The following is a 462,289-nucleotide window of genomic DNA, read 5'->3' as shown; positions in this document are numbered from 1 at the left end:
ACTTTGTAGAAGCGTCGCAAAGTGCGTTTACTCCAACTACTAGCTTAGTTCGTTAATCGAGTCCATACCTGCGTCCGCTTTTCTTCCTAGGATCTTGAGATGTGATTTGGAAGGGATTCTTTTCAGTTTCCGCCCTAACAAGCCTACTGGATATGATGGGATACCATTACACATCCTTCGCAGAAGTTTTAATGTTCTGGCAGATATTCTCATTTGCATACTGAATGGTTTTTTGGAGGACGACGAAATTCCTGAACGCCTGAAAACTGCAGTTGTTTTAAACTACACAAGTCAAAACATAAAGATAAGATAGAAAACTACTGGCCAATTTCAATCCTACCTGTTATTGCCCAGGTCTTGGAAGAAATTATTTTTGGCACTATGTCTTTTCTAAACAAATTTTCTGTCCTGAATAATCGCCAGTTTGGCTTTGTCTCTGGGCGCGGTACAGGTGCCCTTCTTGGGGAATTTTCGGATGAACTGTTTTTCAGCATTTGACCAGAATCTTTTCATGTGTGCTCTCTTCTTAGATGTAGCGAAAGCATTTGACTCCCTGAACCATCAAATGTTGTTAGGCAAGCTGTATTTGTCAAAATTCCGTGGGCCTTTTTACTACATTCTCGAAGACTACCTCAGCAGTCGTTATCAAGTGGTCGCTAACAGTGATAAGGGCGTTTTCAGTTGTAGATTGCCGCTGAATGCGGGCGTCCCTCGGGGGTCAATTTTATCTCCATTGTTGTTTAATATTTTTGTGAATTACTTCTCTTTGGCTATTTCCAATTGTTTAGTGTTCCAATATGCTGATGACACAGCGTTACTGGCAAAGCTTATATCCTACAAATTGGCCTCTGATTTATTGCAATATGACATTTACAATGCAATGAGCTGGTTTGCTGACAATGGAATTGCAGTTAACGCCCAAAAAACACAGCTCGTCTGTTTTCGTTCTCCACTAAAGACAACAGTTAACATTCCAATTTACTTGCATATTTCAAACTGTTTCTTGTAAATGTTCACCTATTGAACATGTGGAATGTGTTAAGTATATAGGATTGTGTTTCGACAGTAGCTTAACCTGGCATTGCGATTTATTTAATGTTTGTTGTAAACTGGGGTCATTGACATGGTTGTTGTTTAATATCAAAAGTATTGTGCTTCTACCTATTAAAAAACGATTTTACATGCTTCGGCGTACAGTGTGTTAAGATACGGTATTACCATCTTTGCCTTTTGCTCGGATCTTTGGGTATGTAGGATCGACAGATTTTTAAAGAACATTCTTAAAAAAACGTTGCGTACAACACACGCATTTTGTCAGCTGAAGATATCTTCCGTTAACTAGGACTCCCAAACTTCAAATCCTTATTCATTGATGCTGTTGTCCTTAAGCGCTATTGGTAAAGTGAATTTAAACAGGAAACTACCCCGACTAGAAAACACAACCGTTACATTGTTCCTTAGTCACAAACGAGGTATAGGGACATACACTGTCCCCAGCGACTTCCTTCGGCGCCAGCTGGACAGGATAGCTGGTGGTGACCCTTACCGCGTTCGAAGCTCAACGGAAGTCGTGCAGGTCCTGGAAGGAGGTAGTTGTCAGCCTCCACCGGGTTTTCTATTGACGTTGAGGACTTATTTTACTCTGTGCCTCACGACGCTTTCTTTGATGCTGTCCGAGAACGTTTGGAAGAATATGGCGAAGTCCGGTTTCAGAATTCCACTGGTGTCACAACTGATAAATTTCTCGACCTCCTAGAGTTTTATTTGGATTCTACTGTTATTTGCTTCCGGGAAGAGTTTTACTTACAAAAGGCGGGAATATGTATAGGTTCGTCAGTTGCTCCGGTCCTATGTGAAATTTTTCTGGCGTCATTTGACCGTCGCATTGAAGCCAGCTTGAAGGAAACAGGGATAGCACGTATTTTCCGATACGTCGACGACTATCTTATCCTTTTTAATGTGCCTACACACTGTGCCGCAGATACACTTATAAATTAAACTCTCACGGCCTTTGGTGCTTTATCGAGGGGCCTAAACTTCACGCATGAACGGGCAGAAAGTGATCGACTCCAGTTTCTGCACCTTCAACTTATATATACAAATGCGCATGTGCGTTGGGCTTATCAGCCGCGCTCAAAGAAACCACTTTTGAATTATGACAGTGCCCATTCCAAGCTGGTCAAGCGTAACCCTTTGCATGAAATCCGCATTAGAAAAATCCTGCGCCCACAATATAGGAGAAAGCTTCCAGTCCCAGATTGACCGGATTTTATCTGCAGGTTACCCAGCCCACCGGGTCACCGGCATGTCTGAAAACCTTTTGATAAAGATAAAGAATTCAGACCAAGCTAAACACGACACAGAACAGAAACCTGTGCAGGTAATGCCTTACCTGCACAGTCTCTGGCACAATTTGAAGAAAGTTGCGTCTCGTCACGGGGTTAAGCTGGTTTTTTCGGCTCCCTGCAAACTAGCAAAATTATGTCCGATGGTGACCAAGAAGCTAGTTCAGAAAGTCTGTAATATCAAACATCAAACTGTATACACCGAATGCACTGCCAATGTTGTTTACGAGATCCCCCTGAAGTGCGGCAAAGTGTATGTGGGGCAAACCAGGAAATGTTTTAATGAGCGCGCCCGCAAGCACAACGTCACCCTGAAGAACAGATCTGGAGGTAACCTTTTGTTACACTGTAACCATTGCAAAAACTGCTACCCCAAGTTTAATGAAACAAAGTTTCTAGCTAAGGCCCCAGACAAGACTGAGAGAGAAGTAATTGAGGCTTTTTTCATTGACCTAAGAAAAGACAATTGCGTTAGCACGCCATCTATTAACCTTTCTAGGAATGAACTATCCTATTTCGATGGTTATATCTAATCTCTCAAACCATTCGCTCCTATGTATCTTAGTTGGTTTTAGAAGCTTTAATGTGCCTTTAACTTTTTCTGCCTCCCTTTACACGGTTTTTATCCCCGTCTCCCTTGTTTCCTTTGCTTGTCAGAATTTTTTGTTTTTCATATTTTCATGTTGTTAGCACTTCTTCCTTTTCATTAACATCTTTCATGCAGATCTGTATTCTCATGTTGTAATGAATTGTTGTTAGCCCATACCACGGCACGTGTTGATATGTTCACCTTCATAGGTTTTTAATCTCACTGAAAAATGCCCCTTTGCTCTTTCTCGTGTTTGGTGATTAGGTTGACGCTCTCTCATGCAGCTTATCTCTGGATAACAGGTGATATATAAGTGCGCCTGGTTTCTTTTGTCGTCATTAAATTTGAAAGTTGCGCTTCTTTCCTGTTGTCTCCTTTATCCTCTGAACGTCTTTTTTAGCGCACAGCCTCCGAAAATGAGGTATGGTGCGCCCAGGCGTTAGGCCTATGTTCCGGCTACCCTCAACAAACTGCCGAATGAAATCTTTACGGGTATCTCTAGAGGAAAATTAGTTTTAGGATTAGTGCAATCTGTTTCGCCTTGTTAGACTTTGCGCCTGTAGGCTCCTTTCCATTTGTTGGGCGAGTTGGTGCTCACGAAGATCCAGAAGAGCGCGACAGACGGGACAGAGAAGAGACGGATGGGACAGCGCTGTGTGTTGTGTCCTCCTCTCTCTGTCCCGTCTGTCGCGCTGTTAGGAATGGTTTTTTCAGTTTGGTTTTGAATGGACTTACTAATTTTTTTGTGCTCTTTTTTATGTTAATTGTTATTTTGCTTTCTTCGTCTATATACGCATAAGTCATGCTTTTCTGTCACTATGTATTTTATTATGCACGGTCCTACAAGCCACCTTAAGGCTTAGACCAGCCTGTCTCTCCTGTATTTGCTACTGACGGTTCTGCCTTTCCCCGCGTGTGGAAAACGGCGCGTGTTTTCCCTGTCTTCAAATCAGGAAACAAATCTGATGTTTCGAACTACCGCCCCATTTCTCTTCTTTGTGCAACCTCTAAGCTTCTTGAATTAGCTTTGCACAAAGTACTTTCCTTCCACCTCAAACATGTAATCATACATAATCAGCATGGTTTCATAAAAGGTCGTTCTACTACAACTAACCTTGTGACTTTTATGACTTATACATCAGCTGAAGTCCTTCAGAGGAGTCAGGTAGACGCTGTGTACTGTGATTTGAGCAAAGCTTTCGACGTTGTTACTCACTCATTACTTCTTCAAAAGCTTCTGCTGTTTGAGATCGACGTTTCAATTGTAGCCCTCCTACGCAACTATCTTCTTGATCGGTCCTGCTTTGTCAGTGTAAATGGACAGACATCATTTGTTTACACTCCAACCAGCGGAGTTCCTCAGGGCTCGGTATTAGGCCCGCTTCTGTTCTCTGTTTTTATCAATGACGTTTCCTCCGTGGTCAAAAACTCCTCATTTCTCCTTTATGCGGACGATATAAAAATGTTCAAGGCAATACATACTCTTCACGATTGCTTGTCATTGCAATCTGACATATCCGCCTTCTCTGATTGGTGCTTGAAGAATGGGCTCACTCTCAATTCATCTAAAACCAAGGTTGTTTCATTTACGCGTAAAACGCACAGTCTTCTCTACTCTTATTCTGTGAATGGTAGGCCGCTGCCCAGGGTTGATGAAATTAATGACCTCGGCGTACTTTTCGACCGTAGCCTCAGCTTCTCCTCTCATACAAAACGCATTGCTCTACGGGCTATGCGTACACTCGGCTTCATCTGCAGGCTTTCGAGAGAGTTTCGATCCCCACTTCCTTTCTTAAAGCTCTACCTCTCCATATGCTTGCCGCTTTTGGAATATGCGTCTGTTGTTTGGAACGGCACTTGCCAGTCGAACTGTGAAAAAATCGACAGAGTTCAGCTAAAGTTTTTACGCATATTTCAACATCGGTTTTCCGCAAAACTTCCAGCTCTCGTCCCAGACGGAGTAACTCACTGCAGCTTCCTTCTCTTAGCTGCCGTCGCGTGAGGGCAGATATAATTTTCTTGTATAAACTTCTTCATGGTCACATTCTATGCCCTCAGCTCCTAGCGCGTATCCTTTTGCGTGTACCGCGAAAGAGCATAAGGGAATTCAGACCATTCCAAGTTTCTGCGCTCCTGCACTCCCTCTCCCCTCTGGACAGAATGCAGAAGTTGTTTAATTCTCTTTGTCCTCACCTAGATATATTCGAAAATTCTCTCCCTTCCTTTATATTGGATATCCGTGACGTTCCACTTTGAGCACTCTTTTTCTCATACATAACTTCCCCTTTCATGCATTTTGTCTTTACTACACTTGTGCGTTTGCACCGGTATTATATTGTTTTTTTCTCTCCTTAATTGTACATCACGTGTACTTGTTTTCATTAATATTATTTCTTTAATACTGTGTACTCACGCCTGATTGTCTGTAACGCGTTCACTAATTACGTTTCTTATTGTGTATGATTGTATTTCTAGCTTGTATTTCAGAGGTTTCATATTCGTTCATATTAGTATTGGCTTTATTCTTGTTTGTATTTTGCTATATGCTGTACTTGGCTGTTATCGGTCGTTCATTCTCTTTGTTTATTGTTTCATTAGTTATTTATATGTCTGTTGCCTGTTCTAGCTGTTTTCATTTACCGCTGTTCTCGCTGTTTTCTTGTTTTCGCTTTTTTGCTTCATGCTTGCTGTCACGCCTAGTTTATATGTCTTTTTTTTTTCTATCGCCTTGACTGCTGCATTACCTCCCCTGAGTGTCTTCCTTTGTAGTGAAATAAATCTACATTTTGTGCGTGTGAATGGTGTACCAGCACCAAGACCTTTGGGTTGTTCCTGGGCACCGAAAAATAAAGATTGATTGATTGATTGATTGATTGATTATTATTATTATTATTATTATTATTATTATTATTATTATTATTATTATTATTATTATTATTATTATTATTATTATTATTATTATTATTATTATTATTATTATTATTAATAATATTATTATTATTGGCAGGACAGATTTGATAACCTCTTAAAAATACATTAAAGAGTATGGCGTATAATCGCGTGACACCATCAAACAAAGACATTTTTCATGTTCACGGTTTCCCGTCCTTTCAATCTTTATTCATTTCTACGGTTGTGCTACGCCATTTCTGGACGGATGAATTCAAGCATCCGCACGTCTCCCCGCGACTGCTGCACAAAGAAACGCGCTTCGTTGTACCACGTGTATCTACTAGATACGGAGCAGCAAGACACTGCGTGTATGTCCCCAGGATATCTAATAACTTGTCAGACAACTATATTTCTATGGACTCTCGGTATCAATTGAAGAGTTTTTACGCATGTTGTAATGCATATTTATGTACTTATTTTCCTTTTGCTTGTCGCAGTTTGTAGTGATAATGCTTTTGTTTTGATGCCTGGAAACCTGATCCATGCTTATCACTCTTATTTTGTTTTCTTTGTGGGTTTTAATTATGTACATATATACTCTAACCACATCGCTTAGCTGACGATGCCGGGCCACGTCACACAAGCCACCATTGGCTTAGATGGGCCCGTTTTTGCTGTACTGTTTTTGAGTGCTTAATAAAGATTATTATTATTATTATTATTATTATTATTATTATTATTATTAATTATGCACTCATGAATGGTTGTCTGTAACGCGTTCACTAATTACATTTCTTATTGTGTATGATTGTATTTCTGGTTGTATTTCAGAGGTTTCATATTCGTTCATATTAGTATTGGTTTTATTCTTGTTTATATTTTAATGTATGCTGTACTCGGCTGTTATCGGTCGTTCTTGTGTTCATTCCTTTTGTTTATTGTTTCATTAGTTATTTATATGTCTGTTTCCTGTTCTAGCTGTTTTCATTTACCGCTGTTCTCGCTGTTTTATTGTTTTCGCTTTTTTGCTTTATGCTTGTTGTCACGCTTAGTTTAATGACTTTTTTTTCTATCACCTTGACTGCTGCATTACCTCACCTGACTGCCTTCCTTTGTGGCGAAATAAGTTTAAATTTCTGTGCGTGTGAATGGTCTACCAGCACAAAGACCTTTGGGTTGTTCCTGGGCGATTGATTGATTATTATTACTATTATTTCGCAGCTTGCGAAAACACTGGGATTCCTTTTGTACTCACGTTAACAGTATTTTACACAAAGCAGATGTTTTTTTTCTTACCGAAATAAATGTATCCGCAGCTGAGAGCGAGTTATTAACTCTACCAGGATTCGTTTCCTTTTGGCTCACTCGAGACTACCACAGGGGCGGGGTAATAGCAGTTTTTGTGCAGGATACTTGCAGCGTAGAACAGATAGCGGCAAATTTTTCTAGTGCAGAATCTTTGGCACAGAAGATGTCAAACCAGTTTAGCCAACTATTCCTCTTGGTAATATACAGACCACCTTCAAGTAACCTGCACTCGTTCCTTAATGAGTTGGAAGCACAATTATTGAGGTCCTCGTTAGACCCTAACATATGTTTACTTTAATATCGATATTCTAATATCGCTTTTAATATCGATATTCTTTATCCCACAATATCCTCGGTTTGTGATTACTTAGATATTATTGAAAAACACGGTCTTGAAAGCATCATTGGCATTACAACTAGGGAAGAATTACTTCTTAATTATTTAGTAAAGTCTTGTATAGATCATTTCAACATCCGCACGGAGATTTCTTCAGTTTATGGTCCAGTAATGCAGCAAAATGTTGCTGACCATTACTTTATTGCCTGTCAGTTGCACTTCCCGTCTTTTTTGTCATGTTCATCTAGCGTCTGCCGGTCTGTTACTAATAGTGCTACTTTTGATAAACTTGTAGATTTCTTCGACTGGCCAGGTAGGCTGGAAACGACCGACAGGTCTCAACTATACGAGAAATTTTCATGCTCGATAGAATCTGTAGCACCCTCTCTTGGGCGGCGCCGACAACCCGGCTAGCGCGCGCCACCCTGCGAAGAGAATAAAGACGGCACCTGGTCGTGGCTTGTGCAGCCACGGCTGGCAGTTCTGTTCTGGTGTCGGTTCGTAGCAGTGGTCTCGTTTCCTTCGCTCCTGAGGCGTTAAGCCTACATTGGTGACCAAGGATGAGCAATGACCGATCGCGCAACATCCACGCAGCAGGATTCGCGTCCGCAGGACGTCTCGTCGCTCTAAGTTCGCCTTCCACCTTTCTGGCCCCAGAACCCGCAAGTTTGATTCCACCAGGTTGAGGCGCAATTTTGCCTAGCCCGCATCACGTCGGAGACGACGCGCTACTACCATGTTGCCTCAAGCCTGCCTCCTGACGTTGTCGGTGAGCTCTCCGACGTTCTCTCCGCAACCATGGGTGCTACACCATATCAGCACCTGAAAACCAAGGTGCTGGAGAAATTTATGCCGTCGAACCGCACCCGCCTCCAGCAGCTCCTTACCGGGGAAGACCTTGGCGACCGGCGCCCCTCCCAGCTTCTGCGCCGCATGCAACAGCTTCTCGGGGAGCGCGACATCCCAAACCACTCAGCGTTGCTTCGAGAGCTTTTCCTCCAACGCCTTCCCCAGCCCATCCGCCTCGTCCTTGCGGTGGCCGGTGACGTCACCCTCGACCGCCTGGCTGAGCTCGCAGATAACGTTCATGAGGCCACCTCCCCGTCCGTCACCGCTGTTTTGCCGCCAAGAGACCCAGCAATTTCGCGCCTTGAGGCCCGTCTAGAGGAGCTTGCCGCCTCAGTCGCCGCACTCCGGAGCCGACCTCTGCAGACCCGTCCGTCTCGTCTTGATCATCGCCCTTTTTTGCGCTCACGTCAAGCTCGGAGTCCCAGCCCTACATCTCTCTGTTGGTACCACAGGCGTTTTCGCCACCGGGCCACGAAGTGTACAGCGCCCTTTTCGTGGCCGGGAAACGCCCGCCGGGATCACTAACAGCGGCGTGTGGTTCCCCCAGTCATTCGAGCCGCCTGTTCATGGTCACTGACAAGTTCTGCGGCACCCGGTTTCTTATCGACACGCGCGCGGAAATCAGCGTGGTTCTAACGTCTAAGGCAGATCGTTCCAAGCCATCACGACTGTCGCTCCGTGCTGCCAACGCCTCGTCTATACCCACGTATGGGCTACGATCTCTCACCCTCGACTTCGGCCTACGCCGCACTTTTCGATGGGTCTTCGTCATCGCAGACGTGGTTCGCCCGATCATCGGCTCAGACTTCCACTCCTACTTCGACTTAGACGTCAGCGTGCGGCATCGTCGCCTTACCGACGGTCTGACTCATCTATCCATCTAGGGAGTCTCGTCCGACCTTGCTCCCATGGGCATTCGCACGCTGATACCTTCCTCTCAGTTCGAAAAAGTGTTGGCGGATTTCCCGGAGCTCGCTAAGCCAGGCAACCTCACTCAGGCGCCTAAACATACTGTACATCGTCACCCGGGGTCCACCCGCAGCTGCTCGACCGTGCCGCTTGTTCGGAGACCGTCAAGCTATCGCCAAACCTGAGTTTGACCACATGCTGGACCACAGCGCGTGGGAGTCTCCGCTGCATCTAGTGCCCAAGCGTGATCCCGGTGACTGGCGTCCCTGCGGCGACTATCGGGCGTTGAATGCGAACACTGTCCACGACAGCTATCCGCTGCCCTCATCGCCAGCCCTACACCTCATGATCATGAGCAAGACCTACGTGCTTTGTTCAAGCGTCTACAGCACTACGGCCTGGTTGTGAATGCCTCCAAGTGTGTTTTCGGTGCTTCTGAGCTCGAGTGTTTGGGTCATCACATATCCTCAGTGGGTATCCGCCCTCTCGCGTCCCACGTCCAGACCATCGAGAATTTTCCCCTGCCCACAACCCTGCTCCTCCTGCGACAATTCCTGGGGCTGGTGAATTTCTCCCGCCGCTTTATCCCGCACTGTGCAGAGCTACTTCGCCCGCTCACCAACCTCCTCTGGTAAACCGCTGGCCCGTCCACCGCAATCTCTTGGTCATCAGAAGCCCAGGTCGCCTTTACTGCCGTGTAGCAAGCAGTCGCTAACGCCGTGCTTCTAGTCCATCCGCGCAACGACGCCCCTACGAGAATGGTGGAGGATGCCTCCAGCGTGGCCATCGGAGCCGTCTTACAGCAGTACATTAACTCCGAGTGGAGACCTTACTCTCGGAAGCTACTTCCTGCTGAGACCCGCTACGGCGTCTTCGGTCGAGAGCTCCTAGCCATCTACTCCGCTATCCAGCACTTTCGGCATTTTGTAGAAGGATGAATGTTTCACGTGCTAACCGATCATAATCCGCTGGCATATGTGTTCCGGACCAACTCATCGAAGTACGTGTCACGTGAACTCCGTCAGCTCTATTATATCTCGGAGTTTACTACCGACATCCGGCATGTGAAAGGTGCAGCCAACACCGCTGCTGACGCCCTCTCTCGTATAGTCGCGGTAGACGCTCCATCTTCCACCGTCGACTAGGGCGCATTCTCTTCTGCCCAGCAGAATGACGATGAGCTCACCGCTCTTCGAGCGAACCCTCGTTCTCTCCGATTACGGCTTGTGCCCCATTCTTCCTCGCCTGAGCCCTTGTGGTGCGAGGTTTCAACGGACTTTCCTCACCGGAAGGCTTCACTACGTCGCCCTATCTTCCATTCTCTCCATGACATATGCCATCCAGGCATTCGGGCTACTCAGCGCCTTCTCACCCAGCGCTATGTTTGGCCCGGAATCAACGCTGATGTGCGTGCTTGGACGCGCCGGTGCCTACCCTGTCAGTCGACCAAGATCTGTCGACATACCAAGACACCTTCCAAAGCCTTTCTACCCCCTGGCCGTCGTTTCGACCATGTTCATCTCGACATCGTGGGCCCTCTACCCATCTCTCGAGGCTACCGCTATATCTTGACCATAGTCGACCTCTTCACTCGCTGGCCGGAGGCAGTCCCCATTCCTGACATCACCGCAGATACTGTTTCGCGCGCCTTCATTTCTGCGTGGGTATCTCGATTTGGTTGTCCTGCCACTGTGACAACCTACCGTGGACGCCAGTTTAAGTCCTCCCTGTTTGCTTCCCTTAATAATATTCTCGGCGCCAGGCATTGCCGTACCACTGCATATCACCCGTGTGCTAACGGCATGGTGGAACGCCTTCACCGCCAATTGAAGGCCGCCCTCGCTGCCCGCCTCAATTGCGCCTCCTGGGTCGACTCCTTGCCCCTTGTGCTGCTTGGTCTAAGGGCCGTCATCCGAGAACACTTACAGTGCTCAGCTGCAGAGCTCGTGTATGGTAGTGCTTTGCGTCTTTCAGGCGTCTTCTTTACATCCCAGCAGCTTCCAGCCCAGCCCCAAGGATTCCTCCAACGCCTGCTGGACTGCGTTAAAGACCCCTGGCCTACTCCCCCACGTCCGTCCCGTCACCATACCATTTTCGTACATCCCGACCTGGCCACTTCGACCCACGTTTTTGTGCGCCGCGACTCTTTCCCAGCTCCACTCACACCGGCTTACGACGGACCTTTCCGCGTTCTCCGGCGCACCCCGAAAACCGCCACCATCCTCCAAAACGGCCGCGAAGAGACCGTCAGTCTAGACCGCCTTAAACCGGCTTACATGGAGACCGCCCTGGAACGACTCCCAGCGCCGCCTGACCTAGTGCTCGAGTGCCATCGTCGGCCCTCCGTCCGTTTCGACTTCCAGTCTAGGCGGGGGGCCCTGTAGCACCCTCTCTTGGGCGGCGCCGACAACCCGGCTAGCGCGCGCCACCCTGCGAAGAGAATAAAGACGGCACCTGGTCGTGGCTCGTGCAGCCACGGCTGGCAGTTCTTTTCTGGTGTCGGCTCGTAGCAGTGGTCTCGTTTCCTTCGCTTCTGAGGCGTTAAGCCTACAAATCTATTTACAAATCTAGTGAAAAGAAAGTGATTTTGTCCGCTATCAAAGAAAAAGACCTACTATGCCAACGCTGCAAACGTACGCCAAGTGATAGTGCTCTGCGTGCTCGATTTAGAACTTCTCGAAATAAAGTAAATGCCCTCATTCGTGCGGTCAAGCGTTCGTACAATAGAAACCGCTATCATCAATCTCGTCATAATGCCAAGAACATATGGTCTCTTATAAACGAGGTGAGATGTTTACCTTCAAACACGACTAATGATGTTCAGAACAATTTTGATTCAGATTTATCAACAGTCGTTAACAACATTAATCAATTCTTCGCGAAGTTTTCTGGAGCGTCCAAGCGTTCGTGTTCCACTGTTAGCACAACTAATCAGGCAATTGAATCCGCTTTCCTTCCCTCAATCACGGAAGAAGAACTTTACTCTTTACTAGGCAGCTTCGGCAAGCATCAATCACCAGAAGACGATAAAATTCGCATGGTTGATCTTTACAGGAATTTCGGCATTTTGAAGGAAGTCCTGTTAGAAATCCTGAACGGGATAATTGTAAGCGGAAGCATTCCTGCACGTTTAAAAACAGCCGTTGTGCGGCCTCTTTTTAAAAGTGGCGATGCAAAGTGTGTGCATAATTACCGCCCCATTTCCATCCTACCTAGTTTAGCGAAAGATTTAGAAAAACACATTCTTAGTAATGAACCGCTTTATTTCTAAATCGTTGAGGTTTTCGATTGTCAGTACGGTTTTATCGCAAAAAAGGCACTCAAGCCTTATTAGAAGAAATGATTGACCACTTGTTTTCTTCGCTAGAAAGAAATCTAGTATCATGTGCACTGTTTTTGGATGTCGGAAAAGCGTTTGACACGGTATGCCATGCTATATTATTAGACAAGCTCTACAATTTAGTTTTTCGTGGTATTTCCGGTTGTTGCATAACTTTTTTACAGATCGTTCCCAACTTGTTTCCATTCCATACATCTGCAGCCCCCGTGTTTTTCTCAAGTATGGTGTACCGCCAGGTTCCGCAGTGTCTCCCTTACATTTTAATATATTCATGTGTACTGTGCTGCCTACCTGCACTATTTCAAACTGCAAATGATACTGCACTTGTAGCTACTCACGTGAATTTTTCCAACGCATTTCCAAAGCTTCATACTGATGTCCAAAAAAATTAATGGACTGCTTTGTTATGAATTCAATAGATATTAATCATTCTAAATCAAGGTTTGCTTGCTTCCGCAGCCCATTCAAGAATGTCTTACTTTCTTACCCCCTTTACCTACACTCATCCCGATAAATAAACTGCGCTTGCCCTCCAGTACAATTTTCGAATTCTGTAAAGTATTTGGGGATTTGGTTTGATTCCGGTCTTCGTTTTCCTAATCACTTACCCTACATATGTGAAAAACTTCGTAAAGTCGTCTGTTACATCGTATTTAGTTGTTTTTACCTATTTCGGTGAGGAAATTATTGGTTCATTCCTTACCCTACAGTATACTAAAGTATGGAGTCACAAATTTTGTTCATTGTTCTGGTATCTGGCATCAACCTGCAAATTGATTGTTAAAATGCATGTTAACAAGTGTTACAATGTGTGTACTCCGCAAAATGTGAACCTTTTTTCTGATGCTAGGGATTCCCAATTTTCGATCCCTTTTTGTTCATATCGTGGTACTGAAACATTTTTTGTGCGATGCATCCAAATGTCCCCACTGTGCTTCCCTGGCCTTTACGTCATGTGCCTGCATTTTCATGAAAAGTTCCTCACTCCCGGACCAGATTTGGCAAATATACTCGAGGTTATTATGTTCCAGATATGTTTAATGCTGTTCCCCCTGAAATTAATTCCTGTGAGTGTATACGTGATATTCGCATTAAACTTAAGAAAGTTCAGTTAGAATAATTCTGTTGTATACTTCCATTTCTGTGCCATTGTAAAACATCTGTTTCTACCTGTTTTGTGCGTGGTATTATATTACTTGCAATCTATTTGGTTTCTTTAGTGCCTTCTTTTTTTCTCTCCAAAAACAAAAATAGTCAGTTTTGTGGCCGAGCCTTGCTGTTGACTGACAGGCTTCGCGTGACAAGCCTCAGTGATGGCTTAGGCTATCCTGATTTCTTTTATTGTGTTTGTAGATTTGTCAATAAATTATTATTATTATTATTATTTTATTATTATTATTATTATTATTATTATTATTATTATTATTATTATTATTATATTATTATTATTATTATTATTATTATTATTATTATTATTATTATTATTATTATTATTATTATTTTCATTATTATTATTATTATTATTCAGCGGTGATTGCGTTGGAGAACGCTGACACATTGTATTGTATTTAAACAGGCGGTGCCCTGGATACGGTTCCCGTGATACCACGGATGCCACTATCCCCTTCGTCGAAGCTAACCGTCCTGCCGCTTCTGGCGGCAAACACCAACTTCGTCTGAAAACCTGAGTTCATCGGGAAACTACTTAAACCAACGGACATCGCGGGATCCTCTGCAGTCGGCGGCGATTACGTTGCCCAACGCTGACGCATTGTATTTCAACAGGTAACGTGTCTTTTTCGTTGCCTGCATTCTTAAGTTTAATTTGCTGCCGACTGCACTCTGTGTATGCTCTCCACATGTTACAATGTCTAATAATAGTACTGAATGCATTGCTTGCCACAAAGAACTGCCCGATGATGGCAAGTTCATGACCTGTGCGAATTGTACGCTATAGCACCACTTAGGTCAGACAAGTTCCGGAATCGCACCAAGTACAGGCGCGGACAAAAGTAAACGGAGCGCGCCGCACAAAAAGGAACTGCGTGTCAGCGCCACCTAGCTGAACCAGACGAAAGCTCGAAACCGCCACGCGCATGTGCAGGCCCCCTTCCGGCGCGACCCTCTTAATGCTCCGCTTGCCTCGCATTCGTCCGGCGTCTATGTCGTGCTGATGATGATAATGATCGGATGGTCGCTCTCTGTGTAGCTAGCGAGCATTTCGGAATACACAGACCGCTGTCTTGATAAGGCAGATTGCGCAGGGGCGGCTCTACCATGAAGCCGCTTCGTGTGAGACAGCTGGAGGCGCGTGTTCCGAACTTTTGCTGCCGCTGGGACTCTTCTGCGTCTCGCTCGCAACCAAACACGCTAGAAAAACTCGGCGTACTGCCGCAGTTTTGTGTTAATTTTCTAGAGTTATCACTGATGATTCGCCGGCGCCGACGCAGCACTAGTGCATGCACCCTACCTGTCTCCCGTGAAGAACCCTGTCCCTATACTGGAACATGCTGTTATCGCCACCGAGACAGTGCGCTGCGTATCGCGCTGTCATGTGCAGAGCAGAGCTCATGGTTCCTACCTTGCATGCACCTTCGGATCTTAGGATGACTACAAGCACCCGCTGTCTCACCCACGTGAATGCCACGGCAGCGGTGCGTCAGTGTTGCGAGGCCCGCGTGCGAAATTCGGCATATAAATATCCGTGTGCGCCCACTGATTAGATAATGGGTACGACGGACACCGGAAAGCGATCCTAACTTTTTTGTGCGAACTGTATTACTTCACTCCTGCCGGTATACATACAGACATTGGTCTGTTGGACAATATAGGCGTGGCAACTCTGCAGCTGCATCCAGCACATTTGGAAGCAGTTACTATCCTTGCGACGCTGGATCGCACTGCAAGAAGCTTCAAAAGCGGTGGCTTCGTCTTATTTTAAGATGACCTCCTAGGCCAGGCTCCAATGCAGGAGCAATGTGTTGCAGGACAGACACACAGGGCGCATGCTTTGCCGCTCCATCGGTTCCTCGTAGGAGCAAGCCGAGAATGAACGGTAACTGTATTAAAAGGACCCGAAACTGCGGTGGTGGATCGAGTGTTTTGAGTATGTTTGGTTGATAGCGAGACCGAAATGAATCCCAGAGACAACTAAAGTTCGAAGGACGCGTGCTATTTGCGATGGAAACGCGCTTACAGCTGTCTCAGATGAAACGGCATAATAGTGGTGTCGCCCCCGCGGGATTAGCGGCATGAAGGCAATGAATGGTCTGCGCGTTCCGAAATGCCCACTCCCTACAGAGGGCGCAACCATCCAACCGATATCATCATCAGCGCGACCCTGACGCCGGCCGAATGCGAGGCAAGCGGAGCAAGGAGAGGGTTGCGCCGGTAGGGGGCCTGCATATGCGCGTGGCGATTTTGAGCTTACGTCTTGTTTCTCTAGGCGGCGCTGACGCGCAGTTCTTTCTTGCGCGGCGCGCTCCGTTTACTTCTGTCCACGCCTGTACGTTCAATACAATGGGCCCAGCCAAAGGGGACTTGTGGGTGTGTAAAATATGCAGAGCAACAAAAAAAAACGCGCTGGTGATTCCGCCTCTCATGCAGATGCTTCCGATGCTGATGAAGGTGCAGGCGTGGATTCACCTTTGCTTTTGGAACTGCTAGAGATAAAAAAAAGTCTAGAATGTCTACCTGAGCTGAACAAAGAGGTTGATTCATTGCTCGTCTTGAAAGCTGAAGTTGCCAGCTTAACCCAGTCAGTTCGTGAACTGGAGGAGTCGGTGACTTTTCTAGCAAAACAATATGATTCCATTCTTGATGAAACGAAGACCGCTAAGGAAAAAGCTACGTCTAGAGATGCGGAGATCACCGCCCTCCGAGCAACAGTTCAGGCACAAGCCAAACAGCTATAGCGGCTGCAGGTTGACATGAATGAGAGCGAGCAATACAGCCTCAACATGAACTTGGAAATCCATGGTCTCGCAGAAAAAGAGAACAAAAATCTGAAGGAAGTGCTATGTGATATCGCTGAAAAACTACACCTCCAGAAATTTTCCCTGTCGGAGGTCGTCTGCCGCGCAAACGTGACTCTATTCCGAAGGTCCTTGTGCGCTTCACTTCTATTGATGCCAGAAACAATCTGTTCTATCCCCGAGGAAAGCTTCTACAACTCTCCGAAGCTAGTTCGCTTGAAAATATTTTTTTGAACGAAAACCTGAAGAGACTACACCATGACCTATTCTGGCGTGCTAGGACCAGGGAAAAGCAAATGGAGTACAAGTTTGCCTTGGTGAAGCGTGGCAAGACTTGTGAAAAAGAGTGAAGGATCGTCTCTTCATCGAATAATCAGACAAGCAGGCTTGGATAATATTGTGTAGCTATCATTGCTAACACGTGCTACCAGCTTCCACACTTTAAGTCGTTCAAGGACACTTTTGGTGAGAGCGTTGATAATGATTTTACTATTGTAAGTACCAATATCAGGAGCCTTCGCAAATACTGGGAAGAATTCAAGCTAGCCGCTACGTCAGGAATACGATTCGTCGATGCATTCGTGCTGACAGAAATCAATACTTCAGATGCTTGCTTGCGTACATTTTCAGTGCCAGGCTATCAGAGTCATTTTGTTACAAGGACCCATCATCGAGGTGGTGGAATCGCCATCTCTGTAAATGATAAATTTGATGTTTCATCAATGGACGTGAACTTCGCGCATGCAGTATGTTTAGCGTTGAAGATAACTTGCTGCGACCGGTTTATTAGTTTCTTGGCTGTATATCGCCCGCCGTGCTCTAGTATAACCCGATTTCTGTTAGAACTCGAAGAAATATTGCACCTCTGGAACATATTTCTTCCACCTCTGTGGAAGAAATATCTTTAGTGGGCGACTCAAACGTAAATACATTGTGCCCTACAATGGGCACCGTTTCCGATTACTTGTCTCTCCTGTCCTCATGTGGTTTAATAAATACGACAAAAGTTTCCACTCGTGAAAAAATTGTTAATGATCATCTAACTAATTCATGTATAGAACACATTGTCTTACGTGTTCCTAACTACTCCGTTGCCTCCTGTGTTATTTTACAGCGCTTCGCGGAATCTGGTTCGTCGTTCGTCTCCATCATTTCCTTTATCAAAAGCTTCACGAAACGCTGTTCCAAATAACCTCATCTACATCGCAATAGGTGATCATAATGTCTTAGATAGCTTAATTAGCAGTTTAAACTGGTTAGCCACAACTGAGTCTAATTCGCCGGATAAGGTCTATACTATCTTCTGCGGCAAAATATAGTTTCAGAGCAATTCTAAGCGCGTCGTAGTAAAAAAGCGCCGAAGAGAATTTAACTGGTTGACCGCTGACGTAATAAGTGCCATTTCATACTGAGACATACTTTCGAGACGGTGCAATCGTGTACCAAAAAATCAAGCATTGCGTATGGAGTATAAGGCCGCAAGAAATAGCGTGGTCGCTCTGCTAAGGTTCACGAAGTGCCAGTACTTTTTCAAGAATTTCGCCAGTCGTCAAAGAATTCCGCTAAAACATAGCCACTGATAAACCATTTTCATGGCAAAAATTCTGCAAGTACCTCCCCGCTTTCTTTTTCCCGGAAGATTTCATCGAAGTCGCAGAGAGTTTTAATCGTTTTTTTTGCACCAGAGAAAGCTTCTTCCAGTCAGACATACCAATGCACGTTGAGAGAATCAAACTCTGCGTCCGCTTTTCTAGCCAGCACTGCAAAACAAGAACTGCGTGATATAATCTTTGGCTTCAAGCAAAATAATGCTCCTGGTAATGACAGCTTATCGGCAAATTTGGTCCAAAGAAACTTTGAGGCATTGCCTGATGTTCTATTTTCCTGCTGAATGGTTTTCTGCACACTGCTTTTTTCCCCGATGAACTTAAAACTGCTATAGTTAAACAGCTATTTAAAGGAGGAAAAAAGACGACATGAAAAACTATCGACCCATCCCGATCTTGCCGGTACTTTTCCACATAATCGCCAAATTTTTTTTGAGATGCATGTCATCTTTTGTTGCAAAATTTTCCATTTTGTCAACCCGTCAGTTTGGTTTCGTTCCCGGTCGTGGTACTGTAGCTCTTCTGGAAGAGTTCTCCGAAGCAATATTTTCTACCTTCCATCTAAATTTCTTTAGTATTGTTTTATTTTTTAGACCTTTATACTCCATAGGTTTCAGAGGTCAGTTTTACGGTGTGCTCAAGAATCATCTTTCCGGTCGATCCCAAGTTGTTTTAGACGGGATGACAAATGTAAGTAGTCAACTTCCATTGAAGGCCGGAGTTCTGCAGGGCTCCATATTATCACCTCTTCTGTTCAATTTGTTTGTTAATGACTTATCTCAAGTAATTTGCAAATACGCCGACGACACTGTTTTGCTTTCCAAGCACTTTTCTTGCAACATGGCCATTACTAATCTGCAGAATAATAGGCACAAAACAATGACTTGGTTAACTAATAACTTTTTTGAGGTTAATCCGATTAAAACAAAACTGGTTTGCTTCAGATTCCCATTGAAACTAACAGCTATAGATGCGCCGATTATTCTACATGTTCTCAACTGTTTTCTCTGTCGGCGTGTGCTGGTCATCTATGTGAAATCGGTAAAATACTTGGGAGCCTTCTTCGACAGTAATGTCTTGGCGCAGCCAGCTATCACACGTCTGAGATAAGCTGCGGAGCGCGGCCTGGTTGTTTTTCCGTATAAAATCCATTGTTCCTTTTCATATAAAAAAATTATTAGTTATGTTCTAGTGTACAGCATTCTCCGATAAGGGATCACTGTTTTTGCTTTTTGCTCAGTCGGATAGCAAAACAGAGTTGACACGTTATTAAGAAACATACTAAGAAATGTACCATATAACTCCCCCTTTTCTGTGTCCGATAATATTTTACAGCCCTTGGTTTTCCATGCTTTCGAACACTCTTTGTATGTACTGTAGTGGTACAACATTTCTGGGGCAGCAATTTCAAAATACGTCACACAGCTTCCCGAAGCCTGCGTAGTACCATCCGTTTTGAGGTACCGCGCTCCTCGAAAAGGTATGGGGAAGCCCGGCACTGTGTTTATGTTCCCCGAATTTTTAATGCTTTGCCAGAGGATATGTTTTCCGCAACAACAAAAAAAGCGCTAAAAATCATGGTTCACTCATTGTAACACGGATCCTATATGTCTGAAAAATACTCATGATCAGGCACAAAGAGTTAAATTACTGTTGTCCTAATGTAGGATCCTTGCTGTTTATTTTCATTTCTAGTTGATGTTACTTTTCCTGACCTGTTACACCTTCGTCAATATTCATTTCGTGTTAGTATTGTGTTGATATGTTGTATTGATATTATGTTCATATTTTATGATTATATTGCACGTCCGCCTGCCGAGTTTGCCGGGCCAAGTCCCTCAAGCCACTAGAGGCTTTGACATGCCCGTTTCATTGCTCTGTACATGTTATGTGCAATAAAAGATTTATTATTATTATTAGCAGCAGCAAGACACTGTGTGTTTGTCCCCAGAATATTTATTAATTTGTCGGACGATTGTTTTTCTGTAGACTCTCGGTCTCAATTTAAGAGTTTGTTACGCTTGTTGTAATGCATATGTACGCTTGTTGTAATGCATATGTATGCACTTATTTTCCTTTTGCTTGTCGCAGTTCTGATGATGATGATTATGGATTTTTATGGCGCAAGGGCAGCTATGGCCAAAGAGCGCCATGTCACAAGGTATTTTTTCTTTTTCTCAAGGTGGGGTCAAAGATCCATTTCCCAAGCATTTCAACCTAAATAAGCCGAGCACCAGACCAGGGGAAAGCTTGTACCCATTGTATCACCGGTGGGTACCCGGCGGCACTGGGGATCGAGCCCCGCACCTCCCGCATACGAGGCGGATGCTCAACCACTTGGCCACCGCTGCGGTACTTTGTCGCAGTTCTTCTGGAGGAATTCGCTGATGAACTCTACACTGCATTTGATGAAAACCTGTTCAGTTGTGTCCTCTTTCTCGATGTTCACAAAGCTTTTGATACCATGAACCATAATATTTTGTCGCAGAAATTGCATCTGTTGGGCTTCCGAGGCCCCTTTTATGATATTCTCAAGAGTTTTCTGTATGAGCGCGCACAAGTTGTCAGATTAAACTGCCAAAACGAGCATAGAGGGAGGCTGCCACTGAGGGCATGTGTACCCCAGGGTTCAATTTTAGCTCCATTGCTATTTAATTTATATACAAATGACTTGAGTTCGATAGTATCCAAGTGCTCAATTTTCCAGTACGCGGATGACACAGTTTTGTTAGCAAAGCACAATAATTATGAGACCGCAGTGAATTTGTTGCAGGAAAATATAAATAATTTGATGAAATGGTTTTGCTGAGAACGGAATTTCAGTAAACACGAAGAAAACAAAGCTCATGTGTTTCAGAAATTCTTTAAAAACATCACTTATAGATAAGCAGGTATTTTTGTATGAGCATGTTTCAGGTCTTTGTCAACCGGTGGAATATGTAAACTCGTACAAATATCTTTGTGTGGTCTTCGACGGCTGCTTATCATGACATGAACACTTAGCTTACGTATGTTCGAAGCTTCGTAAGGCTTCATGGTTACTCTTTAATGGGAAATCTTTGGCGCCCTTGGCCGTGACAAAAATTACTACGCATGCGCTCGCGTATAGTGACCTTATGTATGGCATCACTGTTGATGCTTCGTGTCCTTTCCGTTGGCACGACCGTTTGAATACGCTCTTGAAAAACATGTTTGCATATAATTCCCCTCTGCCATCCGGCGCTAACGTTTTTCAATGGCTCTGACTCCCATCATTTCGCTCTTTATTTGTTCAAACAGTCGTTCGTCGCCATTTTTGGAATTCCAACTTTTTAGTGCTGAATGTTCCGAGTAGAAAGTTGCGGAAGTCGACTCGTTATTTTGTACCGCGGAGTTCAACGCGGTATGGTAGATCAGCAGTTTTAGTTGGAAGTAAGAGCTCGTGGTATCCCATGCTTCTTTGTCCCTGTTTGTTCTGCGCTTGTACATGACTGCAATGCACCAACTAGCCCAAAGGTCTGTGCTCTTGATCAAGACGCTGCGTTTATGTTCCTGAAATCTTTAATGAATTGTCTGATGAACTTTTTGAACTGACCTCTTTGCGGAACCTGAAGAGGCACTTGAAAGCTTTATGTTGACCGCGGTCGCTCTTTGCTTATCATGAAAATGCGTTCTGTTTTGTTCTGTTCCCTTTTTGCATACTGCTTATCTTGGAGCTCTAATTGTGAATTTTGTAATAATTTAACTTTAGTGTTCTTTGTAGCGATTAGTGTTTTCTATTGATCTCCTGCCATTTTGTCGCTTTGCTTTGACTGCCAGGCCCAGTCCGGCAAGCCTCTTGTTGGCTTTGACGGGCCTGAACCTCATTTGTACTGCATACAAAGTGGCAATAAAGACTATTATTATTATTTATTTATTTATTTATTTCAATGAGAACCTCACAGCAGTAAACAGGGAACTGTTTTGGCTTGCCAGGAAAAAAGGAAAGGAAAAGAATTATAAGTATGTTTGGACCAAAGAGGGAAATGTTTACGCAAAGAAAGCGGATGGTGCTTCTTTGATTCGTGTGGACCACGTGAAAAATCTAGGGCTCTTTACGTAACAGTGGCTACCGCCGCATCTATCACTGATAAGATGTTTTTAGTGCCACATCATGGCTCTGTGCGAAAGTTTGGTTGACATTCAAGCATTTGATTGACATTTTTCCTTTCCTTCAGCAGTTACTACTATCCATGTCCGCAGCTTGCGAAAACTCTGGGATTCCTTTTGTACTCACGTTAACAGTATTTTACACAAAGTAGACGTTTACGTTCTTACCGAAATAAATGTATCCGCAGCTGAGAGCGAGTTATTCACTCTCCCAGGATTCGTTTCCTTTTGCTTCACTCGAGACTCTCAAAGGGGCGGGGGAATAGCAGTGTTTGTGCGGGATACTTGGAGCGTGGAACAGATAGCGGCAAATTTTTCTAGTGCAGAATCTTTGGCACTAAACATTTCAAACCAGTTTAGCCTTTTGGCAATATACAGACCACCTTCAAGTAACCTGCACTCGTTCCTTGAGGAGTTGGAAGCACATTTACTGAGGGCATCGTTAGACAACTCACATATGTCTAGTAGGTGATTTTAATATCGATATTCTTAATCCCACAGTATCCTCGGCTTGTGATTATTTAGATATCATTGCAAAAGACGGCTTTCAAAGCATCATTGACATTCCAACTAGCGAAGAATTACTTCTTAATTATTTAGTAAAGTCTTGTATAGATCATTTCAACATCCGCACGGAGATTGCTTCAGTTCATGGTGTAGTAATGCAGCAAAATGTTGCTGACCATTACTTTATTGCCTGTCAGTTGCGCTTCCCGTCTCTTTTGTCATGTTCATCTAACGTCTGCCGGTCTGTTACTAATACTGCTACTTTTGATAAACTTGTAGCTTTGTTCGACTGGCCAGGTAGGCTGGAAACGACCGACAGGTCTGAACTATACGAGATATTTTCATGCTCGATAGAATCTATTTACAAATCTAGTGAAAAGAAAGTTTATGTCCGCCAACGCCGCTCGATTCAACCCTGGATAAACAGTGTGATTTTGTCCGCTATCAAAGAAAAAGACCTACTATGGCAACGCTGCAGACGTACGCCCAGTGATAGTGTTCTGCGTGCTCGATTTAGAACTTCTCGAAATAAAGTAAATGCCCTCATTCGTGCGGTCAAGCGTTCATACAATAGAAACCGCTTTCATCAATCTCGTCATAATGCCAAGAACATATGGTCTCTTATAAACGAGGTGAGAGGTTTACCTTCAACACGACTAATGATGTTCAGAACAATTTTGATTCAGATTTATCAACAGTCGTTAACAACATTAATCAATTCTTCGCGAAGTTTTCTGGGGCGTCCAAGCGTTCGTGTTCCACTGTTAGCACAACTAATCAGGCAATTGAATCCGCTTTCCTTCCCTCTATCACGGAAGAAGAACTTCACTCTTTACTAGGCAGCTTCGGCAAGCATCAATCACCAGAAGACGATAAAATCCGCATGTTTGATCTTTACAGGAATTTCGGCATTTTGAAGGAAGTCCTGTTAGAAATCCTGAACGGTATAATTGTAAGCGGAAGCATTCCTGCACGTTTAAAAACAGCCGTTGTGCGGCCTCTTTTTAAAGGTGGCGATGCAAAGTGTGTGCATAATTACCGCCCCATTTCCATCCTACCTAGTTTAGCGAAAGATTTAGAAAAACACATATTCTTAGTAATGAACAGCTTTATTTCTAAATTGGGGGGGGGGGGGGGGGTCCGATTGTCAGTACGGTTTTATCTAAAAAAAAGGCACTCAGGCCTTGTTAGAAGAAAGGAGTGACCTCTTGTTTTCTTCACTACAAAGAAATATCGTATCATGTGCACTTTTTCTGGATGTCGCAAAAGCGTTTGACATGGTATGCCATGCTATATTATTGGATAAGCTTTACAATTTAGGTTTTCGTGGTCCTTTTTTTTACGTTGTTGTAAAACTTCCTTACAGATCGTTCCCAGCTTGTTTCTGTTTCAAACATTTGCAGCCCCCGTGTTTTTCTCAAGGCTGGTGTACCGCAAGGTTCCATACTGTCTCCCTTACTTTTTAATGTATATGTTAAGGACATGTGTACTTTTGCTACCTACTTGCAATCTATTTCAATATGCAGATAATACTGCACTTGTAGCCACTCCCGTGAACTTTCCTAACGCATTTTGAATGCTACAAACTGACGTCAGAAAATTAATGGATTGGTTTGTTATGAATTTAATAGATATTAATCATTCTAAATCAAAGTTAGTTTGCTTCCGCAGCCCACTCAAGAGTGTGTCACTTTCTTACCCCTTTTATCTACACTCATGCCGATGTATGAACTGCTCTTGCCCTCCAGTACAGTTTTCGGATTCTGTAAAGTATATAGGCATTTGGTTTGATTCCGGTCTTCTTTTATCTACTCATTTATCCTACACATGTGCAAAACTTCGTAAAGTCGTCTGTTTGTTGTATCGTATTAAAATGTTTCTACCAATTTCGGTGAGAAAATTATTGGTTCATTCCTTAGCCTACAGTCTACTCAGGTATGGAATCACAACTTTTGTTCATTGTTCTGGTTTCTGGCATCAACGTGTAAATAGATTGTCAAAATGCATGTTAAAAAGTGTTACTTACGATGTGTGTTTACCGCAAAATGTGAACCTTTTTCAGATGCTAAGGATGCCCAATTTTCGATCCCTTTTTGTCCATATCGTTGTACTAAAACATTTCTGGAGCGATATATTTAAAGTCCCCACTGTGCTTCCCCGGCCTTTACGTCATGTGCCTGCATTTCAAGTTCCTCGCATACGGACCAGATTTGGTAAATATAGTCGAGCTTATTATGTTCCAGATATATTTAATGCTCTTCCCCCTGAAATTAATTCCTGTGAGTCTGTACGTGATATTCGCATAAAACTCAAGAAATTGTACTTTGAATGATTGTGCTGTACACATCAATTTCTGTGCCATTGTGAAACTTTTCGGTTTCAACCTTTTTTTGTGCTTTGTATTGTATTACCTTCAAGCTGCTTGGTTTCTTTCGTGTCTTCTTTCTTTTTTCTCCCCCCCCCCCCAAAAAAAATAGTCAATTTTTGCGGCCGAGTCTTGTTGTCGACTGACAGGCTTCGCGTGACAAGCCACATGTGATGGCTTAGGCGAGCCTGGTATCTGTGATTGTATTTGTAGACTTGTGAATAAAATTATTATTATTATTATTATTATTATTATTATTATTATTATTATTATTATTATTATTATTATTATTATTATTATTATTATTATTGGCTGTTATCGGTCGTTCTTATGTTCATTCTCTTTGTTTATTGCTTAATTAGTTATTTATATGTCTGTTGCCTATTCTAGCTGTTTTCATTTACCGCTGCTCTCGCTGTTTTGTTGTTTTCGCTTTTTTGCTTCATGCTTGCTGTCACGCCTAGTTTATGTGTCTTTTTTTTCTGTCGCCTTGACTGCATTACCTCCCCTGAGTGTCTTCCTTTGTAGTGAAATAAATTTACATTTTGTGCGTGTGAATGGTGTACCAGCACCAAGACCTTTGGGTTGTTCCTGGGCACCGAAAAATAAAGATTGATTGATTGATTATTATTATTATTATTATTGAGATTCTCATCACTAGCGGTTCGAGAACGCTGGTTTGCAGCGCGTGGCAACCTTCGGGGACATTTCCAGTCGAAATCGTTGCCGGAGCTATACTTCAATGAAAATCTGACTGAGATGAACAGGAGGTTATTTTGGCTGGCGAGGACTGCAGGGAAGAAAAGCGCCTATAAGTACGTTAGGGTTAGAGGCGGAAAAGTTTACGTAAAGAAGGATGAAGCAGCAACGCTCATCCGAGTTACCTGTGACTCTGACATAAGCAAGATAAAATGAATGACCTTTCTGTACCCAGCCAAATGGAATTTTTAGACTTTTCTGCCTTTAAAACGAACCTTCGGCGAAACGAAGATCAGGAGTCCACACTTGTAAATTTTAATGTTCGTATCCTTCGTAAATATTGGGACCAATTCAAACTTGTAGCGCAAGACGCCACAGGCTTTGTCGACATCATTGTTCTTACTGAGATAAATGTGCCATCTTCCTGTTTAGACATGTTCGCCGTGAAAGGCTACCGGCCCAGTTTTGTTACGCGTCCTACACGCCGGGGAGGAGGGATGGCTGTATTCGTCAATGAAAAGTACGATGTTTGTCCTATTGACATCACTTTTACACATGCGGAATGCTTAGCTTTAGAAGTAAATCTGCTACATGCATCTCTGACATTATTGGCTGTATATAGACCACCATCTAATAGCGTAACTCGCTTCGTAATCGAACATGAAGAGATACTTCTTCAGCACAAAGGAGATGAGTTGTTCTGCTTGGCAGGTGACCTGAACGCAGATATCTTATGCCCAAGCAAAATTTCGGTCGCTGATAACTTATCCTCACTCTCCGCATATGGAATTGAAAACGTGATAATTGCCCCCACACGTGAAGACCTAATGAACGGTCGACTGGTGAAGCCTTGTCTGGACCACATTGCTGCACGTGCATCGATTCACAACTTGATCTCGTGCATTATCACACAACGGTTGGCCGACCATTATTTCACTGCTTGTCGTTTTTCTGCTCAATCGAAGGTTCAGAGAGCTACACTAGCAAGTTGCGGTGATGCCAAGAAGATTCCAGTGTCAATATTAGATGAAAGGAAACCCGATAATTTAGTAGCAATGTTCAACTGGGCATCTTTAATAGAAGATGTACCAGCGGAAAAAGTTTACGTAAAGATATGCGATAAGCTATCTGAGTTCAAAAACATTTCTGCGCGTACGGTTACTCGTAAAATCAGGCAGAATCACAAGTGGCTAAGCCCTGAAATAATGCGAGTGATCGTGAACAGAGACTGGCTTTGGAAACGTTCTAAACTTAATCCCAGAAATGCAGACCTCCGTTCGGAATACAGGGCTGCGAGAAATAGAGTGGTAGCACTTATTAGATCTGCACGGCGCAGGTATTTTCAAGAGCAGTTCGAAAGATGTGTCAGAAATCCTGCAAAGATGTGGTCGTTGATTAACTACCTACATGGAAAAGAAGCTAACTCACATTCCTAGGACGCGTTAAAAAATGATTCTGTATCAAAAGCTAACGACTTCAATAATCATTTTACGCTCGCGACGGAAAAGGCAGCAGCTCGACAAGACGTTAAGTGCACACTAAAAGAATGTTTATCAGCTTCAGCATATTTTCCAAGGCTCTCAAAGGACGATCTTGAAAGGATAGTATACAGCTTCAGAAGAAACAAGCCTGCAGGAAGAGATGGCATATCAGCCTCATTGTTACAACTGAATTTTCCTGCTTTCTCGAACATCCTACTTTTCTTGTTGAAAGGATTTTTGGAAAGCGCGGTTATTCCGGAGGGCTTGAAAACCGCTATCGTTGCCCCGCTTTTCAAGGGCGGACAAAGAGATGCTTGTGGAAACTACCGAGCTATCTCCATACTGCCAATTTTGTAACAAACACTGGAAAAAAATGCTTTTTCAATGTATGACGTCTTTTTTGAATAAATTCTCTGTCATTTCGGACCGTCAGTTTGGGTTTGTTACAGGGAGGGGCACTACAGCACTTCTGGAGGAATTCGCTGATGAACTCTACACTGCATTTGATGAAAACCTGTTCAGTTGTGCCCTCTTTCTCGATGTTCAAAAAGCTTTTGATACCGGGAACCATATTATTTTGTTGCAGAAATTGCATCTGTTGGGCTTCCGAGGCCACTTTCATGATGTTCTCAAGAGTTTTCTGTATGAGCGCGCACAAGTTAGATTAAACTGCCAAAAAGAACTTAGCGGGAGGCTGCCACAGAGGGCAGGTGTACCCCAGGGGTCAATTTTATCTGCATTGCTCTTAAATTTCATGCAAGTGACTTGAGTTCGATAGTATCTGAGTGCTCAATTTTCCAGTACGCGGACGACACAGTTTTGTTAGCAAAGCACATTAATTATGAGACTGCGGTGAATTTGTTGCAGGAAAACATAAATATTGTGATGAAGTGGTTTGCTGAGAACGGAATTTCAGTGAACACGAAGAAAACAAAGATCATGTGTTTCAGTAATCCTTTAAAAACATCACTTATAGATAAGCCGGTATTTTTGTATGAGCATGTTTCAGGGCACTGTCAACCGGTGGAATACGTAAATTCGACAAATATCTGGGTGTGGTCTTTGACGGCTGCTTATCATGGCATGAACACTTAGCTTACGTATGTTCGAAGCTTAGTTAGGCTTCATGGTTACTTTTTAATGTGAAATTTTTGGCACCCTTGGCCGTGAAAAAAATTATTACGCATGCGCTCGCGTACTGTGTCCTTAGGTATGGCATCACTGTTTATGCTTCGTGTCCTTCCCGTTGGCATGACCGTTTGAATACGCTCTTGAAAAGCATGTTAAACTCCTTTGCATATAATTCCCCTCTGCCATCCGGCGCTAAAGTTTTTCAATGGCTCAGTGTCCCACCATTTCGCTCTTTATTTGTTCAAACAGTCGTTCGTCGCCATTTTTGGAATTCCAACTTTTTAGTGCTGAATGTTCCGAGTAGAAAGTTGCGGAAGTCGCCTCGTTATTTTGTACCGCGGAGTTCAACGCGGTATGGTAGATCAAGACGCTGCGTTTATGTTCCTGAAATCCTTTAGTGAATTGCCTGATGAACTTTTTGAAGTGACCTCTTTGCGGAACCTGAAGATGCACTTGAAAGCTTTATGTTGACCGCGTTCGCTCTTTGTTTATCGCGTAATTTCGTGTGATTCTGTTTTGTTCTGTTACCTTTTTGCATACTACTTATCTTGAAGCTCTATTCGAGAATTTTGTAATAATTTAACTTTAGTGTTCTTTGTAGCGACTAGTGTTTGCTATTCATCTGCCATTTGGCCGCTCTGCTTGACTGCGAGGCCTAGTCCGCCAAGCCTCTTGTTGGCTTTGACGGGCCTGAACCTCATCTGTACTGTATGCAAAGTGGCAATAAAGACTTATTATTATTGGTATCATCATCATCATCATCATCGTCATCATCATCATCATCATCATCATTATTATTATTATTATTATTATTATTATTATTATTATTATTATCATTATTATTATTATTATTATTATTATTATTATTATTATTATTATTATTATTATTCACTGTGGGATGGCACCCGTTGATTTGGCCACCTGCCCAATATCTGTGTCTGTTTCCCCGCTTATAGTTAACTCGCCTGAGGCGCAGAAGAAGCACCGAAGCCCAGCCATCACTGGCTCGTCGTGTTCATCCAGTCTGAACGTCGCCAGACCTCAGAAGCGCCGGGAGGCTATTTTCGTCTGCAAGCTGTGCCCTGAGACAACGTCGGCTGATCTGACTAACCTTCTGAAGTCCGTGAATGTCACCCCCCTTTCCTGCCGGCATTTGAAAACGAAATATGACTCTTACTCGTCCTTCTACCTCACAGTCAGCGCGGAATCTTACGATCAGCTTGTTGACCCTTCGATGTTGCCTACGGGCTGCATCTTCAAGGCCTTGCGTGGAAAGCTCCTGGATGGTATGCTGCATCCTTCCGAGCTGACGGTTGATCGCAGTCAACCTTAACCTAGATATTTATTACCAAAATGCCCGAGGTCTTCGTACTAAGGGACCTGTATATTTTTCCAGTCCATTAGCCTCTTCTTATTCGGCTGTTGTAATTACTGAAACCTGGCTGTCTAGCGAGGTTAACTCAGGTGATTTCTTTCCTAATAATTTTTCTGTTTTTCGAAGTGACCGCCCCGAATCAGCTCGTAAACAAAAAGGAGGGGGAGTGCTCATTGCTATTGACAGTTCCGTGCAGTGCGTTCGGCGTTCCGACCTGGAAACCATCGAAGAATCTGTCTGGTTAGAGCTCATTTTAACTCGACATCAAAAACTTTTATTGGCAGCTTTCTACATTCCCCTAATCTGCCTCCTCCTGCCGACGATGATGTACTACATTCTATCGAATATGTTATCACATCTCACAGGAAGCACAAACTACTCATTTTAGGGGATTTTAATACTCCAGGTATTGACTGGAATACCTTTACTTATTCTCACAACAATCATTATGTAGTTAGTAAGTGCAACCTGCTTTTAGATTTCACAGTTTTTAACACTTTGCAGCAACTTAATTTAATTGAAAACTGTTGCGGTAATGTTCTTGACATTTGTTTATCTAATTTTGGAAATGTTCGAGTCTCGACCTCTGACATCTCACTTACTCGCTGTGACAAATTTCATCCTCCACTTCTAATAATGACTTCGGTTTCTGTCCGACCTTCTCCTAATTCAAATCGTGCGGGGAATTCCCCCCGTTTCGCTTACTCACTTGGCGACTATGTTGGTCTCTTCGGTTTTTTCTCTTCTGTCGACTGCTCCGTTTTAAACGAAATCAGTGATGTTGACGAACAAGTCAGTCGCTTCACTGAAATAGTTCTCAATGGTATGCGCCACTACTCACCTCTGCACACTCCTACTCGCAGCAAGTTTCCGTTCTGGTTTTCCAAGAAACTTAGAACAGCGCTGAAACTTAAGGAGTGGGGCCCACCATAAACCGAAACTCCCTGGACTGGATACATCGGCAAATGAATTTCGCCGCTTGCGTTCCCTTTGCAAACGCCTGTACAAGCGGGACCATGACTCCTATCTTGAATATTTAGAGAATAGTGCCTCTAATCGTGCTACTGTATTCTTGCGATACGTTCGCAAGCGTTCGAATAAATCTGATAGTCATATTCACTTAGTTGGCTCTCATGGGAATGAAATTCAGAATGTCGCTGACGGCTTTGCTCAACACTTTTCCTCCGTATACAAATCTCCACGTTGCGATTCCGTATGCCTTCCAGCTGGCGCACCTAATTCCGTTCTTTTTGACGAGAAGTTGGTAAGTGAGAGTCTTAAGTGTTTGAAACCATCTTTGTCCCCTGAACCTGATGGCATTCCAGCCGCCATAATAAAAGCCTTCAATAGTACCTTCGTCCCTGTTTTAACCACGATATTTAATAGCTGTTTGAAAAATTCTGCCGTTCCCCGCGTGTGGAAAATGGCGCGTGTTTTTTCTGTCTTCAAATCAGGAAACAAATCTGATGTTTCGAACTACCGCCCCATTTCTCTTCTTTGTGCAACCTCTAAGCTTTTTAAATTAGCTTTGCACAAAGTACTTTCCTTCCACCTCAAACATGTAACCATACATAACCAGCATGGTGTCATAAAAGGTCGTTCTACTACAACTAATCTTGTGACTTTTATGACGTATACATAAGCTGAACTCCTTCAGAGGAGTCAGGTAGACGCTGTGTACTCTGTGATTTGAGCAAAGCTTTCGATGTTGTTACTCATCATTACTTCTTCAAAAGCTTCTGCTGTCTGAGATCGACGTTTCAATTGTAGCCCTCCTACGCAACTATCTTTTGGGTCGGTCCTGCTTTGTCAGTGTAAATGTACAGACCTCATTTGTTTACACTAAAACCAGCGGAGTTCTTTAAGGCTCGGTATTAGGCCCGCTTCTGTTCTCTGTTTTTATCAATGACGTTTCCCCCGTGGTCAAAAACTCGTTTCTCCTTTATGCGGACTATATAAAAATGTTCAAGGCAAAACATACTCTTCAAGATTGTTTGTCATTGCAATCGGACATATCCGCCTTCTCACCCGTCGTATACAGGGGTGCAGGTGTCGTTATTACAGACGCATGGCAATCCCCACGTTTCATGCGCCACAGGTGTTGTATATTCAGTTCCCCTGTCCTGCGGAAAGAAATACATAGGCCAAACGGGGAGATGTTTAAACACCAGGCTGCAAGAACACCACAATAATATGAGCAGGGTAGCTATCACCAGGAACCTTGCAAAACATTGCAAAAAGTGTAATAACGACACTTGCACCCCTGTATACGACGGGTGCGCGATCATTGGCAAAGGACGGGATCGCTTATCCAGAGAAATAATCGAAGCCATCGAAATCCGGCGTGCCAAGGACTGCTGTGTGAGCACTCCGTCCATCTGCCTTTCTGAGAAAGAATTGATGTTCTTAAAGGCAGCTGGGCATACCTTTTGAGAGGTGACTTAACTCAAGGTATTTGTGTTCTAGCAGACATATTTTTCCCCTCTCTCTTGTTCTTTGGGGTTCATGGTGCTTTGGTTTTTGGCGTTTTTCGTTGACTGCCTTCAAAAAACTTTTTAGTCTTTTTAATTTTTGGCCCCTGTTAAACTTGAGAAACGTTGAACGCCCTCTTTACATGTTTTTAGCCGCACACAGCAATTTTAATGTTTTTAATGTTTTTATTCTTTCACTATCGTTTCCACGAGTCTTAAACATTTATAACCCCATTTTTTTCGCCATACTTCCGCATCCTGTTCAATCCTTCTCTTTTTTTCTTAGTTCGCGTGACGGCCCTCTACACTGTGCAGTTTTTTATCGGTTTTAGTGTGTTATATCGCCTTTTCCCTTCCGTCCTTCTCAGCCTCAGATGTCTAAATTCATTATTTGACGTGACTATTCACTGTTTCCATGTGACCGCGCATACCTGATTGTACCCCCTTGCTGCCACCTTATATATGTTTGTGCTCCGAAATACAGATTCAGTTGATAGTCAGCGCCCATCCCTGTGCTTCCATGTTCGACTTCTGTCCTGTTTTTAGCGCTGTTCCTACACCATGCAATACCAACTAGCCCGTCAACTCGCTCTCCTGGTATCGGTCGTTCTTTTGTTCATTCTCTTTGTTTATTGTTTCATTAGTTATTTACATGTCTGTTGCCTGTTCTAGCTGTTTTCATTTACCGCTGTTCTCGCTGTTTTTTTGTTTTCGTTTTTTTTTTGCTTTATGCTTGCTGTCACGCCTAGTTTATGTCTATCGCCTTGACTGCTGCATTACCTCACCTGAGTGCCTTCCTTTCTGGTGAAATATGTTTCATTTCTTTGCGTGTGAATAGTGTACCAGCACCAAGACCTTTAGGTTGTTCCTGGGCACCGAAAAATAGATTGATTATATTATTCTCTACTCTTCTCTAGTCTTCTCTACTCTTATTCTGTGAATGGTAGGCTGCTGCCCAGGGTTGATGAAATTAATGACCTCGGCGTACTTTTCGACCGTAGCCTCAGCTTCTCCTCTCATACAAAACGCATTGCTCTACGGGCTATGCGTACACTCGGCTTCATCTGCAGGCTTCCGAGAGAGTTTCGATCCCCACTTCCTTTCTTAAAGCTCTACCTCTCCATATGCTTGCCGCTTTTGGAATATGCGTCTGTTGTTTGGAACGGCACTTGCCAGTCGAACTGTGAAAAAATCGACAGAGTTCAGCTAAAGTTTTTACGCATATTTCAACATCGGTTTTCTTGCAAAACTTCCAGCTCTCGTCCCAGACGGAGTAACTCACTGCAGCTTCCTTCTCTTAGCTGCCGTCGCGTGAGGGCAGATATAATTTTCTTGTATAAACTTCTTCATGGTCACATTCTATGCCCTCAGCTCCTAGCGCGTATCCTTTTGCGTGTACCGCGAAAGAGCATAAGGGAATTCAGACCATTCCAAGTTTCTGCGCTCCTGCACTCCCTCTCCCCTCTGGACAGAATGCAGAAGTTGTTTAATTCTCTTTGTCCTCACCTAGATATATTCGAAAATTCTCTCCCTTCCTTTATATTGGATGTCCGTGACGTTCCACTTTGAGCACTCTTTTTCTCATACATAACTTCCCCTTTCATGCATTTTTCTTTACTACACTTGTGCGTTTGCACCGGTATTATATTGTTTTTCTCTCCTTAATTGTTCATCACGTGTACTTGTTTTCATTAATATTATTTCTTTAATACTGTATACTCACGCCTGATTGTCTGTAACGCGTTCACTAATTACGTTTCTTATTGTGTATGATTGTATTTCTAGCTTGTATTTCAGAGGTTTCATATTCGTTCATATTAGTATTGGCTTTATTCTTGTTTGTATTTTGCTATATGCTGTGCTTGGCTGTTATCGGTCGTTCATTCTCTTTGTTTATTGTTTCATTAGTTATTTATATGTCTGTTGCCTGTTCTAGCTGTTTTCATTTACCGCTGTTCTCGCTGTTTTCTTGTTTTCGCTTTTTTGCTTCATGCTTGCTGTCACGCCTAGTTTATATGTCTTTTTTTTTCTATCGCCTTGACTGCTGCATTACCTCCCCTGAGTGTCTTCCTTTGTAGTGAAATAAATTTACATTTTGTGCGTGTGAATGGTGTACCAGCACAAAGACCTTTGGGTTGTTCCTGGGCACCGAAAAATAAAGATTGATTGATTGATTGATTATTATTATTATTATTATTATTATTATTATTATTATTATTAATATTATTATTATTATTATTATTATTATTATTATTATTATTATTATTATTATTATTATTATTATTATTATTATTATTATTATGTCCTCATGTGGTGTAATAAATGCGACCACAGTTCCTACTCGTGAAGAATTGGTTAACGATCATCTAACTAGTTCATGTATAGACCACATTATCTTACGCGCTACTAACTACTCGTTTGCCTCCTGTGTTATATTACAGCGCTTCGCGGATCACTGTCTGGTGCTTGTCGTTCGTCTCCACCTTTTCCTTTATCAGATGCTTCACGAAACGCTTTTCCAAATAACCTCATCTACATCAAAATAGGTGATTATAGAGTCTTAGATAGCTTAATTAGCAATTTTAACTGGTTAGCAATAACGTAGTCTATAGTATCTTCTGCGAAAAAATAAGGAAGTTTGAGAACAATTCTAAGCGCGTCGTAATAAAAAACCGCCGAAGAGAATATAACTGGTTGACCCCTGACGTAATGCGTACCATTTCATGCAGAGACATACTTTGGAGACGATGTAAACGGGTACCAAACATCAAGCCTTCCGGCTGGAGTATAAAGCCGCAAGAAATAGGGTGGTCGCTCTGCTAAGATCCACGAAGCGCCAGTACTTTTTTCAAAAATTTCGCCAGTCGTCAAAGAATGCCACTGAAACGTGGTCACTGATAAACCACCTTCGGGGCAAAAATTCTGCAAGTACGTCCCCGCTTTCCTTCTTTCCGGGAGATTGCATCGAAGTCGCAGATAGTTTTAATCGTTTTTTCGCACTGGCCTCAGAGAAAGCATCTTCCAGTCAGACATACCAATACACGTTGAAAGAATCAAACTTTTCGTCCGCTTTTCTTGCTAGCATTACAAAACAAGAACTGCGTGATATAATCTTTAGCTCCAAGCGAAATAAACCTCCTGGAATTGACGGCTTGTCAGCAAATTTGCTCCAAAGAAATTTCGAGGCATTGTCTGATGTTCTGATCTTCATGCTGAATTGGTTTTCTGCGCACTGCATTTTTCCCGGATGACCTTAAAACTGCTTTAGTTAAACCGCTATTTAAAGGAGGGCAAAAAGACGACATGAAAAACTATAGACTCATCTCGATCTTGCCTATACTTTCCCACATAATCGAGAAATTTCTTTTGAGATCCATGTCATCTTTTGTTGAAAAATTTTCCATTTTGTCAACCCGCCAGTTTGGTTTTGTTCCCGGTCGTGGTACTGTAGGTCTTCTGGAAGAGTTCTCAGGTGAACTTTTTTCAGCTTTCGATCAAAATATGTTTAGTGTTGGTTTATTTTTAGACATTTCTAAAGCTTTTGAAACAGTTCATCACGGCATTTTATTCGAAAAACCATGCTCCATGGGCTTCAGAGGTCCATTTTACGATGTGCTCAAGAATTACATTTCCGGTCGTTCACAAGTTATTGTTTTAGACGGGATGACAAATGTAAGTAGTCAACTTCCATTGAAGGCCGGGGTTCCACAGGGCTCCATATTATCACCTCTTCTGTTCACTTTGTTCGTTAATGACTTATCTCAGGTTATTTCCAAAGGTCTAATATTTCAATACGCCGACGACACTGTTTTGCTTTCCAAGCACTTTTCTTACAACATTGCCATTATTAATCTCCAGAATAATATACAAAAAAAACAATGACTTGGTTCACTAATAACCGCTTGGAGGTTAACCCGATTAAAACAAAACTCGTTTGCTTCAGATCCCCGTTAAAACTAACAGCTATGGATGCGCCGGTTTTTCTACATGTTCATGACTGTTTTCCATGTCGATGCGTGCCGGTCGCCTATGTGAATTCAGTAAAATACTTGGGAGTCTTCTTCGACAGTGATATGTCTTGGCACAGCCAGCTATCACATGTCTGTGATAAGCTTCGTAGTGCGGCCTCGTTGTTTACCATATAATATCCATTGTTCCTTTTCACATAAAAAAAATATTGCGCATGCTCTGGTGTACAGCATTCTCCGATATGGCATTACTGTTTTTGATTTTTGCTCCGCCAGATGGCAAAACAGAGTTGACACTTTATTAAGAAAAATACTAAAAACATAGCCTATAACGCCCCCTTCTCTATATCTGATAATATTTTCACAGCCCTTGATCTTCCATGCTTTCGAACACTCAGTTGAATTTCCGCTTTCAGGCGGCGATGAGAGGAAACTACTTGATGATGAAATCGGGGTTTCTTGATGACCTGGTGGTTCTACTCGCAAACATTCACATTACTCAAGGAAAGGAGAAGGTTAACTATTTATTTACAACATAGGTAAAAAAACGAGAAGAAACAAAGCAAGGAGAAAACTATTTACATGACTAAATCGTGGATCAGACGAATTCAGCCCCCTCTCAACCCAGAGCGCTTGGTTTTAAACGCTCTGTCTCCGCCCTTAGCGGGGACAGCAACCAATAAGATAACAAACGACACCCCTCACCAATCAGTGGTCAGGGAAAGGAAAAGGAAAATAAGGTTTCCGCCAACTAATCACAGATTGGGGAAAGAGTGCTGATTAAACATTTGGGAAAGGAGAGGTGGCAATCAAATAGACAAACAGCACAAACGCGACCACCCTCTCCCACGGCACCCACGGCCCAGCCGTTACCACTTTCTTTCGCATACGCTACAAAACGATCCCTTAAGTGTTTACAGAATACACCGCACGAGACGAACACAGTCGTTACGGGAATAGTGGGTTTCCGGTCACTCGGGTAATACTCAGCCGTATCTCGTGCGCCCCCCAAACCTCGTCAGCCCCTTAACAACCACATGTCGACAGCTGTACTTGGTTAGCGTTTTTCCCGGCGGGTCATCCCCGTGACGGCGCGGCGTAAACGAGGACGTCCGCTGCACGAAGGGGAGGCAGGGACGGGACGGGCCCCTTTGTTGGGGACTTCCGACCCCACTGGAGTGGCCTTCCTTGCGAACACAAGACCAACGAGTTCGCGGAAAGGTCAGCGAACTCCACACCTCCCAACCAAGAATGTCACGCGGACACTTGCTGTCAGTGTGACATAAAAGTCCAGCCACAGTTTTCCGGAACAAAATTACACACACGCGCGCACATGTATGCTCAGCTTTTCAATCAGACCACAAACACGCACACACGCGCGCACATTGCGGTTAATTCAATCCGCACACACAAGTTTAGGACACCAATCTGCACATTCCAGAATCCACCATGTCAGATCGGTGCACCAAATTGGCAGAAATTATTTCTAGCCACCTACATCTCGAAAAAGAAGATGTTTCCTTTTAGCTTTATCCACAAGATTGGACCAAAATTCCGATTTATCCGGAACGGCGCCGGTTGTAAAGGCTGCCGCCGCTATCGGATCTCCCTTGTCGCTTTTCTCAAAATTAATAAAGCTTACAGACTCTCCACGGGCCGCGAAGGCTGCTGTTGGTATTGCGTCTGCATTCGCCCTTACTTTGAATTTTAGAATAGGGTTGGGCCTGTCATCGGCAACTTGACCTACATTTTGATATGTAGTTTCCAGCAGTGCCAGCTGTTTCCAGCGTTGGCAGCCAGCGTTCTCCTCAAAGAAAAGCATGCGCTCATTCGTTATCGTTTTACGATCATCTTCGCCGCCTTGCTTCCACACTTCTGCTAATGGGGCAGGTTGCTCCATGTGGAAACCAACAGGAATGGAGGCATTGCCCGCATCCACCAGTTTCCCATGTGCTGCGAAACTCTTTGCAGCTGTCCCTGTCAGCTCCCAATCTGATGCAGAAACATTTGCAGCTTCCGGATTTGCCTGAAGCTCCACTGAAGCCTCGAGTCTGTCTCGAACAGATTCGTGCGAGATTCTGAAACGCTCATCGAAATCTGAGCTCTGATGTTCTTCATCTGGCTGGTCTCTTTCTGGCTGCTCTAGTAGCGAGTGTGTTTCGGATGTTACTAGCTGCCCTACACCTTCAGCTAGATCCGTCAGCGCGCACAGTGTCAGCACCGGCTGGCAAAATAACTCATCTTTGGCGGCTAGATTACTATCAACTGCAAAGAGCGTTCTCACAATCAGGTCCGCCTTCTCCCCGTCCTCGACCCTTGATGCTGCGTCAGAGTTAACGCACACTGGCTGGGGCGCGACGCTGAACTCTTGTTCGCGAGCAATACACTGAAGTGTCTCCTGGGTCTGGTCTATATTGGGTTGATCTGACAGCATGTTCGCCACAGGAGTGACTAATACTCCTATGCCTATCTCTTCTGGCACGACACACAAGGTTAGGCCCTGCTGTCTAACCGCTGCAGCTGTCAATGCTGTAGTCATCGGCACACACGTCAGATTAGTGTCCGCTACCTGGAGAACCGCACCTTCCTGTTTTGTTTCTTCAGAGCACTCACCCCTAGGAAGTGACTGAATTTGTTCTCCTGGTAACGTTATTTCAGTCCCTGAATCCACACACGTTTCAGAACTCTGACCTTCGGTATGCAAGTCTCCGCATGCCAGATCCTCTGTCCCATCTGGTTGGCTGACCTTATTAACAGTCATCTCCGACTGGAAATGTAGCTTATCAGGCGCCAGTATTTCTACCTGAGCTACTAGTTTGCACACATCTGTCCTCACCGCGGGGACATCTTGTTTTTGCTTTGAATTCGGGCAGTCAATCATCGAGTGTCCAAATTTCATGCAGGTATAACATTGAACTGCTGCGAATAAGACCGCGCTATCAACTTTCGTCCCCTGCCTTAACTTCAATTGCATCCGTGCAAGTTTTTTCTTTTCTAGTTCAATTTGGAGTTTCAAATTTTCAATTTCACTCAGCTGTTCAGCCTCCTCCTGCTCAACACGTCGCATCCTGCCCTCCTGATCATACCGTACGGCAGCCATCTCCGTTTTCCGTGCTATCGTTTCTAGCACATAAACACTACACCGACATGGTGAATTTGGAGAAAGCAGAAAGGTCTCCTACCTTACTGGTTGCTCTCTGCCCCGGTGATCTCGTCGTCCTCAGTGATGACGACAGGCTCCTCGATGCGGACGACTTGAGCTCTGGATCTCTCAGCAGCTCGCTGACTTCTGCCTCGTTTGACTGGCTTGACTTGGTCGCCTGGTTACTTTTCAGCAGCTCGCTGACTCGAACCCTTTCGATGTGGACGCCTGGTTCTTTTCAGCAGCTCGCTGACTCGAACCCTCGATGGCTTGTTGTTGCCTGGCTCCTTCAGCTCCTAGCTGACTTGAGCCTCCGACGTCCTCTCGAACTCGACCCGTGATCCTGAAGCTCTCGACGTCGCCTTTCGACGCAGCTTCACGTTTTCTCCTTTAGGACAAACAGCTTGTCCACCGACTTGTTCTTCTCACCTTCCGTCCAATGCCTTGAGTAGAAAGAAGTTGCGATCCTGTCTCGACTGCGCCAGTAGAGATCCTGTGTCGACTGCGCCAGTTGAATTTCCGCCTTCAGGCGGCGATGAGAGGAAACTACTTGATGATGAAATCGGGGTTTCTTGATGACCTGGTGGTTCTACTCGCAAACATTCACATTACTCAAGGAAAGGAGAAGGTTAACTATTTATTTACAACATAGGTAAAAAAACGAGAAGAAACAAAGCAAGGAGAAAACTATTTACATGACTAAATCGTGGATCAGACGAATTCAGCCCCCGCTCAACCCAGAGCGCTTGGTTTTAAACGCTCTGTCTCCGCCCTTAGCGGGGACAGCAACCAATAAGATAACAAACGACACCCCTCACCAATCAGTGGTCAGGGAAAGGAAAATAAGGTTTCCGCCGACTAATCACAGATTGGGGAAAGAGTGCTGATTAAACATTTGGGAAAGGAGAGGTTGCAATCAAATAGACAAACAGCACAAACGCGACCACCCTCGCCCACGGCACCCACGGCCCAGCCGTTACCACTTTCTTTCGCATACGCTACAAAACGATCCCTAAAGTGTTTACAGAATACACCGCACGAGACGAACACAGTCGTTACGGGAATAGTGGGTTTCCGGTCACTCGGGTAATACTCAGCCGTATCTCGTGCGCCCCCGAAACCTCGTCAGCCCCTTAACAACCACATGTCGACAGCTGTACTTGGTTAGCGTTTTTCCCGGCGGGTCATCCCCGTGACGGCGCGGCGTAAACGAGGACGTCCGCTGCACGAAGGGGAGGCAGGGACGGGACGGGCCCCTTTGTTGGGGACTTCCGACCCCACTGGAGTGGCCTTCCTTGCGAACACAAGACCAACGAGTTCGCGGAAAGGTCAGCGAACTCCACGCACTCTTTCTACAGACTGTAGTGGTACGACATTTCTGTGACAGCAATTTCGAAACACGAAATACAGCTTCCCGACGCCTCCGTAGTTCCATTCGTTTTAAGGTGCCGCGCTCCTCAACAAGGTATGGGGAAGCCAGGCGTTGTGTTTATGTTCCCCAAATTTTTAATGACTTGCCAGAGGTAGTGTTTTCCGCAACATCAAAAAATGTGCTAAAAATCATGGTTCACTCATTGTAACATGGTTTCTATATGTCTGAAAAATGTTCATGATCAGTCACGAATTGTTAAACTACTGTTGTCTTAACTTAGGTTCCTTGCAGTTTATTTTCGTTACTTGTTCATGTCACTTTTCCTAACCTTTTGCACCTTGGTCACTATTCATTTCGTGTTAGTATTGTGTTGATATTATGTTCATATTTTATGTTTATATTGCACGTCCGTCTGCCGACTTTGCCGGGCCATGTCCCTCAAGCCACTAGAGGCTTTGACAGGTCCGTTTCATTGCCCTGTACACGTTATGTGCAATAAAAGATTTATTATTATTATTATTATTATTAATATTATTTCGGTCGTATTGCTGTTTTTATGAATGACAACTGTGCTGTTTCTCCTATATATGCATCTTTTGAGCATGATGAGTTTCTAATGCTCAAAATCTGTAAAGAGTCATTTTCTCAGAATCTGTTATCTCTTTATCGACCGCCCTCCTCCAGCGTTTCACAATCTCTTATTGAGCTTGAAGAAACTTTGCGCCGTTGGAGTACCGTGAATCAATTCTGTTTGACTGAAGACTTTAACATTAACATTCTATGCCATACGAAAATATCGGTTAGTGATTACCTATTGAGGTTGTCTGCTTATGGTCTAGAATGCGCAATTGGAGCTCCTACTAGAGTGGAATGAGTTAATAACCAACTAGTGCAGTCGTGCCTAGATCACCCAGCGGATAGGGCTCCTGATTGCTCATTTCCGTCGTGCAAGATTTTACAAAGGCAGGCCGTCCACTATTTCTTAGCATGCAGTCTTGCTTTACGGAACGCGTCTGGAACCCCTAATACGGTAACTGCTTCTGTTCAACGCAAATCTCTTATGCCCATAGTCAATCAGTCCAAACTTGATAATCTTATCGCTTCATTTAATTGGGTATCTCCAAGTATAAAGTTTCAGAGGGCAAGGCCTATGAAAAGTCTTGTATGCAAATGAGAAACTTTGAATTACAGTGCACTCGGGTGTCAACTAAAAGAGTAAGAAAGGGTCACTGCCGTATGAGGCCGGACATTCTCAATGCAATTTCGTATCGAGATAGTTTGTGGAAACGGTGCAATAGAAGTCCAGAAACCCTATCTCTGCGTTTAGAATACAGTGCACCAAGAAATATGGTTTTCGGCCTTTTACGCGGCGCTAAGCGCCGTTACTTTTTTTATAAATTCCAGCAATCTTCAAATAATGTGAGCAAAACTTGGTCTTTGGTAAATTATCTCAGAGGTATGAATTCTAATAAATGTTCTGTTTTCGATTCTTTTAATCAGCCTCCGCCAGCAGCAGCTGATGCGTTCAACAAACACTTTGTAAAAGCGTCGCAAAATGCGCTTTTTCCAACTACTAGCTCTAGTTCGTTAATGCAGTCCATTCGTGCGTCCGCTATTCTTCCTAGGATCTTGAGAAGTGATCCGGAAGGGATTCTTTTCATTTTCCGCCCTAACAAGCCTACTGGATATGATGGGATATCATTACACATCCTTCGCAGAAATTTTATTGTTCTGGCAGATATTCTCCTTTGCATACTGAATGGTTTTTTGGAGGGTGACGAATTTCCTGTACCCCTAGAAACTGCATTTCGTTTACCCCTGCACAAGTCAGGACATAAAGATAAGGTTGAAAACTACTGGCCAATTTCAATCCTACCTGTAATTGCCCAGGTCTTGGAAAAAATTCTTTTTAGCACTATGTCTTCTTTTCTTAACAAATTTTCTGTCCTGAATGATCGCCAGTTTGGCTTTGTCTCTTGGCGCGGTACTGTTGCCCTTCTTGAGGAATTTTCGGATGAACTGTTTTCAGCGTTTGATCACAATTTTTTCACGTGTGCTCTCTTCTTAGATGTATCAAATGCATTTGACTCCCTGAACCATCAAATCTTGTTAGGCGAGCTGTATTTGTCAGGATTCCGTGAGCCTTTTTACCACACATTTGAAGACTACCTCAGAAATCGTTATCAAGTTGTTGCTGCCAGTGATAAGGGCGTTTTCGGTTGTAGATTGCCGCAGAATGCGGGCGTCCCTCGGGGGTCAATTTTATCTCCATTGTTGTTTAATATTTTTGTGAATGACTTCTCTTTGGCTATTTCCAATTGTTTAGTGTTCCAATATCCTGATGACATAGCGTTACTGGCAAAGCTTATATTCTACAAATTGGCCTCTGATTTGTTGCAAAATGACATTTACAATGCAATGCGCTGGTTTGCTGACAATGGAATCGCTGTCGACGCCCATAAAACACAGCTCGTCTGCTTTCGTTCTCCACTAAAGACAACTCTTATTAACATTCCTATTTACTTGCATATTTGAAACTGTGTTTCTTGTAAATGTCCACCTATTGAATATGTGGAATGTGTTAAATATATAGGTGTCTCTTTCGACAGTACCTTAACCTAGCATTACCATTTATCTAACGTTTGTTGTATATTGAGGTCAGTGCCATGGTTGTTGGTTAAAATCAAAAATTTTGTGCTTTCATCTGTAAAAAAACGATTGTACATGGTTTGGCGTAAAGTGTGTTAAGATACGATATTTCCATCTTTGCCTTTTGCTCGGATCGTTGGGTATGTAGGATCGACCGCATTTTAAAGAATATTCTTAAAAACGTTGCGTACAACACAGGCATTTTGTCAGCTGAAAATACCTTCCATGAACTAGGGCTTCCAAACTTCAAATCCTTATTCATTGATACTGTTGTCCTTAAGCAATATTGGTAAAGTGATTTTAAACAGGAAACCACCCCGACAAGACAAATTAGAAAACATAACCGTTACATTGTTCCTCGGTCAAACACGAGGTATGGTGCGGCCAGGCGTTGCGCTTATGTTCCTGCTACCCTCAACAAACTGCCAGATGAAATATTTAAGGCTAACTATAGAGGCAAACTAAGAAACTTGCCGAAGAATGAATGGAAAAATTAGTTTTAGGAATAGTGCAATCTGTTTCGCCTTATTAGACTTTGCGCCTGTAGGCTCTTTTCAGTTGTGTTTCGAATTAACTTACTAATTTTCTGTGCGCTCTTTTTCATGTTTATTGTTATTTTGCTTTCTTCGTCTATCTACGCATGAGTCATAATTTTCTGTCACTATGTATTTTTTTAGACAGGGTCCTACAAACCATGTTAAGGCTTAGACCGGCCTGTCTCTCCTGTATTTGCTGCTAACGGTTATTTTTTTTTTAATTCTTTTTGTGTATGATTGTATTTCTTGCTTGTATTTAAGAGGTTTCTTATTCGTTCTTATTAGTATTGGCTTTATTCTTGTTTGTATTTTGCTATATGCTGTACTTGCCTGTTATCGGTCGTTCATTCTCTTTGTTTATTGTTTCATTAGTTATTTATATGTCTGTTGGCTGTTCTAGCTGTTTTCATTTACCGCTGTTCTCGCTGTTTTCTTGTTTTCGCTTTTTTGCTTCATGCTTGCTGTCACGCCTAGTTTTGTGTCTTTTTTTTCTATCGCCTTGACTGCTGCATTACCTCCCCTGAGTGTCTTCCTTTGTAGTGAAATAAATTTACATTTTGTGCGTGTGAATGGTGCACCAGCACCAAGACCTATGGGTTGTTCTTGGCACCGAAAAATAAAGATTGATTATTATTATTATTATTATTATTATTATTATTATTATTATTATTATTATTATTATTATTATTATTATTATTATTTCAACATGGCGCCCAGTAAGGACGCATGTGTGCTGTGCTCCCGTCCGTTTTTTGGTAAGCAGCAGTTTTTTCGTTGTGCCGACTGCAACAAACGTGTACACGCGAAGTGTGTCACTTGGAGTGACGACGAGCTGCAGCTTTTGAAGTCCGGCTCGCGACCATTCATGTGCAATCTGTGTTTGTCGTCTTGCGGCGGTGCTAAGCCTAGCGACGGTGGCGTGTCAGCGGCTGCATTCCTTTCTTCCACGGCCCACCAGCCCCATCACCCGACCGACCCGACCGGTTCCCTCGCTTCCTCCCCGACGGGCGAACCTGACGGTGCGCTTGCCTCCCTTCGTACTCTCCTCCTCGACGCACTTGAAGGAATCTCGTTTCCGAGCGACGAGGTCGCCCAGCTGCGGGAGGAGAATGAGCGCCTTCGTGGTGACAACTCGCGGGCGCTCGCTCTCCAGGCCGAGGTCGTTGCCTCTCTGCGGGCTGATGTTCGCAGCTTTACGCGAGGAGCTTGCGAGGCGCCCTGCTTCATCGCAGCGTGATCCGCCTTTCGTCGAGCCCCTGTCCGCGAGCAGTCCTTCCCGTATGCTCCAGCCATCCAAGAGCTACTCTGCTGCCCTTCACAGTGCGATGGCACCCGTTGATTTGGCCACCTGCCCGACATCTGTATCTGTTCCCCCACTTATAGTTAATTCGCCTGAGGCGCAGAAGAAGCACCGTAGCCCAGCCATCACTGGCTCGTCGAGCTCAACCAGTCTGAACGTCGCCAGACCTCAGAAGCGCCCGAAGGCTATTTTCGTCTCCAAGCTGTGCCCCGAGACAACGTCGGCTGATTTAACGAACCATCTGAAGTCCGTGAATGTCACCCCCCTTTCCTGCCGGCAGTTGAAAACGAAATATGACTCTTACTCGTCCTTCTACCTCACAGTCAGCGCGGAATCTTACGATCAGCTTGTTGACCCTTCGATGTTGCCTACGGGCTGCATCTTCAAGGCCTTGCGTGGAAAGCTCCTGGATGGTATGTTACATCCTTCCGAGCTGACGATTGATTGCAGTCAGCCCTAACTTGGATATATATTACCAAAATGCCCGAGGTCTTCGGACTAAGGGACCTGTATTTTTTTTCCAATGTTTTAGCCTCTTGTTATTCGGCTGTTGTAATTACTGAGACCTGGCTGTCTAGCGAAGTTAACTCAGGTGACTTCTTTCCTAATAACTATTCTGTTTTTCGAAGTGACCGCCCTGAATCAGCTTCTAAACAAAAGGGAGGGGGAGTGCTCATTGCTATTGACAGTTCCGTGCAGTGCGTTCGGCGTTCCGACCATGAAACCATCGAAGAATCTGTCTGTTTAGAGCTAACTTTAACTCGACATCAAAAACTTTTATTGGCAGCTTTCTACCTTTCCCCTAATCTGTCTCCTTCTGCCTACGATGATGTACTACATTCTATTGAATACGTTATCACTTCTCATAGCAAGCACAAACTACTCATTTTAGGGGATTTTAACACTCCAGGTAATAATTGGAATACCTTTACATATTCTCACAACAATCATTATGTAGTTAGTAAGTGCAACCGGCTTTTAGATTTCACAGCTTTTAACACCTTGCAGCAACACAATTTAATTGAAAACTGTTGTGGTAATATTCTTGACATTTGTTTATCTAATTTTGAAAATGTTCGTGTCTCGACATCTGACATCTCACTTACTCGCTGTGACAAATTTTATTCTCCAATTCTAATAACGGCTTCGGTTTCTGTCCCACCTTCTGCTAATTCAAATCGTGCGGGGAATTCCCCCCGTTTCGCTTACGCACTTGGCGACTATGTTGGTCTCTTCGGTTTTTTCTCTTCTGTCGACTGGTCCGTTTTAAACGAAATCAGCGATATTGACGAACAAGTCAGCCGCTTCAATGAAATAGTTCTCAATGGTATGCGCCAGTACATACCTCTGCACACTCCTACTCGTAGCAAGTTTCCGTTCTGGTTTTTCAAGGAACTTAGAACAGCGCTGAAACTTAAGGAGCGGGCCCACCATAAAGCGAAACGCCCTGCGCTGGATACATGGGCAGATGAATTTCGCCGCTTGCGTTCCCTTTGCAAACGCCTGTACAAGCGTGATCATGAGTCCTATCTTGAATATTTAGAGAATAGTGCCTCTAATCGTCCTACTGAATTCTGGAGATACGTTCGCAAACGCTCGAATAAATCTGATAGTCATATTCACTTAGTTGACTCTCATGGGAATGAAATTCGGAACGTCGCTGACGGCTTTGCTCAACACTTTTCCTCCGTGTACAAATTTCCACGTTGCGATTCCGTATGCCTTCTAGCTGGCGCACCTAATTCCGTTCTTCTTGACGAGAAGTTAGTAAGTGAGAGTCTTAAGTGTTTGAAACCATCTTTGTCCCCTGGACCTGATGGCATTCCAGCCGCCATAATAAAAGCCTTCAATAGTACCTTCGTCCCTGTTTTAACCACGATATTTATTAACTGTTTGAAAAATTCTGCCTTTCCCCGCGTGTGGAAAACGGCGCGTGTTTTCCCTGTCTTCAAATCAGGAAACAAATCTGATGTTTCGAACTACCGCCCCATTTCTCTTCTTTGTGCAACCTCTAAGCTTCTTGAATTAGCTTTGCACAAAGTACTTTCCTTCCACCTCAAACATGTAATCATACATAATCAGCATGGTTTCATAAAAGGTCGTTCTACTACAACTAACCTTGTGACTTTTATGACTTATACATCAGCTGAAGTCCTTCAGAGGAGTCAGGTAGACGCTGTGTACTGTGATTTGAGCAAAGCTTTCGACGTTGTTACTCACTCATTACTTCTTCAAAAGCTTCTGCTGCTTGAGATGGACGTTTCAATTGTAGCCCTCTTACGCAACTATCTTCTTGATCGGTCCTGCTCTGTCAGTGTAAATGGACAGACCTCATTTGTTTACACTCCAACCAGCGGAGTTCCTCAGGGCTCGGTATTAGGCCCGCTTCTGTTCTCTGTTTTTATCAATGACGTTTCCTCCGTGGTCAAAAACTCCTCGTTTCTCCTTTATGCGGACGATATAAAAATGTTCAAGGCAATACATACTCTTCATGATTGCTTGTCATTGCAATCGGACATATCCGCCTTCTCTGATTGGTGCTTGAAGAATGGGCTCACTCTCAATTCATCTAAAACCAAGGTTGTCTCATTTACGCGTAAAACGCACAGTCTTCTCTACTCTTATTCTGTGAATGGTAGGCCGCTGCCCAGGGTTGATGAAATTAATGACCTCGGCGTACTTTTCGACCGTAGCCTCAGCTTCTCCTCTCATACAAAACGCATTGCTCTACGGGCTATGCGTACACTCGGCTTCATCTGCAGGCTTTCGAGAGAGTTTCGATCCCAACTCCCTTTCTTAAAGCTCTACCTCTCCATATGCTTGCCGCTTTTGGAATATGCGTCTGTTGTTTGGAACGGCACTTGCCAGTCGAACTGTGAAAAAATCGACAGAGTTCAGCAAAAGTTTTTACGCATATTTCAACATCGGTTTTCTTGCAAAACTTCCAGCTCTCGTCCCAGGCGGAGTACCTCACTGCAGCTTCCTTCTCTTAGCTGCCGTCGCGGGAGGGCAGATATAATTTTCTTGTATAAACTTCTTCATGGTCACATTCTATGCCCTGAGCTCCTAGCGCGTATCCTTTTGCGTGTACCGCGAAAGAGCATAAGGGAATTCAGACCATTCCAAGTTTCTGCGCTCCTGCACTCCCTCTCTCCTCTGGACAGAATGCAAAAGTTGTTTAATTCTCTTTGTCCTCACCTTGATATATTCGAAAATTCTCTCCCTTCCTTTATATTGAATGTCCGTGACGTTCCACTTTGAGTACTTTTTTTCTCATACATAACTTCCCCTTCCATGCATTTTGTCTTTACTACACTTGTGCGTTTGCATCGGTATTATATTGTTTTTTTCTCTCCTTAATTGTACATCACGTGTACTTGTTTTCATTAATATTATTTCTTTAATACTGTGTACTCACGCCTGATTGTCTGTAACGCGTTCACTAATTACATTTCTTATTGTGTATGATTGTATTTCTAGCTTGTATTTCAGAGATCTCTTATTCGTTCATATTAGTATTGGCTTTATTCTTGTTTGTATTTTGATATATGCTGTACTTAGCTGTTATCGGTCGTTCTTGTGTTCATTCTCTTTGTTTATTGTTTTTTTTAGTTATTTATATGTCTGTTGCCTGTTCTAGCTGTTTTCATTTACCGCTGTTCTCGCTGTTTCCTTGTTTTCACTTTTTTGCTTCATGCTTGCTGTCACGCCTAGTTTATGTGTCTTTTTTTTCTATCGCCTTCACTGCTGCATTACCTCCCCTGAGTGTCTTTCTTTGTAGTGAAATAAATGTACATTTTGTGCGTGTGAATGGTGTACCAGCACCAAGACCCTTGGGTTGTTCCTGGGCACCGAAAAATAAAGATTGATTATTATTATTATTATTATTATTATTATTATTATTATTATTATTATTATTATTATTATTATTATTATTATTAATATTATTATTAATATTATTAATGTTATCATTGTGGGGAAGGTATGGGGAAGCCAGGCGCTGTGTTTATGTTCCCCAAATTTTTAATGATTTGCCAGAGGAAGTGTTTTCCGCAACATCAATAAAAGCGCTAAAAATCATGGTTCTCTCATTGTAACACGGTTCCTATATGTCTGAAAAATATTCATGATCAGGCCCGAAGTGTTAAATTACAGTTGTCTTAACGTAGGTTCCTTGCTGTTTATATTAATTTCTTGTTGTTGTTACTTTTCGTTACGTGTTAGACCTTGGTCATTATTAATTTCGTGTTAATATTGTGTTGATATGTTGTGTTGATATTATGTTCATATTTTATGTTTTTATTCCACGTCCGTCTGCCGACTTTGCCGGGCCAAGTCCCTCAAGCCACTAGAGGCTTTGACAGGCCCGTTTCATAGCTCTCTGCATGTTGTGTGCAATATAAGATTTATTGTCATTATTATTATTATTATTATTATTATTATTATTATTATTTTCAGACTAAAAAAATGATAGTACATTCCCTTGCATACAGCACGTTAAGGTATGGTATAACGGTTTTCGCTTCCTGCTCCCAGCGTTGGCAGGACAGATTTGATAACCTCTTAAAAATACATTAAAAAGTTTGGCGTATAATCGCGTGACACCATCAAATAAAGACATTTTTAATGTTCTAGGTTTCCAGTCCTTTCAATATTTATTCATTTCTACGGTTGTGCTGCGTCATTTCTGGACGGATGAATTCAAGCATCCGCACGTCTCCCCGCGACTGCTGCGCAAAGAAACGCGCTTCATGGTACCACGCGTATATACTAGATACGGAGCAGCAAGACGCTGCGTGTATGTCCCCAGGATATTTAATAATTTGTCAGACGATTATTTTTCTGTGGACTCTGTCTCAATTGAAGAGTTTGGTACGCATGTTGTAATGCATATGTATGCTCTTATTTTCCTTTTGCTTGTTGCAGTTTGTAGTGATCATGCTTTTGTTTCGATGCCTGGAGACTTGATCTGTGCTTATCGCTCTTATTTTCTTTTCTTTGCTGGTTTTAAATATGTACATATATACTGTAACCACATCCCTTAGCTGACGATGCCGGGCCACGTCACACAAGCCATCATTGGCTTAGATGGGCCCGTTTTTTCTGTACTGATTTTTGGGTGCTTAATAAAGATTAATATTAATATTATTATTATTATTATTATTATTATTATTTTTATATTATTATTATTATTATTGTTGTTGTTGTTGTTGTTGTTGTCGTTGTTGTTGTTGTAGGTAGTAACGCAGGCAGTCGGCAGCGATGCGTTGGGCACATCACTGAGACCTTGTATTTTTTACAGGTAGTAGCAGTACCAGTAAACAGCGAGACCTGGATGGATTCAGCCCGCAACATCACCCTCAATGGACCGAGAAAGATTGCCAGGGGGACACGCTACAAGCTGCCGCCAAATGAGGATACAATCAAGATCACCGCAAGCAACACTAAACTAGTGTTTGCAAGATAAAAGGAACCGCCTTCATTTCATTTCATTTATGTATTTACCACCACTATATACATGGTGACAGGGTGTCCATAGTTAAAGCGGCCTCTTGAACCATTTGGCCTGGCCATGGACACCCGGCTGCGAACTTTGCCAACAAAAGAGTGGCACACTTTCAAATTATAATACAATATAATTACAATACAATGTTGCACCCGGACCCTTCTGCAGTCGGCGGCGATACGTTGGGCACATTACTGAGACCTTGTACTTTTCTTAGGTAGTACGTCTGTTCGTTTTACTGCATATGTTCTGTTTTCTTTTGCCGCCAACTGCTCACCTGTGTTATTTCAGTTGTAGGGTGTTAAGATGGATAACTGCTTAAGTTGTCAAAAAGAGTTACTGAGTGATGGGCGCCTTATGATGTGTTCAGATTGCCAGCACTCGTATCACCTAGGGCACGGTTGCTCGGGAATAGCACCAAGCACTTTTACCACAATGGGCCAAGCCAAACGCGATGTATGGGTGTGTAAAATATGCAGGACTGCAAAAAAGCGTGACGGTCCTTCATCGCAGCTGGATGCCGAAGGCGTAAACGAAAGCGGGGAAGCAATATCGGCCTTGACAGATGAGATAAACAAAATAATAAAAACGTTGATGCGCTGCCGGCCCTGGTGGTTAAGGTAGGTTCTTTATTACTTCTAAAGGTAGAAATCCTTAACCTGGCCAAAACAGTGGGAGACCTTGAAGAATCAGCTAATTTACTATGAAATGATTGCGACTCATTGCGAGGGCCGGTGAAGTTGAGCCAGGAATCGGCGGTCGCTCAGGACAAAGAAATACAGGCCTTGCGGGAGACTGTAAACGAACAGTGCGCAGCTGCGCTACATGCTCAAAGAACAAAATGATGCGGAGCAATTCGGCCGGAAAGGTAACCTTGAGATATATGGAATGCCAGTTACTCCACATGAAAACCTGCTTGACAAGCTACAAGAAGTGGCGGAACAACTGGCACTGGTAAACTTTTCAACTGAAGAGATTGTCGCGGTGCATCGCCTCCCTGCCAAGAAAGACAGCATTCCTGTCATTCTGGCTCACTTCTCTAACGTAGCAACTAGAGAAAGATGGTTTAACGCTCGAAACAAACTCCGTGAACTACATGAATCAGGGTCACTGGCAAAAATATTTTTCAGTGAAAACCTAAAAAAATGAACCGTGGCTTCTTCCAGAAAGCCAGGAAGGCAGGAAAAGAAAAAAAAATATAAATATGTTTGTGTAAGAGGAGGTAAAATCTTTGCTTGGAAAGAGGAATAGGCTCCTCTTGTCCGAGTGACATGTGAAGCAGACATAGCACAAATAAAATGAACAGCGTTTCATCAGCTACTCTAAGTTTTCCAGATTTTTAATCATTCAAAGGGGGCTTTGTCCGAAACTCAGATATAGAACATACTGTGATTAATGTTAACATTCGTAGCTTACGCGAATACTGGGACGAGTTTAGAAATATCGCAAAGGGTGTTGTCACATATATTACCGAGCCTAAATTAAATTTTAAACGAAACGGGTGTGAAGAAGACAACGTGGATCAACCGAAGAATAAAGAAGAGGAAGAAGAGGCATTCGGTGAGGTGGAGAGAGATGATTGGTGGAGAAGCATTCGGTGAGGTGGAGAGAGATGATTGGTGGAGAAGAGAAGAAGACGACGACAAGGCTTACCTGGACTAACTACGAGGCTATAAAAGGGCGAGTGAGAGCGAGGCACGGAGGGGAACAGCAGAGAAACGGAGGCTCCGGCGGGTTAGGGACACATCGAATGGAAGAGAGCGACACTGGCTACTGCTCCGGTGAGCACGCGTTCTACGGCATCGCATCCTGGACTTCCTGTCGTGCCTGAGCCCGCTCCGGAGAGATCCGTGACAAAGATAAGTGGCCAGCCTTTCGATGACAAAAGAGATGATCTGGACGCATAACTGCAACGATTCTAGCGGATAGCCTTGGGGCAAGGCTGGGCGCGCAGTGAATAGGCCACGGCTTTGAGCATGTGTTTAGTCGGAGAGGCGCTGAAGGTGTCTTGAAGGATGCCTGCTGCTGATTCCATGAACCACGAGAAAGTCAAAAAGGCACTCCTCTAAAGATTCAGGCTTACGGCAGAGGGTTTTCGTAAAAGATTTCGCACCGCGAGACCTGAGGACTCAGAAACCGCTAAGCAGTTTTCCTGCAGGCTGACCAACTATTTTGATAGGTGGCTTGATATGTCAAACACAAAAAAGAGTTTTGAAGGGGTGCGTGACAAGCTGGTCACAGAACGATATTTAGCATGTTGCAGCTCAAAGCTAGCGCTATTCCTGAAAGAAAGAAAGTTGTGTTCATTGGAAGAGTTCGCCGACACTGCAGACCAATTCCTCGAGGCTCAAGTGCTAAGAAATTTGAGTAAGACAAAGGAGGAAACCCAAAAAATCCTAGAGAATGATGCGGCAAAACCAAGAGCATACGGCGCTGCATCTATGGCGCCAGTAAGGTGTTTTCTCTGCTGCAAGGTGGGACACCTTGCAGCTGACTGTCGGACTAGTAGTGCCGCCCAAAAAACACAGGTTGTGTGTGAAGGTTGTAAGAGGAGGGATCATACTCTGGATGAGTGCCGATATAGAACGCAGGACAGAGCTGCATGCGTTGTCAACCCTAGGGTAGAACTTGTCACGCCACCCGAAATTCCACAGCTGAAAGGAGGGGCAAACGCCGCTGGAAAATGAGGCAGTGAGTGGAACACCCAAGTCGAAAGCAGCAATGCCAGTGGTGGTTGGGCAAATAGGGGACCGTCCTATATTGGTGCTTAGAGACGGCGGAGCCAACACAGTCTTGGTTCGGAGAAGCCAGGTGTAGGACGAGGATCTTACAGGGGAAGCATCGGTCGTCACTCTGGTAGACAGCACAGTAAGGTACCTTCCTGAAGCGAGGGTTCTAGTGTCCACGTCATATTATACTGGGCATGTAGTGGCAAAATGCGTAGACCAACCCATTTACAATCTCATCTTGGGAACATAATGTGTGCAAGAGTTTTCGAAGACCCCGATCCTGAGTGGAGGATGTTCGACGTTGGAGAACATCCAAAGGAGGAAAGGCCCGCGAAAGCTCAGACGGGTCCAGTCAGTTTCTCGTCGGCAGTGGAGACAAGAACTCAAGCGACAGCCCTAGCAACGCAGCGTCTGCTCTCTACTCCTGTTGCGATGTGCCTGAGCGTAACACCGGACGAAATTGCAATTAGGCAAAAAGCAGACCCGAGCTTGAAGGCCTGCTTCGAAAGAGTCGGGGAAAAAGTGAAAAGAAAGAAGAGTCATACGTCATTCGAATATCAATTGGTAAGTGGTCTTCTGTACAGGGAATGCATATTGACTTCAGGTAGGCGGGTCCAACAGCTGGTGTTGCCGAGAGATATGCGAGAGACCGTGCTACGTATAGGACATGACAGCATTATGGCCGGACACCATTGTGTTCAAAAAACGGTGTCTAGGTTCACCGAGGAATTCTTTTGGCCGGGTGTTCAGAGTGACGTTAAGCGCTTTGTTCGCTCATGTGACGTGTGCCAGCGCACAGTTCAGGAAGGGAAGAGTTGGTCCCATACCTCTGGGCAAGATGCCAGCCATTGACCTACCATTTCAAAGAGTGGCTATTGACATTGTGGGGGTGGGATAAGATACAAATAAACCCCAATTTCAATGAAGACAAAGGATAACATTGGAGCGGATTTCACGAGTAGAGCCAACTGAACAACTCTAGGTATTTCTGGGATGTATCTTGTTGTTGTTGGTGTGCTAATGTATCTCTGGGATTTATCTTGTTATTGTTGTCGCTATTGTTGATGTTATGTGATTATACAAGGGAGTGTGTTGTGGACACCAACATGTCTATTAAGGACTTTGTACGGACCACGCCAGTGTTGTTAGTGTTCTGAAAACGCAATTTGGTGTGCTGTTTTAGTGGTATGCGTTTGGTGTGTGCTGGACATCTGCGGTGAGGTGTGTGCTGGGTCCAGAATCGCCACAGAAGTTAGTCGGTTGGCTGGATGGCTTGAAGATGAGGATGACGTGAGCAATTTTTTCATAGAAAAACTCTTGAGAGAGGGCCCTTGTCACATATATTAAGGAGCCGAAATTAATATTTAAAGGAAAGACGTGTGAAGAAGACGACGTGGATTAACCGAAGAATAAAGAAGAGGAAGAAGAAGCATTCGGTGAGGTGGAGAGAGATGATTGGTGGAGAAGCATTCGGTGAGGTTGAGAGAGATGATTGATGGAGAAGAGAAGACGACGACAAGGCTTACGTGGACTAACGCCGAGGCTATCCAGCAATTAACCGCCTGTGTCTTGGCCACTCCCCCGTAGTGGATATGTGCCAGCAACGTCTGAGACTTCCTTCCTTCCTATATAAAGGCGAGTGAGAGCTTGGCACGGGGGGGGGGGGGGAGAACAGAAGAGAAGCGGAAGCTCCGGCAGGTCAGGGACACATCGCCTGGAAGAGAGCAACGCCGGCTACTGCTCCGGTGAGCTCGCGTTCTACGACATCGCATCGTGAACTTCCTGCTGTGCCTGAGCCCGTCCTGGGGAGTCGACGGAGGACGCTACCACCTGCTACGGCCAGGGGTGTCTCCAGCGCTCTTGCCACCCATCCGGGTGGTGCCCCCAACGCCAACAACACCGGCATCACTTTCACGGTTGTTTGGACCGGGAGCTTATACGACGCAGCCAGCTACGCCGCCAGCGACGCCAGCCCAAGCACGTCGAACGCCGCCTCGACGCCGGCTACTGGATCCATACAACGCCGCAGCCGCGTCGAACCAATCGTGAGCACGAACGCCGACCGCTAACAATAGTACACTAGTAGTAGACGCTGGTAGCAGTGTTCCCGGGTCGTGTGTATTTACAGTCTTTTTGTTTTGTGTTAGTTTTGTTAGTTTTTTGTGTTAGTGTGTGTGTCACGTAGGGTGTATTAAATGTGCGCCTGTGTGGGCACACCCGTCGCCTAGTCCATTCTTTCGGTCCGAGTGTTCTCCGGGGAGATCCGTGACAGGTGCCATTGCTTTTGTAGATATATTTGTGCTAACAGAGATAAATGTTCAAGATTCTTACGTAGATATGTTTAAGCTGACTGGTTATCATCCAACGTTCGCAACTCGTTCTTCACGCAGATGGGGTGGAATTGCTGTCTATGCCCGCGACACGTTTGATACATCTAGAATTGATATATCTTTTGTCCCAGCTTTGGAACTTTGCTCCAAGAAAAACTTCATTATTGTTACTGGCAATTTACCGGCCACCATCTTACAGCGTCAGCCGTTTCTTACTATTATTGGAAATAATCTTACAGGTAAATAGTACAATCGATAGATTTTGCATAATGGGTGACCTGAATATAGACACATTATGCCCCACAAAAACGGCATTGGCAGATTACCTAGCCATTCTTTCAGCTGCTGGCACAGAAAATGTTATCAACGCACCGTCTCGCCAGGAAGTGGTCGGTGGTAGGTTAGTTCAATCTTGTCTAGATCACATAGACATACGTGCTCCAAACTGCAATCTTTCGCCAGCTGTCATTACGCAGCGTTTGGCCGATCGTTATTTTACAGTCTGCCGATTCATTGACCGCAATACTGGTAAGAATTAAGGGCCGCCAACTTCCAACACCGCTAAAAGTAACTTGTACGTCACTATAGTAGATCAGCGCAAATTAGATAACCTAATTCGTAGCTTCAACTGGCAGGCATTACTTGGGTCTAACCCCTCTGATATACATTTTTTGTTCTGCCTACAATTAAGGATGTTTGAATAAGCCTCGGAGCTGGTCATTCGCACAAAACGAAGTAATCATACCTTGTTTAATGCAGCTATTTTGGAAGCAATCCTGCACAGGGATTGGCTGTGGAGGCGTTGTAAACGTTCTTATTATGAACAAAAACGTTGCATATGGACGGGACGAAGAAGGGCGAAGACAGGACGGTTGCTACACTTGCAACTAAAAACATAGGGTCACTGACCAAGTCAAAATTTTAAAGAAACGTATTGACGTTTCGGAAGCCCTACGGCTTCCTTGTTCACAATGGGTGAAACCAGGCAAAAGCATGCGTTTATATCTTATTCAAAAATGCGTCGTAATGATCTTGCGTAGTCAGCAGGCAGATTTCCTTGCGTCCGATTTAGTGTACCGGGAGTGGTTTGTATCATCAAGGACTCTAGATACAGGCGTCTAGAAGTGATTCGTTCTCTGGCAAGCACACGTGCCCCATCCCAATTGATGACATGTCCAGTCTCTTGCACGTGTTCGGCCAGAGCGTTAGCAGCACTGCGTCCTTTCGCCACGTCATTTTTGTGCTGCTGGATCCGTCTGCACCAGTTTCCGGATTCCCCGAAATAATTCCGGTCGCAATCTTCACACGGAATCTTGTACACGACCCCAGGATATCTGTCAGGGGGAAGCGGGTCTTTCACATTGACGAGCTCGTTTCTAAGCTTGCTTGTTGGAACGTGGGCAACTTGCACGCCGTACTTTCGGAATACCCGACCAAGTGCTTCACTGATATGTGGCATGTAGGGGATGGATGCGCGTTTTGGCTTAGAAGCATTGGCGGCGTCAGAAGGTGGCGGTCGCTCCAGTAGTTTCTTTTTTGTGTTTGCCACAAAACTTCTTGGATAGCCATTTCTCGCCAAATCCCTTTCAACAGTCTTTAGCTCTTCCTTCAGGGACTGCTCGTTCGAGCACGTGTTTATTGCTCTTTCGACTAAAGAGCAGACGACAGAGCGCTTGTGTGCCATCGGGTGGACAGAATAAAAGTCAAGATAACGGCCTGTGTGCGTAGGCTTTCTGTACACGGTGAACTCCAGGCTCGTGGGTTTTCGCGTCACACGGGTGTCCAGAAAAGAGATGCAGCCATTCGCCTCCTCTTCCACAGTGAACTTGATTGAGGCTTCTATGCCGTTGAGGTGGTTTAAGAACCGTTGGACGTATTGTTTCTTTAAGATGCAAAAACAATCATCCACGTACCTGACGAATAATTTAGGGCGTGGCTCGAATGTTTCTAGGGCTTTCGTCTCGATGGCTTCTATTGTGAGGTTAGCCGCCGTCACGAAAATTGATGCTCCCATGGCTGTGCCGAAGGTCTGTCGATAGTAATTGCCACCGTACGAGAAATATGTGTTGGCAAGGCAAAAGGAAAGAAGCTTACATAGGTCGGGTACGTCGAAAGGTGTGCGCTCTTCAAGAGACGAGTCCTCGTTCAAACGAAGCTTGCAGGTTTCCACAGCCAGGTCAACCGGAACGCACGTGAAAAGGGAACAAACATCGAAGGAAACCATCACTTCACCACTTTCAAGTGCGACGTTCTTCACTTTGTTAATGAAGTCCACTGTATTCCGTATATGCGTCTCGGTCTTGCCAACTAGAGGAGATAAAATCTTGTGCAGGTAGCGAGACAAACTTTGGAGTGGAGACCTTGTAAAATCCACAATAGGACGCAACGGAACACCTTCCTTATGAACTTTCGGCAGCCCGTAGATAGCTGGCGCCGATCCGTTTGTGCAGAGTAGCTTGTAATATAGGCTTCTTTTTGACGGTGGAAGGAACTGAAAAATCGTTGACAGTAGCTTTTGAAGGTCCCTCTGGACTTTAGAAGTGGGGTCTTTGGGTAGGCGGCTGTAAGTTTCCGGGTCCTGAAGCAAATCTTCAATTTTGGCTTTATAAGACTCACGGTCAAGAATAACTGTGACGTTTCCTTTGTCGGCTGGTAGTATCGCAATCCTGCGGTTACTGCGTAGCGTTTCTAGTGACTTCCGCTCTTCTGAGGACAGAGGGCACACAGGGTCAGACTTGCGTATACGTGAAAGTATCCCTATCGCCTTCGTACGGACTTCATCCCTGAGACCAACGTCTAAAAGTTGAACAGCGCTTTCAACGGCAGAGATCACTTTTCGTGAATCTGGTGGCTTTCCTTGGTTGAAGTTCAGTCCGTGACTTAGAACCTGGGCTTCGCTCGGAGTCAGAGTGTAAGAGGAAAGGTTCCGTACCTCAGACAATGGTGTCGCCCGTATGCCCCTTTTTTCGGAGGTAAGTTTGTCGAGCTTCGATTCCTGGGCCCTCTCGTGTTTTTCCTTTGTCAAGCGGGCTTCTTGGTTGGCAACGAGTTGGATCTCGTGAAAAACGTCTGGAGCCGAAGATTCTAGGAGGCGCCTTTCACAGAACACATCATTGTCAAGGCGTTTCAGAGTAAGTTTGCATTCTTCAATGCGGGCTTGGACGAGAAGGCGCTCCGCTTTGTTGATCACTTGGTGTCCAAAGGCAGATCTTACGGGTCTGTGCAGACGAAGGGATCTCGGCGTCACACGGTGAATCTTACAGGCCAAGTTGAATTGCAGATGCGTTCGGAAAGCTGCCAGTTTTGACGAACTACGAATGAAATGGCGGATGCTTGTAATGACTGGCTGCCCATACTTATGGCGTATGTTGATGTAGTCAAGAGTTTGACGAAACGTCGTCTGGTCAGGTAGAGGCATAATAAAAACATAGGGTCACTGACCAAGTCAAAATTTTTTAAAGAAACGTATTGACGTTTCGGAAGCCCTACGGCTTCCTTGTTCACAAGATTGTGGACAAGGAAGCCGTAGGGCTTCCGAAACGTCAATACGTTTCTTTAAACAATTTTGACTTGGTCAGTGACCCTATGTTTTTATTATGCCTCTACCTGACCAGACGACGTTTCGTCAAACTCTTGACTACATCAACATACGCCATAAGTATGGGCAGCCAGTCATTACAAGCATCCGCCATTTCATTCGTAGTTCGTCAAAACTGGCAGCTTTCCGAACGCATCTGCAATTCAACTTGTCCTGTAAGATTCACCGTGTGACGCCGAGATCCCTTCGTCTGCACAGACCCGTAAGATCTGCCTTTGGACACCAAGTGATCAACAAAGCGGAGCGCCTTCTCGTCCAAGCCCGCATTGAAGAATGCAAACTTACTCTGAAACGCCTTGACAATGATGTGTTCCGTGAAAGGCGCCTCCTTGAATCTTCGGCTCCAGACGTTTTTCACGAGATCCAACTCGTTGCCAACCAAGAAGCCCGCTTGACAAAGGAAAAACACGAGAGGGCCCAGGAATCGAAGCTCGACAAACTTACCTCCGAAAAAAGGGGCATACGGGCGACACCATTGTCTGAGGTACGGAACCTTTCCTCTTACACTCTGACTCCGAGCGAAGCCCAGGTTCTAAGTCACGGACTGAACTTCAACCAAGGAAAGCCACCAGATTAACGAAAAGTGATCTCTGCCGTTGAAAGCGCTGTTCAACTTTTAGACGTTGGTCTCAGGGATGAAGTCCGTACGAAGGCGATAGGGATACTTTCACGTATACGCAAGTCTGACCCTGTGTGCCCTCTGTCCTCAGAAGAGCGGAAGTCACTAGAAAGGCTACGCAGTAACCGCAGGATTGCGATACTACCAGCCGACAAAGGAAACGTCACAGTTATTCTTGACCGTGAGTCTTATAAAGCCAAAATTGAAGATTTGCTTCAGGACCCGGAAACTTACAGCCACCTACCCAAAGACCCCACTTCTAAAGTCCAGAGGGACCTTCAAAAGCTACTGTCAACGATTTTTCAGTTCCTTCCACCGTCAAAAAGAAGCCTATATTACAAGCTACTCTGCACAAACGGATCGGCGCCAGCTATCTACGGGCTGCCGAAAGTTCATAAGGAAGGTGTTCCGTTGCGTCCTATTGTGGATTTTACAAGGTCTCCACTCCAAAGTTTGTCTCGCTACCTGCACAAGATTTTATCTCCTCTAGTTGGCAAGACCGAGACGCATATACGGAATACAGTGGACTTCATTAACAAAGTGAAGAACGTCGCACTTGAAAGTGGTGAAGTGATGGTTTCCTTCGATGTTTGTTCCCTTTTCACGTGCGTTCCGGTTGACCTGGCTGTGGAAACCTGCAAGCTTCGTTTGAACGAGGACTCGTCTCTTGAAGAGCGCACACCTTTCGACGTACCCGACCTATGTAAGCTTCTTTCCTTTTGCCTTGCCAACACATATTTCTCGTACGGTGGCAATTACTATCGACAGACCTTCGGCACAGCCATGGGAGCATCAATTTCCGTGACGGCTGCTAACCTCACAATGGAAGCCATCGAGACGAAAGCCCTAGAAACATTCGAGCCACGCCCTAAATTATTCGTCAGGTACGTGGATGATTGTTTTTGCATCTTAAAGAAACAATACGTCCAACGGTTCTTAAACCACCTCAACGGCATAGAAGCCTCAATCAAGTTCACTGTGGAAGAGGAGGCGAATGGCTGCATCTCTTTTCTGGACACCCGTGTGACGCGAAATCCCACGAGCCTGGAGTTCACCGTGTACAGAAAGCCTACGCACACAGGCCGTTATCTTGACTTTTATTCTGTCCACCCGATGGCACACAAGCGCTCTGTCGTCTGCTCTTTAGTCGAAAGAGCAATAAACACGTGCTCGAACGAGCAGTCCCTGAAGGAAGAGCTAAAGACTGTTGAAAGGGATTTGGCGAGAAATGGCTATCCAAGAAGTTTTGTGGCAAACACAAAAAAGAAACTACTGGAGCGACCGCCACCTTCTGACGTCGCCAATGCTTCTAAGCCAAAACGCGCATCCATCCCCTACATGCCACATATCAGTGAAGCACTTGGTCGGGTATTCCGAAAGTAAGGCGTGCAAGTTGCCCACGTTCCAACAAGCAAGCTTAGAAACGAGCTCGTCAATGTGAAAGACCCGCTTCCCCCTGACAGATATCCTGGGGTCGTGTACAAGATTCCGTGTGAAGATTGCGACCGGAATTATATCGGGGAATCCGGAAACTGGTGCAGACGGATCCAGCAGCACAAAAATGACGTGGCGAAAGGACGCAGTGCTGCTAACGCTCTGGCCGAACACGTGCAAGAGACTGGACATGTCATCAATTGGGACGGGGCACGTGTGCTTGCCAGAGAACGAATCACTTCTAGACGCCTGTATCTAGAGTCCTTGATGATACAAACCACTCCCGGTACACTAAATCGGACGCAAGGAAATCTGCCTGCTGACTACGCAAGATCATTACGACGCATTTTTGAATAAGATATAAACGCATGCTTTTGCCTGGTTTCACCCATTGTGAACAAGGAAGCCGTAGGGCTTCCGAAACGTCAATACGTTTCTTTAAAATTTTGACTTGGTCAGTGACCCTATGTTTTTATTATGCCTCTACCTGACCAGACGACGTTTCGTCAAACTCTTGACTACACTTGCAACTGAATAGAATGAAATGAGACGATAAACCACACTCCATCCCAGAGCAACAACACGCATGCGCATGACATAAAACAAGGTGAAAACAAACTGATAATCTTAAAACGTGTGGAAAAAGAGCAAAAAAATAAAGAAAAGAGAAAGAGCGATATTTAATAAAACGTGCTAGAAAACTCAAGTGCGTTTTAAAAACTACAATTCCTTCTCTATCAGATACACAGATGGGGTACTAATGCACGTGCCTTCTCTTCATATCGAAATTTCCTGGGCTTCCAAGATTTCCCAAGCCAATTGGTCTTTACCACGCCCTACTACCTTAGTACGGTTAAGCAGGGGAGAACAACCATTACAATTCTTGCAATGCTCTTTTACGTGTTCCCCAGTTTGTTCGCGAAGTGAATAGGCATGTTCGCCCAGCCTCACGTTTATACACCTGCCCGTCTGCCCAATGTAAACAGGCCCACAACGGAGATGGAACTGATAAACAATATCTGTTGTGCTTGAGACGTGCGGTTTTCTGTGTTTTGTGCCACAACCTGGTTCTCTTTCCTTCTCTCCATCTGCTAAAGCACATAGCATTGCCAGCTTGAGGGGCGTAGAAGACACGACGTCAACCCCAAATTTCGCTGCCACTCTCTTCAAGTTGTGGGAGAGCCTGTGTACGTGTGGCATAACCTCAAACTTCCTTTTCTTTTGTTCACCTGGTGTTATATGTCGTAACAGGAGCTCTTCTTTTTCTTTTTGCAGTTTCTTTCTGAGAGCCTCTGCAACTTCCACAAGAACATCGGCATGGAAGCCTGCTTCCTTAAGTCTCTCGACCTGAATGTCAAAACTTGTTCCCACTCTGTGAGGGCATACTGTGAGGGCATGCTTCATAATTGCTGACCTAAAACATGTAAATGCTATGCCTCGCTCTATGAACTTCGAATGGGAAGAGTCGTAAGCAATCGAAATTTTATGGATCGAGGTTCGTAAGCCCAGCAAATTTGCCCACCAGTATTAAAATACAGGTGAGTATATAAAAACTGAATGGAATCATGAGCCGGTAGTTCAATGGAGAAGTTCAATGAATTCATGACTCCTTTGAAACGAGTTAGGATCGAATCTGCTACTATAACCAATATGAAAAAACCTGGCGCTATCACACGACGACACAGAGGGGACACAGCGCTTGTCCCCTCTGTGTCGTCGTGTGATAGCGCCAGGTTTTTTCATAATGAACGTGTACCAACTAGCTCAACTTTCTGCCCTGTTGCTACTATAACCAAGTCATCTCTAGGAGAAAATTTGAGGGCAACAAGAAAATCATCGACATATCTAAAAGTAAGCACAACGTGCTCGTCACTCAAGTGAGACTGAAGCAATCGTCCAAACTTAGCCAGAAAAATTTCGCAAAGCACAGGGGCGACACTTGACCCAATACAAATGCCACGTTTCTGAATGTAGAAATGCTGTCTATTGTTAACAATCGTGGAATTTAGGTACATAGACAGGAGTTTCAAAAAAGAATCTATACTGACACCACAAGTATTCTGAAAGGACACTGGTCCCGCCTCTTCAATGCCCTCCCTCACCGCAATGAACAGTTCGTCGTGCGGCATCGAGTAAAAAAGTTCCTCAATGTCCACAGAAACGTTCCCATAAAAATCTTGAATTGCGCGCCGAATACAGAGCCGCAAGTAACAGAGTTGTTGCGCTTATCTGTTCTGATAAACGGCAGTACTACCGCGAGCAGTTTAGACAAGCTGCCAGAAGCCTCGGCAAAACTTGGTCATTAATTAATAATTTGAAAGGCGTTAACAGAATAGAGTCAACTTTTAAAGAAATGTTTTGATGTAATCCTCAGAAAACAGCTCAATTATTATTGAACAAGCACTTTGCACGTGTATCTCAGCCTTGTTCATCCTTGCCACATGATAGATGTTCCTTGACACGTACTGTATCTGCGTCCGCCTTTTTACCGCAGCTGTCGGCAGGTGACCGGGCCCTTGAAATGTAAAAAAACCACTTGGCCTTGATGGTACTGAAGTGTCTCTGCTTCAGAGAAATTATGGAGCTCCGGAGAACATCCTTCTGTCTATCCTTAACGTATTCTTAGAGACTGCTGCAATACCGAGTATGTTAAAAATGGCGACTGTGAGACCAATATACAACGGTGGCACGAGAGAGATTCTTCATAATTATAGGCCCATCTACGCTTTACCAATACTCTTCCAGATTTTAGGAAAATTTGTCTTCGAGTGCATAACATCATTTTTGAAAAAGGTTTCTATTCTGTCTGACCGACAGTTCAGGTTTATAGATGGCCGTGGAACGCTTTCACTTCTAGAAGAATTTGCAGATGAATTGTATACTGCTTTTGACCACAATCTGTTTGCCTGCTGCCTGTTTCTAGATATCGCCAAAGCTATTGATACAGTAAATCTCGAAATATTATTACAACAATTGTAGATGCATGTATTTAGGGGTTCATTTCATGACCTTTTGAAAGTTATTTCCAAGATCGCTCACAAGTCGTAGCCCTTGAAAATACCACAGCCGTTAGAAGCCGTCAGATGTTCCTCAGGGGTCCGTTCTGTCACCTTTACTTTTCAATCTATTTATAAATGACTTCGCGTTAGTGATAACAAATTCCCTGGTACGCCAATGATACGGTTTTACTAACGAAGCACATTTCCTACAAGACTGCGGTTTCCTAACTGCAAGAAATTATCTGCAATGCTATGCACTGGTTTTCTTTGAATGTTCTTTTGGTAAACCACCAAAAAACAAAATAAGTGTGTTGTAGAAACCCCTGAGGAGAACTGTACTGACTGAATCGGTTTTTTTACGCTACCACAGCGGTAAAGATGGCCATTGCGCTCCAGTTGAAAATGTCAATTGTATGCAATATCTGGGTGTTTACTTCGACAGTGATCTGTCTTGGCACTGTCACGTAGCAGATTACGTAGCACTGCATGGCTATAGTTTACAATTAACTCTTTCCTTCCTGTATCTCTAAAAAAGACAATCATGCATGCACTTGCGTACAGTGTTGTAAGGTACGGCATCACAATTTTTGCACACTGTTCGCAAAGGTGACAAGATCGTGTAGATACTCTTCTAAAGAGCATGCTGAAAAGTACCGCCTATGAACATTCCCTTCCCCCTCAAGTAAACTTGATTAATTCTCTTGCTCTTCCGTCCTTTGAAAGTTTATATAAACAAACAGTAGTTCTCCTACACTTTAGGAATCCTGCCTTCAAGACTAAATCAGTTGCTACCAGAACCCTACGTAATGGTCAGCGCTACATAGTTCTTAAATACACAACCAGATACGGCAAAGCAAGGCTAGGTGTATATGTCCCTGCAATATTCAATACCCCTTCTGACCATGTATTGTCCCCTACTTCGACAAGGACCTTGAAACGGATGTTAAAATCGATATGTTGAGGAAAAATGATGAAGAGAGCACGTCGTTGCTACAGTGGTTTTTCGTGTTTACTATATATTTTCTTTCCTACTCGTATTTCAGTGTATGTGCACTTATCAAGATACTTTATTGCTTTTACTTTGGCTCGCCGATGCTGCCAGGCCTAGTCCTGCAAGCCTTCTCTTGGCTTTGACAGGCCTGAGTTTGTACCTACCACAAGATGTGATGGCAATAAACAATTATTATTATTATTATTATTATTATTATTTTTATTCTTATTATTATTATTATTATTATTATTAATATTATTATTATTATTATTAAGTTCTGATTTTCATGCTGAATGATTTTCTACACACTGCGTTTTTCCCGGATGAACTTAAAACTGCTATAGTTACACCGCTATTTAAAGGAGGACAAAAAGACGACATGAAAAACTATCGACCCATCTCGATCTTGCCTATACTTTCCCACATAATCGAGAAATTTCTTTTGAGATCCATGTCATCTTTTGTTGAAAAATTTTCCATTTTGTCAACCCGCCAGTTTGGTTTTGTTCCCGGTCGTGGTACTGTAGCTCTTCTGGAAGTGTTCTCCGACGCACTTTTTAAGCTTTCGATCAAAATTTGTTTGGTGTTGCTTTATTTTTAGACCTTTCCAAAGCTTTTGAAACAGTTAATCACGGTATTTTATTAGAAGAACTATACTCCATAGGTTTCAGAGGGCCGTTTTACGATGCGCTCCAGAATCATCTTTCCGGTCGATCCCAGGTGGTTCTTTTAGACGGGATGACAAATGTAAATAGTCAACTTCCATTGAAGGCCAGAGTTCGGCAGGGCTCCATATTATCATCTCTTCTGTTCAATTTGTTTTTTAATGACTTATCTCAAGTAATTTGCAAATACGCCGACGACATTGTTTTGCTTTCTAAGCACTTTTCATTCAACACGGCCATTATTAATCTCCAGAATAATATACACAAAACAATGACTTGGTTCTCTAATAACTGCTTGGAGGTTAACCCGATAAAAACAAAACTCGTTTGCTTCAGATCCCCATTAGAACTCAAAGCTATAGATAAGCCGATTTTTCTGCATCTTCACGACTCTTTTCCCGGTCGGCACGTGGTGATCACCTATGTGAATTCGGTAAAATACTTCGGAGTCTTCTTCGACAGTCATGTCTTGGCACAGCCAGCTATCCCACGTCTGTGATAAGCTTCGGAGCCTGGCCTGGTTGTTTTTCCATATAACAATTTTCTTCCTTTTCACATAAATAAAAACTATTGCGCATGCTCTGGTGTACGGCATTCTCCGATTTTGGATTATTGTTCTTGCTTTTTGCTCAGCCAGATGGCAAAACAGAGTTGACACTTTATAAGAAACATACTAAGATTTTTTTTATTTATTTAAGCATACTGTAAGCCTAGTTAGGCTCTTACAGGAGTGGGCAAAATAATGGGAGAATTATACAAAACAATAGCATATCCAGTATAACATACACGAGATACAAACATGCGCCTGCAGTAGAAAAGACCATAGCAAGTAGGCTGAGACCATCAACGGTCAAAGGACATGCGCATTGCTATACACGTTCATTTCGATGCATTTAAAACACTGGAAAGGAGAACGACGAAACCACGAAGCGATACATTGAGGCAAACACGATAGTCAAAAAAGCACAACTAAGAGAAAGAAAAAAATGATATTAAAGAGAACACTCGCGGTGAATACCCCAAGATATCGTAGGAGGTTTCTTTTTTTTCCCTCCTTTTGCTCTTTTTATGGTAACTTCTGTTTTTTTTTTCAAAAAACGACTCTACGTTTTTCAAAAAGATATCAAGAGAGACGTCGTCCATGAATTCGTGAGGCAGATTATGCCATTCTTCAATGGCTAACGGAAAAATGAGAATTTATATGTGTTACATCGCGCTGGGATGGGTCTGATGCACCTTTCAGAAGTACTTGTATTTGGGCGTGTTGGTTCATATCTTTTCAGGAGGACACAGGGGCGCAACAAAAACACACGGACATAGAAGTAGACAGGGATGAGCGCTTACTATCAACAGGCTTTATTTGACGTAGACCGTTAATATACTTTCGCTTACCCAAGCGCCACTGTGCGAATCACAAGCACGTGGGTAACAGAAAACACCAAAAGAAATCGAAAGGTAGGCGATTACAGAAATCTATCTAAGAAAACCGTTTCAGATCGGCGAAGCATTACAGACGAATCACTGATGCAGTTATCTCCTTTTTTTCTGATGTAATAGGCTTCCACCAGTTCCCGTTCAATCTGATCGCGGCCTCTCAACAATACTCTACAGTCCGATAATAGGAGAAAACAGGCAACCTTAGTCTTCTTGGTGCATTCTTGGCAATGGTCCGGGAGATGGGAGCCTGTCTTCTTCAAAGAATTTTTGTGCTCCAGAAGGCGCTGGTTGAGGCAGCGTCCAGTTTGCCCAACGTAAACCTTCCCGCAAGTGAGCGGGAACTCATACACAACTCCTTTTTTGCAGGTTACGTGGGGCTTACGGTGTTTTACGCCACACTCTTGCCGTTTTTCTTTTCTTCTTATGCGTGCGCACAGACCGGACAACTTTCTCGGAGCAGAAAAAACAACTTCTACTCCGTACTTCTTGGCCACCTTCTTGATGTTGTGGGAAGTTCTGTGTACGTATGGTACCACCTCCGGCCTTGAACACTTCGTCGGGTCTTTCGCGTTGCTCTGCTTGCTCCCTTCAATTTTTTGATCAAGGACTGCGTCACAGCAAGAATGAGGGAATCAGGGAAGCCTGCTTTTTCCAGCCTTGAGACCTGTGACAAGAAGCCAGCGTACACAGCGTGGTGACAGGACTTCGTTAGTGCCGATGAAAGACATTGTAAAGCGATAGCCCTTTTGACCGTCTTAGAATGATTAGAATGAAATGGTAGCAAATCTTTCTTTGCGCGCGGACAATATCGCCAGCAAACATGTGAAGGGTTAAATGTTAAGGTGATATCTAAAAACTGCAGTTGGTTATCACTGCTTGGCTTTTCATGGGTAAAGATGAGTCCCATGCCTTTCCTACCAAACGTATCTAAAACTTCAGCTACGGCCTCGTCAAAACTAAAATCACTTTCCTTCAACAGAACCAGGTAGTCATCTACATATCTGAAGACATGAGCTATACGGTCTGAGTCAAAAGTTTCACTCAAAGAGCGGTCAACTTGCGATAAAAAAATATTAGAAAGAACCGGGGCCACGCAAGAGCCTATGCAAATACCTTGCTTTTGAAGATAGGTACGATCATTAAATTAAATAAAAGTGGCATTCAGGTAAAGCTCTAGTAATGACATGAAGTTGTCCACGTTCAAACCAGTGGCATTTTGAAACGCGGTGATACCATTTCTATCCATACAATCACGCACCGCGGTGAACAGGGGCTGGTGTGGAATAGAATAGAAAAGATCCTTAACATCGATTGAGAAACCGGTCTTAATATTCCTCGCAGACTGAACAAAGGCTATCACTTCATCAGAGTTCTTAGTGGCATAAGGGTCCGCATCTTGCAGTGTCCTGAGGTGCTTGAGCAGGAACAGGCTGACTTCCTTTTGCCATGTGCCCTTTTCGCTAACTATGGTCCGAAAAGGAATGCCGCTCTTGTGGGTTTTTGCGGTGAAAAAAAACGATAAACAATTCCCTTCAGCCTTCCCAATGGCGCCGGCTAGTCTGTGCAGTTGAATTTCCTCGCAGAGTGACATGGCACTTTTCTTCACTGAAGATCTTTTCACTTCCACTGTCTTAAAAGACTTGGTGACGGCTTCAACTGCCTTTTCGTTGAAAAGGCCTGACGGAATAATGACGAAACCGCTTTCTTTGTCTGCCTCCATAAGCTCGAGCGAATTGGCTTTGAAAAAAGCAACAACCCTTGCGGTGGGATCGGATCGGTGGTTTGGAGTACTCCTATTACTGACTGACCTCGTGATGGTGTCGATGCCGTCCAGGAGGCACCTTTCCTGGTTTTCTTGCTCCGTTCTGTTGGCAAGTCGTCGGTTCAGGGACAGCCATTCGTGAGGCTTGAGAATGGCTGGGCTCTTTGAGTGAAACTTTTGACTCAGACCGTATAGCTCATGTCTTCAGATATGTAGATGACTACCTGGTTCGGTTGAAGGAAAGTGATTTTAGTTTTGACGAGGCCGTAGCTGAAGTTTTAGATACGTTTGGTAGGAAAGGCATGGGACTCACCTTTACCCATGAAAAGCCAAGCAGTGATAACCAACTGCAGTTTTTAGATATCACCTTAACATTTAACCCTTCACATGTTTGCTGGCGATATTGTCCGCGCGCAAAGAAAGATTTGCTACCATTTCATTCTAATCATTCTAAGACGGTCAAAAGGGCTATCGCTTTACAATGTCTTTCATCGGCACTAACGAAGTCCTGTCACCACGCTGTGTACGCTGGCTTCTTGTCACAGGTCTCAAGGCTGGAAAAAGCAGGCTTCCCTGATTCCCTCATTCTTGCTGTGACGCAGTCCTTGGTCAAAAAATTGAAGGGCAGCAAGCAGAGCAACGCGAAGGACCCAACGAAGTGTTCAAGGTCGGAAGTGGTACCATACGTACACAGAACTTCCCACAACATCAAGAAGGTGGCCAAGAAGTACGGAGTAGAAGTTTTTTCTGCTCCGAGAAAGTTGTCCGGTCTGTGCGCACGCATAAGAAGAAAAGAAAAACGGCAAGAGTGTGGCGTAAAACACCGTAAGCCCCACGTAACCTGCAAAAAAGGAGTTGTGTATGAGTTCCCGCTCACTTGCGGGAAGGTTTACGTTGGGCAAACTGGACGCTGCCTCAACCAGCGCCTTCTGGAGCACAAAAATTCTTTGAAGAAGACAGGCTCCCATCTCCCGGACCATTGCCAAGAATGCACCAAGAAGACTAAGGTCGCCTGTTTTCCCCGATTATCGGACTGTAGAGTATTGTTGAGAAGCCGCGATCAGATTGAACGGGAACTGGTGGAAGCCTATTACATCAGAAAAAAAGGAGATAACTGCATCAGTGATTCGTCTGTAATGCTTCGCCGATTTGAAACGGTTTTTTTAGATAGATTTCTGTAATCGCCTACCTTTCGATTTCTTTTGGTGTTTTCTGTTACCCACGTGCTTGTGATTCGCACAGTGGCGCTTGGGTAGGCGAAAGTATATTAACGGTCTACGTCAAATAAAGCCTGTTGATAGTAAGCGCTCGTCCCTGTCTACTTCTATGTCCGTGTGTTTTTGTTGCGCCCCTGTGTCCTCCTGAAATGATGCACTTTTCATGGTTTAATCGCTTCGAACGATGACAAGGTGCTTTGATGTACTGATTTTTATCAAGTCTTATGCGATCATTGTAAAGAATAAAAAGAAACTTCATCGAAGCAACGCGTCGCCGACAAGCAAGGGTAGGGATACGCGCTTTAGCTCGCAGGGAAGATACGCTGTCTTGACGTGAGTAGCAGGAATAAATAAACCGGAGGGCCTTACTTTGAATTTTTTCGAGTTGTTCGCTGAGGTAAGGCTGATGGGGGCTCCATATGATGGTGCCGTATTCAAGGATGGACCTTATGAGGGTATTATAGGCTGTTAGCTTTACATGAGGAGGAGCTGCTGACAGTCTTCTACGAAGGAACCCGAGCTGTTTGAATGCTTTTGCACACGTGTTGGATATATGCGTGTTCCAGCTTAGCTTACGGGTAAATGTAACGCCTAAATATTTCACCGTATCCACCCTCATTATGTTAGATCCTGATAAATTGTAGGAATATACAAGAGTCACTTCTTTACAGGCAAATGAGAAGCAAGACGTTTTCAGTCGTTCGGTTTGTGCATTATTCATTTCAACATATTGCGTGCGACCTGTGAGGTAAGATTTTATCCAGGTTATTACTTTTGAGTTAATGCCAATTGTACGGAGCTTGTCGATTAATTTAGAATGTAGAACACGATCAAATGCCTTCCTAAAGTCGATCAGAATGGCATCTGCTTGAAGCTGAGAATCGATCACTTGTGCAAAATCATTTGTTATTTCTAATAGCTGAGTGATTGTTGACAGTCCTTTTCTGTAGACGTGTTGTCTGCTGTAAATTAAGTTATTTTCTTCCAAAAACGTTGTTATGGATTTGTTTATTATATGCTCTAATAGCTTGCAGCTGCAGCCAGTTAATGAAATTGGTCTATACATATCTACAGATAGTCTGCTGCCGCTTGTGTGAATTGGAATAACCTTTGCACATTGCCAGTCGGACGGAAGGGCGCCCGTTTCTAGAAAAAGTGTGAGAATTTTTTGCAAAAACAGGGCCAGTTGTTCCGCGTATCGCTTCAGAAATGTATTTGATATGTTGTCTGGACCAGGACACTTTTTTACATCAATCTGCAAAAGCAAGTTCACTATACCTGTCTCGGTAATCACGATATCCGGCATCAGTGATTGTGGCTCACTTATGGTAGCGCTTGTAGCAAACTCACGAGTAAATACAGACTGGAAATGTTGATTGAAAGAAGTTGCGATAATATGGGGGTCCGTAACCACTCTACCGTCTTTTTCTATTTGTGATACACGGGGCTCAGGGCTCGATAAATACCGCCAGAACTTTCCTCGATCTCGAGTAATAAAATTAGATAAAGTTGTTGAGAAGAACATTTCCCGCGCGTTCATAATTTCCAGTTTTAGTTTGCTCGCAAGTTCACTTATCTGAAAACTATTTCCGTTTCTTCTGCGCATACACTGTAGTCTTCGTTTAAGATGAATGATGTTACGTGTAATCCACGGGGTTTTCCTTTTTGTTCGTTTTATCCTTGTAGGTGCAAATTTTGCCTCCCACTGTGTTATCGCTGCTTTTACTTGTAGCCATAGGTTATTTACCCAGCGGGAATCTGCACAACAAAAGGTGTCGATGATTGATTCTAGATGATCTATAATGCCTACATCATCTGCCCTGCTGTAGTCTTTAATAGTGACGAAAGAGTTAATGTGATTACGATCAGCGTGGTGGCGCAGGTGAGGAAAAGTGAGAAAGAGCAATTTATGGTCCGAAATCCCGTTTTCCACACTAAATTAAGGACAGAGAAAACTAGACACAAAGGCTAGATCTAGTACGGAAATTGCGGTTCCTTGGACACGTGTTGGCTCATTTACCACTTGAGATAGCGAAAAACTAAACATTATATCCAAAAGCTTTTCGCAGTTATTTATTTCGTTTTTTCCGATTGCTAAGTTTCTCCAGTCGATACCTGGCAATTTGAAATCGCCTGTGACGATGAAGTTTGCGCGAGCGTTGAATTTGCTATGAAGGAAGTCGTGCATTTGAAGAAGGTAATCAATTGGTGCATTCGGTCGTCTGTATATGCCGCCCACTAGTACTAAGTTGCCCTTAATGTGGACAGTGCACTGGACACTTTCATGGTTTGGTATGCCACATTCTTTCTGGAAAACGAGGTTCTCTTTTATTGAAATGGCTACGCCGCCTCCTCGCCCATCGCGGTCTGGACGGACCAAGGCGTAGGAGCTGGGAACTATTTCTGAGTCGTGTATATCGAAATGTAGCCAGGTTTCTTTTATTACAACTTCATCCGGCGAGTACAGCAACAACAGTTCTTCAAATTTATCGGTTTTGTTAACGATACTTCTGGCATTGAAACATAGTAATGTAAATGGTGCTGAAGCCTGTGGTCAGTCGCTGCTACCTGCGGCACTTTTGGCTGGTGCACACTCGGCATGCTTTAGCAGCACTCACTTGTTTTCGCGTTTGTCCCACATGTACAGGTCGTCGTTTATCTTTAGTCTATTAAATATCAGAGCCACCTTATCACCGTTGTCTCGATTTATCTTGGATGATTGCCATAGCCTCTTGCGTACTCGAACCGGTACGGAATAGTCCTCGGTGATTGACCAGTCGCTACCTTTCAGTTTGAAGCAGTTTTGAATAATTTTTAGTTTTTCGGAGAAGTATAATCTGAGTATGACAGGCCGTGCCCGATCTGCGTTACTTTTTCCTAGCCGGTGGATACGCTCGATAGATCTAACATCAATGCCTAGAGTGCCTTTGAATATGTCATTCTTGACCCGTTTTCCAAGTTCCTCCGTATTTTCGCCTTCGTGTTCTTCTATGCCAAAAATGATTATATTGCTCCTGCGACTTCTGTTTTCAAAATCATCAAGTTTGCTGTTCATTTGTTCTGTTTGCCCATTACACTCCAGGCTTGCTCGCATTTTTGTACCTTTTCATTGTACAGCTGAAGGGAGGCAAGACTAGTTTCTATTTCGGAAAGCCGGCTTTGCACAGTTTGCAGACCTGTTTCTAAGAGATTCAGGGAAGCCTTTATGGATGTGACAGAAGAATTTGTTCTATTTTATCGGCATTTGGACAAGGGTTTTCCTCAACGTCGCCGCTGAGTTTTAACAGCAAACAAATAACGCGCAACGATTCTGTCACGCATTGACAAACAAGGCCAGGGCTCGGCAGCACCACCAGAAAAACACAATTGCTTCTGAGAGATATATGAGAAGGTCGTTTTTCACCAAGCTGTACGAAGCAAAGCACGAAGTTTAGCATCGTGCTCCGGGCGATGCTGCAAAGCCCACGGGAAGGCGCCGAGTGACGGACCGGGATTTTATAGGGCTCAGATGATGTCACTGGGGTCGCTGTAGTGCCGAACGGACGCTCCAATGTGCACGTCACAGCGCAGTTCTCCACGTGCGGTAGTCTTGTCAGATGCAGCGCGTCTGTCGAGCAATCAGGCAGGTGCTGCAGCGGTATTGCTGATGTCACCCTGCAGGCATAACCGTCGATGGGTGAAGGATTGCCGCCGGTGTTTCCGAGCAGTCCCAGCAAAACCTGTACGAAGCAAAGCACGAAGTTTAGCATTGTGCTCCGGGCGATGCTGCCAAGTCCATATAACGCCGCCTTTCCTGTGTCCGATAATATTGTAGCGAATAAAAAGTTGAAGTGCGATTTCCGCGTGCCGGAGACAACGCTTCTGCTGGCGGACCTGTGTTCTGGTTCGTGTGTTATTGTGCTCTGGCTATCACCAGCTGTGCTCGCCGCCGGCCTCTACGTCAAGCAAGCCGTGACATTTGGTGGAGGTGCTGGGTGAGCATCTCGTGCCACACACCCCGCCTCGCAATTCGAGCCCGGTACTAAGTCCCGGCCGTCGAGATTTCCTGGAGCCCTCGGGAGAAACAGACTCGCGCTAGCCGACGGCAGCAAGGCCAAGCGCCGGAATTCGGACTCTTGTCTTCGGGATCGAAGACATCTAGGACGACCAACGCTACTATGTCATCCCAGTTACAACAAACCGACCCCGCGACTGCGCCGAGGATCGTCTACGTGCCTGCCACCCCAAGATCTGTCACTCCGTTCTGTGGCGATGGACTTGATGATGTTGAAGACTTGGTCCAGCACTATGAATGGGTAGCTCGACATAATGGGTGGACACCCGACCAATATGTGCAGAATCTGTATTTCCCCTTAGATTCTGCAGCGAAATACTGGTTCGAGAACGACGAGGCGTCGCTAACATCATGGGAGATATGCAAGAGCGAACTGGTACGCACATTCGCAAACCAGCATCGGCAACAGCATGCTGAAGATCTGCTCCACGATCCAGGCTCCCACCGAGAGCGTGAGAAGTTTCGTCGAAGACGTACTGCGTCTGAGTGCCCGCGCTGACCCTCGGGCTACTGAAGAGAAGGTGCGGGCCTTTATGAGGGGTATCCGGAATGACATCTTTGGAGGCCTCGTCCGCAATCCTCCTACCACAGTGGCCGAATTCGTCGCTGAAGCTACCAACATCGAGCACGCATTGGCGACAAGAACCAGTCACTTTCGGCGACTAAGCACCCTTCCTGTTGTCTCAAGTCTTGCTTCGTCCGGCCTGAGCTGTGGTGGCCTGGCCGATGCTCGCGAAATTATCCGCGACGTCGTCCGAGAGGAGCTGAAAAGGCTGTTCCCAGCTCCTGACCAGCCTGCATCTGTCTCCATCGCGACGGCTGTTCGGGACGAACTGCGACACGCGCTGGCGTCCGAAGAAGTACCCATTGTAGCTGCAGCCGATCAACCATCTCTGAGCTACGCCGCCGCCGTCCGTCGTCCACCTCCCGTACATCGTCAGTACCAGGCCGCTGCCGATACCGGCTCTCAACGCCACGAGTTCGTGCCCCCGTCTGATGCACGCCTGGACCTGGAACCACTGGGCCGCAGAAAAACCAACATCTGGAGGACTGCAGACCGGAGGCCGCTGCGTTTCCACTGCGGTGAACCTGACCACTTATACCGCTACTGCCCTACCGCGAACTCGGCCTTCGAGGTTTCAACCGGGCTGATCCGCGCCTCCACCACGGTGAACATCCCCGCGATATACAGGACTACCTTCGACGCTCTCAATCGCCAGCGTCAGCTTCATCTCGCACCTCCCGGTCGCCGCCCCCTCGTCGATCATCACCCCCTTCTTGCGGATCTCGCCGTGAGAGCCTTTCGCCACGTCGGGAAAACTAAGTACGGCGACGCCTGGAGGTGGCGTTGCCGGTGTTGCACGCAGTAAAGAACCTCCCCCTACGTTGGAATGCCCCCCTCGACTAATGGCACCCTGGAAGCGAAGACTGTTCTGTGGCCTCTAGCAATGTCAGCGTTTTACTCGATGGTCGTGAAGTAACGGCGCTTGTCGACACGGGTGCAGATTACTCGGTCTTCAGCGGCAACTTCTCTCGGCGTCTTCAAAAGGTTACCACCCAGTGGGACGGCCCGCCCATACGTACTGCGAGAGGTCACCTCGTAAACTCTGTTGGCAAGTGCACTGCCCGCGTTGAGATTCAAGGTGAGACGTGCCCAGCCACATTCATGATCCTGCAGAATTGCTCCAAAGACGTTATTCTTGGCATGGACTTTCTCCGTGAGTATGGCGCTGTAATCGACGTAGGGCGGAATAAGTTGACGCTCCGCGCACGTTCTTCGTCACCAATGCCTCCTCGAGCACCCCCCCCCCCCCCCCCCCCGCGCTGCCATGAAAGTTGATGCCGACCATGTTCACTTGCCGCCGTTGTCGGCCGTTTTCCTGCCGGTCCGAGCCGATACCACCGAAATATTCATTTCGTGTTAGTATTGTGTTCATATGTTGTGTTCATATTATGCTCATATTTTATGTTTATATTGCACGTCCGTCTCCAGAGTTTGCCAGGCCAAGTCTCTCGAGCCACTAGAGGCTTTGACAGACCCGTTCCATTGCTCTGTACATGTTATGTGCAATATAATATTTATTATTATTATTATTATTATTATTATTATTATTATTATTATTATTATTATTATTATTATTATTATTATTATTATTATTATTATTATTATTATTATTAATTTCCAGCGTACCAATGATGAAAACATTCGCCTCTATGGTGAGACTCTTGTCCATCTCTTGGCTCAAGAAAAATGAAAAAAAAACTTGCCATTTAAAGGGACACATGGGCTGAACTGATGCCTGCCTGTATTGGTAAACTACAGCATCCTAGTAAGAAGAAAATTCTCCTTAAAATCAAGTTAGAAGACCAAAAATCAAGTACAGGTAGCGCCACCAGAGGTCTGTTTGTACAGTAGTGAAGAAGTTAAGCTGACAACATCGAGGCTTACGAAGACTACAAGAGAGATAAAAACTTTGCTAACAGCAAAGGTTAGAGAGAAGCCCCCAGAAGAACACAAGCGTCGCTCGTACGGCAGGCTACGAGGTCGGCCCGGCCAAAGAAGTCAGCCATCGTACAGATTTCCGATAACCGCCAGCGGCCATAAACCCCATCTTACACCTGGTGGAGGTGATCCAACTGCCCTCCCATGGAGCTCCACCACCGACGGCTACCGACTTCGATGACGGACCCCAGAGTCGCGAGCTGGGGCCCCACGTCTCCAGCACTTCTGTTTGCTTAGGATGATTCGCTCTTGAGACCCGCCAGTCTTCAGCGGTACCGACGACCAAGACGTTCAGAACTAGCTCTCGTCCAATGAGCGCGTCAGCACAAGCAGTTAATGGGATGACGTGCTCTCAAGATCGATATCATCATCTTTTACCTTAGGCAGGTTGACAAATTTTAGAATTCCACTCCCAAGACCAATGTCTCGACTTGGGCCACATTCTAAGCACGCTTTGCCGATGTCTTTGGCCGCCCTGACGCTCTCAAGCTTCGTGTTCAGTACCGTCTGCGCGGCCGAGCGCGGCCGAGCGCTGCAGACCTGAGAAAAGTTCACAAGTTACATCCAGGTTGCTTTAGGCCTATGCCATCGCGTGAACTCTTCGATGGCCGAAAGCGATAAGATTGGGCACATCTTGAAGGGCATCAATGGAAGCGCTCTTCAGGCGTCACTGACGAAAGGTCACCGCAACATTGCTGACGTCGTCACGCTGTACCGGAGTTACAACGAGCTTGGACAGCAACGCGTCGTCACTCGGCGGACGAAGAAACGATCGTGGACTTGTCCGATGCCACCAACAGCTCGGCGTTCCTCCAATAATTCAGATCCTTTGTGCGGGAAAACGTTGCTCGCCATTTGTCGCTTGTCGTGCGCAAAGAAGCATCGCTTCTGCGGCAGACTATGAGCTCGGTCCGGCCAAGCAAGTATTTCAAACAATCACCACCGGCCATAAACACCGCCTTAAACCTGGCAAAGTTTAACGCAAGAAATTTATCCGGTGAGGGTAGTCTAGCAGCGGTGTACGAAGAGTTAGCGGATATTAAATGGGATTAACAGTAAAAGGTACTAACCGCAAATGAGATTAATGTTTTCGACATTCAATGGGATGTCATAGGGCTTAGCGAGGCTAGGAAGACAGATAACACATATACACTACAAAGGAGCGGGCAGTTACCGTGCTATCGTAGATTAGCGGACAGACCACAACTAGGTGTGGGATTCCTCGTCAATCATGGTATAGCTGGAAACATAGAGAAGTTTTATAGTAATAATGAAAGGTTGGAAGCTATCGTAATTATGCCTAATAAGAAGGTACAAGCTGAAGGTGGTGCGCGCCTACGCGCCTACATCTAGTCACGATGGCCAGAGCGTTGAGACCTTTCGTTGATACCTTCTATAAAGACATTGAATCGGCTATGAACAAAGTAAAATCACAGTATGTACTGATAGGCGACTTCAATGCCAAGGTAGGCAAGAAGCAGGCCGGAGACCAGGCGGTAGGCGACTATGGCATAGGCTCCAGGAATAAGAATAGCAGGGAGGGGGGGCGGGGGTGGAGTTGTAGAGTTCGCAGAGAGAAATGATTGAGCATGAACACCTTCTTCCAGACACGAGTGAACAGGAAATGGATGTGGGAGGGCTCGAATGGTGAAAAAAAAACGAAGCAGACTCCATACTATACGCTTAATACGGTATCGTGCAGGATGCTGAGGTCCTCTGAAGGTAGCACCCACAGGTCTCGAATGAGCTTAGACCTGAAGAGGAAACGGAAGAAACTATAGTGAAGCGAGAGCAAAGTAAAGAGCGGCAAGAGAGACGTTGAGTATTTCAGGATATCGCTGCAGAATATATTCGGCTTTAATCAGGAAGATTATTATAAACTGTAAACAATAAACGACAGCATTACAGTTTCATTACGGTGTGCGCAGTAAAAGCAGGCGGTAGGATGGCTCGACAGGATACCGGCGAGCTATTTATACCAAAGCATAAAAGCGTCTAATCCTATAAACAGAATAGAACTGGCAGAGATATAAAAGTAATCAATGAGCGCAAGGTAGCCAACATAAGGTATTTACTAAGGTAAGCGCCAATAGAATCAGGACAACCTTAACTTCAAACAATCAAATGATCAGGCAAGCCTTCCTAAAAGATACTCTACAATAGACCATATTAACACTATCAATCAGGTGATGGACAAATGCGCAGAATATAACCTGTCCCTATATATAGCGTTCATTGATGACGAGAAAGCATTTGGCTCAGTGGAAACCTCAGCAGTCATGCAGGCATTGCGAATCAGGGTGTGGAAAAAGTCTTAGCTGAGGATTTTGGAAGACATCTATAACGACTGCACACCTACCATAGCCCTCCATAAAGTCAGCAATAAAATTCTAATAAGGAAGGGTATGAGGCAGTGAGACACGATTCTGCCACTGTTCACCACCGGTTTACAGGAGGTGTTCCGAGGCCGGACTGGGAACAGTTGGGGGCAATTTTCAACAGTCTCACAAGAGAACAGCAGTTCACAACCGGTAGCGAGGTGCTGGAAGTGGTAAGGAATTTTGTCTTGCAGAAAAGTTGGTGCATAGGCGAATACGTCTACTTAGGGTAGGTAGTGACCGATCATCCGGATCATGAGAGGAAAATAACGAAGAATAAGAATGGGCTGGAGCGCATATGGCAGGTTCTCTCGGATCTAAATAGCATACTTGAATAAAAGGTAGCGCGAAATGGACGACCACAGAAGGAAGACACCACAATAAACACCAATGCTATGAACTGCTATGAATAGGAGTTTACCAATATCCCTCGAAAGAAAAGTATGCAACAGCTGCATCTTGGCGGTACTCACCTATGGGTCAGAAACGTGAGAGCTAACCAAAAGGGGTCAGCTTAAGAACAACGAAGTGAGCTATGGAAAAAAAATGATAGGTGTAACGTTAGGAGATAGGAAGTCGGCGGAGTGGGTGAGGGAACAAACGCGGGTTAAAGAGTAATGTGAAGGCAAAAAAAAATGATCTTAGCCCATAATAGGCAATGTGAAGGCAAGGTAACCGCTGGTCCTTAAGGGTAACGGCCTAAGCAGCACAGGTAATCGGCCCAATATTGCAACAGGATGGTTTCATCCTAATTATTTGTAGGGCCGGTCTGTGGCAATACGGTTCCAACGTTGGGCCAATTACCTGTGCTGCATGGGGGAGTGGATTCCAAGAGAAGGCAAGCTTAGCAGCGGCGGCAGAAAGTCAGGTGGGAGGATGAGATTATAAAAAGTTTGCGGGCATACGGTGGGCGCAGCCAGCAAAGGACTGGGTTAATTGGACAGACATGGGAGATGCCTTTGCGCAGCAGTAGGCGTAGTCAGGCTGATGAGGATGATAGCCCAAGCAAACTGCGCCGACAGTAAAGCCCCGCTCACACAAGCGGCATTCTTCCCGCAGCAGGGCTGGGCTAACGGCGGCGTCGCTTCCCAGCAGCGCGGAATGACGTCCAAATTACGTGCGTTTTGCCACTGTGCTATTCCCGTGACACCAGCGACGCGCTGCTGCTCTAGTGCCGTCCGAGAGCATGGTACAGATTGCGCGCGCTCTCCGTGTGTCGTTTTCTCCGTTCTGGTGCCACAGCCGACAGTAGGTCAGTGAACTGCCGCCTCCCATTGGCTGTTTTCTGCGGAAAGGGACGAGTAGCGCCTTCACCGATCGTTTTGTGTTACAGCAAACCAGCTGGTCTGCGGGAGAAAAACCGGTTTGTGCGGCAAGCGGTGTCTCCTTCGGTCTCGACGTTACGAGTTTAAATCGAGTGGCGGGAAAACAATACGATAAATTTCCAAATTCGATTTGGTTTGTCGCCGTAGGGACAGAACAGCCACAAAGAGCCAAGAATCGACTTTTTTTTACCCAGAGAAAAATTAGATGGCCTTGTCCTCAGTTTGCATTCATAGTTCTGCGCCGCGGATTCACTGGTTATTTTTGTTCATGGTCGTATTGCAAACTCCTTCGAATCCATTGCAACAAATAGGTTTTAGTTGCACAACAAACCAAAATGAAAATTTCGCTTTGTGACCACAAAGGGGGCTTTTCGTGATACAGGGTTGATGTCAGAAGCATAAGCACAAAAAATTAGCAGCGGTTTAACTACTGCTGAACCTGGCTAGAGAACGAAAGCTGTGGTGTATCAGGCAAGTAGACGCGGCTTGGAGTCTGTAACGTTGAGTGCATTCCGCACACTGGATGGGCAGCACGCCCACCCTTCCACCCTGGCAGGTGGCGGTTAAAACCCAATGAATGCTGCGGCCTATTGCTGCAGTGCCGCGTGTCTGCCACAATGCTGTCAGCGCTAATCATGCAGCCCACATCACTCTCTCTCACCACCACCACGCACCTCAAAGCGCGATTGAGGCGTCCACTGCCCCGGGGAGCAAGATATGAGCCTTCCTTTGCTAAAAATCATCGGAGTCTAGAACGTTGTTAAGGTTAACGCCAATGAACACCATGAACGCCGACGGCCTATAGAAAGAGAGGCGAGCGCTCGGTTTCGGAGGCGGCTGAGTGACGTCATAGCTGTCACGTGATTTCTCCTCGACTCAAGGGCAGAGGAGGTCAAAATTAGTGCAACGGGAAGAACGGATTTACCTACCGTAGTGCAGCTTTCGCTTCAAAACTGTTGTAAGCGTGTTGAGTTTCTGCAATGCATACGGCAAATGACGACTCCGGACATAATTCGCCCGAAGCGAACGAATACAAGCCTGAAAAATGCTTCTCAGAGTGGAGCAATGCATGTGCTGTTAATTTTCGCAATGCATCGAACAAAATCTTAAAAACTGATTAGCGGAGAAACTAAACAGCACACAGCTGCTTAACTTGGTAGACATGATTGGGATAGAGAAGGGAAGTTTCATTCAAATAAGCGGACGTCGACAAAGCGGCAGAGTTCCGCTTTGTAAAACATATGAGCTGTAGAACGGCATCTGCCACTGAAAGGAATCGCAAAAAGGCCACATAGAGAGAGTCAAAGCATTTCACTTTATTCCTGTCTCTTCCCGTTATATATTGTACACTATTTCGCACGAAGCGAAACTGAAAGAACCAAAAGACTGAGATGCGCATTAATTTATTCTGAAGTGGCAGAAACGAATTCAGCAGTGGCGTTGTTGGTTTGCAACTCACCTGCGCTCATTGGCCGCAGAAAATCCACCAACGCAGGGAAGGCACTTATTGCCTGAGTAAAAAATTTGCAAGCAAAGTTGAACGCATCGAAATTGTAACGCTTAAACGACGGCCGCTCAGACAAACGTCTTTGCAGTGGTACTTCGTGAGTACAATCCACCGTTTCTGTGCCGGAACAAGCGTGACTGCTGCTGTTTCAGGCGTGCGCATTCATACATGTAGTGGATTTTCAACAATGCCAAGGTCGCGGGCATGGTGCGCCAAGGAGGGCAGACCAATGGAGCAAGGACGTGTGGCACATCTCCCGCCGGGCTGACATCCCGAAGACAGTGTCCGAAGACAGTGTCCGAAGACGTGTCCGAAGACAGAGAAGCCGTCACACGAACAGCTTTCCCGGGTTCATGAGGCCCTTGGGGTCGAGGGCGCTCTTCAGCGTTCGCATCAGGCTGATGCCCGTCTCGCCGAGCTCCCGCACCAGGAGGCTGCGCTTGCCGAGGCCGATTCCGTGCTCGCCCGTCGATGTGCCGTCCAGGTCGAGGGCCCTGCACACGAAGGCTGTGTAGGGCAATCTGTTGCGTATGCAAGATGCGGTGGGGTACGGCCCATAGGAATGCTTGTAAGCACGCGTTTTCACAGCAGTTCGTTGATTTTCCAGTGCACCTACGGCGTCATCTTTTCATTAACAAAAGCCGTGTAGTAGAATATAGAAACCCATGTGAAAGCATGGAAGGCCACTTCAAGACCAATGTATTTTTAAACTGCAATATGTACGTGCCGGAGTCAAACCCGGGCTGGGGTACCGGGTGACAGAGCGATCCATCAAAATATGCGAAAAAACTTCCGAAATAATTTACTCATTTCACAGTGCATCTACTAAGATGACAGTACATTAACAGCTTGCGAGCAAGCTTAAGAGCATGAAAAAGCATTAGCCATGCAAGAGAACGGCGACGCATCTACTGTGACACCGCAAGAAACAGAGCGACAAATGCGAGAAATGCGCTTGTGTCGTTCGCTTCCTTGTGCTGTCGTAGTTGCGCAGCCGTTCTCTCGCATTATGGACAAACTCGCCCAACAACGTTATCCTGGAGATTTAGCAACAGTGTCGTCATTACGCCAGCGCCAAAGCGAAGAGGGTGCCAAAAATGCACTCAGATATGTGCTTTGTTACTTGTCTAATGAGCGTGTTGTCTGCCTTACAATACTTTACAGGCGCTGTCGGTAATAAATATAGATAAACAAACCTTGTAGCGCATAAGAAGACAATAGACGGAAACAAGTTGACACATAGACACATAGTGCTCAGTCACACGTAAAATTGTTAATCGCTCTTCGATAAGTGCTTTTTAATTGGAAAAATCAAGGATGGGCACATACGTGAAATTATCGAAGCGGACAAGATTGTGTGAGCACTCCATCTCTCCATCTTGCTAACCTTCGTCCCCGCTAGAGCATACAGGTGTGTTTTGGGTGCCGCGGCAATGCAGCATGTATAATAGCTGTGCGTTTTCCCAATCAGTGACTTGGAAGTTAACATAGTGCTTTTCCACATCTGTCTCATCCCTTCTCTTCTTATTCGCTGCAAAATTTGAAGCGTCGCCAAAAGTGTTGCACCTCCCAAAAACGCCCAGGCTCTCAATTATCTTTTCTCCGAAACGAAAAAGCTTCTCGTACAATCTGGCATACTGCGACGTTTGCTGTATTTGGTCGCAAATACAGTGTTTAAGACAATGGAACTGAGACCGCTGTATGGAAGGCAAAGTGCCAGCGTAACAAAGCACGGTCATCCCCGTTACATCCCACTGACAGCGAGGAAGCCGCTGTTTTTTTTTCTTCTCGCCACATGCACCACTCTGAACTGCTGGCGCAGTCACTGAATCCATTCCGGGCCATGAAGAACTGGGAAGGAAGACACTCGAGCGCACGAGCTCTACAGAGACGAGCGGATCCTGGTCTAACCTCCATTTCTACCAAAAGGCTTCTCATAGCTCGGAAAGCTACTCGCAAAGGCGCTCGCTGTTCTCCAGGCGTACCTCACTGCTTGAGAGACTGATAAGTAGTAATATTCCCTTAATGTTGCGCGGTTGGTGGCTGCCAGGTTAATATTAATTCTAACGCGTTTCCTCCTGACCATTGTGCCACTTTCCTTGTTCAATTTCGCTTTCCTCTACACAATGTCCGCTTGCTTTCTGCAGCTTCACCACACCCTCTACGCACGTGTTGTCCGGTAAACACAGGCTGCCCATCCTCAGTGGCAGGCCTCCCCTGACACAACAGTGTGGTGGAGTTGCCGAACTGCCAGGCGTCGCATCAACATCGTAAGGTGAGGGTTAAGGACTCGCATACTGAGAGCGTTTATTGACGGCTGGGCCCCTGCTTGATCGCGCAGGCCGAGACATTCCACACAACTGATGACAGACGGATGTGTGAACATTTTTTGCGCGATTTTTCGTCGAATTGTCTGACTTCTGGCCTTGTGCGTATGTGGTTCGCTCGATCTATGGAGCGCGGTAACTTGTAGGAAAACCGCGAAAGAAACGAGAACGAGAGGAAGGCGAAAGACGGACGCCGACTACTCACCCATCTATTCAGCACATACATACAGGCGCCGCAGTCACCGCGTGCGCAAGAAGAAACTACCACCGAGAACTAACGATGGAGCAGAAGAGCTAAGACATAAAGAACTGCTGATTAAAAAGGCAATTTTCTATCAAACATGACTCGTGTACAGCAGAGGCCACGAAGCCCGATATGCGAAGACAAGAAAACAGATAAACGGGCTAATTATGAAACAACGAAGAAAGTGTGTGGTCGATAAACAAGGTAAAGTAGAAGATCATTCGCAGCGCCGCGTCAGAGAGGATAAAAGGCTTTCAAAACGAGCACAAAAATATTGTCCGGGAGGTTAAAACAATACGCTGCTTTGTAGGGTTCTAGGTAGGTGCACGCAGGCAATTAAAGTGTTAACAGATAGGGACCAGTAGCGGGTGTTCTCCTTGTATACACTGAACATGAGCGAGGATTTCTTCCCTTTCCCTGGGACGCTAAAAGAAAAGGGATGTGCATACCCTTTGTCAAAAGTTTTGAGCCCAGGGAAATCGCTTCCGAACCACACCGTGTGGCTCATAATGCATCCCTAGCGTCTCACTCGCCGACTTCTGGTCCTCCAGCGGGCAGGAATCCCACGAATGCTACTGGAGTCTCACTACACGGCTTAGAACGCGACCCCATCGGCTCTAAACTTCTGACAAAGGCTGTATGTTTTGTAAACCTTCGATTGTGAGCTAGATGGCTCTTTCGATGCTGTTCAAAACTGCGGATAAAGAATGCTTCCTGGAGGCGCAGAAATAGGTTTAGGATTAGTACGCGGTTTAACGTTCCAAAGCGACTCACGTTATGAGGGAGGCCATAGTGAAGGGCTCCAGAAATTTCCACCACTTCGGCTTCGTTCACTGACATCGCAAAGCAATCGGGCCTCTAGCACTTCGCCTTCATCGGAATGCGACCGCCGCCGCCGGGGATCGAACCAGGGGAAGGAAGCAAGCGCACAATTTTTCGTCTAAACCTCGCGTGGTCCCTAAGTTTGCATACGGCACTCCTCTTGCAACAGATGCGTGTTGTGCGCAAACTCGACGGACTAACTCTTCAGAAAGAGACTAACCGGGAGAGCAACCGAAGCACAGCAAAACCCAAAAATCACACGAGAAGACCTCGGCTGGAATAGTACTCGATTTTTCGCAACGCAGGAAGTCGTCTAAGGCCAGTGAGAGCACCGCCACTTTCCGTGTCCAAACAGATAGATAATTTTTCGTGAGAAAAATATTTATTTATACATACTGCTAATCCCATTTAGGATTGTTGCAGGAGGGCAAAATAGGGTTAGTAATAACAGTTCAAAAAATACATCAGTTTGGTGAAGATCGTAAAATAGACAACTAATAGTAAGGGTAAAGCAAAGGCACTGGAATTATTTATGTATGAAAATACAACCAAAAATACAACGCAGAATAACAATAAAACGAACTGTATCATAACCATATGGAAACAAGGCAAATTAATCTCAAATAGGCGTCATGACAGAGGTTACATCGCAATAGTTCCGAAAACAATACTGGTAGTCTGTGTATACCTGAACAAAGTTAACATTAAAAAGGTACACAGAATAGGAAGCAATATTAGCAACACAGAAAACACACACACAAAATATTTGCTAATTAAGTACCGAGCTCTCGATAGCAGCGCTGAACTTTCCTAACGATGAGCTGCAAGTTATTGAAGGGTTTAGACTGTTCCATTCACGAGTGGCAAACGGAAAAAAAATGAGTATTTGAAGCAGTCAGTATGGAAAGGGTACTCGATAAGTGTATTAGAATGTTTGTGTCGCGTCGATCTTGCTTTAGAAAAGTAAATATATTTAGTAACGTCAAGTTTTAATTGCTGGTGAATTAGTTGATACATCTTGTGTCGCGCGAGTTTACTACGTATATGGAGTGTGTGTATCCCCTCACGTTTCATTATTTCTGTTAGTGAGTCAGTTGTTTGGTATTTGTTAAATATAAATTTGACAGCTTTTCTTTGAACTGCTTCGAGTTTGGCAATATTTTGATTAGTATGAGGGAACCAAACGACGTTACCATATTCTAAGACAGATCTAACCAAAGTTTTGTGCGCTAATAGTTTAGTTTGGGCAGGGGCTAGTCGCAGACGCCGTCTAATAAAAAAAAAGTCGGTTTAGAGCTGTTGATGTAATCATGTCCACTTGGGCGTTTCAACGGAGGTTATCAGTTATTTGTAGACCGAGATATTTATGTTCCGTGACTGTAGTGAGTGGTTTGTTATTTATGGTGTATGGAAAATTTGATTTATGCTTCTTCCTTCTTATCGTCATACAAGCTGATTAAGTAGCGTTATGGGTCATCTGCCAGTCCATGCACCATTTTGTTATAGATTTAAGCGCATTGTTAAGGGTTTGATGGTCATCAACTGTGTTGATTTCCTTATAAATGATGCAATCGTCTGCAAAAAGTCGTACGTTCACTTTAGCATTAGCTTGGCAGAACTGAAGCAACCAGCTGCTGAGAAAGTGCACTAGCAGGTACTAAGAGCTTCAACACGTGTAGAATGTGAGTTGTAATGGTTAGCTTTAAATTTGCACAAAGTTTTATTTCGTTGCCGTTTATTTACGAGCTTATGTGCTGCTGTGCAAGTATCGGCGACACTTAGCGAAATGATGAGTGAACAACAGTCCATTCCCCGTCGCCACTGCCCGCCAGTAACAAAAAGGATGTGAACCACGACCTTCTATATTTGTTTTCAGCTGGACTTAATGTGCTACAAAGCCCATTATTTGTAGCCAGTTGCTACAAATAAGACCACCTTACGCACAGGAAACAAAAAGAAAAAATATTTGCGGTAGTGACGTACCAGGCGTGAGGTATACACTGTTCGGCACTTTTTTTATCCAAAAGTGCAATTTAGACCGCTTTGCGTATGCTTTAGGGCTTACCGCGGCTTCTTGCAAGAGCATATCACAGCAAAATCACCACACTTCGCTCTAAACAGGTATACGTTTGATAAAACTGCGAGCAGAAATCCAAGCAATGTTCCTGCTTTGTATATAAACTTTTATTTCCTGCTCCGAACCGTTTGCAGCAACGTGGTCAAATCCGCACTCGGTACCCAGTCCGAAGGATGTGGGTTCGCATCCTTGTCTTTTCATGCGCGTTTATTTGTTTCTTTGGTTGTTATTGTGCGTGATAAGTGCAGACCGGAACTATGCCGCTCTACATAACACTACAAATAACGCTTCATTGGCATTTTTTTTTAAAAAAGGCAGCTCCCTTGGATTAACTGTTCCAATTTTTCCCCAAGGGGGCCAATTAGACTATTTGCAGCTTATCCCAAAGGGAGCAATACCTGCACCCTTCGCAGTTAGTTCTGAAAAGGACTAATGGTTGCGGAACACTGTTAGTCTCCAGAAGGACTAAACTCTCGCTCACTTTTAGGAAAAGAACAACCGTGGCTTTCCTTCCGACGATGGCAATGACGGTGCACGAAGAACAGCGGACAGCTGATATCTACGATAGGTCGCACGAAAGATTGTATACCCCATGGAAGCCCCGCAGCACTGGTGTTCGGCCGCTCTAGCAGGAAGTCGTGTAGTACACAACGGCTCGTGTTGGCGAAGCACCAAGCAGAAAACGTTCGCAAGCGCGCGTTCTGCGACTCTGTGCAGTTTCGACTGAGTTTTTCTCAAGCCGGTGCTCTGGAGGAGAGCCAGCATTGTGCTCTTGCAGTCGAGCTTGTTGCTAAGAACAGTGACATTTCCTTTGTCAGTTAGTGGAAATGCCAGATGGTTTTACGGCTTCACGCTGGCATTTTGAAGTGATCGTGCGGCCGCAGCCTGGAAAGAGCGCCGACTGCGCAACGCGCTTCGTCGCGGTAACTATGGCTTCTGCAGCACACACGATTTCCCTCGAGGGCAAGACTGACTACACAGGTTTCCATCTCACCGGACCAGTTTCTGAACATCTCGCCCACTAGTTCATGTTGCACTATTCACGCAGTTTTCTCTAAAGGTATAGAAAAATTAATACTTCAGACATTCTAGCTTTTCTGACCGCAACGATAACCTGACCGAAAATCAATATGGCTTTCTTTAAAAATTTTCGACTGAGTTGGCATTATTGAAGCAAAAAAAACCTGATAATTAACAACATTGAAGGGAATACATTAACGCTTGTAAATTTTATAGACATCTCCAATGCTTTCGACCGGATGAATCACTTGACCCTGATGCACAAGTTTCAGTAGATGCAGTCCGAGATAGAGAACTTAAATTCATAACAAATTATCTTAGCGACCGTACACAATCCGTTCACATTGACACAGCTCAAACAGAACTCCAATGGATTAAAAATAGGGTGCCCCAAGACAGTACACTTGGTGTACTCGGCCACATTTATTCAATGTTTTCATCAACGGCATAGTCGACATAGTAATAATCAAAATATAAAACGAAGTAGAATATATCATACGCTGACGACAAAACTTTATTTCTTTCAGCAAAAGGGCGTTGCTGTATGATCCGGAGAGGCAACACCGTGTTGTCTAAGATGCATGCATGGTGCCGGAGAAATGCTTTATTGGTCCAAGTGGAAAAAACTAAGGCTGTAATATTTAGAGAACAGAAATATGAAATATTGACTTGAGAGCTTGATCCTAGTGGAAAGTGCTCTAGTAATAACACATGCAGTACAAACACAATGTGTGTATTTTAGCAAATTCATGCGCTAAGATAATCATGTGGCTTACATACAAAGATAGCAAAGGTGCTCGGCATCTTTCAGAAATTCCAATGCGTCTTACCCATCTTCTGATTTACCAAGGTACCAATTACCAATAAAATCAAACTTTTAATATTGCAGAAAGGTGCGTTAAAAGTAGAGCTAGTGCTCATATAATATCACCGTCGTGTCGTTTATTTCCATGGTATGTGATGGTAGTGCAAAAGAGACAAGGGACAAAGAAAGACGCACACAACACAAGCGCCTTTCTTTTTCCCGTGTCTCGTTTTGCGCTACACCCACATACCATGGATCACCGTTACCGACTTGCCCAAGTTGCTACCCTTGTGAATTTATTTTCCAAATATGAAATCATAAAAGTTACCGACATGTTGTATGAGCACCATATTCTAACCTTATGTAAGTCCCAGGTACACCGTAGCACCTCTTTTCTTCCAGACACTGCCAAATTTGTGGCCCCTATTGAATATCATATGATACGCCACGATGAGTACTGGCTCGACAACTCTCCGCGCACCCTACCTTCGCCGCTAAATAAATTTGCTCTCTCAAACGAATGTTTCTTGGTCTTCGGTTAAACATATACAAAAGTTGTTTCTCTAGTCTCTCAGTTTGAACTTTGTTAATCTCTTGAAGAGTTCACGCTGATGTAAATGTGCTGCTTGATATTCTTGTGAACTGTTTGCCGATTTTTCTTGATGTTCTTGTCGGTTTCTGTGTAGGAATTGCCATAATATTCCCCTCAGACTTTTGATTTGAAGATTATTTCACTTTACTGTTTTAAGTCACCCTCACTTGTAAATAATGTACAGGAAATTCGTGTTCGTCACCTTTGAAGTGGAACCTGCATTGTCCAGCCGAATAAGCGTACCTGATGGGAGCCTGTAATCATTAAAATGCATCTTTCTCTTTTCAAGCCGCTTAATGCGGCTGTTTACCCCCGTTTGTGCCCCAAGCATGTATTGATTGATTGAAAATAAAGAACGGAAGAAAAGGACCTAGCACCACATGCAACAAAGCAACATATGCTAACGTGAACACAGGTATTATCCATCTCCTTAGTATATGCTGCTACTGTCTTTTTTTATGACTGTAGTGTTCTTCGCTAAGTTCTTGAGGTACTAACATTTAATACTTCAAGTTACACAAGTCACTCGCACTTTTCATTAATGACTTGCATTCTTTGATTACCCAGAGCATTCCTATTGACGCCCTGTTTTGAACAATGAAAAATCATTTCATAAGGTCCCTCGGGAGCACTAAACCTTAAATCTTAATTTTCATTCATTAGTGTTGGAATGGAATCAAGTATGCTTTACTAACCGCCAACAATTTGCTTACGCGAACTCACATTGATCCTGAGTTTTTTCCATCATTTCTTGTGTGCCCCATCTAACTGTTTTTGGTCTTAATCTCTTGCTGATCCATATTAACAAGCTACCTTATAGGATTTCTTCCGGAATTCGCCTCTTGGGTGACGATTCTGTCATATATCGCCCAATTACTAATCATGATGTTCCAGCCTGCACGAGGATCTTAATGTATTACACGGCGTGACACATATCTCATGACTTTCAATGTAGGAATTTTGCACTGCCACTGTAAATGTGTGGCTTCTACTAATTTTAGTAATGTAATCTTGTGATCCTTACTGACTCCGACAAATACTTCGGTGTCCATATTTTAATGATTTAACTTGAACACATCATCTAAACAGCATCACCAATTTCGCTCACTGGTTATAGGGCTATCGCCGTCGCTATCTGGCGCCTGCACCACCATCGGTTAAATTACTTGTCTACGAGACTCATTCACCCCCCCCCCCCCCCCTGATCACATTCACCTAACCAATACCCTCAAATCCATCCAGAACCGCTGCTCTAGATTTATTCTATCTAATAGCACTCACAGCAATACCATGGTTTATGGTGGTTTAAAGTCCCAAAGTGACTCAGGCTACGAGGGACGCCGTAGTGCAGGGCACGAGAGAGAGAGAGAGAGAGAAAAACTTTATTGGCGCCAAAAATTGGTCGATTCAGCGGGACCCAGGTGTCTTCATGTTGAAGTTCCGAGACTTCCAGGGGTGGTGCCCTTATTCCAGGGCCCCACTGAGTCTTGCTACCTCATACGCATGCTGGACCAGTCCTTTTTGGACCGCCAGCACGCTGCTGGTGAGCAGGCTCTCCCACTGTTCCGCATTGGGCTCTTTGAGTTTATGGAATGAATAATTGTTTTTACACTCCCATGTAATAGGGTATAAAGTGGGGGTGGCTCCACACCACTTGCATGTGTCCGCGTACTTGTTCGGAAACATTTTGTGAAGTATGTGTCAGTTATGAAAGCTGCAGGGCACGAGAAATTTCGATCACCTGGGGTTCTTGAACATGAGCTAAAATCGCACAGTACTCGGGCCCCTAGAATTTCGCCTCGATCGAAATTCGAACGCCACGGCCGGGATCTAACTCGCGTCTTTCGGGTCAGCAGCTGAGCGCCATAACCACGGAGCCACCGCGGCGGCCCAACAGCATTACAGCATTAATAATCTCCCCCCCCCCTCCCTTCCTCGTATCCCGTTGTACAATAACCCGACTTGCTCGTTTTCATAAATTTTATGATTCATGGCCATCGGGTATAAATGTCATCAGATCACCCTGCGGCTATCCCCGCAGAGGCGGTTGACACTCTGCTGTAGCCGTTTTGTTCGAGCAACGTCGTCTGCTCGCACGTCCACTTTTTTCGTGCTCTCCTGACATTTTCAGCCGTGACCCTGGGCAGCTAGCCTTGCTGAGTCTGGCGACGCGACGCTTAGCGCTGCGTGGAGATAAACCGCACCTGGTGGCAAGCTTGTCGGCGACCTCCTTGATGGTGGCGTACTCCTTGGGGTCGCCGGGGTCGAACAGCATCATGGTGTGGAAGTTGCCGTCGCCCACGTGCCCTACCACGGTGCCCAGAATGCCGTGGCGCGCGATGTCCTCCTTGGCCGCGGCCACGAGCGCCGGAAGCCGCGAGATGGGCACGCACACGTCCGTCACGTAGCAGCGCGTGTTAGGCCGCAGTGCGCACGTCGCGTAGAAGATCGCATGGCGCGCCTTCCACAGCCGGTTGCGCTCCTCGGGCTCCCGCGCCCACTGCAACTCGGTGGCCCCGTTGGCCTGCGCCAGCTCCGTCACAGTGTCCACCTTCGGGGCAGAGACGGGAAATGCACAGTTAGACCACACTTTCTCTGGAGTCACCAGCCTTTCTCGCTTCGAAACTCAGGTTGCCCTGCGCAGTTAGATTATCGCATTCTAACGACAAGCAGACTTTTCTCTAGGAAAAAAAAGGTTTTCGAATAGAAAACACCATAGAAACCAAATGCAGCTATCGCCACCACCCATGATTTTCAAATAAAGCTGCGCTGCGTACAAGCCGCTTTTTTAATGAGGGAGTACTTAATCATTAGAACCCACGCGAACGCAGCCATACGGCTACAAGGAGAACTATACAGCTTTGAAAGAACTTTCATAAATAAAAATTCGTCCTGATCAGGGATTCGAACCCGGGAGCAGCGCATCTCCACAGGAGTGGCTCTACAAACCGAGCTAACCAGAACGAATTTTTCTGAAGCTACGAAGTTTATTTGAAAGCGTCATAGCTTTCCTTCGTAACCGTATGACAGCGCTTGGGTGGAGGATAATGAGTAGTTACTCCCTTATTACAAATCTACTCCACCTTGCGGGATTCCCTTAATATGTTGACCTAAACATTATACCACGCATCCGTGAGGCTACACTACGCAGCCTTTCACTTCCGAACTATGATTCCGGCCCGGAGTCCCTCTCGGTCTTGAAGTGCTTGAGCCGTTTGGTGGCAAAACTTAATCCAGTATTCTCGGCGACAAATGCGCCTTTTTCTTGTGGGCAGGCAGCAACAAAGCTACGAAGAGCCACGGCGTCCATTTTATCTGGAGCATTAATCGAAAGCAATCGAGCTCAGTGTCCCTTTAAATGCGTAGATTTGTTCTATCGGAAACGTAAAACATGTTAGAATGAAGGAAAAAAATTCGTCATAGGGGAGACCGGAAAGGCAATGTGCCAGTGTATCATGTGTGCCTTGCAATATTGTTTTTACAAGGCTTAAGCGCCCACTAGCGCAAACTAATATGCGTCCCGGACTCCCGGTAAACACTCTGAGGGTAAAAGCTCTAAGATCACAATCTTAGCTCAACTTACATAACCGTATCTTCCGGAGTGCCCCAGGGCCAGCGTTCTGTGTCCAGTGTTATTTTTTTTATTTTTATTAAAGGTGCGCGAATATGTCTGCGAAAGAACACTTTTGCAAACTTTTTTTTCTAGGAGAAGTAGAGTGTAACTTCCTGCCAGAAGAATGTTTTATTCTGCGATAACCATGATTTTCATTCTCGGCTGCATTTGTTGAGTGTAACAGTGTCTTCATTTTTAAACTTTGTTAGCCTAGCACTGCCAACTTATTGTTTTGTATTACCTTGATCAGACTATTTTTGCAATCTTGCTAGGTATTGTTAAAAATTACATCTTTCTCAACCTGCCTCCCCTGGGCCAATGCTCCCAGGCGACACATGTATTCTGTAAATAAATAAAAAAATCATCAGCCTGACTCCATCCACGGAAGAACCAAGGCCTTTTCCATATCTCTCCAGTTAACCCCGTTCAGTTCAGCTGCGGCCAACGTACGCTTGCCTTCTAGCAGTTTTTAATAAATAGTAAATTTTCTTCTTGGGCTAGTTGGTGCATTTTTTAAACATGGAAACGGAGCAGCGCAAAAACATGCAATCGCACAAGAAGGACAAGACACGACACGAGCGCTCTGGTGTCTTCAGCGCTCGTGTCGTGTCTTGTCATTCTTGTGTGATTGCATGTTTTTGCGATGCTCGGTTCCCTTGGTTAAAAAATTAATAAATAAATTGTAGTAAACTATGATGAATGCGCCTGATGTTGCCTCCATGGCAGACGAAGAAGTTGGAGACGAAGTGCCGGCGCGCGGCTCCAGACCCCTGCCTTTGTTGAACTGAGCTTCTGCTGCGAGCCACCCAGCTGTTTGTGAAGTGTATCGCCGGGTTCACTATTGCACGAACCCCCTTTCAAGACAAATAAATAAATACAATAAAATGACATTCTCTCCTTATTGTTATAGCATTCGTCTATGTTGCCAGCTATATCCTTATTGATAAGGAATCCCATATGTAATTCTCGTCTGTCCGCAAATCCAGGATAACATAACAAGTGACCGCCCATTAGCCCTATGCACGCCTTATCTGTCAGTCATTCTAACCTCACAAAGCTTTATGACATCCCATTTACTGCACCCTATACCCCGTTTCAAACATCATGTGCAACGCTGTGAAGGCTACAGAAGTAGTCCGCAAAAAAAAAAAAAAGAGGTGTAGCACGCCGCGCTGTTCTGTGGCCGTGTGCTCTAACGCGTCGCTCCGGAGAATCGACATGCAACTGGGAGTGCGTGGGTTCAAATCCCGCATGGTGAACCTTTTTTTTCGCACTTTTTTTTTCATCGCAAGTTGCATTTCGCGTGACTTGAATGAGAAATCTCATTTTGTTCAGAATCACTTGAATATTATGCCGCGTTCTGAAATGAACTGCATGCATCTGTTCTTTTGATGCATACCGCGTTAATGTGAGCTGCCCGAAATCCGTTGTCAGTGAACTCGCACCTGCTTTTGGTCAGCAGTGGCGGTTTTCTTCCCGATTCTGCAGCATTGCGACTTATATGCAAGTGAGAGATTTGTGTGAAAAGATGATGTTCATTCGTTGGGTTTAATTAGCACAGTGGTGAGTGCTCCGCCGTGCCCCAAATAACAAGTTACCGTCTGCAACTTTCGATTTTGCCGTTGCCGAGGAACCTACTCCTTTGCGGGCCTCTCTTAAGGCACCTGGCATGTTATGAATTGTTCCGTGCAACCGGTTAGCGGCGGATCCAGTTTTCGTCAAAATAGTCTGGGACCGACTTTGGTACTGTGCTGTAGACTAGCCCAAAGGACTTGGCGAGAGCAATTATTTTTTACTGATCGTAAAGTTCAGATGGAAGATGTCTTAATTTAGAAAGCTGGTTTATCATACATGAGCGCAGAAAACATATTATAGACTTCTTAACTGCCTATTTTCTGACTCTGTATATGCAACATTCTTGTGCATATCTGTTATTTTTGTTTTTAAAAATATTTTTCGTTCTTAATTAAAGCGCATTTTCCTTTGTCATTGAAAACAGAGCTCTATAACTGGGCTACGATATCCGACAGAAGAGCAGTATATTTAAACTGATGGGTCAAATTATTTATACACGCACCACCCCAATATAACCTGTTCTCCCGTGTTAAGTGTTAAATTTAGAACATAGTCTTGATTCACACAGTGACAGGAAATAGTACTGCCTCAAGAGTTAGATTTGTTGTCGTGCACAAATGTATATGAAGGCAATACAGAGGCTAGTCAGCTTGTCTCGATTTCCCCGCTCTCCTAGAAGAGCAGAAGCTGCTCAGCTGGGATTTTCATGCAGCCAGGCAAAAAGAGATCCGAGCTGTGGGACCACCAAGTAAGAATGCAGTAAAAGTTGTACAACGCTATGGAGAAATATTTCGTAAGATCAAACAATAAATATGACAGGACAATAAAGAATGTTGACCACGCGACGTTTGCGAGAAATGGTTTATTCTGGAAACAGCCAGTGGCATGGATAACAGAGCAAACAAATTAAAGAACACGTGCAGTGGAAGTACACTAACACACAACCAGTCAAGTGCTCCAAAATTAAAAAAAATATATGCAGTCCGTCGAGCTACATTTCATACAACGAGAACCTGACCAATATATGGACAAGGTTCATAAAGCAGTGAATTTTCCGTCAACAAAATCAAATTCCTGGGACATGTACTAACAAAGACATGACTCGAAACAAACAAATTCACACTGAACCGAGCAAGAGCCAGCTTGAAATTATTCACACCCCCAAAAATTAAGCACAAAACATACAGTACGGACTAGCTCAACACTGGCACTGCAGCATTGCATAACATGTCAAAACGACCAGAGATTGACAGTAATTCGAAAGAACACCAAACCAGGACTCCCTCTTCAGGACATGAAGACCAGACACCCATACATACCATTCCCAACCCTCACACACAAAATGAGGCCCATTCCTAGGGGTGTGTGAATGTTCAAAATTTTTTGGACAGCAAATTGAATAAATTCCTGTTCAATTAGTCAAACAAATCAAACAGTACATGTTCAAAATTATTCTAAACGATTCGAATTTGCTCTGAAATTTTCAGATACTTTTCGAATAACTGACAACGCTGGATTAAGCTCCACTGTATTTTCTGCAATGAATCTTCCAAAAACTGCACCCATTGACGATGTGTACCACAATTCATATCCTAATTGGAAAAAGTACTATTTGCACTCCCTTACAAATTCTACTTCTATACAGACACTATTAGCACGACCACGCACCACCACCGCCACCTCCTCCGTCGCCAGCACCATGTCCTTCACGTCCACCTCACCACCTACACTACAAGTTACTGCCTGATACAATTTGATGCTAATCAGCATGCGCTTTTACACACATGCACACACAAGAGTGATTACAGCATGCCGATGAGTCCTCTCTCTTTCCTCGGTAGATTGATCAACACGCACACCCACACGCACACATATTTTCATGTTTCCACCCACGCACGCACAAAGGTTGCCACAGCATGCTGATGAGTCATATCTCTCTTCTCAGCAGCATGTGTATACACATTCATTCGAAGTAAAACAAGTTCCTTTTTTGCTCTGAAGAAGTCAGCAGCGTATTGTACGAATCAAGTTGCACTGCTCCCAGCATGTACAAGGATCAAACGGGCCCATTTGCTCGGAGGCGCAGCCAATCCCGTTGATAAACCTTTCAGGAAGGCATCCTGAGATGACTTCACATTGTCGTGCCAGACGTATTCTTTTGTGTGGCCTGCATTGACCCAGGTTTCATCTGGGTAGATGATGCACCTGTAAATGCGAAGCAACCGAGCGCACGAGTTAATGCTTCTAAGTAAACAAACACACTGCAATTTTTGAATCTTGGAAAAAAACCCACCTTGGCGCAAATAAATTCACACAGACAAAACAGAAGAGACAAAAATACAACGGACAGGTGCCTGTCCGTTGTCTCCTTGTCTCTTTTGTTTTGTCTGTGTGAATTTATTTAATAATAATAATAATAATAATAATAATAATAATAATAATAATAATAATAATAATAATAATAATAATAATAATAATAATAATAATAATAATAATAATAATAATATTAATAATAATAATAATAATAATAATAATAATAATAATAATAATAATAAATGGTTTTGGGGGAAAGGAAATGGCGCAGTATCTGTCTCATATGTCGTTGGACACCTGAACCGCGCCGTAAGGGATGGGATAAAGGAGGGAATGAAAGAAGAAAGGAAGAAGAGGTGCCGTAGTGGAGGGCTCCGGAATAATTTCGACCACCTGGGGATCTTTAACGTGCACTGACATCGCACAGCACACGGGCGCATTAGCGTTTTTCCTCCATAAAAACGCAGCCGCCGCGGTCGAATTTATTTGTGCCAAGGCGGTTTTTTTTCCAAGTTTCAAGAAATGCTAAACCAACTAGCCCAGCAACATGCCTTACTGAAACACACTGCAGCATGTAAGTAGGCAACGCACTAAAAAAACACACTGCTGACCACTGTCTCACAAACAGCCGCTCAAAGACAAACGAGAAAAAGAATTATCTCGGCTTTATTGCTCCATTGTTCGGGCTTATATTTCGCGCCAGGCGGCATTTGGTAGCCAGTTTATATTCACTGTATGTTTGCATGGGGTACATGACTAACACGGCAACATTTGAAATCTCTTCACTTACGGCGACTGCGAACAAAAATTGCCAACGTTCGCAGCAGGAGCGTCAGGAACTCGCACCACCGGAGCAACGGGCCGCGTACAGTGGGTGTTCATTCGTTCCTACGGTGACGACGAGATGGCACTACCCATTACAATGCTACATTTTTGCCACTTTTGCTGTTTTTGATTGCCGCACCAACTGGGATTTAGCGGTTAAATTTGACCCATGCAGACACGTGCCCCAGCCAAACGTAGCATAAAACTGGCTGTGAAACGTCACCTCTACGAAAAGGTCGGCAACAGCAACGTGGTAAACACGATTTCTTTTAAATGTGTTATTCTGAAGCAACACTCTCTGTTACGACTACTAGGATGTAACGCTAACATCAACATCTATATGAAGCTGGTTTAAACGTGCTCCGAAAGAAAATAAGGAGGGAACGACTCGTACCTGCCCTGCCTTCGGAATTCCTTGATCACCCGCAGGTGCCTGCGACGCCAGGCAATGATGTCCCTTCGCTCGATCAGCGCAAGGTTCCGTTTTCTTTTTCAAATATGAATACGACGTCCTTCACCAACCTCCACAACGTCGTTTTCTTGAAGTTCGGCAGGTCGTCGTCCTCATTGACAGCCGTTAGCACACTGTCCAGTGTTGGGACTTCCCTCTTCGCGTACATACTGTGCACTTTCAGACGGATGGCATGGACTTTGAAGCTGTCATTCTTGACTGTTCGCGAGCTTGAAATCTTCACGTCGCGAGATCTTTTTTTAGGAGACGCCAAAGGCCCACACAGACGCTCCGCCTTGATTTTGGCAGCGGTACGGGGAGATACTCCGCTATCCTCGCTCGCAGCACTCAGTGCTTCCCGAGTAGACTTCTCCAGAAAACGGTTCCTGGTATGGGGGTACACATTTGCAATTACTTGCTTGGCGTGCCTTGACAGCCTGGGTGCACGAACCTTCGAGAAAATGAGTACAGGAGCATGCTGAAGAAGTTGGCGCGGAACAACGAGGACAAGCGAGACAAACAAAGACGAGCGCTACTCACAACTGAAGGTTTATTCCAGACAATGCTCGGATAAATAGTGAAACCAAGAACAAAAACAAACAAACGTCATGAACACCACAAGTTACTCCGTGAATCCCAATGATTTGGTTAAGAACAGATACTCCCTATCAGAGAAGCGGACGGAAGTCTGACTACTGCTCTTAACGTCACTGATGCGCATATGAAAGGCTTCCATGAGCTCACGCGTGAGTTGCTCCCTGTGCCTGAATAGGATGGTCGTTTTTTCAAAAAGCGGTTTACACTAGATTTTTATTTCCTTGTAGTTTGTACTGCTCGTGCGGCAATGTTTTGGGAGGTTATCAAGAGAATCTCCCCCGAGCAATCTTCGGTGTTCTCCTAATCTCTCGTTGACGCATCGTCCAGTTTGGCCGATGTATAGTGCGCCACTCGACAACGGCAATCTGTACACAACCCCCCTAGCACAGGTAACGAACGGGGCTTTGTGCTTGATGCTGCATTCATTTCTTGTTTTTCGTACCGTTCTTTCGCCTCCTTCTTCCGTCCGGTTGTGCACCTGTGAACAGATTGCTCCCAACTTCCGAGGGGCGGAAAACACAATCGGAATTTGATAACGCCCGGCAACAGTTTGCAGTCCATGCGCCAATCTGTGCACGTATGGTATGACTGCAAAATTTCGACACTGTTTCCCGGAGTTTAGGTCGCGACCTATCCTTGATCCACCTTACCATTCTTCCACAAGCTTCTACGATTATATGCTGAGGGTACCAGCTTTCTTTCAACCTCTTCACCTGGGACTCGACGCTTTCCTTGATAGCATGTGAGCAAGACTTGGTGACGGCCGCTTTCAAACAGGAAGTGACTATCCCGTTCTTTATGACTTTGGAATGACCGGATGAATAATCAAACAACGCTTTTTTGGCCCTAGGGTGGTATGCCCAACAAACATGCTTGGGGCGAAAAGGCAAAGGCAGATCTAGGAACTGGAGCCTTCCATCTCTTGGTACTTCTACTGTGAAATTGAGACTAGGGCCGCACTCCTTAAAACGTTTTAGCACATTGACGACGGTGCGTTGCTGGTTGGGTTCAGAAGACAACACTAAGTAGTCATCAACATACCTACATGCCTTCAAAATTATCCCTCCTGATTTCTTTTCTATCGCTCTATCGACCTTAGCCAGAAAAATGTTGCTAAGGATGGGGGCTACGAGAGACCCGATACAAACACCAGTTCGCTGTAGGAATAATTTCCTGTTCCACACTATGACCATTGATTTGAGATAAAACTTGAGTATCTCCAAAAAAGACCCAACAGATACACCACATCGGGACACGAATGCGGCCTCGTCGTTGTGCTCCGTAATGCATTCCTGGGCACTTTTTATCATCTCGTTATTTGGCATTGAATAGTACAAGTCCTCAATGTCCATGCTGAAAGCGGTACACTGTCCTGGGTTACTGTTGCTGAGGAGACTCACCACTGCCTCAGAATTTTCCACCATGAAAGGGTCCTCCACGCTTAGGCTCCCCAGATGTTTCTGAAGGTACATGGCCATCAGTAATTGCCACGTGTTCCGCTCGGGCAAGATTTCCCGGAACGGAATTCCTTCCTTGTGGGTTTTTGCCGTAAAAAAATGCGTCTAGATGAGTGTCTTGAGCCTTCTTGATGCCATTCGCTAGTTTATCCAGGTTGTGGCGGAGCGCCACAGCTTCTTCCTTTATCTTCATATCCTTGAAGTCGATCTCTCTGAAGTTCTTCGCGATAGCTGCCTCGGCGTTCTCCGCGAACATTCCTTCAGGAATCAGCACGAACCCCCATAGCTTATCCGCACAAAATACTCGCAACCCGGCAGATGTCAAGAAGTCGACAACCCCAGCAGTGCTCCAATGGTTTTCTTTCTTCTTCTCATGGGTCCTTGCTACCACGTCGACGCATTCCTCGGAACATCTTGCCTGGACTTCAGTGCGCGATAGCCTCGAAATTGTCCGGGCAACTGCTATCTTTTCAACAGGTTTTAGCACCAAAGGCAAGCCGAACTTCATCCAAGCTTGAGGACTTCCAGGTGCTGGGCAGGAACCTCAGCGTTTCCCAGTGTCACAACGTCCTGAATCGGTCTTCGAGTCTTTTGGGGTCTTGGAAATGTTGGGAGAACACAATTCCAAAGCAGCTCGGTCAGGTACGACGAAGTGGCACACCAGTGACGAAATGTCAAGTCATTTGTCGTTCTGCCACTGACGATACGCATCTGGTCCTTAAAAAATCTAGCTTGCCTGCATCACTCCGACCTCAACATTCGGCACAGTCGTTTTCCACCGAGGGTGTCCCGCCGAGGGTTCCAAAACCCCTGTGAGCACAAACACATCCGTAGGGCACAGACCAAAACGAAGACCCAGGAAAAGACCCTCGCTTTGCACGCACACACAGAAACGGCTGCAACAATCACTAGAGGGTCATTGAAGTTAAATAAGTTACAGAAAATAGAGCCTGATGTACTAGAAATAACACTTAGGAGAGCAGAAAGTTGGGCTAGTTTGTTGATATGTGTGGCGCGCTATACATCGGCCAAACTGGACGATGCGTCAGTGAGAGATTAGGAGAACACCGAAGATTGCTCGGTGGAGATTCTCATGATAACCTCCCAAAACATTGTCGCACGTGCAGTACAAACGACAAGGAAAAAAAATCCAGTGAAAACTGCTTTTTGAAAACACGATCCTATTCAGGCACTCACGCGTGAGCTCATGGAAGCCTTTCATATGCGCATTAGTGGCGATAAGTGCATTAGTCAGACTTCCGTTCGCTTCTCTGATAGGGAGTATCTGTTCTTGACCAAATCATTGGGATTCACGGGGTAACTTGTGGTGTTCATGAGGTTTGTTTGTTTTTGTTCTTGTTGGTTTCACTATTTATTTGAGCATTGTCTGGAATAAACCTTCAGTTGTGAGTAGCGCTCGTCTTTGTCTCGCTTGTCCTCGTTGTTCCGCGCCAACTTCTTCAGCATGCCTATCAACCAACTAGCCCAACTTTCTGCTCTCCTAAGCGTAAAGGAGAGGTGGCCGCTGTGCTGGACGCCATTTTCTCAAAAGTGAAAGGGAGCCGGAAAAGTAAACACGGCGGCCAGGGTTGCGGGGAAAGCGAAAACGTGAAATGGAAAAAAAAGACGACAAACACAAAATAAAAAATTACAGATCTTGATCCATTCGCTCGCAATAAGAGCGTTTTTTGTCACGCTGATGACAAATGTATTATTTACGAAGCCTGCCAGCAAAACATTTGTTATTTTTCGCTCACCACAAGCAACGCACTATTTTGTGTCGCGGATTGAGGCAGCGGAAAAAAGAGCGCTAGCTTTGGCAGCGTTGCACATGATGTTTGAAACGGAGTATAGTTCCTCGAATAGCGCTGCTAAGCTAGCCTCACTGGATAAGGCTAAGGCGTTAAGCGTTGCCGGGTTCAGTTTCTAAAGGGGGCCCTTGCGGGCCCAATGATTCATAGCACCCTTCGTTGCGTGACAGGTCTGACCGCCTCATTGGTGAGTTGCCCCGCATCCGCTGGGGACCGAGGGCCGAGGGTTAAATGGTGTATTCATTTAGGAAGGGTTGGCCAAGTACTGTGCCAGGGTTGCCAATTAGTGTGCTGGTGAGGCAGAGCGTCACCGGCTCTAGTCACCGGATCAGGCTATGCAATTCCATTGACAAGGGGATTTCATTTTTCCTGGTGCAGCATAGCGCGGCACCAGGTTTCGAACCACGGTCCTCTTTCACGCCAGGTGGATGATCTGCTTGCACGGCATCGCTTCTAGTATTAAGAGATAACCAGTGCTCCTTATACCACAAAACCGATCCGGAGTCATGATAGTGAAATATCTTGAAGAATAGGGATGGAATGGAGTGCATTTGGCAGGTACTCTGAAGTCAAGAATGGCAGCTTACGAGTATCCCTCAAAAGAAAAGTACATAATAGTTGTACGTAGGCGGTCCACTCGTTTCGAATACAGACTTGGAGGCTCACGAAAGGCACAAAATTGGGTTATGAAGAGCGCAGTGGGCTGTGAAACGGAAAATGATAGGTGCAGAGCGGATCAGAGACAAACGCGAGCTTCCTCCAACATAGGTGAAATCAAGACGCAAGAATGGGCACGGGCAGGACATACAATGCGAAGGAAGGTAATCGATGTTTCTTCAGGGTAACGGAGTGGGTTTCAAGAAAAAACAAGAACGTAAGTGAGCAAAGGGGTGTCTTTGGTAAGTCTGTGGTGCCAGCGTTGCCGCAGCTGACACACTAGAGGCTTGACTGTAGGCCAGTGGGAGACGAGTTTCTACTGCAGCATGGGTAGTTAGATTGAAGATGATGACGAATTCAGGCGCCATGATGGCGTGGGGCAATGCCCTTGTTACGGCAGTTCGCCTCTGACGAGAAATCTTGGCAGCTGCCTCAGTAGAAGCACAGACTTTGTCGGAAGTTTAGAGGTCAGAGGAATTGGCATCGGAGAGGGGACGACAAGAGTTGCTCTCACCTTAATTAAGTGATTTGGATACATAAAAAGTAAAGCCCCCTGGGTTGTAAACTTTTGACTAAGGCTGTAGATACTAAAGTAAAAAACATTATTAATCCTAACGTACACTGCTGACATAAAACTTCCCTGATCGTGAGATAAGCGCGGCTTGCTCTCTTCACGGATAGGCGTAGAACTGCGCCTAAATAAAAGCAAATCCTTAGTTTCTGGCACGCTAAATCTCGTCTTCACATAAGCTTAGTGCCAGCTATCACTTTTTGCTACGCCTTATCAGGAACGACCTATGTTTACATATGGCTGAGCTTGTTTTTTGCAGAACACAAAATTCTGCACCGTCGATTTCATATCGTTAGTGAAACGCATTACTCTGGAGTCGATGAACAGCTTGGTTTACGCCTCGAATGGTGCTATATAGAGACAGGTTCCATTTACTGCATGAAGCGATGCAGTTAAACTGTGTCACTGGTTGCGGGAAAGGAAAGAATTGAGACGCAGCGATAGCAGTATTTTTCGCCACTGGTTGTGTGATATGCAGGGACTGATGATCTGAAGTTCCTTAAAGGGACACCGAGGACAGCTCCATCCAATTATTGCCCTCAGTAATTATTGAATTTCTGGCTATGTCTGGCTACGTTGAAGTTCGAGCTAAAGACGCGCGCAAGCCGGGAAAAATTAACTGAAGAATTTCGCTGCCAGTAGATTAAAACTCGAAGTCTTTACGGAGACTCAATGTTTCCCACCATTTTGAGGTAAATGGAAGTGCAGCGCAGCCTCTGGGGTCCACCCACAAAAAATCATTATCGACGATCATTTATGAAATCTGCTGGTGACACCTGTGTCGTCACATTTCATCCGATGGGTGGCTCATTGACCTCTATGATTTACTTGATATTTTTAGATATCGTTTGCCTCATTATAATAATAAAAGGATACGAATTAGTTCTGCGCTGAAAATTGTTTTCGAAGCACAGATGTTTTTTCACAAATAGGTGGAGTGCCATGCTTACGCATGCTGCTCTTCTAACCAAATTTTTATATATTATGGCATAGTGCATAACAAAAATACGCACCTGAAAGTTCTCAGACCGGTGGTACTTATGCTTTAGTCTGAATTTTGTCTCTTTCAAAAGTTCTTTTCTAATTGGTCAAAGTTCGGCAAACGGGACAATTTGTCTATTTTGCAGATTTTTATCCCAAGGAAGGAGAGTGCCAGAGCTACCGTAAATAAACGTTGTGTTCACGATTATAAGTTTTATGGATAAGGAGCTATAATAGCGCCAACTTCAAAAAAACATCGAACCGCCCGAAGTCCTGATGACGACTAAGAAAAAAAGAAAATTTTTTTCTTAGTCGTCATCAGGTAGAAGTTTAAAACATCTGAAATTTTTTAAACTCCTGCCAGACATTCAGCTTTCAGAAGCGCCGAAATCATGCATCATTGTATTGACGCTGGAATAGCCCCGCTGCTGTAGCATCCGCCAGCACGACCATAGTTCCTCTAAACTGCAAGGGGTTTGGAACGCTGAGGCCTCACAACGGTGCGGCCCAGAAGCCAACCCCTGGACTCAAACTTTGTTCGCTGCGATCGTTTCGGAGGGAGCCCGTCAGCCACGCGCACCTGCTCGCGGACGGCCTGCTCCGAGGAGCCGTGGAACTCGAGGAAGAGCGTTGGGGTCTCCTTGAAGTCGGTCTTGTTGTAGCTGTTGCACGCCTTTATGGTGGCATCGTCGAGGAACTCGATACGCGCCACAGGCACGCTGCACTGCAGGGTCTGCACCACAGCCTCGATGGCCGCCGTCACCGTCGGGAAGGGACACACGGCCGCCACCACCACCTGCAAGAGAAAATTGGAGCAAAGAAAATGTGTCACACCTTGGTGGACACCCCGACCGTGCCGCAAGGGAAGGGATAAAAGAGGGATAGTAGTGCTGATGATGATTATGGATTTTTATGGCGCAAGTGCATCTATGGCCAAAGGGCGCCATGGCACAAGACATTTTCTACTACTCAAGGCGGGGCCAAAGACCCATTTCCTAAGCAATGCACCCCTGATTAGTCCAGCACCAGGCCTGGGGAAAGCTCGTACACATTTTATCACCGGTAGGTACCCGGCGGCACTGGGCATCGAACCCCTAACCTCCCGCACGCGAGGCGGATGCTCAACCACTTGGCCACCGCTGCGGTAGGAGGGATAGTAAGAAGAAAGGGATGGGTAAGGGGTAATTTTGACCACTTGTAAATCTTTACCATTTACCGACATCGCAAAGCACACAGGCGCCTACTGTGCTTTGCACCTATCGAAACGCAGCCGGGTTCGAACCCGGGTGCTCCTGCTCAGTATCCGGCCCACAAGAGAGGCGGATGTCCACGGGGCCTGCTCGGTGAATGTTCAGACTCCGAGCCAATCCTATAGCGAAAGTGAGAGCTCTTTAATCTGGTGATAAATTTTAAACAAACCTTGCGAGAAATTTCTGCATAATTTTAAGCTTCTCTATGAGAGCACCTGAAAATAAAAAAGAGTCCCATGCTAAGCAAGCATATTCTAACTTCCGCCTCTCGTTCGCCATGTACAGTGTTTACTGCCATATCTGAGGGGTGCTCCTAAACGTCCTCTCAAAGTACAAATCAATGCAGGCGACACTCTCTGAGAATGCGTTCGGCATAACATGAGTGGGACGGAAGGAAGGCAACAGCGCATGCCAAGCATACGCCCTTCTGCTCTCTCGTGCAGGTCGCTACGGTTATCTACGGCGCTGTACTCGTCTTGCATTCCGCCTGTAACGTTACTACTACGACCTACGAGCAAAATCGTCTCTTCCTGCCCCCTCGCATTAAGTAAAGAATATATTGGTGAAGCGGGAAGTTCTGTAGAATAAACGTTGAGGCAAAATTAACGCGTTCAGTTCAATAGGGACTGGAAAGCGCGTTCGAATCGCCCGTGCAGGCTTATTCTTGAGAAAACTTGTTTTAGGCAGAGGGCGTGAACATGTTGCCCGTGAATTGAAAGAAGCTCATTTTATCATAAACAAAGGTGTCTGAATTGTGTCAGCTATGCATCCTTCTTTTTGCTGAAGACTTTTTAAGAAGATTCTCATATACCTCGTCTAAGGGTGCCTTTTCTGATGTTGACTGAAGTGTATAGTGCAAGAAGCCATTGCCGAAGCTCTTATGACGTCGCATGTGTTTTGCATGTTGCTTTCGCCCCACACCACGTGTCATCTTTGCCGTTTCTTTTTAAGATTAATCACTCGCTTTTGTCACTTTTAGGTACCACTTGCTAAACGTATTCTCTCTTATCGTTCTTATGGCCCCTTACTTCATTCTGACGTTTGCTGCAGCTGATAGGTGGTGTGTCGATGCGATTATATATATGGCAGTCTTGATGCCATAGGTAGCATAAGAGGGCTCTCGCATTGCTTCCGCCCTCGCCCTTAGATGACGTTCCACGTGACACCCGCGGTAATACAGGACGTGCTACGTCCGCCGCTATGGACGAGGGTGGCGCTGGTAAACACTCTCAAGGTTCCCTGACACCCAGCAGAAATAAATACCCACGAGAGCAGCAGATTGGACAGCCGTCGCCGTAGCTCAGTTGGTAGAGCACCGGACGCGATATCCAGAGTTCGTGGGATTGGATCCCACCGGCTCATGGCTGTTTTTTCTACTGCTTTAGAGTGATTTTATTTAAGCGATAGATTAATCTAAGTATTATTATCCCACTGGTCAGCAGTACACAATTAAAAAAAATAAAACTTTCCCCTATGCACCTTGGTTTCGGTGACTGTTTGCTCCCTTGATAAGTATATATATATATATATATATATATATATATATATATATATATATATATATGTATATATATATATATATATATATATATATATATATATATATTGCAAACAGGGAAGGGAAATGAGGGGCTCGTTTGAGAAACTTACGAAGGAAGCCAACAGTCACTGAAAGCAAGGTGCAGAGGGGAATGTTTATTTTATTTGTAGCGCTGATCAGTGGAAGAATAATACTTCAATTTATCTGTCGCTTAAAGGAAATTAATTAAAAAGCAGCAGAAAAAACAACCATGCACCGGTGGGATCCGAACTTATCACCTCCGAATTTCGCGTCCGGTTCTCTAGCCACTGAGCTAAGGCGATGGCTGTCCAATCCGCTGCTCTCGTGGGTATTTATGTTTTGCGTGTAAGCGAACCGCTGAACAGTCTCAAGGATTTCTCCTCTAAACGCCTCACTGGGAGCCAAGTACGGTCGCGTAAGAAGCGGGATGTTGAAATATTAGCGGTCTTTGAACAATTATGAACAGCCCGCCAAAGGGTATTCCATTTGCCTGGGTAGCTCCACGCATGAGCGGGACTACTCAGGAAGCACTACTTTTGATCACCATCGAGTCCGAAGAATGAGGGCGCTGCCGTAGGAGAGTTTCACTCCTTCAGAGCACTTTTTTGAATGCTTTTTCCCAGACTGCAATGTTGACCGGGTGTGAAATTGGCGCATCGATGTATAGTTTATTTCCGAGTGAACCTCGCTGCGATGGCAAACAACGAACGCTCTGCGAAGAGCATCGACGCTCCAATAAGGAGCGATGACAACATGCAACCAGTTTCCAATAGAAGAAAGCTGATTTATGCGACTAGCGATGCGTGGAAATACCAGGTGAATCTCACATTGCAAGCTAGTACGCGATTGTTGAGACTGCCAATTTACTTTAAGCAACCGTTATCGATCAATCTATCAAATCTTTGTTTACATCGTCCAGATGCCTCACCTGTGGTTTATAAATCAGGCGAAAACTACTACACGGCTGTGCTCGATTTGCAAAGCTCACGGGACGAAGCTGTATGCGTTACTCCTCCCGCTCCGCGAGCAATCATCCGAGAAAAGTTCAGGACCTCAAAATAAACTGCTCAGAATATGCGTGATGGGGACGCACATATACGACCCGCAGAGCGCAACTTTAAACCAAATTTATTCCGCCACAGCCCCTATCCCTGTTGCTATACATATGCCGCCAATGCGTGCAACTTTTCAGGACTAAGAAGTTCCTAAACACAGCAGAGGAAAGAAGAGAGATAATTGAGCGCTATTTCGTAAAAATTCCGGAAGCGCCTGCATCAATTCGAGATCAACCAACCTTGTTGATAAACAGGTCAATTTCTTTTAGGGTATACGTGTCATGTAACGATGCACGGGGAGGGACAGGGCTACGGGAATAGAGGCTCTGGCATAAGAAACCTAGCTGGAAAATGGCGCTTTGTGTGCTGCATGTGTAACTATCGCGCTGTCTAAGACTTCTTACAAGCCCCATCATCCATCCAGAATAACGCACCAACTAGTCCACATCAAGGTAGTAATCGAGCCACTCAGGACTGCTCCGAACACGTGACGTCCTGAAGAAACAGCTTTACCCTTTCAGACGCCATTTGTATTCTGTTCAGATCGCCACTTCTGGTAAATACAATTCACCCAGAAGAGTTTATAGGCCAGAAGAACGCTAACTAGTAAAGAGCCAGTATATTCCTAGATGTCTGTAAATTGCGAGAAACCATCCCGATGGTTACAAAATTGTAACTTTGTTCTTCCCATAAAAAATAAATCAGCGTTCGAGGTACCATGAAATCACGTATCCTCTTCCTAACAGCAAATGAAACGAGAAACCCGGCATAACAGTTTGTAAAACACTCCTGTATGATCATTGGGAAGCGCGCTCAATAATTAGCACTTTTGTGAAAAGATTCGTTGACTTTTTTCCCAAGCTATCGATCCGAAACATACTTTCAGCGATGTGAGTGGTGATCAGTTCACCTGAAATAAAGAAATAACTCGTCGCATAACGCACTACAAATAACAATCGAGTTATATTATGCATAGAGCTGGCAGTAGGTGTAACTCTAAGAGACAGGACGAGAGCAAAATGAGTTTGACAACAACTGCGAGTTATCAATGATATTGTTGAAATTAATAAGAAATTGTCATAGGCAGAGCGTGCATTGCGAAAGCAAGATAACTGATGGTTATAAAGGGTAACGGATAATATACCGAGAGAAGGCAAGCGTAGCAAAGGGCAGCAGAAAGTCAGGAGCGTGAATGAGATTAGAAAGCTGGAGGGGAGAAGGTGGCCGGAGCTGGCACGGGACAGGATTAATCGGTGGGATACAGGAGTGGCCTTTCTCCTGCAATGGGCGTAGTCATGTTGATGATGACTACAGGTGGATGTAAAGCGTCTGAAAGGGCTAAGAGAAAGATCTGCGTGACATAGGCCTTAGTGGAGAAAATATTAAGGATAGCCGTGCTATCAAGACTCACGTAGGCGAATGAAGACTGATATTGAATGAAGGAAAGATATTTTGCAGCGCAGATAGGACACGCCATTAAGAAAGGAGAGAGAACCCAATACGCCATATAAATACGAAAATTCTTAAACAGGCGAAACACAGCAAAGAGGCGTCAACATTCCTCCCTGAGATGACCGAGAGAAAAAGAAAGAACGTATACCACATGTGCTACTTTTAATCGATACAGATTAAGCGGGAGAAAAGCAGAGAGAAATCTGTTATATTGACACCGTGCCGCAACTAGAATCGTTTCAATATCATACAGCAGCAGCAGCCAACAGATGATCACACATTTCTTTTCGCAGCGTCTAATCAGTACGGCCTCAGTAATTTCTGTGATGGTCCTTTGCGTGCCTATGAACAAACTTTGCACGTGGTGAGGAGCAGAGCGCAGTCACAGTACCGACATGGAAGGATGAAGTAACCGTCGGGACAGCCCCGTATGATATGCAGTGCCAGCTTGCGAAGACTCAAGGGGTGGAAAATTAATCTGCGCGCCATAACTACGTCGCTTCTAATGACATACGTGCAGAGTCGAAATATCAAGCCTCACATGCCGTAGGAATTGACCACCATGTAGTGACTCTTGGTACGGCAGAACGATCCACTGAAAATACAAATGGATTCTGATTTTATGAATGAACGTTTTCTGCGAGGCACTCGCTCTTGCCCGGCATCGCTCTCCTGGTCTGTCCGATGAGGAGCGCCACTTCCAAAGGCTTATGTCTGGTCTCAAATTCATATCGAACTGGAGGGCGTCCAGTGCTTCAGAATGAGAATCAGGCTTTATTGAAAGCTCAAAAACGTGAATGATGTTATTACATATACTAACTCAGCATGCAGAGCCTATTTTATTGTTCCGCATCTTCTGCAGTCGTATTTTCATGACAACCGTACTTTGCTTCCAGTTAGGCGCAGTATCGAGAGCAAATCTGAATTAAATATTCAAGGCGAAGCAACTTCGCCACAAAACTCTCACGGCGTGAGCTAAATGACTAATGTAGATCTTTCTTTGCTCGAGCTATGCGCAGCAAGCGAAAGAGGGCGAATGCCTCGCGAAGCGAATAGCTCTCGCTTCATCAAGCGCCGCCGCCATGTACCCGCAAAAAGAGCAGGCTGGTGACCACTGGGGGGAAATCGCACTAGACTAGCCAGAATCCTGCCAGTTTAGTGGTCCTTTCCTCAGAGTGCAAATCTACCCACGTTCGTGCAGCCAGCCCATGCTTGCGTCAGTGTGCATATCTGTGGGTTGCAAGCACCGTTGAAGTTGTTTGAAGGCGGTTCTTCGCATTAGAACGGGACAGGACTCGGCAATGCGAGAGACTGTTTTCCCAGTTGCAGAAACCTTCGCAAGGCTTTCTTGTCTCATAGAGGGCGTACCTCATCCTTGATAAAGACATGGCGGAGGAAATGCAAAGCAGCATTTACGCGACTTAAACGCGAGCCCCAGGGACGTACTTGATTCGAGTGATTTTGTGAACCGCTTTCGCTGCTCTTGCAATTTTTCAGCGAATACTTCATGGTCTAGGCAAATGAGACGTCTGCCACCTTAGGCTTGCCAACATCTTGTCCGTCACTCGTAGAAACGTTCCTGGAGCAGGAAGAAAAAAACCGGATGGCATGAACTTTAACTCGGGTAACCCCTATGGCGTGAACAAGGCAGTCGGCCTCTCTCGTAGTCTTCGATCTGCCAGCACCCATCCTTGAGGTCCATCGATGAGAAACACTCGGCGTCACAGGGTCGGTCAAGGGTGTCGTCCATCGCTGGACGACTTTTTCCGTCAAGCTGTTTAGTATGCGGTCATCCATGCAATGCCATTGAGTCTAGCCTGTTTTTTTTTGGATGATGATGAAAGATGATGATGTTGATTCCGAGCTTTTTTTTGGTGCAAGGGCATCTAAGGCCAAACACAAGGTTTTCGGTCTGCGCTGGGTAAAATATGTTCACATGTTAATATCAATTCCGGGTGTATAGGGCCTAAGGGCAGTGAGTATGTGCACGATTACGGTGTGTCGTGAGAATGCATAGGTTAGGTTGAATGGCCTAAAGTCGTGTATAGCGCCTAAAAACTGCGGTAAGAGTTGTTACATACAAACGTCCAAGCTAGGTAGTCTCAACCAAAGTCCATGCTTAAGCAAGAAGGGCGAGGCATCTGGCAACTACTGCTAAGCACAGCTTTCTCCTCAGCTATGAAGAGAAGCTGAGGTTGCATGAAATAAGAAACCTCTTTTAAAAAGCCTACACGAGTTAAAAATTTAAAAACTCTATCCATCGAAAACATGCGGTCATCACCAAAAAGTAAAGAAGAGTGCACTGATATTTTAAATGTGCATAGTTCTGGGGAGTGCTGTCGTCTTTCTGTCTCCAATGTTGGGCACATGATTAATGCGAGGAAAACTGGCATGTGGGCTCTCCACATCTCGCGCATTGTGGTGCTGGTGTATCCTTTAAAAGATGTGTGTAGTGTATGTATGTCCTATCCTCAGTCTGCAGAGAGCAACTTCTTTAAATATATTTTATTTTTCTGTGGCATACCTTCCAATTCTCGGTTTTATTGTGTGCAGTTTGTTGTCTCCTTCGTTCCGATCCTGCTGCCACTCTTTGCGAAGTGCAGTCCTAATATGTCACCTGAGGTCCTGGTATGGAATTTGGATTACATCTATAGGACTCATTTCGGCAGCTGACGCAGCAAGCCTATCAGCCTGATTTCCATGTGACCTGGTACCAAGCATATTGTAATTTTATGGTGCAATGTGCGCGCATACATAAGGCATTTCACGGGGGAATTCTTTAGAGGGTTTTTATAGGGTTTCCCAGATGACAGGGCCATAACCACGGTTATGGAATGTGAGTAAATAACAGAGGTCGAGATTCTCTTTTGCAGGATGGATCTAGTAGCCAACAGGGTACCATTATATTCTGCGGTAAGTATGCTTGTGTGTCTATTCATTGTTTTGTTTCCGCAAAGTGACAGCTGTGAACTGCACATGAAACTGAGGAAGCCTTACTGGCACCAGTTCACTGATACTTTGCTTGAAGGGACATGAAGTGCTGTTTTATGCCAAATGGCAACCCATGCTTGCCAACCTCATGAAAAGATATGTCACAGTCAACTAGATGCCCTTCCCTGGGAGCAATTATGTCTATAGAAGAAGTCTCCTGAATATTGGAGACGATATGTTCATGTCTTGTACGAGTGTGGCGACTAACGAGTAAATGTGTGGTTCAGACGGTGGGTTTGAAAGCAGCAGTGCACTAGTAGGGTATAGCAATACCGCGCTGCATAGGTGGTCAGATAATGCGCTGAGCTAAAAGCGTATTCGTAGTGTTTGCCTAATGCATCTGCTTGGTGCTTCAAAGTATCGCCAGTAGTGCTAAAAGGAGGAATTGGATGTGCACTATGCCATTTGAGTGTTTTAGTCCACTGTATACTTTATGCGTATGTGTGTAAGCATTTACAGATGAGAGAAACGACTACCATCTTTCCAGTTTGAATATACGTCGAATACGAGTGCCATTTCTTTCTGCAAGCTTAAAGTTTATTAAGATGTCAGACCGTAGGATAACGGCGAAATTACAACCATGCTTTATTTTAGTCCTCACGAGTTTTCTCACACTGAGCATACCACCATGGCCTTCGTCTGTTTTCTACTTAACCTGATGTCTGTGGGATAGATTTCTGTGCAGTATCTGTATCTGCGCAGTGTGAAGAAGGATTGCGTGAAGAAGGATTCACCTATACCCATGTCTGTAATTGATGAACAGGACAATGCTGAGAGTTCCCGGAACATCTTCCAATGAGCAATATGTTCTTAAAAACTTCCTGGGATTATTTACCTTTGGTTTTATACTCTCTGTGTATATTAAAGAAATAGGAACGCGGTCAATTCCATAGAGATTATCTATAACTGCCCACTCAGTAGCTGCCAAGAGCAATAGAGCCAATATAAAGGTGAAGGAGCTAGACACCGCAGCAGACACGGGACAGAGAAAGAAGACGACACAGGGCTGTACTTGCAACTAAAATTTTATTTGAAACTTCATGGCTTTATAAAGACGCTGCGGTGTCTAGTTCCTTCATGTCTCACCAACTGGCCTACACATCTACCCTCTTAAGCAATATATAGGTATATCACTGTGTATGAGTTCTGTGCTGCATTAAAGTATGTTGGTTCTCTTCCATTGAATATACATAACCCAGACTAAACAGGAACCTTTCGACTAGCCCACCTCGAGAGTCGTTTCTAGGACCTCCCCACAATGAGCGGTGCGTTTTAAAATCGCCAACCAACAGGAACGGCTCCGGAAGCTGGTCAATAAGTTTTTCAAGTTCGTCGATGGGCAAGTGATGATCTGGTGGGATATACGGGGAAACATGCGGTTATTACTCTGCAAAAGTTAGTGCTCGTATTGCCAAGGCCTCTAAGTCTGTAGCCAGAGCAAGACATCGGGAGCTAATTGAATTCTGAACCACAATGGCTACGCCACCTGATGAGAGGGCACTGTCTTGACTGTCCTTCCTGTGTACTACTTATTTTTTAGAAAGTCTGTATGTGTTGGATTTAAGTGCGTTCCCTGCAGGCGAAGTATGGTTGGTCGATATTGCGCGAGAATTTCATATATTTCATCCAGGGCAGCAGAGGCAGCGGCAGGAACAACCGTGTAGCGCCTGACCATCGTCTTTGTTTACGCAGAACCAGCATTGTGCCGACTATCTGCCGACTAACATCGACTATCTACACTGCTGCATCTCTAGCCCTGCTGGTATTTTGGAAGGACTGCAGACAACGCCGCCTTCAAGCCTGTTATAAAAGCCCAGGCTGCCGACGGATGCTTCACACTTCGGGCTGCACAGGCCGCTGCAGGAACAACAGTGTAGCGCCTGACCATCGTCGCTGCTTTGCGCAGAACCAACATTGTGCCGACTATCTACTGTCTAACATCGACTATCTACAGTGCTGCATTTCTCGCCATGCTGGTATTTTAGACGGACAGAAGAAACGCCCCCTTCAAGCCTGTTATAAAAGCCCAGCCTGCCGACGGATGCTTCACACTTCGGGCAGCAGAGGCAGCGGTAGGAACAACCGTGTAGTGCCTGACAATCGTTTTTGATTTACACAGAACCAGCAGTGTACCGACTATCTACCGACTAACGTCGACTATATACACTGCTGCATCTCTCGCCCTGCTGGTATTTTGGACGGACCGCACAAAACGCCCCCTTCAAGCCTGTTATAAAAGCCCATGCTGCCGACGGATGCTTTACACTTCGGGCAGCAGAGGCAGCGGCAGGAACACCCGTGTAGCGCCTGACCATCGTCGCTGCTTTACGCAGAACCAGCATTGTGCCGACTATCTACCGACTAACATCGACTATTTACGCTGCTGCATCGCTCGCCCTGCTGGTATTTTGGACGGACGGAAGACAATGCCCCATTCAAGCCTGTTATAAAAGCCAAGCCAGCCGACGGATGTTTCATACTTCGAGCAGCAGAGGCAGCGGCAGGAACAACCGTGTAGCGCCTGACCATCGCCTTTGCTTTACACAGGTTGGTTGATTTCAGTGTATTTAACAAGTAACCATTTGTCCCGCTGCCCCTGCTGCCCTAGCTTGTGTTCAATATGAATACTGTGCCGACGGATACTTGTCTAACATATTTTGAGGATTTTTCTGATAGTGAAGGTTTCATGACATGTGCAGAACTTCGTCAGCCCTACCACATTGGTAAATGCGCCGCCATTAGCCAGCGATTATACAATGTAAAACATGAAGCAGATAAGAAAACATTAAGATGCAAAACATGCCATTTACCTTCGTCTCTTAGTGGGCAATCTTTCGTGCTCTGGCCTGCTTTGGGTGAAGAACTTTATGAAATCATGAAGAATTTGGCTGCACTCACTATCAAAGTAGATGGCCTGATACCATTAAGAGAGACCGTAACAAGCTGTTACGTACATTTCTGAGACATATGACACACTACTGACGCGACTTCTGAGAGGCATGATGGAGAGATTGAAAGGTTACGCACTAAACTTGAAAACACTGAAAAAGATCAATACGAGATACAGAAAGAGCTAAACGATCTGCAGCAATGCAGCAGAAGACAGAGCCTGGAAATGCCTGGCTTTCCCTTTGAGGAAAAACAAGACTTGCTATCTAAGATAAATTATTTTGCGGTGACGCTCGATCTACCCTGCCTATCAGACTCCGATATTGGAGGCCTGCATCGTCTGCCATCACTCCAAAAGAAGGTACCTGTGGCACTGATAACGTTTCCTAGGCGCACAACCCTCAATGAACCGGACGACAAGAAACAATTTTTTGATAATTTGACTGCCACTAACACGAAATTTCGAAGGCTAGCTTAAACGAAAGCTCGCGAGCAGAACTACTCTTTCGTGCAGTCAACAGAGGGAAAGATTTTTGTAAGGAAGGAGAGCGGCACTCCAGCATTAAGGATACCTTCAGAGGAGGACCTAAGCAAGATTGTAAAGACATAGTAAACTTGGAACCTTGCTAAATCTCTGTTTGGAATGACTGCTTACTATAATCCTGGCCTTTTTAATCAATTGTTCAATGCCAGCGCTTATGCTCCTCAAGAGGTCCTCTCCTTTTATCAGCTAAATGTACGCAGTTTGAAGAAAAAGAATAAGAAATTGAAGCTGAATTAGAGGAACTAAAGCGTGGTTTTGATGTCATTAGTTTCACGGAAACTTGGTATAGCTCTGATGCGGAAGTTGCGCAGATTCCATGCTACAATCCCATTTTTATGTTCCGACGAGGTAAGCGCGGAGGTGGTAGATCTCTATATGTACACGAACGTTGGCCCTATGACGTTCTTACAGACTCTTGTGTTGTAAATGGAAACCTTGAAGTTGTTAGCTTACTGCATCGCGGCATTGCTTTACTTTTAGTGTACCGCTCCCTTAAGGTAATCTTGATGCATTCCTTGATTTCTCTGATAGTTTCCTTAATTTTGCTAATCAAAGCAGGTGGCGTGTCATTATATTTGGTGATATGAACATTGACTTGCTTAAGAAAAACCCGATGCAGACTAAACTACTTGATGTTCTTACATAGTTGCCAAAATGTTATCCTCCTACCTACCAGAATAAGCCAGAAAACAAAAACCCTCATTGATCACTTCTTTACAAATTTTTCCACACATACAGTTACCGTAGGTGTCCTTTCAACTGCTATAAGCGATCATACGACATTTTTTGGCTTATTTTCAAATAAGCAACACTCTGCTAAGCCTAAGTACAAGCGACGAACAGTGAATTATGACACAGTTGCCTAATTTTGTTCACTTATGGCTGAAACTTGTTGAGCAGAAGTATATCTGGAAAATGATCCGTTCGTAGCGTAAGATATATTTTCAGAAAAGGTACAACACAATTACAACATTGCATTTCCTATGGTTGCCGTCCATAAGCAGAAAAAAGCTAAGACTAGATAACGCCGGTTCATCTGAGGCGCATTCCAAATAAAAACTCCTTATTTGCTCATTTCTTGGAAACAAGAGGCCCAACCGATTACGAAGATTTTAAGAAATTCAGAAACAAATTAAATCTGGTTTTAAAAAAGGCCAAAACTGCCTATTACGAAACCAAATTTGCTTCAATAGTGGACACACCCAAACAAGTTTGGAACGTTGTAAACGGCATGATATCCAATGGGAAACCTCGTCTGCCTTGCGAGCTACTGATTGATGGAACCTCCTACTCTGGTGTAACACTTGCTATTAGATTTAATGCACATTTTCTTAATGCAGGCGCTTTTCATATCACAGCAGGCGCGTGTGTCGCCCATCACCTATAGAGCTTTGTACGAAAACAATTTGCTGTGAGTCTCTATTTCTGACCCCCGCATCTGAAGTAGTAGTCGTAGCTATCCTTAATTTTCTTAAAAATAAATCTTCACCAGGTGATGGCGATGTAAGTACGGTACCAGTAAAAGCCGTTATCAGAAGCATTAGTGCACTTTTAACGCATATATGCAACAGAATGCTCCTGACTGGTATCTTCCCTGATAAGATGAAATCAGCTCGAGTTACACTTATCTACAAGAGAGATGACAAAAATGATATGAACAACTATCGCCCTGTCTAGATTATGCCACTGTTTTCTAAGATCGCAGAACCTGTGGTATATAAAAGATTACAAAACTTCCTAGATAAAAATACATATTATGCAAAGAACAGTACGGATTCCAGGCTGGTAAATCCACGCAGACTGCTGTACGGTACATAAAAGATTGCCTTCTTTCTAACTTTGAACAAAAGCTTTTCACCATCGGAATATTTCTAGACTTTCGCAAAGCTTTTGATTCAATTAAACACGATATCTTATTACTAAAGCAAGAAAAATATGGAATTCGTGGTATTGCAGACAAATTGTTGGAAAGCTACCTTGCAGGACGGAGGCAGTCTACATGGCTACAGGAGCTTAAATCCGGTACAGGTATAATGAAATTCGGTGCACCACAAGGCTCTATTCTCAGCCCTCAACTTTTCATTTTATATATTACTGATATTGTAAATATACACTAAACTTCAAATATGGTCGTCTACGCTGATGACACTAATGTCTTCTTTTCAGGTCCCAACCTTAATATCGATCGAATACCTGGCTCAATGAACTGCAGACATGGCTTGATGCCAAAAAGCTTGAACGAAACATAAAAAAAAACTAAATATGTGCTTTTCCACGCTAAAAATAAGCCTCTTGATCATAATATCCCAATCTATTTTAACAACCCAGAAATTTAGCAGGTGAATTGTCATAAGTGTCTAAGAGTTCGCTTCCGCAGTGACTTGGGCTAGACCAATCACGTCAACAGTCTGCGGATACGAATATCAAGATCATTTGGGTTAATTCAACGACTTCGTTATATTCTTCCATTCCATGTAGAAAAAGCAGTTACATTTTTTCTTATTCATTCTCATATTCAGTACAGTCTCTTATTGGGGGGAACATGTAATAAAACTGACTCGGATAGGTTGTTCCTCTGCAAAAAAGAGCCTTGCGCGTTTTGGGTAGATATCCTGTTAGTAGTAATGGCATGTGTACCTCTTGTAAGGTGTTGCCGTTTTTTCTATCCTACAAAAACTACTTAGCACTCCTGATATACCGAAAAATAAAACATGACTGAATCTTCCTCTCGTTCTTATTTGAAAAGATAAATCACAGATAACTTGCGCACAATTTCTTTGATTGGTTTTAGGCCTCACACTAATTAAGACACCAAGACTACAGATCACTAAATAAGTTTTATGCCAGAGATATCGAACATTAATTGCTTGTGTCCAGGAGAGTGTCACCATTCATCAATTCAAGGAGAAAATGCGCCATCTTTTGAACACCCCCCTGTGAAATTTTGTTATGCATACCTGCTGCATTTCTTTGCTATTCCTGATGTTCTGTGCGAATGTTTTTCTTTTCTACACCATTTAATATCACTAATTGTTCATGACTTCTTCAGTACTTCCTGCTTGACCAGTGCTTGTGTAATTGCTTATGTTGAATTCCTGTCTCATTATGTTGGATGTATCACCCTTCTCACTGATATTTTACTCCGCACCATCTGCACCGACGTGTAATGCGGGTGTTAAGCCTCGTCCGGAGACATCTTTATCTTGTTTAGCCTCTCCCCGCGGACACCATGTATCGTTGTCCGCAATGAATGAATAAATAAAAGAAGGTTCTTAAGTAACCCTCGGCAGTTCCAGCGGATAATGGTCTCGACAGGCACAGTTCTTTATCTGGCGGCCCGACTGGATGGTTCATGGCTTATGGTGGTTTAAAGTCCCAAAGCGACTCATGCTTGGGGGTATGCCGTAGTGGAGGTTTCTGGAAATTTCGACCACCTGGGGTTCTTTAATGTGGCACCGTACACGGGATTCTATGATCCTATAATTTCGCGCCCATCGAAGTTGACCGCTGAGGCCGGGATCGAACCCGCGTGCTTCGGGTTAGCAACCGAGCGCCGTAATCACTTAGCCACAGCGGCGGCGCGGCTTGACTGGATGTCTTTACGGTTTAAGGCGGTCTAAGAACCTCCGCCACTCTTTAGGGTCCCTAAACGTCTCCGGTGCTGAGAACACCGGTGTAACCGCCATTATATTGTCACGTAGTGGTGACGGCAGTCGAAGCAGCGATGAAGACGGACGAAAGGGTCTTCTAAAAGAACTGTTTATTGGGCTGACTTGCACCCAAAACGGACTGAATCACTCGGCGGCGGCGAAGCGACAAGCGTGCTCGGCGGTCGTCGAACAGAATGCCCGCCGCTGTCGGCCGTGCTCAATTTAAAGCTGATAGCGAACATTCGAGATAAAGGGCGCAAAGTTAATAGAACATTCCGGAACAACGTAGAATCAGCTTTGCTTGGCTGCGATCAATCGAGATAAGTCTAGTTGCGTCTTGCGTCGCAAACAAAGCGATAAGGTGGTGTCACGGCAGATTTGAAAAACGAACAAACACTGCAAATATTGGCGGCATTACTCCCTTCTCAAGGAAGCATCGACCCGATGCATTAAAACAAATAATGCGACTAGTAAGGGGAAAAAAACAGATCTTGCGAAAATAGAGCATGGAAATGCAGCGGCCTTTAGCGCGCATAATACGGCTTCAGACGGACTACATGGACAACTTCTGGTCGTACGCAGCGTCGCTGGGATGCAGTCATTGCGTCAGGGATGACTTCATAATCCAGTTCACCCAGCCGACGAAGAACCTTGTACGGGCCGAAAGAGCGGCGCAAAAGCTTTTCACTCAATCCACGGCGGCGAATGGGCGTCCACACCCAGACTTGGTCTCCTGGCTTGTATTCCGCGTTGCGTCTTCGTAGGTTGTAGCGTCTGGCGTCGAACCGCTGCTGATCTTTGATCCGTAATCGGGCAAGCCTTCGAGCTTCTTCTGCGCGTTGAAGGTAGGCGGCAACGTCGACGTTCTCTTCTTCTGTAACGTTGGGCAGCATGGCGTCTAGCGTGGTCGTGGCCTCCCTGCCATGGACGAGCCTAAAAGGCGTCATCTGGGTGGTCTCCTGCACTGCGGTGTTGTAGGCGAAGACGACGTAAGGCAGGATGACATCCCAGGTTTTATGTTCGGCATCGACATACATAGCGAGCATATCGGCGATGGTTTTGTTCAGGCGCTCGGTCAGTCCGTTGGTCTGCGGATGGTATGCAGTTGTCCTCCGGTGGCTGGTTTGGCTGTAGCGCAGGATGGCTTGCGTGAGTTCCGCCGTAAATGCTGTTCCTCTGTCCGTGATGAGCACATCGGGGGCGCCGTGTCGAAGAAGAATTCACTCCACGAAAAATTTGGCCACTTCTGCTGCTGTTCCGTTCGGTAGGGCTTTCGCCTCGGCGTAGCGGGTCAGGTAGTCGGTCGCTATGATGATCCACTTATTTCCAGATGATGATGTTGGAAAAGGGCAAAGCAAGTCCATGCCAATCTGCTGAAAGGGTCTTGAGGGAGGTTCAATGGGGTTCAGAAATCCTGCTGGTCGTGTGGGAGGAGTCATTCGTCGCTGACAATCTCGGCATGTTTTCACATAGCGTGCGACATCGGCAGACAGTCGGGGCCAGTAATACTTGTCTTGAATGCGGCGGAGGGTGCGAGTAAACCCGAGATGTCCAGCTGTCGGCTCGTCGTGTGAAGCCCGTAGAACTTCTTCGCGGAGACAAGTAGGTACAACAAGGAGGTAGGCTGTTTTGTTCGCTGTAAAGTTCTTCTTCACAAGGACCTCATTCTGCATACAGAAGGAAGACAGTCCTCGCTTGAATGAAGCGGGGGGTGAAGAAACCTTGCCTTCCAGGTACTCGATGAGGCCTTTTAGGTTGGGGTCCGAGCGTTGCTGCTGAGCAAAAAAGCTTGCGCTGATGGGTCCCAGGAAGGCGTCCTCATCGTTGTCCAGCGGCGGTGCATCTACAGGGGCTCGTGAGAGGCAATCGGCGTCAGTGTGCTTGCGTCCGGACTTGTAAACGACGGTCACGTCAAACTCCTGGAGACGCAGACTCCATCGAGCGAGTCGGCCAGAGGGATCTTTCAAATTGGCAAGCCAGCAGAGTGCGTGGTGGTCGCTGACCACCTTGAACGGCCGTCCGTAGAGGTAGGGGCGGAATTTCGACGTAGCCCAGATGATGGCAAGGCACTCCTTCTCAGTGGTCGAATAGTTAGCCTCGGCCTTAGAAAGGGAACGGCTAGCGTATGCGATGACCTTCTCCAGCCCGTCACTTTTTTGAACGAGAACGGCGCCTAGTCCCACGCTGCTTGCGTCGGTATGAACTTCAGTATCGGCGTTTTCATCAAAATGCGCAAGGATCGGTGGGGACTGTAAACGACGCTGAAGTTCCCTGAAGGCTTCTGCTTGCGGCGCTTCCCATTTAAACGGCACGTCTGCCTTCGTCAGTTGGGTCAGGGGCTCGGCGATGCGCGAAAAGTTTTTCACAAATCGTCGGTAATATGCGCATAGTCCGAGAAATCTGCGCACTGCTTTCTTATCGGCCAGCGGTTGAAACTCTTCAATAGCAGCTGTTTTCTGCGGGTCTGGGCGTACTCCTTCCTTGCTAACGATGTGGCCTAGAAACAGCAGCTCTTCGTAGGCAAAGTGGCATTTCTCTGCTTTCAAGGTTAGCCCAGACGACTTGATTGCGTCTAGTACTGTTCGAAGTCTTTTGAGGTGCTCTTCAAAGTTCGAGGCGAAGACAACGACGTCATCTAAATATACCAGACAAATCTGCCACTTCAGGCCTGCCAACACTGTATCCATTACTCGCTGAAACGTCGCTTGTGCGGAACAGAGACCAAATGGCATCACCTTGAACTCAAACAGCCCATCCGGAGTTATCAATGCTGTCTTCTCGCGATCTCTTTCGTCGACCTCAATTTGCCAGTAGCCGCTCTTGAGGTCCATCGATGAGAAATATTTGGCGTTGCAGAGGCGGTCCAGTGTGTCGTCGATGCGGGGGAGGGGGTAGACGTCCTTCTTTGTTATGTTGTTCAAGCGGCGGTAATCCACGCAGAATCGAAGTGCGCCGTCTTTCTTTCTCACTAGAACAACCGGTGCCACCCATGGGCTGTTTGAAGGCTGGATGACGTCGTCGCGAAGCATTTCTTCGACTTGGTCCCGGATGGCTTGTCGTTCTCGCGGAGACACACGGTAGGGGCTTTGACGGAGAGGTCGGACGTGTTGATCCGTTATAATGCGATGCTTGGCAATTGGCGTCTGTCGCACCTTCGGCGATGTCGAAAAGCACTCACTGTAGTTTTGAAGCAGATTGCGGATCTGGTCTTGTCTGTTCCGGTGCAGGGCTGGGTTGATGTCGAAAGTGGGCGAGTTCTCTTGGTCAGGCGGTTCTTCTGCGGAGGGGTCGGAGAGGGCGAAGGAATCTCGTACGTCAGATATTTCGTCGTAGAAAGCAATCGTCGTTCCTCTGTTAATATGCCGGTATTCTTCGCTGAAGTTAGTCAGCAGTACTTCGGCCTGGCCATTGCGGAAATGTGCGATGCCTCTTGCGATGCTGATTCCTCGGTCTAGTAGCAACTGCATGTTCCCCTCGATGATGGCTTCAGTGTTTATGGCTTTCGTGGCGCCTACGGTCACGATAACGCTTGAACGGGGTGGGACGCTCACTTCTTCCTCCAGGACACTTAGGGCAACGTGATTTTCCCGAGTTTTCATCGAAGCGATGGCTTCGTCCGTCGAAAGCGTGATCAGCTTGGATCGCAGGTCGATGATCGCCTGATGCTCATTAAGGAAATCCATACCCAAGATCACTTCGCGGGAGCATTGCGGTAGCACAACAAAGGTCGCAGGATAGGTATGTCCTTTGACAGTCACTCGCGCTGTGCATCGTCCTGATGGCGTAATGAGGTGGCCCCCAGCGGTGCGAATTTGTGGGCCGTCCCAAGCCGTTGACTTTTCTGAGCTGCGCAGCGAATGTTCCATTCATCACCGAGTAATCGGCTCCTGTGTCGACTAGAGCGGTAACTTTCCGGCCGTCGATAGTCACTTCTAGGTCGGAGGTCCTTGCTCTTGCATTGCATGTCACTCTCGGCGTCGGGTCACGGCTTCGTCGCGTATGCGAGTCACGGGTTGGGCGTGTGGTCGAAGCTCCTCTGGGTGGCGGCGTCGATTTCAAGGTAGCTTGCGTCGTGGTCGAGGTTCTCATTTTGTGCGGCGTCGGTGCAGCGAGTGTCGGTTCTTCATGCGGCGTCGCGGGTGCAGCGTCTTCATGGGGTGTGGTCGGTGGAGGATCTTCGGCGTTTAGCTCGTGAGCAACCTCACCTCCAGAGGTTGCTGCCTTTAGTTTCCCCTACGGGGGCTGGGCGACCTTCCTCGTACCGCGGCTGCGTAGCTGCGGCGTGGCGACGCAAAGCGCGAGGTTGACGGCGATGGTGAGCGCGAAAAGCGGTTCGGCGTGTACTCTTCTCGACGCAGGTACTCGTCGATTTCGTGCGGACGTTGTCCGAAGCGTGGTCGTGGGGCGTTAACGGCAAATCCTCGAAGACCGATACGTCGGTACGGGCAGTGACGAAGAATATGGCCGGCCTCACCGCAATGGAAGCACAACGGCCGGTTGTCGGAAGTCCTCCAGGCGTCGCATTTCCTGGGGCTTGAGCGTCGGTCATAGGCTGGGCGGGTGGGGGCTGGGAGGCGGCGTTGTGGAACGATTGGCTCATCTCGGGGAGGACGTGGGGGTTGTCGCTGGGGCTGAGCAGTACTTACTGCAGCAGCGTAGGTCATGGCCTGGGGATCTGTGGCCGTCGGGGTGCCAAGTGCCTGTTGCACTTCTTCCCGTACCACATCCATCAGAGTCGCTGCTTGTGGCTGTGGGGAAGATGGCAGTAATCGGCGTAGCTCCTCTCGTACGATTTCGCGGATAACTTCCCGCAAGCTGTCGCTGGTGGTGGCCGGCGTGTCCGAACGGATTGCACAGGCAGAGGAAGGGCGATTGTACTGCCGAGCTCGAACGTCGAGGGTCTTCTCAATCGTGCAGTCTTCTTGCATAAACTCCTCGACTGTTTTTGGCGGCTGGCGGACGAGGCTTGCAAGGAGTTGTTCTTTTACGCCACGCATTAAAAACTGAACTTTCTTTTCCTCGGTCATCCCGGGATCGGCGCGGCGAAATAAGCGCTTCATCTCCTCGACGTAACTGCGGACGGGCTCATTCGGAAGCTGGATCCTGGACTCGAGGAGTCGTTCGGCTCTTTCTTTCCTCACGACACTGGTGAATACCTTCAATAGTTCTCTCTTGAATAGCTCCCATGTCGTAAGGGACGACTCGTAGTTTTCGTACCACGTGCGTGCGGAGCCATCCAATGATAAAAAAACGTGTCCAATCTTTGCCGCATCATCCCACTTGTTGAATGACGCCACGCGCTCAAATTGGTCCAACCATTCTTCAGGGTCTTCGCCTAGGGATTCATTGAAAGTTGGCGGCACCCGCGGCTGCTGCAGTATGATCAGTGTCGACATCTTTGGCGAGGTTGCAGTGCTGGTAGCAGCGTCTTTTCGCTGTCTGGTGCGGTCCGGCAGTTTCCCGAACTCAGGCTCCTCTCCCTGGAGACGTCGGCTGGCTCGCTGAGCTGCTGGTTCGTCCTCGGGTGTGAAGCGCTCAGGGCTGGGTTCACGACTTGAAGGGGGCGTCCGGAACATGAAAGTTACCCCGCACCTCCACCAGATGTCACGTAGTGGTGACAGCAGTCGAAGCAGCGATGAAGACGGACAAAAGGGTCTTCTAAAAGAACTGTTTATTGGGCTGACTTGCACCCAAAATGGACTGAATCACTCGGCGACGGCGAAGCGACAAGCGTGCTCGGCGGTCGTCGAACAGAATGCCCGCCGCTGTCGGCCGTGCTCAATTTAAAGCTGATAGCGAACATTCGAGATAAAGGGCGCAAAGTTACTAGAACATTCCGGAACAACGTAGAATCAGCTTTGCTTGGCTGCGATCAATCGAGATAAATCTAGTCGCGTCTTGCGTCGCAAACAAAGCGATAAGGTGGTGTCGCGGCAGATTTGAAAAACGAACAAACACTGCAAATATTGGCGGCAATATTCGCAGGTGTGGATTTGTCAAGAGGGAGAGACTCCCCTCTCGCTTGCCTGTGTTTTCCCAGATGTCTGTGAAAAGTTGACCTGTGGGATACGGAATGTTGGTGCAGCTTGGTGGGGGCCGAGATGGGCGCGCATCAGCGATGCTGCATTGCATGCCTACCGTGACGCCCAGCCCCGCCCCCCGGCGCGCTGCGTCCGCGTAGGAACTTCCGGAGAGGAGAGAGAGGGCTTCAGGGGGTGTTGTTTTCTGTTACCTTGACCTGGGTTACTTTTTCTCGTTCTGGAATGCCTGACATGTTCGTGAGTACACAGCGTGTGGACAGTTGGGACATTCTGCTTGAGCAGCACTGCAGATTTAGTTGGGTGCTGTCACGGATCTCCCCGGAGAACACTCGGACCGAAACAATAGACTAGGCGACAGATGTACCCACACAGATGCGCATTTATTACACCCTACATGACACACACACTAACACACGGAACTAACAAAACTAACACAAAACACAAAGACTATCAATACACACGGCCCGGTAACACTGCTACAAGCGTCTACTACTAGCGTTCTACTGGTAGCAGTCGGCGTTCGTGCTCACGGATGGTTCGGTGCGGCTGCGGCGTTGTATGGATCCAGTAGCCGGTGTTGAGGCGGCGTTCGACGTGCTTAGGCTGGCGTCGCTGGCGGCGTCGCTGGCTACGTCGTATAAGCTCCCGGTCCAAGCGCGCGTTGAGGTGATGCCGGTTTTGTTGGCGTTGGGGGCACCACCCGGATGGGTGGCAACAGCGCTGGAGACACACCTGGCCGTAGCAGGTGGTAGCGTCCTCCGTTGACTCCCCAGAACGGGCTCAGACACGGCACGAAGTCCACGATGCGAAGCCGTGGAACGCGAGCTCACCGGGGTAGTAGCCGGCGTCGCTCTCTTCCAGCAGAAGCATCGCTGACCCGCCGGAGCATCCGCTTCTCTGTTCCTCCCCCCGTGCCTCGCTCTCCCTCGCCCTTTTATAGCCTTGGTGCTAGTACTCGTAAGCCTTGTCGTCGTCTTCTTCTCCTATCCACCAATCATCTCTCTCCACCTCACCGAATGCTTCTTCCTCTTCTTTATTCTTCGGTTGTGGTTGTGTTGTGTTTTATGGCACATAGGTAACTAAGGCCATCATGCGCCAAGCACAAGGAATCGGAGAAGTTTTTTTTTTGCTGAATTTTATAGAAACATGAAAAACATCCTTGGTGTAGAGGGCCTCAAGTGTTAGTGCTATCTAGTGAACAGATAGGGAAGTTTTTTTAGAAATGGCTACTACTAAAAGCTTTCAAGAGGGTTGGGTAACCTCAGCAGCTATCCTTGGCTGGGCAAGGATCTTGAGGCTCCCAATAAAACAAATAAAAACCTCAGCCTTTTTCTCAGAGCTGAGAATGTGGCTGAGGTGTATTAAAAATTTCAATGGACCAGTGGGAAAAAGATTTAGAGTTTTCCGAGAAATCCCGTTTCTATTAAAAAGCTAAATACGCAAGACGTGTCTACGATTCCATTATCTCCTAAAAGTAGTGTAGGATGGAAAGTAATGTGTTCATTATAAAATTTATTAAAGTAGTTTTTTCTTTTTTTTTCGAGTTTCATGCAAGAAAATAAGATATGGTTAACCGTAAGCTCATCTCCGCATTTTTCGCAAAGAGGTTTGTGTTGTTTTGCTAGCAGGAAGTTGTGTGTAAGGTGTGTGTGGCCTATTCTAAGACGGCAGAGAATCCCTTCCTTGAAACGTTTCTGGTGCAGACATGACTTCCTTTCGCCTAAAGCCGGCTTAATCAAGTGTACTTTGTTATTCACTTCGTTGTTCCAAGATGGCTGCCATTTTTCTCTAAATTTACTCTGTACTGAGTTCATGCAATCCCTAAAAGATATATTATCTTTTTTTATTTCCTTGCCACGAGCTTGTGCAGCGCACAAATCTGCTCTCTCATTGCCTTTTATTCCGCATGACTCGGGACCCAGCAGAATTTTATGTTTTGTCCTCGAGCTGTGGCTGTTGCTATGTTGTACATGATTTCCCCAAGTAGCGGAGCGATTGCATTTCTATGGTGAAGAGCTGTAAGTACACTTAAGGAGTCTGTGTAAATTATACTGTTTGTGAGGTTTTCGTTTACTATTTTTTCTGTGTGGCTATGCAGACTGCGTAACATTCTGCTCTGAAGATGGATGCACACTGTGGAAGTCGTACTGTGTCCTCCGAATTCCCTCGTACCACTGCGCTTCCTACGTGAGCATTAGTTTTCGAACCATCAGTATAAAAATCTGTGAAGTCGCCGTATTTTTCTTCAAGTGCAAGAAATTCTTGTATGATATGTTGTTGTGGAGTCTGTTCTTTGTGGAACTGTGCAAGAGTAAAATCGCAGACTCTAGGAAAATTGTACCGCGGAGGTAGCGGATCTAGCCATTGTGCAACACCGGGTAACATGTCTAGTACGTCGAGATTCTGGCACATATCTTCAAATCGCAAGAGTAGAGGATTGGTGGCTTGTGGTTTGTTGTTGAATATTATTCTGGAAGGGCAACTCGTTACAAGTGGATAGCAGATGTGTTTTGGTAGTGACCTTACTTTAAGGATATATGAACAAGTCAGAGTGGTTCTTCTATCTTCAAGAGGAGGTTCATTAGTTTCTACATAAAGTACGCGCCACAAGAGAGGCGTAGGCTTGAGTTGTGTACTGGATCCAACTTTTTTAGATATCACGGTCTTGCTGAACCGTACACAATGCACCTATAATCTAACAACGAACGTACCAAAGAGCGGTATATGCTCCGAAGGCATGTTCTATCGGAACCCCAATGTTTCCTTGAAAGCACTTTCAGTTTGTTTAAAGATTGGGAGGCTTTCTTTTTCAGTCTATGTGGGGTAGAAATGTTAGTTTTTTGTCGAATGTTATGCCTAAAAATTTGTGATTTCTTTACTGGTAGCGTAGTTCCATTTAGATGTAGGGTGGGGTCGTTGTGCAAGCCTCTTTTGAGCTAGAAAAGAACTGCAACTGCTTTTTTGTGCGGAGAACTTAAACCCGTTTTTGTCTGCCCAAACCGCTAGTCTGTTTAGTGCGAGTTGTATCTGTCTCTCACAGGTTGATAAGTTGGATGATGTGCATGCAATCTGAAGGTCATCAACATGTACACAATACATGATGGACTTTGGAATTATTTTCGATATGAAATTCATTTTTACAATAAAGAGCGTGGTACTCAGAATGTACCCCTGTGGTACTCCGTTTTCTTGAACGAATTCTTCGGAAAGTGTTGAACTCAGGCGTACGTGAAATGAACGTTTCGACAGGAAATCTTTCAGGCAGTTTAGCATTCTTCGGCGGACACCTAGGTCTGCTAGGTCGCGGAGAATCCCAAACCTCCAGGTAGTGTCGTAAGCCTTTTCCATGTCAAAAAATACTGCTAGACAGTGTTGCCTGTGTATGAACGCCTCTCGTACAGTGTTTTAAAGGCGCACAAGATGGTCAGTTGTCGAGCATCCTTTTTTAAACCCGCACTGGTGGATGTCGAGAAGTTCACGGTTTTCGAGGGTAAACATTAACCTGATATTCAACACACTTTCGAAAGATTTGGCGATGCAACTTTTGAGTGCTATGGGTCAGTAGCTAGCAGCGGAAGTGGGTGGCTTTCCAGTCTTCAGTAATGGCACAATAACTGCTTTTTTCCAAGCCTCTGGTATTTTTCCTAATTTTCATATTTTGTTAAAAATTTTAAAAGTGCTTCTACTGATGCTTTGGAAAGGTGTGCCAGCATCTCATAATGTATTTCATCAGGGCCGGGTGCTGTCTGTTTGCCAGCCGACAGTAGTTAAGTCTGTTCTTCAGCCATGTTTTTGTGCCTAAAAATGACTGTGTAATGTGCGGAACTAGAAACTGTAGAAAAATGTTTCGCTAGAACGTCTGCCTGTTGTTTAATACTTGTTTGTGTGCCTGGGCCTGTGAGAAAAGAGATTGTGAAGGGAGAGTTGCTGCCATTTATTTTGTGAACCTGCTCCCACATTTTCTTCGATGTTATTGAACTGTTTATAGATGTTATATATTTCTGCCATGATGTTTTTCGGCGCTTCGACGAATATACCTCGCTTTGGTTCTTTCTGTTTTGAAATTTACAAAGTTTTGATGAGTAGGGTACCTACGAAAAATTCCCCGTGCTTTATTTTGTTTCCGTTTCGCTTCGTTACATTCTTGTGAGTACCACGGCTTCTTACATTGTCTCACTCGCCCGACGACTGAGGAATAGATATGCGTGCAGCAGTAATTATTCAGGTTGTGGAAACCTTATTTAGTTCGTCAACACTTAGATAATCTGAAAATAGTTTCTCCAGACTAGCATTTTCACGGAGCTTCCCCGTGGGTTATCAAGAACATCCCATCTAAAATCAGTAAAAACAGAAACAGCTCATTTTTCCGGTGCTTGGGGTACAATATGTTTGTTTTCCCGAATTTAGCAGACAGACGTTATTGCATAGAATAAAATCTTCCAAAACGCGGCCTCTAGTGTCAGTTTCTTCACTTCCCCAGAAAGAAGAGTGCGCATTAAAATCCCCGGCTAAGAGATATGGCTCTGGTAGCTGTTCTAGAAGTGTTTCCATGTCGTGAAGTGTAACTGTTTGGTGTGGCTCGAGATATATGGAACATTTTGTGATAGTTTTAAAATGGATAACAGTGACTGCAACTGCTTCAAATTTGGTTTTTAACTTGATTTCACGGGTTGCAAAACCAGACTGGATGATAATCGCAACACCTCCAGAGAGCCTACTCGCTTGCTCTCGGTCACACCAAAAGACTTGGTATATTTTTTTTAAATGCTTGTATGTTTAGAACCTAAGTTCGTTTTCTGTAGGCATAACGCCACAGGGGAAAAAGAGTTTAAAAGATCTGTTACATCACTAATTTTTAAAAGTCCTCGGCAGTTCCAACTAATTAGGAATGTCATGTTGGATAAGTTATGAGGGAGTTAAAAAACTTGTTCAAGTTTTTAAGGGTCCTGTAATGGGGGCCCTGTCTTTTCTTTTACGCCCAAGAGAGCTGTTCCGCCGCTGTAGCGGGGGCGGGTTTTGAGTTGTGTCCATTGCCTCACTAGAGGCCCTGGACGGCCGCGGAGAACCCGCGGGTGTGCGGTTTAGAGGCCTCTCCCGACTGGGGGAAGCCATGAGGGCGGCCGGCTGAAATGCCGGCGTGCCCTTTTTTCCGGATGGCAGGGCAGCCTTCGCTGCGTCTGCGGGGGCGGGAATGGCCCTGCCGGAGGCTTTGCCTGGGGAGTGGCCAGAGCCGGGTGTGGTGCTCCGCCCTTGCGCACCACATCCGCGAAGTTTGTCTTTGCAGTGAATAGAAACGGGTTTGTAAGTGCCAATTTTTTTCTAGCTTCTTTGAATGTTATGTTTTCCTCTGTTCTCAGAGTTATGATCTCTTTTTCAGTTTTCCATCTTGGACAAGACCTGGAGTAAGCAGGGTGATCGCCTTCGCAGTCGGCACAGAAGGAGGCCGCTGCATCGCAGTTCTCAGTTGCATGTTCTTTCGAGGCACATTTCGCGCAGGTTTTATGACTGCGGCAGCTGGTTGACCCATGGCCGTACCTTTGACAGTTAAAGCATCTGCGAGGGTTAGGTATGTATGGTCGGACTTGTATTTTCAAGTATCCCACTTCTATTGTCTCAGGTAGTGTGCTTGCATAGAATGTTAGTATCAAGTGCTTTGTATGAATTTCTTTATCGTCTTTACGTATAGTGATTCTCTGGTCATTGACGACGTTTTGTTCAGAAAGACCAACTAGCATTTCCTTCTCGGTGATGTGGAAGAAGTCCGGGTCAGAGATTACGCCACGGACGGTATTCAGGGTTCGATGTGCAGTGACGGTCACGGGAACATCCACAATAGATTGAATGGCTGGGAGCTTTATATGCTGTGCTACGTTGTCAAGTTGGAGTAGAAGGTCTCCACTGGCCATTTTGCTGACTTTGTATTTTATGCCTAAGGATTCTGTCAAGCATTTTGACACGAGGAATGGGGACAATATTCGAGCTGGTTTTTCTTGGATTTGAGAATGGATCACATGATATTTAGCAAAATTCTTTTTGCTTCTCTGCAGGAACTGTGCTGTGGCTTCGATCCGCCTCCTTTTATCGGGGCGATCAGATGCTGAGAGAAGGTTTGCCATAGATTAAGTATGTTGTTCGGCCGTAGTGCCAGCCAGCCACCATGGAGTCCAACAAGGGGACGGGACAGGAACTTGAAAGAAGTCCTGCCCACGCCAGCTGTACACCTCAACTATAACCCAATATGACGAAACTCAGGGTGGTTGGCCACACAAGGTTAGCCCTCACCGCCAGAGAAAAAAGGAAGAAACTAGAAGTGAGTAGCAGACAGGAGAGTTGTGAGAAAGGGGTAGGAAAGTTAAAGATTTAGGGGAGAATAGGAAAAGGCGACTGCCGATTTCCTTTTGTCGGGTCAGGCCGGAGGTGCCGTCTACAGGAAGCTGGGGCCAAAGTGGTGTGTTGCCTCCGCCGAGGGGCCTTAAAGGTCCAAACGCCCGGCATCGGCTCAACCACCAGAATCCCCTTTTCCGCGGACACGGCGATGCCGGCTAGGCGCGGGTGCTCTAGTCTGTGGTGATGCACGGTTCACCATCATCCCATTGTGGGGATGTCCCTGCGGATGCTCGGGAACCCGCGGTGTCGCCACTCACCGACGCCTGCAAGCTGCAGGCGCCCCCCTGCGGGGATCTTTATTCTTCGGTTAATCCACGTCGTCTTCTTCACACCTCTTTACTTCATAACTTTATTTTGGACTCCTTGTTATATGTGACAAGGGACCCCTCTCTCAAGAGTTTTTCCATGAAAAACTGCTCGCGTCATACTCATCTTCAAGCCATCCAGCTAACCGACTATATTCTGTGCCGGTTCTAGACTCAGCACACAACACACCGCAGATGTCTAGCATGTACCAAGAGCACCCCACTAACATAGCACACCAAACTGCGTTTTCAGAACACTAACACACCACTGCCGTTGTCCGTACAGAGACCTTAATAAACATGTTGGTGTCCACAACACACTACCTTGCATAATCGCATAACAACAACAACACCAACACCACCAACAACAAGATACATCCCAGAGATACCTAGAGCTGTTTAGTTGGCTCTATTTGTATACAGGTCTAATCTTTAACACATTACATCCGTTTTGCCTGACACATCCGAAAACACATCCCCATTGCTTTAGAGTAGGGCCTTTATCTGTGATCATCGGTCTTCATTTAAATTGGGGTTTATTAGCACCTTATCCCATCCTACAGTTTTCTTCCCACTGCACGTGGGCACCTCCACAACATCATCTGTCTCCTCGGCTACTACCGAGAATGCTACCTTGGGGGCGCACTGTACAGGAACTCTTTCTTCATACTTTTTCAACATGTTTGCATGGAAAACCTTCTTGGTGTTATTTATCAGTAACTCATAATCCATGTCATTTTTCTTCTGCGTCACAAGGTAAGGGCCCTTCTATCGCATCAGTAAATTATTATGATCCGTGGGTAGCAGGACGAGAACCCTATCGCCCGGATTCAGATTCCTGTGAATAGCTTTCTTTTCATAATATCATTTATGGCGTTCACGCACCTTTTCCAGGCATTGATGTGCCAGCCTGCATGTTTCCTTCAACCTGTCCCGCAACTAAAGAACGTACGTGTATGTTGTATTGAGATCTGATGCAATTTCCTTATTACCCCACAGCCCCTTAAATATTGCAAGTGGACTTCTAATGGTCCTCCCATATAAAATCTCGAAAGGCGAGAAACCAAGACTCGTTTGCGGTACTTCGCGGTAAGAGAACAAAAGAGCTGGGAGATATCTATCCCAATCAGTAGGTCTCTCCTGGCACATTTTCTTTATCATAATCTTGACGGTGCCGTTGAAACGCTCTACAAGCCCATTACACATGGGATGGCAAGGCGTCGTCAGTAACTGCCTTACTGACAAACGGGGGTTAACCTCCTTCATTAGTTCCGATGTGAAGTTCGAGCCCCGGTCACTCAAAACTTCCCTCGGGAACCCATAACGCGAAAACACTTCCACAGGACCCTCCTCAACTTGGATACTGTCAATAGTCCTCAGTGGAATAGGGTCAGGATAAAGAGTGGCCACGTCAACGAGAGTAAGCCCATATCTATTGCCTTTGACGGATACTGGAGAGATTGGCCAGATTGTCAATAGCCACTATCTGAAACGGCAGGTCGATGGCTGGCATCTTGCCCAAAGGTACGCGAACAACTCTTCCCTTCGGAACTGTGCGCTGGCACACGTCACATGAGCGAGCAAAGCGCTTAACGTCACTCTGAACACCGGGCCAAAAGAACTCCTCGGTGATCCTAGACACCGTTTTTTGAACACCAAGGTGTCCGGCCATAATGGCGTCATGTCCTAAGCATAGCACGGTCTCTCGCATATCTCTCGGTAACACCAGCTGTTGGAACCGCCTTCCTGAAATAAATATGCATTCCCTGTGCAGAAGACCATTTACCATTTGATATTTGTGTGTTGTGTTGGGTTTAATGGCACATAAGCAGCTAAGGCTATCATGCGCCAGGCTCAAGGTATATGAACACTTTTCTGTAGGTGGGAGGAAACAGGGTTGTGTAGAGAACTTAAATTGCTATTTCGTTCTGGTAGTAATAAGAGAAAGAAGAAATTTTATAAATGGCTAAAAATAAACGCTTTCAAGAAGGTCAGATAACCTCAGTAGCCATCCTTGGCTGGGCAAGGATCCTGAGGCTCCCAACCATTCAAATAACCACCTCAGCCCTCTTCTCATGGAATGAGAAAATGGCTGAAATGAATCCCATTTTAAAGCAAAGCTGTGGATCAAAGTTTACAGTTTCTGAAGAACATCTGCTTCTTTTAAAAAGCTAAAAACGGACGATATGTTAATAATAACATTTTCGCCTAAAAGCAGCGCTGGGTGTAAAGGAATGTATTCATTATAAAACTTCGTAAAGTGCTTATTTCTTAGTTTTTCGAGTTTTGCACACGAGAATAAAATATGGTTTATTGTTAGTTCGTCTCCACATCTTTCACAACGAGGTTTGTCTTGTTTCGTTAGTAAGAAATTATGTGTGATGTGTGTATGTCCAATGCGGAGACGACATAAAATTACTTCAATAAATCGTTCCTGGTGCCTACAGGTCTTCCATTCACCCAGGACAGGTTTTACAAAGTGCAGCTTGTTGTTAACCTGGTTGTCCCAAGAGGCCTGCCATTTTTCTCTCAATTTATTCTGGACTGACTTGATGCAGTCCTTATGCGGTATGTTTACTGGTTTTATTTTTGCGTTAAGGGCAAGTGCGGCGCTTGCATCAGCGCTCTCATTTCCGCTGATGCCCACGTGACTGGGAACCCAGCAAAACTTTATTGTATGTCCTTGTGAATCAGCTCGTATTACATTATGCATTATGTTTCCTATTAAGGGTTCAGTTGCATTTCTGGGGTTTATGGCTGTAATTACGCTGAGGGAGTCACTGTAGATAACACTGTTCTGTATGTTTTTCTTCAATATTTGTTGTACAGCTAGAGCAATGGCGTAGCATTCTGCTGTAAATATTGAAGCGCACTGAGGCAGCCTGACTACTTTTTCCCATTTCCCTTGCACTATCGCGCTCCCTACATAGAGTGCTGTCTTAGATCCATCTGTGTAGAAATCTGTGCAATTCTTGTATTTTTCACTTACTCCAAGAAACTCTTGCTGTATATATTCGAGTGGGGTAGGTCTTTTTTGAATGTTTGTCAGTGCGAAATCGCATACACCAGGAAACAAGTACCAAGGTGGCAACCTATCGGGTCTCTGGGCAACATCAGGAAGTGCATCTAGTATGTTTATTTCTTGGCATATTTCTTCAAAGCAGAGGAGCAATGGTTTTACAGCTTGAGGTTTGTTGGTGAACAGTGTTCTGGATGGGCATTTTGTAACTATGGTGTAACAAAGATGTTTCGGTAGCGACATTATTTTCAGTACGTATGCACAGGTAAGCATTGTTCTCCTGTTGGTGAGGGTCGGTTCATTTGCTTCTACGTGAAGGCTATTTATGGGTGATGTTCTGTAAGCACCAGTTGAAAGGCGCAACCCGAGGTTTTGTACTGGATCTAGCTTTTTAAGGTATGATGGCCTCGCAGACCCATACACTATGGATCCATAGTCTAACGAAGAGCGTACTAGAGAGCGATAGATGTGCAATAGGCACCTCCTGTCGGATCCCCAACGCTTCCGTGAGAGTACTTTAAGTATATTCAGGGATTGGGTGGCTTTCTTTTTTAGGGTGTTTATATGTGGTAGAAACGTTAGCTTTTTGTCAAAAGTTAAGCCTAAAAATTTGTGTTCTTGTTTTACTGGAAGTGTGGTGTCGTTCAAGTGGAGGGTGGGATTAATCTGCAGTCCTCTCTGCAGCGAGAAAAGAACCGCAACAGTTTTCTGGGGAGAAAACCTAAATCCATTTCTGTCTGCCCAAAGTGCTAATTTGTTTATTGTGAGTTGTAGTTGTCTCTCACAAGTTGCCAGGCTAGAAGATGTGCATGCAATTTGAAGGTCATCAACGTAGACCGAGTACATAATGGACTGTGGAATTATACTACCTAAAGAATTCATTTTTACTATGAACAATGTAGTACTTAAAATGCATCCCTGAGGAACGCCGTTTTCCTGAGTAAAATTATTTGAGAGGGTTGCGCCTAGACGAACTTGGAAAGAACGGTTGGATAAAAAGTCGCTCAAATATTTCAGCATCCTCCCGCGGATACCGAGCTCTGCCAGGTCGCGAAGAATCCCGAACCTCCAGGTCGTGTCATATGCCTTCTCCATATCGAAAAAAACTGAAAGGCAGTGTTGTCTGTGTATAAAGGCCTCTCGGATTGTGTTTTCCAGGCGGATTAAATGGTCGACTGTGGAACATGTTTTTTTAAAACCACATTGGTGGACATCAAGAAGCTCTCGGGATTCTAGAATAAACATTAATCTAATATTTATAACACTCTCAAAAGATTTGGCAAGACAGCTTGTAAGGGTTATAGGCCTGTAACTGTTAGGGGAAGTTGGTGGCTTTCCTGGTTTTAGAAATGGAACAATAATGGCTTTTTTCCAAGCAGCTGGTATTTTCCCTACTACCCATATTTTGTTAAAAAATTTTAACAGAACTTCTACAGATTGCTCAGATAGATGGGATAGCATTTCATAATGAATTTCGTCGGGGCCTGGTGCAGTTTGTTTACCTATAGACAGCACTCTCTGTATTTCTTGAAGTGTAATCAAATTATTGTAAGGCTCGTTTGTGCTGCCTGCCGTAGGGAGTCTTTGTTTTTCGGTTGTGTTTTTGTATTTTAAGAATGACTGTGTATAGTGGGAAGAACTAGAAACTATAAAAAATGTTGCCCCAAAATGTCTGCTTGTTCTTTAATACTTGTCTGAATTCCAGGATCCGTCAGCAGAGGAAGGGTGAATGGGGAATAGCTGCCATTTACTTTTCTGACCTGCTCCCACAGTTTTTTTGATGTTACCGAGCTGTTTATGGACGACACATAATTTTGCCAAGACATTTTTTCCGCCTTCCGCCGTATATATCGGGCTTTAGCTTTTGCCTTTTTGAAAGCTATTAGATTTTCGTGAGTTGGATACCTACGAAATACACCCCAGGCCTTATTTTGTTGTTTTTTGGCTTCCCAACATTCTCGCGTCCACCATACCTTGTGGTTCTGGCGCACCACGCCTGTGGACAGGGGAATAGCTAGCCGTGCAGCATCGATGATACGCTTTGTAAGAATTTCATTGATTTCATCTATGCTAAGTGTTTCTGAGTAAATGTCCTCTAATCTGGCCTTTTCTCTAAACAACGCCCAATCAGCTAGATGTAGCTTCCATCGCCGTGGTTTGGTCGGGATGACTGCAGGTGAGGATGATAGGCTTATAAAAACTGGTAGGTGATCACTCCCAAACGGGTTGTCTAAAACGTCCCACTTAAAATCACTAAAAACAGAAGGTGAACAAAAAGACAGGTCTAAACTGCTCATTTTCCCAGACGTTGGGGAACAGTATGTGGCCTTTTTCGTATTTAAAAGACATAGACTATTCGTCAGGATAAAATCTTCGATTATTGGACCTCTAGCGTCACAGCGTTCGCTTCCCCACAGGGAGGAGTGAGCATTAAAATCCCCAAGTAACAGATATGGCTCCGGAAGTTCTCTGATCAGTTGCTGTAGATCATGGAGTGTTAACATAAAATGTGGAGGAATGTATACGGAACAGATTGTTAGTGTTTTGTAGCTTACGATACTGACTGCAACCGCCTCAAGTTTTGTTTTGAGTTTAATTTCTGGAGCAGGGACGCCGCTTTGAACGACTATCGCGACGCCTCCCGATAGCCGATTTGCCTGCTCTCGATCGCGTCTAAAAGTTTTATAATGTTTCAGGATATGTACATGTTGTGGACCAAGATTGGTCTCCTGAAGACATAAAGCTGTGGGTAACATTGACCATAAAATATGTGTTATGTCGCTGTAATTCCGCATAAGTCCTCTACAATTCCAATGGATTAAAAAAGCCATGTTTATGTTTTTGAGAGGAAATGAAAGGGGATTTACTTAAGTAGTGGGCCCGTTATTAGGGGCCGGTCTTTTTCCGCTCAAGAGAGCTGTTCCGCCTCTGCAGTGGAGGCGGAGTGGCAGTTATATCCATCGCCTCACGCGAGGCGCTGGAGGACCGCGGGGAAGCCGCGGGTTTGTGGGTTTCAGTCCTCCCCCGGTAGGGGGAAGTCCTGCGGGATGCCGACGCATGGACCGGCGCTCCCTGCTTTGACACTGGCAGGGCAGCTTTCGCTGACCCTGCCTGGGGCGTGAATGGTCCTGCCATTGGCTCGATGGAAGTGGCCTCGGCAGCGACCGGGGTGCTGTGTGGTGCACCGCCCCTGCGCACCACATCAGCAAAGCTGGATTTTGCTGTGAAGGAGAACTGGTTGGTAACGGCAAATCGCCTTCTTGCTTCTTTAAATGAAATGTTTTCCTTGGTTTTTATCGTGATAATCTCTTTTTCCTTCTTCCAGGACGGACAGGCCCTGGAGTATGCAGCATGTTCTCCTTCGCAGTTAGCGCAGCGCAGGGCTGCGTCACATTCCTCAGAAACGTGATCTTTGGAAGCACATTTTGCGCACGTTTTGTGGCCGCGGCAGCTCTGTGAGCCGTGGCCAAACCTTTGGCAGTTGAAGCATCTTCGTGGGTTTGGAATGTAGTGCTTGACATTTACTTTTAAGTATCCTACATCGATGGTTTCTGGTAATGTACTTGTATTGAATGTTAGAACCAAGTGTTTTGTCTCTATTTCTTTATTGTCTTTCCGGATTTTGATTCTGTACACATCTGTGACATTTTGGTCAGACAGGCCTTCCAGCAATTCTTTCTCGGTTAGGTGTATGAAGTCGTTTTCAGAGATGACACCACGGACTGAGTTTAGGGATCGGTGCGCTGTTATGGAAACTGGGATTTCTCCGATGGATGCAATGTTTGCGATTTTCGAGTTCTGGGTGTTGTCAAGGAGTTCTAACAATAAGTCTCCGCTGGCCATTTTAGACACCTTGTAGCCAGGGCCCAGGGTATCTGTTAGGCATTTAGACACAAGGAACGGAGAAATTATTCTTGCTTGTTTTTCATTACTTTCGCTGTGGATTACATAGAACTTGGTGAATTTCAATGTCGGTTTCTTTTTTGAAAAAAAGTCTGCTGCTTCGTTCCGCCCTCTCTTGAGAGAGCGATCGGGTTTTGAAAGGGGGGAGCCATAAAAAATGAAGTTTTTCAGTCATGGTGCCAGCCACCCACCATGGAGTCCAACAAGGGGACGGGACAGGAACTTGAAAGCAAGCCCTGCCCACGCCAGCTGTACACCTCAACTATAACCAAATCCGACACAACTCAGGGTGGTTGGCCACACATGGTTAACCCTGGCCGCCTATGAGAAGTGAAAAAAACTAAGAAGTGAGTAGGAGATAGGAGAGTTGTGAGAAAGAGATAGGAAAGTGAAAGACAGAGTGGAGGATAGGAAAAGGCGACTGCCAATTTCCCCCCTTCGGGTCAGGCCGGAGGTGCCGCCTACGTGAAGCTGGGGCCAAAGTGGTGTGTTGCTTCCGCCGAGGGGCCTTAAAGGTCCAAACGCTCGGCATCGGCTCAACCACCAGGATCCCCTTTTCCCCGGACACGGCGATGCCAAGCACGGCGAGGCGTGGGTGCTCGGGTCCGTGGTGATACACAGTTCACCATCATCCCTTGCGGGGATGTCCCTGCGGATGCTCGGGTACCCGCGGTGTCGCCACTCGCCGTCGCGACGCCTGCAAGCTGCAGGCGCCCCCCTGCGGGGACATTTGATATTTGAAAGATGTAAGACTCTTCTTTCTTTTCACTTTTTCTCCGACTCTTTCGAAGCAGGTCTTCAGGCTCGGGTCTTCCTTTCGCCTAATTGCAATTTCGCCCGGTGTTACGCTCAGGCACATCGTAACAGGAGCAGAGAGCGGACGCTGCGTTGTTCGGGCTGTCGCTTGAGCTCTTGTCTCCACTGCCGACGAGAAGCTGACTGCACCCGACTGAGCTGTCGCGGGCTTTTCCTCCTTTGGATTTTCTTCAACGTCGAGCATCCTCCACTCGGGATCGGGGTCTTCGACACTTCTTGCACCCGTAATGTTTCCCAGGATGAGATCGTAGATGGGTTGGTCTACGCATTTTGCCACCACCTGCCCAGTATAATATGGCGTGGACACTAGGATCCTGGCTTCAAGAAGGTACCTCTCTGTGCTGTCTACCAGAGTGACGACCGATGCTTCCTCTGTAAGATCCTCATCCTACACCTGGCTTCTCCGAACCAAGCCCGTGTTGGCTCCGCTGTCTCTAAGCACCAATATAGGACGGTCCCCTATTTGCCCAACCACCACTGGCATTGCTGCTTTCGACTTGGGTGTTCCACTCACTGCCTCATTTTCCAGCGGCGTTTGCCCTCCTTTCAGCTGTGGAACTTAGGGTGGCGTGACAAGTTCTACCCTTGAGTCGACAACGCATGCAGCTCTGTCCTGCGTTCTGTATCGGCACTCATCCAGAGTATGACCCCTCCTGTTACAACCTTGGCACACAAACTGTGTTTTTTTGGGCAGCGCTACAAGTCCGAGAGTCATCTGCATGGTGTCCCACCTTGCCGCAGAGAAAACACCTTACTGGCGCCTTAGATGCACCGCCATATGCTCTTGGTTTTGCCGCATCTGTCCACAGGATCTTTTGGGCTTCCTTCTTTGCCTTACTCATATTTCTCAGCCCTTGAGCCTCGAGGAAATGGTCTGCAGTGACGGCAAACTTTTCCAATGAACACAACTTACTTTCTTTCAGGAATAGCGCTAGCTTTGAGCTGCAGCACGCTAAAAATTGCTCTGTGACCAGCTTGTCACGCACCCCTTCAAAACTCTTTTCTGTGTTTGACATATCAAGCCACCTATCAAAATAGTTGGTCAGCCTGCAGGAAAACTGCTTAGCAGTTCAAGAATCCTCTTGTTTCGCGGTGCGAAATCTCTCACAAAAACCCTCTGCCGTAAGCCTTAATCTTTGGAGGAGTGCCTTTTTGACTTTCTTCTAGTCCATGGAATCAGCAGCAGGCATCCTTCCAAACACATTGAGCGCCTCGCTGACTAAACACATGCTCAATTCCGTGGCCCATTCACTGTGCCCCCAGCCTTGCCCCATAGCTATCAGCTCGAATCGTTGCAGATATGCGTCCAGATCGTCTCTTTTGTCATCGAAGTGAGCCATCAGCTTTCTTCGACAAATTCTGGCCGGTCTAGAAGATTCTCTACCCGCTAAGGAACGCTGTTCACTGTCCGTGATCTCCTCATTTATTCCCGCGACATGCACCTGATTCCACAAAAGAAACTCCTTCTCCCGTTCTATCCTTTTCTCTCGCTATTCTGCCTCGCGAGCTCTTTCATCAGCTTCGCGAGCGTCTGCGTGTGCTGGCGCCCTTTCCTCTCTCTGCCTATCTGCCTCCTCTTTCTGCCTCTTTGCCTCCTCTTTCTGCCTCTTTCGCTCCTCGTTATAGAGACGCATCGCTTCTTCCTTGCTTAACACTAGCTTGAGCGCCAGTTCTAACGTTTTTACCAAAGTAATACTTTCTGCCGTCGAGAGATCCGAAAGATCCGAGACAAAGCAAAAAAGAAGCAAGCAAATGAATCCTGGCACAGGCTCGCCACTTAACTTTGTAACGGATCTCTCTGGAGAACACTCGGACCGAAAGAATGGACTAGGCGACAGGTGTACCCACACAGATACATATTTATTACACCCTACGTGACACACACACTAGCACAAAAACTAACAAAACTAACACAAAACACAAAGACTATCAATACACACGACCCGGTAACACTGCTACTAGCGTCTACTACTAGCGTTCGTGCTCACGGTTGTTTCGCTGCGGCTGCGGCGTTGTATGGATCCAGTAGCCGGCGTCGAGGCGGCGTTCGACGTGCCTGGGCTGGCGTCGCTGGCGGCGTCACTGAATGCGTCGTATAAGCTCCAGGCCCAAGCGCCCGTGGAGGTGATGCCGGTGTTGTTGGCGTTCGGGACACCACCCGGATGGGTGGCAACAGCGCCGGAGACACCCCTGGCCGTAGCAGGCGGTAGCGTCCTCCGTTGGCTTCTCAGAACGGGCTCAGGCACGGCCGGAAGTCCACGATGCGAAGCCGTAGAACGCGAGCTCACCGGAGCAGTAGCCGGCGCCGCTCTTTTCCAGCCGAAGCGTCCCTGACACGCCGGAGCCTCCGCTTCTCTGTTCCTCCTCCTCCCCCCTGCCTCGCTCTCCCTCGCCCTTTTATAGCCTTGGCGTTAGTACACGTAAGCCTTGTCGTCGGCTTTTTCTCTTCTCCACCAATCATCTCTCTCCACCTCACCGAATGCTTCTTCATCTTCTTTTTTCTTCGGTTAATCCACGTCGTCTTCTTCACACCTTTTTCCTTCATAATTTTATTTTGGACTTTTATTATATGTGACAGGTTCTCATGGGCACCGCACTTCGCACAGGTGAGTTTTCTACAGCATGTTTTGGATCCGTGTCCGCAGGTTTGGTCGTTGAAGCGTCTTTTCAGGTTTGGGATAAAAGGCCGGACTTTACAGTGAATGAATTCTGCTTTCACAACATCTGGTAGACGGGACCATTCAGTTTTTAGGATGATATGAAGTGTCACTCCCTCTTCACCATTCCGCCTTATGGTGATGCGGCGAAGGGCAATGACACCTTGATCTCGGAAGCCTTATTGGAAATCAGACTGTTACGCTGGTCAGATATCGTTCTGATATGACACCTTGTAATGTATTTAGATTGCATTGTATTGTATAGTATTGGGTTTTATGGCGCATAAGCAAATCAGACAATCATGCGCCAACCGCATGGTATCATTTATTTCAAGAATTGGGTGTCCTCAGCGAAATTCGTTGCCCGGACAACGACTCCGAGGAGCCCAAGAAATCGAATGCAGATATCCGCCTTCTTCTCAGGCCTGAGAAAATGGAGGTGTATCATGATATCACTCAAAGCACCTGGTAAGAATTTTAGAATTAGTAGTTATGTGGTATTATAATCTGTTCACGATCGCCGCGTCTTTCAGAAAACTAAAAACAGATGAAATTCTTACAAGTGGATAATCTCGTGAAAGCAAATTGGGGTGAAAGGGAATGCGTTCATTGTAAAATACTTTACTTTTTTTTTCCTTACATATTTTTTCCTTAGCCGTTCGAGTTGTGTGCACTAGAATAAGATGTGGTTCACTGTGAGCTCGTCTCCACATTACTCACAAAGGTCTGTCTTGTTCTGTCACTAGAAAGCTATGTGTTAGGTGTGTGTGCCCAATGCACAAGCGGCATAAAATTACCTCTATAAAACGTTTCTGATCTTTGGATGATATATATTCTCCCAGAATAGGTTTTAGTAAATGTAATTTGTTATTTTCTTCACTATTCCTTGTAGACTGCCATTTTTATTTGTTTATTTTTAACTAACGTTATGCAATTTGCATCGGGTATATTTACAGTACTGACTGCCTTATGGCGAGCTGGAGCAGCGCACACGTCAGCTCTCTCGTTTCCGCTAATTCCAAGATGGCTTGATATCCAACAGAGCTTAATTACATGTCCTTGTGTTTCAGCAGTTCTTATGTTATGTATACACCTCCTATTAAAGGTTCTCTAAAATTTTGGCGTTCGGTGCTCTGATTACACTCAGTGAGTCCGTGTAGATAATGTTGTTTGGAATGTTCTTTTTGACTATTCTTGATACAGCCACCACAATGGCTGTTTAGATTGCGTTGGGAGGGGATGGTCACCACGAGGTGAGCAAACTGCTTTTGCCTGAGGAGGTTGTAAGAATGATCTTTCTGCAACTCTTCAATAAGGAGGTCGCCAGACGATTTTTTTTGAATTTGTACTTTTTTCTATCATTTTCTCAAGGGTTCTAGCTATAACAAAAACAGACATTCCAGCAACTGGGTTGGTATATACCAGAGTAAATAACCAGAAAACCAGAAAAGAGGTCACAGCCAGGTCGAGTACTAGTGAAGCTTTCATCGGTGCGGTTCCTTTTCAGGGACCGATCAGGTTTTTTGGAAGAAGTACTGATGCGGTGTGGGTATGCGGACGGTTCCTGAAATGTCGCCTGTATATTCACAGCACGGTCCCGGAGCCCCCGACTGGTAAACAGACAGGGAGCCCGTCAGCCGGACCTTGACCATGGCCCTTACCACCACCGTTGATGGTTTCTACCCTTCACCATAAAAGCTATCGCCACGGTGCGGATGACAGCTTCGGTATAGGGACTAAGGGTCCGTGGTGGCGCCAAGCACGGTCCCTTTGAGACTCAAGGTGCTCTTGCAGGGTCGAAGGCTGAACGACGTCGTTGCGCAGCACTTTACTGACTTGGTCCCGTATGGGTCACCGCTTCTGGAGGGACAATCGTACTTGGTGCGCGTAAAGCACCGGCGACAACCTAACACATCGCAGACAATTTCCATGTGATGTGGACTACGTAATACGAAGCCCGTATGAATTTCGGGTTGCTTTCAAATCATACGGTCTTCCATGCCATTCGTGCAGCCCCCGTGTGTTCACTTCTGCGCGAGCTGCACCGAACATACGCGAAATTGCGATAATATTCTTATGGAACGTTCCGCAAGGGGTCGGCACCATACAAGATCGAGGCGCTGACAGGGAGCACGACGTCGAGTACAGATGCGGCGCTGGAAAAGGCGGTTTTCCAAATACAGCAGCAGCATCAGTGAAATAGCGTCCAATAATCACTTACCAAGAAAGCTTCGGATCCAGAACTTAATCTAACAAGATAACCAAAGCACCCATCGAAATTAGGACCGCAGTTGTGAACTCCTGTCACCGCATAGCAAAACTGGAATGCATCAACGTAGTAGCTGTGTAGCTTGCGAGACTCGCAGTTCCAGCCACGTGTGCCAACATGTTCGTCCACTCACCTGTGGTGCCGTGGAGAGCCGCAGCGTGGCTTGGGTGATGATGCCCAGAGTGCCTTCCGAGCCGACGAACAGGTTGGTCATGTTGTAGCCCGCCGACGTCTTGCGTGTGCGGCGCCCTTTGCCGGCAGTGTTCACGACGGTTCCGTCTGGGAGCACCACCTGCGGAGACAGAATCGGAGCTCAGGCTGCACTCACAAGAAACCGACCTGGTACGGCTGGCTCGCCGAAGCGTTTTCCTCGTTTACTGGTCCAGAAGATTGGCAACGTAGGGAGAAAGTGCACCATTGGGGCAGAGAAATTACACCGAGTGGCGTCATGCGCTCAAGCAAAAAAACAGATGTGGCGCATGCCTTTTTTCCTGGCTTCCCATGACACTCGCGAACACGGCCTCTGCAAGAATTAAGGCTACACGCCCTCCCCTCCTGGTTCCCACTGTGCTGTCCTTCACCCGCGAGAACCAGGAGAGCCGAGCGTACGAGTTCCACTTGCGCCATTACCCGCGGACAGCGCCGACGTGTCCGTGTCGAGAAACCCTGACTAAAACAGCGAAACCAAGTTGTGATGCCTAACGAAGTCTCGCACGTCAGACTCCATTTGGCGCGATCGTTATCTGCCACGACATGCTGCCGCTCTAATAATGTTGATGTTAAGATTAAATTTATTCCACAGTGTATACCATTAATCGGTGAAGAAAGAAAAAATATACATATTAAGCGCCCTTACTATGTCTCTGAACGCAGGGATCATCATTTAAAGGGGTGCGGTGAAGCGGTGATGCCACTCACAGACTACCTCAATACACTGTGGACAGAAGGCACACTGCCACAGGAATGGAAGCATGCAGAAGTTGTGATGATTCCCAAGCCAGGCAAGAAGTTGGCGATAAACAATTTGCGCCCTATCTCGCTCACGTCGTGCCTAGGAAAGCTTTTTCAGAGAGTCATCACAAGGAGAATACAATAATACCTGGAAGATGAAGATCTGTACCCGCACACTATGTTCGGCTTCAGAACAAACCTATCGACGCAGGACATCCTCTTACAGATCAAAGAGGAAGTCGCAGAAGCCACCCCAAAAACAGGGGAGAACATCATCATGACACTGGACATCAAGTGCGCGTTCGATAACGTCAGCCATGACGCCATCATGGAAGGGCTAACAACCACCAACTGCGGAAGAAGAGTACACGACTACGTAAGGGCCTTCCTGTCAAACCGCACAGCTACGGTTGGACTGGGGGACCTACGCAGCAAGGTCTTCGAAACACCAAACAAAGGCACCCCGCAAGGCTCAGTGATCTCGCCGGTCCTCTTCAACATAGCTATGATTGGGCTAGGCAGACAGCTGTGCCAGATAGAGGGGATACAGCACGCTATGTACGCCGATGATATAGTGCAAAAACAAGATCTCCTGCCGCAGGCAGCCACATGCGTGGAGAACTACGTCAGAGAAAGAGGCCTGGCATGCTCCAACGAAAAGTCGGTAATTCTACGAGTGGGCAAGAGACCTCCAAAGAAATATACAACATAAAAATTGAAGGGGAGGTCCTCCCGGAACGCAACATGATCAGAGTGTTGGGAATGTGGATCCAAAGCAGCGGGAAGTGCAGCCACACCCTAAGCCTTCTCCAACAATCAATGCAACAGGTCAGCAGAATGATCACCAGAGTATCACAGAGAAGATTTGGCATGAAGGAGAGTGACACGATCAAGTTAGTCAAGAGCCTGGTGGTCAGCCGCATAGCATACTCACTCCCCTACCACAAGATAACAGAGCACGAAAAAGAACAAGCAGACACTTTAATCAGGAAGGCTTACAAAACGGCCCTAAATCTACCAAGAAATACGTCAAACGAGAAGCTCCTCAAGTTGGGAGTCCACAATACGTTTGACGAGCTAAAGGAAGCTCAATAGGGGCCCAAATGTATAGGCTCCAGAAGTCAACCACCGGCCGAGCGCTCCTCCGAAGGCTGGGCTACTTAAGTGAAGAAGTGGAAGATAGGGTTGCAGGCATACCTGATAACATTCGCCAAACACTCAGGGTGTGCCCAATCCCTCGCAACATGGACCCTAATCTGCACGCAGGGAGAAGGACTGCGAGAGCAGAGTATGTAGAAAAGCACTTAGCTGAAAAATCAAATGTAGTATACACAGATCCGGCTTTGCATCAATGGAACAGAAACACGAAGGAGCACAGAGTAGTATCGGTGGTGGTGAACCATCTAGGGCACCTAGTAACCAGTATATCACAGAGCGGCTGCAGAGTATCCGAGGGGGAAGAAGCTGCTGTTGCGCTAGCAGTAGCTGAAGGATATCGCAGAAATAAATCGCTCACAATAATCACTGACTCCAAAGAAGCATGCAGGCACTACACAAATGGTAGGATCAACAAGGGAGCGCTACGCATCATCCTCCAGGCGGGACCCCCGAACAAAGAAATTCAGCACAAAATTTTCTGGGTGCCGGGGCATACCGGGGTGACTGGGAATCAGAGGGCCGACGATCTAGCTCGCGAGCTTACCAACCGAGCAGATACATCAAGTGACCCTGAGCCCACCACAACGGTGGAACCATTGTACGCGGAAATCCTAAATCACTACAGAGGACAGAGGATAGCGTGTCCTCCACCACACCAGCTATTAACGCAATATGAGGCAGTCGGTTGGCGTAGACTGCAAACAGGAAGCTTTCATAACTTACACATACTTCACAAAATGTTTCCGAACCAGTACGCGGACACATGCAAGTGGTGTGGAGCCACGACCACTTTATACCATATTACATGGGAGTGTAAAAACAATTATTCATTCCATAAACTAAAAGAGCCCAATGCGGAACAGTGGGAGAGCCTGCTCACCAGCAGCGTGCTGGCGGTCCAAAAAGGTGAAAAACGTGTGTTGTCCGTCTTTCTGTGTCCTCGTTTCTTTGCGCTACGTTTTTCACCTTGAAGTTATGAACCAACAAGCCCAAGCATATACCCGTCCAAAAAGGACTGGTCCAGCATGCGTATGAGGTAGCAAGACTCAGTGGGGCCCTGGAATAAGGGCACCACCCCTGGAAGACCCGGAACTTCAACATGAAGACACCCGGGTCCCGCTGAATCGACCAATTTTCGGCGCCAATAAAGTTTTTTTCTCTCTCTCTCTCCCGTATAAACTTATTTAAGGCGTCATTTTTCCCCAAAACAATTCTAGAGCGGAACCAGTTGCCTCACAATGCTGTCAGCGTTGTATCGAATGATGTATTCTTTTCGATGCTGAGTTGAGTGTTGACTTTGCCTCTGAGTATTCCTTTTCTCGGTGTCCATTGCTTTTCAGTATTTTTTGTATAATGAGTATATCATAACCGTGTGGAACGAGCTCACGTGTCTGTTCGGCTTTATAACTTTCTATCTCCCCCCCCCTCCCTGTGATGCCTGCGGGCGCTGTGGGTACTGAATAAATGAAAATGTAACAGGCTGGGGATAGATGTACCGTACTGCGGGACCACCCTTCTTCGGGCGATGCCACTGCGTGGAGGAGTCATACGCGAAGAAACAGAGGGTGTTTCGACCTAAGAGGGGCTATTAGCCCCTTCTACAGCAATGGCGGTGCACTGATTTCCCTGCATTTTCAATTGTAAAGCTATTGTATGCTTTTCTGCGCTGCTTCCGGACCAAGTTGTGCTTACAAGAACTGTTGATTGCCCTGTGTGCATTGTGTTCTCGCGATCCCATTGAGCCACAATAGGAACAAAATCAAAGAAAGATAAGGACGCGGAAGAATGTGCTGAATGGGACAGTCTCAGTCTGGAATTTAAAAATTCCGGTAAGAAATTCTGGCTGAATTGCAGGATCTAATGAAAATCGTTGAATTCTGTAGTGAATCGTGTGATGAAGTATCCGAAACAAAAGTCGATGTTAAGGAACCAAACAAAGAGGTCAAAGCGTTACGAGAAACCAACCACCCCAGAGCCTCCCGACTGGTAAACAGACAGCGAGCCCGTCAGCCGGACCTTGACCATGTGCTCAACGAGAAGATAGATGCACTAGAACAATATGCCCTGATCAATAATTTTGAAATAAAAGCGGTTCCTAAGGACGGTGACGCAACTGACGTTGTTGTCCAACTGGCACACTCGTCGGCCAAGCAGTCTCGATAGCTTCCGCCTCGCATGCGGCAGGTGTGGGGTTCGATCCCCAATGCCTCCGGGTACCCTCCGGTGACATAATGGGTACAAGCTTCCCCTGGCCTGGTGCTCGGCTTCTTTAATGCGAAATGCTTGGGAAATGGGTATTTGACCCCACCATGAGTAATGGAAAATACGTTGTGCCATGGCGCTCTTTGGCTGCCAGTGCCATTCTCCATAAAAATTAACGATCATCAACATCTCGATAGTTGGCTTTGATGTCTTCCATAGATTTGCAACAACAGAAGAAGCTGGAATGAACCTCTTTGTGCGCTTTTCCAGGCGGGAAAAGCGTAGTTTAGTGTTGGCAAAGGCAAAGAAAACGCGAATCACCACCGCCAACCTCGGCTACAGCTGCGAAAGTGCCGATGCATAAATTATCGTGGAAGGGAGCATGAGCCCACAGTAGGAGAAAGGGATAAAAACACGAATTTGACTAAGCATTGCAGAACATGCGAGTGCGGGTCACGACTTGATGAGATCAAGATTCTCGGCATGGGCACCAATGCTGAGGCGCCCGAATTAATGGAAGCCTTTCTGATAACGACTTCGCATAACTGCGTCAGTGACCAATCTGTGGCCTTGTACAATAGCGAGTCAGCCTTATCGAAATATCTAGTGTAGGGTGTGGTGATGCACGTTTACCACTCATCCCGTGGGAGTACCTGACGCACATGCGGCGAATTTTGTCTTATATTGGTAGGTGTAAAACACTAAATAAACCAGTTGTTAGTTTGCGCTCGTCCTGTCTTCTCTCTTCCTGTCTTCTCCTGTCGTCTTCACTAGGTGTCGACTTTTTTGCGCAAAAATCCTGATTGTGAATGAAGACAGGAAGTCATTCAGACCGTTCAAACTCTCCTAGGTTTGCTGTTCAGCACGTGTTTTGTAAAACCACATTAATGAACGCTTGACAAATGTTTGCTTAACATGTCTGCGTGTTCTTCTACACTTCGCTGCCGTATGCAGTAGGATGGCAAGTTGGGCTTGTTGGGTGTCGCTCAGTTTGAAGGAAAAAACGCATCGCGAATAAGGACACGGGACGAACGACAGCGCCTGTATTGCGTACTTCTCAAACCACCATTTTGCTACAGTTCAATCTTTGTCCTGCGTCCTTGCTCCCATCGTGTTTTTCCTCCTTCTATACTTGTTTGTGCACCAGCGGCGGTAAGAAAGGAATCGTGAAAGGGGAGAAGCTGCCGAAATCACTTTACGAACTTGCTCGTGCATTTTTGCATGTGATTGAACCGCTTATTGATGACACACAGCTTTTCAATTAATTTCTCTCCGCATTCCGACGGATATACCACGCTTTTGCTCTCAACCTTTTAAAATTTATCAGCTTTTAGGGAGTTGGGCACCTGCGAATGATCCCCAGGCTTTGCTTCGAATTTGCTTCTCTACATTCGTTATTATACAAAAGCATGTGGTTTTGCTGGAACACTCCTGAGGACTGATAAATCGCTAGGTGTGCAGCAGTAACGATCCAGGTTGTGAACATCTTTTTTACCTCATCGACTGCAATGTCATCTGAAAATATTTTTTCCTCGCGGTGGCTTTTTCCCGAAAGAGCACCCAGTCAACTATGTGGAGCTTCCAATGGCGTCGGATAATTGATGGTGATGACCATAAGCTGATTACCACAGGTAGGGGATCCCTTCCCCAGGGGTTGTCTAGAACATCCCCTTTAAAATCCGTAAAAACCGAGGGTAATCTAGACGACGACTGCAAAGCTCATTTTAGTGCGAAAGCATTACGTCACGGGGTCAAACCCAAAGCAGAATCTTGTGGCGTCCCTGGTCTCAAGGGTGCAGTAACATCATAGATATTGCCGAGACTGGGTTTCGAACCCATGGCGGCACGAACAGATCAGCTTCGCTGGCCACTGCACGAGAGCACTACGGTTTCGCTGCAGCCGATCGCACCTCGTATTAATCTGCAACGCACTCTCAGGGTCGTGCATTGCACGACGTCCTCTTCATCAACTTCAATCCGCGGTGGGACCAGATAACATCAGCTTAACATCGACCAGAGGTTAACCTGAGTCTAATATCGTCTCTAGACGTGCCGATGACCCAGAAAAGCAAAACCATGAGCCAACCAGGCTGAACGGATGCTTTCGCACGTCTACTCGGTTTAGCTAGGTTAAAACCTGACAGCATTTTTGAAGCGAAAGCTTTATACGTAATGAAAACGCGGAGACTTTTGCATTGGGAGAGTGCATTCAGTAGATGGGGCCTTTATTCGCGGTTAAAGCTTGAGGCGTCGCGGCGGAGTAGTAGCGTCTCCTCCTCAAAACGGCAAAGGCACTGGTTCGATTCCAAGCCTTGGCACAGGCTTTTTTTTTTATTCAGTGAGTGAGCGGGGGGTTTCAGTGGCTCCCATAGATGCCGCCACCGAATACGTTGGTTAGCGGTTAAGCGCAGGCTCTGTTAAGGTGCGTTTATACTCTAACGTAACGCGCGCGCGCACGCGCGCGCTGCACGGCGACCTCACGTTGTCCAAAGCAAGACCCTCTATACTCCAACTGCGCTTGACCGCCGACGCGTTCGGCGGCTTCGAAGCACTCTGACTGCACTGGCGGAGACTTGGAGCACGTCTCTATTTCGCGCCGAGTGTGCCAGCCGCCGCTGGCCCGGCCAGACCGGTTCGGCTCTGCGGCGAGGCGAGCGTTGTGACGTCGTGTGCCTCCTCGGAGCACCGCCACGGCGAAATCGCAAGTTCGCGGACAGTAAAGCTTTCGCTTTAAAAGATATCTGGAACCTGTAGGGACCGTGACTCCGCTCTCCTCCAACTCGTCTCTTTGCGGCTCCATTCCATAGCTTCGGCAGTTGAGCGGAGCTCCCGGCTAATTTAATTCATTTCCAGTACACATCTGAAGGCCCATACAATTAGGCCAGAGAACCCTATCCAGTGGACCCCATACCTCCGGGAACGCGCGGAACCCGTTGAAGCGTAGTGCGTCGGTTTTACTTTCAAGCCGCCAACTTTAAACACGAGCGCCCTTGAGCTCCCATCCGTTTTTGTGGCAAAAAAAATAACCTGGCCCTTGCAACCGTGAGAAACCTCATCGACGCCGCCTGCTGCACCGTGCAACAGCGCCTTGCAATGAATCACAATCCATTGGCTCCACAGCCTCGGCCATCCTCCGATGGGCGCAACGTGCCGGCCTTTTCCTCGCCCCTCGAGACTCCCCGCACCGGGGTTAAGATATTTAATTAGCAACGGCTGCTTACTGAGGAACAAGGAAATGACCCGCCGGCGCCTAACCTAACCGTGCTCGCATCGCACGCTCTGTGGGGCTGAGGTCGCTGAAATGCAGGCCGGAGTTTTTGCAAACACTTCGTTGGAGGGTTCGGGAACGGGATCCATCGTAACGCTGGCAAGACGCCGGTGCAAACATAAACAAAGCGACGGTAGCGACCCTCGATAGATGCCTTCAACGTGCGGCGGCGGTAGCTTGCATTTCGGCTGCTGCTAGACCGCACCGCTAGCCGCCAGAAATCGCGGAGTCTGCGTTTACGTCACGTTTCACGTCACTCCGCTCTGTGATGTCATAATAATAGGCCGTGACGTCATAATAGTGCGCCGAGTTTGAATCGGAGGGCGGGGAAAACTTTTTCAACTCCGAATCCAAATTTCTTTGAAATAAATGGATCTTTCGCTCCCGGACAAGCGGCAACAAAGCCATGAAATGCCAAACTATCAGATTTTTCTAACAACAAAAATTGATAGACTTCTCCTCACTGTCTTTTTAGTGGAGAATACCTAAATAATCTGCACTTCGCTGATGGCATTGCCTTGCTGAGTCACTCACGAGGTGAGCTGCGAATCATGATCAAAAAGTTAGACAATCAGAGCAGCACGGTGGGTCTAAAAAATAACATGGAGAAAAACCAAAGTAATGTTTAACAGTCTAGCAAGACAGCAGCAGTTCACAATAGGTAGCGAGGTCCTGGAAGGGGTAAAGAAATACATCTACTTAGGAAAAGCAGTGACAGCTGACCCGGATCATGCAAGAGAAATAACTAGAAGAATAAAAATTGGGTGGACCACATATGGCATGCTCTCACAAGATGCAAGGCGGAAGAGCGGACAGGCCGATCGAAGAACGAAAACGGACAAGGCGCTTCGTGTTCGTTCTTCAAAGCGCGTTCGGTCTTCGTTCGGCCTGTCTACTCTTGCGCCTTGTAACTTCAAGTCATGCACCAACTCCCCAACACTCTATTCTTCTGAAATGTTCTCTCAGATCATGAATGGCAGTCAACCGGTATCGCTCAAGAGAAATGTACAACAGCTGTTATCTTACCGGCGCTCACCTACGGGACAGAAACTTGGAGGCTAACGAAACGGGTTAAGCCTAAGTTAAGGACAACGCAGCTAGCCATGGAAATAAAAATTATAGACCGGAAATTATAGACATTAAGAAATCGGAAGAGGGCCAAGAGGGTGAGGGAAAAAACACGGGTTAATGGCATCCTAGTCGAAATGAAAAGGAAGAAATGGGCTTGGGCAGGCCCTGTGATGCGAAGGCAGGATAAAAGCTGGTCCTCAAGGGTAACGGAGTAGACTCCAAGAGAAGGCAAGCGTAGCAGCGGGCGGCAGAAGGTTAGGTGGGCGGATGAGATTATGAAGTTTGAGAGGTATGGTGGGCGCAGCTGGCAAAGGATAGGGTTAATTGGAGTGACATGAGAGAGGCTTTTGCCGTGCAGTGGGCATAGTCATTGTGATGATGATTATGATGATGGGCTTCTTCGCTTACGAACTCGATAATAGAGGCAGTTCTCGCTTTTCGAGCCCCCGTTGTTCGTGATGCTCGCGGTGCAGGTCTATCTTTCATATTGCTCACACTGTATTGTATTGTATTGGGTATTATGGCGCATAAGCAACTTAGGCTATCATGCGCCAAACACATGGTAAATTTATTTCAAAAATTGGGTGTCCTCAGCGAAAGTCCTTGTCCGGACAAGGACTCCGAGGAGCCCATCAAATCGAATGCAGACCTCAGCCTTCTTATCAGGACTGAGAAAAGGATGAGGTGCGTCATAAAATGCGAGAAAGCACGGGGTAAAAAATTTTTAGAATTAATAGTTCTGCGATATTTGATATCATATTTTGTTTAAGATGGCCGCGTATTTCATAAAATTAAAATCAGATGAAATTCTTACAAGTGGATTATCTCCTAAAAGTAAATTGGGGTAGAAGGGAATGCGTTCATCGTAAAAAACCGTGAAATATTTTTTTCTTAGCCGTTCAAGTTGTGAGCAAGAGAGTAAAATGTGATTAACTGTCAGCTCATCTCCAAATTTCTCACATAAGGGTTTGTCTTGTTTTGTCAGTAGAAAGTTGTGTTAGGTGTGTGTGTGTCCGATGCGCAGGCGGCATAAAATTATTTCTATAAAACGTTCCTGATGCCTGCATGATCTCCATTCTCCCAGTATAGGTTTTACTAAATGTAGTTTATTTTCTTCACCATTCCAAGTACGCTGCTATTTTTCTGTAAGTTTATTTTTCACTAACTTCATGCAATCTGCATACGGTATATTTACAGTCTGGACTTCCTTATGGCGAGCTTGAGCAGCGCACGTGTCAGCTCTCTCGTTGCCACGAATTCCGAGATGGCTTGGTATCAAACAGAGCTTAATTTCCTGTCCTTGTGTTTCAGCAGTTATTATGTCATGTATTATATTTCCTATTAAAGGTTCCCTTACGTTTCTGGCTTTCAGGGCTGTGATTGCACTCAGCGAGTCCGTGTAGATAATGCTGCTTTGAATGTTCTTTTCGACTATTTTTGATACAGCCACCAAAATGGCATAACATTCAGCTGAGAAAATTGACGCGCACTAAGGTAACCGAACTAACTTTTCCCATTTGTCTTTCACCACAGCACTTCCGACGTAAAGTGATGTTTTAGAACCATCTGTATATACTGCTCACACTGCTGACCGTACTTGTTCTGGCAGGGTTCATACCAAAATCAGTCGTTACTGTGCAAGGCACAGTAATGGCAGCTATCGCTCGATTACTCCATATCTGTGTGGACAATACTTCTTGTCTTCGACTGGTCTATTTACATCGCTCTAGAGCGCTCTGAAAGGCGACCGCACATTCGGCTGGTCGAATCCGGCCGCTGTTGGAATTCAGGTAGCAGCATCCCACCCCTGCTATCAGTTGTTAGGATTCAGGTAGCGTGACTGGGCCGGAGAAGAGACGAGGACGATCGGAGAAAGAAAACTTGGAAAACTTTATACAAGGACTATTTATAGTATCTACAAGTACGGGCAACTGAGAGGGCTTCTCAGTAAAAAGAGATTCTTAGGAGTCGGTAGTCTCTGATACCTCTCAAGAAGGGGGCTCTCTTGGCATCAAATCAGCAGCTCGTTAAATACTCTTCGTATTCCCCAGATCCCTAGCTGGGGAATACAGTTCGAAGAATGATGTCCAATCACACTATGCCACTGGTGGTACCACCCACGGCAGGGCGGTCCTGATACTTCTTCGCAGCTCGGTCGAGGGAAAGGGAACAGTACCCGGTCACGTTGTCCCCGCGGCTTCCAGGTGGCCGCGCACGTGCGTCCGGAGGGCAGCTGCATGACACAGGAATGCTGGCTGTCTCCCCGCAGGTGTCGAAAGATCCTGCACTGGCGACCGGAACGAATACGCTTATATGTTGTCGAAAGATCCTGCACTGGTGACCGGAACGAATACGCTTATGGTCGTCGCTGGCATTCCTGTTAACACTATCGTTGCTATGGGGTACGCTATCGTCGCTGCTTCCGGCATTCCTGTTCGAACACGTGAGGACGCTATTGTTGTCGTTCCCTCTGGCAGTCCTGCAGTCATGTCTCTTCTCCGAATTCCACAGCAGGAAGGAAGCGCGATCACAACACCGCTCTGACTACATTCGGCTGGTTCTTTCTGAGTGCTTGCCTCCAGCTCAGAGCGCTCTGACGCGCTCTGAGAAAAAAGTTGGAGCGGCTCCGAGATGTGTTCACGTGACAGAGCCACTTCCGCTATTTCGCGACAGCGGCGCGAGGTCTAACCCAACGTTGGTCTAACCTAACCGCGACATCCCCTACGCGTACGCAAGAGCAAGTGTTGGCTTTTGACGTAGTCAAAGTTGTAGCGTCCTTGGTGAGTTGTGTTTTGCGTGGGCCGTGCTATGTGAAACAAAAAATGTCCAAGAAGCGCCGGATAAGTACGCTAGGAATGCGGTCTGTGTTGCTGTCACATCTAGCACATGACAACAGCGATTTCAGCAGCAGCTCAGACGAGGACGACAGTGCTGTCTTCAACACAATGTGTAAAGAAATCTTCAGCTTGCCACAGTGTGTGCCGAAGGTTGCTGAATACGTCTGCACAGTGGTGCAACACTACTCCAGAGAAGCGGTGTTTATGCGCGAATATGTTCCGATGAGTAATGATGCTTTACAGTTCCACAGGAATATCCGCCTGAGAGGCCAGGCATGCTATGACCTCGTTGCGAAGTTCGAGGAGTCGGGATGCTTCCCGTCGGACAGACACCACGGCGGCTCTCGGGCTAAGACGCTGGAGGAAAACATTCTTTCATTTTTCTGGTGAGCTTAGTTTTAAGCACCAAGAAATTGAGAAACGTTAGGTGGAGATGCGAATAATGCGCGTGATAGATGAAAACTTTTTTGGAGCTGTGTGGCTGTTTGTGGATACAAAAGAAGATATGCAACCTCACTAATGTTTTCATGTCGTACTCATGTCTGCTATAGTTTCTTCGAGTTGATTACGTATTTCATTATAATATAGCATTAATAAAGAGTTTATTTCTATCAGAGAGGGGGCTGTGAGTAAAAACTGCCCTAAGGAACGGCAGCTTGACCAAAGCTCACAACTCCCTCAGCATGTTTCCACTTTTTTGTTCTACAGCACGCGTTCTAAAATTGAGTCTTGGTTACTTCTATAAAATCATTTTATTGTATGCGCTGGAAAAGAGTGCTGAGCAAAACGAAATCGATGATATCTCTTATTAGATCCCAGCATGTTTTTATTTGCACAAAAGAACATGCTATGAACAATTTTTTAAAGTGGATGAAAGTAGCAAGGCTTGCTCAGAATAGCTGTATTAAATTATCATGATTTCTAATCATCTTGTAACTGCAAGGTGCTTCATAGTGACTGCCGGTTTGGTAAATTACAATTATTGTGTTTATTTAACAGGTATGCTGCCAACAAGGCGTCGATGCGAGAGTGTTCTGTCCTGTTCAACATGGCAGATTAAACCCAGTTAGTGGTCATAAATATGGTCCAGGATTTCCTGTGCCAGATAGCTGCGAATGTGATTCACTTTTCATCAGACAAGCACACGCTGACCAAAGATTTCCGGAAAGTCAGTGTTTAAATCCCTCTTAGCCTCCTGTTAAACTTTGAATAGCTGATTTCACCAATGCCATGTCCATGATCCTTGGGCTTAGTGCAGTGTAAACAATGCATAAGTTTAAATGTTGCAAAATTTCATGCATTAATTTTTCTAGCTATTGTCTTAAGCATGCAGAAGAATGCTCCTTTCTTACATGTAAAACTGAGGCAAATAGAAAATGCTAATAAGCAAAACGTAGTGACCGGTTGGTCTTGCCTAAGCTTGCACACTGCAGTCATTTAACTAAATTCCCCCATTTGCTGCAAAGTTATACCACCATGCTTGTGCAGTTTGATTGATCAACCATGGAGAAGGTCCAGGCTTTCTCTGTGTAACTGTGGCTGTCTCATGTTTTCCAGCTTGCAGGCTTTCCAAATGGCATTGGATGTATTGATGGAACCTACATACCAATACGGTGCCCTAGCAACAAGATCAGGACTACTTACATAAATAGACATGATCAAGTGTCAATAATATTGCAAGGTATATGCGATGCAAGAGGAATATTTATGGATGTGTTCACAGGGCCACCAAGCAAAGTGCATGATGCACGAGTGTTTAGGTTGCCTCCAGTGCACGAAGACTTGCCTACACTGTGCGAAGTCAACAAGTTCCACATTTTAGGCGATGCCGCTTATCCCATTAGAGAGCACTTGCATGTTAACACCATTCAAGCCCTACGGGCCAATGACCGCAGCCAAAATTAATTACAACCAGTGTGATTCAACTACAAGGATAATCATTGAAAATGCCTTTGTAATGCTGAAGCAACGTTTTCGGCAGCTTTGTCACGTCTAGTTTACAACTGTAGACAAAATAATAAGGTTTGTCGTAGCATGCTGTGTGCTGCATAACATATACTTGGATGGAGGTGACTTTAACGTCAATGATTTGCTGACAGATGATGAAATAAAAAAAAGAATTGATGCTGCCGTTCACAACAGGCTCAGCCTAGCACAGTTAAAGTCAAGTCGACAGCCTGTGTCCGAAAGCGAAGGCGCTCTTAGCCGAATGGGCAAATAGAAATTCCTTGGCCGATTTAGCTGTAACCTGCATTCACAAAATTTTTGTTGTAGAAACATTTATTGCACATCGAACTTTTTTTTATCAAATTTGCTTCATTATGAACTCGCCACTCACGCAACCTGTACATATTATTGCGTAATTAGTTTTTATGTATACTACGTCTCCTCCTTATCCTCTCTTCCGGTCCCCTCACCTCTTTCCTTTCATTTCTCCAAGCGCCCTGCTATCCTTTATTTCCACTGCCCCAGATCGGGTGCGTTAATATTGACGGCAGATGCCGGAGCTAGCAAAAATCTTTCCTTCCTTTTTATTACAATTTTAATAAGCCATTTACTACTACTACTTGTCAAAGCGTTTTACAGATGGCATGCTTTGCTTGTAGGAAAAATGAGATCAGAGCAAACTTTTATTGCATGTTAGAAAAAGTGTAGTGTAAATTAGAATCAGTAATTTCGACAGGAAGTGTACCTCCTGTCAAAAGTTTTCGGCCCAAGGTGGTTTGCTTGCAAGGCCTTCTGTATGCCTCGTTATGCATCCTCAGTGACCGTAACCTCTCTAAAGAGGTATGGCTTCAGGTCCTCAGTCCTCCCAAGCTTTCGACTGCTAGATGCACTAGGGAGCCCAACTAAATAACTTAAAAGCAACCCCTTGGGCTATATTCTTTTGACGGGGGCTGTACATCTCAAACCAAGTTCTGGATGCTACTCCTTTTCTGCTAGAGTTTGCAACAGTGCCATATGTTCGGAATGAGTTTTTAGCAGATTCCGATGCCTTTGCTCCTTCCTTTGTTCTCTATCTTCCTTTCTTTTCTCTTTCTCGCTGTGCAGTTTGTTAATTTGGTCGAAGAACAACTGCATGGGTTGCAATCTAGAGTTGCTTGGGCGCAACCTCCTGGCGGCTCTTTTTCTTGCGCTCTTCGTCCCGCGAATCTGTAGCGGCTTCGAACGAACCGCCTCCCCCAGATGATATCAAGGGCAGGGTATCATTACTGAACACTGAGTTTTCCTGGATGTCTTCGCTGGTTGATAACTCGCTTTACTAGTCAATGCTTTCTTATACCTGACAGTGTCCACAGCACGCAAGACTACCGGCTCCAAGCATGCATCTATAGCCTTTATGGCAACGAACTCTTGCTCATAATAAAACTTAAAAGGAGGACGCCGACCAAAAGTAAGAACCAAAAAACAACAAAATGACGTTTCGGCTCCCGTACGGGAGCATTGTTCACAATGAGGCTCATTGTGCACAGGGCTCCCGTACGGGAGCCGAAACGTCATTTTGTAGTTTTTTGGTTTTTACTTTTGGTCGGCGTCCTCCTTTTAAGTTTTATTATGATTGTCCACGACCAGACGAGTTTTCATCCAAATCTCTACTTCAACTCTTGCTCATATTACACGCGGCAGCGGAAATTTCCTGATGTATTATTGTGTTTCTCTTCATTCCTCTTCCGCTGAGAGTCTTGAAGCGTGTTTCGCACTGCACAGCAGTGCGGTGAATGCCAAGAATGCCGAACTTGTCGCAGGCAATTTGCTCAAACATAGCTCGCTTGCTACGAAATTTCTTGAGTGGGCAAAGCTTGCATAATAGTCGAGAAGGAGCTTTGTTTGCTGTTCTTCCAATGAAGCTGCGTTGGAAAAGAAATAGGTGCAGTTGACACGGGTATTATGAACATGGACTTAATACGTTTATTACGCATTTCTGCTGACCACGTGAAAAGGTATCTGCCGCGCCAGTTGTGTTATTGGTGAAGGCTTATTCCAATGGCCGACCTAAGACCATTATTCATTTCCTGGCAGGCAGATTCACCGAAGTTTGTCTGGAGATGGTAAGGTAAGGAATAAACATGCACAAGCGTCCTCCGTGAGCTGCTACAAAATGTGCAGTGTATACAGACGGAGCGCGAGGGAAGGAAAAAACGCAAGTTTGAAAACATTCACACCACAGCAAATTTCATTGTTCATTTTTTTTTACACTAGCATTCGCAAGCCAACGCGCAGGATATTAGGACCAAACCACAATGCTGCTTTCGGCATCGTACGTCGCTGGAAACTTCCACAGCCCTCAAAACTACGCCGCTGCGAAAAGGCGCGAAAGCGCGTTGTTCGTGCGGACAACAAATAAGGACTGACTTACCGTTCACCATTGTATTCAACACGACTTCGGCCGGTGAGATATATCCAGAGTGGTCCCACGGGGCGCTCACTTTTGCCGGAGACGGAGAGCCGAGGTAGAGATAGATACAGGTGAAGCGGAAGCGGCGACCACGTGCGGCTACTGTTGACACCAGCGTTGCCACGTCGGGGTTCCGGAAGTTACGTCCTCCTACTTCCTGCGCTTCCGCTCTAAGAATTTGCTGACCATTCGGCTTGACCAGTCTCGCTCTGCGCTCAGAGCAAGAGCGGCTTCCACTCTGCCAAATCCTAACCGGATCGCGGGAGCGACCAGTCGAAGAGAGCATTAGTTATTGAGGAGCTTTAGGCGGAGTGGGTGAGGGAACAAGCTCGGGTTAATGACATCCTAGACGAAATCAAGAGGAAGAAATGGGCTTTGGCAGGGCATGTAATGCGAAGGCTTGATCATAGAAGGCCGCCATTGGAATCAGAACCTGGCAACGTTTAACGCTAGAACTTTAGCTAGTGAGGCTAGCCTAGCAGTGCTGTTTGAGGAACTAGCGGGAATTAAATGGGATGTGATAGGGCTTAGCGAAGTTAGGAGGACAGGTGAGGCGTGTACAGTACTAAAGGACGGACACGTACTGTGCTATCACGGCTTAGAGGATAGACGAGAACTAGGTGTGGGATTCCTCATTAATAAGGATATAGCTGGCAACGTAGAGGAGTTCTACAGTATTAACGAGAGGGTAGCAGCTATAGTAATTAGGCTGAATAGGAGGTACAAGCTGAAAGTTGTGCAGGCCTACGCACCCAAATCCAGCCATGATGTCCAGACCTTTGAAAGTTTCTATGAGGACGTAGAATCAGCAATGAATAAAGTAAAATCGCAGTACACTGTACTCATGGGCGACTTCAATGCGAATGTGGGCAAGAAGCAGGCTGACGATCACGCGGTAGGTGACTATGGGATAGGCTCTAGAAATAGCAGGGGAGAGTTATTAGTCGAATTCGTGGATAGAAATAATTTACGGATCATGAATACCTTCTTCCGCCAACGAGAAAACAGGAAGTTGACCTGGAAGAACCCCAATGGTGAGATTAAAAATGAAATCGACTTCATACTATGCGCTAAACCTGGCATCATTCAGGATGTGGCCGTCCTCGGAAAGGTGCGTTGTAGCGACCACAGAATGGTAAGGTCTAGAATTAGCTTAGACTTTAAGAGGGAACGGAAGAAGCTAGTGAAGAAGAAGACTATTAATGAGTTAGCCGTAAGAGGGAAAGCACAGGAGTTTAGGATAGCGCTGCAAAACAGATATTCGGCTTTAACTGAGGAAGCTGATCTTGTCAATGCACTATAATCTGACATCAATAATTACGGAGTGCGCAGTAGAAGTAGGCGGTAGGACAGTTTGAAAGGATACCGGCAAGCTATCTCAGGTGACGAAAGATCTGATTAAGAAGCGCCAAAACATGAGGGCATCTAACCCTACCGATAGAATAGAACTAACGGTGCTATCAAAGTTAATAAATAAGCGGAAGGTAGCCGACATAAGGATGTTTAATATGGAGAGAATCGAGCATGCTATAAAGAACAGAGGTAGCCTAAAAACAGTGAAGAGGAAACTAGGCATAGGCAAAAACCAGATGTATGCATTAAGAGACAAGCAGGGCAGTGTCATTAGCAATATGGATAAGATAGTTAACGTAGCCGAAGAGTTCTACACAGACCTGTACAGTAGCCAATGTAATCAGAGCGTTAATGAGAAAGACAGCAGTGCACAGCAATGCGTCATCCCGCCAGTAACGAAAGATGAAGTAAAGAAACCCTTAGAAGCAATGAAAAGGGGAAAAGCAGCTGCGGAGGATCAGGTAACAACAGATCTGTGGAAGGATGGAGGGGACATCGTGCTAGAAAAACTAGCCACCCTGTATACGCAATGCCTTATGACCTCGACTATACCAGAAGCTTGGAAGAATGCAAACATTATCTTAATTCATAAGAAGGGAGACGCCAAGGACTTGAACCATTGCAGACCGATCAGCTTATTGTTCGTTGCCTACAAGGTATTTACTACGGTAATTCCTAATGGAGTCGGGGTAATCTTAGACTTTAATCTACCAAATGATCAGGCAGGCTTTCGTAAAGGATATTCAACAATAGATCATATTTGCACTATCAATAAAGCAATAGAGAAATGCGCCGAGCATAACCATTCCCTGTATATAGCCTTTAGTAATTACGAGAAAGCATTTAACTCAGTGGAAACCTCGGCAGTTGTGCAGGCATTGCGGAATCAGGGTGTAGAAGAGCCTTATGTCAAAATACTGGAAGATATATATAGCAACTGCACAGCTACTATAGTCCTCCATAAAGTCAGCGATAAAATTCCAATAAGGAAGGGCGTCAGGCAAGGAGACACGATCTCGCCAAATGCTATTCACCGCCTATTTACATGAGGTATTCCGAGCCATGAATTGGGAACAGTTGGGAATAAGAGTAAATGGAGAATACCTAAATAATCTGCGATTCGCTGATGACATTGCCTTGCTGAGTAACTCAGGAGGTTAACTGCAAATCATGATAAATGAGTTAGACAGGCAGAGCAGAAAACTGGGTCTAAAGATTAACATGAATAAAACGGAGAGTTGAGCGAGTTGGTACATACTGCTGGGAATAACAGCGCGTAGACGAGGGACAAAGAAAGAAGAAGACGACAGGACCGGCGCTGACTAACAACTGAAAGTTTATTAGAAAAAACACGCAAAATATACTCATTTGGCAACCACGGGCGCGTGCGCAACACCAAAAGCCACAGTGATAAATCAATCACTTAAATCAAGATACATTAGTTCACAGTCATGAACTGTTACAGAGGGGGTGCTCACAAGGCGGATTTAGAGTGGTGGCGAAGGCTGGGCCGAAAAGTGGTTTAGCGCGACTGCAGCACAACCAGAGGATGGGGGGCAAAACACTCATATAAAGAAATGATAAAGCTACAAAATTGGAATGTAATCTGCCAATAGAAAAGAAAAAATATATTAGCACCTTGTTTTATGAAAGAGGTAAGTCATTTTATTAAAACCTGGCAAATTTTGTATTTTTTCAACTCTTGACCTGCCCCCTATTCATGAGTGTGCGGTGCATTACAGCGCGTCTTTGCAGGCCTTGTTTCGATACCCGGCTAACCCGGCCACAGTGGCGATTTCTTATCGCCAGCTGTCTGCGATGGCGTGCCTGGTAAAGCGTATAAATTTAGCTCGCCGGTCTCAAAATACTCCTTTTGCGAAGTTTTCGTCGTCCTTGCACGTCGCTTCTTTGTCACCGTTCGGTAAGATTTGCACCCCGCTGCACCGCTGCGGCAGTTTTCTCGGTTTTGTCGTTTCCTTCGGCGTGCGGCCAGTGCGAAGTCTTTTTCCGTCTTTGCACGCTTCGCGCTCTTCTTTTGAAGCGCTTAGCGCTTCATTTCAAGATGAGCTTGCGGCATGTGAAGAAACGATGCTCCGTGGTACACCAAGGCGGTACACTGCGACAGCGTGGATAGTACCATTGGTGTCACGCTACACCGATTCCCGCTGGACTTTCACAGGTGTGTCGTCTGCTCTAGGTATGCGCGATAGCTTCGATATGGCTTCGCCGGGCTGTTCGCTCGTGTTTCATAGCTGTAACCCGTTCGTGCGTACTTGGCTTCATGTCTTTTTCAATGTATGGTATTTGCTCCTACGTTGAGCACGTTTGAGGGTGCTAAAGCTGGCTTTAACATTGCCTTGCAGATGTAAACGCACCTGCTATATTCTTTCAGCTGAAGAAATTAAATGTGAAGAATAATCCCAGTGTTCTCTATGGTCTGTGTTGATGCGCCTACTTATGTCATGTTATGTTTGCTTCAATTGAAGCTGTCGTAGCATTGTTTTCTATACTTTTCAATTTCCTAACTGACAACGTTCGTGGCACTTCAGGGCTTTTTCCTTCTGCACTGTGACTATTGAGATGATTAGCCAACTTACACAATACTGCTTGTGCTGCCTGTGACATCTATTTTTTGTTTGTGTGCCAAGGGTGTGCTTTGTGACTGTATTTGTTTGGTTGCTGCAATAAACAATGAATATGAAACTACGAAAACCATACTTGCCGTACACTCTATTGCGAACTGTGCACTTGAGCCAGAGCTTTGTGCATCATACCTTGCATCATACCTTGCTGTACTCAAAAGCTCTCAAAAGTAGTAGCACCAGTATTTGCACTACGAATCATGCATGCTTCGCCAGTGTCTGGAAGTGTTGCTGCTTTTCTATGCTGCCCCTCCTTTACCAGTCACTTTCATTGCGTTCCCAATTGCACATTAACAAGGCCATAACTAGCAGGAATTCGAGCACATTTGACTGGCAAAGGTTGGGGCGCGCTGAAAGGCAGCAACCTTCGAGAGGTACGGGCTCGAAAACGCGGATTCTACAGAAAGACCGCTTTATAATTCGCGCCAAAAGCATACGTATGCGTGACGTCATTCTACGTCACGTTTGCGTAGTTTGCCCCCCAAAATCCAGGGGGCGCTGGAGTGCCCACGAGCCGCCATTTTTTGGACCAATGGGCGTCTATGGAGCCTTCGCTACCAGGGTACATCTACCTTGGTGCTCACGCATGAGTCAATGTTTTTATGAATATGAAACGCTTCACTGATTTCTCTTGTTAGTTTATCTTTGTGTTTGTACAGGATTCTAGTTTTATTAAAGATGGGTGTACATGATTTTTCAGAAGAATCAGGCTGGTTATTCCGGGGACAGTTCCTATAATGTAAAGCCAGATTTGAGGACGGAGCCCCTTTCAGAGAAGTGTTGTGGTCTTGTAGGCGGGTATTTAAGCACCTTCCTGTTTGACCTATGTAGGTCTTCCCGCACGTGAACGGCACTTCATACACAACCCCTTCAGCACAAGGGACAAACCTCAGGCCATGCTTTATCTGCCACCCTCATTTTTGTTTTTCTTCGTTTCTTTTCCTCTTCCCTGGCCTTTCTATCTACAATGGCACACAATTTGCCGAGCTTGTTAGGTGCAGAAAATAAAACATCAACTCCATACCTGCTGCCCACTTGCTTCAAACGGTGTGAAGTTTGATGAATGTACGGAAGAACAGCAATTTTCTTTTTATCTTTTTGTGAATGATCCTGAGATTCTCCCCTTTTGACCTTTTCAATTATCTTACTACAAGCAAGTACTAAGACATCATCTGGAAAGCCCGCAATTTTTAGCCTCTGAACCTGCTGATTAAAACTTGTGCTGATACCATGCAAGCATGACTTGGCAATGGCAGCACCTAGGCAAGAAACTGCAATGCCACATTTAACCACCTTCGAATGCGCCGAACGAAAACTGAGCAAAGGCTTTTCTGATCTCTGTAGGAAGGACCAGCACACGTGATCTGGCTTCGTTGCCAATCTTATATCTAAAAATTGTAACTCATTCCCTTGAGGTTTTTCACAGGTGAAAGTTAGGCCGTGTCCGCTTTCGCCAAAAATATTTAACACCTTATCGACCTGCCTATTGAAGTCGTCGTGTTCCACAAAAACAAGATAATCATCCACATATCTGAAGATGCGTTTTGTATTGGCACCCATACAGTTTCTTGCAGTTTCTTGCCTAGGTGCTGCCATTGCCAAGTCATGCGTGCATGGTATCAACACAAGTTTTAATCAGAAGGTTCAGAGGCTAAGAATTGCGGGCTTTCCAGACGATGTCTTAGTACTTGCTTGTAGTAAGATAATTAAAAAGGTCAAAAGGAGAGAATCTCAGGATCATTCACAAAAAGATAAAAAGAAAATTGCTGTTCTTCCGTACATTCATCAAACTTCACACCGTTTGAAGCAAGTGGGCAGCAGGTATGGAGTTGATGTTTTATTTTCTGCACCTAACAAGCTCGGCAAATTGTGTGCCATTGTAGGTAGAAAGGCCAGGGAAGAGGAAAAGAAACGAAGAAAAACAAAAAGAGGGTGGCAGATAAAGCATGGCCTGAGGTTTGTCCCTTGTGCTGAAGGGGTTGTGTATGAAGTGCCGTTCACGTGCGGGAAGACCTACATAGGTCAAACAGGAAGGTGCTTAAATACCCGCCTACGAGACCACAACACTTCTCTGAAAGGGGCTCCGTCCTCAAATCTGGCTTTACATTATAGGAACTGTCCCCGGAATAACCAGCCTGATTCTTCTGAAAAATCATGCACACCCATCTTTAATAAAACTAGAATCCTGTACGAACACAAAGATAAACTAACAAGAGAAATCAGTGAAGCGTTTCATATTCATAAAAACATTGACTCATGCGTGAGCACCCCCTCTGTAACAGTTCATGACTGTGAACTATGTATCTGGATTTAAGTGATTGATTTATCACTGTGGCTTTTGGTGTTGCGCACGCGCCCGTGGTTGTCAAATGAGTATATTTTGCGTGTTTTTTCTAATAAACTTTCAGTTGTTAGTCAGCGCCGGTCCTGTCGTCTTCTTCTTTCTTTGTCCCTCGTCTACGCGCTGTTATTCCCAGCAGTATGTACCAACTCGCTCAACTCTCCGTTTTATTGAAGTTTATTTCTTGCACATTGAGCCCTGTTACATGTGTTAATTCCGCTCCACTTGACAACCCGGCCGCTTTGGCTTCACTAATCGCTCTGTGTGCTTTCAAGGCACGGCTAGCCTCATGGCATGCAAAACGTGCGCTGTGCCCAGTTGAGATTCAGGTGTTGTGCGGCGGGATGCTTCCTTCAAAAGGCCACAGCCGCAGGATGTGCCGGATAATATCTTCAGAGTGGTGGCGAGAGCATCGCTTTTACAAGGACTGCCTTTGGGTAGCATGCGGCCAGGATGTGCTTCGCGCCCGACGTTTCCGTGAGTGGTGTGAAGTGGCAAACAGGCACACGGATTTCCTTTGGTACTCGTCCCGCCCTTGGTTGCCTAGGAAGAAGCCCACAAATCCTGAAGGGAAGCTACTGGTGTTGGGTGAGCAGCGAGTGCCAGAGAGGTTCCAGGGAGTGCTGAAGTTCGGGCCGAAGTTTTGCATCCAGCCGACGCTTGACAAAGAGGAAAAATTGGCTCTTGGAAGGTCCATCTCGCGTCATGTCCGTCAAGAGGAGCGGCCTAGGTGCGTCATTGAATGTGTTGATGCCTTGAAAAGAACTCAGGATGGGCGGGGAAAAAGTTGTAACTTCGCGCCCTTGGTTAATTTCCTGCTATCTGAAAAGTTGAGGCTGACCGTCTCTGATAAAGAAGGGCATTTTGTCATTCTCCCGGAGAAACTGTTTACTGAAAAAGCCCGAGTAGCCATCGCAAAGAACTTTAAACCATTGCCTGCCAATGTTAAACAGCAAAAGCGAGAAGCCTTGAGGTTACTGGGCGAAATGAATCTACAATGGCTCCACTCGTCTGTTAAGAATGCTAAAGAAGACTGTCTGGACATATTTTTTTCAGCAAAAACGCATAAGCCCGATGTTACTTTCCGCTGTATTGTTACAGAGCGTGCAACATGGCAATATGAGGTTTCAAGTTTCTTACAGAAAAACCTTGGTTCACTAACAATTTATGATCCGTTTCTTGTGTCTAATTCCCTGGCTGTTATCGACTATTTGAAGTGTCATAATCCGGGTTCGTGCAGTATGTTCAGCATAGATGTTCAGGACTTATTTTATTCACTTCCGCCCAATAGTCTGCTACGATATGTTCGCAAGTGTATAGAAGATGAGAATGATGAAAGCGATTTCATTTCAATATGCGGGATCTCTGTGGGGGCCTTTTTGGAGCTTTTATCGTTTTATCTTAAGTCCACCTTTGTTGAATGGGAGGGGGGGTTGTACAATCAAAAACAGGGGGTGTGCATTGGTTCAAAAGTGGCTCCTGTACTAAGTAACATCTTTCTCAGTTATGTAGATAAAGCTGTTAGGAGTAATTTGGGTGCCAATACAAAACGCATCTTCAGATATGTGGATGATTATCTTGTTTTTGTGGAACACGACGACTTCAATAGGCAGGTCGATAAGGTGTTAAAGATTTTTGGCGAAAGCGGACACGGCCTAACTTTCACCTGTGAAAAACCTCAAGGGAATGAGTTACAATTTTTAGATATAAGATTGGCAACGAAGCCAGATCACGTGTGCTGGTCCTTCCTACAGAGATCAGAAAAGCCTTTGCTCAGTTTTCGTTCGGCGCATTCGAAGGTGGTTAAATGTGGCATTGCAGTTTCTTGCCTAGGTGCTGCCATTGCCAAGTCATGCGTGCATGGTATCAGCACAAGTTTTAATCAGCAGGTTCAGAGGCTAAGAATTGCGGGCTTTCCAGATGATGTCTTAGTACTTGCTTGTAGTAAGATAATTAAAAAGGTCAAAAGGGGAGAATCTCAGGATCATTCACAAAAAGATAAAAAGAAAGTTGCTGTTCTTCCGTACATTCATCAAACTTCACACCGTTTGAAGCAAGTGGGCAGCAGGTATGGAGTTGATGTTTTATTTTCTGCACCTAACAAGCTTGGCAAATTGTGTGCCATTGTAGATAGAAAGGCCAGGGAAGAGGAAAAGAAACGAAGAAAAACAAAAAGAGGGTGCCAGATAAAGCATGGCCTGAGGTTTGTCCCTTGTGCTGAAGGGGTTGTGTATGAAGTGCCGTTCACGTGCGGGAAGACCTACATAGGTCAAACAGGAAGGTGCTTAAATACCCGCCTACGAGACCACAACACTTCTCTGAAAGGGGCTCCGTCCTCAAATCTGGCTTTACATTATAGGAACTGTCCCCGGAATAACCAGCCTGATTCTTCTGAAAAATCATGTACACCCATCTTTAATAAAACTAGAATCCTGTACAAACACAAAGATAAACTAACAAGAGAAATCAGTGAAGCGTTTCATATTCATAAAAACATTGACTCATGCGTGAGCACCCCCTCTGTAACAGTTCATGACTGTGAACTAATGTATCTGGATTTAAGTGATTGATTTATCACTGTGGCTTTTGGTGTTGCGCACGCGCCCGTGGTTGCCAAATGAGTATATTTTGCGTTTTTTCTAATAAACTTTCAGTTGTTAGTCAGCGCCGGTCCTGTCGTCTTCTTCTTTTTTTGTCCCTCGTCTACGCGCTGTTATTCCCAGCGATTAACATGAAGAAAACCAAAGTAATGTTCAACAGTCTATCAAGGGAACAGTACTTCACAATTGGCAGTGAGAGCCTGGAAGTTGTAAAGGAATACGTCTACTTAGGGCAGGTAGTGACAGCTGATCCGGATCTTGAGAAGGAGATAACTAGAAGGATAAGAATGGGGTGGAGCGCATATGGCAGGTTCTCTGAGATCGTGAGTGGCAGTTTACCAATTTCCCTCAAGAGAAAAGAGTACAACAGCTGTATCTCACCGGTACTCACCTACGGGGCATAAACGTGGAGGCTAACGAAAAGAGTTCAGCTTAAGTTAAGGACAACGCAGCGAGCCATGGAGAGAAAAATATTAGGTGTAACGTTAAGAGACCGGGAGCGGGCAGAGTGAGTGAGGGAACAAACGCGGGTTAAGGACATCCTAGTCGACATCAAGCGGAAGAATTGAGCTTGGGCACGGCATGTAATGCGAATGAAAGATAACCGCTGGTCCTTAATGGTAACGGAGTGGATTCCAAGGGACAGTAAGCGTAGCGGGGGCGGCAGTAGGTTAGGTGGCCGGATGAGTTTAAGAAGTTTGCAGGCAGAGAGTGGATGCAGCTGGCAAAGGACAGGGTTAATGGGAGAGGCATGGGAGAGGCCTTTGCCCTGCAGTGGGTGCAGTAAGGCTGATGATGATGATGATTATATGTCTCAGTTCAAGATCATTTGTCCGCAAAGCATGTCCGCAAAAAGTGTCCGCAGAAAACGACATCATGTGACGTCACGAGTCAATGCATTACCAAGTCATGTGACAGTGGTGTAATATGTCGTAACGAAAAGCTTGTTACGTAATACCCAGTGACGGGACACCGATATAATTTGACGTCGTCAAGTCACGTGACAATGTAATATGGCGTCATGCCAAGGAACGTTGCAACTATGGAATATGACGTTATGCCACGTCATATGAAAGCAATGTAATATGAAGTCATGCCACGTCACGGGACACCGATGTAATATGACGTCATGTCAGGTCACGTGACAAGAATGTAATGGGACGTCATACCAAGTCACGTGACAGATGACTGCAAACAGTTCAGGCCACGTGAAAAGTAAGCCATATGCCAGTTTTAAGAACATGAAGTCAATACACCAAACTGCACCCCCTAATCCATGATGGTGTAGAGGAAATTCCAGCGATGGCATCACTGCCTGACCTCAGTGGGTTGGCAGCATTCCAGACTGCATCCGCACCAAATTTTTGAGCGACCGTTCGTCGTACAGCGTTCCAGGTGTGCCATATCATTTCTCTTTGCATATAGCTTACATGTTTTATTAAGTTAAAGTTGGAGGCTAGCTTGCGACAGAGGTTCGAACTGATGACATATGCACCTTCAGTTGTATGCTTTATGATGCGTTTGAGGCATCCACCGCGATGTCCTTAAGGTGAACTACTGCGCCCTTTCCTTTCCTGAAAAACCAATTTTGTATTAAAACTGATAAAACCACAAATGAGGAAATGGTGTAGTATGTCGTAACTGGAATGAAGAAGTGGTGTATGCCGTAACCGGAAAAACGAAGTGTAGTTTGTCGCTACCGGGAATGTGTCGTCGTATGTCGTAACCGGAAATGAAGTGGTGTAACCGGAAATGACGAAATTCCACACTCCACGTTATAAGGCAGAAGACAAATCACGACCAAAGAAATGCTTTCACATTCCTGCAAGTAAGCAGACGTGTGCCCTCAGAATTTTACAAGAAATGACATTTTTTTCTTAATTCACGGTTCACTAAGTTCATGTGATCCTTATTTGCTATATTTATCTGCTTGCCATGAGCTTGAGCAACGGAAAAGTCTGCTCACTCGTTGCCTTTTATTAAGAAAGAACTCGGGATCCAGTCTTTGGCTATGGCTATGGTCATGTGTATGATGTGACCAAGCAGCGCAGTGGTTGTATTTCTAAACTGAAGAGCTGTAAGTGCCATTAGCGAGTCTGTATAAGCAATGCTGTTTGCCAGGTTCTCATTTCTATTCTATCTGTTGCCACACTTAGTAGGAAGACGGATGCGCACTGTGGAAGTCGTATGCGTCCTCCGAATTCGCTCGTACCATTACGCTTCCAACTTAAACATCACTTTCCAAACCATCGGCATAGAATTCCGTGCAACCACTGCATTTTTCTTCGAGTGCAATAAATTCTTGCATGTGTTGTTGTGGAGTCTGCTTTTCCGAAACTGAGTGAGAGTGAATCGCCGATTGCAGGGAAAGTGTACCATGCAGGTATTGGGTCTCGTCTTTGCGCAATTCCAGGTAGCGTGTAGAGTAAACCGAGATCCTGGAACATCTCTTCAATTAGTAAGAGCAGTGGTCTGGTTACTCTGGTAGTCGAGATCTGGTAAACAGTGTCTTAGATGGGCACTTTGTAGCTACTGGATAACAGATATGTTTCGGCAGTGAACGCATTTTTAGAATGTAGGAGCATGTGAGCATGCTTCTGTGAGCAAGTGATGGTTCAATGGTTTCTACATACAGACTGCTTGTAGGTGATGTCTTGTATGTACCAGTTGAAAGATGCAAACGTAAATTGTGTACTGGCTCTAGTCGTTCCAAGTATGACGATCTTGCTGAGCTGTAGACTATACACCCGTAGTTTAAGCAGGAGCGTACAACAGAGCAACAAATTTGTACAAGGCACGCCCTATCAGAACCCCAGTGTTTGCGCAAAACGACTAAGTATGTTCAGAGATCACAAAGCATTCTTTTCAATGCGTTTATGTGAGGCAGGAAAGTGAGTCTGTCATAAGTTATGCCAAGAAATTCGTGTTCGCTTTTTATTGATAATAAGGTTCAGGTGTAATGCGAGATCTTTCTGCAAGCCTCGTTTGAGTGAGAACAGAACACCCACTGTTTTCTGTGTGGAGAACTGGAATCCGTTGTTTTCTGCCGAAGTCTCTAGTTTGTTTATTGTCAACTGTATTTGTCTCTCGCATGTTGCTAAGTTGGAGGACGTGCAGGCTACTTGTAGATGGTCGATACAGGCTAAATACATAATGGACTTCAGGGTTATTTTCTTAACGAAATACATCTTTACAACAAAAAGTGCTGTGCTTAAATTATATCACTGAGGAACCCTGTTCTCTTGAACGAAGTTCCTAGAAAAAGTTGATCCCAGGCATACTTGAAATGAGCGGTTCGACAGAATATCATTTAGGCAGTTAATATCCTGCTGTGGATGCGAAGTTCTGCAAGGTCGCAAAGAATCTCAAACCTCCGCGTGGTCTCGTGTTCCTTCTTCAGGTCTAGAAAGACCGCGAGGCAGTCTTTTTTGTGTATAAATGCTTCACACAGTATTTTCAAGGCGTAACTCAGCCATGAAGATTTCTCGGCACAATGACGGTGGTACCAAACTTCTCTTTCCTTTTTCAAACTTACGAGCTTCTCGTGTGTCGGGTACCTTCGAAATATGACAAAAGCTTTATTTTGTCCTTTTTGCTGCCTTGCTGTCTTGAATCCACCACACTAAGGTTTTGTCGCACCACAGCAGAAGACTGAGGAATAGCCAAGTGTGCGGCAGCTATAACACAATTTGCGAACTTTGCATTTTTCTCATCGATGCAAGATTATCAACAGCTCTTTTTTATGCAGTGGATACTGCTCTAAAAAGTCGCCAGTCAGCGAAATGAAGCTTCCAATGTCGCTATATTGTTGGATGACTTGTGGCGATGATGTTAAACTGATTAGTACAGGAAGATTATCGCTGCCGTATATGTTGTCAATGATATCCGATTTCGAATCGGTAAAAACAGACGGTGAACTAAAAGACAATTCTAAAGAGCTAATTTTCCCCAAGCCTGGGGAGCAGTATGTAGTTTTACCAGAGTTGAAGAAATAAATATTACTGCTCACAATAAAATACTCTAGAATTTTTCCTCTGCTGCCTGTTTTTTTCATTTCCCCATAAAGAGGAATGTGCGTTAATATCGCCAACTACCTAACGGGGCTCTGGTAGTTGATCTGAAATGTTCTATGTCGGTTACTTGCAGGTGTGGCTCGAGATATACGGAGCACACTAATAGTTTTACATGTTAGCAGAGCGGCTGCTACCGCCTCTAATTCGTTTTCAAATTTCACTTCACGGGCTGCTCTACTCCTTTGCACAACGATGGCTACCACTCCCCATAGCCTGCTTTCATGTTTTCGGTCATGACAGAACATATTTTTTTAGTAAATTTGTATGCTGGGGACCTAGGTTAGTCTCCTGCAAGCACAAAGCAACAGAGGAGAATGGAGTTCCTTTATGCCACTGACCTTATTTAAAATTCCTCTGCAGTTCCAATGTGTTATGAATGCCATATTATTTATGTACTTGGTGCGGAAAACTTGGTCCCGTGATTCGGCGCTTGTCTTTTTTTCAATCGAGGGCCGTTCCTCTGCCGTCGACGGCACGGAGCTCCATCACCTCTTCATAGGAGACCGTGCAGCCTTCACGTGGGTTTTCCTCACGCCTCGCCTCGTGGGCGCAGGTCTTGACGTCCGTCTACCCGAGAGGCAGCGTCGCCTGCTTTGGCAGTGTGAGCTACTTCCAACTGGGGCGAGATCTCGTGGCCCACTGCGTGTGGTCTGGGCAGGTGCCAGAAGCTGGTGTGATGGATCGCCCCGTCGCATTTGTGTGTAGAGTGGGAGAAAAGTTGTTTGCCATTCTGATACGTGTTCTTGCCTCTTAAACTGTTTTCTTTTTTCTTAAATGTTATTTCTTCTTTTCTTTTCCATGATGGGCAAGAACCAGAGTTGTCAGGGTGCTCCCCTTCACAGTTAGCGCAGCGGAATGCTGCATCACATTTCTCAGAGGCATGTTCCTTTGAGGCGCATTTCGCGCTGGTTTTTCGACCACGGCAGCTCTTGAAGCCATGGTCACATCTTTGGCAAATGAAGCAACGTTTCGGATTTGGGACTGACGGGCGCCCTACAATCTTTGTCCACCCCACTTCTATGGAGTCAGGGAGTGTGCAACAAGTGAAATTCAATACAAAGTGTTTCGTTGGCGTTTCTTTGTCATCTTTTCTTCTTTTGACTCCTTCTACTTGGGCGACATTTTGATCAGCGAGGTCGTCCAGCATTTCCTCCTCGGAGAGATCCAGAAGACCAATTTCTAAGATCACACCCCGAACAAATTTTAATGACATGTCGGGTGTGACGAAGACACGAGTGTCCCCAAATGACCGAATATATGAAAGCTTAGCTGCCTGCGCTTTGTTCGGATCTCTAAGAGCTAGTCGCCGGTAGCTAGGTCGATCACCTTGTAACCGGCGCCAAAGGTTTCTTTAAGAAAAGGGTTATTTTCCACGTTGGTTACACAGGATCTTCACTGTGGACCAAGTCGTATTTCGGACAGACGTCTTTTGTTTTTAGAGCAAAAGCTCTACTCCTCTCGTTCTTCAAGGTCATGTCGGTATGCGAAACTCTCTTGGGAGGCAGAATAAAATAATGAAATAAAATTGAAAGCAATAATAAAATGAATAAAATGAAATAAAAATGAAAAATAAAAATAACAGGGCACGAAAATACAAAGAACAAAGGCAAAAACGGAACAAAAATAAAATATCAGAATATAAAAGATATAAAAACAAGAAAAGCAAACAAGGCAAAAAAACAAAATAAATAGAAATAGGAATATAACAAAAATGAAAACAAATAAAGGTAAGGAATAGCAAAAAGAAATTTGTGAAGGATTGCAGAAAGAATTGCAGAAAAGCAGCTTTCGCTCTGCATTAGGGTTCGGCAGAATTGCGAAGAAAGTTTTGGAGCATCTGCTTCGTTGTTCTTTATTCTTTATTCAGAGATACTCCCCGCTTTGCCAAAGGCGTAAAATCAGAGGGGGTTACAACTTGGACAAAAACAAATATTTAGTACAGCACATTTGGTTATACGACAATTGATTGCACTGTGTCACAGTTCATACAAAAAATGAATTAGTGTAAAGGTTCGTTCCAGTACGGAATTCTAGAGTTTTAAAATCATAACCATTTCTTTTCGATATATAGTGTGGTTGCTGAAAATCGGCATCTTTTTTAATACCGGTCATGTTGTCACAAATTCGAGACAGCAACTTCAAGCAGAATTTTCGTCGCCGCGAGGAAAGTGCTTCCCATTCCATCTCCGTGTTAATTTTAGTGGAGTTCTCCCCTCGCCTGTACCGGCCTAGAACGAGCCTTGCTGCTCTATTCTGTGTTCTGTCGATGTGATCCCAAGGTTTTAAGGTAAGGGTCCCAAACACAACGCGCAGACTCCAGGACCGGTCGAGCGTATGAAATGCATGCAGTGTTTATCAGGAGAATGGGCGAAGATAACAGATTTCGCTGAATTAAATTTTGCGCTCTGGCAGCCTTTGAAGCAACATTACTGACACGGGCGTTCCAGGAACTATTACATGAAAAAGTCACACCCAAATATTTATACATAGGTTGCTTGTTATTAATCTGTGTTCAAAAAATAGCAAGTGTCTAATTTTTATTTTTCTTTCTGGAGTACAGATGTGCACATTTTTTTCTTTTTTGCATTCAGTTGCATTTTCCACATCTCATACCATGAGGCAATGTTACTAAGATCAGTTTGTAAATCAATAGCATCTTGTTCATTTGTTTATCTTTTTTTATACGACACAGTCATCAGCGAGCAAACGTAAACGTGAGGATATCCCAGCAGTATTATCATTAAATATAAGCTAAAAATAATAGCGGCTCTAAAACCGAGCCCTGGGGGACTCTCAATGTCACCTCTACCATGGAACATGGTACGAGCGCATGAAACAAGGACGAAGGGAGAAGAAAGTCAACACGAACGTGTTGTCTTTCTTCTTTCTACGTCCTTGTTTAATGCGCTGGTATCATGTTCCATAGTAATGCAAACCAACTAGCCCAGCTGTCTACCCTTAGTGAAATCACTTCTACCCAAGGGTAAGTAGCACCGTTCAGTATGACACATTGTCATCTCTGGGACAAGTAATTGGCAATCCAGTCGCACACTTCCCGATTAATATTTGCCATATTCAGATTGAGAAGGAGCAATGGGTGACAAACCTTGTCGAAGGACTTTTTAAAATCTAAAAAAAACAGTCTGTTTGCCCGTCTTCATCCACCTGTTTGCCCGTCTTCATCCACCTCAGATATTAAGTCGTGACAAAACTCAATTCTGTAGTACAGGATAGCCCCTTACGAAACCCATGTTGCTCAATTAATAGCCCGCGCTCTAACAAATGTGTCGTTATTTCCTTGTACAAAACACGCTATAATATTTTGCAAGAAATTGATGTTAATTATATAGGCCTATAATTGTTTACATCTTTTTTGAACCGCACTTGTGAAGTGTAACTTCATGTGTAATTTTCCAATCATCCGGTAGAGCAGCAGTAGAAAGAGATTTGGCGTATTTGAGATAAAGGTAAGATTAGATTGGCCGCGCACAGCGGATGCGGAGGGAAATAACATCTAAACAAAGTGCGATCGTTTCATCTATAGCTTTTAGCAATGATTCAATTCAACTCACACTAAGCTCGACAGAGGGTATCAAAGGCCCAGCACTCGCACATGAATCCGTGAAACTTACTCTGGAAAAAAGTACAGAATGAAAAAATATATATATTAAGACAATTTGTCTTATCTGTATCATCAGATATCACTTCATTATTGTGAACGATTTGATTTATTGAAATTGAGTCAGATCCGCATTCTTCCACATATTTCCATAAAAGCTTAGGACTCGTTTTGATATTGTCATTGAGGCAACTGATGTAACGATCCTTCGCACTGTGAACTTTAGTTTTGTATTAATTAGTTACCTCAGCTAACCTTCTGAACTGATAAGTACTCTGTGTTCTTTTAAATGTTAGTTATTTGGTGCCACTCATGGCTTCTTGCACTTTTTCAGCCTAGCTGAATCAATACTCGGCACATACTTTTCACTCAGTTCAATCAGTTTTCTTTTTAAAAAAAGGCTGAAGTTGCACAACATTAGTATAATCTCAAACGCATTCGAAAACAGACAAATGATCAAAAAGTTCGCGCGAAATGACAGAATAATCATGAACTTATTAAAAAAATACCTTCATCGATATGCATGTCTTGATTCGCTTGATCTCATATTTAATGCTAGCTAGGAAAGCGAGCTGGTCACTTATTCCCGAGATACAAGTGACTGAATCTACAAAATTAGGCGAGTTACAAAGCAACAGGTTTAAAATATTTTTATTGCGTGTAGGCGCACTCACGTATTCATGTGACGCCTAATGTGTCAACAATGTTTTTCATTTCCAAATTTTCGCGACAGCCGGCCACAGTTGTACAGCTTCCATTAGACCAGTTCAAGTCGGGTAGATTAGATTCATCGGGAGGAATTATCTGATCCGATGTTTTTGAGATAATCTCGTAGAGACGCTGCAACGTAGTCGCATCAGAATTTGGTGGGCGATAAAATGATAAAGCAATAAATGTGGTATCAGCAGGGGCCACTCAGCACCAGACTGATTCTTTGTCATCGTATCCAATATGTAGGAAAGTTGACTGTAAAGAACAATGAACAAACAAAAACACACCACCACCCGTTCAAGCCCAACTGTTCCAACGAGCAGTAAAGTGATTAGGAAACACCCCACTGTCAGTGATGGACGGGATAGGCCAAGAGTTTGTTCCAAAGACAATGTGAGCCTTCAATGAGGCCCGCGAACTCGTCTACTATTGTTCACAGTGCTCCTTCAATTTACGACAATAGCGGTTAGACTGTGTGAGGCAGGATCCTTTTTACTAGCAAGGTCTCACTTTTTTAGGACCGGAACCACTTTCTCGTTTTCTTTGCCCCAAGTGAAGACCTTACCGTCAACAATCAGCTTGTCAAAGCTTAGCTACTGCTGTCCGTTATATCCGCTTTAGCATATTTCTGTAACTGTTTCCGGATATCTCGCGAGTCTCCGGTGCATAGTCATGATCTACACTGTATTCAGACACCTTCATTTTTTTGCATTTTAAATTTTTTCCTTGTCAGAAAAAAACGTAAGGACAATCTGTCCTTTGAACTTCTTGTTGAATCGACCGACACGATGCGCTCTTTGTACTGTCTTCAGTTCTGTAGCAAGGTGGGTCTTTTAGATGTCTTTAGTCAATTCATCTGACTGATCCCACGTTTCTACCTCGTCATCTTTAACACTATAGAATACAAGATTCAGTCATCGACTTCTAGTTTCAAGATCAACTCTTCTTGTTAGCAGGTCTCTAGCCTCCTTTTTGAGCTGTTTAACTGTATTTCCTTGTTCTTCCACTGCCTCATTAAGAGTTTCAATGTCACTTTCAGTTGTTCCTAATTTGTCATATAACTCTACGAGCATAGCTTCATGTTTATCAAATTTCTGCCGCGATGACATCCAGCTTGTTCAGGATTGTGCTCTGGCCGGCCTGTAAACTTCTCAGGAATTCAAACTCTGATTCACTCAGGGGGCCGGGATTAAGCTCCACATCACCAGGAAGCAACAATAGCGAAATCAAGAACAGTACCCGTTTTGCAAAAAAAAAAAACGGGAACCCCTGCGGAGTGATTGCTCTCTCAGCCGTTTACTTCGGTCCGCCCTCTCTGAGAGGGCGATCGTTTTGGTGTTACAGGGGGTGAGATAAAAAATTAAGTTTTTCAGCCATGGTGCCAGCCGCCCACCATAGAGCCCAACGGAGGGTGGGGGCAGGAACTTGCAAGCCAGCCCTGTTCACGCCAGCTGTACACCCCAGCTATAACCCAATATGGCGCAACTCGGGGTAGTTCGCCACACAGGTTAACCATCGCCTCCAGGAAATAAAGAACCACCAAGAAGTCAGTTGGAGACTGGAGAGCTGTGAAAAAGAAGAATAAAAAGTGAAAGATGGTGGCGAGGACAGGAAAAGGCGACTGCCGATTTCCCCCGCTCGGGTCAGGCCGGAGGTGCCGCCTACAGGAAGCTGGGGCCAAAGTGGTGTGTTGCCTCCGCCGAGAGGCCTTAAAGGTCCAAACGCTCGGCCTCGGCTCAACCGCCCGAGTCCCCTTTTCCCCGGACACGGCAATGCCGCGCACGGCTAAGCGCGGGTGCTCCGATCCGTGGTGATGCACTGCTCAACATCATCCCCCTGCGGGGATATCCCAGCGGATGCTTAGGAACCCGTGATGTCACAACACACCACACCTCTGCGGTGTCTGGTCGGTGTTTTGAAAGTGCTTCTAGGTTGTGGAGTATTAATAAGAAAGTAATAACTCATTGGCATCCACCCAAACACAGCCAAACGCCTACAAAGAAAAGCTATGCAGCTTTCCTTTGTAGCCGTATGGCTGCGCTTGGGTGAATGCCAATGAGTAATTACTCCCTTATTACAAATCTGCTCCACCTTGGGAGATTCCCCTAAACGTTTCACCGTCGTGGAGTATTCCTGTTAAATGTGGCTAAAGATATGTAGAACATATCATGACAGTTTTAAAATGAACAGTGAGTGCAACAGCTTCATATTTATTCTGTAGTTTGACTTCACGAGTTGCAACAGCACTCTGAATGACAATAACAGCACCACCAGAGAGCCTATATGCTTGCTCTCGGTCGCAATGAATCACTTAACATTTCTTTAAAACGTTCTGTGTTGAAGTTTTAAGTTTATTTTTTGTAGACACAATGCTACTGTGTAGAGTGAATTAAAAATATTTCTTACATCACTGATGCTTATAGCAAACAGCGAGAGTGGCAATAAGCTAAGAACGCCAATTTTACTTGTTTCTTGGGTCCCGATACCGGAGTTTTGGTTTGTTGACACTCGCGAGTCTGTAAGATCCTTGTTGATTTATATTCGACGTCAAAGAGAACGACATAGAATCTAGGGAAGGTTTCTTTCTTTCCTAATGGATTCTGCAGTTATTTCAGTAGCCTTCGCAGCTGTTTCCCGCATTTCGATCTTTCCGTTCAGGTGTATCGTGCAGAGCGCGGTTAAAGACGCAAGGGTCGAAAGCATTCGTGCGAGTAAGGACCAATGCACTGAGCCACGCGAACCTTGTGCGCGGGCAAATCCGCTTCCCGGTGCCAAAAGCTGACAAACGTTTCCGGCGTACTGCCCAAAGCAAGGACCGAGCGGTAGCCGCTAAGCTACGCCCTCTTGCGTCATGCCTCCATGGAGCCGCGTTATAGCGGCGGACCCTCTGCGCCGCCGCTCTGCAGTGGCGTGCTTCCCTGCGTTGCGGCACTCCATTGCAGTTGTGTCGCCGTGCTTCGATCGACAAGGGAGTGCATTGGGTGGAGGCTGTCAATCAGGCGATGTTGCCTAGGGAGGGGGTGGACCACAGTTGGCTGTCCTGCCCCTCTTCCCACTCACTGTGTGCACGTCCACTCAAACGACACCAAGTTCCGTTAAAAACTCTCGTTCTTCACAAGAGAGAAATTTTGAAAGCTGTGACGTACCTCAAGGTTGAGCACGTTCTCACGCATGGTTCCATAGCGCACAGCGTTGGTGCCGGAGGCGCTGGTGGAGCACATTCCTCCAAGCGAGGCGTCGGCGCCCGGGTCGACGGGGAACCAGAGGCCCGTGTCGCGGATCTGCTGGTTCAGGTTGCGCCAGGTGAGGCCCGGCTCGACAACGGCGTCGAAGTCGGTAGCATTGAGCGCCACCAGCTTGTCCATCTGCGAGACGTCGATGCAGACTCCGCCCTGCATGGCCTGCACGCCACCCTCGAGCCCCGAGCCGCTGCCGAACGCCATCATGGGGATACCCTTCTGGTAGCACAGCTTGGCCGTCCTGCTCACCTGCAACAGCACACCACCCTGGAAGCGCATTCTGGTAGGAGCAATGCGTTGTTGCGGGATAGTTCAGCTGCTCTGTAGTTCTACCTCTACAGCAGTGTGTGTCGCTGTCCGGAGAAAGCTTCCCGCTTGCTGAATGCGGCTGAGTGGCTTCATCACACCACGCAATGAGAGTTTTTAAGGCGAAAGCCTTTAATGGCTCATGCTCGCGGCCACAATCGTGTTCGTCCGTACCGCTTTCTAACTAACTGAAAAAAATCGGAAACTAAAAAAAGATACCAGAAAAAATATAATTGCATCAGTTAGAGAAAGAAACATTAAACCTGGGAGCCATGTTTGATGATTGTAGAGTAATTAGGTAATTAATTATAGCCAAAAATGTCGAAATTGCGTCCAATTAACGCGGACGTCGATATAGCCACAGGAACGATGTGACGTCACATCCATTGGAAATCGTCAAAGCAAAGTGCAATAACTCGGGAACTAATAAAGATAGGAGAAAAATAATGATTATATCGGAAAGAAAAAAAGTGGACTTAGAAGCTAAGTTTGATGACTATAGAGTAAATAGTTAATCAGTTATAGCGAAAAGCGAAATGGCGTGACGTCACATACACCGAAAGCAACATCAAAATGCGATTGCTCGGGAACTAATAAAGATAGGAGAAAAAGAATGGTTGCATCGGAAAGAGGAGAAAGGAATGCACTTAAGAGCCAATTTTGATGACTGTAGAGTAAGCGACAACAAGAGTACGCCAAGTGGTTCTGTCGAAAAATAAAAAGAATCATACCAATGCTTCATCTTTAATGATAATTCACAAACGCAGCAATGGCAACAGCCAAAGTCGCGCGCAATGGCTTTCGCATCAGGCAGTTTGGAGAGTTCAGAGTGCGCCTAAAAATTTTTGTTTTCTTTAAAAGTCCAGCAGAGGTCCTCAAGGGAAGAAGTTTCTATAAGGACTGATGAAAAATAATGAATAAACGGCCGTTTGCAGAGGCAGAACAATGGCGTAATTTTCTGTCGTCGTAACTTTGAGGCCAAACCGCATAGCCATTCACATCCAGCCGTCGAATGTGGATTCCACAACAGGCTCGACCTCATCTTCAACGTCATGTGCTTGAACAGAGTAGCGGGGAAAATATTCCATAAGCAAATAAAAAACTTCTCGTCATAGAATACAACTTTTTCACAGAACGAACGTCAAAAGCTACAAAAACTAAAGAACATAATTGCACTCAGAACAAAGTTTCGGCCTAGCTGCCCTAACTGTGCCTGTACTTGTGTCGTGACTCGTGACCGCTTTTCAGATGGTGTTAGCGAAGTGCGATTATTATGAACATATAACGATGGTTGCTACAAAACTGCCCTTCGCATTTCCCTCGCCCTGTATAGTCGTCTTCGCTGCCCTCTGGCTCTCGCTACTATCGGCAAGTATGGTCTGCCATGCCGTTGCTTACAAGGCACTTACTATGGTAATCACGCAGAAAATTTCACCAGCCTTAGTCTTTAGTCAGCCGAAGAGCCCGGCTAGCTTTTGTAAAGGCTACTGGCAATAAACATATTCATGCTATTGGTCAGGCAGTACAGAAATGAACAGACACCTACATATAGCCGTTATAAACCATTTCACTCAGTCATAACCTGAGCATTCATACAGTGTTGAGATCGCAGACTACCAGAGGAATGCCATGCGTGACTCCTCTGCCCCAGCAGACGAGTCAACAACGGAAGCGACATCGTCTTCCCTTTGTGGGGGAAGAGGCGCGTCGACCCGCAGCTTACGCGACCAACGGCGGACCCGAGGGCGTAAGGCTAGCCTCTCTCGTCTCCCCTGTACAGAAGGGCGGTGACAAAAGGCAATGAGGGAGCTAGCTCTTGCGGAGCCCGCTTGTGCGAAGACAGTGGCCTTTTGGAAAAACGAAACTCTCCTCCTCCCTGTACTGGTTAACCACGTCGGTGGGCGCATGCCGCTCCTATAGGGAGCAGTGAGGGTCCGAAGGTGATGACACTTTTGGAAGTGCTGATTCCAGTAGACCCTGGTCAAACGCCCGGATACAGTGAGGCTTGCTTTAACCTGATACAGAATCTCCAACGTCGTCAGACAAGCTGCGTGGCTGTGGTAGAATCGTCATCGCCACCGGAACACCTACGAGGTGGTCCCGGTTACGCCTGCTGCTGTGGGTGGCCACCCAAAACAGCACGGGCGTTCAGCCTATTGGACAGTTCCTAACTGAGTTTCACTCCCCAGCTAGGGAACTGGGGATCACAACCGCTATAAGACCAGCCGGATGCAGTGTTGTCGTATGCTTATTCCATAGTCCTGTAGATATGTACAATAAACGGTACAGTCGTCTTTGCTACCCTCCAGCTCTCGCTACTATAGACAAGTGAATGGGGTGCCGGACTTTCTGACTTGGATGTGTCAAGCAAACCAAAAGACCCCTACATGCAACAACAGAAAATGCGCAACCAGGGTGTAGATGAGGCAAGTGCGAAGATAGTAAACAACTAAGAAATATCTACACCGACTGGCACAGTGCAAAGTGGTAAAATCCCAAATCAGGAAAGAGGCACCATCTCTCCAGGGCTGCTCATTGCGTATTTACAGGGGGTATTCAGAGAACTGGATAGAGAAGAGTTCGATATTGAACTGAGAATATGTGATAATTTAAATTTGCTGGTGTCATTGCCTTGTTACTAACTCAGCAGATGATTTGACCACCATGATTTAGGATCTAGAGAACATAAGTACAACAGTTGGTTTATGGGGTTTAACGCCCCAAAGCGACTCAGGCTACGAGGGACGCCATTGTGTAAGGCTCCGGAAATTTCGACCACCTTGGGTTGGAGCTTATTGGGGCCCGCGGCAGCTAAATAGAATAGTGTGTCTAAAATTGAATACGAAGAAACTGAAGTAATGCTCAACAGTCTCGGAGGAGAACAAAGTTTACAATAAATAGTGAGGCATTGTAAGTGGCAAGGGAGTTCATCCGAATGGTACAGGTACTGTACACAATCAAAGGAGAACTATAACGGGGCGGAGTGCGTTTGGCAGCGGTCTCGTGTTATAAATAGCAGCCTACCAGTATCCCTCAAGAGGAAAGTGTATAATACTTGTATGTTGGCAGTACTCAACTGTGGAGCAGAAATCCGGAGGCTAAAAAAATGGCTCAACCGTCAATTGAGGATAGCGAAGCGAACTGTGGAAAAGAAAATGATAGATGCAACGCTACGGGACACGATGAAAACGGAGTGGGTCAGGGAACAGAGGCGAGTTAATGATATCTTTCTGAAACAAAGAAGATGAAATGGGCATGAACAGGGCAGAAAGCTGATGGTCCTGCCAATTAGAGTTGATTCCAGGAGAGCGTAGAAGGGTGCGGTGGAGGGTCAGCTAGGCGGATAAGGTTATGAATTTCGATAGGATAAGATTGCAGCAGGGCATGGAGGGTTTTGGGAGAGGCCTTACGCGGACATAGCCTGATGATGATTGTCTGTCAAGTCAATTTCGCTTCCAGGGTTAAAATGCCAGCGTCAAAATCCGTAAATAGTGGCAAAATGAGGGCGTACACCTTTTTGTGTAGACGCAAAGTGATTAAATAAAAAAGCGAAGATAGTAGAAACGCAACCGCCTGCAAAAGAGAAGGAACTCCGATGACCGCTATCTATCCCAATTATGAGACCTGGACACTGCAGCGTCAATTGTCTCTCTGTGAGACCCCGTTTTTAAACGTTCACCATCAGTAAGTGACGGAAAAGTTTCGGTCTGTTTCCATGCGCCAGATGCTCCTCACTTGTTCCTTAAGAAACTGAATGATCTTTTGGCCCTGCGTAAAAGAAATGCAGCTCCATACGCTTTACTCGAAACAACCGGTGAACGTAAATTGATAAAATGGTGCTTTCTTCGATATCGTGTTTGTATTCGCAAATTGTGAGCGAATGCACCGCCGGAAGTGCTGTGTTCGGTCTTTTTGTTACCCGAACGCTGTTTGATGGCGTTACCAACATCGAACCTGGTCTTTCTGATCCCTGTTTGGGATCTTTTTCCTGAACACGTAAATATATCACAAATCCCCCTCTCCCTCTAAAGAAACAAGGTTACGATTAAATGTTTTGTCATGAAAATTACGCGGCCATTATTGATTACTTGGCCGTTGAACTTCATGATAGAACTGATGAATCCACTGCTTATGGAAGCGTCTCGGAAACGCTACTTGGTATTGCACTGCACATTTCGCACTAGCACGAAGGGTAAAACAAAGTCGATAAAATTCACGAATTAGGAGGGAAATGACACGCACCAACCGTAAATTGAAACATGTGAGACAAAGTGCTAAAGTTAACCCGAAAAATCTATCATTTAAAACGCGACTTAACTGAGAAAACTGATTTCAAGAAAGTGCTACTTCAGTACAACACTTCCTTTGTTTTTAAGAGTTATCCATCAAAATTCTGGTGTTAATTCGCTCAAGGCAAAAGACGATTTTAAGAAACTTGGTAGATATGGTGGGTCATCAAAGGAAAGTGAGTAATTGCACAGGTTTTGAATGAGTACTTCAAAATTGTTTTCTCAACTCTGTGTGAGCATAACATTAACTTAACTTTAACTTAACTTTAGCCTAACTTTAGCCTAACTTTAACCTAACTTTAACCTAACTTTAACCTAACTTTAACGCAACTCTAACTTAACTTTAACTTTAACGTAACGTTCCCGTGCCATTGGAGCCCTTGAAAAACTATCGCAGACGAAAACACAGTGCCTATCTCTGCCAGAAAAGAAATCCATCAAACAGTTTCAGGCGAACAGCGAAATCGCAATCTCACCCGTCGACAAAGGCAACGCAACCGTCGTCTTGAACCGTTCCGAGTACATCGCGAAGATGTCCGCACTTCTTGAGGATGCAGACACCTACATGAAGCTCAACCGCGATCCAACGAAGAAAATTGAATCGGAACTGCAGAAGCTGTTGAGTGAAGTTTTCAAGTACGTACCTCCTGAGAAGAAACACTTGTTCAACAAGCTTCTTTGCCACAACGGCTCAGCTCCCGCGATCTACGGAGTTCCAAAAGCGCATAAGCCAGGTGTGCCACTGCGACCAATCGTGGACTACAGGCGTTCACCGCTGTACAAACTGTCCCGTCATGTGCGCGAAGTCCTTCGCCCGCTAGTGGGAAAAACGACGACCTACGTTAAGGACTCTCGCCACTTTGTGGAAAAACTAAAGCTGTCATGGATTGAAGACGAGGACGTCATGGTTTCATTTTACGTGAAATCTATGTTCATGTGCGTCCCTGTGGACTTCGAAGTACAGTGCTGCGAGGAAACGCTTTCCGTAGACAGCTCATTGCCTTCAAGGACTCCGTTCGACGTGGACCACCTATGCCGTCTCTTGCGATTTTGTCTCGGCAACACACGTATTTTGTTTTCAATGGAACTTTCTACAGGCAGCGCTTCGGCACAGCAATGGGAGCCTCTATCTCCGTTGTCTGCGCCAACCTCGCATTAGAAGCCATTGAGAGAACAGCCATTTCCACTTTCCAACCGGCACCAAAGGTGTTCCTACGCAATGTGGACGACTGTTTCAGCATTATGTATCACGATGTACAGCCTTTCCTACTTCATCTAAATTGAATCGGAACTGCAGAAGCTGTTGACTGAAGTTTTCAAGTACGTACCTCCTGAGAAGAAACACTTGTTCAACAATTTACCGTGGAAAAAGAAGCCAATGGAAAAATCTCTTTTCTTGATGTCTTCGTGCAGCGAAAAACAACCGTGCTTGAAACCTCAGTATATCGAAAATCGACGCACACCGGGAAGTACAACTTTCAGTCCGCACATGATTTTTCTCAAGCGGTCAGTCGCCAAATCGCTTTTTAATCGCACTTTCACCTTATGCTCGAGTAAAGAAAAACGCCGCTGCGAAAAATCCACAAAGTGAAGCAATACTTGAAAAACAATGGATATGCTCAGCAGCTAATGAAAAGCCAAGAGCACTCCGCTCACGCCTCCCGTCCTGGCCAAGAGCAGAAAAACGCAGAAGCCAAGCGAGCGAGCCTTCCTTATGCTTCCGGGGTAAGCGAAGGACTTTCACGCATTTTCAAAGGCTATGACGTGCATATTTCACATGTGCCCACCAGCAAGTTAAAAAAACAGCTGGTCCGGGTAAAAGATCATGTAGATCTCTCAAGGTACCCGGGAGTGGTATACAAGATACCGTGTCAAGCCTGTAACGCCGCTTACATTGGCGAAACCGGTAACTTCAGACGCAGGCTTAGAGAGCATCAGAATGACATCACGAATGGCCACCCCACATCTAATGCTTTGGCGGAACACAGCGTATCAACTGGACACACCATCGATTGGGACGAAGCATCAGTCATTGCCACAGAGAAAAACTTATCATTGCGCCTTCTTTTAGAATATTTTCATATACATAACACGAAGCATGCTCTTAACAGGACACGTGTAAATCTTCCAGAGATCTACAATCAGACATTACGCAATTTTAACCGTGCTTAAGCCACCGTCCTTCCATGCGGCGCTATATGTGATCAAGAGACCCCTACGGGCCCCAAAACGACGTGTTTCCTTTTTCGTCGAAACTTTTGGCGACTGTGTCTTTATTTCTACAATTCTAACTTAGCTTTAACTTAACTTTAACTCAACTTAACTTGATTTTAACCTATTTTTAATTGATTTTAACTTATTTTTAACTTAATTTTAACCTACTTTAACTTAATTTTAACTTAATATGAACTTAATATTAACCTAATATTAAACTAACACAAACTTAATTTTAACTTAATTTTAACTTAATTTTAACTTAATTTTAACTTAATTTTAACTTAATTTTAACTTAACGTTGCTATGCGACGCAGGTCAAATTGCGACGCAGGTCAAATTGTACCGTCTTTAGCAAATAATTTCAAGCTTTTCTGGATACGAACCACGTACGAGCCGATTTGAACACAGCTCATGTCGCACCCCTGCACAGAAAGGGAGGTAAATTCCCAGTGTCTAATAACGGACGTATATCAATTGCATGCACTTGCCGCAAGCTATTATTCATTCGGGCTGGCTATTCTTGGCGCTAACTGAAAAAAAATAATTTATCATCAAATCACAACGGGTTCAGGAACAGGACACCACTATTACGCCATTAGTGACAACTGTACATTAGTTTACAATGACACTTGATGAATCTGGTGAAGTATACGTGCTATTGTTAGGCTTCCTCGAAGCATTCGATAAAGTAAGCACAGAGCTCCAGAAGTTAGAATGTATTGGTCTCCCTAGTTATCTCATCAAGTGGGTAATTTAATACCTGAAGAACAATGAACATTTCGTAGAAATTAATGGCAATTTTGATGAAGTCCGCGTTGAAAACTCCCGAGTTGCAGTTGGGCAGCGTATTGAGATCTGTGCTCTATTTATTATATATTAATAACGTAACCAACAACCCCCCACTCTTTCTATTCGACTGTTTGCAGATTAGTTATGTTTATAACAGTTTATTTCTGTATAGTTCGCACAGCTCCCGTATTTCCGAGCTGTATAATTATAAATGCCTTGGTGTCATCACTGTTACCAATATTTTGTCATGAATTAACAAGGTGATGGTTCGGGCTAGTGGGTACGCGTTGTGCTCCATAGCGCAGCAACAAAACAGGGGACAAACACAAGTGCTAAACTTCCACTACGGCTTTATTTGGTGCACACAGAATTTATACATGAAGTAAATAACGATACCAGTCAGATTAGACAAAATACTTTGTGAACAAAGCTTAAAAATCACATGCAATACATTTCACCGGTTGGCGCTTGTGTTTTTCCCCTGTTTTGTTGCTGCGCTATGGATCACAACGCATTTGTCATGAAGTACCGATATCAGAAATACTTGTTCATCTGCATTCGCAAAACTGTTTTCTCACACGTAATTTCAAAGACTCTGTATCCAATCTTAAACTTCTGGCTTACACAACATATATCAGGTCTGAACTCGACGCTTTGATTGTTTGGGACGCTCAAACCGAGCGAGATACTTCTTGTTTTGAACAGATGCAGAGAAAAGCAGTGAGCTTCATCTATGGTAAATAAAAAGCTCAAGCAGCTCTCACTTCATGCGTTGCGGTCATTTCACCCGTTTCTGTGACTGGCGCCAGACATTCCGATTAACCTTATGAATGCCAGCCACACTACGCCCCAAGAAACCCATCGGAAGAAGACTCGTTAACCAGTTATATATAAAATTTAAAACGACCAACTGCACCACAGCCATCCGCTGTTTGTGAACCTTCTCAACAGTAGACGAACACGGCAGCACAAATCATTCAGTATACAGTGAACCTTTGCAAACAACTCTTTTTATGCACAATTTTTACCCTGGGAAAATTTGATTCGAGTTCCCTTCTAGAAAGAACTGTTGAATCCTCAAACTTCGGTCAGACACTGCAATGTTATCTATTTGGTCGTCTGTGGGACGGATTGATTTCTTTTGTTTGCTCTTTTTTTAAATGATGTATTGGTCAGGTTCATGTATGGTAGATATTTTTCCCCTTCTCCGGCTTTTCGTCTACAGAATTCATGCCATTACACTGCATATGTTAGTTTTGAGGGTTCTTTTGTCATTTTAGTTCCCCTACTTGTCCGCTATATTTATATATGAGACTGCTGCTGGGCAAGAGCTTTGGTTTATGGTTTATAGGGGTTTAGCGTCCCAAAGCGATTCAGGCTATGAGGGACGCCGTAGTGAAGGGCTGTGGATTATTTCGACCACTTGGGGTTCTTTAACGTGCTCTGACATCGCACAGTACACGGGCTTCTAGAATTTCGCCTCCATTGAAATTCGACCGCCGCGACCGGGTTAGAACCCGCATCTTTCGGGTCAGTAGCCAAGCGCAATAACCACTGAGCCAGCGCGACGCCGGAAGCAAGAATTATACTATGCAATATTGCGTAATAATTAAAAATAAACCCTTGTTTTTTTACGTCTCTCAGCAATCGTGCTCTGTCTCTGGGGGACCAGCAATACACTTCTGTGCACTGGTAAGATCACAGAAGGACCAACTGACAACCAGAAAGTACGTTTTTCGTGTCTTTTTTTCAATAAATCATTTACGCACCCATTAGGACATTGCATTGCAGTGGAAGCATCATCAAAGGTTTACTTCGTGCCGTCACAAATTAACAACACCAGTAATTAAAAAAACAAACGAAATGTATAAGCTTTTTTTAGCAACACGGAATAAAAAATATAGCAAGTGCGGTATACACAAATAGCACATAGTACCGTGGTGCGCACGCGGCAGGGTGATGAGAAACATGCAAACAGCATTTTAGGTATCTGGGGCATGACAAGTTGAAAAAGTAAAAATAAGAAAGAACGAGCGAGTAATAAAATTTAGGAGGCAAGATTCATTTAGGTCAGTAATCCAGCCACGCCACTCAGTAGCCTGACAAAAGCTTCTCCAAACTTTTCGTTCTTCGCGATGCAAATAATGTCTTTATTAAGGCCGTATCATTAACTTATCGCCACAATAAATTAAAAGCAATAAATTTCTTTGTGCAAATTTAGGTTCCAAATTAAAGTCACGCTCGAGGCAACGAAAGGTATGAGTGACAGGTTTTATTTTCTGGACAGTGTTGCCAGAAGGTTTATAGTAATGTTTTTGAAATAAAAACATCAGAGGATGAACTTTGCTTCTAGTTTCCAGCAGTTCAAGGTTACAGTTGCGCTTAATCGCTGAAATGCCGAAATACGATGAATAGTTATGCAGCTTTGTTTTTCATTGATTCTAGTTTGGATAATAAGTATGATTTATAGGGGGTTCCACACTAACGATGCATATTGGAGTCTCGGGCGTATAACACAGTTTTGTTCTTGTTATGATGCAATAATGGTCGCACGAAACCCAGTTTTGAAAGTATTAGATGTCCGCCGCGGTGGCTCAGTGGTTAGGGCGCTCGACTACTGATCCGGAGTTCCCGGGATCGAACCCGACCGCGGCGGCTGCGTTTTTATGGAGGAAAAACGCTAAGGCGCCCGTGTGCTGTGCGATGTCAGTGCACTTAAAGATCCCCAGGTGGTCGAAATTATTCCGGAGACCTCCACTACGGCACCCCTTTCTTCCTTTCTTCTTTCACTCCCTCCCTTATCCCTTCCCTTACGGCGCGGTTCAGGCGTCCAACGATATATGAGACAGATACTGCGCCATTTCCTTTCCCCAAAAAACCAATTATTATTATTATTAAACTATTAGATAATACGAAATCAGTGTGCGCGTTCCAAGGCACCTTTTAGCTGTGAGCTACACGCCTAGGTACCTATGACTGTGCGAGCCTCAGTAGCCACATTACTGAATATACAGGCGTAGTACAAACCATGGAAGAAAAGACGACACGAAGAAGGGGACACACACGACCACAAGTGTGCTTCATGTGCGAGCAAACCTTTGATATCATTGTCTCGCCACGAGTTGACATATCTTAACTCGATCGAAGGGCCTGGTGCTTTTGCTGTTGGCGTTGTTGCTTCCTTGTTTCCGTGCATCTGTCAGATTGCGTATTTGTACGCTCGCGCATTAAATAGAGTCGGCGCTCGTGTGTGTCTGCGTCTACTTCGCCTCGTCTTTTTGGGCTGCTTTGCCCAAGATGTCGCCAACTCACCCAGCAATACACTTTGATGCATAAACACTCGTGGTTACGCGTCGTGAAACGCCAACTTTTAATATTGTATTGTTTGTAGCCATCTGCCCGTGATACTCTGTAGGTCATTTTCTGGTTGTTAAGAGTTACTGAAGTTTGTTACAGAGCTCAGTTCAGTTCAGTTTACTACCTTAAAGTTCCCTGTAGGGGGCATTACATAATAAATTACGTGGTCCTCAGCACACAATCTTAGCGAAGAGGTGATACTAGTGCAGACATTGTTAATGTAGATAAATAATGTAAGCCCTAAGACGGAAACTTGTGTAACTGCGGATTCTATGCATGTGAAAGGTATAATGAGCATTCTCAGTTCTAATGGCCCTTTCTCTTTTCCTAGGCATTCCTCGAGCGTGTCATCAGTGACGTCAATGTTTTTTTGCTTCATTTGAAGTATTAGTATTATGTGTGCAAGAGCATCAAAGGCTCTCTCCGAGTCGATAACTATGGCGCCAGTCTGTTCTAAAGTGCGTACACTTTATTTGTCATCTGTCACAACTTCAAATAGTTCTGTTTCACATGACGAACAGCGCTGAAAACCATGCTGATTAGCAAAAACTATGTTTTCGTTAGAGAAAAAGTTCACGATTTGCGAAGATGTATGATATGCTCAGGTAACTTTCACAGTATACATGCTAGCGATACGAGCCTAGAATAAGTTTTATTATTCCTGTTAGCCGCTTTCCACACAGGCAACGCTTATGCATGCTTGCAGTCATATGGAACCGGTTATTAATAAAGAGATTGTCGGAAGATGCAAGCAAGAAATCGTGTTAACACTTTCCCCACCGCTCTTTTCATAACGTGCAAATTGAACGTCGGCGCGAAATGCTTAATTCTGAGCAATCCGGGTCACGCCCGGACAAGTAACGGCACCCAGTATATTACGGAAGGACTCTACTTCAGTTTAGAAATTGTTTCTTGTCAGCCATACGCGGGAGTACTTCTAAACTTTGATCGCGGCAAGCGCGGCGTCTAAGGTAGGACCTCGCACCGACCTTGTTGAGCAACTGCCGCGTTCTAGCGATTTCACAGCAACGACAATTGACTTGGAAAGTACCGGAAATGTTGTGTGGTAGATACACTCTTCTTCAAGACATCTCGGGGTTAACCCTAGCACTGCAACGCTTAGTAGCCCAAAGCGCATCGCGCGAGCAATTTTTTTTTTTGCTAACCAAAAAGATTAGCATTAAAAGTTCTGTACCTCTAAATCAGCCTTCCTGTCATAGTAAGGCATAAAACGTATATTCTAATCTTCTCCTTCCTGACTGACTGACTAATGTTTATTGCTTCGTAAACGATAGCTATCCTGTTTATTCTACCTTTACGACATTAAAAATGACTAATAGCCACACTGGTGTGCTGCAATAAATAATTTTTTTTTGAAATTCATAGGTTAAAAATGTTCACGCACACCGTGTTAAAACACAGGCAGAGTCAATATGCGCTTTTAGTGGTGGTGTCAGCGTCGCCACGTGGGACATCTGGGGCGCTCACCTGTCCAGTGTCCTGGGCGAAGACGACGACGTCGGGAGCCGCGGGAGGGTGGGGCCCTTCGTCCCGGCTGTGCTGTTCGCGGATGGCGTCGGTGGTGCTGACGCCCTTGGGGCCGAAGATGGACTCGAGCTCCCGCATCACGTCCTGGGACAACCACCGCCGGCTGCCCTGCCCGCACAGCGAACGCCACGGCACCCGCGACACCAGCATGGCGGCGGCTGTCGAACACACGCCCCTTAATTCACGCGACCAGCAGGAACCTTTTTAAGCTGTTCTCGACGTCAGTATTCATATAAGTTTGGTTTACTACGAATTCTTTGCAGTGCGCTTGTTGACGTCGTCCTTTATATTTTATGTTGTCTTTGGTTCTGTTCTTTTCCACTCTAGCCCAATAACTGTCGTGAGGTTAGCAATACTGGCGAGGAATAAGGCACGTAGGTTAAACCAGGTCGAATTTCGCCTCACAACGGAAGTGATAAAGCCATATGCTTGCGGCTGTCAACAGATGTTACAAAGCTTCGTGGCCTTACCCCTATGCTGAAGAAGCATCGGCCCGATGGTTTACGCCACATGAAAGCTAGCCAAAAAAATAACACTGACAATGGAAGCAAGGCACCTATTAACGCGCAAAAATCTTTATGCGGACGGCCGGAAGAGCTTCTAGGCGGTTGCTGAGCCGCTGGGATGCTGTCCCTTCGTCGGATATCAGTTCCTAACAGGCACGGGCCGACATCCAAGATGCATGTATCTTTGATACCATCTTTCGATACATTCTGTGTATCCGCACATTAAGTATAGCTTGCCAAAAATGAAAGTATTGGAGTAACGACTTCGAAAATAAATTTCTAGCGTAGCGTGCATTTTAACGATACTCGATGCTCAAACAAAGAAACTCTGCCCCAGGTATTGAGGCTGCTATTAGACTTTGGGCCGATGGCGCTCGCGCAAGTGACAGCGAACCGAAAAAAAGGAAAATTAGAAAAAGGCAATGCTCATGCCGTTGCCTAGGTCAGTCCACTTTTTTCGTACGCACTCTTCCACATTCCAAGGGGGCCAGAGCTTGTGAAGCTGTTCTTCACTTTTTTTTAGTCCTGGCTCCTCCTTTCCTACAGAAAGAAAATAAACCTGACCCGACCTGACACGCGGGTCAATGGGGTCATCATAACCTGCAGCGTAAAATTCATCAGCTGACTCATTACTTTCGTTTGGAGGAGCAACGTTAGAACAAGCCATAGTTCTCAAGAGGCGCTAGTGAACCTTGAGTTTCTTAAATATACTTTGAAGGTCCTCGAGTGTACGTGGCTATGGGCAAAAAGAACGAAGCACGGAATGGAAGCCTCCTCGACAAATTAGTGTGTGCAGAAAAAATAAAAAAAATTGTCAAGCCCGAAAGCCTCCTCGACAAGAGGAAGTCCGGGTCCATCAAAACCTGGATGAGGACGTGTCTCACTCGACCACCTCGTCCAGGCGGTAGTGCACGGCGCTCCCGCGTTTATGGGCGCCGTTGGACGGCGAACAAGCTGCTGCAAGTTTCCTTTCGAGCGCTCACGAGATGCGTTAAGCGACGCCTTAAAGCCAACAAACTTGGAGCGCAGCCAACTGTCAGTGGGCATGCGGCGATGAAGCGAGTGAGACACATGCAAATGCGCCGATTGCTCCAAAAGTAAATGGCTGCACGCGATCGTACGCCGGGAAAACCGCGTGCCTGCGTCTCTAGGAAAGGGCCACTCAGCACGCGTCGCACACGTGCCGCTGCGGACACCACGACCTTGGAGCAGGAGTCGTTTGAGGGCAAATGATCAAACTCAGCAGCTCGAAGTGCCAGTCGTAATCGCCCTCATGCCGTGCATTCAGAGCGTGATAAAGGGATCCTCGCAACCCGGTCCTTGTCGGTGGCCCTTCCGGGTGGAGCGCGATAGCGTGCATACGCTTGCCGCCGATAAGGCCCATTTCACATGCTTCCCGACGCTGCGTGTATCGTCGGCCGGCGACAGGAGTGAGCGCCAGTCCAGTCGCAGACGACTTGAGACGCGTTTACTTCCGGTTTGAATTCAATTCAAGAGTCGGTATGCTCGATCTCAGACTGGCCAACGCCGAGACGGCATGCGAGGTGAAGTCACGTGCGAGGAGTTGCCAGGCCGGAAGCGAAACTTGATTTTAAGTAAAGCATACGAAATATTGCCTTGCATCTAAAGGTGCACTGATTGTAACAACATCACCGCATTTCGTGTTGCGCTACTGTCGCGCTTAATCATGGGTTGCCTATGCTGCATCAAGCAAGCCTGTGTGTCTTGTACTGTCGCTCCAACCAAACTCGCTGGGTACAAAATCGCACTGCGACATCACTGACTGCGCTGAATATTTTCACTCTAGTCGCAGCATGGGAAACGGGCCCAAGACGGGGAAAATCGCTCTCACGGAATAGGCCACGAAGCATTCGATGGAGGCTGCAGCCGAACAGCGCGACGGGTGCGAGCCTTCTGAACGTCGCCAGGCAAAGGAATATCCTCACGAAGTAGTCCAGCTACAGGCGCTTAAGAACACGCCATAAATTTTCAAGTTAGAAATTACTGGCGCCTGCGCTTTGTTTTTCATGGATGAAATATCAGGACGAACTAATAAAAGAGAACAGCGACTGTCATTTCCCTACCTCAACTGGCGAAATATATCTCCGTCAGAGGCTCAATACGAGGGGGGAGCCGCGAAATACACCCAGGAATCAAGAGCCATTTTTACGACTCAACCGCATCCCTGCGAGGCTGTCGTCCTGGACGCGAACGCACTCACCGCTCTCTCCGACGGCGACGAAGAACAAGACAAAACGTGGCAGGCAGCTCTCCCGTGCAATTTGAGCGGCGACTGACGCTGAGGAATCCCGGGCACGTCCCAACGCTCGGTGACGTAACTAACGTGCGCGCCGTCTGCTGTGAGCGCCGGCTGTTCGTGTCGCGATATCGCCAGACCTTTTTTTTTGTTTGTTTCTTGCCGGCGGCTGAAAATCGGAGCGCCTGCGGCGGTTGGCACTTCTGTGGTCGTTGGGCTGCGCTCAGGTGGATGACCCACTGCTGCCGCGTAGTGTGCTACTCATCGCCGGAGGCCGCGCCTACATCGCTTCCATTTCGGACGTCATTCACAGCTCATGTGGATTGCGCTCTCATGGGCGCAATGCCCGTCGTCGCGAGCTTATTGAATACGAGTCCAAGCAGACTGGTTCTGTATTACAATGCATGAGCCAAATCGTTGCGATATTAGACGTTAACAATTAGATTTGGCCATCCAGACAACCGGTCACATTAGCAGTTTGCAACCACTCTTATAGTTCGGGGCGCGCCCATCTACGCAAACCACAACCTCGGCAACATTTTCAGAATGTCTACATTTGATAGACCCATCTACAAGGCCATCCGGTTAAGGGTCCAGCAGTTTGAATAGATTGTACGGAAGTGTCGAAATATAATTGAATGTTGTTCACTTAGCCAAGAAAACTTCAAGGTGTTGACGCAACTGCGAAATTTAATTTACTGGAAATTTACGCGACACAGAAAAGCTCCGGCCTTGAGCACGCCTAACCAGACGACTGCGGATTGATTTCGACTATCTAAGGTTCTCTAATGCTGTCACGTTTTAGGAATGCGTACAGTATATGCGAGTCGGTATTAACTGGCAGTGCACTCACAGAACTGCCGATGAGAATAATACAAGCACAAATGCTCATGCGCTGGTCTTCTGTTCTACACAAGCCCACTAGCATCCAAAGACGTCTTTTTTTGTTTCTTGTTCCACGCCACCGCTGAGGCGTGGCGCCAAAGCCGCGCTTCTGATCTGCTCCACAGTAGGGAGAGGGGAGGGAAGCAACATCGCTATGCTTAGTGAAAAACAGCGCACAAGCAAACACAGACAGAAAGAAGGGGACAAGCGCTGAACTAACAACTGAGGTTTTATTGAGAAGCATGGCGAAATATATACAGCACAGCATACAGCATACAAAAAGCATATAAACAGCACATAAAAGGCGGATAAGAAGCTAGCTTCCAAACTCATCGCTTAACGTCGCATATCCAAGAATTCCATCTCTTTTGTTGAAAGAAGGATAGACGGGGTGCTGACACATGAGTCTTCCGCTTTTGCTATCGCCCTAGCCTCGATAATTTCCCTTGTTATTGTGCACTTGTTTCGTGCCAGGATTTTGCAGCCGTGAAGGTCGGGTATGCAGGCAGGTTTATGATTGCAACGGTGACAGTGCTTGGCCAGAAAACCTGATGAAGCAATGGATCTTACATTGTTGTTATGCTCCAGTAATCTTTCGTTAAGACACCGACCGGTCTGGCCGATGTATCTGCTTCCACACGGTAACTTAATTTCATAAACGACACCCTGATCACATGCAACAAACGGATTCTGGTGGTTGATTTTGCATCCAGGACGAGGCTTTTTTATTGGATTTGTCGCTTTACACAGTTTTATTAGTTTTTCTGGGGCAGAAAACACAACCTTAACATCGGCCTTCTTGGCTATTTTCTTAAGGTTGTGCGAGATCTTATGCATATAAGGGATGACCACAACTTTTTGTTTATCATCTCTTTGTCCCTTTTGTTGATTGCATCCCGTCTGCCCTTCCGCTTTTTTCTCTTTTAGAGCACCTTCCGCCACTGACACTAGCAATTCACTGGGGTAGCCAGCCGCACCTAGACGGGCAGTTTGTTTCATTAGGCTTTCCTCAACTGTGTGAAAACACGACCTGTTTAATGCATTACGAAAGCAAAGCTTAGCAATACCCCTTTTCACCAATTTCGAGTGTGCCGAATCGTACGGAAGTATCGGCTTTTTCCCCCTAGGATCATAAATCCAACAGGCATGGTTGTTCGTAAACCGGAGGCTTAAGTCCATGAAACGGATGCTTTCATCCAGAGGCAGTTCACTGGTCAAAGTTAGGGGGTTTAAACACTCCTCGAATATTCTTAGAATGCTCTCGAATGTTTCGTCAAGAGGTCGGTCTGTCCTTTCTATTATAATCAGAAAGTCGTCAACATATCGTGCCACGTTTAAAACTTGGCAGCCGTCCAGACGTGTTAACAACACATTGTCACACTCAGCCAGAAATAAATCGCTCAACAAGGGCGCTATGCATGAGCCTATACACACACCTTGCTTTTGTAGATACGTGTTTTTTCCCCAGTCTAAATATGTAGATGTCAGATAAAGATGCAATAGTTCCAAAAAGCCCCCTAGATCTATACCCGACTCATTCTGGAATGCAACAGCTCCTGCCTTATCAATACACGTTTCTACACACGACATTAATCTATCATGCGGGAGTGAATAAAACAAATCCTTGATGTCAATAGAAAAGGCCGTCACTGATTTTCCTTCTACAGAATTGAGATAGTTAGCAACTTCATTGGAATTTCTGATTAGGGACGGGTCATCAAAGGTAAGCTTTCTCAGCTGGTCCTGCAAGAAAATTCCAATGCTCTTTTGCCACGTCCCACGCTCCGACACTATGACCCTGAAAGGGCACTCTGGCTTGTGCGTTTTGGCGGCAAACCACATTTGTAATGACAAATTCTCACTCTTGTCTAGGTGGGTTACAAGTCCTGTTAGATTGAGCCTGTTACACAGTTTTTTTGCCTTTGATTTCGTTCTCTTTAGTGAAACGTTTTTGCTGTCAAACGCAGCATTCACAGCCTGTGATGCTTTACGGGAGAAGGTCTCCACAGAAAACACTGCAAACCCACCTTCTTTATCGGCAGGCAGAACACACAGTGCCTCTTTTTGAAGGAAGGATAGCGTCTTTCGAAATGGCACCCTGGAGTTTGATTGCTTGTGTTGGCCGAGCACATCTACGCCACTCCAAATACACCCATCGATGTTGCGGTGCGTTGCCCGTCGTGAAATCCGTCTCACTAAGGCCAGCTGTTCGGAGGCGGTCAGTTTTGGTTCCATGGCGAATTTCGGCCCTCTTTCCAGCACTCGACGAACTCCTTCCGGAAGGCGGATGCCGTCCTCTGTGTGGACCTGGTTTCGTGTTGTGGTGTTCCTTGGAGCCAATGAGTCCCGAAGCCCGCGAAGGACTGGTTGCCACAAGAATTCAGTAGTACAGTCCCGGCATTTCTTCCACTGTGACCACAATATCTTCCTCGTAGACGGCAACCCATGAGTGCTTAATTTCGCGTATAGGCAATCCTTGTACATACGTGCTTGTCGTTGCCATTCAGAACGAAGAAGCTTGCAGATTCTGGCAGCGTGCCCTCTGGAAGGATTTAGGCACCCGAAAAGTGCTCGTATGTCTGGTGGCAAAAACCTTCTTTCTGATGCAGAAAGACAGAATTCTTGCTCTGCATGCTGCGTCGGCGGTGAGTGAAATAAGGAAGCTTGGGTCCAACTTGCTACACATAAAAGAGCCCGATGTACAAGAAATCATTGTCAGTAAAGCAGCTGAATGGGCTAGTTGGTTTTGCATCTTAGTGAAAAACAGCGCACAAGCAAACACAGACAGAAAGAAGGGACAAGCGCTGAACTAGCAACTGAGGTTTTATTGAGAAGCATGGCGAAATATATACAGCACAGCATACAGCATTCAAAAAGCATATAAACAGCCAGATAATGCCTTCCTGTTAACCACTGTGCAAACATTAGAGACCTCTCTATGCGCTCGCTCCTTGGGCCGATTACGCAGCAGAAAATTGCAGGGCCACTTAAGGCTCCATAAAAGGGAAAGCGATCACACGACAGTTTGCAGCTGCATCCTTGCATTTGCCTGCACATCATCCGCTACAATTAGCGACAATAATTCGCCACGCGTTGCTGTAATGTAATGTGCACACTATGAGGCGAGGTGTTCATACAAGTCTCCGTTTATCGTCGCTGAAACAACGTTCCTTGGTGGTGTAGAGGTGGCATGCTGTCACGGATCTCTCCGGAGAACACTCGGACTGAAAGAATGGACTAGGCGACGGGTGTACCCACACAAACGCACATTTATTACACTCTACGGGACACACACACTAGAACACAAAACTAACACAACACACAAAGGCTATAAATACACACGACCCGGGCACAGTGCTACCAGCGTCTGCTACTAGTGTTCTACTATTAGCGGTCGGCGTTCGTGCTCACGGTTGGTTCGGTGTGGCTGCGGCGTTGTATGGATCCCGCAGCTGGCGTCGAGGCGGCGTTCGTCGTGCTTGGGCTGGCGTCGCTGGCGGCGTTCGACGCGCTTGGGCTGGCGTCGCTGGCCCCGTTCGTGTTGCGCTGAGAGCGAAAATGAACAATTACCAACTCACCCAAATTTCCGCCTTGCTGAGCTGTTGGACCCGCCTTCCTGAACTAAATATGCATTCCCTGTGCAGAAGACCATTTACCAATTGATATTCGAAGGACGTGCGACTCATCTTTCTTTTCACTTTCTCCCCGCCTCTTTCGAAGCAGGTCTTCAGGCTCGGGCCTTCCTTTTGCCTAATTGCAATTTCGCCCGGTGTTATGCTCAGGCACAACGTAACAGGAGCAGAGAGCGGACGCTGCGTTGCTCGGGCTGTCGCTTGAGCTCTTGTCTCCACTGCCGACGAAAAACTGACTGCACCCGTCTGAGCTGTCACGGGCCTTTCCTCCTTTGGATGTTCTTCAACGCCGAGCATTCTCCACTCGGGATCGAGGTCTTCGACACCTCTTGCACCCGTAATGTTCCCCAAGATGAGATCATAGATGGGTTGGTCTACGCATTTTGCCACTACCTGCCCAGTATAATATCGCGTGGGCACTAGGATCCTGGCTTCAGGAAGGCACCTGACTGTGCTATCTACTAGAGTGACGGCCGACGCTTCCCCTGTAAGATCCTCGTCCTTCACCAGGCTTCTACGAACCAAGGCTCTGTTAGCTCCGCTGTCTCTAAGCGGATAGGATGGTCCCCTATTTGCCCAACCACCACTGGCATTGCTGCTTTCGACTTGCGTGTTCCACTCACTGCCTCATTTTCCAGCGTCGTTTGCTCTCCTTTCAGCTGTGGAACTTCGGATGGCGTGACAAGTTCTAGCCTTGAGTCGACAACGTACGCAGCTCGGTCCTGCGTTCTGTATCGGCACTCATCCAGAGTATGACCCCTCCTCTTACAACCTTGACACACAATCTGTGTTTTTTGGGCAGCGCTACTAGTCAGACAGTCAGCTGCACAGTGTCCCACCTTGCCGCACAGAAAACACCTTACTGGCGCCTTAGATGCACTGCCATATGCTCTTGGTTTTGCCGCATCTGTATCTAGGGTCTTTTGGGTTTCCTCCTTTGCCTTACTCAAATTTCTTAGCCCTTGAGCCTCGAGGAATTGGTCTGCAGTGTCTGCGAACTCTTCCAATGAACACAACTTTCTGTCTTTCAGGAATAGCTTTAGCTTTCAGCTGCAGCACGCTAAAAATTGCACTGTGACCAGCTTGTCACGCACCCCTTCAGAACTCTTTTCTGTGTTTGACATATCAAGCCACCTGTCAAAGCCACCTGTCAGCCTGCAGGAAAACTGCTTCGCGGTTTCCGAATCCTCAGGTTTCGCGGTGCGAAATCTCTCACGAAAACCCTCTGCCGTAAGCCTGAATCTTTGGAGGAGTGCCTTTTTGACTTTCTCGTAGTCCATGGAATCAGCAGCAGGCATCCTTCCAAAAACATTCAGCGCCTCTCCGACTAAGCACATGCTCAAAGCCGTGGCCCATTCACAGCGCTCCCAGCCTTGCCCAAAGCTATCCGCTCGAATCGTTGCAGATATGCATCCAAATCATCTCCCTTGTCATCAAAAGGAGCCATCAGCTTCCTTGGGCAAACTCTGGCTGGTCTAGAAGATTCTGTACCCGCTAAGGAACGCTGATCATTGTCCGTGATCTCCTCATATCCTCCCGCGACATGCGCCTGTTTCCACAGAATAAACTCCATCTCCCGTTCTATCCTTCTTTTCTCCTGTTCTTCTGCCTCGCGAGCTCTTCTCCCTGCCTCGCGAGCTCTTTTCTCTTCTCGTTCTTCCGCCTCCCGAGCTCGTTTCGCCTCGCGTTCTTCTGCATCACAAGCGTCTGCGCGTGCTTGCGTCCTTTCCTCTCTCTGCCTATCTGCCTGCTCTTTCTGCCTCTTTCCCTCCTCGTCATATAGACGCAACGGCTCTCCTTTGCTTAACCCCAGCTTGAGCGCCAGTTCTAACGTTTTTGCCAAATCCATACTTTATGCCGTCGAGAGATCGAAAAATTCCGACACAAAGCAAAAAAGAAAAAGGAAATGTATCCTGGCACAGGCTCGCCACTTATCTTTGTCACGGATCTCTCCGCAGAACACTCGGACTGAAAGAATGAACTAGGCGACGGGTGTACCCACACAAACGCACCTTTAATACACCCTACGTGACACACACACTAGAACACAAAACTAACACAACACACAAAGGCTATAAATACACACGACCCGGGCACAGTGCTACCAGCGTCTGCTACTAGTGTTCTACTATTAGCGGTCGGCGTTCGTGCTCACGGTTGGTTCGGTGTGGCTGCGGCGTTGTATGGATCCCGCAGCTGGCGTCGAGGCGGCGTTCGTCGTGCTTGGGCTGGCGTCGCTGGCGGCGTTCGACGCGCTTGGGCTGGCGTCGCTGGCTACAGCGTACAAGCTCCAGGTCCAAGCGCCCGTGGAGGTGAATCCGGTGTTGTTGGCACCACCCGGATGGGTGGCAACAGCGCTGGAGACACCCCTGGCCGTAGCAGGTGGTAGCGTCCTCCGTTGACTCCCCGGAACGGGCTCAGGCACAGCAGGAAGTCCACGATGCGATGTCGTAGAACGCGAGCTCACCGGAGCAGTAGCCGGCGTCGCTCCCTTCCAGCCAAAGTGTCCCTGACCCGCCGGAGCCTCCGCTTCTGTGCTGTTCCCCCCGAGTCCCTCGCTCTCACTCGCCCTTTTATAGCCTCGGTGTTAGTCCACGTAACCCTTGTCGTCGTCTTCTCTTCTCCACCAATCACCTCTCTCCACCTCACCGAATGCTTCTTCTTCCTCTTCTTTATTCTTCGGTTAATTCGCGTCGTCTTCTTCACACCTTTTTCCTTTAAAATTTAATTTAGGCTCCTTAATATATGTGACACATGGCGGGCAATTATAAAGTCTTTCTTTATAAGTCGCGCGATCATCGACTGGATTCCGCGTTGACTAGCCAGGTGACCCGGGTGAGCGGCTCGGGCTACCAATGTACACTCTTGTTATCGGTTGCCGACAACATGTTCAAAAAAAGCAGGAAAGTGGTTCCAAACAACGGCGGGGCTGACACAGATTGGAGAAAGAATGTGACGGTATTGACGAGGTTGAGGTGTTGAATGCTACAGGTGGGGTTAGCCTTGCTTGATCTGCCGGCCATTGACCATTTGCGGAAAAGTGAGCGCCGCCTGTCGTGCAAAGAGAGAAGCTGCGCCGGTACCTTTGGTTGGAAAGGGGCTCTCGAGCAAGCATGCGCAAGGCAGCGTTCAGCAGCTCACGTGCGCATGTTTTGTTGTTTTAGTGTTGTTTATTGGCCGGAAACGTGTGTTAGCTAAAGAAACAGTATGATGGAAGAGGAGAACATCCCATTTCCGTTTTTAGAAACAGGGTGTAGCGAATTAATTTCGCGTTGTAGCCTGAAAAACGACCATGTGTGGCAACACCTGCACTCCGCTACCTCAACGGAGCGTCGAATGACCAAGTGAAAATGTGCGTGAATGTGCGCCTATGCGCGGGCGAGTGTGACAGTATAATGGGATGCACTTTCCTAATGCACACAGACGTTTACGTTTGCGCTTCCTTGATAGGACTGGAATTTCTGCTAACTTAACACAACACATTTTGCCTCAGGGCACACTTAGCTGATTATTAAAGGACCCGTTGTACTATCTCAATCCCGGCTCGGGCTGATACGGCAGAGCGTTGCTTTGCGTGCTAACGGGCCGCGGGAGCGTTAGAATGCGCGGATATACGCGAGGCTGCGCTCGGCCGTGCTCCCGCTGTTCAGGAAGCACATTGTAGCATTAATGGTGAATGTTCATACTAGTATATATCATTCGGTTTTCCTGCGTCGGTGGCAAAACTCTTCTAGAACGACCAAGCAGTGTGTACTCGGAAGTAAGCGCGAAATAAAGCAGCAACACCCGTTTCTAAACGTGCTGGATGTGCGCATCAACGGATTCGTCTTTTGCGCCTTGTATGTCGTCGCGGCCTTTATTACGGACAAGTCTCGCTATTGCAAAACACGTGGTTAGCTTAGATAAATCGCGTTGCAGTTACATGTCAGTTCCGTGGAAGTTAGAGCTCACATCAGTCGTCGCACTACAGCGCAGGAATGCACGGCAGGCTCATGTTTTCAAACCAAAAACCAAACCGCCCAGAGAGGGCGCTGCCTGCGCCTTCACCAGTGTTGAGTATCTGACAGAGCATGAAAAATATGTAATGAATAAAGCTAGTAGGAATGCAGCTGTCATGAAAAATAGGGCACTGTGGAATTACAATAGGTATGAGGTGGTAAGAGGGATCTGGAAAGGGGTGATGGTCCCTAGCCTGACCTTCGGGAATGCGGTCCTGTGTATGAGGCCAGATGTTCAAGCAAGGCTGGAAATTAGGCAACGGGGAGTAGGGAGGTTAGCTTTGGGAGCACATGGCAATACACCAAATCAGGGGGTACAGGGGGATATGGGATGGGCGTCTTTCGAAAGCAGAGAGGCTAGCAGTAAGATAGCATTTGAGGAACGATTGAGAAGGATGGAGGAAAAGCGGTGGGCTAGGAAAGTTTTCAGATACCTGTATATAAAGAATGTTGACACGAAATGGAGAAAGCGAACTAGAAAATTGACAAGCAAATATCTGGACAGCAGTAAGGGGGCAAATCAGCAATTATCGGTTAAGAAAAAGGTTAAAGGAACAGAGAGAGCTTTGTGGAAAACAGGGATGCTGACGAAATCGGCACTAGAAACATACCGGACCTTTAAACAGGAAATTGTCAAAGAAAATATCTATGATAACTGTAGGGGAAGTTCTTTGTTGTTTGAGGCCAGGACTGGAGTTTTGCGGACTAAGACGTATAGAGTCAGGTACCAGGAGATAGACACTTTGTGCATTGCGTGCGGAGAGGAGGAGGAAACGGCTGAACACTTGATACTTTTCTGTAAAGGGCTTCACCCTACAGTGGAAGGCAGCGGGGCTGACTTACCCAAGGCATTGGGGTTTAGGGATAGTGAAGGGAAAGTGGATTTTAAGAGGTTAGAAGTAACCAAGCGAAGGTTATCTGATTGGTGGCTAAAAGCAAGACAGGAGTAAAATTTCACAAGACATGGCTAGGTGGCTTGAGCCACCGCCCGATGTAAAGGGTTCAGCCGTATCCATCCATCCATCCATCCATCCACGCATGCGCAGAAACTTCTCCGCAAATGGTCAATTGCTCCACCGCAGCATCCCTTCGATATTAACAATGCCGCATCTATCCCGCTAAGCGCACAGTCTCTTATAATAGCACACATTCCCGCAGTCACCATCTATGCACACAATCAATCCACACAGTTCACATCACAGTCCACTCCAGAAGTCATCATCTATGCACATATTCAGTCACAGTAAAACATACGCCATTGTAGTGCCACACTCCATACACACATTCACTCACAGTATAAAGTAGTCTACTCCGGAAGACACCATCTACGCACACATTCAATCACAGTAGGCCATAGTCCGTTCCTGCTGTCACCATTTAAAAACAAGATGCGTGTGCTGCAGAAATGTTAAAAGAAGGCGTGCAGCCTCCCTTCTGCATGTCTGGTTTCCACTCGGGTAGACAATGTCCTGCACTGTGCTGTGACGGGTTCCTGTCTTCTTGAAGGAAGCGAACATCACCTGCCTTTCCGCGTTGTACTCTGGGCAGTACATAATATAATGTTCGGTATCCCTACACACACCACATAAAGAGCAGAGCGGAGACGATGCTATGCCGGTCTTATGCATCCACGCAGGTGTGTGAGCAGAGGCCGTGCGAATTCGATGTAGAAGGGTCGCCTGAGATCTTCTCAGTCCCTTGGTCACACATGGCTTGTGGGACGCACTCCACAGGGTACTGAAGTGATCGAGCACCGTTTTCCTGCAGAGACTTTTTCCATCTTGAGGTACTTTTTTTGATGGAATCCTTGAGAGAGCTTTATGGGCGAGACTGTCTGCCACCTCATTACCGTTGACTCCTATGTGAGAGGGCACCCACTGGAAATATAGAGTAAAGCCTCTGCTGTGTAGATTCTGCACCAAGCGCAGAGAGCTTTAAAAAGCCGCTGCGCTAGCTTGTTTGACCCTGTCCACAGAACCATCCGTGAAAATTTGAAGATGGCAGGCATACTCTGTTTCCAAGTATTCCAGCACAAGCGAACGCATTGCTGCCAAAGGAGAGCTGCGCTTTGCGCTCACACGGGGAATTGTGACCTTACAGTCGAGGGTCGGAAAAGACCACGGGGGTTTCAACCGTTTCCTTTGCCTTCGGACATTAATGCCTAAAGAACTAAGAGTATTGAGTGTCAAGTAAGCCTTCGACTCATATCTCTTGCAGAGCCTCAACCTCAACCTCGGTATTGCCTTCATGCACACCATCGCCTACCAGCTCAAGAAAATAGGGACAAGAGCAAGCGTACATGTAGTGTTTTCCGCACCAGAGAAGCTTTCAAAACTGTGCAAAAAGGTGAATTCCACCGTCACTGTGAGCAATTCCTGCACTTTTATGCACAAGCAACCATTTGTAGAGTGCGCGAAAGACGTAACATACGCGATACCTTTGCCCTCTGGCAGAGCCTACATTGGCCGAACGGGCAGATGTCTTAACGAGAGGCTCATGAAACATAGCAACAGCGCCACCGGGGCATCTCGTCTCTCGGCATACACTGCCGTGATTGCCAACAGTGCTAGGAACGTGGTACCTTTTTGGGAAGAACCACAATCCTTCCTAAGTATGTCAACAAAACATCCAGGGAGATAGCTGAGGCTGGTGAGATCGCGGAATAAGGAGATTACGGCGTCAGCACTCTATCGGTGTTACGTGATAAGGAGCGTCGTGTCTTGGGAATTTCGAACTAGAGTATTATGTTTTTTTTTGTTCTCATGTCCGTCCTGCAATTTAGGTACTAGCTTTATGTTTTCTTTCTTGAACCGATGATAATGTGTTCCCTTGCAATTTGGCAAAGCTACTAGTCTTTGCATGACTTTCCTTTTCGTTGCTGCTGTTGAAGGTGGGGATCGGGGGCGTTCTTCGATGTCGCTCCAGACGGAACCACGGGTGAGGAACGACGCTTGCTCCGAACACCGCCACCACCACCAGGACAGGACTGCCGACGAGTTAAAGGAGTTCGATGATGGGATGAAAGATTGCTAGTGGGTTTATTTACATTATTTACACAGAGGTCAAAATGAACTTCTCTCCGGAGAACCTTAAAAGGAGGCTTAAGGAGCCTTAACAGGGAGCATGATCCCTAAATGAAGCACCCAAATTGAACACGACTGAGCATTACATGGGAGCACAGAAGAGGAGCACATCAGAGGAGCACGATTTTCACTGCACTCGCTGTCCAGTTTTATACAGTTCTTGTTCCCCAGATTTCCCAGGCTGAGGACGTTTCCGCCAGAGTGGAAGTGGCTTAAAACTTGTAATTAGCACGCACAAACACGCACCAATGTACATAGGAACACGCCCTCGTAACGTGTCGAGCCAGGGAGAGAGGAGGATGCCCTTGTGTCCACGTCGACAGAGGAGGGGGATGATATCGTAACCAGCCGAAAGATTCCACGCACCACCGACACCTCTTCTTCAGATGTCAGTCGACGCTCGGACAAAAACGCAGGGTCGGGTCTAGTAGCCAAAAGGAGTCGCTTCGTAATTTGCCATGCCTGCGAAGATTAGCGGACGACGACCGCCAGCTCGCTGCCGTATTCCGGGAATGAGGCCACATTGGTCCCCTCAGCTTAGTCACGGCCATAGGGGATTAGCTGCCGCTCGATCCCTGCGGCGGCCTCTCCGCTTCGCCAAGAGTCTGTCCAGTGTAGCAGCACTCGGTGCTGTCAGGTGCTCGACGCTGGCTGCGGCGGCGTTCCGCGGGCCCTCGCTGCCCTTGCTTGGTTCCCGGAATCCACCTGGGCGACGCTCTCGGTACTCGGGTCTCGAACGTGGGAGCGATTCTTATCGCGTGGCTCGGAACCATACGGAAGAAGCTTAGTGCTGGCTTCCAGCAGGTGAGCTTCACTGACGACGCTGCCAACACAGACGGGCGAGCGCCCGAATGTAACAACACCTCCGTGGCCCGGAAAATCTCTACTGGCCAGCGCTCCCAACCGCTGGGCATGAAGAGATGGGCTTGCGCCCACGTTGGTTTCCTGGCTTGCAGAATCAACTCCAAAGACAAACCGAAGGCCAGCTAACCACCAACAAAGGAAAGCATAGATGGGACGTTCCAAACAACAAAGCACTGCCCCACACGCAAGCGCCCGGAATTCACTTCAGATCCACCAGGCTTCCTTCTAACGCCAAACCAAATCCTGCTCGCGAATAATGATCCCTCAGTTTTGCCCGAATTTAAGGTCAAAGCGAGCGTCCGCGTCACATCTGAGGTCGCCAAGGACTGACTGCCACGTTGTACGATAAGCGGTGGTATGTCAAAGCCTGCAAATTTTGAATAGAAACTTCATCCCTTATTAATCAAAGCTCTGATCTCCCTAACCCACCCGAATATAGAAAGTCTGCCTAAAGTTTTGACCCGCACTCAGATTAATCTGCATGTTTTTCTCAAAGAAGCTTGATCGCTCGAGACTGATAATCAACGGCTCCGGTTGAACTCGCAAAGATGCGACTACGCATCACAAACCTTACTCACTCTCGTACTAGCGGGATGCTTCCCTTCAACTAATTTCGTCAATGTGAAACCTCATCACCCTCATCTGCTACAGCTGTTCTCCGCAGAATTCTGCGGCCATACTTCAGTCGGTTAGCCACCGAATAACACCAACGGCTAATTAACCACGCGCCGCTAAACACAACTTAAATGTACCCAAATACACAAAATTTCATTGACTCCGCAATGCACAAGCTACATTTCCGCTAATGTAACATCAAACCTCTTGTATCGCGACCAAGTTTAACACGTCTGAACCTACTAAACATACAAAAACAAACCCGTGCCAAAATTCAGACAAAAACCGTCTGTCGAGAACAGTTCCCATTACGGAATCAACGTCTCCTCTACGTGACTCTAGCTACAATGTCCCGAATGAAACAAGCGATCGAAGGGTACCTAATCTTTGGCCCCCTTAACCAAACTGTTCCTCCGATATCTGTCAAGGGTACAAAAAGAAACCTGTTTAAAAATTTCAAACTCAAAGAAACTTCCTAGCTCTCAGCGATTTCACCTAAGCAAACAGCTCATCGTCTACTCGGGAACCGTCTTCGCTGTATTCTTGCGAGTGTCCTGATCATTTGGTAGCACGGCAATTTTGACCCTCCTTTCTAATTCAATGGGAAAATAGCCTCTGTCGAAATTATGAGAAAGTACAGCCTATTCTGATCACTTCAAAACCTTTAGCCCCAAACCCTCCCCGATTTCACGCACCCAAAAAAAGAGGAATAAAAAAGAAACGGCTACTTCGCATGGCTACACCGGAGTGAAGGCTGACTCACCTCCCTGCGTTTGAAAGGATTAGTCTTTTCAGACGCGCCCGCCGGTGTCGCGCTGTGACCGATTGAACTGCTGTCAACTCGTGACAAAAGCGAGCTGAATACCTCCATTCCTGACGGCTACTGTCATCTACGCGCCTCTTCGACGCGCCCAGAAGGCCCTGGGAAAGCATGCAATGTCGGGAACCGACTCCTGGCGACGAACCGCGTCGATCTCGAGAATCCACTCTTTGTTCACGTCCCAAGTAAGCTCGGCTACGCTTTCGCCCTGCGCGCTTCCCGGAATTCCGTGCGGAAATTGGACCCGTCCTTCTCAAGTACACGCGCGGAACCCGCCTGCATACCTGGGCTCTGTTTCTCGAGGCCTGCGCACGTCTCCCCAGAATGTCACGCGACTTAGCGTCTTGTGATCTTTCGGGCAGTTTTGCTTTTTTCTCTACCGCGTTTTTGTCTGGCGTGCACGGTCTTTTTACAGGCCGATGCCCCCTGAAGCGTTTTGCGCCTGTTCGGTTGGAAAACGGCTCTTCCCTTTCCATTACAACTGTCACCTTTAGAAGCACCTGCACGTGCCGCCTGACCAGTAACTTTAGCCTCAAATTTGCCAGGTTTAATGCGGGAAGCTTTTGCTTTCTCTTCTGCCGCATTTCTATCTGAGCTATCGTTAGTACCCGTCGGCGCACCGGAATTTAGGGCCTGATGTTTGATCTCTTTTTTCTTAGCCCTTGCCCTTTTTTCCGCCTTGGCTGTTCCTTGTGCGTTTCTCGATAACAACTAGCTTCCTCTAGTTTCTCATTCGCACCTTGGACATCTCCCTGTCACACGGACACTGTAAAGGTACTTTGAACTGATGCTCCATTACTCTAAGGACGAAAGCGCGCTGCCACACGGACGCGCCAAAGGACACCTAGCTCAAAGGAGCTTCGAAACAAGGCAGCTCGAGTTCGTCCTTTGAGGCTTCAAGGGAGTACTCTCTCTAACAGCGAGTTAACCGCATAAATAAATTGAGAAAAGAAACGTTCAATTTTCATTTTATAATTTCACTTCGTAAGATTAGTGGTGTTTTAAAATATAAGATCATTTGTTTTGTGGCAGTCTCACCACGCCATACTCTCGTTCCAGATATACAAGCGTCACGGTAGCCACGGCTCAGTGTGGCCAGCACTGTGATGTTATGCTCTGTACTTGGAAAATCATGTCATTATTGCCGTTAAAATTGCGTTGTTTTAACATAATACGGTTATAAAACTAATTTACTAAAAAATGGCATTTCTATATTTACATGTGCAATGAGGTTTGCAATTTTAATAACGCTTTGCGCTGATGAGGGCGCTAAAAACATCTTGCGAAGGTCGTTCCGCGACCGTGTAGCACGGACGAACTCCCTTGAAGTAGTGCTCCTTTGGGAGCGTAAAGGAGCATTAGTTCAAAGTGCCTTGAGAGTGCCTGTGTGACAGGGGTATTAACTTGCCTAGTCGCCTTCGCAGCACAGTGTCAGCTCTACACAGCTGACAGGCGAACTTTTTACTGCCCCCAAGTTGGGCCCGTCCAAGTTTAAACAGGCCTCTTCGCAGCACGGTGCCCGCTCCACATAGCTGACAGACGGACCTTCTACTGCCTCCGAGTTCGGCAGTTCACTTTCTAGAAAGTCCGCCTACATATCGCACTCAGTGCTTTCCTGAGAAACGCACTGTTCATCTATAGTTGGGCTCTCGTCCTCTGCTTCAGCCTGCCTTTCAATACTGCATATTAACCCATCTGCGGCTCCACACACTTCATAAGCCAGCTTTGCTGAGGTAGCCACAACTCTGGCTTCTTCACTGACGCCGCAGTGACTCCACAACTCGAAATCTTTCCCATTTACCAGGCCAAAAGGGTACCCCTCTGTTTCTCTTTCGATGCCTTTACAGAGCCGCCTATTCTCAGCCTCGGGTCTGACCTGTTCTAGGTCCGCTGCTAGTTTCTGCATAGCCTCTTTGAGAACTCGCATGCGCTCCTGCAGCTCTGCCTCTTGTTTCTCCAGCTCTGCTTCTCGTTTCTGCCGCTCTGCCTCCTCTTTCTGCATCTGAGCTTCCTCAGCTCTTTTAAGCTCCTGTTTTTCCCCATTTTTGCGTGTTATCCAAGGCAATTTCAAAATCATCGTCTAATTCTGTCTCAAAAATTTTTATTGCCTGGATAATGTCCGAATCTGTCGCGCTTTCCTCCACATCTGCTCCTAACTCATCGCACAAAAACCGCAGTTCTGCCCTCGACAACCTCGTCAGGTCCAGGGTCGCTGCCTTTAAATATTGGTTTTGCTCGCTCTTGGTGATTCTGAGCTACTACCCCTATGCTACAGACATACACCCGATCAACCAGCAGTTCAAATTTTTAACCCAGAATTTGAATTAAAGCGAATTAAAAGAGTTTGATGATGGGATGAAAGATTTCTAGTGTGGTTTATTTGCATTATTTACATAGAGGTAAAAAGGAACTTCTCTCCGATGAGAGGATCTTAAAAGGAGGCTTAAGGAGCCTTAACAGGGAGCATGATTCCTAAATGGATCACATAATAGGAGCACCCAAAAGGGAACAGGTCTGAGCGCTACATGTGAGCACAGATGAGGAGCACACCAGAGGAGCACGACTTTCACTGCACTCGCTGTCCAGTTTTATACAGTTCTTGTTCCCCAGATTCCCCAGGTTGAGGACGTTTCCGACAGGGTGGGAGTGGCTTAAAACTTGTATTAGCACGCACAAACACGCAACAGCGTACATAGGTGTCCACGTCGACCGCGGAGGGGGATGATCTCGTTGCCAGCCGAAAGATTCTACGCACCGCCGACACCTGTTCTATGGGCTCCGTGCGCTGCAGTTTGGCGCGCGCGAGTGGCGCCACCTGGTTAAAAGCGGTGGCGAAAGGCGGACGCAGCCAACGCAGCTCTCTGGTTCAGTTTGCAGTGAGCGAGGCGAGCGGTGAGCTGTTTCGTCCGAAGGCGAAAACAAACTTGGGTAATTATGGGTGCTCTACCTACTGCTGTGTTTACCCAATGTCATGTACCCACTGCAGTTAAGGTACTGAATATATTTAAACGCTTTCCTTGGACATCGTGCGTGCTCGCTCATGCACACAGGGTCTGCTAGAAATGAATGCACTGTGCAATTAAATTCATGTGTGAACTGGGAAAGGGTTTACATTGACTGGGGTGTTTTGAACGTGCCATCATTGGTTGGCGCTCTTTGTCTTTATGTAGAGCGAAGGAATGCGCTCAGTCAGTCAGGAAATGGTCTACGATGAAGTTCTTGGAGCTAGCATCTGAAGTTTAAGTCTTCATTTCTTATGCTCATCTGTGGTTCAGCGTGTCAATTTTATTTCTAGTTTTTTTTTTCGTGCGTGTGTGTATGCTGTGGGAGCGACATCGTACCTCTGAGAGTGCTTATGTCGCTTTTCACATTGTTTTTGCTAAGCTTTTGTGTATTCATTTGCATCATTTTATTTCCTTCACTGGTTTCAAATTCTGTATCTTTATTTGTTGCATTTATGAGATCTCAGATCCTTTTCTGGACGAATAAAAAGAAAAGTAGACAGTGGTTCAAATTTCTCTATATATATTTCTTGGAATTCACAACATCAATAAACCCTTATTTCGGGAATTAATCTTTTGATTTTAATTGCGTTTATCGTCCCAATGCAGCGCAGACTATAAGGGGCGCCATAGTAGGAGGTTCCAGATAATTGCAACCACTTGGGGTTCTTTAACGTGCACTGACATCGCACAGTTCGCGGGCCTCTAGAATTTTGCCTTCACCGAAATGCGACCGCCACAATGTCGCATATATTAAGGAGCCTAAATTAAATTTTAAAGGAAAATGGTGTGAAGAAGACGACGTGAATTAACCGAAGAATAAAGAAGAGGAAGAAGAAGCATTCGGTGAGGTGGAGAGAGATGATTGGTGGAGAAGCATTCGGCGAGGTGGAGAAAGATGATTGGCGTAGAAGAGAAGAAGACGACGACAAGGCTTACGTGGACTAACACCGAGGCTATAAAATGGCGAGTGAGAGCGAGGCACTGGGGGGAACAGCAGAGAAGCAGAGGCTCCGGCGGGTCAGGGACACTTTGACTGGAAGAGAGCGACGCCGGCTACTGCTCCGGTGAGCTCGCGTTCTACGACGTCGCATCGTGGACTGCCTGCCGTGCCTGAGCCCGTTCTGGAGAGTCAACAGAGTACGCTACCACCTGCTACGGCCAGGGGTGTCTGCAGCGCTGTTGCAACCCATCAGGGTGGTGCCCCCAACGCCAACAACACCGGCATCATCTCCACGGGCGCTTGGACCTGGAGCTTATACGACGCAGCCAGCGACGCCGCCACCAAAGCCAACACCGGCATCACCTTGACGGGCGCTTGGACCTGGAGCTTGTACGACACAGCCAGCGACGCCGCCAGCGACGCCAGCTCAAGCACGGCGAACGCCGCCTCGACGCCGCCTACTGGATCCATACAACGCCGCAGCTTCACCCAACCAACCGTGAGCACGAACGCCGACCGCTAATAGTCGAACAATAGTAGTAGACGCTAGTAGCAGTGTGCCCGGGTCGTGTGTATTTTAGTCTTTGTGCTTTGTGTTAGTTTTGTTAGTTTTGTGTTCTAGTGTGTGTGCCACGTAGGGTGTATGAAATGTGCGTTTGTGTGGGTACACCCGTCGTCTAGTCCATTCTTTCGGTCCGAGTGTTCTCCGGAGAGATCCGTGACAAAGATAAGTGGCGAGCCTGTGCCAGGATACATTTCCTTTTTTGCATTGTCTCGGATCTTTCCGATCTCTCGACGGCAGAAAGGATGGATTTGGCAAGAACGTTAGAACTGGCGCTCAAGCTAGGGTTAAGCAAGGAAGAGGCGATGCATCTCTATCAGGAGGAGGGAAAGAGGTAGAGAGAGGAAAGGGCGCAAGCACGTGCAGACGCTCGTGAAGCAGAAGAGCGCGAGGCGAAAGGAGCTCGCGAGGCAGAAGAGCGGGAAGAGAAAAGAGCTCGCGAGTAAGAGAAAAGGGCTCGCGAGGCAGAGAGAAGAGCTCGCGAGGCGGAAGAGCGAGAAAAGAGCTCGCGAGGCAGAACAGGAGAAAAGGATAGAACGGGAGAAGGAGTTTATTTTGTGGAAACAGGTGCATGTTGCGGGAGGATATGAGGAGATCACGGACAATGATCAGCGTTCCTTAACGGGTACAGAATCTCCTAGACACGCCCAAGGAAGCTGATGACTCCTTTTGATGACAAGAGAGATGATTTGGATGCATATCTGCAACGATTCGAGCGGATAGCTTTGGGGCAAGGCTGGGAGCGCAGTGAATGGGCCACGGCATTAAGCATGTGTTTAGTCGGAGAGGAGCTGAATGCTTTTGGAAGGATGCCTGCTGCTGATTCCATGGACTACGAGAAAGTCAAAATGGCACTTCTCTAAAGATTTAGGCTTACGGCAGAGGGTTTTCGTGAGAGATTTCGCACCGCGAAACCTGAGGATTCGGAAACTGCTAAGCAGTTTTCCTGCAGGCTGACAAACTATTTTGATAGGTGGCTTGATATGTCAAACACAGAAAACACTTTTGAAGGTGTGCGTGACAAGCTGGTCACAGAGCAATTTTTAGCGTGTTGCAGCTCAAAGCTGGCGCTATTCCTGAAGGAAAGAAAGTTGTGTTCGTTGGAAGAGTTCGCCGACACTGCTGACCACTTCCTCGAGGCTCAAGGGTTAAAAGACTTGAGTAAGGCAAAGGAGGAAACCCAAAAGACCTTAGAGACAGATGCGGCAAAACCAAGAGCATATGGCAGTGCATCTAAGGCGCCAGTAAGGTGTATTCTCTGCGGCAAGGTGGACACCGTGCAGCTGACTGTCGGACTAGTAGTGCTGCCCAAAAAACACAGATTGTGTGTCAAGGTTGTAAGAGGAGGGGTCATACTCTGGATGAGTGCCGATACAGAACGCAGTACTGAGCTGCATGCGTTGTCGACTCAAGGGTAGAACTTGTCACGCCATCCGAAGTTCCACAGCTGAAAGGAGAGCCAACGCCGCTGGAAAATGAGGCAGTGAGTGGAACACCCAAGTCGAAAGCAGCAATGCCAGTGGTGGTTGGGCAAATAGGGGACCGTCCTATATTGGTGCTTAGAGACAGCGGAGCTAACACAGTCTTGGTTCGTAGAAGCCTGGTGAAAGACGATGATCTTACAGGGGAAGCGTCGGCCGTCACTCTTGCAGATAGCACAGAGAGGTACCTTCTTGAAGCCAGGATCCTAGTGTCCACGCCATATTATACTGGGCAGGTAGTGGCAAAATGCGTAGACCAACCCATCTACGATCTCATCCTGGGAAACATTACGGGTGCAAGAAGTGTCGAAGACCCCGATCCCGAGTGGAGGATGCTCGACGTTGAAGAAAATCCAAAGGAGGAAAAGCCCGCGACAGCTCAGTCGGGTGCCGTCAGCTTCTCGTCGGCAGTGGAGACAAGAGCTCAAGCGACAGCCCGAACAACGCAGCGTCCGCTCTCTGCTCCTGTTACGATGTGCCTGAGCGTAACACCGGGCGAAATTGCAATTAGGCGAAAGGAAGACCCGAGCCTGAAGACCTGCTTCGAAAGAGTCGGAGAAAAAGTGAAAAGAAAGAAGAGTCGCACGTCGTTCGAATATCAATTGGTAAATGGTCTTCTGCACAGGGAGTGCATGTTTAGTTCAGGAAGGCGGGTCCAACAGCTGGTGTTACCGAGAGATACGCGAGAGGCCGTGCTGCGCTTAGGACATGACGCCATTATGGCTGGACACGAGGGTGTTCAAAAAACGGTGTCTAGGATCACCGAGGAGTTCTTTTGGCCGGGTGTTCAGAGTGACGTTAAGCGCTTTGTTCGCTCAAGTTATTTATGCCAGCGCACAGTTCCGAAGGGAAGAGTTGGTCCCGTGCCTCTGGGCAAGATGCCAGCCATCGATCTACCGTTTCAGCGAGTTGCAATTGACATTGTGGGGCCAATCTCTCCAGTATCCGCCAAAGGCAATAGATATGTGCTTACTCTAGTTGACGTGGCCACTCGTTATCCTGACGCTATTCCACTGGGAACTATTGACAGTATCCGAGTGGCGGAGGGTCTTGTGGAAATGTTTTCGCGTTATGGGTTCCCGAGGGAAATTTTGAGTGACCGGGGCTCGATCTTCACATCGGAGCTAAGTAAGGAGGTTAACCGCCTTTTGTCAGTAAGACAGTTACTGACGACGCCTTACAATCCCATGTGTAATGGGCTTGTAGAGCGGTTCAACGGCACTCTCAAAAATATGATCAAGAAAATGTGCCAGGAGAGACCTACTGATTGGGATAGATATCTCCCAGCTCTTTCGTTCGCTTACCGCGAAGTACCACGAACGAGTCTTGGTTTCTCGCTTTTCGAGATGCTATATGGGAGAACCGTTAGAAGTCCACTTGCAATACTCAAGGAGCTGTGGACTAATAAAGAGATTGCATCATATCTCAAGACAACATATACATATGTGTTTGTGTTGCGGGATAGGTTGAAGGAAACATGCAGGCTTGTACATCAAAGCCTGGAAAAGGCGCGTGAACGCCACAAGAGATGTTATGAAAAGAAAACCATTTACAGAAATCTGAATCCTGGCGACAGGGTTCTTGTGTTACTACCCATGGATCATGATAAGTTAATGATGCAATGGAAGGGCCCGTACCTTGTGACGCGGAAGAAAAAGGATATCGATTATGAGGTATTGATAGATGGCATTAAGAGGGTTTTCTATGTAAATATTTTGAAGAAATATGAAGAAAGAGGTCCCGTACGGCGGTACGCCTCAGGGAAACTTGTTCGGTAGTGGCCGAGGAGACAGGTGATGCTGCCGAGGTGTCCACGTTCAGTGGGAAGTAAACTGTAGGTTGGGATAAGGTGTTTGTTAACTCCAATTTGAATGAAGACCGATGTTCACAAATAAAGGCCCTACTCCAAAGCAAAGAGGATGTGTTTTCAGATGTGCCGGGCAAAAGGGATGTCATATGTTGCAGACTTGATCTCTCTACAGATAGACCAATCAGCGTGAAGCAATACCCACTACCTTTAGTAGTTCAAGAATCAATAGAAAAGGAGGTGCGGGATATGTTGGAGCTTGGTGTGATTGAGAGGTCGTGGTCAGCATACAATGCGGCTCTTGTGATTGTCAAAAAACCCGATGGTACTAACCGACTGTGTGTTGATTTTCGGCGGCTAAATGACATCATAGTACCCGATACAGAATTCATACCAAGAGCGGACGTGGTGTTCGCTAAGGTGGCTCACAAAAGTCTTTTTTCTAAATTTGACTTAGCTAAAGGGTATTGGCAAACACCAGTGGAAGATTCTTCTAAAAAGAAGACTGCCTTTTCGTGCTCAGCGGGTTTATTCCAATTTAAATTCATGCCTTTTGGTTTGAAGACAGCATCTGCAATATTTACGAAGCTGATGAGGAAGGTTTTGGATGGGCTCCAAAATGTAGAACACTATATTGATGACATCCTGGTGGCAACAGATACATGGGAAGAGCATGTAATTACATTGGAAAAACTGATAGAATTCAGCTAGCCAGGTTGACCATAAAACCGGCGAAATGTGAGGTGGGCTTTGAAGCCATTTCTTTTCTCGGTCACAAACTGGGGGATGGGCCGCATCGCGACGAAAGACATCTTGGACAAAATACAGCAGGCCCAGACACCGACGAACAAGAAGGAGGTACAGTCGTTCCTGGGGTCAACGGGATACTACAGGGACTTTATTCCCGATTATGCCCACATAGCCGACCCGCTTGTCGAACTCACTAAGAAGGGGGCAAGCAATAAGCTGACTTGCACTGCTGAACATGAAAAGGCATTCGTGATGTTAAAAGGGTGTATGGCAAAACCGCCCGTTCTGCTTGCTCCGAATATGGATAAAGAGTTTGTGCTTCGCACTGATGCATCAGACCGAGCTTTAGGAGCCGTACTCTTGCAAGAAGAGAATCGCGTGCTACATCCGGTATTTTTTGCAAGCAAGAGATTATCGGCTAGTGAACGCAGCTACTCCACCGTTGAAAAGGAATGTTTGGCGGTCGTGTGGGCGGTAAAGAAATTCCACATTTATCTGTATGGGAGACATATCAGGATTCAGACAAATCGTCAGCCACTTGAATACTTAACCAAGGCCAAAATGAACAATAGTAAAGTTATGAGATGGAGTTTGGCCTTGCAAGAATACTCATTTCAGGTGGAATATATTAAAGGAAGAGATAACGTTGGAGCGGACTTCATGAGTAGAGCCCACTGAACAGCTCTAGGTATCTCTGGCAGGTATCTGATTGTTGTTGCTGTGTTAATGTATCTCTGGGATTTATCTTGTTGTTGCTGTTGTTGGTGTTATGTGATTATACAAGGGAGTGTGTTGTGGACACGAACATGTTTATTAAGGACTCTGTACAGACAGCGGCAGTGGTGTGTTAGTGTTCTGAACACGCGATTTGGTGTGCTGTGCTCGTGGTGTGCGTTTGGTGTGTGCTGAACCTCTGCGGTGTGTTGTGTGCTGAGTCCAGAATTGCCACAGAAGATAGTCGGCTGGCTGGATGGCTTGAAGGTGAGGATGACGTGAGCAGTTTTTCATGGAAAAACTCTTGAGAGAGGGGGCCCCTGTCACATATATTAAGGAGCCTAAATTAAATTTTAAAGGAAATGGTGTGAAGAAGACGACGTGAATTAACCGAAGAATAAAGAAGAGGAAGAAACATTCGGTGAGGTGGAGAGAGATGATTGGTGGAGAAGCATTCGGCGATGTGGAGAAAGGTGATTGGTGAAGAAGAGAAGACGACTACAAGGCTTACGTGGACTAACACCGAGGCTATAAAAGGGCGAGTGAGAGCGAGGCACTGGGGGAACAGCAGAGAAGCGGAGGCTCCGGCGGGTCAGGGACACTTTGGCTGGAAGAGAGCGATGCCGGCTACTGCTCCGATGAGCTCGCGTTCTACGACATTGCATCGTGGACTGCCTGCCGTGCCTGAGCCCGTTCTGTGGAGTCAACAGTACGCTACCGCCTGCTACGGCCAGGGGTTTCTGCAGTGATGCCCCCAACGCCAACAACACCGGCATCATCTCCACGGGCGATTGGACCTGGAGCTTATACGACGCAGCCAGCGACGCCGCCACCAAAGCCAACACCGGCATCACCTCCACGGGCGCTTCGACCTGGAGCTTATACGACGAAGCCAGCGACGCCGCCACCAAAGCCAACACCGGCATCACCTCCACGGGCGCTTGGATCTGGAGCTTGTACGACACAGCCATCGACGCCGTCAGCGACGCCAGCTCAAACACGGCGAACGCCGCCTCGACGCCGCCTACTGGATCCATACAACGCCGCAGCCTCACCGAACCAACCGTGAGCACGAACGCCGACCGCTAATAGTCGAACACTAGTAGTAGACGCTAGTAGCAGTGTGCCCGGGTCGTGTGTATTTATAGCCTATGCGCTTTGTGTTAGTTTTGTTAGTTTTGTGTTCTAGTATGTGTGCCACGTAGGGTGTATTAAATGTGCGTTTGTGTGGGTACACCCGTCGCCTAGTCCATTCTTTCGGTCCGAGTGTTCTCCGGAGAGATCCGTGACACACAACCAGGATCGAACAAGAGTCATTTTGGTCAGCAGCTGAGCACCATAACCCCTGAGCTACCACGGCGGCCTTTCTATAGTTAAGTATTTACCAAAAGAGAAATACGGCCAAATAATTCATGTAATTGGTGTCTTACCCGCCACGGTGGCTCAGTGGTTAGGGCGCTCGACTACTGATCGGGAGTTCCCGGGTTCGAACCCGACCGCGGAGGCTGCGCTTTTATGGAGGAAAAACGCTAAGCGCCCGTGTGCTGTGCGATGTCAGTGCGCGTTAAAGATCCCCAGGTGGTCGAAATTATTCTGGAGCCCTCCACTACGGCATCTATTTATTCCTTTCTTCTTTCACTCCCTCCTTTATCCCTTCCCTTACGGCGCGGTTCAGGTGTCCAACGATATATGAGACAGATACTGCGCCATTTCCTTTCCCCACAAAACCAAATATTATAATTGGCGTCTTCATGAAATTCCCGAAATGAAAGTCCTGTGGAAGATACTTAGGAAGAAACTCATCGTCTTTTTGTATGCTTAGAGCTATGCTTCTCTGAGAGGAATACATAAAGCAGTGTCGACCCTGCAGGATATAAGCACTATCATCTGATATATATGTGCTGTAAGTTTGCGTTTTTCGCAAATCTAGCCGACGATTCACATAGTCGATGTCACAGTGGATGTGAATTACATAGCTGAATTCATTATTTGAGTCAGAGCCTTGTTTCTCAAAATGTAAAGGTACATAATTAATCTCAATAAGCTCAACTGCGCTGCCGGATATTGCAGAGCCGTCGGAATGCAACACAATCATGGTTGCTTGGAATGAGTGATCAGCCCAACCTGAAAGCAATTGAGACGAAATGCAGCAGTGGTGGCGTCAAGGCTTTGAATGCGTTGAAATCCGCTAAGAAGCAGGGCAAAAAAAAGACGAACTGCGCAACAAGAACACGGACGAAAGGGAGGCAGACACACACTAACGCAGACTTACAACTTTACTAAAGGAAGGAATAGAAGTCAAATATATATAGCGATCCCCAACGCACTTCAAGTCTGATCAATATGGCACGTGACAATCTGCCCAGGCGATAAACAGACCACACAAGAACCAACCGCTTACATGATAATCTTATACCGGGCCGGCCCTTTCTATGAAAACAAAAAGCAAAGGAACGCTTAGCGACAGTGCACACTTGAGAATTACGCGTTCTGCAAAGTAAGGAAATTCATAACAAAAACCACACCACTGTAGCCATCTGATACCACTGAAGCTCGAACCGCTTACAAGCGCAGGTGCTGACATCAAAACCAAGAGATGAAGCACTCCCCCTTTTGAAAGCAAACAAAACGGGAAACAAAAACAACCACATCGGTCATCGTCAAAAACAGAAAAACAGTGAAAAAAGGCACCAGGTCAAAAGGGTAAAAAAAAACCATGAATCAGCTCAAGAAGGTACGTCACAAAAACAGTGAAAATAGGCACCGAGTCATTTAAAAAAACAAAAAGATGAAAGACGGGACAACAGTTTAAGACAACAACGGTTTAAGACAACAACGGTTTTAAAAAAACTTAAACTGTTGTCCCGTCTTTCATCTTTTTGTTTTTTTAAATGACTCGGTGCCTATTTTCACTGTTTTTGTGACGTAGCTTCTTGAGCTGATTCATGGTTTTTTTTTACCCTTTTGACCTGGTGCCTTTTTTCACTGTTTTTCTGTTTTTGACGATGACCGATGTGGTTGTTTTTGTTTCCCGTTTTGTTTGCTTTCAAAAGGGGGAGTGCTTCGTCTCTTGGTTTTGATGTCAGCACCTGCGCTTGTAAGCGGTTCGAGCTTCAGTGGTATCAGATGGCTACAGTGGTGTGGTTTTTGTTATGAATTTCCTTACTTTGCAGAACGCGTAATTCTCAAGTGTGCACTGTCGCTAAGCGTTCCTTTGCTTTTTGTTTTCATAGAAAGGGCCGGCCCGGTATAAGATTATCATGTAAGCGGTTGGTTCTTGTGTGGTCTGTTTATCGCCTGGGCAGATTGTCACGTGCCATATTGATCAGATTTGAAGTGCGTTTGGGATCGCTTTATATATTTGCCTTGTATTCCTTCCTTTAGTAAAGTTGTAAGTCTGCGTTAGTGTGTGTCTGCCTCCCTTTCGTCCGTGTTCTTGTTGCGCAGTTCGTCTTTTTTTTTCATTATGATCAACTAACTAGCCCGACAAGTCCTGTTGTAGAAGCAGGCGTTGACTTAGAATGGCATCGCGGTCAGTGCGCGTCTCCTATACGGCCGGGCTGGCGCGAACGCATCGGGCATGGAGGAAGGCTCAGGGACGCCAGGGCCAGTCTCGAGGTGGGCGCGCGCGCTCTCTCTTCGAGAGACCGGTCGTGACTGGACGTCAGGTTAACGCAGCGAGTCGCACGAGGCGGCGCTGGCGACGTGGTTGCTGCTGGCGACACCATACCAGCGCACGGAGCCCATAGATGTGAGTCGACGCTCGCTCAAGATCGCAGGGTCGGGTCTCGTAGCCAAAAGGAATCGCTTCGTCATTTGCCATGCCTGCGAAGATTACCGGACGACGACCACCAGCTCGCTGCCGTATTCCGGGAATGAGGCTACATTCGTCCCCTCAGCTTAGTCACGGCCATAGGGGATTAGCTGCCGCTCGATCCCTGCGGCGGCCTCTCCACTTCACCAAGAGTCTGCCCAGTGTAGCAGCCCTCGGTGCTGTCAGGTGCTTGACGCTCGTTGTGGCGGCGTTCCGCGGGCCCTCGCTCCCTTTGCTTGGTTCCCGGAATCCACCTGGGCGACGCTCTGGGTACTCGGGTCTCGAACATGGGAGCGATTCTTATCGCGTGGCTTGGAACCATACAGAAGAAGCTTAGTGCTGGCTTCCAGCAGGTGAGCTTCGCTGACGACGCTGCCAACACAGACGGGCGAGCGCCCGAATATAACACTGCGCATACCCGCTGTACTCTATATGTATTGGCTGCGCACAGCAATAAACGTTGTTAAAGTCGGCGCATTGTGGTGTCTCCCCTCTTGTCCCTGTTCGTCTTTACGCTTTGTGAATGAAAACCCAGTGCATAGCCTTCATTCATTATGAGAAAGCATTTGACTCAGTGGAAACCTCAGCAGCCTTGCAGGCATTGTCGAATAAGGGTGTAGAAGAGTCTGATATTAGAATGCTGGAAAATATCTGCAACGACTGCACAGCTACCATAGTCCATAAAGTCAGCAATAAAGTTTCAGTAGGGAAGGTTGTCAGGCAGGGAGTCACGATCTCGTCAATGCTAATGCTTAGAGGAGGTATTCCGAGGCCTGCATTAGAAACAGTTCGGGATGAGAGTTAATAGAGAACACCTTAGTAATCTGAGATTTGCTGTTGACATTGCCCTGCTAAGTCACTCAGAAGATGAACTGCAAAGCATGACTAATGAGTTAGACAGGCAGAGCAGAACGCTGGGTCTAAAAATTAACATGCTGAAAACCAAAGTAATGTTTAACAGTCTCGCAAAGGAACTACTTGGAGCATGTGGTGACCGCTTATCGACATCATGAGAGGGATATAACTAGAAGGATAAGAATTGGGTGCAGCGCATATGGCAGCTGCTCTGAAATCGTGAATGGCAGTTTTTGAATATCCCTCAAGAGAAAAGTGTACAACAGTTGTACCTCACTGGTACTCACCTATAGGGCAGAAATGTGGAGGCAAACGAAAAGGGTTCACCTTAGGGACAACGCAGCGACCTATGGAAAGAAAAATGCCAGGTGTAACGTTAAGAGATCGGAGGCGGGCAGAGTGGATGAGGGAGAAAACGCGGGTTAATGTCATCTTAGTCGAAATCAAGAGGAAAAAATGGGCTTGGGCAGGGCATGTAATGCGAAGGCAAGATAGCCGCTGGTCATTAAGGGCAACAGAGTCCAAGACTAGAGACGACATACGCGTCTTGTGGGGAAGCGAACAAGATGATGTTTCGATGGAGCTCCGCCACCGGCTACAAAGTGCACCGACACTCTCCCCATTCGATGAGGCCGCTGCAACCGACATAAACACCGATGTCAGTACTGTCGGTCTTGAGGCTGTCCTGATACAGTGGCAGGATGGCGCCGAGCGAGTCATCGCTTACGCGAGCAGAATACTTTTGCGATCGGAATGCCACTACTCAACGACTCGGAAAGAATGACTTGCGGTACTCTGGGCCATCAGTAACTGGCGACCATACTTCTACGAAGACTCTTTCGAGTTGCCAGCACACTCGTTATGCTGGCTGGCTAGCCTAGTCTGGGTGGTTGGCGAAATGGAGCCTCAGTTTACAGGAGTACGACGTAACGGTCATGTAAAAGTATAGGCAGAAGCACCAAGATGCGGACCGCTCACCACGACCGCCCGTGGACCTGGCTTTCCGGAAATTGCCGAAGATTTCCCTTTCGTCGGTGCTTGCTATTAGCGCAGCTTCAAAGGGCAGACCCGGAGTTAGCGCCGCTCACTGCGTAATATGCAGAGCTGCGATGGTCTTGTTACGCGTGTTTTCCTTCTACGGCTGCAATCCTTCACATTGCGACGTGCCGTCCTCTACAAGTGCGATATTTAGAGCAACACGGAGATTTTTCTGCTCGTCGTCCCATGCAGTTTCTACACGATATCTTCAGCTCTTGACACAGCGAACCATCTGCCGGCTGCCTGGGAGTCAGTCGTACCTTAGCAAAGATTCGGCAGAGGCACTATTGGCCCAGATTACTCCCATCAGTGCGGACCTACATTAAAACCTGTCGCGACTGCCAACGCCGCAAGTCTCCATCCTTGAAACCCGCCGGATTTTGTTCACCTCAATAGCGCCTCCGAAGACGCCTTTCCAACAAGTGGGAATGGATCGCCTTGGCCTTTTCCCAATGTAATCGGCTGTAAAACGTTAGATTGCTGCCGCGACTGATTATTTGACGACGTACGCTGAGACAACGTCGTTTGCAAACGCAACTGCGGTCGAAGTAGCCGCGTTTTTGTACACAACATTGTGCTACGTCAAAGCGCTCCTGCGGTTATTATTGCCGACCGTGGAGCTGCTTTCACGGCCCGCTTCTGTGCTTATTATGACACACACCAGACATAGGCGTACGACGGCATACCTCCTACCGACAAATGGCTTGGTGCGAACACTTAAAACAACTCTGGCCGACATGCTCTCCATGTATATTGATGTGGAACATAAAACATGCGACCAAATTCTCTCATACGTAACATTAGAATACGGCCCTCCCTGCAGCAGACGACGCGGCTCACTCCCTTCTAGCATGTCTTCGGTCGTCCAGTTACTACTTCACTGGATGCAGGGTTCTCCATCGACCTTCAGTGTGAGAATGAGCCTGACCTCGACATCTCCGGTTTCGTTCAGCGTGCTGAAGAAGCACGTGAACTGGCCAGGCAGCAAATACACCAACAACAGAACGTAGACGCTGCCCGTTGCAGCATTGGACGGCGACTTGTTACCTACCAGCCAGGCGACCATGTGTCGGTTTGGACACTTGTTCGTCGCCGCGAACTATCCTTGAAAAGTTACTCCGCCGATACCGCGTTACCCGCCGCATTAGCGCCATGACTTACGAAGTTTACCCGGAAACCTCAGCCAGATCATGGCAAAGACCACAGTGTATAGACGTCATGAGCGTCGTCCACATGAATCCCTACCACGACCGCCCTGCTGACTACACTTGAGGCTGCATGTGGCCCGGTTCTCTGTTGTGAGACCCGTGTCCACCTTCGCGCGCCCTTCCTTTCAGCTTTTCCGCCCGCCGGACACAGGCCGCATCGAGGCGGTGCTGCACAGGAGGGAGCAATGACACATGGCTGGGAAGTGGAGGAAGAAGCAGTGGTTCGCCATATTGCTTACGTCCACTAGGCAAACTGGAGTAGTTCTTCTGTCGCCGATTATCCGTCGGGGAATATTCGTGACAAAATTAAGCAGTAGGTTCAACGTGCAATTGCAATTCCAGAGGGACTTCCTATGAAGTTGGATATGGGAACGCTCAATACAATGCACGAACGTGAACAAAATATGTTAGAGTTCAAGCTCATTATTTTACAAACCAACAACACGAAGAAGTTAACAAAACAATTAATTCCCGAAAACTACTGTCAACAAAAAAACTACTGTTGGCGAAAAAAACGCGTTCCAGTTGGCGTTTTAGGAACAAAGAGAAAACAAAAGGTTAGGAGTGCAAAATAGCACTGCAAATACGAAAATTACCATTATTAATGAGTATATTACACTCTACTAGCTAAAGGGCATTCGTTAAGTTCCTGTTTAAATCTTGATATACCAACTTGAAGTTTTTATTTCATACCTAAGAATATTCCAAATAGATAAGCTAGCAAAAACCAACATCTGCTTAACGGAATTTCATTTAACGGCCAGAAAAAGCCGGTTATTTTTCTGCGAAAAACGCGTGTTGTTCGCATTTGTGATGGTATACACAAGATATGTTGTGCACTACTCCCTTGTTCATTAACGTAGTCAGTAGCCAATGTAATCATGGCGTTAGTGAAAGAGGCTGTAGAGCACACCATTGGGACATCCCGTCAACAACGAAAGAGGACGTAAAAAAGCCTTAGAAGCAATGCAAAGTGCGAAAGCAGCTGGTGAAGATCAGGTAACAGCAGATATGTTCAGGGACGGAGGGGAGATTGTGCTAGAAACACTAGCCACCGCGTATAATGATGATGTTGATGACGATAGAGTTTTTTCGTGGTGCAAGGGCATCTATGGCCAAAGAGCGGCATGTGACAAGGTATTTTCGACTACTCGGGGTGGGGTCAAATACCCATTTTCCAAGCATTTCACGCCATATAAGCAAAGCACAAGGCCAAGGAAAAGCCTGTACCCATTGTATCACCGGTGGGTACGCGATGGCACTGCGGATCGAACCCCGCACCTCCCGCATGAGAGGTGGATATCATCCTGTATACACAATGCTTTATGACCTCGAGCATGCCAGGAGCTTGGGAGAACGCTAACATCATCTTAATCCATAAGAAAAGAGACGTAAAAGAGTTGAAAAATTACAGACCGAGCAGCTTACTGCCCGTTGCCTTTAAGATATTTGCAAAGGTAATCGCTAATAGAGTCAGTACAACCTTAGACTTCCATCAATCAAATGATCAGGCAGGCTATCGTAAAGAGTACTCGACAATAGACCATATTTACACAATGAATCAGGTGGTAAGGGGACGCGAAGAGTATAACCAACCGATATATATAGCCTTTTTAGAGTACGAGAAAGCATTCGACTCAGTAGAAACCTCAGCAGTCATGCAGGCATTGCGGAATCACACGGTAGAAGAGCCCTGCGTAAAATTACTGGAAGATATATATAGCGGCTGCACAGCTACTATAGTAATCCATAAAGTGAGCAATAAAATTCCAATAAGAAAGGACTTCAGACAGAGAGACTCGGTTTCGCCAATGCTATTCACCGCCTGTTTACAGGAGGTATTCCGAGGCCTGCATTGGGAACAGTTGGGGATAAGAGCTATAGGGGATACCTTAGTGATCTGCGATTCGCTGATGACATTGCCTTGCTAAGCATGATCAACGAGTTAGAAAGGAATGAAGGCAGCACAACCAGAAAATGAACGAACACAAGCGCTGACAGGCAGAGCGGTACTGTAGGTCAAAATTTAATATGCAGAAAACCCAAGTAATGATCAACACTCTCGGAAGGGAACAGTTTTCATTTGGTAGCGAGGTGCTGTGAGTGGCAAGGGAATACGTCAACTTAGGACAGGTAGCCAGTGCTGATCGGGATCACGAGAGCGTTATAACGAGAAAAATAAGAATGATGTGGAACGCATATGGCAGGTTCTTTCGGAACACGAATGGCAGTTAGCAATATACCTCAAAAGCAAAGTATGCAACAGGTGCATCTTAGCGGTACTCTCCTATGGGTCAGAAACGTGAGGGCTAACGAAAAAGGTTCAGCTTAAGAACAACGCAGCGAGCTATGGAAGGAAAAAGGATAGGAGTATCGTTAGGAGACCGGAAGTGGGCTGAGTGGGTGAGGGAACAAACGCGGATTAATGACATTCTAGTCGAAATCAAGAGGAAGAAATGGGCTTGGGCAGGGCATGTAATGCGAAGGCAAGATAAGCAATGGTCCTTATAGTAAAGGAGTGCATTCCAAGAAAAAGAAAGCGTAGCACGTTGCGCCACAAAGTTAAGTGGGCGGATGAAATTAAGAAGTTTGCGCGAATTCGGTGGCCGCAGCTGGCAAAGGACAAGGTTAATTGGAGAGACATGGGAGATGCCTTTGTCCTGCAGTGGGCGTAGTCAGGCTGATGATGATGCCCACGTCCTTGGCAACGGGGGCATATTTCCTGTGTAAAGCCTGGTGAAGTTATTCATTAAAACTTCTTTTTGGGGCTGCCAAAAAGGTGTTGTTGCCTAGCGATTCAGGCGTTTTTATGGAGGAAAAACGCTAAGGCGCCCGTGTGCTGTGCGATGTCAGCGCACGTTAAAGATCCCCAGGTGGTCGAAATTATTCCGGAGCCCTCCACTACGGCACCTAGCTCTCTCTTCCTTTCTTCTTTCACTCCCTCCTTAACCCTTCCCTTACGGCGCGGTTCAGGTGTCCAACGATATATGAGACAGATACTGCGCCATTTCCTTTCCCCCCAAAAAACCAATTATTATTAGCGATTCAGCGCACGTCAGGACAGTCAAAAGAGGAATAGCGTCGCTGTGTATCGAATCTACTTTACAATAATCGCGCCCATATCAACTGCATCACAGTTTTAATAATCAGATAAGCCAGCTTTTGGCCACCGGGTTTCTATATTCGGTCCTGGCTGCGATTTCTGAGACCCTGCTTTCCTGAAGTTGCGCCCTACATCCACAAAATCTGGCACAATCTCAAAAAGTGGCAAGTAGGCATGGCGTGCCTGTTCTGTTCTCGGCTCCCAAAAAAACTGAGAAAGTTGTTGCCCATGCGTTTGCAAAGCCAAAAAGCGTTGATGTAACAAAAATAACGAAACGCGGTTTGTGAAGAGTTCCACTGTAGTGGTATACCGCATGCTTATGTCATGTGGAGAGTTTTATGTCGGCCTAACTGGCCGTTGCTTCAGTGAGGCTGTAGGAGAGCGCGCCCTAAAATTAAAGAACTTACATGACAAGTAAGCACATTTAGTTCCGCAAGTAAGTTCCAAGGATGTGTGGCATGGTTTGAGGGAAAAAATATTCTTGGCAAAAGTACATACAAGACTGTGCAGATTAGTTCAGAAGCCAATGACATAAGGAAATGTGGCAGTGAGAGCGTCAGCACCCCGTCCTTATCGCTCTTTGCTGCCGAGTTGTGGCTTTGACTTTGACTTTGATTGCTAACTGTTGACGAAATGAAAGAAAAAAAAACCATCCGGTGTGCTGTTTCTGCTTGCCTGCGCATGCGTTCTATTACACAGCGTTTTTCACCTATTTTGCACAATTTTTAAAAATGGGGTTTTTCAATTAGAAGAGCGCTGTTTCCAGCATAGCATTGTCAGCGGTGTAGTACATCAGAATACAACTAAAATGTGCTAACTAGCAGGCTGGTTACTAATATTTAATTGTTAACTTTTAACTATTACTGTTACGCTCCTTCGTTATTGTGAGGTGTGTAGCCCAGCATGCGTTCTACTACACCGCGTGATTCACCTAATATTTTGCACAATTTTTAAAAATGGGGTTTTTTCAATTAGACGAGCGCTGTTTCCAGCATAGCATAGTCAGTGGTGTAGTACATCAGAATACAACTAAAATGTGCTAACTAGCAGGCTGGTTACTAATATTTAATTGTTAACTTTTAACTATTACTGTTACGCTCCTTCGTTATCGTGAGGTGTGTAGCCCAGCATGAGTAATATTCATATCGGTTTTTAGAATTTCGAAATTGTGGTTACGCTCGGCGCTGTGGCAAAACAAATTTTGGCTATTTAGATGATTACGTGCACTGGAGAGGTTGCTTTGCCTGCAAGGTTCTCGAAAGCGCATGCGTTTTGGCGCGACGTAACCATTGTTTGTTGGTAACCGCGTCCGAATTAATAGTTCCTCGGGCAGCACTACTAATCTAGCCTCACTTACCGGATGTTTATCGATGTTTCCCGGTTAAAACCACGAAGTGCACCGTCTTGTGTTAACTAACTTCTATTACTATTATCAGAGAGTGTTCCCACATATCCGTCACTGGCACCGTCACCGCTCATGAGTCTGCGCCGTTAGAGCCGGCGTCTGCTGAAGCTCTATTGAAGGCCAACTAAGGGCATTTTTTAAATCTTCTCTCACTTGGCTGGAATTCCACGGTATGTTCTCCGCAGTTTTCATTTATTGCTTTAACAACAATGCAGGCAGCGCCGCTGCCTAAGCAGGAGAGGTTACTGGAGGAGCGTCTTTGCAGAGTGCTCAAACTTATCAATATCAGCGCACTCAACAGATAACGGCAGATGGTCGCTTCGGTAAATGGTACATGTAAAGAAGGATTTGTGAAAGTGGTTGGTCCTTGCTATAAACGGGCGTACGGTTGAGGCGTAACGATCTTTTCGATGGGGGAAGCAAATATTTATCTTTTGGTAAACCTATTTTCTGATGGTAGATTAAATACAGGAATTTTAGTTTTGTTATAGGTCGTCGTGCTTGGAGTGGCTCGAGCCCAAGCCGCGTCAGCATGTTAGATGCCGATGACTTTGGCCTGCAGTCTGATAGGACAAACCTGGCCGCTGGGTCCGCTCCCGCACAGCAGTATCGTCTGCATAACACGGGCGCCACAGTTGCCACGTGCTCGAGGACTGAGCGAGCTAAGGTGCGGTATGCCTCGAGGGGGCATGTTTTAGTTTTCTGGGCAGGAAATATAACTTCTTTTAAGCTTTCGAGCATGAGTTCTGGATGTGCATTTTCCAGTGAATCTTGTTGGTAATGGTCATGCCCAAGCATTTAACTCAGATAGTTCTGTTAATAATGGGACCATTGATGAAATAATTGATACTAAGAGGATTCTTTTTGTTCTAATGGACATGGAAACAGTTTTAGTGAAATTAAGTTACATTCCTTTCCGCTCGCTCAAATCCCCAAATTTACAACCGCTGAGCCACCGCGGCGGGGTAAAAAGTACCTAACCACTGAGCTACTTTTTACCCCGCCGCGGTGGCTCAGTGGTTAGGGCACTCGATTACTGATGCGGAGTTCCCGGGTTCGAACCCGACCGCGGCGGCTGCGTTTTTATGGAGGAAAAAACGCTAAGGCGCCCGTGTGCTGTGCGATGTCAGTGCACGTTAAAGATCCCCAGGTGGTCGAAATTATTCCGGAGCCCTCCACTACGGCACCTATTCTTCCTTTCTTCTTTCACTCCCTCCTTTATCCCTTCCCTTACGGCGCGGTTCAGGTTTCCAAAGATATATGAGAGATACTGCGCCATTTCCTTCCCCAAAAACCAATTATTATTATTATTATTATTATTATTATTATTATTATTATTATTATTATTATTATTATTGTTACAAAGACTTTCATTGAGCAATAATTGGGAAGATACATTGTTATAAGAGAATAAATAACACAGTCCACAACAAGAAATTTCACATTTCATCCACATTTTTTGCAATATCATTAACATAGATCAGAAACAGGAATGGGCCCAGCCCAGAACCTTGCGGTTCCCCTGACAAGACTTATAATTTGTCTGCTTTTATTTTTCAACGTCTACATACTGTGTGCGGTTAAGGAGATATGCGGTTATCCATCAATGACTGAGTTAGGGAGTCCAATTTCTTTTAGTGTTTCTACAAGCAACCTACGCGCTAAACGCGGTCCAATGCCTTGGCCAGATCTATAAAGAAGACGTCAATTTGAAGCTGCTTGTCGATAGCAGAACCAAAATGCGAACGACAGAAACAAGCTCCGTTATAGTGTAGACATTTTTACGACACCAATGTTGGTAATCAATAAAAAAATTAATCACTTCAAGGTGATTATCTATGTGGCTGGCGATATGTTCTAAAAACTTGCAGCACGTACTGATAAGTGAAATTGGTCAGCAATCTGCAGTTTCCGATTTATTACCTGATTTGTATATCGGCACTACCCTCGCATAAAACCACTATTTGGGTACTGAACTTTAAGATAATCGGTAAAAAAGGCGAAAAGGTAAAAAGAAAATAATTCGACACATCGATGAACAAACGCAGTAGCTATCGTCCGCTTCGCAAGATTTCTTTAGAGTAAGGTTCAGAAGCAGGACAAAACTGCCCTCACGAGTAATGATGATGTCCGACATCTTTTGATCATCAAAACGCGGTTTTTGAATAAGAGAATGCGCAGATAGAGGATCACGGCTTGTGAAAGCACTTTGTAATGTGGAGTTGAATTCATCTGTGACCGCTTTAAAATTTGTACACAAAATGCTATTTATTTTAAGTACGTCGATGGAAAGTTTTTTGTCAGACAAGTATCGCCAGAACATTTCAGGGGATTCTCTGGGGAAATTTGGCTCCGTGCGTCTATAAAACTTAGTTTCTCGGCGAAATCTCTCTTGGGACTTGCAATCTCGGCTACGTTTCTTGTGCGTGCCTTGTGTTTTCGGGGAAGTTGTCATTTCAGGCGAATAATTTGTCGTATACCCATGCGTTGGCGAGGTGTATTTTTTTCCGGTGGGTAGGCCCAAACCTGTCTATATATAGTTATTAAAGGGCCCCAGAAAGGGGCTCTCAATAAAGTTGCCATAAGTCTGGGTTGTTAAAGCACGCCGCTTTGTAATTATTCTCCAGCAAGAATTATTTTAATGCGTTTTGTGGCAGCTGAGTTATATGCAGTCAAAATTTGAACTTCCGCGTCTTCGCGCCTTTTCCTCTCGCACGCCAAAACGGCGGCGCTCCTCTGCCGGCCCCAACCACTCGGCACCTCCGCCAGCTGCTGCGCGCGCGAAGTGACCGCGGCCTTGGAAGAGCGTGACGTCTGAATGAATTTGGCGCTGGAAACCAATAATAACCCCCGGCTGCTGACGTCACTTGCACGGCGTGACGTCGTATGCCAGCTTTCGCACAAAAGCTCGGCACCGCGCGTCGCCGCGAGGTGCGGAAGCGGGGATATTAAAAATGTATTGCAAATTTCCCGCACGCTTTTTAGGTCTCGTACGCGACATGAAGGCTCGGTGGCCTGTACAGCGGTGAGCAGCCCTGTCTAGAGCGCGCCGACGGTGCTCTGCGGAGCAAGTCAGCGCCATCTGACGTTAGGCTCTGGGTTTGAGTTATGCGTCTCGTGCGCATGTGGGGCAAAAACAGAGGGATGCCTGTTCATCGCTTCCTTCTCCAGCCTTCACCTTGCAAGTTCGTTTCGTGCCGCCAGGGCCCCGCTGCCTGCATTTGTGACGCTGTGACGGGGGCCAGGGCGTCGCCATGCCGCCGTGGTTCACGAGTGTGACGAGATGGCCAGGAAAGCAAGCGCGGGTGACAGCGGATGATCGCGCGTTTCTGCATCTGTACGGATGCCAAATGCAGTGTTCCTTGTAGCTGATATTTTTTCATGATGTCAGGGTAGCGCGAAAACAACAAGGACCAAAGAGGCACACCTACACAACAGGACAGGCGCCAACTTGCAACTGATGTTTATTCGCCCAAACCCTTACATTTTATGAAGCACCCGAGCCGTATCTCAGAAGCATATCACACAGGAATAAGAGATTGTAAACAATAATGACAATTCAGGAAGTAGGTGCTACTTCTTACAGACCGTAAGATACATTCATGCATTCATCACTACACTCCTGATAAAAGCAAACATGTCCCAAGATTATCCAAGCGCAAAACCGACAGGAAAGCAATTAATCCTCATAACAAAGACACACGCTTGGCCAAGGCAAACAGATCCCAATATCAAAATTCTTGCTTTAATACATCTTGTGATAATGAATGAATGACCAACAACAAACTCGGAAAAAGTATGTTCATGAAAACTTAAAACTTTCAAGAAATCCTCTCAGCGTCAAAGTACTACAACAAGTGTCAAAACTTAAAAACCTTCAAGAAATCCTCTCACCGTCAAATAACTAAATGTATTGGATTCTACAAAATTCTCATTTGGCTGTTAAAACTCATTCAGGAACAACAAACTATGCAGTGAAAAACTTCAACACATTAAATCCTAAAGACACCTTTCGAGAAAAGCCACCTCAGCGTCACTGATTGAAATGACGGTTTACTAACGCATGCGCTTCCCGCTTTCTTAATAAAATATGCCTCTACTACTTCTCGCTCAAACTTGTCTTTACCGCTCTTTGACAAAAATTTGTTTTGTGTAGTTCCGGACGACACTCTTTCCAGGTTTCGCAGTGGTCTGTAAGGAAGCTTCCATGTTGGTTGCGCACATTCCGCAAGTGCTCACCAACACGTTCGTTGAAACGCCGACCGGTTTGCCCTATGTAAACGAGACCACAGCTTAGAGGAATCTGATACGCAACTTGTGACCTGCATTTGGTGAACTGTTTTTGATGTTTAATAGTGCGAACCGGTCGTTTCTTCTCCAGTTTCGCCATAGTACAGATCTTTTACAGCTTTGATGGGGCCGAAAACACCCTTGCACCGGATGTTTGCTTGCGACTTTTTTATGCCATGGGAAACTTTGTGAATGTAGGGAATGACAGGGACAGATTTCTTTCGTGCTTCCGGAAGTCTCTTATCATGAGACCGCTTCAACTTCTGGATTAACATTTCCGAGACAGCCGAAATCAAAAGGGGCGGGTAACCGGCTTCTTGCAACCTCTGAACTTGGTCGCCAAAGCTCAACGACATCATGTGATGGCAGGACTTTCCCAAGGCATTCTGAAGGGAATTAGCGATTATTGCTCTTTGGACGAATTTTGAATGTGCGCTGTCAAACGGTAACAGCACTTTCTTTGATCTGGGATTGTACGGCCAGCATAGGTGATCCTTCATGAATACCAATTTTATGTCTAAAAACTGAAGTTCGCGATTCACTAGTAACTCCCACGTAAATGTGAGGAGATGGCTGTTATTGGTGAAGACGGATAACACACTTGTTGCCGCCGCAGCTACATTAGACTCGGGAACATCCATCAAAATAACCAAAAAATCGTCCACGTATCTAAAAATGGATACAAGATGTGGGTCACTAAGTTGACTTTTGATTTGATAACAGACGGCTGACAAGAAAATGTCACAGAGTACAGGCGCCACGGAAGACCCTATGCAAACACCTTTTTTCTGAACAAAGAAGCTTCCTTCAAATGATATGACTGTCGAGCCCGAGTAGAATTCCAACAAAGCTACAAAACTGTCGCTGCTAATTCCTGCAGCGTTTTGAAATTGAACTTCACCTGTTCTGATGATCTTTACTCTGACAGCATATAGGAGTCCGTGATGAGGGACAGAGTAGTACAAATCTTCAATATCGATGGAGAAACTTATGTACTCGACGGAGGGTAAAGCGTCCAGTAGCTGCACAGCGTACGAGGAACTGCCAGCCAGGAAAGGATCATCTTCCACCAAAGAACCTAGGTGCTTTTGAGGGTAGCAACTGAAAACACATTGCGAAGTCCCTTTTTCCGACACGATGGATCGTAGTGGCATTCCAGGCTTGTGGGTTTTAACAGTCAAGAATATTTCAAGGAAGCCCCTCTCCATTTTTTGCTCGGTTCTTGATGGCATCCAGGTGCAAGTCATCCAAGATTTTGAGTGCTTGTCGTTTTCTAATAATAATAATAATAATAATAATAATAATAATAATAATAATAATAATAATAATAATAATAATGGTTTTTGAGGAAAGGAAATGGCGCCGTATCTGTCTCATATATCTTTGGACACGTTTTCTAGTGCCTGTGTTGAATTTTATCGGTTTGAAGTTTTTGTTGATGGCTGAAGACGCCTTTTCTCGGAACAAACCCATGGGCAGGACAGCAAAGCCACCATCCTTGTCTGCTTGGAATGTCAGGAGACCATATTCTTTGAGGGCATTGGACACCTTTTCAAGAGGCGGGTTTCTCCGGGAGTTATCCCCGACGCACCTCGTCACGCAGGCGACGCCGTCATCTATGATCCTCTCTTTTCCACGTTCCGTCGCATGGCCGGCCACCCTTCTAACCATGGCCAGCAACTCCTACCGCTTGGCATACGCTGAGAAGCAGAACTTTGGGCATTTCACCAACACTTCTTTCACTTTTTCTGGAAGAACCGCCTCCCCAAGAACGACAAGTTTGCTGCAGCAGTCACCAGAAGGCTCCTTAGGCCGGGAAATCAGGCTCGTCAACGCACGTTGCCAGTGGAACTCTGTAGTTCTTGCTGCAAGTCTTTTCATTTCTTCTAACCGCCTGTGCTCTTTCGTTGGGTCTATTCCAAGCAACACAAGGACACGTGCCCAATCATGGAACATGCTGACCTGCCTCCAGTACTCTGACTTGAGTATCTTGCAAATGCGCCTGATGTGGCCCCAAGATGCCTGCACAACGCCGATGAGGGCTTCAACCTCAAAAGGAACAATTTTACGCTTCAAGCAGAAGGAAACCACTCGTGACTGGCAGATAGATACGGCAATAAGGTTGGAACATGCAATGACAGGGTCGGTGCGGAAACTTGTTTGGAGGAAAGGGCCCAATGCAGAAGAAATATGCTCAAGAAGTACTTTGGTTTGGGCTAGTTGGTGCATAGCTTTTTTATGATGTCAGGACGGCGCGAAAACAACAAGGACCAAAGAGGCACACGGACACAACAGGACAGGCGCCAACTTGCAACTGAGGTTTATTCGCCAAAACCCTTACATTTTATTTAGCACCCAAGCCGAATCCCAGAAGCCTATCACCGGAATAAGAGATAGTAAACAATAATCAGAAATTCAGGTAGAAGGTGCTACTTCGTACAGACCGTAAGAAACCCCGCCTAACACCCGAGAAACCCGCCTCTTGAAAAGTTGTCCAATGCCATCAAAGAAAATGGTCTCCTGGCACTAAAAGCAGACAATGATGGTGGTTTTACTGTCCTGCCCATGGGTTTGTTCCGAGAAAAGGCGTTTTCGGCCATCAACAAAAAATTCAAACCGATAAAATTCAACGCACGCACTAGGAAACGACAAGCACTCAAAATCTTGGATGACTTGCACCTGGATGCCATCAAGAAGCGAGCAAAAAATGGAGGGGCTTCCTTGAAATATTCTTTACGGTTAAAACCCACAAGCCTGGAATGCGACTACGATCCATCGTGTCGGAAAAAGGGACTTGGCAAGGCGCGTTATGAGTTGCTACCTTCAAAAGCACCTTGGTTCTTTGGTGGAAGATGATCCTTTCCTGGTTCGTAGTTCATCGTACGTTGTGCAGCAACTGGACGCTTTGTCCTCCCTCGAGTACATAGGTTTCTCCATCGATATTGAAGATTTGTACTACTCTGTTCCTCATCACGGACTCCTAAGTGCTGTCAGAGAAGAGATCATCACAACAGGTGAAGTTCAATTTCAAGATGCTGCAGGAATTAGCAGCGACAGTTTTGTTGCTTTGTTGTAATTCTACTTAGGCTCGAGATCCATATCATTTGAAGGAAGCTTCTTTGTCCAGAAAAAAGGTGTTTGCATAGGGTCGTCCGTGGCGCCTGTACTCTGTGACATTTTCTTGTCAGCCGTCTGTTATCAAATCAAAAGTCAACTTAGTGACCCACATCTTGTATCCATTTTTAGATATGTGGACGCTTTTTTGGTTATATAGAAGGATGTTCCCGAGTCTGATGTAGCTGCGGCGGCAACAAGTGTGTTATCCGTCTTCACCAATAACAGCCATCTCCTCACATTTACGTGGGAGTTACCAGTGAATCGCGAACTTCAGTTTTTAGATATAAAATTGGTATTCATGACGGATCACCTATGCTGGGCGTACAATCCCAGATCAAAGAAAGGGCTGTTACCGTTTGACAGCGCACATTCCAAACTCGTCAAAAGAGCAATAATCACTAATTCCCTTCAGAATGCCTTGGGAAAGTCGGGCCATACATGATGTGTCGGTGAGCTTTGGCGACCAAGTTCAGAAGTTGCGAGAAGCCGGTTACCCGCCCCTTTTGATTTCGGCTGTCTCCGAAATGTTAATCCAGAAGTTGAAGCGGCCTCATAATAAGAGACTTCCGGAAGCACGAAATACATCTGTTCCTGTCATTTCCTACGTCCACTAAGTTTCCCATGGCACAAAAAAAGTCGCATGCAAACATCAGGTGCAAGTGTGTTTTCGGCCCCATCAAAGCTCTCAAAAATCTGTACTATGACTAAACTGGAGAAGAAACGACCAGTTTGCACTATTAAACATCAAAACCAGTTCACCAAATGCTGGTCACAAGTTGCGTATCAGATTCCTCTAAGCTGTGGTCTCGTTTACATAGGGCGAACCGGTCGATGTTTCAATGAACGCGCCAGTGAGCACTTGCGGAATGTGCGCAACCAACATGGAAGCTTCCTTGCCGACCACTGCAAAACCTGCAAAGAGTGTCAGCCGTAACTAGACAAAACAATTTTTTTGAAGAGCGGTAAAGACAAGTTTGAGCGAGAAGTAGTAGAGGTGTACTTTATTAAGAAAGCGGGAAGCGCATGCGTTAGTAAACCGTCATTTCAATCAGTGACGCTGAGGTGGCTTTTCTCGAAGAGTGCCTTTAGGATTTAATGTGTTGAAGTTTTTCACTGCATAGTTTGTTGTTCCTGAATGAGTTTTAACAGCCAAATGAGAATTGTGTAGAATCCAATACTTTTAGTTGTTTGACGGTGAGAGGATTTCTCGAAGGTTTTTAAGTTTTGACGCTGGTTTTAGTACTTCGACGCTGAGAGTATTTCTCGAATGTTTTAAGTTTTCATGTCCATAATTTTTTCCGAGTTTGTTGTTGGTCATTCATTCATTATCACACGATGTATTAAAGCAAGAATTTTGATGTTGCGATCTGTTTGCCTTGGCCAAGCGTGGGTCTTTGTTGTGAGGACGAATTGCTTTCCTGTTGGTTTTGCACTTGGATAATCTTGGGACATGTTTGCTTTTATCAGGAGTGTAGTGATGAATGCATGAATGTATCTTACTGTCTGTAAGAAGTAGCACCTACTTCCTGAATTCTGATTATTGTTTACAATCTCTTATTCCTGTGTGACAGGCTTCTGCGATACGGCTCGGGTGCTACATAAAATGTAAGGGTTTGGGCGACTATACCTCAGTTGCAAGTTGGCGCCTGTCCTGTTCTGTCCGTGTGCCTCTTCGGTCCTTGTTGTTTTCGCGCCGTCCTGACATTATCAAAAAGCTATGCACCAACTAGCCCAAACCAAAGTACTTCTTGTAGCTGATAACACGGCGCAGACACGCGATCAAACAATACACCTGCAACGCACGGTGCGTGGCGGTAACGCGCTAACCTTATACGGACAAAACGAAAACGGACAACCAACTAAGCCCCATACTCGCACTCTGAGCTTCGTACGTGTTTGAAACGCGCTATCATCCGCTCTCACTTGCTTTTGAAGCACGCGATCACCCGATATCACTTGCCTTTGCTTGCCCAGGCGCCTTGCGATTCGCGCGGAACGCGTTGGTTTTCCGGCCGCTATTACAAAATATTCAGCGCGGCCCTGGCGGCGTGAAGCGCAAGCACTGAGAGGAAATGAGGCCGAGAATCCACGACAGGCACCGCTTTATTTTGGCCGCGCAGGCGCACGGGACACATATTTCAAACCCAGAGCCTAACGTCAGATGGCACTTACTCCGCAGAGCACCGTCGGCGCGCTCTAGACAAGGCTACTCACCACTGTACTCTACATAGTGAAAGCATAAGAATATTGTAAAGCTTCCTTAGAATTTTCGAATCTTCTGGAACAGACGCAGAATGGGTCAAGACAAGGCTGGTAAGAAAGTGCTGAATTTTCTATTTGTTTTTGGCGAGTAGATTCTTTCGGAGTTGTGTATCAGCGTGCTTTATGGCGTCATCTATCAATTACGACGGGTAATTGTTTGGTCAGCAAGCTACGAAGCGTAGCGGCGCTGCGTTCAAAATCAGATTTTTATGAGAATTCGTTTGAAGCCAACTGCTTGATTGTAGGGGATGCTGGTTTTAACATGTCTGATATGGCTACTATCGAAGTGCAGATACTGCTGGCGTTCAGTCGGTTTACGCTACACTGTTGTAAATAAGTGGTATTCGTGAAATGATACTGTGGCGTCAAGAAAATTGATTGTAGATCTAGAATACGTATGCGAAAATGAGGTGGACTGATGCACGCTGTTGAAATCGGCAGTAAATGATAGCAGCTCGGCTTCGCCATGTGGCCGAATGAAAAATATATTGCCGCGAATCTTTGCAGTGTTCCTTCATTCTTCAAATCTGCCGCCGCACCACTTAATGGCTTTGTTTGCGACGCAAGACGCGACTAGATTTATCTCGATTGATCGCAGCCACGCAGAGCTGGTTCTACGTTGTTCCAGAATGTTCTAATAACTTTGCACGCTTTATCTCGAAAGTTCGCTATCAGCTTTATATTGAGCACGGCCGACAGCGGCGAGCATTCTGTTAGACGACCGCCGAGTCATTCAGTCCATTGTGGGCGCTACTCAGCCCAAATAAAGAGTTCTGTTTAGACACCATTTTCGCAGCCTTTCTGCTCTCCTGACTGCAGTCACCACTTGGTGGCATCTGGTGGAGGTGCCGGGTAGCTTTCCATATTCCGGAGTCGTGACACCCTTAGAGTCGTGACACCAGCCCTCTGCGCATCGCACCGGAGGACGAGGCAGCAGTTAACCGAGCCAGCAAACGTCTTCAGGGAGAGAAGCCCGAGTTCGGGACCCTTCCGGACCTCACTCGACAACGAAAGGATGCTGCTACAAGCACCACAACCTCGCCAAAGATGTCAACCCCGATAATAATGCAGCAGCGCGGGTGCCGCCAACTTTCAGTGGGTCCCTAGGCGAAGACCCCGAAGATAAGTTGGACCAATTTGAGCGCATGGCATCAATCAACAAGTGGAATGATGCAACAAAAAATGGACACGTATTTTTTCTCACTGGAGGGCTCAGCACGTACGTGGTACGAAAACCACGAGCGTCCCTAACGACATGGGAGCTATTCAAGAAGGAACTTTTGAAGTTATTCACCAGTGTGGTGAGGAAAGAAAACGGCTCCTGGAGTCCAGAATTCAGCTTCCAAACGAGTCCGTCCGCGGTTACGTTGAAGAGATGAAGCGCCTCTTTCGCCGCGCCGACCCCGAGATGACCAAGGAAAAGAAAGTTCAGTTTTTAATGCACGGCGTAAAAGAACAACTCTTTGCCAGTCTCGTCCGCCAGCCTCCAAAAACAGTCGAGGAATTAATGCAAGAAGCCTCCACGATCGAAAAGACCCTCGACGTCCGGGCTCGGCAGTATAACCGTCTTTCTGCCCGTGTAATCAATCCGGACACGACGACCAACACCAGCGATAACTTGCGGGACGTTACCCGCGAAATTGTGCGCGAGGAGCTACGCCGATTACTTCCATCCTACCCACAGCCGCATGCAGCGACTCCCTCATGGATGTGGTACGGGAAGAAGTGAAACAGGCGCCTGGCACCCCGACGGCCACACAACCCCAGGCGACGACCTACGCCGCTGCAGTACGCACTCTTCAGCCCCAACGGCAACTCCTATGTCCTCCCCGACATGAACAACTTGTTCACGGACGCCGCCTCTCTGCCCCCGCCCGTCCAGCCTATGAGCGACGCTTAAGCCCCAGAAAATGCGACGCCTGGAGGACTTCCGACAACCGGCCGTTGTGCTTCCATTGCGGTCAGGCCGGCCACATTCTTCGTCACTGCCTGTACCGACGTATCGGTCTTCGAGGATTTTCCTTTGACGCCCCACGACCACGCTTCGGCCAACGTCCGCAGGAAATCGACGAGCACCTGCGCCAAGAGGAGTACACGCTGAACCGCCTTTCGCGCTCACCATCGCCGTCAGCCTACCGCTTTGGGTCGCCACGCCGCACCTACGCAGCCGCGGTACGAGGAAGGTCTCCCAGCCCCCGTAGGGGAAACTAAAGACAGCAACCTCTGGAGGTGAGGTTGCTCACGAGCGAAACGGCGAAGATCCTCCACCGACCATACCGCACGAAGACGCCGCCCCCGACACGCTGACGCCGCGTACAATGACGACCTCGACCACGTTGCGAACCGCCTTCAAAACGACGCCGCTGTCGAGAAAAGTTTCGACTACACGTTCTACCCACGATTCCCATAATCGTCGAAGACATGACCCGGCGCTGAGAACAGCGTGCAACGCAAGAGCCAGGACGTCCGACTTAGAAGTAGTTATCGACAGCCCGAAAGTTACCACTCTTGTCGACACAGGAGCCGATTACTCGGTGATGAATGGAACATTCGCTGCGCAGCTGAGAAAAGTCGTGACCGCTTGGGACGGCCCACAAATTCTCACCACAGCCGCCGGGGTGGCTGAGTGGTTATGGCGCTCGGCTGCTGGCCCGAAAGACGCGGGTTCGATCCCGGCCGCGGTGGTAGAATTTCGATGGAGGCGAAATTCTAGAGGCCTGTGTGCTGTGCGATGTCAGTGCACGTTCAAGAACCCCAGGTGGTCGAAATTTACGGAGCCCTTCAATACGGCGTCTCTCATAGCCGGAGTCGCTTTGGGACGTTAAACCCCCATAAACCAAGCCAAATTCTCACCGCCGAGGGCTACCTCATTATGCCATCAGTACGATGCACAGCGCGAGTGACTGTCAAAGGACATTATCTATCCTGCGACCTTCGTTGTGCTACGGCAATGCTCCCGCGAAGTGACCTTGGGCATGGATTTCGTAATGAGCATCAAGCAATCATCGACTTGGCTCTCTTCCGCCGCTTCCTGCGACACGACACCAACGACGCGTCGCAGTTAATTGACTCGCGTCCGTCCTGTCTACAATGCATCCCCGCTTCACCTGGGACAATATCTGGTGAACTCTTTCCTTTAGCCTGCAGTGTTGTACGCGTGTCGAGTGTGTGTGTTTTTCTTTAGGTTTTGTTTCTTACTTGCCCTTTCCTTTAAATTATATATACGGATTCGTTTTGTTTTCTTTGATCTGTTCGCTGTCTTAATCGAACCTACACGCGATAGTGTTCCCCTTCTGTAGTCGGGGACGTGTTATCAATTCGCGACAGACACATCATGTGCGCTCGCAATGCTTCCACTCGTGAGCCAAATGTCGCCCACGAGGCGTTGCTATCGAATCTTGCGTGCTCTGTCGCCCCTTCGTTGAAGCACCTGCCGATTTGTCCAATATACACTTTTCGACATGACACGGGGAACTTGCACCCAACACCAACCTCATAAGATGTGTAAGGATTCTGGTGGGTGGCGTCACACTTGGGATCCTTTCTGGCGTTATTCACCTTCGCGCACAATGTACAATATGAACCAACTGGCTCAGATCCAGATTAACCTCCTGTAAACAGGCGGTGAATAGCACTGGCGAGATCGTGTCTCCCTGCCTGACACCCTTCCTTATTAGAATTTAGTGCTCACATTATGGAGGACTATGGTAACTGTTTGGTTGCTACACGCAAGTTTCACGTACAGTGTCGCCGCCACGCGGCCGCCTACTGAACTCCCGGAGAGGTGATACCGGCGGGAGGCCCTAAGCTTGGCGGATGTCTCCCGCCTAACCTCTGTACTGTTATTTCTGTCGCACAGCACTTTTAGCGAGTTACTGTGCTTTAAATGGCGTTTTTCACACAGCCACGGCAGTACGTAAACGTAACATTCAAGCACGCCTGTAAATCACTCGAGATGGGCAAAAAACAAAAATAATCGCATTTTTAATCTACTGCAGTGCTGGAACTGTGCAGTCAAAGGCGAGATAAATCTGCGCGCGTTCCTTCCAATTCTAAGCTGAGGAAGGAGTGGATTATCGAGTTAATAAAATGTCAGTGTGGGCAAGTCGGTTACTCTTCATGAAAATTTAAAGCAGAGCTTTGAAACAGGAAGACGGAGAAACACACAGCACAAGCGCTGTAGCTGTCCCTTTGGATGTGTTCTTTCAATCACCCTCTTTGCGTTGAAGCACAGAAGGTTTCTACGCTGACTAATGATATCGTGCATATCTGCGAGCCACAGTACAAAATGAGGCCTGTATTGAGAGCTCCTTCGACTATAAGCAGCACACTGGCACGAGCATTTTAACGCAGCCTCAGGCTGTCTAGCGCAGCACAAGGCTAGCGCGGCTACTGAAACATCTCTCGGGCAGCCATGTTGGATTATCAGTGGCGCCCCTATAGGCCATGACACTTGCGAATAGACATCTTGCAGTATTTTCACAGCCATCTACAGCCTGGTTCGGCATTGCCTGCATGATTGCTGAGGTTTCCACTGAGTTAAACGCTTTCTCGTAATCAATAAAGGCTATATAGGGGTTGGTTATATTCTGCGCATTTCTCTATCACCTGATTGTGATTGAATATGAGCTATTGTGGAATATCCTTTACGAAAGCCTGACTGATCATTTGGTTGAGTGAAGTCTAATGTTGCCTTGACTCTATAAGCGATTACCTTAGTAAATACCTTGTAGGCAACGGACAGTAAGCTGATCGGCTTGTAATTTTCATTCCCTTGGCGTCTTTTTTCGTATGAATTAAGATGATGTTAGTGTTCTTCCAAGTTTCTGGTGCGGTCGAGATCGGAAGCCATTACGTATACAGGTTGGCACTTCTAGCAGAATCTGCTCTCCATCGTTCAAAAGATTTGGTGTTACCTGATGCTCAAAATCTACTTTTCCAGATTGCATTGCCCCTAAAGCTTCCTTTATTTCCTCTTTTGTAACTGATGGGATGGCGTATTGCTGTTCACTGCTGTCTCTCTCTCATTAACGTCCTGATTACATTGACTGCTGTGTAGATATGTGCAGAACTCTTCGGCTACTTTAACTATCTTATCAATATTGCTAATGGCATTGCCCTTCTTGTCTCTTAACGCACACCTTTATCACCACCCGTGTAAAGGTCTCTGAAAGGTGGAGGAGCGGCTTCTGCTTCGCCTGTATACTGACGCGACTCGGGTAGCATGGTCGGGTCGGAGATGGGACGAGGATGATCGGAGACTGGGTTAGGAGGAAGGCAAGGAAAGCTTTATACAACTACTCACATTTTGTACACGTAAAGCAACTGAGTGCTTCTCAGTAAGAGTCTCGATGAGAGGAAGCTACTCAGCCGTACTCCGCGCCGAGTTCTATGGGTTTTTTTTCTTCCCTGGAATCTCTACACGGAGGCCGAGCCTGCCTAGGAAAGCGTCACCTACAAGTTCACTGTGGTACTCATCACGCACTGTCTCCTTAGGGACTACGCCCCTGTCAGGTGTTGAGCTTGAGAGCAGGATGCTATCTACATTGCGCAGACAAGGAATGTCCACGAGTGACGTTGCCATGGTTTGCAGGGGATCACACGTATTCCTAAAAAATGCACGGTCTAGGCTACGCGGAAGGTCAAGTGTGGCCACCTTTCGTTTGAAGACGAATGCCGATGTCGAGCTTTCAGGGAAGTAAACTGGCGCCGCTGCCGAGGATAAGCCGGGGATTGACCACGCGTTGCTTCCCGGAACTGAATCGCAGCCCGTGGGAGAGTCCGCTGCCGTCACGCCGATTGTCCATAGTCTTGAGATATTACCAACGCCACGTCGAAGTGGCCAGCAGGCGCGGTAGAGAGGTAGCCTTTCTTTTCCCCCGACACAAAAGGCATCCGGCGTGCAGCAGTTGCGAGTTTGCGGGCATACGGTGGGTGCAGCTGGCAAAGGACAGGATTAATTGGAGAGACATGGGAGAGGCCTTTGCCCTGCAGTGGGTGTAGTCAGGCTGATGATTATGATGACGACGACCTTAGTAATCCCTGATTGGCTGATGACATTGCCTTGCTAGGTCACTCAGGAGATGAACCGCAAAACATGATCATTGAGCTATAGATAGGCACCGCGGAATGGTGGGTCTAAAAATTAATATGCAGAAAACTGAAGTAAAGTTGACCGTCTCGCAAGGGAAGAGCTGTTTACAATTGGTAGCGAGGTGCTGGAAGTGGTGAGGTAATACGTCTACTTAGGGCAGGTAGTGACCGCAAATCTGGATTACGACAGTGCCCGTATGAATAAGAATAGGGCCGACCGCATTTGGCATGTTCTCTCAGATATCAATATCCCAAGAGAAAAGTATAAAAATGCTGTATGTTACCGTTACTCAATTATTGGATAGAACGTTTGGGCTAATGAAAAGTGTTCAGCTAAAGGACAACGCCCGAGCTATGGAAAGAAAAATGATATGTGTAACGTTAAGAGATCGGAAGCGGACAGAGTGGATGAGGGAACAAACGCTGGTTTATGGCATCCTAGTCAAAACCAAAACAAACAAATGGGCTGAGGGAGGGCATGTAATGCGAAGGCAAGATAACCTCTGCTCCTTAAGGGTAACGGAGTGGATTCCAAGAGAAAGCAAGCGTAGCAGGAGGCTGCAGAAAGTTATGTGGGTGGATGAGATTAAGAAGCATGCCGGATTACGGTGACCGCAGCTGGAACAAGGCAATGTTAATTGGAGAAATATGGTACAGGCATTTGCCCTGCAATGGGCGTAGTCAGGCTGATGATGACGATGCTACTCGCTACGCAATCGGGCAGGCACTGCCCTCCAGTACTGCAATTGTTGTTGCCGAATTTCTTCTGTGCGACCTTAACTTCCGTTATGGTGCACCCAGCAACTTCTTACCCACCATGGCCGATGGTTTCTGTCCAGTGTTGACGACGGCATTCTCCGTTCCTGCTCGACTAAGTATAAGCTGACCACAGCCTATCAGCCCCAGACAGCCAGCCTCACAGAGCGCCTCAACCGCACTCTCACTGATATGTTCGCTATGTACGTTTCACTGGACCATCGTGACTGGGATATAGTGTTCATTTTCGCTCACAGCGCAACACGAACGGGACGCAAGACGAAGGACTAGCACAAACAGGCGCTGACTATCAACTGGTTTTTTATTGAAGAACAAAAAACGTATAAATAAACACTGAACTACTTATCAATCAACAAAAAGTTATCTGGAGGGCACGTGGGAGGTTAGATAGCTCAATTCCCTCTCGGATAACGTTATGCAAGGGCTGCTGATACATTTTGCGCCTTTGTGGTAAATATAAAAAGCTTCCATAACTTCGCGTGTTAATTTATTGTTTTGTCGGAACAGGATGCGCGTGTTCTTGTAATCGGGAACACATTGGCATTTTTGCACTGGAAAGACGCCTGGGCAAGGGGGTCCCCTTTAGCTCTCCTTTCTGCATGATCCTTTTCATGCCTGCATTGGCATTGCCTGCTGTGGGAGCCTGTGTGAGACAGGGGGTCATTTTTTCTGGTGTTTTCACTCTCCATCAAGCGTTTGTTAACGCACCTGCCAGTCTGGCCAATGTACATGGCACCGCAAGAGAAGGGGACCTGGTATACCACCCCTACCTCGCAAGGTATAGATGGCGACACATGACGCACTTTACAAGCATCCCTCTTGCTCTTGCCGTAGTGCCAACGGTTTGGGCACGTGGCCAAAGTTTGCACGAAGGATCGACGCTGTAAGCGGTGCGGAGGCGACCACGACTTTAAAGCCTGCAGGGCAGATTTTGCTTGCGCCGATTGCGGTGGCGATCATCCAGCGAGTTTTGGAGGCTGCCCCTTCCGTGTGAGCGCTCTGCACCGTCGGATGTCCTTTATTGCTGGTCCAAAACCCCCACCGACTGAGACGCCTGTCCCAGGATTAGACGAGTTCCGAGTATTGGAGTCTGATGTTGTTGCGTTGCCCAACAATGTCCCTAAGAGACCTGAGTCCAGCAAGACGCCAAGGCCCAGTGCGCGCGAGTCGACTGTTTGACCTCCAGCAAAAAGTGTCCATGTTCCTGAGCGGCCGGATCACAGCCAGACTCCACGGCAAGGGGGACCCTCATATGCACAAGTGACAAAAAAACCAGCTACTGCGGCCAAGCGTGTGTCCCCGTCGGCATCTTTTGTCGATGTTGTAAGTAAGTGCGCTGCGCAAAATAAGAAGCTCAAAAATCAAGGTATGTCTGACCTTCTTCATGTTTTGTTTGAGGCCCTGCGTTCACATGTTCCAGCGATGGCGCCTGGTAACCTGAGAAACTTCCTACAGCTGGTGCTTTCTTTTGAGTCCCTAATTTCCACCTTCGCAGCAAACTTCCTTGCGAACTAAAATGGATGGGGCTAAACCTCGTGGATCTCATATGCACCGAAAAGTGCCGTTTATATTGCAGTGGAACTGCGCTGGGATTTTAAGTCGGTTAGCTGAACTAAAACTATTCTTGAAAGAGACTTGTGTTCCAGTATTGGCCCTGTCAGAAGCTGGCCTGCCAAGCGGGAGATGTTTGACTGGATATGTCGCCCATAAAAACTGCAGCATAAAGTCATTTCCTGCAGGAAGTGCTGCGCTTTACATAAGAAGAGAAATTCCACATGTTTCTCTAAGCGTTGCCGATCTTTGCACGGATGACATTGAGGTAGCGGCTGTGAGAATACAGCTCGGCTCTCGAGCCCTTTCTATTGCATCCGTGTACGTGTCTCCGCAGAAGAAGGTAGCATTAGATTTGTTTCTACAGCAGCTCTGCGACCGCTGCCCAGCACCTAGAATCATCTGCGGTGATTTCAATGCCCATCATGCCGTTTGGTGTGACAGGAACACGGATTCCCGTGGACGCAAACTTGTAGAGGTTATTGACAGTTTGGACCTGTGTGTTGCCAATGACGGAAGCACCACTTTTTTTCGGCCTCCAGCCTCAGCGACAGCTATATACCTGACACTGCATTCACCTGACGTCCGCGTGAGTTGGTCAACAGCGCCTGACCGCATGGTAAGTGATCATTACCCGATTTTTGTGTTTGCTGCCGACTTTCGTATGCATGGTCCTAAAATTAGCAACGTGGTCAACTGGGATAAGTACAGAAAGCACCTAGAACGTGTTTCTGGTGATGTTGACAAAATGCTTTCTAGTAAGCTAGCAGCAACTACGGCGGTCAAGTTACCTGATCATTTTCCGGCCCCGGATTTAAAACTCAGGATCCTTTGCGCAGCGAGAAGGGCGGAGCGCCAACTCGTGCGGAAGAATGACGACCGGCAACTGAAGACGACCTTCAATAGGCTGAATTATGCTATTAGACGGCACACGACCAAGCTGTACAGGTCGCAATGGGCCTCATTCTGTGCTAGTTTGACTGTGTTCTCACCGATAACGAGAATATGGCGAGTTATTGGCAGCCTTGCTGGAGAATCTCGCCCTTCGAAGCCTTTTGAAACTCTTGCAATACGCAAGGAAAAACCTTTTGCGTGCTTGGCAGAGGAATTTGCAGACGCACTCGTACGCGCTGGTTCTGGAATAGATATATACACACCGCCTGCTTCCTCCAGGTCTATCATGGACGTCCCGTTCACGCTTCGTGAGCTTCAGACTGCGCTCAGTGGCCTGCGACGCCGGTGTTCACCAGGTCCCGACGGCATCACCAATCAAATGCTGAATAATCTGCCCTTGCAATTCAGAAAGGAGCTCCTCAACTTCATCAATCGAGTTTGGGAGACTGGCGATGTTCCTCTGTCATGGAAGGTGGCACATGTAGTTCCAGTACTGAAGCCTGGCAAAGACATGACAGACCTTGCCTCGTATCGCCCTGTGTCATTGACCTCCTGTGTAGCTAAGCTGATGGAGAAGCTGGTAAATGAACGCTTATCATGGTGGCTTGAGGACAGCAAGGCACTGCCATCATGTATGACAGGATTCCGCCGAGGTCTTAGTGTCCAAGATAGCGTTTTAGACTTGATCAGTCACATTGAACACCAGAGAGCTTTCGGCCTTTCCACCTTAGCCATTTTTCTTGATGTTGCGAAAGCTTACGACAGCGTGCTTCAGAGCTCAATTCTAAAGTTTGCAAGGCATGGGCATACAGGGCCATATGTTAAGATTCATTTACAAGTTTATAAGTGATCGCGCGGTTCGTGTACGGTTAGGGAGTACGTTAAGCACCGAAAGGGTTCTATCACGAGGTGTGCCTCAAGGAAGTGTTCTTTCCCCCACGCTCTTTAACGTCGTAATGGCTGGCCTACCCGATTCGTTGAAAAAAAAAGTTGCAGGCAAGTGCATATGTCACTTTATGCTGATGACATCTGTATTTTTATTACTGGCTACCAACACAAGCGATTAGCCCTGATAGCTCGGCAGGCTATACTTTCGGCACAAGCTTACCTTCAAGGTTTGGGGTTGTCTCTGTCAGTGGACAAATCCGACTTTATTCTGTTTCCAGATGTAGGAAGACGTCAAGCGCGGTTGAAGATAGACCTCGGTCACTCTTGCATCCGTGAGTTCAACCACGCGCGTTTCCTGGGCGTCATTATTGACTCCCGTCTACAGTGGCGAAAAGCTGTAGACGCGATTGTTTCATCTGTATCTTCTCGTCTCAATGTGATCCGTAGAATTGCACGTGAGCAATGGGGAAACGATCCTTCTTCAATGGTCAAACTTCATGACGCGCCGGTGGTCAGCCGGATAATGTATCAATTACCTTTAATATCCACTCGGCATCACAACTTGAGCGTCTCGAAGTTGTCCACAGAAAGGGCCTAAGAAGAGCCATTTGAGTTCCCCAGGCGGCTGCGAATAAGGCAGTACTTCATGAGTCCCTTTCGAAACCTCTTAGCCTTATCGCTTCTTAGAGGCTATTAATGCATCTTGACCGCTTAGGAGAGACGGTAGCTGGGCGATCCCTTCTCCAGCGGCTCTGCAAGAGATATGAGTCGAAGGCTTACTTGGCACTCAATACTCTTAGTTCTTGAGGCATTAATGTCCGAAGGCAAAGGAAACGGTTGAAACCCCCCTGGTCTTTTCCGACCCTCGACTTTAAGGTCACAATTCCCCATGTGAGTGCAAAGCGCAGCTCTACTTTGGCTGCAACGCGTTCGCTTGTACTGGAATACTTGGAAACAGAGTATGCCTGCCATCTTCAAATTTTCACGGATGGTTCTGTGGACAAGGTCAAACAAGCTAGCGCAGCGGCTTTTTACATTCCTTCTTTGGACTGTAAGTGGTCCGTACGCTGTACTGCTGTCGTATCCTCCACAACGGCTGAAAGTGTTGCTACTGAGGCGGCTTTAGGGAAGTTAGGGTCTTGTCCGGCTCAACCTGTTGTCATCCTAACTGATTCAAAATGTGCCCTTCAGAGGTTAGAGCGCGGATTCCCTACTGACGCCTTGTCTCTAAGCTCTCTGCGCTTGGTGCAGAATCTGCACAGCGGAGGATTTACTCTACATTTCCAGTGTGTGCCCTCTCACATAGGACTCAACGGTAATGAAGTGGCAGACAGTCTCGCCCGTAAAACTCTCTCAAGGATTCCATCAAAAAAAGTACCTCAAGATGGGAAAAGTCTCTGCAGGAAAACGGTGCTCGATCACTTCAGTACCCTGTGGAGTGCGTCCCACGAGCCATGTGTGACCAAGGGACTGAGAAGATCTCAGGCGACCCTTCTACATCGTATTTGCACGGCCTCTGCTCGCACTCCTGCATGGATGCATAAGACCGGCATAGCATCGTCTCCGCTCTGCTCTTTATGTGGTGTGTGCGGGGATATCGAACATTATATTATGTACTGCCCAGAGTACAACGCGGAAAGGCATGTGATGTTCGCTTCCTTCAAGAAGGCAGGAACCCGTCACAGCACAGTGCAAGACATTGTCTACCCGAGTGGAAAAAAGACATGCAGAAGGGAGGCTGCACGACTTCTTTTAACATTTCTGCAGAACACGGATCTTGTTTTTAAATGGTGACAGCAGGAACGGACTATGGCCTACTGTGATTGAATGTGCGTAGATGGTGTCTTCCGGAGTGGACTACTTTATACTGTGAGTGAATGTGTGTATGGAGTGTGGCACTACAATGGCCTATGTTCTACTGTGACTGCATATGTGCATAGATGGTGACTTCTGGAGTGGACTGTGATGTGAACTGTGTGGATTGATTGTGTGCATAGATGGTGACTGCGGGAGAGAATGTGTGCTATTATAAGAGACTGTGCGCTTAGCGGGGTAGATGCGGCATTGTTAATATCGAAGGGACGCTGCGGTGGAACAATTGCCGGCAGATAAAGCAAGGCTAACCCCACCTGTAGCATTCAACACCTCAACCTCAACCTCATACGACAGCCGCCATCGCATGGTGTCCTTCTCACCTGGCGCATTCGTCTTCCTTTGCCCGGGTCGTCCTTGTGCCGTCCTTGCCTTGAGCGACGTAACGAAAATTGGGAGACGCTTAAGCTGCGCCTTAAGAGTGAAACGCGATAGCGTTCCCACGCGGTTGAGCACCCCCCGATTTAGATGGCACATCAGCATTCAGGGAAGGCGCTGACTCAGAAGATACGCGTGCCATCTGCCGGGTCAGCGCCGTGCATGGCGAAGGGGGGTTTCCGTGGTTGATACAGGAAGGCGCTACGACTGCACGCCAAGCATCGAGGAATTTTAATGGAAATGCACGGTACTCGCTTAATTTTGACATCCGTAATTTACATGCTCATAAATACTCATGTATGCCTCAGTATTAGTCTCGAAGATACGTCTCCAAGAAACCCGTGCATTCATCAGACGCGCATTATTCATGTTCAAACGTCGAGCCGTCGCGGCGGAGTGGAAGCCTCCACGCGTATCGAACGCTAAAGGCCATGGTTCGATTACCGGCTTTGACGCCGCTATTTTAATCATGAGAGTGCGCGCCCTTAGAATTTTACGCAGCGCATGGATATTTCTTGCACCTGTTGCGCGGCGCATGCGCAGTAGAGGGCTGTGCCAGACACAGGGAAATCGACTTTACATGGCGTAGTGAAGCTCAGAAGAATCGACTGTTGGGCGAGTTGGTGCATGACTCGAAGACACAAGGCGCAAGAGTAGACAGGCCGAACGAAGAACAACAAGCGCCTTGTCCGTGTTCGTTCTTCGTTCGTCCTGTCCAGTTTTGCGCCGTGTATATTTGAGTAGTGAAGCTATCGCTTCAATATTCTGTCGCTTCACATTTTAAAATTTCGGTGTACAATCCTTGCAAGTACTGCAGTGCTCGACATGTTTTCCATCTTCCCCGTTCTGCAGATCTCTTGCATGCTCCCTGATCCAGGTCGTTCACGCAATGCTCTGTCTGCCACTTGTACGACCTGCCACACGTCAAGGGGATTTCGTACAGCACAGCAGTGGCGCATTCTACAAAACACTTTTTTTGCAGCCAGGTTTTAAGGCACTGGTTAAGGAACTGGTTTCGCAGAAAATCCGGCGTCATCAGCGTCGTTGACCGTGAGCAAAAAATCCGCGAAAAATCCCCAGAGCAGCAACCTATGAGGCAGGTGGGCCACCTAGGTCACGTAACCCTGTGGCGCCACCCCAACCTGCTCGCCGCATTGTGAGCCACCGTGGCTGATGGCCGTTAAATTAATGACTGGTCGGTTGGGGCGAGCAACCTGGGTCCCACACGCCCTACCTGTGGCAGTACCTGCCATCTCACGGCATCATCATCATCATCATCAGCAGCAGCAGCAGCAGCAGCCTTACTACACCCACTGCAGGGCAAATGCCTCTCCCATGTCTCTCCAATTAACCCTATCCTTTGCCAGCTGCATCCACCCTTTGCCTGCAAACTTCTTAATCTCATCCGCCCACCTAACCTTCTGCCGCCCCGTGCTACGCTTACTTTCTCTTGGAATCCACTCCGTTACCCTTAAGGACCAGCGGTTATCTTGCCTTCGCATTACATGCCCTGCCCAAGCCCATTTCTTTCTCTTGATATCGACTAGGATGTCATTAACCCGTGTTTGTTCCCTCACCCACTCTGCCCGCTTCCGATCTCTTAACGTTACACCTATCATTTTTCTTTCCATGGCTCGCTGCGTTGTCCTTAACTTAAGCTGAACTCTTTTCGTTAGCCTCCACGTTTCTGCCCCGTAGATGAGTACCGGTAAGATTATGCCATCTCACGGCAGATGGCCGTTAAATTAATGATTGATCGTTCGGGACGAGCAACCTGGGTCTCACAGGCCCCACTTGTGGCAGCACCTGCCATCTCAGAGCAGAGCTTAACCACTGCACCACTGCTCTAGGAGTGGTGTGAGGACTCCCAAGGATCTCTGAGTGTTACGTCGAGAATGACCAATTCCGCATATATGAGAATTAACCCATTACGCTATCGCGTCGTACCCTTAACGCGGAGGCCGAGCTTCAGTATTCCCTCGAATTTTTTTTGTTCTCACCAGTGATGCGTCGGCCCAACTGGCCAAGTCTCGGAGGGGCTGAACAAAACCAACCGCAAATTCTACTGGTTCACCACCTTTTTGAGGCCATGGGATATGCTCCATATGTCATCACTTCATTCCTTACTTTATCCTGCGGAGGGAATATTTCCTCTTTGTCAGCTCCAGGCTTGATCTTCTTAAGGAGCGTCTCTGCCACAGCAATAACAACCGACCCAGGGAAGACGGCAGCTCGCAAATGACTCCTGAAGCAACCTTACATTTGTACACACACAATTTTCGGAATGCAAGATTCCAAGCAGAGTTTAGCGATCCCCCTTTTCACTACACACACCGTAGCACACCGCAGTTATGCCAGTGAAACCCCACTGCAAACAGCATGAATAAATAGAAAAATTGCCTTCAAATATCTATGCTCCTTACCGACATGCAACTAGCACATATGCGGCGGTATGTAAGCGCGGTAGCACACCTGAAATAAATTAGTTACATTGGAGACTTTTAGCTCAGCGCGATTATGTTCTGCTCCGCTTACTGTTCCCAGCAGAGAGTCACCTGAGGAATGGGTTTTAGCCGCTCGAGCGGAGTGCCCTGCACCCCATCTATTGGTCAAAATTGGAGTTAGGGTGAAATGAGTATGAAAAACGCGTTCTTTTGTTATGCTAGCTGTACTAAATAAAGGCACATTTCGTGTTTCCAGTATATTATCTGACAATAGTGGTGCTTTGGATCTAATAGCTGAGTCGTTGTGTTGGAAAAAACCGGGAAGGTATTAGGCGAGAGCGTTAATTGGTTAATAAATGCGGAATAGGAATTCTCGAGTTTAAATTCATAAATCGTTGGGAGGGCTTATACCCTTGCTGGCGTAGTGGTGCAGCGGTGAAGCGATGCGCCACTTCCAAGTGGCGGCAGGTGCTGCCACCGGTGAAGCATGTGAGACGCAGGTTGCTTATCCCGAGCAGCCTCTCGCGACCAACTTGTATTTAAATACTACCAGGCACGATCGCCAGTTTGCTCAGAATCCAGCGGGCAGTGTTTCACTCCTAGGGCTTCACTTTCTCCGCAACATGTCCCCTCTAATGCTCACGCATTAAATCTGGAAATCTGGATAATCGAGATTTTTCAGCATTTGGCAGGCCATGACGCCCTACCCAGGTGCGAAGCGCCTCTTCGTGTTCCCTATCCGTGAAGCGCTTGCAGATAATGCTTTGTGTATGCGGGTCCATTTTTTCACTTGTGCGTGTGTCTGTGTGAGCAGCGCGCAGTAAGCTATGCAGAGCGCTGCGAACGAATGCTTCGCATTTACAGCCGGGGGATTCTCAGAGGAGTGACGATTGTGCGAAACGTGCGCCTCATCCTCTCCCTGTATTGCTCCCCATACTGAAGAGGTGCAGGCAGGGCAGTTTTTACCCTAATTTCTTCTATTTTACATTTCGAACGCATATCCACTCTGCAGCGAAGGGCGCCCTACTGGTGCACGCCCTTTTCCAAGGTTCGGAAGTTTTAAAAGCGGCATCCGCACTGCGTTGTCGTGTGGCGCGTTCTGCACAGCTTCGAATGGCCGCCAAGAGCTCGCGCCCGGGTTGGGGCACGCGTCTTGCGACTCTCTTACGGTCGCGCAGGTAAGTTCTCATCCACGTGAGAGCTTCACAGGGAGTCAGAAGCAGGTCATATAGTGAGTCCAGAGCTGCCATAGCAGCCATCTGTTCACTGACGTCCGCCTAAAGAAGCCGTGGTTGTCCTGGCCACACCACGCCTACGATGGACCATTTCACGGGCGCTTAGCTGCTGCGCTGTGTCTGGAACATAGAGGCTGCATCAGTTGTCCCCCATGTCGCCGGGAAAAGAGTATACAAAGTCAAAGTCAAAGGCAAAGTCAAAGTCATTTTATTCAGGCAGCAGTAATAGGTGCCTAGGAGGCAGACATAAATAAAGGCAAATTAATGCCTGACTCAGTGTCGGCCCCCTTCCCCCCTTCCCAAACACATCACTCAACAGCAGGTACAGTCACATCGTTGAACGAAGTTTCGATCAACATAAAAGGAACACATTAATACAGCATAGCATACAGGGCTAAGTCATACTGCGAGGAAACAAACAGCCAATATAAATCGCATGCAGTAATAGGCAGAGAAAATAAACAAGCGGGAACAATAAAACATTCACAACAAAAACCATCTGGTGTCTACTTGGAACCCAGGAAAAAAAAAATAAAGGAAATAGTCAAAATTGTGTGCTAAAAAAAATGTGTTAATGTTTCTGTTAAAGGCTAGAGCTGAAGAACTGTCAGTAATAATATTCATAACCATGGCGTGCTTATTCAAGAAGTCAGGAATCTGATATGTTAACTATTGTGTTCCGTAGTTTGTACGAATCCTGTCTCTGTTATAAGTGGTATGCCGGAGATTGTACATGTGTTCTTTATGAAGATATTTCTCTGTGAACGATGATGCATTCTGTTTGAGTGTATATAGCTACTGCTAGTTTTTTACATAGGATGTTTGTGATAGTCAGGATTCGGTGTTTTTGGAATAACGGTGCTGTATGAGTTCGGCGTGGGACGTTTTCTATTTGGCGCAGAAAATGTTTTTGTAGTACATGTAGGTTTTCTAAATTTGTTTTTGTGGTCGTACCCCATACAAGAAGACAGTAGTGCAGACGGGAGTGTATTAGAGCATAATACAATTGCTTTTTTAACCATGGTGGTAGCAAATCCTTTAGTTTATAGGTGAGCCCAATCGGGTTTGAGATATCTGTTCGAACTTTTGCGACATGTGCAGACCAGTTTAGGTGTTCCTGAAAGATTACACCTAGAAATTTATGTGATGCAACGCGTTCGATCTGTTCATTGCCGAAGCGCAGAAGAATGTCTGACATACATTTATTTTTTGGTCGAAATACAATATATTTTGTTTTGTTCGTGTTTAGGGCTAGTTTATTTACGTCGAGCCATACCGATAGGTTCGAATGTTCCTTCTTGCCGTGCGTCCGGACTCAATTCCCTCGCGGGAAGTGGGAGAGCCTCATGTCCATACAGCCTGCGCTCCGCCATCCGCGCGCATCCATGAAGGGTACTCGGAAATTTTTTTCTCTGCGTTTTTTTCTCAGTGCCAGAGGGCTGGACTTCTCTGTGCAAATGCAGACATGAAACACACACAGTAGCAGGTAAATATGATGAAGCGAAGAGGACACGTACAGAGTAGTGTCAGTATATGAATGATGTCTTCGACTGGTCGCTTTCCTTTGCAAAGAGGTCTCGCATTCGACTGTTCGGTATTGGGCGCTCTTTCTGTCTTTGGCTGAAATCTCGTGTGGAACACTCCCACGCGTCCTGAAAAACAAGTCGCCGAGCACTCTACGCCCAGTGGGTACTTCCTATACCAGTCCCAGACCAGCGATGCACGACTTCACCGTCACCCGGTTGCGGGCGGTGTAGTCGCTGCGTGACGAAGAGCATTTTGGTATTCCTGTACTCAGTTGCGCACAAGTGCCAAGCCAGCGAAGTTCATCTCTATGTGCCAGAGTCTCGGGTCATTTTTTCGCACCGCGCTAAGTAGATGATTGCACCTGCGGCACTTGCAAGTTAGTGCACGAGGCGCCTTCTCTGTTGTCCCTCCGGGTGCATTTTGATTGAGTTTAGTTATGCTTTCTGGCGCGTAAACATCCAAGGCCGTCATGCGCCAAAGGCAAGGTATACAAAGTTGTTTTGTGCAGGGTTTTATAAGGAAGAGAGCGTACGTTGTTGGGCTGGTCGGTCAAGCATGGTAAATACAAGGAGGGGGAGGGGGGGGGGGGGTACTGCGCACAAAAAGACAAGGACAAGAAGATAACACAACAGGCGCCTGTTGTGTTATCTTCTTGTCTTTTTGTGCGCAGTAACCACCCCCCCCCCTGTATTTTATAAGGAAAATTAGACAACCGTGCTGTAAAGGGCCCAAAGGTTATTTCGTACTATCTAGTAAGGATAAAGGACAAAATTTAAGAAACGGGTTATTGTAAAATCTAAAAGAAGGTCAGGCAACCTCCGCAGCTATCCTAGGCTGGGAAAAGATCTCGAGGATCCCAACCAATGAAATAGACACCTGAACATTCTTCTCGGGAATGAGAAAGTACCTGAGGTGTACCAAAGACAAGTGAGGCGCTGGGTTAGAACGTACAGTTTATCAAGAAAACTTGCATCTATTAAACAGCTGGAGACATCAGGTATGTCAGCAATTGCATTATCACCTAAGAGGAGCAATGCATGAAAAGAGATGTGTTCATTATAAAATTGAGCAAAGTACTTTTTCTTAGTTTTTCGAGTTTTGAGCATGCGAACAAAATATAGTTTAGTGTGAGCTATTCTCCGAATGTTTGCCAAAGAGATTGCTCTTGATTCCTTACTAGAAAGTTATTAGTCAGGCGCGAGTGTTCTATGCGAAGGCGACATAAAATTACTTCTATAAAGCGTTCCTGATGCATACAGCTCTTCCATTCCCCGAGGACAGGCTTTACAAAATTCAGCTTGTTGTTTATTTCATTATACCAAATTGTCTGCCATCTAGCCTCCAAATTCATCATCATCATCCGCCTCACTACACCCACCGCAGGGCAAAGACCTCTCCCTTGTCTCTCCGATTAACCCGGTCCTTTGCCAGCTACGCCCACCGTATTCCCGCAAACTTCTTAATCTCATCCGCCCACCTAACCTTCTGCCACCCCCTGCTACGCTTGCCTTCTCTTGGAATCCACTCCGTTACCTTTAAGGACCAGCGGTTGTCTTGCCTTCGCATCACATGCCCTGCCAAAGCCCATTTCTTCCTCTTGATTTCGACTATCATGTCATAAACCCACTATTGTCCCCTCACCGCTTCCGGTCTCTTAACTATCATTTTTCTTTCCCTGGCCCGCTGCATTGTCTTTAACTTAATCTGAACCCTTTTCGTTAGCCTCCACGTTTCTGCCTCGTAGGTGAGTACCGGCAATATACAGCTGTTGTACACTTTTCTCTTGAGGGATATTGGTAAACTGCTATTCATGATCTGAGAGAACCTGACATATGCGCTCCACCCCATTCTTATCCTTCTAGTTATTTCCCTCTCATGATCCGGATCAGCTCTCACAACCTGCCCTAAGTAGACGTACTCTTTAACCACTTCTAGCACCTCGCTTTCAGTTGTGAAGTGTTCCCTTATTAGGCTGTTGAACATAACTTTGGTTTTCTGCATGTTAATTTTTAGAACGTATTGGTGAGCGCTATCAATATACGGAAAGGGACGAACACACACGACGAAGCGCTTAGACCCACCGTTTTGCTCTGCCTGTCTAAATCATTGATCATGCTTTGCAACTTATCTCGTGAGTGACTCAGCAAGGCAACGTCATCGGCGAATCGCAGATTATTTCGGTATTCTCCATTAACTCCTATCCCCACCTGTTCCCAATTCAGGCCTCGGAATACCTCCTGTAAACAGTCGGTGAATAGCATTGGCGAGATCGTATCTCCTTGCCTGACGCCCTTCCTCATTGGAATTTTATTGCTGACTTTATGGAGGACTATAGTAGCTGTGCAGCTGCTATATATATCTTCCAGTATTTTTATATAAGGCTCTTATACGCCCTGGTTCTGCAATGCCTGCATAACGGCCGAGGTTTGCACTGAGTCAAGTGTTTTCTCGTAATCAATAAAGGCTATATACAGGGGCTGGTTATACTCAGCGCATTTCTCTATCGCCTGATTGATGGTGCAAATATGATCTATTGTTGAATATCCTTTACGAAAGCCTGCCTGATCATTTTGTTGATTAAAGTCTAAGATTACCCTGACTCTATTAGGGATTACCTTAGTAAATACCTTGTAGGCAACGAACAATAAGCTGATCGGTCTAATTGTTCAAGTCCTTGGCGTCTCCTTTCTTATGAATTAAGATAATGTTTGCGGTCTTCCAAGCTTCTGGTACGGCCGGGGTCATAAGGCATTGCGTATACAGGGTGGCTAGTTTTTCTAGCACAATTTGCCCTCCGTACTTCAACAGATCTGCAGTTACCTGATCTTCACCAGCTGCTTTTCCCCTTTGCATTGCTCCTAAGGCTTTCTTTTCATCTTTCGTTACTGGCGGGGTGACGCATTGCTGTGCGCTACTGTCTCTCTCATTAACGCTCTGATTACATTCGCTACTGTATAGATTTGTGTAGAGCTCCTGGGCTGCTTTAACTATTTTATCCATATTGCTAATGACATTGCCCTGCTTTTCTCTTAACGCATACATCTGATTTTTTCCAATGCATAGTTTCCTCTTCACCGCTTTCAGGCTACCTCCATTCTTTAGAGCATTCTCGATTCTCTCCATATTAAACTTCCTTATGTCGGCTACCTTGCGCTTATTTATTAACTTCGATAGCTCTGCTAGTTCTGTCCTGTCAGTAGTGTAAGACGCCCTCATGCTTTGGCGTTTATTAATCAGATCTGTCGTCTCCTGAGGTAGCTCGCTGGTATCCTGTCGAACCGTCCTACTGCCTACTTCTTCTGCGCATTCCGTAACGATAGCTGTCAGGTTATCGTTCATTATATCAACACTAAGATCGTCTTCCTCAGTTAATGCGGAATATCTGTTCTGCAGCGATATCCTGAATTCCTCTGTTTTCCCTATTATCGCTAACTCGTTAACGGACTTCTTATTTACTAGCTTCTTCCGTTCCCTCCTCAAGTCTATGCTAATTCGCCTTCAAGTTATTATGTAATAATTTCATGCAGTCTCTATGGGGCATGCTGATTTTCTTGATTTCATGACTTCGGGCTTCTCCAGCACAGAAGTCGGCTCTTTCATTTCCATCTATTCCAACCCGGCTGGGCACACAGCAGAATTTTATGACATGTCCCCGTGTTTAGATTTTTTCCATGTTGTGTATTATGTTTCCTATTAACGGTTGGACTACACATCTATAATGTGGTGCTTTAAGTATACTAAGTGAATGCGTGTAGATTATGCTCTTTTCTATACTCTCATTTATTATTTTGCTTACAGGTACAGAGACAGCATAACATTCGGCAGAAAAAATGGACGCACAGCTAGGCAGCCTTATTATTCTTTTGTCATTCATGGTTAACGAGCGCTAAAAAACGAAGACGAAGAGAAGAAGACAACACGACACGAACGCTTGTGTCTTGTTGTCGTTTTCTTCTCTTCGTCTTCGTCTTTTTCGCGCTCGTTAACCATGAATACGTACCAACTAGCCCAACTTCTTAGCTTAACGCAATTTATTTTTTGCCAGTTTTCTTGTACAACCACGCTTCCGACATATTCTCCTGTTTTTGAGCGTCAGTGCAAAATTTTGTGTAGTTCAAATATTTTTTTTTTCCTGTAGTGCCTGGTATTCCAGTAAAATGTGTTCGTATGGTGTTTTTTTTTTTTCGGAAGCGTGTTAATGTAAAGTCACATACTCTGGAGACGCTGTACCATGATGTCAGTGGGCCGTGCCCTGAGGCGACATCAGGAAGGGTATCCAGTAATTCCAAGTTTGGCAAATATTCTCGAAGCGGAGAAGCAGAGGTCGGACTGACTGGGGTTTGTTATTGAACAGTGTTCTGGATATGCACTTGGTGACTATGGGATAAGAGAGGTGTTTTGACCGTGAACGGATTTTCTGGACATTTGTGCATGTGAGCACAGTAGTTTTGTCTGCAAGGGAAAGTTTCATGGTATGTAAGGGTAGCGCTAAACGGGCAAGCGACAAAGAAAGACGCATACAACACAGGCGCTAACACTAACACAGGCGCAACACTAGCGCCTGTGTTGTGTAGGTCTTTCTTTGTCCCTTGTCCCTTTTGCGCTTCCCTCACGTACCACGGATCACATCTACCGACTCGCCCAAGTTTCTACCCGAGGGAGGGTTCATTGATTCCGCGTAGAGACTAGTTACGGGGGATGTTCTGTATGCGCCAGTCGCAATACATAAACCAAGGTTATGCACTAGGTCAAGTCGCTGTAGATATGACAACACATCCATATACTAGGGTAGAACGTACTACACACCGACAGATTGGTAAAACACATGTTCTGTCAGATACCCAGCGTTTTTGAGACAGTACTTTGAATATATTCTGGGATAGGGAAGCTTTTTATACTATGTTTATGTGTGGCAGGAATGTGAGTTTCTTGTCAAATGCCCAGAAATTTATCTTCTTGTTTTAATGGAAGTATAATTTCATTTCAATGCAGGGTGGGATAAATCTTCAAACCACTTTTTAGTGAAAAAATAACAGCGACTTTTTTTTTGTGTCGAGAACTTAAACCCGTTTCTGTCTGCCCAAACCGCAAGTCTCTTCAATATCAGTTGTATCTGTCGTTCACAGGATGATAGGCTGGATAATGAGCATGCTATCTGAAGGTCACCGACATATAGAGAATACATAATGCACTTTTGAATTATCTTAGCTATGGAATTCATTTTAACGACAAACAGGATAGTGCTTGAAATACACCCCGCGGCACCCCGTTCTCCTGGCTGAATTTTTAAAAAGGGCGCAACCTAGGCGTACTTGAAATGAACGCTTAGCAAGGACATCTTTTAAGCATTTCATCATCCTTCCACTGATACCTAGGTCTGCTAGGTCACGAAGAATCCCAAACTTCCATGTGGTATCATAAGCCTTCTCCATATCAAAGAAAACTGCCAGATAGTGTTGTTTTATGCATGAATGCTTCTGTGAATATTTTCAAGGTGGACGAGATAGTCAGCTGCTGAACAAGATTTTTTAAATTCACATTGGTGGATGTCGAGAAGTTGAAGAGGTCCAAGAACAAAGATCAGCCTAATGTTCACAACAGTTTCAAACGATTTAGCGAGACAGCTTGTAAAAGTTATTGGCCTATACCTACATGGTGACGTTGGCGGCTTCCCGGTTTCAGCAACGGTACTATAATGGCTTTTTCCACTCCTCAGGTATTTTCCGTGTATGAATATCGTGTTGAAAAAAAAAGTGCCTCTACGGCAGGCTTCGAAAGATGGGCAAGCATTTCATTGTGAATTTGGTCGGGTCCTGGAGCGGTATTTTTCATTTGCATCTCCACTTGTCTTGATGAGAGTTTGTTTTTCGGATATGCCTTCGTATTTTAAAAATGCCTGGCTACAGTGTAAAAAACTTGCAACCATACCAAAATGGCTCCCTAATATATTCGCCTATTCCCCTATACTTATTTGGGTACCAGGTGTTGTCAAAAAAGGAACTGTAAAGGCCGAGTAGCTGCCATTTAGTTTTTGAACTTTCTCCCACACTTTCCACGATCGGGTTGAGCTGTTTATAGAAGACACATAAGCTTTCCATGATATTTTCTCGGCATTGTGCCGAATAAAGCATGCTTGTTTTCTCGCCTTTTTGGAATGGGTAAGGTTCTCGTGTGTTGGGTATCTGCGAAAGACACCCCAGGCTTTATTTTGTTGTTTTTCTGCCTCCTTACATTCACGTGTGTACCACACTTTGTGGTTCTGACTGACAGCTCCTGAGGATTTTGGGATCGATAGGCGTGCGGCAGTATGGATGCACGTTGTGAAAGTTTCATTTATTTCGTCTATGCTGAGATTTTCTTAAGCAATATTCTCTAAACTGGCCTTTTCTCTAAACAATTCCCAGTCGGCTAAATGCAGCTTCCAACGCCGTGGTTTTGTCGGGATGACAGTTGGCGAGGACGACAGGCTTATTATGACGGGGGATGATCGCCTCCATATGGATCGTCTAGAATGTCTCATTTAAAATCGCTAAAAATAGATGGTGAACTAAAAGGTATTTCTAATCAGCTCATTTTCCCCGAGGTGGGGAGCAGTATGTGGGTTTACCAGAGTCCAGCAAACAAACATTACTACAAAGAATGAAATCCCTTATTATCTGACCTCTTGGAACTGTTTTCTCAATTCCGCAAAAATAGGAATAAGCATTGAAGTCTCCAACTACCAGATAAGGCTCTAGCAGTTGCTCAACAGGGTTTCCAGATCAGTGTGAGTTACTTTCATATATGGCTCGAGGTATACGGAGCAGACTGCTATGGTTTTATATGTAAGTAGCATGGCTGCTACGGCCTCTAATCTAGTTTTGACTAGTACTTCCCAATTCTCCACTTTGTACTCTGATGGCGACTCCGCCCGAAAGCCTGCTAGCCTGCTCTCGGTTGCGGCGAAAAACAGCATATTTCTTAAAAACATTTGTCTGCTGGGGACCAAGGTTCGCTTTTTGTGTATACACGGCGACGGGAGTCAGTGAAGCGAAGATTTCTTATGTCACTTAACTTGCCTAAAGGTCCCTTGCAGCTCCAATGTACTATAAAAGTCATTTTAGTTATATGTATAGACTGAACAAAAAATAGGCTAGGTTTTTGTGGCCCCGTGACTCAGAGCCTCAAATTTTTTTCCGATCCAAGGAGCGCCGCCGTCCGTCCGACATGGGCAGCACGGGGCTGCCTTTCGAATGAGACTTCCACCTGTGGGAAGAGGTCTTGAGGCCCACCGACCCGGGAGTCTGTGAAGCCTCCTTTTGGGTTGCCGGACTAGTGTTAGCTACTACACCCGGAGGCGCGGATGGCCACACCACAGGCTCACTGCGTGAGGCATGGACAGGTGCCGAAGCCTGGTCTGTGGTGCGTCGCGCCCGCGCACCACATCGGCGAAGTTTGTTTTTACATTGAAGGGGAATCTGTGTTTCTTTGAAAGAAATGTAATCAGTAGTTCTCAGCGTGATTATTTCTTGTTCTTTCTTCCAGGACGGACACACCCTGGAATATGCGGCTTGGTCTCCTTTACAGTTTGCGCAGCGTGAGCACCGTCACATTCATCAGAAGCGTGATCCTTCGAAGCGCATTTCGGGCAAGTTTTGCGACCGCGGCAACTTTGCGAACCCTGGTCGAACCTTTGGCAGTTAAAGCATCGTCGAGGGTTTGGAATGTAGGGCCTCACATTTATTTTCAGATAACCCACTTCAATTGAACCTGGAATAATACTATGCACAAATTTCAAACAATGTGTTTTGAAGGGATTTCTTATTTTGATCCTGTGAACATCAACGACGTTTCGTTCAGCAAGCCCATCTTTGATTTCTTGTTCAGTGAGGTGGAGGAAAACATTTTCTGAAATTACACCAAGGACTGTGTTGAGGGATCGGCGTGCCGTGATGGCGACAGGTATGCCACCCATGGACACAATGTTGGAAAGTGTAGAGAGTAGGACGTTACCTCGAAGTTCAAGCAAGAGGTCTCCACTGGCCAGAATTTGTAACCTTGCAGCCTAAGCCCAAGGCACCTGTCAGGCATTTTTCGACAATGAATGGGGAGATTATTCTAACGGATTTTTTCTGTTTGTTCACTATGGTTAACATGAAACTTTGGGAAAATTTCCTTGTTTTTCTGCAGAAACTGTTGAGTTACATCGGTCCGCACTCTCTTGAGAGGGCGATCAGTTGATGAGAGAAGGTTATCCATAGAATATTTACGTTTTTCGGCTACAGTGCCAGCCACCCACCATGGTGCCCAACCAGGGGACGGGGCCAGAATTTGCAAGTAAGCCCTGCCCACGCCAGCCGCAACCCCAACTATAACCCAATATGACGCAACTCAGGGTAGTTGGCCACACACGGTTAACCCTCGCTGCCAGGAAAAAAATGAAAAAAAATCCAAGAAGTGAATAGGAGACAGGGGAATTGTAAGAAAGAAGATAGGAAAGTGAAAATGGAGGGGCAGACAGGACAAGGACACTGAATATTTCCCTCGGTCGGGTAAGGCCGGAGGTGCCGTCTAGAGGAAGTTGGGGCCAAACTAGTGCGTTGCCTCGGCCGAGAGGGCTTAAAGGGCCAAACTCTCGGCATCGGCTCAACCACCAGAAGCCCCTTTTCCTCGGACACGGCTGAGACATGCGCGGCTAAGTGCGGCTGCTCGGGTCCGTGTTGACGCACTGCTCACCATCATCCCCCTGCGAGGATGTCCCTGCGGATGCTCAGGAACCCGTGGTGTCGCCACTCACCAACGTTTGCCTGTAATAGATGCCCTTTCGGGGAGGGAGGGAGGGAGGGAGGGGGGCATTTTTGATGGTACATGCTTGCGACTCCATTCTTGCGCGTCCAAATGCAGAGCAAGTTTTAGTACTTACAGTGTGAAGCGATCTGTGTGCCAAGCCCGAAGTCATGTTGCGGTGTCGATCAAAGTACAAACAAGCGGAAAACATAAAATGCGGCGAACGGTGCAGCCGATGGGTGTCTTCAAGTTCTGCTGCCGCAGACCGCCTCGCATATTTGCCTTGGTTGCGTCTCCTTCGGCTTCACTTGGGAGCGCGCATTCAATACGCGTGCGTGTGTCAAAGGACAAAAGCGACTAATCGAAGACAGCCTAAGGAAGTGATGACTTTGGAGCTTCGATTTGTCATTAGTTTAAATACAAAGGAAGAAATAAGGCTATAAACTTGGGTGTCCTTTAAACCACATTCGTAAAGAAGTAAATGCGATAGCCTTTTAATCGCCTGTTATGATATCTACAATGAGTGTCTAATGTCCTTCCTGCGATTTTTCTAGCAGAAACTCCAGTTGCAACCGCTTCTATTGGTCTTATATGGTATGCACGAGTCATCACCTTCTAAAATGTACTTTCATTCGATTATCATATGGAACTGTAGTAATCCAACGCACTAATCAAGCTTTGGTCAAATGTTTTAGGGGAATCTCCCAAGGTGGAGTGGATTGGTAGAGCGACTGAGGCGGTAGTCCCGGGTTCGAACCCCGGACAAGGACGAATTTCCCTTTTAACAACGAAGTTCCCGAGAAAGCTGTATAGCTCTCCTTTGTGTCCGTATGGCTCTGCTTGGGTGGATGTCAATGAATAATTATTCCCTTAATACAAATCTACAACTTTTGTCCGTCAAGTTTCGATACTGATTTATTTTCTTCTCTAGAAATCATTCCCCAAAACAAATGTTGGTGCGCATGTGTACCGCCATCTTGTCGTGCTGACCTGAGTTATTTATGTTAATTGCCGTGGCAGCCGATAGATGGCACTACACGTAAAAATTACGTCGTCACTAGTCGTCTGCGCATACTACTGTGAGTGAATGTGGAGAGATGGACGTCCACCTCGAACAGCGTGTAAACAAAATTCTGTGTGAAGCTTGGCAAGACATCTACACAGACGTATGAGCTCCTTCGTGGTGCCTACGGCAACGAGACATTATCGCGGGCGCGAGATTTCGAGTGGCACAAGTGGTTCGTTTCGGGGAGAACGTCGGTGAAAGACGCCTCACGGAAGAACCTCACGGAATGAAAAAAACGTGTCTCGGATCAGGGAAAACGCACAGCAAGACCGCACCATTACAGTCCGCATGCTATCAGATGCTCTCGACATTAGTAAGACAACATGGCACTACATTTTGCGTGATAATTAACTTTGGTTTCGAAACGAAAGCTGAATTCGACTTGTGCCGTGCTTTCTCAAAAAGGAACAGAAGGACACGGGGGCATCAGCGAGCGCTGATTTGCTCTCCGAGGCAGAGACGGATGCCGCGTTCGTCGACAAAATCATTGATGAAGACTAAACGTGGTGTTTTCAACACGATCCTCAAAAAATAGGCAGAGCGCCGAATGGCGGTCCACTAGCTCTAAAGCATCAAGAAAGGTGCAGCGACAGAAGAAAACAAAGACGATGCTAATAGTTTTTTTCGATGCCAGAGGTGTCATACACCAGGAGTTCGTCTCACAAGGGCAGACGGTGAATGAGGAGTTTTATATCCGCGTGCTCCAACACATGCGTGATGCACTTCGACGGCGTCGCACTGAATTATGGGCATCTGGACAATGGAGCCTTCTCCGCGATAACGCAATGCTGCACACTGCTCTCAGCGTGACGAAATTCCTCGCCAAGCACAGTATTACTGTACTTCTTCATCCGCCATACTCGCCTGACCTCTGGCCATGCGATTTTTTCCTGTTTCCTTGTGTGAAGACAGCATTAAAAGGTCGCTGGATGGGGAGCGTGGAGGCCATCCAAGACGGCATGACAAAGGAGCTGAGAAAGCTGCCAAAATAAGCGTTTTCCAAGACCTTAAGAAGACTTGCAAGCTGTGTATAGACTACAAGGGAAAATACTACGAAGGGGTGCTGCACAAATCATTTCAATGTTAAACGCATTTTTTTTAATGGACTCCGTCTCAGAACATTACGGATAAAGGTCGTACTGCACCTAGGGGGATTCCCCTAAAAGCATTTAACCAACACTGTTCCCACTTCGAGTTATTGATCAATTCGCTCTCGCCCTACCATAGGCTTTCTGTCCCGGTTAGCTCAGTTGATATAGCGACTGCTCCAGTGAAGCGCTGGTCCCGGGATCGAACCCCAGACCAGGACGAATTATTCTTTAACTACGAAGTTTCTGAGAAAGGTGTATAACTTTCCCTTGTTGCTGTATGGCTGCGCTTGAGTGGATGTCAATGAGGAATTACTTCCTTATTACAAATTTACTCCACCTTGGGGGATTCCTCTAAACACATTTGACCAGCACTGCTGCCACTTCGAGTTATTGATCAATTCGGTCTTTCCCTACCATAAGCTTGCCGTCCCTGTTAGCTCAGTTGGTATAGCGACTGCTCCGGTGAAGCGGTTGTCCCGGGATCGAAGCCCAGACCAAGACGAATTTTTCTTTAACTACGAAGTTTCTGCGAAAGGTGTATAGCTCTCCTTTGTAGCTGTATCGCTGCGCTCGGGTGGAGGCCAATGACTAATTGCTTCGTTATTACAAGTCTACTCCATCTTGGGGGATTCTGCTAAAACATTTGACCAGCACTGCTCCCACTTCGAGTAATTGATCAATCCGGTCTCGCCCTACCATAAGCTTGCCGTCCCGGTTAACTCAGTTGGTATAGCGACTGCTCTGCCCGGGATCGAAACCCAGACCAGGACGAATTTTTCTTTAACTACGAAGTCTCTGCGAAAGGTGTATAGCTCTCGTTTGTAGCTGTATCGCTGCGCTTGGGTGGATGCCAATGACTAATTGCTCCATTATTACAAGTCTACTCCACATTGGGGGATTCCTCTAAAAACGTTTGTCCAACTCTGTTCCAACTTCGAGTTATTAATCAGTTCGCTATCGCCCTGCCATATGCTTTCTGTCCCGGTTAGCTCAGTTGGAATAGCGACTGCTCCAGTGAAGCGGTGGTCCTGGGATCGAACCAAAACCAGGACGAATTTTTCTTTAACTTCTAGGTTTCTGAGAAAGGTGCATAACTTTATTTTGTAGCTGTATTGCTGTGCTTGGATGGATGCCATTGACTAATTGCTCCGTTATTACAAGTCTACTCCATCTTGGGGGATTCCTCTAAAAACATTTGACCAGCACTGCTGCCACTTCGAGTAATTGATCAATTCGGTCTCGCCCTACCATAAGCTTGCAGTCCCGGTTAGCTCAGTTGGTATAGCGACTGCTCTGGATAAGCGGTGGTCCCGCGTTCGAACCCCGGAACAGGACAAATTTTTCTTTAACTGCGAAGTTTCTGAGAAATGTATATAGCTTTCCATTGTAGCTGTATGGCTGCGCTTGGGTGGATGCCAATGAGTAATTACTCCCTTGTTACATGTCTACTCCACCTTCGGGGATTCCTCTAAAAACATTTGACCAGCACTGCTGTCACTTCGAGTAATTGATCAATTCGGTCTCGCCCTACCATAAATATTACCGTCCCGGTTAGCTCAGTTGGTATAGCGACTGCTCTGGTGAAGCGGTGGTCCCGCTTTCGAACCCAGGAACAGGACAAATGTTTCTTTAACTGCGAAGTTTCTGAGAAATGTATATAGCTTTCCATTGTAGCCGTATAGCTGCGCTTGGGTGGATGCCAATTAATAATTAATTCCTTGTTACAAATCCAGATAATACACTTTCTGGGATGGGCCAACTTTCACATTTTCGAGGTCCTCACATTTGCAAGTTGGGCGGTGCGCTGTTTCTTATTCACTGATAGTCACGCGGTGTTGATGACGTCATAAAACTCGCTACCACATTCATATTTTGAGCGGAGTCCTCATACCCTTAAGGCCTTTGTACGATTATTTTCCCACCAGATCTTTAAGCGCGCGGATCAGCATGCTGGCGTGGGGCGGAACGGGTGCTGTGCGATCACTTTGCTGCTTGCGGGCGAACCGGACGGTTGCAACGTTCCGAGTGGCTGGCCTTGCAGTGCCTCCGGTCTAATACTGTGCGGCGGTGCAGGCATGTGTTTGTGGCAAAACACGCAGATATGTTGGGGTATAAATTACTCGCATTAATAGTGCCTTACTCGAGACATTCGCTACGTCAACTTTTTTTTGTTCAGGGATTTTTCGTCCGAGGTAAAATCGCGGTTGGCTGTGATGGCCGTGGGTCTCGGTGCGGCCGACGCTGACTCCGCGAACTAACTCGGGATAAACTTTGCAACATCGCAGGCGAGCCTGAACATCTTAACTAATTTCGTTGCAATGGATACCTATTTGCACCATTTAATTCCAGAAACAAAAATCCTTCAAATCGCGATCGCGTACACGTCCTGGTTCGATCGCGCTTACAGCAACGGCGCTTATGGTCAACTGTTCGCAACATGACCGACGATTTCTGCCCCAAAATAAGGTAAGGGTGCCTCCACTGAAAGTTACGCTGTGCCAAGCGGAATTACAATTTCAGAATGACGACGCGATTTTTATTGCGAAATCTCGGGGCCAAGCACGTTGAATTACAAGCGGAATAGCTAGTCAGTTTGTTGTATATTTGGTTTTGGTTTGTCGATCACCGCCGCTAGGGGCACCAGTGTCGCCCTATGTATATAAGCATGCGTATCCTTGAATAAAAGGAAGTTGATGTGCGGGTTGCTCGGCAGACGCAACTGCGTCTCATTCATCGGCGTCTTACGCCGATATAACACAGTTGTTCTCAGTAATGTTTTTAGATAACTGACAGTCACCGAAGTCTGCGGTAGACGTTTACGAGACCAATATGCGAGGAGTATCTTTTCACAATTTGCACGTCCATCGACAGTTTGTGAGACATCAGCTTTCCGTCAGTACCAGTGTTTGTAGGAACAATACTGGTTAAAATCAGCTGCGGGATCACATCGGTGGCTCAGTGGTTAGAGCGCTCGGCTAGTAAGCCAGAGGGCCCGTGTTAAATCTCAGCCGCCTTTCGATGAACGCAAAGCGCAAAAGCAACCCGTCCTCGGTGGTCGAAATTGTCCCGAACCCCTCCACTATATGCGGCGTCGGGATGTTAAATTGCATAACTATTGTATGCGTCGTCCATTATCTTAAGGTATCCCTCTCCTATAGGGTAAATGATGCAATTTTATTCTATTCAGTTACAAGAAATTCTCAACCTGCCTCGAGACCTTGTGCAGGCTAAGAACGACCGCTGCAGAGCGTCCTTCTGGAAACAAGCATCCCTGTTAGTTTTCATCCAGGGAGATTCGCACTTTCCCTTGCCATTATTTATGATTCCCAGGTAAATTCATCGGAAGGGTGCGGTGCCGGTTTGTACGGCGTGGAAGTTCGTTGCGCTCTCACTGAGTGGCAGCACTTGTTTCTCGCTGCTTGCTGCACAAATGACTTTCGGCTAGAGTCCCTCAAGGGGTCTCCCGCCGCTATTGGTCCAACCCCGACCTCACAGACACTGCAACTGCGGAGCGCCCACTCTGCGGGCTGGTTTCGTGCCACTTTCGTAGCACACTCCCAGCCGCGCAGGACGGTGCCCTGCACGAATGCGGTGCTTATCGCCGTCAACAGTTGCGATGGGGCTCATCGTCGCCTGAATGACCTCGGGCCAAAGTGGCCAGAGAGTGTTGTTTTTTTTCGCAGGAAGGGGTACGGGGAACTTCAGCTTTTGACGCCATGTATACTGCTAGAAGCGCATTTCTTCACAGTTAGTGGCGCCGTGTATGCCTTGTATGCCTCGCAGCTTGCGGTCGTACCAACATGTATGCGCGGGCGTCCATGATAAGTGCTGCACGACTGGAGTAGCAGCTTGGCTTTTCTCCGACGTAAGTGGTGGCAGACATCTCCCTGAAGGCTTTCATGCGGTATCCGGCGAAAACTGGTAGTTTCGGAGCCATGCTGGGCTGTCTGAAGCGAAGACGACGTTCCCGAGCTTCGTCCTCCTACATAGCGCAGGCACATTGACCAACACTCCGGCCATTCACCTTCAGTTGAGCCATGGGAGGCCGACAGCTCACGGCGCTGGCGAAACACAGCTCTCCACCATGTCCATCTTCGAGGTACAGCAGAAAGCAAGTCCTCCGCCAGATGTCACCGCCGGAGCAGCGAACGGCAGGACATCAGGATGGCGCTTTCCTCATTGCGCGAAGTTCGCCCACAGAGAAAAAACAACCCTGCGGTGGCAACAGCAGTAGGTTCACTCGTCACTTGTCGATATCAGAAAACTGCTTCCTCGCGGACGAGCACAGCTAGCAGAAAGCAGCGACGCTCGACACACAGGCGGTTTATTCGCTCATTTCGAATACACACAGTCGCCTAAGCATGGGAGAGAGGAGTGGGTTACGAGAACCAAAATACAACATAGAAGCGACCAGATATCGAGCAGAAAAAACGCAAAGATACCTAAACATTGCGAGAAAGCGCCCCCACCCGTGCAAGAGACTCCGCCACCTCGCACGCTCTGCGCATTTACCTCGCTCCGCCCCCACGGAAAACCGGCCTGCAATATCCAGTGAGAGCCCAATCCAATCCAGTCCAACCCGGCTTTGCAGCCCAGTCATCCCGGTCGTTGTCCTTTCGTTTTGGCGGTGTCAGGTCGGCTACGCGTTCCCACGCAGTCCACATTACGTCGTTTTTGGGAGGAATATATGCGCGAGGAAGAGAGGACACCGATAGGAAACTTGAAGAAGCCATTGCGGCAGCATGTGCTTGATTTTGTTGAAGAGGCGTGGGCCGCTGCACTCGAGGAGACAGTGGCACGCTCCTTCAGGCAATCCCAACGTACTCGATGGCTCGGCCACCTGCATGGCGGACTGGCAGACGTCGGAGTCGGAATGCTGAGAACTTTTTTTTTTTTGCTACCGACTCGGAGTAGTATTTCGATGGATTTGAAAGTGTTTAACATAAAGTAATAAATCTCTGGCCTAATAAAGTGCATGTCCCCAGAAATAACATTTTAAATTCATGTGCACTGCGCTTATTTTTCTTGCGGGAAAATTTTGTCGTCGCCATTTTGAATTTCTGTGCCGTTCAGGGATTATGCCCCCCGCCCCGTTTGCCGGTAATTTCGACTAGCGGGGTTCGCTCGAAATTTTACGGTAGGTACTGCGACACGCCAAAGTACAAGAAAAAAGTGAATACAACGCAAGAAAATAAAACGAAACCACAAGACCCAATAGCAGTAAGAAAATCGGGAAAGAAAAAAGAGCAAAAGCTATAAAAGACTACTTCACAGAAAGTGCCAACAATGCCTTCCATTTGAAAAGCGAGTAATACGTTAAAGGTACGATATCTGAGGGAAGGTGAATGATTAATAGAAGGTGTTCATGGGGAACTAAGCAAAAGCAACTCTGTGCTGATGATTGACACGTGAAAATTCGTAGCTAGGCAGCATTACCGATTGACTATTTACAGACTGATGGCAGCCGATTTCAAGAACCGAGCAAATACGACAATTTTTTCAGACCTCTGAGGTTTGGTTTATGGCTGTTCAACGTTCCATAGTGTTACGTTTCGCCTACGACGCGCGGTATAGCCGGCGCGGATGCAACGGACGCCGGGGCTTCGTTCAAAGTGGCGGTCATTTTGGGCCCGTTCAGTGCTGCCGTAACGCCTCCCGCCAAGCGCGTCCAGGCAGGTTTCAATGCCACGTGTCGTCGTGTGTGCGTGTGTGTGTGTGTGTGCATGTTGGTGCCCACGCTTGTCAAAGCGCGGCAGCCGGGGAGAGGAGCTCCCCAACTGGGAGGCGAGGAGGTCTGACCGGCGCCGGCCCGGCGGACGCGTCACTTCACGTATCAACATATCCGTGCGTCGCCGTCTCTTGCGACTCATCCCAAGCCGTTCCTTCTTGCCCTCGACTCCGAGGGTATAAAAGCCGCTGCCCCGGACGCCAAAGAGAGACTTCGATTTCTTCCTTCGAGTGACGTGGGCGCCCTGACCGGTGCTCTTTTGCGAAGCCAGAATAAACAAGTTGTTCTGTTGCCAGTCGACTCATCCTTTGCTGGGACCTTCGGATGTTTCCAGCTGTGCCCCAGGCCGCCAGGCCAACGCTACCCTTGGGGCTTGCAACCCTTTTACAACAACTGGTTGCCAGCGGTGGGATCGCGACAACGGAGGCCAGCAGCGAAGATATGCGGTCAGCTGTATGCTGAGCAGCACAATGACCATCCGGGAGCAGTGCAACGAGCCCTGTGTGATGACTGGTTGCCTGCAGCGGAACGACTGCGCTGAATTCTTGGCTGCGAGGTTTGGTGAGTGCGGGACTTCCTAATTCTGAGTTTTGCCAGGCTTTTGTTAGTGTCAGAAACAGAGCTGGTAATTGTGGTTGTCGTTGCTGCCGGGTTAGTTTGCGGCAAGACAATAGTAGGCAGTAGAGGAAGCAGCATTCGGAGCAGCCATGGATTTGAAGTCGTTGCGCAAACCGAAATTGCTGGAGCTTGCAAGAGAGTTGGGTCTGGATGTCTCAGACAAACTCAGAAAACCAGAACTGCTAAGGGCTATTCTTGAGTTGGAGGCTGAGGATGACGAGCTGTCGGAATGCCTTGAGACCATTGAGGAGAGGGAGCAGAAAGACGAGCGCGAACGTAAAGAGCAAAAAGAGGAGCGCGAACGTAAAGAGCAAGAAGAGAAAGAGCGCGACCGTCAACACGCTTTGGAAATGAAGCGTCTCGAGGTAGAGATGGAACGCGCTCGTAATGGAAGTCAGGCACACGGTGCAGGAGAGCGGGTATCGTTCAAAATGACTGACCTGATGCGGCCGTTTAAGCTTGGAGAGGACATTGGTTTGTTCCTGGTTAACTTTGAGCGAGCGTGCGAGAAGCAGGGGTTCTCTCGGGAAACGTGGCCACAGCGCTTGCTCACTTTGTTACCCGGCGAGGCGGCCGACGTAGTCGCTCGCTTGAAGAGAGAGGAGGCAGAGGATTTCGACCAAGTGAAATCGAGTCTGCTAAAAAAGTACAGGCTGTCAGCGGAGGCGTTCCGTCGGAAGGTTCGGGAAAATGAAAAAGGCAGAAGTGAGTAATATACAGAGTTTGCCTACAGGCTTATGTCAAACATGCAGGAGTGGCTCAAAGAAGAGAAAGCGTTTGGTGACCACGAGAAAATTCTGCAGTGTTTCGGGCTGGAACAGTTTTATAGTCGGTTACCTGAGAACGTGCGGTACTGGGTCTTGGATAGGCCAGACGTTAGTACAGTGGCTAAAGCCGCCGAGCTAGCCGAGGAGTTTGTGACGCGTCGGGCTCGCGGAGCTAAGGACGGTCAAAAGGGTGAATTTGGCTCCAAGTCTGAGAGGCCGAAGTTCACACCCATGAGAGCAAGGGGGGACACACGTAGTGCGGATGCGAGTGAAAGCAGTCCGACCGAACGTAAGGAGACGGCGGCAGCCGAAGCCGAACGCAGAAAGCGGTTCGAGAGGAGGCAAGCGCGCGTGTGTTATACGTGGCAGAAGCCGGGTCACTTTTCGGCGCAGTGTCCAGAAACAAAAAGAAAAGTCGTGTGTTTGTCATTATGTAGCACTGACGAGAACATGAAGCTTCTCGAGCCTTACATGCGAGACTTCCTCGTGAACGGGAAAGAGTGCCGAGTGCTTCGTGATTCTGCAGCTACAATAGATGTAGTTCACCCCTCTTACGTAGAACCCGATATGTTCACGGGCGAGTGCGCATGGATCAAGCAAGCCGTGGAAGCTCATAGCTTGTGTCTGCCCGTAGCAAAAGTGCTTATTGAAGGACCTTTCGGAGCACTTGAGACGGAGGCCGTAGTGTCATCTATGCTGCCCCCCCCCCCCCCCCCCCAGTACCCGTACCTATTTTCGAACAGGTCCGATCACCTCCTGCGCGAGAAGGGGCTTTTGTTTGGTCAGGCTAGCGTTCAGGCCTTAACCAGATCGAGAGTTCGGGAGCTCGCTGCAAAGGCGGTAGTTGCGGGGCCGACGTTGTCGAACAATGAGAAAGGGTCGGAGGCGCAGCATGCTGATATTCAGAGCACGTCCGAACTGAATAAAATTGAGCCTGTAGCGTTGAAGGCACCAGGTACTGGAGAGGAAATGCCCGACACGGGAAAGATAGAAGAGCTTCCGGTCGAGCTTCCGGGACTAAGCTCAGTGACGAACAGGGAATACACCGATCAGGTGATTAGTGACTTAATCGGTAAAGCACCTCTGTCGCCTGAGCAGAAAACCGAACTACACCAACTCTTACAAGAGTTTCAAGGTCAGTTCTCTGAGAGGCCTGGTAGGACTTCTGTCCTTACTCATGATATAGAACTTGCCTCCCCAGAGCCAGTACGATCCAAGGCGTACCGGGTGTCACCCCGCCAGCGCGATATTATGGAGGCTGAGGTAAAGAAAATGCTACAGCTCGGTGTTATTGAGGCGGGTGAGAGTGATTATGCCTCCCCTTTGATTTTAGTTGAGGTACCGGGCAAGGAACCTCGTCCTTGCGTCGACTACCGCAGGCTTAATTCCATCACTAAGGATCAAATTTATCCGATCCCTAACATCGAGGAGCGCCTTGAGAAAGTTAGTAGCGCTCAGTTTATTTCCACCCTAGATCTTGTCAGGGGTTATTGGCAGTTTCCACTTACAGAAGAGGCTAGTAGGTATGCGGCGTTCATTTCACCAATGGGAACATTCCGTCCTAAAGTTTTGAGTTTTGGTTTGAAGAACGCGCCATACTGCTTTTCAAGCCTCATGGACAAAGTGTTGCGGGGACAGGAAGAATTCGCTTTACCGTATTTAGACGACGTAGCGATATTCTCCGCATCCTGGTCTGAGCATATGGCACACTTGCGGGCAGTGCTAACCCGCCTGCGCGAAGCGGGCTTGACAGTCAAGGCTCCCAAGTGCCAATTAGCACAGGCCGAGGTTGTCTACCTCGGTCAGGTGATTGGACAGGGTCGTCGCCGCCCCTCTGAAATAAAGGTGGCCGCTGTGTGAGACTTCCCGCAACCGCGCACGAAGACCGATATTCGGTCGTTCTTAGGTGTCGCCGGCTACTATCAGAGGTACATCCCCAGGTACTCCGATATCGCGGCTCCCCTGACGGATGCTCTAAGAAAAACAGAGCCCCAAACAGTCGTCTGAAGCGAGACAAAGTAAAGAGCTTTTAGCGCCCTAAAGAGCGCCCTAACAAGCCAGCCTGTGCTACGATCGCCAGACCACACAAAAGGGTTCGTTGTTCAGTGCGATGCTAGTGAGCGAGGCATGGGCGTTGTACTGTGCCAACGGGAAAATGGAGAAGTGGAACACCCCGTCCTTTATGCTAGTCGTAAGCTGACCTGTCGTGAGCAGGCGTACAGCGCCACCGAGAAAGAGTGTGCGTGTCTCGTGTGGGCCGTTCAGAAATTGTCATGCTACCTAGCCGGCTCGAGGTTTATCATTGAGACGGATCACTGCCCTCTCCAATGGCTGCAGACCATCTCTCCCAAAAATGGCCGCCTCCTGCGCTGGAGCCTCGCTTTGCAACAATGTTTCTTTGAGGTGCGTTACAAAAAGGGGAGTCTCAACGGTAACGCCGATGGCTTAAGTCGAAGCCCCTAACGTAGGAATCCGCCTCAAAGTTGTTTGTTACTGATGTTTTCTTCCTGAGGCAGGATTTTTAACATATTGCTTTTGTTTAGTGTTTCAAAGTGATTATGTGCTTTCTAGTGCAATTTTCCAATTTGTGGACGCGTTCTGAGTGCTGCTTGACTACTGTAAGGAACTAGGCAGTAGTATAAAAGGGGAAAGAGCCTGGCATAGCTTAGTGAGGGTTGTCTCGTGCTTGCTGACTGAGCGGTTGCGTTTCGGCGTAGTTCTAACGCTTGCTGGGAACGAGCACAAATATGGCAACTCTCCCGAAGTCACTTTGCAGTGCCCTGTGTGAACCTGAACCTGAGAACGAGGCCTTCTCTGTGCGCTGCGCTCATGTAACGCCGAGGGACGACCGATTTCGATTACGAGCATCTTCGAGCGACATCCCTCTGGACAGCGGATGCAGTCGCCTGACCATCGGGATCTCCTTCTCCCGGCGGGGCGGTCTGTTACGTTTCGCCTACGACGCTCGGTATAGCCGGCGCGGATGCAACGGACGCCGGGGCTTCGTTCAAAGTTGCGGTCATTTTGGGCCCGTTCAGTGCTGCCGTAACGCTCCCGCCAAGCGCGTCCAGGCAGGTTTCAATGCCACGTGTCGTCGTGTGTGCGTGTGTGTGTGTGTGTGCATGTTGGTGCCCACGCTTGTCAAAGCGCGGCAGCCGGGGAGAGGAGCTCCCCAACTGGGAGGCGAGGAGGTCTGACCGGCGCCGGCCCGGCGGACGCGTCACTTCACGTCTCAACATGTCCGTGCGTCGCCGTGTCGTGCGACTCATCCCAAGCCGTTCCTTCTTGCCCTCGACTCCGAGGGTATAAAAGCCGCTGCCCCGGACGCCAAAGAGAGACTTCGATTTCTTCCTTCGAGTAACGTGGTCGCCCTGACCGGCTGCTCTTTTGCGAAACCAGAATAAACAAGTGGTTCTGTTGCCAGTCGACTCATCCTTTGCCGGGACCTTCGGATGTTTCCAGCTGTGCCCCAGGCCGCCAGGCCAACGCTACCCTTGGGGCTTGCAACCCTTTTGCAACAATAGCGACTCAGACTATGAGCGACGCTGCACTGAAGGGCTTCGCATATTTCGACCACTTCGGGTTCTTTAACGTGCACTGACATCGCACAGTACACAGGCCTCTAGAATTTCAACTACATAAAAATGCGAGAGGAGAGGGAAAGGCGCGAAGACGAGGAAGTTCAAATTTTGTCTGGATATAACTCAGCTTCCACAAAACGCATTAAAATAATTCTTACTGGGGAATAATTATGAAGCGGCGTCTTTTATATCCCAGGCATATCGCAACTTTATTCTGAGCCCCTTTCTGGGCCCCCTTAAGTGTACTAGCTTTCCAGTCGAATATGGAAGAAATAGTTACAGCAAGGTGTCTGTGTTCACACGGGCTGAAGCGGAGTGTTACTGAATGTGTACACCAGAGTACCTGCGCATTCTCAAGGCATACGCAATATTTTACATTCGTTATTATTAAGTTGGACATGCCATTTAATGCACCAGATAGCAACGCTGTTTAAATCGGTCTGAAGGATTATTATATGCCATAATCATAACGACCCTCACGCGTCAGCGTGTAAGTGCAAGCAAGAAGACATGCAACTCGGGAAATCTTTAATGTATTTTAGAAACAAAAGCAGCCCTTCAACGCAGGCTTGGAGCTCGCGGTTAAGGGAGAATTGTAGCCGCTGATACCTATACGCAAACTGACGCCATCACGGACGGACGCGAGCTCCTGAGTTCCTGCAGCAGCGCTACCTCCCCAGCCTTAATTGCCATAATCTTTCGTTTCCTTGTGTCTATTTTGTTTCGAATGCCACCATTAGATAGAGCTTCACAACGCAAAAATGTCCATCTGAAATTTATCCCATTTCCATCCACACAACCTAGCCCAAAGTAAAAAGCAAGAAATAATAAATAAAGTATCATGCAAACGCACAACCCTTCCGACCAACATTATAAGATGCTCGGCTAAATAGACCTATTGCTCACTTATTTATTCTACGCTAATTAAAGTCAAATGATTAAAAAACACCTTTCGCTTTCCCCCTATCTCCTCACGTAGAAACATAATCGGCACAATTCCATTTCGCTAAAAAACACCTTTTCAGCCATAACATACTTTCAATCAAGTTTTTCCTAATTCTCGACCTATCACAAAGTGACTGTTTTGAGCACGGTGTCGAACCGGAGGCGAAACCCTATATTTGCCTGGAACCGAACCCATATTTTTTCTCCATCTTGGAATTGAAACCTAAACGGAACGATTCACAGGAACCGCTCCGAAACGGTTGGGGACTCGGAAAAATGAAATGAAAACTGGTTTTTGAGTAAAGGAAATGGCGCAGTATCTGTCTCACAGATCTCGGTGAAAGGAAGAAAGAGGTGCCGCAGTGGAGGGCTCCGGAATAATTTCGACCACCTGGCGATCTTTAACGTGCGCTGCCATCGCACAGCACAAGGCCCCTTTGCGTTTCACCTCCATCGAAACACAGCCGCCGCGGTCGGGTTCGAACCCGGGTACTGCGGATCAGCAGCCGAGCGCCTAACCACTGAGCCACCGCGGCGGATACGAAGTGTGTTCTCTCTTAGATGATGCTGGTGGCGATAATGTGGCATCCGCAAAAACTTGGCTGCATGCAGATGAAGAAATTTCTCCCAGTCACGATAATTATATCTACCGGCATGATCGTTCTGCCGAAAGAGGTGGCGGCGTCCTTATCGTCATTAAGAAACCAATTCCTTCATTTCTTGTCAATACTGAGTCCACTCTTGAAATGGTGTGGGCTGCTTTTACAACGGCATCACTGAAATTACTGGCAGGTGTCTGCTTCGTAACTTTCTTTTCGGCAGCAGTTTACAGCAGTAGCCAATTTCACCTCCTCACTCTGTGATGTGACGTATGGTGTGCCTCAAGGCAGTGTGTTCTTGGTCATTTGTTGTTTCTAATGTACATTAATGATTCACCCACTGGCATATCTTCTTTCCTGCGATTTTTGCGGACGACTGCGTTATTCGTCGTTCTATTAATTCCACGCATGATCACCTTACTCTCCAAAGTGACCTGAACCTCATTTCAGACTGATGTAAAAAATGGCAAATGGCACTTAGCTCGAATAAATGCAAAATTATCTCTTTCAGCCTCAAATGTACTGATTCTAACTTCTCGTACGTCATCGATAGCACTATAGTGTCTCGGGCATCATCATATAAGTATTTAGGCATTCATCTGACGCATAATCTTTCATTGGCCACACACATTCACTTTCACAAAGTTTCTAAGTAATACCTAGAGAGAAAGCTCGCGCCACCGTCTATGCGAGTTTCCGAAGGACCCGGGAAAGAGCACTTCATCCACCGAGGGAATGCCGGAAAGACAGACAGCAAGGCGCACTTGGCTTGGCCCTAAAACATGGCTACGACTGCAGAAATACAAATTTTCGTGAATTATAAGTTGCAAGGAAGCGCTATTTTGCAATCAGTATGTCCTGTAATAAAATATGGTAACTGTACTTCGCAATAAATGAGCAGAAAAGAAGACAAGCACCGAATTTGCCCATGGCTTTCTCTTCATGCCGCCAAACATAGCTAACCGTGGAAAATAATTTTTTTGCGTTTCACAGACACGCTGTTTAGCGCGAGTGTGCTTGCGCAAAGAATGGTAATTATTAAATACTACAGTTTAGAAGCTTCTTTTTCGCATTGTGAAAAATAGAAACGTTTCATTGGCGCAGTCCGCCATTGCGGGACGCGCCCTATGCCCGTGCATAGGATATGTTCGTGCCGCGAGAAACTTACCCGAGCCCCCGCTTCTGGCTTGTGTTGTGTCTGTTTTCGCGCCTGTAACCAAATACGTTCTTCGTTGCCATTGCGCTTTGTTTTGGTTCTTTGTGCGTCTTACAACCTTCACAGCGACTGACTCTTGTAATATCACCACTTGATTTTTTGCTTAGGATAGTCTTTGCCGTGTGTCCTGCATTCAGGCTACTAACAGGTACCTTGTATCTATGTACATTTTCACCTTTAAGTTTTGCCGTGTACAAAAGCTTCTTTTTAAGTATTCCCTTGTATATCATGTTTTACTAATTAGTTTCTTTTTGTATATTTGTCATTCTGTCTCCCCCTTACTCAATGCCCTTCTGGGCCCTGTAAGGTATTATGAAGGAATAAACAAACAAATAAATAATTAATGACCGGTCAGACCATTTGTCATCTGCGTTCTGGAGAGGCCGTACAGGTATTCCAAGGAAAAGCGAGCAGTGGGGAAACCGAATGCATCAGCACAAAATACCCTCACGCCCATGTCCAGAAAATAGAGAGGATACGCCTATTAAGCGCAGCTGCCAGGAATGTGTGGTTTGTGGTTTTGAAAAGTAAAAACTCTGAATCGAGTTAGTGGGCAAAAAGTGAAAGACAGATTCACCAGACTCTATCAAGGGAGGAAAAACACACTGTCGACGCATAGGCTCCCTTTGGTAGTTGCCCAGAAAAGTCACAAAAGTTACATGTGCGTGTACCTCGCACAATGCAGCGCTTTGCAACTGTGACGCAACGCCACGTCGCAGCAAAGATGTTGCAGATTTGTGTCCGTGCAGACAGGAAGTGCTCCCAGCCCATCCAAGCCTGCTTTTTTTTTTATATATCACACTTTTTCTATATATCGAACTAAAGAGGGTGCTGTCATCAGCACAGGCTAAAATCTTAGTTTTGCACTGTACTAGCGAGAATCCACGATGCGCTGTGTTTTTGACGATATGCTGCTCGAGATATACAACGCGAGTTACAAAGGCGATGGTAAAAAGGTGATTTCAGTTTATTAAAATATGTTTGGTAAGCTCTTGGTTGTTAGGAGAGCCAGCATTCCCACGAGGCTGTTGTTGGATGAGCGATGGTCGGTTGAGGGGGTCTCGCATATTCTCATCCATGTGGTAGGGGGGATAGGAGGGGTGTGGCGGAAAGGTGTCTGTATGCATATAACTGTCGATACAGGACCGATTTCTCTCTCAACAGCGTATGGCAACGTAGAGAGCGTATGTGGCAGTAAGTACACAGCGTAAGAGAAATTCTCTACTGATACAAGCTTCAGGGGAGACCTATTAATGACGCGACAAGATCTCCGAAGTGGACAAAGTGAAAACATCTCGCATTAAACGAATTTTGCATTTTTTATGCACATACCAATGTCACAGAGGAAAATAAACAGCATAATAAGGTTGATTCATATACGTTCACAATTTTTTTCGGTCCTGTTCGTTACGGTCCGAACCGGTTAGAACCGGAACGGAATGCCGCTCCGTAGCAGAACCCGTAACTGAACCCGAACCCAATCCAAAAAAAATTCCGGCTCGACACCCTGGTTTTAAGCCACGGATAAACCTAACTCCGAACCCAGAATATCCACGCCATTATCTTTCTTGAATTCTTAGCACAGGGCTCTCTGCGTTAATGCCGGGCGTACGATCGTTTCCGAGGCGCCTGCAGATACGCCCTGACGGCTCTGCGCATGCGAGCATAGGGCGGAAGAGGTGGATGATTCCAGGCCTCTTATTAGTGGGCCCGGCACTGCCACCAGTGAGGTAGCGCATGCATGAGTGGTGTCGAAACACGCAGATGTCTTGCGGTAGAAATACCCTCACTGATTGTGGCTAACTCGAGACGTCGAGACATGTTTAGCCGTGAGATTTTTCATCCAAGGTAAAACCGAAACCGGCTGTGATAGCCATGGATATTGATTCATGACAACAAACTTTTCTACGCCGCAGGCGAGCTTTAAGTTTGAAATAGAGTGGTGGGAATTGTTTCAGTTTCAAAAACTGAAAAAAGTATATCGCGTACAACTACTCGAACGCTAGTCTCAGCTAGGAACAGTCCATAGCAACTGTTCTCACAGCGGTCTAGGATTTTTGCCCCGTAATTTCTCATGAGTGGCCCCACTGAAATTTACACTATCCTCCCGACAAACACTCGTGCCCTGTCGAGAAAGTCAAGCCGAAATGAAAAAACCAACCACGAGAACAAGCTCGTGGTTCTCGTAGCCACACCTGGAGGTGCATAAATGGGCGTCTCAGAGAACATCGCAAACAGCTGCACCAAGTGGCAGTCGATGGCAACTCTGCCCAACACTGAAGGTCCTGCAAATGCAGAGCGCTGCTTGAGGAATGCTCTAACTGCAAGCACAGAAACCAACTAACCCGCGAAATAGTACGGACTCAAGAAATACTGCGAGCAGACAAAAAATTCGTCAGTACAGAAGCGATTTGCCTCACACAAAAAAAGAAAGATTTAGTTTCTTGGCCGAACGAGACCGCCCTCTGGATAGCAGGCATAACTAGGGTTAAGCTTTCTGTGCCAAGGCTCGGGCTTGGTGCTGCCAGCTTTTAGGTTTTTTGTTGCGCGCTTTGTTTTTTTTTTTTACCTTTTATCGTCTTTCTCTCGTTGTATCGGCGTTTTTGGATTTATGTTCTATCGGCGCCTTGATTTTGCTGGTTTTTAAGCTTTTTCTCTAGCCGTGTTATTGTTGGCGTTTTAGACTTCATGTTCATTTGTTGTTGCCGCTTTAGCCGTCATGTTCACTTTGATTTTTGATTAGTTACCTTCAGTCTTCCAAAGCGGTCCTCGTAGTTCTTTGTGACGCGATTTCCTGTGAACCTGCTTGTCTCCTGGGCCTTGCTCCTGAGGTGGCCGAACGCACCTTCTCAGTTTTATCAGTTTTTGCCTCTTCCGCGGTTGCTATCTTCCTTGTCATGTTGCTTCTCGTCGGTGCACTTTTCTTTTTACATTGTTCAGTTCTTTGCTCACAGCCAGGAGTTCACCGCGTGCTATAGTTTCCTTGTGATTGGCTATGATCTTTTTAATGCTCATGCGCTTTGTCTTAAATTGCGTATCGCATCCGGGATCCACATGCTTATTTTGTTGATTTTGCAGTTTTCGGGGACGGGTTGCCATGTGAATATTCGGTGTATCGACAGCCATGCCTCAAAGTTGAAAGTTGGCGCTTGCGTTTTCTTTCTTTCGTCTTTCCCTGCCGCGCCATTCTCATCAGAGTGTCACGTAGTGGTGACGGCAGTCGAAGCAGCGATGAAGACGGACGAAAGGATCTTCTAAAAGAACTGTTTATTGGGCTGACTTGCACCCAAAATGGACTGAATCACTCGGCGGCGGCGAAGCGACAAGCGTGCTCGGCGGTCGTCGAACAGAATGCCCGCCGCTGTCGGCCGTGCTCAATTTAAAGCTGATAGCGAACATTCGAGATAAAGGGCGCAAAGTTACTAGAACATTCCGGAACAACGTAGAATCAGCTTTGCCTGGCTGCGAACAATCGAGATAAATCTAGTCGCGTCTTGCGTCGCAAACAAAGCGATAAGGTGGTGTCGCGGCAGATTTGAAAAACGAATAAACACTGCAAATATTCGCGGCATTACTCCCCTCTCAAAGAAGCATCGACCCGATGCATTAAAACAAATAATGCGACTAGTAAGGGAAAAAAACGGATCTTGCGAAAATAGACCATGGAAATGCAGCGGCCTTTAGCGCGCATAATACGGCTTCAGACGGACTACATGGACAACTTCTGGTCGTACGCGGCGTCGCTGGGATGCAGTCATTGCGTCAGGGATGACTTCATAATCCAGTTCACCCAGCCGACGAAGAACCTTGTACGGGCCGAAATAGCGGCGCAAAAGCTTTTCACTCAATCCACGGCGGCGAATGGGCGTCCACACCCAGACTTGGTCTCCTGGCTTGTATTCCGCGTTGCGTCTTCGTAGGTTGTAGCGTCTGGCGTCGGACCGCTGCTGATCTTTGATCCGTAATCGGGCAAGCTTTCGAGCTTCTTCTGCGCGTTGAAGGTAGGCGGCAACGTCGACGTTCTCTTCTTCTGTAATGTTGGGCAGCATGGCGTCTAGCGTGGTCGTGGCATCCCTGCCATGGACGAGCCTAAAAGGCGTCATCTGGGTGGTCTCCTGCACTGCGGTGTTGTAGGCGAAGACGACGTAAGGCAGGATGACATCCCAGGTTGTATGTTCGGCATCGACATACATAGCGAGCATATCGGCGATGGTTTTGTTCAGGCGCTCGGTCAGTCCGTTGGTCTGCGGATGGTATGCAGTTGTCCTCCGGTGGCTGGTTTGGCTGTAGCGCAGGATGGCTTGCGTGAGTTCCGCCGTAAATGCTGTTCCTCTGTCCGTGATGAGCACATCGGGGCCGCCGTGTCGAAGAAGAATGCACTCCACGAAAAATTTGGCCACTTCTGCTGCTGTTCCGTTCGGTAGGGCTTTCGCCTCGGCGTAGCGGGTCAGGTAGTCGGTCGCTATGATGATCCACTTATTTCCAGATGTTGACGTTGGAAAAGGGCCAAGCAAGTCCATGCCAATCTGCTGAAAGGGTCTTGAGGGAGGTTCAATGGGGTTCAGAAATCCTGCTGGTCGTGTGGGAAGAGTCTTTCGTCGCTGACAATCTCGGCATGTTTTCACATAGTGTGCGACATCGGCAGACAGTCGGGGCCAGTAATACTTGTCTTGAATGCGGCGGAGGGTACGAGTAAACCCGAGATGTCCCTGTCGGCTCGTCGTGTGAAGCCTGTAGAACTTCTTCGCGGAGACAAGTAGGTACAACAAGGAGGTAGGCTGTTTTGTTCGCTGTAAAGTTCTTCTTCACAAGGACCTCATTCTGCACACAGAAAGAAGACAGTCCTCGCTTGAATGAAGCGGGGGGTGAAGAAACCTTGCCTTCCAGGTACTCGATGAGGCCCTTTAGGTTGGGGTCCGAGCGTTGCTGCTGAGCAAAAGAGCTTGCGCTGATGGGTCCCAGGAAGGCGTCCTCATCGTCGTCCAGCGGCGGTGCATCTACAGGGGCTCGTGAGAGGCAATCGGCGTCAGTGTGCTTGCGTCCGGACTTGTAAACGACGGTGACGTCAAACTCCTGGAGACGCAGACTCCATCGAGCGAGTCGGCCAGAGGGATCCTTCAAATTGGCAAGCCAGCAGAGCGCGTGGTGGTCGCTGACCACCTTGAACGGCCGTCCGTAGAGGTAGGGGCGGAATTTCGACGTAGCCCAGATGATGGCAAGGCACTCCTTCTCAGTGGTCGAATAGTTAGCCTCGGCCTTAGAAAGGGAACGGCTAGCGTATGCGATGACCTTCTCGAGCCCGTCACTTTTTTGAACGAGAACGGCGCCTAGTCCCACGCTGCTTGCGTCGGTATGAACTTCAGTATCGGCGTTTTCATCAAAATGCGCAAGGATCGGTGGGGACTGTAAACGACGCTGAAGTTCTTTGAAGGCTTCTGCTTGCGGCGCTTCCCATTTAAACGGCACGTCTGCCTTCGTCAGTTGGGTTAGGGGCTCGGCGATGCGCGAAAAGTTTTTCACAAATCGTCGGTAATATGCGCATAGTCCGAGAAATCTGCGCACTGCTTTCTTATCGGCCGGCGGTTGAAACTGTTCAATAGCGGCTGTTTTCTGCGGGTCTGGGCGTACTCCTTCCTTGCTAACGATGTGGCCTAGAAACAGCAGCTCTTCGTAGGCAAAGTGGCATTTCTCTGCTTTCAAGGTTAGGCCAGACGACTTGATGGCGTCTAGTACTGTTCGAAGTCTTTTGAGGTGCTCTTCAAAGTTCGAGGCGAAGACAACGACGTCATCTAAATATACCAGACAAATTTTCCACTTCAGGCCTGCCAGCACTGTATCCATTACTCGCTGAAACGTCGCTGGTGCGGAACAGAGACCAAATGGCATCACCTTGAACTCAAACAGCCCATCCGGAGTTATGAATGCTGTCTTCTCGCGATCTCTTTCGTCGACCTCAATTTGCCAGTACCCGCTCTTGAGGTCCATCGATGAGAAATATTTGGCGTTGCAGAGGCGGTCCAGTGTGTCGTCGATGCGGGGGAGGGGGTAGACGTCCTTCTTTGTTATGTTGTTCAAGCGGCGGTAATCCACGCAGAATCGAAGTGCGCCGTCTTTCTTTCTCACTAGAACAACCGGTGCCGCCCATGGGCTGTTTGAAGGCTGGATGACGTCGTCGCGAAGCATTTCTTCGACTTGGTCCCGGATGGCTTGTCGTTCTCGCGGAGACACACGGTAGGGGCTTTGACGGAGAGGTCGGACGTGTTGATCCGTTATAATGCGATGCTTGGCAATTGGCGTCTGCCGCACCTTCGGCGATGTCGAAAAGCACTCACTGTAGTTTTGAAGCAGATTGCGGATCTGGTCTTGTCTGTTCCGGTGCCGGTCTGGGTTGATGTCGAAAGTGGGCGAGTTCTCTTGGTCAGGCGGATCTTCTGCGGAGGGGTCGGAGAGGGCGAAGGAATCTCGTACGTCAGATATTTCGTCGTAGAAAGCAATCGTCGTTCCTCTGTTAATATGCCGGTATTCTTCGCTGAAGTTAGTCAGCAGTACTTCGGCCTGGCCATTGCGGAAATGTGCGATGCCTCTTGCGATGCTGATTCCTCTGTCTAGTAGCAACTGCATGTTCCCCTCGATGATGGCTTCAGTGTTTATGGCTTTCGTGGCGCCTACGGTCACGATAACGCTTGAACGGGGTGGGACGCTCACTTCTTCCTCCAGGACACTTAGGGCAACGTGATTTTCCCGAGTTTTCATCGAAGCGATGGCTTCGTCCGTCGAAAGCGTGATCAGCTTGGATCGCAGGTCGATGATCGCCTGATCCTCATTAAGGAAATCCATACCCAAGATCACTTCGCGGGAGCATTGCGGTAGCACAACAAAGGTCGCAGGATAGGTATGTCCTTTGACAGTCACTCGCGCTGTGCATTGTCCTGATGGCGTAATGAGGTGGCCCCCAGCGGTGCGAATTTGTGGGCCGTCCCAAGCCGTTGTGACTTTTCTGAGCTGCGCAGCGAATGTTCCATTCATCACCGAGTAATCGGCTCCTGTGTCGACTAGAGCGGTAACTTTCCGGCCGTCGATAGTCACTTCTAGGTCGGAGGTCCTGGCTCTTGCATTGCATGTCGCTCTCGGCGTCGGGTCACGGCTTCGTCGCGTATGCGAGTCACGGGTTGGGCGTGTGGTCGAAGCTCCTCTGGGTGGCGGCGTCGATTTCAAGGTAGCTTGCGTCGTGGTCGAGGTTCTCATTGTGTGCGGCGTCGGTGCAGCGAGTGTCGGTTCTTCATGCGGCGTCGCGGGTGCAGCGTCTTCATGGGGCGTGGTCGGTGGAGGATCTTCGGCGTTTAGCTCGTGAGCAACCTCACCTCCAGAGGTTGCTGCCTTTAGTTTCCCCTACGGGGGCTGGGCGACCTTCCTCGTACCGCGGCTGCGGAGCTGCGGCGTGGCGACGCAAAGCGCGAGGTTGACGGCGATGGTGAGCGCGAAAAGCGGTTCGGCGTGTACTCTTCTCGACGCAGGTACTCGTCGATTTCGTGCGGACGTTGTCCGAAGCGTGGTCGTGGGGCGTTAACGGCAAATCCTCGAAGACCGATACGTCGGTACGGGCAGTGACGAAGAATATGGCCGGCCTCACCGCAATGGAAGCACAACGGCCGGTTGTCAGGAGTCCTCCAGGCGTCGCATTTCCTGGGGCTTGAGGGTCGGTCATAGGCTGGGCGGGCGGGGGCTGGGAGGCGGCGTTGTGGACCAAGTGGCTCATCTCGGGGAGGACGTGGGGGTTGTCGTTGGGGCTGAGCAGTCCTTACTGCAGCGGCGTAGGTCATGGCCTGGGGTTCTGTGGCCGTCGGGGTGCCAAGTGCCTGTTGCACTTCTTCCCGTACCACGTCCATCAGAGTCGATGCTTGTGGCTGTGGGGAGGATGGCAGTAATCGGCGTAGCTCCTCTCGGACGATTTCGCGGATAACGTCCCGCAAGCTGTCGCTGGTGGTGGCCGGCGTGTCCGAACGGATTGCATAGGCAGAGGAAGGGCGGTTGTACTGCCGAGCTCGGACGTCGAGGGTCTTCTCAATCGTGCAGGCTTCCTGCATGAATTCCTCGACCGTTTTTGGCGGCTGACGGACGAGGCTGCCAAAGAGTTGTTCTTTTACGCCGCGCATTAAGAACTGAACTTTCTTTTCCTCGGTCATCCCGGGATCGGCGCGGCGAAATAGGCGCTTCATCTCCTCGACGTAGCTGCGGACGGGCTCATTCGGAAGCTGGATCCTGGACTCGAGGAGTCTTTCGGCTCTTTCTTTCCTCACGACACTGCTAAATACCTTCAATAGTTCTCTCTTGAATAGCTCCCATGTCGTAAGGGACGACTCGTAGTTTTCGTACCACGTGCGTGCGGAGCCATCCAATGAGAAAAAAACGTGTCCAATCTTTGCCGCATCATCCCACTTGTTGAATGACGCCACGCGCTCAAATTGATCCAACCATTCTTCAGGGTCTTCGCCTAGGGATCCATTGAAAGTTGGCGGCACCCGCGGCTGCTGCAGTATGATCGGTGTCGACATCTTCGGCGAGGTTGCGGTGCTCGTAGCCGCGTCTTTTCGCTGTCTTGTGCGGTCCGGCAGTTTCCCGAACTCAGGCTCCTCTCCCTGGAGACGTCGGCTGGCGCGCTGAGCTGCTGGCTCGTCCTCGGGTGCGAAGCGCTCAGGGCTGGCTTCACGACTTGAAGGGGGCGTCCGGAACATGGAAGGCTACCCCGCACCTCCACCAGATGTCACGTAGTGGTGACGGCAGTCGAAGCAGCGATGAAGACGGAAGAAAGGATCTTCTAAAAGAACTGTTTATTGGGCTGACTTGCACCCAAAATGGACTGAATCACTCGGCGGCGGCGAAGCGACAAGCGTGCTCGGCGGTCGTCGAACAGAATGCCCGCCGCTGTCGGCCGTGCTCAATTTAAAGCTGATAGCGAACATTCGAGATAAAGGGCGCAAAGTTACTAGAACATTCCGGAACAACGTAGAATCAGCTTTGCCTGGCTGCGAACAATCGAGATAAATCTAGTCGCGTCTTGCGTCGCAAACAAAGCGATAAGGTGGTGTCGCGGCAGATTTGAAAAACGAATAAACACTGCAAATATTCGCGGCAAGAGCGTCTAGAACCATCTTGCCCAAATCGTTACGCTGCACTTCGAGATGGTGCCCGCGCGCGTATCGTTCACTCAGGACGTCCTTGGCAGCGCTAAAATACGGTAGTGCAAGGTCACACTAAATTAGTCTTTTTTTCATATTTGGGGGATTTCTTTCAATGCTGGAAAAAAGTGCCACGTACAACCTTTGTCCGTAAAGTTCCGAGACTGATTAATTAAAAAATGAGGTTAACATTAAAATCTTTTGTGCAGCACCCCTTGGAAATAGTCTCCCTTATAGTTTATACACAGCTTCGAACGCTTCTTGAGGTATTGGAAAACTTGGAAAACCTTTCTTTTTGGCACGGCTGTCAGCTCCTTTGTCGTGGCGTCTTGAATGGCCTCCACGCTCCCCATGCATCGACCTTTTAGGGTACTCTTCACACGAGGAAAAAGGAAAAAATCGCATGGGGAGCGGTCGCACGAGTATGGTGGACGGGGAAGTACAGTAATGCTGTGCTTGGCGAGATATTTTGTCACACTGAGAGCAGTGTGTGGCCTTGCGTTATTGTGGAGAAGGCTCCGTTGTCCAGATGCCCATAAGTCAGGGTGACGGCGTCGCAGTGCATCACGCATGTGTTGGAGCACGCGGATATAAAACTCCTGATTCACCGTCAGCCCTTGTGGGACTAACTCGTACTGTATGACACCTCTGGCATTGAAAAAAACTATCAGCATCGTTTTTGTTTTGGTCTTCTGTCGCTGCACCTTTCTCGACGCCGGAGAGCTTGTGGACCGCCAATCGGCGCTCTGCCTTTGTTTGAGGATCGTATTGAAAATACCATTTTTCATCTTCAGCAATGATGCTGTCGACGAATGCAGCATTCTTCTCTACCTCAGAGAGCAAATCAACGCGCACTGATGCCCGCGGGTCCTTCTGGTCATGTGTGAGGGAGTGCGGCGCAAGTCTGGCATTCAGCTTTCGTTTCCCTAAGTTCTCACCCAAATTTGGGGGCATGTTGTCTTGCTAATCTCGAGAGCATCTGATAGCATGCGGACTGTAATGGTGCGATCTTGCGGTATGATTTCCCTGATCCGAGCCACGTTGTTTTCATTGCCTGAGGTTGAAAGGCGCCCCTGCCTTGTGTCGTCTTCCACTGACGTTCTCCCTGAAACGAACCTCTTGTGCCGCTAGAAAACTCACGCCCGCGATAATGTCTCGTTGCCGTAAGCGTCACGAAGGAGCTCATACGTCTGTGTGGCTGTCTTGCCAAGATTCACAGAGAATTTTATGTTTACACGCTGTTCGAGGTGGACGTCCATCTCTCCACATTAACTCACAGTAGAATGCGCTGACGACTAGTGACAACGTACTTTTCTACATGTAGTGCCATCTAGCGGCTGCCACAGCAATTAACATAAATAGTTCGGGTTAGCCAGAAAAGATAGCGGTACACATACGCACCAACATTTGTTTTGGGGAATGATTTCTAGAGAAGAAAATAAATCAGTCTCGAAACTTTACGGACAAAGGTTGTAGATGATACGTTGTGTTGCGTTGGGTTTTATGCCACATAGGCAACTGAGGCCATCATGCGCAAAGCTCAAGGTATTAAAAAATATTTTGTCCCGAGGTTTACTACAATGAGATTGACCAGCGGTGGTGTTGAAGGCATAAAAATTGGTCTTATTGCCGAGAAATGACTAATGCAGGGGTACAGGCACGATAGGAAGAAATGCGAACAGCGCGGCGCCCACGCGCTGCGCAGTTGGAATTTATCTTCAATGCGCTTTTGCCTGGGTGGTAACAAAAAGATGCTAGAGAGGTACCTTATTGTATCGTAGATCTCTCTACAGCCTTCGTGTTGCGAGCCAAGTATAAGCGTGACAGAAATAAATTGCGACAGCGGAGGGCGTAGGCACCGCCCTGTTCGCATTTTTCTATCGCGACAGTACGTGCGTTTATTATGTGTCCTCGGAGACACTGTGCCGGATCTTGCAGCGTATTCAGGCGTAGCAAGCACCAAGAGAGTGGGGCAACTTTATCGTCTTCAGGCGGAGCGTAGTGTCGGCGCATGCTGATAGCGGAACAGTTGATACGGCACACTTTCTCTCGGTGTAAAAGGAGCCATCCTGGCGACTTATGGGGAAGAAAACACAGAGGGGTCGTAAAAAGGCTTCAGTCGGTTAACGTGAACGGTTTCGCCTCCACGGCGACGCAAGTGAGCAGAAAGTGCAGCGGGCTCAACGATGTAGTTGACAGGCGCGGTTTGCTCGAGCACGGCCGGTCTCGAAGGGAGCGCGCGCTTTTCTTCTTACGGCCTTCGCAAATGGGTCTGTGTCCGCCTCCCGCCGCACCTCGGTGGAGTCGCTACTGCCCCACCGCTCCATCGCTGAGACCGCCGTTCACGCGGAAGGAGAACACGCGCTCGCTCCCAGTTCGGCCCGCTTTACGCAAAGACCGCGTAGTCATCCCCTTTGCCATAGCGAAAATCTGAAAACAAGGATTAACGTTTGCGCACTCTCCTTTAGCTCGACTGTGTATGGTCGAGTGTATCCTTCGAGCACAGACGTCAACACGTTCTGCCCTTATATTTGGCTAAATATCAAGGCTATCAGCCTCTGTAGTTCATCTTCCGGCCGGTCTGAATGAGCGTGTAGAATGATATGCGACGTGTAACACTTGAATGGCAAGTTTAAAAGAGCAAAGGATTCTGCAGCGCAAATAAAGCTCCTGAAATTTCAAGCGCAGTTCCTTTAGTTTTGCACAGCAGCGACACTCGCAAGAATTCATGGTGCTCCCCAGGAAAACGTATCATCCGCGAAAGGAAAGCGTATAGACGGAACCCAACCTTGGGCCCCAAGAGCAGGGAAAGCCACCTCCAAGATGTTTTCTTGGAAAGGCATTTTTATGTTTGGCGGCCCCTCACGATCGCCTGTCCCACCCGATGAAAATGCAGCAATTAAGTCAATTCTTGACAGTAACTGCAGGCACGAACTAACTGCCAGCAAAGCAAAATTAGTTCGGAACTGCCCTTTGTCTCAATAAAATCAGCCTTCACGAGCGAACAGACTTATCCGAGAGGCGGTGACTACCAGCTTTGCATCATTTTCTTGCATTTCTCAAGCCTCGTCTTCGCTTTCAATAAACCTCCTGAGAGCATGAACTTGCCTCACGTCATTCAGGAAACGAAGTAGCACCCCAAAACGTTTTCCACAACCTAACGGAGCTCCCCTAAACCTCACACCAATGCGCAATACCGCTGTCATACCTTACAATGTAAGGAGCTAAAAAAAGTAAAAAACTTAGCGCAAAAAATTCAAGTACTCAGAAAGACAACACATACAGCGCTAACTTCCAAGAAAGATTTATTTCCCAAAGTAAGGGTGGTTTTTTTATGTCGACTTCTCATACAAGCACCATCAAACCATGCGCTAGCAAAGCGTAGCAACCATATATGAGAGCTCCTTTGACAACAGTGTGACAGGAGGGCTACTCACACAGTGATATTCCAACAGGGAAATTCATTCATGTTCAATTATTTTTCGTGTTAAGCGGTTTTTGCGCGCTTTAAGACCACGCATTTTTTTAGGAGTGCTATGCAATGACAAACACAGCAATGGGCTGACAAACCTTTGACACACATATCCTTTACGTCACGCTCAAAAAGCCTATCGTTCAGGCATCTGCCTGTTTGACATACATACTGCTTGCCACAGGAAAGAGGTATCTGGTATACAACATTTTCGATGCAATCAACAAATTCATTCTTATGTTCCTTCGTACAGCCAGCCGCCTTTTTGGATTTTGTCAAATTTTTCGTACACAAATGACAACATTTAGGGGCTGAAAAAATTACTCTAGCTCCCGAACGCTGCGCTGCTTCTTTTTTTTTTTGAGATTGTGGGACAGACGATGACAGTAAGGAATGACGGCAACTTTTTCTTTCTTACGCGTAGCCTCTTGATGGTCCTGCGCTCTTTTCTGGTAGAATTTTGTTTAGAACGCCTTCCGCTACAAAGACCAGAACATGAGAAGGGTATCCAGCGTTCTCCAGCCGCTTGCATTTTCATGCATGAGGTGCGAGCAGGACTTCATGAGAGAACTAAGAAATGAAAGGCGAGCAATGGATCTTTTTACGAGTTTATATGCGCTGAATGGAAAGCTAACAATGGTTTTTCGCCTCGAGGTTTGAATATCCAGCATGTCCGATCATGACGCAGTATGATGTTGATGACTAGGAACTTGATTACCCCTTTTTCAGATAGTTCATACGTCCGTTTTATTGGTCGGAAATGGTTACTGAACGAAGTGAGGACATTAAGAACATCATCCTTGAAGGAACCGTCATTTCTTTTAAGTGCAATAAGAAATTCGTCCACATACCGAAAAATATTGATGACATTGGTACGTTTACTATATCCGCAAAAGACATGTCCAGCTGAGCTAAAAACAAATCGCTAAGCATGAATGCAGGATTCTATACAGATGCCTTCTTTCTGAAGGTGTGATTTTTCATCCCACGCTATGAACGTGGACTTAAGATAAAATTTTAAAAGTTCTAGGCTGCCGCGGTGGCTGAGTAGTTATTGTGCTCGGCTGCTGGCCCGAAAGACGCGGGTTCGATCCCGGCCGCGGTGGTCGAATTTCGATGGAGGGTTAAATTCTAGAGGCCCGTGTGCAGTGCGATGTCAGTGCACGTTAAAGAACCCCAGGAGGTCAAATTTCCGGAGCCCTTCACTACGGCGTCTCTCATAGCCTGAGTCGCTTTGGGACGTTTAAACCCCCATAAACCAAACGAAACCAAAAGTGCTAGAAATCTATTTAACGAGATGCCAGATGCATTTTGAAAGGCAATAGGCCCGTACTGGTCGATACAATCTCCAACACAAGATAACAAAGCATCATATGGAATAGAATAATACAGATCTTTTATGTCAAACGAAAAAACAGGTCGGCCATGTTCCGCATGTGACGACAAAATCTAAAACCTGCTCAAAATTTCGGACAAGGAAGGAATCTTGAATAGATAACTTCATTTTTTCTTGTAACAACAGGGCAACAAATTTTTGCCAAGCGCCAGGTGCATTAGTCCAGTTGTCGCGGCCAAATGAAGTTCGTTGTCTGCCTGTCAAGCCGCTGGCGCTCGCGTAGCGTCTTCCCTACAGTGCATGGCCTTGATTCTTGGTGAACTAGAAGGTGAAGATATTCCCAGTATAGGCAAGCTAGTCGAAGCGACTCAGCCTTTAGAATCTTGCGAACTCTGATGCCATGACCACGTGGTGGGATAAACCCTCCGAAAAGACGCCTCACCTCATCCGGAAGCACATTGTTCCGCCAGCAGAACGAGAGTGTCCTAGCGCGACTGGCCGTGACAGCAATGATAGTAACGACAGTCCAAAGGTGCGCAGAACACGCAAAAGGGCCAGTTGTACTAGAAATATAATTCAGAAGCGTAGACATTTGGGCTTGTTGGTTCATTTCAAAAGTAAAAACCGTAGCGCAAAAAGACAAGGACTCAGAAAGACAACGCACACAGCGCTAATTTCCAACTAAGACCCATTTCGCAAAGGAAGAGTGGTTGTTTATACCGACTTATCATACAAGCACTATCAAACCATGCGCTAGCAAAGCGTATCAGCCAGATATGACCGCTCCTTTGGCAACAGAGTGGCTTAAGGGCTACTCACACAGTCATCTTCCAACAAGGAAATGTGTGCAGCTTCAATTATTTTTCGTGTTAAGCGGTTTTTGTGCAGTTTTACGACCACGCATTTTTTTAGGAGCGCTATGCAATGACAAACACGGACATGGACTGAAAAGCCTTTTCAACGCATATCCTTTACGTCACGCCCAAGTTTTTTAATTTTAATTTAAATGTGAAAAGTTTATTCGGCCATATTTACAACATGCCCTATTGGAGAGGCAAAAGGAGGCAGACATAGTATGCCTCCTGACGAGGCCTGCAGCCCGGCTTACACGTCAGAACACTGGTGACTAAACAGCAAATCACATGTACAAGAAAAATCATATTCAAGAAAATAACAGCATAGCTTCGGGTAGCAAAACCTGGTCACGAAGACAAAAGAGAACGCATTCCTAAAATCTAAACAAAAACATGACACCGTTATGACCTAACTGTCTAACCATAAAAATTCAACACAGCTTATAACTAGAAAAACGAAAATCATTTCAAAGTTGATAACAGACACTGGAGTATAAATATACAGCCAACAGAAAAATCAACAACACTGATAAAAAAACAGTACCAACTAAAGTCAAGTAATCAAAAAATTATGAGACAGGAAAGAGCAACTTCAATTTCTTCTCAAAGGCAAAAGAGCTTGTAGCTTCTTGAGCCATTTTCACTAAATATGAGTGCCCATTACATTAGGTTGCAATTTGGTCAATTATACTTTGTGCTTCATAATTCGTTCTGAATTTTGTAGTAGATAGGAAAACCACGCGCAATTCGTATTTAATGTTTCTAGAAAGGTTCATGTTCCAGAAGAAATTAAAATCTCCTTAATTTCATAAAACATGTGGATCGCTAAGCTAAAGCTGTAAATGTCAAGGAAACTGCGTGCACGAAAAGTTATGAAGAGAGTTGTTTCATCAGTTGGATTTATACGTAAGTCACGTAAGGCTCTTTTCTGGAGAGAAATAGTTTATGTGAATCAGTTTTATTGCAGGTACCCCATACTAGACAGCAGTATACTAGAAGAAAATGAATCAGAGCAAAATATAACTGTTTTTAACCTGCTGTGGGAGAAGGTGTCTTATTCGATAAATCACATATAAAGATCTGGCCATTTTTAATATGATGGTATGCACATGAGTGGTCCACTCTAGATCACAGCGAAAATACGCGCCTACAACAGAATGCTATGCATTTCTTCGATTCTTAAGTTATTAAACTGAAGTGAGATGTGGTAACTTAGACTTGCTTATTTTTTGGGTGAAAAAGCATGAATTTCGCTTTGTTAACATTCAATTCAAGTTCATTCAAGTTGATGTTCACGAAGCCTATCGTTGAGGCATCTGCCTGTTTGACCAGCATACTGCTTGCCACAGGAGAGAGGTATCTGGTATACGAAATTTGCAATGCAGTCAACAAATTTATCCGTATGCTTCTTCGTAAAGCCAACCGCCTTTCGGGATTTTGTCAATCTTTTCGTGCACAAATGACTCAACTTTTTAGGGGCTGAAAAAACCACTCCAGCTCCCGAATGATGCGCTATCATTTTTTTTTAGATTGTGCGACTGCCGATGAAAGTACGGAATGACGGCAACTTTTCCTTTCTTACGCGTTCTTTCTTTAAAAAACGTTTCTTTCTTAAGCGTGTGAAACTGTGTCCTCCGCTTTTAACTACTCTCTAAAAGCGAAAATTTCAAAGATAAAACCTAAAGCGAAGAAACCGTGCAATAGCTTGAACCTTCGGTAAGTTCTCAAAGGAATTGCCGATTGTAAAAAGGAGTTCATTCAGGTGTTCTTCATTGCAAACACATATAAAACTTGTTATTTTTCGGGTTATTATATCGGAAGATGGCACATGGCAAAAATCTGTTGCCCTGTTGTTACAAGAAAAACTGAAGTTGTTATCCATTTAAGATCCCTTCCGTGTCCGAAATTCTGAGCAGGTTTTGGATTTTGTCAAGTCACATGCGGAACATGGTCTATCTGATCTTTTCGGTTGACATAAAAGATCTGTATTTTTCCATTCCACGTGATGCTTTATTATCTTGTGTTGGAGATTGTATCGACCAGTACGGGCCTATTGCCTCTCAAAATACATCTGGCATCTATTTCTAGAACCTTTAAAATTTTAAGTCCACGCTCATAGTGTGGGATGAAAAACCCCACCTTTAGAAAGGAGGCAGTTGTATAGGATCCTGCATAGCAACCATCCTTAGCGATTTGTGTTTAGTCCAGCTGGAGAGGTCCTTTGCGGATATAGTGAAAGATACCAATGTCATCAAGATATTTAGGTACGTTGACTTTCATATTGTACTTAATAGAAATGACGGTTCCATCAAGGGTGATGTTCTTAGTGTCCTCACTTCGTTCAGTAACCATTTACGACCCCTATAATTAACGTTTGAACTATCTGAAAAAGGTGTAATCAAGTTCCTGGTCATGAACATCATCCTGCATCATGATCGGACATGCTGGATATTCAAACCTCGAGGCGAAAAACCATTGTTAGCTTTCCATTCAGCGCATATAAACTCGTAAAAAGATCCATTGCTCGCCTTTCATTTCTTATCGACTTCTCTCATGAAGTCCTGCTCGCACCTCATGCATGAAAATGCAAGCGGCTGGAGAACGCTGGATACCATTCTCATGTTCTGGTCTCTGTAGCGGAAGGCGTTCTAAACAAAATTCTACCAGAAAAGAGCGCAGGACCATCAAGAGGCTACGCGTAAGAAAGAAAAAGTTGCCGTCATTCCTTACTCTCATCGGCTGTCCCACAATCTAAAAAAAAAAACAGCGCAGCGTTCGGAAGCTAGAGTAGTTCTTTCAGCCCCTAAAAAGTTGAATCATTTTGTGCACGAAAAATTTGACAAAATCCAAAAAAGCGGTTGGCTGCACGAAGGAACATAAGAATGAATTTGTTGATTGCATCGAAAATGTCATTTACCAGATACCTCTTTCCTGTGGCAAGCAGTATGTAGGTTAAACAGGCAGATGCCTGAACCATAGGCTTCGGGGACATGGGCGTGATGTAAAAGATATGCGTGGGAAAGGCTTTTCAGCTCATTGCCGTGTTTTTCATTGCATAGCGCTCCTCAAAAAAAAAAAATGTGTGGTCTTAAATTCCACAAAAACCACTTAACACGAGAAATAATTGAAGCGGAATGGATTTCCATGTTGGAAGATGACTGTGTGAGTAGCCCTTCAGTCACTCTGTCGCCAAAGGAGCTCTCATATAGGGTTGATACGCTTTGCTAGCGCGTGGTTTTAATGGTGCTTGTATGATAAGTCGACATAAAAAAAACCACCCTTACTTTGGGAAATAAATCTTTCTTGGAAGTTAGCGCTGTGTGCATTGTCTTTCTGAATCCTTGTCTTTTTTGCGCTACGTTTTTTTACCCTTTAAATGAACCAACAAGGCCAAGTGCCTACCCTTCTAAAAATTAAGATTTGCGATGCTTACATGTTAATAAAAGTTCCGGAATTTAAGAGAATACAGGGCATTGGACATTCAACTGTATAATCTGAGATCCTTTGCAAAGATATTTGTACCAAATATTTTAGGCAGCTTCAGGACACCTCGCACGTTGAATATACGTGGACAACAAAAAAATTGCGCTCTTTATGGCAGCTGAATTCACTCTTTGGACATACATAATTTCAGAAATTGCATTGCTCAATATGCGTCAATATCTGTGGCAGTATACGCAGCTAGCACTGGTTGCTTCTGTTACGTTCTGGTAACGTTAGTCAGGCCACAATGACGACAAGAAAGCTTGCGTCCAACTCGAAAAATATTTATTGGGCGAAATCGTGTCCTCAAACAGAATGCAGTACGGCGGCGCGGCGATAAAACATGTGCTCGGTCAGCTAAGGTCAAAAGGATGGTCGCTCTCGGCCTTGCAAAATTTAAAGGTGACAAGGAACTTGAAACATTAAACGCCTAATGCGCTTGCGACAATTTTGAACACGAAGAGAGACTTGCGCGCGGCTACAGTCGCTCCAGAGAAATCTCATCACCTCTCGTTTGACAAACAAAAGCGGAAAGGCCACGTGCCATCGGCTTCGAGCAGTGAACAATGCATTACAATGCTTCTTGACACTTACTCGCACATTAGAAGTTAGTATTCTTTTGATCTATCGATACAGGCCTTTGTTGTGACGTATATTAGGGTGAAAATAAGTAGATTCAGGACTTGCAAAAAGCAATATCGGCGTAATTAAGTATACTTATATATATATATATATATATATATATATATATATATATATATATATATATATATATATATATATATATATATATATATTCCAGCAATATATTTATTTGACAGCTCAACGTTAGTGTACATGAGTCTGACTTCCTACTCTAGAAGTATCGTCTGAAGCTACCAGCTACGGCGCTATCGGATTTACGGCCCACGCGTCGAGGAGAATATTCCCCGTGATATAGTACCTTTTTATGGGATGAGTGCAAACCTTTCGCTCTCTGAGTTTTAATTCTCGTGCCCTTAGCATTAACTTTTTATTTAATCACGAACCATGAGACATACGAGAGAGTGTGAGCAGAGTATTTCCTTCTGGATTTAAAACTCCAAGTGCTCGACATAGTTCTGATGAATGGGTGAGTGATTCCTTATTTTAAATGTTCTCATCAAGCAAATTTTGTGATGAAGAATCTGTACGCATGTGGACTGTGTTGCAGATACGCAGCTTAAGCATCTGCATTTTGTTTTTATTTTTATTTCGATGCTGCGCTCACCATGAAGCAGCGGACTACAGCGCGAAACCAGGCGAAAGCCACCCGCCGCCGCAGATGAAGGCGTGGGGCCAACGGTAGGGTCGTCGCGCCTCTAGCGGCGGTGCAACTCCCGGAGAAAAACTCGCATTGCTCCCGCGGCGAATGCGAAGGCCGTATGAAAGAGCGCGCGCGCCCCTCTCGAGGCCGGCCGTGGCTCGAGAACCCAATAGGGGCCATGATAGCGAGCAAGCAGCTTCCGAGAAAAGCCGGCAGTTGTGGGAGGCACCTAGAGCCACACACGAGAGTCCGCGGGTTGGATGTAGAGGCCTCGGAGGCGTCGCGGTCATGTTTTTGCTTCTGCTGGTTCTGCGTGGTAAACGAGCGAGCGAGCTGACGGCAGCAGAAAGAAGGGAGAGAATCCAGTGGGTGGTTTGCGTTGTAGATGACGTGTTATACGTGTTGTACGCGTTGAGACGTGTTGTGGGTGTAGAGTTATACGTGTAGGTGACCTGGTCCCAGTTGGAGTAGTCGGCGGTGACGTACATGGCCAGCATGTCACTGTGGCTTCGGTTAAAACGCTCTGTCAGGCCGTTCGTCTGAGGGTGGTAAGACGAAGCGGTTCGGTGGTTCATTATGCGCTCCTTGAAGAGGGCCACAAGAGCGTCAGACAGGAATATGCGTCCACGGTCGCTGAGTAGTTCTTGAGGACCGCCATGATGAAGGATCAGGTTCTTTAGAAGAAAGTAAGCGACGTCACGGGCGGAGGCAGACAGCAACGGTGACGTTTCAGTATAACGGGTGAGATGATCGACGGCCACGATAATCCGACGGTGACCAGCGGGAGTCGGAGGAAGGGGGCCGTATAGGTCTATATGCCAACGCGATTACGGGTGGGCAGGACAGGGCAATAACTGCAATGAAGCAGGATAGTTGTGAGGGGGAGCTTTACGCCTTTGACAGGACGGACAAGACCGCACAATGTGGCGAACAGAGCGGTACGTGCAACGCCAGTAGAACCGCAGACGCAGACTCGTGTAGGCTTTCAATACGCCATCGTTTGCACACTAGGGTCCGCATGGAAAGCAGCGCAAATCTCTGTGCGTGGATGGTGGGGGATGACTAGGAGCCATTCGTGTCCGTCCAACAGGTAATTGCGACGATAGAGCAGACCCTCTCGGAAAGACAAGTCACGGGCTTGACGGAGGAGGGCACGGGACAAATGATCTGCAGCGGCAGTCGTAAGAAAGGCTAGAAGAGCAGCGATCCAAGGGTCTTTCCGCTGCTCTGTGGACATGTCTGCAGTGGCAAGCGAGGACAAGTCGGAAGCAGGCGCCGGGTCAGACGATGAAGCACTGTGTAGCGATGAGCGGGAAAGAGCGCCCGCGTCACTATGCTTGAGGCAGGAACGGTAAATGACGCGAATATCATGCTCCTGCAATCGCAGAGCCCAACGAGCGAGGCGGCCTGACGGGTCTTTCATAGAGGCCAGCCAACACAGGGCATGGTGGTCGGTGACGATGCAAAACGGACGGCCGTAAACACAGGGACGAAATTTGCCAATGACCCAAATAATGGCCAAACATTCTCTTTCTATAACCGAATAGTTGGCCTCCGCTTTGCTCAAGGTCCGGCTGGCATAAACCACATACTCCGGGAAATTAGGTTTGAGTTGGGTTAGAACGGCACCTAGTCCAATACCACTGGCGTCAGTGTGAATTTCAGTTGGCGCAGTGGGGTCAAAGTTGCGCAGGATAGGAGGCGAACCCAAACGGCTACGCAGAGTGTCGAAGGCATCATCGCAAGCAGGCGTCCAAGCGGAGAGGTTGGAGCTGCCGGCGAGGAGCTTGGTCAGAGGGGCGATGATCGAGTCGAAATTCAAGATAAAGCGGCGAAAGCACGAGCAGAGGAGCTACGGAGATGCTTCAGTGAGGTTGGCTTCGGAAATTCGGCAACTGCACCAAGTTTGGCAGGGTCCGGAAGAATACCGTCCTTAGAAACAACGTGTCCTATAATGGTGATTTTTGGGGCAGCAAAGCAGCACCTTTTTAATTTCAGCTGAAGCCCACTGTCAGTGATACAAGTGAGGATGTGTTTCAGGCAGATGAGATGAGAAGGAAAGCCCGCAGAAAGACGACGATGTCATCGAGATAGCAAAGAGATGTCTCCCACTTCAGTCCACTGAGGATAGTGTCCATCAGGCGTTCGAAAATTGCTGGGTCATTGCAGAGGCCAGACGGCATGAAGTTGAACTCGTATAAGCCGACAAGTGTTATGAAGGCAGTTTTTGAGCGATCAGCGCCAGCCATCGGCACCTGCCAGTAGCGTGAGCGCAAATCCAGCGAGGAGAAATACTCGGCACCTTGCAAGCAATCCAGGGCGTCATCGATGCGTGGCAGAGGATGGACGTCTTTGCGTGCGATGTTGTTGAGCCGGCGGAACAAAAATTGATAAATATCTTATAGTGCTCGCTTCAAGAAAAATCGGGTAACCTCTGCAACCATCCTGGGCTGTGCAAGGATGTCGAGGCTCCCAACAAGTCAAAATATAGACATCAGCCTTCCTCTGAGGAATTCGAAAGTGTCAGAGGTGTGGTTAAAAAAGCATCCTTGCTGTTATAAACTGTCTACATATTATCACATTTACAATTTCTGTAAAACACCTGTTTTCTTCGAGAACTTAACTGTGAAAATTGAACAAGTGCATCTTCCCCCACGAGCATTGCTAGATGGAATGGCATATGTTCATTGTAAAAGAACTTAAAATACCTCTTACTCAATGCTTCGAGCTTTCGGCATGAAAATTAAACATGGTTTACTGTTAGCTCATTTTCGCATAAATCCCATTGTGGATTGCCTTGTTTTCTCAGTATGAAAATTTGTGTGAAGTGTGCGTTGTTAACACCCTGCTGGGGGCACGTTGTTTGACCTCTCGTTAATCCCACAAAAAGAAAAAAATAAGTCTCGGGGAAACTACCTGTGGAATATTTCCCACGCACGCTCCGCTTGTGTCGGACCGCAAGACGTGACCCACGATGGACAAGACGACGAAAGGAAGCGGGCAAAAGCGCATTCCCCAAACTACCGTGACTGACTGCTTCAGACGAAGTAGCAGCGGACCTCCGTATCCTCCTCGCCCATTTCCACGGGGCTCAGCGTGCTCTGTGCGGCGACTCTTCCCATTTCTGAATTGTGTGGTGAAAGAGGCGGAGCCTCAGTGTTTTTAACAAGCGTCCTAAGTACGAACGATCGCTCTGGGACTTGGCGACAAAACTCATCCAGTCGCTCGACGCTATCAACTTTTCTTTCTGTTTCCTTCTAAATTATGTAATCATGTTTCTTAAAAAGTGCCAGTAAACCCGTTTGTTTTTCGTTTTCCCAAGCTTCAAGTTCCATATTTCTTCAACCCGAAGGCTCGGACACGCTAACCAATGGAGCCCGGGTTCGATGAACCCCTGCGCCATGACAACTGGTGACCAGCGGTGAGATCGGAACCTGCAAGCGGCAACAACGGCAGGCCAGCGAGAGAGCAGCTGTCTCGGGACATGATCACATGTGTGGATGAGTGCTTGGCTTTCCTCTGATGTGGACCAGATTCTAAAACAGGGTAAAAATTTAGAACTGGTAGAGACCTGTGCTCAAATCCTAGAGGTTTGGTATTTTTGCATAGTTGTTTTGTCAATAGCCTAGACTCAGAACTATCATGGACCAACAGATACTGCACAAGATGGACCTGTTGCTATTGTGTGAGGAATTGGGGATCGATACAAAGGGTTTGGAACAAAAACCCGTGATTATTCAGGCAATCACTGATCTGGAGGCAGATGATGAGGAGCTCAGTGAGGCGCGGCGCCTCATAGGACAAAAAAAGGAAGAGCAGCTCTAACAGCAGGAAAGGCGTGAGTTACAAGTGGAGTTGAACCAGAGGTCGGGCAATTGTCCCCAGCAAGTGGTACCTCTTCTCAACAAGGGGGCAGAGTTCAAGATGTATAGGCACATGCAGTCATATGTGGTATCAGGGGATATCGGTCTGTATATAGCAAATTTTGAACGAACATGCGTGCGAGGCAGCGGAGGTTGTCGCGCAGCCCAGCAAGGAGGACGCGGACAACTACGAGATGGTCAAGGCTTGCCTTCTACGAAAATATAGACTTAGCGCCGAGGCGTCAGGCAGCGATTTCAGGGAGCTAAGAAGTCGAGGGACGAGAGCTACCCCGATTTTTTGTGCAAATTGCAAGTGAACTTGATCGAATGGTTGAAGAGCACAGAGTCCATTAGTGACCGGGACCCTGTAGTGGAGAGGATTTTGTTGGAGCAGTTTTACAACTGCCTCCCTGAAGAAGAAAAAAATTGGCTACAGGACCGGGACAACGTGACGTCTGCGACAAAAGCGGCCGAACTCATTGAGGACTACGGTTCATGCTGGCAGTTTAGCAACACCACTAGAGTTGATAGGCCCCGTAATTTTGGTAGAAGTGGGAATTATCATCACGAGAGGAACTTTGGGAACTCTACAGTCGAGAAAGACGAAATAAAAGTTTCTTCCGATAAACCTCAAAGAAAGGAAGACAATGAGAAGGGTGCAGAAGTGGTCAAAGCACAGAAAGAAAAGTCGCGTTTGAGGCTAGGAGGCCGCTAACTTGCTACAGATGCAATGAGCCGGGTCACATAGCAGTGAATTGCCGAAAAGAAAAGCTTCCGTTCTCGTATGTCAGTAACTGCGATGAAAACGTGCAACTGTTGGAACATAACATGCATGACGTGGTAGTGAACGGGAAGCAATGCAAAGTGCTTCGCGACTCAGCCGCAACGATGGATTCGTATGTGTCGCCGTCCGATTACACAAGCCAATGTGCATGGATCCGACAGGTTTGTGGTTTATGGGAGTTTAACGTCCCAAAGCGACTCAGGCTATGAGGGACGCCGTAGTGGAGGGCTCCAGAAATTTCTACCACCTGGGGTTCTTTAACGTGCACTGACATCGCACAGCACACGTGCCTCTAGAATTTCGCCTCCATCGAAATTCGACCGCCGCGGCCGGGATCGAACCCGCGTCTTTCGGGCCAGCAGCCGAGCGCCATAACCACTCAGCAACCGCGGCGGCCTGGGTCCGACAGGTGGTGGAGGAACAAAGCGTGTGCTTGCCTATAGCGGCAGTGGTAATTGAGGGCCCTTTCGGTACGCTTACAACCGAAGCCGCAGTGTCAGCAAAGCTACCTAAATGCTATCCGTATTTTTTCTCCGACAAATTGGATATGTTATTACGAGAGAAGGGGATCCCTTTTGGAGACAGAGTTGTGCATTCCTTGACCCGTTCGAAGGCGCGAGATCTTGCAAACTGTAGAAGAACGGCAGATTGGGCGAGTTGGAAATGCTCCATAATAATAAAGGCCTGTGCGTGTGTGTTCCCTCCTTTCTTCGTCCTTGTTTCTTAGCGCTGCCTAAATATTATGGATATCTTGCAACACAGCTTACTCCTGAAAATTCCACTGCGGAGAAAACAGCCGTTAAACTTGGGGCAGATATGAGTGAACATGGTTCAGAAAATCGCGCTAACGAGGCACCCGAGACCGGCCAGCCTAGCAGTAAGCATGACGAACCGCGGAACGAGAAAATCCTAGAGTGATTTTTTGCCGCCAGTGTCAAGCAGTTTAACTTCGCTGCTGAGAGCGAACCAAGAAAAGCTAGGTATGGAACAAAAAAAATGACCCGACGATACAGGAGATCAGAAAGCTCCACAGAAAAAGTAAGGGTAAAAAAAGAGAATATTGCTTTCCAGATGAGAGGCGATGTGCTTTATCGCATGTACAAGGATAAGCATGGAGTGGAGCGAGACCATATAGTCATTCCCCAGAAGTACCGACAAGACTTACTGCGTCTTTCCCATGGCAATTCGTGGTCATGCCACTGGGATTCAAGAAAACAAAGCAGAGACTTATACAAGGATAGTATTGGCCTGGATGTTTTAAGGACATGGAGCGTTTTGTAAGGTCGTGCGACACATGTAGGCGGGTCGGAAAGGCGCGATATAAGTGGAAAGCGCCGATGGTTTTAGTACCGATCATTACTGAGCCGATTCACCGGTTGGTGATAGATTTAGTTGGTCCACACCCCGTAACAGAGTCAGGGTGTCGTTATATCCTCACCATGTTATGCCCTACCACGAAGTTTCCAGAGGCTGTCGCGCTGCGCGAGGCGACGTCAGAGAGTCTAGTGAATTCCCTGTTACCACTATTTGCCCGAGTTGGAGTCCCTTCCGAGATCCAAAGTGATCAGGGTAGTGTATTCACGAGTGCCCTCAACACCTCATTTCTAGAGCGATGCGGCATTAAGATAGTGCGCAGCTCAATCCATCATCCATAGAGCAACAGCGTAGAAAGTTGGCATTCTGTTCTGAAGCGCGTGCTTAGGGAATTGTGGTATGAAAACAAGCGCGACTGGGACGCATGCCTACCTGCAGCACTTTTCGCTTTGCGGTTCGTGCCGCATGAATCCACTGAATTTTGCCCCGCCGAGTTGGTGCACGGAAGATCATTGCGCTCACCTCTGCGAATGGCACGCGAAGCCAAGGAAGGCCGCAGAGAGGACCCGACAGCAGTGGAGTCCGTGTTGAGTCTACTAGACCGTCTACATATAAAGAACTCGTGCAGGCCAGCATGAAGTGAGCCCAGGCTAGTTCTAAGGTCTACTATTATCGGACAGCCCGCCAATGGACGTTTCGTATCGGTGACAAGGTAATGTTGCTGAGAGCTTCAAGGCAGAATAGACTGGAACTACAGTGGGAAGGGCCTTCTGAAGTAACTGCCAAGCTCTCTAACACTAACTACGTGGTGAAAACCCCGGGAAGGCGTAAAGAAGCGCCCATTTACCATTGCAGCCTAATGAGGTCTAACGTGCGAAGATAGGCCGCGATAAATCTAACGCTGAACCTTCCTGAGGAGATGGAAGACAACCTTATCTGTCTAAGTGGAGAGGAAAGCAGCGCGAAGGAACTTTTCACGAGCACTGAGCGGAGGGGAGAACTAAAAGAATCACAGTTGCCTAATCTCGGCGAACTGATAGCAGAGTTTGAAGACTGCTTCGTAGACAGGCCGGCCAGAACTGATTTGATCGAGCATGATATTGAGCTAACTTCCGAGGAGCCAGTGCAGTCAAGGTGCTATCGCTCTCTCCAAGGCAGAGAGATATCGTTGATAGTGAGGTAAAGCGCATGCTGGAATTAGGAGTAATCAAGCACTCCGAAAGCGAATACGCTTCGCCTATGATCTTGGGGGAAGCTCCGGGTAAAAACCCAAGGCCTGTAGTAGATTACCGGAAGCTAAATGCTGCCACCAAGGATCAAGTGTACCCTATTCCCAATATCGAGGAGAGAGTGGAACAGGTCAGTCGAGCAGCCGATGTAACTACGCTAGACCTTACTCGAGGGTACTGGCAAGTGCCGCTCACTGAGCGCGCTTGCAGATACGCAGCTTTCGTCACTCAATCGGGAAGCTATCAAGCAACAATGATGAGCTTCGGGCTCAGACATGCTCCGTTTTGTTTCTCTCGCCTAATGGACAGGGTTCTACAGGGCTGTGAAGCATTTGCGGTGCCCTACTTGGACGACATTGCTGTCTTCTCAGATTCATGGGTGGACCATTTATTGCATCTGAGAGCAGTACTGAGCCGTTTGCATCAAGCTGGGCTCACTGTAAAGGCCGAGAAGTGTTGCCTTGCGAGGGCAACCGTCGACTATTTGGGCCGCAACGTAGGCCAAGGTTTCAGGAAACCCATTGAGGTTATGATATCGGGGGTAGCAGACTACCCGCGGCCAAGAACAAGGACGGACATTAAGGCAATCTTAGTACTTACGGGATATTACAATCACTATATCCGTGATTATTCCGCTTTGGCAAGCCCCCTGACCGATGCTCTCCGCAGGACAAAGCCGGAAAATGTAGTCTGGGACGAAAATAAGGAAGCGTCCTTCTTAAATCTGAAGGCGGTACTGGTTAGCCGATCGGATTTGCGAGCTCCTGATTACGACCGAGAATTCATGGTCCAGTGTGATGCGAGTGATCGAGGACTAGGTGCCGTTTTCTGCCAGAAGGATGATGACGGCAACGAACATCCCGTTCTCTACCTGAGCCAAAAACTGAGCTCTCGAGAGATGGCGTAATACGCGTCAGAAAAAGAGTGCGCTTGCATTCTTTTGGCTATCCAGAAACTACAATGCTATCTCGGAGGCGACAAATTCATCATAGAAACGGGCCATTGTCCCCTTTCCTGGCTGCACACCTCGACATCAAAGAACAATGCCTTCTGAAATGGAGCTTGATTCTGCAGCAGTATCATTTTGACGCAAAGTACAAGAAGGGCAAATTGAATGGAAACGGGGACGCGCTTAGCCGCTCTTTTTGAGTGGTCCGGTGTGCTCTTTGATTATTCAACATGGCTACTAAATTTTTTTTTATTTCGTGTGTTATGTGTATGAATGTGTGTAGTTTTGTTTTCTCAGCATACGTGGGTCTCAAGAGTTCTGTTTAGTGTGGGCTTTTCTCCAATGGCTACAGTAACCAGATTGTAGTAATCCCTCTTTTTAACTGGTTTCCTTGGAGGGCACTTGAGTGCTTGCTTGGGCATGTGGTTGAAGTTTCAGAGAGGCCTCAAAAGACTGTTCAACGCCTAAGAAAACAATGGTACGAGCGACGGAGAAGTGTTGGTTCATCTGCAAGCAATCAAGTCATCTCTTCGGGCAGCAGCGGCGACTGCTACCCGCCGAGCCTCGTCTGGCGGGAAAAGAAGCTGTTACAACCCTGCTGGGGGCACGTTGTTTGGCCTCTCGTTAACCCCACGAAAAGAAAATATATGTCTCGGGGAAACTACCTGTGGGATATTTCCCACGCCCGCTCCGCTTGTGTCGGACCGCGAGACGCGACCCACGATGGACAAGACGACGAAAGGAAGCGGGCAAAAGCGCATTCCCGAAACTACCGTGACTGACTGCTTCGGAAGAAGTAGCAGCGGACCTTCGTATCTTCCTCGCCCATTCCCACGGGGCTCCGCGTGCTATGTGCGGCCACTCTTCCCATCTGCCCCGCCCGGTGCTTGCACACACTCCCAGTGCACCGAGGCTCCTCTCCCTGTTGGACGCTGACGTTGCTGCGGAGGTGCGACTCCAGAACGGCCAAGGACTTCCACGGATACAATGGCGGCGGTCCTCGCCCTCCCCCCTACATCCCCTCCCCCCTCCTCTGGTCGCCAAGAGTGATGCCCAAAGGGCCAACATACGTCGGGACCAGTATCCCTTTCCCCCCTTCATAGCAAAAACCACCACCACCACCATCTGTGAATCATGTGAGGAAAGAGGCGGAGCCTCAGTGTATTTGCCGAGCGTCCTGAGTACAAACGATAGCTCTGGGCCCTGACGACAAGGCTCATCCAGTCGCTCGACTCAATGAACTTTTACTTCTTGACTGTTTGCTCTTTTTGTTACCTTCTAAATTATGTAATCAAGTTTCTTGAAAAGTGCCAGTAAACCCGTTTGTTTTTCGTTTTCCCAAGCTTCAAGTTCAATATTTCTTCAACCCGAAGGCTCGGACACGCTACCCAATGGAGCCCGGGTTCGAGTGAACCCCTGCGCCACGACAGCGTTTCCTATCAAAGGCGGCAGATAATCACTTCCTCGAAGGGTTCCTTGTGGGTGCAAGACATTCATTCACCGGAAACTGGTTTTGCAAGGTGTAGTTTGTTTGCTTCATTGTTCGAAGTGCACTGCCATATTTTTCTTATTTTACGATGCACAAAGTTCCTGCAATGTTTAAAGGAAATGCTTTTTTTATTTGCTTGCAACGAGCTTGAGCAGCGCAGAGATGGTGGTGGCGAAAACTTTTGTTTCGTGGAATAGAGTTGGGGAGCCACATAGTGGCCCCGCTACATGGTCGGCGTCCGGGACACCGCATGACGAGGCCCCGTCTCGCGCCTGTTTCACCAGAGCCCTTTGGTACTCAAGCGAGGACTAGTTGAGGAGGGCAGTCTCCCATGCCTCTTGGTAAGGGGTAGGGGAAGGGGGAGGTGGGGATTTTGAGTACATGCCCACACCATGTGGAAGATATCACCGGTCTCCCCAAAGTGTGGGCATCACCCATCCCTGTTAGGATCGTAATGTTTTATGATTGCAGGACAGAGTAGAGTACCTGTCTGCAGGCGCCTTAAAGTTCGCTCCTCTCTCTTACTCAGCCCCTTTGCAGGGGCCGGGAAAAGGCGGTGGTTGTCGTTATAATGTGCTATGATAATCTTGAACCACAGCCGCGGCTGGTTTGTCTCCGAGCCAGAAAAGCTGGGTCTGCTCTCTCGTTGCTTTTAATTCCACCATGACTCGGTACCCACCAGAGCTTTATGTTTTGCACTTGAGCTATGGCTGTTGTTAAAGGTGCACTAAAGAGGAGTCTGAACTCGTCTTTTTACCACAGGAACTCTTATCTACACGTTCCGGGCATTCTTAGAAAATTTTAATTATTGTCCTCTGCGGCCGATTGTCCTAATAAAATCGGAATAAATGTCCCGGTTTTCTCCCTTCTTGAACTGAACACGGTAGGTAGGCGGAGTCAACCAACCCATGGAATGCCTTTCAGCCAGTCTAGTGGCGGCTTCGCTTTCGCTGTTATTTTGTTTTTACGTCCTGTGAATAAACAGTTTCAGTCACAGACAATATAGCCGCAAATCAGGCCCACGGAAAACAAAGTGGACTCTGATTTACGTATCACTCCACCGATGGCAGAGCGGCAAGCCGCCACGCGACTGGCTGACACGTTGGTTGACACCTCCTACCTACCGCGTTGAGTTAAAAAAGGGCGGGAGCCGGGACTTTTAATCCGATTTAATTAGGGCAATCGGCCGCACAGGACAATAATTCGAAGTTTCTAAGAATGCCAAGAACGTGACATTTAGCAGTAGCGACGACCAATGTGCGCACCTGTGCAACGCTTTGCTTCTATTTCCCAGATGTGGCCTGCACCTGAAAACGTCCATCGCCTGGGCAAGCCCAGACGCCCAGCTGATCAAGTTTTCCTCCGTACAGTGAAAGCGTCCACAGCGCCTGCGCTGTGATACGCCCCGAACGCCGCCGTCTCTGACGCTACAAAAGGAACTGCTTCATCGCCTCCTGCTACATTTGGCAGTAGCGACGACCCGTGTGCGCACCTGTGTAACGCTTTGCTTCTATTTCCCAGTTGTGGCCTGCTCCTGAAAACGTCCATCGCCTGGGCAAGCCCAGACGCCCAGCCGATCAAGTTTGCCTCCACAGCGAAAGCGTCCACTGCGCCTGCGCTGTGATACGCCCCGAACGCCGCCGTCCCTGACGCTAAAAAAGGAACTGCTTCATCGCCTCCTGCTACATTTGGCAGTAGCGACGACCCATGTGCGCACCTGTGTAACGCTTTGCTTCTATTTCCCAGTTGTGGCCTGCACCTGAAAACGTACATCGCCTGTGCAAGCCCAGACGCCCAGCCGATCAAGCTTTCCTCCGTACAGCGAAAGCGTCCACTGCGCCTGCGCTGTGATACGTCCCGAACGCCGCCGTCCCTGACGCTAGAAAAGGAACTGCTTCATCGCCTCCTGCTACATTTGGCAGTAGCGACGACACGTGTGCGCACGTATGTAACACTTTGCTTCTATTTCCCAGTTGTGGCCTGCACCTGAAAACGTCCATCGCCTGGGCAAGCCCAGACGCCCAGCCGATCAAGTTTGCCTCCACAGCGAAAGCGTCCACTGCGCCTGCGCTGTGATACGCCCCGAACGCCGCCGTCCCTGACGCTAAAAAAGGAACTGCTTCATCGCCTCCTGCTACATTTGGCAGTAGCGACGACCCGTGTGCGCACCTGTGTAACGCTTTGCTTCTATTTCCCAGTTGTGGTCTGCACCTGAAAACGTCCATCGCCTGGGCAAGCCCAGACGCCCAGCCGATCAAGTTTGCCTCCACAGCGAAAGCGTCCACTGCGCCTGCGCTGTGATACGCCCCGAACGCCGCCGTCCCTGACGCTAAAAAAGGAACTGCTTCATCGCCTCCTGCTACATTTGGCAGTAGCGACGACCCGTGTGCGCACCTGTGTAACGCTTTGCTTCTATTTCCCAGTTGTGGTCTGCACCTGCAAACGTCCATCGCCTGGGCAAGTCCAGACGCCCAGCTGATCAAGTTTTCCTCCGTACAGTGAAAGCGTCCACAGCGCCTGCGCTGTGATACGCCCTGAACGCCGCCGTCCCTGACGCTAAAAAAGGAACTGCTTCATCGCCTCTTGCTACATTTGGCAGTAGCGACGACCCGTGTGCGCACCTGTGTAACGCTTTGCTTCTATTTCCCAGTTGTGGCCTGCACCTGAAAACGTCCATCGCCTGGGCAAGCCCAGACGCCCAGCCGATCAAGTTTGCCTCCACAGCGAAAGCGTCCACTGCGCCTGCGCTGTGATACGCCCTGAACACAGCCGTCCCTGACGCTAAAAAAGGAACTGCTTCATCGCCTCCTGCTACATTTGGCAGTAGCGACGACCCGTGTGCGCACCTGTGTAACGCTTTGCTTCTATTTCCCAGTTGTGGCCTGCACCTTCAAACGTCCTTCGCATGGGCAAGCCCAGACGCCCAGCCGATCAAGTTTTCCTCCGTACAGCGAAAGCGTCCACTGCGCCTGCGCTGTGATACGTCCCGAACGCCGCTGTCCCTGACGCTAGAAAAGGAACTGCTTCATCGCCTCCTGCTACATTTGGCATTAGCGACGACACGTGTGCGCACGTATGTAACGCTTTGCTTCTATTTCCCAGTTGTAGCTTGCACTTGAAAAAGTCCATCGCCTGTGCAAGCCCAGACGCCCAGCCGATCAAGTTTACCTCCGTACAGCGAAAGCGTCCACTGCGCCTTCGCTGTGATACGCCCCGAACGCCGCTGTCCCTGACGCTACAAAAGGAACGGCTTCATCGCCTCCTGCTACATTTGACAGTAGCGACGACCCGTGTGCGCACCTGTGTAACGCTTTGCTTCTATTTCCCAGTTGTGGCCTGCACCTGAAAACGTTCATCGCCTGGGCAAGCCCAGACGCCAAGCCGATCAAGTTTGCCTCCGTACAGCGAAAGCGTCCACTGCGCCTGCGCTGTGATACGCCCCGAAAGCCGCCGTCCCTTCACTTTCACTTCACTTTATTCACCTTAAAGACCCCCTTCAGGGGGTATTACATAAGGGGTGGGTTAATATGTTGATCAACAAGTACAAGTCATTGCTTTGAAATAATTGCTTAGCGTATCTGAAAATGCAGACAGGTGTGTGATGGCAGCGATATCGGTGGGGAGGCCATTCCAGTCCACAACAGTTCGGAGAAAAAATGAACCTGAAAAAGTTGCAGTACGCGACACAGGGCGGGCGATCTGAAACGGATGGGCAGTGCGGTGAGATATGCGGTTCGGATGAGTAATGTAGGGTGGTTGATTTAGAGAACTATGGAAAAACTTGTGGAGCAAATAGAGGCTGGCAATGCGGCGGCGGTCTGCGAGGCTTTCAAGAGCGGAATTCTTCTTCAGGGCTGAAACGCTGGTGGTATATGAATATGCAGAGTGAATGAAACGAATGGCGCGGTTCTGAACTGATTCGAGTGCATTTGTTAGGTATGCGTGGTGTGGGCTCCAGATGGGGCTGGCGTACTCAAGTTTGGGTCTGATGAGGGTTTTATAAGCGAGCAGCTTCACGTGTTGCAGCGCATGACGAAGATGACGTTTCATGAATCCTAGAGATCTGTTAGCAGATGATATGATTGTGGTAATGTGTGTTCGCCAAGAAAGATCTCTGCAGAGGGTGACACCAAGATACCTAAACGATTGGACGCTTTCTATAAACGAGTTAGCAACTGCATAGGAAAAAAATAAGAGGGTTGTGTTGTCGATGAAAGGAAATGAGTTTGCATTTGTTAGCATTTAGCGTCATTAGCCAGAGGTCACACCATTTATGGACGCTGTTAAGGTCGTTTTGAAGGGCCATTTGATCAGAAATGTTAGTGACAGTGCGATAGATTACGCAGTCATCAGCGAAGATACGAATTTTACATGACACGTGTGAAGCTAGATCATTAATATATATTAGAAACAAGAGTGGGCCGAGCACAGATCCCTGAGGGACGCCAGATTTAACAGGGAGAGCGCTTGAGCGGTGGTTGTTAATAGAAACGAACTGAGATCGGTTAGCTAGAAATTCTTTAATCCATTGCAGGATATTAGGGTGTAAATTTAAAAGGGCGAGTTTTAGTATTAGGCGCTGGTGAGGTACCTTGTCAAATGCCTTCGCAAAATCTAAAAATAACGCATCGGTCTGCAGGTTGCGGTCAAGGTTAGCATGCACGTCGTGAGTGAAGATTGCCAGTTGGGTTTCGCAGGAGAGCCCCCTACGAAACCCGTGTTGAGCCGGATCAAGGAAGCTGTTTGAATCTAGAAAGTTTATGATATGGGAATAGATGACATGTTCCATGATTTTGCAAGGCACGCTGGTTAAGGAGATGGGACGATAATTTAGCGGAGAATCCTTTTGACCTGATTTGTGGGCCGGGATGACCCTCCCCACCTTCCAGTCGTCCGGTAAAGTTCCTGTCGACAGCGATTGCAGAAACAGTAATGAGAGATAAATGGCAGAAATGTGTTTTGTGTTTTTCAGTACTTTTGAGTTCATTTCGTCCACTCCAGCGGCTGACGAAAGTTTAATTCTGTCGATAAGGTTTTCGATACCCTGCGCTGTGATTTCGATGGGAGACATTGCTGGCAGTGTTAGAGTAGGCGGAGTGGGCAATGGTGAGGCAGTTTCGTTTGTGAAAACAGATACAAACGCGCGATTAAATATTTCGGCACATTCAGTATCACTGGCATCCTCGCCTGCGGCATTCGTTAGAGCGATGATGCGAGTTGCTTGCGGATTTATTATTTCCCAAAACCTCCTGGGGTTATTCGTTAGGATTTTTGGTAGATCAGTTTGGAAAAATGCTTGTTTGGCGCAGCGAATTGCATTGTAATACGTGTCCTCGGCCTGATAGTACCTATCCCATGCATCTGCGTCTGGGCTCCGTTTCGCTGCACTATAAAGTCGTTTTTTTCTTCTTTCTAATCTCTTAAGGTTGTGTGAAAACCACGGTTTTTGGCGGTTTGCTCGAAAGCTGATAGAGGGAATAAATTTGTTTGTCAGTTCTTCGATCTTCTTTTTGAAAATCGACCAGTTATCATTGACAGACCGGTGATGAAATGTGGATTGAAAATAAGGCAGGAATGCTTCTAGCTCGTTGTTGATTTCTTCGTAATTGCCTTTGTCGTACATACGGATGGTTTTCTTGAACGTTTGGCGGGATGTGGGGGAGAACTTGAATATGGCATGAATAACCTTATGATCACTGATTTCACGCAGGTAAGTAATCGATGATAAGCTTTCAGGGTTGTTGGTCAGTATTAAGTCCAGAATATTTGAAGATCCATGAGCGACGCGGGTCGGTTCGAGCACCATTTGCGTCAGGTTAAAGTTTAAGCATACATCTACGAATTCTCTTGCTTCAGGGTTACCGGCGGTTAGTGGTCCTACGTTTTGCCAATCGATGCCAGGGTAGTTAAAATCGCCTAAGAGAACAATTTGTGCACCAGGGTGTTTTTTAGTAATTTGGACTAGTGCATCGTTCAGGTTAAGCGCGAATCCTGGGTTGCTGTTGGGGGCCCTGTAGCAGACGCCAAGTAGAACTGTTTCCGGTGGAGCGCAACATTTTAACCACAATATTTCTAGATCTGAACTAATGTTAACATGAGAACAAGATATTTGGCTGTTAATGGCAATAAGAACACCTCCTCCGCGTGTGCCTTGACGATCATTGCGGTAAACATTGAAATTTGGCAATTCACCCAGAATTTCATTATCTGTCACGTCGCTTGTCAGCCACGTTTCAGTTAAGATTAATATGTTGCTGCCTGAAGATGACAGGAGATTAGACAGGGCTTCGCGCTTTGGAAGGAAACTGCGTATATTGGTGTAGATTATGGAAAAAGAAAGATTAACTCGACGGGTAGCCTGTGGTTGCTTGCGCGCGATCCGACGGCGACATGATTCCTATGCGATTTCTTTCACGGTCTGTGTGTCTTGGTCAAACATGTAACGTTTTGGTCCCATGTGCAGCGTTTTGTATCGAAGGGAAAAGGGTCCTGACTTGGTTCTGGCGAAAGCCACAAGGTGTTTTCGGGCATTTCGGACGGGCCGAGAAAAATCTTCGCCGATACTGAAATCTGTATTTTTAAGCTTAGGGCCATTCGAAAGAATGACCCCTTTGGTTTTGAAAGCAGACAGCTTCACTATTATAGGTCTTTGGCGGTCAATGCTGTGACGGCCAAGGCGGTGTGCGCGCTCTATGTCTTTAGGGTCGATTACGAGGTTCAAGCTGTCAAGGCAGTGCTGGATTATTATTTTTTCTGATTGGTCATATGATTCTTTCTCATTTGGGTCGGGAAGTCCATAGAATACTAGATTGTTTCTTCTTGAGCGGTTCTCAAGATCATCCAGACGTGTGTCTATCTCGGAAAGCTGGTGGGTCGTTCTAGCAGTGCTGGTTTGAAGTGTTTCGATTTCTGTTCGCAGGGTACTAATTACCTCAAATTGGGTTTCAAGATTCGCAATTCGTTCACTTAGGGCAGATATTGTTTTATCTGTTGTTACTAGTTGATTTTTCAGGCCTTGGACTTCAGAAATAAGTTTTCTCTGACCAGCGCTCAACTTTTGCAGTTCGGACAAAACAGCATCAGTATTAGGTGGTCCCGGATTTGTTTCAACATCGCCCGATAGTAATAGTAAAGCACGAATCACATTGACACATTCAACAGCAAGGCAGAAGCAGCACTGTGGGCTCGGCAGCTGCACCAGACAATAATTACTAGATTTCTTAGCAAAAAGAGTATATGGAACACCGACCTGCATGACGAAGGTAAGCGGATTAGCGGTCCGTACAGTGGCACAGCCGCAAAGCCCACAGTGTGCCGAAAGTGGGTGTCGCTGTTTTATAGCTGACGCAAACGGTGCTGTCGGTGACGATGGGGCTGCCGACGCCGCTTGTTTGGTCCAGTTTTCGAGAGGTGGCGTTGCCAGGGGCTCCCAAGTGTCGGTGGCGACCGGGTGACGAGCACAAATTTCGCCTTCTTGGTGTGGCGTCCAGATGCCTGGTACGATGCCAGGTGGTCTGGCCGTCAAGACCGGCAGGAAAGCGAAGGCGATGATTTGAGCAAAGACCTGCATGACGAAGGTAAGCGGATTAGCGGTCCGTACAGTGGCACAGCCGCAAAGCCCACAGTGTGCCGAAAGTGGGTGTCGCTGTTTTATAGCTGACGCAAACGGTGCTGTCGGTGACGATGGGGCTGCCGACGCCGCTTGTTTGGTCCAGTTTTCGAGAGGTGGCGTTGCCAGGGGCTCCCAAGTGTCGGTGGCGACCGGGTGACGAGCACAAATTTCGCCTTCTTGGTGTGGCGTCCAGATGCCTGGTACGATGCCAGGTGGTCTGGCCGTCAAGACCGGCAGGAAAGCGAAGGCGATGATTTGAGCAAAGACCTGCATGACGAAGGTAAGCGGATTAGCGGTCCGTACAGTGGAACTGCTTCATCGCCTCCTGCTACATTTCAATCAATCAATCAATCAATCAATCAATCAATCAATCATGTTTATTTAACATCATGACGATGTTGGGTGCGCCGACAAAAAGCCATTGGGAAGGCTTGACGAGGCCGACGCACCCCACAAGGGCATTGCAGTGGTACACAACATGTTAGCACTTCGAGGGATAAAAAAAAGGAAATGAACAAAAGTAGCATATTTGGCATTAGCTGTACGTCAATTCGGACTCCTTATTTAGTTGATGTGGGAGAGTGTAGCTCAACATTTGATAACCATAATTTGTTCGCATCCTAGGCACATACCATTTGGGTGTCGCACGTGTAGTGTACTTTGGCTCATTGCATTGTAATCTTGACAGATTTAGCATATTGCAATTATTGTGATTAATACCGGTTTTATACAGTTGTAGAAGTAAAACATCGTACAGCTGTGGCAAACGGATGATTCGAAGTTCATTGAAAAACGGTTCGGTGTGTTCTAGTCGAGGAGCATTCATAATATTTCGAACAGCTTTCTTTTGAAGAAGATACAAGCGGTTAATATTTGTAAAAGACGTGGTACCCCACACCAAAAAAACAATATTTTATAACAGAGGAAAAAAGTGCACTATACAACATTTTCTTGATACTCTTCGGCATGAAATATCTCAGTCGACAGAAAATACCGACAACCTTTGACAGCTTGTTCATCACCATGTAAACGTGATCATTCCAGCTCAAATGCTCATTAAAAATAACACCTAAACTTCTTACCGCAGGGACCGTTTCGATGAGCGACTACCCGCGTGCGCACCTGTGTAACGCTTTGCTTCTATTTCCCAGTTGTAGCCTGCACCTGAAAACGTCCATCGCCTGTGCAAGCCCAGACGCCCAGCCAATCAAGTTTTCCTCCGTACAGCGAAAGCGTCCACTGCGCCTGCGCTGTGATACGCCCCGAACGCCGCCGTCCCTGACGCTACGAAAGGAACTGCTTCATTGCCTCCTGCTACATTTGGCAGTAGCGACGACCCGTGTGCGCACCTGTGTAACGCTTTGCTTCTATTTCCCAGTTGTGGCCTGCACCTGGAAACGTCCATCGCCTGGGCAGGCCCAGACGCCAAGCCGATCAAGTTTTCCTCCGTACAGTGAAAGCGTCCACAGCACCTGCGCTGTGATACGCCCCGAACGCCGCCGTCTCTGATGCTACAAAAGGAACTGCTTCATCGCCTCCTGCTACATTTGGCAGTAGTGACGACCCATGTGCGCACCTGTGTAACGCTTTGCTTCTATTTCCCATTTGGCGCCTGCACTTGAAAACGTCCATCACCTGGGCAAGCCCAGACGCCCAGCCAATCATGTTTGCCTCCGAACAGCGAAAGCGTCCACTGCGCCTGCGCTGTGATACGCCCTGAACGGCGCCGTCCCTGACGCTATAAAAGGAACTGCTTCATCGCCTGCGTCTACATTTGGCGGTAGCGACGACCCGTGTGCGCACCTGTGTAACGCTTTGCTTCTATTTCCCAGGTTAGTGAAAGTACAGTTTTTCCTTTCCTGTTTCCTGTACTTCCTGGCTACTGCTGGGTGAATCACTTAGTGCTTTTGCCACAGTCTTGTGGAGCTTGGTTTTTGCACAGCTGATTGTTCTTGTCCCTTTGCATCGTTTTGACTGTACGTTAACACTTGTTGAGATGAAGGACGAGATGAAAGCTGAATTTGCCAAGATGAAAGAGGAAATGAAACAGGAACTCAAGGTTTTCCGCGAGTCGATGGAAAGGGACCTGCGTAGTGAAATCTGGGACCTAAAGAATGAACAAAAGAATATAACCCAAAGCCTTGAATTCGCGCATGCAACAACAGAATAGCTAAAAAAGAAACTGGATGACGAGGTTGCTAAGAACCGCCAGATAGAAGCTCAAAACGAGGCACTTCAAACGAGGCTCATGTCGACGGTGACCAAATTGAAAGACCCAAAAAGCCGGCTAACCCGCTCCGAACAATACTCAAGGAAGAACAACCTTGAGATACAGGGTGTGGTTAAAACTGAACACGAATCAGTCCCTGATGTTCTGGCAAAGATCGGAGATGTTATAAAAGAGCCAATTACTGAGGCTGACATCAAAGTCTGCCATCGTGTGCCGACCCGAAATCCCGATAAAAGTAACATCATTGTCCAGTTCCGGGCACGTACTAAGCGCGATAACGTCCTCGCGAAAGCGAAAAGGCTCGTTTCACGAACAGCAACATTGGTATTAACACTTCAGAGCCCTTCTACATAAACGAGCACCTATGTCCAGCTCTTAAAAAAACTTCTAGCCATGACTGTTAAGAAAAAGTACGAAAACAGTTGGAAGTCCGTTTGGACAAGCAATGGAAAGATCTACGCAAGGCAGGCCGATGGCATGCCGGCAGTACAAATCCTCAGTGAAGCTGACATCCATAACATGTTTTCAGACCAGGCTAGGGTTGTGTCTTCATCTTCTAACAGTGACTGAAGAATGTACAGGCTTAGCTTCTTGCACAAAAGGTAACAAAGGATATACACAAAATGTCAGTACAGCTCAATTGCCTCAAAAGCCTAAAACCTGATGGCACATTCTCTTCTTCACCTAAATGCCCGTTCGCTGGAATATAAGCATGATGATTTCGAACTCCTACTGAATTCCGTAGATATCAAGTTTGATGCTATTATGGTATCCGAAACCTGGTATACTAAAGCTTCCTGTTCGTTTAATCATCCGGCTTATAATAGCTTTACACTTTGCCGTCCGCATAAAAGGGGCGGTTGTTTGCTGCTCCTTTTGAAATATTGTTTTAACGTGCATATTGTCGAAGAATATTTTATTTATTTATTTATTTATTTATTTATTTCAGAGGTACTGCCAGCCTTCGCAGAAGGCCTTTGGCAGGAGTGAGCATACATGATGAAGAAAGTACAAAAAAGCGCTACAAGATATGATAATGATAACAGTGGTGTCATCCGCCTGCTTGAGCAGATTAACACCGAGATAAAAAGAAAAAAAAGAAAAAAATAAGAAAGAAAAATGCTTTGTACAAGCTCGCGCTGTTCAGGCATATAGAAACAACACTGGCACATAACACAAGAACACTGGCATCAATAGCACGCTTTAGTAAATAAACACTAACGGTAGACATGCGCTGATCCATCAGCAATGACAATAATCACAACCACAAAGCAATATCAATAGCGGGAACCAAAAACGCTTAGGTTGAGTTAACTTATGCACTTCGATTTTGATAAGAAAGATTCGACAGTCGGGCATTCCACAGCGTCACAAGGCAAAGCGTTCCACTGAAGGACGGTTCTCGGAAAAAAGGAATTTTGAAAGGTATCTGTTGCCCCGCCGCGGTGGCTCAGTGGTTAGGGCGCTCGACTACTGATCCGGAGTTCCCGAGTTCGAACCCGACCGCTGCGGCTGCGTTTTTATGGAGGAAAAACGCTAAGGCGCCCGTGTGCTGTGCGATGTCAGTGCACGTTAAAGATCCCCAGGTGGTCGAAATTATTCCGGAGCCCTCCACTACGGCACCTCTCTCTTCCTTTCTTCTTTCACTCCCTCCTTTACCCTTCCCTTACGGCGCGGTTCACGTGTCCAACGATATATGAGACAGGTACTGCGCCATTTCCTTTCCCTCCAAAACCAATTATTATTAAGGTATCTGTTCGGCACATGTATTTTTTTAGTTTTTTGGAATGGTTTGATCGTGTACATCGCCGTATAACATTTTCGATATAAATGCTACTATCTATACCTAGCTTACTATTGTAGAGTAGATGCATGTATTTCATTCGTTCAAAATACCGTCGCAATTGTAATGGTTCTAAATTAGCTTTTTCCACAAGTGCAGTTGCTGAGGTACGCCAACTATATGGGCTATAGATGAATCGAGCTGCCTTTTTTTAGATGCTTTCGAGTTTGGCAATGTTTAATTGAGTGCACGTATCCCAGACTACAGAAGCGTATTCAAGAACGGGTCAGATAAAAGTTTTGAAGGCAAGGAGTTTTATCTCTTGTGTAGAATTGCGCAGGGTTCTTCTCATGTAACCTAGTTTCTGCATAGCCTTTTTTGTAATGTATAAAACATGTTCATTCCATCTGAGATCTGAGGTGAGGATTACACCTAAATATTTACAGCTTTTAACGGAAGATAAAGGGTGTCTATTGACGGAATAGGGAAATCGGATGGGTTTTCTTTTGCGTGTTACTGTCATTGTTATCGTTTTCTTCCTGTTCATTTTAATTTGCCACGTTGAGCACCAGTTTTCTATTTGATCTAGCGAAAAATTTAGTTAAGATTGGTCATTCGAGTTTTTAATTTCTTGATAAATAATACAATCATCAGCAAAAAGTTTTATTTTCACGGGTACTACACTAACAATATCATTAATAAAAACTAGGAAGAAAAGGGGCCCAAGAACAGATCCCTGTGGAACACCCGACTGGACAAACATATAGCTCGAGCACACTACATCAATTCCCACACATTGGCCTCTACAGGAGAGATAAGCTGCTACCCATGCAAGCAATGTGTCGTTCTTGAGTATGGTTCGCAGTTTTAATAGCAGCTTTGGGTAGGACACGCAGTCGAAAGCTTTTTCAAAATCTAAAAAAATAATATCGATCTGGCTTTGTTTATCGAGTGCTGCTGCAAAATCATGCACTGCCTCTATAAGTTGCGTGACCGTAGATACGCCCCTGCGGAAGCCGTGCTGTCGGGAATCGACTAAGTTGTGCTCCTCCAGGAAAGAAGATATGTGTTTGAAAATAATATGTTCCATTATTTTAGCGCTTGTGCTCAATAGAAAAATTGGTCTATAGGATGCTAGAAGTGATTTGTTTTCCGCTTTCGGTATGGGCGTAATTTTCGCATACTCCCAGTCAACTGGAAGCGCTGCTTGAGAGAGGGATATTCTAAAAATAACAGATAAGTATTTGGAGCACCACTCTGAGTACCTGTACAGGAAGGCGTTTGGGATCCCGTCAGTTCCGTGTGCCTTTTTTGTATCGATGTTCAGTAAAAGCGATAAGACGCCTTGTTCTGATATGGATACATCACTGATAGCGGAGTTACCATGGCATGCAAAATATGGTCTTTTGCCGTCATCAAATGTAAATATGGAACAGAAAAATTTGTTGAACGCGTTCGCAATATGGGACTTGTCAGTCACAGTCGCACCGTCGATACACATACTACAGAATTGGTCTTTTCTGGGTTTAAAATGCCGCCAGAACTTGGCAGGGGATGAGACAAGGAAAGTTTTAATGGTTACATGATGATAATCATATTTTGCTTTTCTTATGCATCCCTTCAGCTGAAGGTGCATGTCTGAAAGCTTGAGCATATTAGAAGGAGAGGGAGACTTCCTGATTTGTTTTCTAAGTCTTTTTGTTTTCCGCTTTAAGCGCACAATTTCTTTGGACATCCAGGAATTTGTGTTATGTACAATTTTTTGAGTACATGGTACGAAATTATTTATACACTTTAACACCAAACTCTTAAAGATTAACCATAAGCGGTCCACCCGACATGTCTCGGAAAGAGAGAGGAAGATAGAAAAGGAGCCGTCCAACGCATCCAGAATGCCAACGTCATCGGCACGTGAAAGTTTTGGAAAGGCACGTTTATGCTTCCTGCAGTTAAAAACAATGTTTAGTTTGAAGGCTAAGCATATCATCTTGTGGTCTGATATGCCTTTCACGATGTGCAGTTCTGGACCACGACGAAGTAGTCCATCGGATAAAAGAAATAAATCTGAAATGGACGCTGAGTCGTTCTGAATGCGTGTGGGCTGCTTTACAAGCTGGGTTAAACTATGGAAAAGAATTATGTCAACGAAGGGCTCTGCTGATTTGGACAGAGGTTCAGGAAATTCGCTTTCCCAGTCAATGGCCGGAATATTAATATCGCCGCCGATTAAGATGTTGGGTGAGATTTTTTCGCACTCAGAAAGGAAATCATTAAGTTTTTCGAAGAAGATATTATCGGAGTTAGGAGGCCTATAAAATGCTCCTATGATAAGGTTCAGTTCCTTTAAACAAATCTTAGCAACAACGCACTCAATTTCAGGTATGTCGGGCAACCTAACTACTTGCAATGATTCTTTAAACATTATTGCAACTCCTCCACAACTAGAACTTCTGTCTTTACGGAGTATGCGGTATCCTGGTGGTGTTATTTCGAAATCGCCGACCTCAGGGTGTAACCAAGTTTCTGTTATAATTAAAATATGTGGTTTGTGTGCTATTGTTATGCTTTCTAGATCATCCAATTTATTTAGTACGCTCCGAGCGTTCAGGTTCAAGCACTGAAAATGTAAGGGGGGGGGGGGGTCACTATTAGTTCATTGTGTCGGTGATTTCTTGCTGGGGTCTGGGCGTTTACCAACGGGGATTCTTATATTTGCAGTGTCGTCCCATTCAAACAGCTCACCGTCAACCTTTATCTTATCATACACCAATCTAACTTTCCTTCCAGTTTTCCTAATTTCCGACGTGCTGTCCCATAGTTTCTTCCTCTTCTGACGCGTCGCTGCCGAGAAATCTTCAGAAATCGAGATACCACTGTCTTTTAACTTCAAGCAATTCTGCATAATGCGGAACTTCTCGCGATGATCAATAAGCTTTAGGATTATAGGTCGGGGTTTGTCCGGCTGTATTCGACCGATGCGATGTATCCGTTCAGTTGATGACACAGTTATGCCTAGCTTCTTTTTAAACACGCCCTCAACTACGCGCGAGGTAAGGTCTTCAGGTGTCTCCTCAGCCACCTCAGCAATGCCAAAAACAAGAACATTATTTCGTCTGGAACGGTTTTCCAAGTCGATAAGCTTGCTGTGGAGATATTGAAAACTTCTTTCAAGGCCAGAAACCCTTGTACCAACTTCGGTTATAGCTGAAGATGTGGCTTCGATTTTTTCTAGTTTTGCCTCAATTTCATCGAGCCTTTCTTGAATGTTCTTTTGGCCCTTAAGTATTTCAATCAGCATTTCTTCTGTCGTAGGCCCAGGGTTGGATTCTATGTCACCACATAGCATGAGCAAGGAGAACAGATTTTGACTTTTGCAAAAAATCACAAGAACACTGTGGGGGCACGTCAGCTGGATGAAACAACGATTACTGGTCCTAACAGAAGTTTTTACAACTAACCTGCACAAAAAGGTCAAACGGGTTTGACATGCTGACAGGTGGCCAGCTGGCGTGCCCACTGAAGACCTTCGGATAGGGCGGGCTTTTTATATCCTTCGCTGCCGATGTTGATGGGGTTGGACGCAGTGATGCCCAGTGGTCTTGGAAGAGCGGCCAATCTTGTGCGCAGTCTCCGTCGGGGCTAGGCGCAGCGTTGACAAAGCGTATCATATCATGTGATGCGCTGGACTTGGCTGTCGTGGCTAGCAGAAATATCTGCACAAAAAGGTGAAACGGGTTTGACATGCTGACAGGTGGCCAGCTGGCGTGCCCACTGAAGATCTTCGGATGGGGCGGGCTTTTTATATCCTTCGCTGCCGATGTTGATGGGGCTGGACGCAGTGATGCCCAGTGGTCTTGGAAGAGCGGCCAATCTTGTGCGCAGTCTCCGTCGGGGCTAGGCGCAGCGTTGACAAAGCGTATCATATCCTGTGATGCGCTGGACTTGGCTGTCGTGGCTAGCAGAAATATCTGCACAAAAAGGTGAAACGGGTTTGACATGCTGACAGGTGGCCAGCTGGCGTGCCCACTCTGAGTCAAATGAAAATTACGAGGTATTGACTGTTCGTGATGCTTGCAAATTTTTCACTATCGTCCACCACACGCAAACGTCGCAATTTTTTGCGTTTTTTTACATCTTTTTGACTTCATATCTTAAAATAAGTACTCATTATTTCTTGGTGGCGATGTAAACATTGACATGCTTGTCAATTGAACCTGTCGAACTGGTCTGCTGTCTGTTTTTGATGCATGTGGATTTGTTAACCTCATAAATGAGCCCTCACTTGGCAGCAGCGACGTGCCCCGTGCGCACTGTGTTAACAGTTGTACGCTCTTGTCACAAGCACAAACCGCTTGGCTGCACTCAGCGCCCGCACCGGACCAAGCCAGCTCTCCACGCCGGACTTGAGCTTGTTACGCCGGATTTTCCGCAAGTTTTACCAGGAGGCGTGACCGTCAGCTGCGCAGAACTACTGCGCTGCCCTACGCCAGTGCCAGGAGCTACAAAAGGAGCCACATCAGCGCAGCTAGCCTCACTTGGCAGCAGCGACGTGCCCCGTGCGCACTGTGTTAACAGTTGTACGCTCTTGTCACAGGCACAAACCGCTTGGCTGCACTCAGCGCCCGCACCGGACCAAGCCAGCTCTCCACGCCGGACTTGAGCTTGTTACGCCGGATTTTCCGCAAGTTGTACCAGGAGGCGTGACCGTCAGCTGCGCAGAACTACTGCGCTGCCCTACGCCAGTGCCAGGAGCTACAAAAGGAGCCACATCAGCGCAGCTAGCCTCACTTGGCAGCAGCGACGTGCCCCGTGCGCACTGTGTTAACAGTTGTACGCTCTCGTCACAGGTTAGTGTTATCGCCGTATCGATTCCTTGACTTATATTCTGTATTGTGTGTCGTCGCTGCTGCCTGATTTTGGACTTGTGCTTGTGTGTTGTCTCAAGCTGCAGTGCTTTATTATCTTGTTGCACCCGAAAGGCTGCTTGCTTTCAAATGTCTAAAGAGTTAAATAAGCTGAAGGAAGAAATGAGGGCTGAATTAGTTAAACTTAAAGACGAAGTAAAACTTGAACTGAAGGCCTTTCGAGAGGCTATGGAAAGAGATTTGCGAAACGAAATTCGTGAGCTAAAAACCGAGCAAAAAAGCTTGACCGAGAGCCTTGAGTTCGCGCATGGGACAATAGAGGACATCAAAAAACAACTGGATGATGAGGTTTCCAAAAACGTGCAACTATCAACTGATAATGAGGCGCTGTGTGCCAGATGCGCATCTCTCGAAAGTAAATTGCAAAATGCAGAAAGCAGGCTTACTCATGCTGAACAATATTCAAGGAAGTGTAACATTGAAATACAAGGAATAGCAGAGACTGAAGGCGAATCCCTGAGTGACATTCTCTCTAAAATTGGCAACGCCATCTCAGAACCGATAGAAGAAGCTGACATTGAAGTCTGCCATCGCGTGCCGACGCGAACTGCTGGGAAGTCGCACATCCTCGTCCAATTCAAATCCCGCAGGAAGCGAGACATTGTCCTGACGAAGGCGAAAAAAACACGGCTTACAAGCAAAGACATCGGCCTAGACAAATCAGATGCAATATATGTTAATGAGCACCTCTGTCCCGCATTGAAGAAACTACTTGCAATGGCTGTGAAAAAAAAATATGAGTGTAACTGGAAATCGGTGTGGTCCTACAACGGGAAAATCTTTGCCAAGCAGGCAGATAACACGCCCACTGTGCATGTGACAGGTGAGGACGTTGTCGACAAGATTTTTTCTACTCAAGCGGGCAACACAGCTCGTGATGCCGATAACGTGTGATTGCCGACATCGTGCTCATCTGGCTATCTGCTTCGTGTTTTCAAGCATTGAAAGATGGATTATCAGGAGCTTACTCTGCCATCTGATGTGAAGTTTGATTATTTATCATGCGAATCAGTTATGCATATCAATGCACGTTCAGTGAACCGTAAAGAAGATGACATTGTCCATTTATTACAGCAATTTTGCTCTCAATTTTCTGTCCTAATGCTGTCGGAAACTTGGTATACAAACAGCAGCAAAATGTTGGAACTAGATGGTTACAATAACTTCTTTCTTAATCGTAAAAACAGCAGGGGTGGTGGCGTCGCAATTCTAGTTGCAAAGCACAAGAAGTGTGAAATTTTGCCGGAATTCAGTAAGACCACTGTGGATTATGAAATCTTAACGCTGAAAAATAAACAAGAAATAATTTCTGTCTTGTATCGTCCACCAACTGGGAATGTTGCACGCTTCTTAGAATTTTATGAAGACTTCTTGGAATTTATTTGTAAAAACAACCTTAGGCTCATCAGTGGTGGTGATTTTAACATAAACATGTTAGAGGAAAATCACTGTGTTCGTGACTTTAGCACAAAACTGGTTTCATCTGGTTTCATAAATGTGATTAAAACACCAACTCGAATTACATGTTCTACATCATCCATGCTAGATCTCATTGTTACGAATCTTGACACTGAAATTTACAATGCAGGCACAGTTGCCTGCGACGTTAGTGATCACTGTCCTACTTTCTTAAAATATCGCACTGATTCACTGGACAGGAATGTGAAAAGGGAAACATTTTTTGTTCAGCGCATTACCGAAGGAAAGCTAATCTCGTTCAAGAATGAAATCATGAACCAAGATTGGTCTGCCGTGCTAAAAAATGTGGATGCGAATGACGCGTATAACGAATTCATAAATCGTTTTGTGTGCATCTATGCTAAACATTTCCCTTTGCAAACTATCGTGCCAACAAAAAAGATTAAGAAACCATGGGTCACTCGAGAACACTTACAAATGATCAAAAAAAAAATCGTCACTTTCATTCTTTCTTGCGTTCACGTTCAAAAGAAACTCTAAAGGAGTTTAAAATATTGCGGAATAAGCTAAACGCTGAGCTTCGGAGAGCCAAATCTTTATACTATGAGCAGTTATTTGCAGACTGCGCTCGACAACGCCCGGATGCTGCATGGAAAGCAATAAACACTGTTTTAGGTCGTAAAAGTAAAAGTTCCCTTCCGGATGTTTTAACACATGAAGGTGGTGAATTGAGCGGTAAAGCGCTTGCGGATTACCTTAACAATCATTTTGTGAGTATTGCAAATCCTTGTGACTATCCTCCAGATACAACTGGAATCTCCACTAGTACAATGAAAACAATATACCTTCAGCCTACTGATGAGCAGGAGATTTATAACACTTTCATGTTGCTCCGAAACAGTAAGGCGCTTGATATTGAAAACATTCAAATCATGCCGATAAAGTATGTATTGACCTTACTTACATCCGTACTTGCTTACATATTTAATTTAATATTGGATTCGGGCGTCTTTCCTGAAAAAATGAAATGTGCCAGGGTTTCTGTAATCTTCAAGGGCGGCGACCCAAACTTGGCAACAAACTATCGCCCAATTTCAGTCCTCCCTGTATTTTCTAAAGCACTAGAAAAAATCATTTTTGCTCGTATAACTAACTTCTTTAACAAAGAAAACATAATAACAAATGCACAGTTCGGTTTTAGGAAGGACAGATCGACGGAAACTGCTTTACTAACATTAAAAAAAATATTTTACGAAACATAGAAAGTAATTTGTTCTCGTTGGCTGTTTTTATAGATTTCAGCAAGGCTTTTGACTGTCTGGACCATAACATTCTTCTATCCAAAATACAAGCTTACGGGATCCGCGGCACGTGTCTAGCTTTGCTGAAGTGCTACCTCAGCAACAGGTTTCAGAGAGTGTTTGTCAAAAACTGCACCTCATCCCTTTTTCCGATAAAGAGTGGCGTACCCCAGGGAAGTGTGTTAGGTCCGCTGTTGTTCAATACATACGTTAATGACTTGGTGAATATTGATAATACAGTAAAACTAGTGATATATGCTGATGATAGTACTATTCTTATTTCTGGCCCAAATGCTGATGGTTTAATCATGCAATGTAATGAATTTTTAGCTAAGCTATCCACATGGTCCAAGTTAAACAGACTTCAAATCAATTGCACTAAAACTAAAGCTATTATATTCCGCGCTAAAAACAAATTAGTTGAAATAAATCACACTATAACCTATGAGCACCAAGAAATTGAAATCGTTGACAACCATAAAATATTAGGTGTACATTTTTCCTCACATCTAACCTGGGATGCTCACATTGATCACCTTCGTAAAAAACTTTCCTCGATTACAGGTGTTATATCGCGCTGTCGTACTGTACTTCCACCCAAGATAAAACTTCAAGTATATCATGCTTTGTTTAACTCTCATTTAAGATACTGCAGTCTAGTTTGGTGCACAACCACAAAAACCAATTTAAATAAACTCCTGGTTTTACAGAAAAAAATCATCCGTTACATAGCAAATATTGAGCCCATGGAAACTACAAAGGGTGCATTTGAATCATTCAATATCATAAGTGTAGACAAGTTGTATGAATTTCGCCTATTACAGTCAATCTACTTTTCCTCCCCTGAAGTTACTAACCTTCTAAAGTCATTGGCATCCTTAGAGCGACGAAATATTAGCGTGCAAACAAGAAATGTTGATGCGTGGGCAGTTCCTCATTTTCGTACATTTTATAAATATCAGTCACTTACCCATAACCTCCCTACAATACTAAACAAATATAGACACACAGTGGGCTTGAACAAAAAAACAATTACATTCCTGTTTTGTGCAGTTGTGATCCATTAATTTTTGTTTGTTGTTTCCGCGTATGTGCTTTTCAGTTGTTTTATTTTGGTTTCAGTTCATTACTGGTAGCTTTATGTGATTGACATCATTATTACCTGTCACAGAAACTGTTTTATTATTTCCCTATTACTGTCTACCTATGTACTATTCATCTATTATGTTTCTATTCTTTACGCTGCTGCCTTGTAATGGTCTCTTGGGCCTCGTCAAGCTTTTGTGTAGCTTTTAGCCCAAGAGACCATCCAGTTGTCTTCTGGAAAAAAAGATGTATGTAACATCATCCTCGCAAACTGCAATTGACGTTTTTGTTACAAATGTTTATTAACCTGCAATCTCTGGAACTCATGTGTGTGATATTAGCGATCACTTTCCTATTTTCGTATTTATTCAGGATAAATATGCCCCCAGGACAGACAACTCACCTCCCTTGCTTTTTCAAAACATCACCGATACTTCTTTGAACAGTTTTCGCACTGATATTCAAGCCCTCGACCGGACTCATGTTCTTGAGCAAACTGATGTCGATTCCATGTATGACGCTCTCATGTCAGATATTACAATCCTGTACAAAAAACATTTCCCGTGCATGTCACGCGTAAATAACAAAAACTCACGGAAGCCATGGATTACAAGCTATCTTCTAGCTCAAATTAAAATAAAAAATAAGCTATACTAGAACTTCGTCAAATCAAAGGATGTGTCAGAGCTTCAAGCGTTTAAATCATTCAGGATTCGTTTAAATGTCAAACTTAAGCATGCCAAGCATCAGTATTTGACGGCGCATTGCAATGATGCAATTAAAAATACTGATTTACTGGGGAAGCGTTTAAACAGTCTTTTGCGATGCAAAAGACAAACTGTATTTTAGAAGCATGAGGGCGCGTAGTACAGATGTGACTGGCAAGGCGCTCTCTGATATGCTGAATGATCACTATTGGTGTGAGCGCCTGAAGAAGACTGCCGGCAATAAGTTCGGTCCCACTTGCCGGACGAATTTCAAAGAGTAATAGCATGGTATTTTTCCCCACAACTGCGACAGTAATTACATCTGCATTTCAGGCAATGAAAAATTCTAAATCACTGGATGTCAATGACATGCAGATTTCTCCAGTTAAGTATGTCCTTGATCTGATTGTGCCTGTCATATGCCAACTATATAACCTGGTTCTAGAATGCAGCTGTTTTCCCAGGAACATGCAGATTGCAAAAGTGGTGGCCCTTTACAAAGGAGGTGATAAAAATAACATAAATAACTTTCGTCCCATCTCCGTACTGCCTATATTTTCAAAAGGTTTGGAAAAGATAATGCATACGCGTCTTTACAGTTTCCTAAACAAATTCTCTCTGATCTCGCCGTATCAGTATGGCTTCGTGAAAGGAAAATTCACGGAATCAGCACTATTAGCCGAAAAGAAACTCTTCATTGACGCCTTTGAACATAGAGAACTTGTACTAGGTCTGTACATTGATTTTTTAAAAGCGTTTGACTGTGTCCATTATGAAACATTATTGTCTAAGCTGGAGGACTACGGAGTGCGCGGGAGTGCAAATCTTCTTTCTTCATATCTTCATATCAGGTGCCAATATGTAAATCACAATAATCATAATTCTAACATAAAAAGCATCCCTTCCGGCGTCCCGCAAGACAGTATCCTTGGGCCTTTGTTATTTGTTGTTTATATTGATATTTTTCCCTTCATGAAGCCATACCATGGGTTGGTTACGCAGATGATACTGCTATGTTTTTCAGAGGGGCAAATATTGATGATTTAATTTACTCTGCAAACCGTGCACTGTCATTTGTTAGCGACTGGTCGCAAAGAAATCATTTACGGCTGAACGCTAAAAAGACACAGGCTATTCTTTTCCGCACTAAGAACACAAATGTTAACCCCGAAGGTACAGTCGCGGTTAAAAAAGATTAGCACACAGGACGGAACAACGGAGCGCCGCAATGACAACGCGTGGCGCTGCGGGTTACGAAGAGGCTGATAACGAGAGTGCTGGGCCGTTCCCATTCTACAGTATTAGGGGGGGGGGGGGGGGGTTCAGCGGAGTGTGACGGCCCAGCAAGATATATTTTTCTGCCACGCCCTCTTTTTTTTTTGATACAGCCTTGCTCACGCAGGCGAATGGTGAAGAATAGGATAGTTGTTTGTTTTTTTGCTTGTTTGGCAGTTACTTTTGCGAGCAGCCTCAGCCGCGCTGCGGAAGGATGACTATGAAAGAAGAGGAAACAATTGCCTGAAATAGGATGGTTTATTGGATGTTGCCTAAGCGATAGGCCAAGCGAAGAAAAACGGTGATATCGCTCAGCCTGTTCGCGATGGGCGATAACAGGTGTTATAAATTAGACCCGCGCCCTAAGAATCTCGCCAGAGGGAAAAAAGACATGCCGCGCGTCAACCTCGCTACAAGAGCGGAAATCTTGACATTAGTTCAGGAAGGCAGGTCCCGGAGAAGCATTGCTGCCGAAGTAGGGTGCGCAGTATTGACTGTGACCCGCATTGTGCGTGCCTTCCAAGAAGAGAGGACTGGCGACGCGGAGCGTAGAGGACGTGCGAGAGCCCTAACTGAGGAGCAAGATCGGCTGATCATTGACGCCGCCTTCCGCAGCCCTCATATTACCGCTGCCGAGATACAGCAGGAACTGGGCCTCCAGGGAGTCTCTTTGTGGACGATTAGGAGACTCCTTCGGTCAGCCGGACTGCATAGTCGCGTCGCTTGTCGGAGGCCACTTCTCACTGCACATCACCAACGACTCCGTCTCGACTTTGCCACAAGCCACCCCACTTGGACTGCAGAAGATTGGGGGCTAGTCATATTCTCAGATGAATCGACTTTCTCCACGAAGTGGGACCAGCAGCGGCGCGTCTGGAGGCCGGTTGGCGCGCGGTAGGTGCACAACAATCCTTTTTTATCTGTTACTTACTCGAAGGCGAGACATTGATCTGGCCAGCGACTAAGAAGAAGAAGTCTTTATTGAGTAACACAAACAAAATGTATACACAGATATTTGGACCGATAGCCAATGAGGCTAGTAAGCGGTCCAATACAAAATAACATATAGGACAGCAATCACAAACACATTGAAGAAAAACTAACTTTGTAGCCTTGCTTCCATTCCCAAAAAATGTTTCTTGCATGTCAGTTTGAAATTCCTAGCTTGCTTTATTTCAATTGGCAACGAGTTACAAACTTTCGCTCCTGTAAATTCTATTCGTCTTTCTCCGTACGCATTATGGCAAATTGGAAGGTTAAAATTGCCATTGCTGGCTTGTCTAGTGTTGCGGACGGGAATACTGAATGCACCAAGAGGTAAGGGGTAGTTGGTATTTATAATAATATTAACCATAAGAGCTATTTTGTAATCGCGTAGGGTTGTGAATGACATGATTTGCATTGCGTCAAAAATGTTATTGTTAGAACTATTCGAAGAAGGTAATCCCATGGTTTTCAAGGCACGTTTTTGTAGTCTTAGCAATGGTGTTAAATACGTTTTGTATGTGATTCCCCATGATTCACTGCAATAACTGAGATGACTGTGAAATAATGAAAAATACAGTGATCTAAGAATAGCAGGTGGAAAGTGCCGCCGTGCCTTAGCCAAGGTAAAACAACCGTACGCAATCTTTTTACACACATTGTGCACCTGTTCCTTCCAAGACAAGTGGCAGTCAAACATGACCCCTAAATATTTAAAAGAAGACACACTATCAATAACATTGTTGTCAACACATATAGAAAAATCACTTGATTCAATACACTTTTGTTTTGAACGAAAAATAACATTTAGTTTTTTCAGTGTTTAAAGTTAGTTGATTATTACGAAACCAGGTCGAAATACGTTGGAGTTCATTGTTAATAGGTTTTTCTATTGACTCAAGTGAGTTGCCAGTAAAGATAAGTGCAGTGTCATCCGCATACATCAAAATTTGAGAACACTGTATAGCATTGGGGAGGTCATTAATAAAGATTGAAAATAAAAGCGGTCCCAGAACTGACCCCTGGGGTACACCACACGTAACAGTTTGGTATGCAGACTTGAACTGTTTGAGGACAACTTGCTGCTGTCGTGAAGAAAGATAACTTTTAAAGAATTCAAGTGCTCCGCTACGCACACCATATGCTTCCAGTTTCATTAAATGAATGGAGTGTGAGACTGTGTCGAAAGCTTTTTTGATGTCTATAAATACGCTTACAGCAACATTATGATTATGAAGAGCAGATAGGATAAGCTGTGATAGAGTAAATACAGCCGTGGACGTGGACCTGCTAGAAACAAATCCGTGTTGCTGAGGACAAATAATATGATTAGCATCAAGAAAGGTTTTCAGTTGGAAAGCAATTAATTTTTCAAAAATGGTATTGACGACACTCAGTACAGATATTGGCCTGTAACTAGACGGGTTGTTAGGGTCACCAGTTTTAAATATCGGAACAACTTTTGCAACTTTTAAAGTATCGGGGTATAAGCTAAAGTGTATCGCGTGATTGAATATTCTGCACAAAGGAACACAAAACAAATCAATGTTGTCCTTGATTACCTTAGCCATTATGCCGTCTGGCCCGGCCGCTTTATTCGTGGGCATGTTCGCCACAACACTTGCAACTTCATCGCTAGTAATGTTCGAGAAACTGAATTCATTATTAATACATCGAGGTACGCCGGATGTCACTGAAGCTAAGGGAGTAGGTTGCGCACTGTTCTGACCGTAGGTTGTGAAGAACTGATTAAACTGGTCTGCAGTCTCTATTGACAAGTTGTCAGGAACGATCTGTTTTCTTTTAACTGTTCCCGTAACTTCTCCTACAATCTTCCATACTTGCTTAGTGTCATTTCCTTGACGATTAACCAAATTAGTATAATACAATTTCTTTGATTTTCTCATCAGCGCCACGGATTTGTTTCTGTAATACTTAAACTGTTTCAAGTAATAAGCATTTGTTCTGTTGTTTTTGAGCTTATTGTAGTATGAATCCTTTTTTTTTCAATACTGTGAGTATTTCCTCAGTAATCCAAGGACATATGACATGTTTATAGTTGCGCCGAGAAAACTTCAGCGTAGACTTAGTAATTGCATCGGAAACAGCAGATACGAAGTTAGCAAATTCAGTGTGAACGTCACTGTGACATAGATTTTCGAAATGAATAGATTCGAGCAAACGCCTGACATGCGCGTAGTCCACCCGTGAAAATACATTGGTATGGGTAGGGCAAGTACAATCGATACCCGACCGTGGCAAGAACAGAAAAGTTGAACAGTGATCAGCTATGTTTTGGTTACAAACACCAGCACAGGCATCCATATCACGGTTACATAAGATGTGATCAATAATTGTTGCAGACTGATGTGTAATTCTAGTGGGCACATTGATAACGTTCTTGAGGTTGAACGATTCCAGTAAGAAAATATAATCTGGACAGTCATCCTTTGATAAGTCAATATTGAAATCACCAACTATTGCTAACTGATTATTAAAAGACATCAGAGGAACCAGAATGGACTCCATATCAGATATGAACTGACTTGTGCACGTGTTTGGCGGACGATATACCACGCCTATTACGACGTCTGTCTTAAGGCGAATAAAAAGTGCTTCCGTGGTGTTAGAGCTCAGAGAGGAATCCGAGAGTTGTTGATAATCTATGCCGTTTTTTATAAAAAGAGCAACGCCACCCCCTCGTGCGGTGCTATCTCTTGGTAAAGATAGCGTTGTGTAACCCGGTATGTACGGTATTTCTCCTTTCTTAAGCCAGGTTTCAGTTACAGCGATAAGATCATACTGGAAAGAATGTTGCGATAAATGTACAGTGAGTTGGTCAAGATTTTTATTTATGCTGCGGACATTGCAATGAAAAATGGAAAGGTTTTCGCTCTCGCGCCACTTAGCACTGATTTCCTCAACGGAAAAAGCCATGTTTCTAGACTACCTGAGCAAGATCAGCGTCACAGGTTATATGTAGAACATGCGAGGTATCTGTCTTGCGCATCAGGATCTTGCCATCAGATACCCATGTGTGTTTCCACTGTTTTTCCTTTTTGGCTTTCCGTGCTTTACCTAGCAAAATTTTGATTGCCGAGCACAAATGTTCGTTGATGAACACGGGATTCTCGTGATCATCAAAGCTCAGAAGTGTAGTGTTTAGCCGTTGCTTTTTCGCTTTTTTCAGAATGCTGTCTCTCACTGTGTTTCCACTGTTTTTCCTTTTTGGCTTTCCGTGCTTTACCTAGCAAAATTTTGATTGCCGGGCACAAATGTTCGTTGATGAACACGGGATTCTCGTGATCATCAAAGCTCAGAAGTGTAGTGTTTAGCCGTTGCTTTTTCGCTTTTTTCAGAATGCTGTCTCTCACTTTCCTGGAGGCAAACTTAACAATGATGTTGGGTTCGTCCTTTTTTGAGGGCACACGATGGATAGCTTCAACATCGGATTCATCGAACTCGGTGCTCAGGAGATGACAGATCAATGTCATCACTGAAATCAGATTTTCACTGGGTGCTGGAGGGATGCCTTTGATTTCAAGGTTATTTCTTCTACTGTACTGCTGCAGTTCAGTTAATTCGTGCCTGAGAGTTTTCACTTCATTTGTGAGTCGGTTGTTTTCTTTTTTCATTTCCTGGTTTACGTTTTTCACGTCAGACAGGGTCTCTTTGAGCTCAGAGATCTCTGTTCTAAATTCTTCGAACTTTTCATTGATAAAGCCCATTGAAGTTTTGACAGATTCCATTTCAGATTCAATCACGTTTTAAATCTTGCTTTAGTTCACTTTGCTTAGAGTCAAACTGTGCACGCAAGTCAGTCATAGCCTTTACAAGTTCTTTTATGGTTGAAGGAGGCTTATCACCCATGCTGGACACAAACACGAATGGAGCAATCCAGTAGCCTAAGATCGATGTTTGTAATCAAAGATACAGGATACACACCTGCAATGAACGAAGAAGGCGGTTAGCCTCTGCCTGGTTGCGAAGGCTGCCTGCACACTAAACAGATTCTCACCCTTAAGGGTGCAAATCAGCTTGTCCCCAGCCCCTTTACACCCTTTACACCCAATTGGGTGCTTGAAAAAGGGTGCTGAGAAAGGGTGCAGAGGTCAGCACCCTTATGAAAGGGTGCACAGCAAGAAATTCAAAAGGGTGCAAAGGTTGCACCCATACTGAAGGGTGCTAGTGTAACATAACACCCTTCAAAATGGGTGTTGGAAGGGTGCTCTGCATTGGTTCACCAAAGAAGCAAAAGGCTAGGATTGATGCACGACAGCAAATGTGTCCATATATGCCTCTATATACCATATCCGCACATGCCACTTGTCACGAATTGCATAATGTTCTATAGCTACAGTTGTTTGGATCCCAGTGTATATGTATACAGCATCATTCAAGGGCCCCTCCATGCACACATGCATGTGCCGGATATGCATGTATGGTCACCATCCAGACATGCCAGCAGTAAAAATTCAATGCAGAAAACAATGCTGACCACTTCGGTAGTAACATACACTTCCTCCATAACAAAGGCAATAATACACATCATACAGCACCTGGCCACATTTTCCTCATTTTGAGGCATGTGCGGCACAGGAAGCCTTGTATAATATGAGTGCAGGCATAGCTCTGGTATAGAAGCGTAAATGCCGAAGACACTACTACTATGAATCACCATGTGATGTTTGCCTATGACCGCTAAGTAATTTATAATCGAATTTTTTCTGTCATGTTTCAGTTTTAGCTGAACTATGGCTTAAAGAGTGATTTGTGTCAAATGAGGCATGAAAAAATGTCCATTTAATTGCTGCTTCATTTTAATTCACTGCTGTGCTGAAGCAAGCGTTCCTCAAGAGCTGGAATGACAATAAATGTGGAAGCAGTGATTATATTGCAGTTTTTTTCATGTCTCATGTGACCTGTAAGCACAAGCTGATGTCACAGTCCTCATTTGGCTGATGAAACAGAAACAGCAGGAGAAAGAAATCAGATAAATTATTCAGCAGTCATAGGAGAATACCAGGTGGTAATTCATGTATAATAATGCCTTACACCCAACTACAAACAAGAAAACACATACCCAAAAGTTAGGTGTCTATACTCCTTTATCACAATGCAACAACATAGCACAGAAAATCACCTCACCTATATTTTACACACTTTTTGCAATCTTGTTCAGAAACTTCGTGGCCACCACTCTGGGTGTGGTTAGGGCAAGCCCAAGAAACAGGCGTTCTAACACAACAAGCGTGTTAAATAATTTCCGCTCGTACTGGACATTAAAAAGCCAGTAGGCCGACAGAACAGCTGCCAGTCCCTCCTCCGCGTTCTTCACCCTGAACAACTTCTCGCGGTCCACCTCTAAATAGAGAAAATCCGCCTCCTCAATCTCCTGTCCCGTGAACACGATGCACGGTGTTGCAGGAACGCTCAAGTCCTGTGGTAGCCAGAAAATATTGCATTATTAGAAACAGCTCATGAGGTATTAATTCATTCTTATCTCTCCATACATAAATTACCCTTTATAAAGTTATCTGTACGTTATACACTTTTTCAAAGCAATACAAAGAATGTTAACAATACAAATGGCTTTTCTGATATTTATGCATGCAATTTTAATTTATGCACAATGTTAATTTTTGGACCCCAGCCAGCAGCACTCATTTTTTATATGACAACTTTTAGTTTTATTTATTTAATATATTTGCGAATCAAATTTCCACCATTATACTAGAGTAATTGCACCGATATTAGAGGCTTCCCCTGTTTGTATCATAGCAAAGCTCAGAAAGCTCATTAGTACTACACACGCATTCTAGCAGCACAAAATCATAAGAAACTTGCCTCCTCTTGCACAAACAAGGCTGACCATCCGTTTAGTTCCTTTACGTTTGCAGATAGTATCTGCAGAACTGCAACCGTTTGGATGTCTGCAAAAGAAAAACATTTAACGGGAACGCTTGATTGCACTTTTTTTAGTTAGTATTTTCCTAAAGTTCCCTAAATATGTGACAAAGGCTGTTTTGAATGTGATTCACTTTGTAATCTCCTGTGCCCAAAAGCAACGGAACATTGCTGCTAGGTTAACACAATCTTATTTATCTCCGTTGCATCCTGAAGGTCATTCCCACAGGTCTAAAAATATTGTCCAGTGCTTGACGTAGTGCACAATGTTCCTTTTCTACACACGTAATTGTGCTATACTACACCAGTTTTTTTCCATTCCGCACACCAAGCGACATGCCACCAAATTCTTTCCATTCATAGGACAAGATACGAGTTGCAAACCTCGAAAGAACCAGGCCTTTAACCACATATTACTGTACTGCTAAGCCTATAAGATGAAACCCTGCAAAAATAATTTGACATGGAGTGTAGGTTTGAAATATACCAATAAAGCCTTGTAACTCTACTCACGTCGTGTTCGCAGCCTCTCCGGTGCCATTTCTGCGGCACTTCGCAGAGAATCCAACGTGCTTGCTTCACAAGTAATAAGTTTCATTAGCACCAATTTCATAATTTTGTTAATCCCCTCTGATATGCAGGCTGAAGGGTTGATCTTTGTCATGGTTTGGAAGTCGCTGCAAAACTGAAAAAGAAAGTATGTAAAAGTGGTTACAACAAGACCCAAACATACACAAAGTGGTGATTTTACTTTACAATGGCATCTACTGAATATAAGCCAAGGAACTGACGGATGTAAACAGTTCATATGAGCACTCTGACATCACAAAATACTAACACCACCTAATGTCTTGAGGTGTACTTGAAACTGAAAATTTCGAGTCACACACGAAAGAAAATCAGAAGATACGGTGCTGACAGTTTAATCTTGGGACAAGCACAGCCTTCATGACACACCTAATGAGTCTTTTGCCCAAATGGATTTCAACACTAGCTTTTTCACATCAATTTTTCGGAAGCAGTACCTGAGTTTTTGTAGTATAACGTCCACAGAAGAGAGGTAAGACCTAAAGAAATTTTGGAAGCTAGGAAAAAAAAGCAGCTTTGTTTTCATCCCCAGAAGAATACAAAATTTTTGGGGAAAAAGTACTATAAAGCGCATTTTCATTCCGCAAACTTATCTTGCAAATCAGAAATAAGTAAAGAATTTTGTTACATCAAAACAAAGGTGCTGCAAAATCTTTTCCGGAGAAGTTATTGACATAATGCATACAAAGCAGTCGACGCAAATCATGACATCAGTCTACCCGGTATGACTGCTCAGTGGCTTTAGCGTTCGGCCGCCGATTCCAAGGCAGGGAGTTCGATATCGGCTGCTGTTATCGTATTTCAATGGAAGTGAAATGCGAAAACGTCCGTCCGCTGTGGGATGCGAATGATGTTAAAGAATCCCAGATTATCTAAATTAATTTGGAGCCCTTCGCTACGGCGTCCATAGCCTATGACTTGCTTCATAATGTTCAATCTCTCATTAAAAGAGTATACCAAGCTCACTGAATCTGCTTTAGTGGAGAAATGCAAAAGCATTGTGCACTACTGCTGTTTCTGTCAGTGCGTTTGTGTAACTTAGTTTGCAGTGGCCACCACGCCGCACACCATTCGGAGCTTCTCCGTGGGTCAATACATATAATACCGTATTTACTCGAATGTAGCGCTTTTTTCCCGGATTTTTTCCCTTTAAAGTCTACCCTCGCGTTATAATCGAATACCGCGCTTGGATTGGTCTAGAGCAATGTCGCGGTGCAGCCATTTCAGAGCAATCAGTTTGGTTTTGGTTTCCGCAGCTTTGCGATCTTATGCTGGTAACATGGGTACCACGGAAGCCAAATCCTCATCCATCCAAAGTCAAAGCATTGGTACGTTGTTCTCTGTCATTTTTTTTTGTGTTCGTTGTGGCATTGCGCTGAACGCGTCGTCACGTCTTTTCTTGTAGCGACTCTCGTTTTAAAAAGCGATCCTGTTAGCTGAAGAGGTCGGGAATTCTGGGGCAGCTAGAATACTTGTCCTCAACGAGTCAACCATCCGCTCATGGTGGATGCAGCGGGAGGGCTTTTAAAATGTGAACCTGACCGCAAAGGATTTTGTGGGCCTCGCCACGGCCATCACGTCGAGCTGTAATAAAAAGTGGCGGGCTTTATTATCGAGCAGCGCAACCGTCTCAGGGGGTCAGTGTCGAGCTGATCCGTTAGAAAGTTAGAGACGTTGCTCGGGAGATGGGAAGTTTAGAGCATCTCGTGGATGGGCCGAAACGTTCATGAAGAGGAATGGATTCTCCCTGCGGCAAACAACATCGATACGACAGAAGTTACCACTTCGATAGCGAAAAGGAGGACTCCGAAAGCAGGGAAGATGAATAAACATGTTGGCCACGATTTCTATTAAAGGTGCTTTGTTTTGCGTCCTTAAGCCTCACGTTACATTCGTTGTTTTATTTTTTCCCGCTAGGTAGCATGTAAAGTCACCACACGCGTTACATTCGAGTAAATACGGTATATGTACAAATGGTCATTCTCTATACTGAACGTTCATAGATGGCGTTGAGTGCTCATACCACTACCAGTGCACTGGCACAGTGGTTAAGCAATGCGCCAATGCACTGGCGGGTGGCTGTTTCTGCCACAAGCACTAGTAGGGATCGTGTGATCCGTGTTGCTCTACAACTATATGAGTGCACACTTTCTGTTGCGGCACTCGACGCATAGAAAACACTGTCATGAGCCAAGAAATGCTTTCACATTAAAAAATGGCAGTCGTTTGTTCGGCTAGGCAAAGTTGAAACAGCATGGTACTTCGAGCTGCTTTTATTGTGATATGGTTCGTTTTGTTTCACTTGGTTTTGAATCTTAAAACTTTGCCACACTAAGGTGTGTGTTGTGTGTCCTCCTTCATGGGTTACCCCGTCCCATTACCGTCCAAGCTTACAACCTGGTTACCACATGCATGGCTCTTGCTTACTATGTTGTTAGTACCTGCCCAGTGATTACTACTTAGTCACCGGATTGTGTGACAGCATAAATTACCATTGGCGTCCACCGCTGGAGGTAATGCAGCGAGACCTGGCTTAAGAAACAGAACAGCTACATGCAGGAACTGCTAGTAGAAGTGCAGTCATTAGTCTAACTACAGCAGTAACAAAATTATTAGATCACTATGACTCATCAATGGATTAAAAAATGTATGCTTATGCACCTTTTCTTGCGTTAAGGTACAAGAGCACGTACACAATGCTTTGTATGCATTCTCCTGAAAACCTGTAGAGCAGCTCAGTGTGCACATTACTAAACTGTGACCAGTTTTTGCACAGCACAGACAATGTTGGAATCAGGAGTAACCAACACACGACTAGTCAGCAGTTGCTTGCTACAATGATGTCACGATGTGCATGGTTGCAGGCACTTGGCTGATTCCTAAACAGCTCATTTAGATTACATTTTACACCGTATAGTGAGGTGCTACTGTGCCGAAAACTCAGCATCGAAATTTTGGCATTTTTTCTCCAATTTTCAATGTTTTTTTCAGGCACTCTAGTTTAGCGTGCATTAAAAATGTTTTCTGACCAGTGACAAAAACTCCATTACTTTTTCAACAAATGCTGCCTCTCCAACCGAGCAGCCTAACATAATGTAGATGCTGTCTTCCGAACATAGCAGCAAGAGTTTACTTACCCTTTCAAAGTTCATTAAGTAGGGGTATCTCTCCTTTGCCTCATTGACTGTCGACGCTGATATATCAGCAATCCTGCGGCGGGATGTGACCGACATCCTTTCCAGCATTTGGCATTCGTCTGGAGAGGCTTTTCGGCACTCAGCCATGAGCCACTGTGTATGCATGACAAAGCTGGCCTCATCCTCTCCAGCAATCGCAGAGGTTGCAGCAGCCTGAAAGAATCAACAGCAATGTAACTGACTGTGACATAAATAGACGTGTGCTATGCTAGCAACCATACAGTAATGTTTAAGCGGTACTGTCTAAAGCTGGTCTCATTAACTGTGCTTTTATGCAATTCATTTTCACAAACTCACAACCACCTAGACTTTCATGGGTCACGAAAAATGCCAAATAGTTATATTAACACTTGGCCTAGCTCCCATCTGCTAACTGGCATCCAGCCCACAAAGTACTGTGGCCGAATACCAAAACATTTTATTAGTACCCCCAAAAAAAGGCCCCATTAAAAGGATACCGATCCAAAATATTTCGATACCAAATAACAACACTAGAGAGCCCAAAAATAAACACTATTACATTCTCAGCATAGAAAAATGTAATTATTTAAGGCATTAGCAAATCAAAAAATTGTGCTCTTTATTACTTTGCTACACATCATCCTCTTTTCAAAAAATTGAAATCAAAATGTATTTTACTGCAGAATGCCCCTCACCAGCTTTCGAGCTTTGTGCCGCTCAAGCTCCATTGCGCCTGCTGCATCGCTGCATTTTCTCCGGGCTGCAAATTTTGTTCGGTTTTCACCTATTCTTCCGTCGCTAGGGAGAACCCTTCGTTGGTTTTTAAACCTGTAGCGCAGAGCTACCTTCCAGGAGTCCTGGAAATTATGAGCAATAAAATTCAGTGCGTTCAAATTCAGACATCACCTATCACAAAAGAATATGCTGAATCCAATATTCAATACGAATGATAGAGCATGCAACTTCGCCAAGCAGTGCCAAAGGGCGCAATCTTTCTATGCACTGAAAATGTTGTAAAAACTGCGGACCAAAACTTCATCAGACATGCATCTGAAGATATCAAGAGAGAACAGCCAGAAAATCTATGGAACCTTCATCATCGACACAAAAGGCGAGACCTGTGTCAGCATGCCTTCAATCACTCTTGAAGAAGAAACTGCTTTATCTGAACTCTTAAGCTCCTTCGTCTCAGAAATCGTCACACTCGGACCATGTGGTGTCCATGATCTTACTTCTTTCTGATTGGTATTTATTGCAGATGAAAATAAAACCAATTTTCAGATATTAGTAGTCACTACATGTTTATCCTTTTTCGGTCGTCAGTGCTGCTTTGTCTTTTTTTTTAATGAACCAGCTAGCCGAAACTGGCGTTCTCCATCAGAAGCAAGTGCAGCTACCGTTATCTAGAACAGCACACATGATAATGGAGAGAGAAAAAAGGAAGGCAGGTCAAATGCACCTCAATAGAGTTTGGCTCCCAACACTGCAAAATGGGAGGGGCTCTTCACTGTCATGGAACATGAATGCTGCAAGCTGCAAACATGCTGCAATTTCATGCAACGGTTTACTTAATGTAGCAACTAAATAACACCATTCTTGTATATATATTAAGTTGCCAGGATGTTCGCAAAATCTTAATATCCAGCTGGCTGTCACCAGTAAAATAACAATATACTTACAGCTCCACTTCCTACAACGTCTCTCAATTGTGGGTGATTTTCTAGCAAGAGCGAGGTGACTCTTGTGTAAAAATGACGAGTTGGGAACCTGAAAAATATTGACAATATTAACATTACTAGAATCCACACAGAGATATTTTATGGCTTCAGCTTTATTGCACTGACCATGAAATATTTGCATAAGCATGTTTTCATAGTTAACATCAATGAATTTGCTAAGACAGTATGCATTTCTAGCTATAATTATCCAGAAAATTTCCATTACTAATTATGGGGCCATGAAAATTTTCTATGAATTACCCGAGTTTTTGAACTACCCGACTTGCAATTATCAAAGTTTTACTCATTCTCCCAAAAAGTAGAGAAATTTACAAGCCTGGTGGTTAAATCTTTACACATTACTTATGATAACAAGAATTTTGTAAAATATACCATTTAGTTCTGACTGATCTTAACTCAGCATTCATTGCTAACCTCACAGCTGCCAAAATTAGAGGGAATTTACTTACAGAGTGCTTTTCTTCATTTCTGAGAACAGCAGATCGACAATTTTGCGGAACGCTGCTGAAGAAAGTGGGCTGCCATTGTGGATGCTCTCATGGAGGCTCCCAAGAGATGGCAGCTTGAAGTTGTGGCCATCGTCATCAGAGTGTGAAGGCCTACAAGAAAGCTGCAGTTTAGAGCTCAGTTCTCAACAGACTGCTGCAGATACAAAAGTATCTGTGCCTTCCGTTCCTGACGGGGACACAGAGAAAAAAAATTCACATTGCCTGTTCTACTGCACTCTAATTGTACACCTTCTGCATAGGATTAACAATGTCTGTGCCAGCCAACCCACGCAATAAATTCACTGTCAAGGTTCCAGAACTCTAGTATAGACATTAGGGGGCACTGAAATGTATATAAAATCAGCAATGAACATTCGCATGTATTTGTTGGACAGAATTCTGATCAAGTTTGCCTCTATTCCAACTGCAACAACAGCCAAGGACATATTGGATGCCTATGTGAAGCGTGTCGTGCTTTGGAATATTTATGACAATCGGACTTTAGGAATCTTAGTGTTCTTACTCTGAAAAAGGCAGCGTTATTATGAGAAAAGCAGAATTACATCCAAGCAGAATCTCAGTGATGTAATGACATCTTCAACAAATTTCGATATGATTCGAATTCGTAAAATTTCCTACGACAAGTGCAGTGTGTAATTTCAAAATCTGAGGCGTAGCGAACAGTCTTACTTCAAACTGTGGACAATACAAACATGGGAGCGGCGAATGCCCCAGTGAGCAATGCATTACCCTGGCATCAGCACCGCCGTCACTGCTAGTTGAAAAGTGCGCATTGCGAGCACCGAGAAACTGGGCAGCAGACATAAATGCTGTTAGCCATAACAGATAGGTGCAGTTTCATTTCCCGTGCTTAGTTTATGGCTCGATTGTTTCTGAACCCTCTTTTCCTCTTCCCCCTCTCCAACACGGAGTAGTAGTTTGATATATAGATATGCACCACCAGGCCGACCTTTCTGCCTGTACGCTCAATTATTCTTTCTTACAACATGGCTAACAGGTGAAATGAATATTATTTTGGCTCGATTGTTTCTGAACCCTCTTTTCCTCTTCCCCCTCTCCAACACGGAGTAGTAGTTTGATATATAGATATGCACCACCAGGCCGACCTTTCTGCCTGTACGCTCAATTATTCTTTCTTACAACATGGCTAACAGGTGAAATGAATATTATTTTGTGATCCTGAGAGACTCATTATTGAGATTATACTGTACCACTCAACGCACTTACAGATTGAAGGACACATCAAGGTGATTTTCGTGGGTGTCTCCGCCACTCGCCACAGTACTGTCCGACAGAGTGTGCTGCAAGAAAAAACAAATAACTCGTTCATGAATTCGAAACTGAGTAGAGATTTCATTGAATATGTGACTACCGAGTCCAAATGCCTCTGAAGATGTCGGTGCACACTGCTGATCATTGCCATGTGCACGCAGTTTAATCTTTGATAAGTCGGGGATACTGTCCTCAGGACCTAGATCGACATACTCATCAAATGTCTTGTCCAGGATCTGTAAACGGTAAATAACAAGTTGCTTTTATACTGTGCACGAACCTCAGGAAACCATGCATGGCAAGTTCATGCGGCGAGGACGGCCGTCACTTCCTCCATTGCCTAGTGCAGCAAACTAACGTAACTGTGAAACAGCAGAGTTATGCATTCAGACTGGAAAACAGCCCAGTAATGTGCCCTGGATTTATTCTGATATGAGCAAAATCACTAATACGCATTTGCATGACGAGCGATCCTCCACCAACCAATAAAAGAAACCAACACAGTGGATGAAGCGCTTGTACTGGGCATGACATGCATTTCACTCTTGAGTGTGCTAACATGTAGCCCCACAAGAAGTGTTTTAGCCCTTCATTACTGACAGGCATAATTCTATTTTCTTTTTTTTTCAGCTATGCTTCACAGCCGCGGAAAATAGAATATTATGTCTATTGCGGACTATGCATGGCACCGGCGATCACAGCTAAGCTGCACGGCGCGATAACTAAGGCGAAGCCAGAACAAGTAGAAGCAGCAGTATGGCAAAGGGCTCACGTGTAAAGTCCGAGGGTGACTGCCTGACTAGCCACACTATGTACAAGTAGCATCTCTGGGCGAAAATCAAAATTTTGGGAGGCTCGGAAAAAAAAAAATTCTGAGGCCACTAAGTCTGCTTACGTGCAGGAATGCAAAAACAGGGAACTTTTTAAAACTGTTTTTTTTTTCATGGCACCTGTAGGCCATGCATTTTTTGTTTTATTTCTCATTTATTTTTAATTGCGTTTTTTCTTTCAATTTTTTATTTCTTTAACATATTCATGTTTTTTGTTTAGGGTTTTAACTTTTGATTTTTTACTTTTTACAAATTAACGATTAATTACTAATTCACTAATCACCCATTACTTAGTAATTGCTAAGAGTATATGGGTTATAGGAATTATGTCATGGATGCCGTCATAGTGTGACAGATTTCGCAGGCGGACGGACAACGATGAGCCATTCTTTAATAAGCTACGAAGCAAGAGACATGGACAAAACGCTTCGACGGCAACGCATCGTAGCTGACCGCCGTCGCCCTGAATCATGCACACAGGTTTCGGCCCTTATCAATTTATCTATGAAAGAACGCAAAGCCCGAAACGCGATTGAGAAACCTCAAAAGTTTACCGGCCTCGAGTTACTGTTTATTTTAACTATCGCCAGAAATATTAGCACAGTTCAGCAATGCCTGTTCTCGTGAGGCCAGTAACAAAAATAGAAACACTGCTGCATGTAATCCTTACGCATTAGTAGCACAAATTAACACGAAGAGAGAGTACAAAGTGCGATATGTGCTCTTACACAAACAAATGTAAAAGCTGCAGCTCGGCCCGCAGCTGACAAGCGGAACACGACACCTACCAGACGCCTCTCTTAGTGATGAAAACACTATCCGGGTTCGAACATTTGGCGAAGAGCCTCAGTTAACAGTACTTCCGCGTAACGCTACCTTACCGGGTGCCACCGCGGTGGCTCAGTGGTTATAGTGCTCGGCTGCTGACCCGCAAGACGCGGGCTCGACCTCTGCCACGGCGGTCGCATTTCGGCGAAATTCTATAGGATCGTGTATTGTGCGACGTCTGTGCGCGGTAAATGAACCCAAGGTGGTCTAAATTGTCCGCAGCTCTCCACTATGGCGTCTCACAAACTCGGTCGATTTGGGAAGTTAAGGAAACAAGCAAAGGAACACGTGCACTTGCCTGGAACGAGTACGACGCCATGTCGATCTTGCCGCCAAGAACCGGGCATGCGCCAACTGCTTCTTTGAGTGCGCTGATGGTGTCACCATCAAGCGTATACGTTCTTGCTGCACCAAGGTCTGGTACGCTAACAAGGCACCGTGGCATCGCGAGGCAGAATCGTATACAGGCACTTCCAAACAACACACTGACAGATGCAGCAACCTAATGCGGCGTCAGCGCGCGGGAAATAACACTGGTCATGTGACCTTGGCAAAACGAGAGGTAGTCGCGATACTTGTCACACACAGCATGCAAAGAATTGCAGCAGTTTAAATCAACTAGAAATTATTAAGCTTACACCGATGTTTTAGCCATCTATGTATCTCGTAAACACAAAATTTCCAAATTTTTGTTTTTTAAATTGTCAAAAATACTTTTTATAATTACTCCCAGGTGGCGCAACAAATTTAAAATCTTTAAATTGATTGACATGTTAGGGACTAGTTTGTGTCTTTCCTGAGAGGAGTAAGACTCCCAGTAGGCCTTGCGAAAGCGCATTAGCGATGGTGACCACTGGCGAGGGCCTCTCCGATGTGCTTGCGTTACGTTATGGGTTGGTGCGTTGTGCTCGGTCAGTGTTTTCGGTGGCGCAGGCAGACTTGAAAAGCAAAGGCGATTCGAGCAGTACCTCCTCAGAAGGGATATAACAAAGGTAAGCGTCATGAAATAGTCAACTTTTGCTGCTTTTTGCACTGAAGCCATTTCGTGCGACCACCATGGAGCACCCCCCCCCCCCCCCCCCCCCCTTGACTTTACTCCACGCTTCCCGCGACGACGCCGCGAAAGCGCTTCAGCGAGCGCCTTCTTGCCCTCTGCCTCTGGGCCGAGAGCGGGAAAGTACCACCTAATTTGTGGCAGAGGCGGCAGTCACCCGCACCGGAGACTTTGAACCTGCATGTCTACCGAGACCGCAACCCGAGCCGCTTGTGCAGCCGTGCCGCGCTGCGGGCGCTTACTCCTTTGCGGTGCGCGTTGCGTCGTTGCCGTGAGCGCTTGTTGCCGAAGGCTGCGTGCGGGAAAGAGAGCAAAGCCGCCGTCTGCATTCCCGGCTTAGTTGCAGACAACCATGAGACGGTCGTAGCGCAGCCAGTCGCGACACTTTACAACTTATAACGGGCATATTCTGCGCCAACCTTCTGCCACTAAAGACATTTCGGCCGCTCATGGCAAAATATAGTGCAGCGACACTTGAGCGCTCCTGAAATCGTCGCGCTTCTGTTTGGAAGAAGTTTAGGTTTTACGAGGGCATTTAATGCGCAGATTTGATGCGGTAATAACGTGCTTATCTTATTTCTCCCTTACCTGACAATTTTTGTTTTCGCGCGACTGTCTTGAGACAGGCGCGCAAAACAATTTTGCCCTGATTGATAGCAGCGTGAAAATTTAAGGGCCTCCAGAACGTAGGAGCTTCACTGATGGTCCCACCTTTCCGTTTCTGTGTTTGTAGCCAGCTTGGCAGTACAAGCGAGTTTCGGCAGTGTGACTTAAAAATGAAAGTTAGGTCTACCTTTATGCGAGTAAATACGGTAGTAAGTAAAGCATTTTGCTACATTGCAGCACAGGAAAAGCAAAAGTAAATGTAAGTTACGCATTGCTCTGTTAATTTTATTAGTGTATGCAAGTGTTAGCATGCAATGCTCATGTGAGGTTCAGTCTTAGATCAGTCATGTTGTGCACATTTCGTTATTTGTATGACACTGGTGAATTTTTTTAGCAGACTATTACTACATGCATATGAAGGAAGTTGGCTACCATTGCAACCAAGGGAAACATAGCCAGATGTTTTTCTTAATTTTTGTTGTGGTGAATGGGAAATATGTGGTGGAATTTTCACCTGAAACATAATTGATTGGAAAGTAGAAGAAAAGATGATCAGGTGCTGTTGGGAGCAGGTGGGCCCATTCATTATTCTGCAAACGTCACAGGAAATGTTTGCTTGTCTTTTTTGCACTATGAGGCATTTATAGAAATGAAGATGTGATTAGCATTCGGTCACAGCGGCTTGCTCATGGTTCTGAGAACAAATATATAGCTGATAACAGGATTCTGCTTTGTATTGCACTAACAAATTCATTCTTGAAAATGATTTGCTTCCATGGAGGTTTCTAATCCATTCCACGAAATGGACTGGAGTTTACATTGGCAAGTCTTCTTGGAGACCAGTAAAAGCCATTAAATTTTTTTTAAAATCAAGCATTTGTCTTTTCAGATGCCAGGAATCCGCTTCTTTCGTTGTCCACGATGTGCCTGTCACCAATTCTCCTTAAGGACACTCTTTAGGCACCTGCGCATTGCCCATGGCCATGAGACAAATTGGCTGTGTGGCTTGAGTGGCTGCATGCAAACGTTTCGCCACTTTTTTTCCTACAAGAAGCATGTACACCGAAAGCATGCTTCTTGCATGGGAGAAACATGTTCCCGTGGCATTGTGCAGGTGGGAATGGCACGAAGCAGTACAAATGCAGCACCTGATTTGCCTACATATCATGAAGAGCCCTTAGATGTGCAGGCCGAAGAGCATGACTTCAGTTCAAGTGACTATGGTTATCAACTGGCAAAGCTACTTTTCAAGTGGAAGGAAGGAAGGCGGCTACCTGAATCCACTGTGCATGAGTTAGCCAATGATATTATTGATTTCGTGGAAACCATTGCAGACCACCAGCAAACAGAACCTCTAGACGGGCCAGCCATCAGCATAAAAGAAATTTGCAAGCTGCAACTTGACCAGCTGCGGACAAGATCAGGCCGAACAACCTATTGGAAGACGCATTTTCCATTTGTTGAATCCCGTACAGTAGTGTTGTGTGGAAATGACACCATAGAATACATTCCCCTCTGTGAAGTGCTCAAGTGCATTCTTGAACATTCAGAACTTTCAAATGAGTTCAGCAATGACTCTCGTACTGATGGTTACATGTGTTCAGTATTTGATGGAAGTGCTTTTCAAAACCATGAGTATTTTGCAGGCAATACAAGTAAACTTTGCTTGCAATTGTACAGTGATGAGTTCGAAGTCTGCAACCCACTGGGCAGCAAGAGGGGAAAACATAAAATGACAGCTGTCTACTTCTCAGTGCTAAATTTTGATGCAAAGTTGCGGTCAGCATTGTCAGGTATTCACCTCGTACTACTTGTCAAAGATAAACATATAGCCACTTATGGATTTTCTAAGATTCTTGAGCCATTAATCACAGATGTGAAGATACTAGCAAATCATGGCATAACTGTGAATAGAAACCTTGTAAAGGGATCTGTCTTCATTTTCACTGGTGACAATTTATCTAGCCACAGAATTGGAGGCTTCAAATGCACATTCAGCCAAGGAAGAATTTGTAGGTACTGCATGGCTCTGCGGACCGAAACTGGCTACAAACACTTGGAAGGTGATTTTGTGCTTTGCTCACCTCAAGGGCACAAGCACCACTTGAGTATGTTGAGAGTAGGGCTGCCAATGCTGTCATTGTATGGGGTTAAGGAGCAAAGTGCTCTTTTGTGCCCTGGCTTTGATCCGACACAACACCTTCCACCAGATATAATGCATGACCTGCATGAAGGAGTCCTACCATTTGCGCTGCGGCATATAATATCTGCATTAATTGAAGAACGCTTCTTTTCACTCAGTGATTTGAACAAAAGCATTTCAGAATGGCTTTATGATCCACATGACATCTGCAACAAACCAGAGGCCATTGCTAAACCATATCTTCAAGGAAAAGCAGTTTTGAAGGCGTCGGCAACACAAGTATTTTGCCTCTTTCGCTACCTAACCTTTTTTGTTGGGGACAACGTTCCTTCAGACAATGCAGTTTGGCAGCTTTACCTACTTCTCCGAGAAATTGTTGACATTATCATGAGCCATAAAATTCCAGTTTCGCATATTGCCTACTTGCAAAGAAAGATTCATTTCTTTTGTTTTGACTTCAAGGTACTCTTTCCATCAGCATCACTTCCATGTAAAGTGCACTACCTCATACACTACCCTTCATATATAGAGAAATTTGGACCATTAAGCCTGCTATGGGCTATGCGGTTTGAGGCCAAGCACCAGTATTTTAAAGATATTGCTCGAAAAATACGGAACTGGAAGAACCTTTCTCACAGTCTTGCAGTGAGGCATCAGTTCTTGCAGAGTTTTTTATTCGCTGCAGGTGATGACAGTATTCCCCGTAATATAGGCGTGAAGAGTGTGCTGTACGAGCACCTTCCTGGCTGCGTTAAAGAGTTCATAACTGAGAATAACCTTGAATCCACGAACACATTGGTTGTCAAATCTGTGATTGTTGATGGCAGGACATACAGTGCAGGATGCTGCCTTGTCAGAAGTGTTCCAGAAGATAGTCTGCCAGAATTTTTACTTGTGTGTCAACTATTTTATGTGAACAAGGTGTTAATGGTTATGGCTAAACTGCTTGAGACTGTTTTGATGAGCACTTCCATGTGTATGTTGTCAGTGCCATAGAAGAGTACAGTGTTCTGACTTCATTTTCGGAGTTTGACATAGAGCCGTTGTACATGCGGGAACACAAGGGCCGGAGTGTCGTAAGCACTCGCCATTCATTGTTCTGAATTTTAATGAAATAGCACTTGCTTGTGCAAAACTGGAACATTGCAACATTAAACTGCATTGTCTAACTTCATTTGTAATGTGCACTTTTTTAGTTGCCTGCATCCTACTAGTTTCCAGGTGACAACTGACTCATTCACGAAACTTCACTAATCACATTATACGTGCAATAATGGCTGAGTTGGCAGCTTTGTTAGATTTTGTGAACCCATGAAATCTGGAAAGAGACGCTGTACCGTCCACTGTGCAAACATTTATTGCTAGTATTTGCTGCTGCTATAAATATGCATGAGTAATATGCACACATAATTGCATGCTTTTCAGACAAAAGGGAATGACAAAGCAAACTGTAATATTTTGCAAGGCGAATAAACGTCTATTTTGTACAAAGGATATTATCTGTAGTTGTCGCCGTGTTATTGGTTTATATATTTGTTTATATCTTGGTTATATCTATCTGTACATTAATAAATATCCCCCTTTCCATGTACACCCTTGTCAGCACTTCAGCACCCATTAGTTGTAGCACCCTTCTTGCTCTCTCCTTTACACCCTTCTGGTAAATGCACCCTGCTGGTAGGGTGCTGCGGCCCTATAGGGTGCTCGAAGGGTGTGAAATAGGGTGTAAATTTATGGCGCACCCTTTTTACACCCATAAGGGTGAGAACTTGTTTAGTGTGTGGATTGCTCCGTGAATGATGTGGGGACCGTCGTGCTGCGGTTATATAGGGGACGCCGTTGATATCGGACAGTAGTGCGCAGGTGCGGCTTGCCAGGTTATCTCCTACAAAATTTGTAAAAATAATTTTTCAGGATGAAATCTATGATATCGCAGAATAAATTAAATAAAAACAATTGGTGAAGCGTGTGGGGCATAGATGCATACGTCCTGTCATACAGCTTTAGAGTGAATTTTAACACTTTTCTGGCCAGAAAAAAAAATGAGTGATTGTAACAGGGAATCGGGTTCCCAAAGCAGCCGGTGAAAGTGAGCATTGCCGGATTACTTATTATGTATAAAATTTTCCAATGCACTGTTCCTCGTTACCAACAGCTTGAGCAAAATAAAGCTTTTTATTTCATTTCCAGTTTTGTTTTCAAACTACCAGAGTTCTCTTCAGACGTGTCTTACGTTAAGATGACTTTGCTTTTAACCTAAATTGCTTGTACTTTGGCTAGGCTCCCCTGCTTTGCTGCTTCATATAGGGAGCCTATGGGAATTAGTACCACCCTTGAATGGCTGCATATGATTATGCAGACAAGCGCTTTGTCTTGTGGCCTCCCCTAGCGATTTATGCACCAAATTGATGATCCTCTCTATGTCCACCTTACATGAAAACAAGTCGTGATGGTTTAAGAGAAACGGTTACTCTCTGATTAAAATTAGTACCGAGTACAGGCTGGTTCTTCTCCGCTGCCGTCAGCGTGAGATGATACCTGTAGCTGTAACATGACTCCTCTCAGGACGACAGAACAGCCAGTAAACCATCGGTGCAATTTTGCGTGAGCATGGAACATTGGACACACGATCAGTACGATGGCTTCATGGTGCGCCACAAAAAAATACGCATTGCGTAAAAGCACAGCCAAGAAAATGCGAAGCAACCTTTGGAGTGGGGCTTCCACTAAGAAAAACTGAAAAATGAAAATTGGTTTCTAGGAAACCAGAAGGCGCAGTAACTGTCTCACATATCTCGGTGGACATCCAAACCGCGCAGTAAGGGAAGGTATAAAGAAGGGAGTGACAGAAGGAAAAAAGTGGTGCCGTTGGACAACCCAGGGATCTTTAACGTGCATTGACATCGCACAGCACACGGGCGCCTCTTGCGTTCCGCCTCCGTCCAAACGCAGCCGCCGGGGTCGGGTTCGAGACCGGGTACTCGGGATCAGTAGCCGAGCGCCCTAACAATTAAGTCACCGCGACGGGTCAGTTCAGGTGGGCGAGAAAGTCTTTTCAGGCGAAAATGGAACAATTGGAAAGATCTGAAGGGTTTTTGAGAATTTTCGGTTCAGGTGGCAGCGGGAATTAGTCGTTCCAGTGGCGCAGGTATCTGAGATAGGGGGATGTACACGGTCGTTGAAAATTGAAATTCGGTTTTTGAAGAAAGGAAATTGCGCAGTATCTGTATCGCATATCTCGGTGGACACCTGAACCGCACCGTGAGGGAAGGGATAAAGGAGGGAGTGAAAGAATAAAGGAAGAAAGAGTTTGCTTCTAGTTCGAACACGGATCCGGGCAGCCGGCGCTTCGCGCAGCGCCTCTCCCGGGCGCCTTGGTAACTAGCGCGCAGGCGCAGTGTTAACCAGGCGTCATAGCCAGGGTAATAGGTGTGGCCATGGGTGCGTGACGTCATAATCTTGAAGCCTAGTCATAAAAAATATAATGGAAAGCATCATGGGAAATAGGTCCTCAATGTCGCGGTAGCTTTTAGCCAGATTTCGGTTTCGCTACATCGGAGCATGGACGTTCACTAAAAGGCACCTCGATCCAAGCTGGTTGGCAGTCTGGTAACTGTAAGCACTTCGCGGATAGCAGCCAGAATGAGCCGACGACGCATGGGTAAGTGCGCCTGCGCGCTACAGTTATCCAGGTGCCCGAGAGAGGCGCTGTGCGGAGTGACGGCTGCACGGAGACGTGTTCAAACTAGAAGTGGACGACTGTGTACGTTCGAATGATGGAGCCGGATGGTTCCTAACTAAAGGCGCCAGCTCAGACACGGCAAATATTTGACACCGTCTCGTCGTAACATTGCGCGTTATAAATGAACATTTGCGACTCGGCGACGCATCAAACCAGTCCCCTGCGACTTTGTCGGGGTCATTCATCGTCTCCAGGGGCCGCGAAATAGTGGTTGCATAAAGATGCTGATGAACTTAGCGAATTGGAGTAGCTTCACATTTCATTTCTTCCATTCTTGTCTGTTTGCAGTGACTTCCAACTAAGTAGTCATTTCAGGACGTCGCGTGCGCGAAGATGGCGTCATTGCGGTCGTTGAGATGGTTAGGCGTGTCGCCTTTCATCCAGAAAGCAGTTCTGACTTCAAATAAAGGAAATAGGTACATCACTCGGCGTTTCCTGATATTTCGGGATGTTGCGCCGCTAGGGCGAGCACGCTCTATGTTGTTTTAGCGCAGACTGGAGTAGCGAGCTTGCGTAAAACAGACCATGGTGTACCTGGATGCAGACATTTAAACACAATGCGAGAACATAGAGGTGAAAACCTGCCTCTTGCTCTTTTTCGTAAAAGGGTAGAAAATTGGGCAACTTGGTAAAGATCCATGTAGTTGCGGCACCAAACGAACGAGGACGAAGGAGGAGGAGGAGGACACAACAGGCGCTTTTTCGTCCTGTCGGCGATTGTTTGCTGAAATTTCTCAGCCAGGACAAGCATGCTGGTGCTGCCCCGACAGAAGGAAAGGCACAGCCTCTGGCGCCTAAGACTGCCTTCGGTGGCTGCTGTTCCCCACTGACGCTTCAAAGCCGCACACGGCTAAGACGCTTACATATGACTATTGAATGCACGGTCACGAAACGTAAGGCTTTTCTATATTTGGAGGGGGGGGGGGGGGGCTATATATGCAAGAAATGTGACCCTTATCAATGTTTTTGGGATTGAAAGGTATGGAGCGACCTGCGCGATGAATGTCGATCAAATCTCAAGCTGTGCAAAGTGCCCATTCTTGGTCTTCTTAGTTCGTGGCAATGCCCTCGTAGCTGTCACCAGAATTTTAGCTGCGGATTTCGTTCCACAATTTTCTCGCATGACAAGCCCTCATGTAACAAACGTTGTCGCACGACATTAAGCATCCAGATGCTTAACAACAGCTTATTCCGATGCTGCGCCAAGAAGTGAGACATTGTTAACGTACAGATGCGACCACAACCGTGAAACCTGGCTCTGCTGCGCCGAAAGGGCCAGAGGACACAAGTTAAATGCCATGTAGATCGATTCGTGGGCCATAGTATAGCTGCCAGCATGACCAATCGATAAAGGTCAACCTAAATTTGCCCTGAGTGACATTCAACTCATCCAAAAACGCCTGCACAGCTCCGACCTGGAATTGGCGCATCAGTGGTAAAAAAGCAGGCCCTGAGGAGGACGTGGGCCCTTCGCGCACACGTGCCGCTTGGCGGCGGAAGGTGGCCTCTGGCATCGAGCGGCCGCCGCGTCTCAGGAGCCCGCCGGCCACGTACCTGTTTCGGGGGTGTCGTGGGTCTCCACGCGCTGCTGCAGCCGCCGCAAGCTGGAGTAGGGCTTGGAGCTCTGCTCTGCCGCCGCAGGTGTGGCGAAACTGGTGCGCCCTCTGCCCAACAGCTTAACCCCGGCTGAGAGCCGCTGCAGCTAGCTTGGCGCTGCATTCGAGACCGATTCTCGTGCCTTTGTAACCGCTTTTTTTTTCTTTTTTATTACTCCAGTTCCTTCTCCTTATATGTCTGCGGCTTCGACGCTAAGAACTCCAATAAATTTTATCTTTTAGTGCGCTAGCCACTTGGCATCTACGTGGCCTACCAGCCACCTAGTGCGCCACGCAGGTGCTGTGACCTTGTGACGTCAGCACAACCTGCCCGCCGAATTGTAAGCAACCTTCCCACCGTGGCAGGTGGCAGAGAGAGAAACGTTTAACGCATAGAATGTGGGCCCTCATTAGGAGCCCAATGGATTTTGCCGCCGCTCTTGCCGGTTCACCAGCCAAAGCTGGTCTTCCGAATGGGAGCTGGACAGCGCCGCCTCCCAGTCCTCAACTCTCCGGTTATTGATTCTTGGTATAGCTGGACTTTTCTAGCATGCCCATAATATATGGTATAAGACTTTACCGCAGAAGGCGCAATGCATATCGTACGAATTTGGAAACATATAGCTGAATTTTACGAGATTGATATAAGTATTCGATTGCAATTCCTTAAAATGACCCCTTGCTCCCAGTTTGTATTTTTGTGCGGTTCGGCGTATGCTTTCCTCGTTAATCTCAAATTTTGGAACGGATCTCTAGAGTGTAATAGCGGTTGGGAATAATTATGCTTCTGCGAATTTCGGGCGACCCGGGATAATAGCGCGCGGGCAGCTGCGTGAGCGCCTTCGTCTCCAACATCGGCAGTTTCCCCGAGTCCATATGACTGTGGATTTAAAGTCTGTATCTTCTTTAGTTCTGAGTATTCTGTTTGCCTGTTTAGCAATCCTTCCTCTGGTATAGTTACGGCATGCAGTCTGCGAGTCCATAATATTCCCCTTTAACTAATTTCTCTTGCGCATCCGTGCATGCTATCGTTGATATCCCGCTGACCGGTCCTGCCGCGTCCACGTAAATTTCCTCTTCCATCGCTCCCGATGTTCTGCTGATGGCGTTCGCCCTAGCCTTTCTCCTTTTCTTACGAAGTTTTGGGTGCATATATCTCGGAATGGGCTGCACCTCGATCTTGCTTCTAAGCTGGTCTTCCAAATCCTCTCTGACATCCGTAGACAAAATGCATGGGAGCTTCCTGTCCTGCTTACTGATAGCCGTATCCTCTGCGATATCGAATGATCTTCAATAATTTAGTCTACGGTATTGCGAATGGCCATGTGTAGTATTATTTCTGTTCCTGCGTTGACCGGGATGCCAAGTGCTCTTTTATATATATCCTTTGCATATTATGACGTCTAACTTATTCTTCTCACATTTCTTCCATTTCACATATGATACAGTGTAAGCGATCCTGCTCACAATAAGAGCCTGTATTACCTTTATAGTTTGTTTTTCTTTTAGCCCCTGCTTGTGGTTTGATGTCGTACTAATTATTCTTGCCATTTGCTCAGTTGCTGCCTTCAGTCGCCAAATCACTTCCGCATTGTTGCACTTGCCGTCTACAACAAACAAGGTTTTCGCAAGTGGTACCACTTGCATTTGCGTCCCCCCCCCCCCCACAAATACTATAACAAGGTCAGAGTCTCCTTTCTTCCTAAATATTAGTACCTCCAATTTACTGGGTGCGCAGTGCAGTTCACAGCTATGAGCGTATTGTTGCACGGTATCAGCCGCACATTTCAGTCTTTCCTCCATGCTTCTGATTGACCTTCCTGAGGTCTGAATCGTAATATCGTCAGCATGCCGCGCGTTCTTGACACCGTGTATGCTGTCCAGCCTACTCGGTAGTCCTGATATGGCAATGTTGAATAGCAAAGGGGACAGCACTGCTCTCTGTCCTGTTGAAGGTGGAGATTGGGGTCGTGGCTCGAGGCAACCACAGTCAAGACGACCGCCGCTCCGGCCAGGACAGGACTGCCGCTGAGTGAAGGGGTTTGTTAGTGGAGAAAGAAGACTGAGTTTATCTACACATTTACAAGCGTAAAGATCAAAAGTGAGATGAATCAACTGCACGCGCGTCTAGTTTTATAGCGTTCTTCTTCCCTTTATTCCCCTGGTTGATGACGCCTACGCCAAGATGGGAGTGGCCTGAAACTCACTCGCGCGCACAAACTCACACGCCCGCACATATGGACACGCCCCCACCCCCTCGTCACACGTTGAGCCCGAGAGAAGGGAGGATGCCGTCGAGGTTGTGTCGACTGCGGTAGGTGATGTCATCTGGCCAGTCAAAGGTTCTCGCGTGCTGACACCCGTTCCTCATCATATGAAAACCGATACTCGAGGCCGGAACGTAAGATCGGGAAGAGAGGATGAAAGTGGTCCTTTGTCCTTAGAGATGCTTGCGAAGGTTGCGGACAATAACCACCAGCCCGCCGCGGTGCTCACAACGTCGAAGAGCCACCGGAAATGAGGCCCCCCGACATAGTCACCGCGACTGGGGAAGATAACGGCCGCTCGCTCGTCGCAGCGGCGTCGGAGACTTCTGAAAGGGGCCCGGTTGTGCTCAAGCTTCAGGCCTCCGCTCCTTCGGATCCCATACTCCGACCGGGCAAAGCTCGGTAATTGGAATCAGCTGACACCTGGGTACATTCCGCGTGGTTCTTGACGGCAGGTCTGGGAGTGATCATCATCGAGCTGCTCGGAGCCACCCAGTAAAAACTGGCTGACAACAGGCGAGACTTTCTGTTGCCGTTGCTAGTAAGTGGACTTGCTGTCGCCGTTCTTAACAGCCCCTACTTCCCAGTCTGTGTACTCTGACCTATCATCTTTGACATTGAGAGTAACTCAACGTTCGATAGAAATTCTTCGATATAATTATACGTCCTTAAACCACAACTGCAATTCTGTAAATTTTTGAGTATGATATTATGCTTGACATTATCCAACTCACCTTTTGGGCCTAATCCTTTAATTGTCCTGGTCTAATAGCCTCTAGGATTGTCGATGATTTCTTCTTTTAGCTGTAAAAGTACATCTTGAGTTGAAAGGTTTGATCTGAACCGGCACGTCGTGTTTGGGAAGAGACCACTTTTATCCAAATCTCTGTAATTTCATTTATATATAACTTTACTTGCCGGTGCATGAAGTAAGCGATATTGGCTCCAAATTCTCGATACTCATCTCTTTACCTGGCTTCATAATAAACAGAACTTCTGCCGTCTTCCATTGCTCAGGAATTTTCCCTCCCGACCAGTATTTTTTTAAAGAATTCCGTGATAGCCACCGAAGACTTGTCCAGTTTAGCTATCATTTTGGGGGTCACCCGATCTCCGCCAGGGCAGGTATCCCTTCTCGTGTCCACGAGCGCAGCAGGTACTTCCCAGATTGTGGTCTCCTTGTCCTCATTCTGTGTGCCCGTGTATTCTGCCATGTCCAGATCGACACCCTCTGATTGTATCTCCTTTTATGTTCTCCAAAGAGCTGCATTTCGCTCCCCTTGAAGTTGTGTGTGTGGCGTTCAACAGATTTGCTTTGTGCTCTGTTTTGCTCTTTCTTGGGTCCATCAGACATCTCCACATGGACCAGGTTATCTGGAGGTAAAGTCTGCCATTGAAAGAGTCGCAGAGGTTGTGCCGTTAGCCTTGGCTAAATTCGAGGCATACTGCTCCGCGTGCTCCGTAAGCTCTGCTGTTCTTTTCTTTAGTACCCTGTGGAGCTTCTGCCGCCTCCGCCTCTTTGTGAGACGTCTCCTCGCTTCCCATAGATGCAATAAATGCCGGTCAATGGCCGGAAAGTGCTGCGATGTCTTAATCTTCTTGGTTTGAGCTTCCACGCCCTCTAAAAGCGTTTTCGCCCATCCATCATAATCCTCAATGGTGTGCTTCTCCTTTCACTCCCAGACTTTATCTAAATTTGTAATTTTCGCTTCCCGCCTGTTCATTCTGTTTTTGTTGCACTCCACTGTGATCTGCAGGATAAAGTGATCGCTTCCCAAGTTCTTCAAATTCTTCCAGGCTGCAAGTCTTAGATTTTTACCTAGGGTTAAATCCGGACTAGTGTCCTTGCAGGCACTATTTCCCACTCTAATAAGCTCACTTGGGTCCGTTAGGATCGTTAGCGCTTCATTCGTGATTGCAACCGCTAAGTTTTTTCTCTTCGCAATCACATACTGACAGCCCCATAAGTAGCTTGCGGCGTTGAAGTACCCTACAATTATCAGTGGACCTCCATTAGGTTCAATCTTGGCTTTTATAATAATTTTCTCGAACCAGTCCCTTGTATCCTTCGCCCTGCTATATATAGACATTTACGATCCAAGTACTCTCAGTGCTTGGAAACATCAGCAATCATGCAGGCATTGAGGAATCAGAGTACAGAAGAGCGTTGTGTGAAAATACTGGAAGATGTCTATAGCAGCTGCGCAGCTGCCATAGTCATCCATAAATTCGGCAACAAAAGTCCAATAAGGAAGGGCGTCAGGCAGGGAGGCACGATATCGCCAATGCTGTTCACCGCCGGTTGCAAGGCCTTCCGAACCCTGAATTGGGAACAGTTGGGGATAAAGATTAATGAAGGGTACCTAAGTAATCTGTGATTCGCTAATGACATTGCTTTGCTGGGTCACCCAGGGGATAAACTGCAAAGCATGATCAGTTAGTTAGACAGGCAGAGCAGAACGGTGGGTCTAAAAATTCTCACTTGGCGGCGACAGGGGCAGCGGGACAAAGCCTGACCGACCGCACGCTTTTTCTTGTCACCCACAGATACCCCTGATCTGCTGTGCTGTGCCGTAATCCACGTGCCAGGATTTTTATCCTTCGGAAAAAAAACTTTTTGTGACGTCACGGCAACGCCTGCGGTGCCTACGTCTCGCAAGTTATTTCTGCTCATCGCCGAGGGCTGCAACGACAGGGAACCACCACCAGGGGCCATCAACTACATAAGCGCCATCGGACCAGCGTCTACCTCACTTGGCAGCGACAAGGGCAGCGGGACAAAGCCTGACCGACCGCACGCTTTTTCTTGTCACCCACAGGTCTGTGGTTATCGCTCCTTTTTACGTTTATAGTATTATAGTATCTTTTGCTGCTGTCGCTGCCAAGCTGACGTTGCCTGTGAAATATGCCTATTGATGTCGAGAAGGTACGTGAAGAACTCCGAATAGAATTCCGACAGGAAATTGCTTCGTTGCGTAGCTCAATCGAGAGGGATGTTCGGAAAGAGTGCCGCGAATTATCCAACAGTGTTGAATTTTGCTCCAAAAAATTTGATGACATAGCTGCTGAGTTTACAGCGCTTAAGGAAGAAAACAAGGTACTCAGAGCTGAAAATGCTACACTGTCATCTGAGCGTGATGGACTCAAGAAGCTTGTAGAAGACTTTGAACAGCGATGCACTGTTCTAGAGCAGTTTTCCAGAAATAAAAACATTGAAATTAAAGGTGTTCCCGAAACTGAGCAGGAGAACCTTCAAGACACATTACAGAGGGTTGGTGAAGTGATCAATGAGTCCATAGCGCTCGATGACATTGATGCTTGTCACCGTGTTCCTACCAAGAATACCACAATCCCGAACATCATTGTGCAGTTTCGCAACCCCTTGAAGCGGGACACTGTTCTAACAAAGGCGAAAAAAACCAATATGACTACAAGCGACCTTGGCCACCCCGGACAAACTTCCATTTACATAAATGAGCACTTGTGTCCTGCCCTGAAAAAGCTGCTAGGAATGGCTATTTCGCGTAAAAAGGAGAAAAGCTGGAAATTCGTCTGGACACGTCATGGCCACATTCTAGCTAGAAGGAACGAAAGTTCGGATGTGGTCAGGATCGCTTGCCTGAAAGACTTAGACAAGATAAACTAGGCGCCCCCTCCCATGCATTCTTTTTGTTACTAATGTGGTATCCGGCTTCTTTACACATAATGATGCTTTATCTTTGTACGCAAAAAACAAAAAAGCCCCAACTTTTTTTCATCTGAATGCACAGTCACTCTGTAACAAAGAAGATGAAGTTGTTGCCCTTTTGGATGCTTTTACCTTTGATTTTGATGTTATTATGATAACCGAAACGTGGTATAAAAAAGATACGGTGCCACTGAAACTGCCGCAGTACGATATTTATCTCCAATCTCGCCTGAATAAAAAGGGCGGAGGCGTGTTGATAGCTGCTAAGAAATGTTTCCGATGCTGCCTTATTCCAGAATTCGCAAAAACGAACGAAAATTATGAGATAATTTCTTTGAAATCTGGCAGTTATGTATTTTCTGCTGTATACCGTCCCCCAGCTGGGAACATCTCAGTCCTTTTTTCCTTTTTAGGTCTAATGTTATCTTGGGTAACCGAAAATGACTTAAAGCTAATACTAAGTGGTGACCTTAATATTGACTTTTCGTCCTCATCTCCTGAGTCACAAGAAGCAAACAGGTTGTTCGAATGTTACTCCATTACCAACTTCATAAATGAAGAAACGCGACCGTTAACACAGACATCCATTGATGTTTTCTGTAGCAATGTGTCAAAGGAATTTATCAAGTCTGGAGTGGTACTAGCGCAAGTTAGTGATCACCTGCCAATATTTCTTTTTGTCGAGTTGCCAACGGCATTTCGAAAGAGTAAGCCTTCCTATATGACATACCAGTGCATAACAAATCAAACTATCGAAAATTTCAGTAATGAAATACGAAGAGTCAACTGGAATCACGTCTACAAAATAACTGACCCTAGCAAAGCATATGACGCATTTATAAACACACAAAAATTTTTGTACAATAAATGTTTCCCTTATAAAACAACTAAGAGGCCTAGTAAAGCGCGCAAGCCCTGGATGAATCGCCGTTGCTTAAATATGATTCAAAAGAAAAATAATCTTTTTAAACGGTTTCTTCGAACTAGGTCTTCCGACGACTTAGACAAATTGAAATCATATCGCAACAATCTAACTTCATTTCTTCGAGAAACCAAGAAGGAATACATGGAAAAATTATTTTCTGGTAATCTACAAAATCGAAGCGACCTCATGTGGAAAGAAATAAAGTTCTAAACCGTACAGAACAGGAACCCGTCGAGCTAGAAATCTTAGTCCGAAATCAGAAACTTTCGGGAAAAGAACTAGCAGATACATTTAATAATTACTTCGTGTCTTTAGTTAACACTGTACATAATCCTGGTTCCCTGAGCTATCTCAAATCTAGAAATCACAGTAGTGCATTTTTATCACCAGCGGATCGCAGTGAAATTGAAAGCTGTTTTCTTGCTCTCCGAACGAGTAGTACAAGGGACGTAAATGATCTAAAAATTCAACCTATTAAACATACCATTGATCTAATTAGTCCTGTTTTAGAGCATATATTTAATCTATGCTTTCTGCAGGGAGTTTTCCCACAAGCCATGCAAGTTGCTAGTGTGACAGTAGTTTTAAAAGGTGGCGAGAAAAATAACTTGTCGAACTATCGTCCCATATCAATCCTCTCCATTTTTTCAAAATGCCTAGAGAAACTGTTGTACAAAAGGATCATTAGCTTTTGTATCAAACATAACTTATTGACACCTCATCAACATGGGTTTAGAAGTGGCCACTCCACAGATACAGCGCTTTTAACTCAAAAGGAAATAATCCTCCAATCTTTCGAACAGCACCAATTAACTCTGGGTGTATTTGTAGATTACTCAAAGGCATTTGATTCCATTAATCATCAGACAATGCTTGCTAAACTTGAGTTCTATGGCTTCCGTGGCGTTTTTCATAACATATTGAACTCTTATTTATCTGCGCGAGTACAACAAGTAGTAATTAACAATAAATTATCCGACCCGAAATCAGTTTTAGCAGGCGTCCCGCAAGGAAGCATATTGGGGCCTCTACTTTTTATCATCTACATTAATGACATCGTTCTCATTGACCCACGCCCAACATTTATAATATATGCTGATGATACCAGTTTATTTTTCAACTCTAGCAATATACAAAATCTGACTGAACAAGCAAACACGTGTTTACATCTTTTAAATCATTGGTCGATCGTCAACTCACTATCTATAAACATAAATATAACAAAAGTCGTGCTTTTTAGGCCAAGAAATAAAATAGTGTGCGCTAGCGACATTTCACTTCGGATTGGGTCTGTGCGTTTAGAAGTTGTCTCCGTCGTAAAAAGCCTTGGAGTATATTTTGAGAAGCATTTATCGTGGTCAACACATGTGGATAAAACAGCGGACAAGCTGTCAAAAATAACTGGTGTGTTAAGTAAACTACTCTATTTTCTGCCACAAAAAGTGAAACTAATTCTTTATAATTTCATGTTTGCTTCCGTTTTAAATTACTGTTTCACGGTATGGGGAACTACCACACTCTCAAACTTAAACAGGTTACATGTAATCCAAAAACGAGCCATAAGAAGCATTGCAAGCATCCCCCGCGACGTTACAACAAAACCCCTTTTTAATGTCTTCCACATAACTCCAGTACACGAGCTATATAATGTCAACTTAATAAAACGATATAGGAGAAGTAATACCTATCGTAATTTTCTTGAAACTTTGTCTCAACTAACACCTAGAGAACACACTTATGCCATAAGAAACCGCAATAAATGGTTCATTGCCCAAATACGAACTAATTATGGACGTCAAATGCTCAGCTACCTCTTACCATTATTGCTAAATGCTTTGTGTTAGTCTTACAAACTAGTATTTTTGCATCTTATTTCTTTTCCTGTATAAGAAACCGCAATAAATGGTTCATTGCCCAAATACGAACTAATTATGGACGTCAAATGCTCAGCTACCTCTTACCATTATTGCTAAATGCTTTGTGTTAGTCTTACAAACTAGTATTTTTGCATCTTATTTCTTTTCCTGTATTTGTCTGTTTTATCTCTTTTTTTATTTTTTCCGAGTCAGTTGTGTTTCGCTTATTTTTCCTCAAACGCAATTGTTTTGTTAGTTGCTGCCAATATATGTAATCAGACAAACCTTGAAACCTTGTACGGGGGCGCAGGCGCGCAATCAAGCTCCAGTGAGAGCTTTTTGTCTGCGCCCCTAACATCTGGATGATGTAAATAAAGATTTGATTTGATTTGAACATGCAGAAAACGAAAGTAATGTACAACAGTCTAGCCAGGGAACCGCAGTTCACAATTGTCAACCAGATGCTGGAAGTGGTAAGGGAATACGTCTACTTAGGGCAGGTAGTGACTGACCGCTGATACGGATCATGAGAGGGAAATAACTAGAATAATAAGAAAAGGGTGGAGCGCACATGACAAGTTCCCTCATATCATGAATGGCAATTTGGCAATATCCCTGAAGAGAAAAGTATACAACAGCTGTATCTTACCAGCACTCACCTATGGAGCAGACACGTGGCGGCTAACGAAAGGGGTTCAGCTTAAGTTAGGACGACGCAGTAAGCTATGGAAAGAAAAATGGTAGACGTAACGTTAGGAGACCTGAAGCGGCCCGAGTGGGTGAGGGAAAAAACGCGGGTTAATGACATCCTGGTCGAAATCAAGAGGAAGAAATGGGTTTGGGCAGGGCATGTAATGCGAAGGCAAGATAACCGCTGGTCCGGAAGGGTAACGGAGTGGATTCTAAGAGAAGGCAAGCGTAGCAGGGGGCGGCAGAGGTGTGGTGGGCGGATGAGATTAAGAAGTTTGCCGGGATACGGTGGACGCAACTGGCAAAGGACAGGGACATAAAAGAGACATGGGAGAGGCCTTTGCCCTGCAGTGGGCGTATTCAGGCTGATGATGATGATGAACTGTTAATGCTTAACGTGCATGCTGTCTTGTATTTCTTGGTTCCATTGTGATGCACAAGATATCTCGCAGAATAAAAATGCACGCTGCTAAAAAAAGTCAAAGTGCGAAAGGGCCACACAACAAGGAAAAAGAAAAACGACGAAGCAAAATTTTTATTTATTTATTTATTTATTTATTTATTTATTTATTTATTTATATTACCATCAGGGTACATAGTACATTATAGAGGAGAGGGGCAGAAAACAAAATAATGCAAGACAAAAGAGGCAACTCACACAAAATCTTGTACTAATATTACAAAATCAAAAACGCAAATAACTGAAACTTTTACGCAAAGATGAAAAAGCAAGGAAGAAAAGGAATGTATACGAATAATATTAGTCCCAGAAATGTTGATTTCAACAACAAATCTGCATTCTTATTTTTAATTTTAGTTTATTAATGTTTTAATTTTACCTGTATTGAACACCTTTCGATTACTGCCTGTGCCTTGGCCAATCCTCCGCAGTTGATATGCACCATTATCCTTTTGAAGGGAACAACAACAAATTTTGCACAGTATATTGCAAGAACACATGGGTATATAGATGTGCAATGCACAATGAACACAATAATTACACATAACATGTCAATTGTTACAATAACTTTAAAAAATAACATTCTACAGCCGTTTTTAAACAGACAGTGCTAGTTATGCTAGTAAGAGATGAATGTAAATTATTCTATTCTTTGCAGATCTTGGAAAGGAATGAATATATGAATACCTCAATGTGTGGCAGTGTGGAATGTTTACTTTTTGGCGATGATTAAGATGAGATGAAATGTACGGTGGCGGTTGGACCCAAAGTGAACGAAGGAATGAGTTGTGATAGAATACGTTGTGAAAAAATTTAGCTGTGGTTGAACTACTGTCGAACCTGGTTATAGAGCGAAAGACCTGCTTTTATCGGGCAACTAGACGCGGCAGGGCGTCTGTAAAGTTGAGTGTCTTCCGGACAACTGCCAGTACCGGAGCTCGTCGAAGCGACCGTGTCTTTCCTCCCATCCTTGTCGCCGCCGTCTGTGGCCTTGGTAGGCGCCTTTTCAACGCGCCGATTGACGTCATGCTAAGGCACGTGACTTATATTGCGTTATACCGCATATGACGGCATCCGGTAGCGGCCGCCGCCTTGTAGTCGAACGAACGTGCCTCAGTGGTCTAGGGTTAGCGCGTCTGACTCGCATCTGAAGGGCCATGGATGAAGAAACAGGCCCGCCGTTATAAACAACACCCCGTCACCACTCGTTCAAGTTGCGATGGTTGCCAGCATAAAAGAAAGACTTTCGCCTTCAGGCTGAGGAGGTTACAGGACATTTGTTTACTTTCTAAGCACGATAACGGTTATGACACCGCCACACGCGGGTCAATAGGGTTATCAGTGCCGGCAGCGTCAAATGCATCAGCTAATGCAGTCCTTTCGTTTGGAGGAGCAACGCTACAACAAGTCACGGTTATAATCAGGCGCCAGTGAAACTAGAGTTTCTTAACCATACCTCCAGCCGACATGACTGTGCTTCACTCTTATGTGTCGATGGTTGCCAGCATAAAAGAAAGACTTTCGCCTTCAGGCTGAGGAGGTTACAGGACATTTGTTTACTTTCTAAGCACGATAACGGTTATGACACCGCCACACGCGGGTCAATAGGGTTATCAGTGCCGGCAGCGTCAAATGCATCAGCTAATGCAGTCCTTTCGTTTGGAGGAGCAACGCTACAACAAGTCACGGTTATAATCAGGCGCCAGTGAAACTAGAGTTTCTTAACCATACCTCCAGCCGACATGGCTGTGCTTCACTCTTATGTGTCGATAAATGGCGCCTTGATGAAGTACAATAAGGTAACATGCTCGTGTGCTCAGAGAGCCTTTTCTCATTTTCTGCGCTGAAAGCACGGCAGCATCACGGGGGTATTTCGGGCCGATGGTTTGAGGAGATGCTCTCACTTACAACTTTTAAGTAAAAAGGATGTAAACAACACAGATTAGCAAGATATGCTTTGCCGAATAAAAATTTTAGCCCTTTTCTTATTTCTTGTTTTCAGCTTCTAATGTTCAGCTTCAAACGCCCGCTAGTGCTGCGGAAATAACTGTTCACCGTTCCCAAGCGCACTAAGCTTTTTAGCACGGGGCCGAGGACACCGGCAAATACTGCAGTAACAAATAAAGCGGTATGTAACCAAGTCCTCACAGACCTGTTCATATGAAAGACATTAGCTTTAAACAAAGATTTGGCTAGGCTTCTCTTGGACGCGATCGAGTCAACAACATCATGGCTTCATTCCAATGCTAAAGTGCAGCTTCAAGAAGCTATAGTTCAAAGTAAATTGTGCGACCGGATTCGTTTAAACCCTCTCAAGCACAGAATTTTTTTTTTCAAATACACTAAGAATTCTAGCAACCACGGAAAAAATATTAGCTTCGCAAATCATATCAGATGCCTTATTGACATCGTCGATTTCAGTGATATATCTAAGCATCTAGAAACAGAATCATACAAACATATATATATATATATATATATATATATATATATATATATATATATATATATATATATATATATATATATATATATATATATATATATATATATATATATATATAGCTGTGTGTGCAGTAAATAGCGTGTGCCTGCGGGCACGCGCTATTTACTGCACGCACACACACACACACACACACACACGCGCGCGCACGCGCACGCACGCACGCACGCGCGCGCGCGCGGAAAACATCAATACCCACGAAAGCAGCAGATTGGACAGCCGTCGCCGTAGCTCAGTTGGTAAGAGCACCGGACGCGATATTCGGAGGTCGTGGGTGCGGATCCCACCGGCGGCATGGTTGTCTTTTCTGCTGCTTTATAAGTAATTTTCTTTAAAAAACTAATTGATTGGCACTAGATATAAAAAAAATAGAAACATTCCCCTATGCACCTTCGAAGGGTCAGGGTTCGGGCTAGTGGGTAATCAGCATGAGGATTCATAGCGCACAGAATACACAGGACACAACACAAGCGCTTACTTCCACTGAACGGTCTTTATTTGGCGCTGACAGCCTTATAAAGGTCAGGTATTGCGCACGCACAAACAACTAACAATGATTATCTTGTCAAGGTCATGATGTGTCAAGGAAAGAAGAAAACCAAAACAATAAAAACATTAAAAAATAAAGAAAATAAAAACAACAAAAACCTACCAAACAGTGCACAAGTTTCGCACTTTCGCCCTCTGCCTTGCACCTAAGAAAGCTAAGTCTTTCATAAGCACCGAAGGATCACTGATACAATTTCCCAGTCCCTCTTTTTCCATCTCTGCCGCCTCAATTATTTCCCTCGTTTTTTGATTGCTATTTTTTCCTAATACTGAACACTCCTTGAAGTTAGGCGTGCACTTGTGACTACGGCAGTGACGAGCCAGATTACCTGGTCCCTGATCTCTAACACTTCTGTGGTGCTCGCTGAGTCGCTTGTTCAGGCACCGGCCTGTCTGCCCGATATACAACTTGCCACATGAAAGTGGCAACCTGTATATAACGTTATGGGCACAAGTTACAAATGGGTTCTGATGCCTTACAGAGCAGGCCTTCTTATCCTGCTTGTCTGGACATGTGTTCTTACACATGCGGGACAGTTTTTCTGGGGCTGACATGCAAATTTTTACACCAATTTTCTCTCCAATCTTTTTGAGGCCGTGGGAAATCCAGTGAATATAAGGTATTACTTCAATTTTGCGGGTACCTTCTTCTTTATCTGTCAACGTTGTGTTTTTCTTTTGTCTGCGCATGGTTTCTGCTACTGCTACTACAAGGTACCTCGGGCAACCCGTTTCCTGAAGGCGATGAACCTGATTATTGAAACTTGTTGTCATTAGGCAGGTGCACGACTTATTGACTGCATTGGACAGGCATGTTTTTACTACTCCTCTCTTGACTAACTTCGTATGTGCGGAGGTAAACGGTAAGAGAGCCTTATTCCCTCTAGGCTCATACATCCAGCAAACCCGCAAATATATCTGCAAAAAAGGGAGTGTGTATAGGTTCGTGCATAGCGCCTGCCCTTAGTGACTTGTTCTAGGGAGCACAGATAGGAGGATACAGAGCAATCTAGATAGTAAAGTGGTGATAAAAACGTTCCGGTTTGTAGATGATTACTTGGTTGTTCTTCAGAAGAGCAATGGAAGCCTTCTTCAGGTAGCAGAAAGCACTATATCTACCTTCGCGAAGTTTCTTGAGCCACTGTCCATTACTCACGAGCTTCCTGTTGAAGGAATGATTCGTTTCCTTGATTTAAAATTAGTTTCTGTGAGTCGGGTTTGCTGGATGTATGAGCCTAGAGGGAATAAGGCTCTCTTACCGTTTACCTCCGCACATACGAAGTTAGTCAAGAGAGGAGTAGTAAAAACATGCCTGTCCAATGCAGTCAATAAGTCGTGCACCTGCCTAATGACAAGTTTCAATAATCACGTTCATCCCCTTCAGGAAGCGGGTTACCCGAGGTACCTTGTAGTAGCAGTAGCAGAAAGCATGCGCAGACAAAAAAAAACACAACGTTGACAGATAAAGAAGAAGGTACCCGCAAAATTGAAGTAATACCTTATATTCACAGGATTTCCCACGGCCTCAAAAAGATTGGAGAGAAAGTTGGTGTAAAAATTTGCATGTCAGCCCCAGAAAAACTGTCCCGCATGTGTAAGAACACGTCCAGACAAGCAGGATAAGAAGGCCTGCTCTGTAATGCCTCAGAACCCATTTGTAACTTGTGCCGATAACGTTATATACAGGTTGCCACTTTCATGTGGCAAGTTGTATATCGGGCAGACAGGCCGGTGCCTGAACAAGCGACTCAGCGAGCACCACAGAAGTGTTAGAGATCAGGGACCAGGTAATCTGGCTCGTCACTGCCGTAGTCACAAGTGCACGCCTAACTTCAAGGAGTGTTCAGTATTAGGAAAAAATAGCAATCAAAAAACGAGGGAAATAATTGATGCGGCAAAGATGGAAAGAGAGGGACTGGGAAATTGTATCAGTGATCCTCCGGTGTTTTTATCAATGAAAGACTTAGCTCTCTTAGGTGCAAGGCAGAGGGCGAAAGTGTGAACTTGTGCACTGTTTGGTAGGTTTTTGTTGTTTTTTATTTTTATTTTTATTTTTTATATGTTTTTATTGTTTTGGTTTTCTTCTTTCCTTGACTCATCATGACCTTGACAAGATAATCATTGTTAGTTGTTTGTACGTGCGCAATACCTGACCTTTATAAGGCTGTCAGCGCCAAATAAAGACCATTCAGTGGAAGTAAGCGCTTGTGTTGTGTCCTGTGTATTCTGTGCGCTATGAATCCTCATATGCACCTTCGTTTCGGTGACTGTTGGCTTCTTTAATATATATATATATATATATATATATATATATATATATATATATATATATATATATATATATATATATATATAATTGCCGCGAATATTTGCAATGTTTGATCGTTTTTCAAATCTGCCGCCACACCACCTTATCGCTTTCTTTGCGACGCAAGACACGACTAGATTTATCTCGATTGATCGCAGCCAGGCAGAGCTGCAGGATTCTACGTTGTTCCGGAATGTTCTAGTAACTTTGCACGCTTTATCTCGAAAGTTCGCTATCAGCTTTAAATTGAGCACGGCCGACAGCGGCGGGCATTCTGTTCGACGACCGCCGAGCACTCTTATCGCTTCGCCGCCGCCGAGTGATTCAGTCCATTTTGGGTGCAAGTCAGCCCAATAAACTGTTTTCTTTTAGAAGACCCTTTCGTCCGTCTTCATCGCTGCTTCGACTGCCGTCACCACTACGTGACATCTGGTGGAGGTGCGGGGTAGCCTTCCATGTTCCGGACGCCCCCTTCAAGTCGTGAAGCCAGCCCTCAGCGCTTCGCACCCGAGGACGAGCCAGCAGCACAGCGAGCCAGCCGACGTCTCCAGGGAGAAGAGCCTGAGTTCGAGAAACTGCCGGACCGAACCAAACAGCGAAAAGACGCTGCTACGAGCACCGCAATCTCGCCGAAGATGTCGACACCGATCATACTACAGCAGCCGCGGTAGCCGCCAACTTTCAATGGATCCCTAGGCGAAGACCCTGAAGAATGGTTGGATGACTGTAAAAAAGAAACACGAACACAAATGGAAATCAGTTTGGGCGTATAGCGGCAAAATCTACGCAAAGCAATCGGATGGCAGCTCGGCCGTGTTGATAGAACATGAAACTGATCTTGAAGGCATATTTGGTCAGTCGGAATAGGACTCGTTCTTTCTGATAACAACGCAGATTAGCTAGCACATCATGGATTCCTCTATGATGTACCAAGAATTCATTTTTCCTAAAGATGTTGAACCTCCTGCAAAATCTTGCGAATATGTTTTGCACATTAATGCACGGTCTGTGAGTGGAAAAGATGTTCTTATCTCATTTCTGGATGATTTTGGGTTTAAATTTAGTATCGTGATGTTGTCAGAGACGTGGTATCACGACGGATGTAATATGTTGAGATTACCAGGTTATAGGAATTTCTTTTTAAATCATACTGGCAGACGAGGTGGTGGTGTTGCAGTTCATGTTAACGTGCACAAGAACTGTGAAATCTTGCCTGACTTTAGCAAAGTAACCTCCGACTTTGAAATAATCACCGTACAATGCAAAAATGAAACCATCTCTGTTGTATACTGTCCACCAGGAGGTAACGTAAAATCTTTCATAAAGTTTTTTGAGTCATTGCTAGACTATTTATGCAGCAACAACTTCTGCCTTGTCTGCGGTGGCGATTTTAACATAAATATACTTGATGATACCAACACTACTCGACAATTTAAGACTGCGTTACATTCCTCTGGTTTTCTGAACCTAATCACAACATCTACACGAGTTACAGTCACTACTCAATCCGCACTCGACATTATTTTGACAAATATAAATACTAAAGTTCATACCTCTGGTACAACTTCTGACATAAGTGACCATTGCCCTGTATTTATGACTTATCAAACAAACTGCACTCAAACAAGAGAACTCAAAGGACCCATTATAATTCAATCTATCACGCAGGACACTTTAGAAATGTTAAGACAAGATTTATCGACATGTGATTGGTCAACGGTCCTGAACAAAACAAATCCGAATGATGCATACGGTGAATTTATTAAAATCTTTGTGGACATCTATGCAAAGCACTTCCCATTGATAACACTTAGTCATCAAGGAAAACGAGAAAACCATTTATAAACCGGGAACACATCAAATTGATTAGAACGAAAAAACGCCTTTATCATGATTTTCTACGTTCACGTTCCGAAGCCGCCCTAAAGGAATTTAAGAAAACAAGGAATCAAGTAAACGTGGAGATTAAACGTGCGAAGACTGCATATTACCAAAAACTGTTTGCAGATATAAACAGGCAACGACCTGGTGCTGCATGGAAAATTATAAACAATGCCCTTGGACGGGATGACTCCTGTTCATTTCCGAGAAAGATAACTATTAATGACCGTGAACTTGGAGATCGCGACATAGCTGAATACTTCAACACTTATTTTGTAAACGCTGCAACACCGAATAGTTCTCCCTCAGATACAGTTAACCTAGCTTATCGCTGTGCTGAAAGCATATTTTTTGCTCCTACAGATGAAAATGAAATACACAGCACATTCATGAGTCTAAAAAACAGTAGATCATTGGACACTAACGATATTCAAATTTAACCTGTTAAGTATGTATTAGAATTGCTAACGTCAGCCCTTGCTCATATTTTTAATCTTGTCCTTGAGACAGGCATATTTCCAACTTCCATGAAATGTGCGAGGGTATCTGCGTTGTACAAAGGCGGTGATCACAACCTTGCGTCCAATTACCGTCCCATTTCTGTCCTCCCAGTATTTTCGAAGAGATTGGAAAAAATTATTCTTTCTCGCATTACAAACATTTATGATAAGCACAGTATTTTGACAAACTCACAGTATGGTTTCAGAAAGGGGCGGTCGACTGAAGCCGCCTTGTTAGCCCTGAAGGAAATAATTTTGGAAAATACTAATAATAATTTATTGACAGCCGGAATATTTCTCGATTTTAGTAAATCGTTTGACTCCATTGATCACAGTATTCTCATTAGTAAATTTTCATCAAATGGAATTCGTGGTACAGCTTTGGTTTTAGTTAAATCCTACTTAGAAAATAGGTACCAGTGTGGAAGTATTAACAACCAAAGGTCATCATTCTTACCAATAGTATGTGGCGTGCCACAAGGAAGTATATTGGGGCCCCTTTTATTTAATATTATTATCAATGATATCGTAAATATCGACACCACGGTAAAATTCGTAATCTATGCTGATGATAGCACCTTACTTATTTCTGGGAGTAATATTAGCGCACTAGAGTTAAAATGCAATGATATCCTTACTAAACTATCGGCATGGACTTGAGTAAATAAAATCAAAGTAAACCCAACTAAATCAAAAGCCGTTATTTTTCGGGATCAGAATAAAACAGTTCCTCCGGTGAATTCATTCGTTTTTCAAGACCAGTATATAGAAATAGTCAGCGAGCATAAGGTTCTCGGTGTGTATTTTTCTGCCCATCTTAAATGGGACGCTCATATTGTTTATATCTCTAGAAAACTGTCTGCTGTTACTGGCGTATTCTCACGCTGCCGCACATTTCTTCTCACCAGCGCTAAACTACAAATATAGTACGCTCTATTTCTTTCTCATATCAACTACTGTACACTGGTATGGGCAACAACAACTAAAAGAAATATTAACAAGCTTCTCGTTTTGCAGAGGAAAATTTTTCGTATTATCGCAAACACCGAATCAACATCAAGTGTTAATTCCACAATAGCATGATTCAATATGATACGTGTAGATAATATGTATAAATTTCGTTTGTTGCAAATAACATACTTTTCTTCCGCAGGTATGAGTAATTTCTTGACACAACTTGCTTCCCTTGATTATCGCACACTAACAGTTAGCACTCGTTGTACTGACACTTGGTCCTTACCACAGTTTCGAACTGATTACAAGCTGCAATCTTTGGCTCACAATCTGCCATTTTTTTCTTAATAAATATAAAGATACTGCTGAATTTATTCCAAAACAACTGCGAATATACTTTGTGAAAATGTAATCTGTATTTATTCTTATGTCGTATGAGAAAATGTCTGCCATCACTGTACTCTTTTTTTGCATTCATTCATTATTGATAAACATTCTGTTATCTTATTTCTACTGTGTTGCTCTCATGCATACGCTGTATAATTTCTTTTCTATTTATTTATTGACGACCACTACTGTATTGTTCATTAATTGTTATTTCGTTCTGTCTGCTGCTGCCATGTAATGGTTTCCTGGGCCTTCGTCAAGCTGTTCGTAAAGCTTTTAGCCCAGGTGACCATCCAGATACTTGCTTGAGAATAAAAATATGATTCGATTTGATTTGATCAATTTGAGCGCGTGGCGTCATTCAACAAGTGGGATGATGCGGCAAAAATAGGACACGTGTTCTTCTCATTGGATAGCTCCGCACGCACGTGGTACGAAAACTACGAGTCGTCGTTTACGACATGGGAGCTATTCAGGAGAGAACTATTGAAGGTATTCACCAGTGTCGTGAGGAAAGAAAGAGCCGAACGACTCCGAGTCTAGGATCCAGCTTCCGAATGAGCTCGTCCGCGGTTACGTCGAGGAGATGAAGCGCCTATTGCGCCGCGCCTACTCCGGGATGACCGAGGAAAAGAAAGTTCAGTGTTTAATGCGCGGCGTTTTAAAAGAACCACTATTTGGCAGCCTCGTCGGCCAGCCGCCAAAAACAGTCGAGGAATTCGTGCAAGAAGCCTGCACGATTGAGAAGACCGTCGACGTCCGAGCTCGGCAGTACAACCGCCCTTCCTCTGCCTGTGTAATCCGTTCGGACACGCCGGCCACCACCAGCGACAGCTTGCGGGAAGTTATCCGCGAAATCGTCCGGGAGGAGCTACGCCGATTACTGCCATCCTCCCCACAGCTACAAGCAGCGACTCTGATGGACGTGGTACGGGAAGAAGTGCAACAGGCACTTGGCACCCCGACGGCCACAGAACCCCAGGCCATGACCTACGCCGCTGCAGTAAGGACTGCTCAGCCCCAACGACGACCCCCACGTCCTCCCCGAGATGAGCCACTTGTTCCACAACGCCGCCTCCCAGCCCCGGCCCGCCCAGCCTATGAACGACCCTCAAGCCCCAGGAAATGCGACGCCTGGAGGCCTTCTGACAACCGGCCGTTGTGCTTCCATTGCGGTGAGGCCGGCCATATTCTTCGTCACTGCCCGTACCGACGTATCGGTCTTCGAGGATTTGCCGTTAACGCCCCACGACCTTGCTTCGGACAACGTCCGCAGAAAATCGACGAGTGCCTGCGTCGAGAAGAGTACACGCCGAACCGCTTTTCGCGCTCACCATCGCCGTCAACCTCGCGCTTTGCGTCGCCACGCCGCAGCTTTAGAACTTTTTGTTGGGCTAGATGTTGAATACTGTAACAAAAGAACTGTAGCGCGACCAAGACGAACACAAGACAGAGGTACACATGACTAACGCTAAACTTCATCTAACTTTATTCACTGGCAGCGCAGCAAATATAAGGGTAAAAAAACCCGATCACGTGCAGATACCAGGTCACACACACCACTATCAACAGAACCGTTCAAGATATGACATCTCCGATTTGTATAGATTCACAGACGTATCGCTAACTCAATATACGCCTCTCTTCCTTATATGAAATGCCTCCAGTAGTTCCCTTGCCCTAGTATCTTTGCTTTTGCCCAAAATCTCTTTCTCATGAAACCGTGGTTGACACTTTTTGCACGACTGGCATCTATCCTGCGTCAAATGTTCTGCCGCTCGAGGGCAGTCAGAACACTCAGTGCAGTGCTGAGGAAGATGCGCACCACTTAGGTCTTTCAGTGAGCGCGCGTGCTCACCTGCACCGCCCTGTTTGGCCCGCATAGACCTTCCCGCATGACAGCGGTATCTGATATACCACCCCGATGCAGCAATTCGTAAGCTTCTTTACATGTCTGACGCGGCAACCACTCTTGTCTTTGCTCGCAATTCGCGCGCAGAGCTGTGCTATCTTGCGTAGGGCCGAGAAGGCAACGGGCACGCCATGTTTGTTAGCCACTTTTTTCAAGTGGTGGGCTACCTTGTGCAGATGGTAAAAAGAATGCAGCGCGAAAAAAACAAGGACGAACAGAAGTGGACAGGACAGGGCGCTGACTACCAACACATTTATTCAGAAAGATGAGCAGCTTATATAACGCAGTCCAACACCCACGTGACCAAGAAAATTGCAAACGCGTTCAACTATCTAATACAAAAAAACAAAACGAAGTACACAATATCAAAGTGATACATATCTATGTAACGCAAAGTCAGCCAAGGACAGATAAAACCGAGAGGACCACGACGAACCGCAAGGAACACGCATGAAAAATGATCAGTCAGCGACCTTTGCCGCCAATGCAGCACGAGGCAAAACGAAAACTAAAATAACAATATAGTCACCGAACACTAAGTAAAAGTCGAAGCTAAAAGCAGGGTCAGGGCCAAACGCATAACAAAACAATACAAAACGCAACGCAAAAGCTGAGTCAACCGTTCACAGTCAAACTGAGTCAAAAAAGTTGAAAGTTCTCTAGAACAAGAATTAAAAGCAGACGTGATTAAAAAAAGACGTGTTTATAGTGGGCCTAGAAAACTGGACTCCTTGCCTGTAAGTAAAATTGAAGGCGTGCTCACGCACTTGTCTCCAGCTTTGGCTATCATCCTTGCCTCAATGATGACCCTTTCAATTTCTGTCCGCGCCCGTGCTCTGCCAGCCGTGCGCGTGTAACATGGTTCGCACCCTTTACAAGACTTGCAATGGTCGTCCAGGTGCCCGCCGCTTTTGTTACGGACCCTCCGGCGGTGTTCAAACAATCTCTCGTTGAGACACCTGCCGGTTTGCCCAATATACACGCGTCCACACTTCAAGGGAATCTCGTAAATGACACATGTAGCACAATGTGTGAGTGGTTCTACATCTCTAATAGGGCAAACCTTTTTCTTTTGCTTTGTCAGCAGTGTACACACTCGTGACAACTTGCACGGGGCCGAGAAGACAAGGTTTACGTTGTTTCTTTTAGCAACCTTCTTTAAATTGTGAGACAGCTTATGAAGATACGGGATGACGGCCAAGGGAGGTCGTTTGGCCTGTTCTAGCTTGCCTGCGTCTTTGCCTTGCACTTTCAATTTCTGGAGAAGAGTCTCTAAAACGCTACTCACTAGTGTTGGTGAGTAGCCAGCACTGTAAAGACGTTGGACTTGGTTGTTAACACTGCTCTGCATCGTATGGGGACAGCTTTTTGTGAGCGCTGCCTGGATGGCAGAAGAAACAATGCCTCGCTTGATCAATTTCGAGTGAGCGCTGTCATGCGGAAGAAAACCTTTCTTAGAGCGAGGGTTGTACGTCCAACAGAGGTGGGTTTGTTCAAAACTAAAAAGTACGTCCTAAAACTGAACATCCTTGCCTCTCGGCGGTTCACAGGTAAAGTTCAGTCCCCCCCCCCCAAAAGGGCGACAATTTCAAGAATGACACGCTCCACAGAACCAGGTGGGAAACTTCTGAGGACGATAATAAAATCATCCACATACCGGAAGACCGAATGGACCGCGTGACAGCGCTCACTCGAAATTGATCAAGCGAGGCATTGTTTCTTCTGCCATCCAGGCAGCGCTCACAAAAAGCTGTCCCCATACGATGCAGAGCAGTGTTAACAACCAAGTCCAACGTCTTTACAGTGCTGGCTACTCACCAACACTAGTGAGTAGCGTTTTAGAGACTCTTCTATAGAAATTGAAAGTACAAGGCAAAGACGCAGGCAAGCTAGAACAGGCCAAACGACCTCCCTTGGCCGTCATCCCGTATCTTCATAAGCTGTCTCACAATTTAAAGAAGGTTGCAAAAAGAAACAACGTAAACCTTGTCTTCTCAGCCCCGTGCAAATTTTCACGAGTGTGTACACTGCTGACAAAGCAAAAGAAAAAGGTTTGCCCTATTAGACATGTAGAACCACTCACACATTGTGCTACATGTGTCATTTACGAGATTCCCTTGAAGTGTGAACGCGTGTATATTGGGCAAACCGGCAGGTGTCTCAACGAGAGATTGTTTGAACACCGCCGGAGGGTCCGTAACAAAAGCGGCGGGCACCTGGACGACCATTGCAAGTCTTGTAAAGGGTGCGAACCATGTTACACGCGCACGGCTGTCAGAGCACGGGCGCGGACAGAAATTGAAAGGGTCATCATTGAGGCAAGGATGATAGCCAAAGCTGGAGACAAGTGCGTGAGCACGCCTTCAATTTTACTTACAGACAAGGAGTCCAGTTTTCTAGGCCCACTATAAACACGTCTTTTTTTAATCACGTCTGCTTTTAATTCTTGCTCTAGAGAACTTTCAACTTTTTTGACTCAGTTTGACTGTGAACGGTTGACTCAGCTTTTGCGTTGCGTTTTGTATTGTTTTGTTATGCGTTTGGTCCTGACCCTGCTTTTAGCTTCGACTTTTACTTAGTGTTCGGTGACTATATTGTTATTTTCGTTTTCGTTTTGCCTCGTGCTGCATTGGCGACAAAGGTCGCTGACTGATCATTTTCCATGCGTGTTCCTTGCGGTTCGTCGTGGTCCTCTCGGTTTTATCTGTCCTTGGCTGACTTTGCGTTACTAGATATGTATCACTTTGATATTGTGTACTTCGTTTTGATTTTTTGTATTAGATAGTTGAACGCGTTTGCTATTTTCTAGGTCACGTGGGTGTTGGACTGCGTTATATAAGCTGCTCATCTTTCTGAATAAATGTGTTGGTAGTCAGCGCCCTGTCCTGTCCACTTCTGTTCATCCTTGTTTTTTTCGCGCTGCATTCTTTTTACCATGTTCACTGACCAACAAGCCCAAACAGCCGCTTTAGTTTGCCTTGTACCCATATGGCACAACCTCCGGTTTGACAGCCGTTTCTCTGCTGACACATGGCTGCTGCAACTTGATGATTTTTATCTTCTGTAAGAGGGCTTCAGCAACCGCTGTGATGACAGTGCCTGGGAACCCTGCCGAAAGTAATCTGTCAACCTGCGTGTCATAGCTCCCTTGCATAGTATGACAGCACGATTTCATGAGAGCCGATTCAAGGCAAAGCTTGGCAATGGCGCGTTTCACTGTTTTCGACTGAGCCGAATCATACGGTAGTAACTGCTTCTGTGCTCGCGGTGCGTATTGCCAACATGCATGATATACACCCACATTGATGTTTATGTCTAAAAACTGTAAAGAATCCCGCACAGACAGCTCATGCGTGAACCACAGTCCCCCTCCCATATCTTTAAAGGTATTTAACACAGTGCTCACAGCATCTGTGTACGTCAACTCATTCTGTTTTTAAAAACTACCAGGAAGTCGTCAACATACCTAAAAACTTTCAGAACCCCCTTCCCCGTTAAACTTAGTTCAAGGGTGCGGTCAATAGATGTTAGAAAAATGTTAGTAAGTACAGGCGCTACGCAGGATCCAATGCAGATCCCTTGTCTTTGGCGATAAAATTTGTTGCCGTAAGAGACAAACGTCACACTGAGGTAAAATTCAAGTATCCTCATAAAATTATCTATTGAAACCCCTGAGGAGTTCTGAAATTAAACAGCATTCTGTTCAGCGGCGGTGGGCATTCTGTTCGACGACCGCCGAGCGTGCTTGTCGCTTCGCCGCCGCCGAGAGATTCAGTCCATTTTGGGTGCAAGTCAGTCCAATAAACAGTTTTCTTTTACCACCACCCTACGTGGCACACAGACTAGAACACAAAACTAACAAAACTAACACAAAACACAAAGACTATAAATACACACGACCCGGGCACACTGCTACTAGCGTCTACTACTAGTGTTCTACTATTAGCGGTCGGCGTTCGTGCTCACGGTTGGTTCGGTGTGGCTGCGGCGCTGTATGGATCCAGTAGGCGGCGACGAGGCGGCGTTCGCCGTGCTTGAGCTGGCGTCGCTGGCGGCGTTCGACGCGCTTGGGCTGGCGTCGTTGGCTGCGTCGTACAAGCTCCAGGTCCAAGCGCCCGTGGAGGTGATGCCGGTGTTGTTGGCCTTGGGGGCACCACCCGGATGGGTGGCAACAGCGCTGGAGACAACCCTGGCCGTAGCAGGTGGTAGCGTCCTCTGTTGACTCCCCGGAACGGGCTCAGGCACGGCAGGAAGTCCACGATGCGGAGTCGTAGAACGCGAGCTCACCGGAGCAATATCCGGCATCACTCTCTTCCAGCCAAAGTGTCCCTGACCCGCCGGAGCCTCCGCATCTCTGCTGTTCCCCCCTGTGCCTCGATCTCGCTCGCCCTTTTATAGCCTCGGCGTTAGTCCACGTAAGCCTTGTCGTCGTCTTCTTCTCTTCTCCACGAATCATCTCTCTCCACCTCACCGAATGCTTCTCCACCAATCATCTCTCTCCACCTCAACGAATGCTTCTTCTTCCTCTTCTTTATTCTTCGGTTAATTCGCGTCGTCTTCTTCGCACCTTTTTCCTTTAAAGTTTAATTTAGGCTCCTTAATATATGTGACAGTGTGGTACATGTTGCCATGCTAGGAGTGGGGCAACCGCCTCGACGATGCTTCGGACCGCCAAACGCGCAGGCGCTGGTCCTCCACGTCGGTTGTGCGTGTGTGTGTTAGACATAACTTGAAGGGCGGTGGTGCGGTATATGTTGCTGAACTGGGAGTGGGGCAACAGCCCTCGGCGCTGCTTCAGCCCGCCAAATGCGCAGGCGCTAGTCCTCCAGGTCAAGTGTGCGCGCGCGTGTGTGTGTGTTAAACATAACTTGAGGGGCGGTGGTGTGATACATGTTGCTGTACTGGGAGTGAGGCAACAGCCCTCGAGCGTACACTCTGTTACCGTCTCTCTTGGATATTCTAAGTGAAGCGTGACCTGATATGTTTTTAATCAATTTACTTTTGTTTGCATCATAATGTGCTAACGTGTATTGGTTTTTAAATGTATTGAAATGAAATATATTGTCACTAATAAACGGTCGAAGCCCTCAAACCAGGTTTAATTAAACGTGCTGGGCGTGCAATGCAGCGGTGAGCTCGAGCGAGGAAGATAAAAAACCTCTAGCCCCTAGAGTGCGCAAGGCACGGCAAGTCCGATCTAAAACAGTTCGGCCGCAGTATGGCGCCACCGGATTCATTGGTACCGGGGCAATAATATACTGAATATGCAGCGATGGCGTAGAGGTAGAACATCCGCCTCGCGTGCAAGAGGACCGGGGTTCAAATCCTGGTGCCGCGCAATTCTCCACCGGGTTTAAAAAAAAAAAAAAAACCGCGTGTCGATGGAATTGCATAACCAGGCCTGGAGTGCGGCCTTATCTCGGTGACCAGAACCGACAACGCACTCTCTCACCAGAGCAGGATTTGGCCACCCTGGTGTAGTACTTGGCCACAACCTTCTATGATCAAACCAATTAACCCTCGGCCCTCAGTCCCCAGCGGCTGCAGAGCAACTGACCACGGCGGCGGTCAGACCTGTGACGCAGCGGAGGGTGCTAAGAATCTCTGGCTCCGGACAGGCCGCCATTGGAATCTGAACCTGGCAACGTTTAACGCTAGAACTTTAGCTAGTGAGGCAAGCCTAGCAGTGCTGTTCGAGGAACTAGCGGGAATTAAATGGGATGTGATAGGGCTTAGCGAAGTTAGGAGGACAGGTGAGGCGTATACAGTACTAAAGGACAAACACATACTGTGCTATCGCGGGTTAAAGGATAGACGAGAACTAGGTGTGGGTTTCCTCATTAATAAGGATATAGCTGGCAACGTAGAGGAGTTCTACAGTATTAACGAGAGGGTAGCAGCAATAGTAATTAGGCTGAATAGGAGGTACAAGCTGAAAGTGGTGCAGGCCTACGCACCCACATCCAGCCATGATGACCAGACCGTTGAAAGCTTCTATGAGGACGTAGAATCAGCAATGAATAGAGTAAAGTCGCAGTACACTGTACTGATGGGCGACTTCAATGCGAAGGTGGGCAAGAAGCAGGCTGACGACCACGCGGTAGGTGACTATGGGATAGGCTCTAGAAATAGCAGGGGAGAGTTATTAGTCGAATTCGCGGATAGAAATAATTTACGGATCATGAATACCTTCTTCCGCAAACGAGAAAACAGGAAGTGGACCTGGAAGAGCCCCAATGGTGAGATTAAAAATGAAATCGACTTCATACTATGCGCTAAACCTGGCATCATTCAGGATGTGGCCGTCCTCGGAAGGGTGCGTTGCAGCGACCATAGAATGGTACGGTCTAGAATTAGCTTAGACTTGAAGAGGGAACGGAAGAAGCTAGCGAAAAAGAAGACCATTAACGAGTTAGCCGTAAGAGGGAAAGCACAGGAGTTTAGGATAGCGCTGCAAAACAGATACTCGGCTTTAACCGAGGAAGATGATCTTGATGTTCATTCAATGCACGATAACCTGACATCAATAATTACGGAGTGCGCAGTAGAAGTAGGCGGTAGGACAGTTCGAAAAGATACCGGGAAGCTATCTCAGGTGACGAAAGATCTGATTAAGAAGCGCCAAAACATGAAGGCATCTAACACTACCGATAGAATAGAACTAACGGAGCTATCAAAGTTAATAAATAAGCGCAAGGTAGCCGACATAAGGAAGTTTAATATGGAGAGAATCGAGCATGCTATAAAGAACGGAGGTAGCCTAAAAACAGTGAAGAGGAAACTAGGCATAGGTAAAAACCAGATGTATGCATTAAGAGACAAGCAGGGCAATGTCATTAGCAATATGGATAAGATAGTTAACGTAGCCGAAGAGTTCTACACAGAGCTGTACAGTAGCCAATGTAATCAGAGCGCCAATGAGAAAGACAGCAGTGCACAGCAATCCGTCATCCCGCCAGTAACGAAAGATGAAGTAAAGAAAGCCTTAGAAGCAATGAAAAGGGGAAAAGCAGCTGGGGAGGATCAGGTAACAGCAGATCTGTTGAAGGATGGAGGGGACATCGTGCTAGAAAAACTAGCCACCCTGTATACGCAATGCCTTATGACCTCGACTGTACCAGAAGCTTGGAAGAATGCAAACATTATCTTAATTCATAAGAAGGGAGACGCCAAGGACTTGAAAAATTACAGGCCGATCAGCTTACTATCCGTTGCCTACAAAGTATTTACTAAGGTAATCGCTAATAGAGTCAGGGCAACGTTAGACTTTAATCAACCAAATGATCAGGCAGGCTTTCGTAAAGGATATTCCACAATAGATCATATTCACACTATCAATCAGGTGATAGAGAAATGTGCAGAATATAACCAACCTCTATATATAGCTTTCATTGATTACGAGAAAGCATTCGACTCAGTGGAAACCTCAGCAGTCATACAGGCATTGCGTAATCAGGGGGTAGAAGAGCCTTATGTCAAAATACTGGAAGATATATATAGCAACTGCACAGCTACTATAGTCCTCCATAAAGTCAGCAATAAAATTCCAATAAGGAAGGGCGTCAGGCAAGGAGACACGATATCGCCAATGCTGTTCACCGCATGTTTGCAGGAGGTATTTCGAGGCCTGAATTGGGAACAGTTGGGAATAAGAATAAATGGAGAATACCTAAATAATCTGAGATTTGCTGATGACATTGCCTTGCTGAGTCACTCAGGAGGTGAACTGCAAATCATGATCAACGAGTTAGACAGGCAGAGCAGATCGATGGGTCTAAAAATTAACATGCAGAAAACCAAGGTAATGTTCAACAGTCTAGCAAGGGAACAACAGTTCACAATTGGCAGCGAGAGCCTAGAAATTGTGCCGGAATACGTCTACTTAGGGCAGGTAGTGACAGCTGATCCGGATCATGAGAGGGAGATAACTAGAAGGATAAGAATGGGGTGGAGCGCATATGGCAAATTCTCGCAGATCATGAGTGGCAGTTTACCAATTTCCCTCAAGAGGAAAGTGTACAACAGCATAATCTTACCGGTACTCACCTACGGGGCAGAAACGTGGAGGCTAACGAAAAGAGTTCAGCTTAAGTTAAGGACAACGCAGAGAGCCATGGAAAGAAAAATGATAGGTGTAACGTTAAGAGATCGGAAGCGGGCAGAGTGGGTGAGGGAACAAACACGGGTTAATGACATCCTAGTCGAAATCAAGAGAAAGAAATGGGCTTGGGCAGGGCATGTGATGCGAAGGCAAGATAACCGCTGGTCTTTAAGGGTAACGGAGTGGGTTCCAAGAGAAAGTAAGCGTAGCAGGGGGCGGCAGAAGGTTAGATGGGCGGATGAGATTAAGAAGTTTGCAGGCAAAGGGTGGATGCAGCTGGCAAAGGATAGGGTTAATTGGAGAGACATGGGAGAGGCCTTTGCCCTGCAGTGGGTGTAGTAAGGCTGCTGCTGATGAATATACTGAAATATTATTGTATAGCTCATCAGGAAGTAAACACTGCATTTGCTATTCCTATAAGCTTCATGTTCATATTCATTTTGATATCTGCTGTGTGTATAATTATTTAGGAAGCGTAAGCACTCCATTTGATCTAGGTATAAGCTTCATGTTCATATTGACTTTGACCGTGCTGTGAAGTCCACTGCGTGATGCTGCCTCTAGGCTCCCAGGGCCCAGTCAAGCTGTCTGTGATAGTTTTTTGCTTGGGGGACCCCCAACTTGTAGGTTTGAAATAAAGTGGGTTTGGATTTCGATGCTGACGTCACAAGGAGCGCCGCTCTCACACTAAACAGGGAATTGTACTCAACCACTGGGATCGCCGTCTGCATCTCCCACTTGTTTCAGAGGAGCGCCCCTGCACCCATGACAACGCCCGTGGAGACAACTACAGATGGGGACCTTCCACGATGCAAACTACATATCAAAATTTATAAATAAGGATATTGTCACTGAGAAACGGTTGACGTAAGCAGGGCTGGTTTACTTGCTTTAATTAGACGCGCAAGACGTTGGAACGCGCAAGGCAGCAGGCAGCACGAGAGATGATGAAGACGAAGCATCTAGCCACCGAGATGGCTCAAGGCTTGCCAACTGCCAGGAAATGCAGTTTAGCCGCTGTATGGCGCCACTAGAGTAGTTAGTACGTAGCATTGCTCCCCCTCTCTTGAAGACACCGACTAGGTGTGGTAGTAATTGCAGGCAGGACCGCAATGGTAGTCGCACGTGTCTGGCGTGTGGTGTAGACACGCGCGAGGGGCTAGCGGGCTTGGTACGGCTTCATCCGAGCGACGTGGACAACTTCGGAGGTCGGCTGTCTAGAAGAGCGAAGTGTTCCTTGGGGAAGAACTTCGGAGGTAACTTGACTGAGCTGGCGGAGCACCTCGTAGGGGCCAATGTATCTGCGTAGAAGCTTCTCAGAGCGTCCCCTCATGCGGATTGGACTCCACACCCAGACTTGTTCGCCGGGCAGGTAACGCACATTTCGGTGGCGGAGGTTGTATCGCTGAGCGTCGTGAACTTGCTGGTGTCGGATGCGCTGTCGAGCGAGTTGGCGGGCGGCCTCAGCGTAACGAACAAATTGGGCAGCACCCATAACAGAGGGGGTACCGCTAGCTGGAAGCAGCACTGCATCCAGCATGGTTGTGGCTTCGCGACCATGTACTAAACGAAATGGAGTGAAGCGTGTCGTTTCCTGGACCGCAGTATTATAAGCAAAGGTGACGTAAGGAAGTATGGCGTCCCAGTTCCGGTTGTCCGCATCGACATACATAGAAATCATGTCGGCGATCGTCTTGTTGAGCCGTTCGGTGAGGCCGTTCGTTTGAGGGTGGTAAGCGGTTGTTTTGCGGTGACTGGTGCCGCTTAGGCGCATAACCTCTTGCGTAAGGGCCGAGGTGAACGCTGTTCCCCTGTCAGTTATAACGATGGTGGGTGCACCGTGACGAAGCACAATGTTTTGAATGAAAAAGTTCGCAATTTCGTCAGCAGTACCACGGGTAAGAGCTTTAGTCTCACAGTATCGGCTGAGGTAGTCGGTGGCGACCACAATGTAGCGGTTACCCAGAGAGGACTCCGGAAATGGGCCGAGTATATATGTCCATGCCAACTTGGTGGAAGGGAACCTGAGGCGGATCAATAGGCTGGAATAGGCCGGCTGGCTTAGTCGGCGGCATCTTGCGACGCTGGCACTCGCGGCAAGTTCTTACGTAACGTTTCACAGCTGAAGCAACCCTTGGCCAGTAGTATTTTTGCCGTATTCGTGCCAAAGTTCGACAAAAACCCAGGTGACCAGAAGATCGGTCATCATGGCTCGCCTGCAGGACTTCGTCGCGAAGGGCCGTAGACACGACGAGTAGATAGACAGCTTCTGTTGGACTGTAGTTTTTCTTATACAGGACGCCGTCACGTAAACAGAACGACGACCGCCCGCGCGAAAAGATTCGCGGGGGAGACTGAGCGCTTCCTTCTGGATACTCAATGAGAGGCCGTAGTTCGCTGTCGTCCCTTTGGTGTTGAATGAGGATGGACGTGGAGATGGCACCAAGAAAAACAATCGTCGTCTGGGTCAGCTCGGTTGTCCTCGATAGGAGCACGAGACAAACAGTCGACATCACTGTGCTTCCTACCAGACATATAGACGATGGTGACATCGAATTCCTGAAGTCGAGGGCTCCAGCGCACAAGCCGTCCCGAGGGATCTTTGAGGTTCGCCAGCCAACACAGCGAGTGGTGGTCGCTGACGACCCTGAAAGGGCGGCCATATAGGTACGGGCGAAATTTTGTTACTGCCCACACAATGGCCAGGCATTCTTTTTCGGTGGTGGAATAGTTCGCTTCAGATCGTGACAAGGTGCGGCTCGCGTATGCGATTACGCGTTCGATACCATCCTGCCTCTGCACAAGGACCGCACCGAGGCCGATGTTGCTGGCGTCTGTGTGTAGTTCAGTGTCGGCTGACTCGTCGAAGTGTCCAAGGATGGGAGTACTTTGGAGACGAGTGCGGAGGTCTTCAAAGGCTTGCTGTTGCTCCAGGCCCCAGAAGAATGGTTCCGAATATTTCGTGAGTCGCGTGAGGGGCTCAGCGATCTGGGAGAAGTTCTGCACAAAACGCCGATAATAGGCGCAGAGACACAGAAAGCGGCGCACACTGCGTTTATCGGTGGGCACAGGAAAAGCAGCCACGGCAGCAGTCTTATCCGGGTCTGGGCTAACCCCTCTAGCGCTCACGATGTGGCCCAGAAACTTCAACTCTTCGAAAGCGAAGTGACACTTTTCGGGCTTCAGGGAAAGACCGGCCGACCGAATTGCTTCGAACACAGCACGCAGGCGTCTCAGGTGCTCTTCGAACGTGTCAGAAAAGATGACAACGTCATCCAAGTACACGAGACAGGACTGCCATTTGCGATCGACAAGAACGGTGTCCATCATCCTCTGGAAGGTTGCAGGAGCCGAGCACAGGCCGAAAGGGAGCACCCGGAATTCGTACAGACCGTCCGGTGTAATAAAGGCGGTCTTTTCCCGGTCGCGTTCGTCCACCTCGATTTGCCAATAGCGGCTTCGTAAATCTAGCGATGAGAAGTACTTGGCGTGGCACAGCCGGTCCAGGGAGTCATCAATACGCGGGAGAGGATAAACATCCTTTTTAGTGACTCTGCTTAAACGTCTGTAATCAACGCAGAACCGTAGGCTTCCATCTTTCTTAGCCACTAGGACAACAGGCGACGCCCACAGGCTCGTCGACGGCTGTATCACGTCGTCCTTGAGCATTTCTTGAACTTGGCGGCGAATGGCATCGCGCTCCTTCGACGAGATGCGGTAGGGCGGCTGACATAACGGCCGTTGGTTGGCGTCAGCTATAATTCGGTGCTTTGTGAGCGGTGTCTGCCTAACCTTGGAGGTCGAGGCAAAGCAGTCGCAGAAAGACTGGATAACGCTTTCCAAGCAGCGTTTCTGGTTAGTTGGGAGGTTTGGGTTCACGTCAGTGTTTATGGGAGTGGTCGGTTCCTCCACTGATGCCGGGGCTCCGGACAAAGCGTGCTGTCCCGCGAATTCGCTGAGTTCCTCGAAATACGCAATAGCTGTTCAGCCAGGGAAACACTGAGGTTCACAACCAAAATTGGTCACCAAGAGTTCGGTTCGGCCCTTGTTCAGTTCAACAATTCCTCGAGCAACACAGACTTGCCGACCAAGGAGCAGCGACATGTTGGTTTCCGCGATGCCATGAATTTTGGTGCTGTTATCGCACTCTACAGTAACAAACATGCTGGATCTTGATGGGATCAAAACGTGGTCATCACAGACGCATAACTTAGCTCTGCGTGGCTCGGTATCGTCGTCGACAGGACCTTGGGTGGAAAACGACACGATTAGCTCCTGGAGGTTGATAACGACACCGTACTCTTGAAGGAAATCCAAACCGAGTATGAGGTCTTTGGAGCACTCGGGTAACACAGCAAAGCAACCAGGGAAAGTAACACCGCGGATCTGGATTCGCAAAGTGCAGACACCGATCGGAGTTACCACGTGGCCACCAGCTGTCCGGATCTGCGGCCCAGACCAAGGAGTCAGAACCTTCCTCAGGGCCGTGGCTAACCGTCTGCTCATCACCGAAAACTCGGTGCCGGTATCCACGAGTGCGGTAACGTCGTGGTTGTCGGCGGATACCGGAATTTCGGCGGAGGCCAGTCGGTCGCAATGCGTCGTCAAGGTCGTCGGGTCAGGTCGTCGTCGGTCGGAGCGTCGCGGCGAATTGTCGGGTGGAGGCTCTTGACTCGGTCCAGTAGCGGCAGCCCTACCCCCGGAGACGCCGTCTTCAATTTTCCCGACGTGGGGACGTACCTCTGAACTGGCCAGAGGATGACGGGCGGCCGGGCGAAGAGAACCGCCTTGGGGATGGCGATCGGGACTGGCGTCACTGCGAGGTCGAAGATTGCACGTTATCAACCAAGTACTGTTCGATATCCGTTGGTCTTTCACCGTAGCGTGGTCGAGGTGCGTCAGGTGAAAACCCTCTTAAACCCATCCTGCGATAGGGGCAGTGGCGGAGGATGTGGCCGGGCTCTCCGCAGTGGTAACAGAGCGGCCGATTATCTGGCGTACGTCAAACGTGCGCTTTGCTAACGGGGGGCCTGAACTCCTGCGGCACGGAGGGTGCTGTTGCGATTGGCTCCTGCAGGTATTGCACAGGAGCGATGGGGGAAAAGGCTCGCATCGATAGCCCGGGACTTCGTAACGCCTCGCTGTACGTCATAAAGGAGGGCGCCGGGTGTGGAGCTGGGGGTGGCTGCACAACTCGTCGGATTTCTTCGCGGACCACATCCGTAACGGCAGCGACGCTGACCTGTGGAGCTTCAAAGCGAAGTTTCGCCAGTTCCTCGCGCACAAGGCTTCTTACAAGCTCCCGAAGGTCCTCGGCGGGCAGCGACGTAGGCGTGTACTGGGACTGAGAAGCGGCTGCTACAGTAGCCTGACGTCCGCAGTGGGCGCCCCGTTCCTGTAAAGAGCGCTCGATACCCATTGCCTCCTTGGTGAAGTCGGACACTGTTCGTGGCGGGCCACGGACCAGTCCGGCAAACAGCTGCTCTTTTACGCCACGCATTAAGTGGCGTACCTTCTGGGCTTCGGGCATAGCAGGGTCGGCCAGATTGAACAGTCGGGTCATGTCCTCGATGACCATCGCGACGCCCTCGTTCGGCTGCTGTGATCTCTAGCGCAGGGCGATTTCAGCTTTCTCTTTTGTTTCGCTGCTGGTAAATGTCGCTAGCAGCTCTCGACGAAATGCCTCCCAGGTGGTAAAGGAAGCTTCGTGGTTCTCAAACCACGTTTTGGCCGAGTCCTGCAGCACAAAGTAGACGTTGCGCAGCTTGCGCTCGCCGTCTCACTCACTGAAACCCGCCACTCGGTCAAAGCTGGCCACCCAGTCTTCGACGTCCTCGAACCTGTCCCCGTGGAACGGTGGCGGCGATCGAGGTGCGTGAAGGACAAATGGCGGGGTACTCCCGGAGTGCTGACTTTTCTGGCTAGCCGCGGTGGATGTCATGGCTCTTACCGGCGCTGTCAGTTGGCCGAACTCGGGTTGTAGGCCTCGCAGGCGGCGGCTCGCCTTGTGGACTGGTGTTGTAGCCACGCGTTGAGAGCTGACGTCAAAGGTGTCCTCGAGGTCAGCGTACATGGGCCGTTACCCAGCACCTCCACCAAATATGTCACTGAGAAAAGGTTGACGTAAGCATTTACTTGCTTTAATTAGACGCGCAAGACGTTGGAACGCGAAAGGCAGCAGGCAGCACGAGAGATGATGAAGACGAAGCATCTAGCCCCCGAGATGGCTCAAGGCTTGCCAACTGCCAGGAAATGCAGTTTAGCCGCTGTATGGCGCCACTAGAGTAGTTAGTACGTAGCAATTAATATCAATCCCTTCTGCTGGTTTTGTGGTGAAAAGATAACTTCGACCATATTATCTGGGCGTGGAAAGTCCATAAGCCTCCGTCAGAACTCTTATCTGATCCCTCTAAAGAAGCTTGAGGTAAGCCAAGGTGAAGCGACAAACCCGAGATTCAGTCCAAGGTCGTCGAATGGGCCGGCGTCGCCAAAGGTCCCCACGGCCTGCGGCACGCTAGCTAACTTGCCTCAATCCCCTACGCTTATGCTTCATAAAATTTTGAGGGTCTCAGCTCGTAGATATTGTCGCTGGCAAACGTAGCACTACTCTAAAAAGACTTTTTAATCGAACTGCCAAGTAGACCACAGCGCGCACTGGAGCGGAAGCGTCGTCTCCCCCGCTCCTTCACGAGCCAAGTCATGCCGCTCGGCCGCATGGCGGCACTCGCAGAGTGTGAGCAGTGTGGCTATATATTTACACCGTTGCCGAGCGATTGCACGCGATCACCCCATACAAGGGCACCTTGCAGTGCAACGAATAGCTTCTGATAAAGCTGATGATGAAATGGACATGTATATAGACGCATCTCTAAAAGACAATGCGCTAGCAACAGCCTGGGTGTGTCCAAAGTACCAGTCGTTTGACGGTTCTCGTACTCGTTACGCCCCATGGGTTACTGCGACCGACGGTGAGCTTCCGGGGCTCCACGATGCCCTGAAACACCTTCAATCGACTCATTCACCCGCCATGAGCGACACCTCATTCCGGATTAGACTCATCGCAGGTTGTCATGCCGCCACTCGAACTAAGTCGCCCTACCTCTACGAACACAGTCGCGACCACGCTAAGTCGCATTGTATCCATGCTCTAAGAGCGTAGACATAACATTCGTGTCGTGAGGACTCCGGGCCACACGGATTCCGCCACAGGGAATCAGACCGCCCAAAAAGCGGCCAGGGTGCCTCTGGAATTGGTTGTCAGTGCAGAAAGACAGCAAAGGAAGGAACGAGCCTGGAAAGACAAAGCGAACTTCGTTCCTTCCTGTGCTTTCTTTCTGCGCTTACAACCAATTCCACTAATGCGCCAACTAGCCGGCAAAAGTGTTGTCGCAGGGTTCCTCTCCTTACCTCCACACCTCCGCTGGACCCTTTTGACGAGGACATTCTGTTTGTATCCTTCGATGCTCCATGTCATCAGAAGAACATTGTCATCTTACGTTTTCGATTAAATCAACTCAGGAACGCCATTCGTCGCTCTATTCACGATACCACCCGTCAGGGTTTTTTCGTTGACACCTCCAAGCTTTCTCGGGCTGACCAAGTTTTCATTAACAAGCTGTGTGACAATGCTGCCTACACCGCCTACATTCTCCACAAATTGGTCGCGCCCCATCGCCACCGATCGTCGTTACCGATCCCGCATAGGTGCAATCACTGAAATGTCTGTGCTGCTCTCTTTCACCCAGTCTGGCATTGCTTCTCCTTTGATCGTCTACATTCGGCGTAACGTTACGTATGTGCTCCATCCGGTTACCCCCAATAACGACGTTTGCCTAACAGTGAAGAGGCGCAGTATCGCGTTAACACTTTTGGGTGCGTATATGCCGCCATCAAGTCGATTTGACGCATCACGATAGAGTGACTTCATGGCCGTGACATCTGTCCCTTGGATCGTCATGAGCGACTTTAACGCTCCCCACACCATGCGGAGAGGCGTTAGAATGAACAGCAGGGGACGAAAGCGTGTCCTTCGCCTGTGTCTAAATGACGGCTCCCCGACCTATATTCGAGAGGAAACTTACAGTAGCTCCCTTGACTTGGCCTTCGTTTCTCGATGCCTTACCAGCAACACCCGATGGTTTTCGGAGATAGAAATTCACGGCAGCGACCACAACCCTACATATCTGACTATTATTGGCCTTTTTATATCCACCGCTGCCACACGTATGCGACGCATCAATTGGTCAGCGTTTCAAGCACTTACGGAAGGTGCTTGCAGAGAAGGGTTCTCCGCAGGTTTGGAAGGTAAAATTAAGGAGGCCATGGAAAACGCCACGCGGTTCTTCACCCCAATTACAAAGTACGCGGAATTTGGTATGGAACTGCAGCGCCTGCGATCACTGCGACGGAGGGCAGAACATAGATACCAACACACAAAGACGGGCCTGTACCTCAAAGATGCAGGTCGCATGCAAAAGAAAATTCGGCACAGAATTCAAGCACTCCGGGCACAGCATTGGAGGTCGTTCTGTGAAACGCTTGATCCACGGAAGCCTTTGTCACGCATTTGGAATGTCGTTTGTGGCCTTCGAATATCCCCACAACAGCTGCACCCATTCAAGTCCCGCACTCTACAATCGACGTGACGAGGTCGAGGTAGCTGAAGATTTCTGCGCTAGGGTAGCAGGACCATCGACCTCACCGGCAACACCTCATTGCAGTGATGTTCCCGCTTCTCGGGGTTCTCGGCTGGACCTTTCCTTCTCCGCGGAGGAACTTGACGCCTTGGACTGTTGCAAACGCTCATCATCGCCAGGACCCGACTGTGTGCCGTACTCTGCACTTGCAAACCTTCGACAAGAAGCTTGGCGGGTCCTTTTCGAGTATTACAACAAATCATGGAATGAGGGCACAGTTCCAAACGAGTGGAAGTCCAGTCGTCTAGTTCCGCTCCTGCAACCAGGCCAATCTCCTTTTGACTTGACATCATATACTGTGGACTCTCGTTAAACGGAACCTCAAGGAACCGGGAAAATATGTTCAGTTTATCAGGAGTTTCGTTTAGAAAGAGAAGGTTCAGGATTTCGCAATCCGTTCCGCGCTGCTTGGTCTCGACGAGGAAGGTGTGCGCGCAGTTGGCACTCTCCGCGGAAGCGGATCTCAAATGCAAAATCTAGATAATAGAGAGAACGGTACACTATGGGCACAAACTTTATTTCACAAAAGCAGTAAGAAGTGAACTTTTTTTTTCAAAGCACTACTGAAATTTAAAAAAATATCAATATTCCACTTATTCCGTGGAAATCAGTGCGAACTGCAATTTATTGGCTTGTGAAAAAGGACTTTATGCTTGCTTGTTTTAGCTCTCGAAACCGCTTTCTCTGGATGGTTCCACCCATACTAGACAGGCTGCTCACTTCTGCAGAATTTTGGGGAGCCGCCTTGCTCGCCAGTCCACACATGCTGTCGTGTCTGCAGCGGCAGCCTCTCCTGAAACGGCACGACACACTATGCCATTCCGATCTTTAAGTCTCGTAAACCACCCTTCGCTGCACGAGAAACCTTCGATGCCGAGCTGCAGAACAAATTCTTCTGCTTGCGCGTGAATGAGTGGCCCGCAGATCGGAATGTTTTCACTGCGGGCTCTCCGCAGCCAAACCACCAGAACTTCTCCAGGCCTTCGTGGTTGGCCACCCACAGTCGTTTTCTTTGAGGGCCAAAGCGTGACGTCCCGAAAGCCTGCCACAGCTTATCCTTGTCCTGAAGTATCCTCGTGAGGCTGCTCTTGGGGACAGTGTAGTTCGTCGCAAGCGCTGTTTTTGTGAAGCGACCACACTCGAAGTCGTTGATTATCTCCACCTTCCTTTCTAACGTAAGGGGATTGTGAGGTCGCTTCTGCGCTACCATCGGATGCTGACTTCGCGACGAAGTGTCGCAGACGACGATCAACAGCGGATGTAAGGCTTAAGCCTAGCTGAACACAACTGCAAGCACACCATGACAGAAAGCAAGCAATGCGCAGTGTTGCCAGATGGCGCGGAGCGGCATAGCCAAAATATGCAAAAATTGTAGCCCAAAAATAGCCAACCATGCAACTAGGACAAGACAGTTACGAGCCAAAAAATAGCCAACGTTGTGGTTAAAAAAATTTCGTCACAAAAGCCATTGGAGAGTGTTATGAACATTTTTTTCCAATTTAAACTGCAAACCCGATAAACCAAACAGATCACGTGACACAGCAGAAAGTGAAGCATATCACATATGCGCCAGTTGATATCCTTCAATAACATCACTAGACTTACGTGACTGCGCTCTTCAATTTTTCCAAGAAGAACGTGCTTGCCTTAAAATTTCTGCAGCTGCCATCATCTGCTTTAAGCCGCATCGCATGTGGTTCTAAAGTACGCGCGCTTAATTTCTTGCGGTTATCTGCCCAGCGTTTGACACTGGCACCGACGACCAAGTGACCAACAGGTGAAGAAAGAGCGTTGGTGCAGCGTTTGGGGGGGTGCAGCCTCGTCAGGTGGCCAGAAATGTAGGACATTTGGCGCTTCGCACCTCGCGGTCTCTCCTTGTGTGTTTAGAGCAGGGCTGCGAACGCGACGAGCAAGTCGAGGCAAGTACTGGTGAAGGGAAGGCACCAATGTCTCCTTTCGACAACTGCCCTCTGAGCGCGATCTCGAAAGCTGGTGGCAACTGCCCCGGGTTCATGTTCACGCACATTAAGCGGAATCCCCCCTCCCCTTCCCGGAAAAGAATACAGTGGTGGGCCAATCTTCTACTAAAATACGTTTTGTGCGCAGAGCAGGAGGGGAAAACGCACTCTGTGAACAAGGGCTTTTTACTCAGACACCTGCAGTTTTTATAGTTGTCATGTACGGAAGTAAAGAGAGCAAGCAAAACAAAAAAATTAGGTGTGGTTTAAACTTGGGCTAACCCTGATGGGAGGCGAAAGCTTCCTTTTCCTGGCTATATTCTCAAACGCCACACACACTTCCGAACGGATTGTCTGTAAATCGTCGACGAAATGCCCGAGGGGGCAGCTGCCACCTGCCACGGCGGGCAGATTGTGTTGACGTGAATAGGTCGCATGACCTGCCACGTGATACCTGTCACGAGACTGCACTGACGCTGCCCTCTTAGAAACGTAGCGTAGTGAAGCTTTCGCTTAAAAAAACTGCATCAACAGCTAAGCAAACTTGGAGCACTCCTTGAAACACGTTTCGTTTACCAATCAGATATTCTGGGAGCGTATAGCCCAATAATAGCCACAAAGCCTAACCGTCTAAAAAGCAGCCAGAAAAAAATTTTAGTAGCCCAATTTGGCTACAAATAGCCCAATCTGGCAACACTGGCAATGCGGTTGCAGTGTGCGAGAAAACCGGAAACGTCCAAAGACGGAAATCGGAAAGAGGTGGGGGGGGGGGGCAGTGCTGCGTACCGCGATGGGGCTGCACGTTCACGTCAAGTTGCGGTTTCGAGCCTATTTTCGCTTCCGTTTGCACGGTGGTCGGAAAATTTTTGTTCCGATTAACAAGATTTTTTTTACATTGCCTTAATACAAAACCAACCAACTGCGAGGCGTTTGTTCTATTTAAGCGTTGGTTCAGTTTAACCGACTTCCGTTTATCGAGATTCTACTGTGTATATCGCCCAATAGCACTGGCTAGCTGCGGCGGCAAAGTACTCGAAAGGATGGCGCTTATATGTATTCAGTGGTACCTAGACCGCGCTAGCCTACATATCCGTCTGTAATAACCGGCTTTCGACGTGTACGCTCTTGAATTGACAACATGGTCGACCCGGCGTCATCCGTCCAGCGCCAAAAACATTTGAAGCGCTTGACCGCGGCATTGTTACTGGATATAAAGGGCGCATATGACAATGAAACTCACCAGGCTGTTTTGGACGCTCTGGAAACTGCCGAACCTTGTGGTAGCGTATTCTGCTGGATACGCAGTAATTTATCCAACAGACCTCTCTGTGCAGACTGAGGATGGACCAACATCTGATTTCACTTCCCGTGGAGCCCCACAGGGTGGAGTGCTAAGGCCAACGCTGTTCAACCTTGCACTTTTCGGGCTTGTCGACTTACTACCACAGTCGGCGCAATTCTCAATCTATGCGGACGACATCTCCCCCGGGCATTCGGAGTTACGTGCCCACAAGTTCGAGCGAGACTTCAAATGGCGTCAAATATTCTTGCGGCCTACATCCACCTGCAAGGCCTTCAGATTTCGACCGACAAATGTTCGCTTGTTGCGTTTACACTCAAGAACATGTCTCATTATACCGTAAGTACAAACGGCACACCAATATTGACCCTACGAAAGGGATCATTGGTTTCTGGGGGTAATCATCGACCGAAATCTATCACGGACCCCACATATTTAATACATGAAACTGAGACTGGCAGCGATTGTTCACATTCTCGCCTTTTTGGACGGAAAGTCATGGGGAGCGTCAGTGCGGTTGCTGATGCACTGTACTACGCATTATTCATGGTATTCCTTCGGTACATCCTCCCTGCACTTGGAAACGTTCGAAAAACCAGCATACGAAGTCTAAAAAGCGTTCAAACTCAAGCTCTCCGGACTTGCCTAGTATTGTCGAAATGCGCCTCTACGTCCGCAACCGCACTCATCGCCCAGGAGCATCCCATCACTATCTACCCAAAAGTTGACGCACTGAGGTCACATTTTCGACACCCATCTCCCGGGTTCACTTTCATCATCTTGCCAGTCTTCCTATTACCATGCCGCGCACATCGTCTACAAACACCCTTGATGCACATCGCGCCATTCTGCCGTGCCAGTTTACACCCGCCTCCAAACCGTAATTTCCACTTTGGAGCCTGCACAAATCCCGTGTGCTTCTCTCAATACCTGGCCTCAGGAAGAAGATCAATTTACCGCCGATGCAACTAAAACGAGTCACTTGAATATTTCCATGAGCACAATGCAAACCGTGTGCATTACTACACCCACGGCTCAGTGAACCCCATCAGTTCTTCGGGTTCCGAAATCATCCCCGCGAGGACTACAGAAATCAGAGTTATGATAGCTCACCAGACTTCTTCGATGGGCGCAGAACTCACCGCTCTTCGTGTCGCCGTTGAATACACCAATCAGCAGCGCCCTACCAAGGCACAGCGGCATAGCAGGCAATCACCGCGCGGACGAGATTGCGCGAACCGTTCACCGCGACGGCGATTGTGTGTCAATCCGCATTTCGAGATCAGACGCAGCGGTCTGCCGCGCACTTGTGTGGTAGATCGCGCTTGCCGTGTTGAATTCGAGCCAATTTTCGAATTCACGTTTAGAACCCCTGGACCCTAATCTGAAGCTCCGGCTTTCATCCGGCCTACCACGACGTGAAGCAACTTTGCTGTGTCGCCTGTGGCTTGGTGTAGCTTTCACCAAGCACTACCCTTTCTTAATCGGTATTGCTGATAGCCCTGAGTGTGCCATCAGCGGGTGTGACGAGACTATAGCCCACATCCTTTGTGAATGTCCTGCCTACAGTGCCGGAAGCCATTCTCTCTGCCGTGCGCTGGAGCGTCTAGATCTACGCCCGCTGACGGAAATGAAGATTTTCGGTCACTGACCGCGGCGATCGTCGGCGGTGAAGGCCTCCAAGGCACTGCTCCGCTTCGTGAGAACTTCTGTCCTGCACGATAGGCGGTGACGACTTTACCGCGCTCTTGCTGACTTTGCATACTGACTTCATTTTCCTGCTACTCATTTTTGTCCTTCATCTTTTTATTCCCTCACCCCTGACCGCCATGCAGAGTAGCAAACCGGTTTACTCTTCCGGTTAACATTCCTGCCTTTCCTCTTCCTCCTCCTTGATCGAGTCAGGGACACGTTGACAACCAAACATGCCACACACAGAGACGCCAACGCCTTCAGTCAAGTGCTTTCTTTCGGCCTCCACAGCATTGAGGACGAACTTGCTGCCTATGATATACAAAGCGACCTTATAAGAGCAGTGTGAGGCGGGGCTTCTCACCGCACTTAGACGGTTTCTCGTACCCACTTTTTGACTTGTAGCCGTATGACCTGGAACTGAACTATTGCTTCATCTAATGAATCCTCTTCGTCCCCATCCCCCCAACCATGGCCACAAGTGTTCTTCTGCCTTAATAAAAGGTTATTCATTCGTGGCGACGTGTACCAGTGTGGCGTTCCTAATCGGACGCTGCCGCTGGTGCCTTTCCGCCGTTGGCTCCCGCGACGCCGGCAGCGCCGAACCTTCCAGCCGGGCACATGGGCCCTCATCAGACGCACTCCCGGTTTCGGCTGTGCAGACAACGCGAACCAGCGGCAACGTGGCGTCCGTTGAGCCTGCGAGTAGTGTAATCGCGCCTGCTACTACTGCGACAGCGACCGCGACTGATCCAAAGCTGCTAGCTCCTAGATTACTTTTTCGTTTTGTTGCCTTAAAGATCCCTTCTGGGGTATTACATAAGGGGTGGGATTATATATCAAGATCACAAATTTGAACAAGGGAAGGGATTGACGTCGCAAACTTTGATGCGCAAGTGATGGCAGCAATTATGTGAGGATGGCCGTTCTAGTCGATATCTGTACGGGAAAAAAATGGCCCAGCAATCGTAACGGTTCTAGTAAGTGGTCGACCAACATGAAAGGGATGCGCAGTGCGTTGGGATATGCGTGAAGGTGGTGTTATGTATGACTGTGGCATGGGGGATAATTGAGCGAACTGTCAAGTACCTTATATGAAACAAGCAAAGGCTAGCGATGCGATGACGAGTGCTAAGGTTCAAAAATTCGGACTGAAGTTTTAATTCTGTTAGGCTGGTATCTAAAGAGTAGTCAGAGGGAATTAATCTTACGACGCGATTCTGTAAAGCTTCAAGGGAGTTAGCTAGATAAGTTTGATATGGGTGCCAGACTGAAGATGCGTATTCTAGCCTAGACCTGATAAGCGATTTATAGGCGAGTAATTGCACGGGCCGTGGTGCATGTCGTAGGTGACGTTTTCCATGAGATAGTTTGCTGTTGATGTGGCGTTAGTGATGTCAGTGCGCCAGGAAAGGTAATTGCTTAAGGTTACGTCAAGGCATTTATAAGATTCTATACGTTCAACAGCAGAGTTAAGGACAGTATAGTTAAATACGATGAAAGTAGACAAGTTTGCATTTTGTTAGCGTTTAGTTTCATAAGCCATTGGTAGCACCATTGATGGACGTGATTAAGATCATATTGAAGAGCTGCTTGGTGGGATATGTTAGTCACTGTGCGATCGCTGACGCAGTCGTCGGCAAACATGCAAATCTTACATGTTGAATGCGTTGGCAAATCGTTAATATAAATTAGAAACAGCAGCGGACACAGCCTTGTGGGATGCCTGATGTTGCAGCGAAGGAGCTAGAAACTTGGTTGTTCAAGAAAACAAAGTGGGGGCGATTGGCCAGAAATTTCTTGCTCCGTGCGAGGACGTTATCGGGTGTAAATTTAGACGACCTAGCTTTAGTAGCAAACGTGTGTGAGGCACGGTGTCGAAGACGTTTATAAAATCTATAAAAACAGCATCAGTCTGGATATTACGATCAAGATTTGCATGCAGATCATGGCCGAAAAGTGCGAGCTGGGTTTCGCAAGAAAAGCCCTTGCGGAGCTCATGTTCTGAAGGATGAAAAAAATTGTTAGCTTCCAGAAATTTCACGATATTGGATTAAATGACGCGTTACATGATTTTACATGGGATGCTGCATGGTTAGAGAAATGGGGCGATAATTAAGGGAAAATTCCTTATCAGGTAGGGCAGGTAGTGACAGCTGATCCGGATCATGAGAGGGAAATAACTAGAAGAATAAGAATGAGGTGGAGCGCATATGGCAGGTTCTCTCAGATCATGAGTGAAAGTTTACCAATTTCCCACAAGAGAAAAGTGTACAACAGCTGTACCTTACCAGTACTCACCTACGGAGCAGAAACGTGGAGGCTAATGAAAAGAGTTCAGCTTAAGTTAAGGACAACGCAGCGAGCCATGGAAAGAAAAATTATAGGTGTAATGTTAAGAGACCGGAAGCGGGCAGAGTGGGTGAGGGAACAAACGCGGGTTAATGACATCCTAGTCAAAATCAAGAGGAATAAATGGGATTGGGCAGGGCATGTAATGCGAAGGCAAGATAACCGCTGGTCCTTAAGGGTAACGGAATGGATTCCAAGAGAAAGTAAGCGTAGCAGGGGGCGGCAGAAGTTTAGGTGGGCAGATGAGATTAGGAAGTTTGCAGGCATAGAGTGGGTGCAGCTGCAAAGTACAGGGTAAATTGGAGAGACATGAGGCTGATGATGACGATGACCATAACGAGAGACAGGATAGAGGGGAAAGTGCAGTGGTTGAAGGTGACGGAGATGACGCGCCAGCTTCATTGGTGAATACAGATGACAACGCAACATTCAAAATTTCAGCGGAGACCTCCTCGCACAGTGTCGGCGAGGCAATGGCACGATTGTTAGTCGTGTTGATTATTTGCCGGAAATTTTGAGGTCATTGATAAGGATTAAAGTCTGCAAAAAAGAGGTATTGTCAATTTATGTTTTCGAAATGCTCTCCAGAAATCTTGTCCGCACATGATGACCGATAGTTTTCAAGAGCAGTCCAAGAGGCTTACTAATTCCGGATACCCCTCCCATGTTCAAGTTTCTGTTGCAGAAAAACTTCTTAAGAGAATGAAACCAGAAAATCAATGTAATCCAAACCCAGTTCCCCGTGAACGGAAAAACCTTGTTGTATTACCTTATCTACACAAGATTTCCCACAATTTAAAAAGAATTGGTCAACGAGCGAATGCGACCGTCGTGTACTCGGCGCCGAAAAAACTTGCAACGTTGTGCAAACTGAGAAAAACCAACACCAACAAAGCGCGCGGATGCGCAACTAGGCACCAGAAGCCCTACGTCACGTGCGATGAAGGTGTTGTATATGAAATTCCCTTGTCATGCGGGAAACACTATATCGGCCAGACGGGGAGATGTCTGAACGAGCGCCTAATGGAACACGCTCGCAACGTCAGAAACGGGCAAGGCGGATCGCTGGTTGACCACATTCTCGCATGCAAGTCAAAACCCTGTAAGCCTTTCTTTGATAAAAGTCTTGTAATAGGAAAAAGTAGAGAAAGGTTAACGCGCGAAATCATTGAAGCCGAAAAGATAAATAGGTCAGGATGCTCGTGTGTAAGCACACCTTCCATTCTCCTCTCAGATAAAGAGCTCGTTTTTCTAAGAAATCGATACTGTTCGCACGTGTGATTACTGTTTTCTGGTGTATAAATGTGATGCTTCAGGAGAATAAAATTTGTTGGAAGTTAGCGCTCGTGGTGTTCGTCTTTCGTCTCTTGTGTCCTCGTCTTTTGCTGCGCTACAGTGTATTGTAACTATGTACCAACAAGCCCAAAAAGCCACGCTACTGAGCAAAATTAAATTTTAAAAAAGTTGGTTAGTAAATTTAAAGTCAATCAGTGAAAAAAATTTCCTGTTCAGGGTGGGAGTAAAAAGTGATAAGAAAGAAGACCACCAGACCGCGCATTACCAAATTCATGCAGACAGTAATATGAAATTCCAGCATTCACGCTTAAATTTGCGAGCTGTTTTACATTTCTTTGCAATATCAATAAGCTTAGGGTGAGAATTACAGATTAGCATGATTTGATATTCCACGGCTTCCTTTCCATAATTGGTACGAGGACGCTGTACTACAACGGAGGTTTGTCGAAAAAAATTAACTCGCATCTTTGCTAAGGTATTGAATATGAAAGCTGTTATAGTTCTGTGTTATTTTTGTGTATACAAGAAGGCATAATCTGATAGTGTAGGAGATTGTAACAGGTGGTACAGCAAGCTGCTTCATTAGTTCAGCTGCGCTGATGTAGGTTCTGGAGGGCATCAATAATCGAACCGCTTTACGTTGGAGCGCTAACAATTTTGTCATTTCAGTTCGGCCGCAGGTGCTTCAAACTAATAACAGTAGTTGAAATGTGAATGAACTAGTGAAAAGTACGTTTTTTTCTTGAACCAAGTGGGTAGAAGCTTACGAAGTCTATATATCATGCCTATAGACCGTGCGGCTTTTACACGAACCTTGTTTATTTGATCAGACCAGCTTAAATTTCTGTGAAAAGTAACGCCAAGAAATGAATGGCTGTCCCCTTGTTCTAGTGTAGTCGACGCGTAACACACAGTGATATCATAACCAGTCGGCTTATTTTTGGCACGGAAAAGAATAAATTTTTTTCTTTATATTCAGTTGAAGTTTGTTTAAATACAACCAGGTATTTAGTTCTTGTAGCCAAGCGTTTGACTTTACTTCTATTTCTTTGAGATTAGCGCCAGGGAAAAAACATTACTGTCATCGGCATATAACACAATCTTTTGAGTCATTGGAATGTAAACAATGTCATTTATGTATAGTATAAACGACAAGGGACCTACTATTGATCCTTGTGACACGCCGTATTTAATAAGTTGCATGTCAGATTGAGAACCATGTAATACACAAAACTGAAATCTTGAGCTGAGGTAGTTACGAATAAGGGCTAGGGCTATTCCCCTAATACCATATACATCAAGCTTCTTAATCAATATGTGATGCTTAATAGAGTCGAACGCTTTACGGAAGTCTAAGAAAATCTTTACTGTGTAAAGTTAACCTTCGATATTTTTGATCATTTTATCTTTTGTTAGTAGTAGCGCCTTTTCCGTCGATTTTGCTTTCTGAAAACCGTACTGATGCTCGAAAATTACATGATTTTCGAAATCATTTAAACGCTTTTCTATGATTCGCTCCGCTACTTTATAGAAAAGCGGCAGGACCGAAATAGGTCTATAGTTATTTAGGTCATTATGCGTACCTCCCTTATGAATTAGAACAACGTGGGCTATTTTCATCTTGTCAGGAAATATACCGGATTCAAGCATGCGGTTACAGATATACGTCAGTGGCTCGGATAAGATATGCGAAGCGGCCTTCATCGGCGCGGATTTTATTCCATCATAGCCGGCTGCTGATCTATTGTCGAATAAGCATAGTATAGCATTTAATTCTTCGGGAGAGGTAGGGGCAAGAAAAATTGAATCAGGAATATGCATGCTCATATACTCTTCTAAAGTACTACCGAGACAAGGAGGAGGTGCCGAGTTTCCTGCGCCCGTTTCCACAAAATGAGTGTTGAATATATCTGCTAACGGTTTACCGCAATAGCGTGTTCCATCTATTTCTAATTCAGGTGGTATGGCAGTAGCGTTATTTCCCGTACAACATGAATTGGTGGGCGAGTTGGTCAGACATGGTTCTTATAAACCATCGCAACGGCTCGAAGCCAAACAGAAAGGGCAATAAACGGCGGATATGCTCAAATTATTCCGCTCGTCGATGATAACAGTGCCTCACACGGGCCCGCTGACTCTCATGGAACGTGAGTGGCCACCCGAGAAGGCGGCGACGGAGGATGGGACGGCGGCCCTCGCCGGCACCTTGCATCTCTCGACCATCGTGCTCTCGACGGACCAGTAACCGGCGTCTTTCCTTTCTACTAATAAAGTTATGTTAGTACTTGAAGCCGGTTATGTCTACTAAAAAGTAAACACGTGCATGCAGCGCATGATGCACGCTGTTGCAATAACCGCTTAGCATGCAAGTCGGCGCGCGCACACCTCAGTCGTGTTCAATAAAAGAACACACGTGCGTTTCGCTTAGCTGCAGCGAGGTTGCATCGAGGCTGATTCATGGCAACACTTCGCTGCGATGTGCTGTTTGAAATTTCTTCACGCGGTTCGGGATGTTGGCGGCCGTTGATTTGGGCGCCACGCTGCTGGCTGCAATTTGGTGACGACGCCAAGGCTAGGAGACGACCAGGCCTGCACTCGACCATTCGTTTTGGAAGTAGGCAGCACTTGAACTGCTGGAACTGGCGCTGCACGCTCGCGGCACCGCCACGGCACCGCTGCGGAACTTTACAGAACTGGTGCAGGGAGTGGAGGCGAATCGAACGGACCAGTGCCTCCTCTATACTCTGAACGGAGCTTTCAACTTTCAGGCGAGCGAGCGGTCCGGCCGGCGACCGGATTCCAGTTATTGGCTGCTTTTTTCCGTGACGTCAGTGACGTCTCGCTTCTGCCGCGGCAAGATGGCCATCAGTCGACTGAACCGGGGAGCGAGGCCTGGACAGTGACAGTTTTGTCGCGAAGCATATTATATTGGCCACTGTTGATGTTACGAGTGTTCAGAGCGACTGCGAACTTCGCCGCATTCAGCAGTGGCGAGCGACAGTTCCACAAGTTGAATTGTGTAATCATCTACGCTGACGGAGTTGACAGAGCGCCTCTTCAAACCCACGCAAGACTTAGCATCGCCGTCTTTCAAGTTACTTGCGTTCAGATCACCTGTGTGGCATCACCTTGGGCGTTCTAATGGCACATGGCACAAACCGAACTTAACTAAAGTCCTAGAACGAGTTAAGACCTGAGCCCTTGTTTTATTATCTCAGACTATTGTTGAAGCTCCAGTTTCACAGCACCAAAGGTGAATCTTCAAATTTCTTCATGTCGTGCAGAAACTGCAGGTTTTTTTAACTCTTACCATCACATAACCAACTAATCTGTTCTGACTCATGGTTCCTTCTGCACTAGCCGCACAAGTACTGTTGTGCCTCAGCTAGCTCATGCCACTGCATTTCAGGATTGATTTTTGCTTTTGCCACTAAAGGCTGGAATGGCCTTCCACCTCACAAGGCTTATTAACCCCTTGTCCTTTGAGCTGGTCACTGCAGAAATCCACCAAGTAAAAGATGACGTTCATCCACTGACTAAAGTGATTCCCCCAAGGCAGAGAATATTTGCAATAAGGGAGCAAATACTTATTAAAGTACACCCAAGTGCAGCCATAAGGCCACAAAGAAGAGCTACAAAGCTTTCCTTTGTAGCCGTATTGCTGTGCTTGGATGCTAATGGTTTGTTACTTCGTATTAGTAAATTACAAACTCATCAAGTTTCTACCTGGCACATCATGTTAAAGCTGACCACTCAATTATTGTCATTTAGTACTGTGTAGGTACATAAATGTTAAAATACATTGTTCTAATGAAGTGCGAAGTCGCTCAGCTCAGCAAACCATTACAATGCTCTCTTATGCGTAAGAACTTTCCTCACAAGCTATTTCAAGTAATATTGGGGCAGATTTACACAATAGTTTTGTAGGACGGTATACAGTTGCATTTACGCTAACTTGCGCACTGTGCACAAGCTAGGTCTAGCCAACTGAACCTGTGCACTGAAAAGCTAAGCATGCATTATTGTGCCTATTTTTGTCAGATTTTTCTTGGTTTTTCTCTCTTATCGTCTTTTCAGCTAAGCAGCACATCGCCTTCATAACTCGGCTCATCATAACATGGCTCGGTGAGAATGCTACGAATGCATGTTTATGCATGTGACTTTTATGTATTCAGCATAGTGTTAACAGGGCCGTTGGTTTATCTTGAACGCAAAAGCCGTCAACTTGAAGTTTCAGCAGAGACACCAGTAAAGACAAAAGCCATCACTGCTTTTCTGGTTTTTTTCGGCACTCTTCAGCCTAACTTCAAATTGGTCTTTTCCAAATTTCTGATGCCTATCCATGCCTCAATTAATTTCTTTCTTTGAAAACCAGGCTGCAGTGAAGTAGGTATATTTTGCTGAAGATGTTGATAGTCAAGAACTAATAGCACACCCTCAAATTCTACACATGTTGTGTAGTATAAACATCGGTTAACAGTAAGCAATGCTCACTTTTGCTAGCTAGATTGGGAACTGGTCATCTTTACATTCAATCAGTCTACATTTTACTAATGAGTGAAAATAGTTCTTAAACATTGCTTTAAATTTGTACCCGAGAACATACGCATATATGCCTGTCACATACTTAAATGGCTCAATTTTTATTTCACTTTATTGTGCAACATCATAGATCTCATACTGGAAATCCAATTTTACAAATTCTGCTTGAGATGTTGGTGTTTGCTCGAGATAATCATATTATAGAGTCATTGTATCCTGTTTGCCTTACTCTACAAAGTATTCTTTCCCAGCCTAAGCCAGGAGCCATTGCCATGTAAACCCTCCAAATTGGTTCTTGCATTTCCTCTACCTGTAATCCACTTTACTGGCTCCCACATCTCATTATGTTTATAGTAATAGAAAGACATGTGTAGACTTTTATGCAATACAAAGGCACCCACTTGGTTTTGCATTCACAGCGACATTTGAGAATGCTTTGGAGTTGCACAGAGTATATGCCAGCTTATTTTGTACATGGCAACAATGACATGGCCTTCAGCAGAACTTCCCATGCTTGTTTTTAACGCTGTAGTCTGACTTGTGCAACAGCAATATGAGCTCATGAAGGAATGCTAAAGGACTACATGATAGCCCGCTGTCACTGTGGAGAACAAAGCCTTGCACTATAGCCAAGTGATGCATGTCTAAGCCTCTTTGCAGCCACACAGTGCTATTTCTATGTTGGCTTTAACAATGGACTGAAGAACAACAAAAATAAGTCACAATTGTTGCATTGTCGCTTTTCTGTGAAATGCAAAACTGCTTTGTTACAACTGATTTTGCCTGTTACAAATAGCTGGAAAAGTCATAATTTCTCATGTGCATCTGCATTTTGTGTTTGACAGCAGTGTGCTAAATTGTGAGTTTTTAATGCATGCACAATTCAGACACACACACACAACTCATATATTGAATAGATAAGCATGTCTTTTGGACTAAAAGCCAGCTGACTGTAGGTAGCTGGGGGGAGGCTGTTTACATGTTAAAGTGGCAACAACTGTGCAAATGCTTAGGAGCGGCTGCAAGTGCAATTATTTTTTTCTCTGTCAGCAGTGCAAAAACACTGCAGTGTGCAATTTTTAATGACTGACTAAAAATTTTAAGTATGTAATCCTAACTATTTGAAAAATGTGATTATCCGGTTGATAGCAGCCTGTGCTGTGGCCTGACCCGATCGAGAATTCGCAATAAGAATCGCGTGGTTGTTCTGAAATTGTGAGGGTAGCCTAACTTTCAGAGGGGGCAGCCTTATGTTATTTTAGAAAATCGTTGACCGTTGTGACAACATAGCGATCGAACGAGGAGGAGTTCGCGATGGTGATGTGACGCGTTTTTCGGTCTCTTGGATATAAATGGTCCACATCCCGTTTCCCACAGCATCGCTTCAGATGATCAGTATCTCCTGCGATGTTGCAGTTTTGTCACGAATTGGTTCGCAGCCGTTGGAGTCAGCCGCACCGAGATCCATGCCATATCACAGCCGACTGCGATTGTGGCTTCGACGAAAATCCCGCAGCAAAAAAAAATGTTCACACAACGGATGTCTCGAGTACGCCGCAATTAATACGGGCTATTACTACTGCAAGATATCTGCGTGTTTTGCTACAAGCATGCATGCCTGCACCGCCGCACGCGATTAGACGACCGGCACTGCCGGGCGCGCCAATCGGAATGCTGGGACGATCCGCCTCGCTCGCAAGCGCCAAAGTGATCGTAAAGAGGAGTTCGGACGGAATTTTTGGGAAGACGTACCACGTGCAATTGCGTTTGCTGTTTTCCCTAGTTTTCAGCCCCACGATGGGGCTCTTAGCATCCCCTAGTCCCCATAGGGGATGAACCGTCTTGACGAGACGATGGAGGGATTGTCCTCGAACCTCCGCTCACGGGCGACCGGGAAGCACCGCCGTGTGGGCAGTTTTGACTGCTCCCGCACGCTGCACCACCTCTACGCGGATGCGAACCGGATTTGGAGCTGCAAGCTCAGGCGCAAGACTTCGTCACCGCCGTACAACGCCCTGATGCTGCCCAGAGCTCCTCTGGGGCCTCTCCGCCTGCTGCGAACGCCAGCCCCCAGGTAGCGGCTTCTGGAACGGTTGTGACCATCCCAGTGGACGCAGGGGAAAAGAGCTCCATACTCTTCTTGGACACAACTGCTGAAGCCAGTTCGCCGGGCGCGGAAGGAGCCCGCTCGGAGTCCCTGCTGTACAAGAATCTGGACAGCTCCTTTCGGTATCCAGCAATATGCGTACCACGCCCGCGTTTCGAGAGCTGTTCTACCGCCCCTCAGGCGACCACGACGCCGCTCAGACCGGAGGTACCCACCCCACATTCGCGGAGCGAGCGCCGAGCAGTTTCGCCCAAGAGTTCCAGGCATGCAGGGGAGGAGAAGCAACAAGCCGACCCCGTATTCCTCCCTACTGCCGGCGGGCAACAAGACGCGCTGGAAAAAAAAAATGACCGGCTCGCATTCCAGCCCCAAACAACAAAAAAGTGGGCCTGGGAAGCTATACAAGGCCCCACCACAAAGGGAATCCAACTTACGCCTGGAAGACTTCCCGGCACTACTGCCCGCTGCACCTGCCGCTGGAAACCCTCTCCACTCCTCCTCCGACGGGCAACCTGAGCTGCTATCAGCAGCGCACAAGCAACTCCCGTCCCAACCCAGAGATGGCGCTGGTCGCTCCCATCTTGGGTGGAGAACGAGGGGGTGTTAGGGGAACTACAGAATGGGTTCCGGAAACAAAGGAGGTTTGAGGACAATCTATTTTCATTGACACAGTGTACAGAAATTGCGGAAAAGGAACATAGGCCCTTATGGCTAGCATTTCTGGATATTAGGGGAACCTATGACAACGTTACTCAGGAGCATTTGTGGGACATACTGGGCACATTGGATGTGGAAAATGGAGTAACTAATCTTTTAAAAGATATATATAGAGGTAACAGAGTGCTCATAAAATGGGAAAAAATGTATCAGGGCCTGTAGAGATACAGCGGGGGCTTAGACAAGGATGTCCTCTGTCCCCTTTGTTGTTCATGTTTTACCTGCAAGGATTGGAGACCAAGCCAGAGGGGAGCGGACTAGACAACCTATCTTTTTTCAAGCAAGGGGAATTGATTAGACAGACATTACCGGGACTCATATACGCGGACGATATAGTGATAATGGCTGACAACAAGGAAGACCTGCAGAAGTTGTTAGACATATGCAGTACAGAGGGAGATAGATTAGGCTTCAAATATAGTAAGGAAAAATCTGCAGTCATTATATTTAATGAAGAGGGCGGCGAGCATAGAATACAGGAGTTCGTGCTAAAGGTAGTGAATGAGTACAAGTATCTTGGGGTGTGGATAAATAACAGTGTTGAGTATCTGACAGAGCATGAAAAATATGTAATGAATAAAGCTAGTAGGAATGCAGCTGTCATGAAAAATAGGGCACTGTGGAATTACAATAGGTATGAGGTGGTAAGAGGGATCTGGAAAGGGGTGATGGTCCCTAGCCTGACCTTCGGTAATGCGGTCCTGTGTATGAGGCCAGATGTTCAAGCAAGGCTGGAAATTAGGCAACGGGGAGTAGGGAGGTTAGCTTTGGGAGCACATGGCAATACACCAAATCAGGGGGTACAGGGTGGTATGGGATGGGCGTCTTTCGAGAGCAGAGAGGCTAGCAGTAAGATAGCATTTGAGGAACGATTGAGAAAGATGGAGGAAAAGCGGTGGGCTAGGAAAGTTTTCAGATACCTGTACATAAAGAATGTTGACACGAAATGGAGAAAGCGAACTAGAAAATTGACAAGCATATATCTGGACAGCAGTAAGGGGGCAAATCAGCAATTATCGGTTAAGAAAAAGGTTAAAGAAACAGAGAGAGCTTTGTGGAAAACAGGGATGCTGACGAAATCGGCACTGGGAACATACCGGACCTATAAAGAGGAAATTGTCAAAGAAAATATCTATGATAATTGTAGGGGAAGTTCGTTGTTGTTTGAGGCCAGGACTGGAGTTTTGCGGACTAAGACGTATAGAGTCAGGTACCAGGAGATAGACACTTTGTGCATTGCGTGCGGAGAGGAGGAGGAAACGGCTGAACACTTGATACTTTCCTGTAAGGGCTTCACCCTACAGTGGAAAGCAGCGGGGCTGACTTACCCAAGGCATTGGGGTTTAGGGATAGTGAAGGGAAAGTGGATTTTAAGAGGTTAGAAGTAACCAAGCAAAGGTTATCTGATTGGTGGCTAAAAGCAAGACGGGAGTAAAATTTCACAAGGCATGGCTAGGTGGCTTGAGCCACCGCCCGATGTAAAGGTTTCGGCCGTATCCATCCATCCATCCATCCATAGCCCCGCCCACAAGATCTGCGCCGGCGCGGAGGGCCGACAAACGAAAAAAATCGCCGCCTGGCTTTTCGTCCCTTCGAAGAGGCCCTTCCGAAACCTGTGTCGCCTGCTAGCGGAGAGGCGCACCGGCGGGCCGCCTCGGCTTCTGGCCTGGAATCATCGGCACAAGCAGTGTCGTCTGCTAGCAAAGAGGCGCCCCCGCAGGCAGTGCTGTCAACTGAGCAGGGGCCACTGACGCAAGCAGAGTCACTTGCCGGCGACACGCCGCATGAAGAAGTGCACATGGCAAACACACATGCCTCGAGCGCACATCCAAGTAACCCTGCGCCCATGGCAAGAACTTCCCTGGCCGCGCTGGCTGAAACCCTCCGCACGAAAACCGAGACGGTACACTTCCGGCCAAGGGAGAGGAAAGGCAATTTCCTGGCATTGTCCAGGGAAGTCATCGGGGCTCAGCTCTCTAAACTGCCGGGAGTCAGCAACGTTCGCGTTAATTTTCGTCGGAACGTGGTCGCCGTAGACGCCGAGCCTTCCGCGCAACTCGAGCCTCTACTCGCGGTTGCGGAAATAGGTGATATCCGTGTCCGCGCTCAAGTTGCCAGCACGAACACCTGTGCTGGCATAATCTATGCCGTCGACAACAATATGCCCCTCGACGGTGTCCTCGACAACATGGATGCTCCCGCAGTGGCCGTAACATCGTCGTCCGGTTCGCCGGAGTCACCCCTCCTGAGGAGATTGCGTTGTTTAAGCTGAGGCGTACAGTGCGCGCGTGTCTCCCACGCCCGGTGCAGTGTGCAAAGTGCGGTGCGCTGGGCCACGCCACAGCGACATGCAGAGCGCCGACGCGCTGCCTCAGATGTGGTGGACCACATGCTACCAAGGAATGCGCCGCAATTAAGCCGCGCTGCATCAATTGTGGGGGTCCACATGACGCCAAGGAACCTCGCTGCCCCCGCTGGCAACAGGAGCGCAAGGTTGCCACTCTCCTGGCCACATCCAAACGACCCATCACACGCCGGGAAGCCACTCGCACAGTGCGCGCTCAAATTAGTGCAACTTCAGTGCCATCCAGAGATGCAGCATCCGAAAAGCCACGGTGGAAGCCCACGTCAACAATAAGAGAAGGCACCACCCTCTCCGAAGCCCTGGCTGGGAAGACGGCATCTAGCCAGCCCCCCCACTCCAGTGCGCCACCAGATGCCAAGGATGTTGTCATCGCTGCCCTAACGGCGGCTGTTCGCGCACTCGTGGACCACCTCCCGGCAGACTCCATCGCCCGCCAGCTGTGCACTGCGGCCCTGGCGGCTCAAGAATCACTAGCTCAACATGGCTAACACAACAACTCGAAGGCCGCGCATCCGGCAGTGGAACTGCCGCTCCCTTCGCCGCAACCACGCAGAACTGGTTCAGCTCCTTCCGCGCCTCGAATGTGATGTCCTTGCCTTACAGGAAACATACGTTCGCGCGGAGGAGCTGAAACTACCCGGATTCACCGGATACAGTGGTCCCACCAGTTGTGTTAGTGGCCCGTGTGTAGCTGTGCCATGCGCCGATCCAACGCATGAGCCTGGTCGGCCCCGCACTGCCATCTATGTGCGGAACTCGCTGCCCCACCTGCTTGTGAGTGTGTCTGACCTGTCGACGGAAGCGGCGGAGTGTTGCGCAGTGATTGTGCGCGTGCGCGACACAGACACGGCTGTCGCCCGTGTTTACGTGCGACCGCAGGTAGCATGGGACGCCGCACAAATTGATCAGCTGGCTGACCGCCTGAACTGTGACGCGGTGTTGTGCGGCGACTTCAATGCACACCACACCAGTTGGGGATGCCACAGCACCAACCGCCGAGGACGGGAGCTCTTCTCGGCTGCCCAGCGAGCGAGGCTTCGCATCATAAATAGCCGAGGGGGCTACGCACCTACAGCGGGTGGGGCAGCACAGCGCGATTGACCTTACGCTGACCTTGTCCAACTGTGTATACAGGTGGGAGTGTGAGCCGGACATACAGGGGTCCGATCACTACCCAATAGTGCTCACCCCAGTACACCGTGATCATGCCACCACGCGTGTGTATAGTTAAGTGCGGTGGGGCGAGTTCCGCGAGCGCTGCAGCACGAGGTCTCCTAGCGGAGTACATTTTTTCGGACATGTGGCCCAGTGCGCGCGCGTGACAACGGTGAAGTGCTCTGTGACTATGGGTGATCCAATCCCGGATATTAAACTGCTCAACGTGCGCGCTGCACGACGTGTAGCCCAGCGGCGAGCCATCCGCACTGGCAAACCAGAACACTGGACGTTATACAATCGCCTGGACGCCGTCTGTCGCCGCCACGCCGCCCGCTGCCGCAGACGGAGTTGGGCTCGAGTGTGTGGTGCACTGTGTGACTCCCGTCGCCCTGGCCGTCCCTGGAGGATACTGCGCGCGATGCTTTACCCTGCTGTGCCTCGCTGCGCGGTCCTTACCATCGCCATTGCTCGCGGTATCAGCACGGCGCAGCTGACTGAAGCCCTGGCTGACCACTTCGCGCCGCCTCGCTCGGCGCCGCTAGGCATCACGATGTCCAGCCTCCCGGCTCTACCAGCACGGCTGTAGACAGAGATAGCCGAGCTCTGCAACGCGGATATCACCCCCCACGAGCTTGGCAACGTACTCGAGCGTCGACGCGGCAGCCGCAGAGCACCCGGAGCGGACGGTATTACATATCAGATGCTCCTAAACATCGAGAACCACCAGAGCCCTGCGCTCCTTGCTGCCTACAACCAAATCTGGGCCAGTGGGGACACCCCGGAAGATTGGAGGAGCGCCCTGGTTGTGCCCGTCCGGAAGCCCGGGAAGACGCAGAAAGCGCTTACATCCTACAGGCCGGCGTCATTGACCTCGGCCGCCGGGAAGACGCTCGAGGCTGTCGCGCTGCTCCGCCTTGACTGGATCGCCACGGTGTGCAGGGCTCTGGCACCCGAACAAAGCGGATTCCGGAGAGGCCGCTACACTGCGGACTGCATCTCCCAGGTGGTCTCGGCGCTCGAGGATGCCAGGGGACGAAGAGAGGTGTCATACCTGATCTTGTTGGACGTGCGCAGCGCGTTCGATCTGCTGCCGCACGCCGTCGTCCTCGCTGCCGTGCGCTCACTGGGCGTTAGCGGCAAGCTGCTGGCATATGCGCAGGCCTTCCTTAGCGGCAGAACTTTCCAGGTGCGGGTGGGCAACTTTATCAGCTCGCCCCACTCCATCCATTCCGGCGTCCCGCAAGGAAGCGTGCTGAGCTCGTTCCTTTTTAACCTGGCGCTCGCACGGCTGCCCCGCTGTCTCGCCGCTTCCCGGCACTACGTCCAAATGGCGGTCTACGCGGACGATGTGGCGATCCTTGCCTCCGGTCCAACCTACGAAGGCCCTGCTGTCCGCGCGGTACTACAGAATGCCCTGGATGCGGTCGTCAACCACCTGGGCAACATCGGCCTAAACATCTCGCCTGGGAAAACACTGGCAATGATGGTGCACCCCCGGCCGAGCTACCGCAAGAACACACCACAGCTCCACCTCTTCGGAAGCCCACTCCCTTGGCAGACCAGCGTCAAGTACCTGGGGGTGACCATTGACCACGCGCTGCGGTGGAAAACGGCGGTGCAAGGCCTCCGAGCTGGGAATCGCCGCATCACAGGGTATGTTGCCCGTCTCCTCGCTGGCGGCGAGGGTATCTCAATCCCACTCGCGAGGCAACTGTACGAAGGTATAGCCGTGGCGCGAGCTCTCTATACGCTCCCGCTGGTTGGTGTCCGCGCCTGGCAGTGGAAACAGCTGGATGCCGACCACAGGAAGGCCCTGCGTCGCTTTGCGGGCTCCCCAACACTTCGCAGGTGGGCCCCACCTACGCCGAGCTCGGGGCCTAGCCGGTCTCACTCCGGGCAGAGCGAGCGGCTCTCAATCACATCGAGCGTCTCCACCGTGCGCAGGGCACAGCAGAACTGATCGCCAGGCTCAGGAATTCGCCGCACTCGCGCATGGGGCACGTGGCGCGCCTCTTTGACGAGTGGACGCCGCTAACCTGCTCCATCGCTCCACCTGCCCTGCCGCCGCCACACCGAAATCGGCCGCTGAGCATAGAGAGGGAACTACCGCGAGTGCGATCCAAGCGCGACACCCCCCGCAGTGCCATCCTTCAGGAGGCGGCCGAGCGTCTGTATGGCGACTATGCAGACCGAGTGGTCCTCTACACAGACGGCTCTGTGATGAATAATGGAGAGTCCGCCACAGTGTCCTGCGCCGTCCCGGCTCTAGGAATCGAGCGACTGTGTAGAGTGCCGCACTGCCCCTCTTCGACCATGGCCGAGCTGGCTGGGCTCCACCTCGCCGCGGACATCATCGCCGGGCAGTCCTGGCTGACAGCGGTGGTGATAGCGAGTGACTCGCGTACCGCCCTGCTGCAACTACGTTATCCCGACCGCGGTACCCCCTGCGTGGCGAAACTGTCTGCCAAACTGTGTGCAGTGCGCGATCGCGGTTGTGACATCGTGCTGCAATGGCTTCCTTCGCACATTGGCCTGCCCGGTAACGAGGCAGCCGATCGGCTAGCGAAGAACGCGAATGGGGACAGTGCGCTTCCCGAGAGCGACGCCGTGACGCCCTTTGACGTGGCCCGCAACACCATCCGCCGTAGGCTGATGGCACGACACCCGGATCCCCGTGTTGCATCCGGGAACCCTCCGCGCTTTATAAGTTTCGCGGACTGTGTGTTGGCTGTGTGTGGACTGCCGAACGCCGCCAGCGCATCGGAGGCGTCGGGGATGGTCTCTGTGCTGACTGCGGCGCGCTGGAAACAGTGGACCACCTACTATGTGAGTGCCCCGCATTCTCAGGACCGCGAACCGCACTGCGCATAGGATACGGGGAGTTGGGGCTTCCCTCTGCTACCTCGGGCGAACTACTGTTCCCGGCCGCATCTGCCTGGGGAACGCGCAGGGCTTTACGCCACCTGATCCGCATTATTGATAGGGCGGCCATTACCGGCCGCTTTTAAACTGACCCCGAGGCCGCGCGCCGCCTTCTGTGTAGTGTGAGCGCGCCGCCAACATCTCCTCGGGCGCCCCGACGAGCTCCCGCATCGCAGGGACAGATCCGTATGCGCTGACTGCCCGCTCCCTTCCCTCCTCTCTTCCTGCCCTTTCCAACCAGACCCGCTTCCCCCTCTGCTCTCTCTTTTCTCCCCCTCCCCGCGCAGCCCAGTCGCGGTGTTCCCCTGCATAAGGAGGCAGTTACCGGGCTGCGCCCCCTTCTCTCTCTCCCCCCCCCCCCCGCCCCGTATGAAATTAGTGATCGTACAACACCTTTCCGCCTCACGTCCGCCTGGCGGCCGAAAACTGGCGGACCGCTCGCGAAGCGGACCTGGCGGAACCGCCTCGTTCGGCGAACGGATGGAAAGCTGGTCAATTTCAACTTTCTGGCGGACGAGCGCATCCGGCTGGCGACCGGATTGCAGCTATTGGCTGCTTTTCCCGTGACGTCAGTGACGTCTCGAGCCCCTCCGCCCTCCGCCTCGGTTCTGCCCTGCCGGGGCAAGATGGCCATCCATCGACTGAACTGGGTAGCGCGGCCTGGGCAGTGGCAGCGATGTCGCGAAGCGTATTATATTGTACACATCTTGATATTACCAGTGTTCAGAGCGACTGCAAACTTCGCCGCGTTCAGCAGTGGCGAGCGATAGTTCCACTAGTTGAATTCTGTAATCATCTACGCTGACGGAGTTGATAGAGCGCCTCTTCCAACCGATGCAAGACCTGTGCAGTGGCGGTGTCACGAAGTGTTTATTTTGAGCTGTTTGTGATTGTTGCAAGCGTTTGTAATTCCTGCGATGATCATCACGGACAGCGGCGAGTAACAGCTGCTCACGGTCAATTTCTTGTGCGTGCATGAGCTGCAGAGCACAGTGACAAGTGTCCGCTTAGTGAACGTGATTGCGATCGGAGCGAGTGCTTTTACGTCAAGGCAGCGAAATGTGTAACTGCGAAAGCTCACGACGAACGCCGTGCTTTCCGAATGCTGAAATGATCGTGGCGTTACGCATCTAGCGGCATTCGTTGCGATGGTTGCAGTGATCGCGACCACACGATGTTATTTTTGCTACGTATCCATTACCATTTTGACCACGATTCGTGCAGGCACTGTGCTCGAGTACTGCCGTGTGTGCGACGTGGCACGATCTTGGCTGCACGGTCGTCGGACTGTTTTCTGCGGCGACAAAAGCAACGCCGCTATCCTTTTGCGTCTTAGTGCTCCATTCAATACATTTTGTGATTATGGGTGCTCGGGTTACGAGTAGCCGGCGGCACTGTGTGACTTGTGAAAACATGGGTGTGCAGTGCAGATGTATCTTCGGGGGCGTCATTTCTTATTATTTCTTGCCCGCTGTGCAGACATTTGTCTGCAATAAATATTTGCGCGATGAATGGGTGACTGAACACTTCCTCTAGCCATTTCGGTTTAGGTTGTGACAACATGGTATTACGCGATTACGAACAAGAATCTTTGCCGCATTTAAATCACGGCTAGTTCACAGTGTAGAATCTCTAATATGTGTTAACTCATGAGTCTACTTTTCAAACTGCATTCCCCTCTGTTGCGCAAAAAAATAACTGTGGCAGCAGCTTATGGGGTAAAAACTGTCCACAGAACAAGTTGGGCATGACGAGTCTTGATGAATATATATATATATATATATATATATATATATATATTAAGAAAATCTTTCCCACTGCTTTTTTTCTCTTTTTGCTTTGTCAAATTCTTGGCAATGTGAAGTTGAAGTGGGATCTTGGTTTCCACTGTAATCAGAAAAATTTGGTGATCTTGAAGCGCCTCATGAACCGTAACACTGTTTGTTGTTGATTTTGCTCACGGTTCCTTTCGATCAGAAGATCAACGGTACGAAAGTGGATGTGTGCACAATGCTATTGTTGCAGAGCAGCTCGTGAACTCTGCTTTGTTGGTGTTAAGTGGTTATTCAGCAGCACTCCCTGGGACAGCCGCACCAGTTTGTTTAACAACACAATTTCGAAGCCTTGGGAAGGAGATGTCAGAATGCACATGTACCCTGCTACCTTCATTTGCCTGTGACTGCTTGCTACGGACATGATTACTTGTCTGCTGAGTGACGGCGACGGCCAGCATAATCAGCTGTGTATCGACAGTGTAGAACGCTTCCCAGATTTTTTAATCCTCCTTACATTTTACACTAACAAAAGTTTATTTGCTGACATATAGACGCATATTTGCACCTTCCCCAGTGATCGGCTAGGTTTCCTGGCCCACTTATCCTTTCACATTTGTGTGGTCCCGACAGTACCATTCCTGCACAGATTCAAAGCTACAATAACAAGGGTTATTTCAGTTCTTTTGAAATGTGCTGAGCATTGTTACATGGTGATTGGTTCTGCAATACCGACGTTGCCCTGTTTCTGAGAGTCCTGTAGTATCAATGGAACCGTTGACCTGCCAAGGCAAAGACCACATTTAATTTGAACCCGTTCCTTTACTTGAATGAAATGGCTGTTGCTGCTTGCATTATCAGATTCCCCGCTTTGCACCGGCGCCTAGTTCTGTTCTTGCCCGCTGCGCATGCCTGAATCAGGAGTGTTGCATTTTTCATTTCTTCTGCGGTGTACTCAGTATAAAAGGTGTTAACCTAGCATTGCGGGTTGCAGGGAGGCATATGTGAGGTTATAATATAAGCAAGCGATTCTGTTTTTTTTTATTTTAAGCAGGTTATTTCATTTTGTGCAATGAGCAATCCAAGCCAGGATGGGAGTCGCCGAGCCCTGACAGTGATTTTTACACTAGAAAGAGAAGCACTTTGGCAACCAGAAAGTGTATGAGCTGGATAGACGTCAGTGTGCCTGGCAGTTCATGGGTTAGCATAACAGTCTGCAGACAGTGGGGCAAGCATTGTGATGGCAATTCCAGTGTGCAAAAAAGGTACATGATTCAGGCAGCGTTCGCTTTATCTGCTCAGATCCAAACTTTTAAGTCTTTCCCCTCTGCACGTTAATGGGACAAGAACACATGTGACAATGGGCCGTAAGCATTTTCACTCTGTCCACTATGATCAGCAAGTTTCTATGTTAGCAAAGCGTAAGTACATTGAAAAAAAGTTTTTACCCCAGAAATGCTGCTAATAGTTTGAGTCCATATTAACGAGAACTGCACTAATGAGGAATGGCTGTATATGTGAAAGTATGGTTAATTTTTTTTATTTCTGATGATGACACAAGCAACTAATCTGTGTTATTTTGAATACGAGACTAAAGGTAAATCTAAAGGTAAAGGTAAATCTGTCAAAATGTTTAGTTTTCGAGACTAAAGAAGTACATTTATCTTGCAAATTATGAAGATGATTAGAAGGGTGGAAAAAAACAGAGCGAAAGGGACAGAAGACAAAGAAGAAGGAAACCACACGGACGAGCGCGGTTTCCTTCTTCTTTGTCTTCCGTCCCTTTCGCGCTGTTTTTTTCCACCCAAAAATGAACGCATACCAACTCGCCCAACTTTCCATTCTACTACAGATGATTAGAAGGATGTGTTGTATGGCACAGCAGTTTGTTGGTTGAAGAATAGCGATTGGCTTTACCTGACACCACTTAAAACAGCAGACTGCAAAATGAGCCCTGTAGAGCTGGTAAAGGTATTTTAGGAACAAAGTCGACGGAAAACAGCACCACTGCACACAGTAGCAACTCTTGCTTTGTTGTCCTCGTCCCTTAGCGCAGGTTCAACATGCAAACTTACCGCCGGTTCACCCGACAGTACACTCGTACCAAGTTTTGTGAAATTTGTAGCAAAAATCAACAGGACAGGAAGCACGGTGGGCGCATATCTAGTGGATACTGTGCAGGTAGCTTCCTGCCTCATCATAGCTTGGCCCCTCTATCTTTCTTACCCATCATTACCCAGCACCTATGGCCCTATTTATGCCATTGTCATGTGCTGCAAATCACCAAACACATTTTGTACTCTTGCCCTGCTAGATTGTTTTGGCCCATTAAGTTCTTTCATCCAAATTGGCAAGCTTTTAGAGAACATTCCTGCAATAGCCAACTTGCTCTTGTTCTTCACGACATGCACTTTGACTGCAATATCCCCCTCGATGCTTTTCTTCTTGGCTTTGAAAAAGCATGTGATTCGCTTATTTATGTATGGCTTTTTTGGTTGTGCTTTAACTTGTATCCAATTGCTCTAAACTGGATCCAAGCCAGCCGTCGGCAGATTTCCCTTGCCAATACTTAAGCATCCTGCCTTTTCCTGCAGTCTTGGATGTCCCCCAAGGCATTGCCCTTGAGCCTAAGCTTTTTACTATCTACATTATGGCTTTCCCTTCAGTGTTTTGTTACATTCTTTCACTGATGGCTATATTAAGGAATCTGCCATCTTGCAATAAATACCCATGTTTTAGTTCTCCAAAAAACATTTTGCATGCTCTAGAATGTTACTAAGAATCCACTAATATTTTTTTATTGTCCGCAAAACTACATTGCGCCTACTTATAACGCCTTACCGAGAAAGGTATATTCACTGGATACTGGTTGAAACACTCAGCCATTCCCATGGCTCGCAATGTAGCATGGTCTCACCTCATAATGCTTGTACGCCCTCCCACAGCCTAGGATATTTACACCATAACATGTACTTAGCATCGCCATCTTTCAAGTTACTTGCATTCAGATCCCCTCTGTGGCATCACCTTGGGCGTTCTAATGGCGCATGGCACAAACCGAACATAACTAAAATCCTAGAATAAGTTCAGACCTGAACCCTTCTTTTATTTTCTCAGACTTGTTGAAGCTCCAGTTTCACAGCACCAAAGGTGAATCTTCAAATTTCTTCATGTCGTGCAGAAACTGCAGGGTTTTTTTGAACTCTTTACCGTCACATAACCAACTAATCTGTTCTGACTCATGTTTCCTTCTGCACTAGCCGCACTAGTACTGCTGTGCCTCAGTTAGCTCATGCTACTGCATTTCAAGATTGATTTTTGTTTTTGCCACTAAAGGCTGGAATGGCCTTCCACCTCACAAGGCTTACTAGCCTCTTGTCCTTTGAGCTGGTCACTGCAGAAATCCACCCAGTAAAGGATGATGTTCATCCATTGATCAAAGTGATTCCCCCAAGGCAGAGAATATTTGCAATAAGGGAGCAAATACTCATTAAAGTACACCCAAGTGCAGCCATAAGGCCACAAAGAAGAGCTACAAAGCTTTCCTTTGTAGCCATATGGCTGTGCTTGGATGCTAATGGTTGATTACTTCTACTCAAAGCTGACCACTCAAGTACTGTCATTTAGTACTGTTTAGGTATAATAAATGTTAAAATAAATTGTCCTAATGAAGTGCTTAGTCACTTGCTCAGCTCGGCAAGCCAATGCAATGTTCTCTTACGTGTAAGAACTTTCCTCACAATCTATTTCAAGTAATATTTGGTCACATTTACGCTAACTTCCACACTGTGCACAAGCTAGGTCTAGCCAACTGAGCCTGTGCACTCAAAAGCTAAGCATGCATTATTGTGCCTATCTAGGTCAGATTTTTCTTGGCTTCTCTCTCTTATCGTCTCTTCAGCTAAGCAACACACCGCCTTCATAACATGGCTCAGTGAGAATGCTACGAATGCATGTTTATGCATGTGACTTTTATATATTCAGGATAGTGTTAACAGGGATGTTGGTTCATCTTGAACACAAAAGCCGTCAACTTCAGTTTGCAGCAAAGAGATACCAGTAAAGACAAAAGTCGTCACTGCTTTTCTGTTTTTTTTCGGCTTTCTTTGGCCTAAATTTAAATTGGTCTAGTTAAACTTCTTGCCCTCCTTCGGATGGGGACGGCTTTTAGCAGTACGAAGAGTACTTCAGGTATTCTTCCGGCGACAGGTTGCCGGTTGGGGCAGCAATTCCAACTTCTCAAAGCAAAACTTATTTATTAAAGACATGATTGAAATACAAGGTGGTATATGACAAGGCAGTTTAAAGAAAAGGCTGATAAAAAGGCTGCTTAAAAAGGCTGTTAAAAACGGCCGAGCTTGAGACTCGGCGCGCTCGTCCAAGTCGTCGTTTCCCGCGGGTTTTAACCCCTTCGATAATTGAGCGGAGCTTGAGTAACCTAGCTCTCGCCCAATTTGGACCAATAGCAAAGCAATTGCATCGTATGTACTAGTGGGCGGAGCCCAGGGCTCGCCTGTCCCGAGCCCAGTGGAATGCGCAGCCTCGCACCCTAAGCGGGCGTCACGCCTCGACGTACATTCCTCGGTTCCCCCCCCCCCTCCCCGGGCATGATCGCTCCTGGTAACAGGTGCGGGGGGGGGGGGTCATTGGCCCCGTGGGCTGTCCCGAGCCCAAATGGCATGCGCAGCTCGCTGCATGCGCATTCGATCCACCGGTTGCCGCGCGTCGGGACAGAAAGGATTAGTGCCGCCTTTCACCCTAAGCGCGGGCGTCACGCCTCGACGTACATTCCTCGATCCCCCCCCCTCCCCGGGCATGATCGCTCCTGGTAACAGGTGCGGGGGGGGGGGGGGGCATCGGCCCCGTGGGCTTCCACTTAACACCTCCCCACCAAGAATGTTGGGGGGACACTTGCTGTACAAAAAACATACCGAAGCCCACAATAGCACAAAGAATCCGGCCTTCAACAACATACAAAATGCGCGAAAGCAAAAGGGTCCGGGCCCCCACTGGCCGCTGTATCTGCACAAAAAATACCCTTCTGCATCCTACTAACAACTGAAAGAAAAAACATGCTAGGGAAGATACCTTCAGGCATGCAGATGCAAGCACAATTCTTAGTTAACACATTTCAGGTACAGGACGACAAGCAGAAATGAAATCCTGTTGTAAAAGCATTAGAACAATTTCACACCCAACAACATGGAACGGAATACCGAATGAACAAAGCGTACAATGTCTCCAGTTCTTATGAAGTGGCATATACACCTCAACACGATCCCGACGAGGGCAAAACAAACCTAATGACACGGTGCTCTTCGTCACACATTGATTAAATGTCACAAGGGGAACAGTTCACAGAGGACACAATTAGCCAACTGGAATGAAACTGTTCGATCACTTTCGGAGTCACTCTTCACGTTCCCCCACTCTCACTCACTTCCCCATCGTGTGCTCGAGCCACAAAGAATATTTACGCCTATCGCAACCTGGCAGTGGCAAAGTGGGTTAAGGCTATAGCCATTATGCATTTGTCCCTATCCCCCAGGATCTAACATGTCTGTTCGCACGAAAGTCTACATTGCGCGCTTCAGGAAGCACCATTCTCGCATTCGTCCTGCTCTGGGGTTGTCTCTCTCATCTTCCTCGAAGGAGAGGCCGACCGTCTGCGCATATGGGGGGCAAGCCTTGCATGCCCAAAAGACGGTGTAATGGAGCCAAAAAGGGCACTCACTTCCACAGGTATGCGTAAGCAAGGTGTTAAGAGCAGAGATATGGAGGCAAGTGCGTTTGTTGCAAGACTGGCTAGACCTGGTGTGTTTTAGTGAAGACGTGGAATGGTTGGCCAAAAGGAAGCTACAGTCCCTACGGCGACAGGCAGCCCGGACCACTGAGTCGTTATGGGCGTGCATGTTAAAACAAGCCCTCCACACTGGTGTGAAGCCTGCTGGAAGAGAGGATGCTAGGAAGGGACCAGTAGTGCTAGGCAATGTTACCCTACCCAAAGACATCACGGACGTCCTTGAAAAAGGCCCGAAATACTGCTTTGAGCCCAGCGTGTCTATTCATGAGCTGTTGGCCTTTAATCGCCGCGTAGCAATGAAGGCGGAAAGAGACAGTGAAGACAGGTGCGTCCTGGACGGTGTTGACAGCTTGGCAAGGACCACATTGAGACAACCCGCCACAAAAGGGAAAGCACAGACTGAGAAGGTTGTGGCGTATTGCAAGAACAGCGGACTGTCCCTCCTGCAAGCAGACAAAGAAGGTTGCTTCGTCGTTGTACCGTCTGGCATTTACAGCGAGAAGGCGATGCAAGCAATAGAGAAGAACTTTGTGGCAGTTAAACCGTCTGCAACCCGTATCAAGACTAAGGCAGTTGGCCTATGTAAATCCATGGAACTCCAGAGCCTTGCAAGAGCCATTGTGGACTCTCGAGTAAACACCTTGACCGTGTTCTTTGCGGTGAAAACTCACAAACCCGATGCACCCTTCCGGACGATTGCTGGCGACCTGGCAGCAACATATTAGTAGGTTCATGCTTAAGCACTTAAATAATCTGCTTCTTTCTGATCCCTTTGCCACCAAGAATTCATTGGAAGTTGCCAGTGTGTTGAAAGGAGAGCGTATTGGATATGCCTTTTCCATAGATGTTGAAGATCTTTTTTATTCTATACCACATAACGACCTGTTTATTGCTGTCAGACAGTGCATTGAAGCAAACGGTACTATCGCATTCCAGAATACAGCCGGCTTATGTGTAGATAACTTCATGTCACTTTTAGAATTTTATATCAACGCTACTTTTATCGAGTTTGACAACCGGCGCTATCTACAGCGCCAGGGCATTTGCATCGGATCATGTGTCGCTCCAGTTTTGTGTAACATTTTTCTTGCATCATTCGACAACGCTTTGGCTTCACTAACTGACGAAGGCAATGTCCTGAAGATTTTTAGATACGTAGACGATTTTTTAGTAATTTTAAAGAAAAGTGACCAAGGCCGGTATGAGGAAATTGCGATGAATATTTTAGAACAATTTGTACAACATGGAAAAGGGCTCTCTTTTACCTACGAGTTACCTGTACTTAACCGCCTCCAGTTTTTGGACTTGAACATCATGCTCGGAGAAAAGTGTGTATGCTAGTGCTACCACCCTAGAGCCAAGAAAGATTTTTTGCCTTTTGATTCGGCCCAGTCAAAAACTGTTAAGAGGGCTATTGCGACCCTTTCTCTAGAATCCGCACTTGCTAAGTCGTGCCCTCACATGATGCAAGAGAGCTTTCGGGGCGAGGTAGAAAGACTGCGAAAAGCAGGGTTCCCTGATCACGTGTTGACAGCTGTGACCGAAGCACTCCTACAGAAATTCAAGGGAAGGCAGAAAAAGACACGTAGAAAAGAAAGACCCGGGAATGCCAAACCAGTGGTTATGCCATACATCCACAAGGTGTCCCATAACCTAAAAAGGGTGGGCAACAAGTACGGCGTCCCGATGGTGTTCTCTGCGCCTTGTAAACTGGCTAAGATGTGCCCTAAGGTCAGCAGCAGTGGCCCTGCAACATCCGGCTGTGGAACAAAACACGCCAAGCCCTTTGTCCGGTGTGCCACGGGTGTGGTCTATGAGATCCCCCTTTCTTGTGGCAAAGTGTACGTTGGCCAGACAGGGCGTTGTGTTAACGACCGTGCCAGGGAACATGAACGAAGTTTGGGAAACGCATCAGACTCATGCCTGAATCTACCCGCTCATTGCCTTTCTTGCAAGGACCAAAACGATGAGAACTGTGAGCCACGGCTTGACAAAATCAAAATTCTAACCAGGAGCAAAGATAGATTAGCTCGGGAATTATCCGAAGCATTTTTCATCAAGGCAAAAGGCGACACGTGTGTCAGCACCACTTCTGTCTCCCTGCATGCCAGCGAATTCAGATTGCTTAAAAATATGGGACGAAATGCGTGCCGCCCTCATTAATCTACCTTACCTGTCATCGTTGTCATCTTGGCCTTTTCTTTTTGTGGTCTGTCGCAGATGCGCATGCGCTCACGGTTCGTTTTGTCTTATATGTTCTACGAAAAAACGTGTTCAATAAACATAGTTGGAGTCAGCGCCCGTCCTGTCATGTCTTCTGTGTATTCGTCCTAAAAGTTAGCGCTGCTTAAATTTTAACGAAAGAACAGATAAGGCACGACTCTCCATTCATCATGTGTTCCATAGGAGTGGTCTATGCTATCCCCTTAACGTGTGGGAAGACCTAGGTTGGCCAGACTGGGCGCTGCATCAACGAGCGCTTGGGGGAACATGCCCGAAATTTATCAGATTTAAAGGATAAATATGCACATTTGGTAGCGCATATTATGGGTTGCGACGGATGCGTGGCACGATTGACTAAGATTCTTGGCAAAAGCACAGATAAGAAGGCACGTGAATGTCTGGAGGCTTTTTACATAAGGAAACTTGGCAATAGGTGTGTCAGCACCCCATCTGTTTCACTTTTTTCGTCCGAGTTCGAATTTTTAGATGCCGCCCTTAAATAATCTTTGTTAACTTTTTTGTTTTAGTTTTGGTTACCGCTTGCTCATGTGTGTTCGCTGTGATGGTCGCTTAGATTTCTTTACCTTTCCTGCCCTCCTCCTTCTTCTTTTTTCAGTGAAACGTCGCCATATAAAGGCACTGCCTGGTTTCAATAAAATTAGTTGTGAGTTAGCGCTTTGTGTCTCGTCCTTGTCTTTTCGTGGTTTGCATGCTCTGGCGCTATTTTCTTCAAATCAAAAATGCAAGATATCTGCGTGTTTTTCTACAAGAATGCATGCCTGTATCGCCGCACGTGATTAGGCGACAGGCACTACCGGGCGCGCCAATCGGAAAGCTGGGACCATCCGCCTCGCTCGCAAGCGCCAAAGTGATCGTACAACACCTTTCCGCCTCACGTCCGCCTGGCGGCCGAAAACTGGCGCACCGCTCGCGAAGCGGACCTGGCGGAAGGCGCTCCGAAACGATCGTACAACGGCCCTTTTTTGGTGCGGCGCGACACACAAGCCACCACATTTTCACTTCTTAACGGATGTTAATACGGGAGCATGATAACTGTTGACCAACCGCAATGAGGACGCCTCCGCCACGCATGCCTGTACGGTCATTGCGAAAAACGTTAACAGTTGGTAGGCCCGACAAGGCTTCAGTGACGTCATCCGTAAGCCACGTTTCAGTCAGGATTAGTAGATTACTCCAGGATGATAGTACAAGGTTTGACAAAGCGTTACGTTTCAGAAAGAAGCTTCGTATGTTAGTATTGATTAGTGAAAAATAAAGATTTAACCGGTCAGGAGTGCACTGCGGTTTGCGGACAATTTTTTGTTTTTGCGATTGCTACGTGACTTGGTTTACTGTTTCTGAGGATTCATCAAAATAATAGCGCTTTTAATCTATGTGTAAAGTCTTGTAGCGTAGCTTATAGTGGCCCGACTTGCTTTTAGCAAATGCAAGAAGGTTCTTGAGGGCATTTCTAACTGCGCGAGAAAAATCCTCGCCAACGCTACTTCCGGTAAATTCGCGCATGAGCGGTGGGCTTTGTGAGATCAGTCTATATGCTTTTCTGTATCACCCTCGGTCGCCGTCTTCAGGCGCTTCAGATAATTATTTGTCGAACCCGGCGAGAAGAATGTTGCAAAGCACAGGGGCCAAGCATGACCCGATTCAGATTCCATTCTTTTGTACATATTCACCACCTTTAAAAGAAACAGTGGTGGAACTTAGATAAAACCTATAGAGGAGTGCTAAGAACTTGTCAACAGACATACCGGCACTGTTTCTGAAAGGCACCGCTCCGTCCATATCTATGCACAACATAACAGCCGCCAACAACTCGTTCTGTGGAATAGAATAAAACAAGTCAACAATATCTACAGAAAACATGTGTCCTGCTGAGTTTATTTCAAGCAAAAATTCAATAATTTCACGACTATTCTTGATGGCAAACAGAGCAGATACCAGCTTACTAGGTTCTGCCAGGCACCTCTTTCACTGACCATTCACCTAAATGGAACACTGTTTTTGTGGTTCTTGTGGTCTTTGACAGTGAAGAAAACCAGCAAGCTATTACCTTTGCTGTTCCGAATACTACTGCTAACTTCTGTTGATCGACGTTTTCGCATAACGCAATGGCTCGGCTTTTTACCTTTGCTGGCTTTAATTCTGTCCTCAAAATTCTTGCGAATGGCTTCCGAATCTTTCTTGTTCATCGTCCCCGACGGGATGGCGAGAAAGCCCCCTTCCTTGTTCGCCTGTACGAGTCGCAGATTGTTGTCCTTAAGGAAGTGCACGATTTTTCTTGTTGGAGTCCTGATACGGGACTCTCTAGAAGGCACAATCCTGATCAGACAGTCGACTCCCTCCAGAAGACACCTTTCCTTATCCTCTGTGTCGACGACCGTCGGCTTTGTAAGAATTTCTTCTAATCAAAGACAGTAGCTCATGTCCTTTAACTTCAGGCTCAACGCTGGACTTTGCCCCTTTCCTAAGAAAGCTTGTAATGTCGGACTAGAACGTGTTGTCGGGCTAGTTGGTTCAATATTTCATGGTATAGTTGCGCGAAACACTCACACACACACAAGACAAGGTACGGGACGAGCGCAAACTTACAACTCATTTTATTCAAGGGACACAGCACATATTTGAAGGAAAAGAATGCACTTTGAGCATGCGCAGCGAAAGGGTACAGCATGTGACAATCAGTAGCACACCAAAGGCCAGAACTTACATCGTTTTATCGAGGAAGGCTACCTCACTATTGAACAGTACAACCGATGAATCACTTATACATGCATCTCCTCTTTTCTTTGTGAAATAGGCTACCATAACTTCCCGTGCGATTGCATCGCGACTCTTGCCCAAAACTCTAATCGCATTCAGCCGTGGTCGATAGTCACTGCAGGACAGGCAATGCTTAGCCAAATTAGATCCCTTCCCCTTTGTTAGCGATAACCCATGTTCCCGTGCACGATCGTTCAAGCAGCGTCCAGTATGGCCTGCGCTCGTTCCGTACACCTGTCTTGTGCGTGCGTGCGTGTGTGTGCGTGCGAGTGCGTGTGTGTGCTTAGCGCAACTACCATGTCAGAAGCTTGTAATGTCCTCTGGAATGTGGATGTCGCCAAGAACCTGAAGAGCTGAACTGTCATTTTTGATTTCTTTCCTTCCCTCGGTTAAAATTGCGAGAGTTCGTCTACACAAATATTCTGTGGACTGGGCGGTTAGCTTCATCAGAGATTGAAGCTTCATGACGGCGATAGTGTCCCGGGTAAAACATAGTTAGCGGAGCCAATCCTTGAAAAGACGAATCTGTCTCCATAGTTCTGACCTCAGAATCCGGCACACACTCTTCATATGGCCGAAGGAAGGTTTAAAGGTGCACTAAAGAGGAATCTGAACTCGTCTTTTTACCGCGGGAACTCTATCTACACATTCCGGGTATTCTTAGAAATTATGAACTATTGTCCTGTGCGGCCGATTGCCCTAATTGAATCGGATTAAATGTCCCGGATCTCACCGTTTTTTGAACTCAACGCGGTGGTTTTTGAACCAACGCGACAGCCAGTCCCGCGGCGGCTTGCCGCTCTGCCATCGGCGGAGTGATACGTAAATCAAAGAGTGCATGGGTATTTTTGTTTCCGTGGGCCTAATTTGCGGCTATATTGTCTGTGACTAAAACTGTTTATGCACAGAAACCTAAAAAACAAAATAAAATAGGAAGCGAAGCCGCCACTGGACTGGCTGAAAGGCTCTCCACGCGTTGGTTGGCTCCGCCTACCTACCGCCTTAAGTTCATAAAAAGGTGGGAGCCGGGACGTTTAATCCGATTAAGTTAGGGCACTCGGCGGCACAGGATAATAATTTAAAGTTTAAGAATGCCCGGAACGTGCAGATAGAGTTACCGTGGTAAAAAGACGAGTTCAAATTCCTCTTTAGTGCCCCTTTAGGAAGGCCAGACAAAACCGAGATGTCATGAGGCATTTCCTTCATTATGCAGATTCCGAATAACCTCGCACGGCACGTCGTCAAGGAAATATGAGCAACAAGTCCCGAAGCGTGGGGAGGATGTGGCGATAAACTCCAAAAAGGTCCCACTGTATACGAAAGGTATTCCAGTAATATGTGTTGCCCGATTATTATTATTATTATTATTATTATTATTATTATTATTATACAAAGACGACACAATAAGGACGAGGAAGAGAGGACGGAGCGCAACTTGTCAATGTTTTATTCAGACCATTGCCCTGCAGCCATTCCCTTACCAATGGACCTCAAGGCATACACTAACCTGAGGTTGGCTTCATAGAGGCCAGAAGTAGTTTTCTTCGACGTCTCAAATCGTTGTGCGGCACTACACACTTCACAGTTCAAACTGTAAACGCTTGCAACACCTACCCGTTTTATCACAATTTCGATGAGCTCAACACTTCCACCGCACTCTCTGCACACACAAATCTGTGTAATTGCGGCACAAATGCCGTCCATGTCCATTAAGGCATATTGGCTGCTGCTCTGTAGCACATGCTCTTCCTGGAAGCACAGAGAAAATCTTGAAAGCTTCGATGTCGAGGAGCTGGCGCGTTCGGCGTTCGGGATCTCATTCGGTCGTGGACATCCTTTTGCTTTTTCACGATGAGCGTAGCGGTTGCCGTGAAATTCACGCCTGACGAAGGCCTTCTTTGCCCTGGGCATCTCAACTTATCAGCAGCAACCAACACCGGCACAATTTACAATACTGATCGAAAGGGATAGCACTCGGACGCAGCTGCATGAAGGTTGCAGAAACGTGGAAAAAACGTGCAAAGCGTCTCAGGATTGTCTTGGCTAAAAAAGAGGAGCTGTACAATAGTTGCCAGACAATTTTTTATATGTAGCTGATTTTAGACAAGTTTTGAAATCGGGTGGTGGACTTTGTGGTTGAAAAAATTGACGTTAATCCTGAAAGGGAGCGTGGCCGCTCACTACTTGGTTTCGGAAAAAGCGTTTTTCAGCCGTAAATATGGCTTTCTGAGGAAAGTGCGATCATGGAACATGTGTAGAAAGAATTGAACTTCTAAAACTGCAAAAAAAAAACGATTTTTTTCTAATTTTACCTTACCCTGTGCCCTTAAGTGTCTATGCTCCTTTCAAGTTTCCGTACAGTATCCGAGTTGAACGGCGTGCTGATCACGTGGCTTGTGGCGGCCGTCGGCCGCCGTCGGTTTCCAGGGGCGCGCGTCGGTCGCCCACAGGCCGTCACGCAGGCGCCGCGCTCTCCGTCGCCCGTGAAAAGGCACCAAGGGGCCCTGACAAAAGGAAGCGGTGTCCTGAGTGACGAGGAAACAAGCGGCGGCAACCAACTTTGATGGCACGGGAGAGCGACGCCTCACGTGTGCGGTCGCCTCCGCTGGGAAAGAACGAGAGTTTTTGGAGGCAGGTGGACCACCTAGGTCAGGTAACCTTGTGGCTTCATCACAACCTGACCACTGGATTGTGAGCAAACTGCGGGCAGGTGGCAGTTAAATTAATGATCGACAGCGAGAGGTTGAAGGCAAGAGCAAGCTGGATCGCGCAAGTCCCACCGAAGGCAGCACCTGTCACCGCAGGGCAGTGGCGCATCCCTTAACCGCTGCACCACTGCGCCAGGAAGGGTATAAGGGCTCCAAGGAATTTTTTTTGGGGGGGAAGGAATGCACGGGATTGAAAGTTAGAAGAAGGAGTGAAGAACCGTTGCGCTGAGGTAGTCGCACAGGTTGCTAATGAAACGGTTGTCCATAGTCCACTTCACGTAGTCACTTTCGCGGTTCCACCGCAGGCCCACCTCCCTGAGGAGCCGTTTTCTGATTGCAGCCGTCGCTGGGCACGTCCATAACAAGTGCCGCACATCACAAATGTCCGGTGCAGCGCTACAGTGAGGGCACCTGTCAGGTGCTGGCAGATCTTTGGCACGCCACCGATGACGGACAGATGGTGTCAGAGCCGCCCCTGCCCGAATCCGGCGCACGGATACCTCCTCCTGCCGAGTAAGACTACAGGGGAGAGGGTGCGAACACGGAGGAATTAGAGCGCGTGTTCGCTGGCGCATAACTTCGGAATCGGAAACATGGGATAGGAACGGATCTGGGGGAAGAGGGGGAGGTGGCGGATCGTCTAATGTATGAAGATGAGTCATAGCATCCGCTTGAATGTTATGTGGATCCTGGGCATGTCCGCGAATCTAGTGTATGCGCACAGGACATGGATACTTTGCGCAGAGCACATGAATTGATTGTGAAATCTGGAACGTTCGTCGAACAGCCTTAAGCTGCTTAAGGGCGGCGCGGGAGTCAGTGTAAATATGAACTGTATTGAATGTTGGAACGAGAGGAAGGGAAGCAATGGCATTATAAATGGCTTGAAGTTGCAATGCCAGGGGAGTGCACGTATCCGCAGTATACGTCGCGCGAGAGTCGAGATGCGGATGAGATGGACTATACACAGCAGTAACTCCCCTCTCTGCAGAATGTGATGCATCCGTGTATAATATGCACCATTCAGGCAGATACGCTGCTGATACCGACGGGGAAACAGTGGGGCGATTGTCAGTGAGCTGGCAATAGGACCACGGTGCAAGTGGCTTTAAACGATGATGTTTGAGAGACTGTTTTCGAGCGCTATTTGCCACCCGTTGGTCGATGATTTCACTGAGTGTATTAAGTTGTGCGAACTCCTGTAGCACAGGTATGGGTGTTAAACGAGGCAGATATGTTATGACGCGCATAGCCTCACGATTGATAGCTTCAAGGGAGTCCCACTGTCTGCGGGCGAGACGTTGAAATTGTGCCTGATATGTAGCTGTGGCTGAAGGATAGAGCGCACAAGCTGGCGGGCCGTATGAGCACGTGCGCCACCAGAGCGCATAGCTATGCGACGAATCAAACCTAGAGTAGCGTGAGCGCATTTACGGGTGGCTGCCAGCCACTGGGTGCCAGTCCCAGATGTATGGAGGAGAAGACCAAGAATACGAACAGTTTCTACCTGAGGAATCAGAGAATTATGTACCGTAAAATTTAAAGGGGGAGCTTTGCGTAAGCACGCTTCATTTCCAATTCGAATGAAACATGATTTAGTAGGAGAGAGACCCAGAGGTGGGAGGCGAGATGTCAATACATGCAGCGCGTGTTGAAGGACCGACTGATGAATAGACGCATCTGGATGACAGCACCACAAGGTTATATCATCGGCATACGCTAGCACGCGGATGGAAGGAATGGACTCTAGGGCTCGAACAAGGGAATTAAAGCCACATTAAATAATGTGGGGGCGTGAACGGAGCCCTGCGGCACTCCTCTATTGGAAGTGAAGTTACCAAAGGGCTTTCCGTGGAAACGCACGCTGAAGGTTCGATTTGCTAAAAAGGCGTGAATAGAGAGGGGGAACCGGTGAAGGGGACCAAGAGTTTGAAGGGAGGCAAGAATGGCAGAGTGAAGGATGTTATCATATGCCTTTGTTATGTCTGTAGCGATTACGGTTCGTACAAGGTGACTCTGCGGAGAGTGGTCAAGCACGTCAGCATCCAAAGTAGCAAGGCCGTCCTCCGTTCCAATTTGTGGGCGGAAACCAATTTGGGAATCTGGGTAACATTCATAGGATTCCAGCCACCACGACAAGCGTGCCGCTAGAATGTGTTCATAAAGCTTGCAGATGCTAGGCGCAAGGGAAATTGGACGAAGGGCCGAGAGAGATACTGGAGGCTGACCTGACTTGGGTATTGGAACCACAATAGAATGCTTCCAGTCTCCCGGCATGACGCCAGAAAGCCACACTTCGTTAAAAGTATCAAGTAGGGTTTGCAAAGCCCTCTCTTCCAAGTTACGGAATAAGGAGTTAGGTATGCCGTCGTGCCCGGAAGTAGTAGTAGTTTTTAAACGTTCAATGGAGGCCAGCAGCTCTGCCATGGTGAGGTCAGAAGTAATCCCATCGGAGGGCTCTGTAACCGATAAGTCAGGTGGAGACGCAGCGATGCAGTCGTGGTTTGGAAAAAATTGACGGGCCGCTTGTTGTGCAAATGTGTCCTCATTCACATTTAGCGCGAGGCGAATGCTCTCTGTGTAATCTGCAACCTGAGAAGGGCGCTCCATGGTGTGAAACACTCTCCAAAGATGTCGATTGCCCTGCGTAGAGGACAGGCGGGCACACCATGCAACCCAGCATTGCCTGCCTAGCCGCTTTGCATAGCGCCGCGCCCGTGCGGTTGCGCGGTGAAGAGTAGGAAGAGCCGATGGGTCATCGGGGTGACGAGTAGCGTAAATATCCGCCTGGCGACGAAGAGCCCACAGATTCAAGAAATGTATGTCCGGGTTTGGGTCGTCTTCACTTACAGTAGTGGTAATAGTGTGGGTAGCGAGAACAGCAGAGCGCGTACAGAGTCCCATGACGTTATTCGTACAGTGCGGCATATTTTCCGTAGACGCGTAGGCATGAGGGAGATAAAAATAGGGCTGTGATCGCTACCCCAAGTATCAGAATCAACAGCCCAATGAGGGTTACCGGGGCCTAACCACCAAGTCAAATCAGGTGAATACGGGCCACCTCGTGGGCGGGTAGAAGTATTCTGATGGTTTAAAAGTTTAAAGCAATGATCCGAAAAGCTCCCTTGGATGTGTGCACCCCTTGAGGAATCCGATGGGTAACCCCACGAAGTGTGTGCGCCGTTGAAGTCACCACCAACTAGAATAGGGATATTCGAGTTGGTAGAACGTAGAAAACGAACCCATCCCAGATTGGGAGATGCGGAGCCAGGACGACTATAAAAGAAACTAGGACAAGGGGTGTGCGTGCAGGTTTTGCGAGAAGGGCGACAACCTCTTGACGTGTGTTGCACCACCGTGAAAGGTCGAGCGATGTGTGCGGAACTGAACTGTGAATATAAATTGCAGATTTACCTGGGCTGAGGGAGGAGGCGGTGCAACGGCGATCAGGGATAGAGGGTGAATGATATGCGCAGAAACCTGAAAGGCGTGGGAGTGCATTATGCGCTTGCAGTAGGAACGCCCATGCCCTCAGCTTTCCGTCGCGAAGGCGGATGTTCACTTCAGAGGCCTTATTAGCGAATCCTTGACAGTTCCACTGCACCACCACCGATGATGATGCGCTATCCATGACGAGGCCGAAGAGCTTCTACGATGAGGGATGTCACCTGCTTCATCCGCGCTAATATCTTATCCACTGTCGGGGTAGTCACGGCTAACAGGTGGTCGGCACCTGATTGTGGCCAAGTGCTTACCCTAGTTGATTCCTCTGATGATTGCTCCCGAGTTATTAAAATTCTTCGAGAGGATTGAGAACGACGCTGTTCCCGGCGCTGGGTGAGTTCGTCTAGTCGGCGGCGAGCCTTCGTGATTGCATTGTCTAAAGCTGTGTCTTCATCTATGGTATCCACATGTGATGAATGCACTGGACGTTTTGGCGTACCATTTTATCCGGGAAGGTGAGCCGCTTGTGCATATGTACGCTGGTGAGGAGACGTATGGTGAGCAGCGGGCTGAGATAAAGGAAGTTCAGGGAAGTCGTTGTCGTCACATGCGAGAGCTGCAAAGCGATTACTTGTAGGAACATCCATTTTTGGAGGCGACTTGTGAAACTTCTTCGCTTGCTTCTTCTTTGGACAAGCGGGAGAGCGAATGTCATGGTCCGGCGATTTGCACAGGGCACAAAGAACTGTTGGTTTATTCATGTCGGCCGCAGCTGCTGGATTAGGGCAGGTATTTTGCATATGGCCTTCTTTGTGGCAGTGATAACAAAAAATACGACGAGGTCGGAAGGGCTGTGGTTTGACGATCGCACCGTAGTAGGTAAGGTACTTCGGGAGAGTCAACGGGCCTTGCAGGATGAGCAGGTATGAGCCCCGGCGACCCATAGGCCGTGCTTGCAGTACAACGTGAGTTGAGCAGCGAATATTTGCGCGCACCTCCTCGGGAGGGCTCGTGCTGTCGACATGATAAACCATACAGCGGAGTGTGTCAGGACCAGATGCAAAATATATTTGCACCGGGACATGCTTGCTGTCATCCAGGGGGATCCGCGTAACTGCGCAAAGGTTCTGGGCGTCCATCAAGGATGACAAGTTTACCGTGATGGTGTTCGATGGGCGATGGACGACAAACCCGCAGTAGTTCGAAGAGCCAAGAGCGTGGTCAATTGTGGCTTGAACATTCCGGGCAGGTATGGCAGTCATATCAAAGCGCAATGTAGGCTTGATGGTAACGCGGAACGAGTTCGCAGCAGGCGGAAGAGAGCCTTGACTCACGGGAGGCATCTGTGGAGGAGGCTCAGACGCTGGTGACGGCCCTTGGTGGGAGTACTGAACTGGCGCGACGGGCACAGTTTCTTGAGTGAGTGCCACGGGCACGGAGACGGTGGAACAGTCCATGTCACAGGCCAAAGTCGTAGCATCGGAAGACGGCGCAGGTTGGAGGCCCAGAGGCGCTGACGATTGCATGGACGTGGAGGCTGCGTCAGGTGGCAACACAGCGGTCATCCGCGTAGCTGTCGTCGACAACGCAGAATCCATGCAGACGCGTAGCGCGGCCTCGCTCGGCAGCGCCGAGTTAAGCCTAGTTTGCCCCTGAGGGTTCCGGTTGGGTTTTCTCACTTGAGAATGCGCCCACCTTGCCGGGAATTTCTCCGCACGGGCGTCGTCAGCATTCGGTCTCACGGAGGGCACTGTCCGACCCACACCACACGCGAGAAGACAGCGAAAAGCGAAAACACAGACCTAGAAGCAGATACGTAGCCACCCACTCCCAGGAATCTATGAATGCTAAGTAGAGGATGACGAATTCTGCATGCTGTCACGTAATGGCGGTGGCACTCCAGCTAGAAGGAAGACGACGAAAAGGGCTTCCAAATAAAACTTTCTTTAGGCTGACTTCCGCCCGCAAAAAACTGAATGACTCGGCGGCAACGTAGCAACAAGCGTGCTCGGCCAGAACCACCTAGACTAGGAGAAGGCCTCCGCACTCGCCCGCACCTATCCTCTTACGTCACCACACTCTGCCCTAGCCGTTCCACTGCGCGTGGTGTCGCTCTTGAGCACCAGAGGCGCTAGGTGCTACGCGACGCACGAGACGCGCATAGCGTGCGCTGTCGAGATGCCGCAGGTGAACGTCGCTGCACGTGGTTCGGTTTTTTGCATTTATTCCTCTGTGTACACGTGCGGTCTGTTCGATGTCATGAGACGATGCTGTGTGCCAGAGGAAACTACGACAAAGGGCCAAAGGCCAGGCTGTTTGGGTTCCCAAGTGATCCCGTGCGAAGGAAAAAATGGCAGCGGGCAGTGCGACGGGACGATGTCGACGTTGGAAAACTGAAAGATCCACTGGTAAGTGTTGTCTCGCTTTTCAATTCGTGCAGTGATGATTTATATGAACAATGTACAATGAAAGTGTATTAGTGCAAACTGCGATATTCCATTTTTATATAAATACGTTTTCAAGTGACCATTTATTTACACGTGTAATCCACGTGGGCTCGCACGCGTTTGCGATGGCGTGTGTATACTCATTCGTTGAACGGCTCATGGGTCAGTAAAATGCGCTTTTCACAGATCTCGCGCTTAGATTTGTAAGCGTATGCCACAATTTTGCAGGCGTCAAAGTGTGTTCATAATATGATGGCGCTGGTTGTTTCGAGGTTTGTGAACGGCATTTCAAGCCCGAGCACCTACGTACAACATCGAAATACACGGATTGCGACGGACAGACCATCGAGGTTCAAATGCAGCAGACCCGGCTTACGCCTGATGCCATTCCAACGACCTTTCCCGACTGCTCGCAGTATATTTCGGATTCTCGCCAGTCGAGAGAAGACCCTGATGTCAAGCGAACACGTGTGGAGAGCGAACAGCTTCAAAGGGCCTTAAATCAGTCAGCTTTAGCGCACGAGAACGAGGAACGAGAGAACCAAGTTAACAGCCTCCAAGACATCAATTCACGCCTGCACAAGCTGGGAGAGAGAAGGTTTTGGACAGCGGTACCTTGCGACAGCTGCATGATCTTTGCTCACGTACGTCAAAGTGACAACAGATGCTCCCGAGATTTTTGTGTCATTGTGACTGTGTCGTCGGATATGTCTGTGCGTGTGTTTTGTAGAGGCGCTCGTCTTACATCTGACAAGTGTTTTGAGATACCGGATTACATCCACGATTTCCGCGTGCTTGTTCAGCTCTTGGATAATGTCGAGGACCACTGCACTAAAGGAGGACCACAACAAGTGGACAAAGGAAAGGCTGCACTAAAATTGGTCATCTCACTTCTTGACGATATTTCAAGTGGGGACTTTCTGGAGGACGAAAAGGTGGGCGCTGTGACGTTCCTCAAAGAGCAGTGTCACCTCCTCATGAAGAGGAATAATGCTGTTCGCTACTCTGCGGAACTTTTGGTCTTGTGTAGCATTTTGTGCAATATTTCACCGCATGGCTACAAGTTTTTGAGGAGCAGTGGAAAGTTGGTGTTGCCTCATACTGCTACAATCAGGCGTGTCTGTGGTGCACTTGATGTTAGTCCTTTAAAGGAGCAAAATGAAGAGGGCTTCCTAAGATATATGAAAAGGAGGGCAAGTCTGCTGAAAGCTCATGAAAGAAACGCAACATTATTTGGTAGATGAAATACACTTACAGCAGTTCTTTGAATACAAGGGTGGCAGCATAACAGGTGCTGCTGCGAACTGTTCTGAACTTGCTAAGACAGCGCATGTATTTATGGTGCAGTCTCTCCTGTCACCGTTCAACGATGTTGCACACATCCTTCCAGTGTCAAAAATTACTGTGGAGGAACTGCATGAAACTGTAAAAAAGTAGTCTTGAGACTTGAAGAAGCGAACCTTCATATTGTTGCAGTCATCACAGACAATAATTCCATTAACCGGAATGTAATGGCTTTGTTCAGTGAAGCCCAGAAGCTCGAAATTGTTTACCCCCATCCAGCTAATCCGCAGCAGCCACTCTTTCATATTGTACTCTGTGCATTTACTGAAATGTATCAGAGAGAGAGAGAGTAAACTTTATTGTTCCAATTGAGAGGTTTGGTTGCGTGCCCGGAGACTGCCGATGTCTTCCAGGCTGAGCGTGGTTGGCGCCCCTAGTCTAAGGCACCACTGTCCCTGGCCATCCGGCATGCGTGGCTCACTAGGTCCCTTTGGACCTTAAGCTGGCTGCTGGTTAGCCGGTCCTCCCACTGCTCCGCATTTGGGTCTTTATTATTTCTGAACGCTACATTGTGTGTACATTCCCATGTGATATGATATAACGTGGGGGTTGCCCCGCACCACGGACATGTATCCCTATACTGCTCTGGATACATCTTATGTAGGACATGAAGGTTGTAGAAGGTCCCTGTTTGGAGTCTTCTCCAGCATGTCGCCTCGTATTGTGTTAGCTGAGGGTGTGGCTGGGGGTATTTGCGCCTTCTGTCTTTAATGAGATTGAGGATAGCTGCGTACGTGAGCTCCACCGTCATCCCCGGGCCGTCCGAGGCATTTGACGCACCAGCTCGGGTAGTGAGCTCGCGAGCTAGCTTGTCTGCCTTCAGACTGCCTTTGATTCCTGCGTGTCCTGGTACCCAGTAGATCCTATGTTGGATATTTTCATTGGTTCGCTTCGTTTTCAAGAGTATCTTTAGTGCTTTTTTATTGATTCTTCCTGCCATGTAGCGTCTGCACGCTTCCTGGGAGTCAGTTAAGATTGTGAGAGATTTGTTGGTGCGATAGCCCTCGGCTGCCGCTAGGGCTACGGCTATCTCCTCTGCCTCAGCTATCGTTCCATCTCTCGTGGATGCACCGCTGATGAGGTCACCTTCCTTCGTTGTTACAACCGAAACTGTTTTCTTGATGCTTTGGCTGCGATTCCAGGGATACAGTGTGGCGTCAGTGTACACTACTCGATCTTGTGTGGCTATCTTCGTTTCTACATATTTAGCCCTTGCCTGTCTTCTTGCTTCGTGGAGGTTTGGATCCATATTCCTGGGTATGGGACTAACATGGAAGGTTCGACGTATTTCATCTGGGATATTTTCCGACCTGTCCTCGATGTCCAAGGCTTCTTTATAGTTCAGCCTTCTTAAGAGGGCCCTTCCTGTTGTCGAGTTCCTTAGCCTTTGTATTTGCGACATGAATTGTGCCTTACTAAGCTCATCAAAAGTGTTGTGCAGCCCCAGTTCTGCCAGCTTGTCGTTTGACGTGTTTCTTGGTAAGTGCAGAGCTGTTTTGTAGGCTGCTTCGATTAGAACCTCCGTCTGATTTTCCTCGCTTTTGAGCATGTTGTGGCATGGTAGTGAGCAGATTATTCTGCTGATGACTAGGCTGTTCACTAGTTTCAGCGTGTCGCACTCCTTCATGCCGTATCTTCTGGATGATACTCTGGTTATCATGCGGCAAACTTGTTCCGTTGATTTTTTAAGGAGATTTATCGTGTGGTTGCATTTGCCGTTGCTCTGTAGCCACATGCCTAAAATTCGAATAGTCTCCTTTTCCGGGATGGTGTTGTCCCCGAGCTTTATTTCTAGTCTTGTATCCATTGGTTTCTTTCCTATCCTAAGGATTTCCGATTTTTCGGTTGAACAGGTTAAACCCCTCGTTTTGGTGTATTGCTCGATGCAGGTTGCTGCCTCTTGCAGTTGCTGTTCCTTCTGCCCCAGTGATCCCTGGTTCGACCATATAGTTATATCGTCCGCATATATGGCGTGTCCTATGCCCGGGATGTTTTCAAGTTTCCTTGCCCGACCGATCATGCTTAGATTAAAAAGGATTGGCGATATAACCGATCCCTGCGATGTGCCTTTGTTTGGTGTGTCTATGGTACCGCTTCTTATATCTCCTAATCCTACTGTGGCCGTTCTTTCTGCCAGGAAAGATTTTACATAGTCGTGGATTCTCCTTCCGCAGTTGGTATTGTTGATGCCTTCCATTATAGCCGCGTGGCTAACGTTGTCGAAGGCCCCTTTGATGTCAATTGCCATAATTATGTTTTCTCCTTGCTGCGGGGAATTGGCAATTACCTCATGTTTGAGTTGTAGCAGGATGTCTTGCGTTGACAGGTTTGCCCTGAACCCAAACATGCTATGGGGATACAACTCATTGTCCTCTAGGTAGTTTTGAATTCTTTTGGTTACAATTCTTTCATAGAGCTTGCCGAGGCAAGATGTGAGTGAAATGGGCCTCAGGTTTTCTATGTGTAGTTTCTTTCCGGGTTGGGGATCATTATAACCATAGAGTGCTTCCATTCCTTGGGCACCAGTCCTGCCTCCCATTGTTTGTTTAGATAGGTAGTGAGCTCTTCGACTGCCTCGTCACCCAGGTTGCGGATTAGGGAATTCCTAATTTTGTCTTCTCCAGCTGCTGTGTTTCTTTTGATGGACCTAATTGCAGCATAGACCTCATCTCTGGAGATCGGTTTGTCTTGCTCCGGGTTTTCTCTGCCTTTGTAGTTTTCTTGATAGGCCGTGGGTTTGTCCTGGCCGTAGCATTTGATGCTGACTGCTTTAAGTAGCTCCTCATCGGTTCCTTCAGGCTGGTGGACAAGGCGGTGGATGGCCTTGTTCCATTCCGTCTTTGTTTTGGTAGGATCCATTAGACTCTTTAAAATCCTCCATGTTTTAGTCGTGCTCAGCGTGCCGTTAAGTGAGTTGCTGAACTGTTCGCAGTTTTGCCTTGCTAACTGCATCGCGTATTCCTCCGCCGTTGCCGTAATTTCGGCGATTCTTTTCTTTAACTTTCTGTTCCACTTTTGCTTTTTCCATCTTTTCACGAGGCCTCGTCTTGCCTCCCACATCCTGATTAGTCTCGAGTCCAGCTCTGGTGTAGTCTCAGTTCTATCTATTTCCTTTGTATACAGCTCTTGTGCTTGATTTAGCTGCTGGGTCCACTGCTCGATTGAGGAGATCTCCCCTTTTATCTGTTTACATTTCCTGCGGAAGTTATCCCAATCCGTAATTTTGGCCGCACCTATTTTTCTTTTGACGTATTTAGTCTCTTTCGTGGTTCTGATTATGTAGTGGTCGCTTCCTAGGTTCTCTAATAGATTTGTCCACTCTGCCTGTGCTCCTTTTACGAAGGTTAGGTCTGGGCATGTACCTACGCTGACGCTATTGCCAATGCGGGTGGGTTGATTTTCATCTGTGAGGAGGGTGCATCCTGTGAGTTCCGCCGCTTCGTTTACTCTTGCGCCCTTCTTTTCCCCATTATGGTACCCCCATTTTGGGTCTCTCGCATTGAAATCTCCGGCTATAACGAGGATGTTGTCCTTAGCTTTCTTGCTTATTTCTTTAAAGAGTTTGTTGAAATCTCCGTCCTTCTGTCTTAGGGGGCTGTATAGGTTGACAATGAAGATGCTTTTTTGCTTTCAGCTTACGTTTCGGTATGGCTTCTGTTATTGTGTGTTCGATTTTTGTGTCCGGAATCTCTCCATGATCTATCGTATTTAGCCTTTTGTTGATGAGGGTTGCTATCCTGCCGTTTTCTTGGCATGTGAAACCCTTTAGTGATGGTGGTGTGGCTCCTTTTGATTCCTGCAGTAGGAGGAAGTCCGGTGGCGTTCTTTGTGTGTAAATGAATTGCTGTAGGAGTCCTTGTTTCCTCTTAAATCCTCTGCAGTTCCACTGCCAAACGTTTAATTGGTTTTGTCCAGCCACGATAGTTCGTTAGAGGTGCTGCTTGAGTTTTCGGTGTTGAATCTTCTTTCGTTGTATAGCCTGTCTCGGGCTTCACTCGTTATCTTTTGTGTGTTCTGAGTTTTTATGTAGCTTTGGATGTACTGTATGTCCTGATCGTGGGCTGCCTGTTTTAGCATTAGTTGCTCTATTTGTTTACTCTGTTGTTCTATCTGTTTACTCTGCTGTTCTTGTATCTGCTTAAATTGCTGCATAGCCTGAATTAGTGGTTTTAGCTGTTCTGTTAAATTGGGTTCTTTAGGTTGCTGGAGCCTATATTCTGGGGCTGGGGGTGATTTTTGGGGGCTGCTTTCTTTTAACCTTCTCACCTCCCTTCTGAGCTCTTCTATTTCTCCTAGTAGCTGTTTGATAATCATTTCCAGTTCCCTGTCTTTTCTTTCCTGCGGAGACAGTGATTTGGGAGGACCCGCTTCCCAGCTCACCTTGGTTTCGTTGGTTTTCTTTTGCTGCGGTGCCGCGTCTTGTTTTTCCTGTTGTTTCCCTAGAGGTGGATACGAGTCGTCTCTCTTCTCTCCTCTGGGTTTGCCTTTGGTTCCTTCCTGGGGGCCCTTGCTTCTGCTTCTGCTTCTGGATCTTTCATCGAAGTTGCTGCCGTTGTGGTCTTCTCTTTCCGAGCTGAACCATCTTGGTCTTCGGGTGCGGCTCCTGCTCCTTCTCGACTGTCCCATGGTTCTTCCGTAGCTGATGTGTTGCCGTCCTCTCAGCTCCTCTTTAGTTTTCAGTCGTTTCTTGCAGTCGCTGCTGCCTGTGATGTGGGCTTCCCCGCACATCATGCACTTGATCTGGCATTCGTATTCCGTTGCCGGGTTCTTGGTTCCACATTGCCTGCAGGTTCTTGCTTCCGGCGTGGGGCAGACGTCGGAGCGATGCCCCTGCTGGCCGCAGACGAAACAACACTGCCTGGTTGGTCTATACGGATATGTCTTATGCTCCACTGTGTCGAGTATCACCCATTTTGGTATAAAGGGTCCGTCGAAGGTGATGAGAGCTTTTCGGCTTCTCCCCAGAGCTCTTGCGGCCAGGATTTTCACCCCCTTGGTCTGGACTCGGAGGTTTTCTTCCAGTTCTTTCGGCGTAAGGCCTAATGGTATGCCGTGAATTACTGCTCTTTTGACTTCCTCCGGCATTGCTACGTACGTTTGGACGTCGTAGCTTGTGCCCTCGAAGGTCAGCTGATTGGTTTTCCTAATGTTGTCTGCTGTTTCTTCTTCCGCTGCGCTGGCCATAATGATATTGGATCCCGGTCTCAGCCTGGTTAGAAGGCTTCCTCTACTGATCTTCCCGCCGCTTGCCCCGTAAATGGTCTGTGCGACCTGATACGGGTATTTATCTCCCACCTTGAGTCCACCACGTGGTCTCATTATGATTTTGACTTCCTCCCGCGGGAGTGGTGGCAGCGCTTGCGTACGTCGTCGTTGCTCTTTCGCCAGATGTTCTTGTTGCGCCGCAGGCGTTGCTGCGTCGCGTCTGACGTCACCGGCAGCTGCGTTTGCGGGCGCCATCTTGCCATTGTTCTTCCCTTGTAGAGGCTCCCTTGTTTTCGAAATGGCAGCTTCCTTGAAATGTATCAGAAACAATTGGCTAAACCAAAAAAATCCTGACAAATGTCTATATTACCCACCTTTTCCCTGTGAAACCACAAAGTAAGAAAATGGAGGGTGCTTCATTCACATTCTTTCTTTTCTTTCTTTCTTTCTTTTTATTTTGACAGAACTGGTTACAATACAAGACCGAATAACACACATTGGTAAAAAGCACTGCCAAGGTAGACAGCTGCATGAGGCTGAACAAACTAATACTGCGAAAGTGGCTTTTGAGCTAACGTATAAAGCATTAAATCCTACAAATATTGAGAGGCAGAACGTGAAACTTGCTCTGCGAATTTTTAACTCTTTTGTTTCACCTGCTTTGAGGATAAGAGGCGAAACACTGCATCTGACGCTTGCAGATGGTACTGCAGATTTCATTGACCTAATTGTGCGATGGTGGAGCATCGTCAATGTCAAGACTCTCCATAAGGGACACAGAGTGAGAGATGTGTGGCAAGAGCCAGCACGAGAAATCAATGGCGAGCAGCTGCAGTTCCTCGACACATTTGTTACCTGGCTCGACGACTGGAAAAGTAGGTGCCTGCATACAGGGGCGTTGACAAAGGAGACCCACTCAGCTCTCCGGCTTTCCTCATACGCCTTGATCGAAGTGTCAAGATATCGTTTGGAGGAGCACGGTTGTACATACGTTCTCCATGAAAAATTTCAAACCGACCCCCTGGGAGCTCGGTTTGGAAAGTACCGTAAGCTCTGTGGGTCCTATTACAATGTGTCGATCACACAGGTATTTGATGCTGAGGCAAAGATCCGCCTCCAGAACACACTGATCTTGTCAGATATGCCAGCATCCACTGACACTTGCAAAGAGCCGTGTGCTGAAATCCTGTTTGAGAAATATAACATAAAGCTAAGAAGCTGTGACCTAAAGAAGCCCCGGGAAGACATGCCGGCATTGGTGTACATCGCTGGCTACTGTGCCTATGCTGCTTTGAAGCACCAGCCTTGCAATGACTCATATGTATCAGCAGCGCGAACACAAAAAGGAAGAAGAAGAAGATAGTACAGAGCGCAGAACTTCCAACTTCTATTTGAACGAAAACTGAGCCCGCACTTATATACACACACCAAAAAAGGCCCACCAGAGGGAGTGGTCAAGCCACGCGAACAAACTGGGACCCACACGATTTACAGGGCATCAAAAGATAACAGGAATCACACTATACAATGAGATCAAAGGTATGGAGCATGAATGACATGTGTAAACAAAATGAAAAAACAGGGTTGAGCATGCGCGAATGACAAAACAGAGTTGAGGGCGCGATTTTGCTAAAAAACCAAAACATGAGACAGCGAGAATACGAAAAAAAAAATAGCGAAACGAAGGATGAGCGCCAAAAATTAACACGGCTAGAACGAAAAAGCGACATGTGAAGTGTGCCTCTAAAAACCGGGTAAAATCAGATAAAACCAGACAGGAAGGTGATTTCTTTTTGAGATAATGAAATAGAAGGGGTGCTAACGCAACCTTCCTTAAGCCCTGAGATGTGGGCTGCTTCAATGATTTCGCGCGTTATTTGGTTTTTATGTTTTTTCAAGACAGTTGCCTTCTCAAAGTTAGGAATGCATTTCTTTTTGCTGTCACATACCCGGCAATGTGCGGGCAAGTTCCTCAATGGCGCCCCAGTTAAGTCGTTCTTGTGTTCAATTAACCTTTCATTTAAACATCTTCCTGTTTGGCCTATGTAAGCCTTACCGCAGGTTAAAGGGATGAAATACACGGCGCCCTCCACACAAGGCACAAAAGGGTCTCGGTGCCGGTTTGTACAGCCACTGTTCTTTTTCTTTTTGTTCACTTTGTTGCACAGGCTGGACAAGCGCAGTTGGGCTGAAAAGAACGTCTATACCTGCTTTTTTACCAATTTTCTTAAGATTATGAGATATTTGGTGCAGATACGGCAAAACGGCAACCCTATTGTTCCGCTGTCGCGTGTCATCCGGGGCTTCCCTATCATGCTTCATACCTATCAGGACTTTTTTGCTATTGACGTCAGGAGAGATTGCGGGTACCCTGATTGCGTCAGCCTCAACACCTGATTCGAAAAACTGTCATGCAACTTGTGTTAACAAGATTTTGTGAGTGCTTTTATAAAAGTTGACTTCACGATGTTCCTTTTTACAACTTTTGAGTGGGCTGAGTCGTAAGGCAGGATGGGCTTATTGGCTCTTGGTTCAAATAACCAGCAGACGTGGTTCTCTCCGAAAAAGCCTTTAACTCTAGAAACCGCATTGCGTTTTGTTCTGGGAATTCATGGGTAACTTCAAGAGGTAATAAAGTATTAGAAAAAACGTGGAGGACTTGAGTTGCTTCTGTTTTAAATGCTTCAGTGTCGCAATCTAAGAGAACCAGGAAGTCATCAACGTACCCGAAAATTTTGAGAACGCTTGAAGACTCGAGCTTGTCCTTCAAGGATCTGTCATGCATAGCCAGGAAAAGGTCGCTCAAAATGGGGGCAATGCAAGAGCCTATACAAATGCCTTGCTTTTGTATGAATCTGGAGCCGTTCCACTCAGTTACTGTAGATTTTAGGTAAGTGCATAGCAGTTCAATGAAGCCGTCCGCAGATACGCCACACTCATTTTGGAAGGCCACCACACCGTGTCTATCGATGGCGTCACGAACACATTCTATGAGGGCATCCTGACGGATGGAATAAAACAGATCCTTTACATCAATGGAGAAGCCATTGAACGACACTGCTCTGTTCTCATGCAGGAATCTAACGACTCCTTCGGTATTTTTTGCAAGAAAGTGGTCATTGACTGGAAGTCGCTTGAGGTTACTTTGCAGAAACTTGGCGACTTCTTTTTGCCAGGTCATCTTTTCAGACACAATCGCACGCAATGGGCATCCAGTCTTGTGCGTCTTGCCGGTAAAAAACATTTCCAGACAGCCAGTCTTCTTTCCTTGTATTGCACGTGAAAGGCTTTCTAAATTCAATCGTTGGCATAGCTTCTTTGCATTACTTCTTAGTTTTGATACGGATGTTCCGCATTTTTCAAAATTGAACTGCTTGAACTGCTTCCGTTGCCTTTGACATAAACACTCGTTTTTGGAAGGACGGCAAACCCTCCCTCTTTGTCGGCGGTTAACAATGACAAATTTTTCTTTGTTAAATATGACACAGCCTTCATGATTGGGAACCTGTGTCTTTCAGCGCTACAACGCGTGACCAGATCCACTCATTCCGCAATACATCGAACCGCTTCCGCCGCTGGGGCTAGGAGATAAATTTGCCTGACCATGGTCAACAATTCCGGCGCTGTCCTCCTCGGTTCCACAGCGAACTTGGGGCCGTGACCTAGAAAACGCTGGACCTCCTCTGGGGTGCTCCTGACACCTCCCACGAGATGGATGGGATTTCCGGTACTTTTCTTCTTTGGAGGCACGAGAGCACGCAGGCCCGTGAGTACCTGCTGCCAGAGGCACTCTGTCGTTCGGCTGGCTTGAGTCACAACCTCACGCCATTTTCTTGCTGCTGCTGGCGCTGGCGACGATGCGAACGCCATTAACCGCAGATGTTCTCTATGGAGGCTCGCCAGGTGCTGCCATTCTGAACGCAAGATTTTGCACAGGCGTGTAGCATGGCCGACAGTAGGCTGGATGCCGCCGAAGAGCTTCAGAAGATCAGGAGGGAGCACCTTGCGCCGGATGCAGAAGCCGAGACTTCTTGCCTGGCAGGTGGATGCCGCGGCGACGTATACTACGTAGCAGGGATCAGTTTGGGGAGAAAGGAAAGGGCCCGTAGAACAAGAAATGCACTTGAATAACACCATCTCCCGGGCTAGTTGGTTGCGATCCATATGTATCAGCAGCGCGAACACAAAAAGGAAGAAGAAGGAGAAGATAGTACAGAGCGCTAAACTTCCAACTTTTATTTGAACGAAAACTGAACCCGCACTTATATACACACACCAAGAAAGGCCCACCAGAGGGAGTGGTCAAGCTACGCGAACAAACTGGGACCCACACGATTTACAGGGCAGATTCTCCATTCAGATTCCTGCATGAGAACAGAACAGTGTCGTTCAGTGGCTTCTCCATTGATGTAAAGGATCTGTTTTATTCCACCCCTCAGGATGCCCTCATAGAATGTGTTCGTGACGCCATCGATAGACACAGTGTGGTGGCCTTCCAAAATGAGTGTGGCGTATCTGCGGACGGCTTCATTGAGCTGCTATGCACTTACCTAAAATCTACAGTAACTGAGTGGAACGGCTCCAGATTCATACAAAAGCAAGGCATTTGTATAGGCTCTTGCATTGCCCCCATTTTGAGCGACCTTTTCCTGGCTATGCATGACAGATCCTTGAAGGACAAGCTCAAGTCTTCAAGCGTTCTCAAAATTTTACGGTACGTTGATGACTTCCTGGTTCTCTTAGATTGCGACACTGAAGCATTTAAAACAGAAGCAACTCAAGTCCTCCACGTTTTTTCTAATACTTTATTACCTCTTGAAGTTACCCATGAATTCCCAGAACAAAACGCAATGCGGTTTCTAGAGTTAAAGGTTTTTTTTCGGAGAGAACCACGTCTGCTGGTTATTTGAACCAAGAGCCACTAAGCCCATCCTGCCTTACGACTCAGCCCACTCAAAACTTCTAAAAAGGAACATCGTGAAGTCAACTTTTATAAAACATTCACAAAATCTTGTGAACACAAGTTGCATGACAGTTTTTCGAATCAGGTGTTGAGGCTGACACAATCAGGGTACCCGCAATCTCTCCTGTCGTCAATAGCAAAAAAAGTCCTGATAGGTATGAAGCATGATAGGGAAGCCCCGGATGACACGCGGCAGCGGAACAATAGGGTTGCCGTTTTGCCGTATCTGCACCAAATATCTCATAATCTTAAGAAAATTGGTAAAAAAGCAGGTATAGACGTTCTTTTCAGCCCCACTGCGCTTGTCCAGCCTGTGCAACAAAGTGAACAAAAAGAAAAAGAACAGTAGCTGTACAACCCGGCACCGAGACCCTTTTGTGCCTTGTGTGGAGGGCGCCGTGTATTCCATCCCTTTAACCTGCGGTAAGGCTTACATAGGTCAAACAGGAAGATGTTTAAATGAAAGGTTAATGGAACACAAGAACGACTTAACTGGGGCGCCATTGAGGAACTTGCCCGCACATTGCCGGGTATGTGACAGCAAAAAGAAATGCATTCCTAACTTTGAGAAGGCAACTGTCTTGAAAAAACATAAAAACCAAATAACGCGCGAAATCATTGAAGCAGCCCACATCTCAGGGCTTAAGGAAGGTTGCGTTAGCACCCCTTCTATTTCATTATCTCAAAAAGAAATCACCTTCCTGTCTGGTTTTGTCTGATTTTACCCGGTTTTTAGAGGCACACTTCACATGTCGCTTTTTCGTTCTAGCCGTGTTAATTTTTGGCGCTCATCCTTCGTTTCGCTATTTTTTTTCGTATTCTCGCTGTCTCATGTTTTGGTTTTTTAGCAAAATCGCGCCCTCAACTCTGTTTTGTCATTCGCGCATGCTCAACCCTGTTTTTCCATTTTGTATACACATGTCATTCAAGCTCCATATCTTTGATCTCATTGTATAGTGTGATTCCTGTTATCTTTTGATGCCCTGTAAATCGTGTGGGTCCCAGTTTGTTCGCGTGGCTTGACCACTCCCTCTGGTAGGCCTTTCTTGGTGTGTGTATATAAGTGCGGGTTCAGTTTTCGTTCAAATAAAAGTTGGAAGTTCAGCGCTCTGTACTATCTTCTTCTTCTTCTTCTTCCTTTTTGTGTTCGCGCTGCTGATACATATGGATCGCAACCAACTAGCCCGGCAGATGGTGTTATTCTTGCAATGACTGCTGTGATTTATTCACAATTACTGAGAGAGACCTTGAACGCAGTGAGCATGTGCTTATTGATAATATGAGCAGAGGTGGCTTGAAATTTCCACAGCCATGTGTCGTTCATGTGGTACTGTGCACCAAGATTGTGCTAGAACATATTACAGGCAAGGAATATGAGAATATGTTTCATGCAGAGAGTAATCAGAGAGCTGCACTTCTAAGTGTGATGAAGTATTTGCTCTGTGACAGTGAAGACTTTGACACTTGTGCAACTGGTCACAGTCAAGAGTCAATGTTAAAGAACATCCTTAATCCAGCAGTAAACACCCTGCTGAAGAATTACGCAGCCTTCAAGAACGACAAGATGAACACAGAAAAGAATAATGTGAAAAAGAGAAAGTTGATTACCCTGAAGTGAAAATGATGTGTGCTTTTTTCGCGAATGTTTATGCTACAATACATACAATATATGAACTGTGTGTTATGTTTATGTTGTCTTGATTTCTATGAAATGTTTATCCAGCATTGTGAAGTTCAGCAGATTTTTCATAATAAACTAGTGAGATTGATGTGTGTCATGTTTTTTTTGTGACTGTTGTGTGTTCGAATGTCATTCTGTGATAGTGGAAACCAATGCCAAATAAAATTTTCGATATGAATTGTATAGCTGTCTGTGACAGACTGAAAAAAGAAAGACGTTTCTCCGGCGCATCGTCTTTCTAGTCTCAAATCAGCTTTGCTCCAAATGCCGAAGTTGACGTGGAAAGAACTTGTCTTTGTTCCTTTAATCACGCCAGTGCACAATTTATACTGGATGCAAACATATTCCGGACGTATACCCTAGAACATGCTGCAGTATTGCGCTTTTTTATTTTTTTCGATGGCGCCTCAAGCGGAGGCGGACGGGCTTAGTGTGGTGACGTCACGGGGGAGTGCCGAGGCCTTCTCCTAGTCTAGGTGGTTCTGGCTCGGCGGTCGTCGAACAAAATGCCTGCAGTTGTTGTCCGCGCTCAGTTTTAAGCAAGGAACCTTTGAAATAAGGAACCAAAAGTAACTGCAACAATCTGGAAAAAATTTAAGCGAATGAATCGCGAATGTGAAATCAAATGAAGAGCGTTAGCTAACCTTTCGCCTATTATTTCGAAAAATTCGGATACCAACGTGCAGGGGAGCAAACAATCCTCGGCTTTGTATACCTGTGGACAGGAGCTAATGCCAAAGAAGAAAACAGGAAAATGTCAGATTGTATTGCAAGCGACATTGGTGAGCTAGGAGGACAGGGCGAGATAATTATATTAGGCGACATGAACGCAAATATAGAACACCTGGATGGGTACACAGATTCGACAGGAAGCATGCTGCAGGTTATGTGTTACAGGCATGATTTAGTTGTATGCAACAGTAACGAGAAGTGTGAAGGGCTCATAACATGAGAGGCAGGGAGTCTGCACTCGACGATAGATTATGCACTAATGTCACAGAGGATGTATAACAGATTAGGGGTAATGAGCATAGATGAACATGGTTCCAGAAGTCTAGGTAGTGACCACAAGCGTATCAAGTTGAAATTCAGAAGAGAAACCAATGTAGGACTGAAGCGAGATGAACCATCAGAGGGGAATTTTTACTCAGAAAAGCAGTTGGAAGCAGTAGCCAAACAAATTGAGAAAGTAATTTTTGAGGATAGTGAAACAGAATGGACTTATACCAAATTAACTCGATTACTGGAGCTAGAGCTAGCTAAGGTGCGAGTAAAGCTAAAAGGGAAAAGATGCAAACCCAAGAGTTGGTGGGATGAGGAGGTCAAGAGGGCAATAGAAAAGCGCAAGGAAGCATCCAGGGAACACAGATATTCCAAGAAGAGGGGGGAACCAAAACCCGAAGTAGACAGAAAATGGGATACCTTCACAAAGTGTAGAAGGGACGCATCCTATTTGATTAATGAGAAAATTAGAAGAAAGGGTGCCCAATGGATGTCAAAAGTAAATAAAAAGGATAGAAAAGCAGCCCAAAAATTCTGGAAACATCTAAAAGCAATGAGTAATAAAACTAGGCTAGAACAAAGGTTTATTGTTACAGAGGAGGGTATTCGACTAGAAGGGGATGAAGCAATAAAACACATAGGAACAAGTATGACGGAAAAATTTTCACCAAAGCACGTGGTACATAATTTATCGAAGGAGGATAGACCGGTTACAGCAATACCTTCACTTGAGCAAGGAGAGTGGGAAATGGCAGAGAAGAAGGTTCCTAGTGGCACATCAACAGGACCAGATGGTATCCCGATTATGTTGATAAAGAAGTTAGGACCAAAATCCAAGCAAACATTAATACAGGTAGTGAATAAAATGATAGTGGATGAGAAAGTTCCCGATGAATGGCGATTAAGTAGAATGAACATGATATATAAGGGAAAGGGGGACAAAGCAGACGTAAGTAACTATCGCCCCATAACAGTGACATCTGTGGTTTACAGGGTGGTGATGCAAATTATAAAGGATAGACTGCAAGGGCTTAGACAAGGATGTCCTCTGTCCCCTTTGTTGTTCATGTTGTACCTGCAAGGTTTGGAGGCCAAGCTAGAGGGGAGCGGACTAGGTTTCAACCTATCTTTTTTCAAGCAAGGGGAATTGATTAAACAGACATTACCGGGACTAATATATGCGGATGATATAGTGATAATGGCTGACAACAAGGAAGACCTGCAGAAGTTGTTAGACATATGCAGTACAGAGGGAGATAGATTAGGCTTCAAGTATAGTAAGGAAAAATCTACAGTCATGACATTTAATGAAGAGGGCGGCGAGCATAGAATACAGGAGTTCGTGCTAAAAGTAGTGAATGAGTACAAGTATCTTGGGGTGTGGATAAATAACAGTGTTGAGTATCTGACAGAGCATGAAAAATATGTAATGAATAAAGCTAGTAGGAATTCAGCTGTCATGAAAAATAGGGCACTGTGGAATTACAATAGGTATGAGGTGGTAAGAGGGATCTGGAAAGGGGTGATGGTCCCTAGCCTGACCTTCGGGAATGCGGTCCTGTGTATGAGGCCAGATGTTCAAGCAAGGCTGGAAATTAGGCAACGGGGAGTAGGGAGGTTAGCTTTGGGAGCACATGGCAATACACCAAATCAGGAGGTACAGGGTGATATGGGATGGGCGTCTTTCGAGAGCAGAGAGGCTAGCAGTATCAGGGGCTTAGACAAGGATGTCCTCTGTCCCCTTTGTTGTTCATGTTGTACCTGCAAGGTTTGGAGGCCAAGCTAGAGGGGAGCGGACTAGGTTTCAACCTATCTTTTTTCAAGCAAGGGGAATTGATTAAACAGACATTACCGGGACTAATATATGCGGATGATATAGTGATAATGGCTGACAACAAGCAAGACCTGCGGAAGTTGTTAGACATATGCAGTACAGAGGGAGATAGATTAGGCTTCAAGTATAGTAAGGAAAAATCTGCAGTCATGACATTTAATGAAGAGGGCGGCGAGCATAGAATACAGGAGTTCGTGCTAAAAGTAGTGAATGAGTACAAGTATCTTGGGGTGTGGATAAATAACAGTGTTGAGTATCTGACAGAGCATGAAAAATATGTAATGAATAAAGCTAGTAGGAATTCAGCTGTCATGAAAAATAGGGCACTGTGGAATTACAATAGGTATGAGGTGGTAAGAGGGATCTGGAAAGGGGTGATGGTCCCTAGCCTGACCTTCGGGAATGCGGTCCTGTGTATGAGGCCAGATGTTCAAGCAAGGCTGGAAATTAGGCAACGAGGAGTAGGGAGGTTAGCTTTGGGAGCACATGGCAATACACCAAATCAGGAGGTACAGGGTGATATGGGATGGGCGTCTTTCGAGAGCAGAGAGGCTAGCAGTAAGATAGCATTTGAGGAACGATTGAGAAGGATGGAGGAAAAGCGGTGGGCTAGGAAAGTTTTCAGATACCTGTATATAAAGAATGTTGACGCGAAATGGAGAAAGCGAACTAGAAAATTGACAAGCAAATATCTGGACAGCAGTAAGGGGGCAAATCAGCAATTATCGGTTAAGAAAAAGGTTAAAGGAACAGAGAGAGCTTTGTGGAAAACAGGGATGCTGACGAAATCGGCACTAGAAACATACCGGACCTTTAAACAGGAAATTGTCAAAGAAGATATCTATGATAATTGGAGGGGAAGTTCTTTGCTGTTTGAGGCCAGGACTGGAGTTTTGCGGACTAAGACGTATAGAGTCAGGTACCAGGAGATAGACACTTTGTGCATTGCGTGCGGAGAGGAGGAGGAAACAGCTGAACACTTGATACTTTTCTGTAAAGGGCTTCACCCTACAGTGGAAGGCAGCGGGGCTGACTTACCCAAGGCATTGCGGTTTAGGGATAGTGAAGGGAAAGTGGATTTTAAGAGGTTAGAAGTAACCAAGCGAAGGTTATCTGATTGGTGGCTAAAAGCAAGACAGGAGTAAAATTTCACAAGACATGGCTAGGTGGCTTGAGCCACCGCCCGATGTAAAGGGTTCAGCCATATCCATCCATCCATCCATTGTGTAGGGTGCTCTAGGAGGGTGCATGCGGGTCGCGCCGCCTCGCTCTCGTAACATTAGGTAAAGGAGCGCTGTGTATTTGGTTTCGTTAAGCCGTAAGCGACCGCAGCTGCCATGGAGGCAGCTGACTGCAGGATTCTGCGTCTTTTTTGAGCCTCCGACTAGAAGCTTCACATTTAGTGCTTGTCGCTTGCGAGAAAGCTTCTATGAAGCTCAGCGCATCTTCGAGCTTCGAACATCCGGTGCTTACGAAGGGAACAGGGAATTTGTTTTCTAGACGCGATTACAAAAGTACTCTTTAGTACGGCTGCATAGGGCAAACTGGACGTTGCCGGAATGTTAGACTTCTGGAGCATCGCGCCGCTGTTGAATCATTGGCGGGGGCGGTGAACTGGCGAAACATTGTCGCCATTGCCGTAACTGCACGCCCAGGTTCCGAGACACAATTGTCCTGAAAAAAATTACCGACACAGCTTAGCAGGGAAATTTTTGAAGCCTACAGCATTAGAAAAGAAAATGACCTTTGCATAAGCACCATTTCCGTATCCTAATCCAAGAAGGAATTCAACTATCTTGATGCTAACATGTGCCACGCGCGCCCGCATGCCAGAGTCACGTGATGGTGTCTGCTGTTTATCAGGTGTGATTACGAATCTTGTATATATGTGGTTTTCCTTGTAGTAAACCTCAGTTGAAGTTCCTCGTCGTGTCTTGTGCATTCTTCTCTTCGTCCCTCCTCGTTTTGCGCGGTTGCAATATGCACTCCCCTTCTCGTTGCGGCAGGCCCCGCAGCAAGAGGTACGTTGCGAGATTCTCAAAAGTGACCACGCTAAGTGGCCAGACGTTACTACGGACAGCTTTCGGGGTGTATGCCTTGAGAAAGGGCCATTGTATTTTCAAAATCGGGCAGAAAATTTTCTGTCTTCCGAAAGGCAACACAAAACTCAGAAACGCTATATGTCACCTCATCTTTTCGTGCGACAGGCTGTAAAAGGGGAGGCGTACGAGCGACACTGGTTAATGTACTCGGAGTCCACAGGTTGCGTTTACTGTTTCATGTGCAAACTATTTTCGATTTCAAGCAATCCCAGTGCTTTCACCACGCACGGCTTTTCTGATTGGAAAAGAGCAGAAGAAAAGGTTTGCGCACATGAGAATAGCGTCGAGCACAGGAACTGCGTGGCAGCATGGCTCGCCCGCTCTAACTCGAGCAGCACAATTTACAAGGAGCTGGTTAAGCATCTTGATATGAGGATCCATAGCGCACACAATTAAGCGGACACAACACGCATCTTAAGCATCTTGTCACTGAGACCGCTTACAGGACGGAGGTGTTGAAGCGCGCAGTCGTTGTAGTTAAGCTTCTAGCTGAGCGCAACCTAGCGTTTAGGGGCAGTAAGGAGATTTCTGGTTCACCGATCGAGAAATGGAAATTATATGGGAGCGCTTGAGGTTATTGCCAAGTTTGATTCCTTTCTAGAGGAGCATATCAAACGCAACGGGAACAAAGGAAAAGGTGACCCATCGTATCTGTCAAAAACCATTTGTGATGAATTTATCGAGCATATGACAAAGGCTGTCAAGAACGTCTCGTTGACGAAGTCAAACGCGCAAACTACTTCTCTTTAATGGCTGATTCGACTCCAGACCTTACTCACGTTGATCAGCTGTCAGTTGTTTTACGATACTATTTAAATGGGAAAGTGTACGAACGCTTTCTTGGATTTGTTCCAATCGAATCGCATATCGGCTTGTATCTTTTCGATACCGCGATGTCCCTCTTGACGACCAATGGCATCTCAATTGATGATTGTAGGGGCGAGCTCATGATAATGCGAGTAATATGTCAGGAAAATACAAAGGACTGCAAGCTCAAATCAAACACCTGAACGAATTGGCAGTCTACGTCGCGTGTGCTGGTCATTCACTGAACTTAGTTGGCGCGTGTAGCGTTGACAGTTGCCTTGAGGCAGTCAAATTTTTCACTGTAATTCAGACTGTATGTGTTCTTCGCTGCCGTACCTAAGCGATAAAGGTATCTTTTGGTCAGCATGGGCGGTACTGGCCACCAGCTTGTTTTGAAAAGTCTCTCTGAGACCAGCTGGTCAAGACACGGTGAATCATGTAAGGCCCTTCTGAAAATTTTCAATGCAGTCTTGTGTTGCCTTGAAGCTATATCAGAGAACGAGGAACAAAACGGCGACACAAGGAACGAAGCGCACTCTCTGTTCAAGAAAATGACAAAACTATAGAGACTGGATTCATGGCGATTTTCTGGAGTGAAATCTTGGAGCGCTTTGTCAAAACGAGCGTAGCACTTCAGAAACCAGGCCTAGACATTTCAACTGCTGTAGACCTGCTGAACTCTCTAGAAGGCTTTAATTCTTTGCGACCTCTCTTTGATGCCTTCGAAGAGAAAGCACGCACGCTAAGTATCAATCAATGTTATCAGGATGAGGGCAAACGCATCGTTTTGAGTAAGCACCCGGACGGAAAAAGCGATAATGCGCTACACGGTAGAAAAATGTGTATCGTAGAGACCTACAGTGTTGTACTTGACAGTCTAGGCTCTGCTTTGCGAGTGCGAAAGGCTGCCTACACTGAACTCTGCGAAAGGTTCGGATTCTTAAAATTGCTGACAGAAGTTGGGAGCGAGGCCTCTCTGGCAGAGCAGGCTGAGAAGTCGGTGAAAACCTACAAAAATGATTTGGAGCCAGCATTTTCCGATGAAATCGTTAAGTTTGCGAACTTCTGCAGAACTCTGTGCGCCAGGACCCGAGTCCCCTGGGAATAATGAAGTTGCTGCAAAAAAAAAAAGGCTTATTGACGTGTTTCCGAACCTTTCTATTGCTTTGCGAATGTACTTAAGCATACCCGTGGCAAACTGTGAGACCTAATGATCTTTTTCCAAGTTGTCGCTGATAAAAAATCGCCTTCGTTCGAGCCTCCCTGACGACAAGGTGAACTCGCTTGCTATCATGTCAATTGAAAGTGACCTCCTCCGCGATATAGCCTTCGAACAGACTATATCTGATTTCGCTAAAGCGAAGGCGCGAATGATGCCATTTTAAAACAGGACTGTTTGCGCTATACTTGAATAGTTCCAATAAGTTCGCTGTGTCGCCTCCCAGCCTCCACGTTGCCAATGAAACGCTGAGCAGTGTAATTCAAGATGTGCAAATCTCCGTTGTTCGTCTCTTGGTTGTTCTTGTGATATTTCGCGTGCTTATAAAGAACTGTATTTGTGTTGTTTTTGATAGTGCCACGTTTATTTGGTGTCGTCCTTGCTTGTCTTACCTTTAACGAAAATATTTTCAAATAATGTTTTGTATTTACAGTAGGTAATTTTCATCGGTATTCTAGTGCATTTTTATGGTGCT

The 462,289-nt window shown here is 46.6% G+C and overlaps 5 protein-coding genes and 1 pseudogene across 8 annotated transcripts; 2 read left to right on the top strand and 4 right to left on the bottom strand.

Moving 5' to 3' along the window:
• Window positions 1-82,113: 82,113 nt before the first annotated feature.
• Window positions 82,114-360,468, bottom strand: LOC144127818 (putative D-lactate dehydrogenase, mitochondrial). Of its 3 annotated transcripts, none has more exons than XM_077660758.1 (7): window positions 360,356-360,468; window positions 194,763-194,980; window positions 182,224-182,565; window positions 145,989-146,147; window positions 105,647-105,862; window positions 92,420-92,766; window positions 82,114-82,822 (listed from the first exon to the last, which is right to left on the bottom strand). In XM_077660758.1, exons 2-7 carry the CDS (start codon window positions 194,970-194,972, stop codon window positions 82,657-82,659), a joined length of 1,440 nt encoding a protein of 479 aa, XP_077516884.1. In that variant the 5' UTR covers window positions 194,973-194,980; window positions 360,356-360,468; the 3' UTR covers window positions 82,114-82,656. The 3 variants fall into 3 exon arrangements, with proteins under 3 accessions (XP_077516884.1, XP_077516883.1, XP_077516885.1); XM_077660757.1 differs by lacking the exon at window positions 360,356-360,468 and adding an exon at window positions 197,550-197,705; XM_077660759.1 differs by lacking the exon at window positions 360,356-360,468 and adding an exon at window positions 197,413-197,537.
• On the bottom strand, window positions 96,051-105,640 carry LOC144127819 (uncharacterized). Its single transcript, XM_077660760.1, has 3 exons — window positions 100,990-105,640; window positions 98,936-99,443; window positions 96,051-97,608 (listed from the first exon to the last, which is right to left on the bottom strand). The coding sequence occupies exons 1-2, from the start codon at window positions 101,065-101,067 to the stop codon at window positions 99,009-99,011; spliced, it is 513 nt and encodes a 170-aa protein (XP_077516886.1). The 5' UTR covers window positions 101,068-105,640; the 3' UTR covers window positions 96,051-97,608; window positions 98,936-99,008.
• On the bottom strand, window positions 317,270-321,009 carry LOC144127817 (uncharacterized). The gene has a single exon (XM_077660756.1). It carries the CDS (start codon window positions 320,986-320,988, stop codon window positions 319,501-319,503), a length of 1,488 nt encoding a protein of 495 aa, XP_077516882.1. The 5' UTR covers window positions 320,989-321,009; the 3' UTR covers window positions 317,270-319,500.
• Window positions 335,575-356,526, top strand: LOC144130045 (uncharacterized). 2 transcript variants are annotated; one of them, XM_077664076.1, is made up of 2 exons: window positions 335,575-336,335; window positions 354,031-356,526. In XM_077664076.1, the coding sequence occupies exon 2, from the start codon at window positions 354,037-354,039 to the stop codon at window positions 356,053-356,055; it is 2,019 nt and encodes a 672-aa protein (XP_077520202.1). In that variant the 5' UTR covers window positions 335,575-336,335; window positions 354,031-354,036; the 3' UTR covers window positions 356,056-356,526. The 2 variants fall into 2 exon arrangements, with proteins under 2 accessions (XP_077520202.1, XP_077520203.1); XM_077664077.1 differs by lacking the exon at window positions 335,575-336,335 and adding an exon at window positions 352,116-352,248 and having other exon boundaries at window positions 353,806-356,526.
• Window positions 336,139-349,871, bottom strand: LOC144127750 (sterile alpha motif domain-containing protein 3-like). The gene is made up of 9 exons (XM_077660647.1): window positions 349,554-349,871; window positions 348,267-348,416; window positions 347,758-347,845; window positions 346,774-346,935; window positions 346,058-346,270; window positions 342,846-343,017; window positions 342,273-342,358; window positions 341,702-341,865; window positions 336,139-336,238 (listed from the first exon to the last, which is right to left on the bottom strand). The coding sequence occupies exons 2-9, from the start codon at window positions 348,281-348,283 to the stop codon at window positions 336,139-336,141; spliced, it is 1,002 nt and encodes a 333-aa protein (XP_077516773.1). The 5' UTR covers window positions 348,284-348,416; window positions 349,554-349,871.
• An 81,001-nt stretch (window positions 360,469-441,469) lies between the features above and the next one.
• On the top strand, window positions 441,470-451,290 carry LOC144127749 (uncharacterized; annotated as a pseudogene).
• The last annotated feature ends 10,999 nt before the right edge of the window (window positions 451,291-462,289 follow it).

This window comes from Amblyomma americanum, chromosome 4 (assembly GCF_052857255.1).
Source record: "Amblyomma americanum isolate KBUSLIRL-KWMA chromosome 4, ASM5285725v1, whole genome shotgun sequence".
NCBI classification, from domain to species: domain Eukaryota; kingdom Metazoa; phylum Arthropoda; class Arachnida; order Ixodida; family Ixodidae; genus Amblyomma; species Amblyomma americanum.
The sequence above is the reverse complement of the archived record's forward strand: the minus strand, read 5'-3'. Positions and strand labels throughout refer to the sequence as shown.

What these genes read in the sequence shown, in the direction of transcription:
- LOC144127819 (XM_077660760.1), bottom strand. Translation starts at nt 101,067, where the DNA reads ATGGCCATGTACCTTCAGAAACATCTGGGGAGCCTAAGCGTGGAGGAC. An exon ending in TGGAAAATTCTGAGGCAGTG is followed by an intron (nt 99,444 to 100,989) that starts GTGAGTCTCCTC and finishes ATTTTCTCGAAG; the next exon opens with GTTCGTGCACCCAGGCTGTC.
- LOC144127818 (XM_077660758.1), bottom strand. Translation starts at nt 194,972, where the DNA reads ATGCTGGTGTCGCGGGTGCCGTGGCGTTCGCTGTGCGGGCAGGGCAGC. An exon ending in TCGCCCAGGACACTGGACAG is followed by an intron (nt 182,566 to 194,762) that starts GTGAGCGCCCCA and finishes GTGCTGTTGCAG; the next exon opens with GTGAGCAGGACGGCCAAGCT. An exon ending in GCCGACAAGCTTGCCACCAG is followed by an intron (nt 82,823 to 92,419) that starts GTGCGGTTTATC and finishes CTTCGTGTGCAG; the next exon opens with GGCCCTCGACCTGGACGGCA.
- LOC144127817 (XM_077660756.1), bottom strand. Translation starts at nt 320,988, where the DNA reads ATGCAGGTCTTTGCTCAAATCATCGCCTTCGCTTTCCTGCCGGTCTTG.
- LOC144130045 (XM_077664077.1), top strand. Translation starts at nt 353,806, where the DNA reads ATGCCAGGAATCCGCTTCTTTCGTTGTCCACGATGTGCCTGTCACCAA.
- LOC144127750 (XM_077660647.1), bottom strand. An exon ending in GGCACAAAGCTCGAAAGCTG is followed by an intron (nt 346,271 to 346,773) that starts GTGAGGGGCATT and finishes TGATTCTTTCAG; the next exon opens with GCTGCTGCAACCTCTGCGAT. An exon ending in ACTTAATGAACTTTGAAAGG is followed by an intron (nt 343,018 to 346,057) that starts GTAAGTAAACTC and finishes TTTCTTTTTCAG; the next exon opens with TTTTGCAGCGACTTCCAAAC.